At 49.0% G+C, this 548357-nt stretch overlaps 16 protein-coding genes, 2 long non-coding RNA genes, 1 other non-coding gene and 1 pseudogene across 37 annotated transcripts; 9 read left to right on the forward strand and 11 right to left on the reverse strand.

Moving 5' to 3' along the window:
- Window positions 1–6487: 6487 nt before the first annotated feature.
- POFUT1 (protein O-fucosyltransferase 1) lies at window positions 6488–33200 on the reverse strand. Of its 2 annotated transcripts, none has more exons than XM_045807052.2 (7): window positions 32982–33200; window positions 31183–31304; window positions 26508–26690; window positions 25046–25158; window positions 14775–14967; window positions 12719–13003; window positions 6488–10225 (listed from the first exon to the last, which is right to left on the reverse strand). In XM_045807052.2, exons 1-7 carry the CDS (start codon window positions 33112–33114, stop codon window positions 10037–10039), a joined length of 1218 nt encoding a protein of 405 aa, XP_045663008.1. In that variant the 5' UTR covers window positions 33115–33200; the 3' UTR covers window positions 6488–10036. The 2 variants fall into 2 exon arrangements, with proteins under 2 accessions (XP_045663008.1, XP_045663014.1); XM_045807058.2 differs by having other exon boundaries at window positions 12719–12961; window positions 32982–33198.
- Window positions 33201–33274: 74 nt separating this feature from the next.
- On the forward strand, window positions 33275–45630 carry PLAGL2 (PLAG1 like zinc finger 2). Of its 4 annotated transcripts, none has more exons than XM_045807070.2 (3): window positions 33275–33412; window positions 38760–39133; window positions 41753–45630. In XM_045807070.2, the coding sequence occupies exons 2-3, from the start codon at window positions 38874–38876 to the stop codon at window positions 42981–42983; spliced, it is 1491 nt and encodes a 496-aa protein (XP_045663026.1). In that variant the 5' UTR covers window positions 33275–33412; window positions 38760–38873; the 3' UTR covers window positions 42984–45630. The 4 variants fall into 4 exon arrangements, with proteins under 4 accessions (XP_045663026.1, XP_045663034.1, XP_087709805.1 ...); XM_087853679.1 differs by lacking the exon at window positions 33275–33412 and adding an exon at window positions 33436–35713; XM_087853680.1 differs by lacking the exon at window positions 33275–33412 and adding an exon at window positions 35735–36468.
- Window positions 45631–47073: 1443 nt separating this feature from the next.
- LOC148108046 (putative testis-specific Y-encoded-like protein 3) lies at window positions 47074–52383 on the forward strand (annotated as a pseudogene).
- A 13544-nt stretch (window positions 52384–65927) lies between these two features.
- TM9SF4 (transmembrane 9 superfamily member 4) lies at window positions 65928–118009 on the reverse strand. The gene is made up of 18 exons (XM_045807086.2): window positions 117872–118009; window positions 95871–95984; window positions 91120–91219; window positions 86234–86402; window positions 86002–86131; window positions 84710–84833; window positions 83280–83398; window positions 83052–83163; window positions 81654–81724; window positions 79777–79909; window positions 78699–78780; window positions 78528–78603; window positions 75472–75555; window positions 73709–73884; window positions 73148–73211; window positions 71867–71986; window positions 70936–71025; window positions 65928–67865 (listed from the first exon to the last, which is right to left on the reverse strand). The coding sequence occupies exons 1-18, from the start codon at window positions 117884–117886 to the stop codon at window positions 67716–67718; spliced, it is 1929 nt and encodes a 642-aa protein (XP_045663042.1). The 5' UTR covers window positions 117887–118009; the 3' UTR covers window positions 65928–67715.
- LOC123800934 (U6 spliceosomal RNA) lies at window positions 109824–109928 on the forward strand. The gene has a single exon (XR_006782066.2). It is a non-coding gene; the product is annotated as a U6 spliceosomal RNA (small nuclear RNA).
- Window positions 118010–128372: 10363 nt separating the features above from the next.
- HCK (HCK proto-oncogene, Src family tyrosine kinase) lies at window positions 128373–166262 on the reverse strand. Of its 2 annotated transcripts, none has more exons than XM_045807090.2 (13): window positions 165975–166262; window positions 151220–151337; window positions 148434–148476; window positions 147970–148069; window positions 147087–147185; window positions 143818–143921; window positions 141036–141185; window positions 140568–140720; window positions 138893–139072; window positions 137914–137990; window positions 131925–132078; window positions 130869–131000; window positions 128373–128897 (listed from the first exon to the last, which is right to left on the reverse strand). In XM_045807090.2, the coding sequence occupies exons 2-13, from the start codon at window positions 151334–151336 to the stop codon at window positions 128695–128697; spliced, it is 1512 nt and encodes a 503-aa protein (XP_045663046.1). In that variant the 5' UTR covers window position 151337; window positions 165975–166262; the 3' UTR covers window positions 128373–128694. The 2 variants fall into 2 exon arrangements, with proteins under 2 accessions (XP_045663046.1, XP_045663045.1); XM_045807089.2 differs by having other exon boundaries at window positions 147970–148072.
- A 16451-nt stretch (window positions 166263–182713) lies between these two features.
- On the reverse strand, window positions 182714–199183 carry CCM2L (CCM2 like scaffold protein). 3 transcript variants are annotated; one of them, XM_087853682.1, is made up of 11 exons: window positions 199069–199149; window positions 196983–197165; window positions 196666–196833; window positions 195038–195121; window positions 194758–194941; window positions 193695–194155; window positions 190258–190393; window positions 188494–188557; window positions 185447–185576; window positions 184741–184879; window positions 182714–183864 (listed from the first exon to the last, which is right to left on the reverse strand). In XM_087853682.1, exons 3-11 carry the CDS (start codon window positions 196738–196740, stop codon window positions 183551–183553), a joined length of 1587 nt encoding a protein of 528 aa, XP_087709808.1. In that variant the 5' UTR covers window positions 196741–196833; window positions 196983–197165; window positions 199069–199149; the 3' UTR covers window positions 182714–183550. The 3 variants fall into 3 exon arrangements, with proteins under 3 accessions (XP_087709808.1, XP_045663055.1, XP_045663056.1); XM_045807099.2 differs by lacking the exon at window positions 196983–197165 and having other exon boundaries at window positions 199069–199183; XM_045807100.2 differs by lacking the exons at window positions 188494–188557; window positions 196983–197165 and having other exon boundaries at window positions 183727–183864; window positions 199069–199183.
- An 11435-nt stretch (window positions 199184–210618) lies between these two features.
- On the reverse strand, window positions 210619–233903 carry XKR7 (XK related 7). The gene is made up of 3 exons (XM_045810101.2): window positions 233309–233903; window positions 213248–213450; window positions 210619–212007 (listed from the first exon to the last, which is right to left on the reverse strand). Exons 1-3 carry the CDS (start codon window positions 233893–233895, stop codon window positions 211052–211054), a joined length of 1746 nt encoding a protein of 581 aa, XP_045666057.2. The 5' UTR covers window positions 233896–233903; the 3' UTR covers window positions 210619–211051.
- A 14284-nt stretch (window positions 233904–248187) lies between these two features.
- Window positions 248188–254869, forward strand: PDRG1 (p53 and DNA damage regulated 1). Its single transcript, XM_045807111.2, has 5 exons — window positions 248188–248361; window positions 250135–250210; window positions 251245–251319; window positions 253245–253325; window positions 253939–254869. Exons 1-5 carry the CDS (start codon window positions 248275–248277, stop codon window positions 254019–254021), a joined length of 402 nt encoding a protein of 133 aa, XP_045663067.1. The 5' UTR covers window positions 248188–248274; the 3' UTR covers window positions 254022–254869.
- Window positions 254870–256845: 1976 nt separating this feature from the next.
- On the reverse strand, window positions 256846–294161 carry TTLL9 (tubulin tyrosine ligase like 9). The gene is made up of 15 exons (XM_045810110.2): window positions 294147–294161; window positions 291174–291217; window positions 285567–285659; window positions 283512–283623; window positions 282634–282819; window positions 273454–273522; window positions 272528–272602; window positions 271307–271397; window positions 270087–270127; window positions 269103–269190; window positions 265004–265062; window positions 263920–264116; window positions 262134–262247; window positions 260762–260886; window positions 256846–256944 (listed from the first exon to the last, which is right to left on the reverse strand). Exons 1-15 carry the CDS (start codon window positions 294159–294161, stop codon window positions 256868–256870), a joined length of 1386 nt encoding a protein of 461 aa, XP_045666066.1. The 3' UTR covers window positions 256846–256867.
- A 5549-nt stretch (window positions 294162–299710) lies between these two features.
- On the forward strand, window positions 299711–308963 carry DUSP15 (dual specificity phosphatase 15). Its single transcript, XM_045807136.2, has 7 exons — window positions 299711–299922; window positions 300666–300699; window positions 302272–302354; window positions 305150–305199; window positions 306080–306154; window positions 307321–307492; window positions 308382–308963. Exons 1-7 carry the CDS (start codon window positions 299902–299904, stop codon window positions 308652–308654), a joined length of 708 nt encoding a protein of 235 aa, XP_045663092.1. The 5' UTR covers window positions 299711–299901; the 3' UTR covers window positions 308655–308963.
- A 2044-nt stretch (window positions 308964–311007) lies between these two features.
- LOC123798630 (interferon regulatory factor 4-like) lies at window positions 311008–321842 on the forward strand. The gene is made up of 8 exons (XM_087853684.1): window positions 311008–311579; window positions 316881–317070; window positions 317371–317465; window positions 318479–318590; window positions 318710–318775; window positions 319497–319868; window positions 320480–320598; window positions 320826–321842. The coding sequence occupies exons 1-8, from the start codon at window positions 311406–311408 to the stop codon at window positions 320958–320960; spliced, it is 1263 nt and encodes a 420-aa protein (XP_087709810.1). The 5' UTR covers window positions 311008–311405; the 3' UTR covers window positions 320961–321842.
- Window positions 321843–321976: 134 nt separating this feature from the next.
- On the forward strand, window positions 321977–324821 carry FOXS1 (forkhead box S1). Its single transcript, XM_087853685.1, has one exon. The coding sequence runs from the start codon at window positions 323570–323572 to the stop codon at window positions 324560–324562; it is 993 nt and encodes a 330-aa protein (XP_087709811.1). The 5' UTR covers window positions 321977–323569; the 3' UTR covers window positions 324563–324821.
- Window positions 324822–333929: 9108 nt separating this feature from the next.
- MYLK2 (myosin light chain kinase 2) lies at window positions 333930–347139 on the reverse strand. Its single transcript, XM_045807182.2, has 13 exons — window positions 346982–347139; window positions 346786–346885; window positions 345787–346315; window positions 344560–344861; window positions 342879–342984; window positions 342182–342275; window positions 340027–340136; window positions 339801–339942; window positions 337145–337215; window positions 336888–337016; window positions 336173–336325; window positions 335878–336010; window positions 333930–334880 (listed from the first exon to the last, which is right to left on the reverse strand). Exons 2-13 carry the CDS (start codon window positions 346835–346837, stop codon window positions 334800–334802), a joined length of 1902 nt encoding a protein of 633 aa, XP_045663138.2. The 5' UTR covers window positions 346838–346885; window positions 346982–347139; the 3' UTR covers window positions 333930–334799.
- On the forward strand, window positions 346327–359395 carry LOC148108047 (uncharacterized). Its single transcript, XR_015720927.1, has 2 exons — window positions 346327–346612; window positions 358665–359395. It is a non-coding gene; the product is annotated as an uncharacterized LOC148108047 (long non-coding RNA).
- Window positions 359396–361202: 1807 nt separating this feature from the next.
- TPX2 (TPX2 microtubule nucleation factor) lies at window positions 361203–417795 on the reverse strand. Of its 5 annotated transcripts, none has more exons than XM_045807161.2 (18): window positions 417681–417795; window positions 414532–414644; window positions 404069–404242; window positions 402067–402189; window positions 397042–397168; window positions 390359–390484; window positions 389342–389470; window positions 387303–387424; window positions 385840–385991; window positions 384631–384799; window positions 380560–380701; window positions 379490–379706; window positions 369182–369277; window positions 367986–368162; window positions 367449–367595; window positions 364857–364968; window positions 364007–364194; window positions 361203–362031 (listed from the first exon to the last, which is right to left on the reverse strand). In XM_045807161.2, exons 3-18 carry the CDS (start codon window positions 404172–404174, stop codon window positions 361921–361923), a joined length of 2244 nt encoding a protein of 747 aa, XP_045663117.2. In that variant the 5' UTR covers window positions 404175–404242; window positions 414532–414644; window positions 417681–417795; the 3' UTR covers window positions 361203–361920. The 5 variants fall into 5 exon arrangements, with proteins under 5 accessions (XP_045663117.2, XP_045663125.2, XP_045663099.2 ...); XM_045807169.2 differs by having other exon boundaries at window positions 364007–364173; window positions 404069–404245; XM_045807143.2 differs by having other exon boundaries at window positions 404069–404245.
- A 13099-nt stretch (window positions 417796–430894) lies between these two features.
- BCL2L1 (BCL2 like 1) lies at window positions 430895–479892 on the forward strand. 4 transcript variants are annotated; one of them, XM_087853690.1, is made up of 3 exons: window positions 430895–431014; window positions 432545–433256; window positions 478227–479892. In XM_087853690.1, exons 2-3 carry the CDS (start codon window positions 432675–432677, stop codon window positions 478362–478364), a joined length of 720 nt encoding a protein of 239 aa, XP_087709816.1. In that variant the 5' UTR covers window positions 430895–431014; window positions 432545–432674; the 3' UTR covers window positions 478365–479892. The 4 variants fall into 4 exon arrangements, with proteins under 4 accessions (XP_087709816.1, XP_087709815.1, XP_087709814.1 ...); XM_087853689.1 differs by having other exon boundaries at window positions 430921–431128; XM_087853688.1 differs by lacking the exon at window positions 430895–431014 and adding an exon at window positions 431297–432252.
- Window positions 437679–449130, reverse strand: LOC123798695 (uncharacterized). 2 transcript variants are annotated; one of them, XR_006781390.2, is made up of 4 exons: window positions 448717–449130; window positions 444671–444793; window positions 438983–439097; window positions 437681–437944 (listed from the first exon to the last, which is right to left on the reverse strand). It is a non-coding gene; the product is annotated as an uncharacterized LOC123798695 (long non-coding RNA). The 2 variants fall into 2 exon arrangements; XR_006781389.2 differs by having other exon boundaries at window positions 437679–439097; window positions 448717–449127.
- Window positions 479893–496393: 16501 nt separating the features above from the next.
- On the reverse strand, window positions 496394–506716 carry COX4I2 (cytochrome c oxidase subunit 4I2). Of its 4 annotated transcripts, none has more exons than XM_045807241.2 (6): window positions 506527–506716; window positions 504433–504470; window positions 501177–501258; window positions 499667–499831; window positions 498500–498631; window positions 496394–496634 (listed from the first exon to the last, which is right to left on the reverse strand). In XM_045807241.2, the coding sequence occupies exons 3-6, from the start codon at window positions 501256–501258 to the stop codon at window positions 496498–496500; spliced, it is 516 nt and encodes a 171-aa protein (XP_045663197.2). In that variant the 5' UTR covers window positions 504433–504470; window positions 506527–506716; the 3' UTR covers window positions 496394–496497. The 4 variants fall into 4 exon arrangements, with proteins under 4 accessions (XP_045663197.2, XP_045663179.2, XP_087709818.1 ...); XM_045807223.2 differs by lacking the exon at window positions 506527–506716 and adding an exon at window positions 506131–506417; XM_087853691.1 differs by lacking the exons at window positions 496394–496634; window positions 506527–506716 and adding exons at window positions 496641–497394; window positions 506131–506457.
- Window positions 506717–523634: 16918 nt separating this feature from the next.
- Window positions 523635–524880, reverse strand: ID1 (inhibitor of DNA binding 1). Its single transcript, XM_045810122.2, has 2 exons — window positions 524348–524880; window positions 523635–524103 (listed from the first exon to the last, which is right to left on the reverse strand). The coding sequence occupies exons 1-2, from the start codon at window positions 524768–524770 to the stop codon at window positions 524062–524064; spliced, it is 465 nt and encodes a 154-aa protein (XP_045666078.1). The 5' UTR covers window positions 524771–524880; the 3' UTR covers window positions 523635–524061.
- Window positions 524881–548357: the final 23477 nt, after the last annotated feature.

Below are 548357 nucleotides of genomic sequence, written 5' to 3' on the forward strand. Positions count from 1 at the left end.
CACCCCGCATGCTCTACCCCCCACCCACCCTTCTGAAAACCACCGCCAATCTTTAAGACTCAAACGAGGGGTCATCTCTGTGACTCTTCCCCTATCAGTCCCACAGTTCTCTTTGCTTCCAACCTAGCCCTGTTGGTCCACAGTGTGTGTGACAGCCAGAAGGATTGATGTGATGAAACCTGGGGCCATGCTTCCAGGTCCAGTAAGATGGGTGAAGAGTCACCCCACCTCTGCTGCTGAAGGTAGCTCCGAATTCTGGACAGAAGGCACGGAGCAGTTAGGTCAGGCCTCAAAAAGTCAACAGCAGCAGGCAGACTGGACAACAAGTACCACCAATCTGGCAGTGAGTTTACACTTGTTTTTTCCTCTGGTATTCCCTGGGCTGTGTCAGTGCAGCCTTGAACCTAGAAGTGGGCAATGGCATGAGTGGAGGGAGCATCAGGAGATACCCTCTAGTTCTGGCTCCAGAAACAGAAATGGAGAATGCGGCTCCTAACCCTCAGAGAGAGTGAGGGAGATCCCCATTTCTTTTCCCCATTCTCTTTTATCCTAGCCCCCAGACCTCCCAGGTGGTGGAGGTTGTGGCGGGTGCCTACAGGAGAACCTTCTGCTCTAACTGAAGAAGCTATGGTCCCAAGATGGTGGGATGAGCCTATATTGCTTGGACCCCAGATGTGGGTGCAACTGTGGGAAATGCACATCAGAGTCTGGTAAATAAAGCCTCAGGGAACCACAGAGTCACAGGGAGTTGGCAAGGAGAGAGGAGTGTGGGAAAGTGACCCCACAAAGTTATTTATGGATTTCTGGGCTCACCCCCTAGGTGCACATGAGGAGATCTAGCCTAGACGGCTCACCACGGACTTTGAGGAACTGAATCACGAGCTAGGCCAATGAGTGACACTCAGAAGGGGCAGATGCACGTGGCATCACACAGGGTTTGAAAAGAGGACTGACATTGGAACCACAACCCAGAGAAGGCAGGCAGAGTTTGCAGCTTGAAACCACTTTGCCAAGTACCAGCGAAGAAAAAAATATCAATATTCTCTACAGGATTTAGATGCGACCCAGAGCTCAGAGCTCATAACATAATATTAAAAATGTCCAGAGCAGATTACTTCCAGTATAAAGAAGCAGGAAAATTTCAGCTTGCTCGAGAAAAGACAACTCTGAGATGTTGGAATGATCTGAAAAAGCCCTTAAAGCAACTGCTGCACAAATCCTCCATGGGGAGAGCATGGGGAGTCAGTGCTCGGTGGGGATGGAGTTTCAGTTTGGGAAGAAGAAAAAGGGCTGGAGGCGGATGGTGGTGACAGTTACACAACAGTGTGAGTGCACTTATTGCCACTGAACTGTATACTTAACATTGATGAAAATGGTAAATGTTAGGAGGGGCCTGGCTCAGTCAGCAGAGTGTGCGACTCTTGATCTCAGGGTCATGAGTTCAAGCCCTGTGTTGGGCCTGGAGCCTACTTAAAAAACAAACAAACAAAAAACCTCCAAGAAATAAGGATGAAGACTCTGAGCTTTCTTCAGCTTTTTAGTACATAGAAGATATATACTAAAATTTCCATTTAGTATCTGTATATATACCAAATATGTATTTGAAATTGAAAAATACAATAACCAAAATTTAAAAGATCAATGGATGGGCTAAACAGCAGAACGGAGATGTCAGAGGAAAGAAAGAATCTACGAACTCCAAGCTAGTTCAGTAGAAATTACCCAATCTGAACAACGGAGGGAACAAAGGTTGGGAAAAAAAAAGAAATAAACAGGGTCTATGGGGCCTGTGGCACAATCTGCAAAGGTCTGACATAGCTATCGTCAGAGTAGCAGAAGGACGGGAGAATGAGTCCAGGGCACAAATGCTTCGAACAGCTCTAGTCACCACCCCTCCCAGTCTGGAAATGCCCCCTTCCGTGGGTAAATCAATAAACGAGTGTGGTACCTCCATTCAACGGAACACAGCTCAGCAATAAAAAGGGCGAACTCCTGACACCTGCTACAACTTAGATGGGTCTCAATGGCATCATTCTGAGTGGAAGACGCCGTTTCAAAAGGTGACATACTGTATGATTCCATGTATGTGACATTCTCCAAAAGACAAAACTACAGTGATAGATCAGCGGTTAACACAGGTTAAGGGTGGGGAGAGTGTGTCACTACGATGGGAAACACAAGGGTTTTTTGAGGGGTGCTGGAACGACTCTATTTCCTGTTTGTGGTGGTGGTTACGCAAATGAACATGTGTTAACATTCGTAGACCCATTTACCAAAAAAAAAAAAAGAGTGAATTTTACTCTATGTTAATTGAAATAAACAAAAAACTTGTGGCAGGGGCGTCTGGGTGGCTCAGTCCATTAAGTGTCTACCTTCAGCCCAGGTCATGATCTTAGGATCCTGGGATCAAGACCTGCATGGGGCTCCCTGCTCAGCAGAGAGTCTGCTTCTCCCTCTCCCTCTGCCCCTCCCACTGCTCTCTCTCTCTCAAATAATAAATAAAATCTTAAAATAACAAACGAACTTGTGGTCATCAGGCTCCAAGATGGCCCACAATGATCCTCACCTCCTCATACATCTGCCCTTGTATGGACCTATCACAATGAAGAGGGCTGGCTTGTGTGACCAATAAAAGTGGCAGAAGTGACAGGTATGGTTTAAGAGGTCAGATCATAAAAACCATTGCAGCTTCTGTCTTGGTCTCTTGAAGCACTCACTCTGGGGAAAGCCAGCCAGTGTTGTGAGGACACCCAAACAATCCTGTGAAGACAAGCTGAGGCATCTCACGCACAAATTCCAGTGCCAGAAACATACCCTACTGATGCGTTTGCCCACATGGGAAACGGTGCCTGTTCACTGCAGCTTTGCTCACAAAGGCCAAAACATCAAACTTAAACATCTCAGAACAGGCTACATGCATGATAGTCCATTCACGATGTGGAATATTAGGAGGAGCGTAAGAAGAATGAAAAAGAGCTGCATATCTGATATTGAACAAATTCTAAGGGTGTTATGTGAAAAAGGCAAAAGCCAGACAGTATGATTTTGTGGGTCTTTCCTTTTCTTTTTTTTTTTTTTTTTTACAGGATATACACATGGATGTATTTCTAGAGACAGCATGAAAAGTTTCTGGAAGGCGTACAGCGTTTGCCTCTGGGGAGCGTTCTGGGCTAGAGTAGACATTTATTTTTCACTCTACAGGTATATTCTTTCGTACTTTTTCAATGTTTTACCTTGAGCAGGAATTTACTTTCAATAAAATTTTTGAATAACTGACACAGCCAGGGCTCTGACTTTTGGCACTGCCCTCAAGGGCACCAGGGGGACCCCTTTACTCATAAAGGGCTCAGGTGGCCCCTCAGTGAACCCTGAAAAGCCCCTTTCTACCACCGCCTATTTGCTTGCCCTTGACAAACTGTGGTCCCCTATTTGTACCTCTACTCGCATGGTTTCCTCCATCCAGAATTCCTTTTCCTCTTTCGTATGGGCACCCGTTGATAACACATCCATCATTCAACGCCACTCCAGCCTTCTCCATGAATCTTGCACGAGGTCAGAAGTCATCGCAGCTTCCCAGACCACTTTCTCTGCGTCTCATTCATTCAACCCATATGTGGTGGGCACTCTTCAAAGCCACGTACCGGGTCAGGTGCTGGTATAGGGAGATACATCAGGCATGGTCCCTGCTCTTGGGGAAGCTCCAGGCTAGCTGGGGAAACCAACAAACAAATGTCCTCAGATAAGTGACCTGAGAGGCAGCCTAGCACAGGGGTTAAGGACACTGGCTCTTACCTCCTACTTCCAGCATTCAAGTCCTAGTTCTGCCACTCGTAAGCTGTGTGTCCTTCAGCTAGTTGCTTCACTTCTCTGTGCCTCGGTGCCTTTATCTGTAAAATGGAGATGACAGGAGGACCAACTTCACAGGGTTATTCAGTGAACTAGATGGTTTAGCTTATATAAAGTGTTTCAACACAGCCTGGCAAGTGGTAAACAATACATATTGGTTATTACTACAATTTCAAGGTGCTATGGCCGCTCAGGAGGGGAAAATTTCTTAATGTAAGATCTTGAAACACTAATGAGTATGATATAAGCAAAGAGAAAGCCTAGACAACAGTGTGGAGATGTGAAGGGCAAGTGGAGTATGAATGCACAGTAGAGTTTCTCTCTTACAGTAATTTCAGTACTTGCTCCCTACCTCTGACAGCCTCCTGGGTCTTGTTCTGAGGGTCTTCAGGGTCTAGCAGAGAGATGAGGCTGAGTGAGTTTCCCAGATTTCATCTTCATAATCCACACCACATCCTTTACTTAATATATTTCTCTAAATCAACTTGCTTTTTGTAAACTAAATACATTTCTTAGAAGGAAACTGTAAACCACATCTGTAAATGAAAAACAAACGCAATACAAAGCATCTCCAACACAAATATAATGAAAGCAAAACAGTGTCGCTAAATTCAGGCTAACTAATGTCTGACTCTGAGGTCTGCTCTCTGTTACCAGGACAGATTATTAGCAAATGGTAGAGAAATTAATGACATGCTGGCATTGAACTGAGACTTTCTCTTTGGCATTGTTAGCAGGACTGAGAAAACAAAAAGATAATTCTTTTTGCTAGTGCCCTGTCCTCCTAAAACATCGTGCACATTGTTAGAAAGGGAAATACCCCCTTCCAAGACAATCCATGTGAAATGGCTCGGTGTGTTGCCACTGGGGGGGGGGGGGGGGCGTTTCAGAGAGGGATGGGGCATCCTCCCAGGCTCCTCCTCCGCCACCCCTGGGTGGGCCATTGTTCCCCACTTCTGCTGAGTCACTGTACTTGGGGAAGGAGGCGGTTTCTGGGGAATGCCTTTTGTCCCTCTCCATACTGCTGTTTACCTGGTTGGGCCTGGTGTCCTGAGCTGATGATCAATAAAGGATTAGACGTAAAAACAAACCAAACCTGCTTGTCCTTAAATAATGTTATTTCAGGGTAAACGTCTCAACCCTGAAATGAACCAGGTTTCAAGTAATAATATGAATTAATTCTGACAACATAATCCAGAGTGCAGGATTTGCCTTCAGGCTATGTTTTTTTCTTTTTTTTTTTTCTGTCAACTCCACTAACGAAAGAGAGAAAAGCTGACGAGGAAAAGGGATCTTTATTTCGGGCCAGGGAAATCTTATTATTCACCAAGCTTTTCTGAAGTGGTTGGAACACGGAAATGAGAGCTCACCTCTTCCTTCCTCCCTCTATCCCTTCTCTCCTTTCTTTTTTCTTTCCTCCCTTTCTCTCCTCTCTGTTGTGTGTTTCTGAAGGATCTATGACGTATCCGGACAGCGTTTCTGAGCTTTGGTTCCTTTGAATACCAGCTTCTCCATTTCTGCCTAATCTGCAAGCTGCCTCTACCAGTAGTTACTTCATCTTTTAAAAATGTAATTCCCATTGTTTTACTTGTATAAAATTGGTCCCATCCTAAAACAGTGAAATCCATTAAATCAAATTCTGTCTAGTTCTACATTTCCCCTGAAGCACAGTAAGAGAAAAAAATGTTACAAACCAGACTGAACACTACCAGGTACCTAGAGCTATCCCGCGAGTGTTGGTGGAACCTTCAAGGCTTGCCAGGGAGGGGCCTGCAGAGAAGGCCCTCCAGGAATGCTTGCTGGCTGATCGCAGTGCATAATCCCCACATCCTTCTGCAGCGTTGCTCAAACTTTAGCTCCTGGAGAGATCGTTAAAATATTCCTGGGCCACATTCCCAGGGTTTCTGACTCAGCAGGTCTGGGGTGGGGCCCGGGAGTCTCCATTTCTAACAAGCTGCCCCAGGTAATGTTGATGCTGCTGGTCTGAGGGCCACAAGATAAGGAGGTCTTGGGCCACCGAGGATCAAAATCACTTGTAGGTACTTCTTAAGACGCAGATACCTGGGGGGTGCCTGGGAGGCTCAGTTGGTTAAGCGTCCGACTCTTGATTTTGGCTCAGGTTGTGATCTCAGAGTCTTGAGATCGAGCTGCGTGTCAGGCTCCCGGCTCAGCGTAGTCTGCTTGTCCCTCTCCCTCTGCCCCTCCCCCTGCTTGCTCTCTCTCTCTCTCTCAAATAAATCAAATTAAAAAAAAAAAAAAGGTGCAGATACCTGGACACTACCTACAAAACATTCTGATTCTCCGGGGGGGGGGGGTGTCCCTGGAATCTGCCTTGTCAACCAGCTTTCCAAGGAACCTCTGGAGACCACCTCTGAGAAACACTGCTTGGACCACCATTAGCACCTGGAACTTGGAGGAAGGTGGCCCACCTTCAAAGTCTGCAAGTCGGGGACAACTCCCTCCCGTTGCTTGGGCTCTAAACCTTAGAGCATCCTGGATTTCCCTGTTTCCCTCCTAGCTTCCATTCAGTGGGTCAGCAAATTCTATTGGCACTTCTTTTAAAACATTCAGATTTTCTTTAAAAGACTGTAGCATGTGGACTTAGGGGTGGAGAGATAAATGAAACAAGACTGGTAAAATGTTGAGGATTGTTGAAGCTGGGAGTTCACTTTATTTTCACAATTTTTATGTAGATTTGAATTTTTTTCATAATAAAAATTTTTTATCTTTACGTCTTTGACCTAAAATCCATTTCTGGGAATTTATCTTAATGAACATTTTAGATACAGGAAAAAATGTGCAAAAAAATATTATTCAAATAATAACAGTGAAAAATTTGGAACATACTAAGTTCTAATAGGACAATAAACTGTGGGACACTCCTCAAAGGAATCTTGTCATTAAAAATATTTACTCAGGCCATGTACCAACACGGAAAAGGTGATATACTATTAAGTGAAAAAGACGACATTAAATTGTATACACTGCATGATCAAAACTATACAAAGACTCCTATCTTTAAAAAAAGATTGAAATTTAATGGGGCGCCTGGCTGGCTCAGTCAGAACATTTGCCTCTTGATCTCGGGATTCTAAGTTTGAGCCCCACGTAGGGTGTAGAGATTACTTAAAAATAACATCTTAAAAAAAAAAAGTGTGAACTTTAAAAATAATTTTATATATCCAGAATCTGCCCACTTCCCACTCAATGCAATGATCTTTGCCCGAGCCCCACCGTCCGGCCTGCACCCCTGCATCAGCCCTGCACTGGTCTCCCCACTTCTACCCCTCCCATCTTTTTTCCATGTGGCAGCTGGAGGGTCCTTCAAAGTGTAAACAGATCATGACCCTCCTCCACTTAGAATCCTGCAAAGGCTTCCCATTTGTCCCAATAAAAGTCTTGCCTTTACTACTGCCCTCCAGGATATGGGACCTTGCCTGCTCTGGCTACTCCAACCATGCTGGCTTCCCTGCCATGTCTCACTCACTCACTCTAGCTTCAGGACCTTTGCACCTGCTGTTTCCTCTGCCTGGAATGTGCTGCCTCCAGGTATCTGAATGAGTGGCCCCTTCCTTCCTCCTGGTGACTCTTCAGAGAGGCCTTACCTGAACTCCTCATCCAAAACAGCATTGCTCCCTCTCTCAACTCCCCCATACCCTTTATTTTTCTTCTTAGCAGTTAGTCAATACCTTCCCTGATACATTTGTTCCTTGCGTCCTATACTTACTACAATACAAATCCCTTGAGAACAAAGGCTTTCTGTCTGATTCTCTGCTGAATCCTCGTACCTAGCATGGAGCCGTGCACACAGCAAATTTGAATGAAAGAATCGTGGACTAAATACCCAAAAGAACTGTAAGCTTCACGCGGGCTTTCTTTCCTGGGCGATTCTCCTTCCCCCAAACCTCCTGGCAGTGACAGACCCATACGTAGCAGGAGCCCAGTAGGAACTAAAGTGGCTGATCGTTCTCCCACCTGAGGTCTACACAGCGCATCCTGTGAACTGGTGGCAGTAAGGTGTGCAGCTAACGGTAATGGCTTTGGGAGGTCAGATGCTGGCTTACCACCGCCAGCTATGTGGCCTTGAGAAAATTACGAGAATTTTCTGAGCGTTCGTTTTTCCCTGTGCAGAGGAGAAAGATATTAACAGCTCCCACTCCCCAGGGCTGGAGTCGGGACTCAGTTCCCATAAAGCACCTAACGAGCACAGTGCCGGGCACAGAGTAGGTGTGTGACAAGAGGCCGTCAAATTAATCAGCAGCCATGTACGTGCTTTTGGCTCTTTCCAGTTTACGAAGCGCTCTTACACCTGCTTTATCTGATGGGAGCCTTTCAACAACCCTGTCGGTTTTATCACCATTTTCATAGGTGAGGCAACTGGGTCAAAGAGGAGCAAAGTGCTTACCTATGGAACACAACTGAATCTGACTACAACCCCGGCACCTTCTTGTCCAGAAACACAGCTGTTACCCCTGCCGATGCTAATCAAAGTGGTCTGGACGGCCCGTTAGAGCCCCAGACTCTAAAGCATGTGCCTAGTGTGAGCCTGTGATCAGCAAATGAATTCAGCCAACAAAAGCAGCCAGTGAGCCCCTCCTGCCCAACGAACCCATGGAGCCAGGGGTGCATAGGCTCCTGCACCTCTGAACGAAGCTCGTGAACAAGTCTGGACAGACAAGCTATCTCTCAGAGTCCACCCAGGATTTAGAACATTCTACTGTTTTCCCAAGAGGGAAAACACAAAAGCCCTTTCTCCAGTTTCTCCGCCTCAAGTAGGGCAACAGGTCTAAGCAGCAAATGCCACCTTTAGTGTTTGAGATCCTTGTTGCTCTGCAACCACTGGCCCGGTCGGCCTCGACAGAGACAGTGTTTCTTCCCAAAGGTAATCTGAGGGGGAAGCCCTGCGTGGAGCTCTGGAACTGGCTCTCATCAGTTTCTTCCACCTTCCTAGGATCGAAGGCCAAGGGAAGCCACATGGTAGGGAAGAGACCAGCAGGTGTTGGACATGAATTTCAGAACCACAAGGCCAAAACACCACAGACTCTTAGGAGTCATGGATTACCACAACTCTAGCATCTGAGAGACAGAGAAAATCATGACTTAAGCCTCATGGGGTTGGCAGAGATTCCACTGGATGGGAAGGGGCAGACTGGGAATCTGATGGCTTCTGGGTCAGGGGCAACTCCCATCTGGTCAGAGGCTTAGCATACATGCCCTAGTGAGAATACAGCCTGAGGGCTCCAGGCCCAGGAGGGAGGCTGGGGGGACAGGCCTTGGACAGCAACTTAATGGTAAAATTCTATAACCAGGTCCCTTGGGAGACACATGAAAGGGGGTAGGGCAGCCTTCAGAAGGATGCCACCAGGCCATCCAGCCCTGTCCCCCGGCGCTCCAAGATCTCAATGGAGCCAGGTTTGTGGCAGGTCACCAGCCACTAGGAGACTCTGACAGCAATACCACGATGGTCGGGCTCGACAGCACTTGCTCCTTGCTTGGAACGTGCTGTGGGGGCAGGACTCAGTGTCTGCTGGAGCGGATCGCTGCACAGTATCCTGATCACTAACTTCTATTTGCATAGTGTTTACAGTGAAGACAAGTGCTCATGCCCCGAACCCTGGACATGGCCTCGAAGACAGGCTGACAATGGCTCTGGCCAGGCCGGGGAGATGGCTCTGGCCTGGTCTAAGAGCTACTTTGGGTCATCTAGAAAAAGGGTCATTACAACCACTCCACCGTGGCCTCATCCTCATTCAAGGTCACTTTAGGTATCTATGCTAATGAAAGTCACTAATTTTTAAAAAATGAGGGAGAGTTCTTGGGTAATCATGATCTTATATCAAAACTATGAGAATCTGTTTCTCTCTCTATAAAAAATTGCTGAAGAAATTAGCCCCCCCCGCCCTACTCAGAATAGGGCAGACCAAAAGACAGGCTGGACTGCTTTGGCAGTGTGCGAAATTCCCAGAAGCAGCAGGAGGCACACGGGGAGGGGAGATGCTCTGGCTCCAGGAGCCTGAAAGCCCTGTGCCCTGGGAGATGGAGTCCTTCTCCTCCAGAAGTCCCTGTGCTCTTCTGTCTCTGGCAGGGGAACAGAAGAGCTTATACTCTTGGGAATCAATGCTGCAAACACTGCTGGCTGCCAGGCCTGGCAAGCGGGACCAGCTCAGACTGGCGATTGCTCCAGCCAGGATCAGAACTCATCCCGCAGCTGAGGGGGCTTGTCCATGCCGAAGAAAGAAGACGGCCTCCCCTGGAGGTCCCGTTCCCGCTTCACGAAGGCAGTGAAGGAGGAGACACAGTTGCCAATAAAGTGGTCAGCTTGGCCAAGGATGTATAGGTCGATCTGGGCCACTTCAGGCTTCAGGCTCACCACCTTAACCTGCAGGAGGAAAGGCAGAACGTTTTCACCAGGGCGGTGACCAGTTCCGCCAAGGCCTGCAGCCAAGTCTCAGCTTCCCGCCCACCCTCGTGCAGAAGTGACAGACACAAAAGTCGGGGCAGAGAGCATTAAGACATGGGGTCAGGCATTCTGGCAGCAGTATTGCCCGGAGGCTGGGGAAAGGCAGAGGGAGGGAGAAGCAGGCTCCCTGATGAGCAGGGAGCCCTACGTGGGGCTTGATCCCAGGACCCTGGGATCATGACCTGAGCCAAAGGCAGACACTTAACTGACTGAGCCACCCAGGCACCCTAAGCTGAATGCTCTTAAATGGTGCCCTACTGCTCTTCAGATGAGGATGACAAGTCTTGAATGGGGCCTACAAAGCCCTGTTCAAGTCACCTCTCCACCTCTCATATTCTCCCCATCTCCTCTTGAGCTCCAGCCACTACCCACTAGGCTGCCTCCTGCCTCAGGACCTTTGCATGCACTCCCCCTCTGTTCAGGGTGCTTAGCTTTTTGTCTGGTTCTTACTTAACCCTGACTCTGCAGCTCCAGTCTCACCTCTGTGGACCCCGATCTAGGTCAGAGTCCTCTGCTCCGCATTCTCCCAGAACAAGGTTCCTTTACTTTGGAGCACACATCTCAGTTTGTCGTTTCCACTCTGATTAATATCTGTCCCCTGCACCTGATGGGGTTGGGGCTGTGGCATTCTTCTGGTCACTGCTGGCTGGGGCTGCCTCAATAAACATCTACTGACCAGACAAGTGAATGAGTGAGGCCCTGCCCCTACTCGAGCTCCTGGAGCTCTCCTGCAGCATATATTAGAGTTCTGTGCAAAGTCTCTTTTCCTGAGTCTAGACTGGGAGCTTTACAGGGCTTACTTATCAGTATCTTACTTATCAGTATCCCCAGCCCAGCAGGGCCCCAGCTTAAATGAGGAGCAAGGGTGGGCTCTGAACCCATGGAGAAAGGGGCTGAGGAACAGGGAAGGGTAAGAACAGTGGCACAGGAACAGGAAATAGAAAATGACAAGAGGCTCAAGGTGTAACAAATATATCAACTCTAAAAACTCACAAAAAAACTCCCTGGGACTCTCCAAATGCTTCAACTTAGTACAGAGGTGGGGGTGTGGGTAGAGCTGGGGCTGAAAGTGCTTTGCTGTCACACAGAGATTTCTGACGTAACAAAAATCATCATCCTGCTATGTGGATGGTAGCAAAGAAATAATACCAGTTTAATCATGGCCAAAATCCCCGAGCAATTCCGCCCACGCTCTGAAACTTACCCGCTCTGTGTCATGCCCACTATAATTAGCTCTGAGACTTCTTGGGTAAATTCTATCCCTTCTTGGGGCTTTGGTTTCTTCAGCTATAGCAGGGGCTCGATCAGAGGAGTCCCGAGGGCTCCCAGCTGTGATGGTCTTCTATAGAGTGGGTGGGTGGGAGGGAGGCCAGCATGCACGGCTTCAACTCCTTCTCTACAAGTCAGGGCTTCCAGCCCGTGTCTGGGGTAAAAGGGAGAAGGGGCCCCTCACGTAAAGCCAAGGGTTCGCACAGCTAGAAAGCAAACCCTTAAAGGTCTGTGCAAGCATTTAGGGCTTTCATTCACTCTACGAAATCTTACTGAATGCTTACCATGAATTCAGTCATTTTATCGATACATACTTACTTATTACCTACTGTCCACTGATACAGTACCAAACACATCCACTCTTTATTCACACACTGAATATTTACTATTCACCACTTCCTGAAGCATTTACTAAGGACAAAAGAGCCTTCCCTTTATTCGTCAATCACCTACTCCTACTATCGGTGACTGTTAACATTAATGAGGACTTGTTTTGTCCTGGAACTGTTTTAGTTCCTTCATATCTGATCTTCACAACCACCCAATAAGATAGGACTGCTCCCATCCGACTTTACAGAAGAGGAAACAGAAGCAGAGAGAGCTCAAGTCACTTGCACAAGACGGCACAGTGAGTAGCGCCCACGTTCTCTGGCTCCAGAGTCTAGGCCCTTAATCTCTGCTACACTGGATTTCTCCCAAGGGCCCACTCTTTACGTCCTTACTCGACAGTTACTGAGCGTCTACCGTTGTTAGGCTCTGACCTAGACATTGGTGATGGCAAGGCCCCCAGATGCTGAGGAATACGGCAGTGGGTCAGCCTTGGACTCTGCCTTTAAGGAGCCCCAACTCTTGGGAAGCGGGCTGTGTTCCTGGCCTCATGAAGACTAGACAGTGCCCCCAGAGCAGATGCGATAAAATGCTGTGACAGCTCCAGTAGGGACACATTAGCTACAAGAGTGCAGGGAAAACTGGAGAGAATGTGCCAAGGTGTTGGGGCCGGGGTTGGAAGGAAGGATGGGAACCGGAGCAGAAGTGCACGGCTAAGTGTCGGGAGGACATGAAGCATGTAGAGGGAGCGGTGGGACCACCCTGGAGCTTTCTTCGACTCCCTTCCCCCTCCGCCCCCGCTGGGACCACACACACCTTCCCTTTGAAGAGCTCTTGGATCTCAGGCGCATAACTCTCAGAGTCCGTGGCGATGTAGACCGACTGGGCGCTCAGCGCGCCCACCCAGAGCTGCACGGCCCGTCTGATCTCCTTCAGGTCAGGCAGGCACATCGTCGCGGTGAGAGGGGCGGCCGTGCTGCGGCTAGAGCCCACACACTGCGGGGAGGCCATGAAGTGCGAGCCCGCCGTCCCGTCCTTCAGCATGGCACAGGCGTTCTTCTGTGGGGTCGTGGGGGGACAGGGTTCAAGACAGCAGCTGGCCTGGGACCCCAGAAGCAAGAGCCACTAAGTGGAAAAACCTATCCAAAAGCTCAACTATGTTTTTTACAAAAGTATTGAGGGAAGAGGGAAATGTATCAGGACAGTAACAGTGGCTGTTTCTGTGTAGTGGCATATTGGCTTTTTATGAAATATTTTTTTCTTAGTCTTACTGTATTATCTGTGACCTCCAGTAGAATTCTGAACTGTGGTGGTGATAATGGGCAGCCTTATCTGATTTCTGACTTCAGTGGGAATACTGCTGATAGTTCCCGTGAAGTACATGTTTGCTGTGGGTTTCGGAGAGATAGGCTTTATCAAGTTAAGGTGGGTCCCTTCAATTCCCAGTTGGTTAAGAGGTTGGTTTTTTTTTTCCAAATCATGAATGAGCGTTGACTTTTATCGAATGCTTTCTTGGCCTCTGTTGAGATGATTATATGATTTTTCCTCTTTGGGTGCTAATAGAGTGAATTTCATTTCACTCCTAGGATAAAGTTTTCTTATGTCGTATGCTCTTTAATATGTTATTGGAGTTTACCTGCTGATATTCTACTTAGGATCTGTGTTTGTGAGAATGAGCTCTACTCTTCTGAACTGACCTTATCTTAGTTTGGTTTAGTGTCATGCTAGCTTTATACAAAATAGCATCTTACATCTTTTTATGTTCTAAGCATGTATAGGTGGAAACTGTTTCTTAAAGGTTTGGCTGAAACCACTCACAAGATATTCTGGGCCAAGATATTCTGAGCCTGGCTCTTTTCTTTATAGAAGGAAGGCAGGAAGGGAGTCAAGGCAGGAAGGGAGACAATTGCATAAATGTGTGACTACAGTTGACCTTGAACAACACAGGGCCTATATAGGGGCTGCCATCCCCTACCCCATGTAGTCAAAAACCTGCATATAATTTTTTACTTTCCCAAAACTTAGCTACTAACAGCCTATTGTAGACCAAAAGCCTTACTGATAACATAAACAGTCGATGAACACATATTCTGTATATGTATCTCATACTATATTCTTACAATAAAGGAAGCTAGAAACAAGAAAAAGTTACTAAGAAAATCACAAGGAAAAGAAAACCCACATACAGCACCTCACTGTAAAACCTCGTCAGCATGTTAGGGGACCCACACGGTTTAAACCCATGTTGTTCAAGGGTCAACCTTCTCGATTGACTCTGAGTGAATTTTGATCTAATTTCTATCCTTTGCATTATTTTTAAAGTCTTCAACAGTGAGCATTTCTAACATACGTACATACATACATATATCTTCTTATGTAAATTAAGGAGATTGTCTACATTTTTCTTGTTATTTTTACACAGAAGATAATCTAATGAGGTTTCTGCACATTTAAGCAGCCTCTGAATTTGGAGAATGACATCTTCTTTTCTTGGGAGCCCCACCCAATCTCCAGAGCCTGTTTTTCAACAAAGAGTCTACTGGCTAAACACTGAGCTGGACCACAGGACTCCTGGGCTGTGGGTCTCTCTCTGGCTTGCTGCCTGACTTAGAGTCTAGCTTGATGTTTATTTATCCATCTGCAAAAGAAGGACGAAAATGGCAATTGTTAAAATGAGGGCTGGCAAGGAAACACTTTGGAGCCACAATTCTCATGTGTCTAAGGCAGGATCGAGTCCCCATGGACTTGGCTGAGTGAGACCTCTCTGCCCTGGCTGACACTTGGTGCAGTGGGTTCAGGGTTCAACACCCACAGGCATGGGTCCTAAGCAGGGACACGTCCAAGCCAGCCCTGACAGGAAGGGAGAAATTACCCAGTCGGAGCCAATGCGCAGGTGAATGCCCACGTAGGGCCGGATGAGGTGGGTGCGGATGTGGGCCTCTCCCGTCCTCACCATCTCGTCTGACCATACCATGTACTTCTGGAGCGGCCTGTGCTCCTCCAGGACGGGGAACTGGGCCGGGGCTCCTGGCAGGGCGAGCACTGGATGCTCCTTTGGAGAAAATCTAGGCATGAGACAGAACAAGGGGAAGTCAGACAGAGGACACAGAGACAGCCTGGCCGCTGCCCCCACAGGACAAAGCATGGTGTTGTGCCATGCCCCAGAGACCCTGCAGAGGGGCCCCTCTAACATGCAAGAAGCACGAGAGGCTGAGAAACCCCAGTAGGCTGATAAGGAACCGTGGCGGCGACAACAGGCACAATATAAAATACTGTCCCGCCGCACGGAATTTACAACCCTCTTTGCTTGCTTAACAATTAAAAATTTACAGTAGAGCATTCCAACCTTTTGTATGTCATGCTGGCTTCCAGTCTGTGGTGTGGTAATTCACTCTGGGGTGGGGTGTCTGGACCGCACCTCTGCCCTTTTACCCACATGGCAGGACTGGGACAGGCAGCAGCTTCCAGAGGGCCGTGGACAGGTCAGGCTCACAGACAATGTGTACACTGGGTGAGGCCATTCGCTCAACATTTAACATATATTTGTTGACTGCCTACTATGTGCTGGGGCCCAGGGGAGAACAAGACAGGCATGGCTCTCCTTCCCCCTTGTACACGACGCACCTTGTAATTATTTCACCCTGTCTTTCCTGCTAGACACAGACTTCTGAAGGCAGTGCCTCCATGTGCCTAGGACAGTGTCTGGCACATGTAAGAGCTCAGTGAATATTTGTTGACTGAATGAGTGAGGAGCGAGCCTGTGCTCCCTCTTCAACTAAATCCAGGGTCTATCCTAGCAACACGAAACATCCTGGAGGTTCCATCAACTCGAATGCACTTTCAAGCTCCAGATCTCTGTATGCTTCTTGCCTTGACCTGGACTGCCTTCCCTCTGTCAGCCAAAAACCTTTTCTTAAAATTATGAAATTGGCATAGCCACTCTGGCAAACGGTTTGGCAGTTTCTTGTAAAACTAAAATGCAGCTACCATATGCCCCAGCAATTGTACTCTTGGGCATTTATCCCAAAGAAATGAAAACCTATATTCACACATGAACCAGTAAACGAATGTTCAGAGCAGCTTGGGTCATAATAGCCCCAAACTGGAAACAGCTCTAATGTCCAAGAAGCGAACAGCTAACCAAACCATGGTGCATCCCACCACGGAATGTGACACAGCAATAGCAAGGAACAAACTACTGAGACAGGCGACAACGTGGGATGGATCTCAAGGGAGCTATGCAGAGCGAGAGAAGCCAAGCCCTCAATCTTGTGTACTGTATGATTGCATTTATATAACATTTTTGAAATGACATAATGGAGAAGAGAACAGAAGTAGAGATTAGTGGTTGTCGGGGAGCTAAGGTGTGTATGCACGTGTGTGTGTGCACATGCATGGTTAAGGACATGGGTGTAGTTATATACTGGTCACAGAGGATCCTTGTGCGGTTAGAAGTGTTTGGGTATTTTGACTGTGGTGGTGGATACACAAACCTACATGTGTGTAAAATCGAACAGACCTAAATACACACACACACGTGCAAGTGAGTACAAATAATACTAGGACAATCTGAATACGATGGGTGGATTGTATCAATGTCAACATCCTCCTGGTTGTGATACTGTACTAGGGTTTTGCAAAATGCCAGCATTGGGCGAAACTGGGTAAAGGGTATCTGGGACCTCTTTGTATTCTTTCTTTTCTTTTCTTTCTCTCCCTTTTCTTTCTTTCTCTCCCTTTCTTTCTTTCTTTCTTTCTTTCTTTCTTTCTTTCTTTCTTTCTTTCTTTCTTTCTTTCTTTCTTGCCTTTGTATTATTTCTTACAACATGTGAATCTACAATTACCTCAATAAAAATTTCAATGAAAAGTTATTAAATATTTCAAAGCATACAGGAAAATACAGAAAATAACTTTACAACCCACATACAAATGACCCAAATTAGCAGATATTAATACTTCGCAGTCTTTCAGATTTTTTAAAAAAGAGACACAAATAAAAGGTCTATCCTGTCATCTTTCCCTCCTTTACTTCCTCTTCCCAGAAGATTCTGTGGCTTTATGCATGACTACATTTTTACTATTTGTACAAAAAGGTATTATTCTGTGTGCTTTTCACACACTGTAATGGTAAAGGCCCAGGCTGTCGAGACAGACGGCCTGTGCTCATGTTGACTATGCCGCCTATTAACTTGGGCGGGTGACCTACCCATTCTGTGCAGCAGTTCCCTTATCTGTGTAATAGAGCTAATAACAGCTCCTGACTCGTGCGCCTCTTGAGAAGATTAAATGGATTAATATGAACAAAGCATTTAGAACAGTACTTGGCGCACGGAAAGCTCTTAAGAAATTCTGACTATCACCATCACCATCATCGTCCTACTGCATGAAACCCGCTGCAACTTTTTAGAAATTCAACTTTATGTTTTAGAGACTTGGCCACGATGACCATGTTAGCTTCTCTCGAAGTTTTCCATTCTGCAGTGGGCACGCCCCTTTCTTCACACCCAACCCAAACACCTCGCTCTGCAAACACCTCCCAACCCTCCAAGCCCAACTGCTGCTCCCAAGCCTCAGCTCCTGCAGGAGGGCTCCCTGTCCCACTTCTCTGCTGCCTTCCGCACACTGATGTGCTCGACAAGCGTCTTCCTTGCTTGACCATCAGCCCACGAGGGTAGGGGCCTGAGCCGTTCCGGAAGCTCGCCACAATTCCCACACACACTGGTCCAGGGCTTGTGTCAAGGAAGCAACAAGAAAGTGCTCACTGACATCCTGGCTCTACATAACACTCGTTTCATTATAATAATCTCGTACGTACATGTATGTGAATCATGTATCGAGCCTTATCATGTGACAGGCAACATTCTACTTGCTTTACGCGTATGAACTCATTTGGTTCTCACAAGAGCCCTGCGAGGTAAGCACTACTGTTATTCTCCTTTTACAGATGAAGAAATCGAGGCACAGAAAGGTTAAGCAACACGCCCACGGTCACGCAACCAGGAACTGGTGGAGCTAGGATGTGAATCCAGGCAGTCTGCTCCAGACGCTGTGTTCTTAACTATGCACCTCACTCCCAGCTCCTCCACTGCCATCAGTGGGGCCCTCAAATGCGGAGTCTGTGCCTTCTGATCTGTAGTCCCTAGCACAATGGGGACAATCAATATTTTTAGAATGAATGATTGAGGGAATGCGAAGGATTCAGGGGTCTTACCAGGCCAGGTTGTCAGGGGCCAGAGGAAGAAGCACATATGAGCTAAACACCCACTACCACCAGGCCCTCAGCCAAACTTCTTTCCGATGTCACCTCATAAGGTTTCAAGAGGAGAAGGCCAGAGTTTGTGATCTCCTGGGCAGTGGAAGACTAGGAGAAATCAGGAACTGAGTGCTCTCCGAGCTCTTGGAGAGAGCCTGCAGCTGACCCTTGGTGAATGCTAGATTTGGAACGTCCACCCCCTCCCCCTAGATCTGGATTGGCACATGGCTGCCCCACTGGGACATCAGCTCAGACCTGAGGAGCATCAAGAGACTCAGACTGATGTGCTCTTTTACTCCCAATGACAGAGGAGAGCGTTGTTTGGAAAGAAAGGGAGCGCTAAGGGTGTTGTTTGGAAAGAAAGCTTAACCAGCTCTACCTGCCCCTGAGCGCCCTAGGTCAGGCCCGTAGCCTGGTCACTGTCCAGCTGAAAACGGCATATGCTCTTGCTGCTGGGTGCAGGGGACCTCTGGGGTTCTTCCCCACACCCCTCTGCTACTGAGATTCCTCCACCCGGCTGGGGTTTCTCTATGAACAGCATCCCCCAATGTGCCCAGAGCCCGTATGTCGGACAGTGGATGAAAAACATACTGAGTGCAAAGGTTGCAGGGACAGGAAGGCAGCAGGACCTTGCTCTCTATGTCCCTGTCAGGAAGGACTACCTTTGTCTCCTGCTCTTTGCAAGGATGGCTCCTCATCCTTCGGGTCTCAGTCTGGTCCCAGCCCTGCCAATTACATGTCGCCTGTTTATGGCCTCTGAGGAAGGCTGCAGCCTGAGAGCACAATAATAACAAGGGCTGAGGACCGAGCAGGGAAGACGGTTGTCGAGCACATCAGTGTGCGCAAGGCAGCAAAGGAGAAGTGGGACAGGGAGCCCTCCCGCAGGAGCCGAGGCTTGGGAGTGGCAGCTGGGCTTGGAGGGTTGGGAGGTGTTTGCAGAGCGAGGTGTTTGGGTTGGGTGTGAAGAAAGGGGCGTGCCCACTGCAGTGCTGCTGTGTTTACTGTGCAAAATGGAAAACTTCAAGGGAAGTTAACCCGGTCAATGTGGCCAAGTCTCTAAGACATAAAGTTGAATTTCTAAAAAGTTGCAGCGGGTTTCATGCAATAGAACAATGATGGTGGTCATAGTTAGAATTTCCTAAGAGTTCCAAATACCTGTTACCTTCATGCCACAAGAATGGTTCAGCATGATGGTCCGTGGTCTTTCAACATTTGATTGCAATTAGTATCTGTTGAATCAAACCTCTGCCAGGAGTATTCACAGACTCAGAAGCAGCAGAGCTAGAAGGATTCTCAGAAATCACCTAGTGGGGAAGAAATACCTGTTATCCCCTTCTCCTAGAATTAGCTGGACACATGGCAGCCCCAAATAAAGAGATTTCTCTGTACTTCTTGCAGCTAAGGTATGACCACGTGTGTAAGAACCAGCCAACGGAAGAGAAACAAAAGATAAAATGAATTTATGGGACTTCATCAAGATTAAAAGTTTCTGCACATCCAAGGAAACAGTCAGAAAAACTAAGAGGCAGCCCACGGAATGGGAGAAGATATTTGCAAATGACACTACAGATAAAGGACTGGTATCCAAGATCTACAAAGAACTTCTCAAACTCAATACACGAGAAACAAATAAACAAATCAAAAAATGGGCAGAAGATATGAACAGACACTTTTCCAATGAAGACATACAAATGGCTAACAGACACATGAAAAAATGTTCAAAATCATTAGCCATCAAGGAAATTCAAATCAAAACCACACTGAGATACCACCTTACGCCAGTTAGAATGGCAAAAATAGACAAGGCAAGAAACAACAATTGTTGGAGAGGATGTGGAGAAAGGGGATCCCTCCTACATTGTTGGTGGGAATGCAAGTTGGTACAGCCACTCTGGAAAACAGTGTGGAGGTCCCTTAAAAAGTTAAAAATTGAGCTACCCTATGATCCAGCCATTGCACTACTGGGTATTTACCCCAAAGATACAGACGTAGTGAAGAGAAGGGCTATATGCACCCCAATGTTCATAGCAGCAATGTCCACAATAGCTAAATTGTGGAAGGAGCCGAGATGCCCTTCAACAGATGACTGGATTAAGAAGTTGTGGTCCATATATACAATGGAATATTACTCAGCTATCAGAAAGAACGAGTTCTCAACATTTGCTACAACATGGACAGCACTGGAGGAGATAATGCTAAGTGAAATAAGTCAAGCAGAGAAAGACAACTATCATATGATTTCTCTCATCTATGGAACATAAGAACTAGGATGATCGGTAGGGGAAGAAAGGGATAAAGAAAGGGGGGGTAATCAGAAGGGGGAATGAAACATGAGAGACTATGGACTATGAGAAACAAACTGAGGACTTCAGAGGGGAGGGGGGTGGGGGAATGGGATAGACCGGTGATGGGTAGTAAGGAGGGCACGTATTGCATGGTGCACTGGGTGTTATACACAACTAATGAATCATCGAGCCTTACATCGGAAACCGGGGATGTACTGTATGGTGACTAACATAATATAATAAAAAATCATTTAAAAAAAAAAAAAAAAAAAAGAACCAGCCAACGGGATGCAAGAGGGTTACATGGGACTTCTAGAAAGGTTCCTTAAGAAGGTGAGGCTGTGCCCCCCTTCTGCCCTTTTTTCCTTCCAGCTGCCTGGGGCAAGGCTGTAACAGCTAAAGCTTCATCGGCCCTGTGAGGGGACACTGAGGATAAAAGCCAGTACTGGGCCAGTACTGGGCCGGCTAGGCGGAGCTGGGAGCCTGTGTCCTGACAACACGACGGAGCTGCCATCGAGTGGTGGGTTGCGTACCTCAGTACTTCTCTTACTTCAGAAAACAACACATTTCTAGCTTCTTAATCTGCTGTTATTTGGGGTTTTCTGTAACGTGTAGCTTAAATTAAGCCTAGTATACCTAGACCTGTGGCCATCCAAACTTTTAGTTGATATATAAGAGGATTACTGGTTAAAGGCAGTGGGGGAAGGGACCTGAGCCCCTCCACGCTGGCCCTGCATTGCCAGCCTCGTGGCACCAGAGGCCCTTATCGAGAACTCTGAGGAACAGTATGGAAACCACGGACCTTGCTCACCCCCTTCACTTTACAGAGGGAACGCTGGCCAGAGAAGGGAAGCAATCTACCTCGTCATACAGTGAGCCGGGGAAGAGCCTGACCCTTTCGAATGCCATTCTCCCTACACCCATACCCCCGCCCCCAAAGGACAACTTTCTAGAGCAAGCAAGTGTGCTCTATTTTAGAAAATGTTTAGAATATACACACTCTCCGCCTCGCTCCTACAAAGCACTCAGGCTTCTTATCAGCCTGCTTCGCCAGGGCCTACAAAGCCCTGTGCACTCTGACCCCTGCCCACTTCTTCTCCAAGTTCCTCGCCTGTATGGCAGATTAATTCTTCCAATCTCCTCTTGTTAGGTGGACTCTATGTCCCCTCCCAATGGCACGTAGCAGATGTGACACTGTCTCAGTCACCAGGCCCAGGCTTTAGGAGCCAGCGGCTTCTACTTCCCATCTCTTGAAACATTCACTCCCTGGTTGTGCCCTGTCAGAACTTGGCTGATAGGCTGTCAGAAGTTCAAGCTACATGGAGAGACCGAGCATGCTCACACCAACCAACTGCCCCAGCTGAGCTCCCCGATGACAGCCAGCATTACCAGCTAGCCATGAGCCTCTTGGACATGCAGCCCAGCAGGGCTTCCAGACTCCAGCCCCGCTGACAGCTCACTGCAACCACAGGAGACCAAAAGCAAGGAGTGCCCAGTGACCCCAAGTATCCATCAACAGATGAACAGATACACAAAATGTGGTCTGTGCACATAATGAACTATTCAGCCTGAAAAGGACTAAAATTTTGATACATACCCCAACCCAGATGAGACCCGAAGACATTATGCTAAGTGAAATAAGCCAGACACAAAAAGACTAATATCACAGAATTCCACTTATATGAGCCCTAGAAAAGGCAAATTCAGAGACAGAAAAGTTGAACAGAGGGATGGGGCGGGGGGCATGGAAGAATGGGGAGTAGTTGTTTAATGGGTACAGAGGTTCTGGGGTGATAAAAACATTCTGGAGACGGACGGTGGTGGCAGCTGCACATAGCACGGCACAGCACTTAACGCTACTGAACGTACACTTAAAACAGTGGTGACAAAATAACTAAATCACACACACACACACACACACACACACACACACACACGCTCCGTCGGCACAAATACACATATATACCCCAGTAACCATTTCTGGAAATCTCGTGTTTATGTTTGGAACTGATCCTGCTAGCAATATTGACTAAGCTGGTAAATGTTGATATTAACTCCTCCCCAGAAAAGAACAGTTAAGTAATCCTCGACTACAAACTACACACAGTAGTTTCACTGGAAGCTCATCTGTACAGGTATACAGATGTGTACAAAAGTACCTGGGGGACGGAAGTAATACGTCAAGCTGCTAAGAGTGGTTTTTGAAGGGGGGGAGGTGGATTATGAGTAAATGTAATTCTCTTCTTTATTAAAAATTTAAAAATCTCCCACTAAATCTGTGGTGGGTATTCTAAAGGGTATTTATGCCAAGAAATTAGATGTTTAGCATGGACTGAAACTTTGTACGGCTGGCATTCTAGAAAGAAAATGGAAAATGAAGAAGAATGCCTCACTGAGCTCTGTCAACTCATGGAACTCTGAGAAATAATTACCCGCTGTTGGGGAGCCGTTCCAAAACCGGGTTATTATGCAGCAACAGATGACGGAACAGTCCCCATTCTCCTCCTCACTCACTCTACGCCAGCCACACTGGCCTCCTGTCTGTCCCTCCACCACACCGAGCCTGTTCCTGCCTCAGAGCCTCTGTGCTCCATGTCCCCCGCCATGAAGACTATCTTTCCCTCCAGCTTTTTCCATGGATGGCTCCTTCTCTTCAGGTCTCTCGTGGATTGAATGTGTTCCACCTCCTGCCCCCTCTGATTCATAGTTGAGGTCCCAGCCCCCAATGTGATGATATTAGGAGGTAGGGCATTTGGGAGGCAATAAAGTTTAGTTGAGGTCATAAGGGTAGAGCCCCCATGATAAGATTAGTGCCTTGTAAGTAAGCCTGCTCTCTTGAACATGAGAGGACACAGCAAAAAAGGCAGCAAGCAAAGAAGATCACCAGAACTGAACCATGCTGGGACCCTGATCTCGGACTTCCCAGCCTCCAGAAGCAGGAGAAATAAGTGTCTATTGTTTTAGCCTCCAGTCTGTGCTGTTTTGTCCTAGCAGCCTGAGCTGACTGAGACAAGGTCTCAGCCCTCCAACCACACATCACCTGTTTATGTCCTTCATGGCACTATGTCTTCTGGAAGCAAGGAGGTGATCAAATGGGAATGCCCTATCTGCAATCAACCACAAGGAAGGAGCAGAACCTGCCATGACTGAGTATCCTCAGGAGCTCTGGAATTAGCTCAGAAATCCCAAATGGGAATGGGCAGCTGTAACAGGCACAGCTATTCTCCACAGTGACTAAGAATGGGTGCTCTGGAATCAGATTGCCTGGGTTCAAGTCCTAGCTTTGCCACTTCAAGATGTGTGACCCTGGGCAAGTGACTTCACTCCTCTTTGCTTCAATTTCCCTATGTGTAAAGCAGAGAAGACAATAACTCCTGTTGCACAGACTTGTGGAAGGATCCAATGAGTTATCACCTCAGAAGACTTAGGCAGTGAAATGAAAACTTAGAACAGTGTTTGGTACACAGTAGGCACTAAATAAATAGCAGCTTTATAGCGTGTTAAAGAGTTACATTCAGCCTGCTGCTGCCCTCTCAACAGCTGGGTTACCCTGGGCAAGTTATCTTACCTTACTGAGCTGTTTCCTTAACTGCCAAATGGAAATCGATCATAAAACCCACTTCATGAAGTTTCTCAAAGGCTCATATGAAACAAAGCACGTGAATAATAATATTAACAACTAATATTGGTTGGCCCCCTACTATGAACCATGCACTCTAAGCCCTAGGAGGCAGACGCCACTGGGCCCCTTCCATTCAACCATGAGGAGATTCGAGCCGGACAGCTGGAGAGGCTGCTCAGGGTCTCCTGAGAAAGAGGCAGGGCTGAGTCCTGAGCACGGACTCCTTTCTCTACATCAGTCTATCCTTGGTCTATGGAATGCCGAGGGCTATGACCATGCATGCATTCACATGTTCCTCGCAGCCCTGAACCCGAGTCTGACTTTCAAGCCCACGTTCCTTCTTGCCGTGCTATCGCATCAAGGCAAGTGCCCTCTGTTCCTTAGCATCGTTATGACTAGCCCGTGGCTCCCTGAACGCTGAGGCTGGGTCTTCCTCATTTTTATATATCACCTCTGGCCTTTGAGCACTATGTCTCATACATGACAGACGCCCTATAAATATTTCACAGCCTGTGCCTGTGCCCTGCTAACCTATTTTTTTTAATAGGGCCTACTGGAGTGCAATTAATAAAGCACATCCAATTATTATCAGGATGACATCATTTCTCAGTCTGCACCTGAAGTTGCTTTTCTCTAGAAGCTGCTTCCAATTTTCACCTTGTGAAGAGGAAGGTAACAGGGGAGTGATTCTCACGCCTAGAGGAGGAAATCGAGACCCATGTGACTGCACAATATTCTTTTTATGACATCCTTTATCGGCCGATAAACTCTTGCTCAACCTTGTGGCAGGTCAACGTCCCACCGTGTCAGGCGTTAAGATGGGAACAGATCACACAGGATCCCAAGTTCAACAGACAGAATGGCTGCACCTTTGGTCGCAAACATCAGGGTGTGGTAGAGGGGGAGAGGGCCAGGAAGGTGCTGCATTCTCAGGGGCCCCATGCCCCTTCCCTAAACCCAGCAACACTACCCCCTCCAAGTACCTCTGGATCCACTGGTCTTTGTAGGAGGCGCTGAAGGAAATGCCGGAAAAAAGTTCAGACTTGTTGAAACTCACATGAAACTGATCCCAAAATGGGCCAAAGGGATTTCCTTCCTACAGAAAGAGAGAGATCAAAGACTTACTGAGAAGGAGGGAAAGCCCTCTGGGGATGTGCTGAGGAACTCTGGGTGGGGGATCCCTGGTGGACTAGACTTAGGTTGGAACACCTCATAGGATGGCCAATAGGAATGTCACTTTGTAAATCCTGAGCTGGGGACTGAGGACAGCAGCCTGGCCTCCAGTCTGGTTTCCAGCAGACGTTCACCACAGTGTCTAAAAGAGTCTTTCCGACTGCCATCCCACATCCCACTGACCCTGCAGCACTGGTGGGGGTAGAAGAAGGAAGTGGATCTTGGATTTGGGCTTTAGATCTTGGACTAGAGCTTTCAGAGACTTTCAAGACCGGCTAACACTATACCTTTATTTTCAAGATGGAAACCAGGGCCCAGACAGGGTAAGACCCTTGTCCAAGGTCAAACAGCAAGTGAGGGCAGTGTCATGGCTCTAAGCCAAGCCTCCTTCCTCAAATTTCACGGCTCTTTCAACTACCCACCCTATACTTTAGCATAAGCACTGAAAGACATATTGGGGATTGTCTTATTCCCAAAGTGCCAGAAAATTACAAATTTCTCTTGATAAAATATGATCGTTTCTTATTTACCTGCTTAAAGGTAGGAAAGTATACAAGTTAAGAGGGTGGGTAATGGAGCCAAATTACGTAGGGTTGAATCCCAGCTTATTTGCTACGTGACCTTGGGCAAAATATTGAAACTCTGTGTTGCACTCAGTGTCCTCTCTATAAAATGGGGATATTAATAGTACTTCCCTCATGAAGCAGTTTAAAGATTAAGTGGGTTAGTATGTGTAAAGCTCTTAGCATGGTACCAGCATATAGTAAGTGCCACAGAAGCATTAGTTATTATTTGGGGCACCTGGGTGGCTCAGTCCAGTTAAGTGTCCGACTCGATTTAGGCTCAGCTCATGATTTCAGGGTTGTGAGATCGAGCCCCCTGTCATCAGGCTAGCGGAGCTTGCTTAAGATTCCCTCTCTCTTCCCTCTCCGTCTGTCCCTCCCCCCCCCAGTCTGGAAAAAAAAGAAAGTATTAGTTATTATTACTCATGTGGCACTTTACAGTTTATAAGCACTCTTGCACCTGGCCCTCATGACATTTATGAGTGAGACAGAGCAGGGATTGGTGTCTTTATTTTGCAGGTAGAAATAAAGGCTCAGAGGAATCAAGGTCCTCTGCCCAAAGTGACACTGCTGACGAATGTCAGACATGGGACTTAAATCTCCATCCTTCTATGTTAAGCCCTTCTAGTGCCTTTCCCCACATTTGCTATCACAGTGTCTCGGGGGCCTAGACAACCTGCAACAGGCAGACAGGGTCCCCCAGACCCACCTTCATGGGGCATGTCTTCTTATCAGGGCTTCGCTGGGCTGCCACCTCAAAGCAGTAAGCCACTCGCCTCTCAGGGGGCCAGTGAGTGGGTGCCAGCTTCTCCATGAAGTCTTCCAGGCTGATAACTCGATGGTAGGCCTGGAGGGGCTCCAGCTTGAAGTACTTCTGGTAGGACACATGCAGCTACAGGAAAAGATGCAAAAGGAGAGGCAGAGATCCCTCCTCAGTATCCTAGTGGCTCTTTTAAAAACATCAGTTAAAACCATACACTCCAAGACCCAGACAGCTCAGACTATAAACCAATGAAAAACTTTTGGAAAAGGTCACCAAAGCTAGAAGAGAAAAAGGTTGGGAGAATTGATTTGCAAACTAACGAAGAAATAGCTAACACCTTTTGTGTTCAAAAATGCTTGCTGATCTAGATGAAAAAAGACAAATGATGTAAAGGGAAATGTGAGCAAAGGATAGAAGTGAACAACTCAGAGCAAAGAAAACCCACAGAGCCAACACACTCAAAAGATGTACAAACTCACTAGTAATTAGAAAAAAGCAAGTCACAATTATAACAAGACCACTTCTCACTTATTAGACAGCAAAGATTTAAAAGCTTAACTTTTTTTTTTTTTTTTTTTTTTTACAGATTTTATTTATTTGACAGAGACAAAGCAAGAGAGGGAACACAAGCAGGTGGAGTGGGAGAGAGAGAGGCAGGCTTCCCTCCAAGCAGGGAGCCCGATGTGGGGCTCGATCCCAGGACCCTGGGATCATGACCTGAGCCGAAGGCAGACGCTTAACGACTGAGCCACCCAGGCGCCCCTAAAAGCTTAACTTTAATTGCTGGAAAGGAAGTGGGGAAACAGGGGCTGCTGTCTATGGCCGGTAGTTGAAATGTAAGCTCTGCAACAACCACTTTAGAATGTAATCTTGCAGCATCTACTAGAATTTAAAATGTTCCTTCCACCTCTATGTATTTTCCCTAGCTCTTCCCCTTTGCACCAGGAGATGGGTATATGCATGCTCAGTGCCACAGCAGAAGTACAAGAAAGACCTCAAAGGGAGTCACACTGAAGACATTACGTTCACGACAGTGGCTGCCTCTCAGGAGCCACGAGAGACTATCTTTTGACAACCTCATCTACAATATTTTTTCTTTTACTTAAAAATAGAAAGATGAAGCAAAGAAGAGAAAATGTTAACGATGATCACTTCTAGTTGTGGGTACATGGACAGTGATTGTATTGTTCTCTGTAGTTTTCTCAATTAAAAAAAAAATTCTTAGAACACCATGGGATAAAAATTGACTTTATCCAATAGGTCAGGGTTCCCAAGCAAGTTCCACTAGTTCATGGGGATAAAGAGTTCTGCAACCAAAAGGCTCCAGAGTTAAACAGACCTGGGAAATGCTGTGTTAAGCTGATTTCTTTACTACAGGACTTCTCAGTATGCTAATGTGTATTTTGAATCTCCAATCAAGGAGGATGGGGAATTGAGAATATAATTTCCCAAACTGATTTAACCACTGCCCCTTCCTTCATGACACACTGGCATTTCAACAAACAGAATTTGGGATATCTAACTATTAGCAACAAGGTCTTGTTGAAGGATTTTATTTATTTTTTTAAAGATTCATTTATTTATTTTTTAGAGAGAGAGAGGACACAAGCAGGAGGGGCAGAGGGAGAGGGAGAATCTCAAGCAGACTCCACGTTGAGAACAGAGCCTTACACGGGGCTCAATCTCATGACCCTGAGGTCACAACCTGAGCTGAGACCACGAGTCGGATGCTTAACAGACTGCGCCACCCAGGCTCCCATCGCTGAAGGATTTTAAACAGAAATAATAAGAGATTTGCCTTTTAGAAAGATCACTCTGGTGGCAGAGGAGAGAACATATGGATAGTAAGATTAGGAGAGGAAGAGGAATAAGGAGGCTATTGCAATGGTCTTTTTATTTGTTCAAGTACTCACTCAACATGTACTTTTGAGCACTAAGTCCAAGTGAAGATGCAGGGCATGGACGGCTTAGGAGAGGTAAAGGAGGGTGAAGCAGAGGGTAAAGGGAGGCATTCAGGATGACTTCTAGGTTCCTGGCTTGGTATCCAGGTGAATGGAGGTAACATAAACTAAGGCTGGGAATATAGGAAGTGACACAGGTTTGAGAAGGAAAGATGCCAAGTTCAGCTCTGTTTTTGTAAATTTGAGGTATCTCTGGGAAATCCAAGTAGACTCAAGGGCTTAGGAATTAGAAACACAGGCTTATGATCAGAGGAGAGTCTGGGCCACAGATAAGATTGGGAGGTATGTGGAGAATAGTGAAAGCCACAAGACTCAACAGAAATTTACAGCAAAGCAAACGATGGTAATAATAGCAACTGATATTTATTGAGTCCTGACTTAGCGCCAGGTGCTGTATGCATCACATTTCATGGCCTTGCTCAGCTAATTCTAAGCGGTAGGAATACAACCATCTCCAGCTTACTTAAGGAGAAACCCAGGCAGACAGACTCTAGATAACTCATCTGAGGTCTGTAGCTAATAAGCAAACAGAAAGAGGAGACACGCCAACATTTATTTTTTATTTTTATTTATTTTTTGAGAGAGAGGGAGTACACATGTGACGGAGAGGGTTGGGGGGTGGTGGGAGGGGCAGAGGGAGAGAGAGAGAATCTTTTTTTCTTTTCTTTTCTAATTTTATTTATTTGAGAGAGGGAGCGAGAGCATGTAAGGAGGGGCAGCAACAGGCAGAGGGAGAGGGAGAAGCAGGCTCTCTGCTGAGCAGGGAGCCCGATGTGGGGCTCAATCCCAGGACCCTGGGATCATGACCTGAGCCGAAGGCAGATGCTTAACCGACTGAGCCACCCAGGAGCCCTGAGAGAGAGAATCTTAAGCAGGCTCTACGCCTAGCACAGACCCCAAGTTGGGGCTCAATCTCACAACCATGAGATCATGGTCTGAGCCAAAATCAAGAGTTGGACGCTTAAGTGACTGAGCCACCCAGGCGCCCCAAGGCACACCAAAATTTAAACAGTGGGTGGAGAGAGAGAAGCCTCCCGTAGTAAAGAAAAGAAAAGGAGAAAATGCTGAGAGGTCAGGGCTAAAGTAGAAACAGGCTGTGCCTTAGAAGACAGGGGAGCAGGGATGAGAGGCTCACAGGTCCAGGTGCCACCAGGAGGATAGCTGGAAGACTAAAAAATGACCCCTATATTTGGCAATTCTGAGGTCCCTGGTGGCCTCTGTGAGAACAGTCCCAGTGGGGAAGGGGAGCCTAATGGGATGGGTTGAGTAACCCACAGAAAGCAAGAAGTAGAGACTCAGAAAGATTCTTGGCTGAGAAGCCAAGGCAAGAGAAAGAAAACAAGGCAGAGGGAGATGAACAACGTCTAAACTATAACAGTGAGTGCAAAAAATGAGCACATCGGGGCGCCTGGGTGGCTCAGTCGTTACGCATCTGTCTTCCACCCGGGTCTGGCTCCCTGCTCAGTGGAGAGCCTGCTTCTCCCTCTCCCTCTGCTGCTCCAACTGCTCGTGCTCTTTCTCTCGCTGTCTCTGTCAAATAAATAAATAAAATCTTAAAAAAAAACATCAGCACATCAGTGGCTCCCAGTTACTGAGGACTTCCTATGATCTAAGCACTTTGCATTGATGAACTACTGATTCTAAGAGAGAGGCACACAACGTTCGAGGCATGCTTCAATCACTAATGCATTATGGGAGGTAGCCACGGTTACTACCGGCCTCTTTTAAAGATGGGAAAACTGAAGCACTAAGGGATCAAGGACTCTGTCCAGGCTACACGGCTAGTTACGTGGCAAAGACAAACTATGATCTCAAGTCCTCTGGCTTTTAACCTCTAATTGATAAAAACCTCTCTAAATATAGGCATGCAAAATAATAATAATAATAATAATAATAATAATAATAATAATAATAATACCACCTACGCAGAGAAAAGGCTGTAAGAATGAAATACATTTTTTTGTACATACAAATAGAGTTTTTTAAAGTTTATTAAAAACTTTTAAAGTCAATTCATTAGATTAATTCAGTTCCTACTGCCAGGCCCCTGGGGATACAGTGTGAACAAAGACAGACATAGGATCAGTGGAAGACACAAAGAAAAAACAAGGAATTAGAGGAGTTTGAGTATCACCATGATGGGGCAAGACCGCTCTGCAGCCATACTGCCTGGGTTTGTGGCCTTGAACACAATATTAACAAACCCATGCCTCAGTTTCTCCTTCCAACTGACAATACCATCCATCGCCCTTTGACTAATGGGATGAGCAGAGGATGGGACCAACCAGGGGTGGAAATGGAGCTATAGGTTCAGATCATAGGCTCTGGACTCAGACGGACATGGGCTTGAGTTCCAGCTCTACTACTCATAAGCTGTGTGACCTTGAGCAAGTTACCTAACCTCTTGAAACCCATTTCCTCATAGGAATGTGATGAGGGAGAAAAGAGCTAGTCCTCATGCAGTGCTCAGAACAGTGCCTGGCAGACAGAAGGCACTGGATAAGTGTTAGCCAGTTACCCAGGGAAGACAGTTTGGGGTGGGGACTGGGGAAGGCTCAGAGGAGCAGGAGGTAAAGCCCAGAGAAGGACTTGGGGTCAAGAGGAGGTAAGCAGGATTGGGGTAGGATGGATAAGGGCTAAGGCCAGTGGGAGGTACTCACATTGGTGAAGGGAGGCCTGTGATGCTGGTACTCAATCCAAGGGGGTACAGCCAAGGTGCGGTTCAACAGCTTTGCAAAAGCCAGGGAGCCCAAGAAGTGATCAGCCTGGTTCCCGAAGCGCCCTGGATGGTATACGGTGGTTGAGGTGAGGCTGGGGCATCGAGGGCATGGGGCAGGCAGGATTTGGAAAGGATGTGGGGCCGGGGTGGGGAGGGCCAGGACACCAAGGAGAGCCAGGGGAGCTGGCAGCATAGGATCAAGTCTGGACTCATAGGTCTGACACTCAAGGCCCTCAGGTCCTACCCTTCTGCCTCAGCTGCTCCAGGTTCCCTGCCATTTCTCAAACGTGCTCTCCACCTCCCATCCTGACTGCATGCCTTTGCTCCTGTTGTTCTCTCATCCAGGGGTGCCCTTCCACCTGTCTCCACTCATCTGTGCATGAAGGGGCAACTCCAATGCCTCATTCGGTGGAATCCTTTCATCAACCCCCTGCTATACTCAATCCCCTCCTCTGCCTCCCACCTTGGATTGGAGCTATCTATGGTTCTTCGCTTTTCCTCAAATGTCCTTTCCCACTTCCTGGCCTTTGTACTGGCTGTTTCTTCAGCCTGTGAATACCTCAGGAGCAAGGACCCTGTCTGATTCTTTTCATTATCCCCAGCATGACATCCATTCATTCATTCCACAGATACTGAGAGGCTGCAATGTGCCAGCCTCTCTGCTTGGTGCTGGAATACCGGATTCAGCAAGAAGGATAAGGTCTCTGCCTTCGAGGCACTCACAGTCCAGCTACAGAGACAAGTATATAGTGGTAGAGTATATAGTGGTAAATTCTGATAATTTCAAGGAAGAAATAGAAGAAGTTTGGTGATAGCAGTAAGGTGGAGATTATTTGTGTTGAAGTCACCTAAGCCCTTTCTGGTGACATTCAAGCTGAGACTTAAGAAGGGGAAGAAGTTGACCTGGCAGAAGTGAAGAGGAAGGTGTTCCAGTCAGAGGGAATAGCACAGGTTTCAGGACCTGAGAATGGGTGAGGAACAGAGAGGGAATAAGAGTGGCTGTGGCTGGAGCATCTGGAGAGAAGGGAGTGGTGGTAATGATGGGCAGAGGGCCGAATCATCAGGGTCTGGAGTGTGGAGGGTTTTAAGAAGGAATGACTTTTACAGTAACGATCCACCATCCCATTTAAATTGCAGCTTTTAGATTCTCCCTTACTCTTCTCTATTTTATTTTCCCATAGTGTTCATCCTCTTCTAAGATACTATGTATAATTACTTATTTTTTCTCTTTTATTGTCTGTATCTTTTGTCTATTGTGTGTTATCTTTTATCGTCTGTCTTTCCCAGCTAAAAGGAAGGTTCTACAAGGGAATGGCATTTTCTGTCTTACCACTGCTGTATCCCCTGAACAGAAAACAGGGCTGGGCACAGGGTTGGGGGGGGGGGGGTTTCCGATAAATATTTGTTGAACGATTAAAGAATCGTCCAGAGCCAACGTTGAGTCAGTGACATCAAGTCCTGCCCCACTAACTCCATTTACTGAACTGTGGGCTGGCTTAGACCTTGCACAAGACACATAACCTCTTCCGGCCTCAGTTTCCTCATCTGCCAAATGGAAGGGTGGATACAGAGGCCCCTGAGGGCCGTTGCAACTGGGGCAGAGAGGCGAGGAGCAGGCCATGCCCCGCGCTGGGGTTCTCTCCTGGACATGCCAAGGTATCTCTGGGCGCCTCAGAAGAGGGCCTTCTCCTCTCTGGGCCTCAGTTTCCCCATTTGAGCTGACGGCTCGGGAGGCCTTACCCATGCATGGGCAGTAGAGCAGGTAACCAGCCGGGTCCCAGGAGCCCGCGGGCAGCCCCGGGAGCGGCAGAATCAGCAGCAGGAGAGACACACGCAGCGGCAGGGGCGACGATGCCCACGCGGCGGCGCCCATGACGGCTCCGGAGCCCAAGCGCGCCGCGGTGCGGAGGCGGGGAGAGGAGGGGCGCGAGCGTCCGCCCCGCTCCCGGCGGTCCCCGCGCGCCGCCCGCGCGCCGCCCCGGCCGCTCTAGCCGGCAGGCGGGCGGGACCATAGAGAGCCCGCGGCACCGCCCCCTCCACGGCCCGAGCGCCCGCTCGCGCGGCTCCCACAATGCACCGCACAATGGCCCGACCGCCGCCACTACCGGGGCCTGAACGGGCCTGGCGGAGCCCGAGCGCGGCCCGGCCCGTAGCGCGGGGCCCCGAGCGCGGTGAGTGCCGGCGAGGGCCCCGGGGAACGGCGGGGAGCGGGGTGGGAGGCCGTCTCGCTGCGCCCGCGCGCCCGGCACCCGGAGCGGCGGCGCCTCTCATTTCGGGCCCCACGGCGCGGTCGCCCACACCCCTAACCGGGGGCCCCCTCCACGCCAATTCGGGCCCCGATAGGCCCCAGGGTGACGAAATCTCTCCGCGGACCCGATACCTGGGTCGGGGGACCGGAAGAAACCCCACTGGTTCCCTCCCTACCGAGACCTGGAGACTCAGCCCTGAGGGTCCCCTACTCTTGACCCCCAGGTTCCCTGGAGACCCAGATAACGCGCCACTGACCTTACTAGGGATCCGGGTCTGGGGGACGCAGATAAGCTGCACCTGCTCCCTCCCCTCAGACACGCCTACCCGGACCCACATAACCCCCTTTCCTGCTCCAAATACTCCGCTTTTTACTCTCTGTTTCGTTTTCCAGAACCACATAACCCATTTTAAGGCTTCCGTCAAATACCTGGTTTTGGAGAATCCCAGTAAGCTCTACCTATAAGTCCCTCCTCAGTGACCATACTCCCAGGCCTTATATATCATCCATTTGGTTACCCTTTTGAGACTATTGAAATTCGGAGAATTCACTTCTGACTATCTTCAATTCCTGGAATCCTCCAGCCCTTATAATCCCCCATCTCTTTCTTTTGGGGGGAGGGAGGGGCAGGTCCCTTAGAGACTCAGTTAACTTGCTAATGATTCTTTATCATACTTTCCCTTCCTTCCCATCCCTGAGACCTCCTCCAGACTTCTCCCCGAATTTTTGTCCCTTCTCTGGCAGGCGTCCAGTGCCGTCTCTCCCAGCTCCAGGGGAATTGAACCTTTCTCACCACACAGTGGAGTGGTCTAGAAGCTGCCTGAGGAGCCTGGTTATTGCCTGTAAATCCAGTCCCAGGCTCTGGGCCCAGCTTGATGGGGCAAAGGGACCTGTAAGGTGGAAGATAAGGGGACCACTGGTGTGGGGGAGTTGTTGGTGCTTTCACCTGCAAGAGTAGCCTGTCTCCTGGCTTGATGTTTTTCCACCTGTTAGTTTGGGACTGTGATAGAGTCTGGCCTTGGATTCCTAACCCTGCCCCCACAGGGAGGCCACTCGATTGTGGGGGGAGTCCTTGGGGGTGTCCAACCAGGTTTCCTTGTAATGAACATGGGGCTCTAGTGAGTTGCAGCCATTTGCTCAAGGCCTCCTCAGGAGTGAGAGGCAGCGGGAATGGGAGGAAAGAGTGAATCAAAGGGACTGCAAAGAGGGCCCATCTACAGTGACAGAAGAACTAGCAGCCCGAGAGTAAATCCAACCCCTGTTAATCCTGTTTGATGTCTCTTGGAATGATGCAAGTCATTGAGACTCTCCGGCCTCCCTGTAATTTAATTCTCCCACCACTCTGGAGTGTGTGGGAGGGAGGGAGGGAGGGGGGCAGCTCTTCCCATTCCCCCCTTTCCTTCTCACTGTTTTCCAGCCAGTGTGTCATTTGGATTTGTTTCTGGTGCTCAGGTCAAGACCTGGGTTTTTTTTGTTTTGTTTTGTTTTTTGTTTTTTGTTTTTTTCTTTCTCTCAGTCTATTTATAATTTCCCAGTTGCTATTTTGGGTTCTGCTTAAGGGAAGATTCTGTCCACCCTAAGGAACGTTCCAGGGTGTGTTCCCCGGGCATGTTGCCTCCTCTCCTCCTCGGCAGGTGTTGAATTGAGTTCTTCAGATCCCCAAGTAGCTCTTGGGCTGGAGGGATAAAAGCTATTTTAGGGTAGTCACTGAAGTGGAGCTGTTAATCCTCTATGGGTCTCTCTAGTTAAGAACACTTAGAGATTAACCCTCTCCTTGCTGCAGGGGGGCTCCCTCTCCACAGTTTTGGGAGGGTTGGGAGAATTTCCTGCCGCAGCAGAAGGTGGGATAGGAACGTGCAACTCAATACAAAGGCAAAGATAATAGCTGCCTTTTGTGGGGTACTTACAGCAAGCCAAGCCCTGTGCTGTGCCCTTTGCATACCTGACTAAAATAATCCTCACAACAAGCCTGTGAGGTAAGTATTTTTAGCTTTACAGATGAGGAAACAGGCTAATAATGGAGAAAGAACGCAGTTTCTATAGAGATGATGTAACACCATAACAACTATAGTTTCGTCAGAGGGCAGCAGGCATCGTGGCCCACAGCAGGACACACAGACTAAGGAGCAGTTCGTCTCCTTTCAGCCTCCAGAGAGGGCCTTCGAGAGTTAGAAAGCATTTGCGTTTGGGGTACGGAGCCTTAGTAATAGAAGAGATTCCTGAGGTGAGAGAACTGTGGCCCAGGATGTGGTGCTGGAGGAAGGGAGCGCAGGGGGCCTGGTTGGAGGGGATGTGCTGCGGGTTGACTGTGAGGGAAAAGGGGAAGGCTGCATTCTGGGGACATGTGAAGGGAAGGAGGCCTGAGAAGTAACATTAATGGGGGGAAAAAGAAGTACTACTCAGGCCCCTTGCGGAAAAGAGGCAGACACAGTGTAGACCTCGGAGACGGCACTGCATGTGCTCATACACTTTATATCAGACACTGCATCCGCCATGAGACTATTATAGGTAAGGAGAATAAATCTTTGGTTTAGAAATTGAGGAAACGGAGATTCAGAGAAACAAAGTAACCTGCCCGTGGTTTCACAGCCAGTAAGTGGCAGCTCTCCTGATAGCAAGTCCAAGGTTCTTTCCACGCTGCCTCCCTCTTCAGATCAGGCGCCAGAAGGAATCTTTGGATGAAAATATACCGAGTTATACCAGTAACTGGGAGGGATTGATTGTGTTTGTTTTATGGGAACAGGTTCCGTCAGCTTCTCTACTGTTGGTAAGGTTAGAGTGGGAGACCAGAAGAGCAGCTTTGAAAGAGAAGCAGAATTCTTTCAGTTTTGCCGAGAAAGAAGGAGAGAGGCCCAGGAATTTTCCTGGCGGAGAGGAGTTTGCAGACAAAGGACAGAGGGAGAGAGACTAGATTCCCAAAAGTGTTCCTGAGGTAACACTGGCAGCGTTGGTTATCCAGCAAGCTGTTGGTGACTATAGGTAAGGACTTCCACTGTGCCTTTTTAAAAGGGTAGGGGGAATAGGATCAGGGTGTTGGCTGTTTCCTTTTAAAGCCATAGCCCATTAAACGCAGATCAAGGCAAGCACATGGCTGCCTCCCTCCTTTGGTTCTGTCAGTACAACCTCGTGAGCTCTCCTTAGCCACCACCGGCCTCTTTCCTAGAAGCCCATTACTCACGCTTTCAGAAGCAGTGTACTAAACTGCTGTGTCTTGTTTGTGCTTGTTCAGGAGAACAGAAGAGGTGGACGTGTGGGAGGTGGGGGACGTACTGTTCTCTTTCTGAGTTTGTGTGGAATTTCCAGGGCTAGGCTCCCCTCTCACGTCAGCCAAAGTGATGTGACTTGCTTTCCTCTGGCTGCCATTCCCAACTTTCCAGGGGCTGAGGTGCATGATTTTGGGAAGCAAGAGGGAGCAGAATTTGACTTTGAGGGTAGGGGAAATTCCCTCCAAACTAGATGTTCAAACTTGTGCTTGCTCTCTCCCCAGTTCCAAGGTGCATAGTAATCACTGGTATTATAAACAGGTAATTCCACTCTTGAGAAGAAGGAAGGACTTAAACCATGAAAGGCAGACGTCAGAGGCCTTTGAGATTTATAGTGAAGCAGGGAGATACGCCAGGATGACTTGAAGGCTCAAGTGGGACTAGTTTTTAGTGCTGCCTACCCCGCCCCAGCACATGACTCATGCAAAATGCAGCCACCTTTGTGCCCATCTTTCTAGGCAAATCTCCACTCGTGATGGGGAAATGTTTATCATGTTACATTGCAATGTTTCTTCAACAAGAGGAATGGTTCCTGAACAGGACGTAGCTCATGTTAGTGATGAGCAAAGCTCTCTGGGGCATGAACCCGCTGATCCCATCATCTCGTTCACGGCCAGTCTGTTGGATGAATGGTCACTGTAAGCAGCAGGTGCTAATGAGCTGAGCAAGCATTCTGTGGCCCACAGCTGTTTGTGTGGTTGGAGCCCTCCCCAGATTCTCGTGGACAATCCCCAGATACCCCCTTTGCTCCCTTCACATGGAAAAGCCTCATGACCAGATTTTGGCATGACCTCTTCAAAAGGAACCCCCTGTTGTAGCAAGTTGCTTTGCAGTTGGTATTCTATGATGAGTTTGTGAGTGAATATGGGTCTGAGAGTCTGTACGGTAACTCCCATCCCCTTTTCCTTTGAGTTGATGTCAGGAAAAAAGCTCTGTCATCTTTGCTCCAGTTTTCTCCCTTCCCACACTCCTCCCTCCCTCTGCCTCAACAAGAGAAAGGATCAGACTTCAAGATATTGGCTCCCCGCTTTGGAAGGGCTGTGACCCCAGTTTAAACCAGAACTTTCTGAGGCATAAGTTAGCCTTGCATCAACTTGCATTCAATGACTAAATTACCCATCTAAAAGAAAGTTGAGAGCCCTTTTCTAGATGCTAAGTGTGTGGAAACTGTGATCTGACCCTTCAAAGAATCAGAGTTTGGTGGAGGAGTTCTAATGCAAAGATGCTACCTGCTTATAATGGAGAAGTGCATGTGTGCTATGAGGGTCTGCCGGGGCGGGGGGCACTCAGCACCTGGGATGTTGGACAGGCTTTGCTAAAGAAGCATGGCCTGGGATACCCAGAGAGGTGGTGGTGGGTAGGATGGGACCAGTACTGGTTTAGGGGAAATGCCGAGTCTGCTGTTGCCTCCTTAGGCAGAACCTCTTATCGATGCTCTGCTGAGAAACACATCTGGCTCCGGGGCTGACTTTCCAGGGTGTAAATTCTGAAGCAAAGTCTTCTTCCTTCCCTGTTGCCTTTTGGGCATTTTATTGCTCTTTAGCACCTCCATGAGGAGGAGAATTGTGGACAGTAGTGGGTAAGGGGGAGGTAGGGTAAAGAGGAGAAGGAGGAGGAGCTGCTATCTCTAAATTTAGTGGAAAGGATATAGAAGTGAAGTTGGAAGAGAATAGCTGGAGTTTAGGGCTTTTACTTCCTCAGATTATCTTACTTAATATTAGCCGAGGAAGTACTAGTAATAACAGTTATCATTAAGCACTTACTAGGTGCCCGGCCGTCTGCTGAATGCTCTCTCTTCATTATCTCATTCAGTCCTCAAACCACCCTTATGATTTAGGAGATTATCAAGCCTGTTTTGTAAATGAGAAGACAGCTCAGGGAAGTAAGTGGCTGAAATTCACATGTCTTTGAAGTGGAGGGGCTGGGATTGGAACGGGATCTGTCGCCTCCAGAGCCCATGTTTTCATGGTATTGGGCTCCCTAACACCAGGTGTTCTGATGTTTCAGGTGAAGAGATTGTTTTCTGAAGGCTGCGTTGGAGGCTGTGACAGAGCAGAGAGCCCGTGTGGAGCTGATGGGGAGGCTTTCTGAATAACATGGCCCTTCGCCATTAGTCTTGCCATGACCACATTTTTCACCAGCGTCCCCCCCTGGATTCAAGATGCAAAGCAGGAGGAGGAAGTGGGCTGGAAACTAGTTCCCAGGCCTCGGGGCCGGGAGGCGGAGAGTCAAGTGAAGTGCCAATGTGAAATCTCGGGGACGCCCTTCTCAAATGGGGAGAAGCTGAGGCCTCACAGCCTCCCCCATCCAGAGCAGAGACCGTATAGCTGCCCTCAGCTGCACTGTGGCAAGGCTTTTGCCTCCAAGTACAAGCTATATAGGTAGGTGACACTCCCATATCTCTTCCTGCCCTGAGGTTCCCAGAGGACAAAGCCAGAAAGACTCCACTGAGTATATGAGGCTTTATCTGTGACAGAAGAGTGGAGGTTAATTGGCCCATAAGTGTACCCTGAACGCCAACCATTTGAAGTCACTAAAAACTAAAGCTGGTATTTGTATTCAGACACTAGATTCTGATGGGGAAATATCAGACAGTCATGAACAAACCAGATTGAACGATTTTGTCAATACTACTGTCGCCACCTTGTCAGGTAATGGTGAGACTCCTAGCCAGAAATTAAGAATCAGCCGTAGAACCTTAGAAGGAAAAGGAGACCCCCCTGGTCCAATCTGTAAATTTTAAAGTGGAGGCTCAGAGTGGGGAAGTAATTTACCCAAGGTCACATAGCTTCTTTGGTCCTGCAGTGCCTCTTCTTTTGAACCAGCCTGCTACTCACATGATTACTTCTGTCTCTGTAGAATCCCTGGTGTCCTCTGGGTCAGCAGCTGTTCTGAAACTTGTAAGCCCAAGAGCCCTACATAAAGTGAAATGGAATGTGAAAGTCCTGGTATAAAGTAGTACGGCAGAGCAGCTTGGAAGGGGGGCTCAGATTTTATCCTTGCCTTTCCATCAGAGGAACAGGAACATGCCCTGTACGAATGAGATAGACTACCCGATGCACACCCCTTCATCCATTCATCTAGCCAGCTATGGTTTATTGAGCTCCTGCTATCTACCAGGCACAGTGTTCAGTGCCAGGGACAGAGTAGTGGGCCAGACAGATGGGGGTGCTGGCCCACTACTCAAGGAGGGCCAGAACCTCCATCTCTCTGGCCCACTTTGAGTTCACTATCTCAGTAGTGGGGACAGACAACAAACAAGTAAATTCATGAACAAGATGACCACAGAAAGCCTTAGTTCTTTGGAAAACAGTTGATAGGAAGGAACTAAAACAGGTAACAGGGTAGTGGGTGACCAGGATTGTCCTCATGACAGTTCTGTGGTCCTCAAGAATGCTTTGATTCTGTGTCTTACATGAACTCCAGTTGGGGTCATCATCTCAGACTTTCTTAGTACGTTCTGGGTGTCCATGGGAGGCTGCAGGAAAGATCCCAGTCTGGGGGGCAGGAGCCCTGACTCCAACTGTGGTCATTGTGTGAGCTTAGGCGAGTTACTAAACCACTTAGGGCCTCAGTTTCCTCACTTGTAAAACGAAGGAAAAGGACTGGATCACTCATCACCTCCGTCTCATACGTTATGTCTGTTATGCCCGAGGAGGTTCACAGTAACTCTCAGGCGTGGGCACTCACACGTAGCGTGAGTGTGAGGGCTGTGTTTGATACCTTCCAGGTAGGAAGGATCACTGGGTGCTATAGTGGAGGCAGCGGTGGCATACCTAAGTGAACTCAGGTTTCAAGAAGGACTGTGTTCAAATTCAGCCTCTGCCACTTACTGGTGGGTGGGGCTGTCCTGTGCTTTGGCCTCTTGTGGAGAACAAGGTTAATGACAGCTCACACGAGGCCTGGTAAATGTGGGTCCTTGAAGTCCTGCTCTGTTGATTCTGAATGCCCTGTGGAGCTCTGGATTGTAACTCCTGGACTCTGAGCTGCTGTCCCTCCAGAAGGGAGCAGGTAAACCAAAGGACACTGAGGTGCTATACTATGGGGACACTTAAGTGTTTCTGGTTTATATGGCAAATACTTTAAATGGTACAGACAGACATTCAGTGAAAAATGAACTGTCCTCATGGTGGAAGCTACCATTTTCCTCCCCAGAGGGGTCCAGTGGGGTCAGTTTCTTGTGTATCCTTGCTAAGACATTGAAACATGTACTCCCTTCCCTTTTTATTTTCACAAGGGATTGTATTACGCACACTCTGCTGAACTTCCTTTTTTAACTTAGCCCCCCTTATATTTTGGGATTGTTCTAGATCGGGAAGTTTAGATATATTTCATTTTCCTTTTATTGTGTCATTTTAAATGTTTTAAATGTAATTTTTTGAAAAGGAGATATAGTCGCATAAAACAAAATTCACAAGGTACCGAAAGGTGTACAATGGAAATTCTCCATCACACCCATAAGCTTCCTATCTCTTCTCCCCATAGGCAACCAGTGTTGTTAGTTTCTTGAATATCCTTCCAGAAATATTTTTGAGTGCATACAAGCAGACGTACATCTATTTGCCCTCTTTTTCCTGTGCATAGTACCATTCTGCATGCACTGTTTTATCCCGTTGCTTTTCACCACTTCATATATCCTAAGAGCTTGTTCCCTGAGGGTACATATAAAACTGCTTTTTTTTTTTTTTTAAGTTGAGTCATTTTATGAACTTACCATAATTTATTTCACCAGTTCCCTATTAATGGACATTTAGATTGTTCCTGACTTTTTGCTACTACAAACAGTGCTGCAAAGACTAGGAGTACGTATGTGATTTTGCAGATGGGCGAGGATATCCATAGAATTTAGATACTGACTGGCACGGTATCCCATTGCATTCCATCGCATGGCTCGACCATAATTTTTGTATCTAGTTCCGTCAGTGGACACCTCGGTTGTCTGGCCAGCCCTTGTGATCTCCCTTCTTTCTTTCTCCTTTATCCTCCATCCCTACCCCCAGGCACATGGCCACCCACTCAGCCCAGAAACCCCACCAGTGTATGTACTGTGATAAGATGTTTCACCGCAAGGACCATCTGCGGAACCACCTGCAGACCCATGACCCCAACAAAGAGGCCCTTCACTGTTCTGAGTGCGGTAAGAATTACAATACGAAGCTAGGCTACCGGCGCCACCTGGCTATGCATGCCGCCAGCAGCGGTGACCTCAGCTGTAAGGTGTGCCTGCAGACCTTTGAGAGTACCCAGGCCCTGCTAGAGCACCTGAAGGCCCACTCGCGCCGAGTAGCAGGCGGTGCCAAGGAGAAGAAGCACCCCTGTGACCACTGTGACCGGCGGTTCTATACGCGCAAGGATGTGCGGCGGCACCTGGTGGTGCACACGGGCCGGAAGGACTTCCTGTGCCAGTACTGTGCCCAGCGGTTCGGCCGCAAGGACCACCTGACGCGTCATGTCAAGAAGAGCCACTCGCAGGAGCTGCTCAAAATCAAGACCGAGCCAGTGGACATGTTAGGCCTACTCAGCTGCAGCTCCGCAGTCAGTGTGAAGGAAGAGCTGAGCCCTGTGCTGTGCATGGCCTCTCGGGACGTGATGGGGGCCAAGGCCTTCCCTGGCATGTTGCCCATGGGCATGTATGGCGCCCACATCCCTACCATGCCCAGCACGGGCATGCCACACTCCCTGGTGCACAACACGCTGCCCATGGGTATGAGCTACCCTCTGGAATCCTCACCTATCTCTTCCCCAGCTCAGCTTCCTCCAAAATACCAGCTTGGATCTACCTCATACTTGCCTGACAAATTGCCCAAAGTGGAGGTGGATAGTTTTCTGGCGGAGCTTCCTGGAAGCCTGTCTCTCTCGTCCGCTGAACCCCAGCCCGCCTCACCTCAGCCGGCGGCAGCTGCGGCCCTCCTAGATGAAGCACTGCTCACCAAGAGCCCCGCCAACCTCTCTGAGGCCCTCTGCGCTGCTAATGTGGACTTCTCCCACTTACTGGGCTTTCTTCCACTCAACCTACCCCCGTGTAACCCGCCTGGGGCCACAGGAGGCCTGGTCATGGGCTACTCCCAGGCTGAGGCGCAGCCCTTGCTCACCACTTTGCAAGCTCAGCCTCAAGATTCCCCAGGAGCCGGGGGACCACTGAACTTTGGACCTCTGCACTCCTTGCCTCCTGTCTTCACCTCTGGCCTGAGCACCACCACCCTGCCTCGTTTCCACCAGGCATTCCAGTAGCCCCCAAGGAGGCCCTCAGTCCAGTCTTAGGCTCCGTCAGGGAGCCTCTGTACCCACCCTATCTGCATCCCCCATGAAGGCAGCTGAGGTTTCAGAACTGGGTTCAAAAAGAAAAAATTCCAGTGTCTGTATGGAGCACTTGGTTTGGGGGTTCAGGCTCCAGGATCAGTTCCAGGAGGAGCCTTGAGCCCCGGGCCCATGAAAAGATCTCATACCATAGAACTTCAGGTATTTTTACTTTTACTTTTTTGATCTGAATCGGGAGCCACACTTAGCCCTCTCCCCCTCCAAAGCGTCAGAACCTCCCTCTCTTCAGAGAAGGAGGCGGTCTCTTGGAGACACAGAGGGTTTCACTTTGGATGACCTCAAGAGAAATAGCCCAAGAAGCCCGCCTCCTGGTCCCAACCTGCAGACCCCACAGCAGTTGGTCAGGCCCTGCTGCAGAGAGAGGGTCACTTGGCTCGATTGCCTGCTTCCAGCCAGTGGGCAGGAGAGAGGGCCTCTTCTTCCCACCACCCCCATCCCTCCTGTACCGACACCTCCATTTCCAGTCAGTGTTGTCCAGCAACGGTACCGTTTACACAGTCGTCTCAGACACACCATTCACCTCCCTTGCCAAGCTGTTAGCCTTAGAACGATTGCAGTGAACATTGTTTACACGCCGTGAATCCATTCCCACCAGTCCATTCCAGTTGGCACCAGCTGAAACCATTTGGTACCTGGTGTTAACTGGAGCCCTGTTTACAAGGCGGAGTCGGGTCTCGCTGACTTCTCTTCACTTGAGGTCACATTTTTCCCCTGTGGGGAAATAAACTGACTTTGGACTGCTTCAGTCTCTGCCATCTTCCATGACCGTGTCTGTTCCTGCCTTCCTCGGCAGTGTCCGCGAGACAGGCAAGAAGACTGGAGCCGTTTTCTCACAGGTCTGCAATTCTGTTTTTCTCCAAGTACATGATGACCCCTCCCCCTCCTCTTGAACTGGAGAGGGGAAGACATGAAAGGCATGCCCGCTTCCATCGCCCCCACTCTCCAGCCCCTGCCCCAGACATCATGAACTGTTATCATTAGTCTTGGAAGGAGGGACTCCGGTTCTAAGCTGGTGTGGATAGCATAGGAGAGGGTGTGAACCCCTGATTTGTGTCTCCCCTACTTGTCCCTTTTCCAGGAAGTTGTGGAATTGTTGGAAGAAGAGTTTTCAGGAAGTTAGGGCTGGGCAGACGGTTGAGTCCTAACCTGTGGGTACGTCATTGGCTCCCATACTAACCTTTTCTCTTCTCCACAGTGTCCCCTCTCTCTCCACTACTTTGCAGTTACCGTGGACTCAGGGCCGCTATGCATAGGCCTCTGCTCGCCATCAAAGAAATTCCACCTTCCGCTTGTGCCCCCACCCCCCGCCCCAATTTGCCCCTAATACTTAGCAGGGTTTCTTGCAACAAATGATTCGTTCTCTTCTGGCTTGTGGGGCTCCCTGGCACAGACAGCACGGCCCTTGCCCAGCCGAACCCCATCCTTGCTTCATTTCTCAGTTCTGCATGGGCTTCGCTCTTCCCAGTCATGGGAGGGAGGCAGCTCAGGGACCACCAGTGTGGGACCCTCATGAGACACCTCCACTCTGATTCAGAAACACACTTCTACCTCTTTACTGTTAACTCCTACAAATGCAGCCAGTAGTTTCGGGGCACCTCTCTCAGCAGTGCCTCATGCTGGCTTCTCCGCTAGGGTTTCAGGACAAACTACCAAGGAACTGCCTCAGCCTCCTCCCAGTCCTCCAACTCTCCCTTCCTTCTAGAAATCACTTTGCTTTATCACCAGGCACTGAGCAGGTCCAAGACCCAGGCTTCTGCTTCAGCCCAGGCCAGTACTCTTTGAGGTGAAAGCCTTAAAACGTAGCGCCCTGGCCCTTGATTGGAAGCAATGTGGAGTGAATAAGCATGTTTTGATTTAGGCAGGGTAGCTTGGGATACCTTTAAAAAAAAACAAACCAGATATAAGAATGTCTGGCAAGGTTAAAATCAGACTAGGTGATTTGCTTCTAAAAATTAGTTTCAGTGAGTCCCAGGGACTAATTAAGGTTTATTTTTAAAAGCGTCCCCCTTGGTACGCAGCCACCTGCATGCTGTGCATGTTACTGGGACTCGTATTACAGGACATGGTGTGTGAGGGTCCAAGCAGGACTCGGTGCTGCCATTCTCCTTATTGTCTCTGGTCCTCATCACTAGACCCAGCAGCCCTTCACCTGCTCCCTGCCACCTTCCCTGCACCCCTCGTTTATAGAGGCAGGTGGGCCTCTGGCCACAGAATAGAAAGTCTCAGGCTTAGAGGAGTCCACTCTTCCCTGCCTGTCCTTTCCTGTCCCTTCCTTGAATTCTCTACCCATTAGTGATGCTGGGAAACTCCTAGAACAGGCAGAGCAACTATTTAAAGCCTTGTAACTGGGGCCTTGCCCCTTCCCCCACCCGCTCCATCCTGCCCCTCCTTTCCTCTTCCTTCGGTGCCCTCACCATACACAAGGAATTTCTCTATCACTGTGAACTTTGCTGGTACAGAGGAACATCTGCCTTCACCTTTTTTGGACCATAGCAACCCAGCCGTTTCTTAATCTTCCCTTCCCCAAATTTAAAGTAAAAAAAAAAAAAAAAAAAAAAAAGCCTTATTGGCCTGGTTGTTCAAAGGATAAGAATAGCTTTATCCTGCACTCAGTACCAAACCCACTTCAGTACCTTTACTGAGGCCATGAAAGCCTGAGGGGTGTCTGCCCACGACAGGAGCCATGGCATGTGGCAGAGACCAAACAGGGACCAGGAAAAAGGGGTGATGTCCCCTTTCCCCACCACCTCCTCCAACTTGTCAGTGATGAGCCACCCTGAACAGGGCGGGCACCTCCCGTCCTGCACATAGCTGGTCAAGGCTGAGTGCAGTCCTGGGGGCCAGGGATGACCTACCCAGCTGTGTCAGCTCAAAGGATTTGTGCACATCTTACAGAGGGGAGAGGTGGGAAAAGGAGCACCAATGAGTTTTCCCCCCACCCTTTTACAAATGGCATTTAATGGAAATCCGGGAAGCAGGTGTGATTACTTTTTTGCTCGTAGATATTGTCCTAAGTTGAAATTCTTCCACTGCCCTAAACTTCCCCTAGTAGCCTGAATCCCTGCCCCTCTTTCTTTTTGGTAGCTGTTTTCCCCATTCCCTCTACCTCCCCTCTTATCTAGGAGCTGTTTTTAAGCACGATTTTTTTTTTAACAGTTTATATTGTACAGGATCAATATTTTGCTTTTTAACAAGGATATTTATGTAATAAGAAACTTTGCCTTAGGCAGGTGTTGGCCAGAAAAGTCCAGATTCCTCTGGGACCCCACCCTGGCCTCTCCTGGAGCTCTGAACCTGCTGTGGAAGAAATTGGCTATGACCTTCACCACTGGAGAGTAGGGTCTGCAGCAAGGGAAGGGGTGTTCTGGTTCTAACAGGAGAAGGATTCACCATGATAATCTAGTGCCTCTGTGGAGGGGTTTGGAAGAAGTATCCCAGCCCAGTTTCTTCAGATGCAAGCTCACTTCCGTAGCTGCCCGCTCCACCTCTGACTACTCGGCGCTAGAACTCCTGAGACACCACTTCTCATTCGCCTCCCTCCCTCCCAGTGATCAAGGCTTCGGGGCCACTCTTTCGTAACGCCAGATTATTTAAAGAGAGAAAAATACAAGACAAAAACCTTCTAGCACTTTGTAAACACAGTGAATAACCTCTTGGAGTATTTTTGGCTTTATATAAAACAAGGTTTTTAATTGTAAAATATAAGTGCCATTAGAAAATGCACAGGGCGTATCTTTGTTAAAGTAGATTTTTCAATGTTTTACAGAATTACATTTTCAAAAAAAGTTTTTATAATGAAGTTGTTTATTAAAAACTTCTGAATGATGTGTTTGGAAGTTGTGAACCTGTCTGATTGGGAAAGGGGTGGAGAGTACCTGGGGATCTAGAAACTCCAGACACGTTTAGCCTCCAAGGGATGGTGCGTGTCGGGTAGACAGTAACAACCCTTCACATTAGCACACACCTACAAACTTTGTACTTTGAAATGAAAGATCTTAATGGGATGTCTTTGAGGTAAGTGGCATCATATTATCACTTAAACTTGAATGCAAGGGTCAGAAAAATCAAACTGGCTTCATGAAACTTCATATAACTAAAAATGCCAGATGTAGCACAGTTTTTAGAATTGGTTCAGCCACTCAAACATGGTTGGCCTTAGCATTCCTGTTTCTCCTGGCCCCATCGTCTGTAGTTGTGACTTCATCTTCAGGCCCTACAAAGTGGCTCGTCCCTTTGTGTAGGAGTAGAATGCTGCCATGATTCCATCCCTGTCATTCTCCTGCAGCGGCTGACCAGGAAGAGGAAGGAGAGAGGAGTCTGTATTCACAAAGCCCCACGAGGCATCTCCTGTCTCACTGGCCTTGATAGGGCTCTGTGCCCTTCCCAAAATCAGCGATGGCAAGCCTGAGTGAGACAGGAGTGGTTTCTCAAAGGAAATTGGGGCTACAGTTAGGATGAGGATTGAATGCTTGTTGTCCAAAAAAAAACCATGCCATCCATTGCCTGAGATGCACAGCTGGCAAGTGACAGAGCTACGACCTGACCTTGCTCACCCTTGGGCCTATGCACTGGGTTCAGACAAACTGCTGAGAGACTGACATGGCTTCTGACTTTGCCGCTTGGCCAGTCTCTAACAAAGGTAGTCCTCACCATCCTGGGCCGTGTAACTCGTCCTGAGATCCTCCTGTCCACGGCTAAGATTGAGCTTGCTTTTCTGTGGTCTGGAGCCAGTGCCAGCCACGCGGTGTAAGTCACTCCTGAGTCCAGCCCAAGAGTCCCTGGGACAGTAACAAGTGTTAATGTGTGTAACAGGTGTTTTGTGTGCAAAGGCAGTGGGCTGGCCCTTCCATCTCTTTGGCCTTCCATTTACTTCAACATTCAGTGTCAACCCCAGTGCCTTCAGATCCCTGGCTGGACCCCCAAGGGAACCCACCTTGCTCTCTTGGGGATGTACACCCCACGGTGGGACCAGGGGCTCAGAGCTATCTTACTCACTGGGCAGGAGGAGGCTGAAGGCTTTCTGGAGGAGGTGGCAGGGACTTCCAGGCAGAGGGGGCATTAGGTGTGCTGACCATAGGCCACAAGTTTGGGAGCCAAGACCACAGGAGTGCAGATGCATTTGCAGGATCAGGGCTGCATGGCTGGTTCGTCCAGGCTCATCCAATCCAAGCACATTCCCTGCAATTCAGACTGGAGTTCACAGGGGTGAAATGTCTGCTATAGAGCAAGAGGTAGCCTGGGCCTAGGACAAGGTGGAAACATCCACCTTTTGGCCTACGAGCCCAGGAGGATACAGTTCCTACACACAGATGCCAATTTGCTCCTGGTTCACAGCGTTTGAGACATTCCCTTGCCCAACATCCTTGTACTCCAAGTTTCTTTCTTTCTTCCATATACATATTTCCAGCACCTCCGTGTGCCAATCAATTACCATCATCTGCGGCTCCCAGTTTGAGTCTGGTTAGCCTGTTCGGCATATGCTTGAGTAGTTGATCCTGTGCAAAGCTGCTAGTTACCTACAGCTGCCCCCAAACCGCAGTCGAGTGTGGGCGTCAGGCGGTCCCCACTGCCACCGCAGATTGGGGGGGAGGGGGCGGGGAGAGGAATCGCTTGGTGTAGTGGCTGTGATGGAAAGTTCTATCTGTGCGTGACCGAGACCGGAGTTATGCCTGATCCTTGGTGCCCGCTCTGAGCTGCTCCTTGCTTGGTACACCCCTGCACTTCACTCCACTCCCACCGCCAGCGCCCTCCTAATCAGGGGCCCGTTCTGTCTGGCGCTCGCGGTCGCATCCCCACCAGGCAGCCCCCTGCCACTCTGCCAGGCTGGCAGGTCCCTCGTCCCCCGCAGCCCGGGCACCCCTGCGAATCACGCCCCGCAGTGGGGCGCGAGGGGCAGAGCGCGCCCCGAGGAGGAGACCGTGCCTCCACCTCGCGCCGCGCCGCCCCTCTGGCGGGCCCCGCAGTGTCGCCCCTGCACCCTGAACCGCTCCAGGCCAGAGGCTCCGGCAGGTGCTGGAGCCCCCGAGCGCCCACCGCCCGACCTCGCCGCTGGGGTCCCGAAGCCGCGGCACGCGGGCGCCCCCCACCCCGGGACCGCCCCGCCTGCTCCGGGGCGCCGGGCAGCGGCCTGGCCCGGGCCAAGGCCCCGGAGACCTGCGGCGCCGAGGGAGGGGGTGGTGGCGGGAAGGCCGAGGAAGTGACGACTGGGCAAGGCGCCATCTTCGTGGAAGAGGCGGAGGGGTGGAGAAACCGCTGCTCTGGGTGGAGACGGAGGGGCGGGGGGCGGGGAGGAGGAGCTGGAGGTGGGAGCGGCGGCGCAGCAGGGCCCGGGGCGCCTAAGCCTGGACGGCCCGGCCGTGGAGCTGGAGGCTGGGGAGTGCCCAGGCAGACGGGGCCTACCGGCGGCTGCCGCGCAGGTTTGGGCGCACCGGCCGTCTGCACTGGCCCGTAGGAGTTTCGTCATCCAGAGTATTCCTGGCTTCTGGGTCACCGTCTTTCTGCACCACCCGCAGCTGTCAGCCATGATTATAACTCATGATGAAGACATGCTCTGCTACCCGATGAATTTGGCGGTGAGGGAGCTCGGGCAAGCCAGCATCCAATGCAAGTTCAAGTTCCGCTTTTGGAACAACCCCTAGGCCCGGAACAAAGTGCTCATGAAGGAGTATGAGTGCAGATCCTCAGGACCCGTGGTGTCAGCTGCAACTCGTATCCGATGGCACCGGAGCCAGGAACCCCCTGTTCTGGTCCACCCGGACACTGTCCGCAGCTTCTTCACCTGGTTCTAGAAGCACAGCCTCCCAGAGGCTGACAAGATTTTCCAGATTATTAGAGAGGAACTGTGGCCCACCTCCCTGCAGTACCGCCTGCTCTGCATGTGGATAGGCCACACAGAGCCAGGAGAGGCCTGGCAAGGTGGTGCACAGAGGCCCCCCCTAGACTCTACAGGTTCCAGTCTGGCTAAGTCCCTCGCTAGGACCTGCCTGCTACATAAAACTCCCTTCTACCTGTGCTTGGGCCAATGGCATAAGCCTGCTGTCTGCTTGCACTTTCAGTGCACCCTGGCTCCTCTGAACATTCAGTGGACTCTGCTCCAAGTTTTGGCCTCCATGGCCAAGCTCTTCTGTTTCCAAGTGGCCTTCATGCATCACACAGGTGTCACATGCCACAGTGTCTACCCAAGCACCCCATGCTATGGATGAGTACTGCCATCATCTTCGTGGTCTGCGCCTACCTCTCATCATTGCCTTCCTTCCCATCCTTTTTTTTTTTTTTTTAAGTAAGCTTTATGCCCATCGTGGGGGTGGAACTCACAATTCTGAGATCGAGAGTTCCAAACTCTACCGACTGGGCCAGCCAGGCACCCCTTCCCACCCATTTTTGACATGGCACCCACAAGTCATTGCTAGAAGGACCAGGGCCTCTTCGAGGCCTACTACTTCAAGGCCACAACATGGTGGGCTTCCTATTTACGCATCCAGAATATTGGCTGTGGCAAACTGAGTCTCATCACACAAGAAGAAGCAGATGCGTTTGGTGCTGTCAGCCAGCCTTGGACACTCCATCCTAGGGCCTCAGGACTGCAGGACCACAGGCCAGGCTACCGCAGGCTACTGGCTGGTGGGCATCTGGCAGAATGGTCACACAGCCAGTAGACAACTACTGGGCACGGGAGAGGTCAAGGGCATGAAGCGGTGGGCAAGGCATTCTTTGTAATCACCCTGCTCGTCTTACCCGTGTTGGTGCCACCTCACAGCCCACCTGCTTGTCGAGATCTGGTACCGGACCAGTGTCAGGCCATCCCCCTTTCTGAGTTCTGCCGAGGCCGCCACCAACATTGTTCCTGCTCCCAGATCTGTAAGGACCTCAACAATCACCTGCCCAGGCACAAGAAAGCCCCCAACTCCCTAGGAACTCTGGCGTGCTGGTATATCTGGGCCTGTGCTCCAGGCAGGGGGTCCCTCCCAGAAGCCTACCTTCCTGAGCCCCAGTCACTGGGCTCACACAGAATCCCGCTCCCCCCCACCCCCCGGTCTCTGCCTGTTTTCAGGCTGCCAGGCTGCAGGTACAGGAGGGGTGTTTCTAGTCATGGGGCCTGTCTACACCTGCCCAGATCTCACAACTTTCTTTTCATTTTCTTTAAAATGACAGCTCAGAAACAAACAACTGAAGAAGCCAAGTTTTTAAAAACAGCTAGGGAGGCCGTCTTTCTTATTGAATTTGCCGTTAGGTGACCGGCTCTAGAGAGAAGGGTTGTGCGGTAGACCGCTGCGCGGCGTGCGGGCAGCCCCTTTCCCATGCCCCGCCCCCTTCAGCACGGCCCCCCCGGGGGCGGGGCTAGTTCTTTGTCCTGTGCGGCGTTTTTTAGACCAACTCTAGCCCCAGTCTACTTTCTTCTCCTCCCACCGGGTCCAACCCCCACTGTGGGATTGTGTAGGTGGAAGAGTTTAGCTGCCTCCCAAAGTCCTCCTTCCCGTGGAAGGCCTTGTATTTTGCTTCCCAGAACCTGGGGAGTTCTTGACACAAAACGTGGTGGCGGATGCTCTCCCCCTGGGAATGCAATGGAAGCAGAGGCAGCTGGGAAGTTTCGGGTGGCTGAGAGACCATGGGTGTCGGGAACAGAGCCCCCTGGTTCTTCTGAATTTTCTGATTCACCAAAATGTTTTTTAAATTAGAAGAATTACTAACCGAACACTGAAACTTGAGAGGTTCTCTTGGTCTGGGTGTGACCTGCAAATGTGGAAAGCGAATGCTGTTTTTCATTTCACTGCTTTTAAGTAAAACCCTGTGCATCTCCTTCCCCGTTTCCACCCAGTGGAGAAATTGAGCTGTCCAGGCCTGCTTACTGCTTTTAGTTGAGAACATTTACAAGAATGTCCATGTAATCTCTCCATGCCACACCATTTGGAGACTTAGGTGGCTATTCGTGGTGATTACCAAGTTGTTGTGGCCTGTTAATACAGCCCTGTACTCAGAAGTTGTCTGAATAAGGTGGTTTTGTAGGTAGGACTTAAAACTGAGAACTGTTAGCATGTCCTGTGAGGATAGCCTCCAGAAAGAAATCGGTAAGGTCCTGATGATTCTGTGCCCTGGCAGCCATGATGTAATGGGCATTGCTGTAACTGGTGTCTCTGCTTCTAAACAGAGAAATATTCATGGGATGGCTTTGTCCAATCAGAAGAGGATTCAGGGCACTTTTGTCTTCTATCTGCATGGTTAAAAAATAAAAACCTTTCAGTCTGGGGGAAAAAAACCCTCAGATCATGTTATTCCCCCATCCAGAACCCTCCATTGGCAGGAAAAAAAGTCCTAATTCCTTACCATGGCTGACAAAGCCCAGCACCGTCTGGCCCCTGCTGGCATCTCCCACTGATCTCTTCACTCACCCTGCACTCCCCTCTCTGCTGCTCCTTATGCAGCACGTTCCGGCCTCAGAGGTTTTGCACTTGTCTTTCTCTCTCCTAAATTTTCTTCCCACAGATATTCTCCTCTCTGACTCCCTCCATTCTTTCAGGCTTCAGTCAAATGCCACTTCTCCAGAGGCCGTCCCCACCTTCCCTGTCCAAAGTCATTCTCTACCCGTTCCGTCTCTCCTCCCCGTCCCTTCGTGATTTTCTCCACATCACTGTAACTCTCTGAAATGGTCTTCTTTTCCTCTCTTCTCCTTCCTCTTCTGATGGGTCAGGAGAGCAGCAACCTATCCATCGGCTGCTTGGCCATGCCGCACCTCAGGAATTACTTGTGCGAGTGAATGACTTTGTCCGGATGTGTCGGAGTATTGTCCTGGGCCCCGACCGAACAACCAACGAGGCGTGGTTCCTGCCTGAAGAATTTCAGCTGGGCGGGGCGGGTCGTCACGTGACTTGTGCAGCTGGAACACATCTGGGGGTGAAAGGGGCGCTACTAACAATGACGCCAGGACAAGAAGCCTAACTGGTATGGAACCATCACCCCAAAGAGACAGAACCCAACTAAGTCCTGCTTGGCATGCAGCTCACCAGAAATGTGCGTGATGGAATGGGAGAGTGGAGACTTCCCTGACGTTGGGACATGGGAGCTGGGCCTGGAGGAAAAGGCAGCAGTTTAGGTAAAGTGGGGCTGGAGAGGGAATTCCTGAAGGAGCAAATGGCATGACCAAAGGCACTGGGCAGAAGATGCCTGATGTGTTCAGGGCACAGCACGGACCCTGGGTGTGGCTGTTTGGAAGAGGCAACACTGGATGGTTAGGTAGGGTAAGGCCATTTTCTGGAAATTCAAACTCTGAGTGCAAAGCCAAGGCATTAGGCCATGCATAGTGGGGAGGGATATCAGATGTGGTTCAGAGGTAGGAGAGCTCACAGGGCAGCTGGAGGCAAGGGGAGGGGAGTGTCTGCAACTCCAGCTCTCTAGTATCTTCAGTTTGCTCCCAGGCTGCAGCTCTTCCAGGAAGCCCTCCACGATTGCCCTTGCCTGCAACAATCTCTGCCACCTCCCAAGTACAGCCTAGAACCCAAATTTTGGATACTACAGCCTGGCAGGGCTACCTCTTCTGTGTCAAACACCTGTTCGTGATGCTCCCAAGGGAATCAGAGTGAGCCTCAAAACATCCTGGTGACCCTAGAAACTAGTGCTCCAAGTCATTTGCCTGCCCTGCTCCTGGTGCTTGGCAGGTCACTTTGGCTCCTGCAGCCCAAATTTGGGCCCAGTCGCATCCCCCATGTCCTTAGGCCCTAGACGGTGGTGCTTACCAAGACGGGCATTTACCTGATCTTTCTGCTGCACAGCCAGTGGCACGTTTCTGTCACCCTGTGACTGATCTCAGCAAGGGGCCGCGCCAGCCATGTGTCCCGGCCACCCATCAGGGGCAGGAGTCTCGTCCTGAGAACCCGCTCCTGCTTGCTCATTCGCTCATGGCCTGAGTCACTCGTTTGTTTATCCACATATCTTAGCAACCACGCCATGATGGGCACGGGGGTAAAGATGACAGTTCTGCTCTCTGCCTCAGTGACCTCGAGAGCCCAATGGTGAGACTGAAAGAAGTGACACTAACCACTGACATTAGTGAGCACCGACTAGTGCCAGGGGCTTACATGGACACAGCAGCCAGAGTGGTCTCTAGACCTGAGTCAGGCCATGTCCCACCTCTGCTCCCCACCCTCCGAAGGCCCCAATCACGTGCAAGAGGAAAAACCGACGTGCTCGCACGAACTGCAAAACCTCATGATCTGACCTCTTGTCACCGAACTTCATCTCTTCTGGCTCACCTCCTCCAGATCAATTTTCGGCGACGCCTCCTGCTAGTCTTGAAACCTGGCTCTGGACCTTGCTTGCTCTGCCCTGTGCCTGGAACCTTCTCCTCCAGATACAAGTATGCATGGCTGGTTCCTCCATTCCTTAAGGTTTCTCAGCTCATCTGTTACAATGTCACCTCTTCAGGAAGCCTTCCCTGATGACCCCTTCTCAAAACTGCCCTGTTGGGGTGCCTGGGGTAACTCAATCGGTTAAGTGTCTGACTCGTGATTTCAGGTCAGGGTCATGATTTCAAGATCATGAGATCGAGCCTTGTGTCAGGCTCTGCACTCAGAGCGGGGAGTCCGCTGGAGATTCTCTCTCCTTCCTCTGCCCCTCCCCTCACGTTCACTCTTTCTCTCTCTCTCTAAAATAAATAAACTGCTCTGTCGCTCTCCCTCCCTTTCTGTGGTTTGGATTTTGTTAGAGCACTTCAACCACCTGACATTATAGTCATTTATTCACTTACATACCTGCTTTTTTTCCTACCCTTGTGGGGACTTCCCTTTATTCACCGCTGAATAGCCCTCAGCTACATAGCACCTGGGACACCTGGCGGTTCAGCAATGCTTTCTGCAGTCAGTGACTGCTTCACGCGCTCATGGTGTGGGAGGGCCTCCCAGGTGGGCAAGGGGAAGATTATCTCTAGGGATAGGAACCCTGTGAGGCCAGTGTAGCCCTTTCCAGGCAGTGTCTGCTCCCATTCCTGGTCCCTCCTACAGAGAGATGGCCGCCTGGCTTACACCTGCTCCAAGGGTGGAGGAAGGAGGTCAGAGCGAGGAGGGGCTTCCTGCTCTGGGGTGAAGAGCAACACGAGCCTGACCCCAGGGCTTCACTCACCTCTGCTCTCAGGTGTCTGCCCTGTTCTGTTGGCCTGGGAGGAACTTTGGACAAGTTTTTACAATCAGAAAAATCTGTCCCGAAACTATAGCAATTAGTTGTTACCTGTAACCGCCCTGATTACAGTTTGGGGGACTTTGATTTTTTCCTCCAAGGACATGATTTCAGCACAGAAATTCAAGGAAGTCTCTGGTATCTGCTTGCCCTTGCTCAGCAGAACTGAACATTGACTTGGGTCGGTGAACTTTGAGGCCCCCACCCCATGGCTCCCCCATCAATGCTGACTCAGGATCTCAAGGGCACGGGGCGGTGGTGGGGCCGGCACCAACTGGAAGGCTGGTAGGCCTGCGTGCTCTGGATTTGCCACGGTGTGGCCCTGGGCACGGCTCTCTGCAGTTCTCAGCCTGTTTCTCATCTAAAGGAGAACTTGGAATTCCTTAGCAGGGGGAGAAAGTCCCTGCAAGGTGCCCTACCTCCATTTGCGCCTCCAGCCCACCCGGTGGCTGGCTCAGCACAATACTTCTGGTTGCATCTCAAAGAAGCTCTAACTATAATTGACTTAAACTCTCCTTTTTTCCTTACGTGAACGTCCAGAGCTGAGACGGGCTTTCAGACTGTTCGATTCAGTAGCTCAACGATGTCTTCAAGGACTTAGCCTTCTTTGATCTGCCGTCCTTCCTGTTGGTTCCATCCTCACTCAGCTTGGTGCCAAGATGGTGTCATTAGCTCCAAGAGTCACTTTCAGAAGTGGCAACTCCAGAGAAGGCCAATTGTGTCTTCCCATGGCTCCCTTAAAATGGAGAAAACCTTTCACAGAAACTACTCTAGACTTTCCAGATCCTGTATCTAACTGGCCAGAGCTCGGTCACATGTCCTCTCTCTCTCTTTTTTTTTTTAAAGATTATTTATTTATTTATGTGACAGAGACAGCCAGCGAGAGAGGGAACACAAGCAGGGGGAGTGGGAGAGGGAGAAGCAGGCTCCTAGCCGAGGAGCCCGATGTGGGGCTCTATCCCGGAACACCAGGATCACGCCCTGAGCCGAAGGCAGACGCTTAACGACTGCGCTACCCGGGCGCCCCAACACATGTCCTCTCTTGAATGAGTTATTGGCAAGGGGGAGCACAGAGCCATGACTTTGGAACCAGCATCAGTGGTGAAATGCATATCTGCCCACAATGTCCAGTAACTTAACTGTCAGGGAACGAAGCTCAAGAGTATTTGCAGGATACAGAACTATCCAGCACCTAACAAGGTAAAAATCACAATGTCTGACATCCGGTCCAAGATTAGCAGGCGTACGACGTGGCAGGCAACACGATCCGTATCGAGGAAACAAGTGATCTAAACCAACGCACCCCAGAAACTGACGTCAAAACGAGCAGATTAAGGACAGTGAAAGTTAGAGCTGTATTGCATACGTTAAAAAAGGGAAATATACTCTCACACGGTCAAATGATCCTGAGATCAAGACCTGAGCTGAGATCAAGAGTTGGACGCCTAACCAACAGAGCTGCCCAGGGGCCCCACAGTCAAATGATTTTTGACAAAGGTGCCAACCATTCAATTGGGAAGGGACAGTTTTTTAAACAAATGGTGTTCGGAAAACTGAATGCTTACGTGCAAAAGAATAAAGTTGGACCCCTACCTTATACAGTATACAGATATTAAACTCAAAATAGATCACGGACTCAACTGTAAGACCTAAAACTATAAAAGCTCTTAGAAGGAAACATAGAGGAAAAGCTTCATGACGTTGGATTTGGAAATGATTTCTCAGATGTCACACCACATGCACAGGCAACAAAACAAATAGATAAAATGGGCTTCGTGAATGGGGCGCCTGGGTGGCTCAGTCGTTAAGCGTCTGCCTTCGGCTCAGGGCGTGATCCCGGCGTTATGGGATCAAGCCCCACATCAGGCTCCTCCGCTATGAGCCTGCTTCTTCCTCTCTCACTCCCCCTGCCTGTGTTCCCTCTCTTGCTGGCTGTCTCTCTCTGTGTCGAATAAATAAATAAAATCTTAAAAAAAAAATGGGCTTCATTAAAATTGAACTTTTGTGCATCAAAGGACATTATCAACAGAAGGGACAGAGAACTCAGATTATGGGGGAAAATACTTTGAAAATCATATATCTGATGAGAGATTAATATCCAGAATATATAAAGAACTTCTTTAACTAAAGAAATGGGCAAAGGACATGAATAGACATTTCTCCAAAGAAGACATACAAATGGCCAATAAGCACATGAAAAGATGTGCAGTATCACTTATCATTAGATAAATACAAATCAAAACCATGATATATTACTTCACACCCACAAGGACAAGTATTATAAAAAAACCAGAAAAATAAGTGTTGGCGAGGATGTGGAGAAATTGGAATTTTCATAACGAGAATGTAAAATGGTATGAATACTGTAGAAAACAGTATGGTGTTTCCTCAAAAAATGTAACATAGAATTACCACATGATCCAGCAATTCTACTCCTAGGTATATACCCCCAGAGAACTGGAAAGCAAGGACTTGAACAGATATTTCTATACCAGTGTCCATAACACCATTATTCACAATAGCCAAAAAATGGAAGCAACCCAAATGTCCACAGGTGGACAAATGGGTAAACCAAGTGTGGTATACACATACAATGGAATATTACTAAGCCTTAAAACGGAGTGCAATTCTGCTCCACGCTACAATGCCGATGAACCCCGAAGACATGCTAAGTAAAATAAGCCGGACACAAAGAGACAGATATTGTATGATTTCTCTAAAGTAGTAAAATTAGAGTCAGAAAGTAGAATTGTGGTCACCAGGGGCTGCAGTGGGAAGAGAATGAAGAGTCAGTGTTTCGTGAGTAGAGTCTCAGTCTGGGAAGATGAGGAAGTTCTGGAGATGCCTGGTGGTGACGGTTGCACAACATGATGAATGTGCTTAATGCCACTGAATTGTACGCTTTAAAAAGGTTAAATGGTAAATGATTGTATGTTAAGCATATTTTACACAAAAAGTTAAGTAGACATACGGAAGATAGAAAAAAACCCCACTTGAATCAAGTTTCTAGAGATTAAAAAGGCAATGTCTGAGATGAAGACCAGACTGGATGGGATTCATGGCAGAGCAGACATGACAGATTAGTGAATTTAAAGGCATAGCAAAAGAAACGATCTAAAATGAAACACAGAAAAAAGAATAATAATAATAATAAAAAAAGAGGGGCGCCTGGGTAGCGCAGTCGTTAAGCGTCTGCCTTCGGCTCAGGGCGTGATCCCGGTGTTATGGGATTGAGCCCCACACCAGGCTTCTCCGCTAGGAGCCTGCTTCTTCCTCTCCCACTCCCCCTGCTTGTGTTCCCTCTCTCGCTGGCTGTCTCTCTGTCAAATAAATAAATAAAAAATCTTAAAAAAAAAAAAAAAAAACGAGAAAAGAGGCTCAATGAGTGGGCATCAGTGGTGAGAACTTCAACTGCCTAACATATGGGCAATCAGAATTGCTGAAGGAAAGCAGAGAGACGGGGGACAGAAAAAATATTCAAAGATATAATAGTCTAAAACTTCCTGAACTTACTGAAAATAGACACACAGTGCTAAGAAGCTCAATGTACCCTTAAGCATAAGAAATATGAAGCATAAGAAATATGAAAACTGCACCAAGGCATCGTAATTGAACAGCTCAAGACCAGTGACACAGAAAAAGCAGTCAGAGGGCGCCTGGGGGGCTCAGTCGGTTAAGTGTCTGCCTTCAGCTCAGGGCGTGATCCCAGGGTCCTGGGTTAGAGTGGCTTCCGGCTTCTGGCTCCCTGCTCAGTGGGGAGTCGGCTTCTCCCTCTTCCCCTCCCCCCTGCTTGTGCTCTTTCTCTCTCCGGCAAATAAATAAAATCTTAAAAAAAAGAAAAGAAAAAGCAGTCAGAGAAAAGAGACTTGTTACATACAGAGAGGACAAAGATAAGGACATCAGATCCGTTGTTGGAAGCAATGCAAACAATAAAAGACAGTGGAGTAACATCTTTAAAGAACTAGGAAAGGGGGTAAAAACTTGTCAACCTAGAATTCTATACCCCACAAAAATATTTCAGTAACAAAGGTAAAATTGAGATGTTTTAGACATACAAAAGCTAAAAGAATTAATCATCAGCAAATCCTCCCTATGAGCAATGTTGAAAGATGTATTTCAGGCAGATGGAAAATGGTACCAGAAAGAAATCTGGATCTACACAACAGAATGAAGCCCACTGGAAATGGTACCTACCTGGGTACTTACCTAAGATTTTTTATTATTCAAATTCTTTAAAGACAACTGTTTAAATAAAAACAGCAACAGTATATTGTGGGATTTATAAAGTAAAAATGAATGACAACCATACCATGAAGGCTGGGAAGGGAGAAATGGAAGTATACTATTTAAGGTTCTTATACTACATGTAAAGTGGGATGGTATCACTGGAAGGCAGACTGTGATAAGGTATATATACATATAAGCCCTAAAGTAATCATTAAAATATCAAAACAAGAAGGTATAGCCAATAAGCCAATGAAAGAGATTAAAATACAGTAGTCCCGGGGCGCCTGGCTGGCTCAGTTGGTAAGAGCATGTGACTCTTTTTTTTTTTTTTTAAAGATTTTATTTATTTATTTGACAGAGATAGAGACAGCCAGCGAGAGAGGGAACACAGCAGGCGAGTGAGAGAGGAAGAAGCAGGCTCCCAGCGGAGGAGCCTGATGTGGGGCTCAATCCCGGAACGCCGGGATCACACCCTGAGCCGAAGGCAGACGCTTTAACGACTGCGCTACTCAGGCGCCCCAAGAACATGTGACTCTTGATCTTGGGGTTGTGAGATCAAGTCCCATGCTGGGCGTAAAGCTTACTTAAAAAAAATACAGTGATCTCTCCTTATCTGTGGGGGGATACATCAAGACCCCCCACTGGATACCTGAAACCATAGAGAGTACTGAACCCTATATATACTATGTTTTTTTCCTACACATACGTACCCATGATAAAATTTAGTTTAAAATTAGGCACAGTAAGAGATTAATAAAAACAAATAATAAAACAGAACTGTAACTGTATACAGTAATAAAGTCTTGTGATTGCAGCCTCTCTTCCTCTCAGAGTATCTTCTTTTTTTTTTTAAAGATTTTATTTAGTTATTTGACACAGAGAGAGACAGCCAGCAAGAGAGGGAACACAGCAGGGGGAGTGGGAGAGGAAGAAGCAGGCTCCCAGCGGAGCAGCCCGATGTGGGACTCGATCCCAGGACCCCAAGATCACGCCCTGAGCCAAAGGCAGACGCTCAACGAGTGAGCCACCCAGGCGCCCTATCTTCTTGTACTGTATTCAGTTTTCTTCTTGTGATAATGTGAAATGATAAATGCCTACACGTCAAGATGAAGTGAGGTGAATCATGCAGCCATTGTGACGTAGCATTAGGCTACCATGGACCTTCTGATGATGTCAGAAGGAGGACCATCTGCTTCCAGACTGTGGCTGACTGCAGGCAACTGAAACCGTGGAAAGCAAAGCCACAGAGAAGGGGGGACTACTGTACTTGATTTGTCCAAAGGAAGGCAGAAAAAGAAGAAAAAGCAAACAACAGATGGGACGCATAGGAAACAACAGGCAAGATTATAGACTTAAATCTAGTCAAATCAACAATCACGTGAAACATAAATAATCTAAGGACTCCATTTAAAAAGCAAAGATTACAAGGTTGGATAGAAAAGCAAGACCAAACTACATGCTGCCTATACAAAACTATTTATTTATTTTAAAGATTTTATTTATTTATTGGACAGAGAGAGACACAGCGAGAGAGGGAACACAAGCAGGGGGAGTGGGAGAGGGAGAAGCAGGCTTTCCGCTGAGCAGGGAGCCCGATGTGGGGCTCGATCCCAGGACCCTGGGATCATGACCTGAGCCGAAGGCAGACGCCTAACGACTGAGCCATCCAGGCGCCCCTATAAAAAACACTTTAAACATAAAATGCAAATAAGTTAAAAGTAAAAGGACAGGCCAACATACACATGAAAGGATACTCAACATCACTCATCACCAGGGAAATGCAAACCAAAAACACTGTGAGACATCACCTTACACCTGTCAGAATGGCTAAAATCAAAAACACAAGAAACAAGTGTTGGCGAGGCTGGAGAAGTAGGAACCCCTGTGCACTGTTGGTGGGGATGCACACTGGCGCAGCCCCTATGGAAGACAGTATGGAGGTTCTGCAAAAAATTAATAGAACTACCCTATGATCCAGTAATCCCACTACTGGGTATTTACCTGAAGAATATGAAAATGCCAATTCAAAGGGATACATGCACACCTATGTTTATTGCAACATTACTTACGATAGCCAAATCATAGAAGCAACCTAAGAGTCCATCGATGGATGAATGGATAAAGATGTGGTATGTATATAACTATTACTTTTAGGCCATAAAAAAGAATAAAATCTTACCATTTACAACAGCATGGATAGATCTACAGAGTATAAAGCTAAGCGAAATAAGCCAGTCAGAGAAAGACAAATGCCATATAATTTCACTCGTATGTGGAATTTAAGAAACAAAACGAATGAACAAAGGCGGGAAAAAAGACGAACGAGAAAACATACTTTTACCTCTTATAGAGAACAAACAGATGGCTACCAGAGGGAAGGTGGGTGAGGGGATGGGTGAAATAGGTGAAGGGGATTAAGAATATACTTATATTGATGAGCATACAGTAATATACAGAATTGTTGAATCACTATATTGTACACCTGAAATGAATATAACACTGTATGTTAACTACACTGGAATTTTTTGAAAAGTTCTTAAAAAATAAAATAAAAGAATGGAAAAAGATATACTGTGATAACATAAGTCAAAAGAAAGTGGGATTGGCTATACTAATACCAAAGCAGATTTCAGAGCAAAGATTATTATTAGGAATAAACTCATCTGGAGGACAATATGCACCTAACAGAGTTTCAAAATGCATACAGCAAGAACAGAACTGCAAGGAGCAATATACACATCTAAATTATAGTAAAAAAATTTCAACACCCCTCTCTCAATCATTGATAAAACAAGCAGGCAGAAAATCAACAAGGATATCATAGACTTGAACAACACTACCAATCAACTTGCCCCAATTGACATTTATAGGACACTCCAACAAGAACAGCAGAATACCCATTCTTTTCAAGTGTACATTGACCAGGATAGACCATATTTGGGGCCATAAATTGAGTCTCAATAAATTCAGAAGGATTCAAGTCATACAAAATCTCTGCCCATTACGGTTTCTGCCCACACAGAATTAAATTAGAAATCAGTAACAGAAAGATCCTTCAAAAAAATCCCCCAGTATTTATAAACTAAATAACACACTTCTAAATAATGAATAAAAAAAGAAACCAAACAAATTTAAAAGTATCTTGAACCGAATGACAATGAAAACATTGTCAGAATTTCTGGGATGTCACTAAAGCAGTATTTAGGAAGAAATTTCTAGCACTGAACACCTACATTAGAGGGAAAAAAAAGGTCTTAAATAAATGAACACCTACATTAGAGGAAAAAAAAAGGCCTTAAATAAATGACCTTAAATAAATTTCACCTTAGGAAACTAGAATAGAGCAAGGTAAAGAGAGATGTCCACTCTCACCATTCAGCTCTGTATTAGAAGTTGTGGCCAATGCAATAAAGCAAGAAACAAAAACAGACGGCAGCCAGATTGAAAAGGAAGAAGTAAAACTGTATTCACAGACAACATGATCATTTATGTAGAAATCTGATGGAATCTACAAAAAAAAGCTACTAGAACTAGTAAGTGAATTTATTAGCAAGATTGTCAGCCTATAGGATCAATATATAAAACCTTGATTGTATTCAATTGTGTAATGAAAAATCAGAAATAAAAAACACCATTTATAATGGCATCAAAAATATGAAATACTTAGGAAAAATCCAACCAAAAGATGTGAAAGACAAAACACTGAAGACCACAAAATATAGCTGGGAGAAAACTGAAGGTAAATAAATGGAGAGGTACATCTTGTTCACGGACCAATTCTTCCCAAACTGATCCACAGATTTAACAGAATCCTGACCGAAATTCCAGCAGGTGTTTTTGTAGAAATCAACAAGATAATTTGAAAATTCATATGGAAATCAAAGGGCCTAGAAACCCTGAGAAAGAACAAAATTGGAGGGCTAAAAACACCTGATCCAAAGAATTATAAAGCTACAATAACAAAAAGTGTGGTATTGGCATAAAAATAGACAAATCAATGGAACAGAATGGAAATTCCAGAAATAAATCTACGAGTATACTGGCAACTGATTTTTGTCAAAGGCACAAAAACAAAAGAGAAAAGGTAACTTTTTCAATAAATGTTAAGAAAAATGACCTTGGACCCATACTTTGCATCACATACAAAAATAACCTGATAATGGATCATAGACCTAAACCTAAAACTGTTCATAAAACTATGAAAGTTCTAAAAAAAAATAGGAGAAAATCACTGTGACCTTGGGTTAGACAAAGATGTCTTAGATATGACACCAAAAACCAAATCCATAAAAGAACAAATTGATAAATTAGACTTAACTGAAAATTAAAATTTTCTGTTCGTCAAAAGACACTGTTAAAAGAATGAAAACACAAGCCACAGACTGGGAGAAAACCTTTGCAAAGCATATATTGATAAAGGACTTGTATGCAGAATATACAAAGAACTCTCAAAACTTAATTAAAAAACCCCTAAAACCCAAGCAACTCAATTAAAAAGAAAGGCAAAAGATTTGGACACTTCACCAAAAAAGATGTATGAAGGACAGATAAGCACAGGAAAAGATACAGCATAATTTGTCACTAGGGATACGTAAATTAAAATCACAACCTGATGGGGGCATCTGGCTGGCTCAGTCAGAAAAGCATGCAACTCTTGATCTTGGGGTCATGAGTTCGGGCCCCACATTGGGTGTAGATATTACTTTTGAAAAATCACAATGTGATATTATGCACCTGTTAGAATGGCTAAAATTAAGATTACCCACAGCAAGTGTTCGGCTATGGAGCAACTGGAAGTCTCACCTACTTGGATGGGAAAGTGAAGCGCTGCCATCATCTCCGAGAAGGGCTTGGCATGTAGTTTACACGCCCTACCATATGATCTAGCCATGTCACTGCTTCACTTACTCACGGCAACTTCATTTGTAACAGCCCCAAACTAGAAACAACCCAAATGTTCATCAACAGATGAGCAGATCAACAGATTATGGCATATCCATACCATAGAATGATACTTGGAAATAAAAATGAACTACTGATGTACATAACACATGGATGAATCTCAAAATACGTATTCTGTATGGAAAAAGATGGGGGGAAAAGCATACTGTATTTATACAAAGCCCTAGGAAACACAAACTAATCTACAATGATGGAAAATAGATCGGTGGTTTCTTGGGGACGGTTAGAGGCTGGAGGGCAGAATTACAAAGGACACAAGGAATCTTGGGTTGATGGGTATGATCACTATCTTGATTGCGGTGTTTCATGACATATATACCATGGTCTCATTTTATATACATACATAGATGTGTAGTTCTTTTAAAAGGTGGGTATGGTAGTGGTGGGAAGAACACATTTGGGAGTGTTTCTGCTGAATAATACTGCAGCTCACACCTGCCACGGGACCCGCAGCAGGCTACCTCAAGCGTGGATACCTCAGTTACCTCCTCTATAAAAGGGGGCTATTATCAGAACATGCCTTAGAAGATCATACTCAGGAGTAAACGGGCTAATACATGGGAAGTGGAACAGCGTCTGAGCACTGAAAGTATTCCATGAATGGCACCCAGCACCCTTCTCACCGCAGATGAGGAAATTGAGGCATGGAGTTGGAGGGTGCGGGGTTACAATAGGCAACTGGTGTTTTTGTTTGCTTTGCATCCCTTACTGTGGGAAATTGTTCTTTCCACACATTCCGAGGGATTTGGGTGAGGCTAAAACTCAGTATCCAATATCCTTGCAGTATGGAGCCTGTAAACAGAACTCTGTCTTCTTGGATATAGTGACTGGTCCAAGATGTGCGAACAGTAATCCAAGCTGGGTCCATCAGAACCCTCCTCTGGGATTTAGCTATATTACATATACTGAAGTAGGGAAAGAGAGATCTTTTTCCTCTAGGCTTTCCAAGCTGGCCAATGTAACGTGCCCTCACCCCCTCCTCATAAGGAAGATTTTTGACAATGGAACAGAATGGGCCAGAGAAAAGCACAGTGGAGAAAGGAAGAATCCTAAGACTACTCCTTGAGCTCCCAGATCTATCCAGACCCGAAACCAAACCACTCTTTTCCTTGACGACTTATGAACCAATCAATTTCCCTTGGGACATAAGCCAGTGTGACCTATGTTTCTATTTGAAGGAGTCTCAGATGACGAGAGAGGTGAAGAGAGTTGGCAGTAAAATACTGGAGCTGGGAATCTAAAACCAGGTCTCACTGCTACCAAAGCTCACACCTGACTGCCCCTTCCTACCCGTGGGAGGGGCGCAGATGCTTGTGATTCAGGATGGAGGGACTGAGCGGATGGGAGAGGTTCTGGGCTTGTACCACACAGGGGAATAACAATGGCCGAGCCCTAGAAAGCCTGACAGAAGACTGAATTTTGAGGGAAACCCCTCGGCTCAACCCATTTGGGGAAGTTGTCTCACCTCAGGCTCCTCACCTTTGCAAGAGATTCTGGAGACATGACAACAGGACAATGGCATATTTATTTACAATTGGACCAAAAAAAGGCATACAGGCATCTTTTAATTAAAAATAATAACGATGATGATTAAAAAAGTCAGAAAAATCGATGATGTCTGAACCTTCGTGAGGAGTCCATCCCCTACTCCCCCCAAAAGAGAATTTCTTAGGGAAAAAATCCGGGATTTGAGTGAAAGCCTGCAATATCATTCTCTACTGCTTGGGTTCCCTTTTCTCCAACCTGATTCTTGGTGGACACCGCCTGGCGATACGGAGTCACTGTGAGCAAGGTCGAAAAGTTCACTGGTTTGACTGGTGGAGCTGGTAGGGGCTGCTGGGGGGAATGTGGAGTTGGGGTGCAGGGTGTTAAGGGAGTGGGGTGTGTTCCTAGCTTAGCCAGCATCCTGAGCTTTGTCTTGTGGTGGGAGTCCCAAAGGGGCCGGAGCAAGGGTGAGTGGCTGTTACTTAAACCCTAATTCCAGGGTGGGTTTGGTCTCTTGCAACTTAAGAACAAATGTTTGGGACATGCATGGGGTGGGCAGGGACAGAGGAGCCAGGCCTGCCACGTTAGCTCCCTCTTTCTAACTTGGCTCCTTGCCTATTCCTGGGAATTGGGGACAGAGCGACAGACCTGACCTTCCATCTCCCTTCCCACAAGCAATATTCTGGTGTCTCCCAAAAGAGGCAAGAATCAGACGGGAAGCAGAGGGGATGAGACTGGCTAAAAGAGCTGGGTAGGAGCACTGGGGCTGGAGGATGTCAGGGAGAGAACGCCTCTCCCCAGCCATCTAAAGGAGGGCATGTGAGGTCCCCCAGCCTTGTTCTGCCCTGGAAGGCGGGGGGGGGGGAGGGAGAGGGCCCACCACCAGCAGACTTTGCAAAGAGCAGCAACCCCCCGAGGAAAGTACTGGGGAGCAATCCTGAGGGGTGAGGACCCTCATTCCAGACAAACATGTGGATGCTTGGCTTGACTCTGTAAATACTTGGCCCTGGATCCAGGGTTTCTTGGCACAAATAGTTCACTGCAAGTCTCTTCTCTGGTCCAGCAAACTCCCACTGCTCTGAGCAGGGGTGAGTCCTGCTGTCCTGGGAAACGTGGCCCCGACTACTTCCAGGGGATTTTCCTTGGAGCAACCAAGACTTGGTTGACCTGGAGGCCTGGCTGGAAGCCCTGCATTGGGCCACCCTGGGAGGGGGCTGGGGAGAGAGAAGAGCGAGGGGCAGGGCTGGCAGAGGCTGGTTGGCACTGAGGATGCGTGTCCGGGCTAGAGCTGTGCTTTGTCGTGACATCAATGGTGAGCACGGGCTGTGAGAGGCTCGGAAACCTCACCGAAGCCCCAGAAGGCCAGACATCTCCTCTTCCAGTTAACCGTGGGGTGGCTAACAGCCTGAGGAACCGAGGTGGAGACAGTGACCAAAACCCAGCGTCTTGGTGATTTATCCATCCTGGATCCGTATGTTAAAAAAACTAAGAAGAAAACCCCCAACCAAAAAAAATAAACCTGAATAAACAGGTCTGAGAGTTCCTGCCGGAGGGAACTTTCTTAGCACTGAAGAAAAAACAACCCACAAAAAACTCATCCCCCACAGAACTGGAATAAAATGATGAAGAAAAGTCCGAGAATTATCTACAGGCCCTCCCGCCCCCCACGCAGCCCCAGGATCCAGGAACACTGTGCCAGGAGTTACATTCCAAACGAGCAGGAGTTATTTTATTTGCGTGCCTGCAGTTCCCCACGCAGAGTGGCTTCCTGTCCGTGGACGGAGCGGGCCTGGCCATGGTCCACCCCCATCAGTCTATCTTCACAGCAGCGTAGATCTTGCGGACAAACATGTAGGCTGCATAGAAGCCGATGGTGCCCGTGAGAAGCCAGAAGGACAGGACCATGAGGGCCGTGTAGCCAAAGTACAGAAGAGAAGGAATGAACTCAACGATGTCCAGCTGGGGCACGAGTGGAGAGAGAAGGGGGGGACACTTAGTGTCAGCCTACTGTGGCCAATCGGGGGCCCCCCTGACCTTCTCACTGATCTTGTGGCAAAGCTGAAGCCTGGGAAGGGGAAGGGGCTCGCTCCTGGTGGGCAGTGAGGGGCAGGCAGAACTCATAGCCACGGCGAGCCTTCGTCGGCACCAGGGCCCGTGCATCGCCGTGAGTGCTCGTGACCCCCGTGGTAGCTTATTAATGGGACAAAGATGGGGCACAGAGCGGTCCAACCGCACCCACAGTTACCCAGCTAGGAAGCAGAAGGACATGGGATTTCAAACTGGGGCTGGAGGGCTGGAGGGCTGGGGGGTCCACGACCCAATTCCACTGACTCGGGCCATTTCTTGAGGGGGGAGGAGCGGGCAGGAGTCTTCCTGGAGCTGGGCCTGGGAGCTCACTGGGAGACGGGGGGACTCCAGGAGCCAGGGCCAGAACGCCTTAGACAGGAAGGGCCACAGCTGTGTCACTTCTTCACCCTCCACAGTCCCCAGAACAGCGCAGTGACATTCCTGGGTGGCTGGAGCGGCAGCCAGGGAGGGGAGCGAGGAGAGAGGCACCCAAGGCTCCCAGCTTAAAGAGCAGAGAGCCACCATAAGCGAGCCTATGGTCCTCACCTCCTGAGAAAGCATCTGCCACTTCCGTTAACGTCTCCCAGGGTTTCATCTGGGAGCACACTGGACTGTTCTGTAGAGCTTAGTGGCCTGGCAGGGATGCCCGGGACCTGTGCTGGGTCGGTGTTTGCTGGGTTAAGTGGAGCTAATCTGGAACCTTGCTATCAAGACCTGCTCGGCACACCAGGCCCCGAGGGAGGACTGTGCCAGGGCTCGTGGACACAAATGTCAGGAGCTCAGAGGAAATCAATAAAGACCTCTCCCTAAGGTCAAATAGCCTCCAACTGGGGGTGAAGGCCATGTTTTCAGGCTCAACCCCCCTCGTTTCACAAGCTTTCTCAGGGCTGGAGAGGGCATGAGGGAGGTAGGGGACAGGGTAGTGGTGAGTCCAGTGGTGAAACCGGGAAAGGGACAAGGCAAAGAGGCATGGCCAGAAAGGCCCTTAGAATTCGACAGGCCACGGCCATCATTTTACAGACAGGCTCTGGGACTAGGGGTGGAGGTTTTTAGAACAGAGAGGAAAGACTGGGGCACAGGGAGGAAGGACAGGAGGTCGTGATATGACCCCGGGGGGTAGTACAGGAGACCGTGTAGCTAGGTTTTGTTTGCCCAACACTGTCTCCTGTCTTCCATCTTCTGGGGTTTTGGCATGCCCACTCCCTACTCTGTGGTCCTGCGGGGCTGTCAGTTTTAATATAATACCTAAGCTAGCTGGAGAGGGCACCGTCCCACCAGACCTGAGGCACAGTGAGGGATGGCATGTAACCTGGGCTGATAAGCAGCTTCCCTGGGACTGATCACTTGACAGGAGAGGAAAAGATGTTCTTTTAGCTCTAGAGCTGTGAGGCTAAAAAAAGAAGACTGGCTGCCACAGGCATCTTTCCACTCTGAGGCAAGATCCCGTGTGCAGATTAAAGCCAAGAAAACACGCAGAACTGAGGCATGGATACGGAGCCCCAACATCCTTTGAAATGCTGGATCGAACCATGCCTGAAGCTAGGACGCCAGCTTCTTAAACTTTCCAGCTATACCAGTCAATACATTCTCCTCCTGCTCAAGCCAGTTGGAATTCAGTTTTAGTCACTTTCCACTCAAGAGTTCTGATGAATATGGTCTATAGAGGAGGGAAATTAGACTTGTTCTGGATGATTCTAGGACTAAGACTATGGCCTATATAGAGGAGGGAAATTAGACTTGTTCTGGATGATTCTAGGACTAAGACTATGGCCTAAAGATGGAAGTGACACTGGGCTGGTTTCAGTGTGAATCAAGGAAGACCTTGATAATGACAGGAGCCAGCCAAAGAGCATGAGAATGCCAGGAGGGGGTGTCTTCTGTCACTGGATGTGCCAGAGCTGGGGTCAGCAAACTTTTTCTTAAAAGGCCAGATTATATACAGTTTAGGTTTGCAGGCCATGTGGCCTCTGTCACAACTACGCTACGCTGCCACTACCGTGCGAGCCGAGCTACCGAGCAGCCGTAGATAATATGTAAATGCACGAGCATGGCTGTGTCGCAGTAACACTTTGTTTACAGAAACAGGCCCACCGGCACACGGGCTCGAGTTTGCTGAGCCCGGAGCCCCACGCTCACTTGCTGGGACGGCAGTCGGCAACCTGGCAGCAGGTGGAGCACCATCTTAGGGTGACCCACACCGTGCTTTCGAACCTGACCATCTTGCGGAAGGGCGTCCCAAGTTTCCGCCAAGTGGCTTGTGACTCTGCTTTGGGAACACGCCCTGGTTGCAAGGAGAGGACTTCCTGTCTCTGGGTTCTGGAGACCTGAAGCCCAGCGGGGGAGACCGACTCCAGTGGTAGCCTTGGCAGTGACGGGTCCACCAGAGCGAGCCTGCACTCCCCCCAGGGCCCATCTGGCTTACGTGTCACGCGTGAACCTACCACAACTAGCGTGGCGAGTGGGGAGCTGCTTGTATTCTTCCTCATGCCACTCCGGGGGGCAGTGAGCTCTGTGCGTGTACCTGACTTCCTAAATTTGGCGCTAGAGGGGATTTCAGAATTTTCTGCTTGTATTCTTATTGACTCCTTCTCATCTTTCTTTATTCTTTCATGTTATTGCTCTCTTGTTCCTAGCTTGAGGTGAGCACTACATTTTCAGTCTCTCTTATTTCTTATGAATAGCACAGTTAAGGTGAGAAATTTCCTTTAAGCTCTACTCTGGCTGTTATCTCACAGGTTTTACATGCAATGCTCTGTCACTTATCCTAAAGGCTTTTGTCTCCCAAAACACACAGAACACAGATCCTCTCTGGCCTAAAAAGATGCGTGTTCTAGAACAAAACGGCTTTGGTTCTCCCCGCTCTTGGCAGGAGAGACTCAGACACTTAGGTTTTTCCCCAGCACCCTCCTCTCCACCAACCTGCCCTGAAAGGGCTGGGGAGCTTCCTCACTTAGGGCAGTACCTTGTTAACAAAATAAAAGATGGCATAGACGAGGACGTAGAACGCAGATCCCCCGGAGACTAGGAAATTCCTCCACCACCAGCGGTAATCCTGAGGAGGAAACAGAGCAGAGTCACTATCTCCAGGCCTAACGTCCTCCCCAAGTTTCGTGGCCGCCTGAGGCGCTAAAGACCTTAGGCAAGAACAATAACATTTGGGGTGATGGGAATGTTTTATATCTGGACTGTGATACTGGTTACACAACTGCATGCGTTTCTAAAAACTCACTGAACTGGAGATTTAGAAAGGGTGAACTTTACTCTTTATAAATGAGATCTCAATTAAAACAAATCATCGAGGACCACAGCAAGAGAACAGCAATAACAACTACTAACATTTCTTGAGCAAATGCTCACCATGTGCCAGGCACCATTCTAAGTGCTACACATGAATCAGCCCATTCACTCCTTGTAGTAGGCCCGAGTCAGGCCCTACTGCTGCCCTGTCACGTGACGAGGGACGGGAGGCACAGACACGTTAAGCAACTGCCAACCAGAGCTACTAGCAGAGGAACTAGGGTTTCAGTCCCGGCTGTCTGTCCCAGAGTCCTTGTCAAGGAGCTCTGCCAAGAGCTAGTCCCCAGAGGGAGGGAAGGTTGCCCAATCTGCATCAGCTACTGGAGAAACCACTACTGGAGTGGACTCTGTACTGACAAATCTACTGTCCTTCCCTCACGTTGCTGTGACTACTTCACGTGACTATGCTGTGAGGTAGGGATCATTAACTCCAGTCTACGGCTGAATAAATGGAGGCTCAGCAAAGTGGTGTACTTGCCCAAGACCTCATAGCCAGAGGAGGGAGGCCCACATAGGAAACCCAGACAGCTTCAATGACCCATTCAATGCTGGACCCAGCTCTGCTCACCCCCAACTCCGGGCCCCATTCCCCTCACCTCTGCACAGAGCTGGAAGTACACCATGACGATGCTGATTTGTGAACACGACACCACCAGGATGATGAAGACAAGGAACAGGAAGCCAAAAAGGTAATAGAACTGATTCTCCCAGATGGCCTGTGGACACATCACAGCTGGCCTTCAGCAGGCCTGCCTCCACCCAGCATACACTGGCTGTTCTCAGAAAGCCATCCCGTAGTTACGACTGCCACACCACCGGCCACCAGGGCAGGAATGGAGACACCACCATGACACCACGGGGGCCTGACTGGCCCTTTCTCTCTGGGTGAGCCAGGCTGTTCTTAGGGAGGGGCTAGGGCATGGCTGACCCTGCAATGAGCGGGCCCCAGCCTGAACTCAACAGCTTGTGGGAAATAATGAATCCCATCCCAATCAAAATTACACAGAAGTCACCTCCAGTTAGGGGCAGCCGGCTGCGTGCCAGGCACGGGCTTCAGGCTTTATGTGCACCTCCAAACGTAAGCCCATGAACATGCGGCCATTTACGGACGAGGAAGCCAAGGCTCAGAAAGACTGCTGACTGGCTCAGGGTCACACAGAGAAAGGCGGCCTCCTGTGCGTGGGGAGTGGGGGGGGGCAGCCAATCCATCCTCTGACCCTTTTCCTAGGCAGGACTGAGTGGGCAAGTGGGTCTCAGGAGGGAGGGCTGGACCGCTCAGAGCAGTGGGGCACCGAGCTGGGTCAGCCAGGCACAGATGGCTCTGAGGAGCCCTTCTGCCAACTTCCATCTTGGCACGGCTGGGACAGGAGTCATCATCATCACGACAGCCACTATTTAACAAATGCTGCCTGAAAGCCAAGCATGTGCCTTTTGTAGACATTCTCACTCCAGCCTCACAGTGATCCTGAGGATTAGGAATCACTCCCCCCACTTTCCTGAGAGTTCTGAGTAGCAGGTCAAGATGGGGGGGGGGGGGACCTGCAACTCAAAGCGGAGACCGCCATATGAATAATGGTGGACTCTGGCCACAACGTCACTGAGGCAGCCCCTACTTCCTGAGCGCTTCCCACATACCAGACCCCATACACGTGGCCTACCTCATGTTTCCTTCCAAGCCGTCCCGAGGGGCGGGGCCGTTAGCCCCACTTCAGGGTGGGGAGTGGGGACCCAAAGGTGGAAGGCCCTGTCTGAAGTCTCATGGGTGGTAAGAGGCAGAACACCAAGTGCAGGGATGTGGACCAGGCTAGTGGGGCGGGGGGGAGGCTGTGTGCGAAGGGGCAAGGGAGCACCCAGCCCCGGGGAGAAGCAGTACTCACGCTGAAGATGAAGAAAAGCTCGATGAACATGGCGCCAAAGGGCAGGATCCCGGCCATGAGAATGCTGCAGCAGAAGGGGAGCGTTAACGCCGCTAGGAGACCCAGGCCCCTCCCAGGCGGCGCGAAGGACAGTGCTCACGCAGCTGCGGTGGCTCTAGTTGTCTGGCATGCTTTCGTACCAATACAGCCTCCTGAGAGGGTGGCAAGATGGGCATCACTGTCCCCATTTTATTGACGGGGAAACTGAGGTACAGAGAGGTAGGGTGAGTTGCCTCGATCCAAGTGATGGTCTTAACCTGTCTCACCGGCACTTTTCCACCCGGCCCTTCCCTGTCCCGGATCCTAGGCCCACACCAAGTCTGGCTGCAACTTGGTCCTCTGGAGCCTGGAGTGCAGTTGAGCTTCCAAGAAGTTTACTAGAGCCTGCGGGAGCTGCGGAGCACCAGTCACAACGGCCCTGGGGGACGGGACCCGTTCCATGTCGTCCTAAGGAAATGGCTCAGGGCAGTGTCCGCCTCGCCCACTCCAGAAGTCCTTGGCCTGCCCCTGCCGGAGACTCACCCGACAAATCGGTTCATGTACCACCGCTGCTCAGGGATCTGCCGGGGAATCTGGTTGGTGCGCACGGGGTTGTCATATGGCTGCTTGCGGAAGCCGAAGTAGTAGCCCAGGTAGACAAGGGGCAGGGAGATCCCGAACCACATGCACAGCAGGGCCACCATGGTGGGGAAGGGCACCTGTGGGCACAGCACCATAAGCTCCCCTGCACAAGGCCCAGGGGCTGTGCAGGGGAGAGGGGACCCACTGCGTCCCACGGAAGGAGGGCCACCATGGTGGGGAAGGTCCTGCAGACACACCCCCACAAGGCTCCTGGCCAGAACCTCCTGGGCCTGAGCCAGCCCTGGGGAAAAGCGGAGGGCAGATGGAGGACCATTCGGGCTGTGAAGTGGAGAAGGAACCAGGGCCTCTCAGAGGAGCTCGTCGGCCAGGGAGGAAGTGGGGAAAGAACGAAGAAGGACAGAGAACAAGAGGGGTAGATGAGGCCAGAATGAAGAAGAATTATGTGGTATGTGAACTGGAGGCAAAAGGGAAAAAACAAAAGAGCACAAATCGTGTGGTTCCGATTTTGTCAAAATAAAACACCATATATATACCACGAAGTAAAAAAAGCAGGTTGTAAAATTGTATGTACAGGACTCCATTTTAAAAGAAGCATCCCAAAATTTATGTGCCTACAGGGGGCTGTGCCCAGAAGTTAACAGTACTTCCTCAGATGGGATGTAGGGGTTAGAACTGACTTTTCATTTTCTTCTTTATCCTGTTCTATTATTATGTTTTTAGAAGAATCATACAAACTGGAAGAGGCGAATTAATATATGCAAAGGGTTTAGAACAGTAGTTATTCCAATGTAAGCACAATATAAATGTTTGCTATTTCATTATAATTTTAAAGTTACATCATTCTATTTTAAATATAGCTAAAAAGACCACAAAAATATACTAAAGATTGCATCAACTTCTCTGTACTTTCCAAAATTTCTATGATGAATGTTTATCATGAGCGGTTGGTAACTGGGAGGAAAATGCTGAGAGAGAGAAGGAACACAGGTAGAAAAGAGGAAGTGAGAGGAAGAGCATGACTCTGTCTTTCCTGAGGGCGACTTCCCTGACTGCTGCAAAGAAGCCAGCCCGCCGGCACCCCAGACTCCCAGCCTCACCCGACGGCCTCTAACGAACGGCACCTGCAGTGAGGGGACGCAGCTCTATCCACTAAGGCTGAATGGTGAATGCCTGCCCCACCTCCACTGCAGCCCTGCGAGGGATCGAAACCCCATCTCTACCCGCCTGCCCCCCCACCCCAGTTCACAGTCCTACTCAGTGAGTCCTGGGCAGCTATTAGCAATGACTGGGGCTGGCAGGATCCCTGCGCTGAGGGCAGGACACCCTGCGGGGGCTGGTGCCGAGGGCCAGGGCCAGGACGAGGAGAGCCTTGTTTGGGATACTGACCCAATAAACTCGCACCAGGCAGCCTTCCCTTGGCGGAGGCAAAGGGAGATTCCCCAGCTGGCCCCTGGACTGTGGAAATCTCCCTTTAGAGAAGTGAGCTTTGGCCAGCTGTCTGCAAGAGCCCACAGGAAGGCCAGGGCCGGGACATGGGCAGCTGGATGGGCAGGGAGGGGGAAACCCCGGGTAGCCCTCAGGCCCTGGGCCTGGGAACAGAACCCCAGGGATTCAGAAAAGGGAAGAGAACAGCAGGAAGTGACCTGCCGGAGTGGGACCGAGCACAGCTGGTTCCCCCCCCCCCCCCGCCGGCCCGTACTTACTGCTCCTGATGAGTGCTTTCCCCAGATGAAGCAATTCAAAACGAAGCAGATGCCAAAGACCACGCCAGGGTAGAGGGTTGCCGTCTGGAAGCAAGGGAGACCAGGCTAGGGAGCTGCCACCTCCTCCAGTGGGACCCCCAGACTAGAGGCTCTCAACCCTCCTTGTCCTTCAGGAGCCAGCTCCAGGATAATTCCTTCCAGAAAGCACTCCCTGAACTGCCCGTTGCCTGCCCTCATCCCAGTCTGTAATTATGTACTGTTAGCTGGTCAACGCCTGCCTACCCCCAGAGACTGTAAGCTCCTTGGGGGAGTGTGTCGTCGTGTGTTGCCCCCCCTCCGCCCTGTTCACTGATGTACACCCAGCATTTAGAACACAGTAGCTGCTCAATAAACATTTGTTGAACAGGAGTGAAAGAATAAAACTTTTACAAAACATGTATGTATGGGCCCAACCCAAATTGCCTACAGTGGTGAGTAAGCTTTAAGTGAGTCTTTGGGGTGGCGGGTGCTGGCCTCCGCACACATCGGCTCACCTAATCCTCTACAGGCCTGGATAGAAAGGATTATCATTATCCCCTTTTAAAGAAGAGGACACTGGGGCACCTGGGTGGCTCAGTCAGTTAGGTGTCTGCCTTTTACTCAGGTCATGAGCCCAGGGTCATGGGATCGAGCCCTGCATTGGGCTCCTTGCTCAGCGGGGAGTCTGCTTCTCCCTCTCCCTCTGTGCTCTCTCTCAAGTAAATAAAATCTTTAAAAAAATAAGAAAAAAGAAAAAAAGAGGACACTGAGGCCCAGCAATGTTAAATACACACCCCAACTTCATACAGTTAAGGGGAGATCAGAGGTTCAAACACAAGCAGTCTGACCCCAGAGGCCAAGCCCCTGACCCAGTGCCCTGTATTCCATCCAATCACAGTCTCTCGGGCTGGGGCCCAGGCACATGGAGCCAAAGTCCCGGACCTACAGGAGCCTTCTTCGCTGCTGCGGCGGCCTGAGCACCCAGGGGGGCCACTGAGCACAGCGCCTGGGGCCCCCTGCAATCTGGCACTCAACCTCCGATGCCAATTTCACCTTTGGCCCATAGCTCTCCCACACCCAGTAACTGGTCGCTGCTCCTGCACGTCGCTGTCCCTGGGCTGGTATGTAGGCAGAGTGGTCAACACCTCAGGGTACCTGCTGCCTGAGTGCTCGTGCTGTGCCAAAGGCCTTCCCTGAAGTCTCTTTCCATCCACACAACAACCCTGAGACGCAGGTGTAACCATCCCCCACTGGACAGATGGGGAAACTGAGAAAGAACAGAGCCAGGACTGGGATCTGGGAGACTCCAGAACCCCAGGCCACCCCACTGGCTGCTTCGGTCCAACTTAAACCCTCCTCTGTAAAGCCCAGCTCAAACGTCATTTCCTCCCCGCCTGCATGTTTCTGCTTTTCTCTGCTGGATAGCAGGGCATTCATCTGCTCTCCCAGCAGAAATGTACAGACTGGACATAGTGCTAGATACCGGGAGTGAGAGCAGGAAGAACGTTCCAGTGCGGCAGACAGACCCACAAATGGAGAACCGCCTCCATGGCACCGCTTGCAGGCACAAGGCTCTGCCTAGCTCCTCCGGGCTGCCAAGGACACGGGGCTGGAAAGGGGGAAGAAGGGGAGGAGGCTTCTAGAGGGTGACGCTGGAGCTAAGAGGGAGTGGTGTGCCCGGGCAGAGGGGAAGACAGGGGCTGGAGGAGAGCGGGGCAGTGCAGTCTCCGCATCGCTGCGGGCCACAGCACACGCCCACCGTGGGCGGAGGCAGAGCACCAGGGAAGGGTCAGAATCTCACAGGGACACCAGGGACGCCTAGGACAGTCAAGGGTCTAGGTGAGGGGCAAAAATGCCCAAAACCCGGGCAAGAGCTCTAGAGCCAGAGCTGGAGCTCGGAGGGAACTCATGGACTATTTGGTGGGAAAACCCTTAACACTTGCTGTCTGAAAGGAGGTGGGCAGAAGGGAATAGGCGGTAAGGAAGCAACCCAGCGGCCTGGCCTGGGGTCCAGGTGAATGATGCTGCCACCGGATGCAAGGAGCAGGTGCGGGGCAGAGAGGTGGCGTATGGCGTGGGGCCTGCAGAGGGAGGTCCTGGGGTATCTGTGGGAGGCCCCCCAGGGAAGAGTTGCACAAGGAGTTGCCTGGGTTCCACACCTCTGTAGGTCCCCGGCTCTCAGCACACAGTGGCCTGAGGAAAGTGCTCAATGCATCAACAATTCAGGACCTTTGATTCTTCCAGAATAGTCACCTTTGCAGCTCTTCTACAGCGAGGGCTTACTCTGTGCCAGGGGTGTGGCAGCCAGAGCTGAGAGAGCCTGGGCTGCCCTGGGGCTTTTGACAGTGAGAATGGTTTCAGAACGCTGGACTACAGGCTTCTTCGAGTCTGGCACCAGGGGTTTCCCAGGGCCTGAGGGGCCTCGCTTGTCTGGGAGAGGGGCTCAGGGCTCCCTGGGAGGTAGGGTCAAGTTCCAGGCATCCGCCAGTTTCTTTGGTCTGTTCTGCTGCCCAAAACTCTCCTGACCACCAGCAGGACAGAGAAGGGCAGGAGCTGTCCTTTCTGAAGAGGAAATGGAGGCACCAAAATCCAAAGACGGGCTGAAGGCAACATGGGCCTGGCCTCTTCTGCCCCTGGCACGTAGTTCCCTCTACTCCACTGGGCAGGGTGTCCTCCCAGCAGCCCTGCTGATCAGTTTTTGGCCTTAAACTTGGACACCGGGGCTTGGTATCAAATCTTGTTATTCTGAATCTTCTATTTCTTCCCTTGTTTGAGCCGTTGGACAAGGTAGGCTAAAAATCACCTAAATTCAGCCCCCTCTTCTTATGGATGCAGCAGCAGGGGCCCTCAGAGGTCCCAAGGTGCCTGTGGTGAGAACCCAGTGTTCCCTACGCTTGGGTGTGTGTTCCCCCCACTCTATCACACTGCTGCTCTGCCTCTGGTCCTAACCCCCACCACAGACTGCCTACGCTGCTGAGGAGCCCAGGAAGGAGCTTCTCAGCTCCACGCCATCACTGGGAGGAGGTGAGGACACTTACACAGAAGGCTCCTTTCTTCCACCGATGGCCTTTCAGAGTACGGTACAGACGGCCAGCAGAAAATCCACCAAACACCCTGTGGGGAAATGGTAGGGATCCACACCGAGGGGACTTGTTAGCTGGAGGGCAGGCTGCCTGTGCCAGCCCCGGAGTCCACGCAGACACACCTACCCCATGAACATGAAGAGGAAGCAGGCTGTGGTCATGAGAGCTCCCCGGCTGGAGGGTGACAGCATCCCGAGCATGGCCACGACTGTGGAGGGCGGAGGAGAAGAGAAACAGTCAGGGCGGCTGACGGCCAGGGGCCCAGGGCAGATGAGGCTAGATGAGGCTCCCTTCTCCCTTGGCCTTCCTGACAGCATACTCCCCTGCTCTCTACAGAAGACCGGTCTTAGCTGGGGTTCACTGGGGAGCAGCCGCTGCTGGCCGCTGGCTGGCCCCATCTTCACGGCAGCTTCCAGCCCACAGGCCCCTTGCAACCAGCCTGGCCGAGCTGAGAGCATTATGAATGCCAGCTCACTGCATCTGCCTTATCAGCCCTACGACGTGGAGGCCGGTTATCCATTTCTCAAACGAGGAAACTGAGGTTCGCAGAGGTTAAGTCAGTTGTCCAAAGTCACAAAGCTTAGAGGCATGAACCTGAGATACAAACTTAGGCAGATCAGCTGCTAAGCGATTAGATCTTAATTATGTCACTATGTGCGGTGACGAATGCTAACTAAGCTTACTGTGGCAATCACTTCACAACGGATACATACAGCTGTACACCTTAAACTTACACAGTGTTATATGTCAATTAAAAAGTAGTTAATATGGTAAAAAAATTTTTTTTTAGGCAGACTGACTCAGAACGGTCTATAATGACTATATATTAGGATTTTGGGGGGTTGTTTTCTGAGAAAAGACCTGATTCCCCTCCCAATCCTGGTGTTGACTTGCATAAGTCACTTAACGCCTGACTGCTGCGGGAGGCCAACCTCACAGCACTGACGTGTGGCTTTGCTGACGGAGTGGACGTGGCAGGTGATCCATGGAGCCGGAGAGCTCTGAGGGGGCAGCAAACCACCAGAGCCCAGTGCTGAGAGGAGCCAGCCTTCCTGCTGCCATGGACGACCCTGTCTGGCTCAGTAATGCCGACTTGCCCCATTCTCCGGGGGCGGGGGGGGGGGGGCGGCCACTCCTCTCTCAGTCTCAGGCCTGTGCTCTCTGGTGACAGGACCCCACCCCCAGTCCCCCCAGGCCCACTCACAGATGACGATGAGGATCATACAGAAGAGCTGAATGCCTGAGCCCAGGAGGGAGCTGAGGATCATGGGATACTGGGGGGGCCTGAAGACATCACCGTGCACCAGCTTCCACCCAGACTCTTCCATGGTGTCTTCCTGCAGCAAAGGGTCAGAAGTGAGGCTGCTTCTTGGGGTTCAGAGGAGGCAGTCCGGCAGGGACCCATGCCCCCTGACCAGGGCTGAGGGTCCCTCAGCGGTCAAGCAGCCTCCACTCTGACAGGATTGTGAGTGACATGAGATAGTACTCCTCAGAGAAGTGTCACATGGAAAAGGAGGGCACATGCACGAGGCTTACAGCTGCATAAAAGGCAAACCTCCTCCCCAGATTCCACAAGCCTCGTACATGGAAAAATAATGTAAACATCAACACACTGAAATGTTAACTCTGAGAGTTTTTGAGTGGTGAAATTTAGAAGCATTTTTTTTAACTGATTATGAAAGTAATATGTGCTCTTATGTAATAAAAAAGTGAAAAAAAATTTTTTAGCACATGGCATGCTATTCAAATGAATGAAAAGTAATAAATGTTTATAGTAGATAATTTCTTAAAAATCCGGAAAGACTGAACAAAAGTCTAAAACTCATAAGAAAACATTCAAAAAATTTTTAAAAACCCAGAAAAACATACAAAATACAATAATTTATACTCCTGGCATTTAATGATACCACTGTTTCGATGCATTTCCTTTACCACTTTATGTGTGTGTGTGTGTGTATGTGTGTGTGTGTGTATGTGTGTGTGTGTGTATATGTATATATAATTTTTAAACACTAAAACTGGAACCAGACCCTATTTACCGCGTACTTTGTTATTTTCAGGTGATGTTTGATCATGAGCATTTCCTCATCTCCAATAAGTACTCTTTGCAATTAGTATTTTAATGTCTGTGCAACTTTCCATTGTATAACTGCACCATAACACAACCAATCCATTATTATGGAATATTAAGCTACATCCAGTTCATTTAAATTATAAATAAAGCGATAATAAATATTTCTACACCAAGTCTTTGTGGTTTAGATGGCTTTCTTCAGAAAATTCTAGAAGAATTACTGGGTCAAGGCAAGTTAACTATTTTATAGTTCATGGTGTGTACAGCCAACACATAACTGTTCAGAAAACTACCAATTTATACTTGCATGGGTGGCATGGAAAAGTGCTTAGCTCACATCAACCTTGCTGCCAATGACTACTATATGAAAACACACTTGGACTGATGTGAAGGTCCAAAACTGTCTTCTCATAATTGTGTGAATCTGTATGGGGGGGGATAGCCATCCCTGAGGTAAAAATTGTTTTTCACACGTTTACTAGCCATGTATAGTTCCTAGTCAGTAAATTTTTTGTTCATTCTCAGATTAGAGATTTTGGGAGTTTTAAAAACCAATTCTTTTAACTATTGCCTCTTTTTTCAGGTTTGTTGCAAGTACTGTTTAGCACTTTTCTGTTTTGTCTATATATTCTGACACGCAGAACAGTTTTTAGATTTTTTTTTTTTAATAGGCCCCACACCCAAGATAGGGCTTGAACTCACAACCCTAAGATTAAGAGCTGCGTGCTCTACTTGACTGAGCCAGTCAGGCACCCCCAGTTTTCAGATTTCAAATGTCATATTCATTAAGTTTTCTTTCTGTGATTTCTCCCATTGCTTTTAAGCTTAGAACTCAGAACACTAATCCCTATCGTTTTGGGTCATTACACATTATTTTTTCCTTTTCAAACTACTCTATGAAACACACACACACACCTCACTCCCTGACCTTCAGTCTGGTAGGCCCAGAACGTGACTGCTAGTCTGCCCTCCCTCTCCAAGTCCACCCCCCAGCCAAGACCTCGTACAATGTCATCCTCCTTGTTGTAGTTGGCGATGTCCTTCCGGAGGGTCCGGATGATGATCATGCTGAGGATGCCTGAAACGAACAGCGTGGGGAGAGAGGCGTGAGCACTGCCAGCGGAGTCTCCTGGGCTGCGTGCCCTCCTGGGCCTCGTGCTTGGCCGAGTGATGGCTGGCAGGAGTGGCCTCCTCCGGTGGGCGGTGGCCAGGCAGCTGCCTCAGGCCCTCTGCCAAGCAGAGCTCCAGCCCGGCTATACAGAGAGGGGCACACGGAGGGTCACTCCCCTGGTAGGGGAAGGAAAAAGCCACCGGGATGGGTTTGGGCAATCAAGGGACACTGCTTTGTACTCCAGGGAGAACAGCGTCCCGGCACCTCCATGTCTTGTCCTCCTGACCTCTGCAGCCTCGCTTCCTCCCGTGCTTACCTCCCCCGCTGCCCCTGCTTGCCTGTTATTCTGTCACCAGTTCACAGCCTCCGTGCCTCTACCAGGGCTGCTTCCTGTTCCCTTTGCCCTGACGCCCGCTCCCACTTCAAGACTTACCCCAGGCATATTCACCTTTCAACACCCCAGTGGTTCAGAGGCCCCCCCACTTGTACCTCCACAGCACCCTGTCTCCCCTCCAGGCAGATAGTAATAGTGGTTAAGACAATGGCTGTATGACCTCAAGCTAACTTAAACGTTTTAGGCTTGGCTCACAGAACTTGAAGGATCAAGAGATTTATAAAGTGCTTACTAAGACAGCAGCTGGCCCCCCAGTAAATGTTTAATAAAGAGCTGCTAGCATGAGCTCTACTTCCCATGATACTGCAATGATCGGTTTCATCCACCTCTGCCCACTACCCTCCCCCTGGCTCGCCAGCCGGTTTCTCACCAAGCTCGTCCCACTGCAGGGCCATGGCCTTTGCTGGACCAGTCTTTCCCTGGGTCTCTGAATGGTGGCTCCCCCCGATTCAGAGAGGTCTTCTCTCAAGCAGCCTTCATCCTTTCGCGAGAGCTGTGTATCTGGTCACCCTGTTTATCTGCTCCACAGCACTTACCCTATCCGGACTCAACCACTTCTCTGCTTGTCTCTCCCACCACCAGAACAGACGGTGAGGGGCTGGGCTCGCTCAACACCACATCCCCAGCAGGTGGCCCAGCACTTGCACAGAACAGGCAACGACGAAATCGGGCTGAATGAGTCAGTGAAGGTGTGCACGGAGAGATGTATCTGTCTTTCCCTAGGGAGCTCTCCAGAGCAGAGACTAAATCTTGTTCACCTTTGCATACCTGATGCTAGCACAGACCCTGAGGTCTGTTTCTGACCTACACTTGGCCCCGAGGGCACCCTTAAGTCATGTGATGCCTCAGACCTTCATCTGTCACCCCTCCTCTCCACCTCCCATCCCACAGATGTCTCACCTGATAGGAAGAAGACCACCACGACAGAGTTAATGATAGAAAACCAGTGGATCTGCACGTCACTCATGGTCAGATAAGTATCCCAGCGAGAGGCCCACTTGATGTCACTTTCCTGGAGGGGGAGGAAGAAGGGTGGAACCGAAGCGCTTGGAGTCGGGCCTCTTGCTAGGTAACTCCTGCCCAGACTAGAACCCTCCTCCCCTGCCGTGGGCTCCAGCCCCTTCTCACCTCCCAGTGTACAGAGTAGGTGAAATACAGCTGATTCTCCTTGCTGGGGTCAATTTCTTGGGGCGAGGAGTTGGTACCCTCAGGCAGGGTGCACGAACTCTTCTCATCTGCTTTGATGTCTGTGAGAGACAGAGACTCAGTATGTTCCTGTGGGGACCCGTGCCACTACCCAGGGCTGTTCGGGGGGGGGGTGGTTTGCCCTCAGGGGTTGCCTGCTGCTGGGACCCAGGGTCTGAGTGCAGGCAACAGAGTTGTAAAACTTCCTCCCCAGAGCCCTGACCTTCCTAAGAGCCTTTGGGGCTGCTGGGTGTAGAGGAGGGGGTCTAAGTCCCTCATGTGATCTCTCTTCACTCAATTCAAGCATTCATGTATTCACTCAATCAGCCCCGCTGAACAGGAAGAACACCCCCGAGTCCTGCTATCATGTTTACTCATTCACCCGGTCCCCAAAGTCCCAGCACATCAGTTAACTCAATCACTCAGATGCTTCTTTCTTCATTTGCTCCTCCGTTCATCTTGTGATCTGTCCATCCATTCAACCAACCACCATATAAGAAGCACCTACTCTGTGCCCAGTACTCTGCTGGACAGAAAATGGTGAGAAAGGAGACAGAGTCTCTAAACTCGAGGAAATGGTTGAGGGGAGAGATGATGTCAAAATTATCACACAATAAACGTAAAGCTGTGCTCACGGCACTCACCAGGAGGAGAGGCAGTACAGTGCTCTGAAAGCACAGGATCTATGTCTTCTGTGAGATTTTTGGCTATGATTTTGTTTGAAAACTAGATTCCACAGCTTTAAAAAGAAAAAAAAAAAAGCCAGAAACCCATCAACGCTGTGGACAAAGGCCAAGCTAAACTGCTAAACTGAAGTGTGCCCAGGGGTGAGCAAGGGTGGACAGGTGAGAAGCCAGACCAGCTCCTATCAGGGCTATCGGGCTGGGCTCTCAGATCCCCGCACAACTGTTGACCCTGGACCAATTTTCGTCTCTCCCAATCACTTACACAGAGGAAGACAAACACGGAAACCCACTGCCTGACCACTCTGTCTGCATCCCTGCCCCTTGTTCTTCAGCCCAGGGGAAGCTGGCTGGCTCTTCTGAGAGGCCCAGCCAAATCCTAGTCGCTGTTTGTTCTTGGCCAAGTCCCTAACCTCTCTGAGTCTCCAGTTCCTCATCTATAATCACCACACACTTCCAGGGGTTGCGGGGGGTGGTAAACGGGGAAGGTGCCAGGCCAGGACACAACAGATGTCAGCTCTCCCCTTGCTCCCCACCTTCTCTCATGGGAATGCAGTGATCCTACCCTGGTTGGGCCATTATGCCACACTGTGGCCTATCAGCCATCCCAGAATCAAGTGTGAGAAGACCCTGGGTGTGAAAGCCCAGGCCCATCCAGCCCTGCCCCTCTGGTCATACCTCCCCACTCACCCTCCAGCCTGATGCTCTGGGGAATCACCTCGAAGCGGACGACGCGGTACGTGTGCTCCTGGTCCTCTTCCAGGTCTTCCCGGTGGTAGTAAAGAATGAACGAGAGGTGATTGTGCAGGTAAATCTAAAACAGCAATGGAGAGAACAAAATACCTAGTAGTCAAGAAACAACCAGAAAATCATCCCAGTCCTTCCCCTCGTCCAGCAGACTCAGCTGTTTCAACCTGCCAAAAACACTCTCACAGCACTCCCCACTCAGAAACCCTCCAGGGCTCCCGGGAGCTTACTAGATAAAAGCCCAGATCCCTTAGGCCTGGCATTCACGGCCTTTTTGCATGTTGTCAGACATCGAGTTTACCTGGTCTCCCCCAGCCCTTCCTTGCCCCATGAACAGTTTCCATACTGCAGCTCTGTCCCTGGCATTCACTCTGGCTAGAATGCCACCCCTGACTCCACTCAACTCAAGCCTCCCTATTTTTCAAGGCCCACCTCCTCCATGACAACCCGAATGCACAACAAGCTCTTCTGAGCTCTGCTGGCATTGACTGTCACGGCACTAGCACATCAGTGATGGCAACTGGGACCTAGGATGCAGGGTCCTACATGGTCAGTTCTCTTCCCAGCTGGGACTGGAAGCTCTTTGAGGTCAGGGGCTATGCCTCAAAAGAAATGGTTTGTCCTTTATTTCCTACGTAGAAGGTGTTCAGTTTAGAAAATCAGAAAGACAGGAGAATCACTGTTACTGTCAGTGCCATTACTAGCATATCTCTCCGAGGCTGGCTATAAAATAGTAGACACACAAATCATCTCCTTTACTCCGCGTAACAAGCCCTAAGGGCCGCTGTGGACACTGCATACACGTTACAGATGAGGAATCAAAGCCTCGGAGAGGAAACAGGTAGGCTCAAGGTCACTCAACAACTAGTGGGTGGTGGAGGCAGGAACCAACCCCCAGGGGGCCAGCATACTCTTGACCACTAGCCTATCTAGCCCTCTCTCCTACGTACTGTTGACATTCCGTCTTTTTTTGTTTTTTGTTTTAATCTTATAAATATGGAATCTGACTTTTCAGGGACTGTGCCTTCCACTTCCTGTGTAGCATCTGCCAGTCTTGCCCAAAGAACAGACTCCCACAGACCACGCCCAGGGCCACCAGGAGAAACCTGCCTTGGCCAGCCCACCTTTTGTTATAAACCTAGAGCTAAATATTCCCCCCTTCCCCGTGGCCCCAAGGGCTGGTGACTTACCAGGGGAAACTCCCCCAGCCCTTCGAGCACACCGAGACACTCTACCTTGTTGACATCCGTGAAGCCGAGCCGGTAGCCGTGTTCAAACTGCACATCTTTTTCCTTCTTCTTGTCATCTCCTTCGCGGTTGGAGTAGAGCTCCAGCCGGGTGGCCACAGGCAGGTTGTCGGCAATGCTGGAAACCCAAGGCCCCGCTCAGTCCCCCTGGACTGCCTCTCCCACCTGTGTCCCACCCCACACCAACTCGGGGGCCGGCAGGGAGCAGAGGACAACTTACAGGTGGACATAGTAGTCTTCCGTGATCCGCTCGGCCACAAGCCGGCTCTGTTCCACGGTCAGGGTCACGGGCTTGCTGGACTGACTGCACAGAACCTCACACTTCTTTTCGCTGTTCATTAGCACCTGGAAAGGGGTGTTGACAATCCGGTCCCCTCTCAGCACCTCTCCTGCCGTAAGAGAGACACATGGATCTCAGAGCTTCAGCCCTGAGGTTGCTGAGGTCAGCAGAATCGTGGAGACATTGCTGACTCGAAGGGCAGTTCTGCAGCCTGGCACTCAGTGCTCTACCCTACCTGGAGAGAGCTGGCCCCTCCGACTCCCACCTGTCACCCTGTCCGCCCCCTCTGTGACACCGCCACCAGACTCTACAGGGCCCATCAAATATGCCTCTGCGCCTCATGTGCCACTTCTCGCCCACGTTCCTGGGAAGCTCCCCCTCACCCTGCGAACCCAGCTTCACCCTCCGGGAAGCCCTTCCTGACCTCTTCGGCCGAGCCTGTCACTCTCTCCACTGGCTCCCCTCTGTGTAGAGGCAGCGCCATACAGCGGTGAAGACAGGACCGGCTACTGAGCCCTGGCTCTGCCGCTTACTATCTTAGCAGTCTTGGTAAGTTACGTAACCTCAGTGAGCCTCAATTTCTGTATCTGTAAAATGGGGATAATGACAGTAGCCATCTCACAGGCTCCCAGTAAATCAAGCGTGAGGCACAGAGCATGCCGGCAACAAATACGAGCTTTACTGTCAGCATCGCCTCTGCACCTTTTCACATGCTGACGACGTGACTTTGCACCGTGCGCTGCCGTATTAAGTGCTTGCCACCGTGACTATGAGCTCTTTAAGGACAGACAGTGGTTCCCATTGATTTCTGTGTTTTCAGATCCCACTTCAGGCAGGGAGGGAGGTGGGGTAAAATCCAGCGCCTGAGATTTTTAGCCAAAACAGGTTCTTACTTAATGAACTGGCACAGTCGCTGCAAGCCTACCGCCTCAGAGCGGCCGGGCGCCAGGCGTGTAGGCGCGGAGCTCAGGGCTGCCAACGACAGCCAACGGCACTGTCATCCTGAGCTCTTCCAACGACTCTACCGGGATGATGGGGAAGCCGGGGCAGGCTGAAGACTGACCAAAGCCAACAGGCGGGACTAGCACCTGCACACACACGGGGTCCCACACGGGCTTACCAGCAGGGACCTGCCTGGACACGGCGCTCTCTGCCTAGTCAGTCATCCCTTCATCTATTCACTCACTCCCAGCGTCTACCTGGTACTGCTTATGGGCTGGGCCCTGAGGATGCGATGCTGAACAAACTCACGGAGCTTATGGTCTAGGAAAGACAGACTTGGTGGAATCATCACGTAACAGGAGGAACCTGCTCTAGACCCGGGGAGCAGGTCTAGGAAAGTTTCTCTGAGGAAATGATGTCTGACGTGAGCTCTAAAGGAAGAGGGGCATTGACTACGTAAAGACACAGAGGAAGAACATTCTAGACAGAAGGAACAGGACGTGCAAAAACTCCTGGGGGGTGGGAGACGTGTGCCGAGCTGGAGAGGCCTGTGTGGTTGCGACGCAGAGAGCAAGGGGAAAGTGACTTAAGTTGAGCCCAAGAAATGGGCTGGAGCCAGACCTCGGGGCCTGTGGGCCGTGCTGGAAGTCTGATCTTTATCCAAAGAGCAAGAAAAGCCCGTGAAGGGTTTCTTTTTTTTTTTTTTTAAAGATTTTATTTATTTATTTGACAGAGATAGAGACAGCCAGCGAGAGAGGGAACACAAGCAGGGGGAGTGGGAGAGGAAGAAGCAGGCTCCCAGTGGACGAGCCTGACGTGGGGCTTGATCCCACAACGCCGGGATCAGGCCCTGAGCCGAAGGCAAACGCCCAACCGCTGTGCCACCCAGGCGCCCCCCGTGAAGGGTTTCTAACAGGGATGGAGGAAGACATGATCTGATTCTGATGACAGAAAGATCACTCTGGCTGTTTCGTGAAGAAAACACAGAAGATGCAAGGGACTGGCTGGGGCGATGCCACTCAGTCATGCAAGTGAGTGAGGACGGTGGCCGGACTGGGCGGTGCTGAGGGTGAAGCCAGCACGTGGATTCAGGAGCCACTGAGCGGGGGCAGGACGAGTGAGCAGTGGTGGGAGACTGAGGTTTCTACAATAGGGTGCTAGGTGGGAAAACAGAAAGAGGAGCAAATTTAGAGGAAGGCATTTTTTCGGTTTGGATACGTCAAGCAGGCAATTAGACACCCAAATTCCAGGCTCCAAGGACAGGTCAGGGCTGCGGACAGAAGTTGTGAGCTGCTGGCGTACGAGCAGTTAAGTGGCAGGGTGCTAACTGCACCCTTGGGCAAAGCAGCAGCCTTGGAAGGTGTGGACGAGGCACTCAGGGGAGAGGGAGAGGGAGACGAGGGGCTCCCCTTCCCCCCATTTTAGAAGCTGAGTAACGCAGCCGAGTCTACAAAACCCAGGGGCGGACTGGCCAGTGGAAAGCAAGGATGCCAGTAGGACATCTGCACGGTCTGCTGTGGAAACGATTCGGGTCCCCTTCTTCATTTCACGGAAGACGACACTAGAAGCAGAGAGGGATGGTGACTTGCCCATGACCACACGAGGGGACTGTCGTAGTGCTAAGCTCTTGGGCTCCTTCCTCCACACCAAGCCCTACTGCCCACTTCTTAGTCTACAAGGAGCTTACTTGAGGAAAGGAAGAACACACACAGAGAGGAACAAGGCTGTAGACCAAGTAAGCAGGTATCTCTCCTTGATATTTAGAAATTAAATTTACACCAAGAAACAAGGCATGCTGGTCTGGAACGGCTCATCTCTAATACGCAAACGTTCCTTTTAACTTTTTGTAGCTGGAACAGATCGCCGGCCAGACTAAATGAGCAACAAGCTAGGAATGTGGACCCTGTAAGAGAGTCTGAGGCTGTGGCCCAGTATGTCTGCCTCAGACACTCCCACACACGCCATGGTACAGAGCTCCTCGAGCTCTGCCCTCAGCCCAAATCAACCTCTGGAGAAGGCGGTCTGGACAACAGAAAGAATTCTGTCTTTAGAGTTAAGAAAAACCCTGGGTAATATGGCACTTTCTCTACCTACTAGCCATGTGACCTGTGGAGCAAGTCTTAAACCCCTGATGCTGCCGTTCCCGCTACTACGAAATGGGAGCAATCATATTGGTGAGTGACTGGGGCAAGGAATTAGACCTTATACCTCCTTCGCCTCACTTCCCTTCCCGACGTTGAGGGGATGGTAAAAAGACCTACTTTGTAGAGCTGTTGTGAGAATTAACGAAGTTAAAGCACAGAAGTGCCTAGAACAGCACCTGGCTCACAACGAGAGCCCCGTAAGTATTAATGGTGGTGATGATGAGAACAGAGTACAAGGCTTGCCATCCATCAGGTATTTAACCAAGGAATTTTCTCTTCCATTTAAGTAGGACACTAACATTGACTGAATCCTACCGTGTCAGACACTGGGTCAGAAGTGGGAGAGAGAGAGGAATATAAAGCATGATCCCTCCACTCTAAGACCTGCAGGCCATGAAGGGAGGCACTCCACAAAGACAGAATGAGATACAATACAGCAAGGTAACTTCTGTACATAAAAGTTTCCACTTCTGTGAGGCAGAACATTCCCCAGCTTCACGGAGGATGCAGCAGAGACTCAGAGAGGTTAAGGTCACCCAGGGTCACACCGAGGTGTGCCCAACTGTTGAGCCATGGGCTGCCAACGAGTCCACACCAGCTCCTGGGCAAGGGAGGAGCTGTTCTGAGGGTCCTTTGACCAAGAGGACAAAGCAAGTCCAGTTTCTCAGGCAGAGACAAGGTGGTCAGAACACGGTGTGGTATGGAAAGGGAAAAGAAGGGTAAGTGACTGGCAGGAGGAACAGCCCAGTCAGTCGGGGGAAGTCAGCCCCGGCCCCGAGACAACATTACGGGGCAAGATGAAGAGACGGGAGGTGCTGCCTGCTTTCGGTTAAGCTGACTGCAAGCCTGCCTCCAGCTGGTCATAGATACACTTGTCAGCTTAGGGGTTCTGGAAACATCTGAGCCAGGGGTAGCTCTGTCAGAGAAGGCAGACCTTTTGGAGGCAAGCCTGCCTCCAGCTGGTCATAGATACACTTGTCAGCTTAGGGGTTCTGGAAACATCTGAGCCAGGGGTAGCTCTGTCAGAGAAGGCAGACCTTTTGGAGGCCTGCTCAAGAACCAGTTCTCTCCTTCCTCCTTTCTAAGCTCTAAGAGGAAAGTCTCCTAAGTTCCTTGAGGTCAGGGACAGCATCTACCCACATTTTTATCTCCAGGACTCAACACCAAGATGGGCACAGGGTAAGTAGTAACAATCGTGTAGGGAATAGAGGCTTCCGAATGTCTTTTGCTTTAAGCCCGAAATTCTACCAAATGGAGAATTATCTGAATTAGAATAAAATGGCTACTATTTATGCCAGACACCGCGCTGGGTGCTTCACACATTATTTGAGGCAAGTCTTGCACAGTCACTTAGCAAGAACCACGGTGATGTCTCTGCTTCCTTTAGGGCCAGAGGTAACCACTCGCTCTCCTAATTAAAAGCAGAGCAGGTTGCAGAAGCCATGAAAGAGAAATCAAGGGAGAGCTGGTCTGAGCAGTAGCCAAAGGCTGCAACGCTGAAGTTCGACTACGTGGACTCCACGCCCAAGTTAGCCGTCAATTAAAAATATAACCAGAGGCAAGTCACTGAACCTGTAAAATGGGTATAAAAACAGCAACTGCCTCCCAGGGCTGTTATGAGGCTTGAATAAGCTGCTATGTGTGCAGCACACAGTGACGTCAGGGTTAACTGCTGCCATCGCCATGTAAAGATGCGGCTTCCCCTCGGGGACAGGCTGACAGCGAGAGAGGAGAACTTACCCAGGTTCTCTGCCTTGTAGGTTATTTTACTGGGCTGGCAGAAGGGCAGCGAGTAGTATTCATAAGGTAGCTGGGTTCGAGAGCTGGTGAGCTTCACAGCCTGGTGGGAGAAGAGAGGCTGTTGTTCGTCAATCCGGAAAGCCCGACGGCTGTTCGCATAATCCTCCCCGGTACCCACACATTGTTGGTACACTTGGTAATGTTATCAAACTAACTCAGCAGATCACAGCTGCAGGATACGAGATACTACCCAGTCTACAATTCTGCATTATTTCATGTTTCATTCTGTTTCAGACTACGTTATAGATTTTGTTTAAAATCATAACCAAATTCAATATAGACTGAGAGTCTGATATCCCTTGACCCTATAATTTCATTTCTGGGCTTCTTTCCCAAGGAAATAACTCCAAACGAGGGTAAACTTTAGGAACAAAGAGGTTCACTCCTTCCTCATAACCACAGTGCTCTCCCGCCTGCAGTTCCTCAAGGCCGTCCCGCTCTCTTCCGCCTCGCTCCACGCCTGTCTGGCGCCTTTGCACATCCAGGTCCCAGCTTACGCCCCCTCGCCTGGAAGTCCTCCCTAACTAGCTCATCTAAGGGAATGCCCCATTTGCTCTATTCCAACACGCGCAGTTTCCTAGGTAACATGTCTGATAAAACATAATTATTTTGTTTACCTGTTGCTTTAAAAAAACAGTCTCCTCCTAGAATTTAAGATTTAGGCTCCATGAGGACAAGGACCTACAGAGCCAGGCACACAGTAGTGCTCATTAAATGTTTGCTGAGTGACGGAAGAGAGGAAAAACGCCCCCACAATGGGAAACTGGTCAACAAACCATAATATACTCATTCAGTGAAATATTACGCAACCATTAAAAACAAGGTTTAAGAAGACCATGAAGGAGAATGTTCAGGAAGTGATACATGCATACAGAATACAGCTCTGGAAACGGTGACAGTCATAAGCAATGCCAAACCACAGATAAACAGAACTAATCAAAATGTTACAAAAAATAAATTCTGGTCCACATGCAAATACAATTATCTTTGCTATTTAGAAACTACCAACCGTCCCCATGCACCATCTAAAAAACTGTCAATAATTTTTAGAATGCAGGTCCACAATCCTTATTTAAAACTCATACTTTGGAATTTTTTTGTTTTTAAAAGGGGAGTATGGACAACACTCCCTAGCTGGGTCTGGGGCAGTACCCCATATTTAATGACTATTTGTGCAAAGAAATGCAAAAATATTCATTCTAAGTGGGACAAATAAAATCAAACATTTCAGGCCAAGTCTTGTCTATGAAAGCTTAGAAAACTGGGTTTCAGAGGTTTTTAGATGTTGGACTAAGGGACTGAGGACTACTATTAAGAATTTCATAAACCACTTGAGGGGCGCCTGGGTGGCACAGCGGTTAAAGCGTCTGCCTTCGGCTCAGGGCGTGATCCTGGAGTTCCGGGATCGAGCCCCACATCAGGCTCCTCTGCTATGAGCCTGCTTCTTCCTCTCCCACTCCCCCTGCTTGTGTTCCCTCTCTCACTGGCTGTCTCTATCTCTGTCAAATAAATAAATAAAATCTTTAAAAAAAAAAAAAAAAAGAATTTCATAAACCGCTTGAGCCAAAATGGCCAAAAAGTTACTGCCTATTATAGCAGCCTGTTATTTTGTGTTTCTTACATTCTCTCTTTCTGGATCATCAAAAAAGAATCCACGTTACAAAGAGACTGAGGTCCCACCTTTATGTTCCCTCCTCCCCTCCCGCACCTCCCCCACCCAAAGTGTACCCTCTCACACCCCCAGCCTGGCAGGCCTGGAAGCCAGAGCCACCCTCTCCTCCTTGTGCCACAAGCTTTGCTCTGGAGGGGGCTTTCAGCAGAAGCACTGGGAGGAAGGGTACTGCAGTAGGTAAGAGATGGAGTAGTTAAGGACTACCCTATGCCTTCCTCACCACAGGACCCTGGGCAGTGGTTTCCTTATCTGCAAAATATACAGTAACTCTGTGACAAATACACAGTATCTGCTTCAGAGGGTTCTTGGGGGGCATCTGAGTTAAGTCACCCATAATGCCTGGTATGTAAATAACCCTCAATAAATGTTACCTTCAATACTCTTCCTGAAAGTTACAAGTCTGACTTGGGAGGAAGAGATATGCTCACAACAATGCAACACATGTAATGTTGCATTTACTCATTAATCATTGCTTAGTTCTAAATGAACTTTTACAAAAGATTTTAGTCATTCATTCATTCATTCATTCATTCATTCATTCAGAATGAACAGGGGGAAGGGGAGAGGGAGAGAGAATCTGAAGCAGACTCCATGCTGAGCACAGAGCACGACACAGGGCTCGATTGCACGACCCCAAGATCATGAACTCAGCCGAAATCAAGAGTTGGATACTCAGCCAAGAGAGCCACCCAGGCACCCCTAAATGCAGATGCTTTTTAACAGCCATTCATCACACATATTTATCCACCCTGCTATGTATTAGGAGTTCGTAACACAGCAATAATTGGGACAGAAAAGATCCTAGCTCTTTTAGAACTTGATTCCTAACAGTTTTCTTTTTCTTTCTTTCCTTTTTATTTTATTTTATTTTTATTTTTGTTTTTTTTTTAAAGATTTTATTTATTTATTTAACAGAGATATAGACAGCCAACGAGCAAGGGAACACAAGCAGGGGAGTGGGAGAGGAAGAAGCAGGCTCCCAGGGGAGGAGCCTGATGTGGGGCTCGATCCCAGAACACCGGGATCATGCCCTGAGCCGAAGGCAGACGCTTAACTGCTGTGCCACCCAGGCGGCCCCCCCTTTTTTTAAACAAATGTATTATTTACATATTTATCCTCTTAACTGGTTAATTCCCCCTGGATAATCACAAGTTGCTTGTATGTGATGCCCCAAATAAGCATGACATGTAGCCATCTGTAATTTCACTAATACCTAACATGTGACGGCAAACGAAGGGGCGTGAGCATGATGGCACACCCTGAGGCTGGTCCTCTGTGACCCTGTCTTCTGCTTCTCCTTTTGAACACTGTGATTCAGCTCAGGAAAAGACAAACACGTGATTTTCACGCAATCTTCCTGCTTTGCTTTTGCACAGACCAGTAAACACGTGGTTCAACACAATAATGAGGCAAGAAACGTATCTTTATTTTAGGAGAATTTATTTCCATAACCTTATAAGTTTTGTTAGCCCTTTTTACACACTCACTAGGGACTGAAGGACTACTTAGAAATTTCAACTACACATTACTTTGCCAAGGGAGGAACAGTGTGGTAGTCAAGTAGCGGGGGATTTACGGAGGTGAGAGAATGCCAAGTGTCCTACACTGTAAACACTGCACAGGAAAAAAACCCCAGAAAAACACGAAAGTATTAAAAGTGGTTATATTTGGGTGATGACAGAGGAGAGTCCCTTTGGCTGGGAGCCCTTGTACAAGGTTACGCCCCTGCCCTGGTGGTAGTCTATATCCAATGACTGGTTCACGGAGGGATACAGAGAACCAGTCCTCTGGCTTCAATCCGGAACAACTCCAAAGGGCCAGCCATTCCCGTTCCAGAGCTTCCCACAGGCCTATGCTATACCACAGCTCAGTGTCACCCTCTGCCCAGTCCTGCTTCCCTCACTCCCTCCCGAGTGCTGACCCTGAGGGCCTACCCAGCCAGCCTGCACCGTACCTCCCCTCTGGAGTTTGTGCCCTGGGAAACCAGGTCCGAGAAATCCACCACCAACCCCTATCCCTGCTTGGGGCTCTGAGAAGGCCACCAACACAGTGCACTGTTAAAGAGCCATTAATCAACATGCCAGCCTGCCTATTGTCCCCGATCAACCATAGTTTAAGTGACTCCTTCCCCACCTTTGCCAACTGATTGACCCACAGTGGGCATCTAGCTTGAAAAGGTGCCTGGTTAGATGGCTTCTCTCTAGACTTGAATCATTCGTGCACCAAATTGCCTCATCTACCTACCACTGATCTACTCTTTATCTGGATCTGATTCATTTTTAGGGAAATACATTTATTTAAGGAGCTAATACTCTATCACTATTAAAAACTGAAAACCAACAGCAGCCATAAAATCATGAGTTGAAGTAGCAGCTAGATTTCTTAATACACATTAAAAGAAAACAGGTATTAAAATAAAATAAATTTGTCAACTACTTAAAATCATCTCCTATACCACCATCAGACAGGCAGGACGCAGTCTGGAAAACCCGAACTAGAGAATCCAGCTGGTGGCAGAAGCTGCGAGTGAAAACACAGAGGCCGTAATAGACTGTGTACGCACAGACAATCAGAGTCATGTGGACAGAAGCTGGGAATAGAGAGGAGGATGGAGCCAATGAAACAGGGAGGCAGGCTGAGAGAGACAGACAGACACACAGACATACACACCTAGAAACAGAGACACATGTGAGGGTGAGAGTGAGAAACACAGATGTGGAAAGAACCAGAGCCAGAGCCAGAGTTGAAGAGAAAGAGAGGGACACAGAGCGAGAACACACGCACACAGGCAAAGCTGCGGAGTGGGAGAGACAGCTGAGGAGGCAGAGCTCCTGGAACTGTGGGCTCCCTAGAGCACTCCCCTTCCAGCCACCCAGCAGGCTGCAAACCCACTTTTTGCCATGGTGACTGGCACTGGCTTTTGTTCTCTGTAAGCACGGGACGGACAGGACCATCTCGCCAGGGTCCTCCAGCCAGGCTGCCCAGCACAGAGGCTCCAACAGTCCAGCAATGCACCTACCTTGATTTCTACAGGGTCGTTCTGGTGGAAGTTGATTGGTGCAACCCCAGGGACGTAGAAGGCGCGTGTATCATATGTGAGAGAGAGAAGCAGCAGGGACCACGGCAACCAATCCTGCTTGGAAGAAGAGAGGTCGTAGTTGGAATGGGGTAAAGAAGTAAATGTCTCTCTAGGGCAGATCAAGTCATAGCACCCTCACATGTGCTTTAACTGACCCGGTCTATCCCCACTCTGTAAGTGCTGTCTTCCAAATGCCCCCAAGAGTCCCGCAAGGCACTGATTCTGCACTTCCAGAAACAAGTCACAAAATGAGTGAAGTAATTAATGTGGGGGCAAAAGGGAAGACTGTAATACAGTAGCCACAGCTCCCCACTTCCAGATAGATGTTCTTTTCACCATTTCACACTGTGTCACTCTCCAGTATAGCTAGCAGGAAACAAAGCTCCATGATGGTCCACCAATTCCCTCTTCTCTATATAGCAAGAAGCTCACTTGGTCAGGAAGCCCCTATGTGACCTGTATATTTTCCTACAAGCCCTCTCCAGATTGTACTGACCTCATCATCGGCCACTCTCCTCCTCACTCAGCCCCAGCTACACTGGCCTTCTTGCTGTCTCTTGTCAGCAAGCCCTTCTCTACCCCTCAGGGCCATCACCTTTACTGTTCCCTCCGCCAGAATGCCCTTCCCACAGATATCTCCGTGGCTAATCTCATTCCTTATTTCATTCAGGTCTCTCTCAAATGTCAGGTCCTCAGAGAAGCCTTCAGTGCCGATCCTACCTAATATAGCACCCTCAGGGCTCCCGCTCCCCATCCCCCACCCCTGTACTCCATTTCTCTTCATGGGCTTATCGACGGACACGCACAGTATGCATGCACACGCTCGTATCATGTACAATATGCATTTGCTTATTTGTGCAGTCTGTCACCCTCCACTCGAATGTGATCTCTGTGGGAGCAGGGACTGTGTGTCCCCAGGGCCTGGCCCCCAGCGGGCACTCAGTAAATGACCTACGTGCAGGATAGTCACCTAGGAATTAAGGCAAGAAAGACCAATTACTGGCCTCAAGAAATGCACTCCATCAAAACATCTCTTTCCCTTAGTTAGCAACATGCTTCACCCCCTCAAGGAACTAGAAGAGCTTCCTGATTCTCTCTCCCCATCTGTGTGAACAAGGAACTCATATCCAGACACCTGGATCCCCGACTCACTAGCGCTCCTGCACCTGCCCTCTCTCCACCCCCTGCAGCCCTGCAGACCCTTGTTTCACCCACCCGTCACTGGCCACAGCTTCTGACCACCTTGCCTTCACAGCCCCTCCATCCTTCAAGTTACTGCACCCCCCCCCCCACACACACTCACTCTCTCTCTGTCTCACTCAGCTGATTCTTTCTGGAACTCAGTTTTATACGGAATCAGAATTACTCAAGGGGCTTGCCAAAAATGTAGACTCATCTGCATTTTTACCAGAAGCACAAGCTGGCTTTAATAGTCTAAGCTTCTTTTTTTTTTTTTTTTAAAGATTTTATTTATTTATGTGACAGAGAGACAGGCAGCGAGAGAGGGAACACAAGCAGGGGGAGTGGGAGAGGAAGAAGCAGGCTCATAGCGGAGGAGCCCGACACGGGGCTCGATCCCGGAACACCGGGATCACGCCCTGAGCCGAAGGCAGACGCTTAATGACTGCACTACCCAGGCGCCCCAGTAGTCTAAGCTTCTAAGCTTGGTGCACTTTTTGTAGATACATAGCTCGGTCAGAGTCTTTTATTTATTTATTTATTTATTTATTTATTTATTTATTTATTTATATTTATTTATTTATTTATTTATGAGAGAATAAGCATGAGCAGGGGAAGGGGCAGAGGGAGAAGCAGGTTTCCTGCTGACCCGAGAGCCCCATGTGAGGCTTGATGCCAGGACCCTGAGATCATGACCTGAGCCTAAGGCAGACGCTTAACCGACTGAGCCACCCAGGCGCCCCCCCCAAAAAAACTTTTAAGTTTAAAATAAATTTAGATTTACAGAAGAGATGCGAAGATACTGTGAGATTTCCCATATACCCTTCACTCAGCTTCGTCTAATGTTAACATCTTACATAACTACGAGCGGGCAAGGCTTTTAAAAAATAGCTTAAAATGTTTTGAAAAAGTAGCACATACACAGTAAATAATTCAAACACAGTACAAATGGGTATACCATGAAAAAGAACTCCTCCTCCCACTTGGGCTCCCCACAGACAACTGCTCTCACCAGTTCCTTGAAAATCCCTCTAGAGACATCTTACACATTCACAAAGGGAAGGGCTTAGTTGTAGTATGGGTTTGCCTTGAATACAACAACGAACAGCATTTATTCTTTCTTTCTGTGACGGAAAGCCTACTGACTGCGGGCTGGCTACAGCATCTGCATCTAATTTCCTCTCGATCCGATAATTTCCTCCAATTGACCTGCTGTCAGAAGATTCTGGCCCTCCCTCCTTGGAACCCTGCGCTAGGCCTCACTGGTCAGTCTTTAGAAATATGAGCGCTTTGAGTGACAGAAATAAGCCCTGTCCTCTTCATACATAAATTCCAGTTAACTGAAGTGCAAGGAAAACCAATCCGGCAGTACTGGCATAAACTGCTACACGAAGTTTGTTTAAATAACCACCACAACAATAACGCAACTCCGAATTTTTGAAAAATGATGCAGGAAACAGATAATCCTCTCACAAAGATACTATCAACAAACCACAAATCAATTGATCTTAGAGGAAGGATCAACAGATGAAAAATGGCAAAGGATATTTCATTAATGTGCTACATTCTTTGAATAATATAATTGGCAACCAAAAGCAATTCAGAAGTTCAGTTTAGAATTAATGACTGCATCACAATGACACTGTCAATTTTAGATATTAAAATGTCGCTGTTTTGATATTCTCATAATCGCTAGAGGGATAATTACAACACTTCTGGGGGGGCAATTTGGCATTCTATCAACCCCCCCCCAAAGTGTATACTCTGACCCTGCAATTCTACTTTGAGACATGTTAAGAAAAATATGGCAAATATCCCAAAATGTATATAAAAGGGTGTTCACTACAGCATTATTTAAAATAGTGAAATCAGGGGCACCTGGATGGCTCAGCGGGTTAAGCGTCAGACTCTTGGTTTTGGCTCAGGTCACGATCTCAGGGTCGTGAGATCAGGCCCCACGTCCAGCTCCGCTATCGGTGCACTCTGCTTGCGATTCTCTCTCTCCCTCCCTCTCCCTCTGTCCCTCCTCCCCCTTCACACATGCGTGTGCCCGCTTTCTTGACCTCTAAAAATAATAATAGTAAAATAAAAATTAATAAATAAACAAAATAGTGGAATCATTCACTACTTTTAATAGTAAAATATCCAATATTAGTGGAATGGGTTAAATTTACCCATTTGTGTACTAATTAAAAAGGAAATATTTCTAGAATAGGAATATTTAAGCTTTAGATTTAAGCAGAAAAAGTGGGGGATAGAACATTGCATAGCAGGATCCCCCCCCTTTTGAAAAAAAGTTATCTTTGAGAAAATGTTTAGCAGGCAAAATGGGTTATCTAAGTGACAGACTTTCTTTCTGTATATCTCTATTTTCTAATTTTTCTTAGGGGATTATAAAACATTTATATTACTTAAGAAAAACAATAGAATAAATCAGGCAAAAAAAAAAAAATCACCACTCTAAACACCTAGGTTACAGGAATTCTAGCTCAGTGGGGAAGGCCCTCCACCTGCCGGCCCCAAGATACCTTTCCATCAGCACCTTCCACATTTTCCTTCTAAGCCTTCAGGAAGATCCCAAGACTGTCTTGGCCTTTGGTGAGCACACTTGGTCAGGTGAGGCTGCCTTCAAGCTTCTGTTCAAGCTGGTTTTGAAACCTGCCCTCACCTTATTCAAGTTCTACCTAGCCTTGAAGGTCCAGTGGAAATGTTTCTTCCTTCAAGAAACCCCTCAGATCTCCACAAGGGGAATTATTTTTCTCCTTTCTTTCCAAGACACCTTGTAAATATCTTGATGATGTCACTAGAGGAAGAGAATGGAAACTACCCAATACCCAACTGAGTTTTCACAGCTATATATGTTCAAGGATTAGTGCTTAAGTTAGTTGACACATATTTAAATATGCACTTGTCTAAGGCACTGCTATAGTACTTTTTTTTTTTTTAAGATTTTATTTATTTATTTGACAGAGACAGCCAGCGAGCCAGCGAGAGAGGGAACACAAGCAGGGGGAGTGGGAGAGGAAGAAGCAGGCTCCTAGCAGAGAAGCCTGATGTGGGGCTCGATCCCAGAAAGCCGGGATCACACCCTGAGCCGAAGGCAGACGCTTAACGACTGCGCCACCCAGGCGCCCCAGCTATAGTACATTTTGTGTTGAATGATGGTCATCTAAGTTTCTGCCATCTCTCCACCTGCATTAATTGCTTGTCTAGCTTTGTTATGGGAGTACTCAAACAAATTAATAAGCAACAAACAACTCCCGATCTATAAAAATATAAAACCATCCACTCACATAGGACTGAGTGCTATGGTTTGTCTGTTTGTTTAGTAAGCACTACACCTAATGTGGGGCTGGAATTCATGACCCTACGATCAAGAGTCACACGTTACACTGACTAAGCCAGCCGGGCGCCCCTGAATACTTTGGTTCTTCATCTTTGCTGTATCCTCTTGAGAATGACTTTTTTTGCTTCTCAAATTCAAGGAGTTCTTGATACCTCCCACCTTTCCACCTGCAAGGACCTAGTTTGAGACTCCCTGAGAACATCTAGATGTGTACATCTAGATAGTGGTTCTCAACGCTGACGCATATTACAATAACCTGGAGAGTAAGTAGATTAAATTCCCAATCCAAATGCATAGAGTGGCTGAACGGATACAAAAATAAGATCCAGCAATACACTGTCTACAAGAAACTCACTTTAGATCTAAAGACACACATGGGCTGAAGATGAAGGGATAGAAAAAGAAATTCCACATAAGTGGTAACGAAAAGAAAGCAGGGGTGGCTAAACTTACATCAAACAAAATAGACTTTCAGTTAAAAACTGTGTCTACGGGACATCTGGGTGGCTCAGTCCATTTGGGTGTCTGCTCTTGGCTCAGGTCACGATCCCAGGGTCCTGGGACCCTGCCCCACATGGGGCTCCCTGATCAGCAGGAAGCCTCCTTCTCCCTCTGCCTGCTGCCCTCCCTGCTGGGTGCACCCTCTCTCTCTGATCAATAAATATTTTTTAAAAGATTTTATTCATTTGAGAGACAGAGAGCACAAGAGCAAGAGAGACGGAGAGAACAAGTTGGGGGAGAGGCAGAGGGAGAAGCAGACTCCCAGTGGAGCAGGGAGCCCAACGTGGGACTCGATCCCAGGACCCCGAGATCATGACCCAAGCCAAAGGCATCTGCCTTAACCAACTGAGCCACCTAGGCACCCCAAATAAGTAAAATATTAAAAAACAAAACAAAACAAAAAAGTGTCTAGAAACAGAGAAGGCCATTATATAATGACAAAAGGGTCAACTCAACAGGAAGATATAAGAGATATAAATATATAGATACCCAACATCAGAGCACCTAAATGTATAAAGCCAATATTGACAGATCTGAAGGGAGAAATTGACAGCAACACAATAATAGTAGGGAACTTGAATATCCCACTTAAAATAATGGCTAGAACATCTGGACAGAAAATCAATAAACAGCTGACTCAAAAAAAACTACAGACCAAATGAACTTAAACATATATAGAACCTTCCACCTGACAGCAGAAGAATATAGATTCTTCTCAGGTACACACAGAACATTCTCCAGGACAGATCACATGGTAGGTTCACAAAATAAGTCTTAACAAATTTAAGAAGACCAAATCACTCCATCACTCTTTTCTGACTGCAATGGAATAAAACTAGAAATCAATAACAAAAAATGGGAACTAGGCAAATATGTGAAAATTAAACAACACACTCCTGGGCGCCTGGGTGGCTCAGTCACTGGGCTTCTGCCTTCAGCTCAGGTCATGATCCCAGCGTTCTGGGAGCCCCACATCAGGCTCCCTGCTCAGTTGGGAGCCTGTTTCTCCCTCTCCCACTCCCCCTGCTTGTATTCCCTCTCTCGCTGCCTCTCTGCCAAACAAATAAATAAAAATCTTAAAAAAAAAACAACCAAAAACCAAAAACACACTCCTAAACAACCATTGGGTCAAAGAGGAAATCAAATGAGAATTTAAAAGTACCTCAGACAAAAGAAAATAAAAATAAAACATACCAAAACTTACAGAATGCAACAAAAGCAGTATCAGGAGTAAACTGCTACGTTAAAAAAAAAAAAAATCCCAAAAAACCTAACTTAACACCTCAAGGATCCAGAAAAATAACAAAAGAAGCCCAAAGTTTGCAGAAGGAAATAATAAAGATTAAGCAGAAATAAATAAAAAGAAGAATTTTAAAAACAGAAAAAACCCTACAACAGAGGTGAGTTGGTTTTTTTTGAAAAGATAAAAATCAACAAACTAAGTGAAACGAAATGAAATTTAGCAGCACCAACGAGAGAAAAAGAGGGAAGGCTCAAATAAAATCAGAATTGAAAGAGGAGGCAGTATAACGGGCGCCAAAGAAATAAAAAGGATTATAAACAATCATACATCAACAAATTGGGTAACTTAGAAGAAATGGATAAATTCCTAGAAACACGTATAATCTCCTAAAACAGAATCAAGAAGAAACAGAAAACCAAAACAGACCAATAAATAAGGGGGACTGAATCAGTAATCTAAGACTACCATTCACAGGTGAATTCTCCCAAATGTTCAATAAAGAATTCTTCTTAAACTCTTCCAAAAATAAAAGAGGGAATACTTCCAAACTCATTTTATGAGGTGAGCATCACCCTGATACCAAAACCAGACAAAGGTACCAAGAGAAACCTATAGGCCAATATCCTTGATGAACGCAGACGCAAAACTTCTCAGTAAAATACAAGCAAGCTGAATTTAACAGCACATTACAAGAAGCGTACACCAAAATCAAGTGGGATTTATCCCTGGGACACAAGGATGGTTCAATACATGCAAATCAATCAGTGTGATACACCACATTAATAAAATGAAAGAAAAAACACGATCATCTCTATAGACACAGTGAAAGAGTACGACAAAGTTCAACATCCATTCATGATTTCAATTCTCAACATAAAAGGTATAGAAGGAATTTACCTCAACACAATAAAGGCCATATATGAAAAGCCCACAGTTGACATCATTATTTCTTGCTAATCAAAATTTTTCTCTCCCAGAAAGCCAGATACCAGGCCTTTTTGCCTTATCTAATATGTGATTTGAAGCCAGGGCAGAGGATTACAATCTCCTGTAGTCATCAAGCCAATTAAATCTAAGAAGTTACTCCAATTCTACCTTCTTGTGAAACAGAATCCTCCAATCTTAGCAGAGAGAGGCTGCCCTGGACAGTTGAAGGGCTCCCTGACAGCTTACACTGCAGAGAGATGAAGAGCAAACCCTGAAAGACTCCAAGAGGCTTCTGTTCCAAACTCTCAAACCAATAGCATGAGTACACACACAAAAACCAAAAACAAACAAAGACACAAAAATGAGGATTATACTCACCCTGGTGGAAAACACCACAAAAAAGAAACAAGAAGCCATAGAGTCATTGAGCACCGGCCAAGTAAGCACAAGGTACTGTGGCACACAGTCCTTTCCATTTACGAGTCCCTACTTTATGCTAAGCACTTACAAACGCTGACTTGCACCATTCCCACAACTACAGCTGCCTGGGGATTGCTGTCTCCATTTCACGGATGACTGCTAGTTAACTCGAGACCCAGAGATTAAATACCTTGCCCAAGGTCAGAAGGTAGAGGAACAGGTACGCTCTTTTCAGGCACGTGAGCTTCATTAAAAGATGATGAGCATGGAACGATGATCCTGATAACAATGGCAGCCAACACTGAATGATGACTGCATTCTACTAAATATTAAAACACAGGGCTACCCAAAGACAGAAAAGACTTAAACATACAAACTGAAATAGAAGTGTTAGAAGCAAATATAGATATACTTTTAAATATTTTATTTTATTTTTTAGAGAAGGGGAAGAGAGAAAGAGAGAGAGAATCTCAAGCAGGCCCTACACCCAGTGCAGAGCCTGATGCAGGACTCAATCTCACAATCCTGAGATCTGGACCTGAGCGAAAATCAAGAGTTGGATGCTTAACTGACTGAGCCACCCAGGCACCCCAATACAGATATACTTTTTTTGGGGGGGGGGATATTTTAAAATTTATTTGACAGAGAGAGACAGCCAGTGAGAGAGGGAACACATGCAGGGGGAGTGGGAGAGGAAGAAGCAGCCTCCTAGCGGAGGAGCCTGATGTGGGGCTCGATCCCAGAACGCTGGGATCACGCCCTGAGCCAAACGCAGACACTTAACGACTGCGCCACCCAGGCGCCCCCAGATATACTTTTAAACAATCTTGACATGGAAAGTTTCCTAAGAATGAAACAAAACCCAGAAACTATGAAGAAAAAGGATACATAGGAAGAAGGAAGAAAATTTTAAAAATATATACATCACAGACAAAGAAAAACACAATTTGGGTAAAAATATTTACCACACACCACAGACAAAGGACTATTCCTTCAGTATACCAAAAGCTCTGATAAACCAATCAAAGACAACCCAAAAGTATATGAATGGGCAGTTAAAAAAAAAAAAAAGCACAAAAGGCCAAACACAAAAAGATGGTCAACATCGTTCGTAACTTAAAAAATGCAAATCAAAATAATGGCATCTGATTTTTTTACCTATTAGAGTCATAAGGCTTTAAAAAATTTGAATATACTAAATACAGATAAACTGGTACAGTGTTTGGGGAGGGCAATTTAGCCCTCCATACTTAAATGGAAGGTAGAATCATTTTTGAAGGACTCCCAGCATAAGTTATAAATTATAAAATAAATAAGACGTACAGCAGTGAGTGTATAGTATAATCTCACTCATCTAAAAAAAATTTTTTTTAAACCTGTACCAAAGCCAAAGACATCACAAGAAAAGGAAACTTACATATAGTCCTCATGAAAACAGACGGAAAAAATCCTTAACAAAATATTAGCAAATCATATCCAGCAATATATAAAAAGGTTTATACATCATGACCAAGTGGGGTTTACCCCAAAAATGCAAGGTTGGCTCAATATCTGAGCCAATGTACCCATATAAATAAATGACAAAACCACACAATCTGGGGCGCCTGGATGGCTCAGCTGGTTGAGCATCTGCCATCGGCTCAGGTCATGATCTCAGGATCCTGGGATCAAGCCCCACATCGGGCTCCCTGCTCAGTGGGGAGCCTGCTTCTCCCTCTCCCACTCTCTCTGTCAAATAAATAAATAAATAAATAAATAAATAAATAAATAAATAAATAAAATCTTAAAAAACAAAACCCCAAAACAAAACCCCAAAATCTTCACAAAGTAAAAGCACTTGACAAAATCGAACACATATTCATGGTAAAACCTCCCAACAAATTAAGAATAGAAAGGAACTTCCTCAATCAGATAAAGAGCAGCTATGAAAAACCCACAGCCAACATCATACTTAATGGTGAAAGACTGGAATACTTCTTCCTAAGATGACTGACAAGGCAAAGATGTCCACTCTTGTCATTTCTATTCAACACTGTGCTACATAAATGCAAATAATGTGCACTGAAGCAAATAATTAATTAATTAAAGGCATCCATATTGAAAAGAAGTAAAGGATCTTTTACTTGTAGATCACATATCTTGTATTTACAAAATCCTAAGGAACCCCCGAAACAAGTACTAGAACTAATAAAGTAGGGTCAGAAACTACAAGATCAACATATAAAAATTAACTGTATTTCCACATACTAGCAACAAACAACCCCAAGATTAAATTAAGAAAATAGCTCCATTTATGGGGCGCCTGGGTGGCTCAGCTGTTAAGTGTCTGCCTTTGGCTCAGGTCATGATCCCAGGGTCCTGGGATCGAGCCCCGCATCGGGCTCCCTGCTCAGTGGGAAGCCTGCTTCTCCCTCTCACACTCCCCTTGCTTGGGTTCCCTCTCTTGCTGTCTCTGTCAAATAAATAAATAAAATCTTAAAAAAAAAAAAGCTCCATTTATAATATCTTCAAAAAGAATAAAATATTTAGGAATAAATTTTTTTAAAAAACTTCTATACTGAAAATTACAAAACATTCTAAGTAACTGGACAGACATTCCATTTTCATGGATTGGAAGACTCAATATTGATTGGATGGCAATTGTTTCCAAACTGATCTACAGATTCAAGGCAATCTCTATCAAAATCCCAGCAGGCTTTTTTGTAGAAACTGGCAAGTCAACCCTAAAATTATTTGGAAACACAAAGGACCCAGAACATCCAAAACAACTTTTATTTTATTTTTATTTTTTTTAAAGATTTTATTTATTTATTTGACAGAGAGAGAGACAGCCAGTGAGAGAGGGAACACAAGCAGGGGGGAGTGGGAGAGGAAGAAGCAGGCTCCCAGTGGAGGAGCCTGATGTGGGGCTCGATCCCAGAACGCCGGGATCACGCCCTGAGCCAAAGGCAGACGCTTAACGACTGCGCCGCCCAGGCGCCCCCCCAAAACAACTTTTAAAAATAAACAAATTCTAAGCTTATTATATTCCTAAGTTTATTATAAAGCTACAGTAATCAAGATAGTGTGGTAAGGATATGCATAAAGATCAAAGGAACAGAATTAAAAGTTCAGAAATCAATGTATATGTTTATAGTAAATTGATTTTCAAAAAGTTGCCAAGGCAATTCAATAGGGAAAGGACAGTCTTCAATAAACGGTTCTTGGACACTTGGGTAGCCGCATGCAAAAAGAATCTCATACCATACACAAAAATTAACTCAAAAGGTATCTTAGGGGCGCCTGGGTGGCTCAGTCGTTAAGCGTCTGCCTTCGGCTCAGGGCGTGATCCTGGTGTTCTGGGATCGAGCCCCGCATCAGGCTCCTCCGCTCTGAGCCTGCTTCTTCCTCTCCCACTCCCCTTGCTTGTGTTCCCTCTCTCGCCATCTCTCTGTCAAATAAATAAATAAAATCTTTAAAAAAAAAAAAAAAAGTATCTTAGACCTGAATAGAAAAGCAAAAACTATAAAACTTCTAGAAGAACAGTTACAAGAAAATCTTTGTGACCTTGAGTGAGGCAAAGATGTCTTAGATACAACAGCAATAGCATAATCTATATTTTAAAAATTAATAAAATGGATTTCATCAAAATTTAAAACTTATATACTTCAAAAGATATATTTAAAAAATGAGGGGTGCCTGGGTGGCACAGCGGTTAAGCGTCTGCCTTCAGCTCAGGGCATAATCCCGGCGTTATGGGATCAAGCTCCACATCAGGCTCCTCCACTATGAGCCTGCTTCTTCCTCTCCCACTCCCCCTGCTTGTGTTCCCTCTCTCGCTGGCTGTCTCTATCTCTGTCGAATAAATAAATAAAATCTTAAAAAAAAAAAAAAAAGAAAGATATGGACCTAGAGGGTATTATGCTAAGTGAAATAAGTCAAACAATGACAAATATCATATGATTTCATTTATATGTAGAATCTACAACAAAACAAACGAACAGACAAAACAGAAGCAGACTCATAAATACACAGAACAAATCAATGGTTGCCAGAGGAGGTGGGATGGGGGGATGGGCAAAACAGGTGAAGGGGATTAAGAGGTACAAATCTCCAGCTATATAAAATAAATAAGTCCAGGGGTGCCTGGGTGGCTCAGTTGGTTAAGCACCTGCCTTCGGCTCAGGTCATGATCTCAGGGTCCTGGGATCAAGGCCTGCTTTGGGCGCTCTGCTCAGTGGGGAGCCTACTTCTCCCTCTCCCTCTGCCTGTTTCTCCCCCTGATCGTGCTCTCACTCTCTAATAAATAAACAAAATCTTAAAAAAATAAAATAAGTAAGTCATGAGGATGTGAAGTACAGCATAAGAAATACAGTCAAAAATACTGTAATATTGTAATATCTCTGCATGGTGACAGAGGGTAACTACACGTGCAATGGTATGCATTTTGTAATGTATATAAAATACATCATCATGTTGTACAACTGAAACTAGTAATACTGAATGTCAATTCTACTTCAATTTTTTAAAATTAAAAAAAAAGAAAATGAAAGGCCACAGGCTAGAGGAAAAATCTTTGTAAATCACCTATCTGATAGAGGACTTGTATCCAGAATACATAAAAAAATTCTTACAACTTAATGATAAAACAAACAGCCCAATTTAAAAAATGGACAAAAGATCTGTACAAAAGATCTATACAACTGGCTTAATAAGCACATGCGATGACGTTCAATATCATTCATCATTAGGAAATGCAAACCAAACCCACAATAAGGCACACCACACACCCGCGAGAATGGCTAACCTCAAAGACACAGACGATAACAAGCGTGGATGAAGATGGAGAAACTGGAACCCTCATATACTGATAGGAATATAAAATGGTAAAGCCATGGGAAAGCTTGGCAGTATCTTTAAAAAAGTGAAACATAAACTTACCATACTACCTGGCAATTCCCATCCTAGGCATTTACCCCAGAGAAGAGGAAATAGTTTTCCATACAAAGACTTGTACATGAATGTTCCTAATAGCTTTGATCACAAAAGTCCAAAGCTGGAAACAATCCAAACACCCATCAACTGGTGAAGGGAGAAACAAAATGCAGTACAGTCATGCAATGGAATAGTATTCAGCAATAAAAAGAAGTGAACTACCAATTCCTGTTACAGCACTGACGAACCCCATAAACGTTATGCCAAGTTAATGAAGCCAGATGCAAAAGTCGATATGGTCTATGATAACACTTATGTGAAATGCCCAAGAAAGGCAAATCTAGAGACAGAGAGATCAGCGGTTGGCTGGTGTGGGAACAGGGACTGACTCCAAGTGTCAACCCCTTGGCTGAAAGGGAACCTGCTGGGATGACAGAAATGGTCTAAATTTTGTGTCATTGTGATGAGCACAAGTCTATACATTCACTAAAATTGAATGAACTATATTCACTGAACTACACACTTAAAATAAGTCATTTGAATGATAAATGAACTATATTATTCATAATATTCAGTTCATAAAGTAAATGAACTATATTCATTGAACTATACACTTAAAATCAGTCATTTTATGGTGTTAAGTGACATCTTTATAAACCTGAAGAAGAAAAAAAACCAGCTCAAGGGAGGACTTGCCACAGTTGAAACAAGTCTGGCAAAACAATGGTAATTGTTGAATCTGGGTGATAGGTTATGGGGGTTCCTTATACTATTTCTTCTACTTCTGTAGATGTTGAACATTTTTTATAATAAAAAGTATTTTTTTTAATATACAGATTTTTTTAAAGATTTTATTTATTTATTTATTTGACAGAGATAGAGACAGCCAGCGAGAGAGGGAACACAAGCAGGGGGAGTGGGAGAGGAAGAGGCAGGCTCATAGCAGAGGAGCCTGATGTGGGGCTCGATCCCATAACGCCGGGATCACGCCCTGAGCCGAAGGCAGACGCTTAACCGCTGTGCCACCCAGGCGCCCCTAAAAAGTATTTTTTTAAACAGACATTTTTATGTGTACAAAAATGTTCTGGGAAAAAAAATTTTAATCAAAGACTTGATACCTTTGATGAATGGACTGGGAGTAGCTGGGTGACTTTCTTTTCTTTTATAGCTTTTTTATCTTAACTTTTTTCCATGTACATGGATCACCCATATTCAAAATAAAAATTTATATTTTAAGAAGGAGAAGGAAATGGGCTGCCTCTGAAAATACTTGGGCAAATTCCCCTGAAAATGTACAGAAAATGGGAGCTATAAGGTAAGAACAATCCAGAGGGGATTCTGGCAACAGATATGTGAATAACCAGTGCTCGTTCCGGCAGCACATACACCAAAACTGGAACGATACAGAGAAGATTCGCATAGCCCCCAGGGAAAGACATGTGAGTAACCAGACCAGGTCAGTTCTTAACCGTAGGGAGAGTATTGTAGACCCCTCTGAGAATCTTGTAAATCACCAGACCTAAGGTAGGACACATGGAATACAGTCAAGGATACTGTAACAATGTTGTATGGTAGTTACACTGTAGTAAGCATAGGTTTAGAGTTGCTGAATCAAGTTGTTGAATCACTATGTCGTGTGCCTGAAACTAATACAACATGGTGTGTCAACTATACTTCAATTAAAAAAAAAAAAAAAGGTTACAGACCCTGTTCCCAGAAAAAACACTCCAAACACAATCTGATGTATGATTCCAGGAGGATCAAGGTCCTAGAAGTTCATGGGCCCCAGATAAGACCCTTGTACTGGTTACCATTCAAACCTCTTGTGACTCTTTCACTTCATTACTTCTGCAGCCCAGGCAGCCTGATAGAGAATGTATGACCTGTAGTTTGTTTCTGTAAGGAAGCTGGGGAGTAGCAAAATACCTGCTTCTTGGGAAAGTCCTTTGTATCTTCCTTTAATTTTCAATTGATCATCATAGGAACTTCCATGTGAAGTTCAGTCTGAAAAAGCCAACTAAGTATTTAGCAAATGCCTGTTCAGAGCCAAGAAAGGAGTAGGAGTCCTAACCTGTGAACTAGCCCATTCAACATTATTTTGCTTCACTTGGTTTCCAAGTCACGAGACAGCAAAAGCAGCGTGTCAAGAAGCAAGGTGACAGCAATCTAGAAGCTCTTCATGCTGTAATCTAACACATCACTGTAGATATGGGTGATCTGGAAAGTTATAAAGCTCAAGAGACCCAAGAATCAAGGTCTTGCCCTCCCTATCTATTTTATTCTTGGGGGGCTGGGCATGTAGAAAAAACTCTCCCAAGGACCTGATGAAGAACTGCTAGGACTCGAAAGTACCCCCTCACCTCCTAAAATTTGCTCTACCCAGTTTGAAAGGTACGAACAATGAACTTCAAAAAAAAAAAAGTTTCCTCCTGCGAACTAAAAATTAGTTCATTCACTCACATTTCTCTGTGGCCAGAAGTTCACCTTTTCTCTTCTGGAGCCCCCTGCCTTGCAGTCTTCTTTCCCATAAATAGCATCACCTAGCGATTGAGTCTGGCCTGTCTGAACAGCCTTTCTGGTTCCTGGTTCCTAGTCCATACATTTCCTGCCGCAAAAGCAGCACATTCCTGAACAGTAAGCTAGATTCTTGTATTTCCCTCTCAAAGATAGAGTTACCATTTTAAGATCATGTAGTAACTACTCCCCAGATTAAGAAAAAAAGGGAAAAAAGAAAGAAAGAAAAAGGCTGTGGGGCACAGTTTGCCAACAGTTAGCTGAAATCAATTATCCAATCACAATCAGTTAAAGCTCCCCAAGAACTCAAACACACATGCAAGATGGCTAATGACAGCTCAGGACCACTTACCAAGCAGCCGCCACGGAGCTAAAGAACTCACAGAGGAAAAAAGAAAAAAAAAAAAAAAAGAACCAAATTAGCCACAGGAGGCTCTGAAAATGTAGCCTTTATTTCAGAGCCCAGAGATACAGAGTTGCCGTTGAGCAGAGATACACAGAAAGACTCCAAGCTGTTCTCTGGAGTAGGGAAAAACCCGCAGGCAGCTGTGGAAGTCCAAGTGAAATTAGTAACTACCCTCACCAAGCAAGCAACAGACAACCAGACCTAAACCTTGAGGCCAAAAAGGGCAGAAATAAAACACAAGCACTGCACTGACCTTCCCTCTCCCCTTTGGGCATTTATAAAAGAACGCTCACTTAGTTGAAGCAACAGGCTTAAATGGTTCACCTCTGCAAGACTTCAAACTTTGGAATAGAAAAATTACAGAGAGCTCTCTTTGTGCCGGGCGCTCTCATCTCATATTTTATTTAATAATCACAATAATCCTTTGAGGACAGTGTCACCCCTCATTTTAAAAGTAAGGAAGCTGATTCAGTATGGGATAATAAAAAGTTCTGAAGATGGATCGTGGTGACGGTTGCACAACTATGTGAATGTAATTCATGCCACCGGACTGTATGCTTCAAAAACTTAAAATGATACTTTTTGATATATATATATTTTTTTACCACACATGCACAAAGATTTTTAGAATGGTTAACTGTGGCTTAAAAAAAATAGTTTGTCCAAAGTTATGAAATCAATCACAGTGTCAAATTCTAGCCCAGGTCCTTAGACCAAGCCTTAGTTTCTTCATCTGTAAAATGGGCTTTCATAAGGATCACATGGAATATTGGATGGGCATATGGTTTATCAACTGAAATGTACTGTGTGAGCAGAATTTTTTTCCCCTTGAAATCAGGTCACATAGGGGATTACCACACACCTTTAACAGCTTTTGAATTAGAATGTGAGAGCAGGAAACACTTTATAGAGAGACTATCTTATAGCAAATTCAAACACTTAGTGGGACCATGCACGTGACCCACACGGTGAAACCAATCAGAGTGATACAGGAGGGCACCGAGAAGGAAGTGATGAACTGGGTCCTATGTGGGGAATGCCCCTGATAGGGAATCTGGGCCCAAATTCTCAAAACATAATGAAAACCTAGAAGCTTTTAAATGTGAAATCTCCCAATTAAATGTTGGCGACCAACTCAAAAACTTGTAAGTCTGGTGCCAGTCAAAAGCAAACCAAACCAAACTAAACCAAACTACCCCAAATCCAGTCCACGTGAACATGTGGTCCATGGACTGCCAAACTTACAGCATCTGGTGTACCATGAGGAGAAACTGAGGCTCAGAGACGGTAAGTGACTTTCCAGGGCACCCAAAGGCCCTTCTAAACTGGCTTAAGAATTCAGTTCCAACTTGTGTTTTGATTTTGTTTTTTAAGAACTGCTAGTAGCACCCAGCATATCCTCTGAACACAAAACCTGGGGATTTCAGACAGTGGGAGGCCTGTCAGTTTAATGTTCAGGCATAGGTGAGAAATCATGTTAGGAAGGCAGAGAAGGAAGCAATGAAGAGGACTGAGATGGAACTGAGAAGCCCTGGGTGTTCCCAACAGTGCCCCATTTGGGAAACACTAGTGTCAGCAAATGGTTCAGGGATCAAAGCAGGTTGGGGGTGGTAGGTGGCTATCATTCGTCTGTGGCCAGATGGCCCTGCTCATCGTGGGTCCTTCCCACCTTCCTGCCAGTGCCCAGAGATCAAAACTCGACCTTCTCCAACATTCTGCGACCCGCTTCTTTAATGCCAAGATCAAAGGGGAACTTTTGTCCAAGTTGTAAAAGAGAAACCAAGAGGCAACTTAATGTTGTCTCAGCCTCCTCTGAACTTCCTGAGAGGATGAAGGCACGCCTTTAAAGGGACTGCTCGGAGAAAAACATCTGACCCAGGGCCTGGTGTTGGCACCTTAGCTCCAAGGACACAGCGGCTCCAATTCATGCCAGGTAGGGCAACTGGAGAGATCAAAGAGACAGCACAACCAATAGACAGCAGCTTGGAAAGACTACAGAAACTAGGAGCATGGAAAACAAACAAACTTAAATTCGAGTATTTTAAACTGCAGAAGTTTCAACCTGAAATTTTGAAACCATCAAGTCCAAACCTTCATTTCATATATGTCATACGTGGCTACAGACCAAAAAATGCCAAAGTGATTCACCCCAGGTCACACGGTGGATCAGTGTCAGTGCTCGGACTAAGCCCTAGACTGCGGCCTCCCGCTCCAGGACTCCACCCTCCATGGGCTGATTCCAGTCCACACGAGGGGCCCAGACAAGATGGCAACTTCCCGCTCATGGGACCGGTGGCAGAGTGCAGGCCTCCTGCCTCCTGTTCCAGGCGTCTGCCATCCAGACTTCGCCACGAGAAACAGTGCCTGTGCTTCTGACCGGGGCTGCGGGGGTTGCCTAGCACTGCCTCCATCTGCTCAAATGAACCTTGTGGTCATTCAGTCCATTCCCCTGCCTCCAGACTGGATCAAACCCAAATAACCCCAGACCACTGTCAACTGACCTAGCAATTCTACTCCTAGAGAGCAGAAAACTGAAAATATGTGTTCCCACAGAAACACATATGTACACATAAATGTTCACAGTAACATTCACAACAGCCAAAAAGTAGAAAAAAAAATCCCAATGTCCATCAACAGAAGAAAGGCTAAACAAAATGTGGTGTATCCACACAGTGGAATACTATGCAGCCACAAAAAGGAAAGAAGTCCCAACACCTGCTGTAACACGAACTTTGAAAACATTATTTTGTCTTAAAAAAAACAACAAACCCAGATACAAAACACCACATATTCTATGACTGCAGTTATATGAAATGTCCAGAATAGGCAATTCTTATATAGACACAAAGTAGACTAGTGATTGCCAGGGACTGAGGAGAGTGGGGAGTGGGAAGTGACTGCTAATGGGTTTCTTTTTGGGTGATGAAATGTTCTAGAAGTAAATGGTGGTGAAGGTTGCACAACTTTGTGAATATATGAAAAACCACTATACTGTCTATTTCAAAAGGATAAATTTTAGGGTATATGAATTATATCCAGTAAAGGAAAAAGAGAAAACCTGGACAGTATGGACAATGATAGATGTGAGAGAAGCACACAGTTTTATTCTCCAAATGCAGGTTTCCAGACTCCTGTGATGCCTACAAACGTACTCGGAGGACACTTTCCAAGTTTCACCAAAATAATATTCCCCAGAGCATATGCCATAAACTCAGTATTTCCATAAAGAATGAGATATGAGCCTGCCTCTCAGCTAAGACCCAGATGGATCAACTCGGTATCCTGTAACTTTATAAAGTTACCTAAATCCACAGTAGGAGGGAAGCAGAAAAACTAGAGAGAACTTCTGCAGATGTCAGCTAAATCTCTTGCTATGGTGGGAGAAGTCTCGTCCTGCAAGTTTAGGAAACACCCACTGTGCTAACACACCTGAGAGGTAGCAGCCCAAGCCCTGGGAAGAAGAGCCAATGACTAAGAAAAGCAAGGGAGGGAAAAGCCCATAAAATATCTCTAGAAACTTGTATCTATAACCCTTTTTCTTTTTTAAAGATTTTATTTATTTGAGAGAGAGAGAATGAGCCAGGGGGAGCAGCAGCCAGAGGGAGAAGTAGGATCCCCACTGAGCGGAGAGCCCAACCCAGGGCTCCAGACCCTGGGATCATGACCTGAGCTGAAGGCAGCCGCTTAACCGACGGAGCCACCCAGGCGCCCCCTAACTTTCCAAAAACCCAGCCTGTTCCCACGGGTCACTGCATCCACTAGCTTAGTTCTTGGGTTGTATGAATTGCTACAGAAACTCATATACCCCAAAGCAGGTCCACACCCCACCATCCCCACTGGTTGTGAAACAGTTAATGTATACAAGGGTGTGGGGACTGTTCTGACTTCCGTGTAATAAAGTGCTTGACATAGGCCAAACTCAAGTCTATCTGTGACCCCACTTTGCCTGTTACACAAACCCCTCTGTAATAAATTCACTTCCATGCATTTTCACTATTGCATCAAACATAAAGTTTCCCACGTGCACTCTTTAAACTGGCCTCTGTGGCTCACTGTATACATTACATCCTCAGTTCCTTAAAATCAGTTTCTGTATCCACCATGAAAGCACAGGACAATACTCCCAAGCAACACGACATACACTGAATCACTGTGCTTTCCACTGAGCTTATAATAAAATCCCAACTCCCTTTCATGGTTTTCTGCAGGCTGAAAGCAAGCCGGCTCCCCTAATGTCATGTTCTGGAGGGGTGGGAAGGGGAAACACCCTAATAGAACAGTCTATTTCAAAATGCAGCCCATAGACTGCAACTGTAGACTGCAATCCAGGGCAATCACAGGCGTGCTTTTAGAAACACAGCCGCTCCTGCCTCTCTCCAGTTCCATCTTGTATCAATCCCTCCCGCCCCCACCCCTCACCATGCTTCAGCCCCTCCAGCCTTCTGTGTTCCTCAAATATACCACACTCTTTCCCACATGGGTCCTTTACACTTGTGATTTCCTCTGCTAGGAACACTCTTTGCCTTGCCGGTTCCTTCTTGTCAGTCAGGTCTCAACTCAGGTCACCTCTGAAAAGACTTCTCTGACCACGTAATCCGAAGTAGTTGTGTCACCCCATTGCCCCCAGTCACTACCACTTCGCCTTGCTGTCTTCACAGCATGTACCACGATGTGCCGTTATCTTGTTTATCTACTTGTTTCCTTGTTCACTGCCTGTCTCCTCAGACTAGAAAAGCTCCACAACACTGGGCATCTTAACCCTCTACTTCACAACTACACTCCTAGGTCTTGGCACAGAGCACGCAGTTGTATATTTGTTGATTAAGTCAACATGTCCTAGAAACACGTATTACTAACTTACTACCTCTTAAAAGCCTCTGAAAGGAGGAGGAATTACCCAGTGCAATGCTATAAATGCCACTTTATCGTCCTTCTTTGTTATGGCAAGGGAGGGTGTGACTCCTCCCCCCGTCACATTCTTATACCATTCTTGTTCTGAATGTGGTCCAGAAAAAATTTGGTTTCGACATATCACTCATAGTTTAATTGAAATCTGAGACCACAGAAATCAGGCAAGGCTGGGAAATCTTTTACCTGACGTCAGGTTCTAAATAAGGAATCCCTCATTAAACAAAAAGGATGTTATCTTGTTGGTTAACAGAAGGAGGGAAACTCATTGTTGGCCAATAACCCGCCCTTGTTTGGAGAAAGCCAACACCAAAGAATTTAAACAAGAATCTGCCTTTGCTAAAGTCAAATGTCACCTCCTTTTTTTCTGTGTTCTCCTTTGCATTCACTCCTAGGATAAAATTATCTGCTGAGGAAGCAATATACAGGAAGACCTAGAAAATCACTCTGGACGAAGTGACTTCAATTCTGGTTCTGGTCTCTTGACAAGCAGAATGTGAGCTGAAATTCTGGAAGAAAGGCCACTCCTTCATAGTTCTGTTTCCAGGGTTCTGTATAGGAGCCAGTAAGTTCTGATCCACTTTCCAGGCACAGCTCTTTCACCTGCACCCTTATCCACACACAGCCTTCATCCTAACGAGATCCATTCTAATGAACTTTTTCCCTAAAGAGTTGCGTGCCCCTACAGGGGCACCCAAGGGGCAGGCAGCCAGACAAGGCTACTAGAGTGTTTTTCAAAACATAGTTCACAGATCACCTGCATCATAATCACTGGAGTGCTTATAAAAGTGCAGATTCCTGGGCATCACCTAGACCTCTGGAATTAGAACTTTGGGAGTGGGGCTCAGGAAACTGCATTTTTAACATGCCTCCCCCACACACCCCGAGAGTCTTATGCGCAGTGAAGTTTGAGAACCAATAGGATAAAAGCTTTCAAGGAGAGAGGCAGACAGTTGATTCAGAGAAGACCCGATAAATGTTTAGGAAGGGTCTGGAGACAGAAAATGGAGGAGAGGGGTGTAAGGTCATGCTCCGGGGTGGCGGCAGTCAAGACCTGTGCGCGGTGGGGACACTTGTCGAAGATGGAAATGAGGACAGGCCTCTGGAAAGAATCTGAGACGGGGCTTGGGCTGGGAGGCTGGTCAGAGGTGAGGTCGCATTCGCGGACTGGTCAGGACAGAGGGGAGGCGGAAGGCGGAGAGCAAAGTCTGGACGTAAGGAGGAGGAGCGAGGGTGGGAATAATAGGGGACTCTTCGGAGGGATCGGGGCTGGGAAGTGAAAATTAGAAAAAGGGGGTCACAGGAGGCGGAGACCAAAGCAGCAATAGGAACCGGCGGAGACAGTCCGAGACCTTTCCTCCGACCGAGTGCCTCCCCCAAAACTCCGGGCCTTGACAAGCCTGAGTGCGGGGCCAGGGTCGGGTAGGGGGAGTTTGGGCGGGACAAGCCCAGTCAGGTACGTCCCTCAAGCCTGAGCTAGGGGTCCCGGAGGTGGCTCGGGCCAGGCATGGGGAGCTGGAAGGTCCTGGGATCCCCCGGAGGGCCCAGCTCCAGCTCTGGCTCCCGGAGTCTCCTTCACTCACCATCACCGTCGCCATCTTGGATCCACGTGTCGCCGTAATGACGTCAGCGGAAGTGGTGTTTCCCTGGTTACGGAGTTTAACTCCGTTGGGTGCTGCCTGACTTCAAACTCTTCTGTAGTCGTGGTCAGCGGAGGGGCGAGAAGACTTCGCTCCTGATCTGCAGCCCGGTCTGAGCGGTGAGGTCGCTGATGAGGTGACGAGCGGATGGTGTAACTATGGGAGCCATATTAAGTCCTGGCAGAAACTGCTACTCCTCCTCCTCCTCTTCGTCCTCCTCCTTCTCTTTCCCCCCCACTGTATTGTGGGTAATGGGGGTGTGCGTAACGCGCCTGTACTCTGGACGCCATCTTTACTATTGGCAGGAGATCCGTTGCCAGGGTTACCTGAGGCCTTGATTGGATGAGTGGAATTGGTACCAGGACTTCAAAAACCGCCCAACTCCGGGAATAATTTGTAATTAAATATATAATTATTTGTTTGACTACTTTATATCCTCTCTAATAGATTGTAATCACTATGAGGGTAGGATCCTGTCTTTTATTTAACCTTACTCCACCTTATTGCCAAAATAGGTTCGGGATTATAATAAATTTATGATGAGGATTCAATGACATAATGTTACGTAGTATGTATACAATAAATAATTGTCATTATATACTTATGTATACTTCTTCGGGTAGATGGCAAGTGCCCAATACAATACACTACTTATTAAAGGAATGAATGAAAAGCAGTGTATTTAGTAGAGGAAGACATCTTTGAATGTGGACCTCACCATGGTCTGGTTAGCTAAGACTGTGACCGAAGTAAGTCACTCAATCTTCCTAAGCCTCAACTTCCAATATCTGGAAAGGGTCTCAAAGAGTCACAGTGTTAAAATTGGGAGAGGCCAGAAAGTTCATTTATTCCATGTATTACTGTAAAGTGGATACAGTACCAGCACTACCAGTGACTGTCTCAAAAAGTTGTTAAAAGAATAATAATGATTAAAAATAATCAGCACTTACTGAGCATTTGCTGTGTGCCACAGCCCTTAGCATTATCCTAACACCATTCATAAGACTCTCTTATCTAATCCTACCTCTTGGCAGGAGGACAGCTGAACTCTGATCCCCACCGTGGTGCTGGGTAGTGGATTGTCCACAAAGATGGCTGCCAACAAATCCTCCTGTCTTTGCCTGAGCATGCTGTTTCTTCCATCAGGAGGTAGATTCTATTTCTCTTCTCTTTGGATCTGGCTGGTCCTGTCACTTGCTTTGACCAAAGAATGTGGTATAAATGACTCTGCTGGTTCTGGTCTAAGCCTTAAGAGGCTTGGTGGCTTTGGCTTCCACTGTCTTCCACTGTCTGGCTACCCTGCTAGGGAGCCACATGGAGAGAGAGGGAGGCCCACCCAACTCCTCAAGATATTCTAGAAACTCCAGCGGAGCACGACACATGTGAATGAAGTCATCTTGGACATTTCATCCCCAGCTGAACTGCCGGCTGAATGCAGCCACATGCATACCCTCATCAACACCATGTGGAAGAGAAAAACTGCCCAGCGGAGCCCAGTTGTCTAAGATTTTGGAGTGGTTTCTCATGTGCAGTGGGTAATTGAAACACACATCCATTAACTCTTGTGACTCACACAACCATCCTGGAGAAGAGCAGAAAGATATCATCCCCAAGGGCGAGGAAAGATTAAGAGACTAGGAGGAATCTTCCTGGAGTCTCAAAGCTGGTAAGCCATAGATTCCAAACTTGCAACCAGTTCTCCTGGTGCTTGAATCCTGGGTGTTTCCCACCATTTCTGGATGCCTGAAGAGGAATGACTGATAAGGAGCAAATCTCCATGAATGGCATATTATTCCTCAGTATTTTCCATTTTCCCCCTCCTTGTACTTTCCATTTCCCCAGAGGGCTTTCATATCTCAATCTCTTTTGGTAACATACACTAGAATCCTAAAACTAGACTGTCAGTGTTCAGTTCCCATCTCCACCACCCACCAGCTCCATGACATATTCAAGTTTCTTCTTGAAAACTTTTTTTTTTAATTGCGGTAAAATCAACACATAAAATTTACCAGGCATGCAGTTCCAGGTACCTGGAAAAATGCTTCTCCAAGGAGAATGGGAAGGTAGAGCTGGGCTTAGGGGGAGCAAATCTGATCCTTAGGTGTCTCCAACGAGAAGGGTAGGATGAACTAATCTGTGTTTTTTCACACTGGTTTCAGTTGTTTATTGCTAAATAACCCACCACCCTAAAACTCAGTGGCTCAAAACAACAATTTATTAATCCTCTTAACTCTGTGGGTTAGCAGTCTGGGCCATTCTGATAGGCTCACCTGTGATCTCTCATGCACTTTCAGCGGACAGCTGGGTGTTTGCTGCTGGCTGTCAGCAGGGCCTCTCTCTCATCCCCAGGGAGGGTAGTGAAGGCTCCTTCACATTATAGTCTCAGGTCCATGGCGGTGAGAGAAAGCTGCAAGGCCTCCTAAGGCCTAAGCTTCAGAACTCCTATAGCATCAGTTCTGCCACACTCTGTTGGCCAAAACAAGTCACAAGGTCAGTCCAGAGGTCAGAGTGGGAGGGGACCACACATGGGCATGAATTCAGGGGGGCATGATTTCTTGAAGGTCATTTTGTAACAATCCACTGTGCCATCCTTGCTTCACACCCCATGAGGCCTCTGTGGCAGCTTTCTATGTGGCCTCCTCCTGCTTGCTGCTCCTGTCACCTCTAATCTTGGTTCTCCATTTAACAGCCATTGTGACAACATAAAATCTCAAGTCCTCACCATGGCCTGCAAGGCCCTGCATGACCGGGCTCGTCTCCTACCGTTCTTCCCCTCACTCACCGGGCTCCAGCCACACAGATATTCCTGGAACTGGCCTTGCTCATCTGCACCTCAAGACCTTTGCACGTGCAGTTCCTTCTATCTGGAATATTCTTCTCTCAACGTTTTGTGTGGTTAGCTCCTTCTCATGTTTGGGTCTCAGCTCAACTGTCACCTCCTCAGAGAGGTGTTCCCTGGCCCGCATATAGATATAGATATAATTTGGTCATTTGTTATTCTCTATCTCCCATGAAGACCTGGGCTGGATTTATGTTGTTACCAACTGTGTCCATATTAAGTACGTGCTCAAAAAAATTTTTTTTCCAATGTTTGCATTATAAATTAATCTCAAGCCTCACTCTATCAGTTGGGAAACGATCCAGCAGTAAGGAAGAACCCTCCCACACACCCCAAAATAACAGTGGCTTAACAAGTTGGAAGCTTACTTTCCTCTGTCTTCACTTGGTTTCCCCCAGCAGCCAACTCTGAGAAAGGATTCAAGCCAGAGTAGTTTACTTGGGAGGTGAAGGGACACCAGAAGGCAATGCCGTGCAGGAGCTGGCTTATACTGCTTGCAAGAGCCAATAGTTAAATTTTTGGGAATTTTGTAAGCCAATTGTTGGCCGTAGGCATTATTGAAAATTAAGTTATGTAAATTTTAAATTAAATAAATAATATTAAAACCAAAAATATGAAATATGCAAAACTCCACTTCTTAATCACTTTACTATATTTTACTACTACCTATGCTCTTGAGGTTATTCATATCTATTTTATCTGTACAATAGAAATACTATGAAATGGTGGGCTAGTGCCCATCTTTCCCCAGTTCTGAGTTCAGTAGCTTTGAATTGGTAGCAGAGCCAACTTACCCATTAATTCAGTAGGCACAGTTCACAAGGCCCACTCCACTTTCAGAGGCCATGAGAAGAAATTAATTTCTTTTAAAATCAGAAGGAAAATACGAATTTTGGGGTCAAAGGGAAAGTTTTCATATGTCCTATTGGTATATTCATCTTTCTATCGATGCAGTTATCGACTAGATATTTAATGTTTAAATAAATATTTATGTATATTAAATATATAGAACTTAAAATATTCTTTTTTATATTTATAAATATAAAATATAATATATATTATAAAGAGGATGGGTCCTACAAAGGCAAAAGTGCCTAAGGCCCATGAAAGTCATAATGCAGTTCTGGTTGGTAGCTTGAAATTGGCAAGAGTGGGAATATTTATACCCCCCTAAATTAGCAAATGCTACAAATCAGGGCTCGAATTTTTGTTTTGCTAGCAAACATTTTCTGTAAAGGGCCAGGTAGTAAATACATTAGACTTTGTAGACTGTGTGATCGTGTCATAATTCTCAACCCTGCTTTGCAGTACGAAAGCCACTACAGACAACAAATAACGGGTGTCGCTGTGTTCCAATAAAACGTAGTCTGCCCTCGTTTGCCAAAACCTGGTCTAGACTTCACGTGCTAAACCATAAGGCAATAGTGCAGGTAAAGCGTTAAGTGTGCTGTATCTGTAGCTGTTACAGTGTGATCAGCACAAAAATGTGACAGTATCTGAAGCTCTTACCTGAGTTGGCAAAGAAGTTGCTCATGTCATTGACTGAGTGAAGTTCCAATGTACATCTTCATTATTTCATTTTCATTTTATTCATGAATATAAATGAAACTATCAACCCACAGGCATGTCAGAACTATACTTGGAGAAGGTATGTTGTCAAGCAACTTACCTCTGTGAGTAACTGAAGCATAATCCTATGGGGAAACTCTGGGAAACAACCCAAAATACATCTCACAGTTACAGCACCAAGGGAGCAAGGGAGCTGGGGTATTTATACACCAACTCCCAAAAGTCATTAGTTGAGGATTTATCCCAGAGCGGCTAAATTCTTCAGCCCTTTGGGCCTTCTAGGAACCCTGGCAGCTGAGGCTTTCTGCAACTTTAAGAAAAGAGCCCTCAGGCATACAGTGGTGCAGATAATGGCAGCTAAACGTCTAGCCCTAGCCCGCTTCAAGGGTTACTGACAGTGCATGCCACACCCTCTGAGGTAAAAGTCTGGAGGATCCTCCTAGTTGCTCTGGTGGCTGTGCTTAAAATATTTTCCGAGATCTAGGCCCCATCCAGCTTTGCCATCCTTTGAGTTAATTCATGTTCCTCAGGGTCCAAGATGGTAGCTAGAGCTCCAGCCTTCACATGCACGTTCTAGGCAGCAAGATAGAGGAAGAGATGAAAAATAAGTGGCAAAGAGTCCACATCAGTTGTCTTTTAAGGAAGGGTACCGAAAGGTGCTATAGCACGCTTCCACTTACAACCCATTCATCAGAACTCAATCACCTGGCCACACTTAGCTGCAAGAGAGAGTGGGAAGTGCAGCCTTCATTCTGGGCAGGCATCTGCCCCCTGATAAAAACGCTACTTCTCTGGAAGAAGGGGGATCATGGATATGGCGACAACTAGCAGTCATTGACAACTTCCAAAAGGCAAGAGATGCAAATGGAATGCAAACTGATATAGCCTTACATCAGAATATACGGTGATGAGGACAGACACTTGACAAAACTGAGGGCCCAGGTCAGGGAATAAGGAGGCAGTTTTATTTCAACTCACGGGGGGGGGGGGAATGAAACAAGTACTTTCCCTGTGTTTAAACTCAAAGCCACAGCTAGACACTAGATTACAGCAAGTCATTGACATCTTAGAATGGGGCACCTTATCTATGCCTTCCTTTGACGCCTTCCAGAGGAGCGGTGCATGCAGTTTTCCCAAAGAATTGGTGGCACTAAATTTATCTCCATGTTTTTGTTTGCCTTTTTATTGAACAGACTTTATTTTTTTAGAGCAGTTTTAGGTTTACAGAAAAATGAGTAGAAAGCACAAATACCCTCTCATCCAGCCCCCAGTTTCCTCTATTATTAACACGTTGCCTTAGTGTGCTACCCATGTTACAGTTGATGAGCCTATTAACCTAGGTCCACAGTTTACATTAGGATTCACTCTTTCTGTTGTACATTGAGTTTTGACAGATGTACCTATCATTAAGAGCATCATACAGAACAGCTTCACTATCCTAAAAATCCCCTATGTTCCATTCTATTCATCCCTCCCTCTCTGCCAAACCCCTGGAAACCATTGATCTTAGGATCTCTGTAATTTTGTCTTTCCCAAAATGTCCTAGAGTTAGCATCATATAGTATGGAACCTTTTCAGATTGGCTTCTGTCACTCAGCTATGTGCGTGTAAGTTTCTTCCATGCCTTGATACCTCATTTCTTTTGATCACTGAACTCTATTCCATTACATGGATATACCACTGTTTGTTTATCCATTCACCTGTTGAAGGACATCTCTGTTGCTTCCAAATTTTGACAATTATAAATAAAGCTACTACAAACATTAGTGTGTAGGTTTTTACATGGACAAAAGTTTTCAAATTGCTTCAGTAAATATCAAGGAGTGCAATTACTGGACTGTATGGTAAGAATATGTTTAGTTTTTTTTTAAGATTTAATTTATTTAATCTGACAGAGGAACAGAGCACAAACAAGGGAGCAGCAGGCAGAGAGAGAGGGAGAAGCAGGCCCCCCACAGAGCAGGGAGCCCGACTCAGGCCTCAATCCCAGGACCTCAGGATCATAACCTGAGCCAAAGATAGACACTTAACTGACTGAGCCACCTAGGTGCCCCAGGAATATGTTTAGTTTTGTAAGAAACTGTCAAATGTCTTCCAAAATGGCTGCAACATTTTGCATTCCTGCCAGCAACGAATGAGAGTTCCTGTTGCTCCCTGTTCTTGCCAGCCTTTGGTGTTGTCAGTGTTTGGATTTTGGCCATTCTAAGTAGTGTGCAGTGGTATCTCATTGTTGTTTTAATTTGTATTTCTCTAATGACATAAGATGTTGAGCATCTTTTCATAAGCTTATTTGCCTTCTGCATGTCTTCTTTCATAAGGTGTCTATTTCAGGTCTTTGGCCATTTCTTTATTGGGTTGTTTGTTTTCCAATTGTTGGCTTTTAAGGGTTCTTTGTATATTTTGGATATTGGTCTTTTATTAGATAAGTGTTTTGCAAATATTTCCTCCCAGATTGGAGCTTGTCTTTTCATTTTCTTTTTTAAAAAAAATATTTTATTTATTTATTTGAGAGAGAGAGAGAGACAAGCAGGGGGAGCAGCAGGCAGAGGGAGAAGCAGGCTCCCTCATGCTCATCAGGGAGCCCGATATGGGGCTCGATCCCAGGACCCCGGGATCGTGACTGAGCTGAAGGCAGACACTTAACCAACTGAGCCATCCAGATGTCCCCATTTTCTTTTTTTTTTTTTTAAGATTTTATTTATTTGACAGAGAGAGACAGCCAGCGAGAGAGGGAATACAAGCAGGGGGAGTGGGAGAGGAAGAAGCAGGCTCCCAGCAGAGGAGCCTGATGTGGGGCTCGATCCCAGGACCCCGGGATCACGCCCTGAGCCGAAGGCAGACGCTTAACGACTGCACCACCCAGGCGCCCCAAGATGTCCCCGTTTTCTTGACAGTGTCTTTCTCAGAGCTGAGTTTTTCATTTTAATGGAGTCTAATTTATCAATATTTTCCTTCCTGGAATGTGCTTGGGTGTCATATCTGTCCCCATGTTTCAATCTGTCTTCCCTGTGACCAGAGGGATGAATCACAGTATAGACAGTGTAAACCGACAGAGCAGGAGGACGGGCATGGACCCCTGGTCTTGTCTATGTAGCAATAGGCTCCCTCCTGTAGATTCCTGAACGGCAGTACAATGTACCACAAATCATGAGTGCAGATTGCTACTAACGGAGTCTGAGCTCTGCTTTCGGATACCCAAAGTCATATACCAAACGAGAAAGCAGGAGAGAAATTCAGTTACTAACTAGGTAAGTTGAAACACTGCTAGCTTCATTTTCCCTGCTTATCCCCAGTTCCTCTGTGCTACTCAGGGGTGCAGAACCAATTCCATATAGGGTTCCAGGGGACCCGGAAATGTGCTGTGATGTAAATCCTTCAGGAGATGCAATAATATAGAAAGGTGTCATTGGTTCCCCATCTCACTGTCCGCCTCTTCCCATCATTCTCCCTACAACAAAAGCTAATGCTTTCAACTGAAACAACATGCAGGAAGGGCCTACTGCCTCCTTGTCTTCTCTGCTTCCTTCCCACATCTCCCTCCCCTCCACTGACAGCTTCCCATGCAGCCTACCAGATACCTCTCAGGAACCACATCTCCAGACCCTGGTATTCCTACAATGGTGGATACCATCTCAACAACCATGATGGCTGCTTGGCCATGGGAAATGCCCAGGCTGTGGACAGCCGTGCAGCCCTAGGGAGACCCAGACGAATCAGCTTGTGTATCAGTGTGGGTTGTCAGGAAAGTCAGGACCCCAATCATGAAAAATTGTTCATATCATCTTGGCAAATTCAGCTCTTTGGAGACAAAAACCCAACCAGCATTCCCGTGCCAGTGTGATAAGCAGAATAATGTCCCTTGTCCACACACAAGATGTCACTGTCCTAATCCCTGGAACCTGTGAATGTGTTGCCTTACATGGCAAAAGGGCTCTGCAGATGTGATTAACGATCTTGAAATGGAAAAGTTAGTCTGGATTATCCAGGTGGGCCCAACATACCAACAGGTGTCCCTACAAGAGAAAGAGGGAGGCAGGAGACCGAGTCAGAGAAGGAGCTTTGATGACAAGCAATTTGGAGTGATGAGTGTAAGAGAAGCATGAGTCTGGGGACATGTCAGCCTCTAGAAGCCGGAAAAGCCAAGGAAATGAACTCTTCCCTAGAGGCTCCAAAAGGCACGTAGCCTTGCCAAACCCGTTTCAGACATCTGACTTCCAGAACTGTATGACAATGGGTTTGTGTTTTAAGCCACCAAGTTTGTGGTCATTTGTTATAGGGGCCATAGGAAACTAACACAGCCAGTGACTATTTGGGGGCAGTTAGAAACCGTGGGAGCCTTGCGAATCTCCAAGGAACTGTTGAAAAGGAAAAACAAAGCTGGGGGCATCACAATGCCGGATTTCGAGCTATACTACAAAGCTGTGATCACAAAGACAGCATGGTACTGGCACAAAAACAGACACATAGACCAATGGAACAGAATAGAGAGCCCAGAAATGGACCCTCGGCTCTTTGGGCAACTAATATTTGATAAAGCAGGAAAAAACATCCGGTGGGAAAAAGACAGTCTCTTCAATAAATGGTGCTGGGAAAATTGGACAGCTACATGCAAGAGAATGAAACTTGACCACTATCTCACACCATACACAAAAATAAACTCCAAATGGATGAAAGACCTCGATGTGAGACAGGAATCCATCAAAATTCTAGAGGAGAACATAGGCAACAACCTCTACGACATCGGCCAAAGCAACCTTTTTCATGACACATCCCCAAAGGCAAGAGAAACAAAAGATAAAATGAATTTATGGGACTTCATCAAGATTAAAAGTTTCTGCACAGCCAAGGAAACAGTCAGAAAAACTAAGAGGCAGCCCAGGGAATGGGAGAATATATTTGCAAATGACACTACAGATAAAGGACTGGTATCCAAGATCTACAAAGAACTTCTCAAACTCAATACACGAGAAACAAATAAACAAATCAAAAAATGGGCAGAAGATATGAACAGACACTTTTCCAATGAAGACATACAAATGGCTAACAGACACATGAAAAAATGTTCAAAATCATTAGCCATCAAGGAAATTCAAATCAAAACCACACTGAGATACCACCTTACGCCAGTTAGAATGGCAAAAATAGACAAGGCAAGAAACAACAATTGTTGGAGAGGATGTGGAGAAAGGGGATCCCTCCTACATTGTTGGTGGGAATGCAAGTTGGTACAGCCACTCTGGAAAACAGTGTGGAGGTCCCTTAAAAAGTTAAAAATTGAGCTACCCTATGATCCAGCCATTGCACTACTGGGTATTTACCCCAAAGATACAGATGTAGTGAAGAGAAGGGCCATATGCACCCCAATGTTCATAGCAGCAATGTCCACAATAGCTAAATCGTGGAAGGAGCCGAGATGCCCTTCAACAGATGACTGGATTAAGAAGTTGTGGTCCATATATACAATGGAATATTACTCAGCTATCAGAAAGAACGAGTTCTCAACATTTGCTACAACATGGACGGCACTGGAGGAGATAATGCTAAGTGAAATAAGTCAAGCAGAGAAAGACAACTATCATATGATTTCTCTCATCTATGGAACATAAGAACTAGGATGATCGGTAGGGGAAGAAAGGGATAAAGAAAGGGGGGGTAATCAGAAGGGGGAATGAAACAGGAGAGACTATGGACTATGAGAAACAAACAGGACTTCAGAGGGGGGTGGGGGAATGGGATAGGCTGGTGATGGGTAGTAAGGAGGGCACGTATTGCATGGTGCACTGGGTGTTATACACAACTAATGAATCATCGAGCCTTACATCGGAAACCGGGGATGTACTGTATGGTGACTAACATAATATAATAAAAAATCATTAAAAAAAAAGAAAAAAAAAAAAGAAACTGTGGGAGCCTTGGACCCTACTTCTCTTCATACTACTGGTCTTTGGAAGGGTCCTTCCCCCCTTTCTGACTTGTCATCCAGCAAAAAGGCAAATAGATGATTTTCAGGAAACAGCAGGACAAGACAAGCTGACCTGTCAGGAAAGCCTTTAGCATCTGTATCTTTTATTTAAATATTTATTTCATTATTTTTAAGGTTTCCCACCCAAAGCACAGCTGTCACAGGAATCCAGCTGTCCTACGCAACAGAAATATCAACTTGCAGTCTCCTGAGGCTGGTGGATTGTAGGTTGCTAGAGTCAAAAAGAGAGTGTCCAGTTCAGCCCACGCACCTGACAGATGAGGAACGGTGGCTGGAAGGGGGGGGAGCGTCTGGGAACGGGAAGGGTGAGCGGGCACCGTGCAGGTGGGGCTGGAGCCACCTCTTAGGTGTCCTCTGGGTCCCTGGCCCCGCCCATCACGGCTGCTGTTGGTACTGGCTCTCCGTGGCCGTGTAGAAGTCATCCAGCACACTCTGGATGTATTCGAAGGTGGGCCGCTCCTCAGGGCGGTTCTTCCAGCAGCGCGTCATGATGTTGTAGAGCTCCTCGGGGCAGTGCTCGGGTCGAGGCATGCGGTACCCGCGCTCCAGCGCCCGGATCACCTCAGGGTTCGTCATCCCTGAGAAGGAGCCATGGAAGTAAAGAGCGAAGGATTGGGACAGGGAAGCCCGGGGTGGCAGACGCTGTTGCCTGCCCCGCACCCCTCAGTTCCCACCTGCCCTGGGAGCTGAGCCCCTCCCACTATGAAAGCCAGGGACCCCTTCCCCAGCCTCCCCTACAGCTAGGTCAGGGGCATGGCACCCGATGTTGGCCAATGGGAGCTGAGGAACTTTGTCCTGGAGACTGCCAGGAAAGGTGCTCCTCCCTTGGAAGATGCTCCCCTCCTCTTTCCACAACACTGAGAAACAACCCAGCCCCCAATCCGCTCTCCGTGCTGAACCAAAGCGTCACTTAAAGATGGAAATCAGATGATGCCACTTCCCTGGCCCAAACTCTCCAACGGCTTCCACACACTTCGACTAACATCCGCAATCCACGCTCTTCACCATGGCCATGGGCCCTCTGTGATCTGGCCCCTGCCAACCTTACCGTTCACCATCTGCTCTCATTCCTTGTCTCCAGCTGCCAGGCTCCCTTGCTCTTTCTTCAGACACACCTCAGGGCCTAAGAGCCAGCAGTGTCTTCTACCTGGAATCTTTCCCCTAGCTCTTCACTGAGCTGCCTTCCAACTCAAATAAGGACCCGCTCTGACAGGAAGATGGGGAGCACCACGGGCGCCCCACATCACTCCTCTCCCTCGCCCTGCTTCATTTTTTCCTCAACAGTGTTCTCCAGCTCAGAGTGTGTGTCTGCTGTGTGTGTCCCCCAGGCTAGAATGTGCTTATCTCACCGTATCCTCAGTGCCTGACACACAGGAGGGATTTCATCAATACCGATGAATGAACCAACTGTTTACACCTTTTATCTCTAATCTTCACCACCACTTCTGCAACGTAGATATCATTACCTATATTTTTTAAAGGTGAAGACACTAGGGTAGGGGAAGTAAAGTGAATTTCTCCAAGTGTAATTGTTGATGGGGTGAGATTCAAATTCAGGATGATTTATATACAAAGTCAGAGACTCTTTATATCTGCCTTTCTCCATCTGCCCAGTGTTTTGGCCACAGATACCCCAGGAGGCATCCCAACCAGAAGGGAACAGAGAATAACATGGAGTCTCAGGCAATCTACATATTGGGTATGCCTTTGTAACTACGTGGTCTACTCAGCGTAGCGTGCTGCCCATAGGCATGGGGATAAATGTATCCATTCAACAAGTAGTTATTAAGCACCCACCATGTGCCAAACTCAGCGGTGGGCAGCTCACATACACTAGTGAGGAATACAGACATGATCTCTGGCCTCATGGAGCTCAGTGTCTGGTGGGGAAAATGTTAAACAAACATATAGTTATCAACTGCAATGAATGCTATGAATGAGACAGTACGGGGTATTATGAATGAGAAGTGGGGGCATGTATGATACTTTAGATGACTGGATGGTGGAGTACAGACTGAGATGAACCTGGAGAAATAGGCAGGGGGTAAAGGCCATATTTAGAAGTTTGAGATTTTGTCCCAATTAGGGTGGGAGACCATTAAAGAGTTAGAGGTGGAGAAGGGACAAGATCTGTTTCACAATTCTAGAAGGATCCCTCTGGCCTCAGTGGAGAATGGCCTGTGGGGCAGAGGACAAATGTAGGGAGACTGCATAGGAGGCCACTGTCCCATCAAGGTGGGAGACGATGCTGGCCGGGATGTAGGTGGAGGCAGCGGAATTGGACATGAGCATGTATTTTGGAGACAAGTGGCCAGAACCTTGAGACTGCTTGGATGTGGTAAGAGGTGAAAGAAAAGGAAGAGCCAAGGAAGCCCCCAGATTTTCAGCTTAAGAAACTGGGTGGATGGTGATACCTTTAACTGAGATGAAGCAGGTGAGGGGAGGTTGGGGGCAAGGATCAAGAACTCTGTCCGAATGGATACGCTGACAAGAGAAGAGACCCAGGCTGGGCCGTGGAAGCAGCCGCAAGCTGATGCCCCTTTAGCTACCTGGGTAAGGGATCCGGCCGTAGGTGACGATCTCCATCAGCAGAATACCAAAGGACCAGACGTCTGACTTGATGGTGAAAGAGCCAAAGTTGATGGCTTCGGGAGCTGTCCACTTGATGGGGAACTTGGCCCCTGTGGGGTTGGACAGAGCAGAGTCAGGGAGAGTCTGGGAGCAGTCAGGGCTGGGTGTCTGCTAGGGAGAGGGGCAGGACAGGGGTACGGCTGCTAACATCTGCCCCTCTGTCCGGCCTCCGCAGAAGCAAGGGCCATCCATCCCAAGGACAGATGTCTAGAGTGGAGAGGAGTGGGCAGAGGGGTCTGGGGCGTGCCAGGGGAGCTGACACTCTGGGCCAACTCATTTATTCAGCCGTTACCCCAGTGAACTACAGCTCCTGAAGAGTACAGTCCTCAAGGACTCCTATAAATGGAATCATACGATATGCAGTCTTTGTCACTTAACATGATGTTCTGAAAGTCTATCCACGGTCAGCATCTATCAGTCCTTCCGTCCTTTATTGTGGCCGAATAATGTGCTCTTGTTGCTTCTACTTTTTGGCTGTCACAAACCATGTTGCTATTCATACACAAGTTTGCCTGTTTCTGAATTTTGTATAAATGGCGCTATCCAGCGTCTACTTTTTTTTTTTTTTTTGGTATGATTTCTTTCATTTCAATATTATGTCTGTGCGAGCCAACCATTTTGTTGCGTGGAGCATTGGTTTGTAACTTTTCATTGCTGCATAATATTGTATTACATGAATGTACCACAATTTATATATCCGTTCCACTATTCATGGATATTTGGATTCTTCCCAGTTTTTGTCCATTATGCATAAAGTTGCTCTCACCCTTAATTTCCGCATGCACTTGGCTGGCTCAGCCTAAATCTGATCAGAGTCACTGGGTGAGAGAGTCTACAGGCCAGGATACTCTATCTAGAAGGAATCCAGCAAGCTTACTAACACACAGCTAATACGGAGACAAACACATGTCTCATCTCTCAACGCTCGCAACCCATCCAAGTGGGCCCGTGGGTCCCTTGGCTGCGCTCCCTACCTTCCCGAGCCGTGTACTCGTTGTCCTCGATGACACGTGCCAGGCCAAAGTCGGCGATCTTACACACCAGGGACGCAGAGACCAGGATGTTGGCGGCTCGGAGGTCTCGGTGAATGTAGTTCCTCTGCTCGATGAACGCCATGCCTTCTGCAATCTCCACCCAAAACAGAGACATCCTCATCCTCACCTCTGGCCTGGCCCGAGGTGGGTCCCATCCCAAAACACAAGAGGCATGTCCAAGTTTGAGAAAATGGGAAAATGTGTGTGGCAGCTTCCCCTTTCTTGTGGAAGGGTCCTGAGCTCGGGTTGGCATTTCTCTATCTCCTCATCTATGTTGGGGGGAATCTCAGGACCTGGGTCTCTTTGGGGGCTTCTCTGGGGTTTCAAGACTTCCAGAGACTACTTTGAGGAAAGAGCAATGGCATTATTTCCCCAGGAACCACATACACACACACCAGAATACTATAAGGTCCTCTCATCTCCAACCTTCTTTCTGGGGGACAACCTAGGCTAATGTCATATTCTGCTCTATCTCTTATACCTTCCTCATCCTCAAGCCTGGGTAGGGACAATTCATCGATTCATTCAACAAATATCTACTGAGTGTCTCACAGGTGCCAGACATATTATTGGAACCACTGGTGAGCCAGGCAAGGGCCCTGCGGGTAGTAGTAAGTGCCATAAAGGATAAAGCAGGCTAGCAGGACATGAAGTGTAGAGGGCTGTTTTGGATTGAGTGGTCAGGGAAGGCTGTTTTGAAGGGGTGAAATTTTAGCAAAAATCTGAGTGGCGATAATAAGTGTGTCAAATAAGAGCATTCCTGCCAGAGAGAGCAACACATGCAAAGGCCCTGAGGTAGGAATGAATTTGGATGTTCATGGAACAGGTGACTAAGCAGAAGTTGCCACAGAGAGATGGGGGGTGGGGTGGGGGGAGGTGAGGTTGAGAGGGAGGCTGCTGACTTTGAAGAACCTTCTAGGTTTGGAGGGGTGTTTAGATTGTACACTGAGCATCATAGGAAGATGGTAGAAGTCCTCGAGCAGGAGTGTGACATGGTCTGATGTATATTTTAATGCCATCATGGCTGCTAAATGAATAATAGACTGTATGGAGAATTCTCATTCACAATGGGTCCCTGGAAGCCTCTGATGGAAAGATGTGGGATTTTTCATTAGGGACCTTTTTCAAGGGCTTGTGCATTAACCCTTATAAATAGGCTTATAATTAACACCCAGACACCCAAAAACAGCACTTATGGCTTACAAATTAGCCTTTGGGGGGCGCCTGGGTGGCACAGCGGTTGGGCGTTTGCCTTCGGCTCAGGGCGTGATCCCGGCATTATGGGATCGAGCCCCACATCAGGCTCCTCTGCTATGAGCCTACTTCTTCCTCTCCCACTCCCCCTGCTTGTGTTCCCTCTCTCGCTGGCTGTCTCTATCTCTGTCAAATAAATAAATAAAAATCTTAAAAAAAAAAATTAGCCTTTGGGCTCCTCGAGCCAGGTGTTACTACAATCTCTGTTTTACAGAGAGGGGGACACTTTTTCCAGATCATCCCATCAGGAAAATTCTCAACGTCAGACTCAAACCAGTCTTCAGATTTCCAACCCCTGTGCCCCATGTTGCCTCTAATTACTGCAGAACTCCAGTGCTCTGGAGGACTGCAGCTGGGCGCAATCTGGTGAGATTTGTGGGGTAGGGTGGGGTGGGGGAGCCTGACAAGACACACCAGACCAAGCCTTACAAGCCTGCTCAAGGTCAGAGGCAAGTCGATGGCGCACTTGTGGGAAGTGGCCAGCAGGGGGCACCCGATGGCTACCGGAAACGAGGTGTGAGGCTTCAGACTTTCTAACAAAAACTTGAGACAGATTTTTTTGGGGTCACAAGCCTGGGGTGAGATGAGACAAGGTCTTGCAGGGGCAGGAGGGGTGGGGGATGGTCGAGGAGGGGGATTTATCAGGAATCCTGAGACACAGAACAGTTGATGAGGGCTGTTATGTTAATGGCAGGCATCGTAGCTTATTCATTTATTGTAAGATAACACTTGAGCTTCTATAGCATTTGCTCTGTGCTTTGGGGGAGGCGCAGAGAGCCGTATGTCACAGGCAAGAAAGCTGAATTCTGGAGAAATAAGTAACTGGTCCAAGCGGAGACCAGGAGTGGACCTCCAGCAGCCCTGCTCACAGCCTGTGCGCGGATCCATCCCTCTACCTGCAGTTTTGGCCTTGGATTTGGCAGAGCGGGCTCTAATGCTGCTAGTTACCATTTTTTCAGTACCCACAGGCAGACGTTCATGTTACTGATTTTCGCGTGCACTCAGTGGGGCAGGTGGGATTAACCCAATTTAGGAGACAGCAGACGATACTGCTAAGGAACTCTGGAGGTACTCTGGAGTTGGACCGGCTCAGCCTGAGCCCCACAGCTCTGGGAACTCAAGCAAGCTGCTGCACTCCTCAGTGCCTTCCTTTTCTTTGTAAAATGAGGACAAGGATAGAACCTGCTTCTGCGGGGTCAGGTGAGGATTAATCCTCTAAGCCTACGTCAAGGGTGTAGAACAGTGTCTGTCACCTAAGTATTCGCTCGGTCATGGCTCTTCATGCTCCCTGTTGAGGAAGGTGGTGTTCAGAGAGGTTAAGCAACTGGCTCAAAGCAACACAGGCAGAGATGGGATCAAAACCAAAACTCTATGTGACTCCTAAGCCCAGATGCTTACACAGTGTTGCTTCTCAAGGGTTGAATGAATAATGGAGAGGTTCACTGGGCTCAGGGTTGGTCTAAGACCTAGGGGTTGATGAATTGGTGACATTTCATGACCACCAAGCAGGCCGCCATGATGTTGGGCATTAAAACTTAGGTTTGAAAAAAATAAAAACAAAAATTTGGGTTTCCTTCTGAGAGCATCAGGGAGCCACAGAATCAGAGCTGGATGGGCCTAATCTGGGCTCTTCAGACTGAATCCTACTGATTCCTAGGGGTTGCTGGCGGGGGTGCGGGGGGTTGCAAAGCAAAGGGCACCCTCTTCGATCCGAGCAGCTCTGTTTTGACCTATTTTAAAATATTCAGCTACTGTATAAGATTTCATTTGACCAAAAGAATTAGGGCTTTCCAAAAGGCTTTTGCCTTTTTTTTTTTTTTAAGATGTTATCTATTTATTTGACAGAGAGAAAGAGGCAGCGAGAGAGGGAACACAAGCAGGGGAAGTGGGAGAGGGAGAAGCAGGCTTCCCGCTGAGCAGGGAGCCCCATGCGGGGCTTGATTCCAGAACGCTGGGATCATGACCTGAGCCAAAGGCAGACGCTTAATGACTGAGCCACCCAGGGGCCCCTCCAAAAGGCTTTTGAACTCGGAAAGCACAGATGTGGTCTAATTCCCTCCTTTGACAAATGAAGACACTGAGGCCTGTAGCAGGTCTGAGGCCCATACGGCCAGGGGACGAGGCACGTTTTACTGCACTGTCTGACTTTCTAGGACTGGAGGTGAAGACCTGGTCCCAGGTTGTCTTCTTCCTTTCCCTGGGCTCTCTGCTCCTGGACACACAAGGGTCAGGAATCTCTTTCCCTCCCTGGGTTTCTGTTTTCCCATCTGTGAAGCGGGGAGGGTGGCATTTGCCCAGGCTGACTCTCCCCCAACAAGATTTCTGGCAGTTTGATGTTTATAAGTTAGTTATAGGCCAGACTATTGTTTCCCTAGGGACAGGGCCCATTAAAGTGAAAATGCCAGGCCTTGATTTCCATATGCCTCTGGCATTCCAGTCTCCAACATTTAAGGCCTTTTTTTTTTTTTTTTTTAATATCTCTGGACATTCCCCCTCTCCTGGGATTTGCATACTCAAATGAGTTCTGCCTTAGGGAACTCCAGAAGGCCCGGCCCTAGGCCCTGGGCAGGTCTCCCTTAACACCCTTCAGGCTGCAAACCACACCTGCTTCGGCTTTGCCAGCCCCAGGTACCAGCTGACCAGGCCCAGATCTTTTGCTTTACGCCATGGGCTTTGGCACAGGCTGTTTCTTCCATCTAGAATATCCTCCTCTTTCCAATTCAGCTGCCTAACTTCCACTCATCCTTCCGGTTTCAGCCCAGAAGCCATTTCCTCCGGGAAGCCTTCTTGGGTTGCTTCTGGACCAGGCTAAATGCTCCAGCCACGTCCTCCCACAGCATCCCTTTCCTCCCCTGTTTTCCCACAGAGGAGGGAATGAGAGAGAGCAGAAGCAAAAAGCACTCAAGCTGGGGGTAGGAGGAGCTGCAGAGAGTGAAGGGAAGATAAGAGAGAAAATGGGATTTTCCGAAGTGTTGCTGTGGTTTGTGCACATTATTTATTTTGCTGGATACTGACTGCATCCTTCAGCTCTGAGCCAGGACCACTCGGGCAATGGCTCTCTTAGAAATTCAGTTGTCTAATGCCTATTGACTCTGGGAGGACAGAATTACTCTCTATTTCATTCACTGCTGTATCCCCCCCAAATCAACCCAGTAATTTAGGCAAGCTACTTCACCTCACTGGGCCTCAGTTTCCCCATCTGTACTCAACTGCTTCTCGATGCCTTACTTTCCTATTCTGTAAAATGGGATAACCTGTCTGTGGCCTGTGACACTGGTGGCCCCCAATGGACTGTGCCTCCTGGGATTCATGCCCTCGTTCAGCCCCCTCCCACACTGAGCCTGGGCTGGGCCATGGGCCATACTTTGGCCAATGAAAGTAGCAAGCATGATGGGAACAGAGGACTCACAAGTGCTGGCACATTAGGGCTTGGCCCCTTGGACACTCCCTCCTGGAACCTAGCCACCGTGCCATAAAGAAGCCCTGGCCGGACTCCTGAGTGATGAGGGGCCACGGGAGAGAGATCCCAGAGGATGAGCCCCCAGGGAGAGAGATCCCAGAGGATGAGTCCCCAGGCCGGATATTCTAGCCCTAGGCAAGCTCTCAGCGGAATGCCTCCACAAGACTGACCTCAGTCTCACCGCGGGGAGCAGAAGGGCCACCCGGCCAACCCCAGTCAACGCACAGCATCACTAGAAATAATAAACGGTTGTTGTTTCAAGCTATTAAGCTTTGGAATAGATAATAAAGGAGCACCTGGGTGGTGCAGTCGTTAAGCGTCTGCCTTCGGCTCAGGGCGTGATCCCAGCGTTCTGGGATCGAGCCCCACATCAGGCTCCTCCACTGGGAGCCTGCTTCTTCCTCTCCCACTCCCCCTGCTTGTGTTCCTTCTCTCATTGGCTGTCTCTCTCTGTCAAATAAATAAATAGAGTCTTAAAAAAAAAAAAAAGCGTCTGCCTCCAGCTCAGGTCTGATCCTGGGGTCCTGGGACTGAGTCCCTGGTTGGTTGGCTCTGTGCTCAGTGGGGAGTTGGCTTCATCCTCTCCCTCTCCCTCTGCCCCTTCCCCACCTCGTGTGCTCTCTCTCGTGTGCTCTCCCTCTCAAATAAATAAATAAAATAAAAGAATAGATAATAGAAATCCCACTCTCTAAGGTTGATGTGAGGACCGAATGAGTTAGTATCTGCAAGACACGTACAAAAAGTGTACAGCTGACTCTTAAACAAGGCTAGGGTTAGGACTCCTGCACAGCCAAAACCCGACATACAACCTCTGTCTCCCCCAAAACTGAACTACTAAGAGCCTACTGTTGACCCAAAGCCGCACCACTGCCGTAAACAATGGATTAATACGCGTTTTGTAGGTTATATGTATTACACCCTGTATTTTTACAATAGAGTCAGCTAGAGAAGAGAAAATGTTATTAAGGAAATCCTAAGAAAGAGAAAATACATTTACAGCACTGTACTCTATTTATGAAAAAGAATCTGCTTCTAAATGGACCCAGCACAGTCCAAACTCAGGTTGCTCGCAGGTCAACCGTAGGTTCACACGGAGCGCTGAGCGCATGTCAGCTACTATTGCTGGCACTATTAGGGCATGTGTCCAACAAACCGGTGTGAAAGAAGTCAATGAATTCCTGCCCCCGCCCCCGCCCGGCCCCCTTAGACTCTCACCTGAGCTGAGAAGTCGATGAGCTTGGGCAAAGGCTGCTTGCTGCCCTCCGCGCTCTTCAGGTAGTCCAGCAGGCTCCCTGTGGGGGAAGGGGAAGCGACCCGTGCTACTCAGTACTCAGTACTCGCGCTCCTTCGGTGTATGGTTGAAATTGCTCATAGTCGTGGATTTAAATAAAAATATTTATTTACCACTCCTAGTGTTTGCGAACTAGAATTTGAGTGTCTTAAAAATGACTTTGTGTTTACTGGGGGGTGGGGGGTGGGGGGTGGGCAATCACAATTTCTTTGACTGAGAGAGTTTTCTGAGCCCGGATGATGGGATGGGATGGGATGGGATGGGATGGGATGGGATGGGATGGGATGGGAAGGGGCGGGGGTGGTGGTGGCGTGCTTTCCCCAAGCTGGCGTTATTGTGTATTTAGAAAATGAAAAGCGTTCTGAGATTTCAAAATCACTCCCAATGAGGTTGTGTGAGATGTTTCTGTTTATCGACAAAGGGGCAAGGATTGAAGACGGTGGTGAAGTGGTGGCCTAAAAAAAAAAGTCTCCGGGAAATCTTGGATCATGGGCAGGCGGGGTGGGGTCAGCCTGGAAGGAATGCTTTGCCAACTCTCTTTTCCAGAGCATTGGTCCAGACCGGGAAGACTGCTGGTGAAGCAGGGAGCTGCCCCCAGCCTCAAAGCCTCACCGTGAACCCATAAGCCTCTTCTACTATCACCCAGAGGGGTTCTGGCTCCACTCCCCTCTCCTGTAGCCCCCTGAGCTCCCCTTCTCCTGGCATCCCCTTGAATGGTTTCACCCCATTAACCAGGAGGGCTTGAGCCATTGCCTATCAAGTTCAGTGAGCACTTGTCAGAAGAGCTCCTGGCCAGACGGGGGCACCTGGAGGGCAAGAACCATGTCAGCGTCACCTTTGAGTGTGCAATTGACCAGTATGAGTGACGGCCTGCATCCCCAGCGCCCAGAGCGCAGCAAGCACCTTTGGCCATGAACTCGGTGATGATGTAGATGGGCTCCTCTGTGACCACCGCGTGCAGCTTCACCAGCTTGTCATGCTGGAGAGTCTTCATGAGGTTGGCCTCCGCCAGGAAGGCCTCCACGGACATGCTCCCTGGCTTCATCGTCTTCACGGCCACCTTGGTGTGCTTGTTGTAGGTGGCTGGAGGAGGAGAGGGAACAGGAAAGGTGGTCAGAACCCACTACTCCTTCCCCACGGCCCTGGGAGGCCCGGCTGCAGAGCTGCCTCCTACAGAACGCCTTCCCTGCTCATCTCAGCCCACGGAGAGGGGGAGGGAGACATGGGCTTTGGTCTCAGAAAGATGTGAGTTAGAAGGCTGGCTCCCCGCTTCCTAGCTATGTGCCCTTGGGCAAGTCACTTAACCTCTCTGAACTGTGGTTTTCTCATCTGCAAAGTGGAAATGATCGGCTCTGCCTTTCAAGGACTGTCGGAGGGATTCAAGAATAACCTCAAAACATCACTCAGATGGCTACTTGCGTACACACATACACACCGCCTTTGCTTTGTCACTTACACACACACACCCCATCTTCGCTTAAAAGGCTTTAATCACAACATTGCTCCCAATTAAATGACCAATCTCATCATGGTCCCCAAGCCCTGCAGGATTTGACCTCGCCCACCTTGCCAGCTTCCTCATCCACCAAACTCCCCCTTGCCTTTGGTGCACCAATCAATCTGCGTATCAATCAGTCTCAAGCCCCCAGGTCCCCCTCCCACTGCAGGGACTCAACCCTTCCCACCCCTGCCTCATCTTGTTGATCTTGTAAATCTCATCATTACTTGTGTTTCCATTTTTGCCTTGGCTCCCAGGAAGCTCGACTCTAGATTTGAGGTCTTTCTGTAGTGAGAGTCTAAGGCCTTATATAATATTTTTAGTTTTCCAACCTTCTCACTCAGATCCATTTTACATTCTTCTCTCTACTTTCTCTGCCACATTCTCTTATTCAATGCCTGGCACACAGCAGGGTCTCAGTAAATGTAGTTGAAATGTGTGGATTTTAAACTTACTTTTTCTGGCTGAATTGTTTGCATCTCTCTAAGTCATCTTCGCTCCCACTTGGAACGTGGTGGAGTGCACCAGGCACGGGGCCAGGCATCGCATCTACCCCACATTGTGCAAAGCAGGCATTGCTGTTCTCAAGTTATTAGGGGCAGGAAGGTGGGGCGGCGCATGCCTCTTCGGTGCCCCACAGTGCCCTAGCATGGTGCTGGGCACATCATGGGTGCTCAGAGCAGCTTGCTTATCAGTTGCCAACATGGAACTTACCTGAAAATCTCTAAACTACATTTCCCCACTCTTAGTTTTCATCATCTTAAGAGGCCTCTGATGATCTCAACCCCGAACTGGTGGACTGTCCCAGCTCCATATGAGGAAGGGGGAAGAGATTCCTCATCCAGGACTGCTCCTTCCCAGAAGGGAGATTTGGACCCCAACAAGCCTGGCCTCAAAGGCAAATCAGTGTTTGCATAGCAGGACAATGTGGTTGCTATCAGAGGAATTGCTCCTTTACTGTTATTATTCAAATCTCCCCTTCCACCCTGGGTGGCATCCCCACTTTGCCTCCGGCTGTTCCTGGAAGCAGTGACCTCCCTCATTCCGCCCTCCCTCCACCCTCTGTCCTTGGGTCCTTACCCATCCAGACTTCCCCAAACTGCCCGGCTCCAAGTTTCTTCTCCAGCTTGAGGGATTCCCGGGGGATCTCCCAGGCATCTTTCTCCCATGGTTTCTGGGGCTTGGAGGACACGCAGGGCACTGTCAGCTTCTGGCAGAGTCCATCACTCCCCTCTGGAACAGAGCCCCTGGTCAGTGGAGGGCAGCCAGTCAGAGGCTTCCCCTCGGAAGCCTCCCTGCCCTGTCCACTGCCTGTGGCCCATGTCCCAGTGGGTCACCACCACCAGGGACAAGAGCACAGAGCACGATGAGATGTTCCTTCCACCCTCCTTCTCAACAGGCCTGAGACTTCCCGAGAGTCAAAGCACCTGTTTGTCTGGGGAGGGTCAGGAAGAGCTCAGCAGGCCTTGAAGGCTGCAGCACACCCTTCACGAGGATTCCCGGGGGACGGGTCCACCTGGCTGGGATGCAGCCCCGGGCAGGACTCACTCTTGTAGTGGGCCACCAGCTCCTGCAGCGTGCCGAAGGTGCTCCGCGGGGAGATGTAGAAGCCGCCGCTGTCCAGGGTCCGAATCTTGTAATGTTTCACCGCGTCCCTGAGCTGGGGGTCATAGTCTCGCACAGACAAAGAGTAGCTTCCTGCGAGGGCCAGAGAAAAACCTCTCAGGAGTGGGATCTCGGAGCCCTGCCACCTCTTGTTAGCACCCTGACGCCCGCTCCTGGCACCCATGCAAGGTCACCGTGGGCACCGTGCGGGAACCAGGGCAGCAGAGTACCGGGGAAGAGTGGGCTGTGGGATCAGGCTGTCTCGGTTCTCGTCCAGCCTCCTCCATGTCCAGCTGTGAGACCCTGAACAAGGGACCATGTCCCTGCTCTGTGCCTCGGCTTCCTCATCTGTAAAATGGGACTGGTCATCACACCTCCGTACCTCGTCACATTGCCTGATGATTAAAAGAAGTAACGCTGTAAAGCACTCGGGATGTGAACACTTCATTGTCTTTATCATCTATCATCTATCACAGAAGCCAAGACACCACATCAGATTGGTAAATAGGGTACTCAGAAACAGCAAACAAAAAGATTCACAACATAAAAAATAAAAAAAATAAATAAAATAAAATGAAGCCAGAGGGGGGGAAAAAGGATTCACAACAACAATAAAAGGCAGTCTGACTCTTGAAATGTAGACATCGAAACGTAAATGTCAACATTAGGTGTCGTGGTAGCCTGAATAACAGCCCCCCAAGATGTCCATGTCCTAATCACTGGCACCTATGACTTTGTTAGGTTAAAGGGACTTGGGGGCTGTGATCCCGTTAAGGATCTGGAGATGGGGAGATTATCGTGGTTGTCCAGGTGGGCCTGATGGAATCACAGGGTCCTTATAAGAGGAGGTGGGAAGGTCAAAGTCAATAGTAGGATAGGTGAAGATGGAAACACAAGGTTGGAGGGGTGTGAGAAAGGGGCCATGAGCCAAGGAATGCTGGCGGCCTCTAGAAGCTGACAAAGGCAAGGAATCAGATTATTTCCGGAAGCCCCTAGAAGGAACCAGCCCTTCGGACACCTTCACTTGAGCCTAGAGAGACCAATTTCAGACTTCTGACCTCCAGAACTATAAGATGATACATTCGTCTTGTTCTAAGCCACGAAGTTTGTGGTAATCTGTGACAGCAGTGATAGGAACCTAACATGCATGACATCCCATAGACCAGAAACACGTTAAGTCTTTCAGTCCCTGACCATGCTTCTGCTGTCTGCAAGCTGTCCGCCCTTGGGCCCACTATTAGCCTCTCTGTCTCTCAGTCCGCTCTCCATGCATTGTGTGTACTATGTCATTGGATTTTGAGGAGGCTTAAACTGTTGCACGTATAACCAGTGACCAGATAATGCCAGCCACTGTTCTAAGAACTTCTTCCAAATAAACTGTGAGTGACTATGAATGACAGTCACGAAAATGGATTGTAATTATATGAATATAAGGCATTATGTTATTCCTGGCAGTGAATGAATAACCCCACAAGGTCAAGGTTTTAGATCACCATCAGTCTATAGGCAAGTAGACCGAGGTCCGGGCCCCGCTCTTTGCCACTCTGTGCGGCCAAGGTAAGGCTGGCTTGACTGATACTAGATGAGGGTGGGGTAGAATCCAAGAAGCAGCAGGATGGGATTCAGGGCTCTCATGGTGCCAGTTTTATTCAACTGTCTAAACCCGCCCCTAGGGTCCTCCGCCTGGGGGGAGCTGTGAGAGCGAACCAGACTTGCATTCATGCCCTGCAGGGCTGGGGTGGTTTCTTTGGCTTCCCTGCCCCTATCTGTGCGAGGGACCAGCTCAATCAATCCCCCAGATGTCCTGGGAGCAGCTGGAGAGGAGAAGCTGGGGACTGTGTACAGCTTTGCCTTTTTTGTCCTATTTCCCTTGCCCTGAGGCTTGAAGGGGACTTACTGGGTGGGAGGAAATAAAACCTAAATATTCACTGGCCTGAAACCATGATGGTGAGTGGCCTTATCCTACCATGGTTCGGGCTTGATCAATTCAGATATCTAGGGGTAGAGGAGAAGGCCACGCAGATGCCTTTGGTGGATATCCCCAAAACTGTCGGGTCACACTTTGAACGATTGACTTGCTTAATCTGAACCATGCAGCTTTGAGACTAAACATATTAGTAAAGGTGCACTCCACGTGTGAAGTCTGAAATCACGAGGCTCCTTGTTGACATCCATTCTTTTGGGGAAATTAGCCTCAACAGATGCCAGTTTGAGCTACGTGATGTTTTTGGGTACTGTTCTTCCTTCCCCGGCACCGACCCAGCAGAAAGCCCCCCTCACAGCACAGGAATTTCAAGCAGTTCACCAACATCAAAACTTCCAAAAACATCAAAAGAGCCAGTGTAAGGAGAGTCTCCGAGGCGGCTGGCCTGAGGCTCTTCCTGCGGCCTGGTCTACCCCTACCTTATGGAGGGAGGGGGAATCAGGGTTGTGGACAAGATGTATTGTGATGGGTATTTTAAGTAATGCAAGCTCGTGAAGGTCAAGCTTCAACAGAAAGATTGTTTTTCGGGGTCCACGACTGCTTGGACCTCCGTCCAGAGACCCACCCAGGAACTACAGAGGCTGAGAAGACCTGAACCAGGCTCAAGCAAAGGGCAGGAGAAAACTTGGCAGTCTGGTGGGCTGGGTGAGGCGCTCAGCCCTCCCGGGGCATTTGCAGAGGGAGAGTGGTGGCCAGTCATGCCTGCAGGGTGGGGCAGGGTGGGGAGGGCCGGCGTGTCACCTTTGGTGGTCTCGCTGTCCCGGATCATGAAGGAGCCCAGCACGTTGCCTGGGGCCAGGAGTTGACGCTCTGCATCCTTCCTGCTGATGCCCTTGAAGAACCACCTGGTGGAAAGGGGCGGGAGTGGTGTGTAAACTCTGGGGAAGGGGTCCTGTCCAGGCACCAAGAGACGAAGGCCTGGCTTCCTGCAGCATCAACTTTCGCACAAGATTCTTTTGGGAAGAAGAACCATTCTTTTGATATAAAAACAGACATTTGCCAGGAGTGAATCCAGTTTGCTGAGATGGAAACTTACGCAGTTCGGGGAGCTTTCTTTAAGAAAAATAATACCAAAAGAAAGATTCCCCCAAAAAACTTTAAAAACAAAAAAAAAACCCCAAAGACACCCTTTTTTTTTTTAAAGAAAAGAATACAGTATTACAAATACAAAATGCCCATGGGTCATTCCAATGCCACCCAATGTGCAGGATATGGTGATGGACAGAAACACTGACTGGGAAGACACAGCAGTCTTAACCAACTGTGGTCAAGTCTTGCTTTCGCCAGTTTCACAGGTGCAAATGAGCATCTTCTCAGGGTCTCAAAGGTCCATGTGAGTGGGGGCCTGAGCTTTGTAAACTTTACAATGTATCTTCTTCTGTGTGTGCAAAGTTGAATATAAAGTCAACATGAATTTTCAAGTGAAAATGTGAGTTTCAAATAATTTTATACTTGGGGCCGTATCCTTCGATCTTTTCATTTTTCTCCCTGGATATTTGGGATATTGAGTGGAAAAGTCCAAGCAGCAGCAGCAGCCAAATCCATTCCTACCCTCAGCAGGGTGAGGAGTGGTCCGTACACTGTAATGGAAAGCATCCCAGACTCGAGGTTAGCAGGCCTTGCACCTGCCACAAATCTGCTGTGTGACTTTGAGCAAGTCGCTTTCCCTCTCTGGGCCTCTGTTTCCTCTGCATCAACTGGGGGAGAAAGTCAGCTAACATTCATGAAATTCTCGTTATCCACCCAACAACTGTATGGAATCATAGCCCTTATTACCCCCATTTTATAGATGAGAAAACTGAGGAACGGAGAGAGCAAGTTACTTGACTGGCGTCATACAGCTGAGAAGTGGTGGAGGCAGGATTCAAGTCCAGGCGGTCTAACTCTGGAGCCCACACTCTTTGTCACCATGGGAAACTGACCGCCTGCTTTCTTTGCTTTCATTTGTGAACTGACTCGTGCTCTGGTGAAACATTCAAGCGATGTAGCATGGTGTATGGTAAGAGCTGTCTCCCTGGCAATCCCACCCCTGGGAACTTATGACAGATACACAAGGAGAGTCACTATAGCCCAGCACGGGAAGCGAACCAGTGACCACTAATAGGGGATGGTAGGGCATTTACGTGATGAACACTGCACCTGAACAAGGACTGTGTGGGACGGCGTGTGTGGTATTGGCCCCTGGTGTAAAGTAAAGGGAGGTATGTGTATTTTCTTACACAAGTAGAAAGCATTTGGGAAGACTCATAAGCAATGGGTTGCTTCTGGGGAGGGGAAGTGGCTGGTTGGGGACAGGGTGAAAGGAAGATTTTTCACTTTATTCTATCTCCTTCCCCACCATTTGCATTTTGAAACATTCAAAGTATTGTCTGTTTCAAGGACGGGGAGGAAGTAAGATTCCCCCCGTACTTCCCAATGCCTGGACTGCTCTCCCCAAACGCACCGTCCCTTGGCCGTTTCTTGATGCAGACGCAAGAATGCGGGAGTGCCCTCGGCAAGCCCGATGTGTCTATTTAGGTCAGTGGTTCTCAAAGTGAGTCCCCGAGCCAGCAGCATCAGCCTCACCTGAGACCTTGTTAGAAATGCAAATTCTGAATCAGACAGTTGAGGAGCAGGGCCCAGAAACCAGTAGTTTAGCCAGCCCTCCAGGTGATGCTGGTGCACTCAAGACCGAGATCCACCATTTAGGGTATCCCCTTTGTTCACAAACGATAACCCGTCACATATGTTGTCTGCGCCCCGCCTTTTCCACTTGGCAGGTATGTTGCCCTCGAGGAGTACTGCCAGCCGGTGCCTCCTCTAGACGGCTGGGGGGGGGGTGCAGGTGTGCTGTGAGTGTTCAGATCCCGGAGTCTGGGAGCAGAGCACTGGATGCCCCAAGAGAAAGCCTAGAAGGAGTGAGAAGGAACCGAGCCCTGCCTGCAGCAGTTAAGGGGTGTGCTGGGGGGTGGTCCAGGACAGGGGGTCAGCGGTAGGAGAAAGCCCTTCCTCACGGCCACAGAAGGGAGACTTCGCGCAGCAAAGAGGTTTCATGTGCACTGAGAAGGGCATGACTCTCAGATGGGGAAAGCCCAAACATTTTAATTTCTAATAGGTCAGCATTTCAAACCCTCAACACTATCAAGCCAGAGGGAGGCGGCAAAAGAGAGAAAACCAGAGGGACCGCCATTTCTTAACTTTCTGAATGGCTGGTTGTGATTGGGGTCTGTGGTCGCCCCATAGCATGGCCACCGTTTCACTCGCCAGTCTTGCCCACCACGCTGTGAACATCTCCAGGGAGGAGCCCTGTCTGAGGCACCCAGTGTCCCTGGAACGGGGTTGCCGGATGGCCACAAATGTCTGTTGGATGATGGCATGGATGCATGAATGCCGTGTAACTGTTTATGTTTTCAGAGTCAAGCCAGACACAGAGAAGAGCCTGCAGCCTAGCCCGCTGGGCTGCAGGGAGCTCTCTGAGGGGGGCTGTGTCTGATGCGTCCTTGCAGGCCCCCGTCTGGGGCTTGGGGACGTGCAGGCACGTCATTCACTTACTGAATGAACCAAAGCGGGGATGGCCGGCCAGGTGCAGGCGGGCTCGCCTCGCCGGAGACCCTCTTCGGCACGGCCGCATACTTCAGTCCACAAATATGTATTGAGCACCTACTGCATGCCAGCCTGTGCTGAGGAGGCACTGGCAGATACACAAGCTCCCCGTCCTCAAATGCTCCCCACTAGTGGGGGAGGCAGGCCATGAACGTGAGAAACAAGATTGTTCCTGCTAGCCAGAAGTGTTCAGGAGGGAACAAAACAGGTCTCCATGAGAGACACAGTCCGGGAGGGGATCTGCCTTAGACAGGGCGGTGGAGGAAGGCCCCTAGGAGACGTGAAGGGCGGGAAGGAGCCAGGCAGGGACAGACCTCTAGGAAGAGTGTGTCATGCAAGGGAGACAGTGAGTGCAAAAGCCCGAGGCAGGAACAAACCCGATTTTGCTCGGACTTCCTTCGGTAGGGCAGGAAAAATGGAACACTTACTCCTCTGTCTCCAGAGAGTCAACTCGGGCGACGTAGTTGCTTGGGATGTAGCCTTCTTTCCGGGTGGCCAGGGATCGAGCCTTCCACCACTCCCCAGACCTGAGGACAGGAGGGAACAAAGGAGTCAGAAAGAAGTGGGAATCCCCTGGTCCTCCTGGACCCCCCAGCCTTGGCCTAGAATACCCTCCCAACCCCAGGAAGCAGACAGGGTAAGGGGCAGGGTTACCACGGTCCTGGCCCCCAGCCTGCACTCTGTCGTTAGGGCATGGATCTTTACAACAGCCCCACTGTGCATCCAAGGGTCTAGAATCAAGCCCGGTCCCTGCATTCACAGCCCGCAGCCCTAGGTCTCTGGCCCCACTCTTCCCCTGGCCTTGCAGGGGTCCATACTTAGGGTATGGGGCCCTGTGCCCGTGGCGGACTCATTGTGGGCCAAGAGCCACAGGGAGTGGTCTGACCAAGTAGAACCACTCCCATTCCTGAGGCCCAGCACACAGCGACACTACGCTGGTGGTGAAGACTATAGGGGACCAGAGGTGGCAAACTCAGAGATCCAGAGATTTCTGAATACAAAGGTACCTCTGCAGGGTCTGGTCCCTAGATAAACCCGTAGCTTAGTTACAGGAGCCCAAGGAAGACCTCCCTGAGAAAGCCCTTTCACCTGTTCATTGTTGCCTGCATGTGCACTGCTAGTAAGTACACGAGCGCCTTTGTTGTGGCTCTCGTCCAGGTTAACAGCAAATCGTTCCTCCTCTATTATGATTCTTATCAGCCATTTACCCCCTAGTATAAAATAGTCTATCAGGTTCTTTATTGAAACACAAAAGAGAGCATGATTGAGTACTGCAGGTAGCTATGTCTTAGGATTGGGATAGGGACTCACTCTTCCAGGACCACCATCTGATCTCCCTTCTGGAAACTGAGGTCTTCATGGTGAATGGCCTCATAATCATACAGGGCAATCACAATGATGTCATCAGGACCTGCTGGGAGAGAGACACACAGGATGGTGAGGCTTTATCTGAGCGCCACCACAGCCCTGGATGTTTCCCATCCCAACAACTGGCACCCAGCCCTGGACCCTTCGACATGTCTGTCTCACGGTATAAGGAAGGATCTTGCCATGTGGCGTGCGATCTAGAGTTTAAAGCTAAAGGTGTATTGTTCACATTGGTAGACAGTGTAATAGAAATGAAATAGCCGTACAAAGTGCTTTGGGAGTGATGTAAAGGATTTGCAAGGGCAGTTTTGACAGTTTGGGATTTTTGCCTTAAGCTCTGACTGAGCCCCTAACCTAACCCTCTCCATGACACAAGACTCCACCACACGCGTTTGCCAAATACTTACCATCCGTGGACCCTGGTGGGATGTTGTTGCTGTTGTCAGGACGCTGTGGGGAAGAAAGGGGAGAAGGGGCTGAATCTGTGTGTGGGGAGCCCCAGAAGGTCTGTGTCAAAAAGGATACCCCAGAGTATCTCATCCCAGGCCTGTGTGCCATGGGAGGAGGATCTGAGAGGGCTGGGGACATACGTGAGGTCACACAGCACATGAGAGGCACCGCAAAGACCCAGGTCTCTTGGGTTGTGGCCTTGGCCTTGGACATACTGGGGGATCCTGGCTTGTTCCCCCCCCTTGACATATGGTGAGGGGGTTGGTCCAGATCAGTGTTTTCTAAGATATGCTTGAAGAAGCTGTAGGTCTACCAATGTGTCCCACGCATCAAGGCTCCATCACGTACAGGAAGGACCCTAAGTGTTCATCCAGAGGCGCTCTGACACCTACACGGTGGGGCTCGAAACCCCTCAGCGACACGGAACTTCATTCCTGGCTCAACTAGGCCTTAAAGACACACTGTTGAGTGAAAAAAGCTTGTTCTTCAGAATGAGAAACACAATCCATGTACAGAGAACACGTACACACATCCTAAGTATGAATGTGTGTGAGTGTAAATTCTTGGAAAAAGGTGTGCAAGGGTCCACACCAATTGACAACAGTTGATGCCTCTGGGGAGAGGTGGGATACCTCTGGGGAGGGGGACATCGGTCAGAAGAAACTGTAGATTTCACTGCCATTTGTGATTTTTCTTTTCAAGGGGAATGTGTTTGCGTGTCGCATGCTTAAGTAAACTTAGAGAAACAGGTGTGGGAAACAAGGAGAGGTATGTCTTTCCTTGGGGAGATCCACAAAGCCCGTGAAGAGTCATAAAGCTCTGAGGACCCCCGCAGGGAAGGAGCCTGTTCTGCCCAGTGCTTTGTAAACTGATTTGGCTTGGGAACCCTCTCTCTGGAGGAACACTTACCAACTTACCACTGAACTAATGCCCTGCAGGAGAACGACACACGGCCAATAATAGCATCCCATAAACTTGATGCTCAGGAGACCAGAAACTGGTAGGAGAAAATCCTCTGCTTCCCACTGGTGCCAAGCTAGAGGGCCTCGGAGAACCTGGAGCCTGAACCGCAGAAAGGGCCCAGGGCCACACAGGTTAGGAGAGAGAACAGATCTAGGAGTGACTTAGGGTTTAGGATGTCAGTTCAGGACATCACTGGTGTGAGAAGATCATTAAATCTCAAGATCAGGATGTCAAGTGTCAGAGGGAGGGAGGTGTATTCCACTATCTCCACCCCCCTTGCCGCATTCCCAGAATTAGCCCTGTTCTAGACATCAGGCCTGGAGAAGGGCAAGCAGAATGGAGAGAGCCCAGGAACCCATGCGTGAAAGATGATTTGGAAGGAATGGGTGGGTTGGGATAAGATGTTTGCTTTATTCTCTGCTAGTTGTCATGGGGCAAAGGGAATGGATGTATTTGGTGTGGGGCTAAGGGTTAGGTTTGGGAACAAGGAGTTAATTATGAGACAACAGGCCTCCCTTCAATCTGAGGAAGAACTTTCTAAGGGCCTGCCCCAGGAAAGAGAGAGCACTCCTGCCTCTGGAGGCAGCAAGCAGAGGCCGTGCTTCCCTAGATGACTTCAGATTACAGCACGGACTGCAGGATTCCAGAGTAGAGAGCACCCCAGCCTCAGGACTGGAAAGACCCAGCTCTGCTGTTCCCAGCTGTGTGGCCCCTGGGAGGCATTTCACCTCTTTGAGCCTTAGTCACAGGGGCTTTCAAGTGGCATAACTCCTGCCTCACAGCTTTTGGTGAGGACTAATAATGTGGAAGCACCTGACCCCAGTGCCTAGAACACAGTAGGTGTTCCAAGAACGGTAAGATCGGTACAGCCATTCCTGTAGCTATAGTACCGTCACCACCACTCCTGGTTCTGTTATTGTTGACAGCACTGTTACTGTTACAGCCACTCTTCCATCACTCTCATGACTACAGGAGTAGTGGCCCGACTGCCATGGCAACTATTGCTCCCATTACCACCACTAGTACTGCCCTGACTACTGCTCCTCGTTAGCATTTGGCTTCTGCCTGTTTCTCCTGCTCCAACCACTGGTACTTGGGAGCATGCATGGCCCAAGTTTGAATCCTGCCTCGACCCCCTATTACCCATACGGCCTTCGGCAAGTTATTAAGCTCGGTGTCTCACCTGTATAGTAAAAATCAAGACCTAGGGTTACTGTGAGGCCACTAGGTATTGATAACCATATAGCACTTAGGACAGTGCAGGGTTCGTCATGAGCCCTGTATAAGCAGAGGATAAGTAAGCAAACACCTCTACGAGTATGACCACTTCTTTTATTTCCTGCATCTGCCCTTGCCATTAAACTCCACTGGTCTTGCTGTTACAATTGTTATTATGGTTATTGTTACAGCACTGATACTATCCTTACTATCACTACTTCAACTGCTGTTGTTACTGGTCAGGTCACTGGCTACTGTCAGCGCTGCTTGTGCTACTGCCCAGGCTTGGGGCCTCTGCCATGCCCACCAGGACCTGGTCCCTGGAGCCCGGGTGCAGAGGCCAAGGCCTGGGCAGCTGGACAAGGAGGAGTGATGTCATTGTCCCAGGTCCTTGGTGCAGGTGTATTCCAGAGAGTTAGGGCATTGCTGGTGACGGGTCAGCTCCGTGTCACCCCAAACACACCTTGCTGACCGTTGGAAAAACAGGAAGCTGTTAGGGCAATTTGGGACAGCATGGGGCAGCCCCTCAGGCTGCCGAAACCCCCTTTCTTCCCCCACTCACCCGCTTGCTGGTAGACGTGGGATCTGGCACATACACAGGGTTGTGTGGGTTGGTGCTGGGCTCAGTTTTTGAGACCTTGCCTCTGTCCTGGAGGAATTTGGACTTCATGCACCCCATCCTGCATCAGAGAGAAGGTAAGTGAGCCTGCTTGCCCCGAGCTCCACACAGAGGAGTCTTGGATGCTGGGTTCCAGGCCCCCTGCCCTCAGGCTGGCTCCCTCTCCCCTACCCTGTCTCCCCCCACCCCCTGACCCACTGCCCCTGCCAAGCCCACTCACTCCACCCTTGCCACCCCTGGGCTTCCCCACGTCCATGTCCGCCACATACCCACACAGAGTTGACAAGCTGTCATAGTCATGCTACCAAGGACCCCTGCAATGGGGAGTTTATTCAGAGAATAAATCATGAGGATCATCAAAACTCAACATGCAGAGCCTTGGAGCAGAATGGGTGGTAGGCACCACGGGTGCTGGGATCAGAAAGCCTTGAGCTGACGTTTGACCCCTCCACCCCACCAACACCTCACCCATCACTCGCCCTGCTCCCCAGTCTCAGTTCCTCATCAGCGAAGTGGGGATAATAATAATACAACACACTTGCAGGGTGTTGGAAGGATGAGAAAACATGTAGGCGGGGAAATACTTAGCACAGTGTGGGACTCAGAGCAAACAGTAAAGTGAAACTATACCATTATTATATAATAAATGACCATTTTATAGTCAACGACCAAGATGAGGTCACGTCATACGGCTCAAACAACCCAGCTACATAGTAGTCAAGGCATCGTCTTCCTTGTATCATTTATAACTGCCTTATAATAGTTTCCTTCCTCCCTTCCTCCCTCTCTTTCTTTCTTCCTTCTTTCTCTCATAAGTTTATTTGGTCATTCATTCTTTAGTTTACTCAGCAAATACTTATTGAGCACTCTTCTATTTTATTTCTTTCTTTTTTTTAAGGTTTTATTCATTTATCTGACAGAGAGAGCGAGCGAGCACAAGCAGGGTGAGTGGCAGCAGAGGGAGAAGCAGACTCTCTGCTAAGCAGGGAACCTGATGCGGGGCTCGATCCCAGGATCCTGGAACCTGACCTGAGCCGAAGGCAGGCGCTCAACTGACTGAGCCACCCAGGCGCCCCAGAGCCCCCTTCTAAACCATGAATAAGATAAGCGAGTTCATGCCGTTATGGAGCTCACCCTGGAGACGAACGGGAGACCCAGACAACAAACAGGTAAACAAATACATAACAAGATAAATTTAGTTAGTGAAAAGTGTGAGGACAATTATAAAGGATGTGATAGGAAACAACAGTGCAGGGCTTTTTTAGACAGGGTGATTAGGGAAGACTTCTCTGAGGAGGTGATGTCAGACCTGGGACCCCAGTGGCACAAAGGAGCCAGTCATGTAACACAGTGAGGGAAGAGCGTTCCAGGCAGAGGTAACAGCAAGTGCAAAGGCCCTGCGGCTGGAATGTGCTTGGAGAGAACAAGGTACTGAAAGGAGGCCGGTGTGGCTGGAGGTCACAGGCAGGCAAGAGGAGTGTGGCTTGGGACTAGGCTGCCATATCTTTTACAGCCAGTGGGGAATCTGGATTTGATTCTAAAGATGATGAGAAACCATGGAAAGTTTTAAGCAAGAAAATGATGGAATTCATTTGCATTTCAAATAATGGCTGCTGGGTGGAGTGTGGACTCTAGGAAGCAGGGCAGGGAACCCCATTCACTGCGGGAGTGAAGGCATGAGAAGATGGTGGCCAGGCCCCGGGGTGGTGGCCACCGGGGAGGTAAGCAACGGACAGATTCAGGAGGGACATTTTGGAGGTAAAGCTGACAGATATTACCGATGGGTTCACGAATTTTAAAGATACTTAAAGAAAACACATTTATCAGATCAGTCAAAACTTAATTGCAAAAGTGGCCGAAATGTTTTATTTCTTCTCTCAAAATGCTCATGTGTATTTGCTGAGATGAGCCCTAAGCAGCCCCATGAGAGAGTAATTGTCTTCCTCAGCTCTACACCATTGTAATTCTCCTCCAAAAGCGGTTAGAACTCAGTTACACTTATCTTGTTAAAATAAACACATGTTTGTGGTTTAAGAAAAAAAATCCATATTCCTAGGCTTTGGGGAGTTACTTTGTTAAAAAAGATTCTTTTTATTCACAAGGATGTTTCTGTCCGTCTGTGTGGGAATTGGCAACAATTTACCACTTCAAGACTTAAGCGGTCTCTGCTTCATTTGCCTGTTGTGAATAAAATAAGGAACTGCTTCAGACCCCCAGAGTGCTGGCTCATTAATTTGAAAAATTATCACAATTAATCACGGCTTTATAATGTACTTGTATGTATTTAAAACACCTCTCTTTGACTTATGATAAATGTGTCTTACGGTTCTGGAAATAAGACAGCATATCGTGTGGTTCTGTATGGCATACAATCGTATTACATTTCGTATTTTTTGATTATAGAAGAGCATTCTGGGAAGAACACTGCTGTGTGATGCGGGGCAGCTCCTTCTGCTTCTCTGAGCTCCTACTGAGTATCATTTATACCAGCAATTTACATATTTGAGATGGCCTCGGGGTCCTGAGCAACGGGACTCTGCCACCCTCATGTTGATGCATGATCCGAGGCCACCTCTGAGAAAGGACGGTGGGGTTCTACCGCACAGGGTGGTGGTGAGCACTGAACGAGTTGATAAATGTAAAGGTTCCCGGCACAGCAAGCCCTACAGAAATGTTAACCATAACCAATTCTGCTAACTAGCAAACGTGGAGGATAAAGCAAACACAGATACAATTCCTCTGACCCACAAGCTTAGAGATAACAGCAACACTGCAGAAGTTAACTTTTAATTTTAATTTAATTTAATTTTATTTTAAGTAGGCCTAGAGCCCAATGGGGGCTTGAACTCCCAACCCTGACATCAAGACTTGAGCTGAGCTCAAGAGTAAGATGCTTAACCAACTGAGCCACCCAGGTGCCCCAAGAAGTTAATTTTTTAAAATAGGGAGTTCCCGTTAGTTCAATTTTTGCACAATAAAATATGATTTTTAAAAAGTTATGTACTGGCAGAAGTCAAATTTGCATAAAATGTGACTGTCCCCTTAAACCAGGAGAATTGTTCCACTGCTTGGCGTGACATGACCTCAGACATGCTCATTTTTGTGACCACCAGAGCTGGAAACGTAATGAAAGCCATGTATGTAATTAAAAAATTTCTATAGCCGTATTTTTCCAGGTAAAAAGAAACAAGTGAATTAATTTTAAGATGCATTTATTTTCCTGAACATGTCAAAAATTATTAACATGGAATCAATATAAAAATTATCAATGAGGGTTGCCTGGTTGGTTCAGTCAGTAGAGTGTGTGACTCTTGATCTTGGGGTCAAGAGTTCAAGCCCCACATTGGACTGAGAGCCTACTTAAAAATAAAAATAGGGGCGCCTGGGTGGCACAGCGGTTAAGCGACTGCCTTCGGCTCAGGGCGTGATGGGATCGAGCCCCACATCGGGCTCCTCCGCTGGGAGCCTGCTTCTTCCTCTCCCACTCCTCCTGCTTGTGTTCCCTCTCTCGCTGGCTGTCTCTATCTCCGTCAAATAAATAAATAAAATCTAAAAAAAAAAAATAAAATAAAAAATAAAAATTTAAAAAATAAATAAATAAATTTTAAAGTTTAAAAAAGTATCAATGAGACACCTTATACTTGTGTTTCGGACACTAAGTCTTCTAATCCCAATGTGTACGTTACAGGTATAGCTCATCTCCTCTAGGATTCGCCAGTTTCGGGTGCTCAATGGCCACCTGTGGCTCGAAGCTGTGGAATGCAACAGTGCAGACAGACAACCTTTCCATCATTGCAGCATAGCAGAGGCTGGTCCTACTCATGGCTGTGGCCCTCAGCACTTGGCTTAGCATCTCCCTGGCACATAGTAGGAGCATAAATTACAATTAGTGAATAAATGAATGCCCAGAGCCTGTAATCAGTCCACAGTAAAAGCATCAGGATGTGGTTCCGGCTCCAGGGACTGAGTTGAATAGGGAAGACTAAATATACAGAATTATGTTCCAAAGTCACATACAAAGAAGCTGTTACAGATTGGCAAAGACAGTCAAAGCCATGCAAAGATTGCCAAGATACTTATTGACTTAAAAAAAGCAAACTTCAAAAGATATATAATATCAAGCCATTTCTATAAAATGAATACATCGGGGTTCTGCCACTAACACATATATGTTAACATGTTCATAGAAAAAGCAACCTGTTTATAATAATCGAGCAGCAGGATAACAAGTTGGGTTTTGAAGAATGGGGAGGATTCCAATCAAGATTTGGGGAAAGTCAAGAATGTTCCAAAGGGGCGCCTGGGTGGCTCAGTCGGTTAAGTATCTGACTCTTGGTTTTAGCTCAGGTCATGATCTCAGGGTCGTGAGACTGAGCCCTGCATCAGGGTCATGCTCAGCAAAGAGTCTGCTTGAGATTCTTTCCCCCTTCCTTTCCCTCCCTCTCTGCTCCTCCTCCCGCTCTCTCTCTCCCTCTCAAATAAATAAATAAAATCTTTATTTTTTTTTAGATTTTTATTTATTTATTTGAGAGAGAGAGAGAGCATGAGAGGGGAGAGGGTCAGAGGGAGAAGCAGACTCCCTGCTGAGCAGGGAGCCCGATGTGGGACTTGATCCTGGGACTCCAGGATTGTGACCTGAGCTGAAGGCAGTTGCTTAACCAACCGAGTCACCCAGGCACCCAATAAAGTCTTAAAAAAAAAAAAAGAATGTTCCAAAGAAGTACTGACTTCCACAAAGAATTGAGGGAGTCTGTAATATTAGACCATATCCAGAGTGCTTCAAGACTCAAAAAGAGTTATGCTACCCCATTTAGAAAGGAAAGAGTATTGAACCAGAAGCCCAGGGTGCCACTGCTACTGCCTACTAGATTTCTCTCTCAGCTTCTTTATGGGCAAGGTAAAAATGGGAATTTGTACATTGTCACCATAAAATTCCAGGGAGCACAGCAATTTGTCAACAGAAACAAATATTTTGTGAGCACTAAATTCAAACGAGAATTTATTATGCAGCTCCGCCTATAAAGGTTCCCGAAGATCACAACGGACAGTGTCCCCAGGAATGACTTGGGACTTGGCAGCTGAGTCTGCAACACGTTGATGAGTTGGTTCCCTAATAGATGGCACTGCTGTTTGGGTGGGTTTGGGGGCCATGGGATGGATGAGGGCAAGGAGAGGATGAGGGAGGAGGTTACACAGCCTAGGCCCTCTCTGCAGGAAGGGACTGAAGAGGCCTGGTGATCCAGTGGCTTGAAGTGAGCTTAGAAATGTAACAGAGCACGTGGCTACCGTGTGTGACAGTGTGAGACCAGCAGCAGCATCACAGAGGAGCTGTTGGACATGCAGAGTCAGCACACCTGGGTGGCTCAGTCAGTCAAGCGTCTGCCTTCGGCTCAGGTCATGATCTCAGCATCCTGGGATCGAGCCCCGCACTGGGCTCTCTGCTCAGGGGGGAGTCTGCCTCTCCCTCTGCCCCTCCCCTCCTTGTGCACACACGCCCTCTCTCCCAAATAAATAGATAAAATCTTTTTTAAAAAAGGAAATGCGGACTCACAGCCCACCCCCAGTCAAAATGTGCATTTCGACAAGGCCCAGATGATCTGTGCGATCCTCCTACTTGAGCAGAACACCTTTTGCTCTTGCTTCCTCAGCAGCCATCCCTCTTCTGATAAGAGCACCTGGATTTTCCCTGGCAAACCAGCCTTCTCCCACTCCATGCAGGGAGCTTCTGGAGGCTAACACATCCCTTGCCTTCGGGGATCGACAACTTGATACAGGTCTGGCCAACCAGAGAATTCCACATCCCCTGACAACCAACAGTGGTCGATTCAGCTATAGGTATGTATGTGGTCCTAACTGAGGCTATCAGAATCGGCCCTGGGATTTTGCTGGGAAAATTAGGGAAAAGGCACGCTCTTTCTCTAAGGGTAGCCGATGTAGGTGTAGGTGTAGGGAACTGGAACTCTTGGGAGTCATTCTGACCTCACAGGAGGGGCTGACTTAGTGTGAAGCCATCACAGAGGCCAGCAGAGCTGAGCGATGGAGACAGTGATTCCCAAAGACACGTATGAACACCTGGACCCAGCGATGCCTGAAACTTGCCAACCTCAGGATTTTTCCATTTTATGAGCAAATAAATTCTCAATTTGGTCTAAGACAGTTTGAATCGGATTTTTACTGCTCGCACCCAAATAGTCCTCACTGTTTCTTGCATACCCCCGGGCTACAATCTGGACTGAATGCAACAGAGTCTCTGGGAATGAGGGCCTGGAATCTGCATTTCTCGCAATTCTTCAGGAGATCCACCGAGGTAGTGGAGTGAGGGCTGAACTTGGGGTCAGAAGACTTGGGTTTGGATCCCGGTTCTGCCACTGCCTGGCTATGTGACCGTCAGTAGGTCGCTTCCCCTGAGCTTCATTTCCTGCCCTGTAAAATAGGAGGCCCTTGCTTCTCAGGCTTGGCCCGAGGTCCTGGGTGACAGGGATGTGAGAAGCTTATTAAAAACTTCTGAACACATGATTCTTGTCTAATGTGACTCAAAGCCAGGCTCTGAGAGCAGAAGTTGTTTGCCTGGTCCCAGACTAGCTTAGAACTCCTGACCCCTAGCCAAGACACTTCCTCAGGTCACTGCGAAGCTCCTGGAAACTGAAACTCGCTCCCCCTGAGCTTCTGCAAGCATTACACAAAGGGAAATGAGAAAGTTCAGCTTACTCACCGTGGGTGCTTCCCACGGTCACCAGGCAGGCCATGGAGCCACAGAGACTCCTCCTGCACGCTCGGAGTGAAGCCCGAGGCAGGGAGGCCAGGGTGCTGCCTGGGCTTCCTGTGGGGTGGGCAGGAGATGGTTTTTAAGGAGCTTTTAGGCTCAAGCAGAGGCCTGTGAGGGCTGGGGCTGAGGAGCCCTGGATTCTGGTTTCACCTCTGTCACGAGCTCTCCGTGTGAGCTCAGGCAAGTCCCAACATCTCTCTGGGCCTCAGTTTCTCCAAATATGGAGCGAGATGTTGGAGGATAGTTCTTTCCTGTATAGTCTCTGCTCCCCCTTCTTCTGAGAACCACTCCACAGTCTTCCTTTGGGAACCACCTCTCCCCCATCCTCATTTCATGGATTGGGGTAGAGCTGACTTCAACCTCCAGCTGTAGATGTCAGTGGGGGGGGTGTGTGTCTGACCAAGTCTGGCCAATCAGAGTTGCAGTAACAGAAGCAAAGGTGGACACGTGAGTCCATCCTGGATATTAAGAGTCATGCATTGGCCTTTGGCTGGAAAAGAGTTGCAAAGCAGAGCCAAAAAATGGAGAAACACAGATTCCCAAGCCCTGGAATGCAGCCCTTCCTGAAGGAGATGTGTTCATGGACTTCCCAATAATCTCCCTCTCCTGCATGGGCCAGTTTAAGTTGGATTTCTGCCCCCCTTAAACCTCAAAGAGTGCTGCCCAGTGCAGAGGAAATTCTTACTAGGGATTGCAATTCATACTTAAGTGTAAATGGCTTATGGCGAAGACTTCACAGACAGTAGGTTTTGATGGATGAGAAGAGGGTTCTAGATCCATTAGCATAGGTGAGGCTGTGTGGAATATGGACCCCACGAAGCTGAAGGCATTGACACCATGCCTAGAATGTGCCTGGCATGTATTAGGCCCTCCATATATGTTTGTGGAGTAAATTTATTGTGTTCAACCTTCTACAGGCCTGACCATAGTTGGGTGAAGTCAGCAGGACCAGAGTTAAGAGCCTATTTTACAGATGGGGAAATGGAGATCCACAGCAGAAAGGTTTCCCGGGTGGTCGGTGGCAGGTAGCATGAGAACCAGCTCTCTTGCTTCTCACTGGGGTCGGCCCCAGAGGCTACAGTGGGGAACTGCAGCATGAGGACGAGGAACCCAAACAGGAAGTTCAGGCAGGCAGACCTCTACCGCCCCGGGCTCAAGACTGTCCAATTAGAGGAAGCTTCTCGGTACAGCTCGCCATGGAGGTGGAGAAAAAGACTTCCCCCCACAGGGACAACTTCCGGAAGAGTTTCCAGGCATGCAGAGCCGTGCAGATCCCCTCCTCTAGTTCCCTGTTTTCTCAATGAACCACCTAAACCCCCAAGTGATTGTTATCCCCAGTGGACATGTTGGGCTCACCCCTGACTCCTCTTCACTCCCTTTTCTTGACCCTCAGTTTCTTTCTCATCAAAGAGCTCAAAACATGGACTTGGCAAACACGAAGGGGTTGGTGAGACCTTCCTTATGCAGGTGGAGCAGCGCCCCAGGGAGGGTGAGCGTGGTGCCTGGTTTACACAATAGCAAGGGACAGAGCAACACGCTGAAGAGGAACTCAAGGCCTGGGGTCATTCGCCTGACTCGGCCAGAGGGCTGGCTCTGAGATGCGTGTGTGTCAACTACTTGTCCTAAACATGGAGTAAATTCCTAGCATGTTCATTGTTACCTCCAGGTCACCTGTTCAAGTTCAGAATTCAAGGGCAATTGTGAACCTCCTTAGAATAATTTTATCTTTAAGGTAAGCAGGCGGCAAGCAAGTTTGTAAACTCCAGGATAGGATTTGATGTCACGAAGAGCTGGGTTTGAACCCCCATCCTGCCTCTTAGAGACAAGCAAGCTTTTTAAAATATTAATCAGTTCACGTGCCTCCTCTGCTCACCAACTCCTGGGGCTCCCATCTCACTTGGAATAAAAGCCCAAGTCCCCTCTGTGGCTAACAAGGCTCCATGATCTGGGCTCCCCCCAACCCTGTAGTCCTGCCTTCCTCCCTTGATACATCCTTTCCAGCCACACTAGCCTCTTGCTATTCCTCAATTCACCAACCATGTTTCCACCTCAGGGCCATCGCACATGCTACTTTCTGAAATGTTCTTCACCCAAAAAGCCTCTTTCACGTCACCCAAGTCTCTTTGCAGATCTCACTTGCTCAGAGAGGCCTTCCCTCATCACCCCCAACTCCCATCACTTTTTAGCCCTTCCCAGTTGTATTCTTCGTGGCTTTACCCAGCAGCTGATGTGGTGGCCATGAAGATGGGCCTCTCAGATCTCCGACTGCAGAGAGTGGAATTGACCAATGGCCCAGCTGCCATGCTTTGAAGTCCATCATCACTATTGCTATGGGCTGTTTCCAGCCAATGATGGAGTGTGGCAGGGAAACTGAGGCAGGCCATGCCAGTGGGACCTCTGACAGGAGGTTGTGGCTAAGGGCTCCCCAAACAGCTTGCCAAGCTTTCCTTGAAACTGCACTAGAGTCTAAGACACTTCCACCTCTCCTTTCCTTCTTCCTTCCTGCCCTCCTTTCCTCCTTCCCTTTCTTCTTCATTTGGAGTCCAACATGCCTTGCCATCTACTGACTCTCCTAGCCTCTCCTAGTTGCTCCCACACTCATTCCCGCTGAGGTATTTCTTGCATATTTAGTCTCTCTGAGATGAGAGTCTGCTTCTCAAAGGACCTGAACTAACACACTAATAAATTACCTAGGGATCTGTTTATGATCTGTCATCCTTGGAATGTAAGACACATGAGGGAAAGTGATTGTTTTGTGCACTGCTCTATCTCGGTGTGTAAAACGAGGACACAGCAGGTACTCAATAAATTCTTGAATAATTGAATGAAGTCTCCTTCAGCCTCCTGGGTGCCCTGGTTTTCCTCATTGAAACGAGTTATAAATGCGTGTCTAAACTGAAAAGGGATATCCATGTTTGTTCATCTGCGCTTGGAGAGGAATGAAGCCCCTCCTTGACTGGAACTGAGTGGAAGCTGCCCCCTTCGGACAGGACATGGGTGCCAGTTTGCCCCTGAGGGCCAACTTTGAACTCTAATTTCCCATCATGCTCCAAGGTCAGCTGCCCCCAAATCTGTCCCCTACAAATAGAAACCTTGAAGCCACAATAATGCACGCTCTGACCTTTCGACAGCTGCTTTTTTATAGTTGACAGAGTCTCAGTTTCTTTTCTGTTTTGGAGGGTATGTATTTTGTTTTTAAAATTACCTTTCATCACCTGGTAAGGCAGGACATCATCCTTATTAAAGAGGAAAACCTTACAGAGGAATCTAAGGTGCCTTTGGATTACTCACTTTACAGGCTCTCCACGGCCACCCCTTGCCCCTCGGGTCGCTGTGTCTCTGCACTGACGCACACGCGTATGGACGCACGCACGGTATCTGTCCGTGCGCTCCCCCACCACGCTGCCCTTCAGCGTTTCAGAGCACTCCTGCTGGTGGCACCTGTATTTCTTTGCCTGAGAGATTTCTGTGTGGCCATTAGCGCCTACTCTGCCCGTGAGCTTGGCAAGTGCAAATGCTAGAAAATATCACCCCCCAGGAGCAGCCCTCAACCAGGGACTGACAGAAGCAAACGGATAAATACGCCAGGTCCCTCACCGGCCGCGCATGCTCACTGGCTCCCAGGGCTCCTAGCGTAACTGGTTTCTTGGGGCCCACGGTAGTGACTGGCTTGATAACACACTGCTATTGGCTGCCTTCTCTTCTGGCTCGCTTCCCCACTCTCCTCCCAGGGGTTTCTGGGATCCTCTCCCAAATAGTAAATGCACATGGCTCCTTTTCTAGGGTCTGCTTCCAAAGAAACGTATGCCCACAGAAAATACGGAACATTGTTTTTGTGTGTGTTGCCATCAAAGGACTTCTGCTACGTGACTTGGGAGGTAGTATCTTTATTCCCATCTTTCAGACGAGGAATCTGAGACTCAGAGAGTGAGGGATTTGCCGAACGCATCATAGCTTCTATGAGGCAATGTGGGCCCTCACCCTCAGGTCTCCTGCCCTCCATCTACGGTTCTTCATTTCTCCGGCAGAGACGAGGAAAGGTCTCCTTTTTTTTTTTTTTTAAAGATTATTTATTTATTTATTTATTTATTTATTTATTTATTTATTTATTTGACAGAGACAGTCAGCCAGCGAGAGAGGGAACACAAGCAGGGGGAGAGGAAAGGTCTCCTATTCGCTTGGCTGCACCAAATCTCCTAGACCAAAGGCTTTCAGGGTGATGGTAGAGCTTGGGTGGGTGTCTTAGGGCAGTATCAGGAATGCAGACCCCAGTGTAGTGACATTCGGAGGGTGCAGCGACACGTAGAGGGCCACAGGCACCAGCCAAGAACAAGGGTGTGTTTTATGGTGGAGCAAGGGTTTCTTCAGCATCATTACCCAAGCCCCTAGAAGTACACTGAAACTCCCAGCCCTGGGGTGGAGGAAGCTGGAGACAGGGGGTGGGGACCAAAGTGCTGTGGGGGGTTGTTTATAAAGATGGAGGCTAAAAGAGATTGTATCACTCACATGCTGTGTAACTTTGGGAAAGCTACTTACCCTGTCTGGACCTGGTGTTCTTTTTCTATAAAAGGGGAGGCCTTATCATGACTGGGGGGCAGGACTTGAAAACTCAAATGGCCGTAGAGGCCCACGGGGACACCCACATGAGGAAAGTGATCCAAGAAAAGGCGGTGCAAACCGGCAGCCCTGGGGGTAGTCCACAGGGGAGCTCCTGCGAAGCTTCACCTGCCATGAGTGGATAGCAGAGGGGGATGGGAGGCGGAGTCTCTAGTCCCACTACTGCCAACTTCCTTAGTTTTTCAAAAGACAGAAATCCAGATTTGTGTGAGTTCTCTTGGTGTTAAAACTTGGCAACCAATTATAAAGAATCAGTATGTGGGGCCAACTGACATACACCTATGTGCTGAAGTCTCAGGAGGGGAGAGGTTGTCCAACATTCCTACGTTCAAAGTTTCTGAGGCCCTACTATGTGCCAGGCACCTACTATGTGTTAGTGATACAGTAGTTTAGGAGACCAACACGTCTTTGCCCTTACTTTCCAGAAAGAGTTTAAAGTGCAAGACCTGCCTGTTCCCTTGAATGCAGACAATTTACTCCTCACCCTCAGGGCTAAAGGCCCCCAGGGAGCAGCCAGGTTAGGGTGAGATTAAGATCTATGCTTCCCACACCCACTAGGGTGGCTACAATAATAGTAATTTTTAAAAAAGGAAAACGCCTTGCAAGTGTTGGCAAGGAAGCGGAGAAACTGGAACCCTTCTACGTGACTGACGGGAACGTAAAATGGTGCAAAACAGTCTGGCAATTTCTCAAAAAGTTCAACATGGAATTACCATTCGACTCAGTGATTCCACTCCTCGGTGTAAACCAAGAAACTGAAAACAGGTGCTCAAACAAATACCTGTAGGCGCATGCTCACGGCGGCACTATTCACAACAGTCAGAAGGTGGAAACAACCCAAATTTCCATCTGCCGACGAATGCGTAAGCAAATTGCGGTACATACATACAATGAAATATTGTTCAGCCGTAAAAAGAACTGAAATATCAATACATGCTACAACTTGGGTGAACCCTGCAAACATTATCTTATGTGGAAGAAGCCAGAATAAATTAATCCTAAGATACAAAAAGCAGGCTGGGGGTTGCCAAGGGCTGTGGGGAGGGAGGAGTGGGAGTGACTGCTTTAATGGGTTCAATGCTTCCTTTTGGGGAGATGAAAATATTTGGGGACCTTATGGAAGTGTTGGTTGCACAACACTGTGAATGTAGTAAATGCCACCAAATTTTTAGTTTTAAAATGGTTAAGTTTATAATGCTACGTGAATTTTGACTCAAAAGAATTTACGAATTGCAAACTACATTAAAGTGCTTTCCTAGGATGGTTAAACAAATTATAGTGCATCCAGACAGTGGAATACTATGTGGCCATTAAAATATCTAAGGGGGGTGCCTGGGTGGCTCAGTTGGTTAAATGTCTGCTTCCGGCTCAGGTCATGATCCCAGGGTCCTGGGATTGAGCCCCCCATCCGGCTCCCTGCTTCTCCTTCTCCCTCTGTGCGCTTGCTTGCTCTCTCTCAAATAAATACATCTTTTAAAAAATAAGAATAAAGTTTAAAAAATTCCAAGGATATTTGGGGGCACCTGTCTGGCTCATTTGGAGGAGCATGCTGGAGTTTGACGTGGAGTTCGACATATATGACATACATCCAGGATGGTCCCAGCAGAATGGTTTGTTGTAGTAAACACCTTGTTCCACACCTGAATGTCCAGCAACAGGGGAATGAGAAATCAGGTAGGGTGGTCACCTGCTGGGGCACTCCACTGAGAAGGAAGGAACTACTTACATCTCTGCTTCTCACCCTGGCTAGACCCTGACAACTTAATGATAAGGCAAGGAAAAGAAAAATGATATTGCAGAAGAATCTCACAGCTGGATAGCATTTTTGGAGATCTTTAAAACACAAAAAAACAATTGTATGCATTATTTATGCATCCATATCTATGTAATAAATTCTTGAAGGCACAGACTGGAAAGGACTATATTTCATGACAATGGTCGTCTCTGGGGAGGGAGAAAAACAGGACTGAGAGAGAGAAAAGGTGGAGAGGGTTCAATCTGATCTGCCACTTTTAATAATTTTATTTTTAAAAAATCAGAAGCAAACATAACAAAATGCTAACATTAAACTCTGGGTGGTGGGTTCATGGGTTATTAGTATATTATTCCCTTTACTTTATTTTAACATCTCTCCCCCACCCTCAAAAAAAAAAAAAAAAAGGATAGTGAAGACAAAGCCAGGGGATAAAGGATCCAATATCTGTTGAAGGCTTTCTCTGTGCTGGCCATTTCTCTGTGCTGGCCAAAGGCTACCGCAGTGGTTCTCAAAGCATGGTCCCTGGACCAGCAGCGACAGCATCACTTGGGAATGTAAATTCTCAGAGCCCTGGACTGAACATACTGACTCAGAAATCCGGGGTCAGGGCCCAGAAATCCGTGTTTTAACAAGCCTTCCAGGTGATTCTGGTATACTGCCAAAGTTTGAGAAGCACTGGGCTGGACCGTCATAGCTACGACAATAGTTCATCGTGCTCTAAGAGCTTTCCATCAGTAACAACCTAACCTTCAAAACGACCCTGTGAGGGAGTCATTATTAATAACCCCATCCTACAGGTGTAAAAACGGAGGCACAGGAAGGCCAAATCCCTTGCTCAAGGTCAACAGGCCGGTTGCTCCCGGAATCCCACTTTCCCTTGCATGACCCCCACACCTAGCTCACTGTAGCCTTGGAGAAAGAGTAAGAGCCCCATCTGATAGATGAGGAAACTGGAATTCGGAGAGAGAGAACGACTTGGCCCAAGGTCTGACGAAGAGGAAAATGATGGGGCAGACACTCTGTGGTCTGTCCAGGAGGTTTTGAGGTTTGACCCAGACCTGCTGGGGATCGGCGCGCAGCGCGGAAGGAGGAGGGAGCGCAGCGAGCGGGCCCAGCTGCAGCCCCGCCCGGGTGTGGTTCGCACGTCGCGCCTACGGCCAGCTGTCCCCTTCCCCACGGCGGCTGCCAACCCGCTGCCCACCCGCCGTGACCCGTCACCCACCCCCACCAGGAACCGTAAGGGCCTTCCCCTCCCGGTCTCCGTGAAGCCCCATCCCTTCCTTCTCGTTTTTCTTTTCTTTTGCAGAAAGGGAACCTGGACGGCTCCGAGAAGCTGAGCTGGATCGAAGTGACTCGGTGGCCAGAGCTCCCCTCCCCAGAGCTTCTCCAGGTTCGCAGCTGGGCCATCTCCTCCGCCGGCACCTCAACCCACCGCCGGTCCGCGGCTCCCCCCGACGGCCCCTTCCCGCCGCACCCCAGCCGGCCCTGCCCCCCACCCCGGGCTCCCCGGCAACGAAGACCCTCAGGCGGCGCTCAGCGGCCCTGTGCGCTCCACTCACCTGGGCTCCCGCCTCTCGTCCTGCGGGCAGCCCGGATCCTCGCAGCTCGAGCGCCCCCCCAGCTCAGCGGCCCCCGGGGTCCCGGGGCGCCCGTGCCCAAAGGGAGACGGGCTAACTTTCGAGAAGAGGCAAGGGCGGTGCTCTGAGGGGCTTGGGCGCCCCGCGGCTTCTCCGGCTCCCCTGGCGCTGAACCGCCCGGGTTCTCTCCCGCTCGCCTCTAGGCCTCGGTGGTGCACCCCGGCTGGGACCAGGGACGCGGTGGCACTCAGAGGCCATCTGGGTTCCTTAGCCGCGCCCTGAGCGGTGCTAACCCCACCCCCATGTATCCTAACTCCGCCCCTGAAGATTCTAACCCCATCGCAGGGACTGGAATCCCACACCCCACCTCCCAGCACCCTAATCCCACCGCCCAAGGATTTTTTTTTTTGAAGATTTTATTTATTTATTTATTTATTTATTTATTTATTTATTTATTTATTTGAGAGAGAACAAGAGAGAGAAAGAGAGAGAGAACAAGAGCAGGAGTAGAGGCCGAGGGAGAAGCAGATTCCCCGTTGAGCAGGGAGCCCGATGGGGAACTCTGATACCAGGACCTGGGACCATGACATGAGCCGAAGGCAGACGTTTAAGGAACTGAGCCACCCAGGCGCCTCCAAAGATTTTTTTTTTTAAACACCTCCCATTCAAGGCTTCGAACTCTGCCCCTAAGGATCCTAACCCTGTCAGGATAATAAACCCGCCCCTAAGAATTTTAATCCGTCCCCCACAGATCCTAACCCCACCCCCTCCTCCAAATAACCTTACACCTGCTCTAATGCATTATAATCCCCGCCCCCCCAAACCCTAATGCTGTCCTCAAAGGGATTAAATCCGTCCTCCCAAGACCTGCAACACCAACTCGTCCCAAAATCCTAATTCTGCCCCCAAAGGATTTTGAATCTCACATTTGAAGGATTTTTTTAGCCTCACCCAATCAGAGGTTTCTAATCCTGCCCCCAAGGATTCTAATCCAGCCAACTGGATTTTAACCCTTCTCTTCAAAGGATTCTGACCCAGCCCTCCAGATTCACAATCCTAACCCCAGGGATTCTAATCCTGCTCCTGGATAATCCCAATCTTGTTCCCAAAGGATTTTAATCCACCCCTCAGGATTCTAATCCGATCCATCCAAAAATTTCAACCGTACCCTCCAGGATTTTAACCCCTCGTCAAAGGATTCCAACTCAGCCCACAAGGATCCTAACCCGTGTCCTGGGCACTCTCACAGAATTCTAATTGCTTCCCTCCCTCCCCAGGCGTTCTGATCAGTTTTCCCTACCGTTCCAATCCCCTCTTACAAGCCCAGGCCCCTCCCCCACACCGTGTCCCAAGCCTTCCCGGTCCTTCTGTGGTCAGCGGTTTCCGCTCCACGGCCCCGCGCTATTCAAAGGGCATGCAAAGTTTCCTACCCGCAGGCACCGCCCTGGCTCATTCTTGGCCAGTTTCCAGCTGCTCAGAGGACTTTGAAAATTGAGGGGGCGGGATGCTGGAGGGCAATGGGAGGCCACACATGAATGAGATGTGCCCAGGACCAGGCAAGGACAGAGCACATCTGCTCCTGGAAAAAGAGAGGTATTGTCACACTAAACTCTGCCAGGTACACTTCCAAGATGTGTAAGAATCTTACAGCGTTTCTGTAGTCCCACGGCTAGCAGCCACTTCAGGCCACCATCGTCTCTTCATTCGCTCATTCACTCATTCCTTCAGCAATACTGTGCAGGGCTACACAGGGCTTCTCCCTCTCTCTCTCTCTCTCTCTCTTAAATATTTTATTTATTTATTTGACAGAGAGAGACAGGCAGCGAAAGAGGGAACACAAGTAGGGGGAGTGGGAGAGGAAGCAGGCTCCCATCGGAGGAGCCTGACGTGGGGCTCGATCCCAGAAACGCTGGGATCACGCCCTGAGCCGAAGGCAGATTCTTAACGACTGAGCCACCCAGGTGCCCCTACACAGGGCTTCTCACCTTCAGTACTATTGGCATTTGGGCTGCATAATTCTTTGTTGGGGGGGCTGTCCTGGGCATGGTAAGATGATGAACAGCCTTCCTGGACTCCACCTATTAAGTGCCAGTAGCAACCTCCTTCTCCACTTGTGACAAACAAAAATGTCTCCAAACATGACTAAATGTGGGGGGGGGGGTGAGGGGGGCAGAACCATGAATTAAAAGATAATGACCTTGCTCTTGTGTGTTTGGTATCTGTGCTTAAATACACATATATGATTTTAAAAATAAAATTTTTTAAGATTTATTTATTTATTTTAGAGGGGGGAGGGACAGAGGGAGAGAGAGAGAAAGTCTCAAGCAGACTCCATGCTGAGCATGGACCCCGACGTGGGGCTCGATCCCAGGACCCTGAGATCATGACCTGAGCCAAAACCAAGGGTTGGACACTCATCCGGCTGAGCCACCCAGGTACCCCTTTAAAAATAATTTTAGGGGCGCCTGGGTGGCACAGCGGTTAAGCGCCTGCCTTCGGCTCAGGGCGTGATCCCGGCGTTATGGGATCGAGCCCCACATCAGGCTTCTCCGCTAGGAGCCTGCTTCTTCCTCTCCCACTCCCCCTGCTTGTGTTCCCTCTCTCGCTGGCTGTCTCTCTCTCTGTCGAATAAAAAAATAAAATATTTTAAAAAAATAAATTAAAAAATTTAAAAAATTTTAATTCTGTGTTTAATTTACTTGAATGGTACTTACTCAATTTTGTGCTTCCCCCCACCCACTCCATCACTGTTGTTATTATTTCGCCGTGTTGCTAAAGGTCATTGTCTGCATCCTCCACAGTTTATGTGTCCGTCCGCCTGGTCATGGACACCTATATGGCACACAACTTTGGGCTACCATGTGCCCTATGGACCTGTGTAAGAATTTTGTAAAGACTTGCTTTGCCAAGAATGATGGTTGCTTGCAGAACGGCTGCTGCCAAAATTCTTCTCCTAACATTTCCCCACATCTCTTTAAAATTTAAATTCAATTAATTCAATCAGTCTTTTATAACACCCGGTGCTCATTACATCACATGCCCTCCTTAATGTCCATTGCCCAGTTACCCCATCCCCCCAGCCTCCTCCCCTCATTTCCCCACATCTTGACTGACTCTTGGTATCATCCAGTAGTCTTTAAAAAAAATATTTTATTTATTTATTTGAGAGAGAGAGAGAGAGCGCAAGAGCAGTGGAGGCGCAGAGGAAGAGAAGCAGACTCCCCGCTGAGCAGGGAGCCCGACACGGGGCTGGATTCCAGGACTCTGGGATCATGACCTGAGCTGAAGGCAGACGCTCAACTAACTGAGCCACCCACGTGCCCCTAATCCATTAATCTTAATTTGAGCTCCCCAGAAGCAGACCCTAGACATGGATTCAGGTGAAACTGGGTTATTTGGGAGCTGCAGAAAACACTGGTTGGGGAGCAGGTGGATAAGATAGGACGGGGAAGAAAGCCAATCAAGGGAACATTGTCAACCAAGTTACTACTGTGGGCTCCTGGGACTCACTCCTGCTGGAGAGGGACTTCTGGAGACAGCGTTGTATTCCCACTTCATCGTTATCCTTCCTGGAAGGTGTGGCGGACATTGGATGAGGGATGATCCTGGGGGTATTAATCCCCCAGCACCTCTGGCCTGCCCCATGCTTGCTCCAGCCACCAGAGAGAGCCTCCCGGAAGAGCAATGCCTGTTTTGGGGACACGAGAGGTCATCATTAGCATCAGCTACACCTTCTTCCACAAGTTTGTCGTTCTGATGGCAAAGGACCACAGACAGCAGAAACCTTGTCCTGTTACCAGCCAATTCCACCTCCCCCTTTTTTTGCTATTGAAGTAATGCTGCAACAAAAATTTGTGTGTGTCTTTCCAATGCTTCTATCAACGTTACTGTGGCATAGTTTTAGACATAAAATGCACAAGTAAAATACTCAGCTTGATGAGGTTTGGTAAAGGTATATACGTGTGTAACCACCACCCCAAACAGGATATAGAACATTTCTATCACTCCAGAGAGTTCCGTTACACCCTGTTGCAGTCAACTTCTCCCTCCTCCATTGCCTTAGGTAACCACTGTTTTTGGCTTTTTGTCTATTATGGGTTAGCTTTGCCTTTTCTAGAATTTTATATAAACGCAATCATACAGTATGCTTCTTTTACGTCTGTCTTCTTTTACTTACATATTGCTTTTGAGATTTTCCGTGTTGTTACGTGTTGTGGTATTTTGTTCCTTTTCACTGCTGAGTAGTACTCCCTAGTAGCCACGTATCACTCTTTGTTTATCCATTTACTTGTTGACAAACATTTGGATTGTTTTCAGGTTTAGGTTACATGAATAAAGCTGCTATGAACATTCATGTACAAGCCTTTGTATGGACACGTTTTCATTTCTCTTGAGTAAATACTTAGGACTGGAATTGCTGGGTCAAATGGTAAGTGTATGATTTAACCTGATAATACACCACTATATTGATTTTCAAAGTGATTATACCATTTTGTATTCTGACCAGCGATGTATGGTTTCCAGTTTCTCCACATCCTTGCCAATTTGGTATTGTCATTCTTTTTAATTAAAAAAATATTTCCCGGCGCCTGGGTGGCGCAGTCATTAAGCGTCTGCCTTCGTCTCAGGGCGTGATCCCAGCGTTCTGGGATCGAGTCCCACATCAGGCTTCACCGCTGGGAGCCTGCTTCTTCCTCTCCCACTCCCCCTGCTTGTGTTCCCTCTCTCGCTGGCTGTCTCTGTCAAATAAATAAATAAAATCTTTAAAAAAAAATATTTCCCATCTAACTCAGATTGGCATCAAAGAACATTTATACAATTACAAATTTATCCTAAAACACTGCCTTACCAGTACTTGGGGTGGCAAGCATTTCATTCATTCATTCATTCATTCATTGTCATGGGGAATGCAGCTGACGACAAGTAGTGCTAAATGCTGCATCTTGGTGTCAGTCTAGAGTTCAAACCCTGGCACTGCCATTTATCAAATCACCCCTCTGAGCCTCAGTTTCCTCATCTATCAAGTGGAAATAAAAATATTATTTATCTCAGTGAATCACTGTGAAAATCAATTGGCATCTTATGTACAAGGGTGATAGGATTACAAGAAAAATAAAGCAGGGAAAGAGGGTGGGATGTGACTTGAGACAGAGTGGTCAGGGAAGACCTCTCTGAGGAGGGAGCATACAGCAGAGACCTGCTGAATTGGGAGAGTAAGTCATGGGATAATCTGGGAGAAGTGGTTTCCAAACAGAAAGAACAGTAATGGTCAAGGTCCTGAGGTGCAACCACACTTGGTGTGTTCAAGGAATAGAGGAGGCCGTGTAGCTGGATCAGAGTGGGTGCAGGGGAGAGTGATGGAGATGATGTTGGAAAGGTAGTTAAATCAGATTGTGAGGCCAGAAAGTCTTGGTGTTGGTATGAAACTCTAATTGACACAAGATGAGAGCCATTGGAGGGTTCTGAGCAGAGGAGTAAGCCACACTGGCTTGTGTTGTAATGGGATCTGTGTGACTGCTGGGGGGAGAATGGAGTGGAGGGGCACGAGGAAAGCAGGGAACTCAGTGAGCAGGCTGAGGCAGTCAAGCAAGGATAATATGATGGCGGCAGGGGCCAGGGTGGTGGGAACTGACAGTCGTAAGAGCTCAGAGAGAGAAAAGATCAGAATACTTGAGACTTCATGGGTATGTACAAGGGAAGTCAATAAACCACCACTTTTACTAGGAAAGGGTTGGAAATAACCTAGATATCCATCACTGGGGACTGGGAAAATAAATAATACAATAATGGAGTACAAAGCTGTTGTCAAAAAGAATAAGGGTGTATAAAAACTAATGGCATTTTATTTATTATTTATTTATTTATTTATTGGGAGGGGCAAAGGGAGAAGAGGAGAGAGAATCATAAGCAGACTCCACACCCAGCACAGAGCCCAATGCGGGGCTTGATCTCATGACCCTGAAATCTCACGACCCTTGATCTCTTGATCTGAAGTCAAGAGTCAGACGCTCAACTGACTGAGCCACGCAGGTGCCCCAAAACTAATTGTATTTTTATACACTAGCAATGAACAATCTGAAAATAAGGTTAAGAAAACAATTTCAGGGGCGCCTGGGTGGCACAGCGGTTAAGCGTCTGCCTTCGGCTCAGGGCGTGATCCCGGCGTTATGGGATCGAGGCCCACATCAGGCTCTTCCACTGGCAGCCTGCTTTTTCCTCTCCCACTCCCCCTGCTTGTGTTCCCTCTCTCGCTGGCTGTCTCTATCTCTGTCAAATAAATAAATAAAATCTTAAAAAAAAAAAAAGAAAAGAAAAAGAAAACAATTTCATTTACGATATCACCAAAAAGAATAAAATGCTTGGGAGTAATTTTAACTAAAGTAGTGCAAGATAATTCAAAAACTAAAAAATCACCCTTGAAAGAAACTGAAGAAGACTTAAACAAAGTCATCTCTTAGGATGGGAAAGATAGCTCATGGAAAAGACACTTCTTCATCGAATGGAAGACTTAATATTGTGAAGGTGACGATAGTCTTCAAATCAGCATAATTCCCACCTATCAAAAAAAAAATAGACAAGCTCATCCTAAAATGTATATGGAAATGTAAGGAATTCAGAACAGCCAAGCAATGTTGAAAAAGTAAAAGGAAGTTGGAGGACTCAAAATTCCCAATTCCAAAACTTACTACAAAATTAAAGTGATCAAGACAATGGGGTACTGTCATAAGGAGAGAAATATATAACAATGGAACAGAATTGAGAGTCCAGAAGTCAACCCTCACATTATGGCCAAGTGATTTCCCACAAGGGTGCCAAGACAATTCAATGGGGGAAAGAATAGTCTTTTCAATAAATGGTGCTGCAACAACTAGATATCCCCATGCAAAATAAAGAGATTGGATCCCTATCTCACACCATCCACAAAAATAAGTCAAAATGGATCATAGACTTAAATGTCTGAGCTAAAACTATAAAAATCTTCATGACCTTGGGTTAAGCAAAGCCTCCTCAAATGTGACACAGGTAACAAAAACAACAAAAACTGATAAACTGGACTTCATCGAAACTAAAAACTCGTGCAGCAAATGAGACGATCAAGAAAATGAAAAGACAACTCACAGAATGGGGGCGAATACAAATCTCCTAAGGGACTGGGACCCCAAATATATATACACTTACAGCTCAACAATAAAAAGACAACATAATTGAAAAGTGGATAAAAGATTTGAATAGACATTTCTCCAAGGAAGTTATACAAAGAGCGAATAAGCACATGAAAAGATGCTTATTATCATTAGTCATTAGGGAAATACAAATTAAAGCCACAATGAGATGTCACTGCACAACATTAGAATGGCTATAATCAAAAAGACAGATAGTAACAAGTGTTGATGGGCTGGGTGACAGAGCAGGAAAGGAGACTTACTGGCCCTACCATACCCTTTGTAATCTTGAAATCTGCACTACTTGGATAAATTAACTACTCAAAATTAAAAGTCAATTTATTTTTTTTAAAGATTTTATTTATTTATTTGACAGAGATAGAGATAGCCAGCGAGAGAGGGAACACAAGCAGGGGGAGTGGGAGAGGAAGAAGCAGGCTCATAGTGGAAGAGCCTGATGTGGGGCTCGATCCCATAACGCCGGGATCACGCCCTGAGCTGAAGGCAGACGCTTAACCGCTGTGCCACCCAGGCGCCCCTAAAAGTCAATTTAAAAATCAGAGACTTCAGGGGCGCCTGACGGGCTCAGTCTGCAGAGCAGGTGACTCTTGATCTTGGGGTTGTGAGTTTGAGTCCCACATTGAGTGTAGAGATTACTTAAAAATAAAAAAATCTTTAAAAAAAATATCAGAGACAGAGATAGAATTGAGGCTGGGTAGGATTTTTAGAGGGTGAAAAAGTCAAGAAAAGTTTTTGGTGTGTACTTGACAGTGGGTCAGGGATGGAGGAACGATGGAAACAAAGGCATTGAAGCTGGACCGATAACCTTTCACTAGCCGTGATTTCATTTTCTCATCTGCAAAGTGGAATGATAAGAGTATGTACTTCACCGGGTCATTAAATTATTGCATTAAAAGCTCTTATTATTGTGCCCTCACTTTGTATTATCTCATTTAATCTCTTTGAGATAGGAATGATTATTAATGGATGGCCCAGAGAGGTAAAGACACCTGCCCATGTCACACAGCCAACAAGCGGCAGGGCTGGGATTCAAACCCAGGTCTGTGAGTCTCCAGTGTCCCTCCAAAACCAGTGCTTGTAATGAGTACACAAATTCAGTAAATGTGCCCTGGAGACTGAGGAGTAGAGAGAAAATTTGGACTAGAGGACACATCCCAGGGCTCAGTGCTGGAGGGAGGACAGGAGCTGGAGAACAACGTGGGCTTCACTTTACAGTGAGTCAGATGATGGCTCTTTCAAAAATATATTTTCCTATTTCCAGAGGGCATTTGCATTTCATATTCCAAATTCTTTGGGACCACTGTTGATTGTTTTGTATTCAAAACAGGATAGGGGATGGGGAAGAGAGCCACGATCATTATTTCAGGGCTCAGATATTTCCCCTTTTATTTGCAAAGTAGCCAATGTTCATTTCACAGCAATATCTTCCCAGGCAGGCCACTGCTGCCCTCATCTTTCGAGAGAGGCAAATGAAAATCTGAGAAAATCAGCCCCTGAGAAACTCACAACAACCCCAACAGGTCCTGGATGCCCCTTCCTAAAGTTCCTCTATTCTCCGTCACCTCTAGCTCCTTCCTCCATTGTGCCTTAGTTGTCTCCAGAGAACTTGTTCCCACCAGACACTATAATATTTATAATTAGTTAATCTGTTTATTGTCTGTTTCTTCTGCTTATTTGCAAGTTCCATGCAGGTACTATTCCTATGCCCATTTTACAGACGAAGAAACTGAAGTTCAAGATTTGCAAACAGCCAGTGAAGGATAGCACTGAGATCCAAGCTCTTCATTCTTCGATTAAGTCTATTAATATTTATTAAGGGCTTATTACGTGCATGTCTGCCAGGGGCTGGAAGAACAAAAAGATGAACAAGATAGTCTTGGCCTTCAAGCGACATCCAATCGAATTAGGGAGACAAAAACTTAAACCGGTAACTCAGATACAGAGTGGAGAATGCTGCGGTAGAGAGCGAGAGGCCCATGATATTGTAGGACCAGGTAGGAGGGACGCTGGTCCAGCGTGGGGTGCATCAAGGAGGACTTCTTGAAGGAGGTGATAGATCGGCATTTAAAGGATGCTGACAGAAGATCATGGCAAAGGGTATTTCAGACAGAAGAGACAGCCTGACAAAGACTGTTGTGAGGAACAGCCTGGCCTGACGGATGAACCACAAACACTTCTGTGTCCTCCGAGCCTGAAGCCCCTGGGCGCAGACAGGTGGAAAATCAGGCTGGAAATGGCCGCAGAAGCTGGTAAGGAGCTGGGGCTTTCTCCTGTGGGTGGGGGAGACTACGGGTGTCTTGGAAGCTCACCTACACCAGGTACCATCCTAGTGTCCGCTGACCTCCGACTCAAGGGTTATGGCGGGACTGGGCAGGAAAGGGGGTGCTGAGGGGAGCCCAAGAAGTTGTTTTTCTGCTTCCAGCTGCGTGGCCTCCTCCAGCTGACGGGTTTCCCCGTCCCCCCCAGGGGGGTTGGGGGACAGTTCGGTTTCACAACCCCCTGCCTTCCCCCAATGTCCCCGGAGGGTAAGAAAAGAGGAAGCACTCATCGGACTTCCTCCTGGGTCCGGGTTGCACGCAAGCTCAGGCAGGTCCCCTCTGCCAGCGGGGGTGCTAAGCCAGACCTGCCACCCCCCAACATTCCGCGAAATAACAGGGCCTGGGTCCCGGCCCCGCCCCCACTCAGCCAAGGCCACGCTCCCCGGGGTGCCCCCGGGCCCCAGAACAAGGAGAACGGGTTTCCGTCGCAGCAATTCTGATTTACTGTTCGCTCTTGGACAAGACGTCCTCTCTGAGCTTTGCATCCTGAACAAGGCAGATCCTATTGAGCCGTTTGAAACTGAGGCGACGTGCACGAAGTGACATAGAGAGGTCTCCAAGACACACTTGCAGAGTAGTATGAAAAGACACTCATTTAGAAAGTGACGTGGTTTTGTATTTACCTCTATATGTCTGTAAATGCAAAGAGAAAGGTGTGGAAACTATACAGACGACAAGAACAGAAGTTGTCACTGTAAGAAGATAGGAACGTTGGAACCAGGGGGAAGAGATGGTGACTGGTTCTCAGGGTTTTTGTTTTTTCCATTTTTAAACTAGACTGTGTTTTTATTTATGTAATTAAAGTAGAAATAATAAATGAGAGGACTGATATATGTGGTTATTGAAGGTCTTTTCCTCAAACATACAGCAAAATTGAAAGATTTACAACAAAACCCCTCCCGTACTTAACCATTTACATTCCACCGTTAACATTCTACTTGCTTCATCACATGTCTGTCCATCTAGCTGTCCCTCGATTTATTTTGTTTTTTATAGATTTTATTTATTTATTTATTTGAGAGAAAAAGAGAGCACAAGTGGGGGGGAGGGGCAGAGGGACAGCAGACGCCCCACTGAGCGCCCAGCAGGGTGGGTGGGCCCGGCAGACCCTTAACCGCTTAACCACTTAACGGACTGAGCCACCCAGGTGCCCCAACACGAATGCATCTTTTTAAAATGCATTTCAAAGTAAATTACTTCAGCCCACATATTATTAACTAAGGTTCAATGTTTGTTTACAGTATTTTCTTAGAGGGGGAAGGGGCAGAGGGCGAGAGGGAGAGAGTCAAAAGCAGGCTCCACGGCCAGCGAGGAGCCCCCACGGGGGTCTCATATCAGGACTCTGAGATTATGACCTGAATGGAAATCAGGAGTCCGATGTTTAATCCATTGAGCCACCCAGGTGCCCCTGTTTGCAGTATTTTTAATGTAAAATTTACATATAACAAAGCGCATGAGATTAAGTATACATTTGCTGAGTTTTTACAAATGCGTGTACATCAATGAAACTTCAGCCCTCTAAGATATACATTTCTATCACTCTAGGAAGTTCCCTCTTGTCTTATAGTGTATTTTAATTGCCAACATTCTATGAGTCAGCATTCAACACAGGGCCAGGTATATAGTAAGTGCTTAATAAATGTTAGCCCAATAAATGAGGGGCGCCTGGCTGGCTCAGTCAGTGGAGTGTGTGTCTCTTGATCTCGGGCTTTTGAGTTCGAGCCCCACGTTGGGTATAGAGATTACTTAAAAATAAAATCTTTAAAAAAATAAAAGTAAATGTTAGCTGAAGGAATGAATGTGCACGTGGCCTGTTTCCCTGGAGGCAGAAGCATGCCTTTTTCTCTTGCACTCCCACAGAACAGAAACTCAGTAAATGCTTAGTAAAGACTATTGATTGCTTTAGGTATCTATCACTGTGTAACAAACTACCCCAAATTTAGCAGCTTAAAACATTATAAAGGGTTACTATCTCACACAATTTCTGTGGGTCAGGAATTTGGGGGCAGCTTGGCTCCGTGGTTTGACTTGGGGTTTTTCATGAGGCTGTAGTCAAGAGCAGCCTGGAATCATCCAAAGGATTGGCAGGGGCTGAGGATCCATTTCCAAGATGCCTCACTCACAGCACTATTGGCAGGAGGCGCCCTTTCTTCACGGAGAGAACCTCTCCATAAGGCGTGAGTGTGCTCCTGATTCGGGGGCTGGCTCCCCCCAGAAAGAGTGATCCAGGGGAGCAAGCTGAAGTATCACATTGGTTACGTAGGTCCCCCATAGTCAATGTGGGAGTGGTCTACACCTGCGCAGGAATACTGTGAGTCTAGACTAACCGGGATCTTCTTGGAGAAGGTAGTCATTATGAACACGTATTCAAATTTTCTGAGCACTCGCTTTGTGCTGGGTGCGATGCTGGGCTCCAGGGAATGCAGGAATGAGTCAGAACTCACCGTCCCTCTTCCCCTGTGTGTGTGTGTGTGTGTGTGTGTGTGTGTGTGTGTGTTGGAGTGGAGGATGGGGGGGAGATCAGACAGACATGGAAACAGATGGTGTTACATACAATAAATATCACAATAGCGGTTTTCACAAAATTGCTTTTCTGTAATTCATATTTGTGGTACAACATTTAAGACACAGCATGCAAGTTTCCTTCTCTCATTATATAGCCATACACTCTTCCAGCTCAGAGGCAACACTGGAACCTGTTTCATTTATCCTTCCAGAACTATCCTGCGCATATACACAAAGACATTTCCCACCCTCTTTAAACAAAAAGACAGCCCTATTCAAAGTGCATTGCTCTGCACCCTGCTTTTCCCCCCTCACTTATTTTATCTTGGAAGTCATTTCCTATCAGTCCGTAGAAAGCTTCATCATTTTTATTAATGGCTGTATGGCATCCCACTGTCTGTGTGAGCCGTGGTTTATTCAACCACCTATCCCTGAACATTTGTTTATTTCTAATCTCAACGATTTTCCTTGCACACCCATCACCTCCACTTGTGTGAGTGCAAATGTAGAAGTTCCTGGCAGTGGAATTCCTGCATCAAGGGATCCATGCATTTAAGATATTGTTAAATAGGGTTTATAGCAACGTACCCTTCCACCAGCAACATGTGACAATGTCTGTGTCCGCACACCTTTACCCACATGGTAAGTGACCAGACTTCCAAACCAAGCCAATCCAGTGACTGAACAATGTTCTCTTGATGTGTGTTTCTCTTACTTGGGTGAGGCTGGCACTTGCCACATTTCAGAGTTACTTGTATTTTCTTTTCTGTGGACTGTACAATAATTTGCCTATTTTTCTATTGTTTATTATTTACTGGAACATCCTCTTTACACATCAAACGCATTATCCCTTTTGTCTACATGATAAGCCTCAAAAACGGGGGGTTTTTGGTTTGTTTTTTGGAACAAGTCGCTTTTAGACAGAAATGAGAAGTTTCTGCAGGTCGTGTCATTTTCTGGGCATCACCGCAGAGCTGCCCACGGTCTAAGGGAGTAGCTGTGCCCCGTAGGGTTCCCGTCGTGGGCTGGGAGATGGGGTGGGCAAGGAGGCAGTGGTTAACTCTTGCACTGGATGGAAAGGGCTGTCACAGGAGACAGTGAACTCACCATCACAGGAAGTGGGCAGGACAGGCTGGCCTGGCTCTAAGACCCTTTGCCCTTCATCTGAAATGTCTGAGGATAGACAAAAAATGGGAGGACACACCAGTAGGGCTGCCAATTTCTGATCATTGAAGCCTGAATGGGTGGAGACTATCGGGAAACTCCAAGCAACATTACTTAATAGTAATATAAACTTTCTAGAATGTAAACACCATGAGGCCAGGGTTCGAGTTCTGAAAAAACAGCTGCGGAATGAAGGAAGGAAGGAACGAACGAATGAATGAATCTAATCAAAGGATGTGAGAGTCAGCGTATCTGAGCTGGGGGGGAGCCCTCTTGCCCCTGCCCCTCCCTGAACGTGCTCTCTCCTCTTCCTTCCTCCTACCCCATCTGAGTCAGGTCTCAGCCTCAGTCATCAAGTCCTGCCCCAGCTCCCAGGGCCCAGACTCTCCTCTGCCCTCCAGTCAACCCTCTCCAAGCAGCCAGACCCACTTCAGCAAAACGCAAGCCCTTTCGGTCAATCCCCTTTACTTGCACTTCAAGGGCCTTCTTAATCGGCCCACTCTTCTGCTTTCCTCTCCTATAAGTCCGGCTTCTCACCCTCCACACCCCATGTTCCTCCAGCAATAGTTACGGTCACATTTATTGAGCACTTACTGTATGTACTTTCACACGGATCTTGCTGAAGTCTTGCAACAGTCTACGGGATCTATGAGGGTGATGCTATTATTATCCCCATTTTATAGATGAGGAAACCAAGACCAGAGTCACTGAGGAGCTTATCCAAGGTCACCCATCTAGCAGATGATAGAATTGGGATTCAAAACTCACTCAGTCTGAGCCCCGGGGCCGGGGTGCCTGACCACTGCGGTAGAGCGAACTGGCTACCAGTGTTGAAGTGTGCCGTGCTCCTTCGAGCTCCCTGCCCTTTGCTCATGATGGCCCCACCCGGAGGGCTCTCCTGTCTACCTTCCTCTACCTGCCAAAAGTCTTGCTCATCCTTCAAAGTCCTGTTTGTAAATCACCCCCTCTGCAAAGCCTTTTCTGTTTTCCCTAGGAAGAGCTAGGCTCACTCTTTGATTTCATAATTGAGAACTTTATCTTGTCATTATTTGGGGACCTGTCTCCCCCATCAAGCCGTGAGCTCCCCAGGGGACAGGGATTGCTCTGTGTCGCCCTCCTGTCTAGCACAATGCCTGGTACAGAGTGCACGTTCTCTAAACATTTGGTGGTGGAAGGACGGTGGCCCGAGGACTCCTCCCCAACATGCCGTTGTGAAGGTCAGCTAGGAGTCTCTGGTGGGACGCTGGGAGGGAGTAGGACGTTGCAGGGCCCCAAAGTGAAACGAGCCACACTGTAAGGGGCAGCTGGAGACAATTTCACTAACGTCACCACTTGTCCCTGGATCAAAACTGTCCCCAGGAGATCTAGCCAGAAGGGAAGTCCCATCGTTACCCCACCCCTAGAGGTCTTTGGGAAGCAGCTGTCCCCCCGCCCAGGGTTTTCCCCCTCTTGCAGTGCCAGGAATGAAACCACAATGGGAAGTGATCCTGGAAGGGTCTCTGGATGCTACAGGAGGAAGTGGGGCCCGAGTCCTCATGCTCAGAGCCTGGACTGCCCCAGACAGGGCCCTTTGGACCTCAGAAACCAAGGGGTTACATGACTTTGGTAAGACGGTCGTTCCGGGATGGGTGGGGACTTCCTGGGGGTGTGAGGGAAATTGCTCCATCCCCGGAGCTATGGGGTAAGAACTGCCCAGGGACTCTCAGCAGCCCCGTCGCTGTGCTTCTCCCTCTGCGTCTGCCTCACACAGGAACTTATTAAAGTTCCCTATAGTTTCAGGACAAATGCTCAGCCTGTGGTCACTACATCCCAAAAGCTGGTGGACAGGATAGCAGAGCAGTTAGGACTATGGGCTCTGGGGTTGGCCAGATATGGGTCCAAATCCCAGCTTACCGTGTGACCTTGGGTCAGTCACTTCACCTCCTTAAGCTCCAGTTCGTTCCCTCATCCGTAAAATGAAGATAAATACATTGAAAACATCAAAATTAAGTGTTTGTTCAATGGAACAAATTCGTTCAAAGGAAGGCACAATGGGCCAGTGGTTTGCAAAGGGTGCTCCCTGGACCATCAGCATCACCTGAGTACTTGTTAGAAATGCAGAATCTCGGGTCCCAGCCCTGCTCTATTGAGTCAGAAACTCTGGGGTGGGGCTCAGCAATCTGTGCTTTAACAAGCCTTACAGAAGATTCTGGTGCATGGTAAAGTTTGAGAACCACTGCCATAGACAAACCCGACCTGAGCAACATATTGGGGACAATATTGGGAACATCAACATCCAAAAAGATATTAATATCTAAAATTTACAAGCTACTTCTGCAAATTGACAAGAAAAAGATAGGAAACCCAAGAGATAATGGGCACAAGCCATGAAGGGGCAGTTCACTGAAGGGGAAGCCCGCCTGACAAATACAGAAGATGCCGAATCTCATATTATCAGAGAAATTCAAACAATGAGATGCCACCTTACCCCCAAACTACAGGCAAAAATTACAGTCAGCTAATGTAAAAGCTAATGAAAATGTGGGGAGACAAGCATCTTTCACATGCCACTAATAGAATTTAGTGACATTGAAAACACATATGCAATCTACTAATTCCACTCGGGTGTAGGGTCCAAAGAAATTTTCACAGAGGCCCATAGGGTCATGTTCAAAGGTGTTCACCACAGTGTTGTTTGTAATGAGAGGAAGTTGGAAGCCACCTGGGTGTCCAACACTGGGGGGTGGGGGTGGATAAATAAAACCACGCATGCTCAGCTTGGAATGCTTCGCAGCAATTTGATTTTCTCACAGCAGCATGGGTCGAACTTAAAAACCATATGATGGAGTGAGAAAAGAAAGCAACAGAACGAGATCTTTACCCAACACCATTCATGTCACGTCAACGCACGCGCAAAGCGCTGTGTATTTTATGTTCAGGGACATAGATCAGGGACATAGGGTGAGTGCACACAGTGGGGAGGGGAAGCCGTGTGGGCAATGCTTGGCTAGAGGGGTGAAATAAAGAAAATAAAACATCAGAGGGCCTTGAAGGACTAATTATATGGGATGGCCGTTTGCCACGGACTGAGGATAAATCATGGAACTCTGGACCCGAAGCCGTAATAATAATATTACTTTAAAATTGGTGATAATTGTACCTACCTCACGGTAAGTACCATGTGTCTGGCCATGGAAGGCTCTGTAAAGTTTTACAAATACATTTTTGCAGTTCTGTGTGAGTCTCTGGCCTCCTCTCAGGGCTCATTCCCTTTAGCCTCCAAGCCTTTACGCAGGCCGCGTTGAATGTTGTCCTTACGCTGACTTCTCTACCTCGCCAACCCTGCCACCAGGTTTCTTCAACTACCCCGGACTCCCGTGATGGCAGCCTGCAGAGTCTTGGGGACTTTTCATTTGGGGCTTGAGCCCAGAGCCAGGGTGCAACAGAGCCGTGAGGAACAAGTCCTATTTCCTCTTCACACACTTCCCTCAAGGGTCTTCTTACAGCCCACCCCCACCTCAGTTCCCACCCCACTGCTCCCAGGCAAGACTGGCGACCAAGTCCGAAAGTGTTCGACGTGGAAGGGAACAGCTTTTATTGGGTGCCTATCATGTGCTGGACCCAACACTGAGGTCTCGACTTTTGTTAGTCCCCAGAACCACCCTGTGAAGTGGGAGGGGCCCATCGCATCCGACCTGAGGGAATGGAAGTCACCAAGAGGTGAGAACGCTAACCGGACAGGAGCCCTAGGTCTGTCTGGCTCCAAATTCAAGATCTGAACAAGCAACTTGTTCAGTCTTAGGGCCAGGACCGGGACCCCCATCACCTACTTCTGACTCAACTGCCGGTAGGGAAAAACCTGTATTTCACAGGACCCAATTCCTGCCAGCAGCGGAGGGGCGACCCTGCCGTTTAGAGTGCCAGTTTGAGGAGAAACAGGAGATTCCCTCAAGTTCCTTCCCCTTCTTTGAACCTCAGTTTCTCAAACTGTAAAATAGGAGGAACAGCCGTCGGTGGGCTCTGGGAAATCTTTTCTCAGTCGGCCAGCAGGTGGAGCCCACCCCTCATCCCTCCCTGGACTCAGAAAGCTGCGGAAGTCGCGGGAAAAGCGAGTTGTCCTGGGGCCGCGCCTGGGGCTAGTGGGACAAAGTATGGCGCTGCCCTTCGGGGTCTGGCGGAGGGGCCCGCTGAGCCTCAGGCGGCTGCTCGCAACTTTAGAGCCCCGCCCCCTGCAGGACATTCTCGGTATTGCAGGGACTGCGGCCCCGAGGGCAGGGACGGATCCCGTGGGGGAGTGCAGGCCCGCGTCTGTGGCGAGGGGGTTCCTGGGCCCGGGGAGCCACAGGCAGGAGCTAGTGAGATGCAGGCGGCAGTGCGGGTGCGTTCCCGCTGTCCACAGGGGCTGCGGCTACAGGTAGTTGTCCTCCGCCGTGTCGCCCCCGCCCGGGGAGTCCCGGGCCTCCTCATCTGTGCTTTCGTCGTCGTCGGGGGCCAGGGCCTCGATGTCGTGTGTGATGTCGGCCAGCAGCCGGTGGAAGGCCTGCGCCTCGGGCCGCTGGGCCGCGCCGTCGTAGCTGCGCACCGCAGACGCCGACGTGGAGCTCATGCTGCGCTTGATACGGCCGAAGCTGTCGGTGAGGATGCCGCCCTCGCGGATGCCCACGCCCTCCAGGAAGCCCTCGAAGTAGCCGATGTCCTGGTCCGGGATGAAGGGCCGCATCCCTGCGGGGCCGACAGGCAGGGGGACTCCTCGGGGGCGGGCCCTCCCCTCCCCTCCCCTCCCCCTCCCCTCCCCCTCCCACCTTGGAACCACCTTCTCCAGAGATCTGCGTTAAGATCCCCACCCCGCCGCTGGCCGGTGTGTGGTCTTGCACAAGTTCCTCGGCTCTGTGCCAGAGAATAATGACCTAATGCTCGGCACAGAGTAAATGTTCACTACAGGTTAGCTTGTTGCTATTATTGTAACGGTTATAGTCCCATTTATGACTTGTGTGACCCTCATTAAATAGCTACTCCGAGCCTTACTTTCCTTGCCTGTAAAACTGAGATAATTGCACCAGTTCTCCCGGCAGGGATGTGAGGAGGTGCTTAGCACACACTGAGTGTCCCAGACAAGTCAGCTTCGTTTGCTTTCATCCCTACTCACTAGCTATGCGACTTCAGTACTCTGCTTCCTCACCTGCAATACGGGGAGCCTCAGTTTCCTCATCTGCAATACGGGGGCAATAAGGTTCTACCTTGTCCTATTCCTGGTGCTATTATTAGCCTTCCTTACCAGCTGTGTGACCTCGGACAAGTTCCTTAGCCTCTGTGAGCCTCAGTTGCCCCGTGCGGTAAACGGGGAGAATCATTCCCTCACCCAGCTTTGCTGTGAAGGTGCGTGGTTATACTAGGGCTCTCTTCTCATGCGCCGTGACTGCAAGCAAGTCCCTCCTCTGCTCTACACCTAGCTCCTCAAACGCACCATGGATTTCACGATCTTGGCTTTATTGCAGGCTGAAGAATAGCAGTGAGCACCTGTAGCCTGATACCTGATTGGGGACATCATGGACCATGTTGGGGCCTTGGCTGAGCTTGGGGGGGCGGCAGGGGGCTCACCAAGGAGGAGGAACTTGCGCCGGTCTCCATAGAGCTTCAGCAGGCCCGCGCAGTAGTCCTGGATAGGCAGCCCCAGCCGGTACTCCCGCAGCAGCATTGCGAACTGCTGGATCTCAGGGGGCCCCAGTTTACTCCGCAACTGCAGGGACAACATCCAAGATCAGTCCCGGAGAGCAATCCCCACCCAACCTTTGTCTCAAAGACCCAGAGCCCTCCGTAAGGGTATATTTGGCCAAGACTTCCCTTGAAACCCTCCCATGGCCTCCTGGGGGGCATCTCGTCCCTCTGGACTGCGTCTTAGCATGGGATGTGGACTCAGGCTGCCTGAGTTCAAATCCTGGTCGCTTGGTCGATCAGCTCTGTGATCTTGGGTAGGTGACAACCTCCTTGACCCTTGCTTTTCTTATATATAGTGAGGATAATGCTGGCACCTCCCATTTTGGTCATTGGGAGGATTCAAATAAATGCATACAAGTGCATAGAACAGTACCTGGTATACAGCAAACACTCGATTAATGCTAGCTGACATGAGTTAAGGCCTTCGCAAGCTGGCCTCAGTTTACTTTCCTAACCTCGTGTCCCACCCTGATCTTCAACGTCTGCTTCAGTTACGTCAGGATTATTCACGATTCCTGAAACACTCCCCGTGCTTTCTCCAGCCTCCAGGCCTTTGCTTGTGTTGTTCACACTGCCGGCCCCAGCTCACCGTGACCATGTAATCTTGCAACTGCTCGAGGCCCAGGCCGCTGTGGTCACTGCCGCTGCAGTGGGAGCCATGGAAAGAGGGTGTGGACGTGCCACTATAACACGCTTCAAATGTATCCTGGGAGCCATTGCTGCAGAGACAGGCAGAAAGGGGGTGGGCTCACTCACCTCCCTCCAGCTCCTCTCCCTGCAGCAGGTGGAGGTGAGAAGGCACAGCTGCCGATGCTCTGGGCCTGAGGCCTCATCCTTGATCCCATTTTGGCCTCCAAGGCCCCACATTATCCGGCCCTGGCTGCCTCTAATGCCTCATCACGCCCTTGTTCTGCATGCTCCAAATACCTCTTTACCTCTGGGCCTTTGCACATGCTGTTCCCTCTGCCTGGAATGGCTCTCTCCCCCTTATCTTTTGGTCAACTAACTCTCACTCATCATTGGAGCTTAAATGTCACCTTCTTGACAAAGTCTTCCCTGACCCCCTCTCCCAATGACTGGGTTAAATCCTCTGACAGATGTGGTCACAAACCCATAAGTGTAACCATGGCATGCGAGGCCTTTCCAGATCCCATCAATGTCCACGGCGGCCTCTTGGCTGCTCCTCAAATCCACCAAGTTTCATCCCGCTCAGAACGCTTGCACTGTCTGCCCCTCGGCGCTCTTCCCTTTTCCACCTCTGGGTCTCAGTTCAAGTGTCATCAGCTCTGCGAGGCCCTCCTGGCTCCCCGGATGAGGCAGGCTCCCTTGGTCTCTCTCTTGTACCCTGAGGTGCTTATTCTCTTTCGTGCTTATCATTAACGCTTATTTCTATTAAACGCTATTAAACACTTATTTCTATTATTTCATCGTCTCCTGTGCTAGACACTATAACCGTGCTTGCCGTAAACCACGCAAGAGCAGGGACCTCGGTTTCTTCATTTGTTAACTACCTGCTCTGTGTCAAGCACAGGTCTCGTCCTTGTCTTGTTCCCCACTGTAACCCTACCACACAGGACAGTCTCTGGCGCATGACGGGTACTCAAGAAATCTCGCTTAATGAACAGTCAACCTGGGGCGCCTGAGTGGCTCAGTCTGTTAAGCATCCGACTCTTGATTTCAGCTCGGGTCGTGATCTCACAGTTGTGGGATGGAGCCCCACATGGGGCTCAGCGTGGAGTCTGCTTGGGATTCTCTCTCTCTCTCTGCCTCTGCCCCTCCCCCTGCTTGTGCCTGTGTGCTCCCTCCCTCTCTCTCTCCCTCAAAATGAATAAATAAAATCTTTTTAAAAATAAATGATTCTCTCTCCCTCTGCCCCTCCCCCTGCTCTCTCTCTCTCTAAAAAAAAGTCAACCTGCCTCCTGGTTTCTAAATTGTTCCAGAACCATCTTGCGTTATTGGCTACAGAAAAGCAGTGTAGCATAGTGTTTAAGGGATGTGGACCTGGAGCTTGCCTGCTCAGATTCAAATCTCAGGCCCACAACTTACTATCTGCTTGACCCTGGGCAAGCTGCTTAGCTTCTCTATTCCTTAGTTTCTCCATCTGTAAAATGGGATGACAAAAATTGATGTCATAAAAATTAGAGGAGTCTATTTGTACAGCACTTAGAGTTATGGACTATAGGCAATAAATAAACAATAACCACTGTAATATTGCTATGTTGATTTTTTTAAAAATGAAGCGTGGGGCACCTGGGTGGCTCAGTTAGTTAAGAGCCTGCCTTCTGCTCAGGTCATGATCCTGGAGTCCTGGGATCGAGCCCCACATCGGGCTCTCTGCTCAGTGGGGAGCCTGTTTCTCCCTCTCCCTCTACTGCTCCCCCTGCTTGTGCTCTCTCTCTCTGCGTCAAATAAATAAATTAAATCTTTAAAAAAAATAAATTAAAAAAAAAAGGAAGCACTTGGGGGCACCGGGCTGGCTCAGTTGGTAGAGCATATGACTTTGATCTTGGGGTTGTGATTTCAAGCCCCACATTGAGGGTAGAGTTTACTTTTTTAAAAAAATGAAGTGCTTTATAGAACAGCCCTAGGTACACAGCAAGCTCAAAAATTCATCATGACCATGATTGCCATCTCTCCAGCAGATAGCAGGTGGTTTACGGACTGGCCCAAGACCACACAGCATTAAGAAGGCGAATATATTGCCACCAAAGAGGAAAAAAAGGTAAGGTGTATATTACCGGCAGAGATCGCTACCTGTCAAGCCTAAGGCGTTAGTAACAGAACCGGCATGACCGACTTGTCCCAGTTTGCCTGGGACTTCCCTGGTGTTAGTACTGAAATTCTCATGTCCTGGGAACCCCCTCAATTCTGGGGCTGGGGGGAGGGTTGATCACACTAAACAGAACCCTGGACAATGTTCCCAGGTGAGTTTGTTAACACTGCCCTTCCCAGCCTTGCTGGCAGCTAGTGGTGGCCACGTGACCAAGTTCTGGCCAATGAGACATAAGCAGAAGTGTCAGGTGTACTCCCAGCGAGGCTCTCTACTGAGGCCCCTGGCAGGCCGCCACGATGACTGCAGCGTTGACCATCATCCATGGTCCATGAGGTGACTTAGAGGAAGGGAGCAAGTGCTGGGGAGGGAGGAGGAAGAGAAACCTGGACCCCTGCTGACCATAAGGCCATAAACTCCTGGTCTATTTTATGTAAAAGACAAGGGCGGGGGAGGGGGGAAGCTCTATCTTGTTTAAAGCTCTATCTTTTTTAGGCTTTTCTATGGCATGGAATTAAAACTAGGGTAAGCCACAATTATTTGTTGGCATTAGCTGTGATTTGGAGTCTGAAGGCCACTATGTCTGGATGACAGGCAGAGAACTGCAGGCCTACATGGGCCGAATTCTGGGTTCTGGCTCTCCCCTGGGCCTCTCGGAGTCTGGGTCTGGATCCTCTGCGCTCACTGAAGCTGGGAGAAGTCAGTTTACCTACCCCTCCCTCAGGGCCCAGGGCGTCAGCACAAATCGAGGGGGGGTCATTTTCTTCCACCCTCTCTTGCCCACAGGGGGCTCAAGAATGCCCAGAAGAGTGACCCTGTTTCTGCAGGGGCACGGGGGTGGGGGCGGGCAGGGTGGTGGTACCCACAAGGAGCTGCAGCAGCTGAAGTCGGCGTCATAGGCGCACGTCCCATCCGTGCGGCAGCTCTCACCTGGGGTCAGCAGACAGACAGGCTGTTAGAGGCAGCGGACCAGGGACAGACATCCCCAGCTCCCTGAGGCCCCAACCTCAGCCCCTCCCTGTGCTTGGGATGGTGGCTAGAGCATGGATGGCCTTGTAAGCAACCGTAAGGGTGTTCACTTTGACCCTGAGTGAAATTAGGCCGCCGCTGGAAGATTTTGACCACGATTCCTACCCCCACCACCCACACACAGCCAGCCTTGGGCAACTCACTTCCTCTCTCCTGGCCCTCAACTTCCCCAAGGTTGGGACAATACCACCTTCCTGCCTGCCTCGTGGGGGTCTTGGGAATAGCAGGTGAGGGAACAGGGGAGGGAATGTTTTGAAAACTGTTTGAGGCAAGAAAAAAGAAAGAACTTTGAGGGAAAGAACCCTAAATCTTGAGAGGTTAGAAGCACCCTTTACAGGGAACCCGCTCTCTGCCTAGCCCTGTTACCTCTCTGAATCCAATAGCCTTACCCTTCTGATCTTGGCTCACTCAGTGTCACTTCCTCAGGAAGCCCCCCTGACTTCCCAGGTGAGGCCGGTTCCCCAGTTTGTGTTCTCAGAGTACGTGTGTGGCTACATTTTATTTGGGTAACTATTTAATACCATGGGCCTACGTCAACAAGGCAAGCCTTGTGAGAGCCCGGCCCCATCTGGTTTTGCTCACGTATACCTTGGTGATAGCAGGCGCTTCAGTAAATCTTTGTTGAATAGAATGAATTTGTTGAAATATTTGTTGACTTATCTCATTAATTTAGTCATCATCCTTTGAGAGTTGATGAACCATCCCAACTTCCCAATAACCACGGTTCCCACGGATCAGAGTGCCTCCGGGAGGAAGGAGCGCTGTTGCTGGAGTTACGCAGCCAGGGATCACATTGCGGGGGCTGTGGCTGAGGAAATTCATTTAGTGGCCTTGAAGGCAGCATGGGAGTACGGCTGCTGCAGATAGAAGCTTTAGAAATCAGGCACACCTGGGTTTGGATCCCGACTCTGCCACTTACTCGCTGTGTGACCTTGAGCAATTTATTGACTACTCTGAGCCTTAATGTCCTCATTTGTAAAATTGGAATCATAAGGCTTCAGAGAGTTCTTTCATCTACTCAAAAAATACTTGTTGAGCATCTGTGATGTCCCTGGTCCCGTGCTAGGCACAGGGGATACAGTGGCAGATAGGACCGACAAGGTTGCCATGGGGATTCAATAAGACTTGGCACATTCGTACTGTGCTTGCCACACAGTTGGTGCTCAAGAAATGCCTCTATTAGTCTCATTCTCATTCTAGCCCTTGACTGCATTCAAGGGTGGGTCTGGAAATCTTGGTTTTGACCTAGATTCCTAGTGGAGCTAGACAACTCAGTAAATAGACAATGTATGTGTTTGGATTCTGCAAAGCAAGGACATCAAAAACTAAAGCGGGGAAAAAAGTTCAGCTTTGAGGGGCTCATTCTGAATCTGGCAATCAGAACATCTGTGAAGAAGCTAAGTTTGAGGTCATTGTGAAAATTGACATTTTATTTTAACCACTAAGGGCGGCGGGGATAGGGGGGGACACGGTGATTGTGGTAGAGACCAGGACCCCTAAAGGCGTTCACTGGCCCTGAGTCCTAGGGCAGCCCCCCTCCCTGGCCTTTTGGGATGTCTCACGGCGTCGGGAGGGGGGTTGCCAAGAGTTCCAGTACTCACTGCGGCTGCAGAGCCATGGCCGCTCGGGCGTGGACGTGTAGTGGTAGCCGGCCCGGTCCACGCACTCAATGCTCTGGTCCCCGTAGATGATCTGGAAGACTTGACAGATGAGGGCACAGGACTCCTCAGCGGCATCCTGGCCCAGGGAGGAGGACAGAGCATTCAGGGCCTCTCCAGTGCCCAGGACACCCCTCCTCCCTTAAACAGTGCGAGGAGGCTCGCAGGGCCACACACGCACCTATGGGCACCTTTAAATCAACTTGGAGGGCATTCCCCATCAAAACTATGTGGCCATCCTCTGGGTCTTGAACTCCTTAATAGAGTCAGCAGCAACTCTAAGTCTTCTGCTCTGAAAAATGCACCCCAAATTTCTGGGGGACTCATAGGACCTCCTGAAGTTTATCTAAAATAAGCCCTAGGGACATCTGGGTGGCTCAGTTGGTTAAGCGTCCAACTCTTCTTTTTTTTTTAAGATTTTATTCATTTATTCGAGAGAGAGAGCACAAGTGGGGGAGAGGGAGAAGCAGGCTCCCCACTGAGCAAGGAGCCCAACGCAGGGCTCGATCCCAGGACCCAGGGATCATGACCCAAGCCGAAGGTAGCTGCTTAACCGACTGAGCCACCCAGGCACCCCTACCGTCCATCTCTTGATCTCAGCTCAGGTCTCTATCTCACAGTCGTGAGTTCAAGCCCCACGTTGGGCTCCATGCCGGGTGTGGAGCCTACTTATAAATAGAATAGAATAGAATAGAATAGAATAGAATAGAATAGAATAGAATAGAATAGAATAGAATAGAATAGAATAAGCCCTAATGTAGTTAAATTTACTGGTAGGAAGTTGAGGCTCAGAGAGGTGAAGTGATTAGCCAGGACGAGAACCCAGGACTCCTGATACCTACTAGGAGGAGGAAGAATTACATGTATGGAAATTTTAGGCTCCATGTAGTTCCTACTACTGGATGCCATATTTAGATATGAGCTTCCTGGCACCCAGGGCAAAAATGGAAGTAGGATAAATACATAAACTTCAGTCTCTGATAGGAGGCCAGAGTTTCAAATCTTGGGTGAAAGTTTTTCGAGACTGCAAATTTGAAGCGGAATTTGCCTTTCTGATTTACCTCTTTATGTCTTTAAGCAAAAGACCCAGAAAGACAATCACTGATGAGACCATCTCCATGGTACATTTCCTATTTTGTGCCTCTAAAAAGTCCAGGGTATAAGTTAAAATGTAACCCAGGAGAGGCAGGATTGATCCTTACAATAACCCCACAAAACACACACGGGAGAGAGTATCCATCTTTTATAGTTAAAAGCACTGAGGCGTAGAGTGGCCAGGTAACTCGCCCAGCTCACACAGCAAGTTCATAGCATGGGTTACCCTTGGCACTCAGGTTTTTGAACTCTAACCCCTGTGCCCTCCTTGGGACCACAAGGCCTTGGATAGGAGGCCAGAGAATCAGATACTCCTGAAAAACAACTCTATTTATTTACTCATTTTGCAAATTCTCATTTAGTCCTATTTTAGGCACTGGGCCAGACTCTGGGGTCTCAGGGGTGAATTAGACGAGGTCTGTACCCTCAAGCCCTCACAGTCCAGTGAGATAAACAGGGTACACTGTTCCCTCTGCCCAGAATTCATTTTCCTGCCTCTTCACCTTGCTGACTCCTTCCTCCCCTTCACATTTCAGTTTGAAAGGCATAGACTCACTTTCTCAATGGAAAGTGGGTCTCTTCCCTCATTATCGCTGCAATCTGTTTGTTTTCTTCTTGGTTCCCATCACAAGGTATACTAATATAATATGCATCACTTCGTCCATTCATTCAATATTTATCATGTGCCAGGCACTGTTTTAGGTGTCAGAGATACCAGAGTGAACCATCCAGAATGCACAGATCTCTTGCACTCTACAAGGAGACCAGTCTGGCTGGAGTGAAGTGCATAAAGGGGGATGTAGAAAGAGACGAGTCCAGAGAGGAAATGGGCTTCAGCCACCACTATAAGGCAGGTGGGCTTATAAGCAGTTGTAAGGACATTAGCTCTTACTCTGAGTGAGATGGGGAGCCACGGGAAGATTTTGAGCAGGGGTATGATGTGACTTATGTGTTAACAGGACTGCTCTGACTGTGGGGGGAACAGATTATAAGCAAGAGCTGAACCTGTGATCTAAGTGCATGATCTGGATGGTAGAAGAGGGGACGTGGACCCGGGTGGGGACAGTGGAGAATGGGAGAAGTACATAGGTTTGGGATATATTTTTAAAAATAGGGCCAACAGGATTTGTTGACAGAATGAACGCGTGTTGTGTGAGAGCAAGAGGAGCCACAAATCAATGCCAGGTTTTGATCTGAACGAGGGAAGGTCAGAGCTGCCATTAATCAAGACAGGGAGACCAAGGGAGGAGCAGGTTTGGGGGAAATGATTGGGCGCTTGGCTTCGGACGTGTTAGGTTTGAGATGGTCATTAGCCCACCAAATGGAGAGGCTGATTGGAGAAACGTATCTGGATATTTGCTGAGAGAGAAAATTTGGGGAGTTCTCAGTGTTTTAAACGCCACGAGACTGCTTTGTTCACTTGGGTGTGTACCAGGTGAGGGGAGGGGTTGGGGGGCCCTGGGCCAGAGGAAAAGTTTAGACAGCTCAGGACTTGAAGGTGTCTGCTGGATTGTGAGCTCCCTAAGGGAGGGCACCAAATATGTCTTGTTCATCTCTGCATCCATAGCACTTAGCCCAATGCCTAGGACGAAGCTGGTGCTCAATAAAAATGGTCAAATGAATAAAAGCAAGGAAGACTATGGAGAATGGGGGGAGGGGAGGAAGGCAAGAATGGAAGGCTTCTGCCTTGGCTGACTGCCATAGTTAACAAGAGTGCGGGCTCTGCACTTCCTGGGCCCCAGTGTTGACACCACCACCCGCTTCCTGTGTGACCTTCCACAAGTTACTTAGCCCTGGGTCTCAATTTCCTCCTCTATAGAATAAGGATGGTTATAATGTTTGCCTCTAGGGATTGGGGAGAGAGTGAAAGGTATTAATGCTGGTTCCTTGTCCGGCAAGGGTTGGCATTCCATTCGTGCTGGTAATGAGTGTCCTCATGATTGTTACTGTGGTAGTGGCGACACTGACAGCGTGGGAGAAGGAGCAGGGCTGGAGGAGGGGGTGGATCAAGTCTGTTTGGCTATTTTGAGTTTTCATCCCATTGGGATGGCAAGGGGGAGGTGTCCAAGCTGGAGATTAGAAGCCCTGTGGCGTCGTGGGCACACAGGTGGTACCTGAAGTCCTAGGTAGGGCCTCAGGAGGGAGAAGGAAAGAGGCCAGGGTAGACGCCAGGAACGGGGCGGGGCGGGGTGGAGAGCTACGCCCTCCACCGCCCCACCGCCCTCTCCCCCCGCCGACGCGCCCGGGAGGCAGGGCGCAGGGGCTCCGGGAGCCCTCGGGCTCACCCTGTTGGCCACAGCCAGGATGACAAGGTTGCAGTAGGCGTCGGGGCTGGGGTCCTGCGGGTCTAGCGGGTTGGAGCCCGGGTGGCGCCGCTCCCAGCTGCCGCCGCCGCCGCCCGCCTGCCTGCGCTCCCAGCTGCCGCCCGGCTTGCCCGCGCCGCCGCCGCCGCCCGCGTGCCGCCGCTCCCAGCTGCCGCTGAACGTCTGCCGCCGCTCCCAGCTGCCCGACGCCCGCGCCCCGGCGCGCTGGCGCTCCAGGCTGCCGCCGCCGCCGCCCCCCGCCCGGGCCTCTGCGCCCGCGCCCCCGCCCCACGCCATCCGCCAGTCCAGGCTGCAGATGGTGTGGCGCCGCTCCGTGGTGCCCCCCCGCCGCTTCTCGGGCGCCGCGCCCGGCGGGCCCGGGTCGCGCCCCGCGCCGCCGGGGCTGGCGTCTACGCCGGCTGGCACCGGGTCCACGCCCAGACCTAGGAGAGGCGGGATGGCGGTCAGGAGATCCGGGCTCAGAACCCCCGCCCCAGACAGTTGGGGACCCGCGACGCCTGGCCCCACCTCTGCCTTCAAAGCCTTGAGGCCAGATCCGCCCCCGCGGTGCCCTTGCTTTTGGGGCCAGTCCCCGACCTCGGCTCCACCCTCGTCCTGCTCGGGGTCTGACCTTCTCTCCCAGCCCGGAGCTCCGCCTCCCCGGCATCTGGCCCTGCCCCTAGATCAGACTCCGCCCCTCGCCCGAGCTCTCAGCCCGCCGCGGTCCGGCTCTACGTCCCCGAGCTCCTTAACTTTAGGTCCCAGAATTTGGGCTCCTCCAGCCTTCCCAGCCCCGCTACCTGGCCTCAGGCTGGTGGACCAGGCCGTCCACCCTTCAACCTCGACCTCAACCTTGGGCCGCGTCTTCTTGCGTATGTGGCCATGGCCTGCCCTTAATCTCAGGGTACTGTGGTCAGGCCTTTTCCATCACACACCATCCTCCCGCAGCAACCCATCCCGTCTCCACTCCACGTCACGCCTTTCCCAAAACTAGACGCGAGGGCCCTTTCTCTCCCGGTTTGCCTCCCCGCCCTGCCCGCTGTACCGGTCTTAAGCACCAGCAGGTGCAGTGCGTCGTCCTGGAGGTAGGAGGCGGCGGCGATCTCATGCGTGGGGATACGCAGGATTAGCTCCTCGTTGTCGCGCCAGGTGAGCAGCAGGCAGCGGGCCGACAGGCTCAGGATACTGTCCTGCTCCGCCGTGGTCTTCAGCGGCAGCTCCTTCAACTGCTGCAGGGTGGGTCGGAGCTCTTGGGTCCCCGAGGGCCTCGGGTGGGAGAGGAAGAAGGGGACAAGACCGAGCCCTAACCCTCCCCAGGGCCTCACCCTGGCCGTGTCCAGCAGCTGCAGGAGCTCATCGCGACTGGAGGGGTTCAGTGAGGAGGTAACCCAGGTGAGGTGGCCCAGGAACTGGACAGGAAATGGGAGGTAGGGGTGGGAGAAAGGCACAGAGATGTCACCTTAAAGCCTTGGATAACCCAGAACTCCTCACTGACCCAATGTATATAGACTGAGGTAGAAATATCTGAATTAATAATAACCTGATAATAACTATTAAGGTGGACACAGAAGCCAGATCCCCAAAAATAATGTCCCAAATCAATACAATAATTCTTCATTCATTCTTAGTTATAACTTAATGTTATCACGAACTTTAATGTTATTTAATGTAAGAAATAAACGTTTTTTTAATTTTTAGTTTTGTTCTTCTAGGTGAATTCCACCAAACTTTTTTCTTCTTTTATTCTCTACGAAATTTCAGTCCCCAATTTTTAAGTAGATTTATTGGTTAGCATTACCCTCCATATATGGTTGCCAGGTAAAATACAAGATGCCAGTTAAATTTGAATTTCACATAAACAGTGAATACTTTTTAAATTTTTTAAAAAGTATTTTTAGTCCCATACAATATTGGGGACATATTAATATTAAACAAGTACTCATTGCTTTTCTGAAATTCACATTTAACTGGGCAGGCTGTGTTTGCCAAATCTAACACGCCCACCCCCGTATCAATCTTCCTTGGGTAGTGAGGATTCTCCGATCCTCCTTCATGGTGCTCACGAAACAGTAAAACCCTTGAGTGAGCTCGGTCCTCTCTGGCTTGCTGAACTGGCTTCCTTTAACAAGCTTATCCACTGCCCGACTAGCAACATTACTGTGGTGAAACCTCACAGGAGGGTATGGCTTTTCCCATGTGCTCTCCCCTCGGGGTAGGCTTTGAGCCCCATGTTGAGATGGAAACGCTGAGGCTGAGCCGGTGGAGGTCGTTTGCTGAGGGTCCGCAGCATAAGGCAGGAGCTAGGCTGGCAGGAGCCCAGGTCTCTTGCCCCTGAGCCTCCCCTGTGTAGACAGACTGGTGAGGGCTTCGTGTGAGGGGGAGGTACCGTCGCTCCTCGTGGGATCCAGAACACGCTACCCCCAAATATGGCACCTTGGCACACTGGATATGTTAAGCTTGAAGGAGTCGAAGAAAATGGTAGAAGCAGGAAGGTTACTCTGACCTTCCCCCACCCCCCACCCCTCTTCCCTGAAAGCAGGAGATAAATCTCCCACCTGAAAGATACCCTTGTGTCCCTGGAGGGAGACCTCCTTCTCACCAGACACAGGGAATTTAGGGCCGAGAGGGCTGTTTAGACAAACCTTGTTATTTCTTCACCTTTTACTCCCCCAGCCCAAACCCCTCTGCCTTGTCAGTTCTTCATAAATTTATTGTTTGTCTAAAAGATATAAAAGCTTCCTGCTCTGGTCACTTCTTTTGTCCTCCATCTCTTGTGAAGGCTCTCGTGGACGTGTAAACATTGGATAAAATGTGCACACTTCTCTCCTTTCATCTGTGTTTGTCGGCTTCATTTTCAGACCCAGCCAGGGGCCCTGAGAGAGTTGAGGAAAAGACGCCTCCTTTTCTCCTCATCCCAAGATTCTGCCCACCCTTCTCCTCATCCCACACGTACCTTGACCTCTTTCTCCAGATAGTCACACAGTAGAATCTGAGGGTCGATGAGGTAGTCAGGGGGGTAAAGGGGCATCGAGTGCAGGGGCCGGCGGCTCACACTGGTCCGAAAGGCAGCTCGGCGCCCAGCCTTGGGGAACACCAGCCTCCGGATGGGGGATACAAAGCCCTGGGAGGGGGAGAGGCAGGGAGATGGCGGGGGGGGGGGGGGACAACAGTAACAACAGCAACTAACTTTATCGAGCACTTCCACATTCGGCATTTTACTTCCTTACATAGTACCTAATTTAATTCTCATAGACTCTGCAAAGGGAGTACCTCTGTGATCCCATTTTACAGATGGAGAAACTAAGCCTCAGAGAAGGAACTAGCTGATAAGGTCACCAGCTAGTAGCAGTCGAACCACTAGTGCAGTCTGGCTCCAACACCTCCATTCTCAACACTCAGGTGATGTGGAGGGCCGGCTAAGGCCCAGGCCCGGGCTGAAGGCGTGAGTCTAGGCTGGGGCAAGTAAGAAAAATATTAAGATTCCATGTGGCTGAGTGGTGAATGCACAGGTGTTTGTCACCCTATCCTCTGCGCTTTCCCCAAATTAGAAATGGTTGTAAGTATGTTTAAGGACAATCCAGCAGACACCTGCATACAAAATGGCCTACAGCAAGGTTCAAGAAGCCAGTTCCAGGGCTCCAGCGCAGCCCAGAGGAATCTAAATCTCACAGCAAAGTGTGAGCGTTACAGTAGAGCAGTTCTCAGGGAGTATGGTTCCTGGGTCAGCAGCAGCACCGAGGAACTTAGGAGAAATGCACATTCTCCCATTCCATCCTAGATACTGGATCAGAGCTTGGGGGTGAGACCCAGTGATCTATGTTTTAACAAACACTCCAGGTGATTCTGATACAGGCCCTGCTCATATTCTAAGACCAGTATCTTGGAGCTTAGATGAAGTATCTGGAAGTTCTGAGAAATGAGAACAAATGATCAGGGAAAGGGCATTCCAGGCGGAGGGCATCGCGCGTGCAAAGCCCCGGGGCTGGCTGAGGCTGGTCTGTTGAGGCTGAATGATGAGATGAATGGGCCACAGAAGGCCTGAAAGCCAGCTACCGAGCTGGGACTTTACTCTGTGTCTGCGAGTGTGTGTGTGTGTGTGTGTGTGTGTGTGTGTGTGTGTGTGTAGTGGAGAGGTAAGCATTTTGTCTGTGGCCTCTAATGGTCCAGCCCTGCCCACCTCTCCAGCCTCATCTTACCCCTCACGGCCCCTCGCTCCTGCCCTCCAGCTACAGGGCCATCTTTCAGTCCTCCCTACTTGCTCCTTTGCTTCCCACTGTGGAGCTTTTGCACATGCTGTTCTCTGCCTGAAATGCTCTTCCCTACCCCCTTTCCTTCCACGCATCAGATCTCAGCTCACACTGACCAGGCTAGGGCTGGGTCCCCTAATATTCTGTATCCCAGCACCGTGTATGGAGTCTCTTACGCAATTTTGTATTCATTGCTTTTTAAAAAAAAAAAAATTAAGAGTTGCCTTCCCCACCAGACTGCAAGCTCCAGGGAGGGAGCAGAGACCTTGTCTGAATTTGCTCACCATTATATCATCACCAGTACCAACCACCGTGCTTGGCACATTTAAGTGCTCAGTATATCTAGAGAAGGAATGAACCCAGAGAGAAGAAACGCTATGTCTTGACTCCCTTCTGAGCCCTCATGATTCACACGGGAGCCCTTCAGACCAGCCTGACCTACGTTTCTTAGAGGAACAGGGCTGGGGTGGGAGTTGGAATCTGAGGGACCCCCTGAATGGCAAAGACAACCAGGTGAGGCGCCCAGGGAACCAGACTAGAACACTTCTGACTGTAAGGAAGGGTGAGGATCTAGGGGGTGGGGGGGATGGCCCTCAGGCCGAGGTCTCAGAAGCAGAGCTGTCCTGGCATAAGGATGGGGAGGGGGCAGGCTAGGCTGGAACCCAGCAGAGGAGAAGTGCCTGGGTAGGCAGCTTATAGCACAGAATTTGCCCTGGCTGAGGTCCTCCTGTCTGGGGAGGTAAGGAGCAGAGGAACAGGTCTGTTAGGTGTCTGTTTGTCTCTCAGTCTGAAGAACCCCCAGGAAAGACGTGGAAACAGGTTGGGAGTATCTCCCAAAGTAATCTCTCTGGCTGGGTTTCCCTGGAAGGTGCCCGTCTGTCTGTCTGTCTCTTCCAGGGATGGCAGACGCCACTTGAGAGTGGGGAGACAGGTTAGGGAGCTTGAGCCCAAATGTCTGAGTGCCCAAGTTTGGGAAGGACGGTCTTTTCAGATGAGAGGAAAGACTCTACCCATGCCACTCACTGCCCATCACCCCCACCCCAGGCCTCCCACTTCACCAGCTCCAGGGACATTTCTCTCCCCTGCATCCCTCCCAAACTCCCACTTACCTTTTTCCCTTTCTTGACTTCATATTCCATGGTGAAGTGTCCCCTCCACTCTTGTCACCCTCCTGGCCATCCCCTTCACCCTCTCCCCCCACGCAGTTCCTTTGTTCTTTTTCCTGCCTGGTCGGAAACTCCACCAGCCCCGGAGTTCCTGCCGCTCCCGTCTGATAGCGAGCAGAGGTGGGGGGCTGGAGGCGGGTGGAGGACACGGGCTCAGTTCCCTGTAGCTAAGAGTGGAAGGCAGCCCAGCCAGAGCAGCTGACCCGGGGAGATGCCTCAAGCCTCCCTCCAGAAGCCCTGCTGGTGAGGGAACTTGGGGACTGGGTAAGGCTGGGGAAGGGCCCCCCAATTTGGAGTCCAAGAATCCCAAATTCCAACCCTATTTCTGCCACTGACCTTCTTGTGTGACCTTGGGAAGGCAAGTCAGTTCCCTCTTGCACAGCCTCGGTTGCCCAGTCCTCCTGTGAAGTACGAATAAACGCTGCCTCCCTCTCAGGCTGCTGTGGGGAGAAATAAATGCCGGAGTGGGTAGGAAAATGCTTTCTACCCTATAGAATCCTGTGTCCGAGCAAGTCAGGATTTTAAAAATTAATTGTTACCATTAAGGGAGGCAGTATTCATGGGCTTCCAGGATAAGCTGCCTGAGTTTGAATCCTGATTTTGTCACTTACTAGGGTGATGACCTTAGGTAAGTCCCTTATCCACTTGTCTCCCCATCTATAATAGCCGTGTGACCTCATGGTGACCTTGGATTAAATGCACTTAGAAGAACTCCTGATACATATGAAATGTTCAGTAAATATTAACTATGTACCTATCTATGTGTCTGCGTGTCCTGCGCTGTTTTACTGTTTCCTGGGAGAATATTAGTGAGGCGAGTTTCCCTTTGCGGTTCTCTGCTGAGCACTTTACATATTTCATCTGTCCTTTTCCTTACAACACTGGGGTATCATGATACCTATTATACAGATCGAAAAATCAGGCGCAACTGCAGAGGCTGACCCAAAGAAGTCATCAAGTTTATAAGAGGAGGACCTGGGGTTTCTGGCCAGTCTGGATCTGTAGCCTAGTTCCTTATCTCTAGGGCCCGTGTGGTCAGCATGTCCCACCCAGGACAGCTGTGAAGGTTCCAACGGACCCATCCACACCTTGCCATGACACCTGGGTTCTGGAAGCCCCAGTTCTGGAGCTGATTTGCTATATGGTCTAGGGCAGTCTCTGGGCCTCAGCTTCCTCATCTTTCCAATGGGAACAATAATCCCAAATGCCCTGCCCTGTAGTCAGAGGTGTGGTGAGAAAGACCTCGCACTATGCATGAGAAAGCAGTTGGAAATTGTGACGTGCAGGGGCTAATGCATTGGATTGTTCTGAAAGTTTCTTCTGAAAGCACAGGTGTGAAGGAGGAAAGAAAGAAAGAAAGAAAGAAAGAAAGAAAGAAAGAAAGAAAGAAAGAAAGAAAGAAAGAAAGAGCAAGCACATGTGTGCCAGGTCAGTGCCCACTGGAGTGGGAGAGAGCTCCCCACTGCCTCTGGGTGTGGGGGCCACTGGAGCCTCCAGCCACTCGCCTTCCCCCTTCCCTCCCCCTGGGGGAGGGGAAATGGTCCAGGCTGCTTAGTGCTAGCTCACAGAGCCGCTCCCTCCTGCTCCCCTGTATCCGGTGGGTCTGGCCATCACCTCCCAGCAGCAGGAAGTGAGAGCTCCATCAGCCTGCCAAGCCAACAGGAAGAAGCCAGGATGTGCAACCCAATTCCTGACTGCCCCAGACACCAAAACTCCCACTTAATTCCTTGAGCAAGTGCCAAATTCCTCAGTATCCCTATCTGTAAAATGAGGACTTCTGTTATTCCTGAACTAACTCCAGTATCACTGAACTGCTGGGAATATTAAATAGGACAAGAAGTGTTCTGAATGCTGTTAGAAATCGCAATCTGTCTTTGCATAACCTGCAGTGCCTACCCCAGGGCCATGAACAAACAGGTCAAGTGCTTAGTAAATGTCAGTGGAAGCAGGTGGAGACAGGTGGACATCGGTTCAAATGTGTATGACCTTGAGCAGATGATTTCTCAGAGTCCCGGAGTCTCATGTGTCAAAAGCAAGCTAATGATGATGTTTGCCTCGTAAGGCTGCTGCAGGGATTAAATGGGAATAGAAGTATATATGATGGTAACATTGATTATTAAAATTGGCTTGTGAGGATAAAGAAGAAGTTGTACATATATGCATGTATACACACACACACACACACACACACACACACACACACAAAAACACACGCTGGAATATTACTCAGCCATGAAAATGAACAAAAACTTACTCTTTGCAATGGCGTGGGTGGAACTAGAGGGTATTACGCTAAGTGAGATAAGTCAGTCAGAGAAAGACAAATACCATATGATTTCACTCATATGTGGAATTTAAGAAACAAAAGAGATGAACATACAGGAAAGAAGAAAGAGAGAGAGGCAAACCATAAGAGACTCTTTTAAAGATTTATTTATTTGAGAGAGAGAGTGAGCATGCTCGAGACGGGGGCGGGGCCTGGGGGGGCAGAGGGGGAGGGAGAGAACCCCAAGCACACACCCCCAACTGAGTGCAGAACCAGATGAGGGGCTAAATCCTACAACCCACAGCCCTGAGATCATGACCTGAGCTGAAATCAAGAGTCAGATGCTTAACCGACTGAGCCACCCAGGCGCCCCAGGAGACTCTTAACTATGGGGAACAAACTGAGGGTTGCTGGAGGGAAGGTGGCGGGGGGAGATGGGCTAAATGGGTGATGGGTATTAAGGAGGACACTTGTGTTGAGCACTGGGTGTTATTCGTAGGTGATGAATCACTAAATTCTACTCCTGAAACTAATATTACATTATATGTTAACTAACTAGAATTTAAATAAAAACTTGAAACATTAAAAAAAATTAGGGGCACCTGTCTGTCTCAGTCAGCGGGTGTATGACTCTTGATCTCAGGGTTGTGGTTTCAAGCCCCACGTTGGATGTGGAAATTACTTAAAAATAAAATCTTAAAAAAGTAACTTGCGAATCAAAAAAGATGAGAAAAACGAAGTCCTTGATCTCAAGACTCAACAGTTGTGGCAAATAGGATTCATATCTTTCGAGCCACCTCCAGTGGATTGGCAGGGGCTGCCGTGGGCTCTGTGTAGAAGATTATAAAAACCATATCTACTGTCAGCATGAAAAAGGGATTGATTACCAATGCCTGCCATGGGACAGGAGGCGGGAACGTAGCAACAGGTGCAGAGTGCATATGCTGACCCTGATCCGGCTAGAGAGAAAAACCCATAAACAAAAACGCTGATTGAGGCCAAGCAACTTGTTTCGAGAAGGCAGGATCAGGAGCCATACACCAAGCCCGTTATATTCAAGCCAAGCCTTGAAGGACATATGGAAGGAAGGTCACTCGAGACAGAGGAAACAGCTAGAGCCAACACACAGTGCCTGGGTTGTGATGCTTTGGGCTGCAGAGAAGAGACTGCCCAATCCAAGGGCTTTGACAATAAGGGAAATATACGACCTCTCAAGACAAGAAGTCCAAAGACCAGTGATTTCAGGGCTGGCTAATCGAGCAGCCCCAAATGGCATCAAGTTCCATACATTTTCTACTGTTTTGCTGTTATGGGCTGAATTATGTCCCCCCAAATGTACATGTTGAAACCCTAACACCTAGTACTTCAGAATGTGGCTGTTTTTGGAAATAAGGCCTTTAAAGTGGTAACTAAGTTAAAATGAGGCTGTAGAGTGGGCTCTAATTGAATCTGACTGGTATCTTGAGAAGAGAAAATCGGACACACAGAGAGATACCAGGGACACACACACACACACACACACACACACAGGGAACACCACACAAGGACAGAGCCAGAAGGCAGCCGCCTACAAGCCAACGAGGGAGCCAACCAACCCTGCTGACACCTTGATCTCGGCTCCTAGCCCCCGGGACAGTGAGAAAAGAACGTTTCTGTTGTTTTAAGTCCCCCAGCCCGTGGTATTTTGTTATGGCGGCCCTAACAAACTCCTACGGTTGGCCAGATGGCTGCAGCGGCTTTTGGAGTAATACAGACGTGATGTCATTCGTCATTACCCTGCTTTTGATGCCATCGACCCTTGATGCGGCTGAAGCATTTCCCCTTCTTGTGTGTCTTTTTATTGTGAAGGAACACCTGTCCCACAGATGCTTCAAAAGACTTCCCTTAGGAAGTCTAGGAGCCAGATGTATTAGCCAGGATATATTTTGGCTGCAACAAAGACACAAATAACAGTGGCTTAAACATAATAGAAGTTTCTCTCTTCTATCACCTAAGCAGTTCAGGGCAGCGTACCCGGGACTGCTGGGTCTGGGAACCAGGGGCTTCCTATCTTGTTGCTATGCCATACTAGGATTTTGTTCTCACCTTCAACACAACTATGGTCCAGCCAATAGGAAGGGTAAACCCAGCCGGGAGAGCACAACCCCTCCCTTTAAAGGGATGACCTGTAAGTAGTAACAAAATTCTAGGGCTCACATCCCACTGACTAGAACTGGTTTCCTTGGCCCCACCTAACTGCAAAGGAGGCTGGGAAATGTAGTCTTCTATTCTAGGGGTCTACCCGACCCAGCTAAAAATCCCTCTATAGACAAAAGGGAGCATGGATACTGGGGAGCACATAGCAGTCTCTGCCTCACAGAATTGAGTCATATTGCCCCTGCCCCCACCAATCCTAGGTCAGGGGAATGATCTTGGACCAGTGGTTCTCAAACTTGAGTGAGCATCAGAGTCACCTGAAAGACTTATAAAAACATGTTGCTCTCTACCCAACCCCACAGGTAGCTGATTAGGTGGGTCTGGGTGGGGCCTGAGAATCAGCTTTCTAACAAAATTTCCAGTAATGCTGGTCTAGGGACCATATCTTGATAACCACTGTCTTGGGCCAATTGTGACTTGCCTCCTGGGGCCAAATGGGGGCTACATTCCCTGAGCACTGGGATGGGGGACCCCAGGAAATTGGGCTCCACCTGCATGAGAGTCTAGTTAGAAAGGGTGTTGGGTGGCAGCCAGGAGAGGCTTACAAAAATGGGAGGTTGAATGGTTTGGGGAGGCTATGAGGGCCAGGTGGGGTAATGTTGGAGATAAGGATCAAGAAGTATTTGGGGCCCAGTAGTGAAAAGTCAGCATCACGCAAAGGTTTCAATCTTTACCCTGAAGGCCCTGGGTAGCCATGGAGGATCTAAAGCAAGGAACTGTCATGATCAGATTTGTAAGAGGATGAGGATGCATCAAAGCAGTGGTCCTCAAAGTGAGGTTCTCAAACCCCTTGCACCAGAATCCCCCGGAGAACTTTAAAATGCAGACTTCCGGGCAAGCTCTTTCCACCTCCCTTCAGGAGATAGAAACCTGCATTTAAAACAAACCCCCTCTATGCCCAATGATTCTGTGCGTTTTGAAGTTTGAGAACCACTGGATAGAGGGTGGAAACCCTGCAGGCAGGGAGATCTTTAAGGGCAATACTCACGGGAAAGTAAGCTCTATGAGGGCAGGGACCATGCTTGTTTTATATTTTTCTTGTTCAGGGTACCTAGAAGCGTGCCTGGCACATAATAGGTGCTCAACAAATATTTGGTTTAGTGGCGTTAGGAACTTCAGTCTGGGTTCTGATTTTGTCTCAGATTCATTCTGGGACTCCAGGCGAGTCCGTCCCCAGCCGCATCTCTTTTTCCCCTCATTTGTAAAATGAAGAGTTTGGAGATAATCCCTAAAACCTTGGTGGGGGGGCATTCCAGTTGATTGATTGAAGTTCTGTCCAATCAACAGGGATTTCTGTGTACTCTCCTCTTCCTCTCCCAGCCTAATGCTTTTGTCCCTGTAGGGAGCCAGAGGGAACGGAGGGATCGTGGCAGAAGATGTCCTTCCTTCCTTCCCTCTCCCTACTTCCTCTTCGCCTTCCTCTGGCCAGGAACAACCAAAACAACAGGACACAAGCAGCACGTACTGAAATGACTTTTAATATCTCATGTCGCAGCAAAATTAAAAATATACAAAAAGTTTGTGGTGTACAAAAGAGTCTCAGTACAGACACCCCAGCTTGGGGTCTCCTCCCCCTCCTGGGGGAAGCGCAGAGGGGTGAGTGGGGGCGGCGAGGGGGGTGGTACTAAGGATGGCACAGATGTAGTAAATACCAGAAGGTGGAACCAGGAATGGGAAACAGAGGTGGGCAAGGGTGGGGGCCGATTAGGGAGGGAAGAAAGAACCTGGAGGGGAGAATCACCCGGAATTGTGCTGAGGGAGGGAAATCATTCCCTCAATCATGGCTAGTGGTTCCTGGAGATGGAGACAGTGGAAGGGGAAGCATCAGCTGGGAATGTTCTGGTGGGACCCGGAAGGACATGGGCTCCGGTCCCACCCTGCCACCAACTGGCCGAGTGACCTTGGGCTGGCTGCCTCTGGGCCATCCCCTTCAGGAAAACAAGATGCTGGATGAGTAAACCAGATTCCCACCTTGGGATCCCTAAGGATCAGTGGAGGCAGGAATGGGGGCCCTCGAGTGGTCTTGAGAATTATATGTTAAACCCTCCAATATAATACAAATATTCCCCCACCCTCAAGCCCTGAAAGCTAACTTGAGGCCTGGGTAGCATTTATCTATGATCAGAAGCTCAGCTTGAGTTAATTTAATGTGGGAAGATTAATTATTCTTCAAGAAGTGAGGCTTGTTTGGAAGAAAAATCTCCCAAACTATAGGACCCTCAGGGGTGAAAATTCTAAGAGGGGGCTCTGGGAATCATTCAGGTCCTTTCTAGCTATTTTACTAGTTTGGAAAACCAAGTGGTCGGTTGGGGGTTGTGTTTATCTGAGAGCACCCTCCCTCCCCCTACCAAGTTTGGTGGGTTAGCCCAATGGAGACATGTCTGGTTTGGGTTCTGGGATATTTGGATGAGAGAGAGATGGAGGAATATCCTTTTCCCCCCAGTGCCCTTCTCCCCTGCTTTTGTCTCAGGCTACCTTCCAGTCTGGGATTATTGCCGGTGCCCCGGGGCCCCCACCCCTTCAGCCTGGCCTGGGGGTGCCCTTACAATGATTGTGCATAGAAAAAAAGGCCAGGATTGCTGGGGAGAGGGCAGCGCCCACCTTGCTGTGATCGCGGAAGCGTGGATGAGGCCAGGCATTAGAGGACCAGCCTTCTCCCCACTGGGGAGTTTTCTGCCTCCAGGAACCAGGCCATTCCTGAAAGGGGCGCGTTCCTTTCCCACTTCCACAGCTTCCTGCTCTTCCTCCTCTTGCCTCTACCTGTAGCAGCCAAGGACCCAGGAATGTTCTAGCCCCTTCCCAACCAGAATGGCATGTTCTAGTCCCTTTGCCCCACCCCAGATCCAGGGTCTTGTTGGGAAGAGGGCGCTCAGCCACCATGCCCGCTGTTGCCCAGGTGGCTTGGCACTCATTCCGTCCCTTTCAATGAGAACTCACAAAGCAGATCAGTATAGAAATGTGTAGCTCCTCCCCCTGGAGGCCCTACCTCCAGCTTTGAGATGGGGGCCAGCGCGAGATGGGGGCAGCTGGGTCTTAGTTTTCAGTCCTTATCCTTTCCCTGGACTCGCCCTTCACACAATGCAGGTTCCTCCTAACAGGGGACCCCAACCCTGGAGAAGACCCCAGTCTCTAAATTGCCCCCTTCAGGCATGGAGGGGCCTCTAGCCCTTATCAGATGATGTTCCCCAGGCAGGGACCCTGTGAAGGCCCAGGTCTCCCTCCCCTGTCCACTTCTCAGATGAGGGGGAAGAAAGGACAGCTCTCAAGTGGTCAGTTGGTAGGGGTTTAAAAAATTCTCAGAGGGAGCCAGGGCCTCTGTCCTTGACTTCCCCAGAGGGGTTATCACATTCTGCATGGCTTCCTATAACCTTCTCAACATTTTAAACCAGAGATTTCAAGCTGGTGGCCCATGGGCCAAATCTGAGATTAGTTTGACCAGCACAGGGATTTTCAAAAATGTGAGCTTTGGGTCCTAGCGGCAGGGGCAGGTATTCCCCCGTTTCCCAGAGTCCCCACCACCCCCTGCGGTTTAGCACTTGCTCCTCTCGCCTTTCCTTCATTACCTGAAGGCATTTGAACTTGCAACCCACACACTCCTGTCTGGGAAAACGTCCTCACTGTCTGTGGCTTCTGTAAACTCCAAGCCCAGGTGAGCTCCAAGGGAAGGACCTATGGCACGTTAGCCCCTTAGGAGGGCATCGGGCTGCCAGATAAGAGCTGCCCTAGACACTTCCAGCCCCCCTGGCCCTCATTAGGTCTTGTCCTCCCTGGGCTCTGCTTTCCCCAACTCTTATGGTGACACGCCTCTGTGGGACTCAGAGTAGCAGGGAGCTGGCTGGGGATAAGGCAGATCTGGGGGAGACACAACGGTGGGACAGATGAGAGGAGGGGACCAAGAAAGCCTTCCCTGTTGGCAAACCCCTGCTGGGGGGGCGGGGTGGAGGTCTGTGCTGTCCAATCGGGGTGACAGTTACAAGGCACATGGTTTATCAGTGCAGGGAGGTGTGATGAGGGGTGTGTGGTCCTGGAGAGGTTTGGGGAGCCCAGTCAATAAGCTGGGGGATCAGTTCAAGAAAACTGAGACAGAAGTCTACCCTGAAAATGGGGACAGTGTCTCCTGTGGGTAGAGATACTGAGGGCGAACTTGGTACTCAGTGACCTGTTCTCTTCCTGACAAAAGTAAGATGGACCCAACGACCTCTCTGCTCCAGGAAAAGCCTAACTCTGCCACTAACTTCCTGTGCGATCTTGGGCAAGTCCCTGGCTTTCTCTGGGCCTCCATTTCTCCTCTGTAATAGATGTGGAGGGCAGGTAGCTTAGGGCACCTCGAGGGTCCCTCTGGGCTGTGGTTCCGGAATATTCTCTCACTGCAAGGACCCTGTAGGGATTCTGGGAAGAATTAAGCAGCCAGGCTGGGGTGCAGGACAGAGAGTGGGGAGCAGGAGGCAGGGACCCAGGGGGTCCAATTCTGGCAGGGAGGAGAGGGACGGGCTGAGGTAGATTGTGTCACAGAAAAAACAACAACACGAATGGGCTGGTGCCCCTTCCCCACTCTGACTCCTCTATATCAGTGAAGGAAGAGGACTGACGGGGACCAGATGAAGTGGGGGGACAGGCCAGTGGAGAGCATGACCTCAGGACAAGAAGGGATGGGGTCCTGAGCTCTTGGGCATATGGTGGTCCTTGGTGGCTAAGCTCTTTCCTGGGGGTGAGGAGAAGGTGACTGAGGCCTCTCTGAGGGCCCTTGACTGTGGCCATTTCCAGGGCTTGGTTGTCCTTGCAGGCAGAGGCCCTGAAGGTGGGTTTTGTGGGACGGAGATGCGGGGGGTGGGATGGAGGAAGGTCCAAAAATGTGGCCCTGGTTTCCCTGAGAGCCTCATGCCATGTCTTAGCACTGCTGGCTCATTCCTATTCCCTGGTTCTCTGGTGGCTTCTGGAGCTGTAAGGACTCCCAGCTCCCAGGGAACTTAACTTTTCCTTCTGGAATGCTGGCTAATGGGACAGCCAGATGGGCCATTCGAGGACGCTGGGGAGTAAAATAACTTGCCAAGGCTGACCCTGATGTCACTTCTCTGAGCCTCAGTTTCCTCCTCTGTAAGCTGGGTTGCCAAGAGCACTCTTGGAGAGCTGCCACCGGCAGGAGCGAGTTTGGGGGAGAAGTGGTCAGCAGGACCTGGGTCTTCTTCCCCAGTGTTGTCACCTGACAAAGGGATTTAATGCGTAACTGGCCATGGAATTGGGTCTCTGGAGATAGATTTGGGCAGAAGAAAAGGTGTCTGGGTGAACCCACTAGAGGGGGCCTGGGTCAGCCCCGGACCTCCTCCACCACCCATCACCTCAGGCCTGGTTCTTGAGGCTTCTGAGGGGTTGGGGAAGTAGAAGAAAGAAAGTAGTAAAAGCATTCTTTGTGTGTTGGCGGGAGGGATGCACACACCATCTGGGCCCGTGTGGATGTCTATGCAGTTGCTGCGTGCTGGGGCGGTGAGGTGACTTGTGTTACAGGTGTGATGTGTGCTTGTATATATGTGTATGTGGACAGTCCTGTCCTCTTTGCCTTTGGGGTCACCCTGCACCCTGAATGTGGCCCTCTCCTTGTATCCTCAGTAAATGCACTATCACCAATTACTATCTGATGGGACAGCAGGATTCTGGGACCCGTGAGACTAGCTGCCACACTGGGCCTCAGTTTCTGCGTTTGTCACCCAAGGGAGGCTGAACCAGAGAGGGCAAAGTGTTGCTCTAATTTGCATAGTCTAGGATTCTCATGGGCCTCCTCACCCCCAGCCCAGGTCTGCAGCTGTCCTTAATATTGCCTGTTGTGCCCTTGTAGGGAACGCTCCTTAGTTGGCATGGGGGAGTAGGGACATGGGGGGGTGGCTCCAAGCTCTGTTTAGAGGCTCTGTTCCCTCACCCCACAGAACTGCCCGCTTCTTTGCTCCCATCCTCCCCAACCCTATCCAGGACTGGCTGTCGCAGACAGAAAGGAGGGGCCATGGGCAAGGGGTCCCATGGGCACCCCAGGATGTTCGGGAATAGACTAGAGGTCCTAGAGATTTGTCATATTGGAAGCGAAACAAGCCAGTTTTCCAGCTGCTATCCCAGGGAGCTGCCTCTGCAGCGTGGCAGAGAGCCAAGATTTATGTCGTGTCCCCAGAGCTAATTTTTTTCAGCTGGAAACCAGCTGGCAGTTGAAATGTCTCAAGGGTTGTGAGGACAATTTCCTCGGGGGAAGATGACTGTGGACCAAGGTGGATGGGGCATAGAACTCCTATAAACCCCAGAAATCTAGAACTGGAGTAACCGTTCCTAGAATATTCCACTCACATGGGGTTCTAGAGCCCCCTCCCCCACCCCCATGGGAGGAGCTAGAATCTCTCAGAGCAGAATAGCAGGGCCTTCACCCTCATCACAGAATCCAGAGCAGAGTGACTCCCTGGACATTTTATCAGCTAAGTGTGCCAAAACTTAACCCAGCATGAGAATGTCTCTCTGGAACAGTTTCCTCTGCTGAATGTGCTAGAACCTCATGTATAATTGAGCCCAGAGTATCTTCCTAGACATTTTATCTGTTGTATTCAAGACCTTTATCTAGAAGAAGCGCTCTAGATACTCGTCTAGAACAAAGAATGGCTCCTGGAAACATTTCACCTGAGGGGTCTGGACCCTCATCCGCAACAGAGCCCACAACAAAGGGTGTCTCCTGAGGAGGTCACTTTGGGAACATTCTCTATGCGGTGAATTGAGGGTTCCCCTCCCCCACACCTGCTGTCCCTTCACGCCTCTGCCGGCCTAGACCCCTCAGTTGCCTCGGGGTTCTTCCTCCTGTCCAGCTGCAGCCCTGTCAGCCCCCGCCTCAACTCCCCAGCCCACCCCAACTCCCTCCTTTAATTCCCCTCTTGCCCAGGCTCCAGACCTCGGACCCCACAGGAACTGTACCAACCTTGTCCACCAGACGCTCCCACCTCCCCTCACATCTTCCACGGCCTCCTCCATCCTTCTCAGAGATCTCCTCTCCCCAGAGAAGCAGCCCACCCCCCACACCCCCGAGGAGCACAGGGCCTGGGTCATGGACCCCAGACAGTGGCCTGTCTCTGGCAGGTCCGCCAGGTGCGACATGTGGGTGACTCCAGGCAGGGCAGAGGGTGGGGTGCCCCCGGCACCAGACGTGGTATGGAGGCCTTCATGAAAGTGGGGGAGCTAATGAGGAGTGTAGCACCAGTTGATTCCCTGGGCCCTAGTTCAGGGGAGTTTAGGAAATGGGCCACAGGGCTGAAAACAGGGCCTAGGGCTGGGGCCTCCACAAGGCTGTCCCCTCCCCTGAAAGAACCCAATGGTGGGCCACTCTACCCTGGGACCAACAGATCCACACCCCTTTTAGCTGGGTGGCCCTGAAATTCTGGGCTCAACACTGTGGTTGATGTGGGGTCAGCCAAGCCTGTCCCTCTTTCCGTGGGAGACTGTGGCCTACACCGTGGTCTCATACTCCAGCAGCTCCTGGGCGGTCCCCACGCTCCGGTACTGCAACCGAGGCGTGGCCGGAGAGGAGTACTCCAGCGCCAGAATGGTCTTCCGGAGCCGGCGGTCAATAAAATGAGCATCCCAGGCAGGGTACTTCTTCCGGGGCAGGTCAATCCGAATGACAGGCCCTTCTGTCCGCAAAGGACGAGCCACTGGGGTGGGGGGCACGCCAGGCCGCACCTGGAAGACAGGTGGCGTGGGGGTCCCTGCGCGCTCGCCCCCCACCGGGGCCCCATCCCGCTCTGCGCCTGTAGTCCTCGGCAGGGACCTTGGGGGACTTGTGACAGCGTCGGCGGGTGGGCCACAGGGTCCGGGGGTCTCCGGGCAGATGCAGCCAGGCGTCTGGGGACCCAGCATGGGCCCGTTGGGGTGCAGGAGGCAGTAGTAGACGCACATGAAGAAGATGCCCAGCGCGAAGCTGGAGGCCACCACGCAGACCAGGATGAGCGAGCGGAAGTCGGTGGAGAAGTTGCGGCTGGAGTACCAGAAGCCCGTGAGCGCGGCGTTCTCCAGCAGCACGATGCAGTAGTAGAGGGCCATGCGGCGGCGGCTGCGGCCCTCCTTGACGTTGAACCAGCAGAAGACGTAGATGATGCCCACCACCATGTTGTAGATGATCTCCTCCCACTTGGACATGCAGAAGTCCGTCTCGCCCTGGATGACCCAGAAGGTCATGACGCACCAGTGGGCCACGATGAAGATGCCGAAGTAGAGCTTGTAGACGCTGGCGAAGAGCGCGAAGGCCAGACTGCGAGCCGCGATGGTGAACAGGTGCCACAGCACCTGGGCCACAGCGCCCTTGTAGGACAGGGGCCGCTTGTCGTCCCGCGAGTCCCGCAGCACCTTCTGGTAGGAGGCCAGTGTCCAGGCCAGGGACACAAGTGAGGCAGAGGTGGACAGGGCTGCAGAGACAGGGTGAGGGCAGGGTGGGCTGGGTTAGGGGTGGGTCTGGGTCAGGGGGTTCTGGGGAGAGGGGGAGGGTGCTGGGTCAGGAGCTGGGTTCTGAGGAGGCGGGCGGGAAGGGTCTATAAATCAGGACGGCTGTGGGGAGGGTCTGGGTGGGCGGTCTTCCAGAGCAATGATGGGAGCAGGGAGAGCGGATGGGGCTGGTACTCCTGCAGGAGCAGGAGCATAAAGGAAGAGGGAAGGTGGGTGACTTTGGTCTTCATAAGGAAGTTCGGGGCCAGGTCTCTAGAATAGGGATGTCAGGGTTCAGGGGTCTTGGTGGGAGAGTGGGAAATTAAGGTCCAGGATTCTGGGAGCGAAAAAGAAGGTGAAGAGTTGGGGGGGGGGGAGTCATGATTAGGGCATGGAGGAGCCAGGAGGGGACTGTTAGTAGCTATAGGCCCCCAGGGTGAAGCTGGGGTGTGGGGAGGGGTACCCAAGCTGAGCACAGCTGAGGGCATGGGAAGACATCTGCGGTGGGAAGTTTTGATTGGGTCCCAGTATCCTGGGCAAGGGGTCCTGAGGGGCCTGAGAGGTGGTGATAGAATCTTCCGGGTCATTGAAGGTGGGATGGGCAGTGTCTGGGTGGGAGGAGCTTTGGGGGGGTGTTTCTCTGACAGGGAAGGGGTTGGCCTGGACTGTCGGAGTTAGGGGAGGGGCAAGGTTGGGGGCAAGTGCAGGGGGACCAGGAATAAGCCTGGGAGGAGTCCCCAGGGAGTAAAGACCATTGAGAGGGTAGATGAACAGGCTCTCTGGAGACTGAGGGTGACTGAGCAGGTCCGGGAGTCAGGGGTGTCCCCGGGGGACGGGGGACGCAACCTGGGATCAGGACAGTTTGGGGAATGAAGGGCGGGGTCTGAGGTGTGGTGGTGGGGTAAAGGGCCTCTTTGGACTTAGCAGAAATGGGGTCCTCTCTGCCCTGGCAAGGGGGAGGGAGGAGGGTGAGATCGGGGAGCACCCAGGGGTCCCAAAGGGAGGAAAGGAGGTGGAGGGAGCAGGCCCCTCGGACTCGAAGGGTTAAGTGGGCCGCTGGAGGGGCCACGGGGATCTGCAGAGGCCGGGAGGGCGGTGAGAGTAGCGGGGGTGGGGCCTCCAAATCCCCGACAGCGAGGGGGCCGGAGTAGGGGGGCCCCTGCAGCGGACTGCGGAAGAGGAGCGAGCCCCGGGGCGAGGGGCGGGTGGGAGGGCGGAGCTCACCGGGCAGCAGGTCGGGCTCGCCTCCGTGGTGCACCAGGAGGCTGAGCTGCAGCACGAGCTGCGGCGCGCTGCGCAGGAAGGTCTCCAGCAGGCGCAGCATGCTCACGTCCGCGCTCTCGAACAACATCCGCCAGTAGAAGTGGCGCCGCAGCCTCTCCCCGCGCCAGCGGCTCTGCAGCCCCAGGTACATGGCGCGCAGGTACCTGCGGGAGGGACGCCGTGCTCAGCCCCCGCGTGCTCAGCCCGCTCCCGGCTCTCAAGCCGCCCCCGGCCCGCAGGCTAGCGAGCGCCAGGGGCGGGAGCGCAGTGTGTCGTCGCGCGCTGCGCCGCGCAGAGCCTGTGTCCTCGGCTGTAGAACCAGCTCCGGGGCTGTGATCGTCGGGGAACTCCAAATGGGCTCATTAGCTTAAAGCACTGGCATAAAGTAAGCCCTTAATTCAGCATTCTCATCATCATTCCCTGCTCTGGGGCCTGCTTTCTTTGCAGGGTTCCTGACCCCTTAGAGTGCACTGAGGTTAGCCTCGTTATTGTCCTCACCTGACAGATGAGGAAACTTGAAACCCAGAGAGGTTGCCACCTGTCCAAGGTCACACAACTAGAAAGCAGTGGAACCAGGGTTCAAACCCAGGCAGCCTGGTTCTTTCAGGAACAGTCCCTGGTGCCAACCCCCAGCCTCCCTGCCTGTTCCCCAAGGCCACCTCTAAGTGCCCAGGTCTTCCCCCACAGAGCACAGGGAAGCTGCTCATAGGTCCCCTGGCAGGTGAGACTTGGCTGCTTCCTCTTGAGCCCTTTCTCCCACCAAACTTCATGGCTTTAGCTGCTCTGCACAGGCCACAGACCCCGGCTCCTGGTGTTCTCCCTCATCGCTGGGCTTTTGCACCTGCTGTTCCCTCTGCTGTTCCCTGTCCTCCAACTCCACTCCAGCCCCACCCCTATAACTCCTGCTTTTCTTCCAAGGCTCAGCTTTTAAACGTGACCTTTCCCAGGAAAAGATCACTTTCCACCTGGGGTAGGGACCTCTCCAGACAGACTTCTGTTTAACCCACAGTGGGCTGTGACTGCCTGGGTATGCAGCCGTCTCCCCCAGACTGTGAACTCTGTGAGGATGACTAGGTCAGCCTGATAACTGCTGTACCCTCAGTTCTTAGCACACAGCAGGTGCTCCATCCGTGTTGGCTCAAAGAGTGAATGCAGGCATGATTGCAAGTTTGTTTTAATTGAATGGAACTCTGGTCACCCGGGAGCGGGTATGGAAGGGATTCTGAAGTCCTGAGTTCAAGTGCTGACTTTGCTTCTAATTTACTGTGTGCTTTTGAGCCAGACCCTCTCTGAGCCCTAGTGAATCCCTTCCAAAGTGGCTGTGAGGATGAAATGGATTTGAAAATGCTCTGTCCCTATAAAGTGCAGTGCCCATGTAGGATGAGAAGGAGTCTGCCACCCAGATCTACGCCCCCAACCCCCAAATTCTCTGATTCATGGAGCAGGCACACCCTTTGCTGAAACCAGAGAGCACTCCTCTAGAAGTTATCTCCCCAGAAATCAGGGAAGAAAATCCCAACACAGATTCAGTGATCCTATTACTTGAATCTGAGATTGGAGAACCAGGTATTTGGGGGTCTATGCCCAGATGTGAAGTGCTGGCATTTTTAAGGTGTTGTTTGGGAACCTGGGGACCAACTGTATTCAACTGTGTGTTGCCAGCCCAGGAGAGGAATCACAGTACTCCCTGGAATTTGGGATCAATGGATACCCAGAGTTTCCCAGACTGAGTATCCCAGGCATAGCAATGGTGTGGCCCTCACTGGGCCTCAGTTTCTCTAACTGCCAACAAGAAGGATGGGCTTGATGACTCCGGAAATCCTTTTAGAGCTAACGTTCTGGGACTCAAACTCTCCTCCCTAAAACATGGCCAGAAACAGTCCATTGAGGGCCCTCCTCCCCATCCCTGGGTCTTCCTAGCACCGATCAGTGGTGTAGACACACCCTCAACATGACACAGTGTGGGACCAGCAGCTGGGAAGGGTAAGAGCGCTGTTCCCTCAGAAGCAGAATCAACAAAAGCAAAGACCCCTCCGTCTAACTCTCCCATCCCATGCTGGAATTCCTTCGGCAAATCCTAGCCCCGTGTGTTTACTCCTTCCGCTTGCACGCTCCCCAGGATGGGGAGTCCTTACGTCTTGAGGCAGAGCCTTTGCCTTCTGAGCACCTCCAAAACTCGATTGTGTTTCTTTTGATGCACAGAAATTTGTTTCCCTGTACTTTCCATTCTCTAGGCCCCTGACTTCCCCCCACACAAGGATCCCTGCAGCCCAAATCATTCATTCACTACCAAATATATTTTGATCACTTGTTATATGCCAGGTCCTGTGCTCTTAAGTATCTCACACTCCCATGGGACTGGGACAAGATACCATCTGAAGTAGATGCTCTAAGATGCTGTGGAACCTGGAGAAGAGATGGGCAACTTTAGCTGGAGTGGGGAGGAGATCAGGGAAGACTTCCCAGAGGAAGAAACATTTGATCTCAGCTTTAAAGCATGGGTAGGATTAGAAGGCACACAGGAGGCAAAAGGGCATTCCAGGTGGAAGAATCAGCCGACGCCAAGACATAGAGACATGAGAGGGCGTGGCCTTTTAGGGGAATGGATAGTGGTTTGCTGGGCCTGGAGGGGTGGCTTTTCACTGGAAGGGGCACAGGAAGACTAGAATTGTGAAGGGCATCAAATTCTGGACTGAAGAGTTCATATTTTATTTTAAATCTGAATTCTATCCCACAGTCAGGGGATGTGTGATCAGCTTGCTGGCTTAGAAAGCTCGCTCTGGAGGCTGGCTTGGAGGAAAGCCAGGAGAGGCTGGGGTTTGGTCCAGGCCTGAGCTGAAAGGCTGAACTAAGGCAGGGCACCGAGGAGGGGCAGAGAGCAGAGGCGGAGATGGCCAGGGGTGGGGGGCTACGGGAGAGAGACCAGGACGACCTGTAGGGCTTCTGGGGGCCCAGAACCACAGACCACCTTTTCCAGCCTCTATCTTCCCCCAGACCTATTCTCTTCTCCATTCCTGTGGCTCTGGCTTTGAACAGAAAGGAGAGACCAGCTGGTCCAATGTGAAGGGGCCTGGGGAGTTGGGGGGAGGGCGACACCCTGGAAGTTTCTCTCAGGCTGGAGGACCATCTGTTTCCTGGCCCGGGTCAGCATGAGGGAGGCCCTGGCCAGGCCAGTATCCATCACCACCTGACAGGCTGCCTGCCCACCTCCCCGCCACTCCTGCCCCCTCCTCTGCCAGCTCCCAAGGCCCCTTGCCCCAGATAACCACAGACAAAGGGCTCACCCAGGCCAGGGCTGCTGTGGGCCAAGTGGGGAAGGGGAGGGGAAGAAAGGAGGCCTCTGAATCCCAAAAATGTGGCGTTGGGCAGCGTAGAAGAGTCCGGCACAGTCTGGGGATGAGAGGACCTGGGTTCAACCTCACTGCCTCTTTTGGCAACAGGACCCAAAACCGTGACTGTTCCTTCCAGCCGGCACTAAATGCTCGTTGCCAAGGGCCTGCGAGGTTTTCACGGGCCTAGGAAAACGTTGGAGGCCTGGAAAAAAAATTGGCTCTAAAACACAGGGAAAAACTGCAGAATCAAAATTAATAAATGTTTAATTAAATGTCTGCAAAACAGAACATGATATCAGCCAGTCGACTGCAATTTGGCTTTTATCTGGTTATATATAATTTACATTTGGTGTTTGATGTGGCTGCATTTTAATATGCTTGATAGATATGGGGCCCACAAAGGTTTTAAAACAGCCCTGCCCAGGACATGTAACCTAATTTCCCCGTGCCTCAGTTTTACCTTCTTTAAGAAGGGGCCAGCACTCACCATCCTGCCTGTGTCACAGCCCCTGGGGCGGGGTTCCGAAAGGCAAGATGGCAAAATGCTAGACTTGCGGATTTGCTTCCCAGCCCTGACCTGCATGCTGTGTGGCCTTGGGTGGTCTCTTTGCTTCTCTGAGCCTCATTTTCCTCTTTGTTGTGAGGTGATGGGTTTGAAAATAATTTGTACAGTAGGCGGGGCGTGCACGTAGAGAGAGGGAGCACAGGCTAGGTGGAGGCCCTCGGGCTCCTCCTGATCACCAAGCAGCCTCTCTTGAAACCTCCTCCAGGAAGTCCACCCTATTTCACTCTAGTTGACGGGAAGTTGGAAGAAGTTGATTTTCACCACAAATGGGACCAATACCACCCACAGAGAAGGATGCCTCATCTCAGAGAAAGGAATCCCACCTGGGGGTGGGGTGCAATTGGTCTCTAACAAAAGGCATCTCCAGTCCATCCATTCTCTCCACTCTGGTCCAGACCACCACCATCTTTTACCTTCTCGGTGGGTTCCCCGTATCCACTCCTGCCCCCCTGTAGTCCATTCTCCACGTGGCAACAGGTGGGATCCTTTAAAAACCAGTCAGATCATGTCATTTCCCTTCTCAAAACCTTCCAAGGGCCTCCCCTCACACTTGGAATAAAGTCCAAGGGTTTTCCCTTGGCTTGCGGGCCCTACACCATCTGGCCCTGCTTATTTCCTCATCTCGAGCCACCGCCTCATTTGGTGCCGGCCCTCCAGCTGCCCTGGAGGTTCCTTGAACCCAGCCTAACGTTCCTGACTCAGGACCTTTGCACTTGCTACTTGCTCTGCCTGGAAGGCCCTTCCCCCAACACCCTCCTGTGGCTAGTTCCTCCGCGGCTCCCATGTCACCTTCTCAGAGCGCCCCCCCCCCCGGGTCACCTGTCCCACGTGGGCCCTCCGCCCTCACCAAACCACTCTCGTCTGCTGCACTGTCCCGTCAGGTCTTCTTGGGAACATACGTTATCAATCTTATTAACGTACACATTGATTTTCTGTTTTACCACTACGGCCCTATGAGGGTAGGGACTCAGTCTGCCTTGGTCACCCCTGTCCCCTCAGCATCCGTGCATGTAGTAGGCACTCAGTAAATATTTGTTGAATGAAAAAGGTGAGAGAGCGTTTGCCTGTGTCTTTCTCCAGACCTTGGAGGCCCCGGGGCTCCTCTGCCTGAGTTGGCTTACTGCCAGGACACCTCGTGGGCAACTCCTGTCCTCACTGACTCATTTCTATCCTTCCTCCTCCAGGAAGGCTTCCCTGATACTTCTTAGCCTGGTTGGGCCCCCCACAACACTGACTTCAACTACCCGAGGCCTGTGTGAACCAGACCTAACAGGTTTACCACCACCCGCTTTACCGTGTGTGGGAGCAGATGCTCAGGGGTCTATTTTGGATCTAATTTGCTGACTGCCTGTCTTGTGCTCAGAGAAGCATGTCCAGGAGGAAATTGGAAGAGCAGATAAATGTGTGTTGTTGAAGATGGGGTTGGGGGCAAAAAAACCACACAACTCTAGGGAAGAGAAAAGGCGGCAGGTAGGGTGTGAAACCTCTTACCCAGGCATCCAGAAAGCTACCTCTTCTGACCCCCGTTGCCTCTGAGAGTAGGCAGCAGGGTCAAGAAATGGACGGAGCTTATTCCTTGTTCCCCGGGTCCGGTCGCCTTTGTCCCCACACCTGGGGGGGGGGGGGAGCTGCTCCTCTGTAATGGGTAGAAGGAAGGAGGAAGGGATCTCATGTCCCTGAGAAGCCAGGAAGCTTCTGGACCCAGTGCCTGGGTCGCCCTGTCTCCCCCTTGGTTTTGGTTCTTGTGTCAGCTGGAGTCTCCAGGACGAGTCAGGATTTCTGGTCTGGGCCTCCATCTCCATGCAGACGGCCAGCTTGGACCCGTCCTTTCGTCTGCCCTCACTTCTGGGTCTGGGTCACTGTCTCTGTCTGTGGCTCAGTCGGCCTGTTGTTGTGTCTGTCTCTTGAACACGGGGTTAGCCTATTTATTTATCTGTTTATCTGTCAATCTGTCTGTCAGTCAGTCTTGCCCTGGGACCCTGGGTCCGTCCACCTGTCTATCCCTTGGACTACAGGTCATGTTGTCTCTCAAATACTATGTCTGTTAGTCAGACCGACCCTAGGGTCCTGGGTCAGCCTGTCTGTCTGCTCTTAGAGGCTGGGAACCTGGGTCTGTCTGCCTGTTGGATGTCAGGATAACTTATCTGTCCCTTTGGATACTGGGCCTGCTTTTCTGTTTGTCTGTCTGTCTCTAGAATTCTGGGTAGGCCTATTGGTCTGTCTGTCTGTCTTCCAGTGTCTTGGCTGCCTGGTCCATCTGGTGGTCTGTTGCTCAGCTCGTGGCTTGGCATGACTGCCAGCTTTCCTGCCATCCTCCCCTGCCTGCTCCTCCTCTCCCCCGACTCTAGGTCTCTTTCTGTCTGTCTGCGTCTCTCACATCCTCAGCTCCTCCATCTGTCGGTCTCGGCGTTTCTGAGTGTGTGTTCTCGCCCCTTTCCACTCCCCCTCACGGCTCCGGGCCAAAAACACAGCAGCTTCCAGCGGCTCCTGCACTCGGGCTCCATCCAGGAACCGCCCCCCTGCACGGCCAGCTCTCCTGTCTCCCCCACGGGCCAGGCCTGCAGACTCTGGAAGGGGAGCAGGTGGCTCGGGGCAGGCAGGGCTGGCCAGAAGGAGCAGGAACTGCAAAGAGCTGAGCCCCTTACTGTTCTGTGGGTCTGTAGGGGGACAGTGTGCAGGTGTGACTAAGGATGATAATAGCTCACATTTATTGAGCGCTAACCGTATGCTAAGCCTTGTTATACAGAATGTCCATTCCTCACAGCCAGTCTTTGAGGTAGGCACTATTCCTATCCTCATTTTACAGACGAAGAAACTGAGAGCCAGGAAGGGAGTGGGGCTTGTATAACGTCCCACAGCCAGTTAGTGCCAGACCTAGGACTCAGACTTGGCCCTCCATGGGCCCCTGCCTCGGAGAAGGTGGTTGGGTTCCCTGGCAGGTGTGCAGTTTGGCCGCCAGGGAAGAGTTGGATGGGGACAGACCTGAAAGCTTTACCTGGCATGGCATTGGTTCGGAGAAAACAGGAGGAGGGGTGACCGTAGTTGTTGGAGTCAGGGGACCCAGGCTCAATCCTTCACTGGACTTTCTGGGGAAGTCCAAGTCCTCTGGGAGCCTTGGGTCTTCTGAAAAATGAGCCCTAGTAACTGGACACTTGCCTACGGACAGGGGTTTCCATCAGGCCCCTCGCCCCACCCATTCAGTTCTGGTAGCAGTTGTCCTGAATCCAAGTCCTTCCCTCCACCAGGTGGCACCACTCTGGCACCGGCCACTGAACTCCAAGCCGAGCCGGGGCGGCCTCCGGCCTCCCTCCTCCCTGGTCTCCTTCCTTCCTTGCCCTCCCCGAGCTGCTTCTTCACACAGCTGCCTGGGGGGGATCCTGTAAAATCCTAGATCAGGTCGTGCCATGCCTTAGAGTAAACTCCTCACCACGACCTTTGAAGCCTAGTGAGAGCCAGTGTCCACCTCCAGGACCTCGTCTCCCTCCGCCTTCCCCCTCTCATGAGTGTCCAGCTGTTTCCCGAATATCTCAAGCCCATTCCAGCCTCAGGGCTCTGCCTAGAAGGAGCTTCACCCATGCCTGGCAGATTCTCATTCTTTTCGTCTCAGCTCAGTGTCACTTCCTCAGGGAGGCCTTCCCAGATCCCCCTCACCTCCCTTCCAAAACACTTCTACACGCCCCTCTGGCCACTTTCCGTCCTGTCACCCTGCTTTCTTTTCTTAATTAACACATATCACAACCTGAAATGGTCTAATTTCTCACTTCTGTATTTGTTGTCTGTCTCTCTGACGGTCTGGGGACCCTGGTTGTCCTGTTTTCTGCTATGCTCCTAGGGCCTGGCATAGAGTTACTGTTCAACATATATTTGTTTCTTGAATGAGTGAATGTGTGAATGTACTTTATAAACTCTGCTTTATAAGCTCCCCCAAGTAAAGGCGGTCAAGTGCAGAGGGAAAGGACCCAAGCTTGGGAGTCAGGGAGACCTGGGTTCAGATTCTAGATCCAACATTTACTGTCTGTGTATTCTTGGGCAAGCTGCTTCCTGCTTTGAACCCCTCGGCTCAATGCCCACTTTATGGGGTAGCTATGAAATCAGAAAGTGGTGATAGGCATAAAATTCCTAGCCCAGTGGCAGGCACTCGACCAGCGACCAGCGGGAAGTTTGAGGAGTTGTCTGACTCAGAGAACTAAGCAGGGAGAGGAGGCCTCAGGGCTTCCAGTTTAGTTCCTGGTAGGCCTGAGACCTGCTCCTGGACTGGCCTTCCCAGCTGCTCATTGAATCTGTCCCCAGGAGGCAGAGGGTCAGAGAAGTTCCTTTGGGGAAAATTCCTAGGGCAGGGTCTTCTTTGGGGGGGTCTTTGTCCTTCCCCTGAAAACAACGGCCACTCATTGAAAGGCCTTCTGAACATACTTGGCTAAAATCCTCACTGCAACCCTGGGGGTTTTGGGGACATGATCCCCATTTTCCAGATGAGGAAACTGAGTCTCAGAAAAGAGGAGGTTTATTTGACATTGATTCACCCAGCATTTTAAAGAACCTACTATGTGCCAAGAACTGTGCTGAAAGGGCTAGTGGTGAGCTAGACAGACCCAGCCCACCTGGTGTGGCCCCAGGAGGAGACCTGGACACTGTTTAGATCAGCATGTAAACTGGTAATGACGAACATTCCATGGGTTCCAGACATGCTCCAAACAGGGCTGTGCTCTAGCACTGAGGAAGCCCGGGCCTGGCCCTGCTGGCAGAGGCGTGGCAGGCAGGGAAAGCTTCTGCAGGAGGGGGCTGCTGAGCCGTGATCTGAAGCAGGCACAGGAATTAACCCAATGAAGGAGGGAGGGTAGGGAATTTCCGGTGGAGGAACAACATGGGGAAAGGTCCTGAGTGGCGAGGAAACAGTAGATGGTCAGAATGGCTGTAGCTCAGAGAAGGAGGCGAGAAAGTGAGACGTGAGGGGGCCATAGTGAAGCCTTTGGCCTTTATCATAAGAATAATGGGGAGCCATGGAGAGGTTTTAAACAAGGGAGCAATGGGAGCAATGGGAGCAATGGTAGAACTAGCTAGAACTTCTGCCTTTTAGAGGGAGCACTCTGTGGGGAACAGAGTGGGGAGAAGCAAGGGGGCAAGGTGGGAGCCCAGTTACAGGTGAGAGGTGAGTATGGCCCCCCAGAAGGGCATGGACTCCAGAGGCAAGTAGCAGGCATTTGGAGAAGTGACTCACCCAAGGTCAATAGCCAGAAGCATCACAGCTGCATCTCAAATCAGGAACAGTGACTCCCCCATTTCACCACAGGGCGCAAATCAAACTGAGTCAGGCCCTGAGGACCCAGATGCAGTCCGTGGGTCCTCTGGGAAAAACTGGACTCCCCTCCCCGTTACCTGCAAGGGGGCCCAGGAAGCTCTTGTAGGGAATGGCCTTGAGGCTCCCTTCCCATCTGTCTATCCCTCAATGCTGAGCTCTCCTGTAAGGATGCAAAATAGGACCTTCCTGGGGTTGGCAGCCAAATGAGTCATAAATGTCAGAAAAGAATGTGATTTTACACGTTTGGCTCCCATTTCGTGCAGTGCTGAGAGCTGGGCTGTTTCCCTCCTCCTTAGCAGCCCTCTACGAAGTCACGGCACCTCTTTTTTTGCTGGGCTAAGGCCAAACATTTCCCTGCCACTAATTTTAGGCTCCGGCTGAAAAGCTGAGACCCTCTCCCCTCCCACCCACTGCCACCAGCTCTTCTTTTCACTCAGCCCGGAAGCAGGCAGCCCCTCTCCAGCAAAGCATCTGGGACTGGGTTCCCACCTCCTTTTCCCTTCACTGCATGAATGCAGCCAGATCTCCTCCTCTCTCTGGGTCTCACTTTCCCTATCTGTGAAATGGGTGCAGAGCAGATATTAAAGCCCAGTACCCCATATTCTAGCCCAGGGCTCGTTGCTCCCCCACCCCCCACCCCTGCTTCTCTCTTTTCCTGATATCCCTGGGCGGAGTTGTCCCTGTGAGGCAGGGCATGAGCCAGTGGGGGAAGGGGGTTTGATCCAGTCTCCTGGTGGCATCTGAAAGTACTTGGAGACCAAGGAGGGCAAAAAGTGCCATTTCTATCTGTCCCTGGCCTGTGAGCCCCTAGAAGGTAGAGAGGCCAAGCTGTTATTATGGGGTACTCTGGGGAAGGAGAGATGGGTGCCTTGGCTAGAAAGCAGAGAAGCTCTAGCTGATTGCTGCCCTGGAGAATGTTGAGCCCAGTGTGGATGGAATTTCAATTTTTAAAGAATAGATGGAAATTAGAATATTTGTGCAAAAAAAAATTCCAATTTGGAAATACTGGCAACTCATTTTTTAAAACACCATATGAATTTTTATTTATTTTTATTTTTTTTTTTAAGAGAGGGATAGAGGATGGGGAAGGGGCAGAGGGAGGGGGAGAAAGAGAATCCCAAGCTGGTTCCATGCCCAGCACAGACCCTGACTTGGGGCTCGATCTCACAACCCTGAGATCATGACCTGAGCTGAAATCAAGAGTTGGATGCTTAACTGACCGAGCCACCCAGGCGCCCCTACCATATGAATTTTTAAGAAATTATTATTCCTTTTTAAAGGTGTAGTAATGGTATAATGTATTTTAGTTATACTTTTTAAAGGTCTTTTTATTTATTTTTTTTTAAAGATTTTATTTATTTATTTGAGAGAGAGGGAGAGGGAGAGGGCATGAGCAGGGGGAAGGGCAGAGGGAGAAGCAGACTCCCCTCCAGCAGGGAGCTCAATGCAGGGCTCCGATCCTAGGACTCTGGGATCATGACCTGAGCCCCAGATAGATGCCCAACCAACTGAGCCACCCAGGCACCCAAAGTCTGTCTCTTTAGAGATGTACTGAAATATTTATAGATGCAGTGATATGATGTCTGAGATTGACTTCAAAATAACATGGAAGGGAAAGAAATGGGGTGGGGTCTAGACCTATAGTCTCCAACATCGACGTGTCCTACACTCGCCACACATGGCTATTCAAATTTAAATTCATCAAAATTAAATACAATTTAAAATTCAGCTTCTCAGTCACACTAGGCACACTTCAAATGCTCAATAGTCATGCCTGGCTAGTGGCTACTGTACTGAACAGTGGAGGCATTGAGCATTTCCATCACAGCAGAAAGTTCCATTGGATGCCGCTGGCCCAGATAAAGCAAGATTGGCCAGGAGTGAATTGTTGAAGCAGGGTGGTCGCACAAGGGGGATCATTATCCTGTTGTCTCTACTTTTGTATATTTAAAAGTTTCCCATAATAGGGGCGCCTGGGTAGCACAGTTGTTAAGCGTCTGCCTTCGGCTCAGGGCGTGATCCCGGCGTTATGGGATCGAGCCCCACATCAGGCTCCTCCGCTGGAAGCCTGCTTCTTCCTCTTTCACTCCCCCTGCTTGTGTTCCCTCTCTCGCTGGCTGTCTCTCTCTGTCAAATAAATAAATAAAATCTTTAAAAAAATAAAAATAAAAATAAATAAAAGTTTCCCATAATAAAAAGTTTCATCTAGCAGTAGGGAAAAAGTACTGCGTGGGCCAAACAAACACAACCTCAGGCTGGATTTGCCCACGGGCCACGGATGTGCAACCCATGGTATGGCAGCTAAGCCTCGTAAAGCCCCCAACTTCGATCCACAGAGTCTTAAAACTGTAAGGGGCTTTACAGATCATGTAGTTTACCCTCCAAAGCTACAGCTTCCCTGCCAAAGTCAGCCACTTCCGGCTGCACGCGTGTGGCCCCAAGGAGTTCCCAGCCTCAGGAACAGCCTACTCTGTCCCGGGCAGCGGGGGACAGAGTGATTGTCCTGATGATTGTTCTAGATGTCTTGCTCCTATTCAAACAGAGTCTGCCTCCCTTGGACCTTGGGTTGTCATCTGTCCTCACACTATCTCTGGAGCTAGTCTCCTTCCTTGAAAGACTGTCTGTGGATGACCCTGAGGCCCCTCCTCCACCTGCTGTCTTGTGACTACGTAAGTGCGGTGGGCTCTCCCTGGGCCAACAAGAACAGTGAGAGCAGTAAGTACCTTCTGAGCATCGAGTCTGTGAAAGTCCTGTGCATTTACATCATCTAGGGACGTGTTTACAAGAACCTTAACAGGTGGGTATTATCACCATCCCCATTTCACAGATGACGCTAGAGCTCTGGCTGCTGAGGCCATGTGCCCGGGGTCACACAACGAGGAAGTCCTGGAGCCATGAGCCCACCAGCACCCCATGCTCTCTGCTACCTGCCCTCGCGTCTGAGTCCGAGGGAACTCAGCCAGTGTTCTTGGGCCCCTAACTGGACTTGACAGGTGGGGTAACTGAACCTCAGGCAGGGAAGTGTCCTGCTGAAGATTCTGATTTCAAAGACACCATTTGGTTCACATGAACATTTACTGAGCACATACTAGATCCGGCTTGTAAGCCAGCCCGGTGGCCACACCAGCATCCTCCTGGGAACCTAGCCCCGGCGCTGTTCCTCCCACATCTCATACAAATATAAATGCATTGCCTTTAGCCTGCATTTGTCCACTGCCAGTGTGGAAGGCTGCAGATGGAGGCCTAGCAGACCCCAGCCGTGCCCACAACTGCCCTGGGGTCCCACACTGCCTTTGCACCCCCCCACATCAGCCACGGATACAAAGCCTGCTTCAACAGACTCCTGTTCTAGTAACTGCGAGGGACCTCACCAAAGCTGGCCAGGTGCAGGGTCCCCAACAGCAACAGAGGCCAGTCACCGTGGGGACCAGAGAAAAGAAAGGGCAAGGCCTCAGCTCCCCAAAGGCTTGTAATCTGGTAGGAAAACCAGGAAGGTGGGCAGGCGATCACAACAGAACACGATCAGGGCTGTGGGGCTGAAGAGGACTGAGTAATTGTGCCTAGAGGGAAAGTCTGAGAGGAAGAACCCAGCCTGTTAACAGGGGGTACTTTATATTCAAATCAAATTTGAAAAATATCTGATTTTTTTTCCTCTTCCCAAAGCAATACGTGATTGATTGTGTTGTAGGAATACACTGAACTAGCGGAGGACAGGGTTGCTTGGTGGTCACACATGTGGGCTTGGGAACCTGACTGCATCCCTTTAAACCCCAGCTCTGCTACTTACTAACTGGGAGGCTGTGACCTCTTTGTGCCGTAATTTCCACATCTGTAGGATGGGCCCATAACGCTAGCTCATGCTAATTGAGCACTTATGATATGCTGAGTCCTTTGCAAAGTATGTTCCTTATATTTATCGGTAAGCCTTCACAGTGGCTACCTGCTAGCCATGGGACATTATCCTCCCATCTCACAGATGAGGAAACTGACAGAGGTGAAGTGACTTGCCCAAGGTCATACGGCTCACACGTGGCAGAGCCAGAGGTTGAGCTCCACAGTCCTTGTTCTTTATTGCCAGACCCCCTACTTGACAGAATTGTGGTGAAAAAGAACGATCTCATTGAAGTTTCTATAAATGTAACTAAAATTTTCAATAATATCTGACTTTTTAAAAGCAGGTGAATATATACTTGTATTTCTTGGTTAATTATAAACAAAAGGAAATCTTTTAGCAGTACAAGAACTATCTAATTAGTAAGTGGAAATCTCCATAACCCCACCTCTGTGCACCCCCCCCCCAGATAATGAGGGGAGAGGAGTCTTCTTTATACCTTTTCTGTGTCGCCCGAAGTTTCAACAAGAGCCTGTCGTTCCTTTATAAACAGACAAGACAACTAAACAATTTCCACTTTAAAAACAACAACTGGCTGGACTGAGGGAGTGGGAGGTGGGGGCTGAAGGGCTGAAGGGCTGAGGGCACAACGGGTTTGTTCAGGGAAAGCTTCTCAGAATAGGTAGCATTTGAGCTTGGCTTTGAAGGATGTGCAGAATTTCACTGGAGGAGAATGGGACAGGGTGTTGCTAGAAGGACCACAGGCAGCGGCTCGCAGGCATGAAGGGAAAAAGTGTGTGGCTTGGTTTTTAGAGCGCTGGAGCAGTGAGGAGACAAAGGGCAAGAGGCCAAGGGCTCCGATGCCAAGCTAAAACATCTGGACCTGCTCGAGGGGCAGAGGGGAGCCTAGGCTGGCCCTCTGGGTCCAGAGTGGTGGCAAGGTCAGATCTGAGCATTCGAAATATCCTTCCGGCTGCAGGTGGAGGCGGGATGGGGTGGAGTGGGGTGGGGAGGGGGGAACTGGAGGCTGATAGGATTTCCCAGGGGAGGAATTTCAAGACCCTAACAAAGGCAGGGTGGTGAATGGAGAGGCCAGAGTGGATCCCAACCCATCCTCCTTCCCCTCCCTAGGGACCTGCGCCCCAGCTGCCTAGGTTCAAAGCCATTTCCTGGCAGCCCTCCATCCTCCCCACAGGGCTTCTCCTGTGTGGTCTTTATAGATCAAACAGGGGGCGCTGGGCCCAACTGCCGCCGCTGTGTCTGTTAGGAGCAGCTCTAATGGCCTGTTGCAGCCGGATGGGCAGGGAGAAGAGGGTGGGGGGAGGGTGGAGCACCTCCTGGAGAGGGGTCTCCCAGGAGGTGGGTGGTGAAGCTGGCCTGGAGCAACCCTGCAAAGTCAGAACAGGGAGGAACCTTGAGGATAATCATCGAGTTCCGGGGTGGGGGGGGGGGGGTTGGGGGTTATAAACATGTTTCAGCTGTGGTATAGTCAAAACAAAATCCTAGATAGGTAACCGAAATATCAGAAATGAGAAACTCAGAGATTTCAGGTTGAAACGATGGTGCGAAGGCAGTGAAAGCGTTTGAAAACCACTATGGAATCCAGTCCCTGACCCGTTTTATAAAGAATAATACAAATAGTAAAGGCTGAAGAGAATTGCACACTTCCTGTGTTCTAGGCGCCGTGCTAAACACTACGTATACATTATTTAATTTAATTACCCCCTCAAGCCACATGGGAAATGTACTATCATTAGAATGTCCATTTTGCAGATGAGAAAATCAAGGCATGGACAAGTTATGCCATTTGTCCCAAATCCCAGAAAGTGGCAGACGCAGGATGCATAGGGCTGATTCCAAAGTCCGAGTTCTTAGTCATTAACATTCTGGCCCCCGTGGGGAAAATGACAAAAGAAGGACAGATACCCTGTCCACTGTGCCTGAAACAGACCTCTACCCCTGCGGCTACTACTGTGGTCCAGCCCCCGTCCTCCCTCACCTGGATCACGGAGCAGCGTCCTCCTGGGTCTCCAGGCTTACCCTGGCCTCCCGCCACTCTCTTTTCCAGCAGCCAGCGTGCACGTTGTAAAACAGAAGCCAAGACCCTATTCCTCCCCTGCTCAAATCCTCTGGGGCTCCCACTTCACGCAGAGTGAAAGCCCTAGTCCTCCCGAGGCCTATGAAGCCCTGCGTGATCCAGCCCCAGCCAGCCTGTCCACCATGGTCTCCTCCACCTCCCCTGACTCTCTGCTTCGGCCATACAGGCCTTCTTGCTCCTTCTCTTTCCCTCTGCCTTGGGCATCCTTCCCAAGGCCTCCACATAGCTCACCCTCACCTCATTCAGTCCTCTGCCCACATGCCACCTCCTGGCAGGGCCCTGCCCAGACCACCTTTCCTCAAAGGGCCACAGCCTCCTCCCTGGGACTTCGTAGCCCCCTGTGCTGTTTCACTTTATCCATGGCACTTACCAGTTGACCCGTTAGATTTCGTATTATATTTACAATATATATTATATTTGATTGTACTGGTTTATTGGTTCCCCCCGTTAGACTATGGATCGTCGTGAGAGCAGGGCCTTTGTCTTAGTCACCACTCTATTCCCAGCATGTAGCACAGTGCCTGGTATACAGCAGGTGCTCCATATATTTGTGGAATGTATGACTACAGATGAAATGAACAGGTAGCTTCGAGGCCCTCTTGCCCTCCTGCCCCCTCCTTGGCCATGTGCAAAGTGAACAAATCTTCCACAGGGAACAAAGACCAGGCTGATGGCACTACTCACTCCAAGCGTCCTGAATACTGAACAGTGGGACCAGTCCTTTGCTAAATCCTGGGTACACATTATCAGATGAAAGCTAGAAACAACTCAAGAGGTGGTACTATTATGGCCCCTAGATGACAAAGGCACAACTCAGGCACCGAGAGATTATATAGCTTGTCACCACCACATATAGGAAGTGAACTGAGGACATTTGAATCCAGAGTCCATACTCCTAACCATTAAGCCAAGAATATAGCTTCCCAGAGAGAAGACCCAGAAGCTGACTTTCAAACCCAGCTGGTCACTGATTCATTTCAGAACTTCTCTCAAGTGCAGGTTTGTGAGGAGGTGGAGGGAGAAGTGCTGGGGCAGAGAGGGAGTGGTTAGAAGTAAGGCCTTCCCTCTAAAGGCCTGCCTGCCTCCCTCCCCATTTTGGGTCCCCAGATCCTGACAGCCTCAGAGGAATCCCATGCCAGATCATCTCCCACTAATTGGCTTAGCAAACTATGCTTATCTGGGCAAAGCTTGGCCCAGTGAGTTCAAGATTAGGGAAAGCAGGATTCACGGTTTGCCGCTCTGCTGCTCACAGGGTCAGAGAAGACAGGGTTAGGACTTTAATTGGCTTAACAACCCTGAGTGGCTTAACAGCTGCGAGGGTTAGGGTTGGGGAGGGATGAAAACACAGGTTGCTGTCCAGCTCACAGCCAGCTTCATGTCCCACCAAAGGGTTGATTTTCTCAGGGATCCGTCTTTGTGTGGGGCCACTGCTCTGAGAGCCTCCCATGCAGCCCATGTGGGGTGCCAGAGACAGGGCTTGGGCTTGAGAGCTGGAAAAAGCTGGGTTGGCACCTCCCTTCCCCCCACTTCCTCAGTGGATGACCTTGGACGAGTTACTTGACTTCTCTGAGCCTCATTTTCTTGTCTGATGGGGTATATCAATGGCCAAAGAGGAGAGGTTTCAGGGGAGAACGAGATCCAGTGTCTGGAGACCTCACCTCGGGCTTGTTGGGACGAGGCGGGCACACAGCATCCATGAATTCCTTCCCCCCCTCTGCCTCCTCAGAGCCCCATTTTGTGTTTAAAATAATAATAATGACACCCATTTCACAGGGTTGTTTGGGAACAGAATCCAGCCTTATCAGCTGAACCCGTGTGCTGCCAGGTCTGTGTTATCTAGCTCCTCCGAGGACTCAGACTTTTGATTCAGCGTTGTTTAAGTTAGAGGAGTTGAAAGCTATTTTTATAATTCAAATTATTTTATTCAGAAGTGCGGGTGTGGGATCAGAAGGTGGGCTGGCTAGTCTCCCAGCTTGGATCCTGTAGGGCTCAGACACACCTCTCCTTCCTCATTACTCCAGGTTCCACCACTCAGAACATCTGCACCAAGGCCGGCTGAACAGTGAACATGTTCATTGTGGGAACATTTCACGTGGTAAGCAAACATATGCCAACATTGCTTAATTTCTAGGAATGCCAGCCCCGTGGCTTCTATCTTGTCTGGGTTTTCTTCCATGTAGCCAGAACCTCAGCCATTTTAGAATCCAGAGCTTTAGGGACAGGGGTCCAGAGGCTTTAGCTCTGATAGCCAGTCCCAGAGTCAGAATTCCAGAAAGGGGAAGCTCCTAAGGTCATCGGATCTGATATTCTCATTTCACATACAGGGAAATTGAGGCCCAGAGATGGGAAGAGTCTCACCCAAGGTCACCTAGCAAGCTAGTTACAAACCCCGATGGAGTCATGGGTTTCCTGATCCACACCCCCAGTCCAGCACTTTCACCACAATACACACTTTCTCCTCATCCTCGCCCACAATGTTCAAATCCCTCCCCCTCCTTTCACATTCTTATCTCAGTGCAGCAGAAGCTCTGACTTCCTATCTCCTGGAATCTTGGGATCTCAGACTCATAATTCTTTGAGCCTGGGGGACACTTTAGTGGCAGAACTGCAGGGTGGATAAATTGAACTTGGGCTTTGAAGGCAGAGAGTCCTGAGTCCCAGCTCTTCTACTCCTTAGCTGTGTGACCTTGGGCAAGGATGCCCCCTTTCTGAGCCTCCATTCCCTCAGCTGTTAAGTAGGAATAACAATACAACCACATCCCAGGAGTATTAGGAGGGACGCAGCAGATGAAACAGGTAAAAAAGCAACCAACAGGCTTGGCACAAAGTGAATGCTTCATAAACTAATTGTTATAGAACTATAAATTAGGGCTCTCACACCCCTAATGCCTAAGTGAAATGGTCCAGATGTGATCAAAGGGAATGAAACTGGACAAACTGAAACAAATATATACCCTGTCTAAATTGCTACAGGCTCCATACTGCTAGATTTCTTTTTTATTTTCCAGGAGAAGCTAGACCTCTGGATTTTTGAAATATTATACAAGCCACATAAGACACTTCTGTATGCCATATTCAACCACTGGGCCATTAGTTTGTCATCCCTGCAAAATCATCTCATCCCAACGCCCTCACTTTACAACTGGGGAGAGTGGAAATAGCCCTTTTATCTGGGAAGCTATGGAGCTCCATGGACCCTCAGCCATCTCCAGCCACTCCCCTGAGACCTCCACCCCCATCCCCATGGCCATTTTTTGCCCTGTTTGAGGGAAGCTCAGTTTATGTTCAAGAAGGAAGTATTTGTTTCTTGTAAGTAGATTCAGAACAAGGGAAGGAGGGGGTTTGAGGTACCCAGTGAGTTGAGGGGCAGCTGGCCCACTTTAGGCTAAAGGGAAAGGGGGATGAAGCTTTGGCTACCAAGAATAGGAAGTTACCATTTCAGAATCTAAAAATATCTATCACCATCTGTCCACTCGGGCACAGAATGATAAATGCAGATTAGTTCCTGGATGTAGACATGAATATTTTTATGTGTCAAGCTAATAATAATAACACCACCTTGTGTGGATAGAGCTCCACCTCCGTATTCCCCCAGGGCAAGCTAAATGGAATACACACATCATCTCAGCAAGGCATGGATGGGGAAACCAAGGCAGAGAGAAACTCAGCAACACAACAACGGTGACACAGCAAGTGAGCAGCTGGGACAAACCCTGGGAGTCCTGTTTCCAACCCTCGCCCAGTACTGAATCTTCTGAGTTAGGCAGAATGTGTTAACAAGTAGCAGAATAAATATAACAACAGCAGTAATCACCCTTTACATCTCTATAGTGACTTTGACTTTTTCCATGCTTTCCCCACATCTGTGATCATGATGATTTAGTATGTTCCTAAAATACATTACAGTCTGCAAGACCTTCACACAAACCTCCTCTCACCTGACCAACCATCCCAACAGGTAAGAAAATGTAATGGTAGAACAATAAGATGAGATAAGTAGGGATTCTCCCTCATTTCACAGGTGAGGAAACTAAGGCTTGGAGGGAGGTTTATCTAAGATCACATAGTGGGCAAATTCCTTCTGGCAGTGCACAGTACAGCCTAAGCTACCAGAGCAATTCTGATTCAAGGGGAACCCCAGGTTCAGAATTCCCCCTGTCACCAATTAGCTCAGCTCAGCAGACAGCCTGGAAGTGGGCTGCTCATAGAAAGCCTCAGTTTTGTTTTACTGCCCTGGGATTAAAGGACAGCTAGTGGCCGTCTAATCTCAGATCGAAGATCCCAAATTCCTTCAGCCCTGTTGGGGTGGGGGAGACACTGGGGGAGTCCTAGGAAACAGAAGAAGCCAGACAGCTTCTCAGCAGGGTCTGACACTTCCTTAACCAGAAGTCCAAAAAGTTTGGGCGGGATATTCATTTAGCTGCCTCCAATTCTGTTTCTCCTGGGAGGTTGGGAATGGACTGCAATTCCAAACAGAATCTTTTGAGAGCAAGGAAGGACTTCTGAGATCTTTCCTAAGCTGAGGCTTGGCATTCAGGCAGAGGAGTGGGTCAAGGCTGGAGGAAGACCTGGGGCCCTGTTCCAAGCTTCACACACCCCCTTCAGCCCCAGGCCCTCCTCATTCACACCCCTGAGGATCACTTTCTCTCTCTTCTTGCCCCATCCCTTCCTCCCTCAATGGCCAGATCAGAGAGGATGGCACGGGGGTTGGTCAGAGTTTGAGGGCAGAGGTCAGAGAGAAGCGGGCAGAGAAGAGATCAGAGCTGCAATAGGGTGGGGCGGGGCGGAGGTCAGGATGCAAGGGGGGCCTGGAGAGGTCAGAGTAGGGCTGGGGCGGCAGGTAGCCCCTTGCCACCCCCACTCCTCGAGCTCAGCTCCCTCCACCTGCGCTTCTCCTACCTCCAGACCTGGCCGAGCTGCAGGAGGTGGACGAGGGTCTGCAGCAGCCAGACGCAGAGGCGGCAGCAGCGGCGGCGGTAGGCGCTGGCCGAGGAGGGCGCGGGCCCGGGACCCAGCTGGGGGCTGACTTCTTTGGTCCGGAAGGCGGTGGCGCTGTCCTTGGTGCTGATGGAGGGCCCGCCGGGGACGCTGTCCTTGGTGCTGACGGCGGGTCCCGGGGCGCCCGCGGGATCCGAGTAATCGTAGACGAACCAGCGGAAGCTGAGCAGCTGCACGACCAGCGAGGGCAGGAGCACGAATAGCAACGTGAGGCCGAAGTAGGTGCGCTGACCGTGCAGGTAGTAGGAGGCCGCCAGCCACAGGTCCGTGGCGCCGTCGGAGAAGAACACGAGCAGCGCGCACAGCACCCAGCAGCAGTCCCGCAGCTCGTAGCGCGGCCCCGAGCCCCCCGCCCCGGTCACTCCGGGGCCCCCGGCCGCCGCAGTCGCCTCCTCCCCGTGCCCGCCCGCACCACTCCGGGCTCCTCCGGCCGCCCCCTCCGGCCCCGGGCCGGCCGCGGCCGCCGCTCCATCCGACTTCGCGGCCATGTTGGCGGAGCAGGAGGCGGGGAGCGACTTCCGGGCGGCGGAGGGGGTGGGGTGCGGAGTGGGGAGGACCCTGTGCGGGAGGCTCTCGCCTCCTCCTCTTCCTCCTCTCTTCTTCTTCCTCCTCCCTCTACTTCAATTATTCATTCCCCTCGGCGCCGCCCCCGTCCCTCCCCCACCCCGCCAGGGCTGCGGCCGGATGGGGGCAGCTCCCCACGGAAGAGGGGGAAGGGAGGGGAGAGCATCCCAGGTCACCCTCTCCTTCCTTCCTCAGAGGCGTGGGGCCTGAGCCACACGCTTTCTGCCTCTCATCTCCACCCCACTGCACTTCCTTATGTCTTCTTTTCTTCACCGCTCCCTTCTCCATCCTCTCCTCTTCCATTTATCTCCTCTGTTTACCTCCAGTGGCCTAGGTCTGAGGAGGGTAGAGGTTAGGGGACTTGGAAACAAGGAGCTGCCTAGGCGAGCACCTCAGGAACTCTCTAGCAATCACTGGATGCTAACCAGCCATTTCCTAGTTTCCAGAGTGTTTGCGTATTGTTCCATCCCCGTCTTTGATCTTGAAGAGTCCCTTTTCCTATTGTCTTTTTCTTATTGGTTTGAATGAGAAAATTGCAGCTCTGAGAGTTGCTGTCTCTTCCCCACTCTCCCCTTTCCCTCCCTCAGGGACTGCTTTCATCTGGCCACAGCCCTAGTAGAGTTGGGCAGGGAAGGGGCAACATCAGAGGGAAGGGGATGGGAGGAAGCACCAGGTAGAGGGAAGACCAGGTGCAAAGGCCTGCAGGCCTGAGATTTGAGGGCATACTTTCAAGGAATTCCGGATCACAGATCCAAGGAGGTGGAAAGCTGGAAAAGATGGGGCTGGAGAGTTCTGAGGGATGAGATCCTAAAAGTCCAGAAGATGTACGTTATCCAGGAAGCAATTGGAAACTACTGCAGAATTTGAGCAGGAGACAAATGTGATCAAGTCTGGATTTGGAAAGAAGCCCCTGAAGCCAGAGGAGAGAAATGCTCACTAGGAAACAGCTTGAGGGTGGAGAAGCCAGAGACAGAATATAACAGTAATTCAGCAGAGGAGGTAGGGTTGCTTGTACATCCTGGATACCCCAGCTCACCCCCAAACCTTTTGCTCAGATTGGATGTATCAGGCATTTATTGTAAAAAAAAATTCATGTAGCAGTTTCTCTTTGCCTGGGACACTGGAATCACTATACAATTACTAACTCACTTTATCCTCACAATTTGTGAAGTAGTTTATGTTTTTTTCCTCCCATTTTACAGATGAAGAAATTGAGTCACAGAGAATTCATTTGTTTGGAACCACTCAGTGCTAGAGCAAAATTCAAGCCATCATGTGGCCCTAGAGTAGGCTTTGCTATCTCACAAAGGGAACAGAGTTTGGGAAGAAGGGGAAGAAGTGGGGGGAGGGGAGGCTTGAGGAACACCCTGCATCAGAGTAGCTGGGAAGGGAAGATGAAGGGTGACAGCTGCCCTGGGTCAGAAAGGAGCAGCCATCTGCAGTCCTGCAGCCCAGCATCCCTTTTGTGTCCAGGGACTGTTTTGGTCCCAGCAATGCTCAGGAGGTTGGAGTGCCAGCTGTGGCCCAAGGCTGAACACAGAGAAGGAAGAGTTAGGGATTAAGGGAGTTTTCTAGGCTGCATTCAAAGCTAATAGTCTCTATCCGCAGGCATGTGTAGACTAGTGGGAGTTTTTGTGGATTGGGCTGGAGGGGAATCTGAATCCTAATGTGATTTAGGCAGGAACAGTATCTTCTCCTTTTTTTTTTTTTTTCTGTTCTGCAGCCCTAAGCAGGGAGACTCATGGGGTCTTTGGACCCACTATTGGCCCTGGGCCAGTTCTGAACATGTCTGGATCTCTGCCTTCTCATAGGTGCCTGGATGGAGCTGATAGTTAAGTCCTTACCTCTGGGTCCCAGCCCAATGGAGGCAGCTCCTCTACCTCCATGCCTAGCCACATCCTAGGATCAACCTGTTCAAACAGGTAATAGATGACATGCTTTTATGTCTTAGACTCTAGAACCAGGAAGCCTGGGTTCGAAACCTACTCACCTCTTCCTGACTCCATGACCTTGGGCAGTTACTCAATTTCTCTTAGCTTCAGGGAAAAAAGCAAAATGGGGAATGGTAACCAGTGCTCTCCTTGTGGGGCTGGGGTGAGGACAAGTAATGCTAATTATTAGCTAGGGTGATGCCTTCCACAGAAAGCTCTCTTGGATTCCACACCCAACTGTGCCCTGCTTCTTATCCCTCAGAGAAGTCTCCTTGACACTCCCCTATTACGAGCTCCCATGACATTTTAGTCTTTTCCTTCTTAACATCAGTACACTGGCAATTTATCTTTTTATGTGTGCCTGTTTGGAATTGCCTGGGAGCTCCATGAGAGTTTGGACAATTTATCTATTTTCTTCACCAACAAATTGCTGTGTGCCCAGTGTTGTGCCTGGCACCCAACAGGCATTTTATAAACATCACTGAATGCATGAGTGAGTGATCAACTGTATGAAATAGCTTCCGTTGTTCTCCCCATTTTATAAACAGGGTAACTGACCCGGTCAGTGGGCAGTGACTCATAGAACTATCAAGCCCTCCTGTATGTCAGGAATTGTGCTAAGAACTTTATGGATATTACCACATGTTGTCCTCAAACCAGCCCTTTTTTTTGCACGAGGAAACTGAGACCCAGGCGGGTGCTGCCACTTGCCCAAAGCCATTAGTTAGGAAGTAGCGGAGCTAGCATTCAAGAGCTCTACTTCAGGCAACTGGAGCGGTGACAGAAGAAGGATTTGATGGGCTGTCTGAGGTGTGGACCAGGAAAGCGTGACCCATCAGTGGTACTATGGGAGGGGGGCTGATCTGAATGGTTTGGACTGGTGTATTCTGAGTGGCCTGAGATCAAAGATCAGGGATTCAGACTAGAACCGATAAGGGAATACAGGCATGGTGTTTTAGTGGAAGTGGGGTGGGGCGTGGGGCGCAGAACAGCTTGAGCAAAGGCTCTGCAATGGGACTGAGTCAGGCTCATTCAAGGGCCGAGAAGAGGCTTGGGTGTGACTAATGTGGAAGGAGAAGGTGAACCACAGCTGTTTAGAACTGGACAGGCCCTGAGATCTTGTCCAGTTCCCCAAGCCCCTCTCTCATTTTACAGATGGGAACACTGAGGCCCAGAGAGAAGTCCCACATTCAGCAAGTGGCAGAAACCAATCTGGGAGCCTTTCCTTCGTCCCTAAGGGCATGGTCTCTGAGCTTCTTTAGGAATCTTGGGGATCATTCTGGGGAAAAGTCTTATTTTTATTTTTATTTTTATTTGAGAAGGGAGCATGAGCAAGAGAGCACAAGCAGAGGATCAGCAGAGGGGGAAGGAGAAGCAGACTCCCCACTGAGCAGGGAGCCTGATGTGGGGCTCGATCCCAGGACCCTGGGACCATGACCCGAGCCAAAGGCAGCTGCCCAACCGACTGCACCACCAGGCACCCTAAGGGAACAGTCTTTATCATAGCTGCAAGTTCAGTCCATGCCTACTGCACCCTCTACTTGGACCAGTTTCTAATAATGTTCCTTTAGTTCTTGTGTAAACTACGCACAAGATAATTGGCACAGCATTGTTTATAACTTCAAAACTGGGAATGACCCAAATGCCTATCGGTAGGGGATCGGCTAAATAAATCATGGACTTTCTGACAACAGAATAGCACGCGGGAGTAAGGGAGGTGATGGAGCTCTCCGTCTCCTAATACAGAGAGGCCTCCATGGGGACAAGCAAGGGATAGAATGGGAGGGTGGGGAGTGAAGCTGGGTAACAGGGAAGATAATAATCTATCTTTGCGTTTGTTGTATATGCACAAAGAAACTTCGGAAGTCTACGTAAGAAAATGAGATTACCGAAGAAGGCACTGGGCAGAAGGGGAACAGGATGGGAGAGGGAGATTTCATTACATGCCCACTTATAATTTTTCTTTTGGAATCACGTGAATGTATTTACCTATTAATAAAATATAATAATAATGAGGACAGCTGCTACTCAGCTAAGGCTGAAGGCTGTCATATGGGAATAAGCGGTCAGTATGGTCAGATTTTCTAATTACTCGAGAGAAGCCAGAAATCTGGATTTTATTGTTCAATCGCTTGATTTTTAAATGTTGGCTCCACTTTTGCTCAGACATTTTTCAGGCCAAGTAAATAGGTCAGTGGGTCAGACACAGCCTGAGGGCCACCAGTTTCAGCCTCTAATGGCTTCCTGCTCCCAGGGCTGGAGTTCTCAAGCACCCCAGGGCCCCACCCCCATGTGGGCAGTGAAGAACAGAAAAGCGCCCCGTCCTGCCCCCTCTCCTGGCACCCTCAAACCCTTGCCCCTTGGGGCTGTGGCATTTGGGGCTTTTAACTCAAGATCTGGAAGGCAGAGAGGGGTTACGAACTCTCAGATAATTCCCTCCCCCGGGGCCCTGCCGGCTTCGAGGCCCAGCTGCCTCCTGCTGCCCACCCATCTGTCCCTGGGAGGTGGGGACCGCAGTGAGGCTGGCAGTGATGGGGGTGGGCAGGAGTCCCCGCTCTGAGCCTCAGATCACTGGGCTCTGTCCAGACTCAGAATCCAAAAGGACAAATCTAGAGACTGTGAGAAAAGGAAAACGGGTGTGGCTGCGCCTCCGTGGTATACGCCGAGCTAATTCGCGGAATTACCCGACGCCAGAACTGGAAAAGCCCGAAGGGACCATGTCATCCAACTCCTTCATTGCACAGACGGGGAGACCCATGTCTACTCCCCACCCACCGCCCCAGGTTGTGGCCTTGTCACCTCTCTCCTGGACAACTGGACCGCACCAGCCTCCTCATTGGGCTCCCTGCAGCCCCTCTTTAGCTCCTAATGTTCAATCTTACCCTTAGCCGGAGGGGCCTTTTTAAAAAAAGAAATCTGATCAGTTTCCCCTGTCTGCTCAAAGCCTTCTGACTACTTCCTGCCCCACTTCAAGCCAAAGTCCTCAGTACTGCCTACAATCTCTCTCCTGCTCTCCTCTCTAACCTCACCTCCTCCTGTCTTTCCCTCCTTCGTTCTGTTCCAGCTACTGGCTCTTGGCTACTCTCTTACCAGGCCAACCTAATCTGTCCTGTGCGGCTTTGTTCCTGCAATTCCCCCAGGTATTCTCAAGGCTCCATCTTTCTTTTCTCTAAAATGTTGCCTCTTCGAGGGATTTTCCTGGTAACTTCCCCCTGACACTCTGTCTCCTCACCTGCCTTATTTTTATCCACAACGTTTATCACTGTACAATGTTATAATACACATTTCTTTGTTTCTTGTCTAGAATATAAGATCTGTGAAGGCAGAAGTCATGCCTATGTCGTTCACCACTGTGTCCTCCACACTTGGGGCAACTTGGCACGTAGATGTATAGAGCTCCCGAGCCAGTCGTGACATGAAAGGACACAGGTCTATAACTGAAATGACAGCCGGTCGTGAGTCTGCTGTTACCTGCTTAGGTGACCTTGAGCAAGTCACCTCACTTATCTTCTCTGGGCCTCAGTTTCTTCATTTGTTAAACAAGACTGTCACTAAGACACCTTCAGTTCAACCATCCTGGAAGGTCTTCCCTGTTCAGATGTCACTTTTTTCTCCATAGAATCTGAAAGGCCTTTAAATAAACATAATTATGTTTATTTATTTACTTATTGAATAGTTAACATAGTCACATGGTTCAAAGTCCAGAGGTGCAAAGGGGACCCATTTGTCTGTCCTACCTTGTCCTCCAGCCATCAGTTCCCCCTTTCAGAGGCAATCAATGACAAGTTTCCTCTCTCCGTCTCTCTCTCTCTTTCTCTTTCTCTCATCTACTTACCTTTAAACCCTATTCCACCATTTTGAAACACATGGTAGCTTAATTATACATAGTTCTGACCTTTGGCTTTTGTTCACGGAATAGCCGTTTGGGAGATCGCTCCTTGTCAGTGCAGAGAGAGTGCCCTTGTTCTTTTTATGGCTTCACAGCATTCCCTTGCATGGGTGGTCCATAGTCTACTTCACCAACCCCCTAAATAACGGGCAGTGAGGTTGTCTCCAGCCTGTTACCACAATCTGCTAGTGAATAATTTTGTGGACATACCATTGTGGGTGTCTGTAGACTAAATCCGCTTGCTGATGGAATGGTATGTATGTATGTTTATGATTTAGATAGATGCCTCTATAGGGACCATACCAACGCCTCCCACACGTACTGGAATTGAGTAAAAGTGCTTGTAAAAGGGCTTTATAAAGGACTGCAATATGGCCTCAAGACTCCTTGCAGATGGGGAGAGCACTCCACCTTGCTAAGCCTGTCTCCTCTTCAAGAAAAGTATCCTACTTCATGATGTGTGGTGGTGAGGATCAAATGAGACAGTGTAGGGAAAGTGCTGTGCACCTTTCCTGGCACACATTAGGACTTCTATAAAGATTAGCCATTCCTCCTCTGCTTAATGTTATTATCTGCCCCCAGACTGTGGGCTCTGTGGGAACAAGGACCTTGTCTGCCTTGTTCACTGCTATAACACAGCTCCAGGCTGATGGAAGGTGTCCAATAATTACTTACTAAGGGAATGAGTCCATCTCTCAATGTCACTTTGCCCACCAGGCCCTCCATTGTGACCTAGTCCTGCCTACCCATTCAATTTCATCTCCTATCCCTCTCTCCCCCTCTCCTTGGGCTCTGGCCGCATGGGCTTTCTCTAGGTTCCCTCCTGCCACAGTGCCTTTGCACATGCTATTCCTCCTGCCTGAAACAATTTCTCTACCTCACCTTCACCCATAGCCTCTCCATTTGCTTAGTTTATTTTTATTCATCCTTAGATCTTGGGTCAAATGTCACTTTTTAAAGAAAGCTTCTTTTACCTCCATTTCCTGATTTAGGTTAGGTTAAGATATATAATCTTATTGGACTCTGAGCTTTTCATTTGAGCCTTATTGCAGTTAGGAATGGTACATGCATGAATGTCAATCTTATCCTTGTGACTGAAAGCCTACAAGACTCAGGACTAGGCCTGTCCTGTTTACCAGTGGGTCCCCATGGCCTGGCACAGGGTAGACCCTCAGTAACCGTTGCCTTGAGTGAATGAGTGAATGCCAACACCTATTTTGCAGATGAGTTGAGCCTCTCATCTCCACCCAAGACAGGGGAAGTCTTGATTGCATGTTCCACCTTCTTTCCAGTGGAATGAACAACTCCTGAAAGGTTCTGGTTGGGGAAGAAGGAGAGGAGAGGGGAGAGAGAGACAGGCGGACAGACAGATTGGACCCTTAATTTCCTCCAACACATGATGAGGACATGGGCCCCCTCAGTTGTTCAGTAGACCTCTCCTGCAAGTCCCGGGCATCCCTAGCCTCAGAGGGCTCCAAGGCCAGTGAGAAAGCCAAAACAGTGGCCAAAAAAAAAAAAAAAAAAAAGTAGCCCCAAACAAGAAAGTGATTGATGTCAGAAGAAAGGAAGGACCAAATTCCCTCTGGAAGGCCTGAGAGAAAGTGAGCTTCCTGGGGAATCAAGGGTGTGGGGGGAGCGTGTCTTCTAGGAGGAGGGGCATTAAGGGAAGTGTAAACACTCAACAAGTGGAGAAGGAAAGTAAAGGATATTCCAGGCAGAGGGCAGAGCCTGAGCAAAGGCAGAGAGGTGAGAACGTCGGGATGTGCTGGAGGACCAGGGTTCAAGAACTGTGGAGGAAGATGAGGCAAAGAAGTTGAGCTCACAGACAAGCCTCAGGAGGCATGGACCTGAAGGGTCATTGCAGCACTTCTAATAAGATGGAAAACAGCCTAAATATTCTCCCACGAGAGAACTGTTTAGTAAAACCTGTAGGGGTGTCGACGAGAACAGCCGTTCTGGAAAGGAGTGGGGCAGTATTTAGGGAAAAGGAGCGTATTCATGCCTTACGACAAGGCAATAGCGTGCTGGGGCGATCAGGGTGGCTCTGTGTGGATTGATGGGGAGAAAAAAGGGAACTCAAGCACAACCAAGGGAAAAGACAAGTGAAATGTGAGGGAAGCAGCTTGGGTTCTCTGGAGCTTCCAGAAGGAAGTAACTAGAGATACACAGAGTAGATGGATAGAGCTGAAAATAACAAATGAGAAAAAAAAGGAGCAGGACATGAACATGAGTTATATCACAATAATATTTATCGGGATTTGAAACGTCATATCCAGTTCATCTGTATCTATTAAAATCGGACGTACCTAGCAACTCTGCTCCTGGATATACACACAACAGAAAGGCACGCGTATGTGTGTATACCCAAAGACACACCACCGTTCCTACCTGCACTTTGTAAGAGCCCCACACTGGAAACCACCATATGTCACCCACAGCAGCAGAATGGTCTAATTGTGGTGTAATTTGACCAGTGGAAGACTTCACAGCATTGAAAACAAGTGATCCATCCACAACTTTACACGATAATAGAGAGAAATCTCACAAACAAAATGCTGAGCAAAAGAAGTCAGACACAAAAGAGCACACACTGTGTGATGCCATTTGTATAAATTTCAAAAGCAGACAAAAGCAATGTCTGGTGTTAGAAGTCCGGGTGGTGGTGACTCTTAGGGTAGTGTTTCCTTGGAGGGAATCTCCTAGCGCTGTTGTTTGATCCGGTTATATAAGTGTGTTCTGTTCTCCAAAGTTCACGAACTGTCATACACTTACGATTTCTCTTCTGTGTATGTGTGACGCCTTCATTGAGATTTTTAAAAATCCGTAAGCACATAAGACAACTACTATGCATTTTGTAAGCAATCTCAAGTATTTAAGGACATCTGTCAAACACGGAGAGAGTTGAGGTGAGGTCAGAATTGAGCGGAGGCAGGGAGGAAAAGGAGGAAATGGTACAAACAAGAGAGGATCCTTGCAGATTACCTCCTGTACTAAGAACTGAGCAGTACTATTCAACCCTCTGTACTTTAGTGCATAAGAAATAAATGTAAATTTTAATCTAGAAAGCTAGAGAAACAAATGAAATATGGTGCTTCTACACCATAGAAAACATGGTAGCCGCCAGAAAACAGGAGAATGATCTAAATATACCAATCAAAAATGTCCAAGAGTAAACGGACTACAGAGGGATGCATTTGCAAGCAGTGCCCTCCACCCGCCTTCCTGCCCTGCCAGCCACACAATGGTCTCCCATATTTTCTCGGGGTTCCTAACTATCCCTTTAAATGAATATCACCATTCTGAAAAGAAACACTCAAACTGGGACTCTAAGGGGAACTGGGATGGGGGGAGGGGTGTCAAAAAGGAACTTGAGTCTTTTCTGCAATGTTTTCAATTTTGGTAAGAAGAATCTCTTCCTGGAATTTAAAACGAATAGATTTAGTATTCAAGGTAACAGTAAAGGCCAGTGCAGGGAGGCCTGGAATGTTCTGGCCTTGCATTCTCTTTGAGGTCACTTAAGATTTTTCAAGTCAAGCCATGGGACCATCTGTTGCCTGATGAAATCGGGGCAAGGGAAGCTGGAAGACAGGTCCCCACCTGGCGTCCCCATCTGGCTGCATGACCTCGGGAGGGTCCCATCCCCTTTCTGGGCCTCAGTGTCTTCATCTGTCCTACGGGAATCAGGTTTCTGTGTTAGTGGGGGATGTAGGAGGATGAAGTGAGGGCACAGAGGAAGATCGTATGAATATAAGGATTATTCTCTGGGTCAGAGGAGGAGGAGTGGAGCCCTCCCCTCCACCTGCCAAGCCCAGAGGGCGCACAGGAAGCAGAGGGAGGAGCTGGGGACCACCCAGGAGAGCAAACAGTCCATCTGTGGGACAGGGGCACATTGTCAGCAGCTGGGAGGCCCGGCCTGAACTACTCACAGGCCACAGCCTGTGAGGCAACCACCCAGGCTGCCTGGAGAATTGGGATGTTGAACGGGCTTCTTGCTGCTCCCAGCCCCAGGGCAGCCCCGGTCCTGTTGCCTCTCCAAGCCCCCATCATCAGTCTCCCACCCTTAACACCCCACTCCCAGAGCTGTACCCCTCCCCCCTTTAAGCCCATCCTAGCCCCACAGCCAGAGAGTGCTTCACAAAGCAAACTCCATCATGTCCCATACCTGTTCAAAACCTTCCAGTAGCTTCTCACAGATGAATGAACAAAATCCAATCCTCTTACCTTCGCCAACAAGTCCTGGCATGATCTGCCTCTCCCACCGCCCACCTCCAGCGTAGGGGTTAAGAGCCTGGCCTCAAAGAGAATCTGCCCGGTTAAAGTTCTGGCTCTTTTCTTCTTTCATTCACTCAAAAATGTCTATGGACCACCTACTATGCTCCAGGAACTCTTCTAGGCATTTGGGATGCGGCAGTGACAAATGAGACAAAGATTCCTGCTCTTCTGGAACTCCCTTTCTAGCAGAGGGAGATTAACAGTAAATACAAGTAAGTTAATTACGTAACACACTGGAAAGTGACACATGCTATGAAAAAAAGGAGAAAAAGTAGAGCAGAGGAAGTTGATCAGAGTACAGGGAGGGGTGGGTTTGCATTGTTTAAATGCAGTAGAATGGTCAGGGTAGGTCTCATTGAGAAGGTGAATTTTTTGTTGTTGTTTATTTTTTTTTGTCAGAGAGGAGAGAGACAGAGCACAAGCAGGGGGAGCAGCAGGCAGAGGGAGAAGCAGGCTCTCCTCCGAGCAAGGAGCAAGCCAATGTGGAGCTGGATCCCAAGACCCCGGGATCATGACCCAAGCTGAAAACAGGTGCTTCATCGACTGAGTCACCCAGGCGCCCCGAGAAGGTGAAATTTAAGCTAAGACTTGTAACAAGTAAAGGAGGAGACAAGAAGACATGAGGGCAGAGAGGACCGTGGGGAGAGAGGTGGGAAGTGCCTCAGACAGGCAGGGCAGGGCAGGCAGGGTCTTGTGGGCCTCAGCAAGGAGTCTGGCTTTTACTGAGTAAGATGGGAGTTTTGGGGGGTTTTGACCATAGGGAGTGGGGGAGGCAGGACAGGGAAGGAGAGGAAACCGAGCAAGCCTTGCAGATGTCACGTGGATGGCAGCTTCAGCCGGATCCCACAGGGTGTGGGGGGGAGGACTGCAGGGTGTAAGTTACACTTTGGAGTTATCCACCCACACCCGCACCAGCCTCCCAGGCAAGGAAGGTGGGCTTTCATATCTCTGAAATAATGGGTTACAGCTTACTTGGAAGGAAGTCAGCCCAGGAGGCTCCAGCAGCCTGTGGACAGTCCTCCCTGAGGAGCGAAGCAAGGGCTGGTCACCGAACGCATACCCAAAGAGGGTGCACAATAAAAGGGGATCCTAGGGGGATGGCTACAGCATTGCCCTTGTTGGCTCCAGTCCCCAAACACCAAAGTCCCAGCAGCCATGTCCCTTTTGGCCTGGGCTTAGGGTGGCTAAAGATTGGGGGCATGCCCAAAGTGACCAGGCAGGGTTTTTCTGGTTAGGGATCACCACCCCCCCCCAGACCTCTGCCCACTGCTGAGCCCCCACCCAAGGCTTCAGAGGGATTCATCCTCTGCAGTACCCTGACCACGCGGCAGTCCAGGCTTCCTTCTGGGATTCGAACTAGTTACCTTCATGTTAGCTCTGTTCATCTTTGAATACTTTGGATTTTAGAAAGTTCTGTTTCATGGTGAGTCTACTCATTCATTCTGTAAACATTGGCTGAGGACCCACTGTGTGCCAGGCACCATTCTAAGTTCTAGAGATACATCAGTGAACAAGACAGATATGGTTTCCTCCCTTGACCTTATGGTTGGAGAGGGAAATGATTGGAGAAAAAGACAGTATTTAAGCGCAGAGATCAGCAAAGCTGGGGAAGCTATGTGGGCCTAGAGGAGATTCCTGACCCTTGGGAAGAGGGGACGCCAAGCTGATAAGTGGAGGTGTGCCTTGGCACAGGTACAAAGGTAGGAGAAAATTAATCCAGGCTAATGGAGGAGTGAGTGCAAAGGCGCTGAGACGTCCCCCATTGCCTGCTACCCCCTTGCTACTCCCTAGCACAATGACCATCCTCTCTCACGTGGATGGTTGTAGCAGCCTCCTCTTGGGTCTCCCACAGAGGCGCAAGGAAGCTGGGCTATGCAGTCACTAACTCTTCTCCCTTCTTGGTTAAGGGTCACTCCTGTGGGCCTTAACTCACCAGCATTCCCCCACTCAGCTGGTATCGGGGAGGGGGGGGTGGTGTGGAAGCCACAGGCTTGTGCACCATTGTCTTCAGGTGACCTCCAGGGAGGGCTTTACTGATTTGGGCGGGGCACCTACAGCCCCCTCTCTAGAACCGTCTGTTTAATGCCTCCTTCCCCTTTCTAACCTCATCTCCTACCTCCTTCCCCTTGCCCTTTCCGTCCTACCAAATAAACCCTCATCTCAGGGCCTTCGTATTTGCTATTCCCTCTGCCTGGAACACATTTCCCCCAGACATTCACATGACTCACCCCTCACCTATCCCACATCTCTGCTCCAGTGCAACTTCTTCAGAGAAGCCCTCCCTGACCACCTTGTTGCAAGTAGCCTCTCCATGATTTTGTCTCTACCTTGTCCCGTGTTATTGTTTTCCATAGCCTTTATCCACCTGACACATGATATATTTACTTGTTCGTGTGTTTATCATCTGTCTCTCCTGCCAGACTGGAAGCCTTCTGAGGGCAAGGACCATGTCTGGTTTTTGCTCATGGCAGAAGCCCTATAATAGGGTCAGGGCAGCCAATAAATATTTGTGAAATAGATGGTTCTAAACATAAATGAAACATATGACTTCCCTCCCCAGCACTTCCAGTGGCCAAGGGTGCTCTCTAGGGGCCAGTCACAGTCAGCTGGGAGCCGACTTCAACCCTTCCCCACCCAGGCCCATCTGGCAGAGGTCAAGGGTCAGCCTGGTCTAGCCCTCTTTGGGCCCCCACGTGGAGGAGACCCATTCCTGGGGTCTAGGCCCCAGGGATGCCCGGTAAGCCCTGCTCTCCTTTGGCAGATGTTCCTCCCCCCTTTGTAGAGCCTGGGCCTGCGTTTCTGAACCGGAAGGTGTTTACACAAAACATCTTGGGTTTGGCGACAAAGTCACCCTCAGTGAGGAATCCTTAATGAATCTCTTTCTTTCCCCATGCAGGGCAGCTGCAGGGAAAATTAGCTCTGCCTCTGGCACTTGAAGGAAGCCAAAGGCCAGGCAAAGAGGAAGTGCTATTGGGGCTTCTGGTGCCACAATCTGGGGGAGAGTTTTTTTTTTAAGGGTGCAGGGACAGCTGTGGTATGGAGACCAGAGTGCTTCTAGACATAGGTTTACTTCTGACTTTCTGTGTGACAAAGCATTACCCTTCTCCTGGCCTCAGTCTGCAGCTCTGAAATGGGCAGTAATAACCTGTCTGTACAAAAACTGTGAAATTCAAGGAAGGCAAGGGATGTAAAAGGGCTTGGTTACAGGGACCTAATGGAGAATAAAAAGCTGGAATCAGGGAGGCAGGAGGTCAGAATTCTAGTCTCAGGTCTGTTGTTGACTTTGTAAGATCCTCACCACTCAGCTGGGCCTCAGCTTTTTCAGCTGTACAATGAGGGGTTAGGGCATGAAGATCTCTAGGGACCCTTCTTGTTCTGAAAGGCAGCCACATTCCACCTGCCCGCCTCTTCTTGGAGGTCCTTCCAAATCCCACAACCCACGCCGATTTGCTTTCTAGCACTCACAGAACTTCTTTTCTGAGCTGGCACTTCATCACTCACTGCATGTAGTTTTCCAGTCCCTTCCTTGGGTCTAGGTCAACTACTCTGGACATTGGGCCCAAGACAGGGGCTCAACGAATACTGGTGAAAGCTGAATTTTAAAAATGATTCCTGCCCCCTTCTGATCCTGCAGAGACACAGTGAGGGGGATTTTTATTCACTCTCATTTTATAAATTGGAAACTGAAGGTGTCAGCGATTAAATGTAAGTCACGCTGACACATGGGCCTTCTTGGTGTTCCTTAAACAGGGGAAGAATGATTTGTATTACTCCAAAACACTTATCGCTGCTTGCCATAGTATGTAACTACTTGTTTTGTCATGAATTGTCGGTGTTTGCCACTAGGATGAAGTTGCATGAGGACAGGGACTGTGTTTTGTTCGCTGTTGCACCCTCAGCACCTAAACGGCCTGGCACCTAGCGGGTGCTCAAGAAATAGGAAGGGAGGCAGGCAGGCAGGAAGGGTAAGAGGCAGCTCCGCGGACTATGCTCTCTGAGCCTGCAGGGGGCGCTCCAGCCCCTCCCCCAAGGCTAGGCCCCGCCTCTCGCGTCCAGCGGACGCGAGAGTTGGAGCCTGCGCGCCACTGTTCTTTTAATTGCGCTTGCGCGCCGGAAGCTCTGCCCGTGCGCGTGCGCAGTCGAAGCGGATCCCAAACGGAATTTGAGCCGGGTCGCAGCCGATACGGGTTGAGTCGGAGGTGGTGGGCACCATGCTGTCACCCGAGGCGGAGCGGGTGCTGCGGTACCTGGTGGAGGTGGAAGAGCTCGCCGAGGAGGTGCTGGCGGACAAGCGGCAGGTAGGAGGCCCGTCCGCGGCGCTGGGGCCGGGGTTCGCTCGTCGGGGCCTAGCGGCGAGCGCCGTAGGGCCGCGCGCGGGGTTCGGAATCCGGCTCCAGCGTGGGTTCCCAGTGGGCTGGTGGGCTCACGGCCGTGACCACAGACGTGGGGCGGCGGGGAGGCAAGGTGGGCCAGACACCTGGCACGGCGCCGCGCTTCAAGCATTTATTCGCACGTGTTAAATGAGCGCCTGCTCTGTGCCAGGGATTCCCTGTCTCTATTCTTCCTCCGCCCCTCGCCGTGCCCTCCGGATCCCGAGCCATTACGTCTTTGGGTTTATCTGAACACCTTTTTCAAAATGCAGTTCCTCCTCAGGCCCCGGCCCGCTGGCCGGGGGTGCACTGTCTTCGCCAAGGCTCTCAGGGGAGAAGAGGAAGAGAAAAGAGGCCTGAGTAGTCTTGAGATTGGGCAGGTGGGGACGCTTTGTACACCTGCATAGAAAGTCTGGGTCTTGTGCTAATTTAAGTGCTAAGTGTTTGGAGGGAGGTAATGGGGGAAGGGAGGATGATGTAATTGGATTTAGGCTTTAAAAGGATTCCTGTGGCTGCTGTGTGGAGCACAGAATATAGGGGGACAAGGGGCCTGTGAGGGGCCACTGCCAAGGTTCAGGCAAGGGATGGGTGTGGGCCGGGATGATGGTGATGGAGGAGACAAGTGCATGGGTCAGAGGTATATTTTGGAGTCAGTTACATATAGGAGGTGAGGGAGTAGGAGGAGCGAAGAATGATTCATAACTCCTCATTTCCAGTTAGAATAATTGGGCGATTGGTAGGGTATTTACTGAAAAGGGGAAGACTTGGATAAGTGCCCATTAAATTAAACACTGTATCAGGGTGTGCGGGATGATAATAAAGTAGCGATTAAAATGTCTCAAGCACTAACTGTGTGTCAGGTACTGTGCTAGCTCCTTTTGTTCCTGGCTCAGAAACCTGTGAGGTAGGTGCTATTCATATCTCCATGTCTCAGAAGGTAAAATGACACGGCTCACAACGGGCAGCAGGATTCATACCTGGGTATTGCGGAGGCTCTATAGCCAGCACTCTTAAGAGACTGCTGTCTCCTTAGTAGTTTCTGTGGTGTTAGTACCATCTCAGTGCCCCCCACCCCTGCTTTGCTGCCTAGTGTGACTGGGCTTCCTGTGATACTAGTCAGAATCAGCTGGACAGGGGCGCCTGGGTGGCACAGCGGTTGAGCGTCTGCCTTCGGCTCAGGGCGTGATCCCGGCGTTATGGGATCGAGCCCCACATCAGGCTCCTCTGCTGTGAGCCTGCTTCTTCCTCTCCCGCTCCCCCTGCTTGTGTTCCCTCTCTTGCTGACTGTCTCTATCTCTGTCGACTAAATAAATAAAATCTTAAAAAAAAAAAAAAAAAAAAAGAATCAGCTGGAGGAGCTTGTCCAGGGGTAGGTTTCTACTCCCCTGGTGATTCTGAAATGCCCTGAAGCTTGAGCGTTAGCACTGCAGTGAATAATAACGAATTATCTGTTTAATCAGCAAACATTTCCCCAGCACCTTCTCTGTGGAGAGGACTCCTGCCCAGAGCATTGTCTGTAAGGACCTGGAAACTGAATAGGGGAAGAAGTACATTTACACATCAGTGTGTTTTGGGCGTGACATTGGAAGAAACCCAGGAATGATGCCTTGTCTGTTGGGTTTTTACAGCCCCTGGTCTGTTGGGAGGTGATGGTTTGGGGCAAGAGGGAGCTGAGTTCCATCTTGCCCCTGTGCTTTGCAGATTGTGGACCTGGACACCAAAAGAAATCAGAACCGGGAGGGGCTACGGGCCCTGCAGAAGGATCTCAGCGTCTCTGGTAAGTCAAGGTTTCGTCACTGCAGCCCTGGAGGTGTGTTGTTTTCCTTCTAAGGCTTTCAGCTTATCCCTAATAGAGTCAGAAGCCATACATGCATGACACAGCCTGTGGAGAGGAGGGAGAAAATGTTGCAGGTCTGACGCAGACTATGGTTCAGGGTTTCAGCTGTGGTTCGGGGGGGTGCGTGGGCTGGGGGGGGTTAGCTGCTCAATCATCGATGGCACTAGGAGGTGCTGGGAGAGGGTGTGAACACAGTGCAGTTCCTGTTCTTGTGTTCTTACAGATAAAACTACGTGATACATAATTGGAAGCTGTGAGAAAGTTGAGGAAGGAATTGGACTTGGGGTGGGTGTTGGAGGAGGGGATGAGGGCTCTTGAGAGGAGGCCAGGTGGGTGTGACGGGGGGTGGTGGGGGGCAGTGGTGAGGCTGGAGAGATGGGCAGAGGCCAGGCAATAATGAAGAGCTTTGGAGGCCGAGCATTTAAAGTGCACCAGAAAGCCTGAAACCTTCTCATTGCTTCTCATCTCACCAGAGTAAAACACAGAGTCCTGCAAGACCCCCTTGTCCTCTCCAACATCCTCTCTGCTACTGTGCATCAACTCGGTTCACACTGGTCTGTTTGCTCTTCCTAACACCCCAAGTAAATTACTGGTCTTCACTGTTCCTGTTTCCTTTGTCTGGCTCACTCTTTCCTTGGATGTCTGCAGGGCTCATGCCTCAGTTTCTTCAGGTCTCTGCCCAGATGTCACATAAATCAGTGAGGCCTTGTCAGACCAGCCGGTAGAGTAACAGGTCCTCCCCTACTCTGGCATTCCCCATCCCTCTTACCCTGCTTTATTTTTCTCCAGAGTACTTAGCCTTATCAGGGTCTCACGAATCATACCTTATTTATTCCTTCTCCTCCACTATATCATAAGCCCGATGAGGGCAGAAACTGTCTTGTCCTGCTGTGTTCTCAGCATCTAAAACAATGCCTGGCAGAGAGTAGCTGCTCGGAAATATTCGTTGAAAGAGTGACCATTTGCCGTTTCAGAAGACGTGATGGTTTGCTTCGGGAACATGTTTATCAGGATGCCTCACCCTCAGACTAAGGAAATGATTGAGAAAGGTAAGGCCTTTTGGGGGTGGGTCAGGGCCACAGCTCCCCCGCCAGCCTCGGTCTTAACCCAGCACTGAGAGTCAGGCTTTGGGCTATTTGGTGAGAGGCAGCTGTGTTACAGGGCTCAGACAGATGTGAGTGTTAATCCCTGCTCTGGCGCTCGGAGTTATTTCCTCCTCTCTGAAGGGGGGGGTGCGTCTGCAGAGCATAGTTGTGAAGTGCAGATAAAACTGTGCGTACTTAGCCTAGTGCTTGTTTATCACTGAGGAACGAGCTGGGCCACAGATACAGAAAACCCGACAAACGGAGGCTTCAGGAAATCTGGTTCTGTTTTCCTCATCAGTAGTTGTCCAGAGGTGGGCGGTCCAGGACTGGCACTGACGATCAGCACGGTCACCCTAACGTATTCTTGGAGGGGCTGTGTCGTCATTGCAGGCCTCGTGTCCACAGGCCAGGCTGCAGGAACGGCAGAGGGCTTTCTCCATACATGGCCTTGCCTTCTATTTCACAATAACACTGTGCTCCTCAGAGACTTCTGACATCTCGTTGGCCAGAACTAAGTCACGTGGCCCCCCTCCCCCCAAGGCTGCAAGGGAGCCTGGCAGAGTGCGCTTTTATTTTTCACATCCCCTGCCATAGTGACTGCACTGAAAATGGAGGTTTGGGGAGAGCGAGTCTCTAGGGTCTGCCACAGCCTGGGCACTCAGCGTGTTACTCAAATCTTCATCGTAAAGGCAAAAAGTCAAGGTGCAGTTGGGTCCTTGGCTGGAAAAAGGAAAGATTATGCATGTTTTCTCTTCCCCCACCCTTGAAAATGTATGTGCCAAGAGGAACACAAGGTCACCCGAAGGCAGAATCTCCCTATCCGTTGAAATAAAATTTTAGCAAAGGAGACTATATCAGCTTAGAGAAGTTTCCAGCTTCCTGTCAAAGTACACGCTAATATTATGGTTATAAAATTAAGAGTTGTCATTGCTCTTGAGTGGTGGGCTACAAGGCCCCTCAGGCTGAGCTTTCAGAGGGGGTCACTTGCCTGGGTTCAGGATCTGGTCCTCAGCTGTCTTGGCCCACAAATGTGTGCTTGTCACCGTACCTAGAAGGGTTCTGGGACCTTATCATCACTCGTTCTCAGGGGTCGATGCGAGCTAAACAAGTTCCTAAGAGACCAGGGTTCTCATTTACCATGAGCACTAGAGCCATTGCCCAGGCCAGAGGGCTCGGCTGCTCAGGGCTTGTCCCCATCAGAAAGAATGAAAATCTGTGGGGAAGACAAACTAGCCAGCACGTCATCGTGAGCAGGTGGAGTCGGGTGACAGTAGGCAATTTTGTCACCAAGCATTGTAGCCTCTGCTTCTCTTCATGCTGTTTGCCTTCAGGTGCGATCCGTCTTGGCAAGATAACCTCTCTGTGCACGGCGAGTTGGGTTAAGCTTGAGCATTCGGCTGGCCCGCTGGTTGTTTAGGTCACATGTTACCACGGTCACGTTGTTTGAAAACCGCTCACCTTGATGGGCTTGGGTTTGTAAGATTCCTTAGCCACACATTTTCCAACCATCTTGGGCTGGGTCTAGGTTCTGCATTCTGGTCTGATGTTTCAGTTTTTTGTAATTTCACTGTGGGAGGGGCACCTAAGGTCCAGATACTGCCTTCCCCGCCCACTGAGCAGCCCAAGGTACTTTGCAGAATGAAAACAGGTCAGTGGACAGAGTGGCAGGTGCTCAGTCCTGTCCTGGGGTCACTCAGCTGTCTTGGGCAAATCACCTTCTTTCTCTAGCTCTTCAGTTCCTTCCTCAGTTGGTCTCTGAAGTCCCCTTTTTCCCGAATGCCAGGAGCCCTCGCTCTCAAGGAGGCCGGGGAGAAGCTGACATCCCTGGCTGCCTTTGGGTCAGTGTGTCTGCAGTATAACCCCATCCTTCGCCCGCCTCATTTTTTCAGATCAGGATCATCTGGATAAAGAAATAGAGAGACTCCGGAAACAACTTAAAGTGAAGGTCAACCGCCTCTTTGAGGCCCAAGGTATGGGCCTGGAGGGAACTGGGAACCAGGAGAGGAGAGAACTGTCAATGTCAGCGTGGACTTTACAGAGCAGGGGTGGGAAGCCCCTCCCAGGTGGGCGGGAGAGGGCCTGGGTGGCACATGAGCCTCCTGGAGGCTGTGGGCAGGGGCAGTGGCCGAAGCCACCCAGAGATGGAATGGGCAAGGTTTGCGGGGTCTTATTCCTGTCACAAGTCTTTTTCTAGCCATAAGGGGAACGGCCTGGGGTATCTCACGTTATATCCTAGGGCATGGTATAGGAACCAGGACAGCTCTGAGGGGACGCAGAGGGCCTCAGTCAGATGGTCAAGGGCAGAGCTGAACTTCTGGGTAAACCTCACCACTCCAGATTGGTCACAGGGCTGGCAGAAATCGGTAGGTTTCTGGGCAGTAGTCGTGACTCTGCAGGTTCTTGGTGACTCATGTGCTTTGTCAGTGCATTGCAAAATTTGAGGCCCTTCCCTGTTGGACCTTAAGGCCAAGTGTTTGGCAGCCTGAATGCAGCATAAGCCCCTTTCCTGGGCCTGACTCCAGGGCCAGCAGGAGGTTGGATAACAGGAGGCCCAACTCGCTGATGGATTGTTTTCTCCCCCAGGCAAACCAGAGCTAAAGGGTTTTAACTTGAACCCCCTCAACCAGGATGAACTTAAAGCTCTCAAGATCATCTTAAAAGGATGAAATTCAAGAACCAAGACGGGGGACCTAAGACAGCATCCCCCCTCTGTGGTCATGGAGGACCCAGGACTCCCCAGCTTTATAACCTGCAAGGATATGATTGCCCTGCTAGGAGACAGGCGTCACCAGTCTGCGCATGAGAAGCCTCTGTCTGTGGGGATTGGCTGCTCTGTGACGGCAGGAGGGAGCCCTCAGCCTGCCAGTGTCTGCTGGGTCCGACCGCTGGAGCTGGATGGACACAAGACCCATTGATAGACCCCGGCAGCCACCAGTGGTGGGTGGGGGCTGTGCCGGTGGGGGGGTGAGAGTGACCGCAGCAGGCACTTGGAACAAGGGTCTCTGTTCACATGGGCCCCTGGCAGCGGCGGGCAGCGGGGGGAGCATCATTCCTGCATTCCTTTCAGGAAGAGAGGCATTCTCAGGCAGCACGTAGTGGAACTGGAATAAAGCGGGAAGCCCACAGGTGGTTTCTGAATGAGGGACAGAATCTTGGGGCTTTGTAGGTCACGGCAGCCATCTGTGGGGCAGACACGCCGTTCCCCACCATGGCCTCCGCTTCGGGCTTTTCCTGCTTGCGCCTGGGATGGAGCCCAGAGCGGATGCTGCGGATCAGACTCTGCGCCGGCTGTTCAGTCAGGAAGGCCTCCCACGGTCCTGCAGCGGGGGTGGGGGAGGGAGCTGCCACCTCGCGTGGCCCTCCACCACCTCTGACGGCAGAGCCGGGCCAGACCGTCCAGTGTTCCCACCCGCCGGCCTTTAGCGGTCTCTCGGATCCTGGGGTGAATGTGCTGTGAAGGCGGCACCGTGTCTTTCCTGTTCATTGAGGGCTTAATAAACATTTCCTAAACGAATGGTAGCTTCAATTCTTGACGTCATCTGGGCCTTCATTGAGGGCACACTGCCTTGAGGACACCACCTATGAAGGGATACTGGCTCCTGCTGGGAAATGATAACAGGACTAGATGGGCAGTAACAACGATGGTGGCCTTACCTGGTCCCCTCGCCCCACTTGGCTTCAGCCCATAATCATATGGGAACATAGGCTGGTACGGCCAGATCCTAACGTGTTTTGTTTTGTTTTTTCCAAGAGCTAGAAATTTGGATTTTTAAGTTAAATCTCTGTCTTGTAAATATTGCTAATGCAGGAATTTTTAAAGACTTGGGTGTTGGCCAGACAGAATACCTTACATAAGCCAAATTTGGCCCATACCTATGATTTCACATCTTCTTGAGTTTTTAAAGTAGAATTAGCATGTGTTTCCCCCATGATGGCCCTACAGTGGGGAGGTGGAATTGGAAGCTAGGTGTCTGTCCATAGTAGACTAGTTACAGGAATTGGGAGCTCCAGACTGTGGAATACGGTACACCCGTCATCAAGAGTAAGGAAGCTTTCTAAGCACTGACTGGGAACACGTTCCAAGATATAAGAAAAGCAAGTGGACCGACAGGGTCTAATCCAATCACTTGTGTGCAAACACTGCATCATCGTGTGTCGTCCCCCCCCCCCCACCCCCCCAAGACAGAAGCTGCACGCTTGGAGCGCAAGGGTGAGAGACGAGGACGCAACACTGGTAGTGCCTGGGATGTGTGCCTGGCTCATGATGCATATCAACGTTGCCCCTTCCTGTCCGGCAGGGTGATGGCTAGGCCAAAGAAGAGCCAATCAGATTGGCCGTACTGGAGATGAAAGCCTGTGCCTGGGGCTATCTGGTCTTGCCTCCCTCACAGGGATGCAAGGAAGTCCCCACGCTCTGGAGGCAGGAGGCCCAGAGTGGCCTGGCTTCTGGCCCTCCCAAGGCTGGCTGGTTCACTTCAGGGGTTTGCCAGTATTTTTCCTTCCCAAAACCCTTCCCTTCCCTAGGCAGTCAAAATCTGCTATTTGCAGCCAAAGAGCTGTCCTGCCACTGGGAGAGTTGCAACGGGAGCTGTCTGGGTCCCATAGCAGGTCCCCCATGGAGCGGTTCGCCCACAGCCTGCTCTTTTGCAATCTCTCCTAAACCAAGAGTAGGCTTAGGAATGGGGAATATGGAGATAAGGCAGAACTTTTACTCTCACCCAACTCCCTATGCCATCTCCTTGCCTGCCAGGCCAAGGCTTTCTGGTTTAAAAAGCTCCCAGCTCAAACAGGAAGGTGCAGAGAGGCACCTCCATCACCCAGCTGACTCATGAGACCCTCGCTAAGCAGCTCTGCCTTCCCGATCTTTACCTTGTTCACCTGGGACATGGGGATGCTCTGGCCCACCGGTTTGCAGATGGTCAGGCGAGCTCCATGAGTTCCCTGACACACCAGGTCGAGGTGTTTGAAAGGAGACAGAGCCCAGTAAGCACAATCTAAGTGCTTGAGCAAGCACACCTTAGACCAGTTCCCTAGCCCCTGAACCCCTCCTCCTGAAGGATCATTTTAACCTTTGAGACATCAAAGGGTCAAATCCAGGAGGACTTGGCTTCAGCCAACAGCATCCCCCGAGCCAGGCCCAGTGTGCAGTGACTCCAAGTAATACTTGGCCTGTGCTCATTTATTAGACGTGGTGAGGTGGGATAGCAGGGCTTGCCGCAGCGGTCCTCGCTGGGCCTGATCGCCAAGCCAACCCCGCAAAGTTAAAACACGTCCAGTCCCAGGGATCGGCTGTCTCCCCGTGCAGAGGTGCCCGGGGTGGGGTGGGGGCAGCCAGGGGACCCAGATAAGCCCCGAGCGGCCCGCCCAGCCTGCAAAGCAGCGGTCAGGCCAGAGAGAGGGAGGCGAGTGGCGCTGCTGTGCTGGAAACGGGTGGGGAGGGGACTGGGGCGGCACCTCCCGCCCGGTCCGGTCGCTGTCCCTGCCGGTCCGGTCGCTGTCCCTGCCGAGGGGACTAACTGGAGGCTTTCTTCTGGCTCTGAAGGGAGCGGAACAGCTGCCTCAGCTGGGTGTTCCGGTCGTTGACGCAGCCTGGAAGAGAAGCCGAGTGTTAGCTGGGATGCCTTGGTAGTGGAGGCTGGGGAGGGGCCTGCACCCCCGGACGGCCAATGGTTCGCGTCCTGACTCCACTCTGCAGCCCGCAAGCAGGTCATTTATCTGCCTCCAGCTTAGTTTTCTCACCTGTAAACCAGGATACCTGCTTTCAGGAGCGAACGTAAGGATCACCAAAAGAAAAAGGTAACATTCATTTCGGCTTACCTGACCCCAGGTGCTGAACGTGGAGGAACGTGTTGAGCCCTCACAGGAATGATGTGTAGAAACTGAGGCTCATAGAAGTTAAGAAACGTGCTCTAAATCACACCGCAAGTAGCAGAACTGAGACTTGAGCCCAGGCTCTGGAGCGCCTGAGGCCAAGCTCTTAACCACTGCTCCACACGACCTTTCCTCTTGGCTTTGCTTGCTGGAAACGCCTGGCCAGCTAGCATAGTGTCTGGCCCCTAACAGGTTGAGCATTCGCTTCCTTCCCTTCCCCAACCCCCTCGGGCAGGCACAAGTGGTTAACAGACCCATTTTCCCCACAAGCGGCCCCTACGCGCCTGGGAGTGTGTCCCAGGCAGTCCCCGCTTGAGAGGCCAACACGAGCTTCCGAGACACCTCCTCCCCCAGCACATTCACCGTGTCACCCACTTCGTGCTTGTCCTCGAGGCAGGTCCATGGGTTTAGTTTAGTTGTGCCAGGCACATGGACGGCACTCACAAATGCTGGCTGAGTGACTGGATCGCTGTGGCCACAGCTATACTGGCCTGGCAGCATCTGCCATCTTTCTTAGCAGCCCCGAGCCCCATCCCTGCCTCCCAGGCACTCGCTGGTCATCAAGGCTTCACCGAACTTCAGGGTTTGCCAAAGTGAGTTCCGTGGGACCCAAGCTTTAACAGGTTCTTTCATAACTCCCAAATCTTCGTGTCCAGTGCTAACCTTTTTTTGGAGTTCTACACTAATTTCTGAGTTACCTGCCGATCTTTTCCCCAGGAAACCCTTCAACACTCCCCTCACTCACTTAGTCCACGCTCTTCCCACCCCAACCAGCCTGCCTCGTACTCACTACCATCCACCCAGACACTCCACAGCAGACTTGGGAATTATTTTTGAGACTTCGAAAGCAGTGGCTGTCAACCCAGGCTGCACTTCAGAGTCAGCGGGACCTTTTAAAAAGACTAATGGCCAGACCAGCTGTATCTTTACCTTCAACAGGCATTAGTGTTTTTGAAGGCTCCTGCAGGATTCCTGTAGCAGCCAAGACGGAGAGAACCACTGGCCTGCATCTTTGCCACTCAAACCAGGTCCAGGCACCAGCAGCATTCATACCCGAGGCGGATGATTGGCAAAGATGGCTGCAACGATCCTTCCGCTCCTCTAGGCACTCGTCTCTGCAAGGTGCTTGGCTGCTCCTCCAGCTGGAGGTGGGGCCGTTTCCCTGCCCCCTGAATCTGGGGTGGAGCGGCTTTGACCGATTGATTGTGGCAGGATGACACTATACCGTGGGGCTTCTGAGACTTGTCCTCAAGATGCTTCCCTAGGACTTCTCTCACCTTCTCGGAACCCTGAGACTGCCATGTGAGAAGCCGGGGCTGGACTGCGGGAGGACGAGTGGTCACCCGGAAAAGACGCCCAGCTGACAGCCAGTATCAACCGCCACACGTGTGAACGAGGCTATTCAAGGCCACTGGGTCTCAGTGAATCTGCCAGGTGCCGACAGCCCTCTGAGCAACCCCAGGCAAGACCTGAAGAATCAGCAGGTAAGACAGTAGTTGTGTAAGCCTCTGGGTTTGGGGAGGGCCGGTTTGTTATATGACAACAGTTGACGAATAGAGCGCCCCCTGGGAGCTTGTTAGAAACGCAGACTCTGAAGCCCCCACTCCAGACCCACTGAATCATAATCTGCATTTTAATAAGATTTCCAGATGATTATGTGCACGTCAAAGCTTGAGAGCGCTGGATAGTCAGCTTCTAACAACACAACACAGCAGACCCTAGGGAATCGGCTGGAGAGAAGCCTTCCATAAATGCCCTCTCATCCGCCTTCCTCAAGCCAATTACTTGACATCCCAGGCTTCCTTGCAGCTGAGGTGGCCATGTGACCCAGTTCTTGGCAGTAAGGTGTCAGCCCTGGAAGGGTTTCCCTTTTGAAATAGAGTCAAAACCTGTAGGAAAAGCCTTGGCCTTTGGGCTTTCCTGCTTCTTCCTACCTGGGACAAGGACACAGCGTCTGAAGTTGGAGCAACCCAGAAGAAGAGTAGTGCCCTCTCTGGGGGCCTTTTGCATCCATGATGTCAGCCCTGCCTGGCCCACCCCAAGACTTCCTGTGGCTCCAGACAGATCACTCCCTCTCCGTAACTATTAGTTGGCTTTTCAATTGCTTGCAGCCAAACTCAATCCTAAAACATACCAAACTCTAAAAAAGATTTAAAACTTCTTTTCTTAAAAAAAAAAAAGCCACAAATTAAATTTAAAAGCAAATAACAAATTCAGGAAAATATTTACCATAAGTTTGACAGAGGGGTAATATCATCAATGTATTAACATCCAAGCCCTTTATAAATTTAGGAAACAGCCCACTGAAAAATACACAAAGAGTATGGACAGCTTACAAAAGAAGAAATGCAAATCGAAAAATCTGAAACCTCACCAATGATTAATGGAACACATAAAACAAGTCAGAACTTTTTTGCCTATCAAGTTGACAAACTTTTTTTTTTTTATTTAGAGCAGGCAAATTTGTGTAATCTTTCTAGAAAGCAATTTAGTTGTAATAAGTCCATCCTTCTGAAGTAATTCTACTTCTAGGAATCTGTCTTAAAGAAACAGCAGGAAATTTCAGCTGAGCTTTGTGAGAGAATGTTCATCATGGCATAGCATTATTTATAAAAGTAAGAAATTGGAATCCTGCCAAGTGCTCAATTATAAGAAACGGATTTAGTAAGGTTGGCATATATACAAGCTGGAATGTTTTACAGCCATATAGTAGTTTTGCTTTTAACTGTGGTCAGGGACAGGATTTTCTAGGGGCCAAGCATTCAGGTTATAGAGTAAGAGAGACTAGGGTTCAAGTCCTCGCTCACCATTTATAGCTGGGACCATCAGCAAGTTATGTAACATCTGGAGACCGTGTCCCCATCTGTAAAATGATAGGAGCTGCCTAAAAATAAAATAATGTTTGTAAAATATTTAGCTTGGACCTGGCCAAAAAGTTTCCAGAAGAGAGGCTCTTATTAATATCGTTGAATGACGTGGAATACGCTATGTGGAAAAGTGGGACTCAAAACTCCAGCCCAGTGTTCATTTTGGAAAAGAAAAAGTGTGAATATATGCATTTTTGAAACACTGGAAGGAAATGCAACAGATTGTTAAAGTTAGTTCTGTCTGGATGTTTTATTTCCTTTTGGTTTTCAAATATTCTACAAGGAATGAATACTTTTTATAATCAGGAAAATTTTTCACTTTTTAAAAACCAAGTTTAAAGTCAAGCCCTGAAGTCCTTAATTTCTTTTAACATAGTGTGCTTTTTTTCCCCCACCTAAGCTTTTTGAAATCCACCTCCTGACAGATTAATAATATCTCTTCATATGTACCAGGTGGTGTTCTAGGCATATACTGAGAGTAAAAACTCTTCAATTTCCATTTTATAGATGAGGAACAGAGAGGTTAAGTCCCTTGCCCAAGGTCACACAGCTGGTAGATGGTAGGTCAAATGAAAACAGTCTAACCACTGTGCCAAGCTGTCTCCTAGACTATGTGGCTCCTCTCACGACCCATCCCCAGTGCCCATTCCCCACCTGGCCCCACGTACCAAGGTGTGTGTTGGTCACAAAGTTCCCCATCCCCGACAGGTCAGGAGCTCCCTCTTCTCTGCTGACAGGGCCATCATTCCACATGAGGTCAAAGCCTCCCACTCGCTTCTCCCTTCCTGTGAGCCTGGATGGGCAGGAAATACGAGGGGGTAATGAAGGTGCACCAGGTGGGGCCCGAAGACCCAGGCCAGTCCCCTGCTCCCATCCTGCACCCTGGTGCCCACACTGTCAGAATTCCTTCTTTTGTCCACCCATTTCCTGGGGGCCCACACAGGTCTCAGAGGGGGTCATCTCCCACGTTGTCCCAGGCTCCTGCCCTTACCCTCAGTAACATGAATCTATTTATACTTAAAGTCTGCCATCCTTTCTGGACCACAAAATCCAGGAAAGCAGGGACTAGGTCTGTTGTGTCCTTTACTGTGTCCCCAGAGTGTGGCACAGGTCCCGGCACATAGTAGGGGCTCAAATATTTGTTGAATGAATATGTGATGGTGGATATAGAGGACACTTGAGGTTCTGCCTGCCCAGCACCCACTTCAGCTTCTTTCAGCCTAAGGGTACTTGGCTTTTCGTTTGAGAACTACTCCTCCCTCCCTCCCTCACATGGCTCAGATGGGGCTGATCCCACCCCCCTGGGACATGGGCACAAGGTGTAGGCCCAGTCAATCAGAGTCACAATGATTGGTTCAGAGACGGGCATGTGACATAATCCCCACCAATAAGAATGAGAGCCCTCAAACTTTTGCTGGATTAATTGGGAAAAAGCTAATGCATAGGAAAGAGGTGAGGGGTGGGGAGGGGGAGAGAGAAAGGGAGAGGAAGGGAATGAGAGAGACAGAGAGAGACAGACAGAGCCAGTGAGCAGAGAGACCAACAAATACCAACTGAGCGCCTGGATTCAGCCATTCCTGAAGTCAGACCCTGGATTTTTCCCATTACATACACATTGTTGTAACAATGTATAGTCTCTTACTGAACACTTACAGTGAGCTAGGCACTTTACAATAAATAATCTTGGTAAATTAATGTAACAATCTTAAGAGGTAAACATGTTTCCCATTTTATACATGAGGAAACTGAGGCTCAGACAGGTGAAGTCCAGTGCCTCACGGTCAGGACGTATGGAGGAAATCCTGCTGGGCTGAATCTCAGGAGGCTGCAGTTGGTCCTTCTCTGCCTCGAAAGTGCTGAGCCCTTGGACCAGGATCTAACCCTGTGTGGACATCTGTTTGTCCATCTATAACACGGCAAGCAGGCCTCAGCCACCCCTACGTGCCGCTGTGAGTAAGTCCCAGTGCTGTGAGTTCTGTCTTCCTTGCGGGGAGCGCCAGCTGCCATGTACAGCGGTGCCTGAGTGAGGCTGCCCCTCACCTGGCCTCCATGTCCACGACATGCAGGGTGTCTTCCAAGAGGCGGGTCTTGAGCTCATAGTCCTCCTGGCTGCTGGCTGTCAGCGACGGGGACGCGTTGACCTCCAGGAGCCACCTGGGGAAGGAGGGGAATGGAGGGCCTTAGGGTTACCTGGTCCTTGGGGACCAGGAATTTCATGGAGAGGCTACACGTGGTGCCTGGGCCCAACCCTCAATTCAACCAAGGTCACTCTTTCCATTTTTCCACTAGAAGAAAGGTCTCAGGTGCTAAAACTTTTTGAAAACAATGGTCACAAACTCGAAACCCCCCAGGGGCAGGTGGTACCTGAGTGTGGCCAGCTGGAGGGGGAGGAGTGATCTCGCCGTCCTCCTATTGCTCTTCCTCCTTCCAATAGAGCCATGAGTGCGAGACCGATTCCCCTTTCCTAGTGAAGCCTGGCCTGCCAAGGGCAAGCGCCCGGCCACTGCGGGTGGTGGGTGGCGGGAGCAGGGAGGGGTGGAGACTGGTGAGCGGGAAAGAGCCAGCCACAGGAGAGCGCTTGTTGCCCCGGCCCCTGCAGGAGACCGCTGCCCTGTGGGAGTGTGAGCCCGGGTCGGCTGACCCTCTGAGTTTTCCAGAAAAGGCAAAACTCCAGATTGTTTTGTAACTGTCTCCCCATTTTTTAGAGATTGTCAATGAACTTAAATCAAAAAACCATCTGGGGGCACCTGGGTGGCTCAGTCGTTAAGCGTCTGCCTTTGGCTCAGGGCATGATCCCAGCAATCTGGGATCGAGCCCCACATCAGGCTCCTCCGCTATGAGCCTGCTTCTTCCTCTCCCACTCCCCCTGCTTGTGTTCCCTCTCTCGCTGGCTGTCTCTATCTCTGTCAAATAAATAAATAAAATCTTTAAAAAAACAAAAAACCATCTGAAGTCCAAACTCAAAGTGTCTATGGGCCAAAAGCAGCCCAGGGGCCTCCAGCTTGCAAACTCTGGTTTTGCACAACCCGGTCGTTGCCGGACAAGAACTGGGGCCCAGGGAGGGAAGGGCTCACCCAGCAGGTCCGTGACAGACACAGCCCCTCCACTCCCATGTCCACTTTAATGCCCGCAGCAGGGGGCAGAGAAGAGACCCCCTGGCTCCAGGACCCTGTTTCTCTCGAAGCTGTGTCTGATGTAGGTCTCATTCCAGGGCTCCAACTCCTGGCTCCGAAAGCCCCTCCACACCTGTCCAGTGACCCCGGGGAGGCGATGGGCTCCAGGAGACGCAGTGCTCGCCCAGAAATGATGACCCTGGGTCTGGCTCTGCCCTTGACTTATTGCGTGGCCTCAGGCACCCAGAACAACCCCGCTGGGCTTCTGAGTCCTTTTGTATCACATGGGGGCCATCGCTGTGGTGCCTGCCGCCTCAGGCATGTTTTCCTCATTGCAACCCCCTCCGTGGGCACTGTGGGAGTGCACCAAATTCTTGGCAGGAAGCGACATGGTAACAATATCCCCTTACGTGGCACTTTGCATCCTGAAAGCGGTAGGGCTTACAGAGAAGTCTCTTGCCTGGTACTAGGGAAGGATCCCTGACTCAGCAGATGTTCTGGAAAGGTCTCTCAGGGCCAGGCATGGGGTTCAGGGCTTTATAGACAGTACCTCATTTATCCCTCATACTAATGCTATATGCACAATGCCCATTTTACAGATGGGCAAACTGAGGCACAACACGAGGGAGTGGCAGAGATCAAGCCCGGGCCGTCCGGGTACAGCGTGTGCACGACACCCCCCCACTCCCCGGGCCGCCAGCCTGCCCACTTACGGCTTGAGGTTCTGGTCGATGAGGATGTCATAGCCGTACAGCTCAAAGCAGTGCTTGTCGCTGATGATCACCTTCTGCACACTCTGCAGGCTCCGGACGAAGATGTTGTCCATGTCGCCGAAGAGCGTCTCCACCGCCTCGGGCCCGTGCTTGGATGCGAGGTACTGACGGAAGCGCTGCAGCATCCACTTGCAGCCCTGGGGCCCCGAGCGCCCAGCGTGGGGTGGGAGAGGGAGCCTCAGCTAACCGGGACCCGGCCTGCTGGGACCCCCAATCACCATTGCGTGGCCCTTGGGCTTGGACAAGAGGGGCCCAGGCCTGAGGCCGGTGATTAGAACTCTGACATTGTCCCTCTTGTGGGGCAAAGCTACTGCATGCTTGGGGGGCGGGGGTGCCTACCCAGAGCCTGTGCCTCTCTTTCTAGAGCACAGCCAGGGTACCCAAGACCCCATTAGTCGCTGCCCAAACACCCAAACAGGCTTCTCCCCCTGGGCCTGCCTTCCTGGGGACAGACTGCACTGACCATATGTGTACCCAAGGCCCAAAGCCGACCAACTGGTTACTGTTTTCAGGAAAATGGGAGATGTGTGCATGCAGGAGACCCCCACTGTGTGGGATGGAGCTGGGGGAGGGAAAAGAAGGGAGTGGGTGTGAGCTGGGGGGCTAGCTCTCCCTGTGCCCCACTGTTCTGGCTCTTAACTCTGGGAAGTCTGAGAATTCTAAATTTGAACCTGGCCTTGCAGGTTATTAGACAGGCGGATGGATGGATGATAGATAGATAGAAGGATGGATGGATGGATGGATGGATGGATGGATGGATGGATGGATGGATATATACTTGTCAAGGTAGGAAGATAGAACACATTTTGTTACAGGGTGTGTTTCTTTGAGTTGTAACTTAACTATTTAGACACATGACGTGTGGGTCTCCATCTGTACTCTTGGTCCGGGCCCCGCAAGTGGGAAGGGTGCTCCTGACCTCACTGGTGAACTCTGAGCCCAAGACAGGCCTGTCCCAGGCTCCTCCCCACCCAACCCAGTCCCAAAAGGCTGGACCCGGAGGGCAGAAGCCCAGCTTCCTCACCTTCTTTGGGTGGTAGTCAGGAGATGTCTTCTGCACGGCAACATTGGTGAGGTGAACGTCTGGGAGAGGTTGGTGGTTAAGGACTAGTGTGAACACGAAAGACCAGCCCTGTCCCATGTAGCCCCCAGAGACCAAACAAGACTCGTACTTGGCCATTGATGAGGAAGGCTACCGAACAGCCCAGACAGCAGGGATATGGGCCTTGGAATGAGATGGGCTTGGGTTCAAATCCCGCCTCCATCTTTACTGGCTGTGCGCCCCTGAGCAAGTCACTTAACCTCTGAGCCTGTTTCCCCACCCATTAAGTGGGGTATATAGGTGGGGAAACAGGCAGAGAGTAAGCAAACCATCAAAACCAATCTGTAGAGAAGTGAAACTGATTAGTTATGAAATCTTTCAGCAGGAAAATTTGTTTGGCTTAGAAATGACAATAGAAATCACAGAGGAAGTCCTTGGATGAGCCAACCATGTAAACATAAAAATAATCAGATATCAAGGCAAGAATGAAAAGCAAGCATGACTAGAGACAAGATTTGTAGCAACTATGACAGGTTAATGTTTTTGTCACATGAAAATCCCACATAAATTGTTAACAATAAAAATTTATGACCCTAATAGATAAGTAGATAAAGGGATAGGAACACATCAGAGGAGACGTAACTGACAAAAGACCATCTGGGATAATGCCTGAAGTTTCCAGTAATAGAAGATACCCAATTTTAAAGGGATGCAAATGGGGCAAAGATACAATTGTCGGAAGAAATGCAAATTCTAAGGCAAAACCCTGGTTCCCCATTAAGTCAGTTGCATATTTTTTGACCTTTTTATTTGGAAAAACTCAAAACTCACAGAATCATCACAAGTATAATGAATGCCCATTTACACTTCACCTACACGTGCCAGTTGTTTTAGAAATGTCTTTTTAAAATGGTTGTCTTCAGTACTGGAGAGCAGGGATAAAATGGGCCCTGTCAATGGAAGGGTAAAAATACAAAAGAACCTTCTGGAAAATAATCTAGCCATAAGCCCTTGACCCAGAATTTACACTTCTGCAATGTCATCTGAAAGAAAACATTTAAATATAGTAAAAGATTTATGAAAAATATGTTTCTTTGCGGCCTTATATGTCATAATTGTAGGAAATTGAATACTTCCCTAATGCCTGTGGCATGGAGGATTAGTAACTCAGTAAATCCACTCAGAGGAATTTTTTATAACTAATAAAAAATGTCTGCAAGGAAAATACTGACATGTTTAGTGGGAAAACAGTTATGTTTATATGTTGGGATCACTCCTTTATAAAATACAAACACCGACAAAAAAACCATACAAATGAACCTGGGAGGAAATGCATCAGAAGGGTAAGTAGCTGTCTCCAGAAAACGGGACTAGAAAAGGCTATTCTCCCGCCTCCCCCCTTTTTATACATTTTCTGAATTTTCTGATTTGTCTTTAAAAAGCTGTACTACTGGTATTGCGAAAGCTGTACTCTTTAAATGTGTTATCATTTTTATTATTAAAGTAATACATAATGGTTGTAAAAACAATTCATAAAACAGGAAAACATGTCAAATGGGAAAATTACAGTTCCTGGCCTGATTCTAATCCTCCGTGTTTTTCAGAAATAATAAATTAGTGAACATCCTTTCTCACCTTCTTCTAAACAGCAACATCCTTCCTTAAAAGCCAAATCAGGATCATGAACCTACCAGCCCCACACCTGCGTGTTGTTATTCACTTAATAGTCTGTCTTAGATGCCTCTCCGTACCGTTCAACTAACCTCATTGCAACAGCTGTGCAATTGCACGCAGATGCTTTATTATTCCTTTTACCACCCCGCAAGGGAGTTTTAACTGATTTCTATTTATTTTTACAGTGTTGAGGTGGTTATTTTTGTATTCTGTGTATGTATGTGTGTATAATATATGTATATATATATATATATGCATATAGTATTTGAATAACTGTGTGAACCATATTAAAAAATTGAAATACATATATTTAAGGTCAGGTTAAAATATGTCGTCTTATTTTGTGATCCAAAGTTGCTTTATTACTTTCTTTTCTTTTTTTTTTTTAAAGAAGTATTTATTTATTTAGTTGAGAAAGAGGGCGAGCAGGGGGGAGGGGCAGAGGGAGAGGGAGAGAGGGTCCCTAGCAGACTCTGCGCTAGGCTCGCATAGCCTGACGTGGGGCTCGATCCCAGGACCCTGAGATCACGATCTGAGCTGAAATTAAGAGTCGGTCACTCCACCCACTGAGCCACCTAGGTGCCCCCAAAGTTGCTTTATTATTTTAAAAGTTGGGTGTGTCATAGAAGCAAATATGGCAAAATCTTAACATCTGTCAAATCTGGATGATGGATGCCTGGATTTCTCTGATAGTCTTTTCTACATTTTTCTATGTGTTTTATTCAACGTTTAAAAATTAAAAACAATGAAAGGAAGTTGTGGAAAATAATGTGTATTCACTCACTGCGCAAACAGCAAAGCCTCGCTAACTGGAAAGTAGTCCTGGAGGAGGCTGGGATTTGCTTATTAAGGCCCCAGGACCCCAGAGATACACAAACACTTGTCAACAGGGGGGAGGGGACGACTAAGGCGTGCTGAGCGCTCACTCTGGGCTCAGCACTGTCCTAAGTGCTTTACGTGGGTGATTGAATCTTAACAAAAGACGTGGTGGCCAAAAAATGAACCTAAAATAGATATTAGCCTGCATATGATGAATGCTTGTTAGAGTGACAACGCGAAACGAGCACATTAGAAATGTTGAAGTTGGAAAGATGGGGAAGTTGTAGGAAATAGGAAGGCTCACTCCCATTCCTACGTGCACGCAACACTCAGGCCATCGATCAGACACGTAATCGAGAGACAAAATTTAGGCGAGAGGTAGGAATTGGCCGGAAGCCTTGGCTGGGTTGCCCATGCCAGCGGTGTAGCAGACACAACACCTTCCATTCCTTCTCTCCCACATGCAGGTCATCTAATCCTGCTGATTGCTCATCTCCCTGTTTCTGGATTGTCAATCTCTTTTCTTCTGATGCTCACATCTAAAAGCCTTAGAAACATCATTTTTGATGTGGATCTTCTAACCGGATAATATACTCTCGTGGTTCAAAAGTCAAAAGGCATCGAAAGGTGTATGAGGACACATCTCCTTCCCGTGCCTGTCCCCGCCGCCCACGTCCCCTCCCAAAGGCAACGACTCTTTCCAATTTCTTGTACTTCCTTCCAGAGATGTCTGTGCACAGATAGAGAGAGAGAGAATCTGTAATGCGAATGGAAGCATACTTTGCTTTTTTCCAATTGACAACATACCACCGAGATTATCTCATATCTGTACGTAAAGCACGGCCCCCTTCCTTCTTAACAGCCACATGGTATTCCATCGTGTAAATGAGCCATCGCTTTTCTTTTCTTTTCTTTCTTTCTTTTTTTTTTTTTTTTTTGCTCTCACAAACAAGGCTGTGCAGAGCATGACCTTTCAACTTCTCTTTTCCTACACTGTGAGTGCACACGTAGGGGAAATTCCCCGAAGGGAATTGATTGCTGGGTCAGAGGGCATGTGTTTTTGTTTTTTGATAGACATTTGCCCGATTGCCTCCGAAGCAGTTGTACCAATTTACACTCCATCAGAGACAAGTATATCACCCCAGCCTCGCCGGCACAGTGTGTTACCGAGTTTCCGGTCTCTGCCAGCGCGCTGGCCGGAAAGGACATTGCATGTGGGTGAATACGTGAGCCAATGACCAAAGCACGTGAGAGGATGCAAATGTTCTCCAAAGGGGCTCGAACTCTCCCATCCAGTGACTCTGACCCAGGGCGGATGGCAGGCACACCTCCAAAATGATCGTCAGGCAGAGCAGTTTGGGGTGAGCTGCTCTGAGCTGAGTGGGCAGCTCTCCTGGGATCCCTGGGGGCTCCCCCACCCCTACAAGACTGTCAGGGCCTGGAGGAAGGGACCAGGTCCATCTTGTTTGCTGCTGTGTCTCTGTGCCCAGACCACATCCTCTGTGGAATGAATACGTTCTCCCAGACCAGCTGGGGGAGGGAAGGGGCAGGGTGCATGGGGGATGGGTAGGCAGCGATCCCAGGATACACTGGTCGTCAATGCTGCTCAGGGTGAAGCGGGTGTTGGAGAACCGGGCAAAGCCATCCCGGTAGAGCCAGGCCCGAAGCGGGATGTACTGCGTCCAGGAGGGAAAGGAGGGAGAAGCAGGGGAGGGGGTGAATAGGGGCCCTTTTGCCCCTCCGAGCTTTTGCACCTGCTGTTTCCTCTGCCTCGAGCATCCTTCCTTCCTTCCCACATCACCCCTCAAGAATCTGCTCCAATGTCAGCATCTGATTCTACCCCCTCCCTCCCTGGTGTTGGGGGCAGGAAGAAGATGCAGAAGGGGACAGAATGAACAGGCCTCTTCTCTGCTCCACCACCACGGGCAACACCCCGGCTCAGGGTGGGTCCATAGCCCCACCAGACAATAAGCTCCAGAGCACAGGGGCTGAGCCTGCCTCCCACACCCCCGTGTCCTGTGCCCCGCAGAGCCACATACCATGACGGTCTGAACGCTGCTGAATGAGTGGGTGGGGGGAGGGAGCATAGGAACACCTCATTTGAGAGTAGGCTCCAGGGCTAGGCTGTCTGGATTCGAACCCCAAATCTGTCAGTCACCAGTGTGTGACCTTGGACAAGTCCCTCAACCCCTCTGTATCTGTTTCTTTGTCTGTAAAATGAGGATGGTAACAGAACCTACCTCCCCGGTTATTAGGAGGGCTGCATGAAACAGAATCTGCCAAGTACCGGGGCTTGGTACTCGGCAGTGCTCAGTAAGTTAGCTGCGGTTACCGGGGATGGTGAGTGAATGAAGGACAGGTAGAGGGCAAATCCAGACTGCGGGGTCTCTAAGATGGCAAAAGTGGGATCGGTTTACCCACCCCCACCTTGTCCTCAGATGCCTCCTGGGCTCTCCCAGGCAGGCAAAATCAGACAAGCTCGCACAGGTGCCCCCAGAATGGCTTCTGCCCCGCCTCCCGGTCCAGCTGTTCCTCACCTGTGGCTGGAGGAGGCCCCCTCTTAGCTACTCACCGACATCACCAGCACATAGACGCGCAGGTCAAACTTGCGGCCTGTCGGGCGAGGGAAGCATCCATGCAGCCAGTACTGACCGTGGTCCAGGCACCGCGCTAGGTTTGTGGGTTATAGTGATGGACAGACAGACGGGAATGCCAATAAAAGCACACGAGGTACAAGGAGAGGGTGACTGGCAGGGAGGGTTAATACCCGGGAAAGCCTGGGGCGCCTGGGTGGCTCAGTGGGTTAAGCATCCACCCTGGGCTCAGGTCATGATCTCCAGGTCCTGGGATCGAGCCCCAGCCTCAGGCTCTCTGCTCAGCGGGGAGTCTGCTTCCCCCCTCCCCCTACCCCTCCCTGCCCCCAGCTGGTGCTGTCTCTCCCTATCTCTGTCTCTCTCAAATAAATAAATAAATAAATAAATAAATAAATAAATAAAATCTTAAGAAAGAAATGGCGCAGAAAGGCCGAAGACATGGGGTCAAGGAAGGCTTCATGGAGAAGTGGTGACCTACAGGAACAGAGGTGCCCACCTAACCCAGAGGGGCAGGCCTCAGGGCTTGGGGCAGGAGGAATGGCCGGGGCAGAGGCCCAGAGGGGGCAGAGTGGAAGGAGACGAGGTCGGTGAGGTCAGTGAGGTCAGCGAGGTCAGCAGGGGCCAGCTCACGCGGTTTTTGGATTGTGTTTTGCCAACCATGGGAAGCCACTGAAGGGTGTCTTGTCCCCCTGGCTACTGGGTTGGAACGGAGCACAGGGGACCAGAGCAGCAGTGGGCACCAGTGAGGACAGGAGGGGGATGGAAGTGGTCAGATGGATTCAAGAGTTGCGTGGGAGCCTGATGGAGGGCAGAGGTGGGAGGAGAGAGGGACACAGCCAGAATGGTCTCCCACCTCTGGCTTAGCAACCAGGGGCTGGAGGGGCCGGGGACGTGGGGAGGCTGGGGAATGAGCCACATGGCGGGAGGAGGGCGAGGTCGGATTTTAGGCTCGCTGTGGGGCTTGAGTTGCTGGGAGGTCCCCAAAAGGGCGGGCCACAGGCTGTGGGACATCAGGATCCGGGGTGTCGGGGTGAGGTCTCAGCTGGAGACAGAAAGCCGGGGTCACTAGCATCTGGGGTTTGTTTAAAACCACGAGAAAGGTTGTGGTCCCTGGGGGAGGGAGGGGAGGACGTTGCCCAGGGAGGTGAGAGCAGTCAAGCAGCACAGACACTGCTCTGGGCAGAGGCGTCCATCTCACCTCCTATCAGGTAGGGATTTTCGATATAGCGCTGAGCTACGTAGTTCTCCACAGGGATCTCATCCTTCTGGTCATCAGAAGTTCTCGCATCCTGGTCGTGATAATAACTATTATTAACATTTATGGAGCATTCCTTGTGTAGGAGGCATTGTGTTAGGTACTCTCCTCGGGGTATATCAACCCCTATCAGGGAAGTACTCATGTTTTCCCTGGTTTATAGATGAGAAACGGAAGCACAGAGAGGGGGAGTGACTTGCCCAAGGTCACACAGCTGTGCAGTGGTACAGCTGGGAAGTGGACCCGCAGGCTGGGCCCAGAGCCTCGACATTTAACCTCCAGACCTGTGCTGTCCATTTACATGTAAACTGATTAAAAGTAACTGAAATTAGATACTCCCACATGGATGAACCTTGCGGACATTACGCTAAGTGAAATAAGCCAGACACAAAGGACAACTACTGTCCACTTAGATGAGGTCCCTAGAGTCATCAAATCCACGGAGATGGAAATAAAAGGGTGGCTGTCAGGCGCTGGGGTGGGAAGGGGAAATAGGGAGCTGGTGTTTCTTGGGGACAGAGTTCTGGAAGTAGATGAGAGAGATCTGGAGGTGGACGGTGGTGATGGCTGCACAACAGTGTGGATATACTTCATGTCACTAAATTATACACTTAAAAGTGGCCAAAATGGTAAGTTTTACGTATGTAAAAGAAAGAAAGGAAAAGAAATTTAAAATCCAGCCCTCGAGTGGCACCAGCAGCTTTTCAGGCGCTCGATGTCAACCCGCGGCTAGCAGTCGCCACGCCGGGGAGAGCACAGGTGCGCACCGTCCCACCTCTGTAGAAGGTTCCGTTGGTCAGCACTGCCTACAGCACCTCTGAGACGCCCAAGGACGTTCTGGCCCCTTCTCTGCCTGCGAGTCCGCCCCCCGCCAGCACAGCCCAGGAAGGCCGCAATGCCTTCTCTCGCACCCGCACTGAACCTCACGTCCGCAGCACCCTTTCTCACCCTCTGCCCCCCTTCACATAACCTGTGAGAAAACCGGGGCCCAAAAGCAAGTGTCACACACTTGGTGAGGTCACACAACAGCCCTGTGACAGGGAGCCCCTGGAACTCAGGGTTCCCGGCCCCCGGAGCAGAATTTTCTACTCTTACTGTCACCCCTTCCCAAGGTAACCTGGCCTTCCCTTCCTGGGCCCCGGACCACCCCCCACCTGTACTCACATGGCTGCCGGAAGGATTGACCGCGCTCCGGGCTGGCGGGGCCTCTAAGCTGGCGAGCTTCTTTCCCGCGGTACCCTGCCGTTCCATGGGAGGAATGAGGACACACAGGGGAAGGGGAAATTCATCTACCGAGTACCAGCTCGTGAAGGAGGTGCTGGTCGTGTAGGAGCTGGTCATCCCGATCTTCTCACTCACCCTGCACTGTTAGCATCTCTAAGGTTCAGAGGGGTTCAGCAATTTCCCCAAGAACACACAGCAGTTGAGTGGCAGAGGCAGGACTGGAACCAGGGTTTCTGCTACACCCGTGTCGGGGGTAGGGATGGGGTGGTGGGGAGGGAGGGAGCGACCTGAGGCCTAGCCTAGGATCTACAGGAAGTGTCGGCCGGACTCTCTCCAACAGGTGACCAGGGGGCCCAGGTACAGAGGCCGTGTTCTCTGGTTTTAGGCATATTAACTCATTGTGTCCTCAGCAGGTGTTGTCACTACTATCCCCCATGTCCTTGGGCACAGACAGGTGAAGTATCTTGCCCAAGGTCACACAGCCCTTAAGGGGCAAGATCAAGATTTAAACCCAGGCCATCTGCGGGGCACCTGGGTGGCTCAGTCGGTTAAGTGCCTGCCTTCAGCTCAGGTCATGTTCCCAGGGTCCTGGTATCAAGCCCCACACTGGGCTCCCTTCTCAGTGGAGAGCCTAGCTTCTCCCTCTCCCTCTCCCCCTGCTTGTGCTCCCTCTCTCTCTGTCAAATAAATTAATTAAAAAAAATAAAATAAAATAAGCCCAGGCAATCTGGCTTCAGAGACCCCCTTCCTAGGGGCCCCAGAGCTTCTCTGCCAGCCCTCCAAGCTTTGAAGGGGGGAGGGCGGGGCCCCTCATTGCAGCAGGGGCAGAGGGAGGTTTCGGAAGCCAGGGGGAGAGGCAAGCTTACCTTCCTCCAGTCCATGATGTCCTTCAGCCTCCGGAAGAGGAAAATGCCCTTCCCCTGCGAGCGGGCTACCTGGGGTGAAGGTGAGTGCGGACAGGTCGGCTCTCAGCTCCGTGCAGCTCCTTGATGGCCCCTGTGCCTGGGGCACCAACCCACCATTTCTCTGTCTCTATCTTCCCCACGGGCTTCCAGCTCTCAGAGGAATGGCCGGGCCCAGCGCCATGGGGCCCAGCCACAGAGAAGGCACTGAGCCTGGCGGAAGGGAGAGGAAGCAGGGAAGAGAGAGAGGCCGACTTCGCTCACAAAGGCATACAATGGCATGAATAATACAAAAGAGCAGACAATTAAAAAACCATTTCTAACAGTCTTGGGAACACATCATCCAATTCTTTTTTTGGAAATCAATTTGCCTTCCTAATTAGGTTTTGCTTCAGCTAATACTGATCAGTCTGCCGTTACTGAATCCCAGCATGGATAATTCATGGCTTCAGAGTCTAGGGGCTGGAAACATCTTTAATATCATGCAGAGCAGTCAGCACCAAAGGCATTGCTCCCTCCTGTGAAATCCCTCTGTGCTGGTCACCGGCCTGGCCTGGCCTGTCCACAGTGCCGGGGAGCTCGCTACCCTCCCCCACCTCCTGACGCAGCCCATATGTTGCAGGATAACACTAATCATCAGTCATCCCAAAGGTATAGATTAGGTGACTACCGTGTGCTGGGCACGATGCTATCGCAGTGACCTAGACTTCATAGAGCTAACCTGTGTTGAGCTCAAATTTGCCAGCTGGCTCTGGCCTGTAGGGCCTCCTACAACAACTCTAATCCCTGGGCCCCAGAACAGTGCTTTGACCATCTGTAGCCACTAAGCAGGTCCCCCTGAGTCCTCTTTTCTCTAGCAGTAAGGCACCCACGGAATGCAAACCCTCGTTTCCCTCTGTTCTCCTCTGAGCACGGCCCAGTTGGCCAGCGTGAGGCTCTTTGTACAACACAGGGGCAGGCAGAGCGGTCGGGCACGGCTGGCCAGGTTGCCCACTGCGTGAAGGGCTCCCAGTCATGGGGCAGTGGGAGCCCAAACCCAGCCCCACCCTGCCCACAGCACCGTGTGCGTGATTTGGGGCTATGTACACCCAGAAGACGGGGTGCCCACACGGCCGTGGAGCACCGGGAGGGCTCAGGGGCAGCCACCTGTGCACCGCTATTCTGGAAAGCAACTCATCAGTGCGCATCAGCGGTTCCCACAGCTCACGGCCATGCAAGACTTAAACCCACTTCACGGAAGAAGGTCACCTCATGGAAACAATGGAAAGTCACTCAACTTCATTAGTCTCAAGGAAATGCAAGTGAAAACCCCAAGAGGATACCACTCCGCGCTCCTTGAGAGTGGTTAAAATTAAAAACGAACAATAGGGGCGCCCGGGTGGCTGGGGGGGGCGTTGAGCGTTAGACTCTGGGTTTCGGCTCAGGTCACCATCTTGCGGTGGTGAGGTCCAGCCCCGCATCGGGCTCTGTGCTCATTGTGAAGTCCGCTTCAGATTCTTTCTCCCTCTCTCTGCCCCTCCCGGCTTCCTCTCTTTCTCTCTCTCTCTGTCTAAAATGAATAAATAAAATCTTTGGTAAAAGATTAAAACAATGAAAAACGAACAACAGCAGGTGTCGGTGAGGCTGTGGAGAAACTGGCACTCACAGCTGCGGGTGGGAGTGCACGTCGTTGGAAACGGGCGGCTTCCCTAAAGCTGAACACAAGCACCTCCTGGGACCCAGAAGGTCCTCTCCTAGGCCCCTACACGGCAGAAGCGCGTGCACCCGGGCACCCACGGACACACACAGGGACGTCCACGGCGGCACAATTCACAGTGGCTCCAACCTTGAAATTCCCAGGGGGTAGACTCACGCGGTGGAACAGTCTACAGCAGGCTGGCGAGCAATGTGCGCTCGCCCGTGGCAGCCACGCAAACATAATGTTGCCGGAGAGAAACCAGGCCCAGTGCAGCTCTCCCTCCTGTCTCCCGTGATACAAAGTACACAGGCAGACACGTGCATCCATGCTGTTAGGGCCCAAAGGGCAGTGGGTGGGAGAGGGCCTGGGGGAGCTGCTGAGGGGCTGGCACTCCTCCGTCTACGGCCTGGTGCTTGTTACTCAGGTGTGCTCACCTCGTGAAAATTTACCAAGCTGCGCCCCCATAACTCGAGCATATTGTTTACTAAACTTCAATTGAGAAGTTTTATAAGGCTCCTGCCTTTTGATCTAGAAGCCTGCACCCCCACCTTCGTTGGCTGCCTTCCCTACAGTCATTCCCTTCCTTCTCTCTGGCCGGCAGAGCCCACCTGTCACACGGAGGCTGGAAAGACCACACACCTGTTTTGTCAGCCTCCCTTGCAGCTCTCGGGAAACTCGTGACTAATTCTGGCCAATGAGACCTACAGAGATATCTGCTTGGGGCTTCGGGGCTTCTAAGAATGATTTTCTTCCTTCTTAAAAATATCAGGGTCGGGGGGCGCCTGGGTGGCACAGCGGTTAAGCGTCTGCCTTTGGCTCAGGGCGTGATCCCGGCGTTATGGGATCGAGCCCCACATCAGGCTCCTCTGCTATGAGCCTGCTTCTTCCTCTCCCACTCCCCCTGCTTGTGTTCGCTCTCTCGCTGGCTGTCTCTATCTCTGTCGAATAAATAAATAAAATCTTAAAAAAAAAAAAATATCAGGGTCGGGGCGCCTGGGTGGCGCAGTCGTTAAGCGTCTGCCTTTGGCTCAGGGCGTGATCCCAGCGTTCTGGGATCGAGCCCCGCATCGGGCTCCTACACTGGGAGACTGCTTCTTCCTCTCCCACTCCCCCTGCTTGTGTTCCCTCTCTCGCTGGCTGTCTCTCTCTCTGTCGAATGAATAAATAAAATCTTTAAAAAAAAAATATCAGGATCAAGGAGGAGGAGAAAGAGAGAGGGAGGGAGGGAGTAAGAGGGAGGGAGAGAGACAAAGAGATGTCTGGCTCCTTTCCTTCTTTCTTTGAATGCTGCAGTCTGAGGAGGTGAGGCCTATAGCTGCCACACAGAGAACAACAGACAGAGAACACAGAGTGCTAAGACAGGTAAGAAAGATAAGGAACCTGGGCTTTTAACAGCATCCTTGAGCCCATCCCCAGACCTGGAACTCCCTGGCTTTCGTGTTAGCTGAGGTAATAAAATGCCTTTATTCTTTGAAGCATTGTCAGCATGTTAGCAAACATGCCCGTTCCAGGAGATGCCTTCCTAAGGGAAGAATCCCCAAGAGTGGAAAATAAACTTCCTGCATGGTGATACATCAGGGTTGTTAAGACGGGAAATCACCTACTGTCTAGCTCCAACAGATTGTAGTTTGCAAAAACAGTCACAGAAATATTTCCAGTCCCATATGTTTTTCCAGAACCTTGCTACCCCCACCCTCCGTCGAGAGGTGAAGTCGATGTGCCCTCCCCTTGAATCCGGGCGAGCATTTAGGGCTGTCTCTACTGATTGCATATGGCAGAAGTGACGTTCCGTGGCTTCCAATGCTGGGTCATCCAAGGCAATCCAGCTCCACACAGCTTTGTCTTTGGGCCTGGTTGCCCTTGGAACCTAGCCGCCCTGCAGGGCGGGAGCTCAGGTCATATGGAGGGGCCCCCATGGAGGGCAACTGAGTCTTCCAGCCCTCCACCCTGGCGGAGCTCCCAGCCAACAGCCAGCACCGACTCGCCAGCCGAGTGCGCGAGCCAGCTTGGAAGCAGATCCTCCAGCCCTCGCGGGAGCTGTCCCAGCAGATGCTGGAGCAGCCAGGAGCCTTCCCTGTCAGGCGCTGCCCCAACTGGAGGTTCGGGGGCTGAATAAGATGTGATTTTGTCTCCAGTTGCCGAGTCTTGGGGTGCGGCAATAGAACCCGGACACTACCGTCAGGGGAACGGTTTACAACAACGGCAGGTGTTTCCTACGTGCCAGGCACCAAGATTTCCACACCTCACCTCGTTAAAGCTTTCCCCCAAAATCCTCTGTAGGCATTAGCACTATCCCCATTTTGCAGCCAAGGGAACCGAAGAATAAGGCCAAGCACTCTGTTCAAGGTTACCCGACCAGTAGGCGACTAACTCAGGGAGTTAAATCCGTGCTTCACGAGCCCGAGGCCGCGCACCTCCGGCCGAGTGCCCGCCAGTACACAGACTCACAAGACAGACACGCTCCTGCCCTGGCAGTATCGGTCTTGATGACTTGGGAGTAAAACATATTATTTTTTAAAAAGATAAATTAACTGGAAAATAATAGGAATGGATTATTAGAATGAGCCATACTTTGATTTTGCACCCCCTGGAGCCACTCATGGCCCTTGACCCGCTGCCACGGCCTGCCCTGCCCCTGCGGGCCATTCACACGTGGCATTCATTGTATGGCATTCGCTGGGTGTTACAGATGTGGTTGGTGGTCTACTCAGCAACCCTGAGTAGGGGAAAAAAATTCCCTTTTTTTCTCTGCCAACAGAACCCCATTTGGTTTTTTTGTTCGTTGAATGTAAGCTCTACCCCCCAAGGTGGGGCTTGAACTCACGACCCCGGGATCAAGAATCACAGGCTCCACCCACTGAGCCAGCCAGGTGCCCCCAACAGAACCCCATCTGGATCACCTCTTCCCGGTGGTCCTGGCCTCCCAGGTGGTCCCACGCCCCTGCTGCCACGTGACTGGTGCAGGCACGGGCCAGCAGGTGCCAGGGGAAGTCTGCGGCAGTGACCTCTGGGAAGTTCGTGTCTTCTTCAAAAGGGACACAAGATCAGGGTGTTCCTTTATTCCTGCGGCAGGTAGAGGCACGAGGAAGCGAAGCTAAGGGTGTGGCAGCCGCTTTGAGACTGAGAGGAGCAGCGAACCCACTGGGGTGGGAATTGATGATGCTGTTGAGCTGCCCACCAAGGTTGCTCGATCACCCCTGGAACTGACCTTTCATCATTAAAGGAAACGTCCTGGCGCCTGTAAACTTGAATGAGAAGAGCATTTTTCATCCTACACTAAGATTTTCCCATTGCCTTCCATTATGAATGCAGACAACAAACCATAGTAATATTAGCCACGCCTGCGACTTTACTTTCAAAACATCTCAGTTATTTTTATATCACATGAAGGTTGTTGCGGGTATCTCAAACTATTGTTTATGCTCATTATGACTTTGAAATTATGGTAAGTATGGGTCTGCTATTAGACTGTCTTTAGTTTTTAATGAAACTGCTATGGCATAAAGAAGGGGCGCCTGGCTGGCTCAGTCGGTTAAGCGTCTGCCTTCAGCTCAGGTCATGATCCTGGAGTCCTGGGATCGAGCCCTGCGTCGGGCTAAGCAAGGGAGCCTGCTTCTCCCTCGCCCTCTGCCTGCCGCTCCCCCTGCTTGGGCTCTCTTCCTCTCTCTCTCCCTCTCTGTCAAATAAATTAATTAAATTAAAAAAAAACATGTCATAGTTTGTGTGGCCGTCGTGAGACGCTCTAGCTGGTCTCTAACAGCAGGACCCTGCTGACTGCCCTCAGCGCTGTGCCTGCCTGGCTCCCCTGCAGGGGCTGCTCCTGCCACCGACCAAGGACGGCTGGGACACGAAGCCTGGCCCACTCCAGGGAGACAGGGACCTCCGCTGGCTGGCAGCTTCCCTGAGGCCTCTAGGTGCCTCTCTTCCTCTGCCCTCTCCCTCACTGGGGGTCTGACAACTGTCCCAGCTCCCCCTCCCCTTACCCTCCCCCTATTCCTTACAGGCAAAACTCCCAGAATGTTCAATCGTGCCTTGGCGTCTATTTCTCAGAGGACCCAGACTATCCGTTTGTTTGATGACTGTTTTTCAATATAGTTGCTTCCTTTTATAATCAAATTAGCCTTTTAAAAACACTCCTTTGTCACAGTGTGAAACAGGATTTTTGCCAGATGCCAGAGAAACCCATGACGTGAGAACAGTGCAGAGCCCCTGCCCTCTTGTCTGAGCTCCCGTTAGTCGGGCTTCTGCTATGTGCTGCCCAAAGCACCCCCAACTCTTAGGATATTGCAGTGAAAAGATCTGAGAAGCTCTGGTGGAGGAAACTTGCGAAACAGAAGGTTAAATTCTATTCTTCCTGTCCTGCAATTTGGACAGACGCCCCCAGAGCTGGGAGCAGCCTAGTGGTTGCCCGGGATGTACATGGCCCTGAGTGAAGTGTTAAACCAGATCTGCAGACACGCAGGGACCGCAGGACAGGCCCCAGGGCTGATGGACAGGCCTGAGCCCTGACAGCCAGACCCTGCCCCCCAGCCACGTGAGGGAGGCTAGACAAGCAAGCGTGGTCCCGTGGTCTGGGTCCTGCCTCCCTCCTGCCTACCCAGAGGGCCTGAGCTGGTGGGAGGGGAGAATGTTCAGATGGAAAAGAAGTTTGAACTAATGCAATTTTTACATCACCCGGGCTTTTAAATGGCAAAGCCAGGGGCTTGTTCTTATACTCTGAGAGTGATAGCAAAGCTCTGAGAGGGGCTGGGGCTCAGGCTCCGTGGGAAGAGGGGTCCCTGAGGGTGGCATGGAGGGAACGATGCTGCTTATTCCCTTCTGAGTCCAACTCGCCCCCTCATCGCCCCTGCTCTGCTGCCGCTCGAGAGGAAGATGAAGACTCAGCACGCCCTAGGGAGCCGTGCAGAGGAGACTCCGGAGGGAAAAGGCGGCCCAGTGGCTGCCCTCCCTGGCCCCGCCACGGCAACTATGTGAAAACTCTGGCATGTGGGTGCTCGATGACAACCCGGCTCACAGAGACAGGCCTTGTGGGAAGAGTGGAGGGATTTGAGATTTTTTTTTCCCTCTATTTTCTAAATTTGGAGTAATGTCCTATTTTTTTTTTTTAACACTTTCCCTACCCCGAAGGAATCCAAGCAACAGGGTTTGTGGACTGATTTTGCCCCACCTAATACTCTAGCCCCGTGGATCACAGAGTTCTGTTGCTCTGGAGAACCCTGGCTGCTACAACTGGGACCTTGTTAGAAACGCAAATTCTTAGGCCCCACACCGGGCCTACGGAATCAGACACTGAGGGATGGAGGAGGGGCCTTAATAAGCATTCCAGAAAATTCGCATGCACTCTCAGGTTTGAGAATGACTCCTCCACAGTCTCAGTCCTCAAAGTGTGGTCGGCAGACCAGCAGCAAGGGCCTCCCCTGGGAGCTGGTTAGAGATGCAGGCTCTCGGGCCCTTCACAGACCTGCTGAATCAGCTCCGCCTTGAACCAGATCCCCGATGACTGCGGGCACATTGTGGGTTTGGGGAGCACTGGCCTAGTGCTTTCCAGGGGCAAGGGGAGAGAAGGTGTTGCCTGGACTCCCGGAAATCACAGTAAAGCTGGGCAATGACTGGACCCCTAAGTGCCAAGCCCTTTGTATAACTTGTGGACCTCCCGCGTGTAACATGCTGTGAGTTCACCGGATTCTCCCAGCCCTGTCAGGTAGGCACACTCACGAATTCCACTTCACCCACGGCGAGGACGCGGACTTCGAGGGGTGAGGAACTTGCTCGGGGTCAGCCGGCTCATAAGCAGCGGGGACAGAGTTAGAGCCCAGAGCACCCACTCTCCGCACCCCGCACCCCAGACAGGGTGTCGCAGCTCTGCAGGGACGCAGCCAAGATGCCGCCCCTTAATTACAGCCGTCTTGCGTCTGCCTCTAACAAAGGCCGTGGGCTGGGAAAGGAATCAACTTAATACGCGATTGCTCTTCCCAATTAGCACAAATTACCATTTGTCTGGGAGGATAATGCTGGGAGCCAGAACGCCCAGTGGGTTGCTGTTCTCCTCTGCCCAACCCCTTCTGCTCTGGCTACAGAGAAGACATGCAAGCCTCCCAGCAGGCCTCCCAGCAGGCCTCGCCAGGGACAGGAGCAAGAGGCAAATGCTGCTCTGGAACCCGGCTGGGAGCATCCTAGGAGCATCTGTGGTTTTCGTCTGCCCGTCCGAGCACCTGTGCTATTGACTGAGCATCGGCCAACACCGGCCCTAGTCCCCAGCTGCACAAGGAAGGGCTGTCCCCACCCTGCTCCCCACAGCTCCCTTCCTGGGGCCTGGCACATTCCCAAGCCCGGGAAATAGTAGGAGGCTTTGCTGATGCCATTCAAGGCTCTGGTGGCTTTGTGGTGAGAAAGCAGGCCTGGCGTGAGGAAGAACCGAGGGGCTGGTGGGTACTCTGCCACCCGTGCCCTCCACTCAGTTTCTGGTTCCCTGGGTTATCTCTGGATGCAAGGCTTTCCTGCAAACAGTTCCCTCTTCCTGGAATGCTCTTCCCTACCTCTGCCCTTGTCCAGGCTGACCCTCTGCCTCCTTCAGGCCACAGCCAATACTAATTCTTTTAATAACAACAACGACAACAGCAGCTGTCACTTACGGAGTGCCTTGTGTGTGCTCTGCCTACAGTAACTCACTTAGTCACACACACGTTACGCGACAGGTACCGCAGTCCCACTTGGCAGATGGGGAAACAGGGGCGCAGAGAAGTAATCTGCCTGAGGTCACACAGCTAATAAGTGGCACAGGTAGTATTTGTACTAAAGGGTCTGGTCTCGGAGCCCAGTCTCCCTTCAGAAAAGCCTGCCGGGCAGTGGGCAGCCTCCTACTGTTTCCTCTCTACTGACACTTAGCACAGCTGGACGCACACATTCGTCCTCTGTATTATCTGGCCCCAGGAAGGCAGAGACCCACTTCGACTCCCTGAGGGCTGCGTCGCCAGCGCCTAGGTCTATGGCTGGCGCATGGCAAGTGCTCAGTGAGTGTTTATGGAATGTTTGAATACACGGGTCTCAGTCTCCTCATCTTTAAAATGAGGTAATAGCTCCTCCCAAGGGCCATCCTGAGAACCGGGCAGCGCAGGTAACGTGCTTGGCATGGCCTGGCCGCTGCTGTCCCTCTCCCGTCAGGAAGAGAGGCGGGGATCTGAGCTCCAGCAAGCCTCTGGATTCCCTGCCCTGGTGTCCTGAGGATCACTTGTTCATCCAGTAAACACGCATTGAGCACCTACTGTGTACCAGCTGTCATAGCTACTGGGTCCACACACTGCAAAGAGGAGACGAAGTCAGCCCTCGGGGGGAGGCCGAACCTAAGGCTGAATTGCCAGGCAGAGTTCTGTTTCAGGATGTGCCAGGAGGGATCCCTGCTCTGTCTGGTGCCTGGGAAGCCCCCCTCCCCTCTGCCTCTCCCCCTGCTCCCGGCCCTGGGCACGCACAGGCTTCATGATCCAGGTGATTCCCGGGTTTTTGCGGAACTCCTCCACGAACAGGTGGTACTCGCATGGCATCTCAAAGGTTTTGGGGAAGAAGTCGCACTTGGCTGCCTCCAGCTTTCCAGCCTCACGCTCCAGCTGTTTCCGGAACCGCTTCAGATTCTTCACCATGTAGTTCTTGCGGGTCAGCTGGGCAGCAAGGTGGGGGAGCAGGCCGTGAGTGCTTGTGCCCACTGTCCTGCCCCAGCTCCCAGCCCCACCACCACAGCTGGCCCCCGCAGCCTCTCACCCGCCCAATAACAATCACAGTAAGAGTAACTCCGAGAGCCTGCCGTTCTATAGCAATCCCCACTTCACAGGCCGGAAAACCAAGGCTCAGAAAGGTTAAGTCAGTTGCCCAGAGTCACCCAGCTAACGGAGGCACAGCCAGGATTTGACCTGCACCTGTCTGACTCCCAAGTTCATGTTTCTAACTGCTAAGCTGTACTAACCTTTCAGATCTCAGCATCATTGGCTCCTCCGGTCCCATCTTTGTGTTCTGGTTCCTCCCAGACCTCCCTCCCATCTCTAGACTCCCAGTTGCTCAACTTGCCTCTCCCCTGCAGTCATCATACGGCTCAAAAGTCCTGCTCCTTCGCCCTTGCCCCACCCATCTCCAGTGCTGAAATGCCAACCAGACTGTGACCTCAGTCCCCACCCCAAGGCAGCCTGTGCAGGTACCAGACCCTTATTCTCTCACACTCTTTAGCACCTCATGGATCTTGGGCACGTGCTTCCCCCCCACCCCACCCCAGCATGTGCCCCACCTTCCCTTCCACTGCTCATTGCCACATTCCGTGACATGAATTGGCCGACTCAGTCCACCGGCCTCCCCAGCTCACCTCGTAGTGGTTCCGGAAGTGACTGATCCGCACGTGCTCATCCATGTAGGTGTGATCAAAGTTCTCCCGGAGCCAGCTGACGTCACACCAGTAGAAATCCCACTCCCCTTCACTGCGGGTGGGGGGAACAAAGGTCACGGCCTGAGCCGTGCTGGGGGTTCTGGGCCCCAGGGAGGTGACCCGGAGTTAGACAGGGCACGCCCTTTCCAGATGAGAGTCCCCACCACTCCCTCCGGCCCCCGACAACCAGCCAGCCTCACCTGGTCATGTGACCTGCCTGGGCGCTGGAAGCATCTCTGTTTCCACCCCCAGCCCACATTACCAAGCAGTGCAGTTAGGTAACATTTTCAAGCCCTTCCCGGTCCAGAAAGCCCTCTTCTCACTGACTCCTCAGAGCAGCCTCCAAAGGCGACAACAGTCTAGAGCCCTCAGATGAGGCTGGCCCTGCTCGCCGAGGCCCTGCAGCACTGGGATTCCTACCCAGGCCTGCCCGACTCCGAATCCCACCTGCTTCTTCACCACCACACTAAAGAGAGGGACAGGACAGCAGGCTCATCTACGGAATCTGATGCCAGGGCTGTGGGGCAGAGACGAAGCGCTTGAAGAATAGGGGGCGGGAAAGACAACTACGCTGCCATGATTGCTTCCAACATCTTCAGTAAAAAATTACAGCTGTGACTGAAGCTCCGTGTGGACGAGACTAGACTCCAGTCCCAGGCAATGGGAATCATGGATTCCCCCAGTTACTCATTAGTTTCCTCATTCATGGAGAGGCTGCTGGAACAGGGTGGAGACGAGCCTGGGACTCCACACACAGACTGACCGGGTGCAGTCCTAGCCCAAGCCCTGACAAGCTGAGTGACCTCAAACATGGCGGGTTTTGCTCCTCTGTGTCCAGTTTTCCCACTTTCAGCAAATGGGTATGATGACAGCACCTCCCAGAAAGTCTGCTCAATGAGTCAGAGGTCATGCAGGTAGAGTGCTAAAGAGCGTCTAACAGGCTTAGCTACTATTAGGCAACAATAGTCACTGGGTGCCATGTCAGGGCAGCTGGCTGCCCTCACCCCTCATACCTATTCTCTCCCTTTCTCTACAGTAACAGGATTCCCAACATTTATCTGGGAAAATGTCATCACATTCTCCAAAATAAAGATGACATTTTCCAGATTCTCTTGCAGCTAAGCTAAGTTCTGGCCAATGTGAGAGACTTCTAGGCTGTGTTCTTCAAGGGCAGGGCAGGCATTTTCTTGCCTCCTTCCTACCGACTGTGGCTTGGACTCTGGCTGTAAGGCTGGAGCTTAGACTGTCCACCTTAGACGGCGAGGACAAGGGCCTCGCTCAAGGTATAGCAGAATGGAAAGATGGAAGCGGGTGGATTCACACTTCTATACCGCCTCCGAACTTCCTACATCTGGATTTCAATGGGAGACATCAAGTTCTAGTCTGTCAAAGCCTCTTTTACTTTGGGTCTCTGTTACATGCACCCAAACCTTAACCCTAACTTATATTATGGGCCAGGCATTGGATGCTTGTTCATCTCGGTATCCCCAGGGCTCAGCATAGAAGAAGAAATGTAGGCTTGGGGTCAAGTAACTTGTTCAAGGTCACAGAACCAGTAAGTGGCCAGGGAAGAGCAGCCCTTGACCTGGAGCTGCCATCACTGGAAAATTCCAGCCAGCTAGTGGAGTGATGGCTGCATTCCTTGATTCTCCGGAGAGCTCTAAGACCCTGGCTGTGGAACAGTCCAACTGAACCTGGTGTGAACCCCACTCAGACACTTACATGCTGTGTGACCTTCAACAATTGGCTTAATACCTCTGAACGTAATCATATCTTGCTGGATGGTTATAAGGCTTAAATAAGACAGAGGGCATCCGTAAGGCGCCTGACACATTTTGAGTGCTAAATAAATGTTGGTCCCTATCACAGCTCAATTGGGACAAGTCCCAGCAGCCACTCAGGGGAACTGGGAGAAAACAGAGGGAGACAAGGACCTGTGAGGCAAAGGGAAGGAGGGACGAGGTTGGCAGGGAGCGGGGTGGGGAGGTGTCTTACTCCTTTACTTCCACCCATCCTGGCCTGTGGCGAAGGACATCCATGAGAGTATTCATGAGAGTGGTCTTGAATCGGATTGATGCTCTCTGCTCTCTGCAGACAAAGCAACGAACACTTGCTCAGGATCACACAAAACCCTGTACAGGGATGTTCGTAGCAGCTTTCTTAATAACAGTCCCAAACTGGGGGACACCTGGGTGCCTCAGTCGGTGAAGTGTCTGCCTTCAGCTCAGGTCATGATCCTAGGCTCTTGGAATCGAGTCCCACAATAGACTCCTTGCTCAGTGGGGAGTCTGCTTCTCCCTCTGCCTGCTGCTCTCCCTGCTTGGGCTCTCTCTCTCTGACAAATAAATAAAATAAAATAAAATAAATAACCTTTTTAAAAAATAGCCTCAAACTGGTAACAAACCCAGATGTCCTTCAATAGGTGAATGGTTAAACAAACAGTGGTCCATCTATACGATGGAATAACAGTCACCAATAAAAAGGAGTGAAATATTTATACATTCAGTCTAGATTCATCTCTAGGGAATTATGCCGAGTGAAAAAGGCCAATCCCAAAATGTTATTATATACCGTACAATTCTATTTATATAACTTCTAAAAATGACAAAATTATAGAAATGGAGAACAGATGAGCAGTTGTTGGGCGTTAAGGACAGGGTGGGGTTGGGCTGTGGGAGAAGGCAGAGGGAGAAGGAGGGAGTGGGTGTGGCTACACAAGGGTCATGCGAGGGATCCTTGTGGTGATGGGAATTTTCCTTACTGTCCTATATAGTTTTACTCTGTTACCATTGCGGGGAACCAAGTACAGGGCACGTGGGATCTCACTGTATTATTTCTTACAACTGCATACGAATCCACAATTATCTCAAAGTCAGTATTTAATTTTAAAAAATGTAACACATCTTTAGAAGTCTGGATAATGGCTACTTTTGTGGGGGAATGATTGGAAGAGAGCATGAGTGGCATTCTGGGGTGTTGGCGATGTTCTGTTTCCTGCATATTGAGTTAATGAAAATTCATTGAGCTGTAAACTTATGATGTATGCACCTTTCTGTATGTACAACAGAACTCTGTAACAAAACATACCACAAATAAAGTTAAAGGATTGGCTATAGATTAAGATAAAATATTTACAATGCTTACAATCTATAAGACATTAGGACCAAGTACAAAAAGAGCTCCTATAAATCATTAAGAAAAAGACAAAGAACTCAATAGAAAATTGCCTAAGAGATATGAACAGGCAAGTCACAGAGGAGAAAACTTACCAGTATGCATGTGAAAAGACACTCAACCTTCCCAACAACCCAGTAAATTAAAATACCAAGGAGAGGGTTTCTGCTACAGGTTGCAATATAAGAGGATGTGAAAGACTTTCAGTCCTATAGTCACAACAAGGGGAAAAAATGTACAAAATAAGTATCACACTTGACTACAGGTCTAGTGGAGAGGAATGGATAAAAGGAAACGTTTCCAGAGAGAAACAAGCCCTTCCTGGGGGAGTAGAGCAATGCTGCAGTTTCTAGGTCTGGGGGTACCTGAGGGCGGGCAAGTGGAGGAATGAGCCAGCCGTGGGGAGACTTTGCAGGCACCAGGAGAAAGCAGCTGAGCTTAGACAATACGTAGGGTGGCCAACCAAATCAAAATCCGGAATATCACCCCGCTTCCAAAACCAAACCAAACCAAAACAACACTGCAGCAAATATGCTTAAGAAAGAAGCAGTAGTTGGGGTGCCTGGGTGGCTCCGTTGGTTAAGCAGCTGCCTTCAGCTCAGGTCATGATCCCAGGGTCCTGGGATCGAGCCCCACAGGCTCTCTGCTTGGTGGGACCCTGCTTCTCCCTCTCCCTCTGCCTGCTGCTCCCCTTGCTTGTACTCTTTCTGTCAAATAAATAAAATCTTAAAAAAAAAAACAAGAAAGAAAGAAAGAAAGAAAGAAAGAAAGAAAGAAAGAAAGAAGAAAGAAAGAAGCAGGAGAGAACACAGTAAAGCAGAGAGAAAGCCCATACTCCTGCACGTTGATGGGGTGTGTGCATTTGGGCAGCCCTGCCAGAGTTGAATCCAAAAATGAACCCCCAAACCATAAACAACCAGAAAAAACGGAACTGCCGTCCAGCCCCCACCCAGGACAAAAGCTCAAAACAGCAGTACAAGAGGCTGGGCTTGGAGTGAACTCAGTGTATTTAAAGCTTCAGTCTAGCCCCTGTTCCACTCAGCTCTAGGAGGCATCGAATGATCAGCCCCCAATCTAACTACTAGTCAGAGGAAAGGGCTTACGGTCTCTGGAAACACAATCTCTCTCTCTCTCTTTCTCTCTCCACACATTATTCCTTTTGTAGGTCTGAGTCTCCATCTGGTATAATTTTCCTTCAGCCTGAAGAACTTTCTTTAGTGTTTAAATACATGACAAAAATAACAGCACGAAGGACCAGAGGGGCGTAAACAGAGCGTGCTGTGCTAGGGTTCTTGTGTTGTGCAGAAGGGGTATAATATTGATTCAGGGTAGACAGTGATGAGTTAAGGATGCATATTGTAATTCCCTAGAATAGCGGTTCTTGATGGGTGGTCCCAGAATTCCTCAGGGTCTCCAAGCCTTTCAGAGGTTTACAAAGGCCTCTCTTTTCCAACTACGTATCTTTGCGAGGCTGGATTTTCCTCCTATTCTTCAACAGAAACAACATATCACAACAGATTGAATCCAAAAGATTTGGGAAGCCAGATGTTTTCTATTGTGCCAGACATTAAAGAAATTCACAAAAATGTAAAAACAAGTACTACGCGTCTTAGTAAATTTGGGGGAGGGAGAACACAGCTATAGTTCATAAAAATACATTATTTATGCTACCAGGTAGAGTACGTTGTTGCTTTTTAAATAAATTAATAAATATTTTTCAATTTTTTAATTTTAAATTTCTAATATGATATTGATAAATAAAAGCCACACAAAAATTAATAAGAATCCACAATAATTTTTAAGTAGTAAAGAGATCCTGAACTCAATTTTTTTTATTATGTTTAGTTAGCCACTGTATCATCAGTTTTTGATACGGTGTTCAATGATTCATTAGCTGCGTGTAACACCCAGTGCTCATCGCATCACGTGCCCTCCTTAATGCCCATCACCCTGTGTTCCCATCCCCCAACCCCTGTTCCCTCTGAAATCCTCAGTTTGTTTCCTGGGGTCCATAGTCTCTCATGGTTTGTCTCCCTCTCTCATTTCTCCCCCTTCAGATTTCCCTCCCGTCCCCTACTGAGCTCAAATTTTAAGAACCACTGCTCTAAAGTAGTGAAGTAAGGAGTATTTAAAATTTAATCCAAAACAATGAAGACATACAATTTCAAAATCCTTCAGATTGGGGGAAATGTTTAAAATCAGACAAATACCAAGTGTTCCCAAGAATGTACAAATGATAATTACCCTATAATGCTGATGGAACTGTAAATTGGACAAATCTTTAGAGAGCAATTTGGCATATTAAAACTGTCAGGTACTATTCATACACATTAGACTGGCAAAAATCTAAAAGTCCACGTTTGGCAACAATGTGCTAAAATTGGAACCTCTTCCTGGGCTGGTAGAAGGCACTCTGGAGAACCACATGGCACTGTTCAGTAAAACTGAATTAGCACGTACTCTAGACCCAGCAGTTCCCTCCTAGCTCTATGCTCCAGATAGATACCCTACATATGCAACTGGGCATTACATGTACAGGGGTGCTCGTTTTGTAACTATTTAGATTTTTTTATAGAAATAACCTGCAACACACAGTTGATGAGCCACCCTTGTTCCTTGGGCGTTCTCCATTCCTGTGCTAGTCAATCAGAAGGCTTTCCACTGCCAGCCCCAGCAGCTCTTTGCCGGAGGGCTTTTTCTGGCCCCCAGAGTCTGCTCGGCCAGTGCTTAAAGCAAATCCAAAGTGCCCCGCCCCCAACAGCACACAACCAATGACAACTGGAGTTGATGGATAAATCCTCCAGCCTCTCATCGCTCCGTTGGGATGACTCTGCCATACGTTTGTACTATCTCCTAGGAATCCCCGTGGGACCGAGCCCCACCTGCCCACCACAATAACCCGTCAGTAATGCACCTTTTATCGGTTTCTTTCCCTTAGCTGTCTGACATCCCCTCTTCTCCGCCAATGCTTACTGGAATCACCTTTCAACCTTCCAAATAAACTGCTCTCTCATCCTTGTCTCAGGGTTGGCTTCTGGAGGAAATCAATACTAAGACACAGCCTAAAGGCCTTTCAACAGGAAGTGGAGAAATAACGAGTGGTACACAATGGCACACACACAGTAGTTAAAGCGTATCAGAGCTTCTCACACCAACGAGGAATAAATACTGTAAATAGAGTTTTGTGTGACAAAAGCAGCACGCAGAATAATAATGGTATAACATCACCCATGTAATAAATCACCCAGTCTGATAGTCGTAGCGTCACGCAGCCAGGAGGGTCCATGTCATGCAATTCTGGTCAGTAAGAGAAAAACGTAAGATTGCTAAAGAGGGTGTGTTCTTGGAAAGCATTGGTTCTTTTGATTAAACTAAAGAGAGAAAGAGCTGTGGCTTGAGTCTTCCTTGCCCACTTCTTCCCATCTTGATCTTGACATGAAGGCTGGAGCTGTAGCAGCCACTTGGTGTCCATAGGGAAAAGGTCAAGACCATCACAGAGACACGAGCTCTGACAGTGTTGAACCACTGCACCAACCCTCCAGACTCTGTTACATGAGCAAAGTTATTACAATTTTTTTAAAGCTACTATTAATTGGGTTTCCTATTACTTGTAGCTAAACACATTCCTAATTGGTGTTTGCCCTAATAAAACAGATCCCATGAACTGATGTGCCCTTTGTCTGGCTGGGGCGGGAGTGGGCGTGTAAGTTGAGGGTCAGCACCTAGAAGAGTGCTGCATGACGGAAGGGTCAGAGACCACACATGCCCACCTCGGTGGCAGTGCTGCCAGAAGTGACATTAGAAAGAAGAGAAATATCTAATGAAATAGAATAGACATATCTAAACTCTGTGCCATAGCGCGTGTGATGTAACCTCTTCTGACTCCCCACAAAAAAACTTCGGTCAAGTCTATACCCGGGTTACTGCCGCAGAGGGAAGCAGAAGATGGGGGCAGCGTGGACATTGGGGTTATCAAGCCATCACATGGTTGTTGAAGGAGGCAGGAGGGCGTGGGTAGATACAACATGGGCCCTGGAAACCAACAGGCTCTGCCACTAACTGATCCTACAGTCCTGAGCAAGTTACCTAGCCGCTCTGAGCTTCAGTGTCTCCACCTATAAAACGGACCCAGTAGTGGTATCTGCTTCAAAGGATTGTGGTAAGGACTCAAGGAGCTAATACAGCCTGGCACATGGTAACTGCTCAGTGGGTGTTTATTATTATTATCATTATCATTATTGAAGTAAAAAAGGGGTATGGAGAGACAGAAAAAGGGGAGGAAGAAAGGAAGGAAGGAATGAAGGAAGGAAGGAAGGAAGGGAGGGAGGGAGGGAGGAGGAAGGAAGGAAGGAAGGAAGGAAGGAAGGAAGGAAGGAAGGAAGGAAGGAAGTTAGTTCTGTGTTTATTAGATGGTGTGGGACCACTCACCGCTCTTTTCCCTTTGACAATCCATGGCCCTTGTAATTTTGATTCTGCAAGGAGAAAAGGAAAGCAACGTAACTGGTCCTGCATACCCACCCTGCCTTCCCAGCTCGATTTACTGCAAATCTGAAAATGCTCAAACCATCAGACACAACACTACCCGGATCCTGAGACGTGAAAGACCGGCCTGGCCAAGTTCACATTGGTCAGCACGTGCCCAGCAACTTGGTCCTCGGAATAAATCTCCAAGTATTCAAGAACCCACTTTATGGGATTGTTCCACAGGCATGAGTAGTCGAGTGAATACCTAGTTTTCAGTGCTCCAAAGGTCCAACCCTGAACCCCAGTTTTGAGGCCTGAACTCAGCAGGCTCTGTGAGAAGGAACTGAAACTTGAATGTTTGATTAGATCCATGATCCAGAAGGGGGCTGGGCCAAAGACTCAGAGAGAAGTTAATTTCTTCCAACCAAAATGGACCTTTCAAATCCTCAACAGGGGGTGGGGGTTGGGCATTATTTTGCTTCTACCATGCCTAAAACAGTTTGGCCTTTAGTCCTAGTAAGACTGATTCCCAATGGCAGGTATGAAGAAAGAAATCAAAACTGGTCTTGTACAGGATGACCATTGCAACTTGGACAGACTTGTCATCAGCATTAGTTTTCTATGCAGTAAGCATGCCAAATTACCACAACCTTGGTGGCTTAAAATACACCACATTTATGTCTTGCATTTTCCATGGGCCAGGAGTCTGGGCAAGGCTTAGCTGGATCTTCTGGCCAGGTCTTACAATCCTACAACCAAGGTGATAACCCAGGTTATGGTTCTCATACATGGGCTTGGGGTCCTTTTCCAAGATCATCCAGATTGTTGGCAGAGTTCAGTTGCTCGGGGTTGCAAGACTGAAGTCCCTGTTGACTTGCTAGCTGTTGACTGGGGACTGCCCTCAGCAACTAGAGGCCCCCTGCAGTTCCTTTCAACGTGGCCCCCTAGGCAGTGCACAACATGGATTTTTGCTTTCCTCCAGGCCAGCAGAAGCTCATCCCTCTGACCCCCAACCCTCCCCACTCCAGATCAGCCACAATAGAGTCTTATATGATGCATGGTATACAATCATGGTAGTAACTATCCCATCAAATTCACAGGCTCCACCCACACTCAAGGGGAGGGAATTCTACAAGGTGATCTAGGGGCCTTCTAGAATTCTGCCTACCACACCATCCTATTCCTCAAAGAGCCAGTGGAAAGGATAGAGGATACTGCTTTATGAAACTGATAGAAATTAGTTTCTACAAAAGCACATGAACTCTTAACCTAGTAGTACATTTAAGCCCCTAGCGCTAGTAAGGTGTCCTACTCTTTTTTGATTATATCTTTTATACTCTTTCATGTTTTCAGTTCTATTTTCCTTATGTTTATCCAGTTATTGGTTGAAAAACTTTTCCTGGGGCGCCTGGGTGGTTCAGTTAAGCATCTGCCTTTGGCTCAGTTCATGATCTCAGGGTCCTGGGATCAAGTCCTGCATCGCGCTCCTTGCTCAGCAGGGAGCCTGCTTCTCCCTCTACCTGCCGCTCCCCCTACTTGTGCTTTCTCTTTCTGACAAATAAATAAATAAATAAAATCTTTAAAAAATTAAAAAATTGAAAAATTTTCCTTTCTCCACTGAATTGCATTGATTCTTCTGTTAAAATACAGTTGACTGTGTATATGTAGGTCCATCTCTAGACTGTTTTATTATTTGTCTACCCTTACGTTGCTACCACCCTATCTTAATTACAATAACTCTCTAGTAAATTTTGAAATCAGGTACTGTAAGTCCTCTAACTTTGTTTTTTTCAAGATTGTCTTTGCAATTGGGGTCATTTGCACTTCAATATAATTTTAGAATCAGCTTGCTGATTTTTAACAAAAAAAGTGTGTTGGGATTTTATTGGGATTGTACTGAATCTACAGATCATTTTGAGAAGTGACATCATCAAGTATTGAGTCTTCCAATCCATGAATATGGTCTATCTCTATTAACTTAAGTGTTCTTTAATTTCTTCCCACAATATTTTCTAGTTTTCAGTACAGAAATCTTGGACGTTTTAAATTAAATTTATTCATAGGTATTTGATTTTGTGACGCTATTTTAAATAATATTTTTAAAATTCCATTTTCCAATTATTTCATGATAGAATATTGTGGTAGGCAAAATAATGTTCCCCCAAAAGATGTCCATGTCCTAATATCCCAGAACCTGTAAATAGGTTACATTACAAGGGGAAATTAAGGTTGCAGATATAATCAACTGACTTTAAAATGGAGAGATTATCCTGGATTGTGTGAGTAGACCCAATGTAATCACTCGTTTTTTGTTGTGAGAGGGAATTAAAGAAATGGGGGTGCCAACTCATGAGAAGTAGAACACGGGATAAGAAGCAGGCTAGTGTGGGGGGGGGAGTGTTGGATTCTAGAGTAATTTATTTCCCCTCTTTGGGTCGCATTTTTCCCATTTTAAAGTGGGGGAGTTGGCCCGTGCACTCCTAAAGGACAAGGACTTGTCTGATTCACCTCTGTGTCCTTACTGGTCAGCACTGGGCTCAGTTTAAAGAAGGCACTGATTAGCGTTTTAGGACGAATGTGTTACGAATGGATGGGTGGGTAGGCAAGAGGGAGGCGGGATGAACGGATCTCTAAGAGCTTTTCCAGGTCAGGAAATCGAAAATTCTGAGGTTCCCCCAGGGTCACACAAATCGTTGAGTACAGTTTAGAATCCCAGATTTTCCTAACTTTCCCGCCAGCAAGCCTAGTGGTGGACTCGCGCAGCACCTCCGGCGGCGCGCGGTCAACCGGAGCTTGAAGTCCTTTCTCCGTATTCATCATTTTCCTCCCACTCTATCCGGAATCACTCCGCGGGGACCCCCCAAGTCGGAATGCCTCCGTGGCCTCCCTTCCTTCTCTAAGGACGATGAAAGCATCTGGATCCCCTGGCACTCTTACCTTCGGGCGCGACATGGTACGATTCCCGAGGGCCGGACCCAAACCGCCACCTCGCAGCGCTCAAGCCTGTGCGTCCCGTTGTCAAGGCGACGGAGGGCGCCCGGACCCGCCGCTCTGATTGGATGAGCCAAGGGCCCTCCTCCTCGCGTGGTTCGCAGGCTAGTGTCCGATCCCAGTCCCTGAAAGGTCTTGCGCGCCAGAGCGGCCCAGACCTCCTTACTCGCTTGACCTTTCTCTTTCTCTTTCTCTCCCAGCCCCTCTCTCCCGCGACCCTGGGCCGCCGCACCTGGCCAGAGACTGGCTGCCCTCGGCGGGCACTGACTGCCCAGCGCCTCCTCCAGCTGCCTTTCGCTAGACCTACGAGCGCTCAGTCTGTAAAGTTGTCAGCTTTTCCTTACTTGGTACCTCACTAAGTCGCCTTGTCATTTGCTTAGTTGGTCATGAGGCCAATCAGTCACTTGTTTTTTCTCGGCCACTCTCTCTAATTCTTGGGCACCAACTAGATGCCAGGATTCACCTCAACACATGTAGTAACCTCCTGACCAGTCTGCCAGTAACCACTCTTGCCCTATCCGTTGGAGTTCATTCTTGGTACTGCAGTTGAAGAGCACAAATTTGTGAAGAACACAAATCCGATCCAGTCTCTCCACTGCATGTAACCTGAAGTAGCAATTTATTCATCATTGCACCCTGAATTGGCTCCCTGCCTTTCTCTGCCTCGCTTCTCCACTGCCCTGGGATCTATACGCCAACCATAGCTGATTAGAAACTGTTAAAGAAATGTGTTGTTTGTTTCTTAGCAACAGAATATAAGTTATGTAAGAATATATCGAATATATGCAAAACGTTTTATTAAATGACAAATTCTTATTAAGCCTCTAGTCTATGGCATGCCTCATTCTTGACTCTATGATACAGCAATGAACAAAACCAACAAGTATCTGCCCTTGCAGAGTTTATATTCTCATAGGTAAAATGACAAAACATTGAAGGACATTAAAGAAGACCTGAATAAATGGAGGGATATACCATGTTCATGGACAGGAAGACTCACTATCAAAAAGATGTGTATTTTATCAAATCCAACCAGGACTTTTGAGAGACTTTCTCAACCCGAGAGGCAAATATCAATGGAATAATATGGGGATCCAAGAAACAGGTACTGGGGTGTGTGTGTGTGTGTGTGTGTGTGTTAACTTGATGTACAATAGAAGTGGCATCATAAATCAGTGGCATCATAAACCAGTAAATGGCATTGAGAAACTGTTTCCATAGGAGTGAAAAATAGATGCCTAATTCAAGCATATTAAAGGATAAATATGGCAAACAAATATTTCAGGCTATTGGAAAAAATATTAAGAATATATATATATTTATATATGGGCATCTGGGTGGCTCAGTCGATTAAGCATCTGCCTTCGGCTCAGATCATGATCCTAGGGTCTTGGGATCAAGTCCTGCATCAGGCTCCCTGCTCAGCAGGGAGTCTGCTTGTCCCTCTCCCTCTTCCCCTGCCTTCCCCTCTGCTCGTGCTGTCTCTCTCACTTGCACTCTCTCTCTAAAAATAAATAAAATCTTTTAAAAAAAAGAATATCAGTACTACGATAGAGGAAGAAGTTTAGGATGCCTTGGGAATTCGTAACAGTGGGGTTTAACCATGTTTAATTGGGGTCAGCAAGGACTGGCAGGGGGAAACAGGAGCTAGTCTGGTAAAGGGGATGGGAAGAGCATTCCAGGTGAAAGGAATGACATGTGCAAAATTGGAAATCAGAGAGAGAGAAGCATGTTTGTGGAAGCGAATGAGGATCAGTGTCAAGGAAAGAGTGGGGAAGAGGGGAGAGATGAGGCTGCCAAACCCCCATGTTGTTGTTGTTTTCTTTATTACAAATGTGAAAACAGAGCCCTAGTGAGGAGAGCAGAACCAGGGCCTCCTAACTCCCAGTCAATTGCTCCGTGGTAATAATAATGACAATGATAAAATGATGATGGACTGTGTGTTGGTCTCTCTACTAGGTACTTGAAATATATCCTCCCATTTAACCTCACTACAGACCTATAGAGGTTTCTCCTCCCCATTTTACAGATGTTGAAACTGAGACGAAAGTTAAGAAACTTGCTCAAAGTCACAGAGGCAGACACCAGATCCAACAAGCCCTTGTGTGCAATGCCAAACATATTGAACGTTTTCCTAAGGGAACTGGTGAGTGTATTAGGTTCCTACTGCAGCTGTAATCACCACAAACTAGTGACCTAAAAGAACTCAAATGTAGGAGCTTACAGTTTTTGAAGTCAGAATTCTGAAGTGGGTTTCACGAAGCTAAGATTAAGGTGTCAGCAGGGCCAGGTTCCTAGGAGGCCTTAGGAGAGAATGTGTTTCCTTGCTTTTCCACGTGCATTCCTTGGCTCGTGACCCCCTTCCATCTTCAAAGCCAGCAATCATAACACTCTGACCTCTGTTTCTATCATCAGATGCCCCCCACCCTGACTCTATTCTCCTGCCTCCCTCTCTCACTCATAAGGACCCAGAGAATGACATTGGGCCCACCCGAATAACCCAGGGCAATCTTGCCATCTCATGGTCGGCTTATTAGCAACTTTAATTCCATCCACAGCCTTAATTCCCCCTTCCCATATAACATAATATATTCACAGTTTCCAGGAATTAGAGCATAGACATCTCCAGGGAGACTGTTATGTTGCCTACCATAGTGAACCATGCTGAAGGGTTTTAAGCAAGGCAGTGACAAAGTGAGACCTGCATTTTAGCATCTTCATATTCCTGGTTTTGTGAAACACTCTCTGCCTGACTTATTTAAAGCAAATGGAGCTTTGCGACAGCTAACACTTTCGAAGGCGGAACAGTTCATAGACATTAAACGTGTTAAGCCTAATAACTTCAGTTGGTGTTTTTACAGAGTTTTTAACGTGATGGAGTTCCTTCGTACGTGCGACTTGATTACTCCCCCAACAACCACGTACGAGTCCAAAGCACTGTTAATTACTGCCTCTTTACGGAGGAGGAAACTGATCCAGGGACATTTGGTCGCCTGCCCAGGGCCACAGAACTGCTAAGGCCAGGGCCAGGACTAGGACTAGTCTTCAGACCCCTCCACCAATCTTTCTTTACGCCATCTGTGGGGTGGGCGTTCTGGGAAACTCAAGGCAGACAGCACATCCTTGGTGAAACTTTTCATGTATGACTTGGTGCCCAATAAACTTTTGTTGAATAGACGAGTTCCTGTTTTCACTTCTGTGGCACAAAAAGTGGTTTTCAAGGCAGGAAAATGGGGAACGGTCTGAGAATTCCTCCCTTTCCCCCACATCCAATCTATTTGCAAGTCCCATCAGTTGCACTGCCAAAATATTAAGTCTGTCCCCTTCTTTCCAGTTTCTCTGCTCCCGCCATGTCCCAGGGCACCGCCGCCTCACTGGCCTCCCCGCTTTGCCTCTCTAATATACTCACCTGGATAGGGGCTAAAGTGACCAACTTAACATGCAAACCAGATGACAGGACCGGCCTCCCCTGTTGAATGTTCCCACCAACTTTCCATCATAGAGGAGGAAAACCTAAACTCTGCGTTATGGCCATACAGGGTCCTAAAGTCTTGGCTCCCCACTCCCTCTTTAGCCTCAAGCCCCTTGGCCACCCTTCTCTCCAGTCCCACTGGCTCTTCACAAAGGCCAAACTTTTCCCACCACAGGGCCTTTGCTTGTCTTGTTCCTTCTGCTGGAAATCTCCCTACTCTTTAAATACCTGGGTCTTTCTTATACATCAAGTCTCAGCTCAGATGTTGCCTCTTTAGAAAGGTTCTTCCTGCCTCCTTTTGTTTCCTTCACTGAAAATTGTGAGCGTTTGTAAATACTTTGTCTATTTGCTTATTTTTTGCCTTCCCTCCTAGACCTGAGATGTCCGACACGTAGCTACCAGCCACATTGGGCTGTTAAGCACACAACACGTGGCTAGCCTGAACTGAGACGTGCTGTAAGTGTAAAGTACACACTGGATTGTAACGACTTCATACAATAAAAAGGATGTAAAATGTTTCAATAATTTTTAAATATTGATTGCATGTTGAAAGGATAATATTTTTGATATACTGGATTAAATAAAAACATTATTAACAATCCATTTCTTTCTAGTTTTTTGATGTGGCCACTAGAAAATTTAAGATTACATACACGGCCCACATTATATTTCTATAGGGCAGCGCTGGTCTACACTGTTAGCGGACAAAGGTAGGAACCGCCTCTGCCTTAGCCACCTGTGTCCCCAGTACCTATCCTATAGCAGGCGCTCAGTAAGCGTTTGTGGAATAATTTAGTTTTTATGAGAGATGAGACAGGCAGCCCCATGTACGCTGTGAATTTGAGGAAGAAAGAAATACCAAAGACAGTTTTCTCTCTCTCCAGTCACTGCATTTCAGTCTGTCAACTCTCCGTCCTGCTCTGTACCAGCATTTCCCCCGTCATCACCTGCCACTATAGATGCAGGGCTCTGTACCAGCATTTCCCCCGTCATCACCTACCACTATAGATGCGGGGCGGAGGGTGGCTGGAGGAGCGGGCTCAGCTGCTTCTATTTCAGACCCACAGGAGGGGCCGCGTCTCAACTATTTTACCTTCTTCAGCGCTGGTCCTAGCAGCCGGAAAGGGCTCTCACCCCAACACACTGAGACACGCAGATAGGGTCGCTGGGAGCCAAGGGGAGCCGCCCAGGGTCACCCAGCAGGTCAGAGGTGAACGGGGCCTGGAACCCTCTCGGGTACAGGCCTCTAACTACATCCTACTGTAGTCTCCTTTATTCCAAGGGACCCAGGTGTCTGGACGCCCCCCCCCCCTTGCCTCCCTCTCCTCACATTTTACCTCTGATCTCTTGAGGCCCCTGAGGGCAGTTCTGCCTGGTCTCTGCAGAGCTACCCAAATGGCACCATCCGCATAGAGGCCAAAGTGCATGCGATGAAGGGATGGGAGGGAGGGAGGATGGATGGATGAATGGATGGACCGAGGGAGGGATGAATGGGTGGACTGGAGGATGGGAGGGCAGATGGCCGCATGAGTGGGGGAGGAGGACGTCCGGCTGGTAGGATGTCTGCATGGGGGCGGGGCAGGAGTGAGGATGCACAGAAGGAAGGAATTACCCACACAGTATCTGAATATAGGGGGACCCACAGCGATCCAAGGCCAGCCCTGGTCACGTTTCTGCTAGGAAACCGCGGCCAGGCCGAGGGAGCCTTACGCTCCGCCCCGGGCCCGCAGGGAGGTCCGGGCCAGCGCCGGAGCTGGGATCTGAGCGGCCGCGCGGCCGGCAGGGGGTTCTTCCCACCCCCGCGCCCACCCCGCCCGCGCCAGACGGTGCCAGGTGGGGGGAGCGCCCCCGCCCCCACCTCCGGAGGTGGCGGCCCCACGCGGCCCAACAAGCTGCCGTTGTCCCGCGGGCCCGGGGCCCGGCACACTGGGGCTTTGTCCAGCCCCCCGCCGCGACCCACGGTGGGGGGGGGCCCCCACATGACCGAGGGGGTAGGAGGAGCCTGCGGCGGTGGCGGCGGCGGCGGCGGCGGCGGCTCCACCACCATTTCCCTCCCTGGCCGGGGGTCGGCGGGCGGTGGTGGTGGTGGCGGCGGCGGCGGCGGCCGGGCAGGGGCCCCTGTTCCCCGCCAGGCTGCAGGCGCCGGGCCTGGGCCAGCAGGGCAGCTACGACCCGAGCGCTCTCCGGGCGGCGAGCTGGGGGTGCGCCCGGACCCCCGCCCCCGGGATCATGGGGAATGGCATGACCAAGGTAGGGGGCCGGGGATCGCGCAGCGCGCACCTGGCCGCCCCCAGCCCCGCCGCGGCGCCGGCTCCGCCTGGGTCGCTGTGCCCGCCTCTGACCTTCTGGCCCTCGCCCTGAGGCTCCGTGTGTCTAGGTCCCTGTCTCCGGTGACTCTCTGACCCTGCATCCCTGTGTCTCTCTGCTCGCGTCTCCGTTTTTCTGTGTGTCTCTGGCCTCGGTCTCCCTGTGTCTCTGTCTCTGCCTGTTTCTGTTGCTCTGTATTTCTTGTTGGGTCTTTCCGTGGCTCTCTGTCACTCCCACACTCTCTCTGAGTCACTTTCCGGGTCTCCAGGTGTCTCTGTCTTCCTTGCCTCTGACTCCCGGGACTCTGTCTCTGGTGCTGTTTCTCCATCCTGCCCCCTCTGCCTGGGCATGACCCTCACCCTGTCCCTGCCTTCCCATCTCCTTCCTCAGAATTCCCCACCAACACCTGGTAAGTCCCCCTCTCCCTTGCCCCCCTCCTTTGTGTTCCTCCTCCCCTCCCCCCTTTCAAGCTCTCACCCCTACCCAAGCTGGCCTCCCCTAGTGCCCCCCTCCTGCCCTCCCCAGCACCTCTCACGGGGTCCAGGCCCAGGACGGGGAGGAGATTTCTCCTTGAGTCCTGAGGTCCAGACACCTGTCATGGGATGGAGATGGGTTGTGGGCCCCCAGCTAGCCCGTGGGAAGGCATGCACCCCTACCCCACTGACCCCAGCCTGTCTCTCCTGTAGGTACTTCCTGGACTCTACCTCGGAAACTTCATTGGTGAGCACTGCCCACTCTGTCCCAAGACCGTGGCACTCTGCCTGTCCCAGGCCCGTGTCCACCATTCATGCTCTGGCCCACGCACCTTGGAAGTGCTCAGGAATGGGGCCGGGGGCAGGGAAGCAATGCCAGGCTGGGAGGGAGAAGGAGCTCATGAGGACTAAGGGATATGTCGGCGGAGGGTGTCCCTAGTGCAAAGGGCTCGGAACACCTGCCAGATGCCAGGCAAGTCTGCACCTGCTGTGAGCCCCAGCCTCTCCCTCGGCACAAGGCCCACTCGCCTCTAAGGGCTCTTACAGCCCTGGGGTTCCCGGGTGAGGTCTGTTTGGGGCTGCTGCTTCTAGCTGGGAAACTGGGAACCTCTCCCTACAACCTCTACACTGAGGCGAGGTCTCTGGAGACTGGACTCTACCCCAGAAACTTGTCAGTGAGCACTACCCACTCGGGCCAAGGCCACGGCCGTCTACCTGTCCCAGGCCTGTGCTAAGAGACAAGTTGATCCTGAGACCCCACACTTTTCCATGTGGAGTCAGAGAAGGCTTCAGAGAGGAAGGGACGTCGAAGCAGGACAGGGCTTTCCCCATTCACCCCTGCCCCCCTCCCCCCTGCCCTGGCATAGATGCTCCACTCCCATAAATCTGATCTCCTCCTCCCTGGGAGCCGCCTCAGCTGTTCACGCCACTTGGTTTCTGAGTATTCAGCGAAGGGAGCTCTGGATCCTCTTGAAGCCTGTAGCCCCTGAGGACAGGGGCCATGAAGCTGCCCCCACACCCCCACGCCCAGCCAGGGCTGCACTAGTCAGCACTCGGGAAACGTGCTGAATGAAGTAGACCTCTGGAGAAAGAGGGGATATGTGTTATTTATTCTGATTCTAAAAGATCCACATACATTGGAATTCCAGCCCCCAGGGAAGGCCACTGATAGAAGTGTGAGGTTTGTCCCTGGGTCAGTTTTCATATATCTTTGTAGCTGCAGATGTAACATTTAAAACAAAAATGGAAGTCTATTCTGCATGCCATTCTCTGACCTGTTTCCTATTTAATAATACACTGTGGCCATGCTCACCCATCAGCACAGAGAGGCCTCTTCTACCCAATGGCTGCACAGCACTCAAGTACAAATACACCATTATTTATCCCGTTCTCTCATGGTGGACGGGTAGCTTGCTCCCACTTTTTAACAATTTCTGGTATGTTTACTGTTATGAGCAGTACTGCAGAGAACATCATCTTCACACAGCTTTCTGGGGGAGCAGACTCTTCTGTAGACAGGATTCCTGGAAGTAGAGTTGCTGGATCAAGGATATGCCAGGAAAGGGTGTTTGCCATGGAAGGAACAGCAGGGGCAAGGCCGGGAAGAGGCTGGGCTGTTGCTTGTGGGTACCCCAGCGACAAGACTTAAGCCTAGGGGTGTAGTGGGACCTGTCAGGCCAGGAGCAGGAGGTGGCCAAGCAGCAGGGGGCTGGCAGAGGGTGGGCCAAAGTGGAGAGGGAGGGGTGGGGAGGGGAGCTGGGCCACGAGCTCCCACCTCTCTTGACCGACCAGGTGGGCTCAGGAATCTCGTTTCTTTCAGATGCCAAAGACCCGGACCAGCTGGGCCGGAACAAGATCACACACATCATCTCTATCCACGAGTCACCCCAGCCTCTGCTGCAGGTACTCCTTACCCCTGTCCGTGGGCTGTACACAGGTGTGGAGGGGAGCTTCAGCTCCCCACAGCACCCATTTATCAAGTACTTACTATGTGCCAGGCCCTATGCTGCCTCTCTGACCCATACTAGGTCATTCTGTTAAAAACTGCCCTGTTTTATTCAGCATCCCCATTTGATCCCTATTTGGCAACCAAGGCCCAGAGAGGTAAAGTAACTTGCCTAAGGTCACACATCCATGAAGCTAGGGAGCTAGGAGTTGACGGTCTGACCCCAGAGGCCTCACCCTGAACCTTAAAAAGCCCCTCCATGGGCTTCCCATTGCCCAACTGAACAGATGACTCACATGGATGATTCTGGGTTCTGTGTCTTGCTGTGTAATCATGAGCTGTGACTTCACCCGTCTGGGCCTCTGATCCCTCAGTCCTCTCTGCCCCCAGAGGGGCTGTTGTGAGGATGCAAAGGGGCTGCAGGGTGGTGAAGATACTTTACACTGTGAAGCATGGCCCCCACTGGAAGGATTGGTGCTGGTTTTATGGGGTCCTGGAAAAGAGGGGGTAAATGTATTCTAACAGAAGGGGAAAGTAGGAAATCCAGACCACTTCTTCTGTAATCCTGGGCACAGGACTTCTTCTTGCCGAGCCTTGGCTGCCTGATCTGTAAAATAGGAATTTTATAAAGATGCATTCATTTATTTGAGAGAGAGAGAGAGCACGAGCAGGAGGGTACAGGGAGAGAGAATCTCTTGTAGATTCTGTGCTGAGTGTGGAGCCCGATGTGGGGCTCCGTCTCACAACCCAAAGATCGCGACCTGAGCTGAAATCAAGAGTCACTCAACCGACTGCACCACCAGACGCCCCTAAAATGGTGATTTTATAACAGCACCTACCTTACTGAGTTGTTGAGAGCCACTTGACAGCCAACAAATTACAGCCGATATAGAAAAGTTAATCATACTCTGATCCCATAAATAGAGCCCCTTCCTCCTTCTCAGAGTATGTGTCTAAGTCCACCCACTAAAGGGGAATAACTGTGGGTGGAAAAAGGCTCTAGAGATCTGAGATCCAAACCAGGTTTTATTTTTTATTATTTTTTTTAAAGATTTTATTTATTTATTTATTTGACAGAGAGAGAGACAGCTAGGGAGAGGGGGGACACAAGCAGGGGGAGTGGGAGAGGAAGAAGCAGGCTGTCAGCGGAGGAGCCTGACGTGGGGCTTGATCCCAGAGCTCTGGGATCACGCCCTGAGCCAAAGGCAGACGCTTAACGACTGCGCCACCCAGGCGCCCCCCAAACCAGGTTTTAACCCAGATTTGCTGTGTGACCTCAGATAGGTTCCTTCCCCTCTCTGGGCCTTAGTTTCCCCATGTGTCAGCGTTGACCGTCTCTAAGAGCAACCTCCAATAATCTGTGATTCTCAGTGTCATTCAAACAAGACATTTCCAGGTCAATGGAGTCTGATTTCGCTTTATAGGGCAGGCTCGTTTTGGAGTATTTGGAGTATCAGTCACTAGAAGTCAGGGAAGGTTGTCAAGTCATGAATAGATTGACTAATGACATGACTGCTTGCCAAAGAGTCCCCACTCCAACAGCCTTCCCTTCTTCCCACAGGCAGCCCTGCCTCCCCAACTATCAGTGAATTTACCAGTCAGGGCTTGATAATGCCGAGCAATGCCAAGGCCAAATGTGTTGCAGAGTGAAGTTGCAAACCTTGCAAAAGATGCAGGATGGTGTGACCTTGGGAAAAGCGAGTCAGAGAAGGGCTGGAATCTCACACACAGCCATTAACAAATGAGGACCTGGCCCTACAGTCCCTTAGCCAAGGCTGGTGGTGGGCCAGGCACTGGAAAAGAGTCATTTGAATATCAAAGGATTAAAAGAGTCCTTGAGAAAAGTGATTCTTGGAACAGGAGCACAAATCATCTTTATGATCGCATGTGGAGGTTAAGCGTGAAGTAAAGGAAGTCATAGCCAGTTTGTGGGAGAAATTACTGACAGTTCATCCCTTGATTATTTTAATAATTAGCACATAGTTTTATAACCACAATTAATGAGCTATAAACTTATTTTCATGGTTTTTGTTGCTTTTCAAGATAATAAAATCTGTTTTTAATAAGACCTTTAAAAAACCTTTTTTGGGGACGCCCGGGTGGCTCAATCCGTTAAGTGTCTGCCTCCGGCTCAGGTCATGATCCCAGGACCCTGGGATCGAGTCCCAGATCAGCCTCCTTGCTCAGCGGGGAGCCTGCTTCTCCCTCTCCCTCTGCCTGCCATTCCCCTTGCTTGTGCATGCTCTCTCTCTCACTCTCTCCCTCTATGACAAATAAATAGATTTTTTAAAAAAACCCACCTTTTTAAAATAAGTAATCTCTCTACATCCAACGTGGGGCTCAAACTCACAACCCTGAGATCAAGAGGCACATGCTCTACCAACTGAGCCCGCCAGGTGCCCCTGTTTTGCCCTTTGTTTGGTGTAATTTTGTAATCGTCATTTGGAGGAGAGTCACCGTTAGTGGCCCTTTCCCACCTATTAAATAAAAGGTCCCTGAATCCTTTTTATCAAGTCCTCATGCCCAAGTCACCTATGAGGTTAGGATACCACCTTCTCAAAAGGTTCTTGAACCACAGACAGAGTTGGGAGGCGCTCAGAGGTGCTATCTACCCTCTTTGGATAGAGGCGGCAACAGTGGCTCAGAGAGGGTCAGGACCCGGCCTGGGGTCATGAGGTGCTTGGGTGGCCCTGGCCATGGCCAGAGGTGCAGCCAAGGGCCCCCAGTGCCCACGTGTGTTTTGTACTTGCAGGACATAACCTACCTTCGCATTCCTGTGGCGGACACCCCTGAGGTACCCATGTAAGTTCTCTGGAGGCACCAACAAAGGGGTCTTCTGCGGTGGTGGTCGCAAGGGCAGGGGGTGGTCTGGGGGAGGGCAGAGAGGACTCACGCCAAGAAAGCTGTCCTGGGGACCCTAGCACAAGTGCTCACTCAGACCTATGTTTGATTCTGTCTCAGCTACGCCCTTGCCTATGCCCCTGACCAAGACCCTTAATCTCCCAGAGCTCAGTGTCTTCAGCTGTGAAATGGAGAGAGTACCCTGTCTAAGGACCAGACACCCCAGCAGATTTGAAGGGGTCAGGCTCAGCCAGTTCCTGGCCCTGGAGTTAAGACACCTGGGCTCCAGCCAGACTTTGCTGTGTGACCTTGCACAAATTGCTTCCCCTCTCTGAGATCAGATGGCACAGGCTGAGGATCCAGGACAGGGCCTGGCATATAACAGGGACTCAGAAAGCAGTGTTTCTGTGTTATGAGCAGCAGTGTCTCCCAGCCTGGGAGTGACCCAGACAGACACTCCTCCCAACCCATTGCTGACCAGCATTGTTCCCAGCTGCTCTGATTGCAGACCCCACAGGAGTGGGACTCCTCTGTCTCCTCTCACCCATGTCCTTGAAAGACCAAGATAAACCCTCCATGAAACTAAGATCACAGAACCCACTGGAGAGGTGCTCCTGCCTCCATGGTGGGACTTCTCATCACTGGCCTCTCTCACTGCCTGAAATACCACTGTTGTTGCTTCACACACCCCTCCACTTGTACGATACAACAGGCCCCTGTTCGCTGCCTGAGCTGGCTGCCCTGAGGACCCAGGGCTCTTGACATCCCATCAGTGCAGAGGGGTACAATTCCTAGGAGACCTGCCGCCCAATGCTCCCTACCTTATTGCTTTCTTCTCTAGCAAAAAGCACTTCAAAGAATGTATCAACTTCATCCACTGTTGCCGCCTCAATGGGGGGAACTGCCTTGTGCACTGGTGAGTTAAGAGAGGAATGAGGGGACAAGTAAGGGGCTGTCCTCCGTCACACCCACACCCTCCATCACACCTATGGGGAATGAGGGACCTGGGATGGACTTTCTCCAGCCCGTTGCCATGCATGACCGTCCGCCATTCATCTGATGGAGGCTGATCGGGGGCTCCATCCAGAGCTCTGTCCCTTACCAGCTGTGTGGCCAAGGCCAAAGAGCTGTTTCTTCCTGAGACTCCCATTTCCTCCTCTGTAAAATGGAGAAAAGACTGTTACCTGCTGGGTTACCAGGAGAAATAGGTGAGGTCACGCAGGTAGCCCAGCACCCTCCAACCGTTCTGGCTCCCTCTCCTTCCCTCCAGGCTTTTGAGGGAATAGGGCAGAGCAGTGGGGGAACCCCAGGCTGGGAGACAGGACTCACAGCCTCCCCCCCCCCCCCGCCGCCGCCCCGCAGTTGGTGTCATTCATCCCATAACTCCCCACGGAGCACCTACCCTATATGCCGGGCTCAGGGCGGCTCTGCCAGAGCCCTAGCCCTAAGAACAGCTCCTGCAGCCTGTCACCCTCTGCCCCTCCTTCCCCAACTCCAGCTACCCTGGCCAACTCCCCACCCTTCAAATCCACCAGCTCCCACCTCGCGGACTTAGTACACTGCCCAGAACATTCTTGACGGACCCTTACCCATCTTTCAGAACTCAGCTTGATGTCACTTCCTTGGAAACCCCTTCCCTAATCCCTCCCCAGCCCCTCCACTAGATTAATACCTTTTCCTATATGATCTCTTAGCCCCTGGACTCCTCTTCAGAGCAGTTACCACCACCTGACATTGTTTCCCTGGTTAGTGGCCATCTCTCCCAACCGTCCCGTAAGCGCCAGGACAGACCGTGTCTGTTTTATTCCCACTATATTCCCAGTTCCTGAAAAGTAACAGATGGTCAGGAAATGTTTGTTGAATGAATGAAGTGATGTTTCCACTCAGGCCACTGATGTGGGAGAGTGCCCGGGGGATACTCCAGGTGGAAGGAACAGCATGGGCAAAGGAGGTGGGGAAACAGCTCCTTTGTGATGGGAGCTCAGAGGCCAGGGTGGGAGAGCTGAGGTGGGGAGGGGGTTCTGGGGGCAGGGCATGGAGGAGATTGTGCCTTACTCGAATCCTGGGGGGCGGGTATCCCAGCTTTGCAGGCATCTCCCGCAGCACCACCATCGTGACGGCATATGTGATGACTGTGACGGGGCTAGGCTGGCGGGACGTGCTTGAAGCCATCAAGGCCACCCGGCCTATCGCCAACCCCAACCCAGGCTTTAGGCAGCAGCTGGAAGAGTTTGGCTGGGGCAGTTCCCGGAAGGTAGGGGCTGGGGCGGAGGCAGGAGCTGGGCAGGGCTGGGAGACTCTTCTTCCCGCTTGAGTTGAGCACTGATCGGAAAGAAGATAACCTGTGCTTCAGACCTGACAGGAGATTTTTCTGGGGGTCTCGAACTCGTGACCCTTGAGCTAATCTAGCCTCCAGGTGTATTTTGTTTGGTCTGCCAGATGTTTTCTTTTCCTTTTTAGTTTAGAATTTGGATGCCTTTGGGCCAGACTGTGGACCCTTTCATTTGCCTGGGTCCCAGCATTGCCTGCTCTACCTGCCTGGAGCCTGAAGGCATTCGAGTGTTTGACCCTCTGGGGAGAAATGCCCATTCCCTACACCACCCCTCGGTCCTTGATGAGGCCAAAGCATCTCCTTCTCTTATGCCAACTGGGTGGATGGCACATGGAGATGTCAGGAACCAACGGCCTCCTGGGAATAAGGGATGAGAGACAGAGGAGCAGCGGGGGCAGGAAGGCTCTCCCAGGTGTCAGGCTGGTACTCAGAGGCTTATCTGCAAGTCCGCTTGAGGAAAGAGGCAGGCAGAGGCCAGTGTGTTTGGGGTTGTTGCTCAAGGAGGAGGGTTCATGTGGTCCCCCCTGGGCCGGGGGCGGGCGGGCGTTGCTTTAGCAGGTCTGGAAGATGGAGTGTCAAAGGGGAAGGGGGCTCAGGAGAGGGAAGGGACTCAGAGGAGGAGGGGGCTCCGCGAGGGCGATGGAAACTCAGAAGGGCGGGTAAGAGGATGCTCAGGAAGGGGAGGGGCCTAGCGAGGGGTGGGGAGCTCGCACAGGGGCGGAAGCGACGAGGACTGGGTGGGGGGGACCGGCCGGCAGCCTGGCACCGACCGACCCCCGGCTCCCCTCCCCCCCACACACCCCCCCCCCAGCTCCGCCGGCAGCTGGAGGAGCGCTTCGGAGAGAGCCCTTTCCGCGACGAGGAGGAGGTGCGCGCGCTGCTGCCGCTGTGCAAGCGCTGCCGCCAGGGCCCCGCGGCCGCGGCCGCGTCCCCCGCGCCGCACTCGGCGGCCTCCGAGGGAACCCTGCAGCGCCTGGTGCCGCGGCCGCCCCGGGAGGCCCACCGGCCGCTGCCCCTGCTGGCGCGCGTCAAGCAGACTTTCTCTTGCCTCCCGCGGTGTCTGTCCCGCAAAGGCGGCAAGTGAGGATCCCGGCCCGCCGTGGCGCCCCTCTTCCTTCCGACCGGAACCCCTCGGGGCTGTCTGGGCCCCCCACGGCCTCCAGGACGGGCCCAGAGCCGGTGGGAGCCCCGCGGCGGCCTGAGCCCTGCCCCTGCCCCTGATGCCCGCCCTGCTTGTCTGCGTCCGCAGTCTGTGTGTCCTCCATCCGTGCGTCTCTGTGTCTGGGCCGGCCTGCTGCAGCCACTTGGTGCCTTAGTCCTTGGGCTGGGGGGAGGGGCACCCGGGCCTCCACCCTTAAAGGCAGCGGGAGTGGGAGTGGGAGTGGGTGGTGGGCGGGCGGGTGGATGGGCCTGGAGGATATTAAAGAGACACAGAAGCTGTCTGTCGGAGCTCCTCCTAGTCATTCAGTAAGGGGCAGGGATGCAGGACCATGCCTGAGGCTGGAGCCCGCAGGAAACAGGGCTGGGAGAGGGTCTGCATGCCGTAGGGTCTGGAGGAGCCTGCCACCTCCCAAAAACTTCTCTGCGCGGGGCTGAATTCTGGGACTCCTTTCACTGCCCCCTCCATCTCCTGAAAAGGCCCCTGAATCCCTCCTTCTCTCTGAAACCCCTTCCCCCTCTGAGCCCTTCTCACCAGCTCCCTCCGCCTCCCTATTCACAAATACTAGCTAGCGCCTCCTTCGTGCTTGAGTTTTTCTATGCAAGAGTTCACTTCGTCCCTGGAAGGAAACTGAGGCTCAGAAAAGGTAGGCAGCTTGCCAGAGGACAGCTAGAGTAGGGGAGGCTGGATTTGAACCGAGGCAGTCTGTGTCCCATGGCGGCTGTTAAGAAGCAGTTCCTTGGTGCCCATTTAATCAGATTCTTGTAGGCCTTTTGGGGGTGACTTGTATAAGCTCTTTATATATTTTGCATATTAACTCCTTATTGGATATATCATTTGCAAACATCTTCTCCCATTTAAGACCCTTTCCACTTAGAGCTTAAAAGCCAAGGGGCAGCCACGGAGGAGGGAAGGCCTCGGGGCACCCCAAGCAAGCAGGAAACTGATCCAAGGGTGAACAGAGGTCATTGGAGCTGAGTTTTCTGAACTAAAAGTAACTTGGAGTTGAGAGGGGTCTGAAAAAATTCCAATCTTAAATAGCCTCCTGTATGGGGTCCCCGTTATGCACCAAGCACTGTGTTCAGGGCTGTGGGGGAAGCCCACATTCCACGACTGGGGGCGGAAGGATGGATGAAAAAATCCTCACCTGCTGCCCAGCCTCCTCCTCAGGAAACTGAGGTTGACGTCCAAGGTCACCAGCTGGCAAGCAGCGGGGCTGGGATTTGAATCCAGGCAGTCTGGCTGGGAAGTTGAGGGAACCCCATCCTCCTCATCACTATGACTCTGCCCCCCAGAAAAATGAAAAGATTGTCTGACACACTTAAAATTCCCACTTAGATGTAATTATTATGCTTGGATTGAATCCTATGAAATGCCCCTCCGCCCAACCTTGGTGCCCTACAGGTGAGTCTGTATCGTGGCTATAACTGTAGAGGGGCCAGAACTGAGTGCCTGCTGGCATGTGGCATGGGAGAACAGAGGGTGGGGAGCATGAAGAAGCCCCCCTGACAGGTGCACACAAAGGACAGTACTTCCAGCCTCTGGTCAACGCTGATCGGGCACCCAGCTTCATGCTCGCTCAGAGTTTTAGTTTCCACAACAAAGGGTGTAGCAGTCTGAGCTACTTGAGCTCTTTCCAATTCCAAACCCCGTTTGACAAATGAAAGACACAAACCCTAGAAAAATGCATAGACATGAAAAAATTTATATATACTTTCTATGGGGGGTGGGTGTCCCTCAACCCCAGGTGTAAGCCTTTGGGAGATAGCGTGGGGCTCTCTTTAGGCTCCTGGGCTTTGAGGACAGAGAGACACACAGGTTTAGGTCCTGACTGCCTCCACGTCCTAGCTCTATGACCTTGTTACAGGGCTTTAACCTCTCTGAGCCTTATTCTTCTTAATAATAAAATGGGTAATTAGACCATCTCACACGCTGTGGTAAGAACCAACCGAGAACCTGCAGGAAGGGCTTTAGCCAGGCCAACACCATAGTGAGCCATCAGGAGGCGAGTCCCAGTATTTAAGGAAATATTTCTCCAAGTGTGGCCCACGGACCGGGTGGATCAGAATCCCACGGGAGAACTCGTTAAATGCAGAGTACTGGGCTTCTTGCCCAGAAAGTCTTTTTCTGCAGGTCTGGTACAGAGGCAAGGAATGTACATTTTAAACTAGTCTCTGCCTCCCAATTCTGATGGGATTAGTCTAAGAAGCACTATGGCTTTACAACCTGTACAGTCCAGGTGCTGAAAAGAGACCTGTAAATTCCCCATAGCCCGGGAGGAACAGAGAACAGGTGCACGGGTGGCGCCGGGGCCCCTCCACGGGGACGGACAGATCGCCGGCTACCCTCCCCGTACCCTCCAGTGGGTCTTGGCGTCCCACCGTGCCTCTAACTGCCCCCCTGAGCGGCGCGACGCCCTCGGGCCAGGCTACCACAGAGAAGGGCGAAAAAATAGGGCCTCCCGGGCAGTGGGACAGAAAGGAAAGCGAAACTCGCCCATCCAGAACTTTCGGTTTCGCCGCCTCCGCGCTCCATCCAGGTGGCTTCGCTATTCCCTGTCGCGCCGGGGTCCCAGCGGCCGCGCGGCCCAGACCCGGCCACCGGCGCCCTGCGTCCCGGGTGGCCGGCGACCCCTGGCGGAGGGAGGAAGGGAAGGTCCCCGACGGCAGGAGACCGATGGCGGGGGCCGGGGATCCCCTGCGCCTCCGCGACTGGCTGGTGGCGCAGATCGAGAGCGGGCGCTACGCGGGGTTGCGCTGGGAGGACGCAGGCAAGACCCTCTTCCGCATCCCCTGGAAGCACGCGGCCCGGCAGGGCTACCGGGCGCAGCAGGACGCGGCGCTCTTCAGGGTAAGGGGGCGGGAGCGGCGGGGCGCTCCGGGTGACAGGCGCGCTGTGCGACCCGGGGCCACTCGCTCGCACCTTCGCCTCAACTGTGTCTAGCTTGCGCAGTGTTGTGCATATACGGGAGACCCCCCGACGCGCTCCGGAACAACCAGCCAAAGGTGACATCCGTGCACCATCCCCACCTCCCCGGAGGCCTCTCCTCCCTCCCCGCGGGGAAACTGGACGCCACCGATGGGGATTCCCACAACATCCCACCCCTCCAAACCGCCGATCCCAGCAGCCTGGGGACGTGTTCCGTGCTTCCCCACAGCAGCCCTTCTGGGGACCTCCTCCAGGGATGCCCTCCCTTGCCTTGGTCCTCATTCACTTCATACTGCCTCCTTCCCATCAACACTGAAATTCTGGAATCTCTCCCCTGAGCAATAAGCAACCAACTGCCTTTCGGGGCCCCCCACTACCACCCCAAACTCCACAGCCACCTCCAGCGCTGGCTTCTCTGGCGTCCCCTCTCCTTTCACAGGCTGAAGGGCCTGGTCACCACTCTTTCACTCACAGCCCCCAGTTTCTCCTCCCCAACCCCTAGTCTGGCTTCTGTCCCTCCTGCTAACATCACTAGTTGCCAAAGCCCAAGATCCCATCACCGTCATCTTTGACCCCTGGGCAAGCCTGGGCCTGGTGGACCCTTCCTCCTTGAAATTTCAACTCTCACTTGGTTTCCAGAATCTGCCCCCACCAGCACTCCGGCTCCATTTTCCTCTTGCCTTGCTGCCCCTCCCCTTCTCAGCCTCCCACCCCCCACCCCTCCACCCCCCCATCCCCTTCTCTTTGGGTGCTCTCAGCACTGCTCCAGGACCTCCCTCCTAGTGGCCCATTCCCTCCTCCATAGCCTTGGCGTGAGCCCCACAGTTCCCAGCCTTCCCTTCAGGCTCCAAGCCTGCAGGTCTAATGGCCCCCAGAACTCTCAAACTCAGATCATCAGCACCATGCTTAATAGCTCGCCTCGACAAACTTGTGTGTGTCCCCAAATGGAAGATGGCACCGATTGTCCCCCAGACCCCAAGGCCAGGCACCTGAGTCCTGGCCTCTCCCCCGCCTTCCAGTCTCACTGCTCTCTGTCACTAAGGCCCGCTGGCTCTTCTATGAAGCGTCCCTGTAGTCCGTCTGTTTGGACCCATTCCCACCGTCTCTCACCAGGACAATCCCAGTGACCTCACAGAGCGCCAGGCTTCCCCCTGCCCCTCGCTTCTCCCTCGGTCCTCCAGAGAGCTCTTCCTAAATGTCAATCTTGCCTTGACACTTCCCTACTCAGAATCCTTCTTTGGCTCCCCATTGCTCTTGTGATAAAGCTGCAACTCCTTACCAAGACGTCAGAGCAGCGCCTGAACTGTTCCTCCCTGGCCTCATCGCTCCCCACCCTTCCCTATCCCGGCTTTAGACCTGGCCGGACAGTTCTTTCAGTTTCTAAATGCTTCAAGTCTCTCTCAGTGTTAGACCTTTGCCCTTGCTGCCCCCCTTGCCTGGAATACGCTCTCCTCTTCCCATTCAGCTGGCCAACTCCCGTCGCGCTCAGCTGAAACATCTCCTCGGAGCCTTCCCTAACGCATTCATTGGTTGAATGCATATATGAAGCTCCGACTCAGTGCTTTTCCTAGGCCATCCCAGATGCCCTCCGCTTCCTCCATTGGAACAACTTCGCCTGCAGCAGCCTGCCTACAGCTACCCGAGGGGAGGGTCATGGCACTGAGCGCAGGGCCTGGCCCACAGAGGGCACTCAGGAGGTGTTGAACAGGGTTACATGGCCCGTCCCTTAGGACCACGTGCTGTTCAGAGGAGGGAGACTCTGAGGGCTGGCCCTCCCCTCCCCTCAGTCCACCACTGACCCACACGAGTGACTCCCCGGCTTCACACCCTCCTGGTGCCCCCAAGGGCACGGGATAAAGCTTGGCGGGCAAGGGCCTTCATGATCCAGCTCCCATCCGTCTCTTCTTTCTTCATTCCTCTTGCCCTTTCCCCACCACATGCAGTCGATCCTCATGATTCACGGATTCCATATTTGCAAGTGTGCTTATTCGCTAAGATGTAGTTGCAATTCCAAAATCAATACTCAAGGCACTTTTGCGGCCCAGGGGCATGTGCAGAACGGTGACACAGGGCCCCAGACGTGCGTCCCCGCCGAGGCTGACCAGGTGGCATTCTGCCTTCTCGTTTCAGCTTTTCTACTGGGAACAGGGGCCCCTTTCAAGGGCTATTTAGTGCCACATTTTTCATGTTTCTGCTTTTTGTGGGTGACTTGACTATTTAAGACGGCCCCCCAGCCAGTGTAAGGCCGAAGCACTAATGTGCCCACACACGGAAAGGCTGTGATGTGTCTTACAGAAAAAAATACACGTCAGACAAGCTTCATTCAGGCGAGAGTTACGGTGCTGTCGGCCCTGAGTTCAACAAAGCAACAGTTAATATTAAATAGTGTTTCTTCCACAGAAACACCCATAAAACAAGGTGACACGCTGATTAGTTAATGAAAAGGGTGTGACCAGGGGCTCCCAGGAACCCAGCGCTGCATCTGCTCGGTCAGCATTTGTGTCGATTTTAAAGAACGTGACTCCCACAAATATGGGAACCGACGGTACACATACCCTCAGCGAGGCATCCCCAGCTCTGGCAACCGCAGGCTGCTGGCTGTTCCCCGAACACACCAAGCCCTTTCACACCTGCAGGCCCTTGCTCAAGCTCTTCCCCCACCGGGAACGGCATCCCACCTGGCAACTTCCTACTCACCCTCAAGGCCCAGCTCAGTTCATGCCACAAATACTTACAGAGCATCTCCTGAGCGCCACGCACCATTCCGGGCACTGGGGGACACCGCAGCGGACAAAGCAAAGGTCCCTCTTTCACCATGGTGACAGCACCTTGTGCCCTGTGCCCAGGTTAACTTTCAGTTACAGCCTTACTATAATGAACTAAAGTGCAATAAAAAAGCACTGACCGTGTACCCGGCACTGTGCTAACCCCAGACCACTCATCCTACACCCCTCACCACCACATCAGGTTAGGGTACTATGCCCACTGTTTGCAGCAGCCCAGTCAAGCCTTAAAGGTCTCACCGTTGCCAAGCAGCACCAACCCAGGAGCTGGCTTTTCTGTTTGGCGTCCATGTTTCCCCACCGGGCTTGGAATCTCTGAGGGCAAGGACTGAATGGGATTCATCAGTTAAACCACCCACCCACCCTCAGCCCTGAATGTGATCCTTGCAAGCAATACATCTCCTCCTGCCCTCCCCTGTGGCTCCTCTGCTCCCAGCTACACTGGCCTTGATTTAATCTATCAGTCTTTTCCCACCGCAGGACGTTTGTACTTGCTGCTCCTTCTACCTAAACCATCCTTCCTCCAGCTCTCTGTTGGACTCCATCCTTTTCATTCAGGCTTCAGCTCAAATGCCACTTCCTCTTAGAGGCATTTCTGACGACCCTTCTAAAATAGTCTCTCATATTCTTATTTATTCATTCAATGCCTCCACCACTATGGTCATTCCAGTGTGTTTAATGAATATCTTTGGTCTGTATGCTTTCTTGCAGAGTGGACATGGCTGTTTTGTGTGTATTCTTACTTTATACACTTCATGTTGTCTGTAGATCTCATTCTGTGTCTTCCTTTTTTTTTTTTTGCTCAGGATCATGCTCTGAAGATTTATTCCTGTTCTCTGTACATCTAAAGATTTTTTTTAATTTATTTGTCAGAGAGACAGAGAGAGAGCACAAGCAGGGGGAGCTGCAGGCAGAGGGAGAAGCAGGCTCCCTGCTGAGCAAGGAGCCTTATGCAAGACTTGATCCCAGGACCCTGGGATCATGACCTGAGCCAAAGGCAGATGCTCAACCAACTGAGCCACCCAGGCGTCCTGCTGGGGGTGTTCTCTGTACATCTAATTTGTTGCTCCTGGGTGCTTCTAGATGCTGCATTGACTCTATCGTGGGCGGCCATGATACACACACACCCTTACCCACTTGCCCTGCTCTCTCATGAACCTCTGCGAGAATTCCTTTGGAATTAGAATTTCTGCTCACAGGGTATATTTAGTCTTAATTTGACGAGGCTGGCCTGCACCATCCCACGCCTACCAACAGTATCTGCATCCCCACCACCTTCTAGCATTGTGCAACTCGCTAAATATTTTATTGGTTTATAGGTGATAGCTCCTTTTTTTAAAAATCTAAGTAGGATCCATGCCCAGCGTGGGTATTGAACTCACAATGCTGAGATCAAGACCTGAGCTAAGATCAAGAGTCAGACGCCTAACCAACTGAACCACTCAGGCACCCCAATAGCTCACATTTTTATGTGCATTTCTCTGACACTTATGAGTTTAAGTACATCCTCATATGCTCATGGGCTTCTGGCTTCCTCCTCCCTAAACCAGCTTTTTTTTTTTGAAATATTTTTATTTATTTGACAGAGATAGAGACAGCCAGCGAGAGAGGGAACACAAGCAGGGGGAGTGGGAGAGGAAGAAGCAGGCTCATAGCGGAGGAGCCTGATGTGGGGCTCGATCCCATAACGCCGGGATCACGCCCTGAGCCGAAGGCAGACGCTTAACGACTGCGCCACCCAGACGCCCCTAAACCACCCATTTTGCCCTTTGATAAGAACTTTTTCTTTAAAGGATGCTCTGTGTTTCCTGTTGGTTTGCGAATGTCCTCGTATGTTCTAAAATTAGCCCCTCGTCGATTTCAGACATTGTCATTGTTTTGCCTTCTGGTCCATGCCTTTGAGGGGGTTCAAGAAGGCATTCTCTCCCCCTGGAAGAGTGTCTCCACGTTATCTCCCATTAGCTTCCAGTTTCACCTCTCATCTTTGGTTTTTGAATCATCTGGAGTCAACTTTGTATGTGGCGATAGGTCAGCATTTAATTTTATAGTTCTCCAGATAGCAAATCACTGCCATATTTTATATCCCATCATCCTATTTTTTAAAATTGACCACAATCCACAACTTGGAATGTAGTTATTTCCAGTTAGCTGTTCGCCGCTGTTTTTGCTCATTAGACTTGAGTTCCTGGAGAGCAGGGACCATGTCTGTCTTGTTCCTCATTTGGTCCCCAGCCACTGGCTCAGGTCTGGCACACAGAAGGAGCTTGAGGAATACGTGTTGGATGGAGGGAGGGAGGAACAGAGAAAAGGATGAAGGGGCAGAGGGACAGAGGCCTGGAGGGAGAGAGAGAAGGGTGGGAGGCAAGTTAGGCCCCTCCCCCTCACGCAGCAGCCCCCTCTCCCCGGCTATCCCTCCCCAAGTACCCTTGCTCATCCCCAGGCCTGGGCCATACACAAGGGCAAGCACCTAGAGGGCATTGATAAGGAAGACCCCCCCACCTGGAAGACCCGGCTCCGTTGTGCCCTCAACAAGAGTGCTGACTTCCGGGAGGTGCGCGAGCGCCACCAGCTGGACAGCCCCGACCCCTACAAGGTCTACCGGATCGTGGCCGACGGTGCCCGTGGCCCAGGTACTATCCGGCCCCTGGAGGTCGCGGCCGAGGACGGCTCTCTGGGCAATAAGGACCTCCCCTTGCTCATCTGTAACCTGAGAAATGGTGGGCTTCTTAAGCTAAACTCATGGGCTGGCAGACGCAGAAGGACCCGTAGACATTCAGTTTCCCTTCCCATTAGAAAAGGAGGAAACTGAGGTCCAGAGAGAGGTGGGCCCTCCCTGAGATCACGCCCTGATCCCTCATGTGGGATCACCTTTGTTGGGGGGGCTCCCCTGGAGGCCCAGGAAACAACAGCCTGCCTCTTGCTCCATCTAGTTGCCAGAGCTCCTGCTCCCCCTGAAAAGAACATTCTTCGGAGCCAGCAGGAACCCCCTGGAGAAGTGACGGAGCTGGCCTGCGGGACAGACCAGGTCAGTTGTCCTTCCAGCCCCCGCAGCCTTGCCAGTTCCATCACCTCTCCCCCGAACTGCCCTCCGTGGTCTCTGGCACCATCATTTGGCCTCCTCTCCCCCCTCTGCTGCTCCATCACCGTCCCCGTCCCCCCTCACCAGCTCCACCTCTTCTTACCTCTGCTCCCTCTGCATGCCCATCTTTGGCACCACTCCCGTCCCCTTTGCCTCCATCATCTCTGGGTCCCTCGTTCCCTTCACCTCCACCGTCTTCAGCTCCATCACCGTCTGCATCAGCCCTCTTCCCCCCCATTCACCCCTTGCCCCTGACATCCTCGGGTCCATCACTCTGTCCCCAGCAGATGCAGCTCTAGCACTGCCTTTCCCTCACCAGCCCCTCCAGCCTTCTTGCTGTCGCCATCACCCCAGCACCTCCACCGCATCGCTCTGTCTGTATCACCCATTACTGCCACCCCTCCCCCACCATCCGTGGTTCATTGTTGTGTCCCCATTCCCCCACCAGCCTGGTCCAATCCACTGTCCTAGTGCCTCCGTCACCATGCATTCCATATTCTGTCCCCCCTCTCTGTCACTTCTGTCACCATTCTCTCACCTCTGTCCCCCTATCTCTATCACCCCTGTCCCTATCTCTATCTCCTCTGCCCCCTCATCGTTGTCACCTCTGTCCCCATCTCTATCACTTGCGTCCCCATCTCTTTCACCTCTGTCCCCTTCTCTGTCACCTCTGTTCCCCATCTCTATCACCTCTGTCCCCGCATCTGCTCATTTGCTCCTCACACTTCTCCCCACATCACAGTGAGCTTCATCTCTGACCCCATAACCTCCAACAACCCTGTCAACTCTTTACCTCTAAGAGGGACAGGGTCTTCAGCTCTTAAACCTCAAAGTCTCTATCGACCCCACTCGCCCGCAGTCTGCCCAGACCTCCCTCTGCCCCAAAGAGGACAGTCTGGGAATTCCTGCAGCCCCCAGTCTCCTCTCCCACCCTCATAACCCTGTCTCCCAATGCCCAGGATGGCTCCAGATCAACCACAGAGGATAAAGACAAGGAGCAGCCGCCCAGGCTGGCCCAGCAGGGCTCCCTGCCACCAGCTGCCCGGCTCCCAGCCCCTCTGGCTGACCACGGTAAGGACCAGATCTCCTCAACCATCCCTGCCTCCTCTCTGGCCTCCTCCAGGACCCCGACCTAGGGATCAAGAGACCCAGGGTGAGGTGGTGCCTGACAGCTTCCCCTCCTTCCCTAGGGTACCATGCACAGGACCCTACACACCACTGGAGCCACTTGCCCTCTGAGGACTTCAGCAACCCTGGTAAGGAGTCTCAAGGCCCTGCCCTCTGACTGGTGTGGAGAACTGGGGAGAGTCAGGGGTCGGGGCCAGCTAGCCTTTGTCTTTCCCCCAAAGCACCCAGCCCCGATAAAACAATAGCTAACATTCACTGAGGGCTTAGTTTATGCCAGGTATCTTTCGAAGCCCTCCCCACAGCCCTGAGATAGATACTGCCATCATCCCCACTCTACAGATACAGAAACCTGACACAGAGGTTAAGAACCTTGCCCCAAATCACACAGTTAGTAGTCCCAGGAAAGTTACTAGCGGGTCACAGCTCCTAAGTGGCAGTGAGACATCAGAACCCAAGGGCCTGGCTGCAGAGCCCCCAGCCCTACCTCCTTAGCTTCCTGCTGGCCCCTCGGATGGGGCCTTATGGGACATGGGCATGGAGCCGGCTGTGTTGTTATTGTTTCTATCAGCATTAAAATATTTGCTAGGAAGAAGCTCCTAGAACCCCAGAGGTTAGGACTGGAAGGGCCCTAGTGTCATGCCCCCCGTTGTACAGATGGCTCCAGATCCTATGCTTTTGACCATGGGGCTCAACCACCAGTTCATTAGAATTACCATTATTTAATCTGGAGGAAGCACCCACAATTCACGAGGCGGGGGCCGGCAGGACCTGGTGTCCCTTGCCCGGTTGAGGGGGGGGTCGGTGCTGGGGCCTCTAACGCCCCGCGCGCCCCCTCTCCCCGCCCCGCAGACTGCTGGCTGCACGTGCGGCTGTTCTACGGCGCCACGCTGGTGCGCGAAGCCACCGCGCGCACTGCGGAGGGCTGCCGCCTGAGCCCTGGGCCGACCCTGGCGGCGGCCGAGCGCCTGCTGGGGCCGCCACCGCGCGTCGCGCAGGTCCGCTTCCCGGAGCCGCCGCCCGGCGCCCGCGAGCTGCAGCACTTGCTGCGGCACCTGGAGCGGGGCGTGCTGCTGTGGGTGGCGCCCGAGGGCGTGTTCGCCAAGCGCCTGTGCCGGGGCCGCGTGTACTGGCGCGGCCCGCTCGCCCCGCACCGCGCGCGGCCCAACAAGCTGGAGCGCGAGCGCACCTGCCAGCTGCTCGACACGCGCCGCTTCCTCGAGGGTAAGAGCGGGACGGTGGGGCCGCTGGCAGCGCGGGACAGAGTGGCTGGGCACGAGGGCCGTGGGCAAAGGCGCGTGAACAGATAGTAGACACACGAGATGTGAGCGCGGGGAAGTGGGCTTATGGATTCTAGGTTTGGAGTGAATGTTGAAACAAACGATGTGACACACGAGCACCGGGAGTGGGATCGAATATGGGCATTGGGGGACCTGGGCACAGATATAGACTTAGGCTTATGGGGAGTGTAGGCAGGGGGCAGGCTTGGGGCATTGGGTGGGGGGCATAAGCATAAGACTTGGGCACATGTATTGCCTTAGGGCGCTAAGTGTAGGCTGGCATTAGGGCACTGGGCACTCAGTAGGCATAGGTGAATGACAGTGGGCATGGGGTGGGAATAAAGGTATGATGGTGAGCATAGGAGCACAAGGCACAGGGCATGAGCACTGGAAGTGGGCACAGATGTGGGACATGAGACAGGTATAGGGATGTGGAAGTGGGCATAGGGCATGGGCACACAATGGGGATGTGGCTTTATCGAACATGGGCATGGGACAGAAGCGCAAGGTGTGCATCAGGTCTGATTCCCAAGCCCCCAGTCTTGGTGCCCGTAGAATTGCGCGCCCACCTGCAGGACGGTCGCCAGGAGCCCGAGTACCAAATCCGTCTGTGCTTTGGCGAGGAGTACCCAGGGCCCCCAGAGCAGCCCGAGGAGCGGCTCATCATGGCCCACGTGAGTCACCTCCCACTCCAGCGAAGAGCCACACCTTCCAATCGCCTCCAACAGCACCTTACTGACTCCCTCCAGTACTCAGCTCCTGACCTGATGACCCTCTGGTCTGCAGGACCCTGCATGTAAAGTGCTGGGGGGTGGGACTGTCACTAGGGCTGTGACTTCCCACCGGAACATAGGGGGCGCTAACTAAGAGAGTTGGCTCATTGCCCCCAACACCCTCACAGGTGGAGCCAGTCTTCGCCCGCGAGCTCTTCCTGCGCTCAAAGCGCCACTACCGTGGTTCCCCAGCGGCGGCAGGTCCCCAGCCCAGCATCTCCGATGGTGTCACTCACCTGCTGATGCAGCTGAGCCAGCAATAAAGGGTCACTTCCTCCTCTCCTACCATCCGAAGTCACACCCCCTCCGAGGGTGCGGACCCCCCCCCCCGACCTGCCCAAACTGCCGGTGGACTTGGGGCTGTCCCCCACCCATCGCCCAGGTCCGTGGGGACAGCGGAAGCAGATCCTCTCCGCTGCAGAGACGCAGCCCCGGAACGCGGCGCGTGGGCGGACAGCTCACAGCTGGGCCTGGGAAGTCAGGAGGAAACCAAACTCGACCTTGAGGTTCCGGAAACAGCAATCGGGGCAGAAACAAGCCTTCATTTCTCGTTGAGAGCCCAACAGCTCTATGGTGGTAGACTTGAGAGCCCACTTTACTTGCAACTGATTCATTATAAGGTTTGCTTGAAGTCGGGTTTACCGATAATTAGATCCTCAGGGATTAGAGTAAAGCCAGACCATAACAGAACTGCCTGGCCTCTGAGGGGCTCTGAGTTTCCAGACCTTTCCTCTCACTTGCCACTAGTCTCTATTCTTATGTGGCCAGGGAGGGGTCCCACATCAGAAAACTCGGCCTGAGCCGGGAGCTTGGGGGTTGGCCACCGAACCACCAGCACCAGTAGACACTGTGTTTGGAGGGGCAGAGGCCGACCCCCAAACACAGCCCTAGGGCAGAAGCGGAAGTTGGAGGCAGGGGTCCAGCCCCTCCCCAAACCCCACTAATCTTTGCAAACTGCAAGTTGTAGGGAGTCCTTGAGAATTGGGAGGGAGCCCCTTCAACCATGAAAGTAATTGACCCTGCCCTGGCGGGAAAGTCACTGTTTCCGGCCCCAGATATCAGACTTTGTTTCCTTTTCTGATTTCTGACTTTCTTTATAGGGATTCTCCTACCGATGGCAACATAATAAATCTCTTTTAGTGATATATTAATACACCTCTTTTATGGCAGGGGGGGAGCTGTATGCTTCAACAAAGGTCAGAAGTCAATCAGATCACTGTTTTTTATTCATTCAGCAAATGCTGATTGAGCACCTACTCAGTGTCCAGGCCAGTGCCGGACAAAACAGCATGTCCCTGCTCTCTTGGGGCTCACAGCCTATGTTCTGGTGGGGCTCCAGTGACTGTCCTCTATCCCTGCTTCTCTTCTGTAGAAGGGGTGGTGTTAAGGAGTTATAGAGTCCTGGATTCAAATCCCAGCTTTGTCATTCACTAGCTGTGCGACCTCAGGCAAGTCACTTAACCTTTCTGAGGCGTAGATTCTCCATCTATTCAAAAGAAGTCCTGAAGTCCTGTAGAGCAGGGTTGGTCCAAGGAGTAAATGCAGAGAGAGAAGGCGAGTTGTCAGGAGACTGACATGGAGAGTGGCACGCAGTAGGTGTCTTCTGACTTGGTCACTAATGGGTGGGAGAGCATGAAGTAAGCTACCCCATCCTTCAGAAGACCTGACTGTCCTAGCTTCACTAGCCCAAGGCTGCAGCTGATGGGGACCCTCAGTTCAGAGTGACATTCCTGAGTCATGTCCAAACCCCTACTCTGTGCTAAACTCTTGGAGGGTGCTGGGTGCCGTGTAAGTGGGCCTGTTGTCTCCTTACCACAGTACAGACAGCTGAAGAGTCGCCAGCTCCAGTGTTGGGATGGGAAACTGAGGCTCAGCCGGAGTCAGGGACTTGCTTGAAATGCCTCTTGGGAGGTGGTGGGGCGATGTCTGCCCAGATGGCTGTCCTTCCCACACCAGTCACTAGAGGGCGGGGGAGCTCAGCCTATGCGGTTTGGCGGGTCTCACCGCCTCCACGGTGCCCGCCCTCGAAAGCCCCGGAGCTAGGAGGGCGGGAATAATGTGACCCCAGGGGCTGCACCCTGCTGGGAGGAGAAAGTAGACCCCAGGCCTGGAAGAAGGAAAGGAGAAAAGAGGAACTAGAGGCGGGGACTTGAGGACCCCTGGGGTTTTCCCAGCAGGACCCCCAGTTCTCCAGCTCAGCCCCTTTGAATCTACCTGTCTAGTCTCTCTCGTCAGTGTGTCTCTCTCTGCATCTTCTTTCACTCTCTCTCTCTGTACATTGATCTCTTTCAGTGATTCTAACTTTCTCTGTGTAGTGTGTGTGTGTGTGTGTGTGTGTGCGCGCGCGCACGCGCGTGTGTGTATCTGGTTCTGTGTGTCTCTGTTCTTTCTGTCTTGTCTTCGTCTCTCTATGTATGTCTCTGCCTCTGTCTCCCTGTGTGAGTCACTGTTTCTCTTGTTATGTCTCTGCCTCTCTGTGTCTTTCTCTGTTTTTCACGGTCTCTGTCTCTTTTTGTTTCTGTGTCTCAGTCTCGCTCAGTTGCCTATCCTGACCCTCGAAGCCACCACCACCCAGCACATGGGGGCTGCGGGTCTCAGTCCCTTCCCTCCTATCTCCTCACCCCGGGCAGCTGCTCACAGCTTCCCAGCCCTGGCCTCCCTGCCCGCCCCTCTCGGGCCTTGGGGGAGGGGGGCGAAGGAGGAAGGGAGGGCAGCCCGGTGGGCCCACCCCTTTTTGCCTTTCCAGGCTGAGAGGCTGGGCCAGTGGGCCTTTTAACCAGCCCAGGCAGGCTGTGCCGGACACCAGCTCTGGACGCCTGTGCCTGGCCCCTCTGTGGTCCCGGCCGCCGCCCGCCCGGCCAGCCCGGCCAGCATGCAGCAGCAGCCCCTGCCCGGGCCCTTGGCCCCTGCGGCCGAGCCCACCAAGCCCCCCTACAGCTACATAGCTCTGATCGCCATGGCCATCCAGAGCTCACCGGGGCAGCGGGCCACACTCAGTGGCATCTACCGCTACATCATGGGCCGCTTCGCCTTCTACCGCCACAACCGGCCCGGCTGGCAGAACAGCATCCGCCACAACCTGTCGCTCAACGAGTGCTTTGTCAAGGTGCCCCGCGATGACCGCAAGCCGGGCAAGGGCAGCTACTGGACGCTGGACCCCGACTGCCACGACATGTTTGAGCACGGCAGCTTCCTGCGCCGACGCCGACGCTTCACCCGGCGAGCAGGTGCCGAGGGAGCCAAGGGCCCTGCCAAGGCACGCCGTGGACCCCTCAGAGTGAGCAGCCAGGATCCAGGAGTCCCCGATGCCACGCCTGGCAGGCAGTGCCCCTTCCCCCCGGAGCTGCCCGAGCCCAAGGGCCTAAGCTTTGGGGGTCTGGTAGGGGCCTTGCCGGCTAGCATGTGCCCTGCAACCCCTGATGCCGGGCCCCGGCTGCCCACGGAGCCCAAAGAAATGCCCACACCTAAGCCTGCAGGCCCAGGGGAGCTCCCTGTGGCGCCCTCGTCTTCCCCGTGCCCAGCGTTTGGCTTTCCTGCGGGCTTCTCTGAGGCCGAGGGTTTTAGCAAGGCCCCCACGCCCATCGTGACCCCAGAGGCGGGCATCGGGAGCAGCTACCAGTGCCGGCTGCAGGCACTGAATTTCTGCATGGGGACTGATCCAGGCCTTGAGCACCTCTTGGCCTCAGCAGCCCCCTCTCCGGCACCAGCCACCCCTCCAGCCTCCCTCCGGGCGCCGCTGCCCCTGCCAGCTGACCCCAAGGAACCCTGGGTCGCAGGCAGCTTCCCTGTTCAGGGAGGCTCCAGCTACCCATTGGGGCTGACCCCCTGCCTATACCGGACACCGGGAATGTTCTTCTTTGAGTGAAGCCAGCCTGGTCTCGGGCAGTCCCTGCAGGGCCCCTGCCAAATACACCCTCCAGGCTGAGCCTGACTCAAGGATCTGGGGAGCTTTCAAGGGACCCAGGCCTGGCAAGCCAAAGACCGGGACAGGAAGCCAAGACTGGAGTAGTGAACACTCAGCCAGCCCCCGGCGCCTCCGGACAGACTTGAGGGAGAGGGGAGGCAGGGCCCCCTTGGGATTTACTCTGTGGCTCTCAGGGCCAATAAAACCAGTGTGATGATGAGGGTCAGCTTCCTGGATGGTTGGGGGCTGAGGGCCGGGACACCTGGTTCTGCGTGCGGTGGCTGTGGTTGTGGGATTGCGGGGCAGGGGCAGGTGACCCTGGATGGAAATGTCCCATATGAGGCTTTCTCCTGCTGGGGACTTTCTCAGGGAGTTTCCCAGGAAGGTGGAGGAAGGGGGAGCAGGGAATAGGGAAGAAAGAAAAGGAGTGTAGCCAAGAGACACCCGGCAGGGGGTGAAGCTGGGCTGGCCTGAAGGGCTAATTCTCCAGCCCCAAGCTCTGTCACTCGGCACCCCCCCCCCCCCATTGTGAGTGGTCATAATAACTGTGACCATTTGCGGCATTTATTCTGTCCTGGGCTTGTCTATATCCTTTCACTGTGCCATTTGGAATGTTATCCCCATTTTACAGTGGTGGAAACTGAGGCTCAGATTGTTTGGGGCTCACTAGATTGGACTCCAGAAGCAAACGAGTGGTTATACCCCCAGCCCCTGTCCCGCAGTCTGAGTGAGGACGCAGGGGTGGCACACGGGGTAGGAGCAGAGCTGGTGGTGACCCCCAGAGCGGGAGAGGCTTTTATGGAATCCTGGAACACCATTACAAAAAAGGTACCCTGACCCCTTGCACGCACAGAGAAACCGAGGCTCAAAAGGCAGGCACTCCTTGCCTGCATTTCCCACATGAATGGGGGACTTCCCTGAGGCCCCAGCTCTCCAAAGTCCTCCTCATACCTCTTTAAGAAAGCATTTCTGCCATGGGGGGCGAGGGGGTGGATTTCCTGGGTACAGATCAGAAGTGACTGAACCCTGACCTCTTCTAGCCTCCCCCTTGGGCAGAAGCAGGAGAAATGGGTATACTCATGGCCCCTATCAGAGGAACAGACTCAGGGACCTGAAACCTCCCTGTCCCCACACCCTTCAATACCAGAGTTGCTGAGGCAAAGGGCCTCCTTCTGGAGCCTTGGTACCCCCATCTGGGTCCTGGAGAGGGTGAAAAGAAAGAGGGCAGGGATACTGGGGGAACCCCTTTCTGGCATTTGGTATAGGGGCCTGATGGGTCTTCCATCCCACAAGGTAACACCCAGGGGGCTGGAGACCCCTTGGTCGGGCAAGTAGCCCAGTCCCTCCAGAGGCCCTCACTCAGGCAGGCGGCCATGCTGATTTCGGTCTCTGCTGCTCCCTCCTCCTTCAGCAGGTCCCCTGGGGCCTGGGCGGAAGCAAGCCCGGCTGGACAGTCCCAACTGTCTGGTTCCCACAGACTCCAGAGCCGCCAGGGTGGAGGGGGGACCTGCGGGGTGGGGGCTCACTGCGGCTGGAAGGGGTTGGGAAAATGCCTGGCCAGCTGTGGGGCCCTTCCCCACCATGCACGCTGGACCCCAACCTGGAATCCATCTAGCAATGGGGAGAAGGGAGGGTCTGTCCTGTCTCCACACATGCAGGAAGCCTCACGGTTGAAGAGTAGGGGGAAGTTCTGTGGGAGCGGGCATGTGTGAGGAGAGGGGAAGGAGGTGCTTATGAGGGTTTGTTCCAAGGTGTGTGTGCCTGTGTGTGTGTGTGTGCCTGTGTGTGTGTGCCTGTGTGTGCCTCTGTGTGTGTGTGACTGTATGTGTGTGGCTGTGTGTGCCTGTGTGTGTGTGCGCCTGTGTGTGTGTGCCTGTGTGTGTGCGCCTGTGTGTGTGTGCCTGTGTGTGTGCGCCTGTGTGTGTGTGTGCGCCTGTGTGTGCGTGCGTGTGTGTGTGCGCCTGTGCCTGTGTGTGTGCCTGTGTGTGCGCCTGTGTGTGTGTGCCTGTGTGTGTGTGTGTGTGTGTGTGTGCGTGTGTGTGTGTGTGTTGCGCCGAGACAGATAGTTACAGAGACAGGGACAAACAGATTCAGGGGGGTAATTGTTCTTTCTCAGTTGGGTCAGGGAAAGAGGCCTCTGCCGGGCACTGTTCCCTGTGGCGCATTCCTGTGGAGACCTGGTGACCCCAGTCCCTTCCCAGCCTATGTCCTGAGCTAGTAGGAGGATGGGGAGGCTGGCCTGACCGGGGAGCCCCCGCCTCTGCATCCTGCTCCAGCCATCCTCTCTGGAGCTCAGCATCTGAACTGGGGTGGGGACTTGGGGGAAAGAAAGCCACATCCCACCCTTTGCCCTGGGGAAACATGCAAAGAAGGGTCAGTCACACACTGGTGCACAGACTCAGCTCTGGGCCAGGGTCCTCTCTCCGTGTCCCTCCCTGACCCCCCAACATAGTCAAGAAGTGAAGACAAGTCCCCTCAGCCCCAATTCCCAAGCAGGACCCTGGGCTCAGAGCCTGCCTTGGACTCACTGTATGAGCCTGGATGAGTGCCCATCTCTCTGGGCCCTGATTTCACTCCCTTTGCCCAGCAGGGGTTGGGGAAAGGGCAGCATGACTCTGAGTCTGGGTCCCAGGGGAGGGTCTGACATGGAGGACTGCCTGGAGGGGATCCCATCCCCAGAGGTGCTGGTCCAGGAGGCCCAGACACCATGATCTCATGTTGCCCTCTGCTTGTTGCCCAGCCGGGGGACCCCACCCACTGGGCCTCTTGCCCTCACATTCTTTCCATGACCAACAGACGCCCTGCAGCTCCTGCCTGGCCACCCCCACCTGGAGGGGTGGGCAGTGCTTAGCAGAGATTCAGAATGCCTAAGCCGGGCCGACCCAGAGAGAGCACCCAGCACAGATGGACAGACCGAGGCCAGACAAGGCAAGCCATGTGCCCAAGGTCACGCAGCAAAGCAGGGGCAGGTAACCCCTCGGCTGCCTTAACTGTGCAGCTCTTAGAGGACAGGGGCTGTCCCATCGGACTCTGCCTCGGGGACCCTCCTCCCTGGGGGCTTGTCTGTCTCCAGGAGGGAATCCCACAGCCCTTCCCCCTCCTCCCCAGCAGGTTAGAGCGGAAGAGGGTGCTGAGTTGCCTTGTAGAGTCAGGCTAAATCAAATTCTAACATGGTAGAATCAGGGGTATTTAAGAATATTCCAGAGTTTTTAATCACAGCAGCTTAGATTCTTGGAATATCAGCGCTGGAAGGGCGGCTCCTGCCCTATTTCGGAATCCCCTCTACACCAAGTACCAAGTCACGTGGGGTTCTGGGAAAGGGGACCCGCTGCCTTCAGAGGCCGCCCCTTCCCACCCCAGTCTGGCAGCTCTGAAAGACTGTCAGGAAGTTCTTCACCTGTGGGTCCTCCAGTCTCTGCTCTCCCTGCCCCCAGGGAGGCCACCCCACCCGCAGGGCCGGGCCTTCCTCAGCCTCCTCCACCCTCCACATCTTATCTCCCGCCGCTCTCCCGCCCACCCGCTTCCTTCCCGGGTTTCTGGCATTCCACTGCCCAGAGCTCAGCACTCCCCACACCCAGACAGCAGCGCCTGAGCTGGGGGCCTGCAGACCCCGTCCTGATGAGGACGGCCTCAGTGGTGAGGAAGAAGGGGGAGGTTGAGGCGGCCAGCCTGGCATGTCTTTCTGCAGGGAGTGTATGGGACCTAGCAATCCAGCCTTCAGCTAAAACATCCTGTCCCAAGGACACCCAACACCCGGGGGGATTCCCATCACCTCCCCCCCCCCCCAAGCCTAGGCTGCCCGAGACAGTAGGTACAGAGCGCTAAAAGCAGGAGCTCTGGAGCCCAAGTGCCTAGGTTCAGATCCCAGCTCTGTCACTTCCCAGCTGTGTGACCTTGGGCAAGTTGCTTCCCCTTTCTGTTTTCCTCATCTATAACATATGGACACTAACAGTACCTACTCCCATGGGGTTGTTGTGAGGATGACGTGAGTTAATATTTGCTAAGTGCTTGGAACCCAGTCTGGCACAAGGAAACAGCAATGTGCTTAAATTTTTTTAAAAAGTTGGGTCCTAGGGGCAGGTCCCCTTAACCTGATCTACCCCCAGGGGAAGGTCCGGCTCTTGTGGAGATGGGGGGATAGAGGGGGTGGGAAGACTGGTACAGAGACAGGCTTTGGGTTCCATTCCTGGCGTCTCCACTTCCTTGTTGTGTGACTTGGAGCAAGAGGACCCACCTCTCTGAAGATGGCTTTCTTCATCTGTAAAATGGAGGTAATGTTTTGAACCCCCAGGACCGGTATGGGGGAACCTCGTCCCACACACTGTGTGGACAATTCAGCCAACAAGCATGATATCAGAACATAAGACAGCCCCACACGGGGGGGCCTGGTACCCTCAGCTCAGCCACTCTGCCCCTTCCTTTGCACGTGGCAACCCTCTGTCCCCGCACAGCTGAGGTGCCCGATCCCTGTTCCTGCCCCACTGGTAACTGGGTGGTGACAGGGAGGCCGCTGGTGGGGCCAAAGGAAGTGGTTCCAGGCTACAAACAGGCCCGAGGCCCATTTAGTCACACACCAGAATCCTGCCTGGTGGCCGCTGGAAAGGCCAGGGCTGCCTCCTCCTGACCACAGCGCTCAGGGAGCCCTGATCCGTCTTGGATGCAAATGAGAGGCTGACTCTTCTGCCCCCAAGACAGCCAGCTCCTGGCCTCTTTCCACCTCTCGCTGTCCCCTCCACCTGGACTGCTCCCTCCCACCGGCTGACTTCCCAACATCCAGAGGCCAAGTTAAATACCACCTGCTCAGAGAGCCTCCCCTCACCCCCTTATCTGATTAGAAGCTTCCAGATTCTTCTCCAGCTCCGCATCCTATTTGTTTCCTCCACCAAGCACCTATTGCAACGTGGGGTTACGCGTTCCTAGGCGTGTTCGCTTTCATTGCGTTTTGGCCTTAGAACACTAGCTTCAGGGGCAGGATTCCTTGTATCCACTTCCCCAACCCAGTGACCGGCACACTGAAGGCCCTCGATAAAGGTTTGCTGAGTGGACGAATGGAGTCGTGGCCACCCACCCGTGTATCCATTGGCCATGGAGGAAATCTCAGAGAAGCCCCCAGGGGCTATGCGGCCCACTCAGAGCAAAAGCCCAAGTTCGGGGCCCGGGCTGTCCTGCTTCGTCCCTGCTGGCCCTATCCTCACTCCAAACAGCCTTTGTGCTTGCTCTTACTTCTGCCTGTAACAGTCTTCCGCTAACCCCCAGTGTACCCTTTGATCTCTGTTCAAACTCTGTCCTCAGAGAAGCCCTCCCAGACTCTGCCCCCACCCACCCCAGCAGTGCATTCTAAATTCTCTACCGCCCCAGTCCGAGTTCTCCCACCTTGAATAAAGTTCCACAAGGCCAGAGATGTTTGTCTCCTGGCTGCTTGCCCCCCAGCACCTTAGAACACTGTCTGGAACACAGTAGGGTCTGGAGAAATAGTTGTGGAGCAAACAGAAGCTTAGCAGCCTGGCCAGCTGCTCTAGCCACATCCCTCTTGTGATGCATTGGTCCTGGGAGGCAGGTACTATCATTATCCCCCCTTTACAGACAGGAAACTGAGGCTCAGAGAGGGCAAATAAGTAGATTTGAACCCCGTTCTGTATGACCCAAGACCAGTCTCTGTCATCAGCCTGTCCCCCTAGAGGTACACGAGACCTGCGTCTCCCTCCTGTCCCCGCAGTTCTCTCAACGTTCAAGCAGACATGGCCCAGCCTCCTTCTGGCCTCCCTGCCTCCAGCCTCTCTCTCCCACTCACTGACCTCGCTGGCTTCAGGATCCTTGTAAACCACAGAGCTGGCCATGTGCCTCCTCTGCTCAAAACCCCTCTATGTCTCCCCATTGCCCCGATTCGGGCTGGCGTTTGAGGCCTCTGCCAACTTCTCCAAACTTATTTTCTGCTCCATCATCTGTAAAAGCCATACTGGGAAGCTCCAAGACAACCTTGCTCTTAGCTACAGGCCCTTGCACAGGCGATCTCCCCGGAACACCATCCTCGCTCCATCTGGAAAAGGCGGCCCCTCCTTGCTCTCCGCTTGGATGTCACTTGCTGCCACGGGAGAAAAGAGAATAGGAGTTTGTGTCTTCTTCCATGTCCCTCCAGCTGCACCCTAACCCCCAAGCTCCCACCCAGTGGGCTTCCAGAGGGTGTGAGCTCCCTGAGGGTGGGGACATGACTCATTCAGCTCCGGGTTCTAGCTTGGGGCCAGGCCCAGAGCAGGGACTCAACAAAGAGCTGTGACATGATTGGCTGTGTCAGAAGTCAGACCGCGGGCTTTGCACTGCGACCCCACCATTCACCGGCTGCGGACTCAGGGACTTGTCCATAAACTCCCTGAGCCTCGGCTTCCTCATCTTCATGAAATACCTCATGAAAATACCCACTCGTAGGGTGGGGATGAAATGAGTTCACAAATGGAAATCACCTGCTACAGCCCCGGGAGCTCAGGGAATAACAGCCATTAACGTGCCGAAAGGAACAGGTGCGTGGGCAGCTGCGCGAATGGGAGCTTGGTGCGGGCAGACACGTCCTTCAGGACAGCCCTGGCTGCTGGACACCCTCGGGCAGCCCTGTCACCGGCCGAATCTTTTCCCACCACTGCCCTGTTGGGTCCAAGGTGGCCAGTGGAATTCAAGGCCACTGGATGCAGACAGGAAGAGGCAGCGTCACCAGGCCCAGAGTAATCCAAACCAGATGCGGCCTCAGACCCATGGGGGTGGTCACTGTGGGCCTGGCCAAGGCCCAGAGGCAGGAAATAGTCTTGGAGGAACGCTTTCTGGGCTGGAACTGGCGGGAGGAGCTGTCCCATGGAGGGTGTTAACCCTTCTTAGCCCACAAGGGGGTGTCCAGGACACTGGGCAGGGGGAGCTGGTGGCACAGGCCCTGAGACACAGTGCGCCTTGCAGCGAAGATCGCAGTGTCATCATTGTAATGGGCACCATGCAGAAGGGGCCCGCAACCAGGCACTGTGGTGGGCAGGGCCCAGCAGGCAAGGGGCAGGGGATGCTCACAGCCTGGTACCCGGGACTTGAAGAATCACAGACCAGAGCCCTGGCCCTGGCCTTGGCTCCAGCTGGCAGGCCCAGAAGAGCCATGGATTCACTCCCTCCATCAGGATGGCTCCTAGGGTGAAAAGCTTTTTCCTGCGAAGCCACCGGGGATGGGGTTCTAGTGGTGGTAAGGGGACAAGGGCCCAGGCCTGCGGAGAGGCAGAAATTCAACCCCACACTGGGGGCTGCCACCGTGACTTTTCCCTGCATGTGCCCTTGCAGGGAGCAAAATCTCTCTGAATCCCCATTTCCCCATATTGTCGAGATTATATCCTTTACCTCCAGGGACCAGGGGAGGCCAAAGGAGGCCCCTGATCAATCAGAAAGAGCTTTCCAAGATGTACTCCTGGGAGGTGATAGGGACGGAAGCAGTGATCAGCCCCGTTCCGTGGTTCTGGGTGGGCTTCCTTCCTAGGAAATGTTAATTTGCTGTGTGGCCTGGAGGAAATTACCTTCCCTCTCTGAACCTGTTTCTTCATCTGTGACATATGGTGAATGAGCACCCTACCCCATCTTGCGGCTGTCATGATGGCCTAGGAGCGCCAGTGGAGAGCAGAGCCGAGGTTGTCATTTGCCTATTATAGAGGAGGAAATTGAAACCTGTGCTGAGAGTCAGGGGTCCTGGGTTCTTGTCCCAGCTGTTCTCTGTTGAGGGGCCTTCCTCATTTTGGCCTCGGTTTCCCCAGCTGGATCCAGGCCCTGGATCTGTGTTGTGGCTGGACCTCATTTCCTAACCCCCCCACCCCGCCCCACGGCTGTGACTCATCCCTCATCATCACGCTGTGTGGCCGAGGCTCAGCCTGGGTGGGGGCCAGCAACGCTGAGAGAACTCAGAGGAAACCACAGGCCTGGCCCAGCTGGCAGGTGGCGAGCGGGCGGCCAGGCGGGCAGGCAGGCAGGGATCCACGGCCTGGGGGCTTTGCCTGTAAGCACACGTCCCATCAAGAACCCCAACCCAGGTTCCCCAGGCCCCCAAACCTTGAGAGTAAGACACACCGGGCTTAGACCCCGAAGTCTGCCCCACCTCACCCATGTGGCACGTGCCGCGGTGGGAGGCCACACCCACCTGCTGGTACAGGGCAGGGGTGGGGATGACAACGCTGGTCTGGCCCTCCAGGCCAATATTCATGGAGTCAGGGGAGGTCGGGATGAACAGGGTCCTGGTCCGTGGTCAAGTCCAAGATTTCTCAAGAGGCAGGCAGTGTAGCCATTAAGAGCAGGGGCTCTGGGCCCAAACTGTCTGGGTACCAGTCCTGGCTCTGCCTTCGACTAGCTGTGTGACCCTAAGCAAGGGGCTTAACCTCCCTGAGGCTTGGATTCCTCATCTGAGAAATGGACCTAACACCATGTCTCCCGGGTGGGCTCGCCGAGAGCCACCAACGTGCTCATGAACACGTGCAGCTGGGGCAGGGCTGGTGCCCCACAGCGCTCGACGCGCGCTGACCGCCGTCCCTGCCGCCGCTGCTGGAGCCCAGTCACCCCAAGCAGGCAGGCCGGCTGCCCCACTGAGGCCAGGCCCACCTCTGCCTCAGTTGTCCTCACAGCCAGCAAGGCCGAGCCCTCTTCGGGTCAAGTTCTCCGGCCCTCTGGGCTGCCCCCTCCAGCAGACGGAGCCCCCTCCCCCACCCGGCAGGCCCAGGCTGGCGCAGGCTGTGGCCCGTGGGAAAGAGCAGAGAACCGGCCTGGGGGGGGGACCCCATCACCGCAGGCCCAGCAAAGGCACCACAGGCCTACCCGAACTTCTGGCCCCACCTGGAGACCCCATTTTCCGCTGACACCTTGTTCTGCTGGGAAGCAAGGTGGCTCGGACTCAGAGCCTCGCTCTGGGAGACAAGAGCTCAAGGTCCAGCTTCCGACTTGTTGAATAGCCCTCAAGTTCCTTCCTGTCTCTAAGCCTCAGTTTCCCCCCCTGTAAAATGGGAATGATAATAATATCCACCTCAAGCTTGCTGTGAGGGATAAATGAGTTAATACCCATACGAGCACTTAAATGGAGCCTCGCACCCAGTAAGCACCGATAAATGTTGGACGGTGCTGTGACAGAGAAGCAAACTGAGGCCCAAAGCTGGCAGGCCACTTGCCCAGATCCTGTGCTGGGCAGCCTGGCTCCTGAGGCCGCACCGGGAGCCACCAGGCCACGCCCTGAAGCGCCACTGGAGTGCCTGGCCCACAGCAGCGCTCGGGGATCAGGGGTCATCTCTGACCTCACCCAAGTGCACGCACACACACAGGGAAGGAAGCCACATCCAACCTGTACATTTATTTACAAGGCACAAGCTGAGAGCAGGTTGGGGACTGCCCGATGGCTTTCTCACTCCTCCTGGGCCTGCTGACCCCATCATCCGAAGCCATGGGTGACCCTGGGGACGAGGGCCCCGGAGTGGCTGGGCTGGCCCGCCTGGCCCTCAGGCAAGCTCGGGGGTGGTCTCCCTGTCCCCCAGGCCTCTCCCCTCCCCCTCCGCAGGCCTGGGCTGGGCGTCCTTCTCTCACACAGAGTTCCTGTGTGTTGGTGGTCGTCAGGAAGGTGGGCGGGGGCCGGGCCGGGCCAGATGGTGTGTACGAGGCCTTATCTGTTGGGAGTGGGGGGGCGGGCGGGGGCATGGAGGTCCTCTTTCACAAAGCCTGCTCTGTCTCCCCTGGCAGCTGGGCCTCAGGAATTGGCCTTGCTGCCTTCCTGCCCCACCAAGGGCCTCCCATCCACAACCGCAGAAGCCCCACATGCTGGGACCCCCAGCCTTCCCGTTCCAGTTAGGAGCAAGCCCAAGCCAGGGATGCCCCAGGTGAGACCAAGCAGGGGTCACCATGGCAGCAGTTCCAAGAGGGGGAGCCGGGGAGGGAGCGACAGGGCCTGTGGCATCTGGGCTGTGGCTGAGGGCCGAGGCCCTGTCTGGGGAGGCATTAGCAGGATCGACTCAGGCCACATCTGAGGCGGCTCACGTCGGGGAAGCAGTCGCTGCGCGGGGTCGTGGGGAGCCCCGAGCCTCCCAGCCTGGCGCAGCCTTGTCCTAGCCAGCCCACCCTGGGGATCTGGCCCGTCTGCTCGGGCCTTCTGGGCTGTGTGGCCTCAGCCCCGGCCACCGTGCGGCTGCATCCAGGCCTCAGTCGCTCCCGGGGCTCAGACCCCCAGAGCCATGAGTGCCCCCGAGCTGCTGATCTTCTTGAAGCGGTTTGCAGCACTGACAGCAATGAAGTTTTTCTGAGGGATGAGGGAGAAGGATCCCAGTCAGCCTCTGGCCGGAGGAGAAACTGTGGCGCAGCTGAGTGGCTCCTAAGATCGCCTTCATTCCCCAACGGCCAGACGCTAGAGAGGGCGCAGTGCCCAAAATGGCCACAGGAGGTGCCATGATACGATATCTGTCAGGACTCCTCCCCTCATTCAACAGGTATGGCAGCCAGACCGGAGCACCTCTCTGCTCTGATGCTCCAGTGGTTCCTATATCGCTCCAACTAAAACGTAAGCCCCTTGCCAGGGCCAGCGAGTCCCTCCACCCACTGCCTCCCATTCCTCTCTGACTTCATCTCCCTTCACCCCTTGCTCATCCCACTTCAGCTTTACTGGCCTCTTACCTGTTCCTCACACTTGCCAGCCATGTTTGTGCCTCAGGGCCTTTGCATTGGCTGTCCCCTCCTCCCGGAACACTGTCCTCCCCAGTACCAGCATGGCTCACTCCTCACCTCCGTCAGGTTTTTTGTGCACATGTTGCTTCTCAGTGGGCCCTTCCTGACCACCCTATTTAGAAGTGCAACCTCTCCCCTGGCACGCCTGACAATCCTAATTTTTTTCTAGAGACCTTCCTTAACCCCTTTTAATAACACCCCTCCCATCCAAAATGAGTCCACAAACACTAAACTCCTGGTCTCTTTTGTCCACTGGTGTACTCTTGGTGCCTAGAAGTAGGAGATGCCCAATAAATATTTGTAAAATGAAGGGAAGGGGCCTGTGAGGGCATCAGAGATCTTTTCCTGAGCCCAAGCCTCAAATGCACACCTCCTCAGGGTGGAGGTGGTGGGTGGAGGGTCACTGCTCCGGGACAGGAACCAGCCCAGGACAAAGAGAGAAAAGCCAACCCTGTTTTCCAGACAGGGCTCGGCCTGGTCCATAGAAGCTGCCAAGGCAGGGCTGGGGCCTGGGATCTGCCAGGAGCTCTTCCCGCCTGCAGCCCCTCCCGCCTCCCCACCCGGTCCAGTGGTACCTTCCAGCGCCTCTTCATGAGGTATTTCTTAAGCAAGATCTGGGACTTAAGACGTCGGTTACAGCGCTTGGCTTTCTCTGCCAGGTTGTTGAGCCAGGGGTGGGCAAGGCACTGGGCAGCGTTCATCCGGGCCCTGTGGGAGGGGGCAATGTGGTGAGGGCGGACGGCATGCCTGTAAACACCAGACCCAGCCAGCCCTGGCCTTCTTCCTGCCCTGCCAGTGCACACACACACACACACACACACACACACTGGGTTTGCACACACGGGGTCTGTGTCCTCATGTGAGCCTCACCTCTGGTCCTTGACAATGAGGTTGGAGACAAAGTCTTTGGCCTCATCGGACACGGCCTCAAAGGTCTCCTCGTCAAAGTACCAGTTGGCAGAGAGAACATTGTTTAGGGTCTCTGTGTCATCATCTCCCAGGAAGGGGGAGAGGCCGCTCAGCCTGGAGAGAGGAGGTATCAGGAAGCCGGGGAGGTAAGATCGGAGATACTGAGTCACCTTTGGGGGCTCAGGGGATGGAGACAGATCCTAGGAGGCAACACCATGTGCTGAAAAGACCCCAGCCTCTTGAGTGGGACAGACCTGGGTTTGATTCTGGCTGGGTGACCTTGGGCAAGTCACTTCCCCTCTTTGAGCCTCACTCTTCTCATCTGTAAAATGGGCATAATCACCCCAGCTTCCCAGGGTTACAGTGAAGAAGAGGAATGATGGGTGTATGAAAAATGTCTGCTGCTCTCTGCCCCCACCCTGGGTCATCAAGGATCTGCTGTGTAGGAACCTGGACTAGGACACTATGCCTTTAGGGGTCTTCATTTCTCCATCTACAAAATGGGTACAAAGTTCCCCTTTCCTGGTTCTCCCTCGCACACCCAATCCCAGCAGAGCCCTGACTGAGGGAGTGGGGAGGTGGAACACCCCTCACCAGGACCCCAAGGCCAATTTTGGCCTCAGCTGCCCACCCATGGGCCCCAGCCCCATAGACACCACACTCCCCCAGGACTCACAGCATGTAAGTGATGACCCCCATACTCCACATGTCTGTCTTATCAGAGATTTGGTCATAATTCACCACCTCAGGTGACAGAAACTCCGGGGTCCCAAAATTCACCTTCAGCTTCTCGTTGGGATTATACCTGGGGGTGAGAGCAAGAGCTCAGAGCACAGCCCCCAGCCCATTCCCCACACCCTCCACTCTACTCTTCTCCTGTCCCCCGCGCACCTCAGAGGCTTGCCCTGCCCTCCCCACCCACCAAGGGGGTACCTCCGTGCCAGGCCAAAGTCGATGATCTTCACCATATGGCCCGTGGTGTTGACGCACAGGATGTTCTCTGGCTGAGGAAAAGGGGGTGGCCCAGATTGACCTCTGACCCAGCTCACCCTGCCTCCCCACCCAGGTCCCCCCAGGTCCCAGGCTCTCTGGACCAGAGCCCCATGCTGCCAGAATGGGAGCCCCTGCTCCAGCACGGGCGAGGACCCTGAAGCCCTGAGAGGGACTTTTCCAGAGAAGGGACCGTCCTCTCCCGGCCTCCTTGTTCCCCCCACTGTTGTCTAACTAAGGCTCCGAGTAAGTGCTCCACCAAGGCTCCTGGGAATCCTGTGGCCCCAGCGCAGGTGAGTGTGTGAACGACGTTCCTGTGAGGCCAGTCCCTCCCGGCTCTGGGCCTCCATTTCCTCCTCATGTGACTCAAGGACACAGGACTAATCAGGGGTTCCAAGCCAGAACCATTTGAGTAGTTAACAATGGTTAAAGGCAGGAGACTTCACACAAAAACCTTGTTCCCCTGGTCTTCAACACCTCCCGAAACCCCAGAAGCCCTAGCCACGTGGCCACACGGCCCCTGGCGTGAGTCGCCACTGCCCCCTGAGCCGGGTGCTCAGCCCCCGGGTCCCCGGGTTCTCTGTCGCCCTGGCCTGGCCCTTGTTACTCATCAGGGCTCTGTGGGCACTTGACCAGAGGGCCTGACCACATGCGCTCTGAAGGTGCTGTTTGAACGGGTCCATCCACTACGACCTTCACAGCTCAACCTGGTGCTCGAGCAGAACAGGGAAAGAAAAGAAAGGTCCCAGGGTACCATCTTTTAGGGGAGAAAGACAAAGTCAGTCTTCCTTCCGGAGGACACGAGACTCTGAGGAGCCCTGGGAAGGGCCTTCAGGCTGTGGTTCACCCAACTTACTTGACTGGGAGACCCCTTTTGGATGAGAAACTTATTGCTATCCTGAAAAAACACATTTTAGGATAAAGAGGTTTGAGACAGCTGCTTCCCAGGGTGCTGTGTTTTAACTGGGGACCCTGGGTAGTAAGGAGGGCACATATTGCATGGTGCACTGGGTGTTATACACAACTAATGAATCATCGAGCCTTACATGGAAAACCGGGGATGTACTGTATGGTGACTAACATAATATAATAAAAAATCATTATTAAAAAAAAAAATTAACTGGGGACCCTGCTCTGCCCCCAGAGGCTCTGGCTTTCACGGGGCAACGGCAGGCCTCCGACGCTGTGTGCAGATGCCAGCTCCATCCAGAAGCCCAGGAGTCACCCGACTCTTTCCTTTCCCTGTCTCCAACCCCCTCCCACAGCAGCAAATCAGACTGGCTCTGTTTTCAGAACATACCCATGGTCTGGCCGCCTCCCATCCCTCCACCACGGCCACTGGTGCCAGCCGCCACCATCTCTGCCCTTGGCCATGACAACCAACTCCTAGATTCCCTGCCACCATGTTGGCCCATTGAATCCCACCCCCTTACCCTCCTGGCTCCCTCACGTGTCCGTGGGGGAGCTACCTGCACACCGGGCCCGTGGGCCGTCGGAAGGCGCATACACCCCGAATGGCTCTGGCCCAGAGCCAGCACAGTGCCGGTGTTGGCCAGCCCCGGGCCTGCATCCGCTCCAAGGCTCTGGCCCTTGCCTGCTTCTCCAAGTTCACCCTGTCTGTCTCTCCGCGCCTCTCATGGGCTGTTCATAACGCTTGTCACGGTGTAAAAGGATCTGTTGTAGGAATGGTCTGTTTCCCCCACTGACCTGTAGGCTCCAGGGGACAGGGGTGTGTCCCTCGTCAACCCTGCGGTAAAGCCAGTGCCCAGCCCAGCGCACAGCGGCAGGGGAGCGGCCTAGCACGGCGGAGGCGCTCCATGCGCATTTCTCAGAGGAACGGAGGCAAGCACCAGCCTCGACGCTCACCCCGCTCAGTACCCAAACTGCGGGTTCGCCACCCGCCCCGCAGGCATGAACCCCCCGCCCTGCCGCTGCTCCTGCCTCCCCTACATCGCGGCCGGCCTCACGCGCAGGGCAGCGGCCACCTGTCGACCACAGCCGCCAGGACGCGTGAAGCCTTCGGGCTCTGCCTGGCCGGCTCCGCGCAAGGTCAGAGCAGGAATAGCAAGATCCTTTCTCGGAACGTTCCTGCTCGTGGAGCACGTGCACGTTGCTGCGCTGAGGCTGTTCTTCACGGATTCGTTTTCCTGACTCGCTTCTAGAACCTAAGTCCCACGAGGGCCCGCATTTCGTCTTCCTTGTTCACGGCTGGATCTCCACCACCTAGAGCCCTGCCTGCCACAGAGCGGGCCCTCGACAGAGGCTCGCGGGAGTCACGAACACACACTCACAGCGCCTATGAAGGCCCCACCGAGGGAAACACTCTAGCAACCCTTAGCAAGTTCTACGCGTGGGACGCTGGGCTCGGGGCTCTCAGGACGGAGGACGTGTACCTAGCACTCCACCAGAAGCCCCTGAGACCTGGGACCAAGGCTTGTTCACTCTCTGTGGGATCCCCGGCTCCCGGTACTTAGCAGAGCCTCAGTAAACCCGTTGGGGTCTACAGCTAGCAGGGTAGAGGGAGGGAGAGAAGGACGGATGGGAGCGGGGCGGGAGGGCTGGTGGCAACCCTGGTTTCGGGGGGCCACGGCCCCGGTACCTTGAGGTCCAGGTGCAGAACCCGCATCTTGTGCATGAAGAGGATGCCGTCGCAGATCTGCCTGACGAACACCATGGTGTCCACCTCAGTCAGCTGGTAGTCCTCATCCACGATCCTCTCGAAGAGCTCGCCGCCCTCGATGCTGTGTGGACAGACCCCTCCGCAGGCTTGCTTCCGGGCCGGCTGGCACCCCCACCCGGCCCCCTGCCCCACTGCCAGCACTCACTACTCCATGAACAGCACTATCTCGTGCGAGGTCTCGATGGCCGCGTAGAGCTGGATCAGGTTACGGTGGTTCAGCTGGTTCATCACCTCTATCTCAAGCATCACCATTTCCTGGGCACCAGGGAAGCCGGGGGTACCGCCTGAGGGTCACCGCTCCCTGCCCTCCCCCCTCCATACCGCTGCCCTTGACCTGACCTGTCAGGCCTGGTCTAGACCACTGCCCGGCCTCCTCCTTGCTGGCCTCCTTGCCTCCCATCTGTCCCCACCCGGAGCCCGTGTCTTCGCCGCCAGTCGTTCCGGCCAGGACACCGTTCCTTTGCCACTTCTTCCTCGTCTCCTCCTGACTCACTACTGGAGTACCCGAGGGCCAGTCCTCCGCTCACCACTTTCCCGCTGCCCTCTCTCCCTGGGCTTTCCCCTCAAGTCCCAGGACTTGCCATTCCACTTGCCTGACTGCAGTTCCCCTCAGACAGCTAAGAGACATCCTGGACCTCTCAGGTCCAAAGGAAACCCTTGCCACGGCCCCCGCCACACGGCTGAGTTGCCCTCAGTTTGCCCGTCAGCAAGAGAGCCTGTCCCCTCGCCCAGGTGTGCGGGACATCAAGCCAGGCGCTGTCCCAGATTCCTCCCATTCTCACACCCTGCCTCGGGAGACCCGTCTAGATTTCAAATCCAGTGACTTCTCAGCGGCTCGGCCACTGCCTTCCCGGCCTAAGCTGCCATTATTTGTCACTTTCAGAAAGCGTGAATGCCAACTGTCACTCTGGTGGCTTGAAGTCAGCCGAGATAGGAATATGGACACCGGGGAAATTGCCAAATGCTACAGATCGGGCCTCTCTCCCTCCCCGTCCCCTCAGCCCCCAGCATCATCCCATCACTGCCTCCATTTTTCCATTTGTTCCCTTGATTCTATTCCTTCATTCATATGGCACTCTACCTGCCGCTTCCCCAGAGAGGCCAGACCCCACCGCCCTATCTTAACGGCCCCCATCGGCCCCACACTCCCCGTACCCTCCCTGGCTCTATTTTCCTTCCTGGCACCGCTCAGTCCCCGACGCCATGCCTTCTGCGTGTGTCCTGTTGCGTTGTCTGCCCCTGTCTCGAGCGTGAGTGCAGGGACTCGGACGCTCCACGGCCGCTTCCTGAGCACCTGGCATGGTGAGCGGCCCAGAGAAAGTCCTCGCGAATTCATTAATCAAGAGCTGACTCCAACTAATCTCCGCAGCACGTGTGTCTGGACCATCTACGCTGAGCCAGGTCCGGGACGGAGGCCTGGAGACCCGCAGTCGAGTGCGCGGCCGAGAAAGGCGGAGTCCCCTGAGCTTCTGTCAGGGTCCTCCCAGGCTCCGGGCCTCCGCACCTGCTGTGTCTCCGCCTCAAATGCTCCTAAGCTCCCTTCTCGGCTCCCCTGCCTCCTCCACTGGTCCCTGTCGCTCCTGGCCTTCAGGCCTTCCCTCCCACAGCCCCCCCTGGCTTGAGACTCTCTTCCCTGCCTCCCCACCTGAACCAGCTCCTCCTTCGAGCCTTCGTTGGAGAGACAGTGCCCCGCTGAATCTGGAGGCTCTTCCACAGCCCCCGCCGGATCCCCCCCGGCCCCCGGCCTCGCTTTCCCGAGCTACAGCCCTCAGCACAACAGGTGGCTAGGTGGTCATCAGCCCTCACCCGCCTGACCCCCTCACTGCACATGAGCCTGTGCCTACATTCATCCACTCTTCCACTCGTTCCTTGAACGAACACTGCCCTCGGCCTCCTCCAAGCCAGGCCTGGGCTCTAGACCCGGCCTGATGGCCTTGGCACTCCCTGAGGGCGGGAACATACTCATTTCACTTCGGGGGGCCCCCCCACTCCCCGTGCTGGCCCAGAGCCCGTGCTCATCAGTGTTTGCCGGACTGAGCCAAACAGAAGGCAGGGACGTTCTGTGCCCAGAAGGGGACATCCCTGGGAGAAGTTCAACAACTGAGGTGTCTTGTTTATGGGAAGCGGCTTCAGGTCCCTGTGGCAGGGCTGTCTGTCTGTCCCTCTGTCTATCTGAGTGCCATCTTCAGCACATCGAGGCTCAAACACCAAGCCCCTGGTGCAGACATACGGGTGGAGGGAGGTGAGAGGTACCCACTCCGAGGATCCCCTCTCCTTCCCACGGAGCCAGCCCCTACTACCTTGTCTTTGGGTGTCTGTTTCTTGATGACCTTGGCTGCCAACTTGAGGCCTGTGGCTTTCTCTGTGCAAGTACAGACTGCTCCAAACTTGCCGCTGAAGAGAGAAGAGGTGGGGAGTGAGGGGGTTCCCAGGGGCCCGGGGCTGAGGTAGGGGCCTGTGCTCTGCCCCTGTCCGGATCCCCCTCTGTGAGCCGGGACGCTTGCCCCAGCCAGCCCAACTCCCTCCTGAAGCTGGGAGCCTTGTGGAAGGGACAGTGGCTGAACCACACCAGCCATGGGCACAGGACGGGTAGATGCACCCACAGGACGGCACCTGATTGACAGCTCACGCCTTGTGGTTAGCATGGGTTCTGGGGCTCTGGGCCCCAGGGGAAGGCACCTGGAGGGCTTTTTATGAAGCACTTTGAGGGGGTCAGGGTGGTGGCCGAAACTGAAACAGACAGGAAAATGCTGTTTGCTTCCTATAGGAAATACTGAATGATCAATGGTGTGTCTGTGTGAGAGACAGTGACATGAGTGCGTATCAACCCACGTGACAGCTTGCACACGAGGGGTAAGTAACCATGCGGAAGTAATTGTGTCCCCGTAGATCATGTCCAATCGGGGTGTGTCTGGGCCTTGCTCGGGAAGGATGTCAGGCCCTGGGGCTCCATGCTTTCCCGCCTGTGGGCCAGGGGCTCGGGGTCCCAGCTCTCACCCGCCCAGCGCGTCCTTGGAGTTCATGCTGAATTGACTGTTGACGTTCCCAGGCCTCAGCTCCACGATGCGGTGGGGAAAGGGGGCTGGGGGTGGCGGACAATCATCTGCGGAGGCAGATCACAGTCAGTGCCAGGGGCTGCTGAGAAGGTGCCCCAGGACCACCCCCTCCTGCCTGACCTGGGCCCCATCCGGGGAGGTTCACCAAGTGATACCTGGGGGACAGCTGGCTCCAGGATAGGGGCTAGGGGGCCCAGTTTCCAGGTTCAGCTCTGCCACCAACACACAAAATGGCCTTGGGACTCTGTCAGAGGGGGCTCAGCGTCTCCTGGCACAACAATGGGGACAGCTGATTGGACTTCTCAGACCCTCCCACGTGATAAGGAATGACGTCTCCATCCCAAGCTATCTGCATTTCCATTAAAGAAAAAAAGGAGGGGGGGCGGGATGATAATGGTGGAGTGCCAGAGAGGAGTGACTATGTCTGAATGATGGGGTAGGTGACATGACCTGCCTACCATCCCCTCTAGTTACAGCCCAAGCTGGCCCGTCCTGCAGAATGGCTGCCCAACCTGGGCACGGCCCAAGGGCAGGGGGAGGGCCGGGGCGGAGACCGGGCCGAGATGTTTGGTAGGGAGATGCTGCCACCTAGCGGCAACCATGGGGAACAGCGGGCCCTGGCGGCTCACAGGCTGAGTCATCGGGAATGGAAACCTCTTTATAAATAGCAAGAGGCAGCAGGGAAGCCAGGCTGGTGATAAATCTGACGGCCCTTGGAGGTTGTTCAGGTCCCGTCACCCCAAGGATGTGATTTCTGGAGGGGGCGGGGCAGAAGTCCCTGCCGCTGCTTGGGGGAGGAGGCAGGGCTCCTGGCTGCCGCCCAGCCGCCAGGCCCTCCCACCCCGTCTGGGTGGCACTGTGCCGCTGACCGGGCAAGCTGGCTGGGGGAGCCTGGTGGAGGGGGGTGTCAGGACACTCTGGGCTCTTCTGACCCCATCTCACCCCACCCCCAGCCCTGCCACACCCCACCCAGGCCCTTTCTATTCGCCTACTCCCCAAGCTCGCTCACGCTCTGTGGCTCCTGCTGCCCACTGAATAAACCACCAAGCCACCAGCTCCCGGTCTGATCATCAGTTAAGGCCACGCCACAGTCCTGCCCCATCTCACGTGCCCAGCTTCCTTGGTCACGGCTCTCCTCCACAGGCACCTGTGCTCCTCAGCTTGTGAACCTTCTATGGCTCTCGTGACCCTCCCCACTCCCTCCAGGATGACCTTTAACTACCAAAGCCTGGCCTGGGAGCCCTTCTACAGACTGACTTCAAATTCCACTGGCTAGAGAGTTGGTGCTGCTCCAAAACCTGATTTTTTTTTTTTCCAAAACCGCATTAGAGACAAAGTAGAGGAAAGTCAAAAGTGGAGCTCCAGAGTGGGTCCATTTGGACAGGTTCAAATCCGTCCTAACTGTGGATTTGGGGCACTCGCTCCATTTCCCTTTCCCCGAACCTCTGTTTCCCCATTTCTCAAAAGGGGCGAGGAAATTATATTTCTTAGAGTTGTGTGACACCTGATGGGTCAGCCTGGGTGGGGCATGGCTCAGAGCCGCTCAGTCCTCTAAACAGGGAGACATGGGGACACCGGGGGAGCCCCCTTCCCTCCCCAGGCCCCACCTGCCCCTGGCCTACCCAAAATCTGGAAGCAGTCCTCCTCTCTGGCTGTGAGACAGAGGGCCTGCCCCACCTCCGATTTCTCCGAGGGAACAGCCTGGAACTCGATCCCCCTCGAGGTGTCCCCTTGCACCTTAGCCTGGCCAGCCTGGCCTGCAGCCTTCTCTCCTGCTTCCTTCTGGCTGTCTGCCACGATGCGCTTCCCTCCTTCTGCTACCTGGGCTGGCCCGGGATCCGTGGGGCCGGGGGTCACAGGCACCCCTTCAAAGATAAGCTCCGATGCCTCGTTCAGGGGGTTCTCAACCGGCAGCTTCTCAGGCCTAGAATGTGAGAACAGAGTGGTGATGCCTTTAACAGACACGGTACCACTTCCGCCTCCGGGAGGTCTCCATGCTTCCAGAGCCTCTTTTGCAATCTAGCTGATACAACTCCACCCGCCCCCCCCCCCACCCGTCCCCACCACGGCCCCAAATGCATGGGGCAAGGCATCCAAATTCACTTTATACGAAATCAAGGGACGTTGATAATGCCATGCATGTCTGTGGCCATTATCTTGACTGTCAATGCACTGATAAATCATTAATATCTACTAATAGGATTCTTGTTTTGGTTAATCATTATGTGACTACAATTAGGGAGATTATGGAGCTCTTGAGTCATACAAACTGTGGCAATGCAATTGATTAATGTATCAGTGATACCAATGTATTCATTGGTATTCATACATAATTCAGCCCGATGTAGTAGTAGTGTCGTGGTTTACAATATATCGCTAATATCATTTAATGTGATTAGCACTCAGGTAAGTCTAAGGACTGCCTCATAAGACTGGTGCCATATTATGGTTATGAAAGCATGAGTAATGATCTATCCATCTGACAACTAGTCATTTTTTCATATTATGGTAAGAAGAAAGGTTATCTTTTCCTCCCGATATCTCAGTCTTGCCCTCAGCTAAAACCAAGCTCGTGGAGTAAGGGGGACTCTGGCCACAGATGCTTCATGAAGACGTCTTCAATGACCTCTCTGTCTTGACGTTCCAGGCATCTGTGAACTATCACCAAGTCCTGGTTTCTGTAGGGCCACAAGGTAGGAGAGCCAATGCCCAGAACAGATGTTAAACATCACAACTGCCCAATCCAGCACGGAGCATGGTGACAATGAGGCCCAAGACTGAGGAGCTAAACGCAACTGCTGCAGACAGAGCCGCAGACCCCTCCCCACTGAGCGACAGGGGACATTCACCTGGAGATGACGGCAGGGCAGCTGGGGCTGTGCAGAAAGGCGGGCGAGGCCCTCCTGCCCCCTGCTTGGCCCTCCGCTGCCTTCTTGTGTACCCTGGGCTCTCCGGGGCCCTGGCTGCCTGAGGCCTCCTGCTTGGCATCGGGCTTCTCGACGCTGGCCTCGGCTGTCGCGGTCTGTTGGGGCAGGGCTGCTGGCTGCCCAGCACTGCCCTCCGCAGGCCCCCCACCTGAGTGGCCTTCTCCCTCGGGGGCCTGGCTGCTGGTTGAGGGTTGGGCCAGGGCACCATCCTCTTTCTTTAGGGCGGCGGCTTTGTCATCTTTCTTCAGGGTGGGTGGATCAGGCTCTTTCTTTCCATCTGGGGTCCCAGGTTCTTTTTTTCCATCTGGGGTCCCAGGTTCTTTCTTTCCATCTGGGGTCCCAGGTTCTTTCTTTCCACCTGGGGGCCTGGGACCTTTCTTTGGATCTGGTGGACCAGACTCTTTCCCTGCAGCCGGAGGTCCTTCACCTGCCGGACCTTTAGGTGCCTTGTCTGCAAAGGAAGTGAGATCCCAGTCAGGATCCTCCCTCCTCCCCCAGCCAGGCTGGCCAGAGACCAGCTCTGGGCCCAAGTCCCCACGTAGGCAGCAGTTTGCGAATGCTTGTCCCACGGAGGGTCTGGGGCCATCTCATGGGCTCTAGAGATGGGCTGCTGGGGCCTTGGAGGCCCTCGTGGGAGACTTCTGGTCCTCGAATGCACCTTGATGCCCCCACCATCACTTGCCCTGAATGTCTAGATGCCATGCACGGGGGCTCCACATTTTCCCAGTCTCTCCGGGGACGGCTTCAGGTAGGCCCTCGACCCAGCCCCACCTTATCCAGAGATCGTTCTAATTTCTGGGTCCTTCATGCGCCATACAAAAAGGCTTGCGGCACAGAACTCCCGCTGAGGAATGGGCCCGGCCCTGGATTCAAACACCCCTTCCCAGGCTCCTCCCTCTGTCTCCTGCCCCAGCTTGGCACCTGTTGATGGGCTCTGGATTCCCAGCTCCACTGCTCCGTTTTCTGTCGCCATGAGGTAGGGAGGCGTGTGCTTCTGCTTGTCTAACTCGAGTCTTTCTAGCTGCAGAAAGAAGAGTGAGGTGTATCAGGCTGTCAGATTCCTCCTCTTGTCTGGCTGAGAGGAGCCAGGGCCAGCTGATCGAGGGGAGAGAGGTACCTGGAGCAGAGAGGGGCAACCTGATGGCCGCCGGACTTGCCGCGGCTGCCCAGGAGCACTCCTGGGGCAGTTGTAAGGGATCGGGCTGGGTGGGCAGAGGCAGAGGCAGGGGTGCGGGCAGGGGAGGCGGGGACGGAGGAGAGGATCTCTTACACCAGGGGCCATGCAGCTCGGACTGCCACCACCTGTCACTCTTGGCCCCCGTTCAGAGGACACGGCATTCTTCCCACAGACGGACTGGGGGGAGAGTAGTGTTGGAACAAGCAGGAAGAGAAAAGGGAGGGGGCAACTGGGCCCCTGAGGGAGCAGCCTTTCCCTAGGCCTTGCCGGGTATCGCTGGCTTAGACCGGATCAGGCAGGGGGCCTGGCACAAGAGGGGTCCCCGGTAGGGCTCGAGGACAAGACCGTGCTCAGGCTGGGCTCTGGCTCTGCCCACCTGCACGCCACGTCTCCTGGGGTTGCCCAGAAGCTGGTGAGAGCCACGCAGGCCCCGGGGATAATCACCCTGACCCCACTGCCCAGCTCTGCCCATGATCCCTGCTCCTGGCCTCCGGATCTGCTTGGGGGCATCTTTGGGGAAGAAAGTGTCTCAGGGGCACTTGCTCAACATGCCCACGGGCCTGAAAGCCTTTCTTTTGAAAATGTATTTTTCTTGGGCTCTTGGGGAGACGGAGGCTGGCCTACTTGGAAGGAGGGCGGCTGGTGGAGAGTCTTTTCCAAGGATCCTCCACCAGAGTGGGGACCTGGGGGCCACTCAAGCCCGAGGTGATCAAGCTGAGATGGGATGGGGAGAGGTATGCTCCAAAGAGCCTCCCATCCTCCAGGGGCTGCCTGCCCAGAGCCTGTCTCTGAGGGGGGCCTTGAGAACTGGCTCTGTGGAGTGCACTGGAAACAGCTCTGCAGGGGGCATCTGGGTTCAGGGCCTCCCCCCCCCCCAAAGCCCAAATCTAATTCTCACATGGAGGAGACCACCCTTGTCCCCAGAGGGAGGGAAGCAGACATGACTGGAGAAAGCAGCAGGTCTGAGCAAAGGAAAATTATGTAGCTATAAACAAGATTGAGGAGGCTGTGAATGAAAGAATACAAAGCAACCTCCAAAACGGTAAATAAATAAATAAATAAATAAATTAAGCCATGTGCAGAACAGCAAGTAGAATATGCTATCTTTGGGCAAAAGGGGGTAATATATATAATAATATATGAACTTTCACCTTATACACATAAGAATTTCTTTGGGATGGCGAGCAAGACACTGGGGAGCAGGGGTGGGAGGGAGACGTCACGGCACATGCTTTTACTTTTTTTTTAAATTTGGACCATGAAGTATGTGAACAGAATACTATTCAAAATGAGTGATTTTTTTTCAAGTGAGCAAATGTTGGAGTCGGTGGTGGTCGAGGCTAGCAAAAACCACAGTTGGGATTCCTTCCCCAGTCTTGATGACTTCTTGCGCTTCCTGGCCCTCCTCACCTGCGGTTCCCTCCTCCCAGGTGCAGGCCACAGTCTGCCTCTTCTGGGGAGCAAAAATACTAACGAGGGGGCCTTGCTCCAAGAGCTCAGTGCTCTTACGTAGATTCACTCGTGTGATCTTCCCAACAACCCACTGAGGTAGGTGCTATTACAGATGGGGACACTGAGGCACAGAGCAGTTCCGTAACTTATCCAAAGCAATACGGGTTGTCGGGGACTGAATTCAGATTTGAACGCACCCAGACTCTCCTAAGGAAAGGGAGCTCCCATTTTTTGAGGGCCTGCTGTTGGCTCTATCCACGTTGTCTGAAAACTTCATCTTGATAATAACTCTGTGGGCAGCTTCCAGCCTGTTTCCTAGATGAAGACGGGGGATCAAGAGAGTAATGTGCCCAAAGTCACTCCACAAGGGAGTTGAGCCAGAAATATCCTTCTACAAAGCCCAAAGCGCTCTTTCTTCCCTAGAATCTCCCAGCCGGTGTCTTCGCCTGTCTCCCCCTGCCTGGTGCCCCCTTTACGGTCTGACAGTGTCTGAAGGTTGCAATGCTTCCTCTCCATACCTGCTCTTGGGAGCCACGGGCCCTCTCTTTGTTCCTTCCCACAGCGTGTTCTGGTTTCTCGGGAGGTGTTGGGCCCTCCTCCTTTGGCCTCCTTCAGCTCCAGGCTCACCCCGCCGATGACGGTCCCTGGGAGCCTGGTCCCTGGGAGCCTCTCGAGGGCAAGGGCTTTGATGCTCACACGCACTCCAGCACAAATGTACTTGCCGGGCAGGGTTCGGTGAGTAAGCCACCGGCCAGCCAGGCCCTGGGCTGGGTTTGTGGGGTTACGCTGCTGCCATGGCCCTTGCTGACGTTCCCTTGTTACTAACCCTGGTCATCGGCACCGTATTTACTGAGTGAGTATTTACTAAGTGTGCACTCAGAGCAGGCCTGACCCCGCCAAGGGCTTTACCCAGCTCAGAGGGTCCTCGCAAAGGCTTCGGGGCCAAGGATTAGGCCACTTTGAAGGTGCAGAAGCTGATGTTGAGAGAGGGGAAGGGGCTCGTCTCGGAGAGAGTCACACAGCCGCTGAATAGCGGCCAAGTGTGCAGATTTGAATCCGGCAGCACCTCCCGCTGAGACCAGCAGTGGTTAAGGAGCTCTGAGAACTAGCCACTGAGGCTTGGACAAATGCTCCCTTTCTTTATCTACAGGACGAGCACCTTCCTCAGAGGGGAGGTGGATAAAGCATTGAGAACAGTAAGTGTTGTATAAATGTCAGCTATTTTAGCCCCATTTCACAGGTGTGGCAGGAAAACTGAGTCACGGGGCAAACTCACAGAGCTGGGTTGGACTCGTCTAAGCCCAGGCTCGGCTCATAACCACTCTGACCCATTGCCTCTCCCAGGGCGGCTGGGAGCATTTAGCGAGCACACGGTATGTAGAGTGCTTGGCGCAGTCCCAGCAGCACTGCGGGCTCTAGAGCTGGACACCCCAGGTAGAGGGCTCAGCTGGCCCGGCAGGCTCCTCCGCGGTCCCTCCCGCTGGGATGAGAGGCTGGCCTGGTTCCGGATCCACGGGATTGCCTGCAGCTTGCTCCCCCGCCCAGGGTTAAGCTCAGCTCAGCCAGCTGCTCCCTGGGAGTCCCCGGGCTTCTTCTCAGCACTCCCTTGGAGGCACAGGGGAGGGGCATGGGGAAACCTCCTCCTCCCAGCCGGGGGCTGCCAGAGACCCTGCCCACCCTTCAAACGGGGCTTTCCCGCCCCGCACCAGCTGTGCAGCCTCCCTCTTTGCCTCTACAGGGACAGGGCAGGAAGTGGGGCAATGCCAGGACCAATTACACCCGCCAGGGGAATTAAGGTCAGCAGGATGCAATTATGCCTGTTGGATTTAACAAGGCCAGAAGGAAGGTTTCTCCAGCCAGAGTTCACGGCTCCTTAGGCCTCTTGCCCTGGATGGCTCTACATTCCAGAAGCCTGGGCTCTCCGGCTCACCCATCCCTGGGAGAATTGCTTGGGAGTGGAGGGGTTAACTTCACCCGGGCACTGCTTCCCTGGCTCCTGGAAGGAAATTGACCCAGCCAAGAGGCTTTAAAAGGCCCTGCTCAGAGAAGACATTTCCCGGTCTGACCCTCTCCCTGCTCGGCTGTGATGGAAAATCCAGGGAGTTGAGTAACCTTTCTGACTCCAAGGAGAGCAGCCAATTCCCCTCACAACTTTCCTGTGGTCCTGACAAGGGAGCCACTCAGGGCTGTTTTCTCCTGCCCTCTCACCTCCGGCCCCTAAGCCCAGGGCTGTGGCAGTACCTCTCAGGCCTCTGGGGAAGGCCTAGGTAAGATCCTGTCCTTCCTTCCGAGGCTGCTAAGCAGAATCTATGGACACTCTGTGTGGCAAACTGAACAGAGATCCCTCTGGAAGCTCAAACGACATACTGATTCATCTTGAAATCGTGGAGTTTTATTGCTAAGATTATTTATTGAATGCTCTAATCTGTGGCAAGGGCTAACGTGGTTACTTTGGGGACACAGAGATGTTGAAGAATAGCGATAGAATCATCACATGGTGCATTTTCGGTGAAAAATGATTGTAAAGTCATTCATGAAGTAGGGTCCTTTTTTGTTGTTAAAAACATTTATTAAGGGGCGCCTGGGTAGCGCAGTCATTGAGCGTCTGCCTTCGGCTCAGGACGTGATCCCGGCGTTATGGGATCGAGCCCCACGTCAGGCTCCTCCACTATGAGCCTGCTTCTTCCTCTCCCACTCCCCCTGCTTATGTTCCCTCTCTCGCTGGCTGTCTCTATGTCAAATAAATAAATAAAATCTTAAAAAAAAATTTATTAAGGGGTTGCCTGGGTGGCTCAGTCCGTTAAGCATCTTCCTTCGGCTCAGATCCTGGGATCGAGCCCCTGCTCAGTGGGGAGTCTGCCTCTCCCTCTGCCTGCTGCTCTCCCTGCTTGTGCTCTCTCCGCTGTCTCTCTAGTAAATAGATAAAACCTTAAAGAAATTGATTACGAAAATGAGAAGATGTCTGGAGGGATACACGTATTAGTAGGTATGGGAGTAGAGATGATTTTCATTCTTTGGATCTTCCAATCTTTTCAAAATGACCATTTGTGACTCTAAATGGATTAATAAATAATTTGAAATGTATCAATATGCACACAGATTTCTATAATTCAAGACAGAAAGTGGTACAAGCTACATATAGGAGATATAAAAACAGCATGGATTGGGGCTGCTGGTCAAGGATGACTTCTCAGATGAAGGCCTGGCTCCAGCAGGTTTTCTCAGTGCCCAGGCTCCCCGGGTTGGTTTTCAATGAAGCCTCTTTAGAAGGGAGCCCCAGGACTCTCTCTTTAACCAGCATTTCAGGTGGTTCTCATGCACGCCCAAGTGTGAGAACTCCCAAGTCAGAGGCCAGCTCTGAGCCCCTCGTGAGAGAGCCCGGGTTGCGTGTCTCAACCGCAGTGCACATGGGAAATGTCTGGAGAGCTTTCACAACTCCCGAAGCCTGAGCCCACCCTGAGTTCAGGCCAATTAAAGCAGAATATTTGGGAGGTGCAACCCAGAAGATTCGGATGTGCATTCGGGGTTGAGAACCACTGCTCTGCAGCTCTCCAGGACAAGAATGTCACCTCGTTTCTTTGAAATGCCCCTACAAGTTAGGGTACAATGGCGCATATGGTGGGTGTTCCCTTCTGACTTGTTATGTGGACCGTGCACACTGTCTCAGCATCTGGGGCTCTGGGGACCTAGATCCAGACCCCGCTCAGGACAGAGACCCTGTCAGCCGACTTTGTACCCCAAGGACCTAGTACAAAAAGGGGTGCCATTATTAGTAGGAATAGCCACAAATGTTGTGTATTTACCGTGTGCCGTATTAACTCCCTTAATCTTCATAGCAACTTTATGAAGTAGATACTTATCACTCCCATTTCCAAGAGGAAACCAAGGCACAGAGGAGTAATTTGCCCGAGGCTTCAGAGATAAGTGTTCCAGTGGCGTGGGAATGTCAACCCCAGGCGATCGGCTCCAGAACCCTCATGCTTAATTACTCCTCTATACCACTGAACGCTGTGAGTGAGTGAAGACTTAAGGCTGCGTCATCAGTTTGGTAGCCCGCGGCCCGACATTCAGTAGGTGCTCTGTAAGTGTTGAAGAGCAAGCGATCCCACTTTGGGGGGGCCCTGGGATGATGGGAAACCTTCCCTTTCTCCCTCTCCCCCGTCTCAGCCCAACTCCGCAGCATAAACAGCAAAGCCAAAAATAGCGAGGTAATGACGTCAGAGGAACAAGGTCATCTGAAAATTACCCAGGGCCACTGGACACCTCCCTATAGGATCAAGTAGCAGGAGGGTACCCCAGGCTGGTGCAGCTGTTCCAAGAACAGGAAACGTCCCAGGAGCAGACTTGGAAGCACCACTTCAGGAAGGCAGGGCCGGTGGGGGCGGGGGACAAATGCAGACACATAAAAGAGTAGAAGCAAGACCCAAGTACGGAGTATAGACCTGGGAGTTGAAAGTAATTCAACTTTGCAAGTAAGAAGTTACTCCTGTCACACGATCCCAGGAAATGGCTCAAAAAGCGGGGAATGCATGTTCTGTCCTGTTGCACAGGATGGCTTCCCAGCCTGCCATTGTGCTATTTATAAAACTTGAGGTCCATTTGCTAAACTGGGTTCCCATAAGAACCAGGGGGTGCACGGCAAGCTCTAAGCGGCTGCTGCAAGAAGCGGCCCTGCCTGGGATGGCGAGGGATGAGGAGGGGGCTGGGGCAAAGCACCTCCGGGCACTTGGACCACCCTGGCAAGCATGCAGTCCTGCCAAGGCTTGTGACTTTATTGACCGACAGCTGCCACCTCCCTGCCAGGAACCCAAGCATCCAGCACGGTCTGAGAAGATGCCTGCTGGGTGAAAGTGGGGAGAGAGGACCTGCCTCCCAGCCGCTGGGACGCTTCGCTGGAGGTTCCCGTTGCAAGGTCAAGAGCTGAGTGGGCTCCAGCCCAAACTGCAACCTTCACAAGATACTTGCTCCCCAAGTCCTAAGTTGCTGGCCCTGGAGGTTGACAGAAACAATCCCTTTTTCACCCAGGGGGGTCTCTGATCAAGCGTCATCTGGTTCCAAAAAGAGTCAGGAGCTCCTGAGAATGCCCATCCCCTGCAGCTGGCCCTACTCAAGGGAGGCACCTGGTGTGGTGCAGAGGGCACCTGAGGGCAGACAGACCTGGATCCACACTCTGCCACCTACGAGCAGTGTGACTTCGGGGACAGTAATTTAAACATGGAGCCTCAGTTTCCTCATCTGTCATATGACTTTTTGGAAGGCCCTGTGGAAAAGCCTTCTGCTTTCCTTTATTCTGGTAATGGAGTGTTGGCTAGGGAGATAAACACCTACTCAACAAATCAGCAGCTCTCTTGTGTCACAGGGACAGATCTCACAAAGGTGACACCCCAGGGAGCTCCAGAGGGGAAGCGTGTTCTTGCCCACCAGATCCCCTCTTGCTTGGCCTGGGCACTGAGGGTCATGGGAGAGAATGGCTGCTGGCTCCCCGGCCCATCGAACCTCAAGTTGGGAAACCTGTTGTCTCGCAGGACCTGCCCGTCTCTTCTGGCATGGTGGTCTTCACGCTTGGGCGTCCGTCAGGCCCCTGGAGGGCTTGTTAAAACACCCATTGTTGGGCCCCACATCCAGAGTGTCAGACTCAGGTCTGCAGTGGGGCTGGAGAATTCGCATTTCTAGTCCTGATAAGGCTGGTCTGCTGGTCCACAGACCACACCCGGAGGACCGCTGTCCCAGGTAAAAGCCCCCCAGGCCCAGCTGCTGAACTGGCAGCCTAATTCCTACCCATTTTCCTGAGGCCTCTGAGTAATAGCAATGTTCTGTATGTGTGTGAGGAAAATGCAGAAACGCTCAGTTGTCACGACAGCTAATGTTTCAAGGAGAGGGAGCTGCACAAAAACTGAAGCTGTGAGGGCAATGGGAACTGGCAGCCCCTTCCGACTCCCGACCGCTTGCGCTCTGTGGCTTCCTGTATTTGTCCCTACTGCTGCAGAAACAAATTACCACAAGGGGAAGAAAAAGGCTAATGAGCAATAAGAATCAGTGAGCCTCCAGTGTAGACATCCACCTCCAGCCAGTAAGGGTGGTTTCTGCAGGCTCGACTTCAAATCCCTCTCCTTTCTTGCCTGCACAAACTCCCATGGAGTCTCTGAGAGGTCTCTCTGCTCCTTTTGCTGGTTGTAAACTTGCAGCTGCTGGCCTTGTCCTGTCAGGTTGTTAGCTTTGGGTAAACAGCAGGGGCTTCTGGCAACCCCTGGTGACACATACCCACTGATAATTAATACTGAGCATATGACTCAAGCACGGTCACACTGAGTCACATTGGCCAACGGGAGTAAGTGCCCAATGTGACAGTCACCATTGCTGCTCAGAGTGCCTTTGGGTCATATTAAAGCTGGGAGCAAACTGTCATCCAAAAAGCGGGAGGAAAGGTCCCTTCTAGAAACATCATTCTAACTTCTACGATGAGGAAATTGAATCCAGAGAATTCAAATGACATGCTCAAGGTCAGAAAGCCTGAAGCTGCTCTCCCAATTCCTAATCTAGGGCTTCTTCCACTAAATACTGTTGCTGTTCTTCCTGAATCCTGTGACAATTAACCCAAAGCAATCCAAGTCCCCTTGACCACGAACGCTGTAAAAACTGAACTGCAGTGGAGAGAAACAGAAGGCAAGGCAAGGTATCAGTTTTACTGTGATGTCCTTAAACTGCCTCCAACAATAGAAAAACCACTACTAGATATCCTCACATCTTGGAAAAGCCAAGGATGGGAGGGACTTCCTTGTGGTAGTCTGTAAGAATTCACTGAACATTCTGTGCAGTCTTTAACCAGTTCCAAGGTCAAGAGAAATATCAGAAAATATGTGTGTGTGTCAGAGGACATTATTCAGGGATTAGTCCCCTGGAGTGATCTGGGCTAGATTTCCGCTTCCAGAACAACCCTTGGAAAGTCCTCAACAAGACAGCACACTGGTTTCCAACATACTTCATTGAAGTTCAAATGGCAATCCAAGGGCGGGAGAGCTCCTAGAGGTGCCCTCTTCCAGTGATTGAGCAGGTGGCTACAGAAAAATATAAATACGAAAGTAGGCTTGGTGTGGTTAGAACAAATGGCCTGTTAAAAATTCTGAAAATACTCAAGTTGAAAGAGCCTTACTGATCTTTTCAATTCAATCTTCTCGTTTGACAGATGTGGAAACTGAAGTCCAGAAAAGGAGAGTGACTTGTTACAAGTCACGCAGTCGCAGTGACAGAAGTGAGATTAGATTTCTTTCCCCTCTCTTCCCAAAAGACACATCACAGCCCCAGGTAGAGTTAAGAAAGACAAAGGGTGTTCTCTTTTCAAATCTTATCTGAAGGTTTGGAGACAACAATCAACTATGTAAGTCTGTCTGAAAATGCAGAGTTCTAACACTTTAAAATAACATAACGAGAGTTGTCTCCAGAAAGGCTTTGCCAAAGGCCAATAAACGTTTTCTCTAGGCATGAGTGCCAGTAACATTGACATCACAGCAGCCAAAAGGAGCTTTCCATTTTGCAAATGTGAATGCCAGGATAATGTCATTAACTATGCTTTTGGGAGGGGTTTATATTTTCTTTAAAAATTTTAATTACAAAGCTTGAAAATGGTTTGAAACATTTCGTTTAGAGACAAACATGATACATTAGAGGCACAAACAAATCTGTCCTATAAATAGAGTCTGGAAAAACTTTTTGCAAAACAAGCATTTTCAATGGGGAGAAGCAAACTCCAAACAATGGAACAGTACGCAGCTGTTAAAATTGGCATTTACAAAGTATGCAGGAATATGGAATTACATTTGAGTTACTACTATGCTAAGTGAAACACACACGGACACACACATATATCCCAGAAACATCCCAGAACATCCCAGGCAAATATGTGAATGTGGTAAGAAAAACCCTTCAGTGTAGAGGAACAGACTAAAGCTTCATACAAGAAAAAAACAGATTATACGAAGAAGTACCAGTGATCAAAGTGGGTGATATATTTTTTTTTCTCTTTCTTCCTATTATCAGGTATTGTCTGAATGGTATATAATTAACAATAAACCTTACCTTAAAAACTGAAAAAAAAATGTTGTAAAACCCACTCAATATTTTTGCATAGAGCAAATTCAGTCACTTTCTAGTCACTTAGCAGGCTATCTCTGGGACACCGACTGCGTGCGCGTGCTCCTGAGTGGGAGCATGTCAGTGTCAGGCCAGAGCCTTTTCAACTCTCCTTACCACCAAGCAAGCTTGAACAATGCTGCCCCAAACTGTTTTTCATATTACAGTTTATGACCACTGACTCTATTTTGTATCTTGACCCACTGAAAACTGCATCTCCCACCCTTGCTCCTGAAAGAAAACCTGGGAATAGCTTTGGTGCCAAAACAAGGTGAGCAACAGCACTTGGCTACAAGTCTCGGCACATTCACATACTTGCCTGGGATGTTCGGGAATACTAGTCCCGTAACTACGCGGGTCTCAGCACATCACACGGGTCAGGTTTTTATTCCTTTCTGGCTAACGAAATTGCAAGGGAAAGGGAGAGGGTAATTGATGCCTTCAGGTCAAGGTTTAGTCTGGTGAAATATTTCCCGATAAAACCCAGAGTTTTCTAAGCCTTTTTCCCTACGCCTCCAACTATGGTTTCTCTGGGTGAAATGTCAGCATCTGCCAAACCGTTTCAGGAAGCTGATACCCTCAGCACATAAGAGCCCTGCTTTGACCTGAGCCCCGTCTCTTATTCTCTTGCAAGAACGAAAATAACAAACACCATGAGACATTTTCAGTGTCCGTACCCTTCACTGCAATACTAGAAAATAGAGTGGGTACGCAAGAAGACAAAGGAAACAAGGGAGAAGTATGTTTTGTCCCCAGGCTTCTTTTTTGTAGCAACTACACTGGCTTCAGCTGGATAACAAATTGTCCTGGAATTCTTGGCGTTGGTGCAAACATGTCAGCTCCCTGGTTACGCCTTCGTCACCACTCAAAGTACCACACGCTTTAACCTTCCTGCTCTTTCCATAGGCCTGGGTTTGTCCCGTATCCAGGAAACTTTATATGTTGTCTAAACTGAGCATCCCAGCAGGCTGCAAGGCAGATGGCAGCTCAGGGCTCAGAATGTTGACTGATTCCTACCTGGACCCACACCACCACGCTGTAACTCAGCCTGCCCGCGCAGAAATAGGAGCCCAGCCACGTGACTAACAGCTTTTTTAACTGCTACGCTCAGCAATGAGGAACTTTCCCAGCAGATAAGATTCAGAAGGGGACTGCAAAGGAAGCAATGTCAAGATTTATCCAAGGGGATGCACAGGCTGAACCAGATACTCAAGCCACGAAAGCCCCCAAGGCTCAGCTAGGCCAGGAGGAGGTGAAAGACCAGGTGTTGCTGACCTGTCCTCAAGTCCTTGGAACTTCAGGTCACTAGCCTAGGATATCTGCAGAGGATCTAGACCCCTCTACAGGTCTGCCTCTATGTCACTAGGTTCTCCTAAGAGGCTTCATACTTGAGTCAGGGGGAAGCCAGGACACGCCCAAGGTAGCTCCTGAACATCATTCAATCCAGAATGCGTAAGAAAAGAGCAAGGTGCACACTGTAAAGCAGGATACTACTGGTATGAAAATAAAAGGACAGAGGACAGAGAAATACATCTATGGTGACTCTATCTCTGCAAAGGAGCACACCTGGCAGCAGGATCTCTGAGGGTGGGAACTGAGCAGTTGGGAGAAAAGGTGGAGAACTTTACCTTTGTAGCTTGAGTTCTGAACCACGTGAATGTGTAACATTTCAAAGAACAAATTAAAAACAAACGCAGAATGCTATAATCTTATTATTACAAAAAAAGAAAAATGCTCTAGAAATCTGTGTACATAAAAATATTCTGGAAGAATATGCAACTGTTATCAACGGGGTACTCCTGGGAAACGAGAGTAGGGAAATAAGGAGACTTGCATGGTTTATTCTATATGGTCTGTATTATTTTAATTGTTTCCAAAAGACATACTATACTACTTTGGCAATTTTCACTTAAAAAAAAAGAAAGACACATCTTTAAGAACTGCAATCTCACCTCCAAAAAGAATCTCTGAACTCCCTCAGTACTTTCAGTGTCTCACATTACTCAGTCACATCTTATCTTGTGTTACAATGCCTTGTCTACAGGTCTCATCTCCGTTAAACTCTGGAGCAGCTGCAACTGTAGCCTGTCTACCACTCAAGCTCCACTTTCCAGGGACAAAACTCTGTGGAAAAGAACCCGCAAGGAATAAAATAGCAGTCAAGATGGCAACAAAGCAATCACACAAGGACAAAACAACCAACCACAGTAAGCGTGAACAGTAATCTTACAAGTATGTTAATGAGCACAAGACTATTAGCAATGGGAAACCATGACCGAATCAAAACAACACTGAAGACAAAGTCCTTCCCAGAAATTGTGGGAATTCTAACAATCTGCATGTGTGCATCAGCTAGGAGCTTTGCACAATTGCCAAGTGAAGTGTGACCACCAGATTTCTCAGTAAAATTCAGTAAATTCCTATCAGAAGACAGGTTCTTTGCTTAGGAAAATTTCAGAGCAACCTCCGAGTGTTGAAAGAGAAGCTCCCACTACAATATGACCTGAAGGGATAAAGAACCTGACTTCCTCTGTAAGATAAAAGTGGAAATTTGGGGCGCCTGGGTGGCACAGCGGTTAAGCGTCTGCCTTCGGCTCAGGGCGTGATCCCGGCGTTCCGGGATCGAGCCCCACATCAGGCTCCTCCGCTATGAGCCTGCTTCTTCCTCTCCCACTCCCCCTGCTTGTGTTCCCTCTCTCGCTGGCTGTTTCTATCTCTGTCGAATAAATAAATAAAATCTTAAAAAAAAAAAAAAGATAAAAGTGGAAATTTTAAGCTTGGAAATGGGAGGAAATGGGAGACTGTATTTGAAATGAGGGTCACGTGAGGTTCCTGAAAGAGAACTCAGTACTAGACAGACTGAGCTGAGGAGAAACAGCCAGCTGCTGGGAAACTGAGGAATTCTGGGAAGCAGGAGGCAATGGATGTCTGCATCTCAATTTTAAGCTCTTTGTTCTGAAGTAATGTAATCCCATTCTATTGCCTCTCCAAGACTGTCACACATTACCACCCCGACATGGCCCTGTCTGGAGAGGGTAATCCAGAAGGATCTGCTAGGTCCATAATTCTCAGTATGCTCTTGCCAGAACCCTCATTTTGAGGGCTGGATTTATTCTCCTACCTGAAACGACCAAAACCAAAAAATGGGCAAAATATATGACACCTGATACCAGATGGAAATATATGAAGGATAGTGAACTGTCAAAAACTGATGATATGAGAGAGTGGGGAAAGCCACAGTGGACAAACACAGAGGGGCTCAAGAGATAAATAGGAGAGAAACCCAAGCAAGAGGTGACCAGAAACAATAAAAACCCTCCAGGAATCCACAAGAGATAGGAGGGCTGAGGTAGAACTGGATTTCTCACAGGACTGATACCTGTGTACCCTCAACTACCCTCTTTCTCGCATACCACGTCCAATATGTCAGTAAGTCTTGCCAGTTATAACTTCAAGATACACTCAGAACCCAACCGTTTCTCACCACCTCCACTGTTGCTACCCCAGCCCAAGCTCCTATTAGCTCTCACCTACATGCCTCCCATCCCATTCCAGTCTATTCTCCACACAGCAGAGAAACACTTACCACATGACAGAAGAGAGGACAGTTGCTTGCTTATAGTCTGTCTTCCCTCCTAAAAGGTAAGGTCCATGAAGGCAAGTTCTTCTATTTCTGTTCATTGCTGTATTCCCAGAGACTAAGTGGTCCCAAGGTATATACACTTAGCACCAAGTAAATAGTTGTTAAATGGATGGACCTGTATACTAGACTTCTAGGAAATGAATAAAGAAACTATCTTGCATCAGTGGGTCTTCAGGAGGCTCAGTGATCTGCAAATCATGTCTTGCTTTGTCATCCATCGCTGAATCTACAACAGCCTGTTCATAATGCTCACTGAATGAATAAATGAAAGGAATATAAAACAGGTTTACTATCCTCTATGGTGCCTAGGACTGGCCTGGGCAGACTATGGATGCTTTTATATCCTTTAGCACAGGAGTAGAGGACTAGTAAAGAGTAGAGTTCATAAATAATGCCGAGTCTAAAAGAAAATACACTACTTAATATGGATCTAGCAAATTCTGTGCCAGCTACAAAAAATATAGAGATGACTAAAATAATTTTTATTTTCAAGGACTAAGAAAATCTTAGGTATCTGGGTCTCTACCAGTTCGTGAACAAGTACAAGTAATTCAGCAGTATAACTGTTCTACTAGAGACATACACAAGAAGCATCTGAGAGACACACAGAAGGAACGATCACCCTTGCCTGCAGAGGTCAGGTGGTCAAGGAAGGATTTATGAAAAAGATTTTACTTTAGTCTTAGAAGGAAGCTTGCCAGATGAGAAAAAGCACATTTAGGAAAGAAGGCACAGATCTGTGTGAAGGCATAACACACAACTGCCTTCCAGAGTGGTTCCTGGAAGGGAGTTAACAAAATACAGAAGGACAGAAAAATGTTACAAAGCACTTTCCTCTAAGGACAGAGCCTGTGCTTTAAAAGTTCCTGGACCCTCCTCCTCTCAAAGTATGTGACCTCCAAAGGGGCTTGACAGAATTAAAAACAGGAAGTAACAAAATCAGGGAGGGGAAGACAAACATATTTATTCCGCTCCAGTGTATCAGAGGACTTAAAACATGTACTGCGCAGCATTCCCTGTTATTATCAGCACTGACAAGGGAAGAATGTGCCTTAACAGCAGTTCTGCCCCAAAACTTGCCGGTGGCTGCTATGAGGCTCCCCGTGGGTCCGCGGTCTTCCTTGTGGTTGTGCAGTTAATGAGGCTTCCACCCTCGAAGAGACAGGCTCCTTAACTCTAAATTCATTTTGTGCAGAGATGAGGAAAGAATCTGATATACTGACTGTTCCTCAGGTAAGCCATGACTTAAATCCTATCTTAGTATTTAACTATCTTTATTTTCTGATTAAAATGGAAAAAAAGGGGGAGGGGGCAAAGAGGCAATAGAAAGTATACTGTGCTGATACAGAGACTTTAAACTCTAGTCAGAGTTAAGACTCATATTAAAGGTCAACTGATGGTTCAAAGGAAATAACTACATGAAGTCAGAGGGAGACATGCATCAGTTGAGTCTCATTATTGGCCTCAATAATGTAGGAAAACAATTCTCAACAAAACTGGAGTCCACACTTGTCAGGTACGCTCTGTTAGGCATGAGCAGGTAAAAGTCTAGAAAGACGGGTTCTCCCCATGCCCTGGTGACAAGGAAAGAAGGCTCCTGGTTTGATGAAAAGAGCAGTTCCTGCTCCCAGGTGGTGTCTGCAGCTCACGGCTGAGGTTAGCAGTGGAATCGAGTGGAGAACTTGGGAGAAACGGGCACAGTCAGAGGCTGGTCACTGGACTTTACTTCCACACCCTGGTACTTGCGTATTGGATTTGCCTTGTGCACCTGCAGAGCAAGGGAAGATAGTTACCACTGATCAGGATGTTAGAAAAGTACTGAGTATAGCTGTTTTTATTTTTTTTCTTCCTGAGAAAATGTTTGTATAGTCTTATAAATCCAAGTCACGATCCAAAGGGTGGGGAGGAATGCAACACAGCATAATAGAAAAGCACGTGAGCTTTGGAGCCCAAGTAGGTTTTTATTCAGGTCTTGGGGGTCCCTCAGCTTGCACTAAAGAACATCAAGACTAACTCCAACTTGATTGTTTATTACTAGGTTTAACAGGGCTGTACACAATCGCAGCAGAAAAGAGATACATGTTAAGAATCTGTCAGAGTGGGGAGTGGGGGACTGGGATAACTGGGTGATGGACATTAAGGAGGGCACGTGATGTAATGAGCACTGGGTGTTATATAAGACTGATGAATCACTGAACTCTACCTCTGAAACTAATAATACACTATATGTTAAAAAAAAAATCTCCCAGAGTACAATCTTAAGCTTGAGTCTTAATATTCACCAAAACCATGGACAAACAAACAAAAACAATAACCAGGAAGGGTTGCTGGGAGAAGGCCACCCTTCCTTCTGGGCAGTCTAAAACAATCCTGAATCAAGTCAGGTTAGTCGAGAGCTAACTAGCATTAACGGAAATGTGCTTTAGGATGCTGACATCAGGGGTGCCTGGGTGGCTCAGTCGTTAAGTGTCTGCCTTCAGCTCAGGGCATGATTCCGGGGTCCTGGGATCGAGCCCCGCATCGGGCTCCCTGCTCTGCTGGGAGCCTGCTTCTTCCTCTCCCACTCCCCCTGCTTGTGTTCCTTCTCTCGCTGGCTGTCTCTCTCTGTCAAATAAATAAATAAATAATCTTAAAAAAAAAAAAAAAAAAGGATGCTGACATCAGCCTATACTGAGAATCACTGTAAGTAGCACCTCTATGACGGGGACAAACCCAAGAAGCAGTACCAAGCGTTGAAAAATCAAAGAACTTCAGGCTGGAAAAAAGACTAGTTTTGTGAGCATATCTAGAGTGGGGATCATTTTTTATCATTTCTTTATCCAATCAGCAAATGGCAGCTTGGATTTTTGCCAGGAAACTAGTCCCTTTAATAGTTTGTCCCCAGACCTTCTTGAGGCCACAGTCATCTCTGCCAACAGCTGTATCAGCAGCTGGCCTCGCCTCTTTAGACAAAACTGCAACAACTTATGTATTTATATAATAATTCTTTTATCAATCACATGAAGTTCCATCTGAAACTCTCTTTGCTCATTAATGCAGTTAATGCACCTTGCTGCCTTCCAAGTGAAAAAGTTCTTAATGTGAATTAAGCTTTCTTTCTGCATAACTTAATATCTAAATCATTACGCTAGTGTTAGCATGGAGGGTCACATAGACCAATATGTGTTATAACCCCAAGGAATTTGAGTCAATTATTAAGAGGAAAACGAAAATACAGTTGCCACATAATTCCCATGTCCTTCCCTACCTATGTATCCTTGTCTAATTGTAAAACCACTTTGGTTTTCGTAAGTTGAAAGGAAATAATAAATAAGTTAGATAAATAAACAAGTCCTAGGAGAGCCTCACTGCGCATGTTCTACCACAGCACACCCTCCTTATCAAGACCCCTGGAAGAAATTCTGTCTGAATTCTGTATCAAGACTAAATATACTTTTTTTTTTTTTTTTTAACAACTAGCTTGTTTGTATCTCATGAACACTGTGAGTTTTGTAACCAACAGTTCGTTCCTAAAAAGAGCCAAAGTTATGGCGCAAACTTTGCAGACACATGGGTCACAATGTGCACATCTTCAACATTGTTCACATCACAACTTTGTTCTTGGTTTGTGTGATTTTCCACCGTCACTCATCTTTGATATGTCCTGGTAGGCTACCTTAGATCCTTTCGGGAACAAGGCAAGGTACAGAGAAAACAAAATAGAGATAACCGTGGGCTAGTGAGTGCTCATGCTGCCCAGTTACCAGTTCTTTCCGTAGCCTGGCCAGCTCCTCCCTCTGCTGCTCTTCCTCCTGGTGCCTGGCCTCCTCCAACTGCTGGACTTTCTGAGCTTCTACCTCAGCCATTCTCTTTTCCAGCTCCTGCCGCTCCTTGGCTCTCTTCTCGGTGGCCAGCTGAAAAGGTTCCTGAACTAGAGAACCAGAGAGGCCCTCTGAGTACAGAAACAGAGAGAGTATTGGTGCACAAGCAGGACCTGCATAAACGTAGCCCCCTGGATGCAGCAAGTGGCACGGACACGCAGGGCAACAGAAAGGCTAAGCTCTAGGGAAGGCCTGTTAGCAGAAAGGTAGAACACACCACATACAAAAAGTCCTAGAATTTTAACAGTTGGAAGGGCTCCTGGAAACCATCTAATTAGGAGAAAAGTAAGACCCACACAGATGAAATAGCTTGCTCAAAACTACATAGTGATTCTAAAACAGATGTAGGAGGAGAATCCAGTTTTCTGACACCTTACCCAGTGCTTAAGGAATCAAACATTTATACCTAAGGCTTGCTTCATGGAGAACTCCAGAAAGAATTCCTGGCTTTTCCTCCCTCACTTACTACTCTTTGTAAAGTAAAGCCAATAACTGCTGTTGAAATGCCAGCTGCCTTTGCCCAGGCTCTTGTTCTATGAATCTGGCCCCAACATACACTTCAAACTCAACACAGGTACATGGCTCAACAAAGACAAAAAACCCGGTCTAAGAAGAGAACTAGATCCTCTAAAGGCAAATGCTCTGGCTGACAGAGCTGATACTGAGTCCCAGCATCCCCCCTGGGAAGTCTGACAATTCTCCCCTGATTCCCCAAGGGTACATATAATACTACCAGCAACGGATTTCTTCTCTTTCTTGGGAACAAAGGGCTCCTGGGAGATGACGGTGTTTGGACGAGCCTTGAAGCAAGCTGCTTCTCTCTGCTGTTTCAGCTCTTCCTCCAGCTATTAGAAAGAAAGTCTGTTAAATAAGCAACAGCACAACTCTCCATGACTGCTGCCTCAGTGGCTCAAGAACTAATGTTTCTAAGAGCTTCATCAATAAAGGCAGATGACTTCATCTCAACCTAGTTAAAACCCCCTTTACACTGAGTAGATCAGACTGACAACCTCTGAATCCACTGAGAACTAGAAAATATCTTTAAGGTACTTTTAAGGCCTATCTGAACACAAAAATAAACATGTAGACATTATAGCCCTTGGATGGGAACATCTATAAAGTATTCTCCCTTCCAATCCCCCAGATAATCTAACCAGAATTTTTTTTTAAGATTTCATTTATTTGAGAGAGAGAGAGAGCATGAGTGGGATGGGGAGGGGAGCGGGGAGGACAGGCAGAAGGAGAGGGAGAAGCAGACTCCCCGCTGAGCAGGGAGCCCAACATGGGGCTCAATCCCAGGACCCTGAGATCATGACCTGAGCCAAAAGCAAATGCTTAACCAACTGAGCCACTCAGGTGCCCCAAATCTAACCAGAATTTAACAAGCCTCTAGATTTAACTACTCATTTATAGGAAATACAGAAGGTACAGGAATATATTAAATAACACCATGGGAATACAATGACCAAAATCGGGACTGTGGAAAATTTATAGGACAAACAAGCCAGTTTATTCCACAAGTAATATGTAAGTAGAAGAGTCTGTAGAGAAAAAGGGGTTTAGAGATTTACCAAACAAATGCAGTATGTGGGTCTTATTTGGATCCTGATTTCAACAATTCAACTGTCTAAAAAAATTATGAGAGATTTGGAGATATAAGAACACTATTTGTCACTATTAAGGGATTACTATTAATTTTTTTTATGTGTGATAGTATTACGGGTTTTTTTTTATACTTGTATTTTTATTTTTATTTTTTTTAAAGATTTTATTTATTTATTCGACAGGATAGAGACAGCCAGCGAGAGAGGGAACACAAGCAGGGGGAGTGGGAGAGGAAGAAGGAGGCTCATAGCGGAGGAGCCTGATGAGGGGCTCGATCCCATAATGCCGGGATCATGCCCTGAGCCGAAGGCAGACGCTTAACCGCTGTGCCACCCAGGCGCCCCTATACTTGTATTTTTAAAGATACATACTGAAGATATAAAGATACATACTTATCATTACTTGCTGTTTTTAGATGAAATGAGGTGATACCTAGAATTTCCTTCAAAGTAATCCTTTGTTGGTAGAAATATCCAGTATAGAGGTTAAGTAGGTAGAAATGCAGATGAAATAAGATTTTCCATGTTTTGATCATTATAGAACCAAGTGACAGGTTCATGGAAGAAGATCCTTATACTATCCTTTCTACTTTTGTGTATGTTTGAAAACCTTTAAAAAAAATTTAATTATAGGAAATACCCCACACAGACATTTTGTATCACGGTCCTGGAAAGAGAATTAACTACCACTTCCAAACCAACAGTCCTAAATTTTCCTAGGGAACACCACCAACAAGGAAGCTATGTGCAGTTATGTAAGCAATCACATTTCTTGAACTTCCTAGAAAGATCAGCCCAGAGCTCCTTTTGGACAGAGCCCAGGATAAGTGATGATATAAAAACACTGACAAACTTAGGGATTCAGGGGAATTTTTTTCCAAATAGGGCAGAATTAGATCCGAATCACACCAACCAACAACCAATTAATTGTTTTTAATCACCTGTTATCTACAAAGAGCAAAGAGCACACTATGTTGAGAAAACAGCATACCATACTGAGGATCTATGGTGATACTGTTTCTTATCAAAGTACCAACAGAAGGGAGTGGACACGTAATGAACAAATCTAATAGATGGAATAGATGAGATCTTAAACTCCTGATGCAAAAAGAGCTTGTCAGTTCTCACATTCCCCAGATGATCACTTGGAGCGGAGGTCAGCAAACTTCAGCCTGCAGGCTAAATCCAGCTTGTAATCCTTTTTGTATAGCCCTTGAGCTAAGCCTGGTTTTCACATTTTCAAAGGGTTGAAGCACAAACACACACACACACACACACACACACAGAATATGTGACAGAGACCACATGTAACCTACAAAATCTAAAATATTTACTATCTGGTCTTTTACTTATTTATTTCTTTTTAAAGATTTATTTATTTATGAGAGAGAGAGAGCACGCAAGCTGGGGCAGGGACAATGGGAGAGGGAGACGAGCAGACTCCCTGCTGAGTGGGGAGCCTGATGTGGGGCTCGATCCCAGTACCCGGAGAACATGACTTAAGCCAAAATCAAGAGTTGGAAGCTTAACCAACTGGGCCACCCAGGCGCCCCACTATCTGGTCTTTTATAGAAAGTCTGCTGATCCCTGATTTAGAGTGAGAGTCCCTCAAATAATCCAGTATGTTAGTTCTCAGATGAATTTCAGTGTAGTGGGTCTACCTATTCTAACAAACCAACAATGAAGCAAGGAACATTTTAGCTCCTCTCCCCATCCCCCACCTGATGCTTCCAAGTCTGTGCCTTCAGAGCACCTCTTCTGTCAGTCTCCAGGCAGAAAGGCTCAATCTGAGTTGTGTTCTTCACCTTCTTCTCTGGCAGGTTAACGGTGTCAAAATGAGGCAAAGGAAGTGCCTTAAACTTGGGCACCTAACAGAAAAGAAAACATAAGATTTGAGATCCTAAGGTCTCTCTAGCCAGAAAGCAAGAGCTGCTCCAGAACATCTGGATGAATCTGAAATACAGGAAAGGCAGTTTTCTAAGCAGCATGGTATGTATAGCAGAAACAGTAAGGGACTCAAGAGGAAATCTGGGTTATCCTCCCAATATTGCCAATAACTGGCAACACGATCACAGGCAAGTCACTTAATCTCCTTGTACCAGAAGGGTTATTAAAAACTTGCCCTATTTATACTTCATAAGGTTCTTAGAGGGATCAAAGTCAGTCAGTGATTTTATAGCTAAAAGTGCAACATAAAAGATTATCTATGACAGATCAAAGAATAGTATTATGCTACTTGCAGAAATGGAAACACCTACCTCCCCTTTCTGCAGTTCTTTTATTTTCTTCTCCTTCTGTAACTGACGTTCTTTGTCTCGAGAATCAAAAGAGAAAGGGCATATTTCCACAGTTCTTGCCTCTGGGATTTGGGGCTTAAAAGGCACCCCATAATGTGGCACAGGTTGAGCTCTTATCACTACCGGCTCCTCCTCTTCCTAAGGGAGAAACTGTAGTTTAGACACGAGTTCTTTCTCACCTCCTCAGAATGTGGTGTCAGAAGATAGTATTTGAGAGAAATCATTAATTAAGGCAGGTCACTCAACCTCCTAGGTGTCTTTGCTTCCTTTTCTACCAAAGAGGGATAATACCTAAGTCACCTACCACTTCACAGGGGTGAGACCAGTGTGAAAGCATTTGATAAAGGACAAACACAATTACTCTTAAAGGATCTAAATTTTTTCACAGGAAGATTGTAAAAATGAAAAGAGATCAAACAGTGTGAACCAAATGGAGAGGAGAGGTACTAAGCATATACCTTGGCCTCTTCTTTGACCCAGCCTCCAGACTCCACTAAAACATGTGACTGGCAGTTAATGGTTGCCAAACCCAGAATAGGACCAAGTAAGTTGTTTGGGTTCAAGCTGGTAACATAAGATTACAGTGTATTTTAGTTTCAAATGAACCTATAAAAAGGTTTATGCTTGAGATCTGCTATAAAATTACCCTAACTCTGGATATTTATAGATAAAAATGGGAGATGTAACAAGAAACTAGCCTGATCAATGACAGCTACATATTCCAATTTCATGAACCATCACCATACAGTCACCTTAGCAACCCTTGGGTTAGTGGAGATCAGACAGGGCGGATATAACTGCTCAGTGTGATTTTAAAAACCCCTCACTGAATGGTGACAAAAACTTAGGCAAAATAAAATACAGGGCTTGTCAACTTTTGATCCAATTATGACAGGCTGCTTTTCAATGCTATAGAAATGGACAAGGGTCCAAAAAGTTGCATAACCAGTCACTACTGAAAGCCAAAAGATTCATACCCTTACCAACTACTTGGCTCTTGGGGAAGCAAAAAAGATAATCAAATGTTCATACCCACTGTTAAAGACAACTCCAGATAAGAGTGACTGCCTTTGAATTCCATTAAGCTTAAGAAAGAGGAATGCTTAAATTGATAAAAAAGATAAAGGAAGAAAACTCTCTCTATCACAGGGAATCACCTCATCTTCTTTGGTGGGCATTCGGATTCTGTTCTTCAAGGCAAATGCCGGTGACTTGGGGACAGTGACTGGAAGTACTTTCTTTTCAGGAACACCCTGCAAGGAGTAAGCAATTCAATTAACATCCCAGAACAATCTCTACTAGGCTGTGTGATAAGATCAAATCCCTCTGGGGTGGTTGGGTGGCTCAGTCGGTTAATCGTCTGCTTTTAGCTCAGGGCATGATCCCAAGATCACAGGATTGAGGCCCGAGTCGGAAGAGCAGCAAAGAACAAGGGCATGGCTAGAGTACTATATTCAGTAAAAACAGGATTCATCACAATCTTTTTTGGTGCTTATGAAAAACACCACAACAGAAAACAAACTAATTTTTTATTTATTTTATTATTTTATTGCCGATATTTTATTGTTTCTCTCCCTTACTATACTCTAATCCCTCAAAAACAAAAGTCAAAAAACGCTTCCAAGTGTATCTAGGCTCAGAATAGATACTGTCCATTTTCTTGATCCTATTCCTCATACAAATCTACAAGAGAACTTATGTTCGAAAACACCACCCTCAGGGCGCCTGGCTGACTCAGTTGGTACAGCACGTGAGTCCTGATCCCATGGTTGCCTGCATGAGCCCCATGTTGGGTGTAGAGATTACTTAAAAAGAAAATCTTAAAAAGAAAAAAAATCACCCTCAAAATGCAAAAGGAAAAAAGTATTGGGCAAGAGCTAGTTAAATTTCCTTCTGCCAAACAAATAGACAAAGAACAAGAACAAGCAGTTCACAAAGATACACAAGAGACTTGATCTCAATAATTTTTAAAAATATAAATTAATCAGGTTATTCTTCACCTATAAGATTGAGTAATATTAGAAAGACTGATTAATACCAGTGTTGGCATGCACGAAACAGAAGTCAGCACTCACATACAGTTGGGTAAGAATACAGGTCATAAATTGGTACAACCTTTGGGAATTACCTATTAAATTTTTCTTAAGATTTTATTTATTTGACAAGGAGAGAGAGAGCATGCACGTGAGAGAGCAACAACCTGAGCCGAAAATAGACACTTAACCGACTAAGTCAGTCAGGCACCCCCACCTTTTTTTTTTTTTTTTTAAAGATTTTATTTATTTATTAGACAGAGATAGAGACAGCCAGCGAGACAGGGAACACAAGCAGGGGGAGTGGGAGAGGAAGAAGCAGGCTCATAGCGGAGGAGCCTGATGTGGGGCTCGATCCCATAACGCCGGGATCACGCCCTGAGCCGAAGGCAGACGCTTAACCGCTGTGCCACCCAGGCGCCCCCCACCTTTTTTTTTTTTTAAAGATTTTATTTATGGGGCGCCTGGATGGCTCAGTCATTAAGTGTCTGCCTTTGGCTCAGGGCGTGATCCCAGGATCCTGGGATCGAGCCCCACATCAGGATCCCTGCTCCGCTGGGAGCCTGCTTCTTCCTCTCCCACTCCCACTGCTTGTGTTCCCTCTCTTGCTGGCTGTCTCTCTCTCTGTCAAATGAATAAATAAAATCTTTAAAAAATATATTTTATTTATTTATTTGATGGGGGGGATTACCTATTAAATTTTTAAATGGTCATACTCTTTCATCCAATATTCCACCTCTAGTATTTGATCTCTAGTTTAGTTTTTGTTTTTAGTATTATTTCAATATATTTTGTAAAAGAATAAAAATTGCAAATAATTCAATTATTTATCAAGAAAGGATCAGTTAAATCCTTTTTTAAATTGTTGAGCACCCATGCAAAAGAATATTATACAGCCATGAAAAAGAATTAAGTAACTCTTTATTACTGACATATGACAGTGTTCATAATATTGAGGGGAGAGTGACAAGTTGCTGAAATAGAATTAATTATATATATAACTTAAGCATAGAAAATAAAATGTGGGAAGAACAGCTGTTAACTCTCATCATACCTCTTTGAGAGGAGATTAAGGGAAGCAATTAATTTTCTATATTCCATAATTCTCATACATTCAAGTACTCTGAAGATTTTTCCCTTCATGATTCCAAAACACTGCCAACATTTTAAATCCTTGCAGGCTGAGTTACCTGTACCATATTGTGCACATCATTTAAGACTAACACATTTTAGAAAGTTGTTCCATAAGCACTTTCTGATTCTCATAGAATTTATACTCTATCACAAATCTGGCAATTAATCCTAACTACAAAATGGTATCTCTTGGGCTTTTTTGAATGAAGTGTTAAGACCAGATCAATTTAAAAAAGATAAAAATAAAAACTGCAACATTATTTACAACAGCCAAACCATGGAAGCAGCCCAAGTATCCACTGATAAATGGCTAAAAAAGATGTGGTGCGTGTGCGTGTGTGTGTGTGTATACATATGTGTGTATACGTGTATACACACACGCACACACACCCCCCAATACCAATGGCATATTATTCAGCCATTACAAAAAGCCATTTACAACAACATTGGATGGAGCTGGACAGTAGAGTGCTAAACAAAATCAGTCAGTCAAAGACAGACAAATACCATATGATTTCACTCATACGTATAATTTAAAAAACAAATGAGCAAAGGAAAAAAGAGAGAGACAGAGAGAATCCAAGAAACAGACTCTTAACTACAGAGAACAAACTGATGGTTACTGGGAGGAGTGAGGGGTGAGGCTGGTGGTGGGATGGGAGAAATAGGGGATGGGGGTTAAAGAGTACACTTATCATGATGAAAAAATAAAATAAAATGATAAAATCAAACCCTTATTTGTTACATTCACATGTGTATGTTGCCTCCCTCTGCCCTCTATTCTGCTTCCTCTCCACCTCTTTACCACCATACACAGGCCACACCACCGATTGCCTGCACCATTCCACTAGCCTTGTAATATTCTTTCAGCTTATCATCTAATTCCTCCAATCCATCTTCTATATATAGTGAGAATTATTTGCCTAAGACGCATCGGATCACATAACTTCCTGACTTAAAGTTCTTTAATGGCTCCTATGCTACCTACAATAGTATAACAAATTCCTTGCCATGAAGTACAAGGTGCTTCATAATATGCAGCCCTGCCTGACTCTCCAGCCTTACCTCTTGCCTTTCCCTTGGAGGAGGCTCACCCTCCAACCGCTACGAACCACTGGCAGTTGCCAAAATGTTAACGCTGGTTCTCTGAATACCTTTGTTTGTGTTCTCTCTGAAATGTCCCAGCTGCTTGGAAGCACCTAAGCCTTCTTTTCAAGCCTCCACTGAAGCATCTCTTCTTTTATAAAGGCTTTCCATTGATCGCTCCACTCCCAGAACCTACGAAATGACCCCCTTTCCCTGTATATAGTTCTATGACAGTACAGAAGTTTTGTATAAAACTTCACAGCACTTGTGTATTTAGATGTTCAACTCCCGCTAGCCTTCGAGAGTGGGGACTGTTACTCCATTTATCCCTAGTACCTCACAAAGACCTGGCAAGTGTAAGGCATTCAGTAAATTCATTGAATACATATAGTAAAAATGAATAACGGAATTTATACCTTGGACTCTTGGAATCTACTTTATACCTTGGGAGAGAGACTTCTCCTTAAAACATGTTTGGAGTGGTGCCTGGGTGGCTCAGTCAGTTGGGCGTCTGCCTTCGGCTCAGGTCATGATCCCAGGGTCCTGGGATAGAGCCCCACACCGGGCTCCCTGTTCAGCGGGAAGCCTGCTTCTTCCTCTGCCTGACCACTCCCCCGTGCTTGTGCGCTCTCTCTCTTTTATTTTTATTTTTTATTTTTTTTTTATTTTTTATTTTTTTAAAGATTTTATTTATTTATGTGACAGAGAGACAGCCAGCGAGAGAGGGAACACAAGCAGGGGGAGTGGGAGAGGAAGAAGCAGGCCCATAGCGGAAGAGCCTGATGTGGGACTCGATCCCGGATCGCCAGGATCACGCCCTGAGCCGAAGGCAGACGCTTTAACGACTGCACCACCCAGGCGCCCCTCTCTCTCTCTTTTAAATAAATAAATAAAATCTTTAAAAAAAAATGTTTGGAATGTTTTTCTTGGAGTGGCCTTCAAAGCTAATTTTTAAGCAATGCAAGGTAGTCGCTCAATATTTACTTTTTTTTTTTTTTTAAAGATTTTATTTATTTATTTGACAGAGACAGCCAGCGAGAGAGGGAGCACAGCAGGTGGAGTGGGAGAGAAAGAAGCAGGCTCCCAGCAAAGGAGCCCGATGTGGGACTCGATCCCAGAACGCCGGGATCACGCCCTGAGCCGAAGGCAGATGCTTAACGACTGCGCCACCCAGGCGCCCCTCAATATTTACTTTTAATTAGCAAAACTATTTCCAGCTCTATTATCCTGGACTACTTAGTTTTAGTTCCAAATGATTTAGATTAGCTCTTAAAAGCAAATTAATCTTTAAAATATGAACATTTGCCACTGCTGAAGAGATCCAAGACTGTGTGCCAGAGGGTCCAAGATAAGTGGCTTTCCCAAAATGTATTATATAGTATCAGTCATTGAAAAGAATTTATACCCTGCTAAGATGACCACTGTAAAGAGAATGCTCATTCTGCTGTGGAAGCTGTTTTCTAAAGAAAGCCAGGATCACTAGGAACAGTGAAATCCCATAGAGCAGAAATTGTACTGAGAGTGACAAAAGTCCGTGAAATGGGTGTTCAAATAATGCTTACCATAAAACAACAAGAGCCTGTTGTTCTACAGGTGGCCGCCAGCCTCTTGCTCAAGCACATTCAGGGCATGTGGGAGTGGGAAGAACATGAAGCAAGGCTCAGAGGTTGGTTCTAGCCCTTGCTCTGATTCTAATCTGCATAACTTGGGGCACATTAGAGAGACTTCTAGGCCTTGGGTTTTTGTTTTTTAAGATTTTATTTATTTGAGAGAGAGAGCGTGAGCGAGAGAGCAGAAGCAGGGGGAGCAGCAGAAGGAGAGAAGCAGACTCCCTACTGCACTGGGAGCCCGACATGGGGGCTCGATCCCAGGACCCTGACATCATGACCTGAGCCAAAGGCAGATGCTTAGCCAACTGAGCCACCCAGGTGCCCTGGTTTGGTTTTATTTTTTAAGATTTTATTAATTTGAGAGAGACAGAGTGCAAGTGGTTGGGGGCAAGAGAAGGAGAAGCAGACTCCCTGCTGAGTGTGGAGCCCAACGCAGAATCTGGTTCCAGGACTCTGAGATCATGACCTAAGCCAAAGTCAGACACTTAACTGAGCCACCCAGCTCATTTCTTCTCATAAAATAAAGTATTAGAAATAAATACCTGATGATTCATTTAGCTCTAAAATAATCCGTCTTTCCCTTTCTTCCCCTCTCTGCATCCACCCGGCAGAGATCTGCATTTTAAAAGAGCAAGGGAAATCTCTAATAAATAAGCCACCAAAGAGCTATGAGTGCGCTCAATCCTCACTAATTGGGGAAGAGGAAGAGGTAATTTATGAACATCAAATCTGCAGGAACGACCCACCCACACCCCATCTCTTCCGCAATCAACACTAACTGGAGGCTCAATCAGAAATTTAAAAAACCAGGGGCACCTGGGTGGCTCAGCTGGTTAAATGCCAGACTCTTGATTTCGGCTCAGGTCATGATCTCAGGGTCGTGAGACTGAGCCCCATGTCGCGCTCCACACTCAGCACAGAGTCTGCTTGAGATTCTGTCTCCCTCTACCCCTCCCTCTGGTCATGCTCACTGGCTCTAAATAAATAAATAAATAAATAAATAAATAATTTGTTTTTAGATAAAAATTTAAAAAATGAATATTGGGTTTCTAAAAACAGGTGGCTTCTTGTTTTGCTATTTTAAGTTTTCCTAGTTGTAAGCTCCTTGAGGGCAGGAATGTCACCATTTACATTCCTTTGCATTCTCCACAGGACCTACAAGAAGTAGTAATTAGTTCCATGAACATATGTTGATTGACAGTACTATCCTTATGTGTTTACATATCAATCTGCTCTACCAAACTGTGAAAACTTTGAGGACGAGGGCTGTGTTTTCCCCCACCTTTGAATTCCCAGTACCTAACACAGCCTAGGCCGGCGCATTTCAGCTGGTACTGTACTCACTCAATTATCCAACATCAGAGTGCTTCTGCAGCAATATTAGGTGCAGGGGATATAAAAGTGAGTAAGACAGATAAACACAGTCCCTGCTTTCAGGGAGCTCACATTCTAGTGGAGGAAAAGAACAACGAAAAGGTAACAAATCAGGTATTCCCTGATTTTCAAAAGTGCTCTGAAGAAACCTAGCAGAACGTGCAGCTCAAGGATAATGGGGGGAAGCTCCTAATGGGAAGCTCCAGGAAGATAGCTCTAAAGAAGTGATATGTGGTTAGAAGTGGGCAATGTGTGGGCAGATGGCACATTTAGGGAAAGCAGCCCAGGATGGGGAAGGGAGTGTCAGGGGTGAACACTTCTCCTTATGGCAGGATATGCCGCCAAATGTCCCGGGACAAGATCAGTTAGGAAATTACTGTGAAGCAATGTTATCTCACAGCGTATGGGAAAAAAAAAAAGTCTGCTGGTCTCCCCAAGTCATCCCTAAAATATCGCTGCTAAAATTACTCACTGGCCTCACCGACACCACACCTACCTCTGTGGTGCCCCAGCTCCCCGCTAGATGTCGGCACCAAGTTCACATTTCACACCCTTGAGCTCAAGCTTTTCATCACTCCACCTCTGCCCCAAGAGCCCTTTTTTCATCTCTGCCTCATGGCCCACTGCTGCCCAAGCCCATCTCTCATCAGCCCCGTTGTCTCCTTGCCACCTATCAATCACAAGTTGAAGAGCACAAGAAATACCGTAAGGACACGTGGAAAGAGCTTCAGCACCAGAGGGACATGGATGAAGAGCAACAGTGACAAACAGACAAGCTGCACTTGGGCTCTGGGAAGCAGGCTCCTCTGTTCTGCTAGAAGAGTCCAGAACTAGAAGTAACAGGACAGAATCTCAATTCTGCCTCCAATTTTTAAAAATGGTTCTATGAGCAAGCCACATTCCCGTTTCAAAGCCTCCCTTTCCAAAAAATGAAGAGGGTGAGAGAGAATACACCTAAAGTCTCTTATGCTTTGCTTCTCTAGAAACCAATAGTTGAAGTGAAATTCCTGGAAATTTTAGAAGGGAGAACTACAAACAGCCAATGTCAAATGCAAAAACGGAGTTTGCAAATAAACAACAGTAAGTTGATACTGTGGGGTAAAATAATATAGTGCTCGAGGAGATGATGGGTTCAAATCCTGGTTCTGCATACTAGATACCTCCTAATGTCTCTTCCTCAACTAAAAAATAGGGCTAAAAATAAAACCTATCTCTTAAGAATTGTTTCAAGAAGTACGATAATCTACATAGAACACTCGGAATGAGGTAAGCATGCGATAAAATGACAGTTATTACTATTAACAACATGACTGCTTACTGTGTGTCAGACACTAAGTTCTCACTGGGGCTCTCTCTAATCTATGCTGCACATAACAAATCAAAACCCCAGGGGTGGGGCCCAGGAATCTGTTTATGTAATAGGATCCTCAGAGGATTCTGAGAAGCAGCTGGATTTGGCAAACACTTCCCTGGAGCACACCACGTCAATTCAGTTGCATCTTACTTACTTACCTAGTGCATTGCTGACTGCTTATTCAGAATTCTCCACAAGGCACAACCTGGTACAAGGCTACTCTAAGATCTCACTTAACTAAACTCTTACTGAACTCTAGGGACCCTTCCACAGGCACCACTTCACCCTAGCATGTCCAAAGGAAAACTGCCAGCCCCATTTCCTAAATCAGCATTTCTAAAAACAAAGTTCAGGTAAGACGGATAATATGAAGAGGATGTTAGGTGGGATGCAGACTACTTTTCTTCTAAAAACAAAGTTCAGGTAAGACGGATAATATGGAAGAGGATGTTAGGTGGGATGCAGACTACTTTTTTTAATAGTCACATATTTCCTAAGACCTTTCTATTTAAAAAGGTACCTTCTATTTTAATATAAGAGCACAGACCCTGAAACCATACTACCTAGTATCTATCCCAGCTCTCCCATTGGTTAATTCATGATCTTGGGCAAGTTATTTAATCTCTGTATTGCCTAACTGTAAAACAGACTGATAATAAGACCTATAGTATTTACCTCATAGAGTTATTATGAGAATTAAATAAGTTATTATATAAATTGAAGAGCTTAGACTAAAACTTGGCACATAATAAGCTCTATATATTGGCTATTACTATTGCTATTCATGGCAAAAAGTACTGGTTTTCCATTTACATAGTGATTTAAATGTTCCCTTTAAAATTACTTTAAAAATGAGTTGATTCTGAGAATATATAAAGTCAGGGGTGCCTGGGTGGCTCAGTCAGTTAAGTGCCTGCCTTATGGCTCAGTTAAGTGTCTGCCAAATGAATAAATAAAATCTTTCTTTTTTTTTATAAGATTTGATTTATTTGAGAAAGAGAGAGAGAGAGATAGCAAGAGAGAGTATGAGCAGGGAAGTGGGGGGAGAGAGGGAGAGGCAGGCTCCCCGCCCAGCAGGGAGCCCGATGCGGGGCTTGATCCCAGAACCCTGGGATCATGACCTGAGCAGAAGGCAGCTGCTTGGGGCGCCTGGGTGGCACAGTGGTTAAGCGTCTGCCTTCGGCTCAGGGCGTGATCCCGGCCTTATGGGATCGAGCCCCACATCAGGCTCCTCCCCTGGGAGCCTGCTTCTTCCTCTCCCACTCCCCCTCCTTGTGTTCCCTCTCTCGCTGGCTGTCTCTATCTCTGTCGAATAAATAAATAAAATCTTTAAAAAAAAAAAAAAGAAGAAGGCAGCTGCTTAACAGGCTGAGACACCCAGATGCCTCTGAATAAATAAAATCTTTAAAAAAAGGGGGGGGGGACACCTAGGTGGCTCAGTCCATTAAGCGCTGCCTTTGGCTCAGGTCATGATTCCAAGGTCCTAGGACTGAGTCCCTTATCAGGCTCCTTGCTTCGCAGGGAGCCTGCTTCTCCCTCTGCCTGCCACTCCCCCTGCTTGTGCTCATGCTCTCTCTCCAACAAATAAATAAATAAAATCTTTAAAAAAAAAAAAAGAAAAGTGGTCTCATATGCCAAAAGCTCTCTGTTGAAAGAAGACAAGGGGTGGGAAGAGGGGAATAACTATTTCTAAGCATTATGATGCGTTTTTAAAGCCGGGAAAATATAACTTTGGATTGCTTCTGACTTAGTGCTAAGAAAATAGAGTAAACAAAACTACACAGTCCAAGGTAATATATTGGTGCACAGTTTCATTTAAAACCACAGTGACTCAAAAGGACGAGCAAAAAGAAAGAAAACAGGAAAACAGAATTCTTAGTACCTGGACATAAATCAGTCCAATGCAGGAAGAGAATATTTCCCCATCTGCACAGAAATTATCTAAAACCCACCTTTGCATTTACGTAGATGAACTCTATTACTTGTTCTTTGACTGTGGCATCTCTTCCTAATTGTATATTTTCTCTAAAATCCTAACTATAAGCCCACCAGCACACTACAACCCACTTCTCTGATCTAGTTTCTACTTGGTCCTCTTGATATACTTCATTTTTCCAGCTTAACTGACTCCACCCACTTTCCAGTAACCCCCCTACCGTATTTCCCACCTTCAGGCTTTTATGTTACTTCCACTGCCTGGAATGCTCTGCCAGTCCATTTCACTTGCATTTCTACAAGTCCAAATTCTACCATATAATGGAGAGGCAACCTAACGAAGTGTTAAGATCATGAACTCTGGAGCCACAGTGCCTGAATTCTTATCCTTATTCCACCATTCACTAGCTGAGTGTCCTAGGAATGACTCTTAACCTCTCTGCACCTCAACTGCCTCATCTGAAACTGGTGATAATTACAGTAAATCACCTGAAGGCGTTGTGGTCAAAATGAATGGGTTAATACACGGAAGGGGCTTGGAGCCTACCTGGCACATAGTGAAAGTTTTGGCTATTAGGATAGTAACAACACATGATGATGATGATGTGAAGGCTCGGGTCATATGCTCCCTCCTCCACAAAGCATTCGCTAAACCTTCCGTCTTGAAGAAATCATTATCTCCTTTGAGTTCCTATAGTACTGTTAACTGTCACCTCTCTTAGAACACTTCTGTCTAATTTTATATTATTTACACATATGTTGCCTCCCTTATTCGACTTTAAGTTTCCTAAAAGCAAAATCCATTTATGTCTCTTTATCACCTACAGCTCCTAATACAATGCCCTGGTCATAGTATCTACTCAAACATTTGTGAATGGGTGGATATTTGGTCACAAGCAGGATGCTTCTGCCAGCATGCAGAGCCTCAACCATTCTTACCACAACATCTTCCAAGATTTTAGTCGGGCAAGGTCTGGAGTGAAATTCAAAGTGTTCATCCTCTGATTTCTTCTTTGACTCCCGCTCCTGGATTCTCTTCTCAATTTCCAAATCAAAGCCAATAGGCTGGGTGGGTGGCTTCACAGGTGGTTTCTTGGGCAAGATGGGCCCACCTTCAAGAATTCTGGGATCAAGCTCCCGTGCTTTGAATTTGTATCTGTAAGATGAGAGTTTAAATGACAACCACAAAAAAATTTTTGTTAATAAAATAAAAGCTACACAAACAACAAAGTAGGCCAAAACAGAAAAATAGTAATTATTACGATTACCCAAGCACAGCAAAATTTCGATTCTCTCCATAGCCATTTCTCTACTTCAAGAGCAAAGAATAAAGGAGCCAGTCCTAACATTCCCACCTCTTTAAAGATTAGGGTTTCTTTTCCCAGAGGAAGCTGCCCCTCCTCAAAAGAAGTACAAAAAGGAATGAAAGCAGAATACAGGAGACGGGGCACCTGGGTGGCTCAGTCGTTGAGCGTCTCCCTTCGGCTCAGGTCATGGTCCCAGGGTCCTGGGATCAAGCCCCGCGTGGGGCTCCCTGCTCAGCGGGAAGCCTGCTCCTCCCTCTCCCACTCCCCCTGCTTGTGTTCCCTCTCTCACTGTGTCTTTCTCTGTCAAATAAATAAAATCTTAAAAAAAAAAAAAAAAAAGAATACAGGAGACAAACTCCAGCGCTAACAACCACATTATGTTCCACTTTCCTCCACCAATAATAGCTGTAATGAGCCCTTGGGTAGCCATAAAGAGTGGGATCTACCTAAACGAAGCTCAGAGGACACGCCTTAACTTCTCCCACCCCAACTTCAGCATTTGTTTTTTACCAGTTTATACTCCAGGATATCTCCATATTCCCACTTCTAATCTCTTAATCATTCAGGCAGGGGCACAGACTGTAGAGAGCCTGTAACTCAAATGCCATAAATTCCAATGGCAAGAAAAACAGCAACTATCCCCATTATAGAACTGAAAAGAAAGCAGGTACTTGGAACTCTTCCTCCCCTGACGGAACTTACTGTTGCAGTTTCTCAAGCTCCTCTGCCTCCTGATCCGCCGCACTTTTGCAGGTCACAGGCCTTGTGCGCTGTTTGGTTTGCAACACAGGAGTCTGTGGGTCTCTGGATATCTTGACCACAGCATATTTGGAGGGTAACAGAGCTGTAAAACAAGATCACAGGCCTAGCTCTCCGAGACCCTGTTTACTGTAGGTGCTGACTCGGCTAGGCAGCCCGCGATGCCATCCACACTCAGCTCTGCTCATGTCAGCCAACCTGACAAACATGCAGTCCCTTCTCGCCAGGCACTCTTTATTGAGGGGTATGATGAAGGCCGTCTTTGGGTAAACTCTACTATCATTTTCTGAACTTAAAATCCATTTGTGTCTGATGGACTCATCACTACACGGCATGTACTGCCTTTCTATTGATAATGCCAACTATTTTGGTTGTTATTGACACATAAGATTTTTGCTTATTCTAGCTTTAAAATAAGGCCTTTCTAAAGATCAAGTAATAACTCTCAATTTTGTGAATTCCCTAAAAGCATCTACATCAAAACATCAAGACCACCTCTCACTCGGGGCGCCTGGGTGGCTCAGTTGTTAAGCGTCTGCCTTCGGCTCAGGGCGTGATCCTGGCGTTCTGGGATCGAGCCCCACATCAGGCTCTTCTGCTGGGAGCCTGCTTCTTCCTCTCCCACTCCCCCTGCTTGTGTTCCCTCTCTCGCTGGCTATCTCTCTCTCTGTCAAATGAATAAATAAAATCTTTAAAAAAAAAAAAAAAAAAGACCACCTCTCACAGAAAGTCAAATAGAGAAAGTGAAAAAACTATGTCAAAGCATCAATACTTTTATTTTTTTTAAAGATTTATTTATTTATTTGACAGAGAGAGAAAGAGAGTGCACAAGCAGGGGGAGTGGCAGGCAGAGGAAGAGGGAGAAGCAGGCTCCCTGCTGAGCAGGGAGCCCGATGCGAGGCTTGATCCCAGGACCCCAGGATCATGACCTGAGCCAAAGGCAGATGCTTAACCGATTGAGCCACCCAGGCGCCCCTCAAAGCATCAATCTTAAGACCATCACTACCATTCATAGAAAACATTGATTCACCTGACCAGGGCAACCTTATCAATTTTTATAATTATGTAGAATGAATCCCCTAATTTAGATCTGATCACATAACAGCAGGAGACAGAAACCAAATCTATTTATTTTAGAAATAAGCCAGTCTTCAAGTATACATACAACCATTATTTATAACTATATAAAGTTTTAAATAAAAATTGCAGAAAATACACCATACACAAAAATAAATTCAAAATGGATTAAGGACCTAAATGTCAGATCTGAAATCACAAAAACCTAGAAGAAAGCACAGGCAGTAATTTCCTAACATCGGCCACAGCAACATTTTCCAGATATGTCACCTGAGGCGAGGGAAATAAAAGCAAAAATAAACTATTGGGACTACATCAAAATAAAAAGATTCTGCACAGCAAAGGAAACAACAAAACTAAAAGACAACCTATGAAAGGGAGAAGATATTTGCAAACAACATATCCAATAAAGGCTTAGTAGTCAAAATACATAAAAAACTTATACAACTCAACACCAAAAAATCCCTAATAATCTAATTTGAAAATGGGCAGAAGACATGAACAGACATTTCTCCAAAGAAGACACACAGATGGCCAACAGACACATGAAAAATGCTCAATATCACTCATCATCAGGGAAATGCAAATCAAAACCACAATGAGATCACCTCACATGTGTCAGAATTGCTAGAATCAACAACATAAGAGGAGGCACCAGATGGCTCAGTCTTCGGTGTCTGCCTTTGGCTCAGGTCATGATCCCGGGGTCCTGGGATCGAACCCCACATCAGGCTCCCTGCTCAGCAGGGAATCTGTTTCTCCCTCTCCCTCTGCCCCTGCCCTGATCGTGTTCTGTCTCTCTCTCTACCTCTCTCTCTCAAATAAATAAATAAATAATCTTAAAAAAAAAAAAAAAATCCAGAATGAAACATAAGAAACAGGTGCTGGCATGAATGTGGAGAAAAAGGAACACTTGCAAATGGTGGGAGTGCAAACTGGTGCAGCCACTGTGGAAAACAATATGGAGGTTCCTCAGAATATTAAAAATAGAATTATCATATGATCCAGTAATTCCACTACTGGGTATTTACCCAAAGAATACAAAAACACAAATTCAAAAAGATATGTGCACCCCTATGTTTATGGTAGTGTTATTGACAATAGCCAAGTTATGGAAACAAAACAAGTGTCCATCAATAGATGAATGGATAAAGAAGACATAATATATATGTGTATACACACACACACAGGAATATTACTCAGCCATAAAAAAGAAGGAAATCTTGCCATTTGCAACAGCACAGTTGGATCTAGAGTATAATGCTAAGTGAAATAAATCAGTCAAAGAAAGACAGATACCATAAGATTTCACTCATATGTGGAATTAAAAAAACAAAACAGGAGGGGCGCCTGGGTGGCACAGCGGTTAAGCGTCTGCCTTCGGCTCAGGGCGTGATCCCGGCATTCTGGGATCGAGCCCCACATCAGGCTCCTCCGCTATGAGCCTGCTTCTTCCTCTCCCACTCCCCCTGCTTGTGTTTCCTCTCTCGCTGGCTGTCTCTATCTCTGTCGAATAAATAAATAAAATCTTTAAAAAAAAAAAAAAAAAAACAAAGGGAAAAAGACAAATAAAGAAACAGATTCTTAACTATAGAGAACTGATGGTTACCAGAGGGGAGGTAGGTGGAGGGACGGGTGAAATAGGTGTAGGGGATTAAGAGTACTCTTATCACGATGAGCACTGAGTAATGCATAAAATTGTTGAATCACTATATTGTACACATGAAACTAATAAAACACTACATGTTACTATACTGGAATTAAATTTTTTTTTAATTGCAGAAAATAATTTTTCTTTCTATTTGCCAGGACCAAGATTCTAAAAGCAGGGCATATCAGACTCTAAAAGTCATATATTATTTGGAAAGTCATGTTTAATATTTAAATTTCCATTAGAATAAAAAAAAACAATTTCATTATTTTTCTAACATAAAATTTGACAAAATGACTACTGGAACATAATAACAATATTAAGGAATGCTATACTTAAAGAAGCTTGCCTCACTGCCTAACACAGCACTAAACAATGCCTATGCAAGAGCAGAAAACACTGAGACCTTCAAATGCAAAATGACCAAATTCTGCTTTATCCATTATGCTAGTCCTATATTCTGGACAACTATTTTGTACCACTTCCATTTCTCAAACTTCCTTACCTTCCTTCTTGCAGTAATTATTTTCATAAAGACAAAGGCTAGATTAGAACCCTCTCATGTGTTCATCCCAAACCTACAAACCTGCCAGCATTTACACCCATTTCTCTCTCTTCCACCCTCCCTTCAAAGAATAAGCACTCCACCTGAGAGCTAAGTATCCCTCCCCTACCTGCCCATGCAGGTATCAATCACTGGTTATCTCCTTTCTGCCCTGGATCTTCAACTTCTTTCACTGCCAGGGACTTCTCAGGATAAAGACATATTCTACCTATCTCCCCCATGTCTTGACTCTTACATCTCCCTCTACATTCATAGCACGTACCGTAATTTGTAATGATCTATTTATCTCTCTCACTGAGTTAGAAACTTGATACTGAGTAGCACCAAGTACATTTTATTCACTGATATACCCCCTACACCCAACAGTGCCTGGTTTGTAGTGGTAAAGTTTGTTGAATGGCTGAACAAAACCACACAACCCTGAATGAATGGAATGCTTTCATTTTCTATAGGTCAGTAGCTGCACCATGACACTTTGACACATGGCAAAGGTATAATTCCTGGCCAATTACTGATCAGGAGGATCAAGGTGGTTGATGGATATAAGCAGACAGATAGCCAGGGTGGGGTGGGGAAAGTCAGAGATGCTCAATGGTACATTCGTTGTCTGCATACAGGCACATGCCATAGTTTAGTTCAAAAGCTAGGATTTCAACTAAAGACAAATTTGTATAAGCAAAGGGAATTCTAGGGGAGGCTATAACAGTGGTATGAAACTTACTATCATCCTTTTTGCTCCTCAAGTGATATCTGTTAGGGGTTCGTTTATGAAAGGCTTCGACCTGCTGTGCAAGGGGCACGTACGTAGAAGCTGTTTCATCAAATGTTCTTTTCTTTCCTTGGGACAGGTTGAAAGGCTTAATAATGGTGCATCCCTTAGTCACTCGGGCCTGTAAAGAAAGAAGTTGTTTTCCAAATGAAGTGTTATGGAAGAGCTCAGATCTACCACAAACCATATATTCAGCACATAGGATCAAAAGAAAAAAGGCCTGTGGTGAAGCCAAGATTATTATTCTTAAATTTGTCAGTCCTTGAGCAAGGGTTAAAACTAGTCTATTCCCATCTTTTTAAAAAAGGGAGAAAGGATCTAGCACTTAACAAATTGTCTGTTCTACAATAGCAAATAAGGTGATTTTTCCCAAGCACATCAATGTTTTAAAGCCAGCAAGAACAAGTGTTCTGAGAATTAGAAGGGAAAAAAAAGCTGCAAAGGTATTGCCCTCACCCCCAATCTCATTAAGAAAAAGCTGATTTGGGTTCTGGGTCTGGATCAGGCCAGGTAGCTGCCTGAATCAGAATCTCTGCAGACATCCTCCCCAAAACTAAGAGATGAAGAAGCCTAGTCCTTGGATGATTCATTTTCATAAAACTGATCTCTGATTGGAAACAAAACTCTTTAAGGACTGACATCTCAAAGGAAGAAGCACAACCCCAGGGTTTAAGACTGCAAAAGACTGATTTCAACAAGTGATGATGCCAACTGCAAATGCCAGTAGAAATTCTTAGTACTAGAATTTCTGCTTAGGATTCTTACTGTTTCTGTTAGATTTGAGTGGTCTGCCCCAAGACCATTATTCACATAAGCCCTGTCATATATTATACACTCTATAGACACAAGATATTTTTCAAGAATTTTGTAAAAGCACAAGCTGCAACAGGCTGGTACCTACAGTTTGCCACACATAATTCTATGTGCTTCATGTACATTCTCAATTCAGTTTTCACAGCAACTTCATAAGATGCTTCCCAGAAAAATATAGCGATTTCTCCAAGATCACATAGCAAACAGGGCAAAGTGAGGATTCAGATCTATCTTAACACAAAAACATGCTTCTCTCAATTATATTATTAGAAGTAGTGACCACAACTACTACACCTGAAATCCTTGCTGAATTAGTAACAAGCATATCCACTGAGCCCATCAACTTACAGGAGATGGAGGATGCTTTCGCAGTTCAGATGTAAAGTTCACTTCCTTATATTCCTCCTGGTTCTTAGGATGTTGTTTGATTCGTTCATCTGTGCGGAAGTGGAAGTCAACTGATTTCGTTACCTGGCTCACTGATTTCTTCACAGGTTGCCCTGAGTGAGAAGCAGAGTAAAACACATAGGTAACACCAAGAATAGAAAATACCTGTAAATCTCCTTTATCTGGTCCTTTTGGTATTTCTATCACCATGGATCTAACTTTGTTCACTCTCTACACATCACCCAAAACTTGAAACAGTCCTCAGGGACACTATTATATGGCCTTATTCATTGAGGATATTGGTTTGAGGACCTTTGGTCAGATGCAAACTGCAAAGAGGTGGCACCAGGGAAGAAGACCCCATTTCCCAGGTGTGATCATAGTTCTGGAGACACACTGTAACTGGAATTCTTTTGACAAGATAAGCTACGAATTGACTTGAAAAGCATACTTAACTAAACGTGTCAAAGAGGGAAACCCTATAAACTCCAGGGGTGCTTTTTCAACCCAGTAAGCAGGGCTTTATAGCTTTGACTCCACAATAATGTTATTTATTTTTTACTTTTTTTATTTTTTTTTAAGATTGTATTTATTTATTTGTCAGAGAGAGAGACAGCGAGAGAGGGAACACAAGAAGGGGTAGTGGGAGAGGAAGAAGCAGGCTCCCAGCGGAGGAGCCTGATGCGGGGCTCGATCCCAGGACTCTGGGATCACGCCCTGAGCCAAAGGCAGACGCTTAACGACTGAGCCACCCAGGCGCCCCCACAATAACGCTATTTAAGAGCAAAGCAGAACTCTGACCCCTTGGCTCCCTCAGAACTACTTTTCCTCTGTAGCTACAACTGGATTCGCTCAGCTTTCTTTTCCTCTGTCTAGGATTAAAATAGGAAAACAACAAAAAAATGGCCTGCCCAATGCCTTTATCTTCTGTCTCAATCCAAATCTCTTCTTTTTCTAATACAAAGAAAAAGAATTAGGAAGAAAAAGGAGGGAGGAATTAATTTTACTTGAAGAAATGAGGGAAGGTCTCACGGAAAAAGGCCTCTTTCAAAAGATGGGTATGCGTCCTATAATTAGAGGCAGAGAGCAACAGTGCACTCTTAAGAAAGGTTCAGTGTATGTTAATACTTTTTTTTTTTTTTCAAGTAATCTCTATGCCCAACTTGGGGCTTGAACTTAATGACCCTGAGTTCAAGAGTCACATGCTCTATTGACTGAGCCAGCCAGGGGCCCTGGTCTAATGTATATCAAACATTCTAGGGAATGGTCATTGGGATATAAAGGGTATCAGCTTTCCAATAAACACATCTTTTTCTACTGACTACTAGCCAAGAAAGCCTTTTTCCCTTTAGAGACTTCAAAAACCCTACCAAGATAAGGAGAAACACCCCTCATAAATCAGACTCAACGAGAGCCACGCTGACCTATTCCGGCAAGAGCAAGTTTCTTGAATTCTTCATTCTTTTTCCGCATCTCCACCACCTCCTGTTGCATTTTCATTCTCTTCTCCAACTCTTGCTCCTCAGTACTTTTTAGAATCTTCTGCCTAAGGGGCAAATCAGTAAAAGAAATAAAAGAGGAGAGAAGAAAGAGGCTCATAATTCAAAACAGTCTAAAGGTATTACATAGATTAGATTTTTAACCTGTGACAAAATAACCATCAAAACCAAAAAGTATTATCTGATAAATTGATATTGACTTAATTAGGTAACACTAAAAACTTGAATCAAAATTTATAACAAAATATTGAAAATTTTTCAAAAAGACAGCTAAAATAGACTATGGAAGATACTACAAAAGACTCATAAATTTGACTATACAGTGATTAGCTTTTAGGCCACAAGAAAAAGTAAGATTAAAATACCAGTAGAATGGGGAAAATATTTGCAAGAAATAGGACAAAAGTCTATTATACATAAAATATACACGGTGATAAGAGAGGACAGACTTAGGAGAGAAACCAGAGCTCAAATTCCTACCCTGTCATTTCATTTTCTGCCTATGTGATCTTGAGAAAACTATTTAATCCCTCTGAGCCTCAGTTACCTCCACTGTAAAATGAAGAAAATAAATATTTATCCCCACAGAATATTTGTGACTATTAAGTCAGATATTTCTGAAGTACCTGACACATAGTAAAAGTTCATTTTAGAGTAACCATTCTTAGCAATGAGACTATCACTAAGACCACTTAAAAATAAATAGAAAAGGAAACAATTCACCCAAGAGGAAATATGGAAAAGATGTTTACAATAACAGTAATAAATCCTGTCAGCAATCGAAAATTAAAATAAGCTGATGCCATCAACATTTATATCAATTAAATTTGAAACAGTTTTAAATGTAAAAAAAAAATAAATTCAATGTGGATGAGAGTACAAGGAAATAAAAATATTCATCCAAAGCTGACGGCACTGTAAATTCATACATTCATTTCAGAAATAAAACTGGTGGGGCGCTGGGGTGGCTCTGATTCTTGGATGTCTGATTCTTGATTTCGGCTCAGCTCATGATATCAGGGTTGTGAGATCAAGCCCCACATCAGGCTCTGCGCTGGGTGGGGAGTCTGCTTAAAATTCTCTCAGTCCCCCTCTTCCTAAGTCCCCCCCACAAAATAAATATGTCTGAAAAAATAAAATTAAAAAAAGAAATAAAATTGGCAATTAATATCAATAGCCATAACACTAGTCATATGCTTTAATCAAGGAATTTCTCTTTCTTTAGCCCAAGGAGACTACTCAAAGAAAAGTCCCTGTCAATAAAGATGTTCACTGATTATTTGCAATAGTGAAAAATTGGTAACTGCATTTTCAACAGGAAATGGTTAAATATAACTTGATAGACTATTAACTATTAAAAAAGGATAAATGTGAAGATTTTGTAGCAGTACAGGAAAAAAATTAAATACTCTCATGGCAAGCAAGGAAAACAGAATCCAAAGTTGCTTATACACTGATTGTGAAAATATATTTTTTGCTTGAGTAAAGACCAGAAGGGAGCTTGGCAAAATAAAAACTGTTCAATTCAGGTTAAGAACCTTTACTAACTTTTTACTTTCATATTTCTTTTAATTTGTTTAATATTCTTTTTTTTAATTTAAATTCAATTAGCCAATATGAAGCACATCATTAATTTTTGGTATAGTGTTCAATGATTCATTAGTTGCATTTAACATCCAGCGCTCATCACATCATGTGCCCTCCTTAATGCCCACCACTCAGTTACCCCATTCCCCCACCCACCTCCCTTCCCATAATCCTGTTTGTTTCCCAGATTAGTTTGCTTTAATAGTATATTTTTCTCAACTTTTAAGATGAGCATTCCCCCAAGATATAAAACAACTCACCTCACCACGGTTATAGCTTTATGAGTTTCCCAAGTTCCATGTGCCCAGACTGCAGATATACCCACTTATAATTTTACTCTATTGACTCTAAAGTTTAAATTTAGGAAAGAAGCATACCTCACAGGCTGTATACAAGACACAGTATGTCTGCCCTTGGCTTTCTCTGGGGAAGATGCACGTTTTTCTGAAGTATCTTGATGAGCGCTGCCTTCTTCCTCTTCCTCTGGCTTCTTTTTATCGTTAGAACTTGAGTTCAAAAGAACAACAAAAAAAATACTCTCAATTCCCTAAAACATACCCTGCTGTACTCTCCTCCTCAAATCTACTACATATGGCTTAAATTTTCTCATTCTTTAGGACAACAAGCATGTCTCAACTGCAAGATTCTTCCAATAGCACCATTAGATCATACATATTAATGGATACAATGGGTAAACTTTGAGAACACCAACAGAAGTCAAGGTGAGAATTGTCTGATGACGGTTCAAGAAGGTGGAGAGGGATTCCAACTCCTCGTCATCAAATGCACAAATGGCAGATAGCTAACCGCCTTCCCAATATCTATTCTACTTTCTTTCTTATTAATAGAACTCCAATTTTGTTTGGGGCAGCAATGTACAAAGGCAAAAGTACTGTACTTGTTTCAATAGCCTCTCTTGCAACTAGGGAGAATCCAAGCGACACAGTAGGGCAACTGAAGTATAAGCAGGGTTTCTGGAAAATGTTCACTCTTATGATATGGGTGCTGCCCCTCTTCCTTTGCCATACCCTCCCCTTCTTCTCTTGAACATGGATGTGATACCTAGAAATATAGCAGCTATCTTGTGACAATGTGGCAACAAGTACAAGGAAGAAGTTGAGAAACACAGAGCTGCCATCTTGAGTAATAAGTATGAAAAAAAGCTAACACAGAGATGCTGCCCTGGCATTGTTCAGTCACTGAACCAAAGCCAACAACAAACTTCCATGAAGCAAATAAATGACTATTCTTTAAACTACTCTAGCTGAATAGGCTATTACTTATAGCAAAATACATTCCTAACTAATAAAAATAAGAACAAACACCATTGCTATTAACCATAGGAGCAAACAGGACTAAAACCTATGCCAACTGCAGAAGCTGTGGCTACTTACACTTTCATCTTTTTGGAGGGTGGAATTTCATTGATGATTACAGGAGTAGCACATCTCTTGGCTTTCATTTTTACATGTTTTTCTTTCTGTTCCAAATCTTTCTGAGCAGAGAGTCTAGTAGATCTTCTATGATACAGGAATTGACAAAATTTATCTGAAGTGAATACATCTACTACGGACATGCAATTGTGCCCCACAAATGTGAAAGTATGTCGACTACTGCCAAGGGCTACAAAGAGTTTAATGGTATTATTCCCACTCTAAAAACATAATCTCTTCTTGTCTTACAGATAGCTTTTGAATTTCATCATAAAATGTTGTACTTCAATGCAGCTGATTTTTTTTTTTTTAATGGTACTGGCAATCACCTAGTACAACTCCCTCCTTCTATAGGTAAAAGTCAAAAAAGATGAGGAGACTTGACCCTGTTACATAGCTAATTGCTGTCAGACTTGACATTTGAGATCAGGTCTCCTGGTAATTGACTAAGGTGCTTATTTTCTCCTTTTTGTAGCCACACTCCCCCTTTTTGGTAAAATATAACACATACCAAAAAGAACAAAAAAAAAAGATTAAGTTAAATGATTACAAAGTGAAGACTCACGAAATCACCATCCAGGCTAAGAAACAGAACACTGGCAGCAGCTACTATCCTGACTTGTTTTATAGTAATCATTACTTTTTCTTTATCGTTTTGCCATTTAGCATGCATTCCATAAACATGGTACATTAGTTTGGAAAGAAAACAAAAAACAAAGAATAACAACAACAAAAATCCCCTTTAGATAATATAATCAGACTACTGCATGTATTTTTTTCTGTCTGGTTTGTTTCACTCAACATTATGCTTATGAGATTCAACCACCATGATTCATATAGCTTTAATTCACTGATTTTCAATGCTGTATAAGAGTCACTGTAGTAATGTACACTATTATTTATCCAGTCTACTGCCAATTTTCATATATGTCTCTTGGTACATATGTGCACACGTTGCTGTTGGGTGTAAGTTGTAAGACTGTTAGGTCATAAGGACATTGGTTATATCAACTAAAGCTGTTTTCCAAAGTGCTTGTACCAATCTATGCTTACCCTGGCAAGTTTATACTATCGTCTGCATTGCTCTACACTCTCCTGAACACTTTGATATTGTCAGATGACTTAATTTAGCTTCTATCTAGTAAAATCTCATTGTGGGTTGTCTTTTTTTTTTTTTAAGATTTTATTTATTTATTTGACACAGAGAAAGAGCACACAAATGAGCACGAGCAGTGGGGAGGAGCAAGGGGAGAGGGAGAAGCAGGCTCTCTGCTGAGCAGGAAGGCTGTTACGGAATTCAATCCCAGGACCCCGGGATCATGACCTAAGCCAAAGACAGACACTTAACCAACTGAGCCACCCAGGCAACCCTCATTGTGGTTTTAATTTGCTTTTCTCTGATTACCAGTGAGGTAGAGCAACTTTTCACATGTTTACTGGCCATTTGGATATCCTCTCTGATAAAGTGCTAGTTCAAGTCTCTTATTTGTTTTCCACTGGGTGGTCATGTTTTCCTGATTAGTAGGAATTCTTTATATACTATGAATATAAGCCCTTTGTAGGTTTTATGTGTCACAAGTATCTTCTCCCACTTTGGGGGTTGGCTTTTTACTCTCTTTATGGTATCATTTGATTAGATAAATGTCTCAAATACATCAATAGCCCTCCCCATAATGGTCAGTGCTTTTCTGTATTCTATTTAAAAAAAAATTTCCCCCTATTCCAAGGTCATAAAGATATTCTCCTATATTTCCTTATATGAGCTTTAGCTTTCATATTTAGATCTACAATTCCATATAGAATTGACTGTTTTAGGGTGCCTGGCTGGCTCAGTCAGGAACATGAAACTCTTGATCTCAGGGTTGTGGGTCTACGCCAACTCATGCTGGGTGTAGAGTTTACTTAAATAAAGAAATAAATAAACTTAAAAAAAAGAAAGAACTGACTATTTTATATGGGGTGAGGTAGGTACCAAGTTTCTTTCTGTTCTGTCTGGATATCCACTAGCCAAGCATTGTTTATTACAGGAGGGGAGGGAGCACTGTTTCCCATAGATCTGTCGTAACACCTTTGTCATATATCATGTCCATATAGGGGAAGGTGAATTTCTATTTGATTCCACTGGTCTCATTAATCCTTGAGATTACCATAAAGCTTTAATTACTGTAGCTTCATAATAATATGCCTTTCTATGTACTAGACACTTCAAAAGTATCCGGCTATTCTTAGACCTTTGCATTTCTCAATAAACTTTAGCATTAATTTATCAATGTCCAAAGTGTAAACCATTGGTGTTTTTATGGCTATTGCATTAATCTACATATCAGTTAGGGAGAATTAACATTTTTACAATACTGAGTCTCCCAATCCATAAATACGGTATGCCCTGCCATTTACTTAGATCTTGTTTAATTTCTCTCAACATTTTCTTTATAAAAGTCCTAAACACTGTAAAGACATTATTACACATTCAGACTTTTATGCTACTGCATAGAGTAACAATTTTTAAATCTTTATTACAGAGAATATCAAGCATATTTTAAAAATAAAGAGAAAAATAAACTACTAAGGACTCATCATTCAGTTTCAGAAATTATCAAATCATAGCCAATCATGTATCAGTTTTCCCTCTATCCACTTTCCTGGATTTTGAAGCAAATCCTAACTAAATATCTATCTTTCATCTGCAAACATTTCATATTAATTTCTAAAAGAAAGTATTCATAAAAAAAATACATGGAGGGGCACCTGAGTGGTTCAGTTAAGCGTCTGCCTTCGGCTCAGGTCATGATCTCAGGGTTCTGGGATCGAGCCCCACATCGGGCTCCCTGCTCAGTGGCGAGTCTGCTTTTTCCTCTCCCTCTGTGATCCCTCTCACTCTCACTCTCAAATAAATAAAAATCTTAAAAAAAAATACATGGAGTAATAAAGAGCAAATTTATTCAATTAAGGAATGACGTAATGGATGTACTGAACGAGTAATGAAGAGTGCATATTAAAAAACATAGACAAAACACAAAAATACAACTATCTGAAGGCACTGGAAAGTGACCAAAAGCAGGCAGAAAACAGAGGAACATTTATCCATGAAAAACAGCAACTGCAAAGGGTAAGAATTATGAGTTAGTAGCTTTTTTGCCTGAGGTACTCCCCAAACATAGCAGATCCAATAGCAGAAAATTCCAGGCTCACTGGCTAGAGATAACAGAAGATAGAATACAAGGCCAGTATAACAGCTGGAAATTTAGAGGAAAATCCTGAAAGTAAAAGAGCCACAGAAAAGATGTCACTCAAAATCTGAGCAAATACTCTGTACAAATTCCTGCCTGACGGCTAAACCATGTGTATTTAGGGGAGACCTAGGGGTCCAAGCAAAAAGGCAAGCAGAAACTGGTGAGGTGTCCATCCTTAAAAGACATAACTGCCTAGATAAGACTGGTGAGTTTGCTGCTTTTTTTATTAAGTGTATTCCCCACTGTGTATATTATAGGATGGCACAAAGCTAACATCTTACTAGCTTGAGGTGTCAGTAGACAAACATCAGAGCTGGCAGAAAGGCTGAAAATTTACGGGGCGCCTGGGTGGCTCAGTCATTAGGTGTCTGCCTTCGGCTCAGGTCATGATCCCAGGAAATGATCCCAGGGTCCTGGGATAGAGCCCCGCATCGGGCTCCCTGCTCAGCAGGGAGCCTGCTTCTCCCTCTCCTACTCACCCTGCTGGTGTTTCCTCTCTCACTGTCTCTCTCTGTCCAATAAATAAATAAAATCTTAAAAAAAAAAAAAGAAGGGCTGAAAATTTAGAGGCAAAACTCCAGAAGCAAGACAACCACAGAGAGGATCAACACTTAAACCTGAGTATAAACTCTACTCAAAGTCTTGGCTGACCCCTAACCTTTGCAGACCCAGGGGAGACTGCAGGGAGCCAGACTAAAAAAGCAGCAGCTATGAATGCAAATACATGAATAGCCAATAATCACATGAAAATGTGGATCAATATCATCAGTCATCAGAAAAATACAAATTAAAAACAATGAAATATCATTGAAAAGACTGACAATACCAAGAGTTGGCTAGGATATTGAGCAACTGAAATTCTCATATATTGCTAGTGGGAATATAAATGGTATGGTCACTTTGGAAAACATTCTGGCTGTTTCTTATAAACATACATTTAACATTATGGCCCAGCAATTGCACTCCTGAGTATTTACCCAAGAGAAATGCATGTCCTCAACTACTCATAGCAGCTTTATATAGCCCCAAACTGGAAACAACCCAAATGTTCATCTGTTGAAAGGATAAATAAATCATGACATATCCACTCAAAAGAATTTATTATCAGCAATAAAAAGGAACAAACTACCAAACCATGCAGTGACACGAATGAATCTCAAAAACACATGTTAAGTGAAAGAAGTCAGATATAAAAGAGTACATATAATTCCATTTATAAAAATATCTAGAACAGGACAAATTAATCTATGGTGACAGGAATTGGAACAGTGGTTGTCTCTGGGTAGGAGGTGAGAGAGTGAGAAGGTAGAGGCAGCAGTACAGATTGACTATAAAGGGGTCGGAATGAGAGAACTTTCTGAAGTGTTGGAAATGTTCTATATATTTTGATTGTGAGATTATGGTTGCATGGTGGTATGTATGTATTTGTCAAAACTAATTAGACCATACACTCAAGATCTGTACATTTTACTATATGCAAATTATTACCCAGCAAAATTAATTTTTAAAAATGGACTGGGAATCATAAAAATTAGAAAGAAGGCAAAGCACATGAATGCAGAACCATTTTGGACCATTACTTAAATTCAACATACAGTGATGTTATAAAGTCAAGAGAAGAATTGCTAGGTGTCTTTAGGGAGAAATGGCTAAAGGATGAGATACCAAAAATTAGAACATATATTTATGGTAAAGCAACACCTCCATGGAAAAATTATTATGACATACTAAGGCCTTATTGACTCTTAAACTGTTCTGTGTCAAAGAAGTTTTGGCCATCTTTTAGCCTATCCATTGAAACCATGTGAAAATGGTAGGGAATATTTATGACTATCTACACCTTCCTATCCCAGCTGCCACTCCTTTCCAGATTAGGCATCTCTGGAATCAGATAAATCTGAGATTAACAGCACTAATGTTTTACTTCTTATTATGCATTTTCATAATGCAGTATCATTTACAAAGTACTGTCACATACCATCTTATTTGGCCCTTTCTGACAAGAAGCCTGAGGGATATGGTTATTCTCAGTAAACTAAGATTTTGAGTGGTAGAGGTACTTGCCTTAAAAATAAAACAAAACAAAAACCATTCAGGTCTTCTAACTCTGAGAGTAGCTGGATTCCTGTCACACCATCACTTCCAAAAAGCATTCAGAATTCAGTCAGGATGAGAGACAATTTTAGCAATCATACACAAAATGGAGAAGTGAAGACACTAACACCTCCCTGAACTCTGAAGAAATCTACAAGACACTGGGTATGGGCTTCTTTACTTGGGGCACCTGGGTAGCTGTTGGTTAAGCATCCGACTCTTGATTTTGGCTCAGGTCATGATCTCATGATGTGAGATTGAGCCCCATATCTGGCTTCACACTCAGCATGGAATCTGCTTGAGATCCTCTCCCTCTGCCTCTTCCCCTGCTCACATGCTCACTCTGTTTCTCAAATAAATAAATAAATAAAATAGATCTTTTTAAAAATAATAATAAAAAAATAAACTTATAAAAAGACTAAAATGGGCTTCTTTATCAAAAAAGATTAAGATTGTATGATACTATCCTCAAAAGGCAATACCCTTATGCCAACATGAAGCTTTGCAAAGGGTAATTTCATCACTTCTGAGCAACAATACATATTATTATCTGTATATAAATAATATCATTTGCCATTCCTCTTCCTTGAGAATATTCTACATAACATCAAAGTATAAAGCAACAGGGGTGTCTAGGTGGCTCAGTTGGTTGGGCATCCAACTCTTGATTTAAGGTCAGGTCATGATCTCAGGGTTGTGAGACTGAGCTCCACATCGGGCTCCATGCTGGGCGTGGAGCCTGCTTAAGATTCTCTCTCTGCCCCCCACCCCACACTCACTCCCTCTCTCTAAAAAAAAAAAAAAAAAAAAAGATACTGATACAAATACAACATTCAAAGACATTAAATGTTTTAAGATTACCACTACCAGGATTGCAGCTTAACCCACCCATTCATTCATTCATCAACTATTTATCCAGCTCCTGCTCCTGCCAGACATTGTTAGGCACAGTAAGAATATATAATGCTTGCCTTTATGAAATTTACTTACAACCTATAAAGAGGAAAAAAAATATCTGTCATATATCCACTCAAGTAAACGGCAACCCATATGGATGGTGCAAACAGCAAGGACTTTGGAAACAAACTGATGAGTCTGAATTCTGGCTCTGATATACAACCTCAGGCAACTTAGTACCTCTAAGTCCTTATCAATAAATTCAGCATACTATCTACAACTCATAAATGTTATGAAGATTAAATGAGGTAATATAAAGAGTCTAATATAGTATGGGACACATAGTAGGTACTCTGACAATAATTATTCTTTGAACATCAATGAATACAACCACCACTTTGAGCCCTGAAACAGTCTTACCTCGGAGGCTGCACTGGAGTATTTTTTGAGGTGGTTGCCTTGACTTCCAGGGAAGAACAAGAATTTGATGGAATGGACTGTTCCACTAGATTTTCTTTTTCCGCCTCTTTGTAATAAGTGTTGTCAACTGTGGGAGAGCAAAATTAGTCAGCACTCAAATCCCAAGGAAAAAGTTGGAGAGACATATATATACATACATATCTATATGTGTGTGTGTGTGTGTGTGTGTGTGTGTGTGTGTGTGTATCCCTTCTGAGCAGTGGAACCATTATTTCCAGTGACATCTTATACAGAAGACCAATTTATAAAATCTACTTCGGTTGAAACAGAAATGTAGGATCCAAGACCTATCTGCCAGCCTAAGTCACCACCTCAGAAAAAAGCATCTCTGCCTTTTAATGCTGATACAATCATATTATCTGGCATTATGGGTATAACCACCAGCTTTTCTCCACTCAAAAATTAAAAACACTAGGGGCGCCTGGGTGGCACAGTGGTTAAGCATCTGCCTTCGGCTCAGGGCGTGATCCCGGCGTTACGGGATCGAGCCCCACGTCAGGCTCCTCTCCTATGAGCCTGCTTCTTCCTCTCCCACTCCCCCTGCTTGTGTTCCCTCTCTCGCTGGCTGTCTCCATCTCTGTCAAATAAATAAAATCTTTAAAAAAAAAAAAATTAAAAACACTAAAAGTTAAAAGATACAGTATTTGAGAAAGGGGAAATAAGGGTGGAAAGGGGAAGGAGATATTTTATCATAAAGTATTCTGATATTACCATGGCCATCATGGAACAGAAACAAAAAAGTACTATAAGAATAAGGAGAGGAAAAAAAATAAGGAGAAAGAACAATCAAGTAAAGGCTTCAGGGAAGAAATAGCATTTGCTGGTATAGCTTATGAACTGAGCCTTGATAAAAGAAAAAACCCCAACCAAATAAATGGAAGAAAAGTCAGGCTATGAAAACACATTTCATGAATTATTTATTCCAGAGAACAATCATTTGGCTCATTCCCTAAAGAAATTTTTTTCTGGAGAGGAGAAAAAGAAACAAACAAAAAAATGATAGTGTATTATGTCAAGGCTACAATAGAGGCACTTACCCCATTTAAAAGCAGAGATGATTAGTTTTTTAAATTTAATATAAAAAATTTAATATAAAAATTTTACAGGGGCACCTGGCTGGCTCAGTCAGTAGAGCATATGACTCTTGATCTCAGGGTTATAAGTTCAGGTTCCATGTTGGGTATAGAGATTACTTAAAAATCTTAAAGAATATATATATTATATACTGTCTACAAAAAATGCGCTTAAAATATAAAGACACATCATGCTAGCACTAATCAAAAGAAAGTTGGAATGGATATATTAACTTTAGACAATGCAGATTTCAGAGCAAAGAATATCACCAGATATAAAGATGACCATTTCAAAAGGATAAAATGGTCAATTCCTCAAGATGCCAAAACCACCTAAATATTTATGTACCTAATAACAGAGCGTCAAAATACACAAAACAAAAAGTATAAGAAGAAATAGATAAAACCATAAGTATAGCCTGAAATTTCAATCTCTCCCTCTAATTTATGGAACAAATTGACAGAAAAATCAGTTAGAATATAATAGTCATAGGGGCGCCTGGGTGGCACAGTGGTTAAGCGTCTGCCTTCGGCTCAGGGCGTGATCCCGGCGTTATGGGATCGAGCCCCACATCAGGCTCCTCCGCTATGAGCCTGCTTCTTCCTCTCCCACTCCCCCTGCTTGTGTTCCCTCTCTCGCTGGCTGTCTCTCTCTGTCAAATAAATAAATAAAATCTTTAAAAAAAAAAAAAAAGAATATAATAGTCATAAATAACACAAGCAAATGTGTATGGTTATATTGCAATAAAATTTCATTAACAAAAATATGTTGCAGTCAGCTCATCAAGAGGACATAACAAACATACATACACAGACACACATATGTTTACATATATGTGTGTGTGTGTGTGTGTGTGTGTATATATATATATATATATATATATATATATATATGATAAAGTTCCAGATACATGAAGGAAAAACTGAAAAAATTAAAGGTAGAAATAGACAATTCAACAATATAGTGAAGATTTCAATATCCCCATTTTCAATAATGGATAGTACACTTAAATAGAAGATCAATAAGGAAATAGAAGACTTGAGCAACACTATGAACCAACTTGACCCAAATGACATTTATGTAACTCTCCACCCAATGACAGCGGAATACACATTCTTTCGAAGTGCACATAGAACATTTACCAAGACAGACAATATTCTGGGCCATGAAACAATACACTTAAAAGGATTCTAGTCACACAAGTCATGTTCTTTAACCACAATGGAATTAAATCCCTCAAGAAAGCAGTAACAGAGACAATTTCTAGAACCGTTTCCCCCCGCCCATATATTTGGAAATTAAATAATACACTTCTAAATAACACTTAGGTAATTTGGAACTAGTAGAAATACAAACTATCAACACTCACTTAAGAAGAGACAACCTGTATCTGTTAAAGAAATTGAATTTGTAGTTAAAAACCTTTCTACAAAGAAAACTCCAGACCCAGTTGGGTTCAATGGTGACTTCTACCAAACATTTAAGACGTAATATCAATTTCATGCAAATTCTTCCAGGAAAAATGAAAAGAAGGGAATATTTAAAGTAAGGCCAGCATTATTCTATCAAAATCAAACAAACGCGTCACAAGGAAACCCACAGACCAATATCCCTCATGAATAATATAAATAAAAATTCTCAACAACAATGTAGCAAACTGAACCTAAAAACATATAAAAAGAAAAATACCATCATGATCAATTAGGGTTCATCCCAGAAATGCAAGGTTGGCTTAACATTGGAAAATCAGTGCAATTCAACATATTAACAGACCAAAAAAAGAAAAATATCATATAATCATCTCAATAGAAGCAGAAAGGCCATTTGACAAAATCTCACATCCATTACAAATAAAAATTATCAGCAAAACAAGAATAAGACAGGTATTTCCCAACCTGATTGAGGGTACTTATGAAAAAACTATAGTTAACGTCATACTTTTTTTAAAAAGATTTTTTTTTTATTTATTTGAGAGAGTGTGTGTGCACACACACACATACACACAAGGGGGTGGGAGAGGGGATAGCAGAGGGGGAGGGAGAGGGACAAGAAGACTCTGGGCTGAGTGCAGAGTCTGATGCGGGGCTCAATCCCACCACCTCGAGATGACCACCTGAGCCAAAATCAAGAGTCAGATGCTCAAATGACTAAGTCACCCAGGCACCCCAACTACAGTTAATGTCATACTTAATGGTGAAAGCCTAATGCAACAACAGGTACGTCTACCCTTTCCACTCCTATCCAATATCCTACTGAAGGCTCTAGCCAGTACAATACGCAAGAAAAAGAAGAAGAAAAGCATATGTGCAAATGATATCATCTATTTAGAAATCTGGTGGAATCCAGGGGTGCCTGAGTGGTTCAGTCGGATAAGCATCTGCCTTCGGCTCAGGTCACGGTCCGCGGTCCTGGGATAGAGCCCTCCTCAAGCTTCTTGCTCAGCAGGGTGTCTGCTTCTCCCTCTCCCTCTGCCTCTCCACCCGGCTTGTGCGCTCGCTCACTCTCTCTCACACACACTCTCTCTATTAAATAAATTAAATCTTTAAAAATAAATAAATAAATTTAAAAAAATCTGGTGGGATCTATAAAAAAGCTACTAAAACTAATAAGTGAGTTTAGAAGGTAGAAGGATAAAAGAGCAGTATATAAAAATTAATTGCATGTCTTTGTATTAGCAATACAATAGGAAATTGAAATTAAAATAGAGGTATGAAAAGAACTTTGGGAACACAAATACGGGAAATCAGAGAAAAAAGGGTATTTGAGCTGGACCTTGAATGATGAGTAGGAACTTTTCAGTTATATTACGAGGCAGAGGGAACAACACTAACAGACAGGTGAGAATATGTAATATGAAAGAACACGGACTCTGAGGGGCCTAAGGGGCATGCACGTAAGCAATGTGCATGGTCTTTGGCACATGACAGGCCCAGGAGAAGTATCTTGCTTTGGGGCACGCTGTTGACAAAACAGTCTTGAACTGAAAGTGGTCCACACAAATTAGGTAGTATCACATACTCTTTCAAAGAGCACAAAGACCACCAAAGCAACAGAAAAACTGCCACACATAATGAACTAACGAAAATTCACCTGAGGACACAGCACTCAGGGCACAGGCATTCCAAGCATGTCAAGTGAAACATGTCATTTGTGCCCATGAATTAATTATTTGAAAGTCATCCTAGCAGCTTAGACTTTGTAAACTAGAAGAGTGCACTAAAAATACAGCTATTTCCTGGTATGGCTCCTCTGGTTAAAGGTCTAATTGAAGCCAGTTTCAGATTTACCCGTAATGGTAATTTTCAAATGTTCTAAATTAATTGTGGTCGTGGTTGTATACTACTCTTATGAATGTACCATAAAAAACACTGAAACGTAACTTTAGGTGATTTGTACAGGTGAATTATATCTAAATATAGCTATTATTTCAAAAAAAAGAAGCATTTTTTAGGATTTATGATCTCTTTTAAAACACTTCTTTTGTTCTGATCAGACAATATTCTGCAGACTTAGTAACCACCAGTCTAAATGTCAACTATCTTTTAAAATCAGATACATGACTCAAAGAATCCTCGTACAATGGCAAGCAGTATATTCTTCTCTCCTGCTGTTTTGTTCCCAGTCAGACTCAGGTTAGGTTAAGTTTAGTCATAAAAAGAAAAGAGTTCTATATCTGGCAATAAAAGCCTATGTTAGCTTAAGTTCCAAGAGATTTAAAAAAAAAGTGTAGTGCATCATTAGTGCCACATTCACCATGAATGAATTAGCCCACTACACCAATAACAAACCAAAGGATACAGCATTTAGGTAATTCCCCCAGATCCCTCAGGCTCTTAATACACTGTTCCACCATTCTACCAAGGATCTTTTTTCTAAGATGATCTTTCTTACCTGGTCTCAAAGGCGTGACAATAGCTTGCTGAGGATTAGGCTTCCTCAGAGGAGTTTTGCCCTGAAAAAGCCCTGCTATGCCATTCTTCGCAGGAAACTTATTCTCCAAATTGGCCTTCTCTTCTGTGAAAAGGTAAGAGTATCATCATTTAAACCATCAGCAAGGAAGCAAAATAAATCAGTACCCTGCACTTAAAATGGGGTCTAAACCCCTCTACTCGTACACTTCTAATTCATTTGGCAAGTACAAACAAAGTTCTAATGATCAGAAGGAAATGAGTACGCATTATACGTCAGAGATAGAGACGGTAAAAACTATCGAAATTATCACTAAAACACTGGCAACACTGAATAATGTATCATAGAAAAGTGCAGACTCTGCATTGTGAATAGCTACTTATCTTTGCTTGATACACATTTGGACCATACAAGCATGAATTGGCCTAATACATCATGTTCCTCTTAAAGAAAACTGTAGCCATTAAGATCTGCAGGGCTTACAAGGGACATCTTATGGTCTATTTGAGTTGAGGTTCTTCTTCAACTGGGGTAACAAGAGGTGGGTGTGTGAGGATGGAACAGACCTAGGCTCTCTCAAGGAATTTTATCTTAGGTTCTGCTGTACCCAAAAGTTAGCCCAAAGCAGTGAAACATCTCTTCTACCACCAGCCTACCAATAGACAGAAGCTTCAGGAAGGTGGTGAGCACCAGCAGTAACACTGCGTATGCATACCTTGACTGCAATTGTGCAAAAAGATATGATTATTTGGAAGAGAATTAGAAAATAATATATTAGAACTAAGGTGGTTTTGAAAGAACAGTGGGATTAATTTTTTTCTTCCACATTATATTTAATAGTATCATTGTACTAATACTTCATATTTTGTTTTTAAAGAAACTTAGAAAAAGAAATAGACAACCCAGACTTTTTCTTGGGGTTTCAGTAAAGCAAAGACAGAGGGAACACCTCCATAGGGCAGCTGGTCCTTTTCTCCACCCTTCCTCAACACCACTTCCAACAGATCCCTCCTCTCAGGATCCCCACTGCATACCCAGGAAACTTATTCTAAGAAGAGAATGGCATGTACCATTACATTTGGATACTGCATTCTAAGAAACAAGTACAGCAGCAATGGACTCATTTTTTTTCTCCCATCACATACTGATTTTTTTTTAATACAGAGGATAAGAACATGAGAAAGAATAAAATGAAGAGACCCCAGGTACTACTAGCTTGACATACCAGTGGTTTCACCATATTATTACAAAGTAATATGAAAACACAACCACGTTCTTATTTATTGTTGGACTAGTGTCAGAGTTTGTGTCAAATCATATGATTCAACATCAGGCAATCCCATCTGTTTGGGGATTGGGTTCTGAGTAGCATAATCCCTCCAGCCAAAAAAGAAATGGTAAAGGGAAGCAAGAGGGAGGTAACTGTAGTTACAAAAAAGGAACACAAGAATCCTTGTGATGTTAGAACTGTTCAATATCTTGACAGCGGGAGTAGATACACAAACCTACACAGGTGATAAAATTGCATAGAACTTACTACATAAATGAATATGAGTACAAGTGAAACTGAGGAAATCTGAGTAAGATAGGTAGACTGCATCAATGTCAATATCCTAGCTGCAATATTATATTCTGTGCCCAATGACAGTAGAGCAAGTTTTTATGTGGCTGCCATCACTACAGACATGTTTTAAGTCCTAGAGCTTCACTCAACTTTGTTTCATCTGGATTTTCCCATATATCCCTAAAGATTAAATAGTTATCATTCTTAACTGCAAAATAACATTGATTTTTACTGACAGTCCCTTTCCAAAACAGTGGGCATTTCAATTATTTCTATCGTACCATGGATGATAAAGTATCTTGGTACAAAAAAGAATTTATATTTTAGTTTTTTTCTTGCAATTCCTTCTATTTTTTGAAAGGTACACTCAGAACAAAGCAAGCCACTAACCCTTAAAATGGCCAGAGAAAGCAGACTTACCAAACCAAGAATCTATGTTTTGGGTATCTTCCTCATCGTCCAAAGAGGTAAAATTGATGAAGTCCGTGGGAGCATCATAGGAATAGGAAGTTTTAACTTGTGACATTGTCCCCTGTCTTGGCACAGAAGAGCAGGTTTTTCCCAGTACTCCTGTCACTTTTTTCAACAGATCACCTTCTAATGAAAAAAATGGTTCAGAAACTCGTTTGCACATTAATTTGATTCCCCAGCAATTACTTTGCTTTTACTACTGCATTTGCAATTCTGAAAATGACCTGGACAAGTTGCCTTACTTTTCAAACCAAACTAAAAGTTAACTTCTTTTTCTTTTCTTTTTAAAAGATTTTTTTAAAAAATTTTAAGCAATGTCTACACCCAACGTGAGGCTCGAACACACAATCCCAAAATGAAAAGTCACATGCTCTACCGACTGAGCCAGCCAGGCGCCCCAAAGTGAACTTTTCTTTTTTGGTAACTTGAAGACACTCCTTGAGATAAATATGTTGGAATTGGGAAGAGGCGAAGTTTGATGAGTACCTACGACATGCCAGGGGGGCACCATACTAAGTGTTTCACATTCATTATTTTATTTTCCCTCAAACTACCATTTTCTCACTTGTAGCCTCTCCCATATCCAATTTACTCTCTCTCTCTCTGCCCTGAATAATCCAATTTCTGAAACACACCATTAAATTTTATACCTACCAACTAAAATCTTACTCATCATTCAAAGTCCAATTCAATTCTCTACGAACTTTCCCAATATCCACCTATCATACGAACGGTTGCCTCTTCAAAGCCATAGTGCTTTGTTTACCATCCAATTTTATATTAGTTAACTCTGCAAATGCCTCTCCTAGCAGACTGTAAGCTCCTAAGACAAGGATGGATTTTACTCACTTGTGTATACCTCATCCGTCAAGGCACTTAGAATAGTATCTTATATACAGTAAGAGCTCAATACATTTTGCCAATTATAGGCTTTCTTTCCTTAGAAATATCTTCATAAAAATACTATTCTTGGGCATGAAGAGAAAGATTTTAAGAAATACATAAAAGGAGGTGCCTGGCTGGCTAAGTAGGTAGAGTGCATGACTCTTGATCTCAGGGTTGTAGGTTCCAGCCCTACGTTGGGTGTAGAGATTGCTAAAACTAAAATCTTAAAAAAAAAAATCTGCACAACATGCAGATTAGGTCAAAGGAACAACAAAGATATGGGCCCATCCCTACTCCTGTGTACAAAGTTCTATACTGTCCTGTAGAAATCTGTGTAGGTTTAAAGTCAACCCCCACTCTAGCCCTCTATGGTTAAGAAAATATCTAGAAGTAGACTGAAAAACAGCGGAAGGACACACTCACTGGCAAATCATTTCCGTATGAAACCCAATGAGCCATTTGTCTTCATCCAGGGAACAACATGTACTTAAAGTATTCTGTATCTTGGAAGAGAAGTAGTTACCACTAATCACTTGCATACACATTTATTAAATTAAGTACCTTCTTTAAGGCTTTATTTTATCATAAAAATACATGATCATTAAAGAAATTAGATCACAAAAAAAAACTCTTATTAAAAAATAATCTACAATGCCACACTATTCCAGTCATCTCTCTTTTTTTTTTTTTTAAGATTTTATTTATTCATTTGACACAGAGAGAGAGCACAAGCAGGGGGAGGTGGAGGGGGAGAGGGAGAAGCAGGCTCCCCACTGACCAGGGAGCCTGACGTGGGGCTCAATTCCAGGACCCTGTGATCATGACACAAGCCAAAGTCAGAAGCTCAACCGACTGAGCCACCCAGGCGCCCCTCTTTCTCATTCTTTTTCTGTATATATATACACACATATATATGAATCTGCTTCACATATTGTGAGCATTTTCGATGTCAATACATATAGATATTTTATCAATTGATGGCTGTACCATAATTTACTTATCCCCTATTTTTAGGCATTTCCCAATATTTTCACTTTAAAGATACTACTAGAAGAATATCCGGGGGTGCCTGTGTGGCTCAGTTGGTTGAGTGTTTGCCTTAGGTTATGGTTATGGTCCCAGGGTCCTGGGATCGAGCCCCATGTCGGGCTCCCTGCTCAGAGGGGAGTCTGCTTCTCCCTCTCCCTCAGACCCTGCACCCCCCAGCTTGTGCTCTCTCTCTCTCAAATAAATAAATAAAATCTTTTTTAGAAAATGGATTTGCTGGCTCTTGATACAAACTGTGAAAATGTTCCTCAAAAAAGGAATACTCACTTATATTACCAGAGAGGTATGCCAATTCCCCAAACCATTACCAATTCTGGGCACTAATAACTCTCAGTGCTCATTTTCTTTATATTATACCACTATACCTATACTCTGAGATAAATCATGAGATTAGTTACATCCAACTTCATTGCTCAGTGGTTTGGCCAGTATTTCATTAGCTTCTCTCAGTGGACTGCAGTAATTCAGAAGGTACCTGAGTGCTTCAGAAACATTTGTTCTAATAAATATTTGGTTTACATAGTGACATCAATCTATATACAAGAGAACTTCATCTTCCCAGGGTCTCTCCTATGAACTCACCGCAGCCAGAACTCCATGGATACCTTTATAACAATGCCCCAGTTAAGGTACTTAGGTAGAAACATGATTATTTTGGAATTGGGAGGAATCTTAAATTAACACCTAACTTTTGTAGTTTATAGATAAGGATTAATTAAAGCAAAAAAAGGCTCTTGCAAGATCACACAACAGAAATACTAACAATCATGGTAAAAACAGTTACCAAAGGTACTTATACGTACCAGGTGCCACGAAGTACTAAATACATATTATTTCTAATACTCTCAACAATCCTGTAAAGCAGTAATTATTATTCCCATCCTACAAGAGGAAGCGGAAGAGAGAAATGACTTGCCCAATATCACACAGTTATATAATGGCAGAAGTAGATCTAGAACTGAGGCTCCTAACTCCAATGAAATGTTCTTTCCACATTATTCTGCCCTCTCACCAGAAGCGTATTAACATAATTAAGGCCTCTCATTGCATAATGGTACTGTATTTCCTAGTAGATCTCCATTATCCATAGTCTTTTGCCCTGAATAGAGGAGTCCTTATTATTCTCATTCTAAATTTTTCACTCTCACCTCTTTCTACTTTCATTATTCAATTTAACTCAATAAGCTATTTACTAGCAGTCCACTCTTATTATACACTCACTACGGCCCTTAAGATGTGGGCTTGATGATACTGGAGCTCCTTTCTCACTAATACTCAAGGATAAGACTCTCTGTCTCATATGAAGTAGAAGATCTAGTCTCAGACACAAAGGAGCTTAAAATCTAGATAGGAGCCAAGGTCCCACCACACCCAATAAATAAGATAGTATATAATATTTAAATTACATTGTGCTAAGCAAAATAAGCCAATCAGAGAAAGATAATTATCATATCTCACTAATATGTGGAATTTAAGAAACAAAACCGAGGATCATAGGGGAAGAGAGGAAAAAATAAAACAAGATGAAACCAGAGAGGGAGACAAACCATAAGAGACTCTTAATCATAGGAAACAAACTGAGGGTTGCTGGAGGGAAGGTGAATGGAGGAATGGGGTACCTGGATGACAGACATTAAGGAGGACATGTGATGTAATTAGCACTGGGGAATATATAAGATTGATGAATCACAGGTCTGTACCTCTGAAACCAATAATACATTATATGTTAATTAATTGAGTTTAAATTAAAAATGTTTTTAAAAAATAAAACAAAAAAACTTTCATTCAACTTTTCAAAAAATATTCAAATTACACTGTATAAACTATAAGTATAAAGAGGATTAGAAATTAATATGGCTTAAGCCATGATTAAATATTTTTCATTGAACGTCTTCTAAATAGTAGGAAGCACCTACTATTATAATGAAAGTCACCACCTTGATCAACACCTTCCAGGCTTGGAATAGCCATGGACAGCTCTGGCCAATGAGAAAGAAGTAGGAATCTGCTGAAGGATTCACAGGAAAACTTACTTTCCTGATACAACCACACCCTTGCTCCTGCCCTCTCCCTTCACCTTTCTTCTTGCAAATGCAATGGCTAGAGATACAGCAGCTATCATGCACACAAGTAGATGGCCAAGAAAATAACATTGGCCCTGACATTGCTAAGCTACTGACCATTGATCAAATATCATCAACGACCTACCTCCAGACAATAATACTCTTTTTGTATAAGTCATTATAGTCACATTTTCTGTCACTTATAGCCCAAAACAATCCCAACTAACATAGAAGTCTAGAATTCTAGACCTGTGTCTGGAATTTACTAGATGTACATGATAACAGGCAAGTCACTCTACCTTTCTACCTACTTCCCATAAACAAATGAAAAAGCATTTCAAGTACTATAATGTACACTACTGTAAGATATTATCACTGCCTTTTGACCTACTGATACCTCTCCTCTCCTTGACCACATTTGTATTCAAAAGACCCTCACTGAAAGATTCCCCAGTGACTGACAGTGGTTAAAATTCCCCTGCTGTAAGGAATAAGTTTTCCTGTTCTTGGGAACAAACATGCTAGAAGACATGGGAAAATCTTGGATTCCCATGATCCTAATGCCTAACCCAGGTCACTGGGAACACTTCCCAGGCAGGAATGTAATGAAGACTACTAAAGTTGGGGGAGGGAAGAGGCAGGAATGTAATATGCAACAACCCCACTTAGCTTTCTAAAAATCATGATTTCCACCAAAGCATGCTACAGAAAACCACCTGGAAAGTGTTCAAATTTAACCCTCATACTCTTTTTTCTTTTTTTAATTATGGAGCTACACAGCTACCCTCTTTGAAGGGCAACTGCATTTTTCTTTTTGATAGATCTTACCAAATATAAAAATACTAAAGTACTGTTCATAAAAGCCAAAAAACTAAAAACCAAAATTCCACCAATAGAAGACTGGCTGAATAGGGGCGCCAGGGTGGCACAGCGGTTAAGCGTCTGCCTTCGGCTCAGGGCGTGATCCCAGTGTTACAGGATCGAGCCCCACATCAGGCTCCTCCACTATGAGCCTGCTTCTTCCTCTCCCACTCCCCCTGCTTGTGTTCCCTCTCTCGCTGGCTGTCTCTATCTCTGTCAAATAAATAAATAAAATCTTAAAAAAAAAAAAAAGAAGACTGGCTGAATAAATTATGGCACAATAATATAATAAAATATGAAGTAACTTTAATATTAGGTATTACATATGTAATACATATTAGGTGTACATATGATATGTACACAATGAGCTCCAAGAGCTATTTAAAAATGTAAAATATAAAAGTTCATACTCCCATTCATGCTAAAAAGAAGCAAAGGGGTAATATATACTCATATATACCTTTGCACACACGTAAGACTATTGTGGAAGGAGACATAAAAGTGTTAACGGTATTTGGGTCTGGGAAGAGAGCTAGGAGTTCTGGGTCAGGGGAAAACTTCACTATATGAACTTTTATACTCTTTGAATACGTTTTATAAATGCATACCTTCTCAGTTTAAAGAACTAGTTAAGCAGTATTCATTTCACCTTAAATTGCTGTTTATAGTCCATAAGTCACTGGGTTTTCTGGAGTTTTTTATTAAGTACTCTTGGTAATCTAGCAATAATTGCTAAACCTCTTGATTTTTGGAAATAAGGTTTCCCATTTACGTGGTCTATAAATTGGCTACTAACTTCACTTATCCAAATGTTACCCATCCTTTTTTTTTTTCCTGTATAAAAACAAAATGTTCCTGGGTATTGACTTAATAAGAAGTATATAAACTCGAAAAAAAAAGTTAAAAATAATAATAGCTATTAATTACTGAGTACCTATGAGATGCCAGACACTGTTGACAGTGTTTTACATGTATTAACTCACTAAATCCTCCAATAATCCTATGAAGTAAGTACTGTTATTATCTTCATTTTACAGATGAGGAAACTGAGGCAAGGAGGGATTTACTACTTGTTCATGGCTACACAGCTAAGAAGCAGCAGAGCCAGCATTTGAACTCACATAGGCCCTAAAGGGTGTGTCCTTATCCACCACCTCTCGTATTTAATTTTTTTCTTTAGGTAATCTCCATGCCCAATATGTGGCTCGAATTCACAACCCCAAAATCAGGAGCCACATGCTCGACCAACTGAACCAGCCAGGCACCACTTTGTGTGTGTGCGTGTGTGTGTGTGTGTGTTTATGTATTTATTCGTTTGTTTTTATTTATTTACTCTCATATTTATTTAAAAGACAGATATGCATGTAGATCAATATGAAATGTCAAGGAACAAGGGATAAAACCATTTGTAGATGGGGGCGCCTGGGTGGCTCAGTGGTTAAGCATCTGCCTTCGGCTCAGGGCGTGATCCCAGCGTTCTGGGATCGAGCCCCACATCAGGCTCCTCTACTGGAAGCCTGCTTCTTCCTCTCCCACTCCCCCTGCTTGTGTTGCCTCTCTCGCCGGCTGTCTCTACCCCTGTCAAATGAATAAATAAAATCTTAAAAAAAAAAAAAACCCATTTGTAGATAATAACTTCCAAATACTGTTTACTACAGGCCAAACACTTTACCAGGCACTTGACATAAATCATCTCATTTAAACTTCATTAACAATATACAAGGTAGATATCATCATCACCATTTTACAAATAAGGAAACAGTCTCAGAGTGATTAAGCTACTCCAAGATTACCAACTAGCAAGTAGCAGTGTTGAGTTTTAAGACCAGGTCTTCAAGATTCCAAAATCTAGAGTTGCTATAATGTACAGGTTTTTCCTATAACATTACTTCAGAGATGAGGTAGGTAACCAAATCATACTAACCTGTCAGACAAATGCAAAAATTAACTCTGCTTTACATAAAACTAAGTATCCCTAACAAGCTGTTCATAAAAGAATACTGGTAAATTAAGAAACCTATTCTAAATACACTGGGAAAGCTCTGAGCTGAATCAGCCCATAAAGTAAAATGCCACCCCTTAATTTCCCTTTTTCTTAGTTTGTAGTCTTGCATATAAAGTTTTTGCTTTACGTAAGATCAAGTTAGTCTAAACCGCTCAGTGGATATTCTAGAGTAAAAGAGACGAAGAAGAGGGTATTTAAGCAATCAGAAGGAGGGATATCCTCTGAGGTCTAAGAGTGCATTTGATTGATGGGGGTCAAAAGGCAAGGGGCTCAAACCTAGATATGCCTAATCTTTACTCAGGTGAAAATTTTAAAACCAAAATACAATTTTTCTAACATGACCTCTTTTTTAAAAAGCTTCTTTTAAGCTATCTTTTGGTCCAGTATGACCAACTCAGGAGACCACCCCCACCAACCCCCCTAAAAAGGGAACAAGTAAACTAAATATATATCCACTGAGAAGTCTGACTCTCTTCAATAAAAGGTGACAGCACAAGTACATGAACAAAACCAAAAGCAACTTCTGGGTTATGCCGGTTTCACCGTGCTGCTTCTCCCACAAATAATAAAATTACGATGTGAAACCTTCAAAAATTAAAAAGCACAAGGCCTAGTGGGAAATGGAATAGGCCAGGGCTGGGCCAACTGTTTAAATGAGAGAGCCCCAGGCACCATGGGAACTGGATGCCTTCCTGCACCCCTTAATCAAGATTGAATTTCTGTCAACAGGTCTCACTGGAAAAAAAAAAAAAAGAAAGAAAGAAAAAAGGCACATGCGTCAACCACATTCCCCCAAACAAATCAGACTGCCAAGCAAGAGAATCAGCTTCACATTTCAAAATTATCTGAATCTACCACAACTCGAGACTCCTGCAAAACTAGAAACATTCTGAGTGAAGAAATAGCTCTTTCAGACCAATATTCCTACAACAGAAAGAGGAAAAAGCCTCTCCCATATTATGAACTACTTAGTTCCTTTTAGAACTGCCTATAAAGAGCCATCATATCATATAGCTCATTTTTGTTTCCAGAAAACAAAGACTAAAAGGATATATATAATCTCTTCCCTTAAGAAACTCATATTTGAGTGGAGAATACAGACAATAGTGATACAGGGTGATCCTTGCTACAACAGGGGAAAAACCAAGGCCACTATGGAAGTGCAGAGAAGGGGACCAGGAGGGTCAGAGAAGGATACCTGGTGGAAGTGATGCATAAAAGATACAGACAGTGGTGAGCACAGCATAACCTATAGAGATGTTGAATCACTATCTTGTAAACTGAAACTAATATAGCTTTGTGTGTCACCATACTCAAGTCAAAAATTTTTTTAAAAAGAAAAAAGATATGCACAAACAACAACAAAAAGATACAGACAATCCTGCAGAGCTCTACAAACTAAGCATGAATCCTGACTTTTTCTAAGGGAAGAGATAAATGGAAAGGGGAAACAAATGTGGGAAAAGCACATAATTGAGGAAGATTACAAAAGAAGCAATGTAACTTGTTTCCACATTCATCTGAAATTAACCTCCATCATGTCCTGTCCCTCTTCACTCTCAAACCAAAAATAACTAGCCTTGACAACCTCTATAAATCAAAAGGTGCAGGTTCAGAGGAGGTGGGGGAAAACTGCAAAAGGGTGCATCCTAAGCAAGGTTGAAATAGTAGACTAGCAGCTCCTAAACAAAACAAAGACTGGTGTGACAAATGCTCTCAAGCGCTTCACTCTCCACCTTGTGAGCTGCATTGTACCTATCTCTACTGGAAGAAAAATCATGAGTTAAACAACTGGTAATATAATAAACAGAGTAAGAGTAAATCAAGACTTCATTAGAAGTGTATTAGTTAAATGGTCCCATCCCAAATGGTGCATTTCCCCAGGCACACCCTCTCCTACTTTCACAAGGGATAAGAGATCCTGTTACCGTACCACAAGTTAAATAGAGTTGAGTTATTTTCATCTTACCCAGGGAAAAAAACACCTACATTTTTTTGTACATAAGGGATTAGCAGGAGTCAGTAAATGGCAACATAATCCAGCATGCAATTTTAACTGTTAATCAAAGTCACAAACTAAGTCTAAAGGAAGTTAATGGACTTTGTGTTTCCACATTTATGTTTGCTAAATTCTACATTGAAATTGGATCTGTTTACAGAAAGAGATCCATGAAGCTTCCAAAATTGGGTCAATTTAAAATCCAATGACAATCCCTCACTGTCCAAGCACTCAGAAGTCAGCACAGGACACATGGACACTTGTCGTAATTCATCACTGTCCAGAAACCTCAAGCAGATATATTTTTTTTATCATCCCTCTCCCAAACCTGTGAGTTATGGATTACAAACTCAATTCTGCTTTATTTATCCACACAACTCTATAAACTGTAATCCACTCTTGTACATCTAGTAAGACCTGGATAAAAATCAATGATGCCATTTACCTTCAAACCAAATAATGACACAGATCTTTGTAGAATACTAAAAGGAAATCTTTGTAAAATATCAGGAAATCTTTGTAAATATCAAAGTGTTCTGCTGTTTCAATAGTAAGAAGCTGAAAGAGTTTGTAAGGATTGACAGTGGGGCTGCAGGAGGTTACATTCCTAATGAAATCTCAATCATTCAGTCTTGAAAAGATTTACATCCTTCAAAAGGTATCCTTCTTGGAATGTAGATACACAGGTACCCAAGAACCTCAAAAAACGATTACCTATGAGATGCCAGGAAGTGAGGTAGACAGTGACAGGATTGAAAGAAGATTTTTAACTATAAAACTTTTTATACTGTTTTGATTTTTGCAGCATGTGAATGTATCACATATTTCTAAAATATAAATTTGTGCCTGTGTGAATATACACTATTAAGTGGGTATGTAAATCAGCATAATTTTCCTATGAGGCAATTTGGTGTTATGTACCCAAGTCTTAAAAATATGCATTCTTTTGACCAATGATTTCACTGCATAAAATACTATGGCAGAACCATATAATGCAACACCACATAGACATTAAAATTATGTTGTAGCGGGACACCTGGGTGGCTCAGCTGGTTAAGCTCCTGCCTTTGGCTCAGGTCATGATCCCAGGGTCTTGGGGTAGAGTCCCCCATCGGGCTTCTCACTCAGCAGGGAACCTGCTTCTCCCTCTGCCTGCTGCTCTCCCTGCTTGTGCATGATCTCTCTGACAAATAAAATCTTTTAAATAAAATAAAATAAAATGAAATAAAAGTTGTAGCAAATTTTAATGACATGAAAAAATGTTTATAACTAATTATTAAGTTGAAAAAAATAATGAAAATTTTTAGTGTATGACTTTTTAAAACCAAATATGGACACAGAAAAATTTGGAAAGAAATCTATCAAAAAGTTAGCAACAGTTTATCTGAGAGGTAGGATAGTGAGTGATAGTTCTTTCTTTTGTTTTTCCATATTAAAAAATTTTTCTTTCAAAATATGTTACTTTTGAAGATACATCAAACACTTTTGGTGGTAATATATTAATGTTCCTCTTATTCCTTTTTAACGTAACTCACTTTGGACACAGCCTTACCTGTGGTTTAATCTTTCAGTCCACCTGCCTACAGGCTTGATTCAGAGTTGCAATATATTTTTTCACCTCCCTTCTGAAATGCTGAAGTCTACCAAGTACTTCTTATCAAGAACCTGGAAGAAACAGAAAGGTGATATAACAGGTTCATATTCTCTGTAGTAAAAATGGTTAACAGAGAAAAGGAAAGGGCTATAAAACACCAGGGATACCCACTCTCAAAACCAAAGAGTGCCTCTAAGAGCTAAGGTCTAAATAGCATAAATCTGCCCCAAATGTCAAACTTAATTGTTGTTTCAGTTTAAGTTTTTTTTTTTTTAAGATTTTATTTATTTATTCGACAGAGATAGAGACAGCCAGCGAGAGAGGGAACACAAGCAGGGGGAGTGGGAGAGGAAGAAGCAGGCTCATAGCAGAAGAGCCTGATGTGGGGCTCAATCCCATAACGCCGGGATCACGCCCTGAGCCAAAGGCAGACGCTTAACCGCTGTACCACCCAGGCGCCCCTCAGCTTAAGTTTTTGAATATATATTTGCTGTCTCATGGTGTCTTTAATATTATACACTCCCACTTTAAAACTACCTTTCCAAAATCTGCAATTTAGGAACACTGACACCAATGGGTGATAGTGTACACTTCTACCCTATTCAAACATCAGGACAAATTATAGGCATGCTTATAATATGGAGAAAAAAAAACTTTTACTATCTTTTTTTAATAGTATTTTTAAACATTTCTAAAGTAAGCTCCTTTCTCACTAATCTTTAATTTCCCTTCAATCAAATTTCTCTATGCAAACAAACATAACCAGAACCCCTCTCAGTTATCTATACTTTGTGCACCAAGTACCTTACACCACTGATCTCTAGGTCCCTGTCTCAAATAAGACCCATTCATAGAATTGTTTGGGCTGTTCAGTCTCCCAATTCTATTTCCTAACTTTACTCATTGCAAAGAAAATTCGGTTTGCCAAAGGGCATTTAGATCTCTTCTTTCTTCCTTCCTTCCCCAGCAATTCAAAAAGAATTAGGGAAGAGACCCAGGAAAGGCTGAAGAAAAAAATATGTAGGGGATATAGAAGAACTTTGAATATCTCCTAGCATCTAAACAAAAAATGAAGGACTTTTCCACATAATCCTGTCCCCTGGAGAAGCTTAATTGCAAATGTAGGATAAGTTAACTTTATTAAGCTTGGAATACACAGACTTAAGCATAAGGCTGGCCAAAACAACCTACTTTATTAAACGGTTTAAAGTCTTTTTTTTTTTTTTTTAAGATTTTATTCATTTATTTGACAGAGCGAGAGAGCACAAGTAGGGGGAGCAGCACAGGGAGAGGGAGAAGCAGGCTCCCTGCTGAGCAAGGGGCCCAATGTGGGGCTCGGATCCCAGAACCCTGGGATCATGATACAAGCCGAAGGCAGATGCTCAAACGACTGAGCCACCCAGGTGCCCCAAAAGTTTTCAAGTTTAAACAAATTTACCAACCTGGTTGAATACATCCAGTTTTTCATACCTGCAATTTTGTAGTCAATTTGGATAATGTGCTCATGCCTATCCAATTCAGCAGATAGTAAATGGGCAATTTCTGGGCACCAAGACTGTTCTAGTTCTTGTCTAACCAAACTCTGCTTATCAAAAGCCAGTTTGTGTCCTATCTGCTTCACAAAGACATCCTTGCCTGTCTTAAGCCTCATTGATCTCCCTCACCTCTACATTGCCAGGGCACTTACAATACATAACACCAGAGTACTCCAATGCTGTCATATCTTGTTCAGATCATCACTTGTCAGTTTGAATCAGTCTTTTGTCCTCAAGCACACCAGAAAACCCATGAGAACATCATACATCTGAATATCCATAGTATCTAACACCAATCTGAGCACACAATACACCCTCAAAAGTCAACTAATTAGCTAAGTGAGCTGGGAACCACAAAAATTTTTATCCCGAGAGTGGCAACTTAATATTGAGCTAACACACCCAACAGTGCTACTCCAAAACAACCAAGGATAATATAGGGGTGGCTTGACAGGGGGTATAATACACTGAGGCCACAACACAAGAATATCCTTATTATAGCAGTAAATAGTTTCAAATTCTGACACCCGATGAGTGAGACAAATACAAAGAAAGGCCATGGGATGTCAAGACAAGGTAGAGCTGAATGAACCTAGGAGTACATAAAGTGATGACCCCAGAGCAAAACCAGCAGAGCACTCAGTGCTGTCTGGTCCTAAGCAGGGCTGACTGGGACAAGCCCTTGGTACTTAACTACAGGAAAACTGTATATGAAACAAAGAAACCATACATCAAGAAAAAGGGAGCAAAACAATCCTACCATATTATAGTCTGGTTCGCACTTTTCCTTTCCTCCTCAATCTATAAATGTACTAGGATAGAAAATTAGAAAGGCAATAATACCAAGATATTCGTTACAAAGGGAGAGGGCTAAGCAGATATGGATGAAACAGGATGAATTTCAAATCCCAAACAGAAGGACAACTCCAATTGGAATTAAAGTCCCGCAATTATGTTCTCACACCATATCTATTACCTTTCTATCTTACACAATAGTTTTTAAATGTAGTTGTCTATGTCCACATCTGTTTTCCTTCACCAAAGCCACACTTCTGGAGGGCGTGGCTACCGTTTTCACCCATTTCTTGAAATCTAGATTGTGGGCCTCAGTTTCCTCCTCCATAAAGCGGGACTAAGAATAGCACCCGCTTCATTGGTTTCGTGCTACAATTAAGTGAGAAAACGCACGCAGAGTGCTTAGCCGAGTGAACACAGCTTATTTCATCTGTGCGTAGTAACAATGGTCGTTACCGTTATTAGCTTAGAGCCTCCTGCAACCCTTACATTCCCATTTCCCACGGCCGGCCTCCGCCTCTACCTGCACACGCAGCCCGCTAGTCTCGGTCGAGACACAATTCACGGGAAAATCCTGTCACCAAGAGAAGGGTGGTCCGAAGCCCGGCTCCCTCTCCGCCTGGCCAGGGCGGCGCCCACACAATACGACCGCCTCAGAGGCCCAAGCCAAGAGGCGCTTGGAGGCGCTGCGGTCTTGGGGGCGACCTCCAGCCGTTCGAAAATCAGGGAGAGGGCAGGCCGCGCCCCAGGTGCTCCCCGTTTCAACCCAAGGCTCACCTCGCCTCAGCTCTGACGACCAAGCGCCCGGAAGATCCGCCGCGGGACTTCATTCACTACCGTTGAAAATTTGAACCCAGGCTCTCTAGTCGAATGCACCAATCAGAGTGCGGGAACCGTCAATCCTTTGCCTCCCGATTGGCCCAGAGGATCACAGGGACGCCGGAAGTCAGGATGAGGGACAAGCAAACAACCGGCCCGGGAGGCTCCCGGGAAGTGTAGTTTCATGCAACTGCGTGAGCCCTTTAGAACAACTCTAATAAGGAAATTACTACAAAGCCCAGAATGCTCCACTCCAAATTTTCGGGAGAGGTGATACCAACTGAAGAGATAAGGAGTCGCTTCTGGTAACACGGTGGCGCGCACCTGGACCTCCCCAAAAGTTTCACGAAAGAGAATGTTTATTCTTCCTATAGTAGTGCATGGTGCCTTGAATGTTCATAGGAATTCGATTCGTTTTAATATAGAGTCCCCTGTATGCAACATAGACTCGCCCTCAGCGTCTGTCCCAGCCGTTAAGGAGTCTCAGTCTTTTTTGAGCCCATGCCCTGATATTACTGGCTTAAAGCCGCAGTTTGTGATTGGTTGGTCCTTCCCTTTCAATTCCATTTACGTTCCTTGCTTTATCATCCTCGTATTTTAGAAGAGAAAACAAAGGCCCAGAGAAGTTGAGTGAGTTGTCTAAAATCAATAAATGGAGGAGGTGGAATTTGAATTAAGGACGTCTGGTCCCATACATCATCGATAATCAGTCAGAAAATAATAGCAGCTACAAGGGGGGAAAGATCACTGTAATAAAAACTACAACGTACGTGTAAGTAAATAAGCCTAGGGGCGCCTGGGTGGCTCAGTCGTTGAAAGTCTGCTTTCTGCTGGGGTCGCGGGCCTGGGGTCCTGGGACCGAGCCCGCCTCGGGCTCCCTGCTCAGCGGGGAGCCTACTTCTCCCTCTCCCGCTTCCCCTGCTTGTGTTCTCTCTCGGGCGGTCTCTGTCAAATAAATAAATAAAATCTTTAAAAAATAATGATAATAATAAGCCTGAAGGATGCCTGGGTGGCTCAGTTGGTTGGCGTCTGCCTTAGGCTGGGGTCATGATCCCAGGGTCCTGGAATCTAGTCCCGCATTCGACTCCTTGTTCAGCCGGGAGCCTGCTTCTCCCTCTGGCTGCTGCTCTCCCTGCTTGTGCTCTCTCTCTGACAAAAAAATAAATTAAATAAAGTTAAAAAAAAAAAAAGCTTAAGATCTTTATCTGAAAATTAAAAACTAAAACTTGGTTAAATAACTATAAAAATAAGTAAAGGAGTTTATATACTTTATTAGTGGATGGGGAGATCCAATATTGTTAAGCTGTTAATTGTCCATATGAAGAGTTCAAGGCAATTCCAATGAAATTCGCAATAGGTTTTGTGACGGAACTTGCCAAGTTGATTCCAAAATTTATATAGAAGAGGAAAGCACAAGATGTAGCATCTGAATTTGGAAAAATAATGGGGGAGGCAGGTGATTGCCATATCAGCTCTCGTGAACATTAACATATTTTTAAGTTATCATAATTTTTAAAGTATAGTTAATTGACTCCATGGGGATACAATCAGCAAAATCCAGACAGGAAAACTACAGGACAACAGATCTCGTTTCTTCAAAACATAAACAGCAAGAGTGGTTTTGGTTTTGTTTTAATACTCCTTCCTATTTTTAGAGATACATATAGAAATGGTAGGGATAAAATGACTCTAGAATTTGCTTCAGAATAATCGGGAGAGTGCAAGGAGGAATGTAGGTGGGAGTATTGATGAAGCAAGATTAGCCACAAATTGATAAGCGATGAAGCTGAATGATAGGTTCGTGATACACACACACACACACACACACACACACACACACACACACATATGTCCATATAAATATGTTTGTGAAGTTTTCCACAAAGTTTTTTAAGCAGGGTATTGCTATAGGAATTTTTTTTAAAACAACAAAAATGATCAGTAGAAGAGTTTAAGAGTCCAGAAACAGAACCATGTATATCAGAATTTAGTAAATGCTGACTAGAATTTCAAATCAGATGGAAACAAACAAGTAATGGAGTTAAGACTTTTGCTTTTCATTTGGAGTAAATATATTAGATTTTTATCCCATACCATTTACAAAAACAAATTTCAAACTAAAACAAATTAAAACAAACAAAAACAAATTAAAACCCTAAAGATAGGAAAAAATCAAAATTTTTAAAATTTTAAAAGATTTTATGATGTTGGGGTAGGAAATTTTTAAATATTTCCACCTCATATAACAAAGAGTTAGAACCCAATATATAAATAAACAAAAAAAGTCTATGAATCAGTAAGAAAAGAACAAAAACTCAATTGGAAAAAAATGGGGGAAATGGGCAGTTCTTAGAAAAAGAAACAAAATTGGGGCGCCTGGGTGGCACAGCGGTTAAGCGCCTGCCTTCAGCTCAGGGCGTGATCCCGGCGTTATGGGATCGAGCCCCGCGTCAGGCTCCTCCGCTGGGCGCCTGCTTCTTCCTCTCCCACTCCCCCTGCTTGTGTTCCCTCTCTCGCTGGCTGTCTCTATCCTGTAGAATAAATAAATAAAATCTTTAAAAAAATAAAAAAATAAAAATAAAAAAAATAAAAATAAAAATTAAAAAAAAAAAGAAAAAGAAACAAAATTGGCCATTAAAGATAATGCAAATGGGGACTCCCCTCTACTTGCTAGATGGGATGCTGCCCGATTCAGGAATTCCTTAATAAAGCCAATTAGATCTTCAAATTAAAAAAAAAAAAAAAGACATGAAAAGGTAGTTGGCCTCAAGTAATAATACTGAAATTTAAATTAGATTTAAATTAAATTTAAACAAGAAGTTACCATTTTCACCCATCAGATTGTTCAAAATTAAAAGTTTGATGGTATCAAGGATTTGCAAGGTAGGAGAAGGAATGGGTTTGGCTGTTTTAGAGGGCAAGTTAGCAACATCTATTAAAATGTCAAACATGTATGCCCTGTGACCTAGGACTATTTCTAGATTTAGTTCCAAGAGACACACTCATCTACTTTCACATAGAGGCACAGAGGCACAGTCACTGCAGCATGAATTGAGCACCTACCATATGTCAGTCACTGTACTAAATGTGGGGATAGAATTGTGAAAAGGCAGACAAAATCTCTGTTTTTGGGAACCTGGCATTCTCCCGGAGAAGACAAACTCTAAACAAAGTAAATAAATGTAGTGTATTAGGAGGTGGAAAATGCAAAGCCATTTGCTCTCCAGGCCCCAAGGGGTGGATGGCAATGAGAGGAGGAAGGCAGGGGCTGGGCTGGACAGAGACAAAGGAAGGGCAGGGTCTGCCTATACTGTCGCTACACACTGTCCTCAGACACGTCACCTGACCACTAGGGACCTGCAGGGCCACTGAGTAGCCAGGCCCTGGTGGGGGTAGAGGTAAAAGTAGCTTGCTTTACATCAGGAAAGCAGGGGCATCAGAGCTGTGCCGCGTCCAGGCACCATTAGGCAGAAAGTGCCCAGTGGGTGAGCGAGTGAATGAGGCAGTGCCTGCTCGCCAGGATGTGTGCAAGAACTTCCCAAGTTGTTCCAAGGGGTTAGCCTGACCCAAAGGATTCATCTCCTGTCATTCCTTCTGCATTGATTACATTCTAGGCTGAGTCTCAAGTTCCCATTCTTCATGAATGGATGACTGCGCTGTCTGAAATCACCACAGCAGCCTTTAGAGCTTTTAGAAAGGAAGCACAGACACATCTGGTCCACTCTATCCACAATTTCAGCCATCACTGCTTTGACCTTATCCGTGGGAAAGGGGTTTGTAATTTTAAGTAGTGTAGTTCAGGGACATTTGGACAAAGACCTCCAGAAGGTGAAGAGTGAGTCATATAGATATCTGAGGGAAGAGAGTTCCAGGCAGTGGGAGCCGCAAGCGTAAAGGTAGGAGCATAGCAGGCATGTTTTAGAAATAGCTAGCAAGTCAGTGGCTGGATCAACTGGACAAGGAGGAGAATGTCAGGAGATACTCTGGCAGACCAACTGGGCCATTGTGAGGACTTTGATTTTTACTCTCAATGAGGTAGGAGGCCTGGGAGGGTTTTGAGCATTGATTAGCTCTTCTCTTTTAATAGGATAATTCTGGCTGCTGTGCTGAAAACAGAGGGAAGGAGAACAGGAATGGAAAAAGGGAAATCAATTAGTAGGCTGTTCCATTGTAGTTGTGAGAAATTGGAAACCACCTAAATGTCCATAAGTAGGAGGGTATTTTAATAAACTGTCTAGAGAATGGAATACTAAGTATCAGTTCAGTTCAAAAAAGTTCAACTGAGGGGCACCTGGGTGGCACAGCAGTTAAGCGTCTGCCTTCGGCTCAGGGCGTGATCCCGGCGCTAGGGGATCGAGCCCCACATCAGGCTCCTCTGCTATGAGCCTGCTTCTTCCTCTCCCACTCCCCCTGCTTGTGTTCCCTCTCTCGCTGGCTGTCTCTATCTCTGTCGAATAAATAAAATCTTAAAAAAAAAAAGTTCAACTGATCTGGACTGATGGGGCAGTATTTTTGAGACACGGTTTTGGTTAGAAAAGAAATTGCTGATTGATATAAATTCATTATGAAACCATTATGTTTTTTTAAATTTAACTTAATTTATTTTAAGTAAACTCTATCCCCATTGTGAAGCGCGAACTTATAACCCAGAGATCAAGAGTCGCGTGCTCCACAGACTGAGCCAGCCAGGTACCCCTGAAGCCATTATGTTTTTTAAAAAATATGCAAAACAACATTCCTCTTTTCCTGTACGTGTGTACAAATAATGTCAGCTAGCACTTATCTGGCACTTACCATATACCAGGAACTGTTTGAAGTGCTTTACATATAATAACTTATTTTATCCTAATAATAACTGTATGAGGTAATGTCATCATTTCCAATTATGGCTCAGAGAGGGTAGACAACTTTCAAAGGTCACACAGTTTGTATGTGACAGAGCCAGAATTTGAACACAGGAAGTCCAGCTTTGGAGGCCAAACCCTTAACCATTGCCCTACATTGTCTCTCCTAAATATATATATATATATATATATATATATATATATATATATATATATATATATATATATATATATATGACAGAAGGTATGAAAGAATTCACAACAAACTGACAAGTGTGGGAACTTCAGAGGGGAGGAACTAAACTGGATTGTGAACAGAAAGGACAGATAATGTGAGCTTTATCTTTGTTTAAGAAAAGAATGTAGCCATATATTCTTTGTGTGATTTGAATTTATTGGTTTTTATAATGGAAGTCTTTTGGGGGAGAACTCTGCAAAGGAGAGAGGAGAAGTCAGTGGAGTAAAAAGTTATACAAGCTCTTCAAACTTATTTTTTGAAAGTGAGAGAGAAAGAAAGAACCAACTTCTACTCTTGCCCCTTCCAAATCTGCTCCTTCACTCTGTGTCTGTCAGTCCCTCCACCCTCTAACCAGTGGTCACCAGGCCAAAAATCTGTACTTGCCTTCCAGCTCGGTGGAGGCCTCCTACTTCATGGAGAACGGACACCAGCCACCCACTGGCTCTGGGAGGCAACCAACTCAGACACCTCGAGGCAGGGTGGCTGCAATCACCCAAGAATACTTCCCTGAAGAAGGTTGCAAGTGTGAGCCGTTGGTGCCAGCCATCAAAAGGATCCCTGGAGAAGGGGGCACCACTCTGTCTTCCGTAGTTCCCATCCGGCCAAGCAAAGGGAGATCTGCAGGTGTTTCCTGGTCTCTTTCTTCATGGCTGATGTGTAATTCTTTGGGGGGAAGGATTACACAGACCTTAGCAAACTGTGATTAAGAACAAAAAACTATAGGGGCGCCTGGGTGGCACAGCGGTTAAGCGCCTGCCTTCGGCTCAGGGCGTGATCCCAGCGTTATGGGATCAAGCCCCACATCAGGCTCCTCTGCTGTGAGCCTGCTTCTTCCTCTCCCACTCCCCCTGCTTGTGTTCCCTCTCTCGCTGGCTATCTCTGTTAAATAAATAAATAAAATCTTTAAAAAAAAAAAAGAAAAAGAACAAAAAACTATAGGAAACAACCCGAATGTCTACCAACTGATGAATGGGTCCATAAAAGGTGGTAAATCCATGCAATGGAGTAGTATATTTTAATAAAGTGAATTAAGTACTGATACATACTATAGCATAGATGAATCTGAAACATTATACAAATAAAAGAAGCCAGACTCAAAAGGACAAATATTGTATGATTCCATTTATGAGAAATTTCTGAAAGAGGCAAATCCATAGAGACAGAAAGTAGATTAATGGTTGCTAGGGACTGGGTGGGGGGATGGAGAGGGACTGCTGATGCAGGGGTTTCTTTTAAGCTCATGTAAAATGAGTGCTAGCCAGGCCCAACTGGGGCCTTTGTCTTTTGGGAATAAGAAAGAGAATCTCTTGAAATCCCATCCTCTGCATTTGCAGTGGGCACTGGCTTGGCACATCAGCCAGGTACTTTAATATTTGAGATCTTTTATATTTAAATATGTTTTAAAATAACAAAAATAATACATGCTTATGACAGAATGGAGGGTATATGTTGGGTGCTGTACATTCATGACTTCCTTTGATCTTTGCAACACCCTTGCCAGGTAGTTCAATTATTTCCAGTTTCCAGATGGAAAAAAACTGAGGCTCAAGAGAGGCGACATGAACTGCCCAAGGTCACATAGCAGACTTAAGGTTTGCAGCCAGGTCCATCTAGGTTCATAAACATATACGAAGTAAAAAATGAAAAAGACTTATACCTGCTACCACACCCCATCATCAGTCCCTCCCCCTCAGTTAAAAAAATTGTGTTTAAAGATTAGTGTGTATCTTTCAGAGATCTTTTCATAAAAATACAAACCCTCATATATCTGCATTCATACATGTACACATTTAGGTATTTTTCTCTTTTATATATGTGTGTTTATATATTTTTAATTTCTCACTTTAAAAGTAATACTTTCTTATTTATAATACTTGGAAAATATAGAAAATAATCAAGAAGAAACAAAAAATAACTATAACATAGACTTTAGAAGCAACATCTCCACTATTAGCATTTTAGTATATTTCCTTCCAGTCTTAAAAATTTTAAGATTTCTTTTATTAGATATTGAGTAGATATAAATACAAATATATGTACGTAAAATGTATGGTTGTATGAAGAATGAGGCAACAAATTCTGTATACATATGTACAATTCAACTTAATAACATTTCCATTATCTTTCAAACTCTCAATTTTACCCAGTTCCCCAGTTCATCCTGCACCCACTCCTGTTAATGTGCAATGGCTATCTTGAATTTTGTATTTATTATTCCTTTACATTTCTTTATAGTTTTCCCACACTGGTATATATCCCTGTAGTAGTTATCTATTGCTGCAAAACAGATTACCCCCAAACTTAGCAGCTTAAAATTACAAACATATATTATTTTATACGGTTTTCTGAGGGTCAGAAATTCAGTGGTTAATAACAATGGTTCTGGCTCCGGGTCACAGATGAGGTTGTAGTCAAGCTGTTGGCTATAATCATCTGGAGGCTTGGCTGGGGCAGGGGGATCCTCCCATGACTGTTGGCAGGAGGTTTCGTTTCCTCACCACACATGGGCCTCCCTGTAGGGCTGCTCCTAACATGGCAGCTGGCTACCCCCAGAGTGAGTGATGAGAGAGAGAAAGAGATAACCTAGTCTTGGAAGTGACATACCATCATCTCTGCGACGTGCCATCCGTAACAGAATAACTCTGGCATCTGGTGAATACCAGGAAGGAGGAACCTTTGGGGGCCGTCTTGGACGAGGCTGGCTACCACAAACCCTACACAGTATGTAAATTAGTTTTTCCTGTTCTCAAACTATATATAAATGGAATCATACTTCATTATTCTCTTACAATTTTTTCACGCAACATGTTTCTAAGATTCTTTCATGCTCTGTGTAACTAAATCCACTTATTTTCCCACTGTATCATATTACTATGTATAAATATACTACTATTGGTTTAAACGTTTTGCTATAATGGACCCACGAGTAGTTTCCAAATTTTTGCTATTACGAGTAGGGCTGCTATAGGGATGCCTGCATGGCTCAGTTGGTTAAGCATCTGCCTATAACTCAGGTCATGATCCTGGGGTCCTCGGATTGAGTCCCTCATTGGTCTCCTTGCTTAGCCGGGAGCCTGCTTCTCCCTCTGCCTGCTGCTCCCTCTGCTTGGCTCTCTCTGTCTCTCTGAAAATTAAAAAATAAAATAAAAAAGTAGTGCTGCTATATTCTTTTTTTAAGTTTATTTAAGCTTATTTATTTATTTTTTTTAGTAGTAATCTCTGCACCACTAATGTGGGGCTAGAACTCACCACCCCGAGATCATGAGTTGCATGCTCCTCCAACTGAGTCAGCCAGGCACCCCAGCTGCTATAAACATTCTTTTTTTTTTAAGATTTTTTTAAATTTCTTTATTAGAGAGAGAGTGAACGAGTGAGAGAGAACACAAGCAGGGAGAGGGGCAAAGGGAGAAGCAGTCTCCCCACTAAGCAGAGAGCCCAACGTGGGGCTTGATCCCAGGACCCCAGGATCATGACCCGAGCCAAAGGCAGATGCCCAACCAACTGAGCCACCCAGGCATCCTTATAAAAACATCCTCATACCTGCATCTGCACATGTCCAAGAGTTATTTAGAGCGTATATCAAAGAGTAGAATTGCTGGGTCATAGGTTATGGGCATCATCAATTCTACTAGGTAACAATACTTTTTTTCCCCCAAAGTTATTCCATATTCTTGAACCACACTTGATTTTATCCAATTTTCCCATTTTCCCCAGTCTGGTGGGTGTGAAATGGCAACTCACTGAGGGTTTAGTTTTCATTTTCCTTGATAACTGGTGAAGTTGAGCATCTTTTCAGATTTATTGACCACTCTGTTTCCATTTCTCATTAGCATCTATGCAAGGATTTTCTCCACTTAAAAGTGTTTTTAAAACAGTGTTTTCGGGGCACCTGGGTGGCTCAGCCGTTAATCGTCTGCCTTCGGTTCAGGTCATGATCCCAGGGTCCTGGGATCGGGCCCTGCACCGGGCTCCCTGCTTGGTGGGAAGCCTGCTTCTCCCTCTCCTACTCCCCTTGTTTGTGTTCCTTCTCTGGCTGTCTCTCTCTGTCAAATAAATAAATAAAATCTTTTAAAAAATAATAATAAAACAGTGTTTTCTGGGGTGCCTGGGTGGCTCAGTCAGTTAAGTGTCTGCCTTTGGCTCAGGTTATGATCCCAGGGTCCTGGGTTCAAGCCCCATGTTAGGCTCCCTGCTGAGTGGGGAGCCTGCTTCTCCCTCTTCCTTTGCCCCTTTCCCCTACTCGTGCTCTCTCTTTCTCTCTCTCTCTCTCTCAAATAGATAAATACAATGTTTAAAGAAAATTTAAAAAACAGTGTTTTCCAATTAAAACAATATAATCATGTTAGATAACACGGAAGATATAAAAAAGAAAAGACAATCACCCAAAACTTGACTACCCAGCAATAACTACCTTTTTGCATTCTGGTAGAATTCCTTCTACTATATTTTATGTGTAATGTACGTTTTTTATAAATCATAATTCTCAGTATAGTTTTGCAATTTATTTTTTTAAGTGTTATGCTTGCAGCATTTTTCCACTTCACTAAATATTACTCAATTACACTTTTAATGTGGGAATTTAACCCATGTAAACGGTCACCCTATTTATTGACCTTTCTTAATTTTTAATTTTCTTTCCTGTGTTATAAATAACCATGCGCAGACATCTCTGGATAAATCTTTGGATGCATTTCACTTCTTAAATTCAATTCCAATCAGAGATCATTTCTCAATGATCACAGACCTGTGTTTAAGGCTTTTGGTAAATATTGCAAAATTCCCTTCCCAAAAGACTCTATCCATCTTTCCAAAATATAAATCTCTTCTTGTCCTTTCTGTTCAAAAAGCCTGGTTGGCTCTTCTGGTGTCTATGCAGTGTCCCGCACACGCAGATTAACGTTCAGTCTCCGCTACCACCACCGCCCTCTCAGCAGTCCCAATTTATTTCTAGGACACACCATGGCCTCTCACGGTAGACCTCCATGCCTTTGCTCAGGCAGCGCCCTCCACCTAAAATGGCCCTTACCTCCTTTCTCTTCCAGGCAAAATCCTATTCTCCTTTTAAGGATCAGTTCAATAAAGCCCATGTCTCTGGGCAGGGCTGATCTGCCCTCTGCTGGGCCCTCCAAAGCACATCATAGACTTCCATAATGATAATTTTCACATTGAAATAATTGTGACACTGGAGGTTTCACAGATTCACACAAATCAGATCACATCCTGCCCCAGTTTAAAACTCTTCCACGGAGGGCCCCCCACGGGGGGGGCTCAGTTGGTTAAGGATCTACTTTAGGCTCAGGTCATGATCCTAGGGTCCTGGGATGGAACTCTGCATGGGGCTCCCTGCTCAGCGGGGAGTCTGCTTCTTCTTCTCTCTCTGCTGCTCCCCCTGCTTAAGCTCTCTCACTCTCTCTCTCTGTCAGATAAATAAAATCTTAAAAAAAAAAAACTCTTCCATGGAGTATAATAGAAAGTTCAGAATTTGGCCCCAATACACTTGAGCATGAAGATTATGATAATAGAGACATTTCAAATGCGTTGGTTAAAGATGATAATATTGGGATAACTGTGTAGTTATTTGGGAAAAAAAATTGTGGATTCCTGCCTCACACCTTACACCAAGTGACTTTATGATGGCACAAGATTGAAATGTAAAATATGAAGCCATGTAAAAACTAGAAGAAAACAGAGAATCTGTTTTCTAATATTGAATTGAAGGTTTTCCTAAGAATGACATAGAACCTGGAAACCACAAAGGAAAAGACTGATAAATTAAGATGCATACAAAATAAAAGTTTGTCCATGGTAATAAATACTAAACTGGAAAAATATTTACATCTTAGATGTAGAAAGAAAAGGATAAATATTCCTATAAATCAACAAGAAAAATCTCAGTGGAAAGACCAACTAAAAAAAAAGGGTAAATGGGGGCGCCTGGGTGGCACAGCGGTTAAGCGTCTGCCTTCGGCTCAGGGCATGATCCCAGTGTTATGGGATCGAGCCCCACATCAGGCTCCTCCGCTATGAGGCTATGAGCCTGCTTCTTCCTCTCCCACTCCCCCTGCTTGTGTTCCCTCTCTCGCTGGCTGTCTCTATGTCTGTCAAATAAATAAATAAAATCTTTAAAAAAAAAAAAAGGGGTAAATGAACAGAGAATTCGCCAGAACTAGACCCCCCTCCAAAAAAGGTTCATAAATAGGAAAAATTGCTCAACTTCTCTCTTAATAAAAAGAAATGAAAAATAAAAATGCCTTTTGGTTTTTATCCATCTGATTGGCAAGGAAAAATAAAGTTTAATAACACACTGCAGTTCAGGATGTAAGAGAAGAGGCACTCTCATATTTTATTGATGGAAGGGCAAACTGGTACAACTATGGAGAGTACTTTGCCAATATCCATTAACACTAACAAAAACAAGTTCGTATACTCATTTACTGGTATTTCACTGCCAGGAATTTACCGAACAGAAAAACTCCCACATCTGCAAAATAACAAACGGACAAGTTATAGCATTATTTGTAATAGGAAAGGAATGGAAACTAAGTGTTCGCAAATAGAATATTAGGCAAGTAAATTATGGCTGTCTTTATAAAGCTATGTGTTAATTTAAAAAACTGAGGCAGACCGAAAATGTGGAGCTGAGTCATAAGAGCAAGATGCAGAAGTGTTTATAGCAAGCTATCATTTGTGTAAAAAATCTGTACGTGTAATTTGCCTGTGAATACAGCAACCGTCTCTAAAAGACCTCAGAACAAAGTGATGATCGCGGTGGGGGGACCTGTGGATTGGAAAGCAGAGGCGAGAAGAGGACTTAACTTTTCATCCTATGCTCTTTGCATATTTTTAATATTCGATGTTCGTATATACCTATTTTTAATCAATTAAATTAACATAAAACACCTCTCAATGTTTAGGATCAAGTCTAACGCACTTCCATGGTCAACTTTCCAACCTCCTCCCAGGCCACATTTCCCCTCCCTCACTACCTTCCAGTTAACTTGCTTCTCCTTCCGTTTCTGGAACATGCCAAGATCGTCCTGCCTCGGGACACTCTACATAAGCTGTTCCCTCTTCCCAAGTTGCTGTTCTCTAGGTTCTCATGGGTCAGCATTTTCTTCTATTTCAAGTCTTGGGTTCTGGGTCATCTCTTCAAAGAAGCCATCCCTGGCCACCCTACATAAACAATTTGTTGAATAAATGCCTCTCTCTCTCACTGGGCAGGCAGGGCAGGGTTTACATCCCTGACCACCCAATCTAAAGAAGCACCGCCCTTCACTCTCTTTAGGACAATACCCTGATTCACTTCTTTCATAGCACTAGTCACTATTTGAAATTACCTTGTTTGTGTATTTTCTTAGTTGTTTACTGTCTCTCTCCAGCTCAAGGGTTTATCTCCATGAAAGCAGGGGCCATGTCTTGTCTTGTTTCTATCTTCAGCTACCCAAATAATAAACATTTGTTGAGTAAATTTATGCAACATATACTATAGACCACACACTGTGCTACAGATTTTATAGATAACAACTCTTTCAATCCTCACAATAACTCAATGAGGGAGATTGTTGTTTTTTTTTTTTTTACCTAAGTTACAGTTAAGGAAAAAGAGGCAAGGAGCGGTTGAAGAACTTGCCCAACTGACAGAGCTGGAATCCCAGACACAAGTTTCTTAGCTACAACGATGCTTTTTATTTTATTTTTATTTTTTTAAAAAAAGATTTCATGTATTTATTTGACGGAGAGAGACACCCAGCGAGACAGGGAACACAAGCAGGGGGAGTGGGAGAGGAGGAAGCCGGCTTCCCGATGGAGCAGCGAGCCCCATGAGGGGCTCGATCCCAGAACCCTGGGATCACGCCCTGAGGCGAAGGCAGACGCCTAAGGACTGAGCCACCCAGGCGCCCCCAACGCTTTTTAGATATATAAACTCACAGATGGATGAAACTGACTGATTAAATGAACGAACTCATGGAAATATGAATATAAACGTTGATTTTTTTTTTTTTGCGTCTCCATATTCCCCAGATCTGCCGCAAGGGGGCGCTCTCTCCCAGGTCTTGACGCCAGTCCTCAAGGCGTGCACTCCCTTTGCGTCTCGGGCTCGCGCGCGCTGCCGCGGCACCGGAAGTGACTGAGCTTGCAAGTTCCCCCGGTCTCTTCAGGGGAAACTGAGGCCGGCTCATTCGGAAGAGACAGCGCGAGTCGTCAGCCAGGTAGGCCGGCCCGGGTCCGCGGCGCGGAACTTGGCCACGAAGAGCCCTCGCGTCTGGAAACGACCTGGCCAATGAAGGGGGGATGTGGCCCCCCACGGCTCGCGGGGCTCGCAGGTGAGAGCGCCGCCTCCCCTGTGCATGGCAGGCGCTGCGCCCAATGGGAGCCCTCGCCGTCCCGCTTCTGTGCTGACTGGGCTCTCTGATTGGCTACGCCGGGGCGGGCCGCCGGGGGCGAGACCCCTCCTCCCTGAAAGGGCTAGGGGGCGCCCCTGAGGGAGAGCGGTTGCCTGGCAACGGGGCGGTGGCCCGCCGGGTACCCGGCCTAGCGCGCGGGAGAAGCAGCCAGGCCGCAGCCCACCCGACCGGGTCTCCGGAGAGGTGCACTCCCCGGCCCCCAAGCCCTCCCGGGGGCGCCAGGAAGCCGCCTTGGGCCTGTCCTCAGGAAAACGTGGTCTCAGCTGTTGTGGTGGGGGGAGGCTCGAGCAGGCCTCAGTCCCTCTCCGTGACCCGAGGAGAGGCCCGGCGCCTCACCCTCACCCCGTCTTTGTGCAGGGCGCCGGCGGCCATTGTGTCCGTGCGGGGTATGGAGGACCCGGCAATCCCCCACCACCGCCGCCACGTCCAGGGCCTTTGGGGAATTCAAAGAAAACCAGCGGTGTTTCTGGGGGGTCCCCGGCCGTCAGCCTCCCGGAAAGGCCCGGGGATGGCCTTTCCGAAGTCAGACCGCAGATCCGAGGCAGTTTTCCCCTCCCTCTGTCCCTTCTCGAAACCTTGAGCCCCATTGAGAAGTCCCTTCAGGGTTTCGGAAGCCTTACCCTGAGCTGGTACTTAAATAGAAACAACAACAACAACAAAAAACCTAAACCCCACACAGCCACCTCCGGGAGAGTTCTCCTGGCTCCCAGTAGGAGGCGGAGAGCCAAGGGGCGTGCAAGAGCGAGGGGGCTGGGCTCCCGGGTGGCAGGAGGCCGCTGCCGAGTGGCCGCCCTCGATCCGGGCGATGGAGGAGGAAGCAAGCGAGGGGGCCGGTTCCTGAGCTTCGTAATTCCTGTGTCGCCTTCTGGGCTCCCAGCCTGCCGGGTCGCATGATCCCTCCAGCCGGAGCTCCTTTTTTTGCCAGCGGCCGTGAGGCCGGCTGAGTTGCCGGCATCCCGGCTGCCACCTCTTCTCCCGACCTATGTTACAAAAGATCTTCCGGGGGTTGCACCTGCCTGCGGTTGCCTGAAACGGATTTGAATGTAGGTGGTGCGGAGGTGGGGGTGGGGGGCAGACTGTCCGTGGGGGTGACTTTCTGAGGAAGGCATTTCGGAGAAAAGGGGGTGGCTGGGGAAAAAAAAACAAAAAACCGGTGTGGTGATTCAGAAAGAGCCCACGGGTGCTTTCAATTTGACTTCATTGAAGTCTTTTGGAAGCTAGACCCAGACCTTTCTAAGAGCCACAAAGAAACCAGTTCTGGTACCTCGAAGGGGAATGGGATATTGTAGGGTAAATGGCATGCATATTAATTTTTTTTTTTTTTTTTTCCTGAAGCTCTTTCTCTCCCATCAGAACCCTGTCTTGGCTTTGGAGCTCAGAAGAGAACCACTAAGCAGAGACCAGACTCAGTGAGTGAGCAGGTGTTTTGGACAATGGACTGGTGGAGCCCATCCCTATTATAAAGATGTCTCAGAGCAACCGGGAGCTGGTGGTTGACTTTCTCTCCTACAAGCTTTCCCAGAAAGGATACAGCTGGAGTCAGTTTAGTGATGTGGAAGAGAACAGAACTGAGGCCCCAGAAGGAACTGAATCAGAGATGGAGACCCCCAGTGCCATCAATGGCAACCCATCCTGGCACTTGGCGGACAGCCCTGCGGTGAATGGAGCCACTGGCCACAGCAGCAGCTTGGATGCCCGGGAGGTGATCCCCATGGCAGCAGTGAAGCAAGCGCTGAGGGAGGCCGGGGATGAGTTCGAACTGAGGTACCGGCGGGCATTCAGCGACCTGACATCCCAGCTTCACATCACCCCAGGGACAGCGTATCAGAGCTTTGAGCAGGTAGTGAATGAACTCTTCCGGGATGGGGTGAACTGGGGTCGCATTGTGGCCTTTTTCTCCTTCGGTGGGGCATTGTGCGTGGAGAGCGTAGACAAGGAGATGCAGGTATTGGTGAGTCGGATCGCAACTTGGATGGCCACTTACCTGAACGACCACCTAGAGCCTTGGATCCAGGAGAACGGCGGCTGGGTAAGGACCACGCCCCTTGTATGTATCTCTCCCTTGGCCTCTGGTCAGAGGGATGTCTAATAGCCTCTCCCCATATCTCTTTCTGTTGTGATGGGTGATTATTGGAGACTGTTAAGGAGATGTGACCGGCCTTGTTGCACCACAAGAGGTTAACTGTTCTCAAATACAGATGACCTACTTCTTGAAGGACCAGGCATCTTTCATTCTGGCCACCCTCATGACCCCACTCTTTCATACTTGCGTTCCAGTTTCTCAGCAGAGGAAAACATAGCCTGTGTGTTTATTTGGCCCCAAATCTTTGCAAGTGGAAAGTTATTCCAGTGTTCCCCCTCACCCTGACAAAATGGCTCACCACAGAAAGGGCTGATGAGTGTAATGCCTCCGAGCCCCTCCATTCTTATTCCCCCAGGGATGTCAGTCTTGTCCTGGGCTTCCCTCCCACAAATCAAGTTCCCTTTATTTCAGAGTGTGCATACATGTTCCTCTCCTCTCAGGGCACGGCCAAGGCAGAAGTTCCCGCTGGCTTGGGCGGCTGCAGACTGTCAGATTTTAGGGCAGTGTAAGCTGTGCCAGTGGGCCGGTTGTGTTTGTGCTGCACCCCTCTGTTCATTTGCTCTAAAGTGTGCAACTTTTTGCATGGTTGGCCTTGTTTGCGGAGCTCTTGCTGTGTCACGCATTAAGCCCGGGGACTTTGCACCTCACTGCCTGGGGTTGGTTGGGGAGCTCCAGCTGTTCTGCCTGCTGCATTCAACATGGCCAGGGCCCTGGGGCCTCTTCACGGAGCGCTGTTGGCTGGCAAAGCAAGAACCTGGTCTGTGGGGCTGTCTGGGATATGGAGATTCAGTGACAGACTTCAGAAACAAACTGACATAGGGTTAGCCCTGTCACTCAACCAGCTGTGTGACCTTGGACAGGCCAGTTTACCTTGAGCCTCAGTTTCTTCCACTAACCAGAAAGGCGGCGAGCCCTCTTTGCCTTGCAGAATATTGTAAATCTTGGAGCTTATGTGAGCAGTGACTGGCACCAGCAAGTTTCTGTAGTAGTTATTATTGGTTCCAGACGCAGGAGTCGTGCCCTCATTCCTTTCCCAGGGAGGGAGAATTCTCTTGCCCATCACCAACTTAGGAGCAGATAGTGGTGAGAGGTTCTTTACCAGTGGTCATTGTAGGCGATTTTTGCTCTTCTGCAGTGAACTCAGTCCTAACATCCTTGCTTATCTCCCTGTCTAGGGGAGATGCAGGGCTTATGAGAGGTATTCGGTCCCCTCAAAATACCCAGAAAATTGAGCAGGCTGTGGAAAATAAGTCATCTATTGAGGGAGCTGAGGTGGAAGGGGCCTTTGCACCACGGACTCAGGAATGTCAAGAATGCAAATTATCCATAGGCTGGGCCTAGGGCGTGGCACTTCAGTTTACCTCTGAGCGAGAGACCGCCTAGTTTGCCCGTCCCCCTGTCTTATTTCCTATTTCTTTGCAACTTCATTAACTCTTCCTGCTGCTAGTTCTTGTAAAATACAAAGAGGTCAAGTCAATAGAGGTCAGATGACTGGGGTGGGGTTGGGGGAGGTAAAGGTGGAGAGCTCTCGAGCTAAGGCTGACCGGACTTGAAAGCCATTCTGTAAATGAACTCCCTGGGGGGATAAATGATTAAATAGTTCCTGTTGGTTTGTGTGATGACCTCGCTGGTTCCCTCCTGCTTTGATTCTCTTTAGGGGCAAATATTTGTTCAGCTGATTGCAGGAGGGACAGGATTCCAGCACTTTAGACACAGGCACTGAGACATCTCCTAGCAGAGATGTGGGCCTTGTGCCCACCTTGCCTGACTATTGTCTTTGGCCAGGGGTGCTAACCAGGTGGGTTGTTGCCAGCTATTAACAAAAGGCAGTCTGGGAGAGGTGCCTGTTCTGTCAGCCAGCCTCTGCAGAGGGCTACCAGGATCAGAGAATTGCCAGTCACCGCGTATTGTATACAGAAAGAGGTTTTAGACACAGCAACACAGGGCAGGTTAATTAGATCACCCCTGAATTGAAATTCCATCTTCTGTCTCTTTGCTCAAGATTATTTTCAGAGCCCGTTAGACAACATACCATATGTTACTTCCTCTTGGTGAACGGAGGGGATGTGTGCAGAAGCCAGTTATGTCAGCACCATTTCTGGGCACACATGCTCCCTGAGACCAGGAGGTAAAGAACATTTGAGTAGAGGTCCTTTGGATAGAAGCTACCCACACACTTCCCTGTCAAGCACCATCCTATTTGAGCTGCACAGACTGGCTACCGCAGTGTCATCTCAAAACCTTCCTGGAGGCTGTGGCGGACCAGGAGTGTAGGACATATGGGCCATAACTACCCTGGGATATGCTCTAAATTTAGCATCCCTACAGAAAAGGGGAAGGAAATGAGCATTTATGGAGTATATTCTATGTATGAGACATTGTGTTGGGTCTTTTACTTAGGCAACCAAAATTTACTGAGCATCTACTATGAAGCAGACATTGTGCCAGGTGCTGGCAATAAGCCCCACATGAAACCTTCCCTCGTGGAAATGATGTGCTGTTTCATATATCCCACACAATAACTTTTCAAGGTAGGTGGGTTTATTCCCAGTTTACATGTGAAGCCCCTGATAGCTCAGTGACTGGCTCCAGGTATCCCTCAGCCAGTTAAGTGACCGAGTGAGAATATGCACCTAGGTTGGCCTGACTCTGAAGCCTAAAGTCTTTTCCATTCGCATCAGGTTGTCCTAGGAGTAATAAAGTGACCCAGACATTCTGGCACAGAAAGGCAGAAATGCTGTTGGGCCAAATAAAACATGCCCGTGGAGGTGGTCACTCTCGTCTGTGATCCTGACATTGTTCAGGAAGCCGCAGGTAGAACAGTGCCTTTGTTGGCAGTAGCAGGTTCCCAAAGGCATGTGTGTAGTAGCCTCAGATTCTGGCGTTGGTAAAACTTGAGTAGGCATCAGGGTTTTGCCCAGTCAGAGTGGCCGCCTTGTTAATTCTTTCATTGTTAAACCCTCTCAGGCCCTGCATGTGGGGAGAAGGTGGCCTCCTTTAGATATATCTACTTAATTGTGGGTGAGCTCCAAGGACTGGAATTCCACACGTAGCCACACCACTGCCTGCCTGGAGTCACCTGGCAAGATGCCGAACCTGTTTGTCTCTCTTGTCCATCCATCTCTCCTACCTGTAAAATAGAATAATGACAGCCACCTGCCATAGCTTGACCCTAGTAAAGAATCTAGAACAAAAGCTCTTCCTGGGCCTTAATTGTAGGGTGGAAGCACTTCTTTTAATGAGTGGACCATCTGCCTCAGAAAACTGAACTTTGGCCCCAGAGTTTCTCAAGAAACAAAGCCAACTCCTGAGATACTCATCTAGAATGGAGTATGATATGACCTTCCCTGTAGGGACAGAGTGTTTTGGGGGCTTTCCAGTGGGAATGTGGACAATTTTAGGGTGAGGGCCCAGGTGGGCAAGCCATTTTGGGATTATAGTCCCTGGGAAACCCCTTAGCTCGATGGACAGCCATTGTCGAGAGCAGTGAATGGTGTGTGGAGAGAGGAAACATAATTTGGCCTTTCCCAGGCTGCATGGTTCTGTGGTCTTCTAGTTTCTGTAGTTTCTTCTTGCCTATTCTGGCTTCTTTGGCATGGGTGGGTATATGCTAGCTGAAGCACCTCAGTGACCTTTGCAGATCTCAGCAGCTGTTGGCAATTCTGCGGTTTTCTTGGGGAAACCCCATTAGAAACCCCAAACGTGGAAATTTTTAGTAATCTCATTCAGGTCCCAAAGTGAGGTAGAAAGGTCTCAGGGACTCCACCTCAAAACACCCAATTCTTCTGGATGTAGATTTGAGGTTGCTCTTGAAACTCTGTCACCATCACAGGATTTTCCAGACTTCCTGGGACTAATTTCCCCAGTGGCCCCATAGAGCCCTTTCGCTTCTGGTAGAAAATTACCCAGGTGTTTTTTCAGGGGGTCCCAACAGAACCCAGAGGGTTTTCTTGACTTTTGTGTGGGCAGTCACCAGATTTGTTTGGGCTGCAGGAAGCAGCAGTTGTCAGCTGTCCTTTCCCCACCAGGTATCTGTGCTGACGCCAGCGGGCTTCCGCATTTTCCAGCTCCTCAGCCTTTTATCATGGGGCTTTCTTTGAGCAACTGTGGTCTTGTCTGGGTTTGGTATGGATAGATTTAGGGGTAATTCTCAGTGAGCTGCTCTTCAACAGAGGTATAATCTCCTACTACCTTAATTAGCAGGGCCCTGTCCATACCCCCAACCTAATTCCAGAGTCCTCCCTAGGGACTCCTCTTTTCTTTGAAGGAGTCACTCTGCTCCTGGAGCAGCTTCTCTTCTGTCCCTCCAGCCGACAGTCTGTCTTCCCCATTCCCAGTTGGCAGACCTGAGTCAGACAGTCCACTGGGTCTTTTTGTGTAGCCTGGGGAAGAGAAGACTCAAGAGAATATGATCACCAGTTTCAAATATCTGGAGGAAGAGGAGCTACGCCTTTTTTATTGGTAGAGTACCCAACAGAACTTGTTGGATAAATGAGAGGAAGATAACAGTGGTAGCATAAACTTAGTGTAAAGAAGACATTTCTCACACTATTATATCTCTGCCAGATTTAGGAGTTTCCTGAAATGGCGTCCACATCTTGTACACACTTGTTTCCTTAGCACTGAGCAGAGGTCTTGGGCATAGCAGGTACCTAGTGAAAGAAATGCCCACCAAATTTCTGAAGAAACAGACATTTATCAAACCAGAATAATAGTAATGGGAATTTTAACAGACCTGATCATTCAGTCATTGATTCAGATGATATTTATTGAGCTCCTACGTCCAGGCTGTCCTGGGCATTCGGGGTACTACTGCCTTAAATAAAATTAAGTTTGTGTCCTCGTGAAGCTCACATTCCAGTGGGGAGAAACAGACAATAAGCATGTAATTACATATGTAAAACATATCAGGTGATAGTAAACACTATGAAGAAAATAAAGCAGGTCAAGGGCATGCCTCCCAAGGGAGGTGGGGCTGCAGTTTTAAGAGAGGTTAGGGAGGGCATCACCAAAAGGTAATGTTTGAGCCAAGACCTGAAGAATGTGGCTAGAGAAGAAATAGCTAGAGGGAAAGTGGTTAAGATTGAGAGGGGAGATCGCACAGGGCATTACAGGCCATGATGAGGACTTGGCTGTGGATGAATGTGGATGAATGTGAGAGAGGCCAGGAGAGAGTTTGTAGCAGGGGTGAAGTGATCTGAATTCTGGAAGGGCGGCAGCCAGGAACCAGTGATGAGGCTGGTTGCAACTGCCAGGTGAGAAGGAAGAGTGGTTTGGATCAGGAGGCTGAGGTGGAAGTGAGTGAGAAGTGACTAGAGATTACGGCCAGGCTTACACATAGTGTATTGATGGAAGCCACATTTTTAACCACTTGGAGGTCATGAAATCAAGACTAAGTAAGCTAGATGTTCTTTAGGGATAGTTCTCTTCAAATGTGGTATCCTGAATGGTCCTCCTCCATTCTAGCAATATTTCGGTCTGAGTAACTGCAGCATGTCTGGGCCTCAGTCCCAGCTCACCCAGATCTAGCTGTGTGACTTTGGGCAAGCTCCTTCAGTTCTCTGAACCTTGGGGCAAATAATACCTGCTTCATCAGGTCATGGCAAAGACCTGATGAGGCATGCCTGAGATGTGTAGAGCCTGGCACATGTTGGTATCATAATTCTTATCATCTTCACCACAGAACTCACATCAGAAACTCATTCAGCATCCATTCTCCTTTTTTGGACTGCATGCCGCTCCAGCACATCTTCAAGGCAGACAGGTCCTAGCAGTGTTCCATCATGGCAGCAGCTCTTGGTGTTCCTGTAGTATGGTGGTACAAGCACGGATCTTAAGAGTCAGGATCCCCGTTCTGCTGTCAGCCTGCTCTGACTCACTGTCTTACCTTAGCCAACTCACTTCACCCCCAGGCTCTAGTTTCCACCACATCTGTAGGATGGAGGGTTGAAGTGGACAGTCTAGGAATCTTGGTTGTCACTGGTCTTAAGCCTTGTGGCCAGTTCCACCATTAAGGCCCTATTTCACGTTAGTTATATTTGAGGATGGCTCTTTTCTATCAACAGCTAGAACACTTTAACTGCAAAAATTAAGTAATCCCAGTGTCAGTGTAGGGTAGTTTCTCACTGACCCCGCAATAATAATAAGCCACATTTATGTAGCACTTCACAGCTCAGAAAGCGCTTTCATATCCACCATGCCTGTTCCATGCTTATAGCCACCCAGCAATGTGAGTCAGGCTCAGAAAGGTGAAATGGCTTGCCAAGGTCACACATCAAAAGGAAGATGCTGGGTTTGGATTTTTGGATCTGCATGTGACCACTTCTTTGCTGTGTGACCTTGGGCAAGTCTTTTAACTTACACCTTGTTCTGAAGACTCAGTGAGTTAATCCATATCTTAAGGCCCTTAGAACAGTGACTGTTCGTATCAGAAGTAAACAGCAGCCGCATCCTAGGCCTCCTTCTGGCTTCCCGTTTATTACATATTGATTTTTGCAAGTAGTGTTTTTGCAGAAAGAAACCACCTTTGGGACCTTCTGGTACATGGTTTCATCCCTGCTGAGACTCTAGTCCAAACTGGAGCCTTACAGCTAGCTCCAAGCTACAGGGCTTTTTGGGCAGACTCCAGAGCTCCCCTCGGAACTAGAGGTTTTTCTCTCGCTCTTCAGGAAATGCCATTGCAGTGACTTCCATGGACTGCTTCCTGTCCCAGCCCTGCAGCCGATTCCTGCTGGCGAGAGTGTAGAAACTGGAAAGTCATGTCCCTAAAGGCTCCCCCCTCCCCACAAACCCCTTTTTTTGGACATGTCCCTCGCTTTCCTCTTGTCAGTTACTTTCTTTGCTCCCTCCCCGTTCACCCTTCACCTAGCTTCTCCCTCCAGCCCTTGTTCATCCCTTTAAGATTTGAAAACGCATTTCTGCTTAGTTCTGTCAGGCTTCCCCCCCCCCGCCCCGCCCCTTGCTGGGGGGCTGGTCAGAACTCTTGAGCTCTTCTCCATGGCTCCATCACTCAGTAGCAGTTTCAGTCTGGGACTCCCCCTAGAGGGACATTAAGCCTGTCACTTGCAGTGCCTTGTATCATCCGTTAACCCTGAGTTCCCTCAGAGGTCCCCACCCCACCCCGCACAGGGTGGAGACTCCTGAGATCTTAGAGGTTTGGCACATGTAAATCCTGCCTCTTGGAGATTGATGAGAGAGGATAGAGTGAAGTGGAGCCGGGCCCTCCCCCCTCTACCTTTCAGGAGGAAGCTGGAAAGGTTGAAAACCTTGTTGGACAATCATCTGAGGAATGGGAGCTAGCTTGGGAGGGGATTGGAACGCACTCAACTATGCCTCAGATCCTTTGTTCCGCTCATGAAAGGGAAACATTCCCCTCCCTCCTCCCTGGCCACACACACGTGCCTTTGTTCCCCCCGGTCAGGCGGAGCCAGGAACACAGTGTCCCCTTCCAAGGAGCCTGACTTGCCTCCCCAGAGGCTGGCCTCCTGCTCAGCAGGACTGGGATTTTAGCTCAGGAACTTACACCCCCCTCCCCACCCCTCCCATCCTTTCCTTGGGAGAGCCTTTCTCTCAGAAGCTGAAAACTTGCCTACGAACAGCTGTCCAGGGACTTCCCTGGAATTATTCCACGGGATGCCCACATCCCAGGATTAAACAGTCCCTCCCTCTTATTCCACTTGGTGATTAATATTATTGTTAATGTTACTATTAATAGTACCTAACATTTATCAAGTGCTTACTCTATGCCGGGCATTGTTCAAAGTGCTTTACATGTATGTATTTATTCCATTCGCCTAGCAGCACTTTGAAGATGGAACTATTATTATCCCCATTTTACAAATGAGGAAACTGAGGTAGAGAGAGGTTAAACAACTTATGCAAGGTAGCATGGTTAGTAAGCAGCAGAGCCCCTTCCAAGCTCCCACTTTTAAATACTTCATTTCTGCCCCCACCCCCTCACTGTACCAGCTAGATGATGGTGGGTGTTTATCCAGTGCCACTTATGTGACAGGCCTTTTACCAACATCATCTCTGTGTTACTATCCCAACAACTTGATTATTACAGGACACTGAGATTTGGAGGGCTTAGTTAACAGAAGGCAGAGTCAGGATTTGAAACCAAGATCGCCTTACTCCAAAGCCCATGTTCTTTATCTGTACCCTCCTTTAAAACCCTACAAGGTTATCGTCATTCTATGGTTGAGAAACCATATGTCTGAGGCTCAGAGAAAAATGACATGTGCTCAGGGCCTCATAAGCTAATAAATACCAGGGCAATCCGGAATTCAGACTCAACACGACACTGTCATCACTTTGCTGCGTTAGTAGTCTGTAGCATGAGGATAGTAGTTATTATGTGCGTCTGAACGCTTTTTTATAATTTACCAGACTCCTTTGTATACGTCATTTCACAGTGAGGTAGGTGAGGTGGGGTATGTTCAGTCCCATTTCAGGGAGGAAACTAAGGCAAGGGGGCTTGTCCCACAGTAAATGGCAGAGTCAGACTTAGAATCCATGTTCTGACTTATAACACAGTGTTATTGATCATGCCTGCCTTCCCTAAGGCTGTTCATTGCTTGGGGCTGTCCTCTGAGTTTTGTTTCATTTGTTAAATCAGCAAATACTGATGAATGCTTTGTATGTGCTAAGTGCTGGGGATACTGTGGATACTGTGGTGAGTGGATCTGGGTCCCATCCCTCAGTGGTCTGTTTCCATGCCCCATTCCTTGGGCCTTGCTGGTACCCTTCTGCCATCTGAATCAGGCTATGTGTATCACCCATCGACCTCCTCCATTGCTGGACACACCAGGCAAGGTTCGTGATAGTTGGTGTGTATTGACCACCTCGCGTACACCCATAGGTAGAAGTCTTGAGATTTGAAGTTTAGCTTGAGTTTTTGCTTGTGCTGTAGTACTAGGCATATCAGCTTCAAATTCTCACCCTTAAATCTGAGAGAATAATACCAACCCATCAGAGTAAGCAAGAAAGTGAAATGCAAAAGTGTTTTTTAATAATAACAACAGATATTGTGTGTTGATTGTTTGTTCTGTGCCAAGTGCTATGTTTATGCCCTTGACAAATCCTCACAACTGTGTCAAGACAGAGAATCCAGAGCTTCCAGAGGCTCTGTAACATGTCCACACTAACAAGAGGCAGATCTGGGTCTTGCACTCAGATGTATCTGGTGCCAAAGCCTACCCTCAAGCCTCAAGTGTCACTACTGCTTTGCAGGTCCGGACTGGCTTATTTTACCCTGTTATCCTGGCACGGGGCCTGAGGTAGGGTAAGGGCTCAGCCAGCATCTGCTCAATGAACATGAAGGGTTATTTTTAGATGCAGGTTAGGTGACAAAAATGTCTCTGTCCCTAAGGAAGCAAACTCATTTGCAGCAGGAGGAATAGACCAAAACACTCCAGGCAAACTGTGCCAAGTCTGTGGTGTAGTTTCCAGAAGTAGAAGAGGACAGACCCACTGGCTGCATCCCACAGGTGCCCTGGACCTCTGCCAAACCGGCCCACTTCCACCATCAGCTATTCAGTTGATGACTCGGTCCCAAGGCCTCTGCTTTCAGGCTGCATCATCAATATGCACCTTCTCCCTTGCCAGCTGCATCGCGAACCCAGACCTGCTCTTCTGTGCCAGTAGTGGAAAGTGTCAGGAAGGGGAAAGACCACTAAAGGCTTGAATAATAGCTTTCTCAGCAGTGTAGCTTTGTGCTCAGTTCACACTGAGTCCTCAGTTTCCCCATCTTCATCCCTTAATGAAGATAATAGCAGTCTCTTTCTCCTAGGTGTACTGTGTTTCTTCAGCCTGGATCACTCTTCTCTAGATCTGATCAGGGCAGTCATCTTACCATTTAGGTCTCAACTTAAGTATCACCTCTCAAGAGGCCACCCATGTTTACATGTTTACTGTCTGTCTCCTCCAGTAAAATCTAAGCCCCCAGAGCGTAGGGGTTTTGTCTCATTTTTTTTCCTTCATCCCTAGCATCTAGCCGAGTGTTTGGCACGTAGGAGACACTCAGCAAATATTTGTTCAATGAGTGAGTGACCCGGTAGCCCACCTAGCACAGTGCCTGACATAGTGTGCTCGATGTTAGGCATCATTATTACCTATTAGGAAGATGTGGACCATTTGAAGGCTTTCGGTAGGTGGAAAGAATGTAACGAGGGCAGTCTTGGTAGGTAAGAACCACCCAGGCAGATCTGGAGGGTAGAAAGTGTATGATGCATTTGGGAGGCAGTGAGAAGGCCGACTGGCTGAAAAGGGTCTGGGGTGTCAGTAAAGCTGGTCAGGGAAAAGGGAGCAGTGACTAATGGTGGAGGCTTCAGGGCAGAGGGATGGGGATTTTTGACAGTACAGGTGCGGCCAATGAGGAGAGGCCCAACACTGGAGGGATGCAGCCAGGTCTCCAGTAACCCCTGGGAAAGAGAATCCCTTGCCAGCTGGGGCACAGCAGGCAGAACTGCAGGGAGATAAAAGCCAGAGGCACCTGCGACCTGTGGATCAGGTAGACTGCCCTGGTTGTTATTTTGGAGCTCTGGGCCAGGTGCAGATTCAAAGGCTTGATTGAAGCCTTTTGGCAACTCTTGTCTCAGCAGGGTAAACATCACCTGTCTCTTGCCACCTGTGGCAACAATGCCAGGAAGGTACCCCTAGGCAGGCCCAAAGGGGCCCAACTTTCTTGCTGCCCTCATGGAGCAAGAAATACCCACCAGGAGAGGCCACTCTTTTCCTGTCCTACAGCTCCCTTTCTGAAGGGCTCAGGTGGCAATGATACCTCCTGCCCAAGAGGCCCCCATGGTTCTGGCCCATGGAAGGCAGGGGCAGGGCTTTGGGAGCCGTTGACAGCTGGGCCCAGCTGGGGGAAGGGGTCAGTTTGGGAGCAGGTGCAGATTTCAGGGAGGGCGGGGCCTGAAGGGAAGTAGGGATCTTGGTAGACTACAAAATTTCCCTCCCCATCCCCCAGCCACAGCTGGCTTCTCTAGGAACCTGATGACCTAGTTACAATGCTTAGAAATTGTTAGCTTGGCTTGCAGTGTAAGGCTGTACCAGTCTCTCCTCTCTGAGGCTTCTTGGGTCCAAAAAGTGTTCTGGCATTCCCCCAAGAGGGTTCCATGTGAAGGACATGTACCGTATCACATGTACAGACTTCTTGTCCAGTCAGGCTTCTCCCTTCTTCCCTGATGTGCCCTCCCACCTACCCAGTCCCAGGGAGAAAAGCCTGCTCTGCCCCCATCCCTGCCTACTTCTCTCTCTGGGGGGTTGATGGGTGGCACATAGAGGTCACAAACTTCTTCCCTGGAGGTTTAGCAGAGAGGGAGAGACTCTTATTGCCCTAGAAATAGCTTGAGCATACCTACCCATTTCCTCCTTACCCTCTCATCTGTGTGAGGTTCAGACTTGATGGAAGGGGGTGAGGAAGAATCTTCTGGGGGCTCCAGCCCTCCCAGGCAGTAGCTACTCCTGGTATTCCTGGTGTCTGCCTCTCCATGGCCTCCCTAGGACAAAGTCCATCAGTTAAGAGTTAGGTACAGAATTTGCAGAATCAATTACTGAATGCTACTTGCTCTGTAGTTATCCTTGGACAAATTACTTAAGTCTTCCCAAGCCTTAGTTTCCTCATCTATAAAAAGGAGATAATAATATATAGTGGGTTTTTTTTTTCTTTTCTTTTTTTTGGGGGGGTATAAAAAGGTGGTTTTATTAAAGCACGGGGACAGGACCCATGGGCAGAAAAAGCTGCCTATAGTGCTTTTCTTGAAAGACTCTTGGAAGCATGAAAATAACTGGTAAGATACATGGAACACTTAGCATGGAGCTTGGCATATAGTAATTACTCAGTATGACAGCTACTATTACTGCTGTTGTTATCAGTGTCTTTACAGGTGATCAAGTTGCTGTGATCACTATTGGAGCTACTGTCCAAGAGCAAACTTTTAGGCTGAGAGAGTATGTGAATATCCTTTGAACCAAGAGCTTGGAGATTTTAGGATTCCTGAAGCTGAGGACTATGGCCCATAACCTTGTTCTCCACCTCCTTCCTCCACAAGTGCCCCAAGTCATGCTTTGCACACAGTAAGTGTTGCTGACCTGGCATCTGGCAATAGGGTATATTTTCTTCGATCTTTGCCAAGTGCCTCCAAGAAGGCAGGGTCCTCCTCCTCTGCTTTATTTACTGCTGTGTCCCTAGAACCTGCCACAGAACCCGGAACATAGAAAGCACTCAGTCATTATTGTCAACTGAGTGAAAGGCTTAGTGAGTTGAATATTAAAATACATAGGACTCAGGGTGCCTGGCTGGCTTAGTCGGTAGAGCATGCGACTCTTAAATCTCGGGATTGTAAATTCAAGCCCTTGTTGGGTGTAGAGATTACTTAAAAATAAAATCTTTAGGGGTGCCTGGGTGGCTCAGTCAGTTTAGCGTCCGACTGTTGGTTTCGGCTCAGGTCATGATCTCATGGTGGTGAGATGGAGCCCCGCATGGGGCTGTGAGTTCAGCTCGGGGTCTACTTGAGATTCTTTCTCCCTCCCCCTAACTCCTTCCCCTACTCAGTCTCTCTCTCCTTCTCAAATAAACAAAATCTTTAAAAAATAATAATAAAAATAAATAAAGTACATAGGAGCACACCTAGCACGTAGTAGGTGCATGACACGTATTTGAGTGATTAAAGAAGGTATTGTGAGGACTCAGTTTTTCCAGGATGGCTTCACTCCTTGTTTGCTGTGTGGCCATAAGCCTCTTGCCCAAGCTCTGCCTGTTGCCTCATCTGTTGTAGAAAGATAAGACCCGCCTTGCCTCCTTCATGGGCTAGCTGTGAGACCCAGAGAGATGATAGATGAAAAAGCACTTTGAGAACTATAAATATTTGGTCTTGTTGCTGCTCCTTGACCGAGGTCACAGCCATAGCTGTGTCATGCATTCGTTTATTCCTTCATTCAACCAACATTTTTTGAGTGGAAGCAATAGGTAGCTCTCTCACTTATCTGGCTTCATGAATTTGGACAGTTACTTGAGTTTTTTAAGTCTGAACATTTATCAAATGGAAGTAATATTCTTTTCACAGGGTTGTTGGGAGAAAGACTAAAGTAAAGTACTCTGAGCTTATTGAGGCTGAAAACCATCTCATTTCACTGTACCAACTACTATTAGGCCTAGCACTTGGTGGCTGAGTGTTTAGTGACGTTAAGCCATTGGTTGCCTTCTGTAGTCAAGTTTACCAGACAAGGCCAGAAGTCTGAGTGTGATTCAAATGGGAAGTAGAAATGAGTATTAACGCCTAACCTCAGGATGTCCTCGCCCACGTTGGCTGGACTGCTGAGTAGGAACTCTGACCCAGCCAGGATCAGTGCTGCGTTTAAATAAAACTGTGAGGCACAGCAGGCCTCACCCCACGCTACCTCTGATTCAGAACAAGAACAACCATCCCTTGTTCTTCCCACTCTCCGTCTGCTACTCAGCTAGAAAAATTTCCCTTTGCTCACAGCACCCACATTCATATGGAACTCTAGGGGTTACCATATCAAAGAAGTCTTCAGGAAATCATCAGAAATGGCCCTTTGTGGCAGGGTCAAGGGAGGGAGCCCAAGTCTAAGGCTCAGGGTCTCCTGGGACCCGGTCAAGAAGCAGGTGCAGGCATGAGGCCCCAGGCTGGTGGCTAAGTGACGAAACTGAGAGATGTATAGGGCCAGACAAGAAGTCAACCCAGAGGAAACTGCCTGCCTGTCCATGCAGGTGTCTAGGCACCTGGGGGCAGTTTCTGGTCTGATTTAGTGGTGGAAGTTGGCATTCCAAATTAGTACCACAAGCCTCAGTGAGGGAAACCCATGGAATGCCAGAGCAAAGCCTGTAGTTGGCACCCAGGTCAGTACCTTTGAACCCTTAGCAGACCCCTTCGGGTTGAAAGAAGCCCTTACTCTGGGCTCCACAGCACTCCTGCTGGAAAAATTCCAGGGACAATGAAATAATAATCATAGCTCCCTTTATGGGGCTCCTGCTGTGGGTTGAGCACTATGGTGGGGGCTTTTTAAGAAAATGAGATCGTTCTGTTATTAGAAGTATGGGCTGTGGAGTCAAACAGAGCTGAGTTTGAATCTGAGCTCCATCATGTACCAGCTGTTTGATCTTGGGCACCTTCCCCCCTTCTCTGAGCCTCTGAAAAATGAAGACAGTAATACGTGCCTCATAGGGTTTTCTCATACATGTGAGACTCAGCACAGATGTTAGAGTAGCTTCAACAATAGTTAACATTTCTTGTGCAATTAGTGTTTCATATGTATTCTTCGAATTCTCAAAACAGTACTATTAAGGTAGGTACTCTTATTATTCTCATTTTACAGAGGAGAAAAGTAAGGCATAGGGAACTTAAAGGGATTTGCCGAAAGATGCACAGCTACTAAGTGGTAAAGTCATGATTTGAACCCAGGCCTGCTGGCTCCAAAGCCCCCATATTCTACCACTGCATGAGGGCCCAGAAAATGTTGCTGCTGTTACTCTTGTATCCAACATTGTAGCTGTCTGTGGTTTTTGGTTTATCTACTGAATTCTGAACTCAGTGAAGGCAAGAAACCCATCTTAATCACCTTGCATCCCCAAAGACCAACATCGTACTCGTTAATATTTGCTTAATGGCTGAGAATATTCCTTGTCTTCATTAATCAATCAGTAGCTCTTTATCGACCATTTCCTGTAGGGTAGATTTGAGCTAAATCCTGGGAGGAATGCAAAGTACAACTGTGCCTCTGTAAACGGAAGACTGGGTGTGTGTATGGTGGGGGGGGGGGCATTCCAGAGCTCTGTGTCATTGGCAGAAACTTCCACACAGGAGGCAGAAACAATACAGGTGGCTTGGGGATGTTTTCCGAGCTGGGATTCCCACCCCTCCCTCACTGGGCCACTCCCTCCATCTCCTGCAGAACAAGGTGGCACAGATTCCCTATTCCTGCCCTGGGCAGAAACCACTCCTCTTTGGGCCCTCTTGAATGAGGAGGGTGCATCTTTCTTGCTCTTGCAACCAGTTTGTGGGAGCCTAGAATGACAAGGAGAGAATCAGAAGTTTGGAGCTGGGAAGGGACCTTAAAAAAATCACTACTGCCCCAGCACTGCAGCCCACAGTGGTCTTTTAAAAACCAGGTTCATGGGGCACCTGGGTGGCTCAGTCACTTAAGTGGCTGCCTTTGGCTCAGGTCATGATCCCAGGGTCCTGGGATTGAACCCTGCATCGGGCTCCCTGCTCTGTGGGGAGCCTGCTTCTCCCTCTCCTCCCCACTCGTTCTTTCTCTCACTATCGCTGTCACTATCTCTGTGTCTCTCTCAAATAAATAAATAAAATCTTTTTTAAAAAAATTAAAAACCAGGGTCAGATCTTACCACATTCTTGCTTACAACCCTCCACCCACTTGGAATAAAACCCAGAGTCCTTACCAAATCCTCTAAGGCTTGCATGATCTGGTCCTGGCTGCCTCTCCATCCTCCATGTACTCCACCACTCCCTCTCTGTACTCTGGCCACGGGGGCTTCTGCTGTTCCGGGTTCCTGTGACACTTGTCTCTGCCTAAGGGCCTTTGTAGTTGCTGTTCCCACTACCTAGAACACTCTGCCCAGGCGTATGCCTTGCTGGTTCTTTCCCTTGACTCAACTCCCAGGTCACCTCCTCCGAGAAGTTCTCTGACCTTTGGTCTAAAGTAGCTGAGCTACTTTTAAATCATTCTCTAGTCTTTTACCTGCTTATAGTTTTTGTTATAGCACTGACCTCTATATGACATTTTCCTTTTGTGTGTTACTTGGTTTTTGTCTGTCTCTTCTACTGGAATATAAGCCTCATGATTATAAGGACTTTGGTTTGTTCATCATTTTATCTGTAGTTCCTAAAATTGTTCCTTGCAGGTAGTAAACATTCAGCGAATAATTTTGGAATGAATGATTGAATAAATGAACAAACCTGAGATACTGTTTTCATTTTACACTTGAAAAAACTGAGGCCCAGAGAAGTGAAGCCATTAAGAATTGAGAGTGTTGTTTCAACTCACTTTTTGAATGGTCACTAAGTTCCAAGCACTATATTCAGTGATATAGATGCATTATTTTTGTTACTTATCTTTATTATAATGAGTTGTTTGGAACACCATTTTTTGTATACCATTGTAGCATTTAAAAGGAAACTAGACCAACTCTTATTTTTTATTGGAACCTCATTCTGTTCCACAAAGAGTTGGAGGCAACTTAGGAAAATTCATGTAACTAGAAGGATTTAGCTAGGGGTGTCAGGTGAAGGAAAAGTACGGGTAAGAAAACAAGAGCCAGAGCTAAAATAAGTTCACAGAAATGGATACATGAGTCACTTTGACCTGAGCGAAGTTTTTCTACTGTTGTTATGATTGATAACTAAATTATGCCCAGATTCTTGAAAATGTATTTTGTTTCTTTTTTTTAAAATCCAACCACAGGGTGCTTGACTGGCTCAGTTGGTGGAGCATGCAGCTCTTGATCTTGGGGTTGTGAGTTCGAGCCCCACTTTGGGGGTGGAACCCACTTAAAATAATAATAGTAATAAAATAAAATCTGAGCATACGCATGACCTTGGGATTGTCCCAGACTACATATAATAGTCCAGGATTTGTTGGCTCCCTGACCACCTCATCAGCTGGGTTCCTGGACTAAGGCAGCATGATCTCTTCTTTCTCATTTACCAAAAGAGCTAGTCCAGTAAGGAGGAGCCTGGCTCTTGCCCCAATGCCTTAATGGACCCAACCAACTTTGTTTCAAAGAGCTTTTTCCCCAGAGGATACTACCTGAGATATTGCCATCGAAGACCCAGTTCTTCTCTCAAGACACTTTGAACTGATTTTGAGAGAGATGACATAATGTGCATGAAAAGAGATCTTGTGAAACCCACCAATAAATGCTAAATGCCAAGTAAGAGAAGCACGTCACAGCAGAGGGGCCATTAGAGCTGGGGCTTAGCACAGTCAGGGAAAAGGAGGGCTGGTGTTCCCAGCAAGGGGTCCATGTTAGCTAAGATGTGCCAGCTGGGATGGAGTTTCAAAAAGAGACCCATAAGCAGTAGTAGTCTAGTTTGGAGTATGTTTGGAGGGGCACCTCTTAGGTGATAAAGCCAGAAAGATCAGCTGGAGCCAGATCTGTGGGAGCCTCAGGTGCCAAGGAAAGATTCCGAGGCCCTCCTCGGCAGCCCCGGTATCCCAGTAGATGAGTCATTCCGGCATGGATGCCCATCCTGACCCGCCTGTCGTTCCACTGATTCCTAGGTAGCAGTGCCAGCATCTGAAATGGGAGCCAGGACCTTGAACTGACAGTGAGCAGAAGAGTAAGTGTGGGGCATTTGTCAGTTCAGACTTTGGCCATCCCACGTGCATTCATTCATTTTGGTGATTCAGCAAATGTTTATTGGGCACCATTTACGTGCCAAGGCCTTGTGCTAAGTGCTGGGGGTGCTGTGATGAACAAGACAGTTAAGGACACTGCTGTCATAGAACTCTTATATTGGTGGGGGAGAAGGCTAGCCTGAAAAACAAACAAGATGATTTCAAATAGAAGGTTAAACAATGTAAAGAAAATGGAACTGAGTAATGGAGTATCTAGGGAAGCAACTTTATATAGGGAGGTCAAGGAAAGCCTCTCCAAGGAGGTGACATTTGACCTGAGAGTAGATTAAGGAGAAAGAGCCAGCCTGGGAAGATTTGAAGGAAAGATTTTACAGACAGAAAAGCAAGGCAGGGTTGAACTTGGCTTGTCCAAGCTTTGGGCCAACACAGATACTCAGCTTTGACACTGGCAAGCCAGTCTGGGCCTTTGTTTCCCTTGGAAATGTTAGAGATGAAGATGATCTTTACACTTCCCTTACAGAGATCCAAAGGGAATAATGGTAACTGCCATTTACTGGAACACTTAGCCCATGTCAGGTACCCTATGCATTTTCTCATTTCACTGTCCTACCCAGCATGTGTGGTAAGTGGTCTGTTGGCCCCAGTTTCTTTTCTAGTGACGAAACAAGTTTGGAGTGGTGAAGTTCCATGCCCAGGATCCTGCAGCCTGTACACGGGAGAACCTGGATTCACATCCAGATTGGTCTGGCTCTAAAACCAGAATTCTTTCCATTGCCCCACCTTTGGGATAAATGAAGCATTGTTAGTTCAGGACGTACAGAAAGCTGCTTGGCAAAAGGAGAGTTGGGGAAGCATCTTGGGATAAGGTCTTGAAAGATACCAGCTATCCTTGCCAACTGAGAGGACTCTCTTTGCTCATCTTCAGGAGGATGCCCCCAGAGCCTGGGGTTACTGTTGGCCTTTGCCAGAGGCATGTTCGGACTTAACCAGCTGAGTATCCCCCAGTTTCCTGCTTTTACCATCTCAGCTGCTGGTCAGGAGGTTTGGGAAGGTGACATCATCTAGCTGAATCAGCTGCCGCTTCTAGACACATTAACAGGAACTGAAAGTCATTGCCCCTTCCTTTGGGCTCTGCAAGTCTCCTCATAACGAGCCTGGAATACAGGTATTCCACCTGTCCGCTGCGGGTTGACTGGAACGGTGCTCCCCACTTCTAGAGAGCTGGAAGGCCCATTTTCTTGGAGAAAGCTGTCCTGAAAGCTTCTCAAGCTAAAGGATCAGAGTGTCCTTGAGGGATAGAGGGATTCAGAGGAGAGCCCCAGTGCCTCTCCTCCACCCTCATTTAGCCCTGTGACCTTGGTAAGAACTCCTGACCCTTCTGATCTCTTTTGCTGAAGCCCAAGGCCCAGGCCCAGCACTATAGAATGGGTAAACAAAAATGTTATTTGTGGACTTTGGCCTTATAGCATTTAGAGTCTGATCAAGGGGACAAAAAACTTCGATTTCTATACAGAGCATCCACCACACTATGCTTTATTGGATACCAGCCTCCACCCTTTGACCCAGTGACCGTAAAGGAAAAAAATAAGTGAAATACATTTAAAAAAGAAAAAATCGGAAAGTATTAAAAAGGTGGCTCAGTGCCAGGTGAGTAAGACAACAGATGGCTTATTTGCTCTGTGACTTTGCTTCTCTCAGCTTTACTCTTTCCACGTGTAAAACGGATTTCACCAGGGTGGTGGCTCCTTGGGTCATTAGAATATTACATAACACATGTAGAGCAGTCAGCAGTGCATACAGCACCCAAGGAGTGTTCAATAAATGGTAGCCCTGTAGATAGGTTCTCAAAAGAGGACCAGGCCACTGGGTGAGGTCAGGGAGGGCTTCCTGGAAAGGCGGGCTTGGAACTGGACTTCAGAGCCTGGATACATTGTGGGTAGATGCTGATAGTCTGCTGTGTAATCTTTGACAGCTGACTTTACCTCTCAGAGCCTCAGTTTTCTCTGTAAAATGTGGGTCCTGCTAGAACACCTCACAGGGCTACTGAGGGGGTTAATAAGGTGCTATATTAATAATGGAAACCACTGTATAGAGTCTCTCTCCAGCATGTGCTATTGCTGTTTCTTAATTTGGCAGGGGAACTAGCCTGGGTAAAGCCTAGAAGTGGGATGTGTGGAAAGGCCTAGCTATTGCTCATTCCTTTTCTCACCTGGGCGACTCAGTCGACTATCTCTCTGCTTCTTTCTGCCCTTGCCCCCCTCTGATCTGTTGTTCACACAGCAGCCAGTGATCTTTTTAAAATAGAAGTTAGATCCTGTCATTCTTCAGTTCAAGACCCTCCAATGACTCGTCATTCACAAGAATAAAAGCGTATACAGTGCAGAGACAGATGGAGGACAATTCCCTAGAAATAAGTGCCCTAGGCTTACTCGTCCTCAGAAGCAGCCCTGCTCCCATGTCCCTGTGTGTGTGTGCATGTGTGCAGGCACAAGTGGATGACACAGTGATGATGCTGTGCACTCAGGACATTTCACAATAAGGAAGGACATTGACCACTGCCTTGGGGCTCTGAAGGTCATCAAGGCTGAGGGAGGGCACTCAGGAAGGCCTTCCACCCCTCTGTATCTGAGTCATTTCCTGAGAGATGTTGGTCATTCATTCATTAGTTCATTAACAAATATTTATTGAGTGCCTGCCATGCATTAGGCACTGAGCTATAGGTTGGGCATACAAGGTGAACAAACCAAAGCCCCTGCTTTCACTATACAAGCGAGGGCAGAGGCAGGAGACTAAAAAGAAGCTGGGCGGGTGACAATGTATGTACCAGGGTGGAGGTGTGGCAGAAGTGGTGAACAGTGGTCAGAGCTTCGATATAATTTAATGGTCGGGCCAACTGGATTTGCTGATGATTGGATAAGAAGTGTGAGACAGGAATCTCCCAAGTTTTTGGCCTAAGCAACTGGAAGGAGCTTGCTGCCATTTAATGAGAAGGGGAATATCTCATGGCCGGTAATAGTTTCCTGAAAGGACTGTGGAGTCAGACTGCCTGCATTCAAGTCCAAGTTTGGTTGCTGTTTGTCCTTTGGCAAATGTTTGATTTCACCAAGCCTCAGTTTCCTCAAATGTAAACCTGTTGTCCAGGCCACCGGCAGTTGGGTGTTGTGAAAACTAAACGGGGTAATTTTTCTGAAGGGCTTAGGACATTGCCTGGTATATACTAAGTCCTCAGTAAGAGCTCTTCTTACTGTGGAGGGCAGGGAATCCCATGACCAAGCAGGCAAGTTGGTCCCACCCCACTTCCACCACCCCCTCTAGGAGCCCACCCTCCAAGAGGCAGCTCAGACACCATCTGTCCAGCAGAGAAAAGCCACAGGGAGACAGCTTTCAGGGGGCATTAGATAGATGAGCCCTTCCCAAGAAACTTAATCTCATTCTCAGCAGGTGCTAATCCCAGCAGCCTCCCTTGGTATCCGAGCCCAGCCCACCCAGTTCCTTTTCCACCCCTACTGTGAGTCCCAGACCCTCTTCCTCTTCTCACCAGCTCCAACTGTCACCAGCACACTTCCTTACCAGGTGGAGAGGCTCCAAAAGGAGGAAGCTGCCATCTATCTGACTGAGCCGAGTCCCTCGCATGTATCAGGTCACCAAGGGCTTCAGGTGCCACCTGTCCAGAGCCCCACCCCCACCCCCCAGGTGCCAGTTCCTGGGCGTGGTGCTTGATCCAGGCGGATCCAGGCTGGAGCCAGCTGGAGCTGGGGACTCCCATTGTGCCCCAGCTGCTGCCTGCCCTCCCACCCACAAGCAGAGAAACAGGCTTAACCCTTTAGATACCACACATATAGCCAGAGTTAGTGGTTGCAGTTCTGACTCTGAGTATTGCACTGTTCCAGCACACCGTTTTTAAGAAAGTTATTGTAAATACAACAGAACATGTAATACATGTATAAAGTTTCAGGAATGTGAAAAATGATCACCTGTAAACTTACCACCCGGTTTAAGAAATCAAACGTTTACGGATACCTTCGAACTCCTGTGTGCCCCTCTCTAGTCACAGCCATCCCCTACCTATTCTCCTGTGATTTGTATTTATTGTTCCCTTGACTTTTAATTTATTTTTAAATTTTTTTAAGATTTTTTTAATTCATTTAGAGAGAGAGAGAATCCCAAGCAGACTCCCCCCTGAGCATGGAGCCCCATGCAGGACTGGATCGCACAACCCCAAGATCATGACCTGAGCCAAAATCAAGAGGCAGACACTCAAACATCTGAGCCACCCAGGCACCCCTCCCTTGCCTTTTAAAAAAATAGTTTTACTATATATAAAGAGTGTTCTGCATGCCTTTCAGTTTCATTTAAATATCATACCGTGTTTGTACATAGTGTGTGTTTTCATCTGCATTTTCCTTTTTTTATTCATCAGTGTTAAGTATATCACTACAGTTTGTTCATTTTCATATCCCCTTGTATGATTATGTTTCAATTTATACATCCATCCTGCTGTCAGTGGTTATTTGGGTTGTTCCCTTGTTTTTGCCTTTTTTTTTTTTTTTTTTGGTCAGAAAGAGCACAAATGGGGGCAGTGGCAGGCAGAGGGAGAGGGAGAAGCAGGTTCCCCACTAAGCAAGGAGCCCAATGCGGGGCTCGATCCCAGGACTCTGGGATCATGACCTAAGCCGAAGGCAGATGCTTAACTGACTGAGCCAACCAGGCGCCCCTGTTTTTTCTATTTCAAGTGTGGTTTTGAACATTCTGTGTACGTCTCCTCCACATGCACATGTTCTCTAGCGCAGTGGTTCGGAGGCTAGATTGCCCATCAGAATCACCTGGAGGGCTTGTTTTTTTGTGTGTGTTTTTGTTTTTGTTTTTATTTTTAGGTAATCTCTACATCCAACATGGGCCTCAAACTTACAGCCCGGCGATCAAGTCGCATGCTCTACTGACTGAGCCCGCCAGGCGCCCCATGAGTGTCATTGCTGTAGGGTGTACACCCAGGAGTGGAATTGCTTGCCTGTATTGCTTTCCTATGTGTTCGCAAGAGTTTACGCTGCCACCAGCAGCATATGAGTTTCCATTGCTTTACATCTTTGATAATCTGACTTGATAAGGTCAGACTTTAAAATTTTTACAGAGCTGGTAGATGTGAGATGGTATCTTGTGGTTTTAATTTGCATTTCTCAGATTACAAGTGGGATGGAGAATCTTTCCTTACTTCTGTTGACCATTCATGTTTCCTCATTTGTAAAATACTTGTTCAAGTCTTTGCTCTGTTTCTTTTGATTGGCTTTTTCTTAGGGATTTGTAGAAATTTTTTATATATTCTGAATACTAATCTTGTGTCTACATGTGTTACAAATACAGGCTCTGAGTTTGTAAGTTGTCTTTTCACTTTCTATATGTGTCTTTTCACAACTATGATTTCTTAATTTAATCTAGTTTAGTGTTTTCTTCTATGATTTACACCTTTTTTTTTTTAAGATTTTATTTATTTATTTGAGGGGGGGTGGAACACAAGCAGGGGGAGTGGCAGGGAGAGGGAGAAGCAGGCTCCCCACTGAGCATGGAGCCGGATGCGGGGCTCAGTCCCAGGAGCCAAAGGCAGACAGACGCTTAACTGACCAAGCCACCCAGGCACCCCTGATTTATACCTTTTATATTTTGTTGAAGAAATCTTCCCTGAACCTGAGGTCCTAAAGACATTTGCCTATATTTTCTTCAAAAAGTTTTAAGGTTTTACTTTTCACATTTAAGTCCTTAATAGATCTGAAATTGACTCTCATATCACCTTAATATTTTTGTTGGTGGGATACCTTTATTTCAGTAGGTTTTAAACGTCTACAAATCTGAATTATTTAATACCTTGAGTTGTAGCTAGAGCTTATTATGTACACCACATTAAAATTGCATATTGAACAAAGGTGTCCTCTTCGGGAAAGAGTTTTGATCACATTTAAAGCCCTTCTAAGATTTTTTTAGATTTTTTCGGATTTTAGATATGATAATGGTATTGTGGTTATGTTTTTTTTCTCTTTAATATTCCTTATTTTTAGATATACTGAACTATATCTGGAATTTGCTGCAAAATAATACAGAGATGAGAGAGTGTGGGAACAGATGAAATCAGATTGGTACTGAGTTGATCATTATTGAAGCTGAGTGATGGGTACATGGTGGTTCATTTTATCATTCTGTCTACTTTTGTTATGTTTAAATATTCTTAAATAAATGTAAAATATCCAGAGACTATTTCCAGAGTTACTTGTGAGATAAAGCATCTTTTCTTTCTTTTGTTCTTTTTTTTTTTTTTTTTAAGATTTATTTATTTATTTTGTGAGAGAGAGAGAGAGAGAGAGCACATGCATGGGAGCCGGGAAAGGAGCAGAGGGAGATGGAGAAAGAATCTGGAGCAGACTCCCCACTGAGTGCAGAGCCCGACATGGGGCTCAGTCTGATCTTGAGATCAAGACCTGAGCCAAAACCAAGAGTCCAGTGCTCAACAAACTGAGCCACCTAGGTGCCCTGTAAAGCATCTTTTCTTATACTTTATTAGTCATTTGTAATTCTTTCAAAGCTGGTTAGGTCTCCATCTACTTCCAGGAGTCCCCAGTAGAGTGTTCTCAGCAGGCAAGCAGGAGAGTAATTGTTAAAGAAAACAGGAGGGGCTCAGGGGAAGAAAGATGGGATGTGCCATCATCATCAGGTCACCCCACTCCTTCCAGGACTAGGTTCATTCCCACCCTTCCTTTTTTTCTTCCAGAGCTATTAGGGATCCTTTTTACTTTAACCAGAGCCACCTTTCCCTGTTATTGTACCTGAACAGCCTTAACCCAGAGGATCATGGAGCCTCATCATGGATTCTCGTCTTCCCCCATCTTAACAGAATCCTGGGACAAAGGGTTAGAGATGGTGGCCACCCCAGTGCAGTTAATCACATAGTAGTGGTGTTGTTTTGGCATCACAGCGTGCAAATACCAGAGTCGTCATTTTTCTTCTCGTAGTGTAATAACTGGCCAAAGAGTCAGTCTCTGGGAGTCCCAAATGCTCCTCATGGAGGAATCAAATTCTTTCTCTCCTGCTCTTTAATTTTGATGTATTTTCTTAGAATAGGTACTATATTCATGTGGTTCAAAATTCGGAAGGAACAAATGTCTCTCCCCTACCCGTGTCCCCTAGCTACAGTTCCCTTCCTGGGAAAATAGACTTGGTAGACACAAGCAAACACCTATTTGTTTCACCCTGTTTTTACACAGATAGTCGTGTACTAATGCACAGTTTGGTGGCTTGATTTTTCTCACTTAACAGTGTCTCAGAGGTCATTCAGTATCAGTTCATCAAGAGGTTTCTCATTCTTTTTGATAGCTGCATAGTATACCATACATGGTACTATTCCCTGTTTAACCAGTTCCCATTGGTGGGCCCTTTTTTTGCAGTCTCTTGCAGTTATAAAAGTGATATTCAATGACTAGCCCTGTCATATTTGTTATTTGGCCCGTGTGTGAATACAGGGTGTCTGTGGGGGATAAATTACTAGAAGTGGAATTCAGGGCCAAAGGATGTGTGCAGTTATGATTTTAATAGATGTTGTCAACCTGGGCATGTGGCAGTGTTGCCAGTTTCCAGGAACATCTTTCTTTACGTACCCCTTCCACTGGGGCTGGGTTTGATTCAGCACATTTATTGAATCCCTTCCAGTGCCAGGTCGTGGATACAAAGATAACACTTTCATGTATCAAGTAAAATTGTTACTGTATGCCAAGCAAACACAGGCACATTATCTGGTAATACCACAAGGAAGCCAACAAGGAAGGTTTTTAGATGAGAAAACTAAAGCTCGGAAAGGTTAAATAGTGTGCCATGGCCACTGACCCAAGTTAGTTAATGGCAAAGCAGACTTTAACCCAGGTTTGAATCCTCTAACATCTGTGCCCTTAAAGAACATCCTTGACTGCCTCTCAGGAGAAATAACATAGGGTCTCAGAGTCTTATCAGGCTCAGAGAGAAAAACTACCAAAAGAACACACAGCCAGGAAGCTGTGGAGTCCCCAGGGGAGGCCCACATTCGTCCGTTTAAAGCCTATGGTCTGTACTGAGCTGCCTCCCTTCCTTCCATTGAAAGAATGTCTCAGATCTCATTAGGATTCTGTTAAAAGAACTTTCTCCATCCAGAGTTCCAGTTGCTATATAGAGCCATAAGTCACTGGTTTTTGGTGTGCATCTATTGACTGGTTAGAGGTGCCCATAGACAAAACCCATCTATGATTAATAATACTAATGACAATATAGGTGCTGCTATTTATTGAGTACCTACCATGTGTAAGATGCTATATAAAAGGCCAGGGAAACATCATTGTTCCCATTGTCCAGATTAGAAAACTGAGAATAAACCAAGTTAAATAATAGTCCCAGGGTCAAATGCTAATAAGAACAGAATCCAAATCCAATCTGTTAGAAGCCCTCACTCACTCACTCTGGTGTCCATGGGTTTCCCTTGGCTCTCTCTACCTCTTCTAATTGTCCATATTGTTTGGCGCTCTCTCCAGAGGGTGTGTCTGGCTTCTCCAGTTCACACTGAATGTTTTAGAGGAAAGGGCCCTTTAGCTTCCATTTACCTCATATCCCCCACTCCTACCCCCAGTGCTTAGCACAGGGTAGCCAAAGAGCAGGCTGCCACGTGACACTTGAGGGTTGGTGATGGCCCCCACTGATACTGCCTCAGAAAACTCATCTCCCAATTGTGTAACAGGTGTTCTTTGAACACCTGTTGCGTGCTCACTGCTCCAGTGGGAGAGGAGTATAAAGTACAGGCCTAGCTTTCAATAATTTAGATTATGAGACTGCAAATACCAAAGTAAATGGAAAACGCTAAAAGGATCAGAAGAGTTCATAGGAGGGAGGAAGTATAACATGATTGTAATAGTAGCAGTTATGGACACTATAGGGTAGGTCTTCTGCTCATTTTATAAACATGGACCCTGAGACTCAGGGTTTGAGTGATAAGCTCAGAGTTGTACACCAAATAAGTGTCAGAGTGAGGACTCCGAACCCTCCACAGCCTCTCGGGGGAGAGCACTATGTGCTCTGTGCTGGGTGGCCTGGGGGCTCCAAGTAAGGGGAGTCTTGGGGCGCGTGGGTGGCGCAGTCGTTGGGCGTCTGCCTTCGGCTCAGGGTGTGATCCCTGTGTTCTGGGATCGAGCCCCACATCAGGCTCCTTCGCTAGGAGCCTGCTTCTTCCTCTCCCACTCCCTCTGCTTGTGTTCCCTCTCCCGCTGTCTGTCAAATACATAAAATAAAATTTAAAAAAAAAAAAAAAGTAAGGGGAGTCTGGAAGGATGGGCCTCATATGGACAAGAAAGGAGGTCAAGATGTAGGATGAAAGGCTGAGATGTGGTGCTATATGTAATATTCCTAATATGGCTTGCACCTTAAGCTCTTCTTTTGAATGTGGGGAATCCCAGGGGTCATAAAGTAATAGACAGGATCGTTAAGGTTTGTCTAGTCCTTCTTTGTGTCCCTACGTAATCTCATTGAGGCTGCGACAATGCTAAGAAGCAGAGAAGGTCGTCTTCTTACCATGGAGGGAACTGGAGCCTTCTGACTTTAAATCCCAAGTCCTTTCCACCATCCATGCCAACCTCCACATTTCTGTAGTGGGAGAACACAGTCTCTGCAATCAGACAGACCTGGGTTTGAACCCCCTACCTCCTCCATTTTGTGTCTCTAGGATCTTAAGGTTTGCACACTGGGGCGATTCCAAGTAAAGAACAAGCCCTTTGGGAAACAAGCGTATGCTAAGGGATGAATGACATAAGGGGGACATAATAACACCAAAGTTCCTGAAGTGCTTTTTTTCATTGCACTTACAAGTCTTTGGCTTACATGAAGAAAGTGAAGTGACTTGCCCAAGATCACACAGTGAGTTAATAAAAGGCAACCCTGGGATTAGAACTTGAGTCTCTCGTCTCCTAAGAGAGCTTTTTCCTTACACAACACTGCACCCCTGAGAAGGCTCAGGGGGAAGGGCTAGGGATAGGATCACAGCACTTAGGAGCCAGAGAGATCATCTGGTCCTTCATCCACACTTGACAGATGAGGGGAGTGAGGCCACGGGTCCTCAGTTGACATGTCTGCAGCCAGATGGAACCACCACAGAGCAGGAGTAAACCCATGTGTCCTGGCTCTAAAGTCCCAAGGCCTTTTTATGCTGCCATGCAGAACTTCCAGGTTGCTTATTTTCTGTGCAGATCTAAAAAGCCTCACTCCATTGCCAATAATTTACAGCTGGAACAACTGTAAGTTTGGGGAGTTTTTTCCCCCAAATAGAATCTCGTCCTCTCTCTCTCTTTCCCTCTCTCTCTGTCTCTCTTTTTCTCAATTCTTAGGGTAATGTACTAGAAGAGGAGGGGAAAAAAGCTTCAGTGGAAGACCTTGGTAGAAAAAAGATAAACGTTAGATAGAGTCTCTAAAATCTAGGGAGGTCCTCAAAGCCAGGAAGTAATACAGAGGCCAGCCGCTTCATCTGTCCCAGCCAGCTCTCCATTTGTCCTGCCCTACTCGCAGCAGGCCTTCAGAAGGCCCACCTTCCCTTGGCAGCTGCATCTGGTGAACACCAACGGAAATCCCTGGTATTTTTCTTTGCATGCAACCAACCATAGAGATGTAGGTCAGGCATTGCTGGCCTGGCAGTTACAACAGCAATAGCTTCACTCCCTGCACCTGCAGCCATGTATGCTAAGCCCCATGAGGATGGGAAAAGGATGTTCCCCTCCAAACAGAGATTGAATCCTCAAGGGCCCATGTGAGTGGAGCTGGCTGGGATTTAGGAGGGTGCTGGAGACCATCTGGGATGTGGGGACTAGAAGGGTAGCTCTCTCTTTTTCCACCTGAACGTCTGCTGTGACTAGTGGCATGATTGGTAGTCTCTGCTCCACTCAGCTTAGAGTCGTCATTACTGACAGAGGAGGCTGGGAAGGTCCCATCTAACCCCCTGAGCTCAGCTGGGCCCCAGACTGGCATCTGAACCCCCATGCCTGTCTGGTGTTTACGGGATTGAAGCTGTTACCCTTTGGGACCCAGCCTGTTTTCATTTCTGCTCTCAGCTGTCTGGTCTCCACGGACCTCACCTACAGGTTTGTGCGTGCCCGTCCCCCCCGCAGTGCAGCCCCATGAGACTCCTCCAGTCTGGCAGACTCCTTTTTGGCCTTTGTTCTCTCCGGCAGAGCCTCTGGTTCTGTGCCTGGCCCAGAGGAGAGCTTTCCTGGCCCCTCAGACAGGCTCTTTTGGTTCAACCCAGCTGTACCCTTCCCGGGACTTAGTCACTTTGTGTACACTCTGGGGGGTGGGGCTGTGGTTTCAAGGCACTGAGGGGTTACTTGTGTGGCTGCTCTGGACTGACCTACAAACTGGCTGGCTGCTTCTGTCCTCAGCTTTCTCTTGCCCTGGACCTCATGTGTACCTTTTGTAAAGGTGTGGGACCAAGATCAATACATGTACCATTGACCTTTAGGGTAACTTACAGGTGATATGCAAATAGACATTTTTCTGGTAGTCACTGTTTTTATTTTATGTTGATTTCCATATGTGGCAAATGATACTGATGTTCTAGTTACAGTAGCAGTAACATATGTTGCCTTTTCATTTCATTTATTCATTTAGCAAATACTTACTACCTACTAAGTATCTTACTTCATGCCAAGCACCATTCTAGCATACTGGGAATATCTTGCCTTCGGGAAGTTTATATTCTAAAAAGATAGAATGATCATAGGGAATGGAGGGTGGCAAGGCAGCATTTTGGGAGGGGGGTTGTTTCTTGTTTTATTTATTTTTTTTCTTATTTTAATTTTTTTAAAGATGTTATTTATTTATTTGACAGACAGCGAGAGAGGGAACATAAGCAAGGGGAGTGTGAGAGGGAGAAGCAGGTTTCCCGCCAAGCAGGGAGCCTGATGCGGGGCTCGATCCCAGGACTCTGGGATCATGATCTGAGCCATAGGCAGACGCTTAATGGCTGAGATACCCAGGCGCCCCTATTTTTTAAAAGATTTTATTTGTCACAGCACAAGCAGGGGGAGCAGCAGGCAGAGGGAGAAGCAGGCTCCCTGCCGAGCAAGGAGCCCAAAGCGGGACTCAATCCCAGGACCCCTCAATCATAACCTGAGCCGAAGGCAGACACTCAACAGACTAAGCCACTCAGGCATCCCTTTTGTTACTTGTTTTAAATAAAGAGTGATTAGGAAAGGCTTTTCTGAGGAGGTATGTGTACAGAGATCTACAGGATCTGAAGGAATAAACAATGTATCAGTCTGTAGTAGAACATTCCAGACAGAGGGAACAAGTACAGAGGCCCCAAGTTGAGAAGGATGTGTTTGGCATGTTTGAGGAAAAGAAGAGGAGGTGAGTGTGGCTAGCAGAGTGAGCAGAGGAGAAAGTGGTAGAAGGTGAAGGTTTATGTGAGCCATGATGGGACACTGGCTCCTCCTCTGGGTGAGATGGGAAGGAGGTGAAGTGTTTTGACTAGACAGAATGTGGTTGCTCTGGTGAAGGACCATAGGGGGAGGTGAGAAGCTGGGAGGCTGTTAGAATAGTGCAGGCAGAGAATGGTGTTGGCTTGAACCAAATGACAGCAGTGAAGGTGGTGAGAAGTGGTGGGATTCAGGATAAATTCAAAATATAAATTCAAAGGAATTTGCTAACAGATCAGAACTAGAGTGGATTTAACGACCACTCCAAGGTGTTCCAGGCTTCAGCACCTGGAAGGGTGAAACTACCACCATTTACTAAAAAGGGGAAACATTGCAGGGGCACCTGGCTGGCCCCAGTCGTGGAGCATGCGGCTCTTGATCTCAGGGTTGTGAGTTTGAGCCCCACATTGGGTGTAGAGATTTTTTTTAATCTTTTTTTTTTTTAATAAAATTAATACGTGAATAAAAAGGGAAAAGATTGCAGAAAGAACAGGGTTGTTTTTGGGGAGTGGGGACAAGGGGTTGAGAACTCTCAATACATTTATTTATTTTTTTTAATTGAATCAATTGATAGGAAAATGTTAATAAGAACAATGATATATGGAGAAGGCCAAAACAGTGATGGCTGAAATTGTGGATAGAGTGGACCAGATGTGTCTGTGCTTCCTTTCAGCTCCAAAAGGCTGCTGTGGTGATTTCAGACAGTGCAGTCATCCATTCATGAAGAATGGGAACTTGAGACTCAGCCTAGAATGTAATCAATGCAGAAGGAATGACAGGAGATGAATCCTTTGGGTCAGGCTAACCCCTTGAAACAACTTGGGAAGTTCTTGCACACATCCTGGCGAGCAGGCACTGCCTCATTCACTCGCTCACCCACTGGGCACTTCCTGCCTAATAGTGCCTGGACGCGGCACAGCTCTGATGCCCCTGCTCTCCTAATACCTTTACCTCCACCCCCACTGGGGCCTGCTACTGAGTGGCCCTGCAGTGGCAGCCACAGTATAGGCAGACCCTGCCCTTCCTTTGTCTCTGTCCAGCCCCTGCCTTCCTCCTTTCATTGCCATCCACCCTCGGGGCCTGGGGAGCAAATGGCTTTGCTTCCATGAGAGAAATGATTTTGTCTCTTTCTTCATCCCATAGAGTTCCCATGGTTATCAAGCTGGAAAAAAAAATCCTCAAGGGCCTTTCCGCCTGCCTTTTGTAGTTGAGTTTTGTAGGTGAGAAACAAGGCCAGGGAGACTAGCAACTCCCCTAGCCCACAATCAATCCATCAGCAAATCCTTTCAGCTCTACTACTACTTTTTTTTTTTTTTTTAAGTAAGCTATATACCCAACCTGGTCCTTGAACTCATGACCATGAGATCAAGAACCATATGGTTTACCAACTTCAGCTCTACTTTTATTTTCTATTTTTTTTTAAAGATTTTATTTATTTACTTGAGAGAGTGAGAGAGAGAGAGAGAGCATGAAAGACGAAGAGGCGGAGGGAGAGGGAGAAGCAGACTCCCTGCTGAGCCGGGAGCCTGATGCAGGGTGCTCCATCCCAGGACCCTGAGATCATGACCTGAGCTGAAGGCAGATGTTTAACCAGCTGAGCCACCCAGGTGCCCCTCTACTTTTAAAAATAAATTCTGAATCTGACTGCTTCTCACCAGCTTCCCTGGCACCATCCTGGCTAAATTGCTGTCTTCTTTCTCTTGGATGACTACATCACCTTCTCACCAGACTTCTTGCTTCCTTACACCCTTGACCCTGGAGGTCTCCACCCAACACCCAGAGGGAACCTGTCAAAAACCAAAGGGGGGGGCGCCTGGGTGGCACAGCGGTTAAGCATCTGCCTTCGGCTCAGGGCGTGATCCCGGAGTTCTGGGATCGAGCCCCACATCAGGCTCCTCCACTATGAGCCTGCTTCTTCCTCTCCCACTCCCCCTGCTTGTGTTCCCTCTCTCACTGGTTGTCTCTGTCTCTGTCAAATAAATAAATAAAATCTTAAAAAAAAAAAAAAAAAAAAAAAACCAAAGGGGGACGCCTTGGCGGCTCAGTTGGTTAAGCGTCTGCCTTTGGCTCAGGTCATGATCCCAGGGTCCTGCGATTGAGTCCCGTGTTGGGCTCCTTGCTCAGCAGGGAGCCTGCTTCTCCCTCTGCCTGCCCCTCCCCCGGCTTGTGGTCAGGCTCTCTCTCTGACAAATAAATAAATAAAATCTTTAAAAAAACAAAAAACAAACCAAAGTTAGATCATGTCCCTGCAGTATTACCATGTCACTCAAAGGACAAAGCCAAATTCTTAAATGGCATTCAAGGCCGTGCATAGTCTGTCCCTTGGCTACTGCCAGACCCCATTGCTACCATTCTCCCACCATTCACTTCACTGTAGTCACACTGGCATTCCTGGAGTGCCTGTGTTTCTACCTCGGCCTTTGCAGTTGTTCTTTGCACTGCTTTCCTCAGATCCTTATGCTGCCTGTACCCTCACTTCATTCAGGGCTCTGATCAAATGTCACCTCCTCAAGAAGCTTTCCCTGACTGTGAGTTCTCATCCTCCTGTCTTTCATATTTTTGTTTAACCCTTTTCTCTCATTTATTTTTCTTTTTAGCGCTCGTCACCATCTGATACATTTATTGCCTTTCTCCTCCCATTAAATTGTAAACCCACGCAGGTAGGCGTTTTCATCTGATTTAGTCAGTGCTTTATCCCCAGTACTTAGCATAGTACCTGGCATTTAGTGGGTACTCTAATAAAGATTTATGGAATGAATGAGTGTCCAGAGCTTGCAGGACATCTTGTCTGGTCCTTCCTGCAACCTCACAGCTCAACCCACAAAGGGGTCATGATCTGTCTTAGAAAACTCAGATAAGAGCTCCATCAGAGCTACTTGGCATCACTTTTATTTCCAAGATCATGGCAGATAAAGGGAGGGACTGGCCTTGCAGAGGCTGGGTTGGGGGGCAGCTCTGAGCAGCCACAGCACACCTCTCCCTTTCCCACCCACAAAGCACCCAGGGACCCAGGGAGCATGCCTCTTCTCTTCCCTGTCCTCAAAGTTATGACTGCCAGGGCCCAAAATAGCAGATGCTCATGAAATAGCGGGCAGGTGCAAGGGTGCAAGGGGGAGGGAAGGAAGAGCTTACTAACATCCCTCTGCATCTGTCCTGTTGCACTGGCAAATGTAACATGTTCTGGAGTCAGACCCCCTCACTCACTAGCTGGTCATCTTAGGCAAAATCTCATCACCTCTCTGAGTCTTAGCTTCCTCATTAGTAAAATGGGGACAACGCTTACTTGCAAGATTTTGAGAATTCAAGCAGGGGTTCGGTAAATATTAGCTGTTTTGTGTGTGTGTGTGTGTTTGTAGCTGTAAAAATTGAGATGCACCATTGGAAGCACAAATGAGGCCACTCCTTTAGCTATAAAATAACAGCTAATAACATTTATTGAGTTCTGTGAACCATTTACTTCTTGCTGCCAAGCCTGTGATGTAAGCACAGTGCTCTCACTTTATTTTTTTTTTAAGATTTTATTTATTTATTTATTTGAGAGAGAGAGCAAGCGCATGCACACGTGCACGGTAGTGGGGGAGGGCGTGGCGGAGGGAGAGGGAGAGGCAGAATCTCAGGCAAAATCTCTGCTGAGTACAGAGCTTGATGCGGGCTCCATCTCATGACCCTGAGATCATGACCAGAACCAAAATCAAGAGTCCAGCGCTCAACGGACTGAGCCACTCAGGTGTCCCACAGTGCTGTCACTTTATGGGCAGGAACCCTGGCCTGGGGAGGTAAAGGGTCTTGCCTCAGGTCCATCAAAATAGGCGGTCATAGAGCTGAGGCCAAAACGCATACCGTCAGACTCCAGGAGTCAGCAGGCCTTTTAGAGGAATCCCTTTACCTCCTGTGGGTCTCAGTTTCCCATCTGTTTAAGGAGGGAGTTGAACCAGACATCTCTGAACCGCAGGATCATGACACATGAATTCTTGAGTGACCCACATGTCACATCAGGTGGGCCAGCAAATTGCTTTGGGGCCTCCTGGTGGCGGTGATCTTCTGCAGTTTTTTGGTGCTCTGGGTGTTGACTGAACAGCAAACCCCCTGCGACACCCTGCTGGGACAGCAGTCTAGCTGTCCTGGTACCATCCCAGGCATCTTGCTGTTTTGTACCTTGAGGCAACTGATGGACTAGGTTGGGGATGAATTGAGAAGACTAGAAGGAACCAGAATATAGGAAATGCAACCCAGCAGGAGCTTTGGGCTCTGAGTTTTTGGTTACAAGGTGGTGTATATGTGAGCATTCATATGTATAGGGGGGAGGGAAGGGTGTTACAGGGATTTGTTCCCATCCTCAAATCCTCCAGAGCTGTTGCCTTCTGCTGTGGAATTCCAAACATTTCCGATCAGATAAAGGTGGCTGAAAATACCCGGGACTTGTTTGGACTAGTTGGAGGTGGTGCTAGGGTGAAGAGGTTGAGGCCACAGGGGCAGAGCCCGGCAAGATCGGGCCTCTCTGAGGAGCTTGCCCTGCGTCACAAATGTGCGCATTGCCCTTTTCCTACAGGTCTCAAATCCCATTGCCCTCGAATCCTACAGGGCAAGACTCAGCAGGCTTTGAGGTGGAGGGGGGTCACTCTTTATGGCAACATGTCCTTCTATTGCAGAATGTTGCCTCTTACCTTCCACACTAATTACTGGGTCTTCTGAATCCCTTCAGAGACAGAACTTAGGTAGTCACTCAGCCGTCCATGTGTGAGCTACGTTCATCCTCTTCAAGCTGCAGCACTAGTAGGAGTTCTTGGGATGATCCCCTTCATTTTACAGATGGGGAAAGTCTCAGACTTTCCCAGTATCCCAGACAGGGGAACAGACTCAACCTAAGCAAGACAGTGATAGTGCTGGGACACGAAAGCCACATCTGCTGACTCTCTGCCCGGCGTTCTCTTCTTAACAGCATGCAGCATTGATCAGCACCAGATGAGGCGGTGGGGATAGCTTTGGGTAGAAATGAGAAGGGAACAGCTGCTTTGGACCATGGAGTACTTGGAGGCATAGACCACAAAAGGAAACAGAGTTTTAAGGAGAGGGTTGGCCTTAGAGACCCAAGTCCCTATTCATTGTAGGTTGCTAACCTCAGTTCCTTCTGCCTGTTGCCTCAACACAATGCAGAAGATTCCTTTTCCAGAACCTTCCTATAAACTTCCTGTCGCCCTCCCTGAGCCTGGAAGAACTTGGTATCTGGGGAGTCCTGGTCACCCTGCCCAATCACCTCGTGTCTCGGGGCCTCCTCCTAGTTTTGTCAGGCAGTGAGGAGGGATGAAGAGAGAGAGAACTGGCCTTTCTTCCCTACCCTCCTCATTGTCCACCAATCAGCTATACTTGTCAGAACCTTGTCTAGGCCCAGCATTGGGCTAGGCCTGAGAGACAGAGCTCATGGACAAAAATGAGCAGGTCAGAGCAAAATAAGTCAGTCAGAGAAAGACAAATAGCATATGATTTCACTCATATATGGAATTTAAGAAACAAACGATCATAGAGGAAAAATGGAGGCAAACCAAGAAACAGATTCTTAACTATAAGAACTGAAGGTTGGGTGGGGGAGGGGCTGGGTGAAAGTGGTGAAGTGTTAAGGAGTGCTCTTGTCCTGAGGAAAACAGGGTGATGTATGGAAGTGCTGAAGCACTATATTGAATGCTGAAACTAATATTACACTGTATGTTAACTGGAATTTAAACAAAAACTTTTGAAAAATGAACAGCTCAACAAACTGGCAAGAAAACTGAAGGAGACTTGGAGGCAGAAAGCAGGAGTCCTCCTTGAAGAAGTAACCTGGAGGTGAAGACTTAAGAGATAAATTAGAGAGACCTTGGTAGAGGGATCAGCATGGGCCAAGGTCCTGAGGCTGAAGAGAACATGGTATGTGAGGAATGAAGCAGCCTGGCCCTAGACAAAGCTGAGGAAATCCTGTAGGGTCTTACAGACCCGGGAGAAGGCTGTAAGACACAAGCTGAGCCCTGGTCTAATAATAAGAACAGTAATAATAGCTGACATTTATTCAAAATCTGCTCTGTGCCGTGCAGAGTTGTAAGAGCCTCCCAAGTTACGGTGTTCTTGTGAAATAAGCACATCTTTAATCTCCATTTTATAGATGATGTCCAAAGCCAACATGTCTTAAGTCTAGTTGCAAGACTTACTGGGTACCTGCCTACTCTTTGCTATGGCAGCCCAGCTCGGTAGAGAAATAGAAGTTAATTTGTCACCAGCCTTGGCCTTATCCACATAGTGCTGCTGCTTTACCAGTGAGGAAATTCTACTCGGAGAGGAGCACAACCTGGTCCAGGGCCCAGAACAAGGCCGGCAAAGCTTCCTCTGCCAGCCTGTGGTGACAAATTGGGCAGCCCTTGGGACAGAGTTGGAGGAAAGCAGCAGAAGAGGACCAAACTTGATGCCAGCCAGTGGGGGGAGGTAGAGGGAAAGAGGCAAATGTTTTCCCAGAGAGCTGTCCAAAAGTGAAGCCCTCTGAGTGTGTAAGCAGAGATGCCCTAGAGATGACTGTGAACTCCCACGAGTATGGACCCTCTGGAGTGAAACAGACCTACTACGTGACCTTGGCGCTCCACCTTTCTGAACCCTAAGAAATGAGGATGTTAGGGGTGAGCTTGTGCGTCACATGGGAAGTTGGATGATTACATTACAAGATCACTTTTGAGTCTCTGACTTTTTTTTAAGGGTGAGCCTTGGTCGTCACCCAGAACACTGGGAGAAGAATGAAGGGCTGTGGCCATCTACTCATGAGAAAATAGGGTGTCCCCAGGGATGGAATGAGAGAGGGTTGAGATGAGGAGGCCTCGGAATTCCAGAGAATGAATGCATATGAGCATGTAGCAGCCTTCCAGGAGCCATTAAGTGCTGGGCTCTAGATACAGACTGCCGCGTACAAATCCCAACTCTGCCATTTATGAAGTATAATGACCTTGGGAGGGTCCCTTGACCTCTCTGCCCTTGTTTCCTCATCTGTAACATGGAAAGTAACAATAACACTTCATGGGGTTATTGCAAAGATTAAGAAAATTCGTATCCAGGACTAAGCTCTTAGCATCATGCCTGGTACATGGTAAGTGCCCAGTAAATATCAGTCACACTCCCAGGGAAGGAGGTTGTGAGCCCCTAAATGAGCATCTGTGCCCCCCAGTAAATGCTTTTCTGAATTGTCTGTCTCTGTCTGTAAGACTAGTACCCTGGTTCTGAGCTGACGAGGTGGAGAGCCCACACTCGCACTGCTGGGCCTGATAGCTTTCTCAATTCCCCAGCGGAGGTGTTATCTCCTCCCGGCACAACCACTTCCTTTTCTGAGAAATGAGCACATCTGTCAGGCTTCTGAGAACTAATGGTGAGGGAGGAGGCGGGGGAGGAGAAGCTGGCAGCTGACGGGGGCAGAGCTGGAGAAAGATTAACATGAAGTTTGCTGCGAGGATGTCTCCAAATATTCCTTAAAGCCCAGATGGCTTGAGCCCCCCATGACACCCACTTCAGCCAGTAACACCAAGGTCACCTTGCTTTACTAAGTGCTTTCATCCCCCGATCTTAGCACCACTGTCTTGGGAGGTCAGAGTAGGAGAAACTGAGGCTCCAAAGTAGAGAGGCTTGCGATGGCGCCCACAGCTGGGCTGGCTAGACTGGTGTTGCCCTAGCACAGTGTGGTCACTCATCTCTGCCTCTGCCCCAGCTGAGCTGCCTCTCTAAATTGCCCACATCCAAATGCAACCCCACCCCTGATGGAGGAGAGAGGCTGTGTTCCTTTCACATTGCTGAGGCCAACAGCTCCCCTGGGAAAGCCAAGGGAAGTGGATTCCAACCACAAACCTCATCTCTTCCGAGTCTCCGCCTGCACCTCCCTGCCAAGAGAGTGATAAGGCCTCTCTGCTTGCCCCATCCCCCCTTCCTGCCATCTCCCAGGGATCTCTTAACAAGGCCTCATTTATCTATTCAGCAGGCCTATATCAGCCTTTCCCTCAGGGAAACTGAGGCTAGCAGCAGAAAGTGACTCTGCAGGTGACTCATGGCCTGCTCATGCAGGGCCATGACGAGGCCACGGCAAGGTACAACATTGATGTCTCTGGCACTTTCCCTGGGCTGCTAGGAGCCCCTTCCTCTTCTCCACCTACCTCTTTCCCAAAATAACCAAGCAGGAAGGAAGTGGTGGGCCTGGGCCATCCAGAGTCACCCTAGAGGAAGGAAGGGCCCGTCTGGCACAAGCACTTGTTCCCCCCACTGAAGCCAGGACGGAAGGGTTTCACTTTCCCTCCTGGTCTTCGTCACATCCTTTTCCTGTGGCACCCAGTTCCCCTCAGCTGGCTGGGGGCCAGAGCTCATTCATTCAGCTGGTGGCCTCGGGCAACCTTCCCCCTCCTAGAAGGACTCAGGACTATAGCCCTGGCCGGGAATATGGGGTTTGCTGCTGTATGTACGGGACCTTGCAGCTGACTTCCCCACATAGCCTCTTTGGGCAGGTCTCTTGGTATCTCTGAGTCTCAGTTTGCCTGGGTATAGATCAAGGTCCTTCTTCAGTAATGAAGTGCATGCACCTGGCCCACGATGAGGCCTTGCAAAGTATCGTCCTCTTGAAAGTGAACACAGTCCTGAATGGAGGTTGGAAGCAAAGACACTGGAGCCAGACTGTTGGTGCAGGCAACCCAGCCACTGTGTGACCCTGGGCAAGTCACAGATTATCTGAGAGCTGCATGTCCATCAGCTGTATGATGGGTTAACAATAGAACCCACTGCCCGGCGGTGTGGAGACAGTTCAGTGAACTTCATCTACAAAAAGGACTGAAAAGAGTGCTTTCCTTGCAGGGTAAGTGCTCGGGAAGCATCTGCTGCCGCTGCCACTGGTTCTCTCTGATAGGGACAGCAGGGACTGAGGTGGCAGGATCAGACATCAGAATGAGCAAGAAGTCAGAACTCAGGCAAATCCCAGTCCCACCACTTCCTAGATTGAAGGTGGATGAACTCTGAAGCCACCATTTTCACATCTGTACAACAAGGCCATTGATAAATATTATGAGGATTAAATGAAGATAGTCCCTCATTTAAATGTTCCTCTAAAGTAGATTCATTTAGAGATGCCTGGGTGGCTCATTCGGTTGAGCGTCTGACTCTTGATTTCAGTTCAGGTCATGATCTCCTGGGTTGTGAGATGGAGGGAGCTCTGCAGCCCTGCATGAGTCCGTGCTCCGCAGGGACTCAACTGGAGATTCTCTCCCTCTGCCCCTCCCCTGCTCACCCTCATTGCACGCACACGCGTGCTTTCTCTCTCTCAAGTAAATAAATCTTTAAAAAAAAATTTTAGGGACACCTGGGTGGCTCAGTTGCTTAAGCGTCTCCCTTTGGCTCAGGTCATGATCCCGGGAATCCGGGATCAGTCCCACATAGGGCTCCCTGCTGAGCAGGGAGTCTGCTGCTCCCTCTTCCCTTCACCCCACTATTGCCCGCCTGCTCTCTCTCGCTCTCTCTCTAGTAAATAAATAAAATCTTTAAAATAAATAAGTAAATTTTAAAAAATAAATTAGATTTATTTAGGGGCACCTGGCTGGCTTAGTCAGTGGAGCATGTAACTCTTGATCTTGGGGCTGTGAGTTCAGGCCCCAGGCTGGGCATAGAGCTTACTTAAAAAAAAACTATAGGGGCACCTGGCTGGCTCAGCAGGTGGAGCGTGTGACTCCTGATTTCAGGGTTGTGAGTTTGAGTGTTACGTTGGATGTGAGATTACTTAAAAATAAAATCTTTTTGGGGCGCCTGAGTGGCACAGCGGTTGTGCGTCTGCCTTCGGTTCAGGGCGTGGTCCCGGCGTTATGGGATCGAGCCCCACATCAGGCTCCTCTGCTATGAGCCTGCTTCTTCCTCTCCCACTCCCCCTGCTTGTGTTCCCTCTCTCGCTGGCTGTCTCTATCTCTGTCGAATAAAATAAAATAAATCTTAAAAAAAAATAAAATAAAATCTTTTTTAAAAATTATAAAATAGATTAAGAATGGCACCTTCTGTGCTCGTGGTACAGCGTCAGGTTTTGGAGATACAAGGGACAAAATCAGACACAGTCTAGTGGGGGAGACAGGACAAAAAATAATCACTCAAATGAATGTGATTATACATGGAATCGGGGAATATGGCGTCATCGAGGTAAAGTGCTTTAGCTCGGTGCTCAGCACAATTAAAACATTCAGATGTGTTAATAAAGGTCAGCTGCCATAATAGCATTTGTTATTATTTTATTATTATTTAACAAGAAAGGACACTGGGCTGTTCAAGCTCACACCAGAAAGTGGCATGGAAACGTGGGAGGTGAGAGAGAAGGGTGGGCCATTAGAGGACTGATCAGACTCAAGTAGGCCCTGAGCTTCAGCCCCTGGCAGGGTGGATGGGCCGCTGCCTTAGGGGAAGTGTTGTGGCCTGCGTTGTTCAATTGGCCTCTGGGCAGAGATCTCGCTGTAGTCAGTCTGTGCCTGTCTGGATGGGTCTGGCTTCAGACATGGGTCACACTTGGTCCCTACCTACACGATCCCCCAGACTGTGGGGGGAAAGACTGACACACAAATGGGCCTCAGTTTAGGGACAGCCTGCCTCCCATTCTCACCTCAGGGCCTTTGCACTTGTTGCTACTCCTGGAACATGCTCTTTTATACCCAAGATTTTTGATCCTCCCATGGCCACTGCCACCTTGTCTTTCAGCTGTCAACTCAAACCTCACTTCCCCAGGGGGACCTTCTCTGACCACTCCGCCTATATCAGTCCCCCAGGTGTTCCCTATCACCTCCCCATGACTTCATTGTCTTCAAAACCCCATCATCTCTGAAATTGTCTTGTTTCTTATTATCCTCTCTGCTTCCCACTAGGACAGTGTTTCTCAACCTCTTTCCCTTATCGCCACCCCCCCCCCCAAGGCATCTTTTTCTACATTCTTGTCCTAATTGCCTTCCCATGACATTTGAATACCACAGCTGTACTCTGTATCTCTTTGTATGCTGTGGCCCCATGGAAAGCCACAAACCACTGTAGTTGCCAAGAATTTTTTGCTTTACCCCACTGGAGGTGATTGCCTTCCCGTTGAGAGCGTGCGGACTAGAACGTAAGCGCCATAAAAGCAGATCTTGTTTGTCTTGTTCACCGCTGTGTCTTAGTGCTGGGCTTGGAGCATGGTTTGCACTCAAGAAATATTTCTGGTGTGAATGAGTGTCCAAAACCCTGGAAGCGCAAAGGAGACACTCGTTGTGGAGTCTTATAAGCTGAGTAGGGGTTGGTTTACTGAGGAAGATGATATAGGGAGGGTGACCAGTTAGAGGACACAATGGGTGAGAAACACTCTGGAGTATGCCAGGTTGGGCCATTCCACGTACATGGCCAGGACTGTTGGAGGCAGGACCTTGAAAGTGGTCCCAGCCGTGGGCTTCTCCTGGGGACCCTGGTTCTTGGCTCACTCCTGTGAGGAGCCCTGATGCCAAGTCAGAAGATACCAATTCCTAGTCCAAGCTCTACCACAAACCAGCTGTGTGAAACTATAGAATGGGCAGGTGGGTTGGCCTAACTGACTTGTGGGGTCTGCCTGGCTGGGAGTCCATGATCCTGCCATAGAGGTCATTAGCCATTGCCTGTCCCCAGTGGCCCTGAAAACCCCTGCATGGATCCCATGTCAGTGGTCACAACTGCAAAGAGAAACTTCCACTTTGCTCTCACTCAAGTTGAGGATGCAGACAGCCTCAGGCCTGGGTCTCCTGAAAGCCTCTGTGACATCAGAGACTTCCCTGCAACCCACCCTTACAATCTCACCCCCTGCCCACCATGCCAGCTCTGGCTGAAACTAGTGGGAACCATTGAAGAGCACTGGGGCTTATCTCTGCTATTCCAGAACAGGGCTGCCCTGCAATGCTGTTTATTTATCCAGGGCAACCGCCCACTGAGAAAATGGCTGTGTTTGTTTCCAAGTGTGTCGTGTGAACCTTGAGCTAAATATACCCACACCACTGCCTCCCCAGCACCCGCCCCGGAATAGCACACCCCATTTTGCTCATGTTCTGTCTGCAGAAGCAGTCCCCAGAATCCACAGCCCCTGGAATCATAATTCCCCTTCCCCAGGAGAAGGAGCTTCTGAAAAGGAGATGAAGGTTGTCCTGGCCAGGAAGGCATGAGTCGGGGGCTGGGCAGGTCAGAGTCTTGTTCTCTATAACACCAAAATGAAAATATTCCCTCCACCCTGGAATGACTGTTCCTGGACAGTGAGTGCTTTATGCCCTTGCAGGGACAGGGCCTGTTTACTCCAACCCAGCCCCAGAGAGGAAAGTTTCCTGTGGCTGCCAGCCCTCCAGTTTAGGAAAGTTCCCATCGAGGGAGCCAGGCCTCTCCCACTTTGGCTGCAACCCCAGTGTCCCTGGTTTCTTGTGAGACATTGGGCCCCTTGGGATAGCCAGGTCCTTCTGGCCTTGGTCTCACTTCTCCCATGCTCCCAACAGTCCAGGACTCTCCCCCATTATGGGTCCATCTTTTTTGTGACTCCATTTGGGCCTACTTTACTTAGGACCAGAAAAAACTGTTAACTCTTGTAAGAATTTTCTCGTCCGCCAACACTCATGAGGCCAGCCAGGATGAAGAGGGAAAGATAGGGAAGCATATCCACACCAGTGATGCCTGGGCAGCAACAAGGCCAAAGAATTAGGAGGCTGGCTGGCTGCCACACCCCTGCCCTTCTCTCCCCAGACCCAAGGTTCCCTCTCGACCCCACCCCACCTCCCTCTTCCTAGAATCCATTTCAGCCCTACTGACAGGACAGATTGTCCCAGCCCCCCACACAGGGAAGTGTCCTGCTAGAGCCATACTTCCTTTGGAGCTGAGCGGCCCTGGGTTCTGATCCTGCCTCTGCTGCCTATTAGCTGGGTGACCCCAGGCAAGGTCTTCCTATCCGTTGAAATGGGGCTCAAATCTACCTGATGAAGGTGAAATGGCTATAACTGCCTGGCACTTAGTAGTAGTACCTTCCCTCTGCATGTGCCAGACACTGTTCCAAGCGCTGAGTATATAGAGACAAGCCAGGGTCTCTGCCTGTGTCAAGCCACACCTAGTGCAGGAGACAAAACAAAAACAAATTGTCGAATCTGGTTGTGAAGAGTGCCGGGAAGAAAAACAAAGCAAGGTAGAGAAAGATGAGGATGGGTGCCATTTTAGAAGAGGTGACCAAGGCAGGCCTCCCTGAGGAGATGACATCTGAGTAGATTCAGGAGTGAAATGAGGGAGGGAGGGAGGGAGGGAGGGAGGGAGGGAGGGAGGGAGGGAGGGAGGGAGGGAGGGAGGTGGTGATCTGGGGTCCAGTGCTCCGGTCAGCGAGAACAGCAAGCTCCTGAGCCAGGTGTTCGAGGAAGAGCAAGGAGGCCGGTTTGATGAGTGTGCAGTGGGGAGGGGGGCAGGTGCCACTAGACCTCGCGGGCCGTGGTAAGAAGTGGGGACTTTATTCCGGGTGTTCGGGTGTGATGGGAAGCCTTGGGAAGGCTGAGAGCTTGGGATGAGATGGGAAGGAGTGACATGGTCTGAATGGAGGGGCTTTTTCTGGTATTTTTCCCCCCAATACCTGGTAAACGTTCTGGTAAGGGCTCTAGCTTGTGTGTCACTCCTACCTCCCTAATGGCTTAATAAATATTGAGGAGTCTTTGAATCATCTTGGCGGTTCGGTGCGCATGGCATTCCGCTAGGTACGAGGGATGTGAGCAGAAATGACACAGGCTTTCTAAGTGCAAGGCAAAGCTGTTGGAGGACTTGAAGCTCAGGCGTGCCATGATCTGATCTATGGTTTTTAAAAATCCTCCATGTGGAGCATGAACTGAGTGGGGTTATCAAGACCAGAAGTAGGGCCAGGCAGGTCTCACAGTGAGCAGACTGGCCTGGTGGGACTTGGAACCAACTGGAGATGGCAGGTGTCTGAGGGAGCAGCCACTACTCAGCCAGGTGGGACCAGGTGGAAATGAGGGCCCATGGGCTCTGTGTTCATTCATCTGTGATCCATTCACTCTAGACACTCCCTAGGCCCACAGGCTCCTGGTCTATAAATGGGGAGAGACAGCCTGCACTGCAGCATCGTTGGAGGACTAAAGGACAAACGGGGTGCAAAGCTTACTTATTAAAGAGGGCTGCAGCCCCCTCTCCCTGCCCCACAGGCTGGCTCCACCCTGGGCTGGGTAATTTAACCCACAGCCCCACCTTCCCATATCATGTGCTTGCCTCCTGACTGCCCTGGGGGTGAGGGCTGTTGCTCGCCTCCTTCTGGGCCCCGAGTCACACCCCCAGGGGGTGAGGGACAGGGCCTCGCAGACCCCATCCCAGTCCTGTAATGGAGTAGCTGTCCCTCTGCTTGCCCTCTGTCTACCCATCAGCCGGGCCCTCCCCTCTCCAGAGGGAGAAGGAGCCTCAGGCCAATAGTCCCCAGACCTGGCCTACCCCTAAATCACTGGGAATTTAGCCCTGTCCCCTCTCCCTCCCTGCCTTAGTCACATCAGTGGGGAGGCTAAGGCCTAGTGGTTCTGCACTATGCACAGCCTCAGCTGCATGCTCCTCCTCGGCTTCCAGACCACACATGGGCCGGCTCTCGCTCACTACTTCACCCTCATCTCCCCATGCCCTTCTTTCCTGCCTTCTGCTCCAGCCGCCTAGCCTCCCTTCACTTCCCTGCTCCTGCCCTCTTTCCCGCCGCAGATTCTCCAGTACCACTTTTTAGCCAGCTCACCTTGGACAAAGCCCTTCCCAGCTTTGCACCGTTATCTCAGCAATAAAGTGCGTTGGTCATCATCCCTAGCTGGGCGGCAGGAAGGAGGGCAGCCGTGAACCCTTTATCTGGCCCAGAGTGGGCATGGATGGCTGTTGTTTTTCAAATCACTATTGCAGGGATGCTTGGGTGGCTCAGTCGTTAAGCGTCTGCCTTTGACTCAGGTCATGATGCTTCCTGCCTGCTGTTCCCCCTGCTTGTGCACTCTCTCTCTCTCTCTCTGACAAATAAATAAATTTAAAAAAAATCTCCAAATCACTGTTGCATGCAGGTGGCCTCCTTCTCCTGCCTATCCACATTACTGATGTAGCACTTAAACAGCACCCTCCTTTCTGTTCTCTCTCCCTGCAGGACACTTTCGTGGAACTCTACGGGAACAATGCAGCGGCTGAAAGCCGGAAGGGCCAGGAGCGCTTCAACCGCTGGTTCCTGACAGGCATGACTGTGGCTGGCGTGGTTCTGCTGGGCTCGCTCTTCAGTCGGAAATGACCAGACACTGACCACCCACTTACCCTCCCACCCCTGTCCTGCTCCCACCACATCCCTTTGTCCAGCCACCATTGCCACCAGGAGAACCACTACATGCAGCCTATGGTCACCTACCCATCACAGGGTTGGGCCTAGACCTGGTCCCCCGCAGTTAGTTTTCTAGAATCTTCCACGCTTCTGTGAAAGCCGCCTTCCCTACACCTCAGTTCTTCTGGCCTCAGAACCCACAAGGTTCCCCCAAAATCTGCCCCATGGAAGCTGGCAGGTATGGGGGGTATTTGTAGCTGGGAGCTAGAGGGCCCTGCCTGATTGGTGGAACACCCCAACCCCTTAGCCTCCCCAAGAATGCTTTCCTGCCAGAGAGCTGGAGAGTTTTCTGACCTTTTTCCCCAGAAGGAGAGACTAGATTGCCTTCGTTTTGATGTTTGTGGCCTCGGAATTGATCATTCCCTTCCCCTTCCAGGACCTAGGCTCCCCTTCCTTTCATCCCCACCTTCCCAAGAGCCACTTAGGGGCACTTCTGACTAATTAGGGACTCAAGCTGCTTGGAATAAAGAAACAAGGACCAGGACCCCCTCCCCACTTCTGGCCTGGCCGAAGTCCCTGATTCCAATCCCAGTGTCCTCCAGAAGCCTCTGGCTAGAGGCCAGCCCCACCCGGGAAGGAGAGAGCTGTAGCTGCAGGAAGCATCCCATGCCAAAGCTGGGGTGGTCCTTGCAGTTCAGCACCACCCCAGTTCATTTCTCCTTCCCCTCCCTTGGCTCCCATGACCGTGACTGAGGGACCAACTGGGCCCAAGGCAGGTGCCCCAGAGCTGTTGATGGGCTCAGCTGCCTCACTTCCTGCAAGAAGATCAGCCTGTGGCATCTTTCCCTTGGGCTGCCGCCCATGGAGTCCAGGGATTCGGGGGCCTTGGCCCAGAGGTGAAGGGGAGCTACAGGGAACAGCTATGGGAGCCCTAGAGTCTTCCCTACCTCAGGCAGGAAGGGCAGGAGGGAGACCCTGATGCACGGGGGAAAGCGGGGGTGGCAGGAGGGGCCAGTCCTACCTGGCCAAACAGAAGTGTGCTCCACCCCCATTCAGCCTGGGCTGCAGGGCTGGCAAGGTCAGAGTGGCCTGGCCAGGAGTCCATCAGGCCTCCCTCTCCTCTACTCCACCCATGGCCTGTCTCATCCTTGGGGGTCCCGGCCTACCCCTGGCCATCCCGGGCTCTCTGCTGTACATATTCGAGACTAGTTTTTATTCCTTGTGAAGATGATATACTATTTTTGTTAAGCGTGTCTGTATTTATGTGTGAGGAGCTGCTGGCTTGCTGTGCGTGTGCACGTGGAGAGCTGGTGCCCGGAGACTGAACGGCCTGATGCTCCCTCCCCTGCCCTGGTCTGGGGAAGCCAGCTGGGGGTCCTGGCTCCTGAGGGGCACCTATCCCCCCCAGCCCCCACCCCACACTTGTTCCAGCTCTTTGAAATAGTCTGTGTGAAGGTGAAAGTGCAGTTCAGTAATAAACTGTGTTGACTCAGTGAGCAAAGGGCCTGGGCTCTTGTGTGCCCCGGGCTGGGGGAGGAGGGGCTGTGCGGCTGGCAGCAGGTTCTGCGGGGGAGCTGGGCAGCACTGCTGGCTCTGCTGCCCTCAGGAGAGGGCCTTGGACAAGTCCCTTCTTCCCTCTGGGCCTGAATTTCTCCACCTGCTCATTGATGGGGTTTTTACTGAGCACCTGCTCTGTGCTGAGCACTGGGGTGTGTGTGAACAGGATGGACACAGTCTCCGCCCTCAGGAACTGACGTTCTAGGGGAACAGCCAGCCACTCAGCAAGCATTTACTGAGCCCTGATCTGCCCAGGCACAGTCCTAGACACCGGGGATTCTGCAGTGAACAAATCTCTTCCTTTATGGAACTCCCATCCTTGGGGAGACAGACAAATAGAACAATGAGTCTGGCAGTTGGAAGGCAAAGGTGGAAGCTGGGTGACCATGAGGAAGAATGACAAGACTTACGAAGGACCTAGTGGGGGAGGAGGTAGGAAGGAGTTAGACTTGAGGTAACATTTTTTTTTTAAGATGTATTTATTGGGGCGCCTGGGTGGCTTAGTTGGTTAAGCTCCTGCCTTTGGCTTAGGTCATGATTTCAGGGTCCTGGGATAGAGCCCCGCATTGGGCTTCCTGCTCAGTGGGAGAGTCTGCTTCTCTCCTTCCCTCTGCCCCTTACCCCACTCGGGCTCTCTCTCTCGCTCACTCTCTGTCTCTCAAATAAAATCTTAAAAAAAAAAAAAAAAAGATTGATTTATTTAAGAGCATGAGCAGGAGGGGCAGAGGGGGAGAGAGAGAGAATCTCAAGCAGACTCTGCGCTGAGTGGGGAGCCTGATGTGGGGCTCGATCTCAGGACTGAGATCTTTACCTGAGCTGAAACCAAGAGTTGCCACTCAACTGATTGTGCCACCCAGGCACCTCCAGACTTGAGGTAGTATTTTAGAGGTAGATCCCACAAGATTTACTGATGTATTAGAGATAGTTCAAGAAAGAAAGGAATCAGGTGACTGGAGTTTTTGGAGTGGTGACACCATTACAATTACAAAAGTGAAGCACGTGTCTAAGGCCAGTGCAACCCAAGAGGCTCATAGTGAGTGCCCAACAGTATTTAATATGGGGACCTTGGCTTGTCTAAGCTCCCTAGAAGTGGTAATGAGAGCTAGGGCCAGAAGAATGTATGAGTTAACTAAAAGAACGGGAGAAGCAAGAAGAGTGGTCCTGGTCAAGAAGCAGCAAGTGCACAGGATGAGTAAGAGTTTTCTTCAGGCAGAAGGAAAGTTGGTGTGTGGAGTTGAGAAGAGGCTCCTGGGTCAAGACTGCGCCAGAGAGGTGGGGTGAGGGGAGTGAACTTGGTCCTGAGGGCAGTGAGAGCCAAAGGAAAGTTGTAAGTCAGGGAGTGGTATGCCCCCTTAGAGCCCCAAAACAAAAGACCCCTGTGTGGAGAAGCTTCTGGAAGGGAGCAGAGTGGGAACCTGGAGACCAGTGAAGAAGCCATGGTTTGTTTAAGGCTCTGGTTCTCAGGGTGGGCATGTGTCTCCTAGGTCACCATTCCTGGGCTGTGACTTTGTGCAAGCTACCGACCCTCTCTGTGCTCCAACTTTCCCCTCTATAAATGGGATTGATGGCAGGCAGTACCCATCTCACGCGACTGTGGTCAAGATTGAATGAAATAACCCAACAGAGCTTGGAGGAGGACTGGATGGAGAGGCGCGGCAGCGATGACCCCACCATCAGAGGGGCTCCCTACAGAGAAGAGCCCTTCCACTTGGAGCAAGCAGCCGGTGGTCCCGGAGGGTCTGGGAAAGCGAGCGAGGACGTCAGGGGCGGGCTCTCCGGCCGGGGGTGGGGTTGGAGGAGGGAGCCTGCCGCGAACGCTCCGCCCCGCCCGCCCTCGGGAGCGGCCTTGACTGCCCTCTGGTGGCCGAGGGTGGGGGGTGAGACCTGAAGCCACGCCCACTGCAGCTGCCCTTTGACGGCGCCCCAGACTTCTGTCTCCCGTGGGCCAGCTTTCCCTAGTGTCTGTCCTTCGTCCTGCTCCCCAGAGGGACCTTTACCCTTCCAATCTTGGGGTACCGTACTCAGCCTGCCACGGCTCTCCCGGGACTCAAGGTCATCATTCTCCTTAGTTAACACCAAAGTCTTCAGTCTTTCCCCCCACCTCTACCCCCGCCCCTGCCCTTTTATCTTAGCTGTTCAGGCCCCCTCTCCAGATCTTTGATCCTTCTGGAAACATATTTTCACATACAGGCAAATACATAGATATAAATATACTTTGATCTTCACCGCACCACCCCCCCCCGCCTTTTTTTACGCAAATGGTAACACACACACACACTGCCTTGCCTTTTCCCCCTAAATAATGTATCTTATAGAAGTTTCCATATTCATACAAGAATCCCTGTGTACTCATCGTGCAGCTTCAAGTTATCGACACTCATGGCAGCTTCATTATTATTTTTTTTTTTAGCTGTGTAGTGTTTTAACCAGACCTCTTAACTCAGTGATTTCCAACCTTTTATACATGCCATGGCACATGCACAAAATACTGGAATTGCACACTGAGGGAAAATTGGGAGGGGTTTCAGACTGCCTATGTGGGTCCTAGGGGAAGATCTATTCCATTTCTATAATTTTTACGAGGAGAAAAATGGAATACATTTCATAGTGAAGTATTAACTTTGATTGAAACAAGTATTTTATTTATACGAACTTTTATAATCAAAACTGTTCACACAATTTCTGATCAAGCTTTATTAATGATGATCTCTTCAAATTCTTGGTAGTCAGCATCAACAAGAGATTTCATAGCCAGAAGTAGGTGATAAAAGAAAAATTTTAACCATCCCAAAGCTTACAATTGAAATTACATTTAAATATTCCAACAGTTCTTCCCTTTATTTAATTGACGAGTGTAATGCTGTATTCAAGTGGATTTCAAATCCAAAGAACTTTTTCATTTCAGGTATTTTAAATTAATGATAAATTACAGAACACAGGAAATGATGTAAAGTTTCCAAGTCCTTTTTTTTTTTTTTCCGAGAAAATTGTAACTGCTATTAAACCTGGGCAAGGCCATATAGCACACAGGAAGAGAGGAAAGGAGGGAGAGAAAGACCGCGAAAGGAAGGAAAGAAGAAAGGGACAGACTGTGTAGTGGGACGGTTTACATTTCATAAGAATTCACAAGACCTTTTACGTGAAGTTATTCAAGCTAATCATGTGTGAACCTACCGAAATGAGGTGGTTTAAATAATTTAGGAGGGAATTAATACTTCATATGACCAGAATTCTAACATTAGCACATGGACATTTATTAAAAATCAAATAAGACAAACATTTATTGAGATCCTATTTGTCAATCAAAGTTTGATGAAGTCATTCTTTTTTTTTAAGTAAGTTCCATACCCAGCGCGAGGCTTGAACTCCTAACCCTGAGATCGAGAGTTGCATGCTCTCCTGACAGCCAGCGAGGTGCTGAGGAAGTCACTCTTAAAACACGAGGTACCAAAGGGCGCCTGGCTGGCTGTCAGTAGAGCATGGGACTTTGATCGTGGGGTTGTGAGTTTGAGCCCCACTTGGGTATAGACAGTACTTAAATAAAAAGGAATATAAATAATGTCGTAGCTAGCCAGTAGGATAGTTTGTAAATTTGTTGCTGAGCAGGGAAATGACCAGTCCTCACATCAGGAAGGCCTGGCTCAAATTGACCTGATGTAAAAAACAGTGTTCCCCACCCCCTGCAAAACAAAACAAAAACAAACTGTTCCCCGTCCTGTTGCCTTGTAAAAATAATAGCAATAAATGAAAATAATGACAAAGCCCTTACCTGCAAACCATTTATGTGGCAGGACATCCCTTTTAGGCATATTAATCTCACCTGGGCTTCATGCCAAGCTCCTTGAGCACCTGGAAAACAAATTCCCGCAGTGTCTGCACAGACTTCGTGGAGGGTCCTCGCGGACGGAAATGGCTGGCCCCATGCTCTGTGGCTGACCCCTGCAGTACATGTCGAGGAAGCGCCCAACCTCGGCCGCGCTCCGCTCATTCTGGTAGAGGGGAGAGAGGCCGTGTAGTGGGTTAGGAGCAGGGCTCTAAAACATTCTTCCTGGGATAGCTGCGTACCCTTGGACAAGTGTCTTGACATCTCTGTGCCAGAGTTTCTGTACAACGGAGATGATAGTAATGGGTGGTTATGCAGATTTAATGCAGGTTTTATCTTAGATGCTTAAGAATGGGATCCGACACCGTAAATACATTACCAGGCTACTCTGTCAGACCATTCCCACACCAGCTACCACTGTCTACAGAGCCGTGAGGGGACTAGTCTTGGGGTTCCAAATGCCTGAGCTCTGTGTCTTAGTATGCATATCCCCTGAAAGCAAAGTCTAAAAGTAAGGATTTGGGTGTAAGTAATTTAAGGGGTGATCCCAGGACAGTGGGGACAGTAAAGTAGGGAAGGACAAGAAGCAAAGACTGGGTGCAATGACACGTAAGTTGCCACCTCAGACAATAGGGCTCCTTCCCAGGGGATCCTTTCAGAGACCTGTGGAACAGTCTAGGGACAAGAACCTCAAGGTATTTCTCCACCAACTCCCATCCCTCATTGGCGGAGGCCTCTCCTGTCATTGGTCCTCGGCATTTGGCACTTCCTGCCTGCCCCATGCTTGGGCCAAGCGTCAATAAATCTATGGTCTAAAAGACAAGGGGACTGTTCCCTTGAATGAGAACTGTGCACCAAAGTTGCACGGGACTTCTGAGGATGGGCTGAGGGTACACGGCCGGGGCAACAACACATCTGCCACAACCTGTGAAACTGTGTAGCACACCAGCTGGGAAACTCGCCTTGAGGGAGGAACGATTTCCCAGTTCTCGACTTTTGCTAATCCAAACAGCTCTGCCGTCACCAACCTGTGTAGCCATCATTTTGCCCACGCACATGCACCCCCACGGGATAGTCCCAGAAGCAGAATCGCTGGGCCAGAGGTTATACGCGCTCATCGTTTTGTTGCAGATAGCCAAAGCTGTCATCCGGTGGGACTGGGTGTCTCCTGCACCCTTGCCAACAGCCGTGTTCACGCTCTTTGATCTTTGTCAATCTGGTTGATGAAAAAATAGTATCCCATACTTTAAAATTTCACTTGCAAAACTCTAATTGAGGTTGGCATCTTTTAATAATTTAAAAGCCATCTGTATCCCTGATAAGTTAATGAATCCACGCAATGACTGATGAAGGCTGCAAATGGCACACGAAGACGCTGAGCGTGTGTGCCTCCTGGCCAAGGAACACAGCACACCCGGGAAATACTCTTGTCAAAAAGTCAGATCTAAATGTAACCAAAGCCTCTAAACGGAACCACCGGAGATGGAAAGTGCAGGGGATGGAGGGGCACAATCAGTCGTGGGGACGGAATCAGTAAAACGCAGACGGGGTGGGGACTGGTCAGGAAAGCGACCCTGCTTCTATACTCTCTCTTCCAGAAAGCTAGAGCAGATCTACTTGTCCCTCTTCCTCCCGCTAACTAAAAACCCTGGACCCTGTAAATAAAACAAGCACAAGAAAACTCTGAAAGGTGATGAGAAGGCAAACCGGCCAGGGATCTCAGGACCCCAGGAATGACACAGTGACGAGTTCCGTGGGTTTTCTTTCTGCCTCAGAGATCCCAGACTTGGAGCCAAAGAAGCTGCAGCTGGCTACCCAAAAAAGCCAATGGGCACAGAAAAGACAAAACAGCCCGCAAAGCCTGCTTTCTCTGGTCAAAGGATTAGGAAAGGAACCACCCAGCAGGACAGAACCTCCAGACAGTAAGAGCTCTACTCCAGCCGAACACCACTGGAAAAACTGTGGCCCTAACCACATCAGCAAAGGCCACGCGGGGATTTGGCGACTTCCATTCACCCTCATGAGTCAAGGTGCCCCGACAGCCCCACCAATGTGGGATATTGTGAGATGAGGCCAAGGGAGCCAGGACTTTCATGCCTGCTGGCCAGTAAGGAGCCCGCTCCTGCCTCCTCCTCCCCCCAATGTAGATGGCGGCCACACTGGGAGCCCACAACTCCACTCCCCACCTGGCAACAATGAAAGTGGGTAAATGGATGTAAAGAGGGTAAGGTTTCTACACTTCACTCAAATTGGGAAATGATGGCTCCAGTAGACTGTGGTAAGATATGTGCACATAACGGAATACCTACACCGCTAAAAAGCTATGCAAAAAAGACACTCAAAAACACTGTGGATAAAATAAAATGGAATTGTAAAAAAAAAAATGTTCACATTTTTCCACAGAAAGCCAGAAAAATAAAACAGGGAAATGAATAACAGAACACACAGGGGGGAAAAGGGGGGGGGATACATCTTAGCATAGCAATAATTATATTAAATGTAATGATCTAAATATACCAATGAAAAGATACTGGCAGAGGCGCGCCTGGCTGGCTCAGTCTGTGGAGCGTGCGACTCTTGATATCGGGTTGTGAGTTCAAGCCCCACGTTGGGTGTAGAGCCTACTTAAAAAATAAAAAGATATTGGCAGAGTGAATTTTAAAAACCAACTATTGGGGCGCCTGGGTGGCTCAGTCAGTTAAGCGTCTGCCTTCGGTACAGGTCCTGATCTCAGGGTCCTGGGATCGAGCCCCACATTGGGCTCCCCGCTCAGCAGACAGTCTGCTTCTCCCTCTCTCTCTCTGACCCTCCTCCCTGCTTGTTCTCTCTCTCTCTCCCTCTCTCTCTCAATAAAAAATTTTTAAAAATTTTTTAAAAATTTAAAAACCAATTATATGTTGCCTATAAGAAACTCGCTTCAAATATAGAAGCAGATGAGGGGGAGGATAAAAAAGATATATCACACAAGCAGCAAAAAGTGATGGGTCTGAAAAGAGAAACAGACAAATCCACAATTAATAATACACTTCTCTCAACAACTGATGGAACAACTAGACAGAAAATCACCAACAATACAGAAGAACTCAACAGCACCATCAACAGTGGAATCCAATGGACATTTACAGAATGCTGAATTCACCAACAGCAGAATACACAATCCCTCCAAGTGCCCACTGACCATATCCCAACACAGACCATGTTCTGGACCATAAGACACACCTCAACAAACTTAAAAGAATTGAAATCATACAATGTGTTCTCAGTGGAATCAAAAGAGAAATCAACAACAGAACAATAATCTGAAAATCTCCAAGCACTTGGAAACTAAACGACACATTTCTAAATAATTCATGAGTCAAAGAGGAAGACTCTAGGGAAATAAAAATATATATATTTAATTGAATGAGATGAAAACACAACATATCAAAATTCGCAGGACACAGAGCAGTTCTGAGAGGGAGGTGTGTACGATAAATGCATACAACAGAAAAGAGAGGTCAATTCAATCATCTAAGTTCCCACCTCAAGAAACTAGAAAAAGAGCAAAGTAAACTCAAAGCAAGCAGAAGGAAGGAAATAATAAGGAAAAGAGTGGATGGAAGTCAGTGAAATTTGAGGACATACAAAGAAATAAAGAACTCTGATAAAGGTAACTCCATAGAAAAATATAAAAGAAGCGTTCTTGTATTTTGGGGTTGTAACTCTGTTTCCTACATGATTTAAAATAAATGCATTAAAGGGGCGCCTGGCTGGCTCTGTTGGGAGAGCAGGTGATGCATGATCTCAGGGTCATGAGTTCGAGCCCCACATTGGGTGCAGAGATTACTTAAATATTTTTAATGCAAATGCATAAAAAATTAGAAATCTATATTAATGGGCACATAATGTATAAAGATACAATTTGTGACAAAAATAATAGAAAGGGGGAGTGTGGAGTGATATAGGAGCAGGTTTGGGGTTTTTTTTAAGATTTTATATATTTGTTTGACAGACAGCAAGAGAAAGAACACAAGCAGGTCAAGTGGGAGAGGGAGAAGCAGGCTCCCCGCTGAGCAGGGAGCCTGATGTGGGGCTCCCAGGACCCCAGGATCATGACCTGAGCCTAAGGCAGATGCTTAACGACTGAGCCACCCAGGCGCCGCTAGGAGCGTTTTTATGTTACTCAACTTAAATTGATATCAGTGCAAGATTGTTGTCAATTTAAGATGTTATTTGTGGGATTCCTGCGGGGCTCAATTGGTTAAGCATCTGCCTGTGGCTCAGGTGATGATCCTGGGGTCCCAGGATCGAGCCCCACCCACACTGGGCTCCCTGCTCAGCGGGGAGCCTGCTTCTCCCTCTCCCTCTGCCATTCCTCCCACTTGTGCTCTCTGGCTCTCTCCATCTCTCTGTCAAATACATAAATTAAAAATTAAAAAAAAAAAATCAACTAGCCCTACCAGATATCTGTAAAACACCCCACCCAACAACAGCAGAATACACATTCTTTGGTGCACATGAAACATTCTCCAGGATAGGCTGGCTGTATGTTAAACCACAAAACACATTTGATTTATTTTATTTATTTATTTTTTAATAGGATCCACACCCAACGTGAGGCTTGAAGTCATGACCCTGAAATCATGAGTCACATGCTCTTAGGACTGAGCCAACCAGGCACCCCTCAATAAACTTTAAAGATTGAAATCATACAATGTATCTTCTCCAACCACAGTGGAACAAAGCTAGACATCAATAACAGAAAACTAGGAAATTCCCAAGCATGTGGAAATTAACACACTGTTCAATAACCAGTAAATCAGGGGCGCCTGGGTGGCACAGCGGTTGGGCTTCTGCCTTCGGCTCAGGGCGTGATCCTGGCGTTATGGGATCAAGCCCCACATCAGGCTCCTCTGCTATGAGCCTGCTTCTTCCTTTCCCACTCCCCCTGCTTGTGTTCCCTTTCTCACTGGCTGTCTCTATCTCTGTCAAATAAATAAATAAATTCTTTAAAAAAAAAAAAATAACCAGTAAATCAAAGAATATATCACAAAGGAAATTAGAAAAAACTTAGAGAAAATGAAAACACAAAATACCAAAAGTTACGCGATACAGTAAAAGTGGTGCTTAGAGGGAAGTTTTTTTGCGGTAAATGCAGCCTACTACTTGAGGAGTTCAAGCTACCATATTCCCCCAAGGTAAAATGGGTCATTTGAATAACCCTGTAACAACCAAGGATGTTGATTCAGTAATTTTTTTAAAAAAAGATTTTATTTGACAGAGAGAGAGAGACAATGAGAGAGGGAACACAAGGGGGGGCGGGGAGAAGCAGGCTTCCTGCCGAGCAGGGAGCCTGACTCGGGGCTCGATCCCAGGACCCTGGGATCATGTCCTGAGCCGAAGGCAGACGCTTAACGACTGAGCCACACAGGTACCCCTGATCCAGTAATTTAAACACCCACCCACCCCACCACCCACAACGTTTTCACTAGAGAGTTCTACCGAATGTGTGAAGAATTACCTTGATATCAAAACCAAAGATGCAGATGAACCAACTCCAATCTTTAGCTTTAAGGTGGATCCTCATTCCTAGGGCGCCTGGGTGGCTCAGTCAGTTAAGCATCCGACTCTTGATTTCAGCTCAGGTCATGATCTCAGGGTCCTGATCTCAGGCTCATGAGATCAAGCCCTTCAATGAGCCCAGTGCAGAGCTTGCTTAAGATTCCCTCTTTCCGGGGCGCCTGGGTGGCACAGCGGTTAAGCGTCTGCCTTCGGCTCAGGGCGTGATCCTGGTGTTGTGGGATCGAGCCCCATATCAGGCTCCTCTGCTGTGAGCCTGCTTCTTCCTCTCCCACTCCTCCTGCTTGTGTTCCCTCTCTCGCTGGCTGTCTCTATCTCTGTCGAATAAATAAATAAAATCTTAAAAAAAAAAAAAAAAAGATTCCCTCTTTCCCCTGCCCTCTGCCCCTCCCCCCCTTAAAAAAAAAGCTGGATCCTCATTCCAAAAAAATTCAAATACATATAACTTTTATGAGGCAACTAGAGAAATTTGCATACTGACTGGATATTTGATATTAAGAAAATATTGTTAAAAGTTTTATGTATATTAATGCTATTTTAGTTCTACGCATTAAATAGTCCTTTTGTTTAGAGACACACAGTGAAATATTTGCAGATGAAATGATGTGACATGAGTTATTTAAAATAATTCTGGGGGGGCGCCTGGGTGGCGCAGTCGTTAAGCGTCTGCCTTCCGCTCAGGGCGTGATCCCAGCGTTCTGGGATCCAGCCCCACATCAGGCTTCTCTGATGGGAGCCTGCTTCTTCCTCTCCCACTCCCCCTGCTTGTGTTCCCTCTCTCGCTGGCTGTCTCTCTGTCAAATAAATAAACAAAATCTTTAAAATAAAATAAAATAAAATAAAATAAAATAAAATAAAATATAATATAATATAATATAATATAATATAATATAATATAATATAATATAATATAATAATTCTGGGGTGGGATGCTTGGCTGGCTCAGTCGGTAGAATGTGCAACTCTTGATCTCCAGGTTGTAAATTCAAGCCCCACATTGGATGCAGAGATTGTTTTAAAATAAAATCCAGGGGGGCACCTGGGTGACTCAGTTGGTTAAGCATCCCACTCTTGATTTCAGCATGGGTCGTGATCCCAGGGCTGTGAGATTGAGCCCTGCGTCCAGCTCCACGCTGGGCATGGAGCCTGCTTAAGATTCTCCCTTTCCCTCTGCCCCGCCCCGTCTGCATGCACGCTTTCTCTCTCTCTCCCCTATAAAAAAACAAAAAACAAAAACAAAACTTAAAAAGATAGAAATAAATAAATAAATATAAATTAAAAATAAATAATTCAGGGGTGGGGATGGGGAAGTGAGTGGGCCAGGAACAGATAAAACAGGTAATTGTGGTAATTGTGGCTGCTGGGGAGGCACGTGGAAGTTGCTAGATGAGACCTTTCTGTATGTTTGAAATTTTCCCGTAAGAACTTTGGAGGACACTTTTTTCTTTCTTTTCTTTTTTTTAAGATTTTATTTATTCTCTTAGAGAGAGATAGAGAGTGTGAGCAGGGAGAGAGGCAGTGGGAGAGGGAGAAGCAGACACCTCCCACCCCACTCCCCCACCCCAATACCCCCCACCCCGAGCTGGGAGCCGGACATGGGGCTCAATCCCAGGACCCTGGGATCATGACCTGAGCTGAAGCAGACACTTAATCAACTGAGCCACCCAAGCATCCCAGGACACTTTTTTCTTTTTCTGTAATCTTCCTGGTCCTGACGTTTGCAACACTTCGAAGAGCATTTATCTTTTTCTTACTCATTTGTTAGGCTGTTGGTTTGGTTTGGTTTATAGCATATTAAGGAAACCAGTCATTTTTCACCTTTTTAGTTCCTTTTCAGTTTCTCTCTCTCTCTCTTTTTTTTTTTTTTTACAGAGAATTTTACTATTATAGGACATTTTGACCCAAATGTTTTGACCTCATGGATGTGTTTATCCCAAAGCTATTTTGACTGTGAGTTTTGAATCCAAATATTTTTATCAGAATTACACTAATTCTTTTTCTTTTTTTTCTTTTTTTCTTTTTAGGGGCGCCTGGGTGGCTCACTTGGTTGAGCGTCCAACTCTTGATTTCGGCTCAGGTCATGATCTCAGGGTTGTGAGACTGAGACCCGAGTTGGGCTCCGTGCTCAGTGAGGAGTCTGCTTGGGATTCTCTCTCTCCCTCTGCTCCTCCCCACACCTATGCACTCTCTCTCTAAAATAAATCAATCTAAAAAAAAAAAAAAAAAGATTTTATTTTTAAGTAATCTCTATACCCAACATGGGGCTCAAACTCAAACTCCAAGATCAAGAGTCACACACTCTACTGACTGGGCCAGGTGCCTCAGAATTACACTGATTCTAATACGGCAATAAAGTGCTTTCTTTTCTTTTCTTTTCTTTTTTTTAAGAAAGCGCTTTCTTGAGTAAGGAGCATAAAGTCGATTTTATTCCTGTTATTTTACAACCAAAGTTAAATTCTTTCGAATGTTTGCTATTATAAATTTAATTTTACAAAATTATTTTTTCATTGCAATCAGCCTGACTTCGTGGAGTGAATGCCACCATAAGGAGGTGATTCTTCTCTCAGTCGCGTTTATCCACATCTGCACTCACCGGTTTTCTGCCCTTGCCCATTATCTGCTATTGTCCATTATTTCCATTTGGTCCGATTTTTCAGGTCGAATTTGATTATCTAAATGTCAACATGTTATTGTCCTTTTGAATTGCAGTTGCTATCCGACTAAACGTGGTCAGTGTTAGCTTCTGTCCACGTAATTTTGCGTAGCTTGTTTCTACACCGTCAGTGACAGGATGTAGGACTTGCTCACAACCCTGCCTTTCCCCCCACCCACCATGTGTGCTCTGATGAAGGGGTCCGCCCGTTGAGGTTGGGCTTGGCTGTGGGCGGCCAGACTGTATTTTCCAAAGATGAGCACAACAGCATCTCCCATCTCGTATGCGTCTTACATCTTGGATTGCGACCATCGAGCTGGAGGGTCTATGTCCTCTCCCTCTTGAATGCAGGTGGGACTTCGTGAGCTCCTTGACCAACAGGGTTCAGCAGAAGCGATGCTACGTGTCTTCTGAGGGTCCATCATAAAAATGCAATACACTTTCTTCTTGTTCTCTTGGAATTCTCACTCTTGGAACCCACCCACCATGTTTTGAGGGAGCGCAAACTGGCCCACACAGAGAGACCACCTGGGGATGCCACCAAAGAAGGATATCCGGTGGACAGCTCCAAGTGAGCTGTCCGGCTCAGCCCGCTGACAGCCCGCATCAACCACCAGAGTGAAAACCCCTCCAGAAGATTCTGGCCACTGCCTTTTGAGTATTTCCAGCTGAGACCTCAAACATTCTAGAACAGAGGCATCAGTAACGACTGTGCCCTGCCTGGATTCCTGACCTACAGAATTGGCGAGCGGAATAAAATGGCTGCTTTATGCCACTGCGTGTTGGGGTGGTTTGTAATGTAGCAATGGTTACTGGAACACCACAGGACTTGCTTTGACCGGTGGAATGCCGTGCTGATTCTGCGTGGGCTCATCCTGAGCCTGGGCTCTAAGAGCATCCTGTGTCCTAATCATCCCCTTGCCCCCTCAGGAGTCTCTGACTTCTGCCAAGAGAAGATAATGCCCTAGGTGCCCGCTGCTCCCAGAACAAGGAGACACGTGGAATAACTCTGAACCCAACGGTTATGGGCTGAGTCATGTCTCCTGCAAATTCATGCGTTGAAGTCCTAACCTCCAATACTTCAGCATGTAGTGGTGTTTGGGGATGGGGTCTTTGAAGAGGCGATGAAGTTAGAATGAGGTCATTGGGAAAGGCCCTAACCCCATCGGACTGGTGTGTTTATAAGCAGAGGAAATCCAGACCTATCAAGAGACACCGGGAACGCGCATGCACAGAGGAAAGTCCGTGTGAGGACACAGCAAGACCGTGGCATTTGCAAGCCAAAGACAGAGACATCGGAAGAAACCAATCCTGCCAACACCCTGATCTTGGACTTCGAGGCTCCAGAACTATGAGAAAATACATTTCTGTTGTTTAAACCACTCAGCCTGTGGTATTGTTATAGCAGCTTATGCTAGTGTGATTTCTTATAAGAAATATATAAATTTGTGGGGCGCCTGGGTGGCTCAGTCATTAAGCATCTGCCTTTGGCTCAGGGCGTGATCCCGGTGTTCTGGGATCGAGCCCCACATCAGGTTCCTCTCCTATGAGCCTGCTTCTTCCTCTCCCACTCCCCCTGCCTGTGTTCCCTCTCTCGCTGGCTGTGTCTCTCTGTCAAATAAATAAATAAAATCTTTAAAATATATATATGTATATATAAATTTGGTCTTAGTCTGGTTTCTGGTACAGAGCTCCTAAAACCCTTGGAATTTCCTAATGAGAACAAGGAAGGTGTCTCTTCTTATGTTAACGAGGTGACTTTTGGACCCCACCTAAGGACTGCCCAGAGAACAAACCATGTGATTAGAGGGTTGAACTTTCAATCCTGTAACCCCCACACCACCTACCCCCCACCCCCGGGGAGGGAGAGGGGCTGGAGGTTGGATCATTCCCCAATGGCCAATGATTTAACCAATCACGGCTCGGTAATGAAGCCTCCATAAAACCCCAAAAGGACAGGTGTTTTGGAGAGCAGCCGGGTTGGTGAACATGTGGAGATGGCGGGAGAGCAGTGCCTGGACAGGACAAGGCAACTCCCGTGCCTTTCCTTGTGAGCAAATACTTATCACTGATGGTGTAGAAACAACCCACACAAAATTATGCGGAGAGAAGCTAAGGCATGCCGCAGATTCATAAGGACTGGAATTCGTGACACTTGAATGAGGTCCCATTCACTCTATCTCCAGAGCCTGGTACACAGTGGATGCAAATAACTATTTGTTTATCGAATGAACATTGTTGTCCTGACAGCCCTGCTAAATCCCTCCACTGGCATCTAGGATGCCGTGGAGATGGCTGCTCAGGTCTCTCTTTGAGACAGCCCGCTGTAAGGAGCGTAGCGGTATGACCCCTTCTGGCCACTCTTCCTTCAGATCTGCCACAGTACTCACGCCGAGGCCACAGTGCCCCTGGGCTGCTCCCTGCTCAGGACAGAGCACAGTGGGGTTATTAGGGATGAGTCCATTTTGGCCAACACAGGATTTCTCTCACGGGCATCTTGTGCTCTGGGGCTCCCCACTGGCCTGGCCAAGACTTGCACAAAGGTGCTGTACGAGCTGTCAATTGCTCACTTCTCTGCTCCGGATTGACCCTTCAGTATCCGCTCTACCGTCACGGACTCTGAGCGTTGCCTTCTTTACAGGGAGATGCTGACCTTTGCCAGTAGAGGGTGCTGGAGGGGACATTTCAGGAGGAAAGGCGTCGTCCCTTTCTGGTTCTGGGCTGTGCTTGTGGTCAGCAGTGTGTGAGGACGTTTGGTGGTGATCTGCCACAGCCCTGAGCTCAGTGTTCACAGCCCTCAGGCCTGGCAACCCTCTTCTTGCAACAGTCCTAGTGCAGATATCACCCACTTCAAGCCTCACATCTGCAAAGGCGCCCCAACCCCACCTGCTCTCCAGCCTCAGCTCCCCTGGGCCTCTGAGCGCTGCTTCCTGCTTGGCCAGTGACATGAACAAGCGCTGGTCCAGGCAACCCAGCAAAGTTCTTGGCCCTGCAGTGGGCTTCAACCACACCTTCTCCAAGAGGTCTAAACTCCAGCTTAGGGAAGGCACTCCTCCTCCAAGTTTATCCTTCCCTGGCTGTTCTCTTTAGGGTAGCTTTTACTGTTCTCTTTGTATCTTTATAGTTACTTCCTCGTGTAGGCCCACTACTTCTTTATGTTACACGGCCCTGTTTAAATTCCTGCGTGGTTTCTGTCTCCTGGTTGGATTCAGATGGAAACAGCACACTGAAGTCTGAGACTCTCCTACCCCATCCTTCTTCCTTCCCTCCCTACTCCCACAGTGCTCAGACCTGCAACACAGTTCGAAGATCCTCACCACCTCTCCTGTTCCCTCTCCTCTTTATCCTTCACAGACATCACCCCCATTACTCTCCACGTTTAATTCTTTCTTGGCGGTTGCTTCTCGGAGGACCCAAATGGATGGAACTTCTCATCGCACTTAGCATGAAACCCCACAAGGACCCATATAATCTGCCTTCTGCCCCAAGATCAACGCTATCCCCCAGCACACATCTTTGTGCCACTCTCCAAGTCATTCTACAGCAGCCTCTGTGGCCCTCTGGAAGTCCCCCCCACATACGGGCCAGAATCCCACCTTGGGGTCTTTGCATTTGCTCTTCTTTCTTTGATACAAGCCTGTTCCCTCGTATTATTCAGAACTCTTCTCAGAATGCCACCTCGTCTAAAAGGCCTTCACCTACCACCTCCCCATCTCCTTTTAGCTCTGCCCACCCCGTTTTTGAAAGAGTTGTTTGTTTATTTATTTATTTAGAGAGAGCATGAGCAGGGGGAGGGAGAGAGAGAATCTCAAACAGACTCAGCACTGAGCATGGAGCCCAACACAGGTTTCGATCCCACGACCCTGAGGGCATGACCTGAACCGAAACCAAGAGTCAGACACTAAACCAGCTGATACACCCAGATACCCCTTAACTCTGTCCCTTTATCCTGCTTTGTTTTGTTTCTCTCCAGCACTCATTACCGTGTGCGTGCTATATGTTGTACTTACGTACTCGTTTTTCTGTCTCCCTCCAAGAAGCAATGCCTCATCTACATGGCCAGAGACTGTCTTATTCACTGCTGCATCCCCATGGCCTGGATTAGTACCTGGCATACAGTAGGTGCTCAACAAATATTTGTTAATAATTGACTGAATAAAGGCGTGTCCTTGCCTTTGCTCACGCCGCTCCCTCCACCTGGAATACCTGCCCTTCTCCTTCCTCCCTTTCCTAATGCCGCATATCTGTTAAGACTAAGCCCTAGCCCGTACTCCTCCAGGAAGCCCTCCGTGACTGGCGGGGCTCTGGGTCCCTGGAAAGCAGCTTATTCTTGCCCTTCCTTCACCACCTTGCTCAATTTTAGGTATACTGTGGGGTTTGTGGCAGGTGAAGACTGAGGTGGAGACTGAAGACAAAAGAGAACAGGCCAGCTTTATTGGGGTTAAGAAGAGGAAAGGGCCCTCCGTAGGCTCTAGGTCGGGGTGGAGCTGCAGGGAGGGCAGCCGGATGCTGGGTCACTTCTTCCACTCCTTCTTCTCATAGTCCCACCGGGAGGCCAGGCCTTGCACAGGGTTGCCCTTCATATCCAGAACGCGCTGGAGCTGCTGGGCCTTCCACTCATCCGTCAGGGTGATGGGCTTCTCTGGGAACACTGCCGGGGAGGCACGGGGTGGGGGCAAGAGTGGCTCAGGACCCTGCAAGTCTTCCGCCCTGTCCCCCTGAGCCAGGCTCTCCAGTCACTGGCATGGTGGAACCCCTTCCACCCTGTCCGTCCCCCCACCAGACTCCCTGCTAAAGCTTCATTCCAGGGACCTCTGGGTTCTGGTCCCAGCTCTGCCTTAGACTCCCTGGGAATTGGGCCAAACTCCTTCCCCTTTCTGAGCCTGCTTCCTTACTTTATGGCCCAATAGAATAGGAGCACTGATTCAAAGGTGTCAGAATCCAAATCCCAGCTCCACCCTCCCTTGCTGTGTGACCTTGAACAAGTCACTTCATCTCCGTGAGTCTCAGTTTCCTTCCCTGTCAAGAACAGGTCCTATCTACCACAGCTGTGGGGATGGAATGAGTTACATGTATAAAGCAACTGGTACAATGTGGGACAGATATTAAGTACCTAATATACGGTAGCGATTACAATTACTAAGGTTGCTCCCACTGACTGGGAAGGGCCCAGGATAAGACGGTTTCTTTTGCTTCCTAAGGAGGTTGGAGGTAGGAGGAGAGGAAGGGGTGTTCACTTTACAAATCTGGGAAAAGCAGTACTTAACCAAAAGTCTGAAGCTCTCAAGAGGCATTCTAGGTGGCGTGACGTGTGCGTCAGAGAAGGGGGAGCTCCGTACACTGTTCAGCCCTTACTTCCTGGTCCATCTGCCCCTGAGGCTGACACAGCCTGTCCTACCTCCTCACGGGTCCTATCGATCCCAGTGGGTGGGAAAGAACAAAAAGATCTTTATGGCACCTGTCAGCACCGAACACTGGGCTAGACCAGGTTCTTCCCAAAGTCTCCCTCATTTCATCCTCATGCAAGGCAGGAATTCTCATCACACTGTTACAGAAGAAAGGCGAGGCCATTGGAGGTGAAGAGCTGGGGCACCGACTGCCAGCTCTTCCCCAACATCCCCTCCCCTTCTTCCAGAACAGTGCTTCTTAAAGCTGAGCCGGCCCCAGAATGACTTGGAGAGCTTGTTAAAACACAGATGGCTGGGCTCCCCCCTGCAAGTGTCTGACTTGGTAGATACAGACTGTGGCTGAGAATTTGCACTTCTAAAAGTTCCCAAATGGTGGTGTTCCTCCAGGGACCACACTTGGAGAATCATTGTTCTGTAGTAATAAGCAGTTAGCTATCAAAAAACTACATTTCCCAACTACCCTTGTGGCTAGACACAATCATGTGGTCATTTCTAGCCAACAGGAGGAGAGCAGAAGGGATATGTGTGCAGCTTCAGGACCTTAAGGAGGAGTGTGTCCCTTTCCCTGCTCTTGGCTGGAACGTGGGCTTTCCTGGCTGGAGCTGGGGCGGGCATCTACATGGCAGGAGGGAAGCTGCATGGGGAGGACGGCACTGCAACACCACACAAGGAGACTGACGTTGCAGAGCCTCCATAGTCTCCCTGGCCTTTTTTGTGAGAGGAACAAAACCTGTGTCCTGTTTAAGCTCTTGTACGTTGGGGACTGTCTGTTACAGAAAAATCAATGGTTAATAACAGCAATCAGTAACAGCACCGTTCATGATTACGTGCCAGGCACTGGCTTACAGCCGCTGAATCCTCACAAGAACCCTGTGATGTGGGCACTGTTATTTCCCTTTACAGATGAAGGAACTGAGGCCCAGAGAGGTAGAGCTCCTACATCCCAACCCAGGCAGCCATGTTCTGCCCTTCACCCTACACCTCCTTGGGGTCTTTTCAAAACTCTGCAGATGAGCGCCAGCGTAGTTGCCCTTGAAGAGCTGGGCTGCTGGCTCTGACCACAAGGGCACGACCCAGGGCGGCCTCAAGGTGAGGGGTTGCCACTCACCATAGACCCGCTGCCACCAGATCAGCAGAGCTGTGAGTCCAAAAAAGAAGAAGACACAGCCCATCACTGTCTTCCACTCGTTGGAGCGGCGGTTCATCTCTGCGAAGGTCTCGTGGAACTGGAGGCGGTACACTGGAGGCAGAGGGGGTGGGGAAGGACGGGCCTTGCGTGTATCCATTCCAAGGACCCTGGGCCAAGTCTTGGCCTCAGGCAGCACCCCCCCCCCCCGCCCCGCTCCAGCAGCAGTTGCTATCCGTTCAGCAAATTGTTATTGAGCCTCTACTGTATGCAAAGCATGGCCAGGAGTAGGCTCCAAATATCAGCGTCATTTAGGGGCACTTCTGGTGGGCAGGACGCATCCCTCCTGTTTCCCAGGGGCGGATCCCTGCCCTCCCACCCACCTTACCTGCCTCTCTGCTCCATCTCCCCACACCACTCAGTGACACCCAGGACAGTCCATGCTTTCCTGCTTCCATATCCCTCTCCACGCTGTTCCCACTGCCAGACAACATCCTCACCATTCAAGGCCAGCCAGAACATGCCCTCCTCTGGGAGGCCCACCAGGATTCCATCTCTCGCTCCTTCGGGTCCTCACGACCCCTTGGACACACCTCACCCTACCACAAAGCCTGTATTACAGTTATCCGGGTTTGTGTTAGCTCCCCCGTTGACCTGGGAGCACCAGGCCCATGGCAAGAACCACCAAGGTGATTCACTCCTGTGTCCCCAGCATCACCTAGCATCTGGCTGTGCACAAACAGCTGACTGAATAAAAGAATAAATGAACAAATGATGAACTTCACTCCTCCTCAGGTGTGCATTCAGGTGTTTGGGCATTTCTGGCGATCTTGGGTGGGGGCCCTTCTTTCTTCTTTTTTTTTAAATTTTATTATTAATTAATTAATTAATTAATTAATTTTTATTTTAGAGAGAGGTGGAGGAGGGGAGGAGGGGGAGCAAGAGGGAGAGAGAATCTCAAGCAGATGCAGGGCTCGATCTCACAACCCTAAGATCATGACCTCAGCATGAGAGGTCATGACCTGAGCCAAAACCAAGAGTCAGACGCTTAACTGACTGAGCCACCCAGGTGCCCTGGGTGGGGGGGCCCTTCTTTTCAAACTCACCCCACAGCCCACTCTCCCCAGCCAGCCCCACCCCGACACCTACAGGCCACCTTCTCGGCATGGCTCAGCTGGGTCCAGCTGCCCTTCTCCTTCTCCTTCAGGGCCCGCTGCTCGGCGTTGAGCTCTGTGCAGAAGGGCTCATCAGGCATGGGGTAGGTGCGCTGGGCATGGTAGCTGGTGTAGGGGGGCATCTTCCCCTCACCGTGGGCTGCGGGCACAACGGAAGAGCTGAGTTCAGCCTACCCCTGGGACATCCCTGCTCTATAATATTTAAAAAGAGGGCTGCATTTATTGAGCACTTACTGTGTGCCAAGAGCCATTCTAGGGCCTTCGGGTGAGTTGACTCATTTATTCCGCATCACTCTGAGCCAGGTGAGACTGTTATCTCTCCATTTTACAGATGGAGAAACTGAACAGCTCAGGGGCCGTGAGCAGTACGTGGGCACGGCCAAGGCTGTATTTCAGCCCCTTTGGCTCCAAATCTCATGCTCTCTGGGAGGGTGTGAGGGGAGGAGGGCATGTCGGGCAAAGGCAACGGGTGGACAAAGGCTGAGCGAGATGAACCTGAGACGGCAGACGTGCAGCTGCTCGGCAAACTGTGGGGCGCACACCGCACGCCTTTGTCCACCGCTCAGGGGCACGCCTGTGGAGTCGGCTGGGTGTGAGCCCCAATTCCACCCACCCCAGCTCCAGCAAGCCCCCCGACCTCCGTGGGCTTCGATGTCCTCCTCTGGAAAGCGGGGATAGTAAGAACCTGCTTCACCCTGTTGTGGGAAGGTTCAAGATCCTACACTCGGAAGGGCCTCGCAGAAGCTGCTCTGTAAGTTACAGGCTGGAGGCCGGTTTCACTACTGGCTTCCTTTCCGGCAAGCTTTCCCCGATGGCTAAGCCCTCGAGGGCTCTGCGTGGTGTCCAGGGCTCCAGAGCAAGGCTGGGCACTCGGAGGGTCTCGATAAAGCTTCTGTTTATTGATACCAGGGATGCCCACATGGAAGTCACTGGTACTACCTTGCTAGGATGGCATGGGACGGCTTTGACCCTTTTAATATCTAGGTCTCCAGGCCTCCATTTGTTCACCTGAGAAATGGAGATAATAGCACAGCCTCTACCTCACACGCCGTCGGGAAGACTGAGTGTCTCAGTCTGTGTGAAATGTTGATCGCAGCTCGGGGTACATAGTAAGGGCTCAATAAATGTTATCTGTTATTCTCCCGAGGGTCCAGAAGGCCCTTCTGCTCTGTGGCTGAAGTCTCTCCCGCTTTAGGCCTCTTTCTCCTGACTAGGGTCTGGAAAGGAGTGCAAGGTTCCGTCGGCACCCTCCACCTCGGGACACAAAGGCCTCCGGGGCCTGAGGTTTGGGGGTCAGGTCCTGAGGAAGCTTGGAATGGAAGGGGTACTGGCAAACGCGAGCTTCATGTCCTGGAGGCCTGTGGCCCAGGACCAAGGAAGGAGTGGGATTGTGGGAAATGGTCTGGGGCAGGCCCAGGGCCCCCTGCGGGCAGGAGCCCACCCCTAGCCTCGGAGTTGGACATGGTGAGGCAAGCAGGTCTTACCGGCGCTTCCTGGGCTGTGCATCCCCCGAATCCCAGGTCCTGTTTTCCTCAGCACCAAGCTCCAGGCAGCTCTGAAAAACATCTGTGTGTGTGTGTGTGTGTGTGTGTGTGTGTGTGTGTGTGTAAGAGAGAGTCCTGCCCCCACTTGCCCTCTGCCCCTACCCACGGAGCCCAGACAGAGAAACCCTTTTTACACAGGTGCTATGTTGGTGGGGTCCCAGGATTTCAAGGTCACCCTCATCCCCCTGACGCTTCTACTCTTGTCTGCTATCCCAATGGAGGTGGATGGGGGTCCTAGACATGTGGGGCCCCCCTCCTGGGACCTCAATTAACCTTCTGAGAAGTGGGAGGAGGCCTAGCTCCTGAGGCAGAGTCTCAACAGTTTGGGGCTGGGGGCCTGGGTTCTGGTTCCAGCCCCAGCTCAGCCAGGCCAAGCTGGGAACCTTCCCTCAAACCCTCCGTTTACTCCCCTCCCAGAGGAAGCTGGGTGGGAGTCCAGGCAGGGAGGGAGCAGGTCCCAGGGCTACCTCTCTGCTCACAGGGCCATCTGCCAAGGTCTCTGCACAGACCGGCTGGCCCCCACCCCTTCCCCCCTAATTGGCTGCCTACGTGCTCACAGAGCCCGCTCTGCTCAATCTGGTGGGGGATGGGGACAGGCTGTGCCCAACCCCCTACCCCCCAGGGAAGTCTCAGGGTTTGGCATCCCAGGAGGGTTGGGGGGTGGGGAGAGGATTTACAGGAGGATAAGGACCAAACTGGGTCACAGGGAGGAAGAGGAGCACATCTGGGGAGAGGAAGGGAGTATCCCACTTCTGAAAAGAAAAAGGGCCCCCCATATCTGGGGAGAGAGGGGGGCACTCAATCATTAGAGCACCACCATATGTGGTGGGGGGGCCCACATCTGGGAAGGAAGGGCTCCCTGTCAGTGATAAGTGGGTGAAGGAGCCCCACATATAGGGGAAGGGCAAGAGTAATCCACATTTGGGGAAAGAGATAGTGCCCCACATGCAGGATAATTCCCGAGGAGTCCTCCACTCTGAGCTTCCAGAAGCCCCCTCACCCTCCTCGATGGCAGGAACCACACCGGCCCTGACCAGTGACGAAAGTTCTGGTCTAAGCTGCATCCCTCACCCGCTGGGCTGGGGCTCGGGCAGCCAGGCTCTCCCACCCATTCACTCACCTCGCGGCTCAGCGCCCAGGGCAACTTAGGTCTGCAGAGCGAGTAACGGAGAACGGGCCGCAGAGGGACCGGAGCGCGGGGCGCCCGCCCCCGGGCCCGCCCCACAGCCTCTCCCAAGGCCAACCCCCGCGTGGGAACGTCCTGCCTCGGCAGGCGTGGGAGCGCCCAGCCCGCGTCCCTGGGGGCGCCCCGGCCCGCAGCCTGGGGAGGGGCACCACAGAGTGACTCCCCGCCTCAATCTCTCCGCCCACGGGGGTCCACCCGCGCCGGCAGCGCCTGGGACCGAGCTGGCGGTGTGTCCTGGGCCGACCCGGCCCTCGGAGTCTGGTAGTCCGCGGAGCTGGATCATCCTGCCGCCACACCTTTGTCCATTGCTGTTCTTTGCACTTGGAATGCTCTCTTAGGGACTTTGCAGACCCAAGTGTGGCCAACTTTCCAGCCCAGGCTCAATGCCTCCTGCTCCAGGAAGCCCACCAGCATCTAGAATCTGGGAGCGGGTCTGTGGTGTACCACCTTGCTCCATATACCCAGGGGAGGTGAAAAAAGCCTCCCTCTGCAAATCTTAGCTGTGTGGCCCTCAACAAATAGCCTAACTACTACTGCTGCTGCTGCTGCTGTTGCTGCTGCTGCTGCTTCCTCTTCCCCTTCTTCTCCTCCTCCTCCTCCTCCTCCTCCTCCTCCTCCTCCTCCTCCTCCTCCTCCTCCTCCTCCTCCTCCTCCTCCTTCTTCTTCTTCTTCTTCTTCTCTAAGATTTTATTTATTTATTTGTCAGAGACAGAGAGTGCAAGCAGGGAGAGCTGCAGGCAGAGAGAGAAGCAGGCTCTCTGCTGAGCATGGAGCCCGATGCGGGACTCTATCCCAGGACCCTGGGATCATGACTAGAGCCAAAGGCAGATGCTTAACCGACTGAGCCACCCCAGGCGTCCCAAATGGCCTAACTTCTGAGTTCCTGTTTTATTTTGTAGAAAAGGGAGCTAATGGTAGTACCTACCTGACATAACTGTTGTAAAGATTAAATAAGTCAACAGAAAAGCATCAGGCACATTCACTCAAGAATTATTTATTAAGACCTTTTACAGCCGGCATTTACTGAGTGTCTGTTGTTTACCAAGTTAAGTGCTTGGGGACATAGAACCAAACAAAACCAAAAACAGCCCCTGACCTTTTAGGCTCACAATCCAATTCCAAGCAGAGAGAGGCCTGTGCAAAGGCCCAGAGGCAGAAAAACACAGGTGTGTTCAAAGAACAGAGAGAGGCCATCTTGGCCTGTGATAGGCAAAGAAGAGAGTTGGAGAGGGGCTAGACCTCAGGCCATGGTATGGATTTTAGATTTTATTTTATTTATTTTTTTAAGGATTTTATTTATTTGTTTGTTTGTTTATCTATTTATTTATTTAATTTGTCAGAGCAGGGGGAGAGGCAGGCAGAGGGAGACTGGAGCAAGGAGCCCAACATGGGACTCGATCCCAGGACCCCAGGACCATGACCTGAGCTGAAGGCAGATACTTAACCAACTGAGCCACCCAGGTGTCCCTTAGATTTTATTTTAAAAATGGGAGGCCACCAGAGGTAAGTATGGCAGTGATATAGTTCAATGGAACAGAGCATGAGTTTAGGAAATGTGGTGTGGGATTGTTAGAATACAAATGGTGGACTGATGAGTGAGGGCTGAGGGTCCCTTCTGTGGCCTGGGTCCAGAGCTTTCTATGTCTGCCAGCTCTGGGCCTATGAGATGTGTCAGTGCCCACCTGTCCATCAGGGCTCCTGTAGCCAGTGAGGCCACAGGGACCCACTCTAGCCAGTGTCTGGATGGAGGGGCTTAATCCCCAGGGGGTAGATGAGCCTGGAAGGGCAGGGACTCAGGAAAGGTGCTAGAGGCCCTAGGGTGGGCAGGTGCACATCTCCCCTCTGAACTTCGACAGCAACAGACGCAAAGCCATGGGAAGGCAGTGTGGGAGTCTCCTGGATCTCCACCGCATGAAACCCTCAGCTCCCAGGACTGGCCGTGCTTACTCCCAGGAGCTCCTCCTCCCTCTTTCCCATGACCAAGGAGACCCCCCAGGAGGACCACCTTACCTCTTGGATGCTGACCAGGGTTGTCCTGAAGAGTAGCCCTAAGGACAAAGGAAAAGGGAAGACCATCCTTCAGGCAGCCCGAGGAGAGCACACCCTAAGTCTTGCCAGACCTTTCCAGGGGCGGGCGGGCATTGGCTGCACTGGAGTGAGTGGCTGATGTGTAGGCTCTGGTGCGGCCATGCTGGTGGCCAAGCTGCGCCATTTCTGGACCTCAGTTTCCCCATCCCTCACAGGGCTTTGCAAGGAAAGGCATTTGGGCAATGTGACCCTCTGTTCTGCCCTGCCCTCTCCCACCACCGCCCTTCCCCCACTTCCCGCCCCCCTCCCCCGTCGGAACTCTAGGCCCCAGACGCCGGGTGATGCTATGATAAGGAACATCTGTAGGAGAAGCTGGCCCCAGGGCTGAGCATAAGGAGGTGGAGGCAGGCCTCAGGTGGCTCAAGATTGATTACGGAGCCGCACAGCCGCCTGCAGGGCAATAGTCCTGAACCTGGGAACAGTCAGGCTCCCCCATAAGGCAGGTCACTCAGGGGGCCCTGGCCGAGGAGCAAGAGACTCCCCTGGAAACCTTGGAGGGCACTAGAAGGGAGGGGCTCCCGATGGCACATGACAGGCTAGTTACTGCGATGAACCCTACATGGGAATGCAGGTTGAGGTTGAGTAAGAGGAATCCGCCCCTTTCCCACTGGCCCCGCAGCTCTGACCCTTCAGGGGGAGCTACAAGAAAGAAGCAGCTCTCACTCATTTTATCAGATCCAGGGAGCCCCCGAGATTCTGCTGAGAAAAGACCTGAGCCAGGGCCCCAGCATCCTGCTGGTAAGACCCCGGACCCCCACTTCCTCCCAGCCAATTCAGGCTTCGGACAGGATCCACCTCCAGGCCCCCGGCCCAGAGGGAATACTGAGGAAGACCTAGGCCTCACACAGGACCGGAAGGCGAAAGTAGAAAAGGTGTTGGACAAAACGTCGGGGACCCCTACCCCCACCTCTCGGGAGCCCTGGGAGCCTGTTGAATGAGGGGAGGTCTGGGACAGGAGGGGCGGGGCCAGAGAGGTAAGGTAGTCGGAGTCTAGGACAGAGGGGCGGGGGAAAGCGAGGGTGAGCGTGACTTATCCTTAGGGGCGGGGACGGCAGTGTAAGAACCGGGCCCCGGAACAGCGAGGAAACGGAGGCACAAAGCCGTTGGGGCTGGTTGGGCGGGCCGGGTGAACAGAGAAGGCATGGTCAGGGTTGGAGGGCGAGGCCTATCCTGGTCTCCTGCAGCAAAGCGGGCTACGTGCAAGGGCCCGGGATTCCCGAACCCTGTGGCCTGCGGGGAGACGGGCTGCGCCAGCATGAGGATGCCCAGGCGGCAGCGCAGGCTCGGGGAATGTCACGCGAACACCCACAGCTCCAGGGCCAGTCCAGAAAGCGCTTCCGCAACTGCGGGCAGGCGGGCCCGGTCATAACCAACGCCGAACCAGGGCTGCCACGGAGGCCACTAATGGCGGGTATGTCGGCCCTGGGAACTACGCCTGGCGTGGATTTCGCGGGAACGGGAAGGGACCGTGGGCCTGGCAGGCGGAGGAAACCTCCTTCAGGCGGCTCTGACCTCTCTGCACCGCTCCCGCCCCAGGGCCGAAGCCCCCCGAGGAGGGGGCGGTGCTGAGGGTGGGGTCCGGCTGGTGGCAGCTAAGCACGACGGCGACTGGTCACCCACCTGGCCCACGAAAAGCGCGAAGGTCGCAGCGTTCAGCGGAGGGGAATTTTTTTGCCGAGTTGCAGGGGCGATGTTGGGGCCAACCCCTCTGCCTGTCACTCATGGCCCCTTAGCCGCGCCCCGGAGGCGTCGGTCCTCTCGCCCCGCCCACAAACGGTCCTTCTTCCTGCTCTCGCCACCTGCCTTGTCACTCACTACGCCACCTACCTCCCGCATCTCTTCCCTCCCTTCCCGGCCTCGAGCTGCGGGTCATCCCTACCCAGCCCCTCGGACAGTCTTTGTGCCCCCTTCCTGCTGGGCTCCACCTGGCTGCCCAGCGCGCCGCCATCTCCAGCCCGACCCTGACCTGCCAGTCACTGCCGGCCCCGACCAGCGCGGCGGGCCTTCAGGGCTTACCGGGTCGCCGGCCTCGCCCCTACCCTGAGAGGCTCCTCCTCCACCGCTCAGCCGCCGGCCGCCCGGGCCCTGTCAGTGCGTCCTGCCCTGCCTTCACTAGCCACGCTAAACCCTTGCCCTGGCCTCAGCCCTGCGCTTCCAGTCTTCTGTGCCCTCCGCACGGCGACCGACTCCACTCCCTGGCCCTGCCCCTGCTCCCTGTCATCCTGCTCGTCGCCTCACGCCCCAGCCGCGCCCCCTCCCTGTCCGTCACCGAGGCCCCGCCCGCAGGGCACAACCACGCCCCACGCCCCGCCCCCGAGGCCCGGTCCCGACCGTCACTCCTCTCACCTCTTCTGCCCGCGCGCTCCAGCCCCGCCCTGTCCGGCCCCCGGGCCCCGCCCCCGGCCCGCTCCGGGTCCGGCGTGGCTGTGGGTAGGGAAGCAGGGCGGAGCCCCCGCGGAAGGAGGCGGAGGCGGCGGGGTAGGCGGAGGCGGTCCCGGGCGGGGGGCTGGCACTTGCCCCTCGCCGCCAGCGGGAGAAGGAGGTGAGGGTTCGTCAGAACCTGCCGCGATGAAACCCCGGGGCCTGGGTCCTCGTCACCGCCCCCTCACCTGGGCAGATATATGCAAATACCAGGCATACGACCCCCTAGCTGATATCAGGTGCGGTGAAGCTGGGCGCCCGGAAGGCCCCCGTCTAGGATTCTAGTCCCAGCTCCATCCTCTGCTGGTTTCAGTCCGTCTTCCCTGCTCCCCCCACCCTCCACGGCCTCGGTTTCCACATCTTTGCAAGGTCCGTCACATTGGGCAGTGAGGGCGAATGCCATGGTCTGAGGGGGGATTCTCCCAGAGGCACCCGCACCAGTGACGTATCAGCCAAGCTATGGATGGAGCTATGGGTGGGGTGGGCACTACCTCAGAACAGAGCAGCATGGAACTCTGTTGAGTTTTCTATAAATGTCAATTAGGTCGAGTTCACTGAAAGTGTCGTTCAGATCTTTCATATTTTTGCTAAATTACTGTTTTATCAGTTACTGAACAAAGTGTTGATATCCACAAGTATAACTGTGACTTTATTTCTTTTTCAGATTTTTTTTTAAGATTTTATTTATTTGAGAGAGAGAGCACAAGCAGGGAGGAGGGCAGAGGGCGAGGGGGGTAAAATAGACCCCCGCTGAGCGGGGAGTCCTTGATCCCAAGGTCCTGGGATCATGACCTGAGCTGAAGTCAGACGCTTAACCAGCTGAGCCACACAGGTGCCCCTCTTTTTCCAAATCTATTCAGTTTTTGCCTTACATGTTTAGGAGTTTTGTTGATGAGTACAGACACACTCAGGATTGTCATGTCCTCTTGGTAAATTAACCCTTTAATCATTATATAATGTCCCTCTTTATCCCTGGTGATTTTTCTTGTTTTGAATTCTGCTTTGTCTGTTATTAACATAGCCACTTCAACTGTTTTTTTAATTTGCAGTTTCATGGTATATTTTCTCCATCCTTCTTTTAATCTACCCATATAATTATATTTAAAGTGGGCCTTGTGTAGGCAGAATATAGTTAGGTCTTGCTTTTTTTTTTTTTTTTACTTTAATCCAATGATTGCTGTCTTTTAATTGGTACACTTATGTAATAATTGGTATGTTTATGGAATTATTGAAGTGCAAATTTAGGTCTGCTGGGTTATTATTCTTTTTTTTTTTAAGATTTTATTTTTAAGTAATCTCTACACCCAGTGTGGAGCTCGAACTCACAACTCTGAGGTCAAAAGTCCCACACTTCACTGGCTGAGCCAGCCAGGCACCCCTACCTACTTCACTTTTGACAGTCTATTTAGTGCTGACAATTAACCACTTTAAGTAAAACATAGAAGCTTTACAACTGTGTGGGTGCCTTTACCGTCCCCCTTCAGGTTTTAGCTGTCATATGTATTACATCTACATTCACTGAAACACCCCAGAAAATGCTGATTTGTGCTTGCAAGGCATATATATATATTTTTAAGTCATATATATATATATATTTTTTAAGGTTTTATTTATTTATTTGACAGAGCGAGAGAGGACAAGCAGGGGGAGCAGCAGAGGGAGAGGGAGAGGCAGGCTTCCCGCCAAGCAGGGAGCCCAGTGCGAGACTCTACGCGGGGCTCAGTCCTAGGACCCTGGGATCACAGCCTGAGCTGAAGGCAGACGCTTAACCATCTGAGCCACCCAGGCGCCCCAACGCCTATAGATTTTAAGGAATCTGACAGGATGGGCGCTTGGGTGGCTCAGTCTCAATTAAACATCAGACTCTTGATCTCAGCCGAGGTCTTGATCTAAGGGTCTTGAGTTCGAGCCCCCCATTGGGCTCCACACTGAGTGTGGAGCCTACTTAAAAATATAATAATTAAAAAAAGAAAGAAAGAAAGAATTTGACAGGAGAAATAGAATCTATTCTATTTACTCGTCTCTTTACGTCTTTGTTGCTTTTTGTTTTGTTTTGTTTTGTTATTCCTAAAGTTCCAAGTTTCCCTCAGAAATCATATCCTTTTGACCTGAGGAATTTCCTTTAGCATCTTTTAGAGAAAATTCACTGATGATAAATTCTCTTAGTTTCCTTCATTGACAAGGTCTTTATTTTGCTCTCATTCCCGAATGAATGTTTTTACCAGATGTAGACTTGTGGGTTGACCCTTCTTTTCCTTTCACCACTTTAAAGAGGCTGTTTCACTGTCTTCTGGCCTCTGTGGTTTCTTTCTTCCTTTTTTTATTTTTTATTTTTTTATTTTTGAGGTTTTTTTTTGTTTTTGTTTTAATTTGTTTGAGAGAGAGAGAACACACAAACGTGAGGGGGAAGGAGCAGGGAGAGGGACAAGCATATTCTGAGCTGAGCTCAGAGTACAGGGCTCAGAGCTGGAAGCAGGGTTCAATCTCAGGACCCTGAGATCCTGCAGGACCTGAGCAGACCCCATGGCCTCCATGGGTTTCTGATGAGAAATCTATAGTAATTTGAATGATTGTTAACCTATTCGTAAAGTGTTTTTTTTCCCTCTCTCTCTCTCTAAAGATTTTATTTTTAAGTAATCTCTATACCCAACTTGGGGCTCGAACTTACAACTCTGAGATCAAGAATCACATGTCCTTCCAGCTGAGCCAGCCAGCCGCCCATAAAGTGTTCTCTTTTTTTCCGGCTGCTTTCAAGGGTTTTTTTTTTCCCTTTCTGTTGGTTTTCAGCAGTTCGGTTATGGGGTATCTGGGCATGGTGGTCTGAGTTTATCCTATTTGGAATTCGCTGAGCTTCTTCAATCTGTAAATTTATATTTTTCATCAAATTTGGGAAAATTCAAGTCATCATTTGAAGTTTTTTTCCCCCTGGGGGCACCTGGCTAGCGTCTTTGGTGGAGCATGTGATGCTTGATCTCCCGGTTGTGAGTTCGAGTCCCACATTGGGTGTAGAGATTACTTACAAAATAAAATCTTTTAAAAATTAAAATAAAATAAAAATAGTTGTTTCCTGCACCAATAAGTGTCTCCAGTGACATGAATATTAGATCTTTTGATATTGTCCTATATGTCCCTAAGTCTCCGTTCAATTTTTTTTTAAAGATTTTATTCATCCATTAGAGAGATTGAGAGTGAGTGAACCCATGAGAGGGGAGAGGGTCTGAGGGATAAACAGACTCCCCACTGAGCAGGGAGCCAGGTGTGGGACTTGATCCTGGGACTCCTGAGCCGAAGGCAGTCGCCCAACCAACTGAGCCACCCAGGCACCCCAGTCTCTGTTCAATTTAAAAAACATTTTTTTCAGGGCACCTGGCGGGCTCATTTCGTGGAGCACGTGCCTCTTGATCTCAGGGTTGTGGGTTCAAGCCCTATGTTGGATGTAGAGATTACTTAAGATCTTTAGGGGCACCTGGCTGGCTCAGTCGGTTGAGCATCCGACTCTTGATTTTGGCTCAGGTCGTGATCTCAGGGTCATGAAATCGAGCCCCTCCTTGGACTCTGCACCGGGCATGCAGCCTGCTTAAGATTCCCTCTCTCCTGGGGCGCCTGGGTGGCTGAGTCAGTTAGGCGGCTGCCTTGGGCTCAGGTCATGATCCTGGGGTCCTGGGATTGAGCCTCATGTCTGGTTCCCTGCTTAGCGGGGAGCCTGCATCTCCTTCTCCCTGTGCCCTTTCCCACTGTTCTCGCTCGCTCTCTAATAAATAAAATATTAAAAAAAAAAATCCTCTCCCTCTCCCTCTGCCCCCCCAAAATAAAAATAAATAAATAAATAAATAAATAAATAAATAAATAAATAAATAAATAAAATCTTTTAAAAAAATGTTTTTCTTCGGCACCTGGGTGGCTCAGTCAGTTGGGCGTCTGCCTTCGGCTCGGGTCATGATCCCAGGGTCCTGGGATGGAGCCCCATGTCGGGCTCCCTGCTTGGCGGGAAGCCTGCTTCTCCCTCTCCCACTTGTGTTCCCTCTCTCGCTGTCTCTCTCTCTCTGTGTCAAATAAATAAATAAAATCTTTAAAAAACTAAAAAAATTAAAAAATAAAATCTTCATTTGGTTCTTTTTTCTTAGTGTAACAGTGATCTTTCTTTCTTTCTTTCTCTCTCTCTCTCTCTCTTTTTTTAGTGGGCAGCAAAGCAAAGTTTATTGAGTGATAATACAAAACTCCCGAAGAGGGAGGGGACCCGAGAGGGTTGCCCTGTGTAACAGCGATCTTTTTAAAAATCATTTTATTAAGGTGTAATAGGCATACAAAAAGCTGTACATATTAAATGTATACAACCTGGCGAGTTTAGAAATAAGTACACACTTGTAAAACCCTCACCGTAGTTGAGGCCCCGAATTAATCCATCACCGCCAAACGTTTCCTCCTGCCTTATCCTTCTCCCAGTCTTTATTTCTCTTTTGCTGTAAGAGCATTTAACATAAGATCTTCCCTCCTGGCAAGTTTTTGAGTTACAATGTTAACTACAGGCCCTGTGTGATGGACTGGATTTCCAGAACTTTTTTTCTTTTTTTAAAGATTTATTTATTTATTTATTTGACAGAGAGACAGCCAGCGAGAGACGGAACACAGCAGGGGAGAGTGGGAGAGGAAGAAGCAGGCTCCCAGCGGAGGAGCCCGATGCGGGACTCGATCCTGGAACGCCGGGATCACGCCCTGAGCTGAAGGCAGACGCTTGACGACTGCGCTACCCAGGTGCCCCCTGGATTTCCGGAACTTATTTGCCTTGTATCACTGAGACTTTGTCCCTTTTGACCAACGCCTCCTTATATTTTGGTTCCTTTAAAAAATAATTTCTATTTCTCTGCTGAGAATGCCTGTTCTTTCATCCATTTCTCAAGCACTCATCTTTCCCTCATGGAGAATGATCACGACTGTCTTTGTCTGACAATTCCAACGTTGGGGTCTCTTCAAGGTTGGCATCTATGGATTATCTTTTCCTTTGAGAATCAGTTGGGTGTGCCTTATTGAGTAACCTTGCATTGTACCTTAGATATTTTAAATATTACCTTGGGCGACGCTGGGTACTGTTAAAAGCCTCTGAAGAATTTATTTTTTTTCTTAGCAGGCAAACCTGGTTAGAGTCAGACCACATGTTCTGTCACCTTGTGGGGGCAGTGATTCTAATATCCATTTTCTTTTCTTTTCTTTTCTTTTAAGATTTTATTTATTTATTTATTTGTCAGAGAGAGAGAGAACACACACAAGCAGGGGGAGTGGCTGGCAGAGGGAGAAGCAGGCTCCCTGCTGAGCAGAGAGCCCCATGCAGGACTCGATCCCAGGACCCTGGGATCATGACCTGAGCCAAAGGCAGATGCTTAACCGACTGAGCCACCCAGGAGCCCTCTAATACCCATTTTATTTTCAAAGCCCTGGTGCAGGGCTTAGTCTGGGACTTGGGCAGTGGTTTCGATGGTGGCTCAGTACTCAAAGCCTTGTCATCCTTCTTGGGGTACGTTCCACACAGGCATAGCTTGGGGTTGAGCCCAGGACTTGCATTGGTTTGTACAGAGAGTTACAGGGTTCCCTTTATCCACTCTCTCCTTTCCAGGATTTTCTGCCCATTTTCTGCTCCCAGGGGCCCCTTTTTCTGGTCCTCTGGTCAAAAATATGAAGTTCCCTGGGCACCTGGCTGGTTCAGCTGGTGGAGCACACACGCAACTCTTGATCTTGGGGTGTGAGTTCGAGCCCCATGCTGGGTGTGGAGTTTACTTAAAAACAAAACCTCTGGGGTGCCTGGTGGCTCGTTGGTTGAGCATCTGAGTCTTAATTTTGGCTCAGGTCAGGATCCGAGGGTTGTGGGATCAAGCCCCGTCCCCCCGCCCCCCTCAGGCTCCGCACTGGGGGTGGACCGTGCTTAAGATTCTCCCTCGCCCTCTGCCCTTCCCACCCCTTAAAAAAAAAAAAAAAAAAAAAAAACTTAGAAAAAAAATGAAGTTCTCTTGGACTTGTAACTGCTAGCTGTCTCCCAATTCCTAGCCCCTGGATCTGCTGTCACTGCCAAGCAGCAAGAGAAAATAGAGAAGAAAGGAGGTTTGGAGGATTCCCACACTATTCACGCCCCAGGGAACCCAGTTCCCTGCTCTTGCCTCTAGAGGGTGGGTTTTCTGTCGAGCCTTTCCTGTCAACTGAGCAGACCGGGGCTGCCCTGGGGCAAGACCAGGTGGAAACAAAGATTAAATACAAATCATCACTAGGACTCCCTTCACCCTCCGGCTCCCCCGGGGGCCAGGATGGGGGAGGGGCGCATTCTCCTGGTGCTCCGGCCAGGACTTTAGGCTTCTCTATCGGCGTTTTTGCTGCCCTGCTTCACCGCGGTTTCCTGATTCGGAGCACCCTGGGTCAAAGCGAGAAGACACGAGAAGGAAATTTACCAGGAAACTCAGTGCTGCCACACCAGTTGTTCTTCACATTTTGACCTTTCACCGCAATCTGCTATTATTTCGAGTTCTTGAAGTAACTGCTCTTTTGTATTTGTTGAGTTTTCAGTTGTGATCGGTGGGGAGATTGGCAGTACCAGGCTTGCTCCTGCCTCGTCTTTGTTATCTCCCCCTCTTTCTTAATTTTAATGTCTTTTTCCCCCCTCGAGATAAATTTATGTATGTGTGTATGTATTTATTTATTTATTTAAGATTTTTTTAAAAGTAATCTCTACCCCCAAGGTGGGGCTCGAACTCACCACCCCGAGATCAAGGGTCGTGTGCCCCACCAACCAAGCCAGCCAGGCGCCCCTCCCTTTGAGATAGTTTTTAAATTTACAGCAGTTACAAAAATAAAGAAGGTCGCGGAGAGTTCTTCCTGTATGCCCTTCACCCAGCTTTTCCTTTTGTCAACGTCTCACATGAAAACGAAGAAGTTAACCTTGGGGGCGCCTGGGTGGCACAGCGGTTAAGCGTCTGCCTTCGGCTCAGGGCGTGATCCTGGCGTTATGGGATCGAGTCCCACATCAGGCTCCTCCGCTGGGAGCCTGCTTCTTCCTCTCCCACTCCCCCTGCTTGTGTTCCCTCTCTCGCTGGCTGTCTCTCTCTCTGTCAAATAAATAAATAAAATCTTAAAAAAAAAAATTAACCTTGGTACATTACTACTAACGAAAGCACCAAAGTAATTTGCATTTTCTCAGTGTGCGTCCTTTTTCTGTTCTGGGATTCAATCCAGGATCTCATATTACCTTTAGTCCTCGTGTCCCCTTAGGCTCCCTCAGTCTCTGACAGTTCCTTAGTTTTTCCTCCTTTTTCATGACCTTGACACTTTCGAAGAGTACCAGCCGGCTGTTTTGTAGAATGTCTGTCAGTTTGGGTTTGTCTGCGGTTTTTCCCATGATCACGTTGAGATTATGCACTGTTGGGGAAAATACCACAGACGCGATGTCATGCTTTTCTCAGTGCGTCCTACTGGGGGTCCCCGAGGTTGATGTGTTTAACTGGTGAGGTGTGATCTGCTGGATTTCTCTACTATAAAATTACTGTTTTACTCTTTGTAATTATTAAGTGTATTAAGGGAGGTACTTTGAAATTATGAAAATACCCTGCGTCCGCTTCAATCTAGCATCCTGTAGTGGGTCATTCTCTTCACAGTCACGTGGGCCTGGCTGGCTCAGGGGAAGAGCACGTGGCTCTTGATCTTGGGGCTGTGAGTTCAAGCCCCATGTTGGGTGTAGAACTTACCAAAACAAAGCTTCAGTCATGATAATGATGATGATGATGATGATGATGATGATGATGATGAAGATGAGCTGGATCCCAGAAGAGCAGCTGCCGGTCATGACATGACCCGGAACTAGTTTTTCCTCGTGGAGCCTCAGCTTTCTCATTCATAAAATGGGGTTGGGGCGCCTGGCTGGCTCAGTCAGTCCGTGGAACCTGCGATTCTTGATTTTGGGATTGTGAGTTCAAGCCCTGCGTTGGGTGTAGGGATTACTTAAAAAATAAAAATTTAAAAAATAAATAAATAAAATGAAGTAATGATGGATTTGTTCCCACTGGGCTGTGGAGATGTGGAGATGGGGGTACCGGCAGCAAAATAACCAGCACAGGGCATGACACACAGTAGGTATCTTGGGATGGGGCTGTCACCGTTGGAGGACGGAAGTGTGGGAGAGAGGGCTCTACGCACAGGTTGGGAGGTGGCAACGTGGGGCAAGGAAGAGCTCTGAAGGCCCTGGGTGAGGACGATCTTAGTCGAATCCCTGCAATTATCTGCGATCGAGAAGCTGGGCAGGGGGAGTGCGGTTTCTAGAGGCCAGAAGGAGCCTGGGAGAGTTCCCAAACTGGAGCAGCCTTCTGGAGGAGGTGACCTCAGATAAAGGAGGTCTCCAAGGTGAAGACTGGAGGCTGGAACACCAAAGAGAGGCCATGGCAGGTGGCGCTTCGTGGGGGGCACTGATGCCACAGTGAGCTTTCGTGCAAACCACTCTCAGCACCCCCTTCCAGGGCTAGGGCCGGGACTGCCAGGGGATGGCAGAAGCTAGAAGTCTTCCCAATGCCAGGGAATCTGCGGGCCTGTCCCAGAAACTCTACCCAGCAGGGTGAATGGCGCTGGACCCGAGTGTGGTGGGCATACATCTGTTCACTCATTGTCTCATTTATTCCACAAGTACTTATTGAGCACCAACTGTGTGCCAGGCTCTGTGCTGGATGGAGGGCATACAGAAGAGAACAAAGCATCTCATGGAGCACCTGATCTTGAGAAAGGAGACAGATAAACAAGGAAACAAACAGGATTGTTCTGGTTATATTCTGTTCCGCAACCAACTGTCCCCAAACTTGGTGGCTTAAAACAACAGCCGTGTTATCACATCTCAGAGATTCTATGGGTTGGGAATTCCGGCCGGGGTTGGTGGGGTGATTCTTTTCTTCCCTGTGGCATCAACTGGGATCTCTCAGTGGGACTCCGCGGACGGACAGGCTAGTCTGGAGGAGCCAGTATGGCTTCGCTCAGACACCAGTGGCCGGAAGGCTGGTCTCGGCCGGAAGTATCCCCAGGAGCACCTACACAGGGCCTTGCCAGCGTCACTGTCTCATGGCAGGCTTACAGGGCAGCTGCTCCATCCAGAGAGAGCGCCCCGGGAAAGCCAGGCCGAAGCTGAATGACTTCTCATGATCTAGTCTTGGAAGACAGGTAGCATCACCTTTGCTGTCGTCAGTTGGTCCAAGCAGTCACAAAAGTCCATCCAGGTTCATGGGCAGGGGATATAGAGCCACTTTTGATGGGAGGGAGTGTCAAAGAATTTGTGGGGTTTTTGTGTCTGTGTGTGTTTGTGTGTGTGTGTGGTTATTTTTTAAAATGCCACGAAGAGGGGCGCCTGGGTGGCTCAGGTGGTTAGGTGTCTGCCTCCAGCTCGGGTCATGATCTCTGGGTCCTGGGTTCGAGCCCCACGTTGGGCTCCCAGCTCAGTTGGGAGTCTGCTTCGCCCTCTCCCTCTGCCTCTCCCCCTGCTCATGCTCTGTCTCTTTCTGAATCTCTCTGTCTGTCTCAAATGAATAAATAAAATCTTTAAAGATAAAAATAAATTGGCAGGGACGCCTGGGTGGCACAGCGATTAAGCGTCTGCCTTCGACTCAGGGCGTGATCCTGGCGTTCTGGGATCAAGCCCCACATCAGGCTCTTCCACTATGAGCCTGCTTCTTCCTCTCCCACTCCCCCTCCCCCTGCTTGTGTTCCCTCTCTTGCTGGCTGTCTCTATTTCTGTCGAATAAATAAATACAATCTTTAATAAATAAATAAATAAATACATACATAAATAAATAAATAAATAAATAAATAAATAAATAAATAAATTGGCAGGACTTGGAGACTGGATGAATGTGAGTGTGTGTTTGTCTGTGGGACAGTGTTCCAGGAGCAGTCTGTGTTTCTACTTTCTCCAGTATTCTAAAACCAGCCTAGAGGACAATTTTAAAGGTAAAATAGGGGCACCTGGCTGGCTCAGTCAGAAGAGCACATGACTCTTGTTCTCGGGGTCATGAGTTCGAGTCCCATGTGGGGTATAGAGATTACTTAAATGAATAAACTTTAAAACAAACAAACAAATAAATGCACAATAATCTTGCTAATCCTCCAAATGGGAAGGAAATATCCCCCAAATTATGCCTGGGGCATGACGTTAGCCCAGGAGACCAAGGCTGTTGGACTTTGGGCAAGTCACTTCACCTCTCTGGGTTTCCCTTTCTTTATCTCTACAGTAAGTGTGTTGGGTAAAGGGATGCCTTAGGGACCTCCCAGTTCTGACTTTTCACTTTAATTAAAATAGACTCCAGTCCAACCTGGCAACATTTAAACTCCACATGCCCATCCTTCTCACGTACATTCACCAGGGGACGTGCACAAGGACATTCAGAGCAGCTCCACCAATAATAGCAAAACGCGTGCAACAACCCAAAGGTTCACCAACGGGAGACTGGGTAAATAAAGCACATTGTGGAATATGATACAGCAGTGGAAGTGAGTGAGCAAAGGCTACACACATCACCATGGATGACCGTCGTGTAATTCATATCGCACGGCAAAAGCAAGGGACAGAAAATTGCAGAGTATGATTCTATTTATACAAAAGGCAAAAGCAGGTAAAATTAAGCACTAGTGTATTTAAGAATGCATACTGGTACAGATGTGGAAAAAAGATAAAAGAAGAACAAATGACGGATTATCACAAAGTTGAACAATGTGGCAATGTGTTGCGGGGGTGGGGGTGGGGATTTTATCCAGAGGGGCACATAGGGACCTCAAAAGAATTAATCTTTCTTTTTTTAAAAAATGTTTTATTTATTTGACACAGAGAGTGAGAGAGGACAAGCAAGGGGAGCAGCAGAGGCTGAGGGAGAAGCAGGGAGCCTGATGGGGGCTCCATCCCAGGACCCTGGGATCTGGCCTGAGCTGAAGGCAGATGCTTAACCAGCTGAGCCACCCAGACGCCCCAGAACTAATCTTTCATTTCTTAAGCTGGGTGGCTGCTCCTTGAGTGTTCCTTTTATTATTACCTTTAAACTGTAATCATCAGCAATATCTGCCTTCTTGTATATATAAGACATTTCACAATTTTTTAAAAGTTCAGGGATTTGCCCAAGATCTCTTGCTCTTTTTTTTCTTTTTTTAAGAATTTCATTTATTTGCCAGAAAGAGAGAACACAAGCAGGGCGAGCGAGGAACCCAATGCAGGATTGGAACCCAGGACCCTGGGATCAAGACCTGAGCCAAAGGCAGAGCTTAACCAACTGAGCCACCCAAGTGTCCTTAAGAGCTCCTGCTCTTATGGATGAGGTAATGAGGTCTCAGAGGGGGCTGTCACACAAGGAAAAAGAGAGGACGAGACAGTGGAGGAAAGGGTAGCTAATGCCCTGATAAGAGCAAGGGCTGAGGGCGGAGATTTCTGGATTGGTCGCCTGCTGTGCAGAAGAACACAAGACACACATCCACATACTGGACACGGAAGTGCTCTTCCAACGCGCGCACAGCTCCAGTTGCAGTTCCCAGACAGTCCGCGGGAGGGCGCCAAGGCACCAGCTTTCGCCGCCCGCAGGCCCCTGGCTGCGTTTCTCACCCGCGCTGGCGCACTTCTGGCTCTTTCCAGGAGAGGGCGCCAGTGACCCGAAGAAGACCGAAGCGGCCAGGACGCCCACGTTTGCGGGTGCGTGAGCGAGTTCAGCTGTGCGCTGGAGTGCTTTAATCTACCCGGCTTTCCCTGCAACTCGGAGAATTTGGAGTTTCGGCTGAAGAAACGAGTAACACCCGTAGACTTGATTCTGCAGCGCCTCCTGTAGCCTTCAAGCTTGGATCCTTTGGATATATAAGGGAGAATCTAGGTTTTGTGGAAACTAGAGTTTTGCAACCTGGACGCAACGGTTTGCAAATTTTACAAAATTTTACAAAATCACATAGAAAAACACGAACAAGTTGCTAGGACTTTTTGCAGACGAGAAGACTTGAAGTTTAAGCTTCAGTTATTTCAGGGTAAATCCGCCTATGATTACACGTGTGCATGTTTATTTACTGTCTGTCTTCTTCCGCTTGAATGTAAGTTTCAAGAGGGCAAGGATTTTTACCTAAATTGCTAGCTCCTGCAACCCCATTAGTTCCTAGCACATCGGAGAAGATTTGTAAGTATTTGTTGAATAAACCAGTTGGGGCTGGCACAGTTTCCCAGGTAGAGATGACAATGGCCAAGCCTGGGGCTTTTTTTTTTTTTTTTTTTTTTTTTAAGATTCATTTACTTGTCAGAGAGAGAGCACCGGCGCCTGGAGCGCACAAGCAGGGGGAGCTGCAGGCAGAGGGAGAAGCAGGCTCCCTGCTGAGCAAGGAGCCTCACACCAGATCAATCCCAGGCCCCTGCCATCATGACCTGAGCCAAAGGCAGACGTTCAACCGACTGAGCCTTTTGAGGAGAGATGGGATCAGGATGATCTCATTGAAGCCTCAGAGCCGTGACTATAAAGCCCATTTTAAAGCCGAGGATGCCGAGGGCTTGGAAGGTGAAGCAAGTGCCCAATGAGAAGTGGCATTGGGCCGGGAAGCTACTGCCCCCCCAACCCCCACTCTCCGGCTGCCCCTTGCACAAACCCCTGTATTAGCCCAAGGCGCCCACCTTGGGGGCAGCGCTGGAAAAAAGATTTTGCAAGAGCTGGGGCAGGAAGCTCCAGCCAGGGCGGGTCTGGGAAGATAAGGGCTCCCCCTCCAACCATGTGCGCCTCCAGGCCTTCTGGTTTCCTCTCTTCCCTTCCCTTCCCTTTCCCGGACCCTGGCCTGGCCATGACTCACCTCCTTTCCCTCTGGCAGCCCGGCTGGGATCATAGGCCTGCCTGTCCCAGGAAAGCCTTGCTCTGTGTGACCCTGGGCAGAGGAAAGCACTATCTGGCCAGCAGTTCCTGGAGCTCAGTACGAGTAGCTGGCACGGATAAAGGTTATAAGGCTGAGACTTAGTCTCAGGAGACCAAATGTGGGGGGGCGCCAGGGCATCTCCTTATTAAGCCCGCTCTGAGGTCTGAGTGACTCAAAAAGGCAGGTGTAAGTTTGGTTGTATGTGAAGCACCCTTAACCCTATGGAGGGGAGGGGAGGGTATGCATGGAGAAGTGGGGGCCCAGTGACCCCTCAGCCTCTGGAACAGAAGCAGACATGTCCACCATTTGGTCGGTCGCTACCTGGCTCAAGACTCATGTCCAGCTGATTTTTTTTTTAATTAAAAAATACCAAAACGTGGGTTGCAAAAATTGTGATATGTATTATGTGTCTTGTGTTTCTCCAGCTTACACACTTTAAACAAACACACAGACTGACCAGGTATGATTTCAATTGGAAATATGATGAAACAGCTCCATCGGGCATCCTAGGAGAACCTGAAACCCCTGATAAGCCTTAACTGATTTCTGGAAAGCCTTCAAAGTCAGTGTCCCAGTGTGACATTGGGCGGGTCACCTCACCTCTCTGAAGGAGAACAGCTGAAAAGCAGAAATAGCCCTGGGCCCATCTAGCCTACAGGCCTGACCAGTCAGTCCCCTTACTAAGGGCTTAGAACATTTTACACCAACGTACACTGTCCACTATGAGCCAGTCACGGCGCAAAGCCTTTTTTTTTTTTTCTTTCTTTTTTTTAGAGTTGGGGGGAAGGGGAGAGGGAGAGAGAGAATCCCAAGCAGGCTCTGCTTATCATGGAGCCGGAGGCAGGGCTCGATCCCACAACCGGGAGACCATGACCTGAGCCGAAATCAAGAGCTGGATGTCCAACCACAGAGCCACAGAGACGCCCCGTGGTGCTAAACTTCTTATGCGTACTGATTCAACTAACGGATCCTTGGAGCGACGGTTCTGGCTCCCATTTCTCAGATGGGAAAACGGAGACAGAAACAGGTGAAGTAATAGCATCAAGGCTGATCCAGGGGCTGGGTTCCGGCCGCCTCCCGACTGAAACGTGAGCCTGTGATCACTGTTGTTGCTCTGGTTATTTTTATCGAAACGAGCGTGATAGCATCGCTCTCGTACAGCTGTGAGGAGGATTAAGTGAATTAATTTTTCAAAGAGCCTAGTATGATACCTGGCACATAATAAGTGCTCGATAAATGTTAAATAAAATAAAATAAAATAAAAAAGTATTTCAGGTTTCAGGCCTACAGCCCTGGGCAGGCAGAATCCATACCCAAGAACCCTGTCCGGGTGTTTCCCCGTGGTCTCTGCCCCGGCTCCGCCCGCACCCTGTCCAGGAGGGGCTAAGGAGTTAATGATTTCCCAAGCAGCGCTGAAAGGAGCAGGGCTTTGCATCACACACACACAGAGAAGAGCTTTGCATGATACACACACACGCATACACAGCAGAGGTCTGGGTGCTGCACACACGCGAGGCTTGCATACTACACACACAGCAGGGCGGTGCGTGCCGCACACACGTACACACACACACTGTCACGCCGGCCCCTGGTGGCCCCCCCCGCCGCGAGGCGAGCCTGATGCAAGCGCAGCGCCCGCCAGTTCCCAGGCCCGGCTGCAGCTGCGGGCGGAGGGGCAGGGCGGGGGCGGCGCTGTTTGTCTAGCGCGGCCGTGCCAAAGGCGGCGGGCCCCAGACAGCCAGGCGCCTCCGTACACCTGGGGATGCTCAGGTTAAATAGCTCCGCATTCCTCGGGCCCAGCTGATGGAAACGCTCCCAGGCCGCCGCCGAGCCGGCCTCCAGATGGGCTGGGCCCCGGCCAAAGGGGAAAAGAGGGAAACGTGGAAGCCAGAGTGCGCCTGAACGGCAGGGGGGTGGGGGGGAGGTGGCCGAGGCCCCCGCCGCAGCTCCTTCCTCCGCTGGAAGGAGGCCCTGCGCGTGTGGGAGGACGCGCGGGGGACACGCCCAGGTGCCCGTGGGTGGGCTCGCCGGGGGCCGCCCCGGGAGGGAGTGGGTGCACACGTGTGCCTCTGAGGACACTCCAAGGACACACAGGCGACAGTTAATAATGATCATTTGTAACTATCAAACGCTGCGTGCTCAGTGCTCTAGTCCATGTATTCTCTACAATTCGGAGCCGTGAACGCTGTGAAACAGCAGCGGGGTGGGGTGTGGAGTGGGGAGTAGCAAAGGGCGTCATTTACCTCCACTGCGTTCTTTGATTAAGTCCATAGCGTGCTTGGGGCGGGGTGGCACCTGGTTCCGTGTTAGTGCTCAGCGGGGGACGATCCGATCTTGCATCTGCCCTTGATGCTGTTCATCTCTTCCGAGCCTCAGTTTCCTGTTGTAGACCTGGGATGAGAACCCGGTGTAGCCCCACAGGGATCCATGGGATCCCCTGTGTAATGGATTCCTGTGTAGAGTTGAGCAGGGATCGGCCGGTGGTGCTAGGGGCTATTTATTTTATTCTGTTTATCGACAAAATGTATTAATAGTCCTTGTCCTCTCCGGGGTAAGTCCTTTGCCCTTGCCGGGCTCGGTTTTCCCTGTGTGCCTCCGTGGGAACCAGGGTGGTAGGGATCCTTGAGGGGTGCTGTCCCTAGGGCCTAACAACTGCTCAGAGGGTTGGTCCTTGAACTTCTGAGGGAGGGTTTGCCTGAACACAGCTGCCCCCACCTCCACCCAGACCAGCAGAGACCCAGGAATGCCAGCCAACTTACAGAACAATTACACACTTAGAAACCCACGGTGTGGTTCTGAAGCTCCTGGACACACAAACCCATCCATCAGCGGGACCCATGCAGAGATGCCCATAATGCATTTAGGCAGAACACACAAGCCCGAACAGCTGGACGTCGCACACTTCTGTGCAGAACACATGTGCTCGCCTTTGCCCTTCTGCATACACCCCCATGCTTATCTGCATCCACACCCCTAGGCCTGTACATCAGATGACCCAGCCCCACAGGGGGGATCTACCAGTTCACTCATGTCACAGACACAGGCCCAGACACTCATATGCACTCCCCCGTGTACAAACTCACACATGTCCAGGCAGATAGTCCCTTGCCAATGACATCCTTTTCCTGCTCAAGAGCTGGGGACTGACTCTCTCATTCCTCCTCAGCCCACACGGGAACCCTGGGGCAGAGAGGTCTGTGTGAGCTGCTGGCATACCCAGGCCAGAGTGAGGGGGCCGAGTGTGTACCCAGAGCAGGTGGCCCAGCAGCTGTGCCCAGGCTGGCCCTGCCAACTTGCTCACCCACTTGGACAAGCTGGGAGCCCCAGGGCAGCCTGCTACAATCCAGGGCTAGGCAGGCCAACAGGGGAGGCACCTCCTACTGGGGAATGGGGCGACAGAAGTCCTGCCTCAGACAGGCTCTGGGCAAGTCTTTCCCCTAGGTCTCCCCTTCCCCTAACTTGGCAAAGATGGGAGGTGGCCCAGTGACCTGTTCTCCAACTTCAATGGCCTGTTGAATGCTCAACCGAGAGGGGGACTTGGCAGGTTGATCTGCATTTTAACAACCTCCCCAGGTGACCCAGATGGCCCAAGACCACTTGGAGAAACCCTAGAGGTCTAGAGGATTTAATTTTATGACACCGGGGAGCAGGGAAATGGCTAGTGATGGGGAAAGAATAGACTTTAAAGACACCGGAAAACACTCAGTTCAGGTCGGTAAAAGCCACAGTCCAGATGTGGTCTTCTAGTCCCCCTCCCCCCCAGCACCAGCTGTGAAAAGGGTCAGGGGTCACCCGCATCCCAAGGCCTTCCCCTCAATCCAAGAAATCACTGCAACTTTACCGCAGTCTAAAGTATTTGTTTAATAACAAAAAAAACAAACAAAAACAAAAAAAAACCACCCCACAGAACTATTGTAAAACAATATTCTCGGTGATCATTGTAATATACAATACAAAGCAATTAATTTCCTCAGAAATCTGAGAAGCACCAAACGTGACCATTTTTTAAAATGTCTGCTTTTCAAAAAATAGAAACACACTGGGGGTCCCCCAAGTCTCTGGTGGCTGGTAGGTGTGGAGGGAGGGTCGGCCTGCCCTCGTGTCAGTCCCCCGGCCCTGGGCTGGATCCAGCCAGCGCCCCACGGTCGCTGATCTCAATCTTGTTCCTCCCCAGCTCCGGCAAGGCGCTCGGCAGGATCAGAGAGCAGGAATTCTTCTCGCCCCCTGGAGGGCTGGGGTCCGCCAGTCCTTGAGAGAGGCACTTCAGCGACACAAGATGCGATCGTCCGCCGGAACACATGCCGCCTGTGAAAGAGAGAGAGGAGCAGTGAGACAGGGGGGTCGGAGGGGACAAGGCTGCAAGCCCTTCCCCAGGGGACACTTTGCGAGCGCGCTTTTTCCGATCTCCTTGGGCATCCTTGCACAGCCAGGTGCCCGAAAAGATGGGACGGACGTAGAGCCAAATACCTACCACCCCCCGCCTCCCCCTGGGCCTTAGTTTACCCATCTGTAAAAAGAAAATGCTCTCGTGCTCCAGTTCGGATCTCACCTCGGCCGCCAGGGCGCTGATCTCGCCGTTGAGGGTGCTGAGCGGAGCCCGGGCAGGGAGCCCCCGGCCTCCGGGGGTCCCGACTTGGGATTCCGAGTTCAGCTCCAACTCCAGGTCCCAGATGTAGTCTATGACGTGCTGGAGGATCTCCACCCGGCTCACCTTGCGGTTTTGGGGCAGGGTGGGGACCAACTCCTTGAGGCGCGAGTAGCAGCCGTTCATGTCGTAGAGTAGCACGTTCACCTGCTGCTCGTCTAGCAGGGCCGGCAGGCGCGCCCCGGCGCCCCCCGCGCAGCGCGAGATGGCCACGCTCTGCTCCGACAGACAGCGCACCACTTCGCCCGCGCCGCCTGCCGTCTTGCCGGCCTTCAGCGCGCAGCTGGGGCCCGCGGCGGCCGCGGCACTGCCACTGGCGACCTTCATAATTCTGGCGTCGGAGTAAGAGGGGGGAGGCTTAGTGCACAGAAGAGGCGGACGCCACGCGAGAGCAAAAACCTCGGAACGGAGAAAAGACGGTTGTAGAATGCGAGGGCCGGACCCCGCAGCCGTTCTTATAGAGACGCCGCGGCTTCCCCCCGCCTCCCACTGCCCCCACCGCCGGAGGCGGGCTCAGAGGTTCAAAAGCAGCCAATGGGCGGTCTAGAGGCGTGGCCTCTAGTGCCTTTGGGTCCCGCCTCCTGCTCTACTAGTGTACCCTCGCGGCCTTGGAAGGGGAACCCGAGTCTCAAGAACAGAGAGTGGGAGGGCACGGGGCGGGGTGGCTAGTGGAGGCCAGTGGAGGCGAAGGCTACCTTGGGCTTCATGCAAAGGAGGCACTGCCGACAACGAAAAGACTTCAAGAATCACTTTTCTCAGGTTCATTTTCTCACCTCTCCAGCTCCATTTTACAGATGAGAGAAACTGAGGCCCGGATGGGGAAGCCGCTAGCTCTGGGTTATCTAGAGAGCCCAGGACTAGAGCCTGGGCTTCTGGGAGCCTGACCTCCCGGCTCTTTGGGCCGAAACTTAAAGGGGGCCCTCCTGTACACTCTGCTCCCTTACCCAATTCCCAGAGAAAGTTGCTGGTTAATGTTCCTGGAACCAGGGAGGCTTTACCCAGGCCCCTCGGGGTGGGAGCAACTAATTCGGGAAAGTCCTTCTCTGGGACTGGGGACGGATCCTCTGGGACATGAACTGGGTAGAAGGCGTCCAGAGAGGGGCTGCATCCCCTGATTCTATCCTAAATTTGCATCCCCTGCAAAAAATTCCCCAAATCTCCATCAACTAGTGATTTTAGAATTTTTCTCCCTTTTTTGGCTGTTTCCTGTCCCCTCCTCCCCCTCCTCCCCCCAAAGACCTCCGATCAGGGTCTCCCTCCCACGGCGCGGCAGCTGCGGAGCTCCAGTCTCCCCCCCTCCCCACCTCCCGGGCGGGTCTGTGTCAGCGTCTGAACAAGCGGCTCAGACCGTTAGACGCCAGGCCCGTGACGTCACCCATTCATAAAACCGGGACGGGCTGTCAGGCTGGCGCCGCGCGGGCGGTCGCCATGGAGACGGCAAACCCGGCTAGAGCGCTCCCCCACTGCGCCGCGCTCGGCCAGTCACCTGCGGACCTCTGGCGGGAAGCTGGGAATGCGCTCCTCGCGGGCGCGGTCGCTGGGCAAGGGTCACCTTACCTCCCAGGCTCCACACCTGGGAATCGCCCCACCAGGCTCCCACCTCAGACGACTGGGACGTTTCTTCACCTCCTCCTCCGCACCCCTAGCTTCCGCCTCCCGCCGGGGGAGAGTTGTGATCCCAACTCTGCTGCTGGTTGAAGTTAGTTGTCTCCGGCCCTTTTTGATTCCCAGTGCAGTATTTGCCTGAAATTTTGATAATAATGACAGAAGTGGTTTCTTGAATTCTTAGTTCGTGCAAGGCACTGCGCAGCATACTTCACTGTGTGTGAAGCCTTCGCCTTTTTCATCTTCTGTAATCCTGGCCACAACTCTAGAGGGGAGCTCTTTGGTTTCTTTATGCAAAGGAGGAAACTGAGGCTCAAAAAGCCTCCCAAGAGCCATAGCTTTTGTAATGGCTGTATTATTATAAGAGGGGAACTGAATTGTAATGCAATCCCTTCCTGCCAGGGTAGGCAGTCTGCCTCCAGAGCCCTAGATGGGCCAGAAGCAAGCGGGGGACACCTAAGTTTAGAATAGCCACCCAAGGGCACACAGCTTTAGCAGGACTAAAATACTGTGCCTACCGAGGAGAGAGTTGATACTCTGTTTATGGTCCCTCCTCCTCCTCTCCACCTCCCAGCAATTAATTCATGGGTATCAGCAGGTTTCCTTTTCCCACAGAAGTCTGGGGGATGGGCCAGTAAACCCGGGCTCTGCCTCCACATGGGGGAACCAGGAAAACTGATCAGTGAGACCAGCTTCAAAGGAGAGAGACGTTATTAATTAATTAACTGGACTCCTCATCCCATTTACCACACCCCCCAAACTCTCCAAACTCCCTAAGCCTTGTTTAGCAATCTTCTGATGACTGGAGAGAACATTTTGCTGTACAAAACAATTGCTAAAGAATTGGAAAGACAATGACCAGCCAGAAAAAATTAGAATATTAATTCATTACCCAGTGTTTATTAATTGACCCAGCAATTCTACTTGCTGGCAACAATTCCAGAGAAACCTACACACATGGACGCAAAGATGTCTGCCCAAGGATGTTCACTGAGGTGCTATTTTCAAGAGGGGAAGTTGAAGTAACCTAAATGTCCATCAACAGGGGCATTATCTGAACTATGAATGAAACATATACACTACGAATGAAACATCAATGCTGTGGAATGTCTACGCAGCTGGTGGGAAGTGGGGCCGAGAGAGATCTAGATTCTACTGTTGGTGGAGAGACCGAGTGTTAGACTGGGGGTCAAGGTAGGACCTCTTGCATGTAGAAAAGCCAACATACTGCTCCCAAGTACAAGTGTACCTGGAAGTGAATTTTTGAAAAGAGAGGCAATCAAGCTGTGGGAAAAATTTCAAACACAGTACTGTGTAATGTCTCCAATATGAAGTTCTAGAATGAGCACAACTAATCTTTGGTGAAAGAAATCAGAATGGTGGCTGCTTCTGGGAGTGGAGGGTGGGAGTTTCCAGGGAAGGGGCATGAGGGAACTTTCTGGAATGATGGAAATGTTCTAGATGATGATGATGTGTGTGGTACACAGTGCATGAATTAGTCAAAACACACTGGATTGTATACTTTTGCACATTCCATTGTATTTAAATTGTATCTCAACAGGAGTGCCTGGCTGGCTTAGTTGGTGGGGCATGGGACTCTTGATGTGGGGGTTGTGAATTCAAGCCCCACATTGGGGGGAGAGAGTATTTTTAAACAAATTAAAATACATAAATAAATAAATTGCATTCAACAAAAAATATTAGAAAGCAAAAAAAAAAAATAGGATAAACAAACATCAAATTCCTGATGTCACTCACCACTGTGAAGACTGAGGGAAGGAGAACAATACGAAGTAGGACCTTTACTCTTATCTTCACATAGGTATTTCATTCTTACAGTTTTTCCTGAAAGTGTTATTGACGTGTAATTGACACATGCTAACTGCATATATTTAAGATGTACAATTTGATAGCTTTTGACATGCGTACGTACTCATGAACCATCGCCACGATCAGGAACATGAACGTACACTTCCTTAGCTCTAAAAGTTTTCCTTTGCGCCTCCTAATCCTTCCCTCCCCCTCTTCCACCCAGTGCCCACGCAACCACTCATCCTTCTCTATAGATTAGCTTGCATTTCTAGAATTTTATATGGATCGCAGTATATACTGTATATATACTTTTTCCTACAAAAAAAAAAAAAAGGCTTTTCAGCCTCGTTTCTTTAACTCCACATAATTATTTTGAGATTCATCCGTGTTCATTCCTTCTTATTGCTGAACAGCGGTGGTATGTGGATATGCCACGATTTGCTTGTCCATTCACCTGTCTTGGACATTGGGTTGTTTGTGGTTTGGGGTTAGTACAAATGAAGCTGCTACCAACATTTGTGTACAAGTGTTTCTATGAATCTATGCTTTTGTTTCTCTTAGGCAAATACTTAGTAGTGAAATGACTGGGTCACAAAGTATTTATGTAACTTTATAAGAAATTGCTAACCTGTTTTCCCAAGTGGCTTTTCCATGTACATTCCTTTTTTTTTTTTCTTTTTTTAAGATTTTATTTATTTATTTGTCAGGAAGAAAGAGGGAAAGAGAGAGAGAGAGCACAAGCAAGGGGAGGGAAAAGCAGACTCCCCGCTGAGCAAGGAGCCGGATGTGGGGCTCGATCCCAGGAATCATGACCCGAGCCGAAGGCAGATGCTGAACCGACTGAGCCACCCAGGGGTCCCTCCATGTCCATGCCTATCAGCAGCGCTGAGAGTCCAGTCCCTCCACATCCTAAGAATTGGTGCGCTCAGTCTTTTTCAGCCATTCTAATAGATGGGTTGAGGTATCTCACTGTAGCTGTAACTTGCATTTTCCTAATGACTAGAGATGTTGAGCATCTTTTCCTGTGTTAACATGTCATCCATCTATCTTCTTAGGTGAAGGGTCATTTGCTTGCTCATTAAAAAACATTACTTTAGATAATTGTCGACTCACATGTAGTCGTAAGAAGTAATACGGAGAGATCCCTTATAGCCTTCCCTGTATCCCCGATGGTAGCATGACAGTACGACATCTCAACTGCATTTCACCCGCTATGCGCACTCGTGTGTGTGTGTGAGTGTGAGTGTAGTTCTACGTAGTTATCACACGTGCAGATCCACGTGAAGACACAGGCCAGTTCCAGCACAGAGGTCCCTCGTGCTACCTGCCAATCTTTTGCCCGTTTCTTTTCATTTGTTCGTCTGTTTTCTTATTGACTTGTAAGAGTTCTTTATATATTTTGAACACAAATCCCCAGACATATGATTTGCAACTATTTTCACCAGTCTGTGTCTGTTTTTTGCATCCTCTTAACAGTGTATTTTGAAGAACAGAAGTTTTATATTTGGTGAAATCCAGTGTATCCATTTTTTATTTCTTATTTCATAGATCATGCTTTTCTTGTCATATCTAAGAAGTCGCTGCCTCGCTCGAGATCATGAAGATTTTCTCCTCCTATATTTTCCAGACATTTCATAGTGTTAGGTTTTACATTTCAGTCTATGATTCATTACACACGGGTATTTCTTGAATATACATATATATATTTTTTATTTTATTTATTTATTTGAGAGAGAAAGCAAGCATGAGCAGTGGGGAGGGTCAGAGGGAGAGGGAGAAACACACTCCCCACTGAGCAGGGAGCCCGATGCGGACTCGGGATCATGACCTGAGACAAAGGCAGACACTTAACCAACTGAGCCACCCAGGTGCCCCTCTTGAATATATTTTTAAACAAAAATGTATTAACTACTTGTGTAATAAAAAGCCAGCTACAAATGTTTAGTGTACCTCCCTCTGGCCTGACTGCTGGTCAGGATGAGATCGAATGTCAATGACACTTTGCAGACAAACAGGAGAGAAAGAAAGTTAAGGGACAATTAGGACCCCTGATCCTTAAGTGCACTTAACATTCATGAACACCCACCTCCTGCCAGGTCTTGTGCTGGCTGCGGGGTCTTAGAAACGAATTATCCTCACATCAAGACTATATTATGAAAATTTCCCGCTAGGTGCCTTAAAAACACAAAGAAAGGAAGAGTTCTATCTTGGAGGAAATCAGGGAGGCTCCCTAGAGGAGGTGACTTATCCTCTGGGCATTCTATGTAGGATAGTCACAAGGAGAAATGACCCGAATGAAGACAGGTACGGGCATTGGTGTCTGGACAAACTGACAATTTGAGGAGAAACAGCCGGCTGTGGGGAAGTGGAAAGGGCTGGCGCTCAGGGTCCAAAAGCTCAGGCTTCAAATCCTTATACTGTGTGACCTGGAGGAACAGCCTTCACCTCTCTGAGCCTCCGCTTCCCCACTGGCAAACTGATGGATGTTCCCAGTTCCCTAGGTTACTGTGAGGAGTCATTGAGATGAGGCTGGTAAAGTGCCTGCTGTGGTCTTGGTACAGAGGAGACGCTCACTGAACAGTGGGTGCGAATAGCAACTGGCCAATTCCAGGCCAGGCCACTGGGACCCATTTGGTTACTTCCAGGGGTTTTTCGGGAGCTCTATGAAATGGGCTTCCGGACCCCCTGAAACGTTCCTCTTCGCTGTGCTCCCTTCAGACTTTCCAACTGAAATAGTGACGCCCTGCTATACTCACACCCACCCCAGGCTCAGGGAGAAAGTTGGCTTCATTCCTTTCCAGAAAATGTTCACTACTCCCAGACATTGGTTATCATCTCTTAACATTTTTAAGGCCTGACAAGTAGTTTAAATAAAGACTGCCTGTTTATCTGGTTGCCAAATGGGCATTTTTCACACCCTCTCCCTGGGGGTGTGCCTCCTAGTCCTACGGACCAGGTCAGCTGAGGAAAACAGACTCCTCTTTTGGTGGCCAGGAAATTTGGAGGACTCATTAAAAGAACCCCCGTGGTCCCAACCCAGGGTTCGTGCCAGTGGTCTCTTTGGAAGCCCTTTGCATATCCCTGGCACCATCTAATTTCCCCAGCTCGTCCCTGGGGCAGGCAGCAGCCGTATTACCGTCACGTGCCATTTCACAGATGGGAATACTGGGGCCAGAGAGAGGTGGGACCCCCGGCCCTCTACACCTTCAAATCCTGGCTCCTCTACCGGGAGCAAGCTGTGCCTGTTTCCTCATCTGCGAAGTGGAGATAATGCTTAGCCCTTTTGGTACAGTGGCTGGGGGAGTGAATAAGCTATGCAAGAGGTGACATTATTTCTCTGTCCCCACATCTCCCTGTCTGCCTCCTGTGGCCTCCAGGGCTCAGGGACTCCTATTTTCTAGGCGCTCATTCCGCATCAGGCATGGTTACAAGTTTTAACCAGAGACACTGAGCTCAGGAGAGCAGGGACCACACTGTCCTCTTCCCCGCCGTACCCCAGGGTCTAGTGCAGTGCCTGGCACACAGGAGGCACCCAGGGGAATATCTGTCGAACGAAGAAAAAATGATCCATGACCTAAGTAGTAACGTTAATGCTCCCTTTACCACTGAGGCCACTGAGGCCCAGAGAAGTTGAGTGGTTTGCTTCAGATCACACAGCTGGGATGTGGCATTGAGTCTAGGGGGTCTGGCTCTGGAGGCAGTGGCTGTGTGGGGCTGAGGGACTTGTGTGCGTGCATGTCTACACTGCAGAGTACATCCTTTCTGACGCGGGTTCATGTCCGGCATGTTCACCACTGCCCCTCCTGGAGTCTTGGCCTTGTAGGCTCCAGGGCGGGCCTGCCTGTGCCACGTGACCTGCTCTGGCCCTGGCCCGGCAGCTGTTCCCCAGATGTGCCCACAGCATGGTCTTCCAGCCGCCAGGCCGGCGCCTCTGGGCTGGGACTGCCGGAGCTGCGGGGGAGAGACCTTTGGCTCTGACTGTCCCCGCCCCCTCCCTTGTAACAGGAGACGACAACCCCCCCCACACACTCTACCCCCAGAACCATGCCTCCGCCAACACTGCCTCTCTGCCCATCACACCAAGAATACAATCCAAACCCCTCTCCAGCCTGCAGCCCCTGCCCACCGCTCAGCCCTCACTGCCTGCCCCGCCCTTTCTCTCCCGGGCCGCAGGCCTGCGCTACTACTGAGCAGGTCCTGCCTCAGGGCCTTTGCCCTTGCTGTTCCCTCTCCCTAGCACACTCACCCCGAACTTCACAAGACTTACCCTTCTTCAAGTCTCAGGTTAAATGTCACCTCCTCAGAGCCTTCCTAGAACCTGCCTTGGGTATTCACTTTCTTGCACATTCTCCTGGTCTTAATTATTCATAGAATTTATCTCCACGTGAAATGATTGTTGTTTTCTTGGATATTGTCCATCATCTTCCACCCCCTGCTCTCCCTGGCTTGTGAGCTCTAGGAGGGCAGGAACCGTGGCTCCTTTGGTCACTACTATGTCCCTAGAGCTAAGCACAGGGCCTGGCCCAGAGAGGGTAAGTGACTTGCTCAAAGTCACACAGCACCGGGGGCGCCTGGCTGGCTCCGTCGGTAGAGCATGCAATTCTTGATCTCAGGGTTGTGAGTTTGAGCCCTGTGTTGGGCAGAGAGACTACTTAAAAAAAAAAAAAAAAAAACAGTTGTGAAATTGCACTAATTATCAGTGATGTCAAGGTCACACAGCATGGTACTTAGAGTAATATTTAGAGTAATATCTGTTTAATCAATGAATTATTACCTGATGGCCTTCGGTTTCCTCATGTACAAAATGGAGACAAAATTTCGACTTAACCTACAGTCATGAAATATCAATCCTCAGCACATGGTAAGCACTCAGAAATGGGAACCAGAACACAGTTGTGTGTCCTTCCAGGGCTTTCATTTCTCTGTGCCCCAAACCCAGCAGGGGCCACGTATGGGCACACGAGGGTGCGGTGGCTTCAAGTTCTCTGTCCTTAACAGCTGTGAAACTTCTGCCAAGTCCCTTTCTCATGCTGGACCTCAGTTTCCCCATCAGCAGAGGGGACTGCTGCTGACCCTCCGCCCTGGGGGTTCTTTGCTGGACTCCCGGGCCATGTCAGGGAGGACAGGGGTCCAGGCTTAGGTCCACCTTTTGCCTCTCATCCTGTTTTCCAGAGAAGCCCCAGAACAATGGACAGGGAGGCTGGAGCCCGCCAGTCTGGGCCCCTCCCTGGGTCCCCTGCAGATGGAGGGAGGCGGGGCCTTCCTGTGGCCTGACAAAGGACCACTGCTGTCCTGGGGTCTCAGGGGCCAAGAGGAAGAGCAGTCAGGGCCCAGGGAGCTCCCATCTTAGGTCACTCAGCACAGGCCAAACTTGCAGGGCTGCACAAACACACGCTACCCACACCCACACGCACGGGGCGACAGAGAGGTGCCCATCTACACAACCTGCACAGCGTATGTGTGTCGACTGCCGTGTCCATCGGCAGCAACACCTCACTGCGCACAACCACCAGAGCAGCCTCCCAATGCACAAGCCCTAGCTACACCCCTGCGCACAACTGACGACGCAGCTGCACCCCTGCGCACAACCAACAACGCAGCTGCACCCCTGCGCACAACTGACGCAGCTACACCCCTGCGCACAACCCCACGCTGACCTCGAAGTCAGCATCAAAATGTGCACACCCAACACACGGACGAACACATGGGGACCAAGGAGGTAACACATTAAAACGCCCGACGACCACACCTAACAGAGGCACACTAAAGCAACACACCACAATACCCCCAGCACACACAGCACACAGACGCACACACCCTGCCCTGCAACGTGCCTTGACCACACACACCGCCCGACACTCACCCTCCCCAGCTCAAGCCCCCACACTGCCTCCTCCCACCGCAGGCTTTTTGGGTGTAGACGTCACCCCCCCCCACACACACACATACACATACACAATTCAGAATCCTGCAGAAATCCCCAGGACACACACCATTCAAGCATACCCAGCCAGACCCCGGGAACTCGGGCCGGGAATGCAGGCCTGAGCCCTGCCCAGGCCATTGGTGTGGGACCGGGTCTGACCCCGGCAGCCAGAGGCTGACGCCACCAGCCAGAAGCGTCCCAAGTCGGGGCCTCTGCGGAGCCCCGCGGAGATCACTGCCCCTGCTGCAGGGCTGTGCAGGGCTAGGGGTGGAATGGGGGAAACTGGGCAAGAGGCCTGCAGGGGCTTTCAGTGGCTTCCCCCCGTATGCCCTCTGGGGATGGACAGGAGGCCCCCGAAGCCCCCCTCCCGGAAGCAGCACCTCTCCTACCTCTCCTGCTTGGTGCCCAGCCAAGCCCTCCCCTGACTCACCTGCCTTCCACGCCCCTGGCTCCTCCTCCTGCCTGGGGGCCCGGAACCTGGAACCCGCAGCGGGTGCGCCTCTCCCGACCGGCCCTGTTCCCTGCCTACCCAGAAGAGCCTGGAGCAGTCCCCACCCTCCCGGCTCACCCCAACCCTAAGTACCCTGTCACTAGGGGGTGGCACCTCCAGCTGCACCCTTGCCTCAGGTCGCAGGAGTGGCTATACTCCTCAAATACTATGACTCAGGATGATCTCGTAAGTCTTTAAAAAGGCTTATTATTTTTTGCTGATGCAAAAGCAGGACCGTCCGGTGAAAAGGAAGTGACATCTCAGAAACGCTCAAGGAAGGAAGGGACCCTTTTCCTGGAAGACTGCAGTGTGAGGTCTCTCAGAGAGCCAGAGAGCCTGGGGTGACATCCTGCCCACCGCTGCTGAGCTGTGGGACCGCAAGTCATGCCCTCCTGTCTCAGTGTCCCTATCTGTGAACGTGAGGGTGCTATGCGCGCCCATATCTATGAGGCTTAAGTGAGTTAAGTCACGCAAAGAGCTTAAACAGTGCCTGGCAAAGTCCAGACTCATTAGATTCTAGTTGTTATTACTGCCCCCCCCTTTTTAAAGTAGGATCCTTGCCCAGCGTGGGGCTTGAACTCATGACCCTGAGATTAAGAGTCACGTGCTCCACCGACTGCGCCCGCCAGGTGGCCCGACTCCGCTGTTATTAGTGCTGTGACGTTTCCACCTCTCCTCCGGGTAACCCCTGTTAAGCAATTGGGTATATGCTCCACGACGGAATTACAAAACTGGAGAATCATGAAGTGCCAGCCATTCATGCCATAAACCATTAGCGCACGCTACTCCGCGCGGGGCCCAGCAGTGAGAGAACAAGATGTGGGTTCGTGATTTCAGGGAGCTGTGTTCGGCCGGGAGTGACCCAGTGAAAATAAACAGCACTGGCCAGGTGGTTGGTTTCTGGCTGCTGTGTCCACATGCTGGGGACGCGGATGACGCCGGAACGTGGGCTGCTACCATCGCGAGGGGGCACTTTGTAGGAATTAGAAAGAGAAGCCCTTTATTTGGAGCGGATGAAGCCTTCCCGAGGGCGCTCTCTGTAGCCCCTTCGTGCTTCTCGCACGCAGCCTGTGCAGGGGCCCTGCAACCCTGGGCCTGCTGGGCGAGCGCTCAGTCTGGTGGGGGGACGGTCGCTTGCCAATCCCCAGTGCTGTGATGGGGACGCACAAGGGGCTGGGGATGCCTGGCCGGGGAGAGACCTCAGTTCGCCAGCCGAGGGGGGTCAGGGAGGACCTTCTTGGAGAAGGAGGCGGTATCCCTATCCTGGCTGAGAAGAAAAAAGGGGAGGAAGGTTCAGGCAGATGGCCCTGAGTCCCAGCGTTTGCACATCTGGGACGTGCAAGGGACACAGCTGCCACGTCCAACTGCAAAAGCTTCGAAGTCTGATCATATAAGATGTGGTGAGGATGTGGGAAAACTACTCTCGTCCCCATCTCATGAGTGTGTAAACTGGTATGATCACGTCAGAGCTCAGTTTGGCAATATTGAGTAAAAGTGAACACTGGAACACCCTATGACCCAGCAATTCACTCCCACGGACATTCCCCGGCAAGTCCTGCGCACAAGACACCAAAGACACGGGCAAGAACTTGGCGGCTGTGTCTAGAGCCGCAGCAAACGGAAAACTCCCTACGTGTCCCACCAAGAATGGGCAAATAAAAAGGCGGTGACACCGTCCACACAGTGCGTGGGAATGAATGAGCCCCCAAATCTGATGTTGCTTAGGGAACACGCAGAATGATTCTTTAACGAGCGTAAACACGGAAACACACATGCAACGCTAACACATTTATGTGTAGTAGAAGTGTAAGGAAACATGCCCAGTCGTGGTGCTAGCTGGGGAGGAGGTGGCAAAAAGTCTCGGAGAGAAGGGTAGGGCCCCTGGTTACAGGGTCAGCACGATCTGTGAAGTTTTATTTTGTAAAGAAGATGAAAGGGGAACAAATACAGCGAAGGGCCCACAATCGCCAGCTCTGGGTGCTGGGAACATGGTGTCGGTAACACACACAAAACAAGTTAGACGAGCAATGAGAGACCCGGGCATCTCCAGGCAGCGGGGCCCCGCAGTTACGGGTCTGGGGGCTGGAGGCGGAGGGGCGCGCAGGGGCACCCGGGCGGTCAGGTGCGGGCGGGAGAGGTGGTGGCGGCGGCCGGCGGGCAGGTTGGCAAATGGGCCGGGCGGGAAGGGCAGGAGGCGGGGAGGAGCGCCGGCCGCCCTTTGGCCGGGCAGCCCGGGGCGGGGACTGCGGGCCCAGCCGGGCAGGAGAGGCCCCGCACCCCGGGCTTTGTTCGGGGCGCGCACCCGCCTGAAAGGCATTCCTGGGCACGGCGCCCCGCCCCTTGGGGACGCCTGGCTGCTGGACCCGCCGCGCCGGGCAGATGGGCAGCCCGGCTTCCCGCGCTCGGCCCGTGGGAACCAAGCCTGGAGGGCGGGGGCGGGGGCGAGGGCGCCGGGAACCGCCCCGGGGGGGGGTGCGTGCAGATGGGGCGGGGGCCGCGGGCGCCGGCAGATGGGTGCGAGGCCGGCCTGGGGCCGGGCGACAAAGGCTCGGGGCAGATGTTCGGGTCCAGATGTTCGCGGGAGGGGGGAGCCTGGGAAAACCCAGCTTGCTCTCCCGCCGCCTTCCCCCTGCGGCGGCCGAGGGCGTGCCGCGAGCAAGGTGCGGCTGCGGTGTCCACCGCCCGGGGCGACCGGGAAGGGGGGAGACGAGGCGCGGTCTGAGGGCTTCTCTGGGGCAAGTAGTTTACTTCTAGCCCCGCCCCCCGCCGTCCCACTGTCCGGCTGTAAAGTGCCAGAGAGGAATCCGGGCTGAGCGCCCTGCCCCTCCGCCCTCCCCCCGCCAGCCTCCGGTATTCCTGCGGCAGCCTGCAGGTGGACCGGTGGAGGTGTCAGGGCGCACCCCCGGGGCTGCACCACCACCGCCGCCGCCGCCACCGTCATCATAACAGCAATGCTGGCGGACATTTATTCAGCATTTATCGGGCTTTAAATAATTTCCTTACTTAAGATGTCACAGCCTCCCCCCCCACCACCTGTGCAGAAGTTGCCTAACTATCGCTTCCAGCTGAGGGAGGATGAACATGGACTTGGGGAATAGGTGACTTGGGGAAGGGCACAGCAATTCTGTGGCAGGGCTAGGGTGGGAGTTCAGGATTCTCAGAGCATGTGGATTCCTGGATACCACACCTCTCTTCTCTTCTCCTGGGCTCAGTGCTTTAGGAACCTTCTTTCACTCAGTAGACCGGTATCTGCGGGGCACCTACTGCATGCCTGGCTCTAAGCCAGCGCAGGGACATTGTCGTGAACACAACAGACAGAACTCCCAGTCCTGTGGAGTTTGTATTAGGGAGAGGGAGGCACACAGTGGACAGGGTCAGTGCAATATATATGAGCTTATCTGGTGATAAATATTATGAAGAAAAATAAGTCAGGAAAGGAGGGGATCGGGAGGGCTGGGATTTGGGGGGTGGTGTCAGCAAAGTCCTCTCTGAGAAGGAGATATTTCAGTAAGGAACTTGTTCTCTCACATCCTTCAGCTATCAGAGGAAAAACGTTCCAGGCAGAAGCCACAACCAGTGCAAAGGTCCTGAGGCTAACAGTAAGAAGTGTGCCTGCTGTGCTCAAAAAACCAGTGTGACTTCAGCTGAACAAGCAAGGAAGTGGGTGCTAGGAAGTGAGGTCAGGGAGATGTGCGGGAGTGGGTGGAGGGCACAGCTGCATCTGTAGGCCGTGTGAGGACTCCGGCTTTTACGCTGGGTGAGGCAGGAGCCACGGGAAGGTTTTGAGCAGAGACGACTTTGACCTCACTCTGTGCTGAATCTCAGCTTCAGCAACTGCCCACCCGGGGCCTTGTGTTTCTCCATTTGAACGACGACAGCCCATGGTTTAGATCAGAGTTTCTTCACCCTGATGCTTCTGGGTAGGCTTCAAAGTTGGGTGAATTTAATGCCTTTTTTTTTTTTTTTTTTTCAGTAGCGGGGAAAGACCCACAGCTTCTAACACATTGCCAAAGGGGTCTGGGAGGGATGCATAAAGTGTTCATAGCAGATTTGTTCATAAGAGCAACCAACTGGAAACAGTCTAAGTGTTCATCGAAAGGAGAATGGTTAAATAAACTATGAATGCCATGTGGCCCTGGGAAATCATGAGACAGCACTTCCACTTTCAGGAATTTATACTAAGGACACACTCCGATGTGGGAAATGATGTATGTACAGGAAGAACAGGCAACTGGAAAAAACCCATATGTTCATCGCTAGGGGACTGCTTAATTAAGGATGTTCTCTCCATATAATGGAGTACAAGCAGCTGTAAAAGAGGAGGAGGACGCTGCCTGCTCTCCGGATCTGCTAAGATCTCCAAGGTTCTTTATCACGTGGAAATCAACCCCAAATGAAATGAGTTGACAGTAGTATGCATAGACTGCCACCATTTATATTTTAAAAATAAAAAAAAAATTTAAATTAAAAGGGCACCTGGGTGGCCCAGTCGGTTAGTTAAGCGTCTGCCTTGGGCTCAGGTCATGATTCCAGGGGTGGGGGTGTGGTGGGGGGGCTGGGATCACATTGGGCTCCTTGCTCAGTGGGGAGCCTGCTTCTCCCTCTTCCTCTGCCCCTCCCTCTGCTCCTGTGCGCACTCTCTCTCTCAAATAAATAAATAAAATCTTTAAAAAAATAAATAAAAAAATTAAAAATTGAAAGAAGAAAAAGGAAAGAAACAAGATCACATACGTGTTTTGCACTTGCTTGTGTCTCCCTTCAAGACCGATCAGCTCTGCCTCTGAGGAGGAAAAGGGAGATGTTTACACTTTTAAAATGCTGTACTGTGACCATGTATTATCTATTCAAAACTGAAATGAAAATGTCAAGGGGAGAGGTCTAGACCCAGACAAGATGAAGGCAGAGTGCTGTAACCCAGGAGGGACTGTGTGGTTTGGAGACACCTGTGAACGCTGAGTCTGAGAAACACACTTGCTCTTGAGAATCAGAACCACCTGGAGGTGGGACCCAGAAGGGGGTGGCATTTGGAGGTGGTGAACGCCCCGCCCTGTCTCTAGGCTGGAGGCTCAGAGACAAGGGCCTCTCTGGAATTTCCTTTTTTTTTTTCTTTAACAGCTTTATTGAGTTACAATTCACATATCATACAATGCACCCATTTAAAGTGTACAACTCGGGGCGCCTGGGTGCCTTAGTTGGTTAAGCGTCTGACTTCGGCCGGGGTCCTGATCTCAGGGTCCTGGGATCGAGCCCCATGTCAGGCTTAGTGGGGAGCCTGCTTCTCCCTCTCCCTCTGTCATCTCTCTCACTTTTGCTCTCTCAAATAAGTAAATAAAATCTTTGATAAATAAATAAAGTGGACAACTCGGTGGTTCTCAGTCCATCATGGACTTGTACAACCTTCACAACAATTAATTGTAGGACATTTTCATCAAAATGTTCTAAAGAAAAAGAAATACCACTCGTATTAACAATCACGCTCGCTCCGTTTGCCCCGACCTCTCAGCCCCTGGCAGCCACTAACCTACAGTATCTACTCTCTGTCTCTGGGTTTGCCTGGTCTGGATACTTCATACAAGCAGAGGACTCGGATTGAAGGTGGGCCTTCCCTTTTCATTGTATGTACTTCTGTACGGTCTCCTTTCTCATAACAATGTATTCTTTGTATAGAAGCTGGTTAAAATGATAACACATACTCCTTATAGAGAATTTGGAAATACAGATCAACTCGAAACAAAATTAGAATCATCCTTAATCCTATCCCTGCACCCATAAATGCAGAAAGAAAACCTCTGAATATTCAAATGTGTGCGTGGGCTGCCGGATTTGGGCAAGTTGTAGGAAGGCACTTTCTGCGCCAGGGAGCAGCAGGGGTGGTGGGGGCAGAATCTGGCGATTTCCAAGGCTCCGTTTATTTATTATTTATGTATTTGAATAGGTGATACCTTTATTTATTACTTTTTTTTTTTAAGTCAGCTCTACGCCCAGTGTGGGGCTTGAACTCAGGATCCGGAGATCAAGAGTCGCATGCCCTACGGACTGAGCCAGCCAGAGGCCCCCAAGACTCCATGTAAAGAGGCAGTGATTTTGATTTTCTGTTGCTTGCTGTAACTGGTAAACTGTCCCTCCTCCCCGAGACCTGCTGGGAATGCTCTCCCCCTGCACCGCCACCCTCGTCCCTGTTACTTGTTGCAAGGCCGAACTATGCATCCATTTGGGGAATCATTTATTCAGGAGCATTGGGGTTCCTGGGGGCTGTGAACCAAATAGGGACAACACTGCCAGCCTCGCTCAAAGAGCAAGCAAGGCCGAGAGAGTTGGGCAGCAGGCAGGGCGCAGGGCCCGCACTCGGGAGATGCTCGGCAGAGCGTTAGAGATGAGGAAGCGGACTCCGCTACGCAGAGAATAAAGACGTGCGCTTCATTTCTCAGTGACCTCCCCCATTCAGTCCTCAGTTATTAGGCACCTACTGTGTGCCAGGCTCTCTGGCCAAATCCCATGGAGACAGAGACGAGTAACAGGTAGGCCTGCTTCCCTGCCCAGCTTCTTTTAAGGACTTTCTGTGACCTTTTCCAAGATCATTATCTAACTCGGTAATCGTGATGGTAATAATGATGGTGGTGATCTCATGTGGTTAAGACTTCAGGCTCTGAGGTGAGGCAAAAGTGGATTCCAGTCGTGGCTCTGCTGCTTTGGGGGACTGTGGTGCTTGCGGCCCTCCATCCATCTTCCCCGGGCCTCTGTGTCTTCTTCTGCAAATGGGATCCTAATGGTGCCACTCCGTAGGGCTGTGGTGGGGACACACCGTGACAAGGGTGCCGTGATTACTGACAGTTTGTCATCCATTGGGCTCTCTGTTGTCCGCAGTCCATGCTTCCTGGAGCTTGGCGCTTAGCGCCATTCCCCAGAGAATCCTTCCAGCCACACTGGGACCCAGGTGTCATCACCTCCGTTTTGCAGATGAGGAAACAGAGGGTAGACTGCTGAGCGGGGTGGGCAGTCGAGGACACGGGCGCGCTCCCTATCTGACTCCCAGGACCAGGGGCAAATGGGGCTGGGAGCTGGGAAGAAGGGGCTCTTCTCCTCCACCCTCTCCCTCCCTTCCCTGGGAAAGTCCAACAGGTGGCAGGCCGAGGCGCTGGGGGCCATTGTGCGGGGGGCCTGGGAGGGTCGGAGGGCCCAGTGTGTGTCTGGGAGAAGATGGATGCCTTCATTACCATGTGAATCCTGGGAAACTGCTGCCAGGGGCTGGGTGGTGGGTGGGCGTGGGCCCCAGGGCGGGGGGCTTGGCGTTCTCAGGCCTGGACCACACAGCAGCTGGGAAGGGGGTCCCCGTGGAATCCTAAGGGACCCATTAAAAAAAACCTAGATAATGGGATTTCCTCTCGTTTAATATCTTATTTTAGGACATCTCCATCCTGTGGGGCTTGAGAGACACAGACCGAAAACAAAAAGATTTTTTTTTAAAGGACAAAAAGCCCCCTTTTTCCTCCTCTCAGTGGATTGCGTGCACATTTGGGCCTGAAGGGTTGAAGTCCAAGCCTTGCAAGGCCGCGCGGCATCGGTCAGCAGCTCTGTGGGGGCAGTTTCCAGGCTGTTCCCTGAATGGCTCTTTCATTCCAGTAAAGTCTGATCTAGGTAAATCCAGGGGCATCAGCCAATAGCCAGTGAGCAAACTGGGGAAAGCAGGTTTTAGGCGTAAGAAACAAAGATGTCATCAGTTTGGCCAGAGCAGAAAGGACTGGCCGGTGTTTGGAAAGGAGGCAGGCGGTGGCCAGAGAAGGGGTGATCAGAACAAAACGATGTCCAGTGACCACGTATCCGCATCTCACGGATGAGAACCGAGGCTGCGGAGTGACCCGCGCAGACGGGAGCAGGGACAGGGAATGAGACCTGGAACACGGACAGGCACACGCGTGGGCAGGGAGACGTTTGCAGCAGCTCCTCGGCGCGGAGCCCTTCCCCAAACCCTTTTACAAGCCCACTGTCCCAGTCACGCACGATCTTGCTCTCTCGCTCACACCAACGTAGTCATTTGCTCACAGATGTCCTCACAGACACACACTCTTAAACACACAAGTACACGTCCGCGCAGCCAGGCACAGGCACATCCACAACACTGTCCCACAGAAGATGTCAGCACTGTCACGCTTCCTGCACACTTGTCCAGAGCCGGGCACACATTCTCCCAAGAACACACCCTGCTTCTCCCTCGAGCGCACACACCCATAGAAGCACGGAGAAGCTCAAAGGAGCTCTCCGGCAGAAACGACCCAGGTCAAGCAGACAGGGGCTCGGCCCCTCCCCCAACTCCACACTTTGGCAGCTGGCTTCCCAGCCTTGGCCCCCGGGGTTTTCGCCTCTCCCCCGCCAACATCTGTGACGCGAGTGTCTCGTGTGCCTCCACCTCCCCTCCCCCATTCCAGGGCCCTCGCTGGACCCTGGGGGAGCCGGAGAAGCCGTGGACACCCAGCTCTTAGCAGCAAGGGTGGGCACCTTGCCTGCGAGGGACAGGCACGTGGAGGACTTGAATGCAGAGCCCAGGGGCTCATGCTTCTCTGGGTTCCCTCCCCCCACCCCCCTCCCCCCGCAGGTCTGCTCCCAGGCGGGCGCAGGGCCGGGCCCCCAACTCCACAGCTCCGGGCCGGCAGGGCGCGGAGGGGAGGAAGGGCTCGGCGCGGAGCGCAGCGGGCCTCATCCGCCGCGCGGGGCTCTGCCTTCACATGCAGATCGCCTGTTTGTCTCACCTGGTCCGCCTTTAAATGACAAAAAGGTGGGAGGCAGGCAGGGTATTAGATGAGAGGACCACTGACCAAAATGGGAAGGGGAAGGTTGTTAACTGTGGAAACAAAATAGATGTCAAAATAGATGCGCAGTAGATATAATTTGCGTTACAAAAAAGGACATAATAAGCATTAAAAAAAAATCTGAAATCCGTGTTAAAGTGTCAACAGCAATCATCTCTGGGTGGCGGGAAGATGCTGCTTTATTTTCCCTTCTTTCTTTCTTTCTTTCTTTCTTTCTTTCTTTCTTTCTTTCTTTCTTTCTTTCTTTCTTTCTTTCTCTCTCTCTCTCTCTCTCTCTCTCTCTCTCTCTTTCTTTCTTTCTTTCTTTCTTTCTTCACATATTCTGATTTTCTCCAAGGCATGGATACAGCTTCTGGATAATAAAAGGTTTTTGCAAATGATTATTTAATGACATAAAAAACGACAAGGGGGTGGCGGCCTCGTGTAAGTCCGGAGCTCGGGCAGGTTCTCGGCCGCTGTGTGAGCAGGTCCCTTCTCCTCTGGGCCTTTATTCCCTCATCTGCATAACGGGGAATTGCTCCGTGGAGGGTGACGTGAGCTTTAGGGGTGTAACGCACGTAAACACTTGGGGGTGCTTGGCACACAGTAAGAGCTCAACACACGTAGCTGCCTTTTTTTTCCTTTTTTTTTTTTATTTAAAGATTATATTTATTTATCTGAGAGAGCAAGAGCATGAGCAGCAGAGGGGCAGAGGGAGAGGGAGAAGCAGGCTCCTCGCTGAGCAGGGAGCCCAACTGGGGGCTTCATCCCAGGACTCCAGGATGGTGACCTGAGTCCAAGCAGACACTTAACCCACTGAGCCACCCAGGTGCGCCAGGGTAGCTGCTCTTCTTCCAGTGCAGGTTTCTGTTCCCACTGCCCAGTAGGGACTGGCCACCTCCTGGGTGCCTGCAGGGCAGGGTGTGCCCGGGTCCCCTAGGCTGACCACACGTGCAGGTTCACTGGCATAAAGCTCCCCCCAAAGCATGGAGCATCAGCTCCATGCACAGGCTCATGCAAACAGGGGCCAGGCCTTTGGCCCAGGGCCTCTTGGTGGGAGATGCTGACACCATCTCAGCTCTTCACCCCGCCCAGCACTCTGGTCCTGGGTCCCTTCAGCTCAAAGCTGCTGGAAATCTAGGCATTTTTTTTTTAAATGATTTTATTTATTTATCATTTGAGAGCGAGGGACAGAGAGAGATTGAGAGAATGAGTGGGAGGAGGAGCAGAGGGAGAAGCAGACTCCTCGCTGAGGCCAATGTGGGCCTTGATCCCAGGACCCTGGGATCATGACCTGAGCTGAAGGTAGACACTTAACTGACTGCGCCACCCAGGTGCCTAGAAACCTAGGATTTTTCTGGCACCTCACCAGGCCCAGGGCTGCTTCAAGGGTCTTAGGACATTTTTAAGGGTGAGAGACTGGTGTGGTTTGAATAACCTCCAGGGAAAAGGACATTGATAAGGAGAGTTGGGACACCTGGGTTTGTGGCCATGCCATGCTGCAGAGGCATATCTGGATGGCCATGAGTCTGTCTCTGGCTGGCTCTGAGTTCCCAGTCTCTCTTGTCCATTCACGTCCACAGCCCTTGCCCTTTTATCACTCAGAACATCACTATCTAGGGCCTTGTAGCTCCACTCCCGGCTTCCTGACTTCCATTTCTAATGTTTAGAAAGGACTATGTCACCGTGCTTAGAATCCTTCCTTGGCTCCCCAACACCTCCAAGATAAAGCCTACACTCCTTGGCCTGGCCTATTGGACCTGCTCACCTTTCCTCTTCTCTCTCTCTTTCTCACTCTGCTGGCTTTTACCCTCTACTCAGCCTAGGAGCCCTCCTGGAAGCAGTGATCCCTCCTCCTCTGTGTTTTTAATTTGGAGTCCAACTAATTGCCATTCAATTTGCATCTTTGCCATTTCTTAGCTCTTTGTGACCCTGTGCAGTTTCAGACCCTCTCTGAGTTTTAGATGCCTCCTTTGCCACATGGAAGTAATAGTTAATACGTTTTTCTGCTAGGGCTAGATTTCTTTTTATTCTCAGTTGTATCTGCATTATTTCAATTGTATTTGTTTTTGAAAAATATGTTTACCTGGCTCAAAATTTTAAAAATACAAAACATACAGGGGCGCCTGGGTGGCTCAGTCCATTAAGTGTCTGCTTCTGGCTCAGGTCATGATCTCAGGGTCCTGGGATTGAGTCCTTTGCCGGGCTCCCTGCTCATCGGGGAGCCTGCTTCTCCCTTTCCCTCCCCCACTGCTTATGCTCTCTCTGTCAAATAAATATGTAAAATATACAAAAGAATACATATACAACAGAAATTTCCTCCCAAGCTGATTCCTTTTTACCTTTCTTGCCCTCAAATTTACCCAAATAGTATCTCTTTTTACATATCTGGTAGATGCTTCAGTAAATACCATCTGTGGAGGCCCTGCTATGTGTGCTTCCCATGATTGGTTCACTTAGTCCTCACAGCCACCCACGAGGCAGACGGGAAACAGGCTCAGAGACAAGAAGACACTTGCTGGAAGCTATACCTCTCGTGAGCTGTAGACTCAAGATGATGTGTGTCCGTCTATGAAGTGCTTGTTATATGGCAGGTGCCAGGATTGTCCCAGACCTGGGGCAGTCAACAAATACTGAGTGCCCTCATCTTTTGGTCACTGGGCCAGATGCTGGGTTACAACAGTGGGGAGGACGGCTCAGCCCTCCCAGAGCTGGTATTTGCGTGGAGATGGCTCGTCACTGTCACCCCACTTGCTGGCTAAGGAAACCAAGGAACAGAAGGGCAAGAAACTGCTCAGAGTCACAGGGTGGTAAGAAAGTAGGAGGGGTGTCTGCTTGGCTCAGTAAGTTAGGCATGTGACTCTTAGTTTTGGCTCAGGTCATGATCTCAGAGTCCTGGGATGGAGCCCCATATGGGTTCCCTGCCCACTGGGGAGTCTGCTAGTCTCCCTCTGCCCCTCTCCCTGCTCACCCTAAAATAAATGTCTTAAAAAACAAAAAGAGCCAGGATAAGCACACCCGTTTCACTGGTGGGGAAACTGGGGCACAGAGAAGGGGAGGGCCTTGCCCAAGGGAACCCAGCTAGCGGGAGCGGATCTGGGAGTCAGGGCTCTCGCAGGCTGGATGTCCCCGCAGGCTCCGCTTGGCCCCTCCCTTCAAGGGGCGGTCCCAGGGCGGTCCCGCCCCCGGCGCTCGCGACCGCGTCCCTGGCAGCCCCGGCGGCCGTTTCCTGCCTCCGTCGCTGGGCGGGCGGCCGGCCCATCTGGCGGCCCCCACGGGGCGGCGCGGGGAGGCGGCCCAGACTCGCTGGAGCCAGGCGCCGGCCCGCGCCCCCCGCCCGCCCGGAGAGCCCAGGTGTGGCCGCGGCGGGGGTGGGGGTGGTGCCTTCCTTCCCGCTCGGCCCTTCCTGACGCACCCGGGCAGGATGCAGCCTCCGCCTCCCAAGACCCGGCCTGGAGTCGCGGAGGGAATCCCAGCGGTGGGAAAGCCTGATGGGTCGGAGCAGCCCCGGGTATCCACTCCTTTTGCGACCCCGGGCAAGGTTCGCCCTTTTTCTTGGGGGTGGGGGGGTGCTCAGTCTTCCCATTTGTGCAAGGACAGATGAGGTCTGACCTCCTGGATCTCGCAAGCTTTCGCCTTGCCTCTCGGGGACCCCAGACAAGATTGTGGAAACCAGAGGCACCACTCCTGCCCCAAGTGTTGACATTTTTCACTTAGCCATTTCAAGTCTGTTTCCCCCTCACTGTTTCAGCTCGGGAGAGGGCAGTTGACCTGTGTTCCCTGCTGTGCCCAGCGACTTGACAGGTGCCCAACTCATTCCTGGTGTTGAGGCCTGAAAGGGTACCTCGAGGCTTTACCCCCAGAAGTTGGAGCCGCGCTGGGAGGGTCTTACCCATTTCACAGCTGAGGAAACAGGAGGACAGAGTGGGCAGGCCTCTCCAGTGTGGCAAGCCAGCCCTGCTCCGCCAGACGCTGACCCTCTTCTCCAGCGCTGCTCCCAAGAAAGGGAACCCGGAATCCAGCAGCCTGATTTATGTCAAACAGCACCTGCGGTGAACATCACGGTCTTGGAAGCCAGGCATCCTGGGTTCAAATCCCCCCCTGGGCACTTAATTCTCTCTGCTGCAGTTTCTTTTATCTGTAAAAACGATGGTACTACCTTATGGGGTGGTTACAACGACTACATAAATATTTCTGAAATACATGACATATTGCTAGAAACATGTTAAATACCAATGAAATAGTATCAGGGCTCTCCGCAGGGCTGGTCTTCCCCCTTGGAGCCCCCTTCCACCTCCTGTAGTCAGGGGAGAGTGAGGCAGAGAGAACACCTAACAAATCAGGGGCAGAACTTGGGAATTTTGGAGCAGTTTCCCAAGAATCCACCCCCACCCCGGGGTAAGGCTGGCACTAGGCCCACCCAGAGCCCTGCCCAGTCACCCACCCCCACCTCTCCGGCGTGCAGGCCCAATCCGTGCCCGGCCTGGTGCCATTTTTCCATGGGACTCTGGCGGTGGCGGTTCACATCTGGAGTCTAGACTCCGAGGCTCTGCGGGCCGGGCCTACCGCCCGGGCTGGGCCACCGCTGCCCGCTGTTTGCTCAGCTGAAGCTGGTTAATTGGAATTAGAGTGGCCTCTGCGGTGCCGGCTGGCCGGGCGGGCCCTGGATGGCCGCTGCCGAGGTCTGTGGAACATCTGGCCGGGCCAGGACGGTCATTAGGTGGCAGGCGCCCGGCGCCACTGCCACCTCAGCCTCCGCCGGGGGCCGGCGGTGACTCAATGAGGCCTTTGTGGGCCCTGGGCCGCAGAGCCAACCACGCTGTGTGCCTGGGCTGCCTGCCCCATCTGCTGCCCTCAGAGGGGCCTTGTTCCAGGACCACACGGCCTCCCCTCCGGAGGCGGCAGTCGGCAGAGATCCGAGAAGCCCCTGAAAGGGACCCCCAGGCTGGGAGAAACCTTTGAGATTTCCTACCCTTACTTTCCTTCTCTATAGGCCCAGAGAAGTTGGGTGGTTATATCAAAGGTGTCCAGAACACCAGCCAGTGACTCAGGCCCAGGGGTCTAGAAGGGAGCCGCACAGTCCTTCGGAACTTGGGAATTCAACGTGGATTGCTTGAGGTCAAATCCACACCTGTGGCAACCCACCTCAATTGTCTCATCTGCACAATGGGGCTCATACTAGCACCTGGAGCCGAAGACTGAAGTGAGGTGAAATCCTCTATCGAGGTGCTTGGGAACAATTTAATACCTAGCTTGATTATCACATGGATACTTCCCGTTCTCTGCTCATACTTGTCT

Source organism: Ursus americanus, chromosome 22 (genome assembly GCF_024610735.1).
Source record: "Ursus americanus isolate L20-20 chromosome 22, mUrsAme1.1.p, whole genome shotgun sequence".
Classification (NCBI taxonomy): Eukaryota; Metazoa; Chordata; class Mammalia; order Carnivora; family Ursidae; genus Ursus; species Ursus americanus.

What these genes read in the sequence shown, in the direction of transcription:
- POFUT1 (XM_045807052.2), bottom strand. Translation starts at nt 33,114, where the DNA reads ATGGGCGCCGCCGCGTGGGCATCGTCGCCCCTGCCGCTGCGTGTGTCT. An exon ending in ACAGGCCTCCCTTCACCAAT is followed by an intron (nt 26,691 to 31,182) that starts GTGAGTACCTCC and finishes CTTTTCCTGTAG; the next exon opens with CTGCATGTGTCCTACCAGAA. An exon ending in AAGAGCTCTTCAAAGGGAAG is followed by an intron (nt 10,226 to 12,718) that starts GTGTGTGTGGTC and finishes TTCCTCCTGCAG; the next exon opens with GTTAAGGTGGTGAGCCTGAA.
- PLAGL2 (XM_045807070.2), top strand. Translation starts at nt 38,874, where the DNA reads ATGACCACATTTTTCACCAGCGTCCCCCCCTGGATTCAAGATGCAAAG. An exon ending in TCCAAGTACAAGCTATATAG is followed by an intron (nt 39,134 to 41,752) that starts GTAGGTGACACT and finishes CCCTACCCCCAG; the next exon opens with GCACATGGCCACCCACTCAG.
- TM9SF4 (XM_045807086.2), bottom strand. An exon ending in TATGATCCTCATCGTCATCT is followed by an intron (nt 78,781 to 79,776) that starts GTGAGTGGGCCT and finishes CGCCCTCCACAG; the next exon opens with TCGTGGCCATGCTCGGGATG. An exon ending in TACATGAACCGATTTGTCGG is followed by an intron (nt 73,212 to 73,708) that starts GTGAGTCTCCGG and finishes CTTCTGCTGCAG; the next exon opens with CATTCTCATGGCCGGGATCC.
- HCK (XM_045807089.2), bottom strand. Translation starts at nt 151,336, where the DNA reads ATGGGGTGCATGAAGTCCAAATTCCTCCAGGACAGAGGCAAGGTCTCA. An exon ending in CCCACCAGGGTCCACGGATG is followed by an intron (nt 148,073 to 148,433) that starts GTAAGTATTTGG and finishes TCTCTCTCCCAG; the next exon opens with CAGGTCCTGATGACATCATT. An exon ending in CGGCCGGATCCCTTACCCAG is followed by an intron (nt 128,898 to 130,868) that starts GTAGCTAAAGGG and finishes GCTCCTTCTCAG; the next exon opens with GGATGACGAACCCTGAGGTG.
- CCM2L (XM_045807099.2), bottom strand. Translation starts at nt 199,098, where the DNA reads ATGGAATATGAAGTCAAGAAAGGGAAAAAG. An exon ending in TGCAAGATTACATGGTCACG is followed by an intron (nt 184,880 to 185,446) that starts GTGAGCTGGGGC and finishes TTGTCCCTGCAG; the next exon opens with TTGCGGAGTAAACTGGGGCC. An exon ending in GCGCAAGTTCCTCCTCCTTG is followed by an intron (nt 183,865 to 184,740) that starts GTGAGCCCCCTG and finishes TCGGCCCCGCAG; the next exon opens with GGATGCGGCCCTTCATCCCG.
- XKR7 (XM_045810101.2), bottom strand. Translation starts at nt 233,895, where the DNA reads ATGGCCGCGAAGTCGGATGGAGCGGCGGCCGCGGCCGGCCCGGGGCCG. An exon ending in CAGCTCGGCCAGGTCTGGAG is followed by an intron (nt 213,451 to 233,308) that starts GTAGGAGAAGCG and finishes TCCCTCCCGCAG; the next exon opens with GTACCTGCGCGCCATGTACC. An exon ending in CGAGCCCGACCTGCTGCCCG is followed by an intron (nt 212,008 to 213,247) that starts GTGAGCTCCGCC and finishes CTGTCTCTGCAG; the next exon opens with CCCTGTCCACCTCTGCCTCA.
- PDRG1 (XM_045807111.2), top strand. Translation starts at nt 248,275, where the DNA reads ATGCTGTCACCCGAGGCGGAGCGGGTGCTGCGGTACCTGGTGGAGGTG. An exon ending in TGCTGGCGGACAAGCGGCAG is followed by an intron (nt 248,362 to 250,134) that starts GTAGGAGGCCCG and finishes TGTGCTTTGCAG; the next exon opens with ATTGTGGACCTGGACACCAA. An exon ending in TAAGGAAATGATTGAGAAAG is followed by an intron (nt 251,320 to 253,244) that starts GTAAGGCCTTTT and finishes TCATTTTTTCAG; the next exon opens with ATCAGGATCATCTGGATAAA.
- TTLL9 (XM_045810110.2), bottom strand. An exon ending in TTGTCAAAGGGAAAAGAGCG is followed by an intron (nt 285,660 to 291,173) that starts GTGAGTGGTCCC and finishes CTTTGTCTGCAG; the next exon opens with AGAGCAGAGAGCATCAATCC. An exon ending in GTCGTGGACATGGAGGCCAG is followed by an intron (nt 260,887 to 262,133) that starts GTGAGGGGCAGC and finishes CTGCCCATCCAG; the next exon opens with GCTCACAGGAAGGGAGAAGC.
- DUSP15 (XM_045807136.2), top strand. Translation starts at nt 299,902, where the DNA reads ATGGGGAATGGCATGACCAAG. An exon ending in TGGGGAATGGCATGACCAAG is followed by an intron (nt 299,923 to 300,665) that starts GTAGGGGGCCGG and finishes TCTCTCCTGTAG; the next exon opens with GTACTTCCTGGACTCTACCT. An exon ending in GGGAACTGCCTTGTGCACTG is followed by an intron (nt 306,155 to 307,320) that starts GTGAGTTAAGAG and finishes CGGGTATCCCAG; the next exon opens with CTTTGCAGGCATCTCCCGCA.
- LOC123798630 (XM_087853684.1), top strand. Translation starts at nt 311,406, where the DNA reads ATGGCGGGGGCCGGGGATCCCCTGCGCCTCCGCGACTGGCTGGTGGCG. An exon ending in TGGCCTGCGGGACAGACCAG is followed by an intron (nt 317,466 to 318,478) that starts GTCAGTTGTCCT and finishes CCCAATGCCCAG; the next exon opens with GATGGCTCCAGATCAACCAC. An exon ending in TGAGGACTTCAGCAACCCTG is followed by an intron (nt 318,776 to 319,496) that starts GTAAGGAGTCTC and finishes CCCGCCCCGCAG; the next exon opens with ACTGCTGGCTGCACGTGCGG.
- FOXS1 (XM_087853685.1), top strand. Translation starts at nt 323,570, where the DNA reads ATGCAGCAGCAGCCCCTGCCCGGGCCCTTGGCCCCTGCGGCCGAGCCC.
- MYLK2 (XM_045807182.2), bottom strand. Translation starts at nt 346,837, where the DNA reads ATGGCGACAGAAAACGGAGCAGTGGAGCTGGGAATCCAGAGCCCATCA. An exon ending in CTCATTGTCAAGGACCAGAG is followed by an intron (nt 336,011 to 336,172) that starts GTGAGGCTCACA and finishes CCCCTCCCACAG; the next exon opens with GGCCCGGATGAACGCTGCCC. An exon ending in TCATGAAGAGGCGCTGGAAG is followed by an intron (nt 334,881 to 335,877) that starts GTACCACTGGAC and finishes CTCATCCCTCAG; the next exon opens with AAAAACTTCATTGCTGTCAG.
- TPX2 (XM_045807161.2), bottom strand. Translation starts at nt 404,174, where the DNA reads ATGTCACAAGTTAAAACTTCCTATTCCTATGATGCTCCCACGGACTTC. An exon ending in TCTTGTATACAGCCTGTGAG is followed by an intron (nt 387,425 to 389,341) that starts GTATGCTTCTTT and finishes TTTGCCCCTTAG; the next exon opens with GCAGAAGATTCTAAAAAGTA. An exon ending in CCAGGCTACGGAAAGAACTG is followed by an intron (nt 362,032 to 364,006) that starts GTAACTGGGCAG and finishes CTTGCTCTGCAG; the next exon opens with GTGCACAAGGCAAATCCAAT.
- BCL2L1 (XM_087853690.1), top strand. Translation starts at nt 432,675, where the DNA reads ATGTCTCAGAGCAACCGGGAGCTGGTGGTTGACTTTCTCTCCTACAAG. An exon ending in GGGTAAGGACCACGCCCCTT is followed by an intron (nt 433,257 to 478,226) that starts GTATGTATCTCT and finishes CTCTCCCTGCAG; the next exon opens with GACACTTTCGTGGAACTCTA.
- COX4I2 (XM_045807223.2), bottom strand. Translation starts at nt 506,233, where the DNA reads ATGAGTGACAGGCAGAGGGGTTGGCCCCAACATCGCCCCTGCAACTCG. An exon ending in TCGCGCTTTTCGTGGGCCAG is followed by an intron (nt 504,471 to 506,130) that starts GTGGGTGACCAG and finishes CTTTGTCCTTAG; the next exon opens with GGCTACTCTTCAGGACAACC. An exon ending in CTGGTGGCAGCGGGTCTATG is followed by an intron (nt 496,635 to 498,499) that starts GTGAGTGGCAAC and finishes CCTCCCCGGCAG; the next exon opens with TGTTCCCAGAGAAGCCCATC.
- ID1 (XM_045810122.2), bottom strand. Translation starts at nt 524,770, where the DNA reads ATGAAGGTCGCCAGTGGCAGTGCCGCGGCCGCCGCGGGCCCCAGCTGC. An exon ending in TCAGCGCCCTGGCGGCCGAG is followed by an intron (nt 524,104 to 524,347) that starts GTGAGATCCGAA and finishes TCTCTTTCACAG; the next exon opens with GCGGCATGTGTTCCGGCGGA.